Raw genomic sequence first — 576,716 nt, 5'->3', positions numbered from 1 at the left:
GGAAAAGAAACGAGAAAGACAGAACCGACCCCTAGGAAATTATTGCTCTCCTTATACATTCGTCCATCGAATTGGGGCCACCACGAATAAACTAGTGCCTTTTTCGACTCACTATGGGGAAAAGGAGAAAGCAAAAAAAAAAAAAGAAATGGGGAAACTGTCGAGTGAATAGGCTGATTTCACGGTGAATGTTCTTTACATTTTCATGGAATCCTGAAACTTTTTACTGCTTATACAATGTAATTTTCAGTTACTTAAATACTTTAGCGAGACGATATCGCCCCTTTTTTTGACAATATGTGGCAGATTAGAAAAATTTACAATTGACGTAGAAGCGCATAGACAGAAAAACGACAAATCAAGCTTTGAGAATAAAAGAGATGTTTAGCTCACTTCTTTACTGAACAAGAGAAATGTTAATAAAGATAAAATTTTAGTCGAGGAAATTTTGTTTAAAGATTGCAGATTTTATTATAAAATTTTTCGCACAATCGATACTGAACATCTACATTATTACACCGAATAACTATAGCTATATGATCGCTGAGATCAACATATACGAAGTCACTTCTTTTCATCCTGAGAGACAGGTGTGTCTTCGTCATTGGGTTCTTGTTTCGAGATATAATGGTAGTCGAGAAATCTGTAAGCCTGTGTAAGCTGCGCGCAGGAATTGGCGAAGTGGCACGCAAACAGCAACATATTCCGTGGCTGCACCTTCATGGCGAACCTCATGAACATTATAGAGTACAGAGCCAACGCTAGAAATCAATCGGACAAGTTAAAAACGAATAAAGGACGAACACGAGAAAGAGAAAGAAAAGGGAAGAGAAAGATCGTTTTGAAAATGTTCCGTGAACTTTCCATAGAAAAAATGACTAAATTTTCACGTCTTTCAGCACGATCTTCCATCCTCAATGATAGTCTCCGTTCAAACCACGTGTTCCATGGAGGCTCATTAAGAAATAAACGGCGATTCGCTGCGTTCGAGCGGCAATTATTTTATGGGGCCGTTTCTCTGGCCCTCGACGTCCCTCGCCCCCGCGTTGTCCCCGTTCCCAGTCCACCGTCTTGGTCGTGGTCGTGGTCGTCGCGATACGTGATTATTATGAGCGGCGAAATTCGAATTCCCCGAAAGGACCAACGACGAAGCGCGGCCGCGGCGGACTCACCCAAAGTCATTTTGCCGCTAATGATTCTCGGATGCTTTTGCGTGTCGGATATGGCCGCTATGGGTATCATCCAGTTGAACACCGGTCCCCAGAAGTGTGTGCTTGAAAAAAAAAGACATATGCGAAAATAACCAGTAGTAGTTTATCTTCCATAAATTATTTCGTTTCGTGATATAAACAGCGGCGAGGAGCTGTGCGTGCCTAACTGTATCAGGAGAATGGTGAAAACGATATAATATCTCGTTTTCTTATCCTCGTTGATCGTAAAACGAAAAGGAGAAGAGAGGGAAAATATAAAGAAAATAGGATATGTATGAGGAAATTCGAGGATCCAAGATTACATAAGCGCGACCGGAACGATTTTTTCAGGGGGATGCCTGACGGTAATAAAGATTTTACGAGACTAGTTCTTCTATCGTTCTCTTTGTCCCACATTTTTGTCTCCTCCGTTATCTCTCTCGACGCCAATGCAAACATCGTATTCGCATGACGATATCGTGGGATTAAGTTCCTCTTGCGCTCGTTGAGAGCGGCTCGATCACGACGATTACCTCATGAAATAACTCCTCGTCTGCTTGCTGAACAACCCTTTCGATTGTTTTCCCATTTTTGGGATGCTAGTGTGAAAGTATCTCGAGCTTTACGAAGACCTTTCGAAAAAATGTAACCTTCGATCTTAACAACGTGACATAAACGCGTCGAAAGGGATCGATCATTGCTTTTTGATCGAACGATGGTTCAAAATTTCCATTGCATACTTCGTTCCGTTGTAAAGGCGTGAAAGCGAAGAGAAATCGAATCGATCAATCGCTGTAATCAGTCGATAGAAGCCACGAAACAATTAATTCCGCGTCAACATAGCATTTCAAGATTCTCTCTTGAAAACCGATCCATCACTTTCACCGATCTCTCACCCTCGACCAATTGATTTGCATAACAGTTTACACGCATAATTTACCATCCCTCGTCGGGTGTTCCTCTCGTTTTTTTTTTTTTTTTACGAAACTCTTGAGCCACGGCAGCCACCCCTCTCATAATAAATGCACAGGTTATTATTTCGCGCGTATAATATTGATGGCGCTATGAATGTTGCATGGAGGGGTGCAAGGCGTTCGGAGCGTACCTAGTTCATCTGGGGGTGGAAACCAGTACGCTTACGGGGAGATATTTCGGCGCACATGCGCCGAGGACGGGGATGGTATTATTGATCTGGGAAGGGGGCGGACTATACGTTTCTCGAGTTCCAGTGGTGTGTCATAGCCATTCTGGTTCCTTAGTCCACGGAGACGTCAAGAAGAAGAATCTCTGTGATTCGTATTAAAAAATACATTTTACAAGATTTAAGAATTTTTAATAATAAACAATCGTACAAAATAAAACAATAATTTTGTTCTGACTAAGTGTCGCTCTATTTCAAGAATTTCTTATCACGAGGTCGTGAGAAATTTATCCTCGAGTCGAATTTAATCGTTTAAGCGGTTGATACGAATGTGTAACTTTGACAATTTTATTTTGTAAGACTCGACGAAGATAGAGAATCGTTTTGGAGGCGTGATCTACGAGGTTTCTTTTGGAAATAGTAAGAGAAATTTGGTTTCTATGGGAAATGCCCCGAAAGCGCCAAAAATAGACGCACCTGCGCTCACTGTTCCCTACTGCATATGCATTCCCGCATGTGCCACTCGCACGAGTATTTCCCCCTGGAGCAAATCCTTATCCCCGTAGGTCCCCCAGGCCACCATTCCAGCCACTCAAGAGTATTGCCGCTATTTTCCGTCTCGCGTATTATTGCCGGTGTATTTCGCGATTCCACGGTCGCATCGTTTACATGCGCTTCTCCCTTCACGTGACGCCTCGATATTTATTTTATCTACCATTTCACGCTTCGATCTATCGTCTGATTTTAATCGCGAAACATGATATTCGTTATTCGTGGTTTATTTTTTTGATATATTAAGGAATTATATTTTCAATAATATTACGAAAATTTTTAATACTTTAATATCTTTTTTTTATATAGAATTATACTCTCCCGAGAGAGAAATGTCTAACTTTTATATTATATAATTTTTGTATATTCTTTACGTGCATTTAGAAAGGCTGCTTTTCCTTTTTTATTTATCACGATGAGCGTATCTCGCGCAAATTGCTTGGTATCGACGAGAAAACGATACAATCGCCGCGCCGCGTCGGTACGTACAGTATTTCATTTGTATTCGGACGGAGGAAATGGCACGGACTTTGATGTTTCTTGCTGACGCGTCCCGAAAAGCTTTTCTGTACCTCCCTTCGTTCTCCTTCGGAGACTGATCTGAATGCGTCCAACGTATTTGCCAACCTCCCCTCAGTCCTCCTTTTCTCCAGAATACTCGCCGACAGCCACAGTCACCCCTTGACACACGTTTCCTCTCCCTTTCGCGGATAAAAAGTCGCGGTGTGCGACTTCGAATAAACTCAGCCAACCCTCGGCCAATACTTATTGTAACCGAAAGAATATAGAAGGACAACTTCGATATAACGTAATATTTACTTCGGAATAGAGTATCTTTTAAATTCTACGTCTCTGCTGTTACTTCAATTCAAATTGTTCTTTCGTCAAACGTAAATGTCAGTTGTATACGCCACGATATGTTTAACACTTGGTTGATAAATAACGATCTCTAGTCCTTCATACTTCTTCATCTTCCATACTTGTAAATCTCAGTTTAGTGAAATGTACATCACCTACCAGAAAAAATACCTTCAAATCTCGTAAATTTTACATATTAATATACAGGGTGGTTGGTAACTGGCGGTACAAGCGGAAAGGGGGTGATTCTACGCGAAAAATGAAGTCGAAAATATAGAATAAATTTTTTTTTTTAATTTTTCCATCGAGACAACGATCTACAGTGAGATCCGTTATAACGAGACGTGATAAAGTGTACGCGTACCGAGCGGAAATTCAACGTCGATTTTCTCGAAAACAAAGCCTCGAACGAAAAATTTTTATTCTATATTTTCGACTTCTTTTTTCGCGTAGAATCACTCCCTTTTCGCTTGTACCACCAGTTACCAACCACCCTGTATATGCAAGCACACGTATGCGAATAATTTTTCGTATTTCATCCGTCTTTAGATTACTTTCCAGATATTAGGTTAATAAATTATAATCCTCCACCAAATTAACACGTAACATAATTAACAACTAATTTCATCAAATTATTAACTAAAAAATATAATCGAATCTTATCTTATTATAATAATCGAACAATCGAATCGAAAAAACCTTCGAATTTTTAAATATCGGAAAAATCGATACACAAACACATTCTTAGACGTGTTCCAGCGTTTCCACTTTGATCTCTGTTCACAAAAGATCACCGACCGCAGTCCTCTCCGCTTCGCATCTCATCGTGCGACCGATGCAAATCAGTCAGCACCCGGCGGAGGCATTGTGGCCTCTACCGCTCGACCGTTTCTCTTCCTCCTTATTTATGCACTCGTTCACGGAGTAATTGTTTCCCTCGGAGAGGATAGTCTCGTCTTGATGCGCCGCCGAACGAGAACAGGCATCCATGTTGAGGCCCACGGATCCGCGCGTGTCACGGCGCGGAAGCTGCTGTCTCACCTCTTTCCCTTCGTTTCGTCGCACGTCAACTTCTTTGGCCCTTCTGTCTTTTCCCGCGCGGAATCCAGAGCGGATTCCACCGGTGGAGTTTTAATTGCCCGTTTCGGTTCAATTCAATCGACGCGACGACGCTCGCCCTCGCGAGACGAGATCAATCGTCGCCCCGGAATTTTAGATGGGAAAGAAGATGCTTGGATAATTGCCGGGATATGAAGACTTGTTCGCGCTTTTTGCAGGTTTTCGATTGGGATAATTCGCCTCAATTGGCTGTGTAACGCGTAAGTTGTGGATTTTTATGCAGTTTAGGGGAATCGTAAATACGCAGAAATGCATAGAATGCGTACGAGAATATTGAGAAAAGAATACGAAGAGTAGACGATAAAGAATCAAAGTCGTAGATATTTACAATCTTTTTCTTTTCGGAGCGTAGCGTTCGATTTTCGAAAGTTTCACCGTAACAGATTCTTTGAATTGTATATAGAGCGCCAAGTGTTAATTGTTTATAAGCAATGGTATAATTATTTAATATTCGCGTCTTACGGTTAATTGGTCATCTATCCTTAAAATAGGTATTATAATGCTTGCTTTGACGAGGTTCGAAGTCGTTGAAAAATAAAAGCAGCTTATTAGAAAAGAGTTTCCTAAATAGCACAAGAAGAAAATGAAAAAGGACGAAATTGTGTAAAAATTGCTAGCCTAAAGCTTAATAAAAGAGTAGACATAACAAACTGTTTCATCCAACACACACGAATGATGAACCAGCCGTAGAATAGAATTTTCACCGTGGTTATATCACGATTTGTACGGCTTTTACCCCGTTTATAATTATTGAACGATTATTTTTAATCGTCCTGAAATAACATACAGTCTCTCTCTCTCTCTCTGTTTCTTTCTCTCTCTCTCTCTCTTTGCGGCCTTTTGGAATTACGTAAATTGAGGACGCAGCGTCTCATCGTATGTAATCAAGATTGATTTAGATCGTACTTTGTAATTACGAATCGGACTGGCCGCCACAGAAACCGGGAACGTCCATCGTGTCTCCTCTTGCGCGCGGGTGCTCGCCGCTTCTTGTCCTTTTCGTCTCCTCTCTACATCGATTGTAACCCAACTTCTCCCTCCTTTTGTACTCTGACAATGCTTTTAATTACCTGTTCTGCAGTCCAACCGAGCCGATCCAGCCGCGGTTCAGATCGTTTCGCTGATTGGTGTCCGCTCGATGAGACTTTATTACGAGCCGTAATTACCCTGATAAAATATTCCCGCGTTGCGCGGTACATAATTGTACCTAATTGCCCTGATCCAGGGTAATTAGCGCGTTAATTAATGAACTACCGATGGATCGTACGCAAACAATACGGTACTTGGTGTACGAGCAATAGAAAGTTTCCACGAAAGGTGTCTTTTCAGAGGGCGGACATTAATTTCTCCCCTTGAAGGAAGAAAAGGGAGATGTTCGTTTTGATATTTTAAGTCGACTGTAAAGAGAGTTGACGTTATTACAAGCGTTTCCTGGCACTAGTCGGACTCGTATATCAATATCGCTTACAGTCAGGAAAATTTAGTTTTATAATTTTTCACGGGTGTAGTCTTGTTCCTGTCTTGCTCGAAGCGAATCAAGTGTACATCTAGACGATATTGTTACGAATTTTAAAGCTTTTCAAAGTTTCAATGTTTGCAAGTATACACAACTTTCTATTACAGCTTAACTCTACAAGCAATAAAATAATATATTAGGCAAGCAATAATAATAATATTTGAAATTATAAATTTTGTTAGTATCTTTCCCCTGAGCTTCTCCGTATCGTTAATCCATCATCGTCATTCACAGCTTTCAATCAGAAATCTCTAATTTGATCCATGAATGCAGCGTGAACGTAATTTTCTCATTGAAAAAAATTCAGCGACGCAAAACGAGAGCACGTGATTCGATCTTGGTTGAATCGACGCCACGTGTAATCTCCGAAAAGTGCAATGGAAAGAAGGAGAGTTATGAGAGGGCCGGCCGTGAATACGGGGCCATTATTCCACGCGATAAAGCAATTCCTCTGCACTCACGAAATTATGTTTCTGCTATTTAGCATCGGTCAGACGCCGTCGCGACGAGGGTTCCGGTGAAGCTCTCGCGATGGGACGTCGAAAGGGCACGCACGCGAATAGAGGAGGCGATCGAGGAACGAAACGGAAATAGAAGTGTCGATAAGATCGTTTCTTGGTTCGCATGGGGCGATTCGTTACCGTCACCGATCGATCACCGGTCGCTTTTCAAAAATTGGCTTTAATCCGATTCCAAATTGACTCGCCCATTCATTCCAAGTTGCTGGACTGTTTCTTTTACATTTCGTTACACCAATCTTTCGGTATTTCGAAACTTTTTAAATTACATTTTGAACTTCCCCTCTCGTTTATCGGCGCGAAAATTCGAAACGGATTTATTTTACTAAAATCGTGTAAGAGATAATCGAAGTAGGATATATCCGAAAGTGTTTGCAGACGAAAATGATCTTGAAATTCCTAAAATATAATTTTAAATATATGCATAAAAGATCTGGAGAAATGATAATTTTAGTCATGATGATACGCAAACGATTATGCAAATCAGCGGATTGAAATTTTTCAGACATTTTCTGCAAATTCACGCGAGTGTTTGTTTCATACTTTTCGTTTATCATCCCTGATATTTATTAACATCGAGTATAGAGAGGAAAGTCATGGTTTCTTTTCCCATCGACCAGCCCGCTTTCCATCTTCCTCCTTCATCCTCCTTTAGAAGTAATCACAATATGTATGAGAGGTGAGAAGACAGAAATCCGTCGGGATGTGAGTGAGCTTCACCTAGCACTCAGTTTTCTCATCAGAATTGCAAGCAGTCACCGTTTCTACCATGGTCCGCGTACATATATTATTCCATTCTTACAAAATATAATTCTACGCATAAATTATACCAGAGTGAAGCATGTATTTTCCTAATTCGAAGATAACTATTGAAATATTCATAAATAATTTCTCAAGTCGATCTCTCATTTAACTTCAGAAATGCTCAAAAAATATTTCATACATTTGAAATATACGATTATACACATAAATATACTCATAAATTATATGAAATATATAATTATACAGTTATACGCACAGAAATCTAACTTAATTTTTAGGTTTCTCACAAAATATGTAGTGTAACAATAGTTGAGTATTGATTGCATTTTCGTGCGATCAGATCATTGGAAATTATTATTTTCTATTAAGCTCCGCTCCAATAAATATGGAGTCCGGTTTAAGGGGTGGTCTAGGTTGTTTTCCTTAGCTTTGTTGAATTATTATACGATTCATGTTTCGAATTGACTCACAAAATACAAAAGCGGAAGGAGAGGAATGTTATTGTACGCCGGCGGGGCTATCAATGGTGGAAGCAGCAGGACTGATATACCTTCTGAGGTAAAACCTTGTATTTTTACAGGATTACGTCTGACTTTTACGTCCGCGCGGATGAATATTGGACGAAAGCGTATCGCGAATAGACTCGCGCTGCTTTCCGTTTTCATATCGTGTGCTTCGATGCTTAACTATCCGCAGTGAATCTTGATGAATCCCTTTATCTCTTAGGAAAAGATATCCGCGAAATAAATTATCGATAATGGTAAACATTGAAAATTTTTAATAATTGTGTCGCGATAAGGAAAATAGTACCTATAAATTATCTTTGGAATCCATATCTGTGAAATAAATTATCGATGATAGTAAACATGGAAAAGTTTTAATAATCATATTGCTGTAGAAAAATATGGTTAATCAATCTAGAATAATATATATTATCTTCATAATCCAGATATCTGTTGTATAAATTTTTAACACTGTAAATTAAACGCTATAAATCTTTAATTGTTCATACTAACGATATTAAAAACGATCATTAAACAATTTCGAATAATATAAACTGTCTTTGATCTTTCGAAAGTGACACACGCACGACTCGATAAACCGAGAAAGATATCAAAATGATCAAAATGATTAAGACAATAAGGTGTGGCCAGTTTGGCAGGATTATACGAAACTTTGGAACGGGGAGTTTCATGGTGAATTCTGTCCGGCCACTTTTGTCCAAAATGTCACCGTTTGAGAATCCAATATTGTCAGGGCGAAAGGGCAGCATTGAGTGGAAAAGAGGGTAATTTGACTCCGGAATTTCTTCAGCTCACCGTGGAACATCGCCACCCACTTTTCTCCCTCCTCTTCTTTCTCTGTTCGCCTTTGTGTCTCTATGCCATAAGGATAATGAGGATTCTTGAACTGGTAAAACGAGACCGAACGATCCTATTTCGACGATTACGCTAAAACGTTGATTATATTTCACCATGATAAGATCGATTCCTTTCGACGAAACAAGAAACCGAAGTCTGCTTTACCGCAATCATGCAGGAGATTGGTTCCCGTTTACATTCTCTGCAAATTCAAATTCGAATCACTCTAGAAACTAACAAGCCTTAGAACAATTCTACATCTTTGAATCCTGTCAGTTCGTGAATTTCCTTCTCTGAAATTATAACATAGAATTTTGTATTTTCGAAGCAAGATGTACCTTCGCCAAAAGTAGAACGGAAAGTACTTCATCGGATAATTCTTCGAAAAACTAACACGTTTGACTATCATGTTCTGACAATCTGTCTGAATCTAACGAAGCCAAGAAGGAAACTTACGGGAAACAAGGAATCTCTTTTCCACGGAGATTTCTCAAGTCCCGTGCAATCACAGAAATTAAAGAATCCACGATGGACCGTCATCAGCCGATCTCTGCTCGCGATAGCCTTGATTTGATACAAAAGATCCTTCGAGCAACGAAATCCCCTTTTTTTCAACTGGAGGGTGCACGCGGTTGCGTTTAAGGCAAAGGGACATCGCCATCCCTTTCGTCGGAGGGTCGACGAGGACCTCGACAAATATTTGGTTAGTCTTTGATGGGCTTCGAAGGAAGTACAAGCGGAGGATACTCCGTCGCTGCTTTTCGGATGAGGACAGCTTGGCCTGTAACGCGCCGCTTGGTTGCGGGGGTGGAAAAGCGTAGAGAAGCGTAGAGAAAGTCCTGGGGAATGTCGGGCATTTTTATTGGTTCCAGCTCGGTCTCCGAAATTCGGGTCGAGCCGATCGACTCGATGGCAAACGAATCTGATCTCGCGTCTACCTGTCTGTGTCCCTTTGCCCGGTAAAATCAGCTCGATTCGTTAATTTCGAGGATTGATGACCTGTTTCTTTGTGGATCTTCTTGCGAAAGAGGAATTGTACTTTTAAATCGAAGTCCTTGTGTTACATACTAACTAAGTCCTTGTTACATACTAACTTTGGATAGATATTGGTAGTTTATTACACTACATATTGCGAATTTTAGGAAACACGCCCATTTCTTCTCTCATTGACTTGACCTTTTTGCTACCTTGATTAGCTCAACTCTGATTCTGCATCACACATAATTTATCTTTTGTTTCTTTGTATTTGTATCCAACTTCGCTATGATAAAAAGTTGTGTTTCTCGTATAATAAATGCTGTTATCGATATTATCAAATCTTATTACCATAAATGTTTGATACTTGCGTATCTTTAAGTTTGCTAGTTGATTAATTTAACATACCAATGTTCTTCTTGCAAACGAATTACAATTGAAAATTATCCCTCTACCATAAGATAGTAATACTGTAGTTAGAAAAAAAAATCGAACTTTGTACAATTTACTCAGGGACATTACTTTGCTCTATCGCGTTATACATTTTCATTCGACGTAAGTCATCGAAAATCAGCCGAACTCTTCCTCCCACGAGCGGATCGCGTCTACCGTTCTGGGGGGTTCGTCTCCGGCTCGTTGGCTCGATTTTCTTCGGAATTCCATGAAGACCGCCATTGATTGATTCCTTGTTAATTAAAGGCCCCGTAGGAACGTGTGCTGGTAGCTGTCGCGCGAGAAGCGGTGGGGAATACGGGGAATCGATCGTCGAACAAGAAACTACCGCGATCAACGGAATAAGACGAGAGATCCTCCTTGCCTTTCATCTTTCTCCTCTGCACCACTTCTAGCCATCGTTGACGAGCGGATGTTCTGCATAAGTCGCGTACAGCATGAATATTCATAGGTTACGGTCGAGGCGGAGCAAAGAAAACGATCGATCCGGAGTGGAATCCGTGGAGAAGAAATCGGATCGCGAACTTTCAGTTTCTTCTCGAGGCTGTCGACGTCCCGTTCGTTCTGGTCGCACGACGATCGACGCAAGCTGGATCGAGACAGATTTTAATAGCTGTCGAGAATTTCACGTACGCCTCGCGCTCGATAATCACGACGCAAATGCGATCGAGAAATCCCGGCCTTGGATCGATCCTTAATGAGTACGCTTTGGATTCTTGGCACGCCTTGAGATGATTCTTTCCACCGTCCTCGAGTGTTATGTTTTCGTTGCTATTAATTTATTTTTATTGGATCATGGTGGTTAGACAGTGTAGAATCGATTGGATTTTGTTTTTAAATAATTCTTTGTGGGGAAATGTTCCATTCTTCATTACGCGAGATACATGCTCCGTTTTTAGGCTCCTTCGTGAAAAAAAATTGTAAAGATCTCTCGAATTCGAGTAATTCGACTAATAAACGAGACTTGACCAATAATTTTAATGAATTAGTGACTGACATACTACTTAGTTGCAGAGCTCTATTGCACAACAATCAATCGGCTCGTAAACCTGTTACTATCACGTAAGAAAATTTATTACGATTTGTAACATTCTCCTTATAATATTAGTTCGCTTGTGCAAGAGATTCATATAGGTAGGCATTTTTTGACTTCATACTATTATTTTTCACAGTGGAAGATTTGTTATAAAATTCTTGGAAATTAAATTTCTTACTTCAACAACGTATGTATAATACGATTTCAAAGAACGTTACCTTTAACGTTCACAATAATTAGGCCCATACGAAGCTTCGTCTTAGAATGGACGAGTTTCATAGGATTCTAAATTAGAAGAGAGGATAAATAAACGCACGAAAAGGGAAACGATGACAAGTGTAAAACTTCGTTATCGAGGAATCGTTTGCGATCGACGAGTTAGATTAGCGTGTTTCGCGCGACGTAACTTCGTTATTATCGCCGGCATTTTTCCTGCCAGCTTACATAAACGGAGTTCTTTCGCTCGTTGAACATCGGTAATTAATGGAGAGCACGGTGACGAACCGTTCATGCGGATGAATAATTCACCGATCGATTCTGTACCAGTACAACACTTGGTACGGCGTCATTGTTCCTCTGTTCCGTCGATTCCCACGTTACGTAAAATACAGTGAATTTAATGATGAGAAAGGAGATAAATCCCGCGCTGAAAAATTTGCTACTCTCCCCTCTCTCCTTCTTTCCTTGCCCCGCGTCTCACTCGTTCTCCTTGTAGCCGTGGTTAGAACGCCGATCGAGCCGAACAATCGTTCGCCGGCGAACTGCGTGTTGCGATCGATGGAATTCGTTCTACGTTTATTCGGTAATTAAACAAAAAAATTGCTCGTTGGAATCGAACTACCTTTACAGGTATCCGCGAATATCGGCCGTTTCGATTTACTCGCCGAGAGATTCGTGTTTCTTTTATGGTTTCTGTTAGGTAATGAGTTGCAGAACTTTGGAGAACTCGAAGAACGATGGTAACTTGTATGTTATTGATAGGCAAAATAGAAGATAAGATAGAAAAGATATTATGGAAATTTTGGCAGTATAAATTATAAAACAACTGAAGATAAATTTATGGCGATAAGTTGTTCAAAACTAGTAGAATTCTTCGATTATGCTTAAGAAAGCGATACATCGCTATCATAGAAACTATATAGAAACGGTGATTAGATAGCCTTACAGTTACGTATTTTATGTTTATAGAAGATTACGCTGTCACTGATTTAACTTTACAACTTTAATTACTTTTCCTTGAATCTCAACAAGCTAATACCTCGACAAATATCGAATATTCGTTATTACTTTGTTCACTAAAATTCTATGACAAACAATTGCCATTCTTCTCACGACCGCCAAATTTGAATGTTAATCTCCTCGTTCGTCAGTGAAACGATGGACGCATATAACACGTCGGGATTCCATCGATCGTACGAGGAGAAATGCGAGTGCTCGCCGTTCTCTGGTTCGTCTTCTTAACGAGCGAGCCGATGCGACCGCGAATTGGCTAAAAACCATATTACCGCCGCGCCAGTGATAATAATTCCACGAAGGGGAACAATGACGAGGCTCACGTTCTCTACGTTGCACGAGATTTAATCGTCGCGCGTGGATATGAAATCTAATGTGCCCTCTAACTATCGTTCGTTGGAAATCACGACTTGTATATTAATCGCGAACTAACGCGCGTCGTGACTATGTTTTGAAATGACGCGCATCGGGAGAAAGAGAGGAAGATAAGAGACAAAGGGAGAATAGAGGGGAAAAAAGGTAGAAGATCGAGGAAAAAAGGAAGAAACCAGAGCGATTTTCTTCGCTGGCCATTACGAAGAAGCGAGGCTGTTGGGGCTCGTATTTAATCGTAGAGACGTTTCACCGTGAACCGGTCACGCTAATACGTTCCGAGAACCAAGATCGACCGGGAGCAAATTTTCGCACTTTTTACGGACACGCGCGGATACGTTTTTCACCGCGCGACACGATATGAATGACAACAGTCTGGGAACTGGGATGCGGTCTTTGAGGAAATCGAAGTCGACTTCCTGCCTCTTGAATGGTATCTTCGGCGTTGATCATTTGAGATTTATAAGAAAATATTGGAAGTAAATATATATGAAATTATATCTACATGATATATGTTATTTGGTACTGATATTATGAAAGAAAGGATCTAAAGAAAGAAGAAATTACAAAACTTTCGAAAGAACAATTTAAAAACGAATCAAGACTCGTTTATGAAATGAAAAGCTGCGTCAATAAAAGACTGTAGGAGATTTTTCTAGAGAATTGCATTTTTCTTAGCTCTTTCCCCGAGCATCTTGAAAAGCGTAAGTTGCGTCGAGACGCGCAGCGTATCGCTTTTCCTCTCGCAAAGCTCCTAATGAGAGGTCCCCGTTCCTCTTTCTCCTCCCATTCTTCCTGCTTCCTTCATCCTTCGATTTCTCCCTGGCTGGGCGCAGTCCCTTTGTGCGGACTTCTTCCTCGCTCGGTCGTTCCTCCGTTCGTCGAGAGTTTGTGGAAGTGCTCGGGATTCGCGACAGAGGGTCCGTTAATGAGCAAATATAGGGTGTCCATTAAGTCGCCGGCAATCGTCGCTTCGCGATTCGTTTGCTGGAAGCAGTTCAGCAGACTGTCGTCTGCTATTAAACACGTTCTTCCATCTCTTAGACAAATTTCCCCTCTTGAAAATACCCTCAAACAGTCTTTGCCTCCTGTAAATCAATCAGAAAACCGTTTCGTCCATTACGATTCCTTTCTTCCTCTTCTTGAAGCGTCTTAAAAACGTTAGAAGCGCCAATGGACGATTTTCTGAAATTGTACTCGCGACAAAGGCGCGTCCGTAGCTTCGTGACACGAAACGATCCGGATGAGAACGATCCGTGCAGAAAAGACGTCTATCGGTGTCCTTGGCTACCGGTGTTCGTCCTACCAAAGGGAGAGACCGTGTGAAATTTTTTAGTGGCCGGTGTGAGGTCTTTTTTAAAAGGTAGAAAGCAGCTCTTTGACTTTCTATCCGGCGCGGATTCGATCGGACACGATTCGAGGCGCATTCAATTCGCTAACGAGCGGCCGTGATTAGCCGTCCACTGTCCAAGGGTTGTGGATATCCTGGCCCTCGTTCACCCTCTCATTACCCAGTGAGCCCCGGTAATTTCACGGAACAGTCGGTCTAAATTAGCCCAGGCAGTTTATACGCTGGGACGTTCGAGGCATTTCTAGCGAACCTGAAAAGCAGTCAACGTACGTGTGTGCTCGTCTCGGTTCTGCCTTCAAATTTCTTCCATCGTTCTGTGAATCGCCCATAGAGAAGCGATTCTTCGGGCCACGTGGTGAACCAACCGTCCTTTCTTTTTTCAATAGAGGTACTGTGCACGTTGGACAATTGGTTCGCCTTCCAGACTGCTGTCTTCATAGGGTTCAATTAGAACAACGTCTAACCGCGAATCTATTTGTTACTTGATTATTTTTGTTACTTGATTCACGATTGTCTCGATTGATTTTTCCGCAGTTCCTTTCGTATTTCCAATCGACGCATTCCAGATCGATCTCTAATTAAAAAACGATTCCACGAATCGACATATTCAAATCCTAATAGCTTTTGATTCTAGACTACTCATCTTTATTTTTAAACCAATATCTATTATTCTTTAACGATTATTTGAACTAAAACAATGATTTTACAGTTTCTTTGAACAATTTTTTCAATACTGACTGGTAACGATAACACGAAATTACTTCGCACGATGTACACGATGTTTTCCCGGTTAAATAATCTCAATCGTTCGCGAGATCTCGTCAAATTACGTCCACTAAAGCTTCTACACGTCCCCTAAAAGTCAAGTTCGAAAAACGCGTGTCGTAGAATTAGTATAGAACGTAGGACTTCAGAAAGCTCGCGACGACCGGAGAAGAGAAAGCAGAACGAGTGAACAGAATAGGGAGGAGAGGAAAGTGTCCAGTAGATTGCTTCTGATAGATAATAAAGAGGGCATTTCTCCAAGGGATTGTAGCGCGACGGTAACAGCGCTACCGGGCCGTGTCTGTTCGTTGACAGATATTATAAGTAATTTTGCGGAGGATGGAGAAGGACGAAGAGGTACCTGCTGCTTCTTGGCTGTTACGATCGTCCAACGTGACACAACGGGACACAACGTATATAACTCCTCTCCTCGTCTATGCTTCGACGTGCTCGCCTTTTTATTTCTTCACCTGGTTCGCCCCTATAAAAACGAACAACTTACGGAATTGTCGCCGATGTGTCCGCCGCGGTGGAACGTGCGAATGACATGGCGATAAACGCTCCGGACACTGATATTTTCATTACCTTTTGAATCGTTGCTAATGGAACCTGTATCGAGTTCGTATCTTTTGCACTGGAACATATTCTGTTTCTCGAATTGTTACGATAATCACGGCAGTAGTTAACTGGATAGTTTAGTAAAGGTTTAATAGCTTACTTTCGTAACAGATTAATAGCTTTGGTCGTTTACTGAGATAGTTATTCGATGAAAGCGAGGGATCTCGAGGAATGGAGGATCAAGTTGCCGATCTTGTTGCGTCGTTATTGAATTTCAAGGTATTTAGTAGAGAATAGAAATTGGAATAAAAACTGCACCGATGTTAATCGATGACAAAGGAAAAAACTCGGATTGATTTTAACGGATTTTGATTTGGAAGGGGAGAGGAAAAATTCGATTTTGAAGGGTTCTTTCCGTGAGAAGGGGTCATCCTTCCGGCCATTACGATACCAGCCGATCGTACATCTCTTTCGGCGTTTCTTCTAGAATCCATAATGGCTTGCCGCAAACAATACAAAAATTATGTTCACGAGAGTTTGCTGCAAGTTTCGCAATTTTTCCCCACGGTGTTCGCCGTTTATTCAGCACGCATGATGATCTTTACACTGTAACACGGTTATACGAAGGACTAAGACCCGGCTACATGTAACAACTTTCCCGATTTAAGGATGATATACGGAGCGCACACCCCCTATCTTTTCTTTCGTAGCAAGAAGTACAAGGAATCTCGTGTCGTTCGTGGAATTGTTTGGCAAATTTTGCATCGGTTCTATGGAAGATTCACAACGAGATGAATCGTTATTGCTGTTCGAAGTAATAAAGCGTCCGATGAAATTTTCTCCAGACATGGTTTTCTGGAATATCGTTCTTTATGGTAGACAATTATTCGAATCAGATCGAATTCGATCCTAAAGGGTGTTTTTAAAATTAAACTTGAGACCACTTACCAATACTCAAAATAGCGTCAAATTTCAACCTCGACAAATGTACCGTTAATTACTTTCCTTATTTTTCTTGAAAGAATGGTCGCACGATTTCGTATTGCTTAATAATCCGGACAGGCTATTAGGCCTATCTCGCGAGCACAGATGTACAGAAGGAACGTCGAGGGGTGGTCCCGTCATAAAGACCACCGACAACCCCGGGAGTAACTTGGAGTTCGAACGATCTCGCGCCGTCGAACGAGGAGATTTCTTTTAATTAAACTGCCCCCACCCTAAGTGCCCGTTCCTCTTTCTTTCCCTCTGGCCGGTTTCCACCGAAAACGGGACTCCCAGGACATAATAGCCGACAGGCACGCGTTATCAGCGTTCGCCAGCAGTCCAATCCCCGTCAGTTAGCTACTTCTGCCTCCCTTTCGTCGCTGATCCGTTCCTGGCTTTTGCTAAAACTTGATGCGTTCCGATGTCAATGTTTTATTGGCGAAGGGGGATATAAAGCGTGTAATGTTATTTTCCGAAAATTGAAAATAAGGGAAAGTATAATCCTGGCAACGTTCAATAACGATTTAGGATTTTGAGACGCTTTATACACATTATTTTCCGTTGCATATTAAAAATTACTATACTATTTACTGCAGGCGATTATGCATTTCACGACGATATAGGCGAGCCTGTAGATCAATTGTGAAATATTCGCAGCAGCGCTTGAACTTTAGTAGTCATTAATGATGCAACGGTACCAATCGAGGATTAATTATTACTCATCTGTTCCAAAAATATAACGAAATTGATTAATTATTATTCAAGAATAACGATTCGAATCCTAATAATTTCTTCCTCTATTTCATCGATTTCGTATTCCAAGATCGAGATAAGCCTTTCTAATTACTCGCATGGAAATTACGGATAATGAAAACGTCATGTATCGAGCGTTCTGTGAAAAAAGCGCGGGCATAGAGAGCATTTTAATTAGAGATCGGCCGAATCACGCGAAGGGGAGGCACGTGAAAAGTACGTTAAACGAAATTTGCATAATGCCGCCACGGAACAGGTGAAAATGCCGGGGGCCGACGCGTAACGAGTTAATTCGTTGATAGCCTCTTCACGCTCAGAGGGACCGGCCACGCTTCACGTGCTTCACTGGCTTTATAAAGCGGGCTTGTATCGCGCCTCATTAAGCAAATGGGCTTTAAAGTGGCCGATAAAAATCACCCTTGCGCGACGTTTACCCCTGGCCGTAACGCCGATTAGCATAAAGGGTTAGTTCGCTCGTCTCCCGTCTCTCCTTTTATGAATTACAATGCGCTTTTCACGGCCGATGCGTCGAGTAACAGGTAGATAGGTGATACCGGGACGTGACGTAATGATACGTCAGCTGTTTGCACGCGTACCCTTTCTGGGGGTTGAAGGACGTTCTGGGAGAAGTATCACGCGATGTTTGTTAATGGAAAACTTTTATCGTTTAATTAAATTACACTATATCGTATCATTTAATATATATAGTCTTCGTTTTTAGATTAATAAAAATATTTTTATACCTTTTTCTGTACAGATTTTGTCTCGAACAAGTAGTCTGAAACAAGTGGAATTGACCAATTTGTCTTCGGAAACGTTTACTAATTTTACACGAGTTATTCTATCTTGATTTATATTTCAGTATTTTTTTGGTACACGCATTCATTTCCCTGGCCGTCCGTGACTTCTGCTGATTACACTGAATTACCAATTGCCAACAACTGCGCGCAATCGTTTGGAATAATGATGACCAGACTGCGGGGGAAAAAGGTCAGCACGTACGAATCATTCGTCACGACGCGACGCTGAGGAAAATAATTCATTTCCTGCCTTTTTCATTGCGTTGCTCTATTCGAAACCAGTCGCTGATATCAATTGTTATTCGCGATATCAGTTTCCGAATATCTCATTCGATCATATCTTGGACATTTTTCATTTCCAATCTATGCGAATCTCATGTTCGATTCTTTTTACGAAAAAGTGAAGAAGCGAGAGAGAGAGAGAGAGAGGAGAGAGAGTAAGCAAAATCTTACCTTCCACCCGATTCTTTTCTAATCAAAATAGGCGTCTCGTCAGATAAAGACGCGTGAGGATCCAACGATTTCGTCGAGGGTTAAGTATCGGGCCGCCCGATTTCATTCTCGTAATCCGTTCTTAAGCAGCATCCTCCCCCTTTTTTTTACGAGGCCCCGGCCTTCGTTCACGCTACCCAGTAGAGATAACGCGGGCTTTATTATAGATTGACCCCCGCACTCGACCCCTCGTTTCGCTCCGCCAGCCTTCTTCGCCCCCTTTTGTCTCTGTCTCCAATCCGGAGGATTCTCCCGCTCGTCCCCGAAGTCCACACCCTTTGGACCATTTATCTCGATCGTTTGCATCGAACGGGAAATTCGACCTTGCTGGTTATGGAACTATCCGTCACAAAGGACTTTGTTTCGTCAAAAAGAAAATATATTCCTTATCCAACGGACAATATAAAACGCGTAAAAATCAAAACTTTCTATACACCGAAGATATTTCGAATTTCCTCTCTAACGACCTTTCCACGTTTCACTGTCATAAAAATATCATTTTAGAAAGTTAAACTTCTCAAGATTGAAAAATTAATTGTACCAAGATTTCCTTATTACAATGTTCAGATTATTAATCGGCGAAGCTATTGGATCTAACCTTCTGTTTGAACTCAGCGTCGAATCGCCCCACGCTGGTTCCGCCATTTATCGAGCGTTTAATTTTACTGGACTTTCACGAACACGTTAGTCGAAGCGTTACACTCGAGAAATAATCATTCCGAGGCGAGTCCAGAGGCGGACGGGAGGTGAACGTAGCCGAGGAAACGAGCCGGGCCAGTGGGAGAGAAGGGCGAAAGACGGGGGCAGGAGAGAGATAGAGAGTAAGAAGGGTGGAAAACCCGTCGGATTCTTAGAGGGTGGAGGTTTGTGAGGGGATGACGCGAGGGGTGGGTTAGTCAGTTGGTTTGGTGGGGGTTTCGTGTGGCAATCAATGCCGTTGAATTAACGCCTGGCTGGCCGTTTGCGGGAAAAGTAAGATTAAAAGAAAGAAGAAATGGACGCCAACTACCTCGCAGCAAGCCGTGGCTTCGGGGGTTGGGTGGCACAATACCCGGAATGTCTATAACAACGCTCTAGAACCGCTCCCGTTTCATTGCTTGCTTAATCTTCCGGCTGGCACGTAGTTACGTCAGTTTCTGTCACATACAAAGTGACCCCGATATCGACGATACTATCGAATGGCTTGTTCATCGATCGCTCGAATGAGTAATAACGCCCGCTGCCACCGTTGACCCGAATCGATTTTCAACCTTTTCCTTTGATGCGACGATTCGCTTCGTCCGCGTTTTTCCGTCAATCGGGGTATCAATTGACAGAAGGTGTTTGCATGAATATAAAATGATCGAATTATCCACTTTTACACACTTTTTGAGAAATGTAAAGTAAAAGTGTGCAGTATGCAGGGATATGTGAAAAGCATAGAAAATATTCAAGGTAAAGTACTCGGTATAATATTTTTTCGTTGAAACAAATCTCTATCTAGGTGCCATTTGTCTAGTTGTTAAAAATTTACATAAATATTCTCAGTGGAATGGTTATAGATCGAACAACTTCGGTATTCTGAATCATATGGAGATAATTACTCGGGACAACTCACAAATGCAGTAAAACTACTACCACTTTTCGATCCTTCGTCTCTCGTTTTCCCTATTTCATTCCTTCGTCGGTATCAAATTGCAACAACGCTGAAAAATTGCCAAGTGCAATTTTCAAATTTTCCTATCGAGAGTAAAGGCATACAATTTTTATAAATACAGCGATTCACAAATAACAAGGTACGCAACACGTGCTAAGTCGCCACAAATACAAAATAGTTGCTATCCGTAGAAAAATAATCCGTAATAATACGTAAAAATTTTCAGGAAGGACACGGTGATTTCAGTATCGACCTGCGGTGATGTTTTGCCTCTTGATACATCGGCGTGTTTTATGGCTAACACTTCTTCACCCGCGGATCTACGGGTATATCGTTTTCCAGAGGCACACGAGGCTCGTCTCAATCAGAGAGGGACCCACCGCCACCCGCGGTGTGATTGGTGACGGCGATAGATCATTTTTTAAGTCTCGTTGCCTGTTCCCTTCCGATAAGGGCGCGGCAGCCGTGCTGCAACTTCCGCATTCTACTTATTCCACGGTTGGTCCGAGGGACGTTCTATGCGTGAACTTTAAATCCACGTCATTGGCCGAGAGCCGCTGGTTTTGCATACCGGCCGCGCATGTGCGTATCCAACCCTTTTTAAAAAAGGATGGCCCTCGTCATTCTCCCCCTTCTGACTTAAAAAGCGAAGCTGCCGTTTTATTGGCCGGAGGTTGCCCTCGAAGGGCTCGTTTGATTTCATTGGTTCGACACAAGAGGGTTTCTTGCTATTGTTCTTCGTTGTTTTCGTTGATTTTCAGTTAGCGTTTTCAGTTAGTATCTTTAGGGTGGTTGTGGAATTTTCGGTACATTTTATTCCGCAACGATGTTATATTTCTGGTCTCTTTTCTATTATTTGTGCTGTTAACGTTGAACCTCTACAACGAAGAATTAAAATGATATAATTTATATTTTCTTTATCCTTGATGTGGCTAATTTTCATACTAGAAAATTAAGGACGATGGTTTATGTCTTTTTAAATAGATAGTTTTCAATATAGTAGTAGCGAAACAGGGTTGGTTAGAATGGAAAGGAGGGTTGAAAGATAAAGGGTACTTTAAAGGCTTGTCATTGGCTGCCGTGAACCCTATCCCTTTGCATACTAACATGCGCATGAGCATAAAGAACGCCTTCTTAGGGAGTTCTACCCTTTTGAATCTTTAAGAAACGAACTCGAAGAATGGAGGTTTTCCCTCGTCTCTCAATATAGTAAGTCTTAAAATAATTTCTACTCCCGTGATTATCTTTCAACGAATTAAACAATATTTCGAATAGAGTGATACTTGAACGTAGTTCGAAGCGACGCTTGTCTTAAATTCAGTCAGTTTCTCTGCCTAGAATATCCAAGGTTTGGGTGGCGTTAATTCCATGCGGCGGTTGATTGCCTTTGCCATTGTTGCCATAGTTACCATGCGAGAGAAAGCTACGATCGTGTCGGGCAGAATAGCAAGGGTGGCTGCGGGGGTGAGTCTACGGGTGGTTAATGAAGCCAAATCCGTTTACGATGAATGCTACGGGAGAAAGAAAGGGACGCTGGGTTCGTTAGACGGTCTGCATCGGGACGACAACGTTGATCTTGTCGGAGAAAATGTTTGGTTAAAGATTTTCCTTCAACCTTAACCCTCTTGCAGAAACAACATTTACCAACATTCTTAACTTCTTTAAAACTGTTAAAAATTTTTTATATCATTTATATATTCTTATTTTCATATTTGAAATAAGACGTACAACTAGTAAATTAATAAATCAATCGGTTTAGCCAAATTGTTACGTAAAATGGTTAGAACATATAAGACGAACATATATTTCATTATTATTTCGTTCGATATTAACAAAAATATATTTTGATAAACACAACTAAAGGATAAGAAATAATTTTCTTCGAGTCTTAATGAATTCACTCCTGAAGAATAGAAATTTCTATCTTTTTTATCTGCACTCTTCGTCCGTATGAAGAAAGGTATTAATATCATAAAAGATCTTCTGAATTCTTTAACTTTCATCAGACCACAGTTAAATCCCCGATTCGACCATTTACAGAGCCACTCGAGAAACTAGACAATCAGCGACTCGCGTGCCACGACCGAGGGTGGCGTTTCTTCGATTTCCACGAGCACCAGGGGTGCTTTTCGTAACCGGAAGATCGCGTGTCCTCGAATCGTTTGGAAATTTTTGCGAGTTTTTCAACCAGTGCTGGCACACGCCCGTCGTCTTTTGGAGCTACGATAAATGGTCATAACCATGGCCATCCTGTAACGATTATCGTTATTACAGACACGGCAAAGAGAATTTGTTTTATATATGCAGAGTACTTCATCAGACTTCGCGTTTAATTATCACGTTCTGTTTGATAAGCATACTGATAAATCTGCTAATCTGCGTCTGATAAATTTTTAGATTATGTCTGTTAGTTTCGTAGAACGGGAGAGAAGTCGAAGAAGAAAGAAGAAAGGAAAAGAAACGTTTAACTTGTAAGTAGATACTTTAATGCGTTTGATAGAAAGGCGCAGTTGAACAGAAAAGTAGTTCCGTTTTTAAATAGACTAGAAGATAATGGCACTTTCAGAAAGATTATGCTAGACGGTGATTAGAAACAGCGATTAAAGTAAAATACAAATTCGAATTTAAATTTAAATCAAATCTCTCAAAGCTGGTTCGCTCTGTTTTCCAAAATATAAAGACCAATAAACAGGATCGCTTATTAACGGCAAACAAATAAACTATATTTCCAAAAGTTCGAAATAACGATCCAGATGAACGAATTATCAAGAGAATTCGATTAATTTTACAGAATCTAAGATTGTCTGCCTCTGAAAATATTTTCCTTCGCTGATCTTCATAGATTACCTGGTCGAGTTTGATAAGGGGAACGCCAGGAACTCGATAAAATTTGCCGCTGACTGCTTTTCTCTCGGCTCCATGAATAAACATAAGATTGGTCATTTTCGTAGTTAACTATATTTTCTTTGAGGCAGCAATTTTACGCAACCACGAAGTCGTAATTGATGGGCAGCGTGGAAACACCCACCAAGATATTGAAGATGCCTACGAATCTCGTGACGAAGCTCGATTTCAAACTTTCAAATGACTGGCATCGCCGCTTGTTTATGAAAGGCGGTACGCCTTTCGTTTCCGGTCTTTTAGACACGTGCGTGTTTCTTCTCGATCGTGGAATATGCTATTGTGATAATTCATCGATGCACTGGTTAAGATAGCACGCGTTAACCTTTCGCGGTCCAGTTGCGATGAACTCGGTAACGTTAAATGTTCCGAAAAGGGAACTAAAGAAAAGATAGAATTTACAGCGATAAATTTTCTCCACTGTTTCTATGAAATTAATATGTATGTGATTTTTAAAACCGTTTTATTAACAATTAATAATTTTAAATTACTATATTGTAGGTTACGTGAAATGTTGTTGAATAGATTACGGTTGTTACTTTGAAAATGAATATAGAAGAATACTGCTGAAATATCATAGTCTCTGTGTACCACATTTTCATGTAAAAACGTCGTAACTTGTGAATTGTACCCGAACGAAATAAAGTTTCTCTGAGAAGTTTCGTTTGAAAATATTAATGGTTAATTCTAGGATCCTATCGCTCAATGATATTATACATTGGTGATTTTAATTGAAGTGATACGATGAGTTTAAACAGGTTTACATGATTAAGATTAATCTTGTCGAAAGCGTTTGCATGTTTTTAACAGTTACAAAAACCAGAGGTCTGAGCCATCATTTTTTACATAATTGGTAGGTAAAGAGAAGTTTTCAAATTCTACTAATCGATTATTTTTCGATAGCCAGCGTAAATATGAAATTCTCTTCTTCAGCACGATGAACACATCATCGACGTGAAGTTTACCAAAGTCTCACGAAAAAAAAAAAAAAAAAAAAATAAGAGCACTAATTGCCCTTCTCGCGTGTTCCGATTAGACAACCGAGTTTAAATTATCCGCCGATCACGTCAGGGGAGTAATTAACACTCCGAGAATAGAAATTCTTTTTCCATCTGCTACAGCACTTTAATTTTCCGTAAGTGCGCGCTTTTGCCTGTTTAATGCGATCGACGATAAGCCTGGCCTCGCAATTCAATCGAGTTTCCCGCTGTTCGCTTCCTTGGACTTTATCCTCTTTTCTTGTAAATGTACACCAGCACAGGCGAAGTATATTCCTTTTTGCATTTTTCCACTCCTAATGATTCCATCTGCTTCAAATGTACGATTCCACAAGGATAAAAATCTCTAATTTTATATTACATCTTTTAAATACAACCTAAGCGTTCATAATGAATCATCTTATTTTAATGAAAGCCATATTCTTTTCGATTTAACATTAGAACTACCAGAGTGGTAAAAATAACCAATTTCTAATTTTATACATTTGCGGTGCATCTTTGGTAATTGTACCGATTCGCTGTGAAATAAATGAATAAGAGCTTATTTTTCTGCTTGCATTATACATTTTTCATGTAGCTTCCATTTTGATATCTTTGGTACGGGTCTGATACTTTAATCGCTCGTAGTTTCAGTATTAAAAATGAGATTTACTTGGAAAAGTCAATAACGAATCCACCTGGTGAAGTTTTAACGAAGATCGCAAGAAAGAATGGAGGAATATTCTAAATTTCATAGGTAGCCGATTAGGTTCGCGTAACATCGGCAAATTATATGAAAATTTATTTGTTATATATATATATAAATAGCATCATAGACATCCATTAAACTGGTATAAAATTCTGCTTTGCGCGGAACGTGCGCTACGGGGCTCTCTTTTAGTTTACTAATTAAAGCAACTGCCTCGCCGGGTGCTAATGAGTAGGCGCAGTCATAACTTTACGTCGGCAATTACCGCTGCTTTATTACGCTTAACATCAACGTTATCATTGCACACGAATCTGTTCGCTGCAGCCTTAGAGAATCATCCTAATTATTCACCGCGTGTCCTTTCGCGACAATTACGTGCAAAAGTCTTTTCTTCTTTCAGTCTGTCTTTTACGATTTGTTAAGATGCACTAATACTCAAATTAATATTGGCATATCCCCCAATTCTGATCCATATAATCATATATATATAAGCATTTTAACATTTATGAATTAAATTATTTATTAATATTTTAAAAACGTGTTTAGTCTCAGTTACACGAGATATTCTACATCGTGCATTTTACATTGCGTCGTATATCGTACATTAAATTGAGTCGCTTAGTATTCTGACATAAAAATCTTCGATTTCCACGTTGCAATTTCTTTTCTCGAAACCTGCAGTAGTAAAGGCAATCGGTTCTCGTCCGCGAGACGAGCCAAAGGGGAAGCAAATCCGCGACGAGACACGGCCAGAGGGAGAAAGTCTAGGGGTTGGTGAAAACGCGAGTAAATGGGAGTTTGCACGTGCACATTAATAGAACACAGTAGTTCTCTATTCGTATGACGTTGTTTGGTACTTAGGCTCTGTTTTCTTCCTTCCATCGAATCTTTTTCGGTTTCGAAAAAGAAAAAAGAAAGGAGAAGAAGGAAAAAAAGGTTGCCAGCGAGTAAAAGCTCGAACATCGTCGCCTCTTCTGGCAATTCCCCGAGTAACTTCGCTGCCAGTCGCGTCGCCTGGTAACGTATCTATCCGTAAACTCGGCTGGAGCATATACGTACACGTCGCCGGGATATGTACTCTGGCAACAGTCGTCCCAGCAGTTGTCGAGATTCGTCCCGGGAAAAAAAGTCGTGAAAACGAGCGAATCTCATGACGGTCGATTCGCCAACTTTCTGCAACGAGTCACGAACTAGCAGCTCCTCTTCCGCTTTAACCGCTTTAACATCATCACTAAGGACCGCATGGCTGGCCCAAGACTGCAACACTGTATGTATAGTGACGACTTTTGGATAGAAACGTATTTGAAATTGTGGATGCTTGACTAGGAAGATTTGTAGCTCGTTTGTCTTGGAGGATGAGTGATTGAGACGTAGCGTATAAAGAGCAGCACTCCAGATCGAAGATACGTGTATACTTTTTAATGTGCAATAAATTTTATAAGAAACGAACACATGGCTAATTTCATAACAACCGACATTTCTGAAATATTCAAAGTGGTGTAAATCTTGTAACTGCAAATTAAAGATCACAGTATTATCACGGTGTTAAATTTTGACCTATTACTCCATAATATACCTTTCTCACGATGGATCCTAAAAAGAGCTTTATTTTATACCGTAAAAAATACATTTAAAAATACATATTCTAGTCATTTATATTTTCCAGAAACATATTCACATTCACGATCAAAATTGATCACGCATAACAAAATTCCCTCGTACAATCTTTAGACACAAATGATCCTAAAATATTCCATGTTCGTGGAATTTCAAAAGCGACTAATGCCATACCTCTAACCATAAACTCCAGCAAGATTCATGATGTAAAAGATTGACGGTTGATCGTGGCGAAAATTTTTCAGGCGCAAATCCGAGGATGAAATTACGATGAAAGGAAAAGGACAGTCGTAATTCATCCGTGCTCCCTAGCACTGGAGAACGTTTTTAGGTCGCGTAGTAAGCGGGTAGGGGGTGTCTGGGTGCTGCCGCATCGATCCGATACATCACGGGGGCATTTACATCCCCGCCGTAGCCAGCCCTCGCTGTCCCTTTCCCTCTCGCTAGCCGTTTTTCCCCGATCTTCCCTTTCTTCCCATCGGCCGGCCCAGCTAGCATCCAGAGGGTGCTTTTCTCCCGTGCGGGCGCTTATGCCGCCACTTTCCTGGGGGCGCTTGCGCGCAACCATCCTCTGCTCTCGCGTCCCTTCCGTCGGCACCGTACAACCCACCCTCCACCAATTTTCAACCCCCTTTTCTTCTTTTCTTTCTCTTCCGCTTCACCCTCGCGACGTTCTCCGTCGTTGGTCTTGGAAGCCGATGCAACGGCCATTGTCTACGCGTCAAATCTCAACTCGCTCGTTCGAATGATGATTTTCTACCGAGAAGATACCTTTAGTCTCTATACGAATACTAGTCCTTTCTCTATTTGATTGGCCTGTGTTGTATTCATTCATTTTGTATGGTGTGTGTAGAGAGGTGTTCTTGGGAAAATAGAGTTTGGATACGTTTAGTATCAGGAATTAGTTTGACAGATGCGTATTGAACGGGAAACTCGAAATTCGATTTTCTAAAAAACCAAGCTCCCAATGCAATCCTGTTGCTCTTGATAGCCGCCGTATTTCGAGTCATAGATTGTTTCCCCCATTATATTCGTACCATGATCTTCCGCACACTTTGTATAGCTACTTTAATGTTGATTGATACGTTCTTTCGTTCCTTTGTTCGCGCTCATGTTTATCGTTAGAGACTTACATGGACGACGTAGCATTTAGCACTTTATTCGAACCTTCTCTCAGTCTTATTTTAATGACAGTGAGTCAATTGCTGTTTACTAGCCGGTGTTGGATTTCTGAATATCTGCCTGAAGCAATGTTAAATATAATTAATAATAATAATAAAAAGATATTAGGGAAAGGATAATATACTTGAGAAAAGAAGGTCCAAATAAATTGTTACGATTAATATGAAATGTATTTATACTGCAGTAGGAATAACAAGCGGTAGATTTATAAAGAGTAGATTGATACAAAGAAACTTTGTAGCACATAGTTTTTAATTAGATCGTTTCTATGCTTCCTCTGTGATTTAAAGGCTTGCGATCATCGATGCTGAGGTAAGTGAATAATTACAAGAGGAATTTGAACGCACGGCCGAACGTCGATTAATAATAATTTTGTCATTATTCACCGACTAAAAGGTGCGAGCCGCTCAATGTCGGCATAAATTTCTCACTGGCTGCCACCGCAAAAGCGTTCTATGTAAAGCCGTGCGACTGCGAAAAATTAATTTCTGTCTGATTTGCAATTCCTACCAGACTTTGCTAGTCGACGCGAATAGAGAATTACGCGCAGCCATAATAAATAAATAAATAAATAAGCAATGACGGCACGCACCACATACCTCACGCGAACGAGAATTCGTTCTTATTTTTTTTTTCTCCTCTATTTGTTTGTATGCGTGCACGTGTACACGCCGTGGCTGGGCTCATCAAGCGACTATGCGTGTGGAAGAAGATCAAACAGACCGGGAGTTTTTCATTCTAATTACTCCGCGCCGAGCAATTACCAGATAGCATCGGCCGACGTCGTTTCGGTTTGAGATCGTAGATTCTTTCGGTCTTCCTTCTTCGCCGCGGTTAGCCCCTTGTGAACCATTCAACCGGACAAGCTTTGCTCGAAAATCGAACCCATTCACCAAGTTATCATCGGTTCTACTGTATGTACCATATTACGAGCAGGCATATTTCATATACATATATATTATGTATATTTCCTTTTTGGTTCCAAGATATTCGCAGTAAAAAATAAAAAATAATTTAAAATCTGATTGAAAAGTGGTCGTTTTGATAATTTAAGAATATGTACCGTATCATGATGAGAAATAGACATCTAACAAGGTTCTCTTTGGACCTACTAAAAGATTCTTTCAATTTACCTCTTGGTCTACGATTTTTTAAAGTATTTATTCAAACGGATGCATAAGTATTTACTATATGGCTATCCATCTCCGGAGAGCGTTATGTCGATTTGCAGCTAGCGATCCTCACCGAACGATTACAATTAAAGATGAAATTGAAATAAATTATCAACTCAATCTGTCTTGTCGAATCGCAATCACAATCCGTGCCACGAACGTGACTCAATGTTACAAGTGAAGGGGTTAATTTCCAATGTAATACCTCCTTACTTGAAAATAGATTGCAAATTCAAGGCGGGTAGTTTCTATAATCCGAGGACAAATTATCGAAGACCTTGAAGGAAAGACCACGCCCAGAATGATTCTTTAACAAAGCCAGCAGCACCAGGGACCAGCAAAGAGTCCTGGCCAGGATGCTGGAAGATGACGAAGGGTATCAACGGCGAAGGAATGGATCGGGGGTGGTTCTTTGTCTCGAGGGTTCGGATTCTGGGAGATAGAGGCTAATTCCCAGCTTCCACCCCTCGTGGAATGTCGACGTCCAGGCGAAACGAACTCCTCTCGTCCACCTTTCCGCCCTCTCGTCCTCTTTCCTTCGCTTTGCTGGCTACTTTGATGTTCCTAATTTGATTGAAGGAATCCGCCGTACGGATCTCCTAACTTCGTCTTTATTGATTGCTGTTTTGTTCGCCGTCGCAGCCGGAGAATCCAATGTCTACACGATGCAACCCCTTGTACACTCCTGTTCTTTCTTTGTCGCGGTCCTCTGTCTTTGAAACGCCCTGTAATCGAACTGATCCATTGTCCCAGACCAGTCTGATTTCTGGGAAGTAGGTTCCTACGTCGATTGGTATCGGTTTTCGAAGATTTCTTAAAAATGTCCGAATCTTACTAAGCATAGCATTTTCGTTAAGCCTCTGAATGAAGAAAATTGGAAAAGAAGCTATATACGTAAAGATTCATCTGTACGTCAGAATACGTAGAAACGTCTTCTAAAAACACGTTTCTATTATAAGACGAGTACTGCAAATGATCCAAGATTTTTGTTCGGTTTAGAAAATCGACTCTAATTAACGTTTTATATTTAATAGTTTAAATTATTAATATTAAAAACCTTGGACGATAAGTTCATCCAAATTCTAAACCATCACAGGATCTTTCCTGAAGTGAACGTCGAACGGCCATTCAATTAATCCCCGCTCTCGAGCGAATTTAATTAGTCGATTTCGTGTCTGTTCAAGTCACTAGACACGGAAAGGAACCGTGGATGGGTCGCGGGATCTCCTAATTTCCTTTCCTCTTCTCTTCGCTCCGCCGACTCGGCTAGTGAACTGACGAAAAAGAGAGAGAGAAGGAAAGGAAGACGAGAAAAAAGGAGAGATACGAAGAAAGAACTTTATCAGGAAATTCGATAAAGGGAGTCCGCGAATTTTCTGCGAAACCAGAGAGATTCTGACTGGGCTGCGGTCGTATCTTATCGCGAAACAGACGTCCACGCCAGAATCCCGGCTCTGGCTTCTATATAGCGCTACGTACCTGTATTATATCTGCGTCGTTCACATATCTGGATAGACCGCATCACATCCCGCCCCTCTGTCTCTTTCTTCTGATATATATATATGTACGACGTATATACCTCCCCCCGATCCAGGGGGTGTGTACGTGTATCAATATTATATCTCGCGAAATATCGGATGGACGTCGCGTTTCTTACTCTCTCGGTCCTTCTTATTTCGCGACGAACACAGGTTCGTTTTAACCGATTTCTTCTACGGCGTTTCTTGTTTGTCCTCGATGGACTCGTGGTTTGCCTGATCGATTTTCATGGACTCTTCTAAGGTTTGTATAGTTATCGTGAAAGCTCTGTTTATTGATATGGTTCAGAAACGAAAGAGAGGGTTCGTTCTGAAGAATCATCTAACTGCCTAATTTCCTTATCTATCAGCTGTTTAATGATCTAATAAAATTATAATCGATGAGCTTTCTAACGGTAGATTTATCTAATTATTATAACTGATGATCGAACAAGGAGATATTAATTTACTCCGCAACAGTCTCTGTTTTCCAATACCGCCCCTAAATGATTCCTCGTTAATCTTTCCCGTTAATCTTCGTCATTCCTTTTATCATGATTTTCCACTAAGTCTATGTGCATGTGTTCCAGCACACAAAGATCGGCAACGTGCCTATTATCGGCATTCGACCGGTATCAATGCAACCAAGCTAATCGCATGTCGATTACAGCAATCGTAACGAGGGCCGATAAACGCTGGAATCGAAATGAAAAGTTTCTACTCGCGGACGTTCTCGTAGCTTGGAGCTTTACGAGCCGAAAACTGTTGCCACAAAGTGTTCCTGTTCGATTCGTGATATTTTATGGCAATGAGCGCGCTCATTTTATCGCGTTATCAAACGCCAATTACACTCGATAAGACCAAATGCGTTTGTTTCGCGTTTCATGTAACGCTTCACTGCGCGTTGACGCTTTACTACTTGTCAATTTGTTAATTATATTATTTGATAGCTATTCTATTTTTCTAAGATTAATTCGTTTAACCTGCTATTTTCTATGGCACGCATAAAAGATCGTAGGATACCAGGATGGAATTAAATCATCACACAGTGCGCTAATACGTGAACATTCCTACGACCATCGAACGTTGCGACTGACAAGTAGTTATGAATTTTATGCTTCGGGAACTGTAAAATGACCGACCGTACCGCGTAGCAGGCAACGATTTCATTTTCATACAATGTAATATGAAAATCAAACACAGACAGAGAATTGAATTCTCTTTCTAATTTGAACAACTTGACTTTAACGGACGCAAACATGTATTCAAATTACGCTCCGATAAGTCTGATTGTGACCGACCGAACGAGACTCTAACAGTAACAATACGATCGAAGCTTAATTCGTGTTTACGTACCATAAAAAATAAAGCTGACCTACAAAGAAATATCGAGGCGAATGCTTGGTTGCAGGACCCCTCGAATTTTGCAAAATTCCGCAGGCACAGTTGCCAACATTTGTCCAGAGTGCGGGGAAAACGGTGACCGGAGTGCGGTACAATCGCATTACTAATGATTTTACTTGGGGGCGACCCTCAGGGCCGTCATATCGATACGATAGGAGGCTGATTCGCCGGCGGAAACGTCAGTCGGATAAACCAGGAACGCTCAGACCACCCTTCGTTCCATTCCTCTCGAAGCAACGCGAACGGCGAAGATGAAGAGAATCGTGGAGATCAGGGGTTATGTCTAGCTGATCGAGCCCCCTCCTCCGTTTCGATGATTTCGTTTACCCCGAGCATCGGGGACAAAAAGCGAATCGCGCGACGATGCTTCGTACGAACGCATGAATTCCCTCGGGTGACATTTACTTAAAATTATGTTCTTTCTGTAGAAATAGATGATTCTGTTTGCTACGCTGTTTCCCTTGTTTGTCGGGCGAAACATAAACGATCTTTATTTATGGAACCGAGTAATGTTCCTTTAAGTTGATTGGAAAGATACATTTTTGGATTAATATTTAATACGTTCGCTGTCGAGTCACGTATCAATAGTCGCTTGGTGCGTGGGTGTCATCTTCGAGAGGGTGGGGAATTTGATTTACGCGATCGATATTAATTTTGTTAAATATTCTGCAGCAGAGCTATATATTTTATCGTTGTTACGATGTATTTTTTAGCTGTTACGTTCCTTGGATTGTTCTCGGTATAATCCTGTGTCTTTATCGTTAAAAGATCTCGTAAGTTTGATAAAGATACGAAAAAGTCGCTTGGTATTAAACTTCTGTTAAAAGTTTGTAAAAGCGTAGAATAAATATTCGAGGAGTTAATCCGATTCTGACACAACATTTCATAATAAAGATCGTCTTAAGCATAGATCGAACATCGTCTCGTGGTACAAGCTTTTATACCTTTAGGTATCGTTGATTCGTCTCGACTGTCGTGAAGTCAACAAAATACAGAGGGCAATGAGAAAATTATACAACAGAATCGCACACTCAGCTTGGATAAAACACAGTTCGGGGACAAGAACGTTCATTAATCGGTTCGCGGACGGTAAATATTTAACCGCACCATTCGGATCGAAATCGCGTTAGCAGGGTGGAGTAAAAATCCGGCGGGATTGCCACGGGTCGCGGCAAAACAGCGATTAGAACGAAGGGAAGAGGAAGGATGGAAACGGAGGATGGGAAGAGCGACAGGACGAACGGAAGGGTGAGAGTTTCTTGCTCGATGGACGGCTTTTCTTGCGGCGAGTACTCGCCGCGACACAAATAGCGTATGATTGAGTGAGCGCCGCGAGGGATTTCCACAGACGTGGAAACGGAATATCGCGCGAGGGAGGAAAAAAGAATGGCGGAGAGAAACGTCGACGTTTAGTCGCTGCGAGGGAAAAGGCACCCCGTCGCGCCTCGCGGGAGCGTAACGGCCCCTCCTCCTCACGAAAATCGACCATGTTCGAATTCTTCTCTCCCTTTTCCTTCAGATTTTTGTTTTTTGATTCGAACTTGTTTCGGTTACGTATCCATTTGGTGTATCTATCAAAGAAGCTTTTCAGTAAAACGATATTAATTGTTCGTGATCCGTTGTTGAATTAAATTCGATGTTTCATTTGTATTTCTTTTAATTGTAGATGTTGATGATTTTCACATTATGAATATATTAACACGTTTTACGGAGAATAAAAGAGCGTATTTTCCGTTAAGAAACAGAAATCAGAGTTACGATAGTATTTAACGAGATACTCTGTTATTAATTAAAGACGGCAACATAAGGAAGAAACTAAAAATACTTAGAAAAATATCGCCACTCTTGGTCAGTAAAACATGGCGTAGAAAAATTGTATTGGTGTATTAAGAAACGGTATAGTTTTCTTTAAAGAAGCAAAATTGTCCTTCTAGTCTTTCTAACACCTGACACTTTCGGAACAGATTGTGACGTATCTACTACGTAAAACGATTTAAATTTGCTGAATGAAAATTTTGTTCTACCTTCTATTTAACATTAAACCTTTCATTCATTTCATTTGCTTGGGACATCCTGTGTACATCGAAACTAATTTGCAAAGAGTTAAGAGGTAATTATTATCTCTAGCTTTTCGAATAGTTACGATATCTATCGATTTTTTCGCAATAAGTTTCTGGAGAGTTGCAACGCGAACAGGACAAACTATTAAGAAATTACATCCATGAATTGCCTTCTATTCTCGACGAAAAAGAACACGGTGCATGCAGGGTGCAGTGACCATGGAACGCTTATTGTCAGCCATCCGCAACCACGAAGCTTCCAGGGGACATCTTCCGGTAATTCCCCGGCTCTATGACGAGCAACGTCTCTCTTTCTCTCTGTTTTCCCGCGTGTTCAGCCACGCTGAAGCGATTTTTATTTGCCGCGGTAGTATGCGCTTCATAATCCGCCTCGGTTCTTCACGAACGCTCGAATTTCTTTTTCCTTCGGCTGTGTTTTCTTGCGGCTTTCCCCGTAAGGATAGAGGTCTTCTTTGTGAGTCCATTGGCAACGACTGACAGGTGGAAATGGACGATTAAGCGGCTGACAATTCCGCCTGGAATAGTCTGTTTCACTCATGGAAAAAAACCTAAGCCTTGTCCAGGTTCGATGATAAATTCGTTGGTTATCGATATATTTCGAGGAACTTCTTTCCAAGGAACATTGACATTGCGAGCGGATGAAGATTTTTATTAACACGCGATGCAGCAATTTTGGAGGAAGCAGAAAATTTAGCAACAGAAGAATTCGATTAATGTTAAAAGGAATTATTCGTTGAGAAGATTCAATGTAATCTAGGTGTGAGATCAGCCGTCATTTTTCTCAATCTCTCTGCTTCGTAACAGGTTAGTACACTTGTGGCATAAATTATAGTTCTAGTTTACCAAAGGCGGATTATATTTGTAACGAAGTCTGATTTAATTTCTAATTGAAACTTCTGTTTTTTTTTGATAAAAACCACTAAATACAAATCATCTGCGTTTCTTAAATCGCTAGCGGGAAAGTCACAAAGCGAGGGACTAAAACGTGTCTCGTTGTCTATCTGATATTTGTTTGACCTAGCTTGTATGGCTTAAATATTTTTTAACCAGTTAACATACGATAAAAATCTCGTGGCACGGCTCGCAAAATTCTCAAGAATAAAGCTTTTGCTGATCGAAAATGACGGGAACGAAAGGATCCCATTGAGTGCACCGTACAGAATTAAAATACTCGATACATTGGCTCTCTATCGGCGATCGAGAGGCACGTATCTCGATTTTCCAGCCCTGAATTACGTGCTTTTCGCGCGGAATACGACGCGCATGGAAAAAGAGATACGGCTCTCGGTCGAACCGCGAGATGGAGAGGCACGAACCAAAGGGAATCGGAAGAAGACAGTAGAGAGGGAAAAGAGAGAAGATATTATTTATGGGACGGTCGGATGGTAGTGCCGGCGTGCCATGCATAGACAGCACCTCGTTCTAGCCGGCGAACGAATGGCTCGTTCTCTGTCCGCAAATGTACGGAAATGCCGGTCGAAAGCTATTTCTTAATATTCGCCGATATCGCTAGATCCCCCGGGGTTGAACGTGCCTTTTGTACGTTTCCATAGAAACCCGATGTCGCCGCGGATTCTGACTCCCGCGTCTTTTGCCTCACGTATGTACACCGCTGTTCGATTATGGCGATGTGTCGATAAAAATTGGAAATGTGCAATTAATCGATGCTCGAAGAAACACTACGTCAATTCTATATTCGCGTGAGAATGGATAGTACAGAGGAGAAAGAGCTATTTTCTAAAAAAAAAAATGGCACGAACAAATGGGTAGGAAAATACAATGGGATATCAGTTTCGGTATAAGAAGGTAAATAAGTATTAATGTTTTATAACTATTAACTTCACTGCGTATAAACACGAGACAGGGATTCTCCTTCATTAAAATGGAAGAAGAAAAATTCGAGAACCCTATTTTCATCTAACATTATACGGCATTGCTTAATACGTTCTATGACAATTTCGTCGTAATTTTTTTCGCTATTCAATAATGAGGTAAAAAAGAAAAGAAAAGGTGGTGAATTTCCCAATTTCTCTCGCACGAAAATATGTTCGCGATATTCCAGCAGCGTCATTGAAATGTAAGAGAGGCCGAGTTGCAGAGGCAGGTTCCGCGTGGGGGACGGATGCAGCTTTTCAGAAGAGCTTTTACGAGTCGCATATGTGAGCGCCGTCTCTTTTATCCCTCGCTTTATATTCCTGGCACCGTGTCCTATCCCCACTATCGTCCAACTTCGAGCTTCCTCTTCCAGTCAGAAACGGGCGACCAACCCCCGTAGTACCTCTTTGTCGAGAGAGGACCTACCACCGAACCACTCTCCTTCACCCCTGCAGTTCGAACCAAAGAAATCTTTCTTCATATTCACTGGGGAGTGATCGTCCGACATAACGTAACAAATTTCCAGCTCCTTCGAGGCTCACACCCCTGGCTCAAACGTTGTTCGATCGCTCGAACGCGCATTTAAATCCTCCACGACCCTTTCTCTCTCTATTTTTTCTCTCCCGCTTCCTCTCTTGATTCAACGACGGATCAACCCTCGCGATGGGGCTGGGTTCTCTACCTTTCAACCCCGGCCCACGAGAAGCATGGTCGACCGCCACGACCGTCCAGGGACCGATTCTTCCCACGCACAATTTACAGTTTCACATTTTATTCCCATCGCGCGTTCGACAACTCGTGGATGGTCGGCGAAGGATAAACTCGTTTCATTCTCGCCGATCATCTTTCTGCTCATGGCACAAGGATGTCGTTGGACGTTGTTCTTCGTGGATTGAGAATGTCCGAATTCGAATGGTCGTTCGTTGTATTATGACGATTTGTGTGGCGGTTGGCAATGTTCTTGTTGGATTTTTATGAATAGCTTTCTTTGGCATGATCTTTTGCGAATATCGTTGCGATTTTATACGTTTTCGATTGCAAGGAAGATACATCAATTTGTAGGAACGAGTCACTGTATGTTTATTGTTCGTGGAGGAATCTCGTGAAAGACTGACTACTTCATTGACACATTCGTTGCTTTTAAAATACAGCCGTCCGTTTCTGTTGGAGTAGAATGCGAGGATTTATTAGAAGTGTCTTTATTTTAAGTAATTTATTTTAATTATTTTATCTTAACGCACTATCCTCTCATTTCTTTTGCAAGCAAGGCTAATTTTTTATATAAAGTCTACTTAATATTCCTAAGAATATTTCTCCTTTTTTTTAATTTTTTTTCTCTCTTGTTATAAGAAGACTGCCGTATTTTACGAAGATTTTAAGAAGTGATTTGAATTTGTTAAAGATTTTTTGTATTTTGTGAAAGATTTAAGGGAACGTTTTTGGAATCTAATTTAAAAATTATCGATTGCAATCGATCGTTGCAGGTTCATAGATGCGGAGGATTTCAAGGATCAACTAGGCGTTAGGTGATTTCGTATAAGAAACCAGGGAGCCATGGTCACCTCGATTAATTCTTTATCGATTCGACGCGGCGCGAGGAGAGGCACAGCAAAAACCTCTTCACCATGGGGATGCAAACGACCAGATGGATGATCGACGAAGAAATCGACGGTTTTTGTTACGAATAGAACCTTTTCGTAGCGACATGCCGAGTAATTTGAAAGTAGGTGTTAAATATATTTATCACGCTTCTAACAACGCTTAAAATCTCTCAGCCTCGAAATTGATCCGACCAAATTATATCCTATAAATCTTTTACTATTCTTCCGATCGAACATCTTTCACTAGTCATCGATCAGTCTAATGAATAAAACGTTAAAAATCGAGAACTAAAATTCGGTTTTAATTTTAATAATTTTAATTTTAATAATTTACAATACACGACACACGACACATAACTTGTTGTAGACAGTATGAATTCCAATTAAGGCAACGTAATGAAACAAAAGTCATTATTCTCTAAGTATGTGTACAACTTTACTATCACGTACGTAAAGTTCACTCGTGCTTCTCGATTTTATCAATATGTTGAAAAATACATTGCAAATTTCCTGAATGATTCTAAATCGATAGCTAAATACTGTATAAGGAGAAAAGACCTTGAGAACCACTGGTGGTTCCGGTTTATTAATTTCGTAAAAACTGTCGGACGCACGTTCACCGCCTTTTTCATGATTTAATTAGCATCGGTGGGGGCCGGCCACCTGGTCGAGGGGGACCACCATGGGACTCTTCGGGCCCAGGACGTAACCTCGGCGTCTAACGACGTGGAACACTCCTGTTCTTCGGCGAGAGAGCGCCGGTCGCGGTTCCGTAACGCGTTAAATTTATCGGCGAGCAACTTTCTTCCCCGTCTCATTATTCACGTAAATCGATCTCTCTATCTCGATCGCTTCGACCAACGAATAACGCACCGTGTAATAAGTTCCTTCGATGGTATCGTTTGCTCTCTACGATGTCGAAACAAGTTTCGATACCAATTGACCCCCGTCCCTCCCCCATTTACTTAATTTCCACATTTTTGTCTTTGCAATTTCCATCTATCTAAATTTGCGATTTCTTCTTTTATCAACGTTCTATCTACGTAATTGTAATTATTGGCACCGGTGGAGATATCTTATCGGGAAAAATGTCATCGTCTAATTTTTCCATTTTTGAACGAAACTCTAAGTCTTAAATTTCAATATGCTCATTACAGATTTACACTTTTGAGGAAGAATAGATACCATGGAATAGTCCTGCGATTCGTTTTCGTTATTTAACTTTGTTTTCTGAGAAAACTATGGAATAGTCAAGAACAGAATTGTTGTCGATTAAGGAGAGCTAGCCAGCGAGTTTGGCGATGAATCGGGTTCTCCATGTCTTTCACACATTCTCGCTTGTCAGGTGGGCGGGACGGATCGGTAATTAGTGTGAAGAAATTGTGGCTTCGAGGGTGACGAAGCAAGCACGAGTTCCTACCACGTGAACAAGCCTGCCGAGACGGTCCCAGACTTCTTGCCGTTCTCCCAACTTTGTTGTTTTAATCGAACGGAATTGGTTAATACCCCGCCTTCATCCTTCTCCTCTCCCTTCTTCCCCTATCTATTTTTTACTCTGTACGATTTTCTGAGCCTCTGCACCATCGTATTTCATTGTATAAAAGATCATTAGGAAATTACGTAAAATTGGTGAACGAAATTGATGATTGATCGCGGAATCGATGAACTTTTAAGGAATGCTTGATCTTACATAGAGAACGGATAGAAATTTTCCGTTCTTGTTGAAATTTTTGGAAAATTCGAAGCGGAAATTTCGTATCTTTGAAATATTAGAACAGAAATTTTTCAATTTTCGGAAGTAGAAAATATTTAGTAGCTTCTTGTCTGCAGAAACTAGAAAACCTTGAAATTCCCATTACAACAGAGCAATTATCGCTGCAAATTGAACGCAACTTCTTTCCGCTGCCTAATATGTTCTATATTGGTGAGAAGAAAATCAGTAAAATTTAAAAAAGATGAAAGCTTCTGTGCATCGAGCGGTTGATTTTACGACGATTTATCAAGCGTAACAAGTTGCGAAGGGGCGTAAGCAAATTGGACGTCGTCATTGAGCGATAAACGGGATTCACGTCGAAATCGTGTCGCTATTAATAACGCTAGGAGGTAACGCCAGTACTCGTTTAATTTTCCCGGCAATTATTCAGATGACTGTGTGAATAATTACTTGCTATTCGGCCCGTTTGCCGCGCTAAGTGGGCTGGCCGATCGTTATCTTAATCGAGCCGACCGTTTGATTAACCGTTGATTATTCAATTAAGGAAAAATATTTCGTCATGGTCAATTGAACCGGCGTGCAGGTATAATAAAGCAGAATGTGGAACAGCACGGTCGACTTGTAAATCAATTAGCCGTCGTTCATTGTTGTTACCGAGCCACTCTATTACTCCAAAGACAATACAGCTGGTTACTATGAGAATTCGCTCGTTTGAGATCCTAAGTTCGTTTCCCTTAGTAAGTTTTTATTATTTTTCTTCATTTAACAAAGGAGATATCGTCATTTGAAAATTCATAGAATACGAAATATATTTGCTGTGAAGTTTATGGAAATTGAATATATTTTTTTGACGAATATATCCTTTAACTTTGTTAATCGGCGACTTCCAAGGATTTCCAAGGCGATTGTTCATCGAAAGTGGAAAGTTCTCCTACTCTAAATGCGGAATTTATATTGAGATTAAAGTAACTTAGCACAGTCGAAAATCCTAAGAATTTCTTATAAAAGTTTAATAACTCTCGAGTTAAGAATGTAACATAATAAATCAGATGGAACGATAATCGCAGAATTCTCGTGACACTAGTGTTTCGTTACAGGAAAAGTGCAATGACGGATTTCGCATCTGCATTTATTCATGGATCGAGTTCCACTGGACGTTTCCAGGGATCGATGGATGCAGAATCTAGTCGAAGAATGCTGCGGAGTAAGAAGGTAGACGAAGAAGAGGAGCAACGGAACGCGGAAAATAGGTGGGACGAGCGGAGAAACAAATCGTAATGACCGAGGGTAAGAAGTTTGATGAATATTGATCTTGGAATACCAGTTCTGATCCGGCTATCCGTGTTACACGCTTTTTCCAGATACGGAGAAGGGTACAGTTACGGGGAAATATTCCCACGACGATCGGAGACTCGTTCGACTTCTCAACCGTGTTCGATCTAATTTCCGACCGATACGGATTCAGAGATTCGACGACGTTTTGCGAAGACGTGATACCCGGAGAACACATGTAGATGCTGTGAAACGTGTTCCACGCGTCCAGCGTGGGATTTGATACGAGGAACGGTGAGAAAATGTTTCTGTCGATTTGACAATAGCTTTCGCGTTACAATGCTTGTCTAAAGTTCGAAAATTGAGAGTAAAAATGAGAATAAGGTACGGACAGCTTGAAATTGAAAAATTCGAAGAATATGGTGTACGATAAGAATAGAATACGGAGAACGTGATAATAAAGACTCTGTTTCTTCTAGTTTCCTAAAGTAGAATGGTAACTGAAAAAATTGTTTCAAATGATTTATATTTAAACGATCGCTATAGCGAGAATTATGAAGGTTAAGAATTAAGAGAGCGGGAATAGTTATTGGTATGTATTTATAGCGTAACCAACTGCGTGGGCGGTCGCTGCCCTACGATCGTAACTAATCGATTGCTGGGCAAGATTAAAATACGTTGTAATTCAATTTTTACCGGTCCAGCACTGCCGATCTAATCGATCTCTTCCGCCACGCTTCGCTGAGTATTTTAGTCAATTACTAGAGGCTACTGTGTAAAATATGGCGGCACGAGACGCGTCAAAGACGCTGTAAACTGTAATTTCTCGACAAACTTGCTCTCGACAAAGAAGAGAGCTATGAGAAATTAGTTAGCAAATTTCTATCACTTTTTAATACACTTCGCGTTAAGATCTAGCATATCGTTTTTTAATACGATAAATTTGTCTTTTAGGACCAGAAAGAAGAGATAATTCAATTAACATCGAGGAACGGATTTTATAGGTATCGAAAGGCACGTTTTTTGTATTTTATTTAGAACCAAAAAATTCCAGTTAACGTGTAAACTTTATTTCCAGTGCGTCTCTTGAAGATCGTTAAGAAACACTACTATCTTTCGGTTCCTTGTTAAATTACAGAGGACAATGTCTAAATCGCCACTGTCGTCGCATTTCCTGTAAGATTATGACCCGAACGGTCTTACAAGAATCTGTTTACGCGACGATCACACAAATAGCCACCGATTCTCACCGATTACGACACCATGAAGCAGTCTGTAACTGCATCCGGAAGTCGATGATGGTGGAAGAATAATACAGCGAACCAATATTCGAAGAACCATCGTTACAACTACAATTCCAGAAAATGTTACGAGATGAACAATTTTCAGTGGAAAAATGTCGCTGTTGGAGAAAAGGTATAGAGATCTCTGTATTCAATGGAAGCAAATATTCGAAATTTCACAATCTTCTTGTTACTCACGAATGAAATACGAGGAAATTATAGTTAAAAAATTAAAAGTGTCGCGTTGGCAAAATAACTACAATTTCTCTGTAAATACACGTTTAGAGATCTTAGGTTCTCGAAATATTATTACCAAAGTTAAAACATTCTTCGAACATTTCGAAGCTACAGTGAAATTGAGATATAAAGATTCGAGGACAGCAGGATTGCAACATATAAAAAGTTTCCCTCGCGTTGTTTAACCTCGATGCAACAACGTCTGGGCCGTGATGGCTACCGCAAGAAGTGGAAGAAGGACCCAGAGATTCGAAGAGGATCGCAATTTCCATCGGACTGCCTCGTAAATCCCAATATTATTCTGAAAAACGCCACAATAAAGTAACGCCGCGGCGGGGCGAGGTTAGTTAACGCCAGGAACTGGTTTTCGTCCGATCGTTTCAGCCATTAACGATAAACAACTTGCATTCCCGTGGAAATCGGTAAAATACACGCTCGCGAGCGGCCTACACGCTCCGCTAATAGGAAAGCGATTTATGTCTTAGCGCCTTCGTCGTATTTATTATCGCGTCGATACCGTCGTATTTATTAGATTATTTTCGCGAGATATTCCTTCTCGCAAGGATCGCACCGCGGGTATGTACGCTCGGTAATAAGTTAATTAGGGTCGAGTGATTAATAGGGGCGATCTCGTCCGTGTAAATTAGATGTCTGATAGTCCCATAGTTGATTTCAAGCATCGTTGCTATTTTCTATATTTTCCGTACAACGTGCTTTCTCTTTAACTCCTTCACTCGAGATGTACAATTATTTTTGCCACTAGCAAAAAATATATTCTTATTTTGGAACTATTCCGAAGTGTATAAATAAAATATAGAAATAAAAGCGTAGAAATAAAATATTCGTCCAATTTTCAATGAAACATCCTGTCTATAATTTAACATTCTTACATCGTGGAATGATTAATCGCATAGAGGAGCTGTATTCTGTTTCTCGTTGATAGTTTAAGTATTCCTACGAAGTCTCGTTCTGTCAGCAACATTCGATACTCGGTGGATAAACGATATTACATTAGCGAGCTACGCAAACATTTGTCAATATTTCGGCTACAGTGATGCGTGTTCCGCTTCCCGTTCCTCACTGCTATCCGTTGTTTACTCGAGGTTGTCTTGACGCACAGGTCACATCTTCGTGACGCGCTCTTCGATCAGTGAAACACCCTCCCTCGATCGAGGATCGTCCAAGCTAACAGTGTATTCTACAGAGCAATGTAACTATAACTAAATGTCTAGCATTATTTTCTGAATATCAAATAATCAATAAATTATAATCGTTTCAGGTAACGTTTCATATATCCTGGATATCATCATGAAGGGAACATTAATCAATTCGCGAGGAATAGTGGAACTGGAATGATCGCGTGGGCGATATTAGGTGTCCACCATTAGAGAAGGAACGTTTACATTTGCCGAGTAGTAAGCAGCAATAAATATTTGTCGTCTGATTGTCGATCGGAACCAGTATGCGACACATGGCCTCACGTCTACTGTCGTTGCAGCTGTAAGTGCTCTCTCGCACGTTATACCGCCATACCTTGCATTCATCGTTTCAGGATTGTACCAGGTATTAAACATGGACACGGTGGTGCCTTGAATCGTAATGAAATATCTCGGTGTCCCAGAAACATGAATCAGGACACTGTATGTATTAGACGTCCAAGTTAGTAGCCATGCAATCTACGCTTTTTCTCTTCACCTTCGGTATTTATACTTCCATCCATAAATCATGAAACGCTTGCTAATTTTATAAACGTGAGTTTTAATAAACTAAATCTATTTTTCATGTAAATTAGTATCTTTGAATAAAACTTTCGAGACATGGTATGATCGAATATACGCTTTATAATATACGCAGGTAATAAGTTTCAACTTCATTCTGCGATTTTAATATTTGGATATCTCCGTCTTAAGTGACTGTGTGTTTCGTTGCTTATCAACGGAGTACAGTGACTTACGAAATTATTTGAAGATATACCATAGAAAACTTTTATGTATATATTCTGTGAGGTATTTGAAATTTCATCATCACTGCAAGGAGACACGACTGTCATGACCATATTGGTGAAATTTAAAAGCCACTTGAAACTGTATATATATATCACACATAAAGATTCATAAAAGATTTCTACAAGTGCTGAAATACTTTCTCTAGCTACTGTATATACTGTATATATTTGATAGTTTAGATCCACTTTCAAATTATATCTATCCCAGCTTCAAATTCCAAGTTTCAAATTCTATCACTTTATCTATTGACTTTTTATTACGGATAATTTTACGAATAGAAAATCAATGACGACGATCCTTTTAGGTGTCACGGAAAGCGTAACCAACCGTCGAATCGATTTCAAGCGTTCTACGACAAAAGGACCAATTTAGAGCGATTCCGTGGATCTATCGGACCACCGCGTTGAGCAACTCTCACGGCTCCATCGCGTGGAACAAGAAGCCGGAAAGTCGCGGAGCTAGGCGGCCGTCATTGATCTCCTGTTAGAATCGAATCACTTCGATGTAACAAGATAAATAGTCAGCGGGAAACCTTGGATCCGAGGGCGCGGATCGCGTAGTCATGCTGACTGTTCGATATCTGTCGGTTGCTGGCGCGAGTTCCTCCGACGCGACTACGAAGGCGGTTCAACGCGTGAGCGCGAGGTATCGAAGCTGCGACTGTGTATACCGGACAACTTGACAGCACATGGCTGCCAATTTTCTCTGCACGCCGAGAGGAAACGCGTGACACTGCTTCAGAGCACCTCGTAGACTCGAGTTTGACACGAGCTTTGGAAAACTACCATACTCTTTATGTAGCTTTCATGGGATGGCCCATGATCGTAGGATCGTTGGCTCTTCTTTGGAATGTGATCTTTTAAAGTTTCGCAATATTTTTTTTTACGTTGTTCATATAGAGGTGTTGCACAGCTTTCCGTACGATTTTTCTCGCCTTTTACTTGTTCAAGTTATTTGTTTTATTTCTTACGATTTGTAAAAGTATTTGTTATATCTCGTAGTTTCGAAAGATTGTAATTTTTACATCGAATGTATATAGATTTTATAACGTAGGGTTCGTAATTGATTAATCGAAAATTCTTTCGAAATTTTTAATCAGAATCAAAATCTCAGACCAAAAGATGAGAAGTCCTTTCCGATCTTTCCTCTTTGCGTTTCTTCATGGTTTTACGTAACTCGAGGCAGTCAGATACGGAGTTAGGTTTCCCCCGGCGAGTATCCGGGTTTAATGCTTCCGTTCCGGCGTGGATATTCCAAGTTTTCGATCAGCACGAGCTGATCGGCTTTTTGCCGCGACTGCTTTTTGCGCGATCATCGCCACCTTCGTCACGGCCACGCCCGGGCACGTGAGGCCATGAACACGGTGTTACAGGTGTTTGCCCATCCTCAGGCCTCGAATTCTTTTATGCCCTTTCGGCTCTCGGTCTATTAACGCTTGCAGCCTAGCAGCACAACTTTTCCCAACGCCAACGGGTGACTCATGTTTTATTTAATTCCCCTCGCGCCGCGCAAATTCCTCGTCGTCGTTTCACTTCGTTCTTTCTTTACTTCCCCAGGACTTTGGCTGCCTCCGTCTAGCAGCTCTTCTTACGCTTCCTGCTTTTTCTCCATCAACCTCATTGTTGTGTGCCGTTTTTTTTTTCTTTCTTTTTGGATCCGTCTTAGTTCGTTTTGGTCCGCGGCGTCGTCAAAAGTCTGCCAGGCGCTCTTCTGATTCGTGAGTTCGCTCGCTGTTTTTAGTGGCAACGATCCTGTCACGATTTTAAACGCAACAATGGTGGAAGGAACGCTTTGAGTATTGTTTCGTCAAGCAGAAATCTCGCAGTTTCGTAGACCGATGTTTTGCGAAATTTTACGCGATAGACGATTGCACGAACGCGGTGCAGGGAGTCATTAAACTTCTATTTTCTTCCCAAACATCTTTATTGACTAAGAGTCTCTGAGAACTTTCTTCTTTCAATTATTTTAGCTTAACAATCTCAGGGAGAGGCGAGTTCATTAAGGAAGATAATTATGGTTCTATCTTTCTAAAACGAATAATGCAAATATTGTGTGGTCATTGGGAGTTAACAGTAGGATTTCACGATAATATGTATCTTTCTCTTTTTGCAATCATGCTTGAATTACATTACAATTCCGCGCTTATTCTTAAAAAGAAGACAGATCTTTAATGTCAAATAGCAACACGTTTTCTTCAAACTAAAAAAATTTGTTACAAACAGAAAGAATACATTATAATATTGCACGTGGTGTACATACGATGCGTTTCATGTTTCTTCTTGCATTTAGAAAACAACAATCACGAAAACGACGAAAATGACGACAACGACGACGACGACGACGACGACGATGCACGACGGGATTCTAGTTGATAAAAAGTGGCTAGTAAAACAAGCGAAGTGTGATCGGTTATGTCAAAAGGGTGTGGGGACAGGGTCGATCGAAGGGGTGGTCAATGGGGATTGGTGAGCAGCTCGTCTGCTCGGTGAACCGTGGATTAAGATAAACCCTTCATCGGTTTCTTGTCGAACGATTCTTCCTCCTGTACGTTTCTGCGCCGCGAATGGTCGAAGATAGGCACTGGCTTAAAGTACTTCCCGTCATTCCGTTGGAAATTATTTAACGTCCGGTATCGTGGCGTCATCGTTCACCACTCGAAAACGTCCGGTAAAAGTGGCCAAACAGTCTGGCTATTCGATGAAATTAAACATATACACGATTATTATCCACTTTCTACGTTTGAAAATTTATCTAATTTCTCCTCGCCGCTCGTCACGCCTTAATTTCATTACGAATTTCACCGCGACTCGTAGAAACGAAATTTTCTCGAACAGATAACCTCCCGGCGATTATTCAGGTTAACCGCGGATATCTTTAAAAAGATATCGAAGAATAATTGCTATTTCGGCATTAATGCAAAATTGAGCATGGCTGATCGCTGTAGAGATGAATTGCCGGAGATCTGTTTGGAGTTATAATTGCTCGTAGGATTAAAATATCTCCATAGCGAATTTCTGTAATTGGATTTTTTGCAAACAGGAAGTACCAGATTCACGTACGATCGCGGTACCATAATGGCGCCTACAACTTTCAAGCAATCGATCCTATTATCATTGGAACATACCGTGTATTTTAATTCCACGAGTTGTAAAAAGTTAAACAGGCAAGGCAAAAGCATCGATTAAATTCGAATTCCACGAACTACATTGTTCTTGAAGGATTTTCGAATCCCAAGGATGCCTTTCTGGCACGTACCAAATTCCAAGGTCTTTAATCTTCTCTCCATTCATGCAAATTCGGCGTAACGCGAGAGGAACGTGGCGGGCCAGCGCCTCGGGCGAGATTCTCTCGTTGCGGGAACGCGAATAGAAAAAATAATGTGGGACAGCGGACGCGTTCCAGTATGCGATTCTGTGCGACCTCGCGCGTTTATGCGCGGTGCGGCGCAATGGGAACGGCCCGAAGGAACCGGCGCTGAACGGTCGTCGCGAGACAATGAGAAACCAATCCGCGTGCTCACCGCCTTACGAGAGGATGAAAGAATGCCACGGAACCGGCCGTAAATCCACCTCCCTCGAGTGCGTTCGCCGGCGTGAAATTAAGAGAGCAATGGCGAGGAGAGACGAGCCACCGACGCAGCTTCTGCTGTCGATATCCAGGCAACTTCTTTTATGGAAGTAGAAGATTCTTCGTTTTATATTTAGGGAGAACGTTTCTGGAACTTTGCGAATGTTGATTTATGATTACGAAGGAGAACGCGAGGATCATTATCGCGAATATTGCTCGAGACAAATTTAAAGACTGTATCGTAAGTGTTTTTCTTTTTTTATATGGAAAGTTCGATATGAAATTACGGACTTTAATCATCAATTTAAAAAATTTAGATTTATGATTAATAAACAGAACGCGGGAATTTACTAAGTTGATTCAAAAGAAATTTAATCCCGCCACAATCATGGAGATTTGACATTAAAGAAAAAAAAAAGATGTAAAAATCGTTTTTCAGGCTTCTCTTTTAGCAAGCTTCTCTTTACAAGTTTCTTTTATCAAATGTTTAACACGAAGTTATCTGTAATTCTTCCAAGTGACAACGTGTAACTGCTGTTCAAAGCCATGTAACGCTTGTTTATGGTAATCTGCGCTACTATCGCTGTTTTACAGGATAATCAGAACAATTTCATCTATGTAATAACACAAGGAAAATGTTTTTTCGCACCGCACGATCACGACTAATTTAAACGAGATCATCTAACGTTGCCACGCGAATTCACGATAGCGCGGAACATCTTTTACGTGGCTTCTCGCGAAGTTGCGCAGCGTCGACTAATAATTTTCCGTTTAAACATTACAATTACTAATTACTCCGCGATTCCCGCCGATCTCGATGATATCGCTGCTATTACTTCTTCTCCTCGCGGGGATAACAAACCTTTCCAGCCTTGAGAGATTAACCTTGTTTGCTTTTCGATAACTTGCAATCGTACTTTGCATTTACACCCTCCTGCTTTTGAAATTTTTATCCGAATTCTGTTTCCTGACGCTGGCACGTGAAAGTGGAGACAGGGTTAAGGCAGGGTTAAGACAGTGGAGAAAGGGTTATTTTGTTGTATCGCTTTAACAGGCGAAATTTAGTATACGTTTGTAGTATCTTAAATAGTCTAGAGTAAGGACAAGAAAGGATGTTCTATTTGAAGTGCAGTTTAGTTTAGTACCCAATGCAAAAACTGACTACAATATCTTCGTACGTCTTAGTCTAACACTCGGCTCACGTCTGTCTTCCCAGGTCAAGAAATGCTGACCCTCGCACCCTTCTCCCACTCCTTTACTCATTTAGTTTTGACGCGACCAAGGCATACACTCTTACGTACACCATCTCTCTCTTTCTCGAGAAAAGTCGAACTTAAATATATGTCGGAGAGGGAAGGACAGCGGGACTTTCCGTCGGGAATGCTGGGAAAAACCTTCCATCACCATAGTCAAGATTTTAATGTTTAAGCCATAAAAATAAGGAAAACAACTTTTAATGTTCCAACCTGGCGTTACGACGATGGGTTCAGGTTTAAGGTGACATAACGGGTCACCAGACGTAGCCACGGTCACGGGAGGGCCGCGTACCTGACAGAGGTACGGAATGATTTTATGACTCTCCTTAAAAACAAGGATTGACCCGAGAAGCGGGGACAGGAGTATATAAGGGTAGGTTCATCTGGATTCAGGGAGTTTTTAGTTAGTGAGTCGTTGAGCGAATTGCCGAGTAAGTCACGCTGATACTGGTCATCCCGTGGACCGTGGATTCGCTATCGAACTTGGATTCGTTGTCACCATCATCTCGGACATCCTATTGCCGTTACTCATAGCCTCTTGTAGTGCCCACATTCGCACTGATAAACACTAACCACATCCGCGACGGTAAAGTAAGTGTTACGACCGTTCGCGGAGAGACGCGGTCGCGAGGAAAACGCGTCAGCGAGAGGCGTAAATTCTCGCTACGATTCGGTGAATCGACGCCGCGAAGTAGTCGTTCCCCTGTTTCGGTTAAGATAACAGAGGTGGTTGAATGAATATGACACAGTAGTGAGTTATATTTCACCGTTTATTCCACAACTTATAACGAGGATAGTTACACTGGTGCGTATGTACGAGATGAGCGAGTGACTGATCTGCGGGTGTGTATACCCGCTCGAAGGATGTCGACCGTTCGAAGGATGCAAAATCAGTACCGTACTGGGAGACGATGATGTGTCGGAGGAAAGCTAAGGATGGGTGTGTCTAGCGCACGGGACCATCGGATTTGTTGGTGCCGATGTTATTTAGGAGAGTGAGGGAATAGGCTTCGTTTCTAATTGGTTAAACGAAGGGTCTTAACCGCCCTCGAGAGAAAGTGGTTAGTGGGAGGACAGTTGCAGCGTACGTGCGAAAAACCAACTTTCCTTAGTTAAGCCGTGGTAGACAATAGTCTTTGGAAATTCTTCCGAACCAGATGTTTGTTTTGTTTGAAGGACCTTTCCTAGGAAATCTATGAGATTTATGGAAGGTACTTGAAACTATGGAGGATACGCTGCCAGTATCCGAAGACATCTGGTTGCCACATTGCCCGCGGTGTGTGGCCTCGGCCAGGTAGAGTGTTACGCGACGTAACAGTAAGTAAAGGTTCATAGAACGCCCCAAAGTGCCAACCTGACTCCGACATATATGATAGACCAAGCGTATACCCCCCACCCCTTTTTTGATATTACACGTTTTACATCCGTTTGAAACTAGATCCGTGATCTTTAATACGTACAGAAGACACTGAAAGATCTCGTCTCCACCTAAGATTCACAGAATTAATGGACGCCGCAGAGGAAATCTCGCGCATTATGGTTCGCATTCAAAGCTTCGAAACAAAATTCACGGTCTTTAAGAGCTACGGAAGATACAAAAATCTTACACACATCGACGTTCACCTAATTTCTTCACAAGATCTGCTCCCTTACCCAAGATTCTTCAAGCCATAAAGTTAGCGAACGATGCAGAGGAAATGTGGTACATTATTTCCCTTCGTTTATACCTCTAAAACGAAACTCGTGGTCTTTAAAACTATCGCAACTACCGAAAGCTTATACGTACCGACCATTCACTTAGTTTCTCCACGCAGACTCACGCTAATCCCGACATCCGATCTTTACCTCCACCCTATCTATGATCAGTCCACATTTCTACCATACACGAGAACTCATAATTCCCGGTATAACGTCCACTTCCTCGAGACACACATCCTCGCGTCGACCAGTAAGGGTAGTACAGATGAAGCAAAAAAGCCTGGTGCATCGGTCGGGCAGTTGGAGACGGCTGCTGGCTCGGGTTATACGTGTTTGGCGGCGGAAACAGCGGCATGATAGCCCGTTTAACCCGTCTCCAACCCCCGCGGTGCAACTTGTTTTCCCTCGTGTTCGCCTTTTCTTTTTGGCAAAGCTTCAACCCTCGTGGAGGGCAGAAGGAGACTGTGATCGAAGGGAGCGCGACGTTACGGATGGGTTTGTCGGCGTGGTTCGGGTTTTCTGCTCGCTTAAGAAACGACGTGTTTACCGGCCATCGAAGGAAGCCCATAACCTGTCCGACTGGCTGCCACCGCCTCGACAGATATACTACGAAGTCACCACGAAGCACGCACCACCACCACCGCCGGCATCGTCGTCGCCGTCGTCGTCGTCGTCGTCGTCGTCCACCAGCCAGAATGACGTTGGTGACACCGACGCCACCATGGACGATGGAAAAACTGTTGGTCGATCGATGGATCCGTCAAACGGATTTCGAGGCCGAGATTATTTATGGGCTCGGTTGACGAGCGCAGAGTCGCGCGATTCCTTTTGGGACCGCGCGTTAAACTCGAGGTATGAGCGCAGCTTTTTCTTCGGTTCTTGATGAGAAAAGCGGAGAACAGAAGCGGGAAGCTTCGATTAGTTTTGTGATATTATACGTGATCACTTTGGTGGTTTTGGAAAGCTGTTTCTTTAGGAATATTTCGTACGTGTGTTCGTAACTACTTTCAGGCTTTGATATTTTATGCAAGTGGCTAGGAACTTGTCATGGGTATCGTAACGATAAATTTTACATCGTAGCGTTGATTTGTTCCATTTTATTCGAAACTCTAGATGAGATATAACATTCATATTAACGCAATGGATCGTGTTCGTATGCTACATCGTATTACAGATATAATCTTCCAGTAGATTCTAGTACTTTCTAACGAGATCTTCCAGCTATAAGTATACTACTTTCTTCCATTATTGTCTTCCTCGAACAATTGAAATAACACGAAATATTCGGATCTTCGCATTACTCGAGAATTACTAAATTAACAAGAATAAATACAAGGTTCATTACAGATACGATCTTACCTTACATTCTAATATCTTCTAAGAACATTTCTATCTTCTCTATCTCGAAACACTCGTTACACAAACTTTCCAAGAAAACCATCCTTCTCTTCTCAACGAATACACCTATACGTACTAAATAATTCCACCTTTCACGCAACAATTAAATCTCGCGATCGAAAGGAGCAACCTTGACGCTACAGACCAAGAAGATGCCGGATCTATGGCGGGGCAAAAGAAACGCGCGGTTTCCACGTACCGATCACGATCGATCGATCGATTGATATTCAACGTGCATGTTAATGGGCAATTAATAGTCGCACGGCACTCGTATCGTCGCATACGCGGCGTGCCGGCGGCGGGGGCCAGGGATGCTCTTTTCAAGCTAGACGGTTTTGTAATCTCGGTGTCTCTCCCGGCGTCTCCCGGCGTCTCATTCGTATGCGGTCGACGTGGCCGCGAACGAGCTTATAAGTAACGCAGTAATGACACAGGCTGTCATGGCGCGGAACAGTTTTCTCGGCTCCCATTGTCGTTAAGCGGTTGGCCGCAGCTGATTTATCGGCGCCGCCAGGGAAATTCCGCGCGCGGATCTCTCGCCGGATGCCTGGCTGCCTGTTCCACGTATATCTGCCTACGTGCATTAACGTTGTTTTTCATCGAACGGGATCTAGCTGAAGGATCTAAGCATCAGAGGTTCGCAAGCGTTGCACAGAATTTAGAAAAGGAGCTTCGAACAGGGTGATTTTCGAAGAATTCTTCGTCGAGGATTTTAAGAGACGAAATTGGTATATTCACGGTGCTCGTTGAGCGCGTACGTGAATTTTCGCTCAAAGGGTCGTTAAGTTGACACTTTTACGTGTAAAATAATCGAATTAGGAATATCATTGGAGCTTTTGGAGAAGTTTCTGAGAGTTTCACGAGAAAAGTTTGGGAGAGAGGTTCGCTGACAGTGTATTTATGACCTCCTACGCTTAGGAAGATAACTGAGATTAAATTTTTGTACAAATAATTGAATTAGGGATATTATCAAAGGTTTCGGAAGGGGTGGATTGTGGAGATTTCGTGGTTGAGAATTTTGAGGATCTTGAGACGAAAGATAGCAAGAACGAAGGATGGTTAGACAGACTTTACTTAGTTTACTTAGACAAGTAACGACTGAAATTACATGAAGCTTTTAAAACGAAAATACGTGTTGTTAACATAAATACAGAATTCTTTCCTATATCTAATATATACATATCTGTATTTTTTTTCACTTTTTAACGATAAAGTTAGAAAAGCAGGTTTGTAGATCGACCGAGTAAGCGGATCGATAAGAGGCAATAAATCGATGCCTCGTGTCGTAAAATGAAAAAATCGCGAAATCCTATTGGAATACTTGTATGAATGTTTTATCATTGCGAAAGAAACCACGATTAAAAAAAAGCCTTAGAAACACGTTATCGAGCAGTGTTATCAGAGATTCTTGTAAAGAGGGGAACATAGGGTTTGAATAGCATATTCATATCGGTGTACTATGTGCGAGTATACACGGAGATAGGCCGATTTTTATGACTATCCAAGTAGACTATCTATCGAGCAACCGGCGTCTTAGCGTTGTCATCGTTAAATTTAGTCGATGCATAACGAAGAGATTTCGCGAATCGATTTGCAAATATTCACTGATTCACGCTTCCACGAATTATAATCGAAAGTACACAAATTGTTCGATGTTAATTAAATTCCTACCTTATAAAACTTTCCAAATTCTTTATATAGATGTTCATGTATTCAAACTCCGGAGGAACAACATTTCGATCAAGCATCGATCAAATAACACCAGAGTAGAACAAATTATTCTAATGCAACTTTTGCATCAAACATACGCTCTGCCGGTTATTAATATATTTCTAATTGATCTATAAATTCAAAAAAAAAAAAAAAAAAATGTGAAGTGGCTAAAAAGAGGAAAAATCATAGAACAGTAAAATTACGGAATTCTATTCTCCGTAACAATACGTACTCTTCATAAGGAAAAAGGAACGATTTTTTCAATGTAACTCATGTTCGATAAACGTATCCACCGTTTCGCGGCAACTGTTTTTACATCGAGAACAGTCTGAAACAGGAAGGGATAAATATTCCCGACAAATTATCGTTCTAGATATTACCAGAGAGATAATCGGCGAGATAAGGACGCGTGCCTACAAAACTGTCCGAAGTGTAAAACCGAGAAACGATACGACGTCCAATTAAAACTGCTCCCAACGCGCAGCCTGTTTCAATTCTTTTCTTTCTTTCCTCTCACCTCCGTTCTTGTATTCTCTCTGTTCTTCGATACTAAAACGGCACCGCTCATCTGGCATCGTTAATTAATCACGAATATTTATTGCGTACTCACATGCTCATCCGCCTTGGTCTATCTCGGGAGGCAATTAGCGAAATTATTGCATGAAAAGGAGAGAAAAAATATGTGCGATTCCTCGCGAGCGCGATTCACTGGCCCGTGTTCCACGGCCGTCGTCTCGCTGAAAGCACACTCCAGACATCGACCGATCGTATCCTCGCAATAATTAGTTCATTAATGCCACATTCGTTCCTCCTATTCAATTTCCCGATTATCCGCTTGAGGTAGAGCTTCTAACTCCGCCATTCTTTCCAATCGTCGCGTACCGAGCTTCGTTTACATCGAATTAGTTATACCGTTCCTCTATGGTATTCCTGCGTTTCCTTCTCCCTTTGTATCGTTTCCTTAATTCCAATCGTGAATTATAATTTTCTGTAATCTTTATTAAGACATCTATGGTATCTTCTAATTAAGAAATTTGCAGAGTAAAAGGAAAATTTTCGAAACACCAAATATCATCGAGTTGTTCTCATCTTCGCAATTGTGCAATTTCCTCCATCTTATAAATTCCAACCTTCCGCTATTGCGGAATTTCAATCGTCGTCAAATCTCCTGTAATTTCTATAGATCCAAATTTTTATCGAACCATCGTCAAATTTTTTGCAACTTATTTTTATCGAATTTTATCTGGATATTTGTCTGTTCCCTCCTAATCTACCCATGCCAATTCTAAAATACCTAAAACCTTATGTAGTATCGGGGAGAAGGGCCCAAGAAACGTCGAGCTAACTACAGACAATGTCGCGAGAGCCGAGGCGCTGTCGGCTCCGTCAATGCATTACCGGGTCCTTCAGGTAAATAGGTAAATAGCCGAAAAGACCTACGTGACCCTGGCTACGAGCATCTGTAGAACACGTGTGCGATGGGCCCAGCAATGGACAATAGAGTGCTAAAACGGCCAGAGAGTCAGTCGAGAAGCAGAGTGCGAGTTGAGCGGACACGGAGTGTGAGTCGGCGTGCGAAGATATCGTAGTCTGTCCTTTTGTTATCGAATATCACTCATTAAAATACCTTAAACTTTAAACTCTACCAGCAATCACTTGTCCTTACTCTAAGAATCCACAAGTTACTACACTTATGCAGAGTGTTTCAATTGGGGTAGAATTTGGAGAATAGGAGGGCAAATATCGAGTACAAAATCCTTTAGAAAGTGCAACCCTTCGTCATCGATAGGAAAGATTCTCGCTTGAGCGTGGCTTTCCCGAGGATCGGTAGGGCTGTCGCGAGCGGAATCGTTCTTCATCGAAGTTTCGAGGTCACTAGACAGAGGCAGACCAATAGCGCGACAGACGGACAGACAGCAGGGCAAGTACACCGATAACGACAAACTGGCCCGAGAAAAACGTCGGTGAAGCGATAAATCAGGCCTATTGCATTCCTAAGATAGCGCGTTGTCTGAAAGTCATTACGCTGGCAAAAGTAATTCCCAACTAAGTAAGTAAAGCAATAAATACATAATGCATCCGGCGAGTTTCCCACACGCGTACTCGCTCGCTCGCTCGCTTAAGCGCGGGCGCACAGGCGGGCGACCGCGTTGCAGTCCCTCATCGCGATTCCATGAAATCATGCATCAGCGGGGACCACGCTGTGTGTCGCGGATTTATTTGCCACGCCACGCCGGATCGCGACGCGATTTCTTTTTCGCAATCGCGCGCTCGATCGTCGATCGACCAAAGAAAAGGAAAAAAAAAAAAAGAATGGAACGAACGCTGCCTGATCGTATTGGAATCGAGAGGGTGAGGTCGGACCAAAAGTTTCGTATTCCGATTCTGGATACTTTTGCGCGATAATTTAGCAAAATAATTACGTTGGTGAATTATGTTAAGGATTGTAGCTTATAGTTTCTTATTTTAGAATTTCACACCGGCATAGCATGATTGGATGATTCGTAATTGTTGGAAGATTACAAAGTTCCATTTGATTTATTCTTAACTTTGTTGCATTGTTACTAGATTTGTGACTCGTAAAGTTCTACTAATAGTATTTTTGATAGTATGCAAAGAGTCCTAGTGGTCTTTTTTCACGTAAGAATTGTTAATGTACTTCTTGAATATTGGATAATTGTATATATGTAGTTTATTAATCTGATCGAATGAATCGTGTCATCCAAGATGAGATAGTCTGGCGACTAACTTGACCACAGAGAATGTTTGGAAATCGATTTTCGGATCGCGTTACAAATGAAATGTCACGATAATATAGCGTTGGTCATCGGTAGGTTAAATTTGGATGGTCGATAATTCTCGTAGCGTGGAAGGAGGAAGCGACATTGTATGATTATACAAACAGATAGCTACAGTTTGAATGGGGAAGAAAATCAAAAGCTGGGAATCTGAATTTCCCTAATTAAGAAGCCCCCGAGAGTTTCAATTAACCGATCCCTTTTTAATATTGCATGAGCGTTTCGCGAGGAAAACGTGACGTTTGCATACACACGCGGGCTCGAAATTTCAGCCACGTTTCTCACGAGAGCCCTCTCTCCCTTTTTCCTTTTCCTTTTTTACGCCAGTATATTTACGCGAGTTCAAGGCACTTGGAAATCGCGTCGCGCGTCGCGTCTGACCGCTGCTAAGGAGTTTCCACTGAAATTCTCGTCCCACTGGCGTCGATGGTGGTCGGGAATGTTGGGAAAGAGGACGTTACGATGGAGGAGCCGCAATTTCTTCGGTGCCCGATTGAAATCCGCGCGCGAATTTTTTTGCCAGTTCGCCGCCAGCAACGTTCGTTGTTTGTAAAGAAGTTTCTGTACTTACGGAGAATAATTCCGATCGAATCAGTCCAATACTTTTCCAAGAGATTCTCGGTTCTTTTTAAGATTCCGTACGAGATTTCCATCTTCGTCGATGATTCCAAAGCTTTGCATTCGACGATTATCAGGGTTAAACGAAGTTCCTGGAATTAAACAGTTTTGATAAGGTTGTTCGTCATAGCGTTGATCGAGGTGATAGTTAATTAAAATTCGACGAAACACTTAGACGTTCAACTATCGTTTCGTTATCGTCGTTAGATAAACGCTAAACGTGTGATTGCACACGATTGCAGGTTGCAAATCGATAAAGTCTTTGGAGACGATGTTACACTCTTTCAGATTATCAAAGAGTTATTAAAGCTTGCGATCTAATCCTTTTAACATTCGTCCGATATCTTGCGAAAGCTAAAAACAGTTTTTTATTTATAAGTAAATATCACACAGAATATTCGAAAGCATCGAATGACGAAGCTAGAACACCAGCGAAGAATCTCGACGGACCGCTATTTCGTTCGCGAGCATACGTGAACTCCAAGCTTCGTTTTATATTTTAATTAATTAATTCGCTCGTTTGGTCTAGATCGTTTCACGAATATCGAGATAATTATTTATGAGTTTACAGACGAGCGAGTGCGGCGCACTTTTGGCTACCACTCACACGTAAGCCGACGCTTTTAATCGCGTGTATGTATATGAGACACGATAGCGTAATACAACAGCGTTATGCATCTTTCGCAGCGCTCTGATTAGTACACTGAAACCGCGGCCACCTTGCCGGCACGCTAATTACTTTGTATCAGCTTAAACTTCCTCGGTTTTCAGCGTAGTTACGTCTCATTGTAGCTTTTATTTGCCTTTTATGGGCCAATAAAGCATCCGAGCGCCGCCCCCGCTAACAAGTCTCGTAATTAGGAAATACATACGCTTTACACACGATTCTCCTGCTATGCTGATGGTCTAATTAAGCCAGACATCGTGACTATATTAAAAAACAAACATCGATGAGCATCGATCGAGCCGAGATCCCAGACCGTGAATCAGCTGACGTGCACGCTTGACTTTGTTGCGATGCAATTTGCAAGTCATACGAATGTAGATGAATTTGTGAATATAAAAGACGAGATAGCAGATCGTCGAATACGTCGGTCTCGTTTGGAACTTTCGAGTTGACGCCTGATGAAACGTGAAAAATTTAAAAAAACGATATTCTCAATGGTGTAGTATCTGCAAGCACACGATCTCGCTATTATAAAACTGCATGTGCATGAGCACGCGATGACGGTAAATTCGGTAGTTTTGTTCCTCTAATTGTCGAATTGCATGTTTGTGCATCGCATCGTTAAGGCTATAAATTCGTTTGCATCGAATCTAACGGTGATACTACGTTGGAAAGAGGCTACGCCACACTTACGTATGTTTGCATAAGCGATCAGAGATAAAGCAGCGACCGATCGAAGGAATGATTTTCGTTTAGTTTATCTGCTTTTATTGATATCGCATACTTTCGATTTCTAAGAAAATGTGACGTAGGTAGAATATGAAATATCACTTTGACTTCATATACGAGGATATTTTCCTTCACAGAGAAAGAAATTATCTCCACGTATATGAAGTCATAGAAGGTTGTGTAAATGTAATTTTTGAAAGTGAAATCACGTAGCCAGGCAAAGCGAACTTCAAGGACTAGAATTAACCAAGAATATTACAATCTATGCCAGCAATTCATTTCCGATCAATTCTTCGTTGCTCCTTTGTTTCCAGATCTCCTCTCGCTTTCTTCGCGCGTCTGTTTCCATTTCTTCCTACCGTGATCACGAAATGTCAGAAAACAAGAGGGACATGGCGAGAGACAATTATCGAAATCGCAATGAAATCGGGGAAAACGAAGAGGACGATAGCGAAGTGAAGATAATAGGAATCCAGAAGCGTTGCAAGCGGTGCAAAGAAGTAAGTTCCAGGACTTCGCTCCGATTAGGTTATGATAGGGTCTATAAAAACACTGGGCTAAAATATTCTTTTGATCAGCGACCGGCTCGTTGTATCGTAAGATCGCTGTTCTCTATCTGCTAATTGCATAATTCATTATATAAAAAGCAACCATTTCCAAACAGGTAGACGACGCAATGTTTTTCCATTTTCTCCTCGTTTTGCCCCTCGCGCCCTTCTCCCCCACTCTGTTCCTACGTTTTTTTTTCATCGTTCTTTTTTTCTTTCGTCTCTCGTTTTACGTAATAAAGCGTCGAGTCATTAAATCGCTCATCGCGAAGCACACCTCCTTTCGCGGGAGCACCGCCATTTCTCGCGGAAGCGCTCGCGAAATTATCTAATATCCTGCATATGCAATGTCCACGAAACCGGGGAGATCGTGGCGCGCGATTACACCGAGCGAAACCGCGTGTTAGATATGAAAATTCATCAGACTTTTCCCAACCGGGTGCAAGGTGAAAATCAAGACCGAGGTGCTCGACGAGATCGAGGACTTTTCGGCGAACGACGAGTTGGATGTCGACGTTCCGTACGAAAGTGACTCTAGGAAGAAGATACAGGAGCCACAGGATTTTATTTGCACGTTCGAGAAACGTAGGAAAGAAAGAAGAAGAAGCTTGTCTTTGGTTAAAAGAGAAATTACGTCGGACGAATACGTAGACTTCGAGGAATACATAGAGGCGTTGACTACAGGGAAAAGATTGATTTGCAGCGTCTGCAGGATAGAGTTTCCCGATGAAGCGGAGTTCAAGACGCACATGATAGGGCACAGTCACGGAAAATTGTTCCAGTGTGGCCTTTGTGCGAAGCAGTTTTCACGGTAAGATGCGAGTCGTTTAGAAGGCAAAATGATCGATTTCATTTTTTGACAATTTCTTAATCCGAGTATCGGAGTATAGGATTTAATTCTTCGGCAACCTATTGCACATATGTATTTCTAGAAAGGAATTTACACCAGTTATGACATCGTTGTTATTACGTATCACTTTTACAAACCTAGCGTTAACTTATATTACATATAATATATATTAGGTTGTCCGAAAAGTGTCTTTCTTTTACAGACACGTCTTTTACGGCGATGTATCCTTATACAAACATGAAACCTAATCTGTCGAACGTTGTGATCTTTATTTTGATAGAACAAAATGGATCAGACGTAATTCGATAGAATAATATAAAACGTTGTGCATCCATTATTTCCTTATAAAACGAAAGAAATTTTTCGGACATCCTAATACATATAAAAATATATAAATTAATTTCAGTAAAGTTCGATATAAGAAAATTAAATTAATCGAAGGCAAAATTGATAGAAAGGCTAACGAAGTTGATCAGTCGGCTTTGGTATGCCTTGCGCACTAATATGAAGTTCTAAAGGTCGATACACTATATCCACATTTCTTATTCCAAGGTCCTCGGCTCTGAAAGATCACCTCCGGCTGCACGAGACGTTCAAAGCCTTCATGTGCAGGCACTGCAGCCTTCGATTTCAGGTATGCCAGTGTTTCCACGTTTTCTTTCCGTTGTCGAGCGTAAAAACGCTCGAGAACAGCATCGGGAACAAGATCGACACCAGTCTTTCTGCAAAACGTAATCAATTACCGCGGGGACTCGCTTCGAATTCCAGCAGAGGGATCAGCTGAGGACGCATCAGGCCGAGATGCACTCAAACCGCAGGCCGTTCGAGTGCGGCGTGTGCAAGAAGAAGCTGCTCCATCGGCAGTCGTTGCGCGATCACAAGCTGATGCACACCAATGTGAAGCCGTTCGAGTGTTCGATCTGCAAGAAGAGGTTCCTCCGGCCGAGTAGCCTCAGGGCACACATGATCGTTCACACCGCGGACTCGCCTTTCGAGTGCGACCTTTGTCCTGCCAAGTTTAAGAGGTCCTCCGTGTTGAAAACCCACAAGTTGACGCACACTGGTATTAGAAGGTTCGAGTGCGACATCTGCAAGCACCGGTTCCATTTAAAGGGCGCGTTGAAACACCATATATTGTCGCATTATGGTGAGAGTTTGGGAATTTCTCGGGTAGAATGAGTTTGGTAATTTCATAACGGGATTGCATCAAGCTATTTCGATACTGATTTTGGACATGAATTTAGTAGGCGAATGGTTTCGTAATACAGATAATTTTTGTAGATTGTATCGTGATAGGAGTATGGTGTATTTTGTGTAGCTCGAGATATTATTATAACAGGAAAGAAATTATTTACGCGACAAGCTTCTAGATAGATGGTCTATCTTGTGAATAGACAGCAAGGACGATGAATTGCAAAATAATAGAAATACGTGTCGGTTTTCCAGATAAAGAGAATCATCTGAAATATAAGCATATGTAATTCATTCTTTCAATTCCTTAAGTACGAATTCTCGTGGAACGCAAGTGCAGACAAAGTCACTACATATTTCCAACCTTACGAGGTTAGAATTATTAAAATAACGTGACGAAGCTGATGAGCACAAGTTAGTCAGACAGAATCAATGTGAATATTCTCACAATTAAGTAAAATCGCGGAAGTAAGGTTCGTCTGGTGGTGTGGCTAAAATTGCTTCTCCGCACGAAGATCGTCACGATCTTCTCTACTACGGATTTTACACACTCGTATAAATTCGTGGCTGGTATTGAGACATAAAAATCACGAGACAAGCGTGTCAGCCGCTTACGCCCTTGTGTTACGGCGACTAACCGAGGAAGGGCTGTATTAATTAGAAAATCGAGGATTACGCGCAGACTGCGCTTCTTACACGCCTGCCAATTAAACCCTTCGCGTCGCAAAAGGAGATCTGATGAAGTTTCGAGATATATGATAGACGCGTATTTAAACGGCGATAACGTTTCGGTTGTAAATGCTGGAATATGATGAGGCAGAAACTGGCCGTTTCAGGAACCGACATGCACGCAGTTTTATTTATTCCATTCTTTCCTTTTCCTTTTGTTCAGTTTTTACGAGCACATAAACCATGGTTCGTCAGTGTTGCAACTAATTTCATTCAGGTTCCGATGTTTCATACGTTCTACTTGCTAAGGATTGTAGGGAATTAGGAAATAGGGTTGTGCTATGGAGTTTTGGAGCGAAGTTTACGATCAGAATTTGAGTGACTGGAACGACTGGAATTTGAACGAATGAAATCTATTCTTGAGATGTGTTCAACAAGAAATCGTCAAGTATTTTGAAAAGCAAAGAGTTTGAAGGGTAGGAATTTTATCTCGAGTCAAATGCTCCTGGCTCTAAGAGTAAAGACAGAATTAAATGTTAAACCAAAGAAGCCTTCAATTGAATATTCCATTTATTTTGCAGGCGTGAGGCCATACAAGTGCGAGGATTGTGGCAAATGTTACCGGAGGTCCTGGGGCCTGAAAGTGCACAGATATCGTCACACGGGGGTGAAACGATTCGAGTGTGATCTCTGCAAATCGCGGTTCAGCGTGAAAACGAAATTGGCCAAGCACATTTACGGTCATATCGGCGAGAAACCGTACAAGTGCGATTATTGCGGTCGTCAGTATGGCGAAAGATACCAATTGAAGGCACATAAATGCGGCAACCCAGCTAAGACGAAGATCAATCGATCTTATTCAGATTCGATCACTCAGATCGTGTTCTTTCGTCCCAAATCGACGAGCAGTTCGTTCGATTTGGATACCAAGATTCGATGATTGTAATTATCGATCGTATATATTCGTATATATCCTAATTATGGAATAACGAAAGATATTCATTCTAGGTTTTATAGAAGATCGTTTGTAATATCGGAAAGATGTAAATTAGTTGGAAGATCTCGTTGCCGAGGAAGCCATTAATTACGAGACCGACTAAATTATTTATCAACAATGCAAAGAGGAACGATGTATATAGAATGTTTGTTGAATTGTTCAGTTTGTTAAATACACGCCGGTTCTTAAGATTATGAATTTCATTTGTTTCGGACATATCCAACTTTCGAACGCTAAAAATTAAAACCAAGAAATTTTATAGCAACAGGAATACGCGATGGATTGAAAACGATTCAAGGAACGTAATGATTAATAATAAGGATTAAGGATAATAATGAAAATAATGAAAAAGTAGATTCGTAGAAACCGAATCCTATTCTCCTAGTTTATAATTATTTCTAAAATTCATCGATCACGACGGCTCTATTGACTAGCAAAATTCTAAGCAAAACTATAACATCTCGTCGGTTTATTGCTACTGGTCGGTCACGTTTATCTGTAATGGTGGCTTCGATACACTCGCGGTATTTGGATCGTGTTTGCATGCCTGTAGATCAAACACAATAAAGAATCAGGCTTAATAAGCACTCAGCCGCGGAACAAAAGTCCGATTAATTCCAAGCTGGATCGGCTCGATTCGGATCGCCTTCGAACGTAGCCTATCTCGAAGCTAGCACGACTTTGGTTCGTCATCAAGGTGGCTCGCGTAATCATAGTGGTTGTTCATCGGTATCGTCGAGACGTGATCGAATTCGTCCGCGATGAGCACGCGGCAGTGATTCTTTAATCGAACCTACGTGGACGATCGTTCCGTTACTGTCGTCAGATGGGAACAGGTTCCGACCGGAGCCTTTGAAGATTTTATGCTGACATTTTCTTCTAATTCTATGCTGCATCGCGAGTTTAATCGTTACACTTTGATGAGTGCTATTTGTAATTGAAATCTTTCTCTATGGAATTTTAGAAGAGGTATGTTTTCCTTTGCGATCTCTTGGCAAATTTTCTAAGTTTTTATAATGTAACTTTGTGACTGAAATTTCATTGCAACGCCGATAGTACGCGATATAATTACGAATCAAAGATAATATCAGGAATCTCTTGCACAATTGAATGGATTATTATCGGTAAAGTTTTACGAATTAACGGTACTAATAAATTCTCTTGCATAATAGCAACAAGATTCGTAATAAGACAACGAAATTCTAGAAGAAAGTTTTTTTCAATCGAAATTTTACTAATTGCCGCAAAATTGTAAAACCTGTTTGTGTAACAGAGTGTTACACTTTGTTACCTATCAGTATACTAATAGCATTAATTGGTAAATTAATAACAATAAAGCAATATGCTTATGATCGACGAATCTTAATTTTCATCGCTCATTGGTCAGAGACCTCACGATCACGCTGTCTAACAGTCTCAACGAAAAGCTGGAAAATTCAGTGCGAGAAGATTAAATCGGAGTTAACACATGTAGACATGTTGCATTTAACAAAGACCTCGTGTCCGTGAAATCCTTGTCAAGGGTGCATTATATAATTTGATCCCGATAACGCATGGGAACCGCTCGTTGGTCGGCCTCAACTGTATCTCGAGCACGTGGGCTCTGCTTGTGTCGCCGCACGTGAGAATGGTAGTTTAAGGTGCGTGGACACAGCAGGGGTTCGCATACGGTAATCCGAGAAGAACCGCCCTTTATCTGATTGCATCTGTGATTCGCGAGCCTCCCGGAGGAACCCTTTGACAATGCCGCCGAGCACGTCGCCTCCTACCTGCGTTCTTCCGTCTCTATTCGCAAATTCTCCACGTGTTTCGGTCTTTTGGACCACGAACACGCTCCCATAATTTGCATCTAATTGCCTAAACCCATGTGGCACACGGTCGTGCTGCGACCACGGAAGTTACACTTACGTAAGTAGGCAGCGAATCGACAAAATTGTATCGTACGATAGAGGCAAAATTTCGAAATTAATTTCAAGCTTGTTCGAAGATTATTCGCATCTCGCGATCCACTGTTATTGATATCCCCGCCACTTGCCTATTTTTGGAATATCGACAAGTGGAGATCTCAATTTTTTAAATATTTTTGCGCGATGTTTGCAAATTTTCGTTGTACCGTGTAACGAACTCTGTGCGTAGAACAACGACGATTACAAATTATTTCAAGTTCGTAATTACAAATTTCATGAAATAAGAGGTATGTTGTCCTTACACAACGTTTCACTATAAATATTAATAACCGCTTGGCAGTTACTTGTGTGGCTTTTAAACACTGTCCACGGTTCGTGTTGCAGCCTTCTCGTAGCATTTTCGCAACGCTTCCTGCCGACTTTTCACGGTTCCATACGGCGATCTTCGGCCGCGGGATTGCGCAGATACGATAGTCGAAAGCGCATCGGGTCTGACTCACGAGGCCGGCTAGGAAGCGCTGCGATTTCCACGATCGTAAAAGAAAAGAATATCCGTGGCACGATTTTGACACATCGCTTCCTCGCGCGTCGTCATTTAAATACACGGATTTCGCGTTCATATTTCTCGTCTAATTATGCCCGCCTCGCGGAATCTTACGATCTGACAGTTCAGTCGGCGCGTACACGCGGCCTTATGCAGAGTCACGCCAACTTCTAATTATTTAGATAGCGATCGTTGAGCTTTAATTATTTCTCCAACTCCTCAACCCGCGTCTCCGTTCGTCTTGCCTCCCCCTAACCTTTTCCTTCCTTCGTTACTATGTGTGTACTCGTCTCCTCGTTTCATAGTTGCTCTATTCGCCGGTCTATGCTAATGAGGAGTTAGCGCAGATACCGAGCACCGATACTATTTTGCCGTAGACTGTTCCTAATTGCGTACTCGCCGTGTTATTATGTGGCTGCCACGTTGAAAACGGCACAGATAATCCCGTCGACGTAATTCGGTGCCTCGTGTGTAATCGCCATGCCTTCAGTCGTCAGACGAAGCGAATATGATGAATAATATTACGGTTTCAGATGATGTTTTGTTTCGTACGTCGGTGTCGGAGATTGTCTATAGTGAAGGTAAGTTATGGTATTTGTTAATTTTGGAGGAAACAAGAGGTGTTTGTTCGTTATATTGAACATCATGAGAATTGAATCGGAATATGCTGATACGTAGACAAGAATCAAGTAGAATATGAGAGTACTAATTGTATTTATAACATATGTTTGTTTGGTGGAACGATGTTCGTGATTCTTAACTTTTAATTATTAGGTTTTAATACGTGGCAGATAAGAATAAGGATAACTAGTATTTCCATTTAGACATTGATGAAACTATGGCTACTCAAATCATCTTAAATACATTAGAAAGAATTAAAATAATTTTTCTTTTTTCTGTAATAATATTCGTATATATTACACTTAATATACCGAACCAAGCTACTCTCGAACTTTGCGTGTAGACTTGCGCAAACTCTCCTTCGTCTGGGAATCAACGTGTTATATGTAACCACTTAAAAAAAAAAAGAAATAAAAAAGACACTCAAAGGATGGCACCATTAATTTTCAATAAAACTTTCGGCGTCCTCCACTTTGGTGTTCCCATTCGTCCATATGAAAGACACAAAAAAGCAGAGGAAGAACAGTCGGTAAAAAAGAGAAAAACACGCGGAGGAATATTAAATAACGACGATGTCGATTAGTATTGACAACGGCGATTAAAGAGGCCGAATTGCCAGTCGGTAATGACCGAGCAGCTCTCGCGAGCAGTGAGCACTGTAATTTCACTGATAATATTTAAATACGGGCTTTTGATAGCTGTCTTCCGTTGGCTGGCATTAACGCTGGCCCTGAAGGGCCCCATCGAGCCCCTTCCACCTGCTTCACTCCGCCCCTGAGACCAGCAAAGGCGTACTATTTATCGACCTGGTCCCGTCATTATTTCATCGAACTCTTTCATCGCCTCTTCTGGTTAATCGACGACCCGTGAAGCCGAAATCGAGCTACAAACTCTTCGATTCCACCCTCCCTCTTCTTTCTTCTCCTTTTTTCCTTCTTTCCTTTCTTTCATTTTTAGACGATGATTCTATTATTACATTAGACAAATTATTCCATTATAGTATAAATTTTCTGCCACCTCGTGGTGTTTCTTTAGGGCAATTTTGAAGTTGCTGGCGATTATTAGATCACGGGTAAATGGATTCGCGTCAGTGCCAATTTATTATCAGGATCGGAGACAATTTGCCGCCTTCGAGGTTTTGGTTAGCGATCTTCGAGTAATTCAATTTTCAGTTTTACCTGGGTAATGACAAAATTGCTAGCCGAAGATTGAATCGCCATAGAGAAAACACACCGTGGAAAATAAAAAGGAACTTATTACAGGAAGCTGTTAATTTTTCATTACATCGAATATTCTATGCTCTATATTATTGTAAACGTACTATAGTTGTTGCAGGTATGGAACGTCTTACGTCTTATTTTGTTTAAAATATACGCCGGAATTATACGCGGAGCGACCTGACGGTTGTGCCTTTAATTAGCGTGACCCCTGATCTTAATCGTTAACATCGTCTAACGTTAATGCGCATTTAATTCATAAAAGAACAAGGGGAGGAGGAGAGGGAGCGAGAGAGCGGAGAGCGCGGGTACGGCTGGTGGGGCAGATTCACGTAGCACGGGTAAACAGGTGAATTAGAAATTAATTGCAATTAAGATCAGGCAGGGGGCCTCCACGGCGTTATTATTAATTCTCGGTAATTACGACAATCCTCAGAACGCTTTGCGTCGTGCGCGCTCTCGTTTAAATCGTTATAGGTGAAAAACCGAGCTCGTTAGAAATCATCATATAGGTAATTGATGGGAAAACGATTATACAAATGATCGTCGATCATCATTGACGACAAATTTGGCAAAGTTGACGATGCGTTTGGAAAATATTTAACTTTGTAGGAAATCGGCCGAGGAGATTGTTTGGAAAGAGAGGACAATCAGACAAGTTTGATTAAATTTGGAAGAATTTTAATCGTCCTTAAGATTTATAAAATTTATAATATCAGCTACCTTTGAATCGATAGGTATAATGGCTCCTTGCTCCTTTTGTATTTACAATAGAAATAAAACTTTTATCACGATGCAACTATTTGATCGGATGATACACGCGTGTACTCTTTTTTTTCAGAAAGCTCACTATTGGATGTTTTCGAATAAGCTAAGTTTAGCAAGAGTAAAAGGAGGTCGATTGCTTCGATGATCCAATAGAATTTCAGGCAGTAGAATCTACCTTCTTCTTAATTGCCACTCTTCTTTGTTGCTTTAATTGAGCTGCTCGGCAGCTATATCGATCAACTTCATAAATTGAAGAGTAGAGAAGAATGACCACGTTGCTACAAGAATTATTTTCTGAAATCCACTTTGGAATTTATACTATCAATGATAATGGAACGAGATACGAAGCAACGCGATACAGATTTCTTGGAGCTACTCGGCCAATGGCATCGACCCGGACACGACGTCCAAGCGGGACGCGGTTTATGCAGCAGCGCAATTATGCGCTCTCCTGGCCGGCAGAAAAAGATGACGGATGCGCGAGCGACGCACCCTTTCGCGCAGCCGGAAGATATGAATTTCAAATTCCACCACGGCGATTTTTGCCTCGGGATTTCGTCGACTTCATTTCGTATCCAATTAGATCGTGGTCGCGCCGCGAAAAACCAGGCTGTCTTCTTCCTTACTCCGTCTTTAGGACATTTTATGAGACGCGACAGGAGGGAAGTGCTTGAAATGTAGCATGTACGTACATATTTAAATCGCAATGCTGTAATTTGTTCGAGTCAAACGACTTTACGTTGGTGATTATGATTAAAGTAATACAACGAAAGTAGATAGACCTATATAATTATGCTTCTGTTTCGATAAAAGTCAACGACGATATTCGCTAAAAGCAGCTGCATGTTTTCAGTAATTGCACAAATAAAATATTTGAAATTTGTCAAAATGAAGGATAATTCTAGATTTAAAATCATTTGAAATTAACGTATGATGGATTACGTAGTTTCAGAGGGTGCTTATGTCATTCGATATTTACGGGATACAGCGAGAATTCCCAGAAAATTGACATCCTCTATATTTATTTTATTCAAAGTTTCCATCCTTTAAAAATATCTATTTCGATCTGTATTTCTTATTTTATTAGCTGATAATTCTTATCAGTTAAATTCTATTTAAGTCTTAGTTATTTTTTGTTTTTATTTTTGTTTTTTGTGTATTATTGTTGTTATTTTGTTTGTATTTTTTATTTATTAGCCAGAACTAGTTTTAGCTATCAAGTTGCTAGTAATTATAATTATTAATCGATTACCCGTTTATTATATTATATTTATATTACTTATTGTACTACTAATGGATTTCCCAGCCGATATAGTAAATAAAACGAAATAAAATAATCCATCTTTCTTTACATAATCGTGCGTTTCTTCCCCAAACTTTTCAAAAAAACTGCACAAAAGCTCCTTAAAAGTATCTACTTCCATATCTATTCTATGCATTTCTATGCGAGTAATTTACTTTCTCTTACATACTTGCGTTTCACGTTTCTTCTCCAATCTCATCCACTTCAAAATTCTCTTTCCTTCCAAATTACGATCGTCAGCAATCACAGTCGAGGAATTTCAATCTCCCTCTCGAAGCACCCAATCCAAAGTTCGCTTATCGTCCGGAATCGATGCGAAAAACGATAACATTTCGAAGACTGCGGTACAAGCAGCGTGTTCCACGAGTAACGAACGGTTTTTCTCAGCTCGGAGTCTCGAGCTATCGATCGACGATCCTAGACAGGATGCGGCTAGCCGTTGTGCTTCGTGGACGTTAACGGTTCACGGTCACGAGACAGGAAAGCTGTCGCGTGCTCCGTCACAGCGTCGACGTCGTGGTGAATGAAGCGCAGGTTTTCGTGGTCTCGTTTTGCGTCCGGCCTCGTTCTCCAGTCCGATCATGTAGCCTTTCGTCTCGACTGACAGCCTTAATATATCTGTCCGCGACGCGCTTCATCTCGAACAGTTTAGCTATATAATCCGACTTAATGCCGGCTGATTCAATTCAATGAGCCTGCCGTGAAAGCTCGAAAAAAACTCGGATCGATAAGACGCTCATGGCGGCTGTTCATGGAAATGCTCTTAATTCTGGTTGATAAGGAAATCGTTTTCGTTTACCGGTACACGGCCGAGGCAAGAACTCGCGGGATTCTGACGTTCGTTTCTGCGATTTATTGACTCTATGATAATGTAAGAAAGTTGCAGTTCAAAAACACGAGGAATCCAGGATTTATCGAGAATCGAAACAACTCGTTTCAGATACAATCAGATATTTGATACAAACGGCGGAAATACAATTGGGTGAAAAATAATTATTCCCAATGTATAGGTTATTTTAATCAACGATAGTCTTTGAAGTTCTAGCGTTTCAACTTAAAAAAAAAAAAAGAAAAAATTGTTTGAGATTTGAAAAAAGGCGGAGTTTCTCTATTGGTACGTAGGATATTCTTGCGAAGCTGAAATCGGCCGACAAATTTTTCAGAGAAGAGAGTGACCAGGTTGCTCGTTTAAATATCCAGACACCTAACGCGATCGAAAGAACAAGAGGCGATCGTCTTCGGACGATTTCGACTATCGATCGTGTCTCGGTGGACGGACAGCCACGAGGAATCGTTCGTTTCGGTGAAAGAGTGTGACGCGGTGGCTGGGACAGAGGAGAGAAGCTGCTCCTTCTTGCGAGTCGGCTCTCTGGTTCGATGTAGGTAATCATGCGCCGCATTCCCCGGGTGCCGGAGAAGATTTTCGGTTTCATTGTACGCGAGGGTGGGTTAGAGAGTGGGCGATCGACGCAGCGTTGGAAGAGGACGGAAATAATCTCGGAGCATTGAGAAGGAACGAGAAAACGAGGGAGATGAAGAAGGAAAGAAAAAAAGGAGACAAATAGAGGAAGAAAGAGGGAGAAGGAGATACGAGATGGCGAGCAAAAGTAAGAGGCAGTGCAAGACGTTGGAAGAAAAAGGCGGCGGAGGAGTGTGTCGGAGGAGGAGAAGGACGAAGAAGAACAAGAGGAAGAAGAGGGAGAAAGAAAACGAGAATGGTAGCCGAAGTCCAAGCAGATCCATCGTCCGGCGAGCTCGGTGGAAGCAAACGACGCAAAAACTGGCGTGCATTGTCCCCGACTGAGAGGCGAACCGAAGACTTGCGCCGCGACAGAGAAAGAGTGAGACTGCGAGAGAACTGGAGGAAGCTATGTTCACCACTGGATCCATGCATACCAACCTTCCCGGCAGCATCGACGATCCTACCGAGAAAAGAAGCGAACCGCGAGCTTCTCTGCTGTTGTGCGCGTACACGGGCTACGAGAATGGTAAGGAGGAGACGAGGAAAGAACACGGGAAGGGAACGAAAGAGGGAGAGAAAGAGGAAAAAGGCAGCGAACCGGTGCGGTGGACGGCGCGCGGGTCGATTTGATTTTTAAATGCAAACAAATCTACATCGTGGCAAAAGCGCCGCCGCCGCCGCCGCGCCGCTCCGTGGTGTGCGCGAGCGCGTCCCGCTCACAGGAAACCGACGTTATTCCGCTACCGGCTGATGCTGCAGCGAAACCTCGTCACCGACGAGGACGGCCTGCCGGATATTTTTTTCAATCATCCCAGCCCGCCGCGAAGGCCCCCGCTGATCCTTATTCCCTTCCCCGTCACTCCTCCCCTTAAGGTTCTTCTGGTTCTTCTGATCGCGAGAGATCCTCTCGTCTCTCGAAGCTGATGCCTCCTCCCACGGCAGTGCGCGCCAGGGCCGCAAACCGGAGGACCACGATTCTTAAGTGGACTGACGATTTGTCGAGCCGGTGAACTGCCGGCGCAGCCACTTTCTCGCGTTCCTTCCGAATTTTAAGATGGATGCGGGGCGAAGAGACGATAGCAGGTGCAGACGAGAGAATATCGTCCAGGAGTCATTAAGAAACGGGAAGTTTGGCAAGTTTCTTGGGGGATGCAGTGGATTGAGAGATAAAATAGAACGTTCCGAGTGTTGTCGCAAGACTCAAGGATGTTAACGTATCTGTTGGAACCTGACGAATCTTCGTGAGATTTCATATCAATCCGATGTGCCAGAGTTGGAAAACGAACAGCAAAGAGTTCCGGCTCGGGTAACGAAATGCAAACCCGAATTCTTTAACGTATTCTCAAACCTCTTGCGATTCCATATTCGATTACGTTCGGGAGCACAAAGCAATTCTCCATTGTGACTATCTCACGGGAATAGTTTCCAGATCTTACAAGGATCAAATTGCTTTATTTCGCGAAACTGTATCCATTTTGAAAATTATCATCGCATACACTGTATTCCGTTGTCAAACGAACACGTGTAAAAACCGGTAAATCTAAGAAATTTCTTACTCGCGCATCACTCGGAGTATGTATCAAAGTATAAAGCGCGGGTATCTAAGTTCTTTCCGGTGCGGACGAAGAGGGACGACGATGGTCAGGGCTTCTGAAAAAAGGAACAGACCGAAAAGTTCGGTGGATGCCGCGTGTTCGTTGCCTCGCAGCGACCACAGGTTCCAAGTAGGGTGTAATTGCCAGCAGTGACGGGGCCCGAGGTTGTCCCAACATTGCAGCATGCGCTTGTCAACGTTCATAAGTTATGAAACGGCGGATAAGGTCCTGTCGAGGCTCCCTCTGCGGGAGGGAACGCACGAAAAGGGTCGGCGACAAAGAGGAGTGGACTCGAGGTGGGACCCAAGAACGAAGAAGAACAACGAGAAAGAGAAACGTAGACCGGTACGGGCTTGACAGGATGCACGGAGGGGGAGAGCATAATTGCTGGTGGATTAATGAGACGGCATAATTGCACGATAATCGACGATCGTTTTATTAGGCGACCGGACCGTGGACTGGAAGTCAGTTGAGCATGGTCGCCGCGCACAGAAGACACCGGCTCCGCCATGGTCGCATATTATTATAAGGAGAAGTCAGGCCTCTTTCTGCACAGGGTAGGTATGTCTGGCTGGTCAGAAATGACAATTACCGAAGATCCTTGCTAAATGCGCTCCCGTATCCCTCTTTCTTCCCCTTTGTGTTCTCTGAGCGACCGCGTACACGCCTGGAATGCGATGTCATTCCTGCGTGCAACGAGTGTCGTTGTACCCCGTAAAATTTTGCGGCGCGATTCCATCGGGATTGATGAACACGGGAAAATAGTTTCGAGTCGGATCGAGGCCTATTCGAGGGGGATGTTTAACGTAACGTAAACGTAAAAAATATCGGTGTAGATACCTTTGGCTCTTTTTCAACGCGAGCACAGTCTCGAGAGATATAATCGATGTTATCGCGAATAGATATTTTTACGTGTACAGTTAACATTTAATCGCTTGGTAAGTTCTAAGGAGTTTTAAGCGTCGTTTGTATTCTATCGAACAGTTAAATTTTCGTCTGAACAAATTAAGAGAAAGATCTTTGTATTATACATCCTCGTGTCTATAATCTACTATTTCCGAACATCGAACCCAATCTGCCTTCGGTTAGTCTTCGAAAGATCAAGGAAACGTCAGAACTGCTTAGCATGCCGGTATTCGCATACCAGTTAAATCTCTAGTATCCTCGTCTCGTATTCTCGTGGTGGCGCGAGGGCCGTTGCCTCGTTGTAGAGATGAAGGACTAAAAACCTGCGGACGCTCCGCAAAGGGACATTTAAATGATGTCGCCGCGGCTCCGGGGGGCAAAAGAGAAAGAGAGCGGCGGGAATAACTCAGTCGGCCAGAGCTTCCTTCAAGCTGATTTCTCCTTCTCGTCCGCAAGGTTAGAGACGAGCTAGAGATGGACGGACGAGAACGAGACGCGGCTCAGTCAACGGTCCACCAGCCACTCTGACGTTGTTCTCGACTCTAGATTCTCCGTTCTTTCTCTCTTCAACGTTCGTTTGCCGCCGCCACGGCTTTTGTCCTCTCTCCTTTTTCTACTTGGAGATTCGACTGGGAGGAAGAAGGTTTAAAGGGGAGAAGAATAGTGGGAGAGACGGGGGCGGTGGCAGGGAAAAGGAGGATGCTAATCAGATGCCGACCGAGGCGGCGACATCAAAAGGGACTAGCGTCAGGCCTTGTCACCAGCTACGAGAACGTCTTGCCGCCGGCCTCGCCTTTATTTGAATGCGCTATCGTCGGGATACGCGACGATGACGAGCGCAACTTTTTTCGATCGACTGTGGAACGTCGTCGGTTGGATGTAGGGGGATGATACGAGAAACAGAGCCAGTTCGGGGTAAAGCGGCGCGGAACGCTGTCGATCGAGCGTTCAACGAATCGTTCCGGGGAACCGAGGATACTTGGAATGTCGAACGATCTGTTTCAGCGAGTTCTCTTGATTAGAGATTTACGGTGCTGGGATCTTGCAAGGGAATCGTTGTCAATGAAATTTTTAAGATCAGACGATTGTTGTTAATATCGTATATTACATAGAAAAATATGCGACACTCGTTTCTTTGCACTTTTGAATAATTGCGAAGTTTCGTACGTCTTGATCGAACGCAGAAAGATCGTAAAATATAATATTCCGTCTGTAAAATGCAAAAATTCGTATCAACTGGAAGAAACTCGTTGGACACACTAACAGATACTATCATTTTCCGTAGTAAAGTATAACTTCTATAATTAAAAATAATTTACTAAAAGTAATACAAAGTATAATTACAATTTGCTGCTGAACCGGTATCAGAGTTTCTACAAAGACAGAAACAGGCCAGAAAAATCGTTCTATTTTACTTCACGATGTTCGAGTGAATAGCACTCGACTAGTAGAATCATTCTTCTTCGTCAGACATTCCCTTAAGCGTAAACAGCGTTCCCTATCTAACTGCCTATGTTCCTTTCAAAATATCGAATTCTGCATCACCCATGACCATCGATGAACCACGACAGTTTCAGGAAGCGGATCGAGGCAGTCGCGAGTAACACGTCAAACGCGCGTCACGTGCACATAGCTACGTACACGTGGGGAAATATATTAAGGCTTACGCTTGCGAGCTGGTTAGGGTTAAGAGCTGGGTATAAAGATGTTGTTTGAGGCGTCGGACACCTGTGCCCCCGGCCTGTTGGCTCTGCATATGGACTGCTTCTCTCGCGTCTCTCTCTTCTTCTTTCTCCTCTTTTATCGTCCTTTCTACGGTATCGCGAAGCATCATAACGTACAGTACTGTCTGCCCAGCAACCAGGCGCGCGCGCGAGTAAACGTACACGTAGTCGCGTACAACGAAGACACGGAACAGTACGTAACGTATGTAACCTGCATTAAGATGCAGACGATGATAAGGACAACTTTACGATCTCACGCTCGGACGATTCATAGCCCGACGATGTATGAACGACCGCCGTTTACCGGTGTTCCCGCGGTATTCTGCCTTGCACCCCCTTGTCCCGACACTGTGCTTCTGAGACCTGTTTTGACTGGGTGCACGCCCACCTAGATGCTCGCGGATTGATCGTTCTCTGAAGGTGAGTAAGCGAATTCGGTGATATTCTTTATGTTTGGAGGGAAGATCTGAGAGATTGGACTTGCAAGTCTTATTGTCGTTCAGAGAAATTGCAGGTCATGCAAAATTTTGCAAAATAACACAGTTTCCTATAGGACGGAAATTTATATCTAAAAAGGTAACGCTGTATCGGGCATCGTGCGATTGCTTGCGTTAGCATAGTAATTCGTATGACTGATAAATTATCGCAAGTAGTATTAGGCATCAATTTTAACGAAGCATAGTTTCCTATTCCCATCAGATACATACATCAATTTTTGTTTAGTCTACCAGATTACCTAATTACATTAATCGGCACCAGTCGAAATAAGGAGATGAGAGTTGAACGTTTTACAAGATACCTTCTGACGATTTCAACGATGCCCTTTGACTTCCATAATTGGCACAAATATACACCGAAAAAATTGGCATTGCAGCAGGATCAAAAGTACACAGTGCGTACCTTGGGCGGAAGAGCGCAGGTGTGCTCGCGAAATCGCACGAGAATCGAGCTGCCCGTCGGTGGACGATTCCGGTGGATGCAGTCGAAGGGTCCCGGCGCATCCTGTTGCATATTTCACCCGGCAGAACCCTTTTAGCCGTTTCAGCGGGGCTACGGGCGCACGGGCGTGTAAATCAAACGCGCGCTGCCCGCTTGTAAATCTCCGGATAAATACACACCGTGGAGATAATTTACGCAGCCAGTGCATCGGCTCTGTTCCCATTCTCTACCTTTCTTCCTTTCTCCTTCTATGCTTCAGTTTTTCTTCGTTCTTTTTCTACCGGAGGCCAGTCGATTTTCGGCTCAGGACTCGACTGTTCGCTGTCCCGGAAGGCGAGAGCCTCGTCAAGGCTCCTCGTTATATCCGTTTGCGCGTGGATCGTTACATCCCACGGACATTGATACGCCGATAATCTCTCGCACTGCAGGAAATATTAGCAATATATTACGCAGGACCATGTACGCGCGTCTAGAAGACGCTGCCTCTTCTTCTGGAGCCGGGTTATTTGACCGAGCGTAATGAGAGGAATGTTTACCGACACCTTGGGATAATTACCGGGTGGGCAGAGGTTAAGATTTAGAGTTGAAAGGGGAGCAAACGCTGTCCGAGTCGATTCGCAACGATGTCCGGATCGTTCCGGTTAATTTATAACTTTCGACGACTTCATCCGCCCCGGTTTGCTTTGTATCTCGAGTCACTTCGAGTCTGCTATTCTTACGATTTTTTAATAACAGCGTTCGTTGAAAAAGATATGCCGATCGTTATCGTACTTTGCTCGTACTTTAAGAATCCTAGACTTTATCAAAATCTGTCTAATCTTTAAATCCATAAAATTCCTACAGTCCTATTAATTTTTCCAAATGCATAATACGTTCTAAGCTTCTAGCGAATCCTTTAGAGATCTAAATTCCTAAAATTCCAATTCCTACAAACTTGCAAAAAGAAAGAAAAAAATATCGACATTCGTACGAACAATTACTAGAAGCTCCATAGAACCTACTTAACTACCTATCGTACATTCGGAATGGTTTGGAAGCCCGCCCAGTAAACCATGAGCGTTCCGCTTATAAAAAGAAAGGTTGCAAGATAAACGGGAGCATAGTACAGCGTCGCAAGGCCGAGAAACATATTTATCCCTAGAAACATATTTCCCGTGCTGGGAACAGGTTCGAGACAAAGCATACATCTTCGATGCACTTTTAATACCGGCGATCCGTTCGCTCGGACATATTTGATGCATCGGCGGATAAGTAGCCGCGAGTTCTCACTTCATTTATCAAGAGTCTGGCCCACCTGTCGACGCCCGCCTTCCAGTCACCGTAAGGATCGTTCTGGACACGAGCACGTGTGCATTAGACGGCTCACCGATCGACTGCAGATACAATAAAGCGTATGGACGATCGAATCTAATGGATGATCTCCGGAGGAACGTGTCGGTTCGCGGCTGATAAGATTTCCGGCGTTTTTCATCGGTCCGTAGCGAAATCGATCGTCCGGAGGGATTAGACCGGACGTCCAGTTTAGTTTCTTATCGTCGCTGCTTCATTTGTACCACTTTTCTCGATCTACCACGCGATCTTTCACGAATCTTTGTACATTCATTATGTTAATATGATCATATTTGCTCGAAGAATTTGGAGATATCTAAATAGGAATTTCCAATTTTTTCTCTACATGGTTCATTTATTCTGTGCGTATAAATATTTTTGCTAGCAACTGTTAAAGGGGTCAATCAGAATAATCACACACATAGTCAACAGAAGGCACGCATAGTACATATAAAATCGTATTTGTACGAAACAACGACAACGTACAACAGGTAGAACTTGTTATAAATCCAAATATTCTATCTGAAATAATTTCATCCAAAATAATTTTATTAATCGCAAGTAGAAAATTTCATCCTTCTCTTGTAGTTTCCATATCCATACTCTGTTCCCGAATGGAGATTCTAGATCGATCGCACTTTATAGTCGAGCATTAGCTGTATCCAGAGAACCGATCGAGAGGCAAGTACTCGCATTTCTGCAGCTTCAAGCATCGACACAGAGCTCATACGCACTTCGGGTGCGTGATCAGGCGTGACCATCCGTTTTCTGCTGTGGAAGAAGGAGCATCGAAGAGGAGGCTGCCGATGGAACGCATTGTTCCACATCGAATCGAGGGTTTTTCGAGAGAAATATCGATACGGCCGCGAGGAGGAGTGTCAAGCCGCCGACTGCGCGGGATGTCGGGTGCTAACCTCTTGATCCTCGATCACGGGGAGGAGGATGACCGCGCGAAACTCGAGTATTCGTGGCCACGAATGGCGATAAATAATACCAGAGACTGGTTCTGCATATATCCGCGTGTATATAATCGGACGACAGGCCTTTATGCAACGACCTGGAACGCGTCCTCGCCGCGAGTCGCGCGCTTTCGGTGTTAGATTCTTGGCCCAGCAGGATGTCGACGTTTTGCCAACGCGTTCTGCGCTTTTGGCTGACGCTTTTGAACGATATAACGCGCGTGGAACGCTCAAAGAATGCGTTCTTGGTGGAAATATTCGAAACAAGTGAAGTGATAGATTCTCTTTATTTTGGCTCATGAAGGTCTCTATCGATTTGCGATCTTTTTATCTTTTGCCGTTACGTTTGAAAATGTTCGAGGCAGGGAGAGTTTGGGTCGAGAAACGCGTTATTGGTGCCTACGAGTGAAAATCTGATAAAGAAACGATAAATATTGAGAAGTTCCGTGGAAGAACGAGATAAGTGTATTTTTCCCAAGAACGCGACAAATACGAGATAAACCTCAATGATTTTCTAAGTCTTTGAGAATGTGTATACAAATTAATATACCTGCGTCGACGTTTGTAATTTAATGATTCCGTCATTTGCACCATGTTTTCTTCGAAATCTTTCGATCGAAAAGGCAGCGAAGATTCAAATGAAACAATCAGTGCTACCAGTCTGCCGGAACACGGAAATACAACAGCTGCAACGAGGTCTCAAGGGGATGAGACATTCCACTTATCAGGCGGCGAAAACTCGAGGCCGATACATCCCGATTCCGTTCTTCCAATTCTCGAAGGCTCGCAGCCACGATCGTGAATTACCATCGTGCAAACGTCGGATTGGTCGTGCGTCGAGGTAGGTAGGTAGGTCGTAGTTTCATTCTGAACGGGAGCATCGAAACCACCCGCCCTTTCCTCCTGCCTTCCTCGCCAACGTTTTCCTCGTTCCTCTAAATCTGGTCGTCGCAGGGCCAAAGTATAAGGCTCGTAACACCCTTCACGAATCGGGCGCGGTGCTAACGACTTTTAGATCATTAGTTACTGAAACTACCAATACAATTATCGGGTCTGGATATTTATTCCCTTAATCTTGGCCGCCGGGACTCCGGGCGAGATTGCGGGGCACGAGCAATTCGCCACGTTCCAGGCTATTCTCCGCGTTGTTGTTCGGTGCTGGCCTCGCGTAGCTATTGTGCCGGCTGCTGGCGCGTTTTATACGACGACCTTTATACCGTAAGCTCTTAATTAAGGCCTTCGATTATCATAATAAGTCGGTTGAGGTACGCTGGCTTTTGCAGAAGTTCGATATACTTCCAGATGATTGATGCGCCACGTGATTTTCGTGATTCTCGAATCGATCGGCAGCCTTTTCAGAATCGATTACGGGATCCGTGGGTTATTTAGCCTGCGGCTCCATTGCGGGATCTTGATCTTGATCTTGTTCTTTTGTTCGATCGTTTCGCACGTGATTTGCTTATAATGTTAGATCGTTAAACCTAAGGATGATTGAGGTTTCGTGATTCGTGCTTGGTATAATATCGTGGAAAGGTTGACTGGCAAGTTCTTCTTAGATGTCAAATAGATCAAAGTTCTGATGGCCGTGTAGACAGGCCGCAACTTGGAAACGTTTGTGACGAAGCGTAGATTTATATACAAAAGATACAAGATATGCGCCCGAAAGATCGTAATCGTTTGCGATCCAAATTTGATGCTGTAGTTTATCCGATAATCGTAGTGGAACTTCAATTTCAATCTTTTACTTTCTTTTTAAATTCACTGTCTTTTAAAATGCAATCAAGTTCGAATAGATGCAAACTTTTGCACCCAAAATGAAGTGCGCCATCCAGGTCCGTATTTACGTTACAATATTTACGATCGAGACTGATATCCCTTTAATGGTCTACGTGGGTTCATCGTTTCCGATAACGTTGTTAATGCGTTGCTAACGCATGCTACGATAAGTGGTTACCAATCAGGGATGTATTTACATTTCCAACGTGGCGCGATCGCTTTGACGCGTGACTGTGCTCGGACGCGAATGGCCTTCCTTCTTTGTTCTTGCTGGCCGGCGTCGCGAACGTATCTCTCGTTAATTAATCTTTGAAATCAGACGTCGACTTATCTTCAGGCTATATCTAACGCGAGAGCCTCCTCGTGCAGATACCGTGGACAGTCGGACGAACGAGAAGAACTAAAGACGAATAGAAAGTGAAACAGACACATAGAGAAAACGAGCGAAAGGAACCTCTAGCCGTGAGGGTAGCGGCGTTTGCAGAGCAAAGAAGTCATTATATTTTCTCGAAGCGTCGCGAGCAGCTTAATCAAGGTGGCAGCCGAGCGGAATCAGCAAGGACCCCATTAGTTTTACGTTTCGTCCTTTTTTATCTATCCTTCTACTCTCTGTGCGCACCCTTTCTTCTGCCCTTTCTACGACAGTACGTCCGCTCCCTCGAGCAGAGGGGCTCGTGGGACTCATTGTCCAACCTAATAACCGCAACTTTTAATTGAATTTGCGACCGGCACGAATCAACTTTTGCCTCGTTCAACTTCGTACTGATTGGCGTCCGTCCTAGTCGATTACTCACCTGCGAAATCGAACGTACGGGGCCCTTGGATTTCTCTCGACGTTCCTTTATGTCCCTTCGATCGAGTTTAGAAGATGGATGAACGAATCGTTGGTGAACTCACGGGTAGAATAACGCTTGGATAGCCTGCGAATCAAACGGGAATATGCGGTTCAATGTAAAAGCGTTTACGAGCTTTGGCGAGGGTGCTTATGTAATCGAGTGACTCAGACCGCGGCGGAAGTGCACTAGACGTGAATAGAGTTTGTAATTGGGTTGATTTACGTTAATAATGAATTTCCACCGCTACACAGACCCTGCCTTCGCGGCTTTACAATACTTATCGGCCGCCCGATTTCTCGTACCCGCCGTCGACTGCTTAATTAACCGGAGAATCGCGCCGGTTGCAATTACGAAACTTTTTTTTAACGTTTGCAAACTCGATTTCGAATATAATTTAGAGCGAATATAGCGCGTCGACGATCTCTACGAATATCCATTGCACGCTCTGCATTTCCATGATAATACGAATAATACATCGAATTATCAATCATCAGAATGTCGAATATAATCGTTTGTATTCGTGTGCGTGCCTTGTCCGACAATCGCGGGAATTTCGGACGCATCGTCGCGTCCCGTTCGATTTGTTAATTTGTTCGTCACGTTCGTGCGGTAGTCGCTAATTCGAGAGGCTAATCGTGGAAGGTGTATGGCAAAAGAAGAAGAAGGAGAAGGAGAAGAAGAGAAAGAAAGAAGGAGGAGAAGAATAAAAAAGGAATAAAAGAGCAAAGGACGAACGAGACGCGACATAGTCAAAGGGAAGAAGGGAAGAAGGGGAGAAAGAGGAGAAGAAGAAAGAGGAGGTGGAGAACGGATTACGTCCACTCAGCTGAGCACGTTTGCACGCACCTGACGAGGAGGGAATCCGTCGGAAGAAGAGAATGGCCGTTAATTACAATACACGATTCGCTTAATTGCATTCTTTATGCAGTCCAGGGCCGATTTCTTTTTCGACGTGTCTTGCGCGAAGAAGTTGCAAGGCCAGTGTCGTCGTACGATCGTGGGACCCGTTGTTGTGTTCCGATCTTCCGACCCGTGAATTTCGTCCCCTTGAACTCTCGATCTATCGAGTTTTCACAGAAAAATACGAAAGGACCGACGAGTCGAGACCGAACTCGTTTTTTTCTCTCTTTTCCCTCTTCCGTCTCAATGAAAATGATTCTTGACTTTGCTTATGGTTGATTCGTAAGAAAAGTTTGGCTCTCCTCGCCCGTGTTGCTCGTGTAACAATGTGAACGCGATTTCTCGAATAGTCATTATTTCACAGTAGCGGATACGATCGTAGATTCTCTGATTCGCTGTTTCCATAAATATTTTGCTCCTGATTTAATCATATTCTCTACATTTGCTCATAAAAGTGGAACCGCATAAATCTGCCAGTCCGCTAGTTCGTCGAGCTCATTGATTTTCAAGCGTCACGGAACTCGGCCGGTTACGAGTGTTTTCCAGGAGATGGCAGGAAGGGTGTTTCCTCTTCTGCCCGGTCTGTCCAGTGCAACACGTGATACGCACATCGTTCATCCCCCTCGGCTTTACTTCCAGAACTTAACGACACTAGATTTGAGAATCGGTATTAAACGCCATTCTCTTTATGGCGTATCTTCTGTTTATTCTCGAGATTGCGAGGACTACGAAATTTTCTAAATTCGATCCTTTGGATCTTGAGAATTCTTTAATACAGTTGATCAACGACCTGATCACTCTTTCGTAGTAAAAGGTTTTGCTGAAAAATTAAATATCATGTCCCGAAAAGGGGAAGATTAAAAATATCTGTGAATTTACTTTACGCTATCGATCAAAAGTCGCTATTTTATCGACAAGCTGAGAAAAAGATCGGCTTGGAATTTGCTATTTTAGGGAACTCTACAAACAATTTTATCAGAGTAGATAACACCATTATCGATATCTTGAGTATTAATTTCGAACTAATAACAAAATTAGAAATGTACACCCTATCATCGATGGAAAACCAGTACCAACACAACGTACGAAGAGTTAATGTCTTTTTATACTTTTGCCTAAAATCTTAATATGCTCTTGGCATAAAATATAAGTCTTGTCGAGTGTTTGTATTGGAAGGGAAATCTGGGTGCGTTCGCGACAGTATCTTCGGTTATCCACAACGTGGCACGATCGTTGGGTATCGGGGACGTGCTATCGCGGCCGTGCATTCCATCGTGCTCCGTGACACGGTGACGTCAGTTCCTGTGTGGAGCGTGACACGTGGTATATCAGCAACGTAGGTGGGCACCGTCAGAAGCTCGGTCGCTTCGCGTCACCTGGTTCACCCGATGCACAGGTGCAACGGTGCCCGTGGCGGAGGAGCCCGAATGCCGATCTAAGATAACACGCTTCTAATCGGACGTATTGCCTATTTGCACTTGGCTCGTGCCGCCGCGCCGAGTCGTTTACCTCCTTCCGAACCCGAGGGGCGTTTCGCTTTCCCACCAGCGATCTGAGTTGAAACACTCGTATAATACTGTAACAATTAAGGTGGCAAACCTTTTAGAAATTGTACTTTAAGATTAAAGCATTGAGAAAGTATTGAGATTAAATGGTAAATAGAGTAAGTGATGTGAAGATGAAATGCTTTTAGTGGAGAGGAATGTAAATTCTATGCTGAAGATTGAAGCGATTAATTTTATCATTTAGAACTTTCATAAGATATACAGGGTGGTTGGTAACTGGTGGTACAAGCGGAAAAGGGATAATTCTACGCGAAAAAAGAAGTCGAAAATATAGAATAAAAATTTTTCGTTTGAGGCCTTGTTTTCGAGGAAATCGACTTTGAATTTCCGTTCGGTACGCGTGCGGTACGTTATAACTGTAGATCGTTGTCTCGATGGAAAAATTAAAAAAAAAATTAAAAAAAAAATTGTTATTCTATATTTTCGACTTCTTTTTTCGCGTAGAATCATCCCCTTTCCGCTTGTACCACCAGTTACCAACCACCCTGTATATATATTTATTTATTTATTTCCTGTATATCGAAAATTTCCAATTTTGGCACTTGCATCGTCTACGTTGTCATAATGTTATTCGCATGATGCGTTGTGAGAAGATTATGGGAACAGAAATGTGCCACATCCAGTTGTGACAATTATCATACCAACTAATAATAGAAACGCGCTGGTATATATATACATATGCAAATTTTAGAAATTTAATCGTCAGAAATATCAATAATCCTTGCAAAGTTAGGTTTCCAACGATCGAATCGAAGCGCTGGAATAGACACGTTGGCGTAGGCTGAAAATATCTGGAGTCTTTGTGTGTATCAGGCATAATTGCTCGCTAATTATTAATTACGTTTATGTAGCATGTTATTCAATAATCCACACCCTGTAATTTACTTACTATTGAGCATTTCACGCTTCGCAATGGTTTACTCAATTACTTGCCACGCGGATGCTCGAACGCGTATGCCCGCCATTAACCGTGGAACGTGTTCCTGCATGCATACGCTGTTTCGTTTGCTCGATCCCCCTCCTCCCCCCCTACGATCGTATCGTTATACTCGCACCGATTTTCCCGCTGTACAAAACGATCGTAAGCAGCTGCACTTTTGCGTGAATATTCGATTTCCAACGATAGAATTCACGCACAAGTATTGCTATTAAATCGTATTCCATTTGATTTACGTTAAATACGAAACGTTGAAATATTATTCATTTGGGATTGTTTAAGACGGTAGACACGATGGATTTCTATCTAATTTCTCATAATGAAACGATCGAGTACGTTGAATAGAATAATTCTGTAACACTATTATTATCAACGGTGTTTGAAAATAATATTTACATGTGGCATAATATAATAAAGAGAAATAAACAAGGGAGAAATTAACCGGAAGAAAGAATCGTGGGATTGGTGCGTGACACTGGATTGGCTTAGTATTATCATCATAATACGCATAGAATCTGGTCGATGTCTACAGCGAATAGGTATGCTAGACTCGCGTACGATCGTTATCGACGTCGTAGAAAGTGTTTCGAAGAAGTCGTTAATTTCAGTAATTATTCCCTTTCTAACTAATAAAATTATTAATCGCTTACACGCGTACACACATATGGGATCTAGGAAAGAGATCGCGGAGAAAATGCTCGTTAGCCAGGTTTAAATAAATAAAATGGTTGTCGAGAAAGAGAGAAAGAGAGAGAGAGAGAGAGAGAGAGAGGAGAGGGCAAGGGAACAAGGAGGCATTGTTGAAGAATTTCCAGTTACGTCACGGCGGTAAAATCGCGCTTTTGCCACCGGATCGAAACAATCGGCCGGCTATCTAATAGATTGGCCGGTCGTTTCCCTTTTTTACCTTTCGACATTACGTGGAAAGAAAACAATAAAAAAGGAGACAAAAATCGCGGGGGAAAAGACCTCGATTTTAAAGAATAAAAGCCGGTTGAATTATTTTCGAGGAGAACGCCCTCGAAGCCGGAACGCGCTCCTTATTTAAACGAAAAAGAAAAATCGTAGCGAGTTGTGTTCGATTTATTAGTCCCCGAGCCAGTCCTCTGGCATTCCTGACAAACCACCTGCTTATGATCCGGACAGGCCGGATTGTGCGACTTTGACGGTCGGGATATCTGGTACGCCGCGGCTCTGACATAGCTCTCCCACATTAGTGCCAGCCTAGGCAGCCAATGACTACATCGCGATCGACTAACTTTCGCAATTTTTACAATTGCCACAACAGGGCCGCTGACAGTCGTTTGCATTTCGTTTACATGTCGATCGACGGATTGGTGTCGACATTTGTCATCGTTTCACGCGGCTGAAATTGCTAGATCAGAATTTCGAGAACGTTTTAATAATTTCACGGAGCTACGAGTTCCTTCTACGTATGGGGATTTTATCGGTTCGATGATTTCAAGTGGTAGAAATTTTGCTTTACTTCGAAGGTATTGTATATCGCGTATGTACGTCGAAGTGGAGAGAAAGAGGATGATAGAACGGTTCGTAACACATTGGCGATTACAACGATTAATGATCCTGGTCATTAACCTAGGATTTCAGTTTCGATTTGTCTCGCCGTCTAACAAGGATGACTCTACGTTTCGACGCGAACGCGCGATTGTTGTTTCGTTCGCGTAACTTTCTCCGTTTCGCAACGTGATCGCCGTTTGCATTCTGCGTAGTTCGCGGTGTTCTTCGCGAATAATTTGCATTCAGTCGTCCTCTGGGAGTACCACGAGCGATTGCAATAGAATACGTACGTAATATGTATTAGGAGAAAACTGAAAAATATACGACAACCGCGGAAAATGTAATCACAGGACATAAGCACTTTCAACGAAAATCTACATCTCTGACGTAAATATCTTTTGGTGGATTTCCGCAACGAAATTTAATAAAAAGACAGTCTCGATAATACACGGTTGGTTGACAAGCTATAGAATTTTAAAATCGCTCTCGTACGAAAGATAAGACCCGCGACTCGTGTATTTCGCCTATGATCCTCGTACGTGTGTATAACGCAATCCGGGAATATTTATCCTAATTATTGAAAAACGTAAAAAAAATCAGGCCAAAACGCACAGCGTTGCGAGATTGAGTAATTGTCCGTGTAGTTCCCGAGCCAATTCACCCTTGGCTGGAACAAGCAACGACAGCGAGACAGGGCCGAAAAAGTAGGATCGATAGAAGCTAGGCAGCGACAAAAAGCATCGGGTCTAATCTGCCGCGGTTATTTCTGCAACACCCCGTGTACACAGAGTGTCTCACGCACGGGAGCGCGTGCTTACGCGGTATAACGCTTGGACGGGCGGCCGGTCGCGGCCATTTACGGTGATTTTAACCATTATATTACGATGCCGGTAGCATAATGAAGGTGAGTTTTTCTCGTAGCTAGCCTAGTCGAGAGAGCTCCTCGCGGCCCGTTGTCCCCGTGGCGCATACGCAGTTCCAATTCTCACGGTATCCCTTATGGAACTCGCTTATGGGCTGACTCCCACCAGTCCCGTTTCAATCTCTCTTTCCTTATCCTCTGTCCGTTTCCTTTTCACGTTTCTCTCTCTCTCTCTCTCTTTCCATTCCATTTTCCCTTCCCGTTTGCTAGCCAACGGCGATCACCGTGGCAAAAAACGGTCGGCTGCACCGAGGAACGGTTAAATAATTACTGTCGTTTGTAAGACGGTTCGACTCATAAATGGGCGAGAATCTTGGAAGACTTTGGCCCTTCGTTTCGCCGCGCGATTATTTTCTATTAATATATCGTTTCCCCGTGTCTCTGTTCCTCTTTCGTGGTTCGTAGATTTATAGGCAACGACGGAAGAGCGACGTAAACGCGTGGAGAGTGCGTCTTCTTCCTGTCTTTCTTCCTCTTCTTGCTTTGGGCAGTTTAATGTTAATGGGTAGCTTTTTCTTGTTCCGAGTTTTTCTTTTTTATCGATGACTCCGACAATTTTCGCCTCTCTGTATAAATCTAAGCCACGGTTGATTTAAAGCTCGAATTGAAAAGACCGATTGTCATATTTCTTTTTAACAATACAGATTAATACAGAAGACATAACATTTTCTCTTTCCTCGCATTTCTCTTCCTAAATACGCCTACACAGATTTCAAGCGCCAATTCTACCGACAAGAAAAAATACCCGACCCTCATTATCTCGCGAAATAATCCACGTCGATCGTTCAAAGGAGCTCAGACTACAGTTTCTCCTCTGCCCATTCCAGTTTCTACCCCATAGATGTCCGAGATTCGCGGATTCTTCTACGTAAACCGCGCGACTAACGCTCCACGTAGCTAGACGCTGGCCATCCCAGTCTTTCTCCCTGGCATTCTTATCCTTATTATTCCATGGGACATCTCCGGGTAAAATCCGGTGAAAGGTATAGCGGGCCGCTAGAAGAAGGACATTACATTCTTTGTACTTAGTTGGCCTCTGCCTCCTTCCTTCCCGCCGTACGACCAGCCAACCCCCTTCAGCGCCGTAGCCCGTAGCCAGCCAACCCTATTCTCGCGTTGAGTGAAAAGTTTTACTCGGGATATTACGCCTCACCCTCCCGTTACGTCCAAGATTCCACTCTTTCTCTCTCTTTCTTTTTCCCTCTCTCTCTCTCTTCTCTGATCCTCCTTCCAACCCCGTCTACAACTCCCATATCCCCCTTCCTCTCTCTGTTTCTCGTTATACGCCACTTCGTCTCGTTCTTCTCGTTCTCTATACCACTTCGGTATCCTCCGGCTCACCCCTAACGCGTTCTCGCCGTTTCCCTGCCGCGGGAGACGCAAACATAATATCATTACTATTTTCGAAGTCCCGTTTTCTTATGAGTTCGGGGAGACATAATGCACCTAGTCGGGAGTCCTTTGTTTGACGTTCTCGGCGGAAAGAGAACGCAAGAGCAAAGTCTGCGTGGGAGGACGAGTAAACTTTCCGTTGCACGCCACCCTATAGGGTTCTGCAGTGACAGCAAAATACACGAGTGGAACAATTAAGTAATTTATAGCTGTTTGTATATTCTAAGAAATTTCAAATTGTCTAGGGGAATTGTTTGATGATTTTGTTAATCCCAGAGAGGAAGCGAAGATTACTTGAAAATTAAGCGAGGATGATTCGAGGTCGCGCGAGGACTTGTCGTCAATACTGAAAATTAATTAAAGGTCAGAAAGAGTGAACGGTGATGTGTCATAAGTGGCCAGGGTCGTTTGAAGACAGGAAAGGTGGTCGGAGGTTAATCGAAGATCGTTTCAAGGGTATACCGTTCGAGAACCTGTGGCTAAGTAGTAATTAACGTAGAAATATTTTTTGTCTTTTATACACTGGAGATAATATCGTGCATTAACAAAGGCAGCAACACAGAATTTTATAGATGTTCTGTGTACACGTTATTTAAAAATGTAAGTACAAAAACTACGGTGATATTTCAGACGAATCACAGAAGCTTGAACAAATAGTTTCATTCGTTACGAACCAAAACGTAGAATTTTTTTACCATTCTCAATGCTTTTTAAACTTGAGTTCGCCGAATTTTCGCCTCATTTGCCCTTTCGTGAAACCCATCTGTGAAACTTATCTCGCAACGAGAAAGGTGGAAACCAGTTGTTCGCCATTTTTTTATCGCCGAGGAGAATATAAAATGATCCACCCTTAAGGTTCGGTCTGCGAGGAGGAAGAAGAGCGATAGGCCAGACGAGTTTCCAAGGGTCGGAGGGTTGAAACGACGTTCGCTGGTGGGGAACTGGCATCCACGAAGGAAGGATCTGCATACGACCACTCGCAAGCGCGTGTAAATCACGTTTGTGGAACGAGGAGGAGATACAACGACGCGGAAGGGAGAGAAAGTCGGAGAGAGAATCGTCGCGTTACTATCGACCAATCGTTGGCAGACCTGCGTACATCAGCGTGCCGCCTATAGGCCACCCCTAACCTGCCAGCCACCCCGCGTCCATATTGTAAAATATGGATCGCGGAGGTGTACAACACCCCACCTCGACCGTAGGACACCCCCTTTCACCTCTGTTTCCACCCCCGCGACACCGTTCGCCGCGTTGCTTCGAATAAGAAATACTCGCGTTGCTTTATCGAGTTTCTTCTTTGCTTTCTCTTCCTCGTATTTTATTATTTTTGAGTTGTTTTATTTGGATAAAGTGCTGTGGTTGTTGGCTCTTGACTCTTTCGCTATGGTAGTAGACCTTTCGTAGGTTCCAAATATGTTTTCGAGATATACGAGGAAAGACGTATGCGCGAACGTTTAAACGATTTGCATAATCAATTAGGCCGTGATGTATACAGAGAACGTAAGTATATGCGTGCTTTTTTTAAAGAAATCGTTGCCGGATATATTGTTACGCAGCGAAAGAGTTAACTTTGACAATGAACGTAGTACTTTATTAAACTGTTTTTACATCTGAGCTGTATGAGATTATGTTCGATGATTTATAATTGCGATGGCGAAGAAAGAAAGATACTTGAATGTGCAGACAAGAAAAGACGACGGCGCATTTATTAAATATCGTGAGGGGTAAGACTCCGTGCGGCGGATTTCCCAGTAAACGGTCTACTTCTAATCGTCGCTCTTTACGATGCCCAGAGAGCAGGTATCGTCGTCGCTAATAGCAGCGAAGGAATTCGAGGCGACTTCCGCGTTTCGTAGGATAAAGGAGAAGTTACTGAACCGTGCACAGGGACAAGTCGACCATGCGAAGTTATGTTTCAGACGCGGCACCGTAAAACAGATATCGCGACATTAATGACTCGAGAAGTGGATTTTGCTCATTTTTCATCGTCTTCGGTGCCACGACGAGCCGTAATTTGTCCAGGCACGTGAAAGTACGAATCGTTTCGCGATATGGTCGCGACTAAGGACTCTTCTTTTAACGAAATCCATGTTTCCTTCCCTTTTAAACCTTTTTCGATTCAACAGAAAATAAAGAAAATAAAGAAAGAGTAGAAGCGTTCTCCTTTTTTTCTTCCGATCCGTTTTCCATTATCGAAGATTTTCGACCGACGAACGTTGTCAACGACGAGACGCGTTAAACGAGAGAAAGAAAAAGGGAAAAGCAAAGAGAGAGAGAGAGAGAGAGAGAGAGAGAGAGGTGGTAGGAGAAGAATTGACGCTATTTTTCTCGCTTCGTGAAATTTACGATGGCTGGCGTCGCTCCAGACTCGTAATTCCGCCTTTGAAATAAACATCCGGATGAGATATCGCGATCTTATCGGATCGAAGAAGCTATCGGGCTGACATCGCCTCCGTACGTAATAAAGTTATCGCTGCTGGTTATGCATGCCCAGCATGGGAAACAGGTTTGCACGCCATATAATTCCACCTACGACACAATGGGTGAATTACATCGTACCGTTTCGTTGCATAATTCTCGGCTTCAACGCTTTAGCAGATTCTCATCAATTAGTGGCGCATTCATAATGTGCACGCATTAGACGCTTCCTTCCTTTTACCGATCTCCTGTCTGGAGCGACTATATAATTTCACCCTGATCGGTGAATCGCGAGAAAAACAAATCGTTTTCCTTCAACGATATTGTCAGACAATCGCATTCTTATGGAGATTAAAAAGGTCGACAATAACGGACGTCGATATTCATCGTTGAACAGTCTCAATTATCTCTTCGTTCACATTTGCTTCGATTCTAATCCGCTTACATGGCATCGATTCGTCGATATACGATCTTTGATTCTTTATTCGAACATTCCTTTAGAATCTTCCTACCAGTTAACTCTCTATAAGGAGAAAAGTAATCTTCTAGGAAACAATCGAAGACCACGGGGAAAAACTATGACAAGTTACCTACGTTTCTCGTTTCTTACGGGAGAGCAATTTCAAAACTCAATATGCTATCGATCGCATAGTATTACCAATATCGTCACTTTATTTGATTTTGGCATTAAATATTTGCTTCTGCCACTCCCTTGATTATACAAATACAAGATTAGTTATGCCGTCGATTTATTTACAAAGCTTGCTGTATTTATCGCCTATTTTTTATGAATTATATATCTTTAATCAAACAAACTATTTTGTTAAAATAATATATATAAGACCTTCGGTCATATCAAAGCGATATCAAAATCAGGACACCAGCAAGAATATACTATCATATTTCTTCTCTGTGTTTTTCAATTACGCTATTCTCTACAGTGATTCCTATTCCTTTGAATCTTAAAAGCGAAGAAGATGCGGAAAGATTTTCCTATCGCCTTATTGGATACGATCTCGCCGCAAGAAACGAATCGGCCGTTTCGATTCCCGTTTGATCGAGCAGCGGTGGTTGTTCGCGAGCGATTACCGCTCGCCACCGTATAAACGCGCAGGAGAGATGCACGTGCTGCGAATTACGCAGATGCACCGGGCAGGTCACTTAGCCGGGGGGCCCGATGCATACGAGCGTATCATCTTGCACGTAGGCTCACGCACGCTTGCGCTCATGCAACGACGACAATTTTCACGTTTGCACGCGGTGCACGTGCAGCCGAGCGCGTTTATCTTCGGGCATCATTTACCTCGAATTTCGATCGTAGAACTCCGGTTCGTTCGACGTCGTTTCCGCGCACTGCGTTTTCTTATCGACGATAGACAATTTCATTTTTAAAGAAGCAAAATGGTCGATTTTCTTAGAAGACTTACTGAACTTATTGTTTAAATAACGAAACTAAACTGAAAATTAGAATTTCTATTAATTAACAAGTCTTTCTACTTTTATCTTCACTTCCAAGCGGGAGAAAAGGTGACGAATATGCGTTACAACTGCAAATCTGCAACAACTGTAGACAAGTACTAAAGAAACTTCCTGCGCTTCCTACTTTTTCTGCCTTTTTTTCCTTTGATACCTTCCTGTAGGTTACCTGTTTCCTCTTTTTTATTGTCTTTTCTTTCCCTCTCCTTCTTTTCGATTTCTTTCTTTTCCTTTTCCTTCCATTCTTGCATTCCCTTTCTTTCTTTCATTCGCCTTCTTTGCATCCTCTCCTCTCCTTTCTTTCTCCTCATTTTCTACTGTAATATCAGCTATTTTTGTTCATTTCATGCAATAGATCAAGAATCAGATTTTGCTTCAAAGAACCACCGAACCGCAAAAGAAGATCGTGCCTAGAATGATAGAACTGTTTCTTCTTCGCCTAACAGATCGCTATCATAGTGACGTTAATCTGCAGGTGCGACTCGGCAACGATTCCAGCGACAGCTTTGACTGCATAATCGCATGATCCTATGCGATCGTACACGTGCACGTCGGCGATGCATGCACGCGTGCACACGGCACAGCGTCTCAGACGAGACAGTGGCATTTCTGCGACGATCGACCGCGTGTGGGGGCGTCTTTTGATGTTCGCCGCCGCTTCGATCTTTCAATACAAGCCCGCACACGTGAGCATCTATCCTGAAGCGCCCAACAAACCCAGCAATCGCCTTCTTACTTTGTTTCAATCGACGCTTTCTAATAGCAAGATGATTTAAGTATCGAGCGAAGAAACGCGGATTTGAAACTGCAAAAATTCAAATACTTTTTTCCAAGGCGTAGAACCGAGACGAATCTTCCGAGTTAATCATTTACCACGCTGCATTCGAAAGAAATTTCTGTAGATTTAACGAATCTTGGCAAGAAATTCCTCGTTTCGCTGCGATGATCGGCGAAAGTGCATATTTCTTCGACTGATTTATTACAAGAAATAATTACATAACACCGCTTGAAAAAAGGGGCTAATTACACGTAGACTTATACTACGAGGCACAAAATCTTATGGTATAAACGAGGTGTACAAGACAAATGTCAAGCCTGAACACCCAGGCGCATAATCTAACAAATCACAGACGAATCGTTGAATTCCAACGCGATTGCTGGTAGCACTTGGTTGCAGCTTGACACGAATCTCGCTTTCCCCTCTCGATTAGTCCAATCACCGGCGATCGGGGGAGAAAACGAGCCTCTTAAAAACCAAACACGCGACAAAACATATCGAGAACCATATACACCGTACGTTTTACAGTTGGGACCGACCGTTGCATTCGGCTTAAACAATTAGACAGCCGGTGAAGTAACGAGATAAATCTCGATTTTCAGAGGCTAAGTGACAGCGATGACCATTAATCTGCTCGATCGCCGGAATCGCGACACCGATCTCGCCACTCTAACGAGCAGGCATAACGCCAACCTCTCTCTCTCTCTTTTCTCATGTCGTTCGAGCTTCTTCCTCGACCTTCCTATTGAATAAAACTTGCGGCGTTCGTCATTATATTCTGCGAACGAATAACGTAAATTCTGTCGTACTGATAGTTGGTCGCATCGATAGTTTGTCGATGGAGTACTTTTGTTCGGAATTTTAGTTGGCCGTCCGTTTATGGCACGGACAGGTCCATTTCCCTCCTTAGGAAATTCGGAATTACCGGGCCTCTCAGGGCTGTAATTCGGAATTTGAGTGGCCGTCCGTTTATGACACGGACAGGCCCATTCCTTTCCTTAGGAAATTACGAATTACATGTCTTCCCGGGGCGATAAACGTAATGACTCGAAGCCAGGAAAAAAAAAAGGACCGGAAGGGCACGGTGGTGAGAAAAAATCCAACGGCAGGAGGAGAGAATCAGGAAGGGGGGAGTTTAGTTCATCTTCAACCATCGGACAGTACAGACTTAGGACGACAGTAGTTCGGTTCCTCACTTAGTTCGGTTAAGTGCTACAACTAGTACAAATAAAGTGCCGTGTAAATCTAACACTCGAGTTATCTCATCTCCTCCACCTTGAACGTTAAGTCATTCGAGGTACGCGATATCGACCGATCGGTTTGACTTGATCGGTTACTCTTTAGTCGATAATATGCAACAACTTTTAATGTGAATATAAATACCAATAACGAATACTAATCTAGAAGCATCATTGGAAATTGAGAAGCAAGACAGTCGTACAGCTAACGAAACAGAAATATTAATATTATTCCACCGAGAAAACAAAATTTCCAAGGCACTTTATGGACAAAATTTGTACTCCGGCGTCCTATGTGCTCGACCTACGGTAAGTTTCATTTTGAATATTTTTTCGAATAGCGAGTAGTTTGGAATGGAACGCCTAGTATTAGTTTAATCGTTAGTCAAGACACTAATTGACGTACCCTGTCGTTGAAGCGTTAAAACGAAGCGAGAAGTGTTACCCGATGATCAGTGATCGATACGATTTTGTCCAGATAAGTTTCCCTTGGTGTGTGCACGAGTGTTTGGTGGAACCAACACCGATACTGGCCAGTGTAAATCGTCGAAGAGAGAGTTGGAAAGAAGAACGCGGCTGTAGGGTGGCTGATATCTAAGAGAGGACCGGTGACCGACCACCCCATGGCCCGTATAACTCCGATAACGGCCGACCGACCACCATAAACCCTCGGTCTTTCACTCGTGGAACTACCATCCGTGCGTGAGTATTCCTTGTTTCGCCTTTGGATTCCTCGTGACGAAGAATTCTTTTGAATTAGAATCGCTACTTTGCTTATAGCAAGTCCTTGGGATTGAAGAAGATGGGATTGGATGAAAATTAGTACTCGAGTTGAAGTTACAATTAAGATTTACCAAGTTAATCTGGAGCAATTTTAAAGTTATCTAATCTATTCAATACTAACTATTCGTGTGTATATATTAAAAATATTTGAAAAATTCTCAAAAAGTAAAGATCTTTAGGCGCGTAGAATGCACGCCGATCGAAAATCATCCGCTTCTCTCCAACTAATCTCCAATTAACCTCTAATTAATCTCTCCAATGAATAAAAAAATTAATAATGTTAAACGAAGAAAACTATCGAATTCTTTTTTAGCGTTAAATAAGGGAAATTTTCAAACGCTTTTCTAATGACAGATATTTAGAACTTTGTCAGAGATTTTAGAGAACTTTATTTAGAACGAACTTATCACGCAAGCCCTCAATTCGCACTCGTCGTACCACAAAATCTCAAAAAATCCCTCTTGTAGCAATTCCAATCAATAAATGAAACAATCTGAAAACCGTGACATCTACCAACAATGCAAACTCAATTCCTCCATTTTTTACGACCCTTTACCGCCATAAACCCGGTGGATATTAGTAAATTGCAGGAGGTCGTTACTTAATATCACGACGAAGCCAACGAAATAAAGCGAACCATTTTATATCAGAAAAAAGCGCAGGGTCGTGGCGGATTCGCGGACCTTTGACCGTCCTTCGTTTAACGCAAGTTTACGCAAGGCTGCGGTTTCTTTACGACCAACCAGCACACGTCGATAGCGTTCGCGCACAGCCAGGGAAAAATTCTGGGCTTCGTCGCGTTTTACGAGCCCCGGCTCCTCGTATAAACGCGCGTTGGATCCGCGTGCTGTTGCGAGCAAGTAATTATTGCTTCGACGGTATATGTAATTCCTGTTGCTCAAGGCTCGTAAATTTGCGGCTTGATATACTCTAGGACCACTGTAAACTGTTCCTTCGAAGGTGTTTTTGAGATACGAGTTTCTACGTGTATCATTATACGTCTTTAACGGGTGTAATACTATTATCACGATTTAAATATCGATCGGAAATTTAGCTCTTAATCTACTGCTTTAATTAATGATAAATGACACTTTACCAAGACTGTAAGTCTGAAATTGTCGGTGAAGAAATATGGACGTTTCAGAAACGTAAAGATACGAAGAAACTTTGTATAAAATTTCCGATAAAAAAACTGCACTTCGATTTTGTATGAGTACGATAATGAAGATCGTCCATACTGTCTTAAATACACGGGAGTTGTTAGATTAGAAATCTTACGAAAATAGTACAAATTATTTCGCTAAACGAAAATTTTATTTTATCAGATCTAAATATTAAGATTCACACAGATGCTAAGAAGAATAAATGAGAGAAAATATGAAACTCCAATGTGAAGTCATTGTTCTTGCGAGTAAACCAGTGAAACGCACTGCTGGATTTTCCGTACGCGTTCTTATCGTTTTTCTTCCTTTTTTACTCGGAACAGCATCCCCCTGGTTGTGAAGGCAGCCGACCACGTTTATTACGGATCCCTCCGAGCCGGGTTAATAATGGATTTTCAACCAGTCCTTACCTTTACGAGAATCTCTGTCACGTGATCGCGAGATGCCTTATAGCTGCTGTATATATACATACGGGTTGGCAGCGAGCGAGATCAATTCGGAATTATTATGCCGCTTTTTGCCATTAGTTTCCCTAAATGCGCTCTGCGCGTTCGTCGAGGGTGGAGATTTACGTCGGCGATGTCGCGACTACTACTATCCGTCGCCGACCACCTTTGTATGGTAATGAAAAACAAACTATGGAACGTGGATGGCTTGACTCGTATCAAAGTTATAAACCAAGTCGCAACAGGTATGGTGTATTGAATATAGCGAGCGAATATGGATCCATGCTTCGAAGAAGATTAATTTCTCATTAATTTTAACGTCTTCAGTTTTTTGGCTTCTTTAGTGTCCTTGGCTCCTTACGATTTCTCTTATATTATATATCTTCGTATTATTATTATTTACATCACATTTATGTCATCATATTATTATTATATTATTATCATGATTATTTATATTAGACATTTAATGAAAGAGACTCGTAAAAATATAAAAGTCACGAGACAATCAAGCCATTCACTGCCAATTACGAGATATCTCGTAGTTTGCGGAATCAGGACAGGAATTTTATTCAGTAATGCCAGTTACGAATTATCCCGTAGTATTGTTTTCCATTTTCAAGTGATTATAAATGCCATTTTAGTACTATATCTGCAACTAATAAAATTAATTGTAACTAAAATGAGTACTACGAATGAGATTCGGTATTACAATATAGATAAGGCAAGTACTCGAGCAATTTAGGAGACCTAAAACTTTTGTTGCTATTTCAAGTTGTCCGTATGACGTACGAAGCTTTTATATAGTCTTCTATACGACAAAACTTTAAATTCTTCTATTTTTGCTTCAACTTCGCGCGAAAGGGGTTAATCCCGGAAAAAGCGGAATTCTTGCGAGAAAGAAGAACGTCAGCGGGAAGAAGTTGATCGCGAAGGCGATCGTGCCTGATATAGGGACATCGGTGTAGGGAGACGATGTACGCCATTCGAGTACAGGTACAAGTGCACGTAGAAATCTGTACCGAGAGGTCCACGGATGGGCGGAGCACGTAGCAAGGACTTTGCATACTCGATGAGCACTCGAGGTGGAGGCGGTGATGCAGTTTGCATACGGTTACGGTGGTGCAGCCTCTCCATTGGTCCAGAAACATCTCGCTGCATCTCCCTACTTCGCTCTCCTCGCACTCTTTCGCTCCCACTACCTCTCCTCCCCCTTTGATGCATCTCGTCGTCTTAGTCCAGCGCACTCGCGACTCGTCGTCTGGCTAGCGACGGGTTTAAGCTACTTCCGCGCGTTCAGGCGCGGCAATCTTACATTGTCTGGCCTGAATTCTGTTTCTCCTTTTCCTTATTGATATTATATCATGTAGTTTCATGCTCTTGATTTTTAATACTCATGTCAATTAATGGATTCCTTGCAGTACATTCTCTCATAAAATTAATTAGACGTACAGTTAGTTTGTTGGATAGTATACGGTTTCTAAGAACAATGATTTTTTAAACAGCTGGAATAGCCTTTGAATCTAGACGTTAAACGTACAGTTACTTAATTGGATAGTGCACGGTTTCTAAGAACACTGATTTTTTAAACAGCTAGAACAGCCTTTCGATTGTAATTGTATCTAATTTTGTAATATCTGTTCTTCGTTTACTTTATCTGTGGAATATATCGTGCTTGACAATGCTTGATCATCAAATTCTCATTTATAATATTTATACATTTCTATAAATTTGTAAATGTATGATATACGCTATATTGGCTCACTATAATCGAATTTTGTGCGTAAAATACATAAATTACAGTCTTTCTCCATAGACTCTGCATCTATAGAACTAAAATAGCCAACAATAAATATATAAATTTCCAGAAGAACTATACATAGGATAACTAGATATCGTCTATTAACTTTTACTCAACGTCCTTCGTAAACCTAATTTTTCAAACACGATCTGTTTCGAACGATATGAAAGAATTTAAAAAGACACTTGCTCGTGATCGGTTCGAGGCCATCGCGGCTGCCGGTTGGATAACATGTCATCGAAACGAGCCGAGCGTGGAGAAGGCGGGATACTGGGATAAATACGAAATCGATGATAAACTGGCCGGTCCGTAGGCGGGCTCGAGGTAGGGATAGAACGACACCTCCTTAGAGTCGGAATAGCCCCGTATATACACCAACCTATCGTAGCTCGTACGGGTTCTCAAGCTACTTTTTGCTTCCCACGGTTCTGGTCCTCCGGCCGTCGCAGCTTCTGCGATTGCAGCGGCGCATTCCGCCGCGCAAATCGCCACGCGTTTTCCGCGCGCGGCGCACCAACCTTCGCAATTCCAGCCGTAACATACAAAACGAGCACGGATCTCGCGCTATATGCAATGCGATAATCGTCCAACCACGTTTTGCATGGGGATATCTGCACGACCACTTTTTCTGATAATTTTTTAGCCAATCTCCGCTTGGAATTCGAAAGTTAATGAACCGCTTCCTGTCGGTTCATTACCTGCAACGCCTATTATGGAAAGTACAATTCTTCGTCTTATAGCAAATATTTGAGTACAAAGACACTCGCACCGTAAAATATTTTGATTCTCAACTTTGTGACACTTTTTGCATCGATCTTCGGAAAAGAAGAAAACACTGTCCAAGTAAAATGGCCAGACTGAAACGTAATAATTCAACCACCTGTACCTGAGCAGATTACACCACGAATTATATCATGCTAAACGCTTTATATTTCGTACTAAGCTTACGACTACGTAGTAATCACTTTTGTTTCTTTTCGAATAGGTACAACACGATACACGATTTATCCCGAGAAGCGAGCGAACAAAGAACGATGATGTAGTCGTTCTTAAGTATACGCCGCGGATAGTATTCCGAGCTGGGCACAGATGTATTAAGCACCTCAGAAGCGCTTCCTGTAGTTTGTCATTCGCTCCTGGAATCTATCGCTTTCTCTAGCGATAAAGCGGCGCTCGGCACCCCCCGGTGCGAAACGAAACAGTGAAAATATACGTTTCAAGTTGGCGCGTATCGTCGGTGTGTGTTACACGGTTACAAGCGCGTCAGGTGTGCGAGTCTTCTAAAGAGCGTCCAAGTAAGCGGCAAATTTGCATTCGACAGATTCATTGGTTCGCCAAATCAGTGTACTCTTACGTTAACGTTACGTTAGCGATAACGTCGTAACAAAGTCAGGCAATTTAGATAGAAAGGTAGAATCAACTTGTGACGCAAGACACGTAGAAGGCAAACGAATTTTGTCGAGATCAATCGTTTAGTTTTTGAAAAATTAATCGGTAAAATTGGGAGAGATCTTTCGCGTATCGTCTTCTAAATTGTAGATGACCAATAACATTTTAGAAAGTTCATGTTCTGCTATTTTATAGTGTTTCTTAGCAATTGTACACGGATCAGAAGTTATATTATAAAAAGTATATGTACTTTTTACCTATCGTCAAATACTGGTAAAAATCTTGATGTTTCGACAGTTAAAGAGAAATGTTGAAATTGAACTGCTAAACTTGATATATTTGGCAGTAGATTAGGTCAATCTGGCATACGCTTGTCTAACCGTGACAGACAAAATTACTCAACGAGTTAAGTAGTAATCATGTATTCAGCCGGTGAAACTAAGAAATTTTCAGAAAATGGACCTGTTCCATTTATCTTTCGATCGTTTCGCAAACTTCGTGCAGCCGAAGCCATCAAAAAGCACGATGCTCGATGATGATGACCGGCCACGCGCGAGCAGGTCCCAATAAATCTGGTGGATCTTGAACAAAAATGTTTCGTCGGTGTATCCATGTTTTTCCGTCATTAAAATATTTGCATTCCCCCTGACCGTGCTCCACGATGCTTATCTTCCCTTCTGGAAGTTAAATTACGAGCGTATCATCGAATCGATTCGCATTATTCGACGAGGGTCAACGGCCCTTTCTTCTTCTCTCTTTCCCTGTGGCTCTCGGTCGAGCTTCGTAATTCTCCAGGAATAAGACGACCGGACGAAAAAAGAGACACGAGAGAGAAAGAGGGAGGTGGACGACGATAGCTGGGCGGAGGTCGTGGAAGAGAGAGAAAGACGCAAGAAAAAAAAAAAACGACCCGGCCGCTTGGGCCCTTTGCCTTACAATTAGGGAGACCCACGAGTCTACGGGACATATTAAATAATTTATAATTGTTTTGCCCCGCACGGTGATACACGTCGGCGAGTCGTTTACACAGCGAGCTACAGCCGGCCTTTTTGCCCGAGCCGGCTCGCTGGCAGAGCCTTGACAATGATAGATAGCCCGATTCGCGATTATGAAGTCACGATCGCGTTATCGCCAATAGTATATAGACCCAATGGGATCTTGCTCTTCCGAGTCTCTTCAGAGCGCGTTTCGAATGATACGTGTCGTTGTTGGTTGGTCTCGGGAATAGTAGAAATCTTGGTTGCATAGAACATGGGAATTAGGTTCGTTCAGATGATTAAAATTTATTTTTGCATTAGGAAAATTTTATGTAAAATATATGGATCATTCGGCGCAAGTTGATACAACTTTCGTTTAATTAATATGGATTTAATAAAGATTTGGGTTATGCAGATTTGACCCTTTCCCAGCTGACTAAAGGACCTGTGATCTAATTTCTCAGGGAATGGTATAATAATAGAAACGAGGCAACGCTTGTTCTCTCGTACTACCTTAATACTCGAGATTAAATCTTTCTCTTGACTACGAGTCGAGACAGTCGTGGCCTTTTGTCGAGAGTATCGAACAGGGTTTATTAGAGAAAGCGCATAAATAACGATCTAGTTCAAACGGTTTTAAGTGTCACAGGAAACGTATGCCTCTGAATTCACGGCGAAATCTCCGGGTTCCGGGCCGCAGTTCTCCACGACGCTTCCAGAACGCCGCGCCGGTGCCACGGGATTATATTCCGGCCGGATCACAGCTACGGACACGAGTTCATAAATCAGAGGTCTTTACCGTTCGCGTGGTCGGTTGCCTCGGTTTCGACGTTTTATTACGTTAACTATTGCTTTTCTGGCAGCGGCGGAACATGTTGCTACAGGGGGAAGTTGGATCCTTCGCGCCTTCCCACTTTGCGAGCAGCAGAAATAGGAACAAAATGTTACCGAGAAATGCGAAATTTTATGCGCTTCTGTCGAAAAATTAAAAATTTTTATAACAAATAAGAGATATTTTATAATAGTAAAAATTACTAGCATTTATTTATATTTATAACTTGAAAATTTTAAATATTCGGGAAGTTAATATCTAGCAACTAGGTTCTAGAATCCTTACAAAAAATTGAACTAAAGACCTCTTCCACATTCCCAAATTTCCTATTCGTTTTTAAATGACAAAAATCTGAAAATAGGAATTAGAAACTTGACGTTTCTATACTGCAATTTCTCTAATTTCTAATTGCAAAATATTACATACGTTTTTTAAATTTACGTCTCCTTAAATTTAAACAATTCTTACCGAACGCTTATTCCCAATTTCTTCGTACATGTATAACGTCGCAAAAACCGCAAAAAATCACAAACATCGTTCTCAGAGCCGAGAATAACCTAAAAACGAATCCCTAAGCCGAATATGTTCCACCCTACAAACAGGAACGAATTCGGAATTAACCAACGCGGGAATGATCGAGATGGCCTCGCCGCGTCGAAGCCATTCATCGATCCTGTCGCTCTTATTTCACGTCGTCCCGTCGATCTACTTATTTGTTTGCCGCGTACATGTCTACGTGTGTGTGGCTCGGGAAGAGGCGACACCAACTAAAATTCCACCGGCGTGTCCATCCATACATATCGATGAGAGAACGCGATTTCAGCATCGGCCGGGAGCCGATGGTGTTGCCGGTACAAGCTAAAAGATGTGTCCAGCCGGGATGGGCAAGAAGGACCGATTTCTTCGTGCAAGAAGGACCACGGGGATTGCGGAGCAGCTGACTCCTTGCGTCAAGGATGACGTATGGCTACGCGATCGACCGCGTCTTCCTGCGAACCTTTCTCGCCCCCGTATTCTGTCCCCTACGCTTCCGCAATCCCGGCAAAAAATCCTTTCATCGTGGTTTCTTCCTTCTTTCGATACCTATACGACATTATGTAAAGCTTCTGCTTGATTAGAATGGAAATTTTTATAGCAATTCAAAAATGAATATGCGTATAAGGAATAAGATTCTCTGGTTTATAGATTTTTTAGCGAAATAAATATTGCCATCTACGTGTTATTGGACATTAGAGTCTCGAATTTAAATGTATGAAAATTTGGAAGTTGGTCGAAATCAGGGAGGAAAGCAATGGAAGAAAGAAAACTACCGGTAGATTTAGAAAATAAAGAATCGTTCTATCTTTCGAGTCGAACTCGCACAGATTTATCGGTATTGTGCGGATTCTTAGAGAATGTTTTCATTTAAGATCTTTTAATTTGCCATTACGACAGCCTGTAAGAATTCTATTCTGTAACGAATAAGAATTAAAACATTGAAGGTGAAAGAATGGTGGAACATGGAACGAAAGTTGCGCGGGATACGCGTTGCGAACGTGGAATCGAGCAAAGTTGCACGAACCGATCGGCACGATAAACTTCGTCGCGGCACGCAGAGTCCGGATGAGATTATTCTCGATCAACTAGCGCGGAATATACAGGAAAACGCGAAGCACACGTATACATATACACGTAGGACGCAGACTCCGAAGCGGACCTATACGACTGTGCGACTCGGCGGGATCGTAAAATTATGCAGCAGCTACCATCGGCGGAGGGGACACCTGACAACCCGTTTAACCTCGCGGTCGCCTCTCATTTATGACAAAAAGAGAAGCTTAGCCAGCAGTATGGCGTTCACGGGTTATTAAAGATGGCGGCTAGGCGACCGTGTACTCTCGCGGACCCGTTTCTTGCGATCGCGCGCCTTCCGGACGGTGTCGTAAGCTCACGCATTTGAATGAAACTCGACCCGCGTTTTCCTTGTTTTCATTTTTGCACATTAACATAAATAGCTACTTTAAATTATTATAACGGTTGTAGATAATATATATACATACGTAAAGATAAAACAGCAGCTTCGATAAGAAACGTGAAATTACATCTGCTGAGATCCTCGAATGAAAAGACACGAAAACTGAAAGTGTGACGGGGACAGATTTATTCGTACGATTACGCGACAAAATATATTCAGCTTGAACATTACGAAAAGTATCTACATTTTGTATCGTTCGCGTTATTAGCAATGCTGGTGCTCCGCAGGTTAATTGGCTCTTTCGGTTCTAAAGGAGGAGTCTGTGCAATAGCCACCGATAACTGCTTTCAACGTTTTTCGTTATTTAAAGACAACTTCTTTGGATGTATCATAGTCGTAATGTAGCTACAGTTGTAAGGTTTAAGTGATTTTCGTATACATAAGGATTTATTTATTTATACGCGATTTACACGTAAAATCAGCTGACTCTACATTAAATACAAATAAGTAAAATAAGCTACATCTTCCTACATCACTTTCAGGATACGTCTCGCGAAATCGAATATAGAAGTCGACTCTAATAACAGCAAACGCCAAAGACGAGACAAATCACCGCGTGCTTCCCCTCTTAACGGCGTTATAGTTCAGTAGAAAGTGTCCGTCCGGAATCAGACACCTCCGCGTGACCCGGGGGCGGCAATTAATTAGCGGCAAACAGAAAAATCGGCCTGACGTCACCGCGGGGGCCGAGGGTTTATCTCCGATCTGTGGATGCTTCTCCCTCCTCCTCTCTCTTTCTGTCGCTGGAGGATTAAGGTAGTTCTCGTGGACAGAGAAGAGATACACGGCGAAGGCGGCGGAGAAAGAAAGAGCGAGAAGGTGGCAGAGAAGAGGGGGCGGTATTCGGTTGGCCTCGTGCCTCGCGTTCCATCCGACGACTCGTCTCGTCGAAACGCATGCACGTCCGACGTCCGACGTCCGATGTATATAATTTATGAAGTATCTGCATTCCTGGCAATGATAAATCAAGTCGCCACCCGGCAGGAACCGCGAGCATTTGAGGCGCTCCGACGCGGAGAGAAACCGTGCCGTACAAACACTCCGCGCCTTCTTCTTTCGAAACCTTCGCTCGTCGTCCTATTTTGCCCTTAAGACAGGGTTGTATCGGGAAAAGTTGGAAGTAAGGGGTCATTTGTGAATTTGAACCTTTCAATCCTGATTTCACGACTGCTATTATAAATTACAATTCTACGAAGGTTGGTTCAGACTCAACATATGTACTGCAATCGATAAACGTTTAATATTCTAATAAGGAATCATGCGTGAATGAACGATATCAAGGGAGATTTTATTCGATTTAACAATAGAACCGAAGCGAAGTTTAAAACTTTCCATTTTTCTGGACGATTTTTCTCGGTTTATACGCGCTGGCTCATTTTACACGTATCTTGTCGTCTGACCGACTTCGTATCAAATTATCTATGTCCGAGCAATTTCATGTTTCGCGTGTCTATAACATTTAATTCTTCCTTCCATCGGAGAGAACGAACGATTTATCTGTTGTGTATTGCATAATCAATTCGAGCGATACTATCGTCCTGATCTTACGATGGTTTATGGGTTCAAGAGGTTTCTAGGAATCGAGATCATTATCATCGCGAAATGGCAATTAACAAGATACGATGGAGGTATCGGTGCAAGGGTCGGAATATTCAGAGACTTCCGTGACTAGTTTTTAGCTTTACGCATAGCTCGTACGATTTTCGTGGGAAGTTTCTTCCCGCCGCTTTGAATTTCTACGTTCAACTCGCTCGAGGATTGAACCGGTCACTCGGCTCCATAAATATCGACAATTTGTCCCGTCGCGCGATCGGACTCGCCGACCGTCCTTACATAATGAAGCCAGGCTAGCCATGGATCCGTCTATCGGTCTGATCGCCAGGGAATACGGCGAATTTTAAATATTTCTCAAAGACGAAGCGTGAGAAAACAATTCGCTTTCTAATTCCTTTGACACGGACTGTCCATAAACAGACAATTTTCCAATTACTCCACTTCGTTTCTATACTTCTAAACGAAGACTGGACATTCAAATCGCCAGGTAAATTAAAGTATTCCGAATTTGACCGACACATTGTCAAAATTGAGTGAAAAAAGTTGTCGCGGGTGGACGCTCGTCGCAAATAATTCTATCAAACCGGAGAAACAACGTACGCTCTTGTCCCCAAAAATGGTAGTGGCAATCAAACGAGCGTGAGACTGGGCCGTCGAAGGCTTGCTCGAGTTTCCAGGTAACGAGTGTACGCTGGATTCGTTGCAGCTCCTTGCTCGTCGCTCGAATCCACGACGTCGAAAGAAACGATCCTCGCCCGTCCTCGTCGTCATCGTAGGTAGCTCCTGTCGACGACAAAACTCCGAACGCAAGGAGGATGTTGCGCCCGTTCGCAGTCGCAATGGCTGCCGGTATAATTGAGCTACAAATTCCACGGTGATCAACCGGTCGCGCTGCGTCTCATACGAAATCAGACGAAACGATCCCGATGGCGGCCGGGTAACAATCGACCGGTCCACGATCGAGGGATACCCACCGATTCAAACGAACCGCCGTCACGGCATTCCACGGCCGCAAAAACCGGGCACATGCGTGGTCACGTACGGCCGCGCAACGCCGCGCAACAACGTGCACCTGATACGTATTCATACGCGCTGATTCTCGATTCGGCTTTCGAAAGAAGAGGGCGACCGGTCTGGCTAAGGCGACGGGTCGAGGGGATCTGCGCTTCCGTTGATTGTGTCTTTGATTTTCGACGATCGCAACAGGGAAAGGGATCGGTCGATATGGCGAGGGTGGGCGTGCTTCGAGGGCTGGTCATGGAAATGGATAGTTAGGTCGCGGAATTGTTCGTGAATCGAGAAATAATTGAGTTATACAGAAATTGGATCGATGAATTCCGTCGAAATTAATTTCGTTTTGTTCTTGTAGAATCGTAGGACGATCGCGTATTCCGTTGGCAAAATTAAGAAATTTCTTTTTAACATCGTCTACCGACGATTTTCTTCGACATCTTCAAATTGACAGCGCAAAAGTGCTGCGAAACTGCAACAGCAACTTCAAAAGCGAGTGAAAATCAATTGCAGAGTGGAAGCACGAGGATTCGTCGAGGCGTAGAGTGGAGGCTGAAAGAAGAAGGCGGTACGCGCTGGGGGCAAAACCTACGCGAGGCGAACCCGATACGGGCATTTCTGCCGCTACTGAATCAAAGACTTCTCGTGAAAATACCAGGCATAGCGACGAATCCACGGACGCGGCCGTGTCGTCGATGTCTGACCGTGAGCGTCCTGTTTACCGCGCGCGCCGCCCGACGACGCGTCGTCGTCGACTCTGATGTGCCCAGGATGCAGCCAGGGACCTCGTCGATCGTCGTTGCAACTGCAACTCGCTCGGCTCGGCCGCGTGCACCGGCCTGGACCGGCCAGCCATGAGTGAGTTGAGTTGATACGATTGTTTTTACGGGCGCACCCAGTAAGCAAGAAACTGTCCTTCGGCAGTGACACTCACCGCTCTCCCTTCGCCATTTAAATGGAACTGGAACTCGAGCTGGAACTTCAGGTCGAAGAACGGGTGCTCGATAAATCGTTCAATCGCAATGGTGCAGTATCCGTAGATAGTATCTGATCGATTCCATAGAGATCCGTCTATTTTTAGAACTCGAGAAGCGAGATACCGAGTAAATGAATAAGATAGTTCTTTGCTCTTTCGTATCACTATGAACTGCTGTATTTTGTAATGAGAATGAAATAAGTGGGAATAGTTCGATTATTTGGTTTCGGAGATTTTCGTAGATCGATTAAAAGAGATTGGGTCTATCGAAGGATCTCAAGGTTCAAAGTATCTAATCGAAGATAGGCGTTTCCTTAGGTATCGAGAGGAAGGCGAGCAGCTTATGTGAACCACTGCGATCGAGTTGGCGGGAACGCAGCTGCAGCTTCGCCGCCGGACAACTTTGAGTGCTTCGTTGTCTACTTGAATTGCATTCACATATTTATGCGCGCTACGTAATATCCCCGCGCTCTTTGATTCCATTCCTGCGGCGTCGTCTATTCCAAAATCGATCGATTCGCTATACATCTTTGAATAGAAGTCTTCGTATAAAGCCTGACCAAGCTCTTCGACTCGCTACACCTATTCCAAGGGCCGTTCGATTTTCCTCTTCGCACGACTCTTATTCGCCATAACTTGGTGAATTATTCCGATTCGTCCTGATCTTTCGATCATCTCCCGATCGAATAACTGCACGATTTCGTTGATCCACGATGACGTAAATCGTGGAAGAAACCAACAGGCCCCTGCCGTCATACGGCACGCAATCTCTGATTTTTCTCCAGGGAACCGCGACATCGTGGCCTGCTTGAAATGTACATCAATTTCTTGTATCCGATCACCGGATCACTGGCTGAAGCGTTACGAGGCAACTCTCGATCGATCGCGATACATTCCCTTCCCGGAAAGTTATAGGATCGGCCCGCTCGTAATTCCCGGACTGGTCGACAGCCTTCCCAGATATATCTCGATATACATCGCGACCGGGTCGAATCGTCAGCACCTAGTTATAAGTACATAGACGCGACGAATCGCGTGGCGAACCCGACCGAACGGAACAGAAGGCGCTGCTGTTTCGCAATGGTGGAGGAAAGGGTTTACGAATGCGAGGAGGGACGAACGAAGATGCCTGTCGAGAGAGCAGAAGAAGCGACGAGCCCAGAAACCCAGGTGCGAACGGAATGCAGTCCAATCCATTCGTGGAATCCGATCTTGCTTTAGTAAATCCCAGCTGGTGGAAAAAGTACGCGGAATAATGCGGTTCCGCAGCGTCGGCAAAGAGCACCGAGAACACGAAATTGTCGTCGTTGGAACCACTCGCTGTTCGGTTAGTTCTCGTCGAGACACAGCTTCGAGATGGGTCCCGGGCTGCGTCGTCGAGATCGCGAGGAAGAGGATGAGCCGAAGGGAGACACGGGGAGGATACGCGCGCGGCGATAATGCGATTCCGGTACCAGCGCGTAAACCAGCATTCGTTGGTTTTTTGCGGACGCTCGGTCGAGCTGCGATTATTTTTATTAATGATTTTCCGAAATTGACGTTGCAAGAGTAGAGAAATAGCGACTTTCGTTCGCCAATCCTGACATTTTCTAGTTAATCGATTTTGAATAAATTTATGCTTGAAACGTAATTCTGGTATGCGATGTTGTTAATATTTCAATGGTCACAGATTTTTAAGTTCCATGTATACTCTAGGTTGTACCACAGATTATAAACGATGATTATTTCTACAATAGCCTCCCTGTTTTCCAGGATCCTTGTATAAAAACCTTTCTATATATTCTATGAACAATCTAAAGTCTTTAACCTCTAGCCACGTGCTTCTGCAACCTTATAGAGCAAATCAACGCCGCCACATTATCGTGCATCTCTCAACGTAGAAGGAATCAGCGTCTCAAAAAGAAGCCTAGCGATCCAGCATCGCGTCGGTTCGACCGACGAACGAACGAATCAAGGGACGGAAGAAGAATGCTTGGAATCGGTTTTACGCGGGGCGGGCAAAGAATATAGGCCGCTGTGTTTATCGCAATCATTCGTTCCACTGAAAACGGCTCGCCTAAAACGTCCATAGTCCCTAGAAGCGGAGTTCCATCTGTAAGAGAGTAACGCGACAGCCGGGCGTAGCCGTCGTCTCGACGATGGATTCATGACACCGGTCGGACAGCCTGGCATTAAGATTTTTCCCGGAAGCGGTATAATCGCGGCACGAATCGCGCACGCGGTTCACCGGGAGGCGAGAAGAAAAATGGCGCGGTCGCGATTTCCCCTCGTCCATCACCATCTTCGTTTGTTTCGTTCCTCGTTCCACTTCGTACCACGATCTACCGCCGTATCACACGGGAGCCAACCGTTTTAAGTCTTCTAAGAGTCAGATGGGACAGGCAAGCACGGCTCGCATACCTACAACGCGAACAATTTGTAGTCGGGTCAGATAAAAAGCAACCAATTAAGAGAAACTCCGTGGACAGGGCGGATCCGGTGGTGAACGGTCCTACCTTCTCGTTCGCGATCGTTTTTTCGCCAGGTAGAACGCGGAGCTCCCGCTTTAATATACGAGCTCGCGTTTAAACAGGTGCGGGAATCGCGACGATCCACCGACCAGAGCCAGCTGGGACGGTAACCCTCGCCTCGCGCGAATTATACTGTCACGCCGCGTTAACGTCACCCATTTTCTGCGGCCCGTCCGTCCACGCTCGGTTACGAGCCGCTAATGAGCCGCGGCTCTCCTGCCCAGGCTTCGTTAAATTTCACGATCGTAAAAATGACGACTTCATGCCTCGGCCTTCAGTTTTTGCCGCCTTGCGACAATTGCGCGGTCCGATGCTTTTGCGAGTCTTTAGAATCTTGAATTTCACGTTTTCGAATATGGCGTTTTTCTTTGATTGTTCGAGGACTGGGAATTTTCTCGAATTCTCGGTAACTCATTTTTCGCTGTGGCAAGACGACGTAAAATTGGTAAACTATTTAATCGCAATCTGGGATGACGATTCCCTACGACGCTCGATCGTTTATCGAAAAAGATATAAAATTCGAAGCAGCCTTTGAATTTCGAAAAACACCGTACGCGCGCTCTTAAAAATCTAATTTGTTAACAATACCGTCGCCGAATCAGGAATTTCTATAATTGGAAATTTAGAAATTAGCGAAGACAGATCAAGTTGAGCGTAAACGCCTCTAGCCCGGCTCTCTGATCAACAGATTAAGTCGAAAAATTCGAAAACCAACATTATCGATGAATACACGAAGCCATAAGGCTAACAGGTTCCAACTAACCAAGTTTCCGTGCGAAACAACAGGCTGTAGGCTGGAGACGCGACCGGTGCGTTGCGGTTAAGAACGGGTCGGGGTGCTGGGTGTCGCTCGACGACGTTTTATTTTGCCGGGGCGAGCGTGGCGGATGCGCACCGTGCATTTGCATGGTGCAATATCGTACGTTCTTAGGCGGCCAATTACGCGAATCGATTCTGGGACCGATAGGAAGCGAGTCGAGGGGCCCCACCGAACGAGACGCCGCACGAGCGCGGTTACGGCCCTCCACCTCCTCCTTTTCTTTCACCTTCTCCCCCTCCCGCCCCGTTTCATGATACATTGCGAACGCGCACGCTAGCCCACCGATGCTCCATATGTTCCCCCTTCGGTTCCTTCGGTTTGCGCGACCGAGTCGCTGCACCAGCTCCGACCGAACCGGGGAAAGGTTAACGTCGACGCGAAACAGGGAGAGAAGAAGAGAGAAAGGGATGGAGATTGGTTGCATTGTCTCACGGTGGTGTCGTTAGCATAGGCAGAATGGAAACGTGATTTTTGTCGTGCTTATCATAAATAATACACGACGATTCCTCGATTTAGATAGATAAAAATCGTTTTGACGATTGTTCGTTAGAATTTTCTAGGTTTTGTTATTTGGAAGCGTATGATTATTCGATATCTATGATTTAATCGACAAAGTCAGGATAGTAGTTATTGAAAGTCGATTATATGAGTATTATGAAGTGTTTCGAAGTCTATTTGTAAGATATTTTTGTACGTCACGATGTTGTTCATAAGGAGCTGCATGCTTAGAACGTTATCGATAAATTTACGTTATGTTTGGAAAATAAATTTGATACTCGTTAAAATCATTTACGATACCAATCAAAATGAAATCATATATTTATATCAAATATTTATAATACAATATAAATGTAATCAGAAGACAATCTCGACAGATATTTTATTTAAAATTATCGAGTATTTAATTAAATATGGAAAATAGCAGCATGTCAATATTACGTTACGATTTACGTTCGCTGTTTGGCGAGTACGTGAATCTGGAGGATAATTAGAGTTTCAGATATCTGCTTGAAGTTCATAGCTTTTAAGAATGGAATGGAATAAGACTGATTACGGTCTCGAAGAATATGATTTAATATTTAAATAACGGCTTATCGATAGACGTCTGGGATCGACATAAAACGATATTTTCCTAATAATCTCACGCGCAGACAATGGGCCACTGGTAACGAGCGAACTACGTATCCTACAATAGTGATGAATTGTTAGCATAGTCAGGAAGCACGAATTTCGGGCCGCACGCGAGTACCGGAGCAACTATACGCATTGTATAGCAATATATATAATTATTTCACTTATCCGACCATCTCGATACGATATCTTCGTGAACGATCCGCGAGATCTTTCGGCTTGAACGGTGATCGTGTGGGCTTGAAACAGAGAACGATGAAAGATATTCGCTTCTGCTTGGAGTTTTGAATTAATTAAACGGGGATTCCGAGCGATTGCGGATCGGTGCGTATTAGAAATGCGATTAAGGGCACATCGTAAATGTCTTAATTGCAAAATTCGAGGAGCTGGAAGATCTTGCGAAACTTTGAAATTAAAGAATTCTCCTTAGAATGTAGAAAATTGCACGATAAAATTACGTAATTTCAAATAGGCCGATTTTTATTGTTGCAAATATAAATACAATGTGATAAATATGATATAATATAACAAATATATATCAAAATATAGGAGATCTGTAAACAAAGAAATTATCGTGACTAAGAAATTGGAAATCTAATTGATCAGCTAAGAATCTAAAGAATCTTCACGTATCAAGAATGCGAAACATTGTGTAACTATTACACATGCATCGTGATACAATAGCGAGCGCCTGGATGAAAGAAAACGAAGAAATAAAAGAAAATAAAAGGGAAGGGAAGGCAAAAGAGACTGAAAAGGGAGATCGAGAAGGGAAGGAAGGAGTCCCGTGAGATAATCGGCACCAACGTAGCAGGAAGCGCAATTTTCGTGGCGCACGCGAGCCCTACAGGCATACGTAAGTATTTAAACAGCGTACACACTGTGAAAAGGTGTTCGCAATTGATATCTCTCTCGGTTCTGCTTTATGAATAAAAACCTTCTATAACTCTTCTCTAGTCTGTTATTCTCTTTTTCGATGCTAAGTACTTCTCCGTATGGACGTCGTGGGTTAAGCTATACTTTGCACTAGGATGCGCGAGCGCGCACGGAAGCGTCGTTGCAATTATTTTGTATGAACGCGTAAGTGTGTAATTATTACATATGAACGCGCTGTAAATATTTATGACGTATGCAGACGAACGTTCCCGTTGATGAGTGTAACTGTACGGTGTTCATTAACTCGACCCCTTCTCCATCGGTTTCGAATGGGTCGAGGGAATATCCTTTTCTCGAGATGATTAAAAGAAGCTGCAGTGATTCTATTCTGTATAATCGTCATGCGTATAATAGGATATTATCACGCGATTAAATTAATGCTTGAAACGTCGGTATGCGATAAAAATAAAATCGTTACAACTCGATCAAAGTGTCCGGATACTTATGCACAGCAGTGGAAGTGTTCCATAGGCTACGACGAATAAGAAATCCTTGAATACAAAATGATAAACGAACGAACGGAAACATTTGTCAGTTTCATGAACCGTCGCGAAACATCAGGTTGGGTAACAAGCCTTTCATGACTGTCTTTCTACGTGCTATACAATTCGCCTGGAAGCGATCGTAGGTTTCGTTCGAATTCTCGGTGCTGTATCGGTCCGGATCTCGCGCAGGGCGGCCACGCACGACGATACCACCGGGATACTTCACGTCTACCTGTCATTCGGCTGGTCGCATTATACGCTTCCAGATGCATCAGTGGCGGCGCTGGGAAACAGGCGGCGCGCGGCTCGGCTCGGCTCGACTCGGCTTCGCCGCAACCAGCCTTGAGCGCATGCACGAGCGGATCTAAAATCGCTATTGCAGTCAACGAGGTGCTTACCGTTTCGCAGCGGGAGTAAACGGTCTGCTTAAGGTACATGGACGACCTGCACGAGGAGCGAACGAGTAACGTAACGCGTAGATAAGATCCTCCGCGAACAAGTAAAAGAAAAAGAGGAAGAAGATGGAGAAGAAAGAGAAGAAAGGGACGCAGAATGGAGTAGGAGGATCGGTTACGGGGAACGAGGACGTGTGGCCAGAGAGAAAGAGAGAGATAAAGAGAAGACGAAGAAGAGGTGGGTTCACGGTGCAGGCGAAACGTATGCAGGAACAACGTAAGGCCCCTAACGTTAACCCGAGCAGGCAGACTCGATTCCTCTCGATGCCTTCGCCGCCTGGCGGGTGTAATTGGCCGAAGCCAAGAAAGATCCTATCGGGGCCCTGAATCGAGATCCTCGCACCCGCGACTACACACAACGCCGGACGATCGCACGACCGCACCCGGTACGCGCGTTCGCGGATAGACGCGATCGATCGCGATCGCCTATTCGAAATTCTCTGCCCTTTGCCTCGCCATTTTTACTACCCCTTAAAGGATAAGGGGCTCGCGTGCTTTCTTGCGAACATTTCGTGGTTCTTGATTTTTGACTCTTCTCTGTAACAGCAATCCGTAATAGAATTTCGTTTGGATGAGAGAGTAGCAAAATAAGAATTGTCATTGAAAATCTTTTAAATTTATTTAAGAATTAGAAACCAATGGAGTATATGGTAGCAAGCGTACATACGTAATAACGAGCAGAGTGGTACATTAAAACAATAGGCAGCGAATGAAGCAAATTTAAAATTACATATATATACACACACATAATTATAATCGTATAGTATTAATCGTGAAAGATTTGAGCCAGAATTTGAATATTCCATATTGGAAGCCGAAATTCCAAGAAATTGCTATTCTCTTGGAAAAGAAATATTCGAGAAGAGCGACGCGACAGAATCGATCGGGAGAAGTATTCGAGCCGGGGAAAGTCGTAACCGTCTCAGATTCCGATGCCACCCACCGGGTAAACCGATAGCATGCACCGTCGTGTAGACAATAGTAATACCAGGCGTGCAATGGGTCAATGAGGTGCTTGTTATGGGGAACACGAAATACTTTGCATACCCCATAGATATTCATCGGCCTGTCTGGCGTGCGCTGCGAACGAGCGTGGCCGTGCCACGACATACACCGCACGGTACGGTGAAACTCAGGAAACGATCGCCTTTAGAAATGGAAACAGCCAATCGATATGCGCGCGACCGTACAACAGGACGCGTCGATATAACCGGCATTATGAAATAACTCGGCCTCGAGCTTCTTCCTCGTCTTTCCCACGTGCCTTTTCTAATCATTTTATTATCGAGTGAAAACAAATTTATCGAGTATCGAGTCTAGTAAATTGGTACTTACGAGTATCTCGCGATTACCCGAGGAGCTACCGATTACTAGATTCGATTCTATGCTGCTATTTTCCAAATTTTAGTGTATTATTTGGGGGTTCAATGAAAAAGCGGAACAATGCATTCTTTCCAAAAAGGAAGACAAGTCTCTATAGAGAACGATACACGGCATGGTGTTTATCCGAGCAACCTTGTTACGAATTTCCAAACTTTTCCGAGTACAAAAAATGTGTTTTAACATTTAGGAGTGGAATTGAACTTTATTCGATTTTCTCAGATTTACGCTATGTGTCATATTCTCTCTAAACGCTTCGCAAAAGGCTGTGTGTAAAAACACTTCACAAAGATGAACAGAATCGAAGAATGTTCCTAGCATTCTTCCGCCAACTAACCATAAAATATCTCTAAAATCCTACGATAAAATAACCGAATATCAATGCTGATCTTTCAACTGAAATGTGAAAAATCCAACAGCGATAGCAACAGTGACGAACGCAACGCAAAAAGAATTTCATTGTGGATACATTGGATTCAGATTGTTCTACGATGTTAGTCGCAGCAGAGAATCCCATTGGTGGAGTCGGTGCTGATTCCAGCGTGGTATATATGCGCGACCGTAGGTGCAACCGCATATTACGAATGTTTGTCGATGCGCGATAAACGCACGCATCGCAATTATGCACCTAATTCACTTAATTTGACGTTTCTCCTTCGTTACACGGGGCCTGCGTATTCCGAGGTAACGAACTTTATTGGTAAGAGAGCGATTTATCGTTCTCCCCGATCTCACACGATTTCTTCCCCTGCTACGCCGCGTACTCAGCCTGTTTATACGGGGACGCGGCTTCGACTCTCGCGCGCGCACCATTCGGTTCGCTGCGATTCGGTTCACACCGATTTAAACAGCCGATTCGTGAATCTCTGTGCTGTACGGTGCGCTGCACGCCACGGGCATCGATGACGGCTCGTTTCAACCGCGTCGATTTACGATATCGAACTTTATCCCGCCGTGGAAATAAATGTCGCGGATCTTGGTTTCAGCCGGGCGGTGCGGCGCGGCATGGCGAGGTGCGACGATAGCGGATATCACGCGCGGCTCGAACGCGTGGTACAGAGACCTGGTACCTTCGAATCTGAAATTTTACAGTGAAGAAAATATGGTACTATTACCAAGAGCATTGTGGCTGGAGTATCGTTTTTTCGAACGATAAGCTTCGAATTAACAGCATCGAATGAGATCGAGCAACGAGACAACGGGAGAACGCGAACGATCGTTGAAATACATTTTAAAGAACGTTGACCCGGTTTAACGGCGGTGTATATTATGAATTATGAAAATTCAAATTTGAATTTGTAAATTCTCATTACTACTAGCCGGTTCATCTTCGTTGTTTGCTCGGTTCGTTCTCTTTTTTGAATTTTTCTCCGGTAAGCGGCGGTTAATGTTTATTTATAATCGTTTATGGTAAAAAGCGAACGGCCGCGCACCTTTTGCCGTGAATTTCAATTTGAAGCGCGAGCAGACGCGCGAGTCGAGCATCGAACCGATGCTATTACAATAACTACGCGTTACTACTTTAAGCAGGCTAAAGAGGATATCAAGATAGTCGTATACTTATATGCGCCAGATGAACACCCGATAAATATCACGTTAACGTGGTGCTAAGAGGAAGTGTTATGCACTCGAATGAACTTTAATTTGCGATGCACCTTCATGAACTTTAATGTCCGATGCATCGTTGGGTGCCTGTTAATTAATTTAATTTTATTTTTACATCGTATCGGGAAGGTCTTATTCTTCTTTCTCTTCGCTCATTATTAAATTATAAACCTGATAAAACTTATTCTGCTCATAAAGAAGCTTCCCCGTTTAACGAGCTCGGTCAGGGATAGACGCCGGAATACATTTCACTTCTTTCTGTCGTCGAAACTCCACGCACCAACGATTCGAGCCCGTTGATTCGCTTTCACGCGACGCGCACCACATCAAATGTATTCAAATTTATGGCGCTGGCGTTCACTCGTGTTTTCGAGCAACAAAACCGACTGGATAAATTCTCGTATGCACTACGTTTGACACAATAAAGTTCTTGATAGATCTGCGTCCCATCCGACCAGCTATTTGGTATACAAGCTTGCAACTAATCGATTCGATCTTGTCGCATTCGAGTCGTGCGCTCGACGAGTTTACGCTGCTGCTCTTAGATTCTTCGTCTTTATTATCGCGCGCACGCGTTTTACAAACGCTTATTTATTCCAGCTAACATTCTTGCCTGGAAAAACATACGCGTTCCTAGAAATGAAAATTCGTAACAATTTTATGTTCCACAGAAACACTGATTAGAATGACTAAAAGCCTAAGCTACTTTCCAACCATAGAGACGATGAATGTCGAAGAAAAGAAAGTTTCATTCGAACGAGTTTTGCAGGACCTAACCAGACAATCAAATTCAAAGACATTTCAGTTTCGTCGATGTTAGTATTTCCCTCGTGCTTCGTTGGTCTTAATTTCTTCTCGAAGAAGTTGTTCTCCCGTTTATGTAGATTTCTTGATGCCCCCAAATCGGATCGCGTGACAGGTGAATATGAATAGCACGCACTCTTCCCGTTGGCGATCGTGGTAACAGCGATATTACGTAAACGGTCCGGATAAAAACAAAGTAGAGAGGCGGTATATCATTCTACGGTGTAATTTCCGAACGACGATGAACCCATTAAATTACCGGTACACGAGATAGCCGCATTAACATCGGGACTCCGTTATTTGCGTAAACGTTGATTCCTCTCAAAGACCGATCGCGTCTCGCCCGTCGTTCAACACCGTGAAATCGTTCGGCCTTTCGGAGATTCTATTTCAGGAACCGGTGAACTCCTCGCATGATATTTATGGAAATTGGGCAGTAGTTGGTGGAACAATTCTGTTTTTAATTTGGAAAGAATCGAAGAGGCATTCTGATATGTTACCGATGCAGAGCGACGTTTAGGACAAACGTAGCCCATTCTAGCGTTATTTTATATAGACACGCGCTAGTTTTTTACAGAGTTGTCGCCGATACTTTGAAATTTCGAAGGTTCTGATAGCAATGAACAAACGATAAACAAACGAATCAGAGAATATAGTTGAACGAGCCTGAAGTGTAAATAGCCGTAAGACGTAAACCATCAAATTGAAAACAAACTCGGACAAAGCCTGTGATGTAAACAAGCAAGATCAAGATGTAAATGAACGTGGCAAAAACGTAACTGAGGCAACAATCAAGCCGGACGAACAAAACAGAAAATAATAAATAAACGATCTAACTTGAAGATATCGAAACGACATCCGGCCCTATCAAAATTTTCTCAACACCTGCTACACGGAACCATTCTCTTAAGTTCTCCATAAAACGAACACAGCTCCCACAAAGTACTTCTCTATTCTTCTACTTAACCAGCGCTTCACTCTCGGTTCAAATTTTCACAACGAGACCTGGGAAAGTCACTAGGATTGCGTGACAGGAACTGCTCTAGACACCATAGATACACACAAAGACACCTTCAAACAGAACACGGCTCGTTTTACCGCCTTCATAAATGTATCCGTGATTTAGTGAGAGCACGTTGGATAGTAACGCGTTGGACGTTATGCATCGGCGTCGTCGAGAAGGGATCACGCGGCGAGAAAGAATTGCACGCGCCACTGTGCACAGATGCACGCACACGCTTGTCTACCTGGCTTGCTCGTTCGCTGACAAGCCGCTCCCGCGGGCAAAGTTCAATGCTAGGAGCTCCTTCTTGTTTTATGTACCGGATTACGCTTCGCCTGGCTCGGAAGTAGCATCTCCCTGGAGGCTGAGCGGGGCTCTCGCCAGGCCGCCGCGCGCCGGCGGAAAAAGCTGTGAAAAAACCGACACGCCGTTATGTCCGCTTCGAGCTCTTCTTTAACGCGCCTCGTCCAACGAACGAGTTGTGTTTTCCAATGAAACGTCGTGGTCGCGATTTCAGGCGTTAAGTTGGAGCGGTCGACGATGTGACAAGCGTGACGCTTTTTAATCTGCACTTTGCAATCTACATAGAGTAATTTGGATAGAGGTTAGTGCTTTGGCGAGAAAGATCGAGTTAGTACGGTACTCGAAAAAGTGGGATTTCAATATAAAATGTGAAATGTAAAGCATCGCGAATTGAGAATTTTAAGCGGGTCGAATATAAAATCGCTCCAATTGAAAATTCACGAAGATAAATCTCTAACCATTTGTACTACGGTAAATTTTGATACTATGATCGTTCAGCAATTCTAGTATACTCGAAACTTTCTCGAAGTGGAAGATCATAAATACTCGCGAAATTGATTTATGTAATAGTCTGCTTGCCTGTGCATTTTTTATCAGTGTCAATACGATATGAGAAACAATTTTCGCGTCACGCGTGTCTCTAACATGCAACGCAGATATTATAGTTTCTAGTATCACGCGCTCTTGTAAATTCCCTAAATTTCTCAACAAAATACAAATCTGTCCTATCAGTTCTACTCGTATGTTGTGATTAAACACGTGGCATTCAATCGGCAGAAAATTTTCCCCATCGTCGTGTACGAAACAAATCACTGTCGATAGTATCGTGTCAAACAGGGAATCCATTACTTTCACCGTTCATCTCGAGAAGGAAAGTGTTTGGCAAGAACGGTGCTTCTCCTGGCAACCTCGAATCCGTCCGAAGCTATCGTAATCGCGATGCTCGGCGCTAGCACGCGGGTGTTAACGCGACGGAGAACGTCGTAACGAGGATCGAATGGATTACACGTGCGCGTAATGACGTCGAGTCTTCTGGTAGTAGCGACCGGTAGCCGACAGACGAGAGAATTGAAGCCTATCAGCCGAGAGGAACGGTTAAGAGTGGCTGCGACGCGAGGTTAATAGAGATCGCGTCAGTCTACCGGCTTTCTACATGTATAATATTCCACGACAGCCTCGCATGGCCCGGGAAACATATTCTCTACCATCGACTCCGAGAATATTCATTTCATTTATCGTTTATTTTGGACGCCGGTAAACGCGAATACTCTCGCGTTCCTTCGCTTCTCCATTATACACCGCGTCATCGATGGCACTCGAAGGATGTGCGTTCCACGACAATGGCTTTCTAGAATTTCATTTCGAGAAAATCACAGGGAGATTTGTTCCGTTCGATAATACAGAAACGCGCTGTTTCACCGTATCTTGATTTATTATTTTGTTTGCCGACCATTTGTATCGTAACCGGCGATGATCGATACTTTCCACGAGAGGCACATTGGTATTTAGTTTATCGATAATCACGGAATTCGCTCGTCCTTTGGATCTTTCGGTTTCGATGTTCTTTATCAAGGTCGATCGCATGGAAATCGTCACCGATCGCGCGAATACTCGTAAGGGTGGAAAGAAATCGTTCGATCGACGAAGGGGAACAAAGCGTGGGTCGTTAAAAATTTCATAAACCTGTTTCAGCCGGTCGAAGTACGCAGGCGAAAAAAATGCCAAAAAACGTTCATATATCCACAGGAACTTTTACTCGGCTCGTAATTGAACGTTATCACGTTTTACGTTGGTTTTTATGAAAAGGAATTTCATCGTCCGACGAACGAGGAAAAAGAAGATGCAATTTCGCCCGTCCACGGTCACCGATAGAAGGTTTGTAGGCGTAATAAAGGTTTTTTACCGAAATTAAACGGAGTTCGTTACGATCTGTTGTTGCACCGACGATCACCTATCTCGCTGGTTCGCCGTCCCTCTTCCTCTAACCATCGTTCTAGGCCCCCTTTTCCCTCCTCTTTCTGCCTCTCTCGAGCATTGCTTCGCTCCCGAGCTCCAGCTTATTATCATTATTTCGCGATAAAGGTATGAAATAATCGAGAGACGTTCTATACCACACTTATCAGACCCTGAACAGGAGAAGCACACCGGGAAGAATGGATGGAAAAGAGATAGGAGGGGTGTAGAAGAGGGGTGCGAAGAGAGAAAGAGAGAGAGAGAGAGAGAGTATATATCTAAGAACCAGGTACGATGTTGATGCCGATACCTAATCGATCGAGATCCAATCGAATATTATGGCTAACGAGCTGTCACGCCTGCCTGAACACGATGTTGGAATCATCCTTTTCCCCGGCAACGAGATTCTTCACCTTAGATCTTCCTCGCCTAACCTCTCGCTTTTCGCGCTGCTATTTGACAACACCGGAAATTTATGCTACCAGACTCGGCAACGATTACCGATCCTCGCACGCACGAACAGCTCCGCGATTGGTTTCCTCATAATTAATTTACCACCCGGGATACTCGGGTGGTAGGTACTTGTTACAAAGGGAACATTGAAAACGTAACTACATAAGCATAAATATCTTTCTGCTAACGTCATACCAATGGAATTTCGCTCTATGAAACTTGGTACAAGAATAGCAAAGTTCATTTCTTAATGCGGCGTTTCTTTGTTTGCAAAATTTTCATTTTATTCTCTGTTAAACAATGGAACAAATTATACATATAGGGTCCTATGAAGATCCTATTCTTTGCTTAAAGATTTAATGGAAAATCGTGTAACCTCGACGGAGCACTGGAAATCACGCGATAACAAGTATTTCAACGCACGCCATGACAACTCACGAGGTATCCACGGATCGACATGCAAAAAAAGTGGTAGGCTCGGCTGAGACTTTCCACATGCTGGAGATCCAAGCGGAGGTGGGATGACCCGGTTGGGTAACGACATGAGAATAGTTCTTGGCACCACCTTCCTCGTCCGTGTGCTTCAGAGTCGCCGCAGCTCGTTTCGGTCCTTTTTTCAAGACTAACCGGCGGACTGGTCTTTGCGATGGAGGTGACATGATTGCATCGCTTATTGGCTGTTGGATTCCATCGTGGCACTCACCCCGTGTCCATGAGGTCTTGCTTGATTGGACGGGGTGTCTTGGTATCGAGCATCGACGTTTTGTAAGCACGAATCGATCGAAAAATAGAACCGGCGTGATCGACGACGACGAGTCAGCTTCGACGAGTAGCTTAAATGGGAACGACGACGTTTTGCTCGGCAAGGTTTTGCTCTCGAACGTTCCGAAGAAACTGGACGCGTATGCTTTTTAGCGCTGCTCCTCGCGCGACAAAAACCCTTTCCGAGAATTTATTTACGAGTCGATTTGGAAGTTCCTGAGAGAGTCGACCGGTGTTTTGCCCTGCGAGTCGCGCACAGGACGAACCCCGGGTGATTTGTATTCGACGCGTGTTACTCCGACCGTCCGATGATGAAACGAAAAAAAAGTCTAACCTTTCGAGAGCAACGTCTTGTTACGGCGAATGAATTACGAGTCTCGTTAGGGGACTTTGAGACGTCTATTAGCGGAGACACGCGCGTATCGTTATTCAAATATCAATGATCGATGTCCGGTATTGTATCAGGAATGTTGAGTCATTGCAAGATTTAAGATCAATTTAGTAGCTGCTATGTTCGTGACTATCGATGTCTAATTTCAAGTCTCGTTCGACAAAGGACAATTCTTGCATCTTAAACTATATCCATTTTTAATTCGTTTATAAATCGACGCTAATTTTATTGTCAAACGATCATTATTCGAGCCGTGAATCTACCAAAAGTTCAAATCCGAATTTTCAAATTGTCGCACGAACTTTTCGATTCTGAAATAACTGTTCGTAACTGAAATTTCTTTTTTCAACGACTGATTGCTGTTCCTCGCCATTACAACGCAGAGGAAAGTCGAGAATTCGTATCCAAAGCACTGCATTCTGTCAGCCGATGTCCCCCCAAAGAAAATAGTAAACGAGCGATGCTTGGAAGCTGGCGAAATTACCGGAGCCGCGACGGTTTCCAGGAAGGTCGAAGATCTGCGCTAATTCTACGATAGGAAGTTCTTGCTGCGTCGGTTCCGGATACTGTAAAAGCAGAAACGTCGCGCGCTATCCGACACGTACACACACACATGAAAATGAAACACAAGCGCGTGCCGTTTATATATAACGAGACTTGTATCAGCGATGCCTGGGTCACCCGTATACGGAGGAATATTACTGCCATTAATCAACGACAGACCGTCGCGGAGGTGACGACAGTCTGACAGTTCTTTTCTGCTCCACTCGCCTCTGGATTTTGCCTCGGATACCTTGCAGATCCCGGCTAGCCGCTGCACTTTGCAAGGAATGCCACGTGTTCCGTGAAAGAGGCGGATTCTTAAAAAAAGGAAGCCGAACAGAAGAAGCCGCGTCGCATTGTGTCGCTACGGGATATCTCGAAATGTCGTGCGAGCGCGGAAATAAAACTGTCATCCCCTCGTGTCACACCGACCAAGTGAATTGGTGACGAAAGACGATTAATTCGTGTCTTTGTTCCGCGACAAATTCCACTGATCGATACTTTAAAGAAACATACCACCGTCATAACGTTTATAAGTTACGCAAATAAATTCTCATTCTTCTTTTTTTTATTGGTGTCACAAATTAGAGTATCATCTACAAATATGAAATTACAATAGCATTCGCTCAAACTCCGATAGAGTTGTCTCTCCTAAATTCAAATATCGTGGCTCTGACTTGTTGATAATTAGATTTGTTAAGATTTTGACAAAGATTAGATAGTTATGATAACACGAGAGATATTATATCTTTATATTCTTCTTCGTTTAAGAAGAGTCCCGCAGAGTCTAGAGTATTCCTGGAATAAAATCGCTATCTATTTCGCAAGAATCGTACCACATATTGGAATTTAATACGCTATCGTGTATTAGTCTTAAATTAATTTTATACACCAGCTATGCGTATCCTAAGTCTTTCTCGATTAAAAATCAGCCACTCTATGCCTACACTGTATCCTGTGCCTAACTTAAACAGTCAGAGAATCTATATATCTCCACCATGTGCAATCCGCAATCAAGCACGCGTCGCAAGATGTCTCGTCCGCCCTTCTAATTACGCGTCAGGACGACGCGGCGGTGTGGGTTTTCTGGGGGATTGCAGGGGGGTGGCGGGTGAGCAAGACAAAAAGGGATCGGCTGGTTCTTAGCCAGGCGAATGGCGGCGATTAATAAAAGCGGAAAAGTACGGGCGCGAAGCTACGAAGGATTTTCCAGTCACGTTCGCCACGGGCCGGAGTTAATTTACGAAATAAATAATATCTTCTTCTTGTGCCGCTTCCGCGCTTCCGTAGCGGTGGGGGATGCAACGGAGAAGATACGGCGGCAGGGTTGGACGTCCACGGGGAGGGGAAAGACTCATAAAGCTGCCTACGTGTCGAGCGTAATGAGAACCGGTGATTTTTCTTTCCGCGCCTGCGAATGTAAAAGAAAAATGAACGTACTGCCTTCCTTCCTTTCGGCCTCCGTCTCGTCATCGTAGTATGCCACCGACGTCCACCTATTTACTTGCCAGTAGGTGGATGCGTGAGTGGTCCAAGTTACCACCGATGTTACGGGACAACCATCGGGTCAATGTCTTTCTTCCCCCTTGACACACGTTGGAGAAAGAATCTCGTTGTATAACGAAACTATCCCCCCCCTTTTCCTAATCAATTTTGTCCATCGTTCTTGAAATTATAGTATATTCTTATACACAAGAGGCAACGACGTTGTATTCGGTATAGAAAAATCAATTTTTATTAAAGGATATACGGTGCACCGGCCGGACTTTGGAATCCCAAAGAGACGCGTACAGAGGCAGGCTTTCCCTGCTATCTAATACCCGGGGCATATACACGGGCATCATTTTTATAGCGGCAATTTCATTTGAGCCTCGACTCATGCAGTGGTTTCTGATGAGCGAGCTAAAGCAACCCTCTCCCCCACTTTGCGGCCTGACGCGACGCGGGGGCATCGGCATCCCGCTTGGCCCCGTGTTCCTTCCGTTCCACCCCCGCTGTGACGCCATCTTTTCATTAAAACGGTTCATCTGTGAGCCGCGTCGAGGCGCTGCCCTTCCACCACGGAGGGCGAAACGAGCGAAAGGGAGAGGGTTGGATAGAAAGGAAGGGAAGAAGGATAGAAACGAGCAGAGTCTCCGACACTCTGAAGAACGACGGGGGTGGGGATGCCTTCGCTAAGTTTTCCTTCGTTTCATATCTCAACTTGCCTCAAAGACCCCTCTCGTCTCACCTCTTTCCTCTTTCTCTGCCCCTCCTCTTGCTCTTTCTTTTTCCTTTTCTTTCTTCCCCCCTAAACCCCGTTCCCTGCTACGAGCTCCGCCATCCGGACCTGGCTAGGCGTGCTCTGATTAATGCCCCCGCTAATAACGTCTTCTCCCCGGAGAAAACCCACCCACACCACCTGCAGTCCCCGTCACGCTAGACCGTACGGACTTATGCGGAATTAAAAACACATCTCGCAGCTATGCCGAGTTATTGCGGAAGGCATTGTCCTTCGGGTTTTCGCGTCTCTTCGACCTTTTTTCACGAACATCCCCTACGTTTGCACAGACGACGATCCTCTCAGAAAAATGTATAACTACGTTCGTACGATCATTGTTGCTTTTAGTTGATGGTATTGAAACGTCAGCCAATATGGCTGAACGGCTCGTGAAGAATATAGACATTTCTTACGGACTTAATGGAGATGGTACGACAAAAGAGAAACTCGGACGTCGTGTGCCACCAGATTAGGCAATCCATTAGAATTATTTTTGATAGATCATGTTTTCAGTTGCACGTAGGGAGGACCGAGAATCATAGCGGGATAAGTCAGTCGACTGCTACTTTTCATAAAATAGTGTCCTACCTTTATTGTCATTAAAATTCATTGTATCGTAAAAACGTCATTTTCTTTTTGCTAGCTTTTACTATGGCGAAACGGAATTACCTTTATCCTTGTGTTCGGTCGAGATTCTTTTTTGGGGGGTAGTTCTTTTCGAGAGGGTTAGCTTCTCGTCTGGCAAAGGTGTCTGGCGCGCGATATTCCCATAATTAAGCCGGATTCGTTGGTTGGCACGGGATCGGCGTGAGTCACGATGCGTGCGTGACGTGCAAGCCAAGAATCGTTTCTACTGTCCCTCATTTATATTTCGCTGATTGCCGTTATTCCTTCCGATTCATTAAGTTCGGCCGCATCCGCCGACGTGCTCTTATCGGCCGCCCCCGGCTGCCGGAGCATAGAGGAAGAGGGTGGGGTGGTGCAGGACAGAAACGAATAGCCACGTAGAAATAATGTACGTAACTTAATTACCGATAGAGGCGGCCGGGAATAAAGGAATAAATGACGGTGAAGAGATATATGCGCGGCGCGCACCGGCAGCGAACGTTAATGCTGGAATTAATGCCGGCGATTCTCCGGATGTAAATAATAACGACGATCTTGTAAATTAGAGGCGAGTTTGCGCGGCGATAAATCGACGCACTGTTTTAATTTTTGCAACAAGCTACGAGGAAGATTATGGCGTATTCTTGAAACATTTTGGTCGAACGTACTCGTCGGACTGTGACGAATAAAAATCCAAGATTAATCCAGCGTCAAAAAAACGAGTTACGAAGAAGTTAATCATCGGAGGTCCAAACTGCGATCCAGCGTAGATCGCTCGGATTCCTCGGAATAAAATAATCTACACGGCATTTCGAGCTGGCAGCGGAGGCAGACAGAGGGATAAAAGGGGGAAAGATAGAGGGCCCGCTTTGGCTCGATATAATCACGGGTCGCAATCGGGATCGGCGCTGTTATTACTGTCCGTCCGTGAAAAATGGTTTCCCCAAACAAATTTCTGGGAGAAAAGGGGAGGCCGATTAGGCGCGTTGCTTCACGTCGTTGTCTCGTCATAATTATCGTGTTACGTTGTACGCATCGCCGACCAATTATGACGGACTAGTCGGACGCTTCGAGCTGTTCGACCGCTAGCTAACCTTTTTCTACGACCGTGGCTTTCCACTCTGGGAATAGATACGAGGAAACATCCGGCCTTCGTTAGCCGCTTTCTTCGGCTTCCCGAATATTTTGGAAACGGAGGTTCCCGAAGATTCTACAAATCGTTCCACCGGTCCCGTATACTTAAAACGAAACGCGGCATCGTCACGAGTATACAAATCATTTCACCGGCCTGTAGTTTTTTTCAGAAGGGCCGTCAGGAAAACGATAAAAGTTGCCGGCCGCCTCGGAAGAGGAGTGGCTCCGAGGTAGTAGTCCGTGGTAGCCTTCCGATGCGAGCGAGAGAGGGCTTGTTATTAAGTCAGGACGTGTAGCAACTACAATGAGAGAGGAATTATGTTTGTTCCCGCTGGACGACGTCGATTGTCCGCGAGTTCCGTTGCCACGGGACTTTGCCTTTGACTGGATCGATCCTGCGATCGATCGTTAACGATCGTCTTCGCTTTCGAATTTTAACATTCATCTTTAAGAACCACTTCTCTTATTTCTAGTTTAATCTTAATGCTCGAAAATCTTTCTAGGGAAAAAAAAAGATAACAGAAGAGACTATAAAAATGGAACAATACCTATTCATCTGGTCCATAAACCGGATCTAATAGGTAGAAAAAGTTACTCTGCCAGCCGAATCTTCTATTCCTATCCAAAACCAATAATACACCGTGGACGCGCGTACGTGGTGAGGTGGAACGTGGAACGGTAACGACCCATCGGAGTCGAGGTGAGGTGAGGCCCGGCTGCCGTGGTGATTCAGGACGATCCCGCTTATTAAGTGGAGGCGAGTCCAGGGACGTGGAGGCCGGTGTATTATGGTCCCGCGGAGTGGCGGATGAGAAGATGGAGATAGGTGGGTACACGCCGACCAGCGCCGTGGCTCTTCTCGAACGCTCCACAAACCGCTATTATTTATATTAAGTTTAATGCAACTACGTGACTGAATCCTCTTGGTCGGCTGCCCCGCGCTGCCGCCAGACCCCCGTGTATCATTAGTATACGCCTATTATTGCATTACTCCGTGCTCTGAACCGACGTAGCCAACGTGCGGCCGCACGGTATTACAACGAGATGTGTGTATATACCGGGTGGACGATGACCCTTGCGAGCCGCGTGAAAAACCAGAACCCCTCTTCCTCTTGCCAAAGCGACTTAAACGCGAAAGGGGATGAGCGGGTGCGCGCGATCTCGCGCCCGATCTCCGACTCCGCTTCCCTGCCTGTTATCGCCGCGACAGGAAATTGAGCATTGCGTAGATCGAGCGTTTCATCGCCTGTTAACTGTTGTTCGGTAAGATCGGTTAATGGTTAGCTTCTTCCCGGCTAATGTTAAGGTTTCCAGGCGCCTTCCTATATATAGATTCGACGTGGTTGGGCACGAACGTTAAGAACTGGTCGATGAGGCGACGAAAGAAGCGCGGTTACAGCCATGCAAATCGACGTGCCATAGTTACATTGTAAACTCACGCGCCTTACAGCGTTATTGCCCGTTCAGGCGCGGGAAAGCGCGTGTTACGAATATTCATCGCGTGTCGTGGCGCTGACCTAAGCTCGCGAGCGCGTGCAAGTATATACGAGCCAAGAGGTTGCCGCGCGAGTTTCATAGGTCGAGCACCAGCCGCGATTGCCATGCAACCGAACGAACGAACAGCACAAAGGCCGCGGAACGATGCGAGCGAATTCCACGCCGATCCTGCTCCTTTTACGAATTAATTTCACGCTAGTTGTAAGAGAGTGGCCGTGGAAAGTCTCTGCGTACCCGAAAAGGGAAGCAATCAGCGGCTCTTCTCTGTTCGCCGGATTTTTTGCTGTACTCGCGTAAACAACGCTTTATTAGGTGCAAATTGAACGCTGCTCAGTCGTTCTTCCGCGATCGAGACGCTTATTGCGCTTTTGTTTCACCGGCGCGCGTTTCCGTTCCGCGCGATCATTTGAATTCGCGAATCATGCGAATTAGAGATAATGGCGTGCGCGCGACTGCTTGCTACACGTGTTGCAGGCGTACCTCGCGTTAAGATACGTATCTTTATGCAAATCCTTCGTACCATCTTTCGATTCGATCTCTTCATACAACCCCTGATCGTCGAGGACGGTCAATGAGAAAGCAATTGTATGAAAAACGAAATCGCCCCTACTTAACGAACCTACTCGCTAACTCTGTAGTTAGTTACAGTATAATTTTTTCTACGAAAATGAATGAAGGTAGCATGGAAATTAGAGGAGGAAATTAAATTCGACGCGAAACTCGTCTGTGAAAATATTACGCAGAGATGGAAGGAAGACGAACGTTGCTAATAGAGTTTTCTTTTACAGAGAAAATGGCTAATCGAATAAATTGCCTACGCTTTTTAATATCCATTACGTTTGCATCGATATTTGTAATCATTTCTTAAAAAGCTATATACGAAACACGTAGGCGCTGCTTTTAGAAAGCTCATCAATCGTATCGCTCGATGAGTAGGTAGTGTTAGCCCGGTACCTATATCGTGGTTCTCGTTCCTTCAATGTCGTTTGTATTTCTCAGGGATCGAGCATAGTTACAGTGTATGTAGCAACGGGTAACCGATGATGCGTTATCTAGACACGAACCGCGTGATTTTATCCGCGCATCCGACTTTCAGACCGATAATAACCCTGGATCTGCTACGCCAGATTCAAGATATCACGGTCTCTTGGACAGGGTCGCGATCAGATCATTCATCGTCGCGCGTAACACCGACCCATTCGGTTGCATGTTCACCACGGTGAACAATGCTTTCCGTCCTCTCGATTCCTCGAAGCTGTCTACGGTGAACCACGTTGAACCTTGAACGTGCACAGTTTACACCTGCACGTGTTTCCCGATTAAAGAATTCACTTTCGAGTCGTTATATACAACTGCAGGATCTACGAAACGTACCAGCGTAAAAATCTTACGAGATTCATTGGTCGATAAGAAATGCCGGACTTGCTGAAATATTAAAGTGTTGTAGGTCAGTCTTTCTGATAATTGGCAAGCGACTTTCTTTTGCAACTTCATTTTTGTGCGGGAAACTGTATGAATTTTACATGAATTTTAAAGTACAAGATTCTATATATTTGCAACTAAGTTAAGGACGAGAATTTGAAGAGTTCGAAAAGTACACAAGAATACCCCAGTTTCGACCTGACTACATTCCACGGGAATCTTGTTAGACGATCGTACGGTTTTCAGCGATATTTACGTGACTGAATCGTTTCCCCTGCAAACTGTTCCAGTTCGTGCACCGGTTGAAAAAAACGCTGCTCGACCCCGTCCAGGTGTTCGTGGAACCTCCAGCGGCTTTTACGAGCCGCGTAAGTCATGGCGTGACCGTTCTCTTCCAGAATCGCTGGCGCGACACGGCATCATCCATGGGATCTCTGCTCCTTATTCAAGGTATCTGGGTCAGTCTTCGTTAAACAGCCTCTTCGAAGAATTTTATTAACACGTTTATTAACATTACGGCTAGAAATTCTTTTCTTTGAAGTTCGTCCAGGTTTAAACCTTAAAAGCTACCGTTAGAAGGAAAGCTAGCATAAATAAAATTTCACGCTAATACATTCATTTTTTATCGACTTTTGATCTAAGCTTTATTATATCATTTAATATTAGGTAACAAGTAGAAAAATTGTTCTTCCGCGGTAGCTACAAATAATATTAGACGGTATTATTACTGGACGATAATACTTGTTAAACCTTCTATAAATGTCATTGCAGAGAGAAAGTTCCAAATTGACGACGAGATTACCCAACCTAACCCCAATCTAGTGGCCGTGGAGAATAGAACGTTCTCTGTTTCCTCTGTTATATTACAAAGTATTCGGTTCCCGAAACAAATTTACTAAATTTCTGTTTCCGAATGGTCGTCGCGCCTTATTCTATGATCCTCGTCGCAGTTTTCTTTTGTTCGCGGACACGGTTCGTGAGAAGAGGCCCTCGAACGCGGTTCCGTCGGGGCGCGTCGGTAATTTCGTGTGTATATGCTGACGAATTTATGAATGGCGGGATGCGTATTTGAATGTTGCCAGGAGGGACGGGTCGCGTCTAGCCGTTCCTACCCGAGCAGCGATATTTAGGACGAGACAGAGAGATTTAGAAGTGGACTAGGCCACGACGAGCCTGAGCCTCGTCGGGATGTAAATCATTCAGAGGTTTCTAGCGCCACCCCTATAATCACTGGAACCAGACTGTGCCGCTTCCTTGACCGGGAATCTCCAGCGCGGAGAAATTTGCGCCGACAAACTGCTCGGACGATTTCGAGGCTAGGCCCCCGGTGCACACGTGTGGTCCCATTGTTATTTCTTCCTCTGGTTCTCGTTTCTTTGTCGTATACAGTGGCTACGAGAAATATTTCTGTATACCCTTATTTTCTAATAAGATGTTTTTTTTTATCACGCTCTATATATTTACGTCTTATAACATCTTAGCATAGTCGGAGTTAATTAAATAGTATTTAAATGCGAAACTAACAAAGTTGTTAAAAGAAATATAGAGACGCGTGCATACCAAGATCGATATTCTCTTGATATTACATATAAAGAGGCTGTCGCAATAAGAAGACTCTTTCTAGTAATTTGAGCGAACCAGCGAAAAACTAATTTTTTTATTAATGTTCCTTTATTTGAAATAATCCGAAAAGAAGTGGCGCAGAAATATGGAAGAAGATCGAAGTACATATTCAGCAGCCACTGATAATATCTTTCTTGAGCTCACGAAGGAAATATGCATGTTGCATCGTGAAGGGGTCGCAAGCGAGTGGACGCGACGACTCGGTGGCAGGGTGCGAAGGACTTTGGTAAAAGGGCGAGAGAAGGGCTTCGTAGCGGGTTAGCCAAATTACAGCTTCCATGTCAGGTGGGGTGATTGATGCCTCCGCAAGCCAGATATTGGCGTAGCGTTTTCCAGGAAATTAAATAGAGGCGGAAGATCAGGAGTCGCCCGGAGGAACAGTTGAGCCGCAGAGGGATGCAGAATGTTAGAAATTCGAAGGTCGACCGGAGGCTTTAGCGCGTCTTTAACGCAAAGTGATTACCGAACTGGGTTCCATGGGCTTGGTTAGGTATGCGCAAACAGCGCGTTAATCGTACCGTTTCGCCCTTCCACGGATCGTCTAACTAAATCTTAAGACTGACAGATTTTACGGCGGTGGTTTGTATCGAACGAAAAGGGCGGCTTCGTTTCGTTCTGCCCGTGGAACAATCTTCGAAACGAAGTGGATGAGTGTAGCGATTTAGGAGATAGTAAAATCATTGTTAAATGGCGTGTATCCTTTTGAAAGCTTGTAAAAATGGGGTGCAAGTGTTCGACGAGTAATTTGGAGTCTATGAAGTGCATTCTTATGGCTCTGAGGTTTAGCAAATTGTTACGAAGGATTCTAGAACGTTTCGATGTTTTACCAACGACCACTCATATAACGATCGTTCTATCGAACACCGCCAACGCTAATTTTCATTAAGATCTATGGACCAGGGCAATTATCAGAATTGAAGCTCGGTCTATGGCTAAGTTTGAGGGTCCCAACGAAAAGCTTCGCAACCATTAAACCGCTTAATATATCTTTTCGCTTTGGACGAAGCTAACCATAATACTTGTGGAACATTGGGATATCTCTTCCGACAGGATACAATTGGAAACCTCTACATCGAGTCTGTCTCTATGCTATCTTATTCTTTAAATTTTGTTACGCCTGGCCTAACATTCCCCCGCTCGAGAAGATCGCTCAATGACTTCTCCGCGTTTCCTGTTTGCCATCCACACCCCTAATTTAATTCTCAGACTCAATGAACCACGGTATTGTCTCAGCAAGAACGTGCGGCCTGTATTGAAAAGAGGGGTCGTGGGGCGCAGCAGAGTAAACCAGCGAAGATTCACGAGCGTCTGTGAAAGTTCTGAAAGTGCATCGGCGGGTCCAGTGCAGCGGCGCGGGGTCCTCGTTGGAGTCGTGATGCAATAAAATAGCGCCACCCACCGGGTCCGTTCCTATCTACCGGGGATCTCCGTAATGCCTCACTTCGGCTCGATCCTCGGCTGGCTTGCACGGTACCTTGAAAAGAAGCGGGCCCCGGCGGAGGGCAAGGGTGCATAATGAACTCGTTAATTAACTATCAGGAAGCTGCATCGAATCTGATAACGATCCCTGCCACACGACGCGCCTGTCTCTGTTCTCTCTAGGACACCAGCCGCATGTACCTTCGTCCTAAAGGATCTGTCCTACCGCGTCGCCAGCCAGATGTTGCCCCGTGAAATTCCTTTTTGGTCTACCGTCAGGCGTCTCTCAACGTGGAACCTCGATCAATGTGTCGATATGGTCTCTTTTCGCGAAAATTTAGGTTTCGTGTGAGAGATGACTCGAAGAAGGGGGTTAGGTGAAATTAGGTCAGTGGTTTTACGTTGGGGGAGTTACATAATCGTGAAGATTCTGAGGAATAATGCTTTGACATCTTTTTAAGATTGTTAAAATGTTATATATCCCTTTTTTATGACGGAAGAGAGAAAGTTAACTATATTTTGAATATGAGTAGGAAGGAAGAATCACGTTGATAGGCTAATCGTTAAAGATGAACAGTTTTTATCGATTCGCAGAGTTACAGCCTATGGTTAAAGTACTAAAACTAAGAAATATATTTGAAATAAATTTTCATTGACTTTTCATTGATATCTTAAAGAACACATCTGGTCTAATCTGTCAAATATATGTCAGAGATTTCCATATCAATAATATTGTAATGAAAGTAAATACATAATCAACTTGACCGCCTGTCGTCGTAAAATAAATCATAAGGCAAGTAATTGACGTCACTGTGTCATTTTAATAGACAGAATGGAAATAAAGGAGGAGCATCGATAAACACAGCTCCAAGGAATTCAATGACTAGATTGACCCGCTTGTAACAACGCATTCATTGTCGGTGCAATAATGATTAATGACAACGTAGATGGTTTCGCGTGACGTCGCTGTCGCGGGGTTAGCGGGCGTATTATATGCGCCGCGAGCGGTCGTATCTCGAACAACAATTTCCGATGACAGCCGGCATCCGACGAGATATCGGTTTGGTAAATACATCGGCCACGTGGAAACTTTGAAAAAACGGTAATTAGCGGCTGCGCTTAATTACCGCGTTGTTTATGCAAACGACTTACTACACGATCGTTGACCGCACAACACTCGTGCTTTCGTGACGAGATGTACGTGCACGATACCACGGCGACCCATCGATTGGGCAATTACAGCTAACCGTCGCTTATTTTCCTTCTATCGGTGATCTCTGGCTGGAAATTTCTACATCAACGTTGTCTGACATCGAAGTCTCGAGCCTGCGATTTTCAAATGTTGAAATTTGTAAAGCAAAAGCCCTCGTGTCTAAAAACTTCCAAAGCGAAAGTTCTCTGATTTGAAAATTTTGAGAACAGGAATCCGCAAATTTACGAAGCGAAAATTTTCAAAGTGGAAACTTCCAAATTATCACATTTGCGAAATTTTCAAATTTCCTTTTAAACTGTGCCAATTAACAAATGTCCATGTTACGTTGCGCGAACGATCAGAATGATGTTTAATTTAATTTAACGTCAGTATAATATTATAATAGTTTTGTCACTGCTTTATGATATTCGAAAGATCCAAGGATCCCGAAGCAGTGCTCGTTGGAGAAGCAATTAATGGAGCGATTTCGATGTCCAAGGATATTGTCTGCGCATGAAATCGAAGGAAGAGGTCGATAAATCAAGTAGGGCGCATTTAAAAGCGCATCAAACTCCTCGCTCTAGAATTTTGCTCTGTCTCTCTCTCTCTCTCTTTCGTTCGCTCGCTCGCTCTTCCTCTCACGCCATCTGATTGATATGCGTTTAATAACAGAGATCCGGCGCCGCGAGAGGTGCTTCTCTAGGATGTTTATGAGAGTCTTGGATAGGAGTCTATGGGAGATGTGGATCTCGATTAATCGGAGTCTCTGGAAGCCGGTTGCGGGTGGTTCCCCGTTGCTTCATCGAGCTCTAATAATACGGTTTTATTCGTCGAGGCTTCCGACGCCGGTATCGCGACGCCTCCGGCCATCTCGACCACGTTGCTGGCTCTTCAGCTTCCTATTCGTCCCATTCCTTTAGAATCCTAATTCTACCATGTCCTAAGGACACGAATGACGCTATTCTGACTTCTCATAAAATCTTGTCATAATTTGTGGAGAACTGAGGTTCGTCGTTCGACACGGTGTGTATATCACTTTATTTCTGCAGGTTATCTAATTGTTTAATTTATATAATACTTTCTCGCTGACTCAAATAACCCTACTTTATCCTACGAAGTGTTTGATTTACAACATCGTTGCAGCATATAGAAGTGGCGAAACGTTGGGCAATTTTTTGTTCCTGGAAGAAAGTTTCGCGACTCGATCGATCGTCACGATAGGCAGACAGCAGCTCGCGCGCGTTTATTTTAGTCCTCGTCGAAACTGAACGTTGTGCATGCAAATCCGCCTAAATGTCTTCGGCGGCGCCTGAATGGAAATGAGCCCTTTCGCTGGAAGCCGCGACGCAAATATATTATTATGCATTCAAGGCGTAATTCGTTGAAAAACCGGGAGGAGCGATCATCGCTTGGTGACTGCGATCGATGGCTTGACGATCGATCACGCATTCACGCACGATCGATGCAATCTTTCTTCCTCTCTCTCTCCCACTCTCCCTCTCTTTTTTCTCTCTCTCTCTCTCTCTCTCTCTCCCTCTCTATCGTCTCTATCGATTCAACGACGATGTATTTTTGGCGCAGGCAGGAAACTTCGAATGTAATTTCAGGCCTCATCGCCTATTAATTTAACACGTGGAACTTGACGCTTGTTACGATGTCAGTGGATTATAGTTGTGTATGTACCTCGAGAACCCTTACCTTCAGTCTCGAATTTATAAAGAGTCTAGCTTTATATCGAAACCATGTTATTAATTCGATCAAACGTTTTCCGTGAAAACGATACAAAGTATATAACGAGATTTAAACGGCGAAACGTTTCGCGCATCGAAGCTTCGATAAGAGAGCGACCGAGTGAAAATGGTCATTACATAACGATTCTAGAAAACCTTCGTTTTAATTCGACGACTTTCGATCATTTCTAGGTCGTAATCGCGAAAACGAGACGAACCACGGCAACGAAACGATGAAAGGCAAACTGTTGTACGCAAATTAAATAAAACGAAGCAAGAGAGAGAGAGAGAGAGAGAGAGAAGGACAGAAGGTGAAAAAACGAAGAACGAGCGAGGCTTTCCCAAGCGGGGAAAGCGGCGGAAAAAATGAAAGTGCTTCGACGCGGTTTTTCCTCGTTCCGTCGAACGTGTTCATAATCATGAGCAAAGCCGGAATGAATAAATAAATTGAATTTTATGTAGAGAGGCGCGAAAGCATGGAGACGCGGTCACGAATCGCCGATATTTCACCGTCCGTACACGGAATCGCACTTTGATGTGACCGACCGCGATTTCGAACTCGTCGCGGCCTTTTTCTTGCGATTCGCTTCTCGCAGCGTGCACCTGCTGACGAATCGCGATTTTCACGCGGATAATACCGCCGCGAACTTGAGCATCCTAATCGCCGGAACGCCAACAATCTGACGGTATCTCGCCACATTGCTAATGCCACCGCGTTGTTTATGAGCGTACACCGTATTTCATAAATGACGCGCATTAACGTTCGTGTTTTAGAACAGCGCAAGATGTATATTCTTTGGGAAAAGGTAAATGTTCTTCGGTGTCCGGGGTTAGGAACAGAAAGCACGGAGGGCTTTTAACGGAATGAAAGCATAGGTTATGTCATAAGTATGCTGTGAATCGTTATGCAAATCCATATTTCTATGACTGTAGATAAAGAAATAAAGGCTGGGCAGGGACTGGTTTCACCTATTAAAATATTCTAACGAGTATTTTATCTCGAATGTTTTATACGGTTTTTGCATATTATGCATCTTTCGAGTTTTCTATAAATTCACGAACATTCCCAATATGCCCATACATAACGCGTCTTTTCAGATGTATATTAGACGAGAATAAACTATCTGATGGTAGTTCATCGGTAATACACGAGCACCTCGAAAGTCAAACTCGCAGAATAATCTAACAATACTTAAGATTTTATCAAATTTTTAATCTATAAACACAACTTCCGTTCGAAAATATCGATGAAAGGAAATAACTTGATCAAATCCGTGATAACGATATGCTCGAACTTGTTGCCCGAGAAGGTCGTTAAATATAATAGGAAGGGAATCGGTGGCGCGTCGTGTGTCGTATTATGTAAATGACGGATAAATGGGTGTTTGCGTATCATCCAGGAAAAGTGTAATTCATTATGCGTCACGCAAAGATGCCGCAGACATAATTCCTCCGCGTTGCCGATCTCCGCTTGTGGTTCACGCAAGAACGAACAACTGTTTGTCTTGTTCGGTTCATGCGGATAATGACGGTGCGAAAGCACGAAGAATCGGTACGATGGTAATACTAACGATAATAATAATAATAATTATCATATGGATTAGCGCGATTCTCTCCCGACTGTTTCTTTCTTGATTATTCGCCTCGCGATCCCATCTCTGTACATGTCTCTTACTCACTCGCTCTTTCGCCTCCTTTATTCTTTCTCCTGGATCGTCGACGTGAAAGTCGACGCGAGATTAAAATGTATATTTACTAATTTTATTCCATATCACGCGACCGACGAGCCAATGTATACACATCGACCTTTTTCTTCGCACGGTTAATTTAGCAAATTGAAAATACGTATCTCGTATCCGGAATGCGCCTCCTTGTTGTATAACACAATATCGAACTCTGGTAATTAGATGTAGAAGACGAGGGAAAAGGACGCGCGAATTAAACACGCAGATATTCTTTGTGTATCTTATCCCGTTCCGGTGAAGAATATACACAGATGAGCTTTGAATTAGACGCACATAGTATATCTTATCTCGACAGCTAATTAATATTTTAGAAGGGAGATACATTGTTTGATATGCTAACTAAAATCTAAGTTACATATGGAAAATAATATATGAAATAATGTGGAATTATATATGGAAAACGTCATACATTCGCGCGCGCGCGCGCGCGTATGTGTATTCGTATCTAAAAGTTGTTCTCTATGAATTTGAATTTAATGGATATCAATTCACTTTATGTTCAATGAAAAATCATGGATAAAGCGATAAAGAAGACATAATAATGTCTCTTCTCCTTTTTCACGTTTAATTTTGTTTCTTCTGCTTCTTTTATTAGCTTGGAACCGTTCACACAGATTAACCATAACGCAGCATGTTTACGCGCAAACATGCGTTGCAATGCAACCGAACGGGAAGGGTGAATCGTGGAAAGGCTAGCGTAATCGTCTTATTTTTCCCGAACACGTCGCCTTCCGCCTTTTTCACACTTAATAAGTCATTCCGTTCCTTTTTACGTTTATTCTCATGAAATAATGTAGCACAATACGAATCGGGGGGAGAGGGTTTGCAACAAAATGACTGCCACTTAAGCGGCGTCCGCGGCTCATATAAGTCATACTTTGTTTCATATACGCCTTTAATTGTATAATAACCTCCTCTCCAGGAATCGTGCCAACGAAGAAAGAATTATGCCGAAGATATTTTAATGAGCGCACGGAATATCGTGCGCGCATGTGTGTACGTGCGTAGATACGTGCGAGCACACAATCGCCTAACCGGCATTCCACGTTTCTCCGCTAATTTGTGTTTATGAACAGAAATTATACGAACACTTTTATTCATGAACCGGCAGCCTTATCTATCGTGATCTAATAGAGAAGAATTATATTAATTATATTAATTATATCCTTGTTGGAAAATTAAATTTAAATGAACCCGACTGACCGACCGAACGCACCGCTCGGCATTCAAGAAAACAACAGCACCAAACCAACAGCCCAACAATCGTAACGCGATAATCAGACAATCAGATCGTTGTCGTTTATCGAACCGGATTTGTTTAGTCGCTTTGGTATCGAGGTAAAAGAAATTTCTCTATTAGAAACCGCTCGATTCGAACGGTGAACTTCGACTTTGAGCCTTACACAACTATCGAGTCATTTCTAGGAACTCGTCCTCAAAGAAAGCGTCAATAAACACGCTCGTATTCGATGCATCGTACTCGACGAGCGAACACCTTACAACGAACACGGTTCGATCCCACCTTGAGAAATACCATCGCCGATTACCATACGCGATACCGCGTCCGTGCTTGGCATGCGACGCGACCGGCGACGTTAGGAAACGACTTTCAGCTTTCATTTGCATCATCCGTACGCCGGGTGGCATTTCTAGATCGAAACCTCGGCAACGTTTTATTACGCATAGTGATCGTAGGACCGATGCAATACGCGCGGCGTATAGAATATATCTCGTGTCGTCGTCGCGACGTCGACGCTGGGGCATGCATTTTTAGATCAATCGACGCATTAGTGCGCCCGGATGCGTTCCCAGGTGTCACCGACTGGAATTCCGTCAGCCGCTGTGAAAACTTTCTCGCGACTACGCGCGACACCGAACCGAGCAGTCTTTTTTTTTTTTGTCGGGTGGTGTACGTTCGAGCCGATGCGCACACGCGATAAGGAAGCCTATCAGATCGCTGGAAGACCGGTATCCGCTTCACTCGCGGGGTTTTTTGTTGCTGAAAACTTGGTGAAATTTGTGGGCCTTACGTGGAGCGACTTTTCAAGTAAGAGATATCCGTAATATTAGTGTTCTTTGTATGGGGAAGCAGGTTAAATAGTCTTAAAATTCGTTTGACGTTAGGCAGAGAAAAAAGAAAGAAAACAAATAAACTGCAGATATTTTCAAATTCAGATAGTTCAAGTCGAGATAGGTTTGGAAGGCTTGCTAATCACTTTGAGAAATGTAAGCGTTCAGATATAATCTTGTATGATATCTTTCCGTTTATAGCATTGCATTCAAGCACAAAAATACTTTCTATACATTGTACATGATATCTCTAGTAACTACGTACATAGTTTCTTGAGGTTTGATTCGATTGCTTCGAATGAAGTGCTTCATCATCAAAGCACTTACAAGCGAATACTCAAACCATACGAGTACATCTTGTTGGAATTCGACACCAGCTTGCATTATTCGAGTACTCTGTAAATACAAAATATGTAATATCGTGTCTTGTGAACAGCAGTGAAATACTAAGCGAAAATTTTGTATTGAAAGTGATTTGAATACGCGAGTGCATATAGAACTGAATCCTATCGCTGTAAGCAGCTATGTTATGTTACATGACTGTTGGGAATGCGAGAGACATTATCGTGAATTGGAATCGTTATCGAAATTCCACGTAGAACAACAACGTACGAGAGAACGTAATTGATCTCGACTTGCTTCTATATTTCTAGTCTCCGAGTCAATCATTTATTTCCGGCTAATTGCGTTTGACGATTCATGGCGGATCGTTGTTCGAACCCACGTGATATCGTTTTATCCTTCATGGTTTCTGGAATCATGGCTCGTTAGTAGATCTATTATGCAGATATATTCGATTAACTGAGTGTTAATGACGCTTAATGTTTGTAGAAATGTAATTGGATTCGTACTTTGCATAATCTCGGGGGTAGACGATTGCGAGGAATGAGCCCGTCGCTCGAAGACGATTCGTCGAGCGCAAAACTGGGCAGTCCGCGTTTAAACCAAGCAGAGAGCATTTCTCGCTCGTACGAGATAGAAAACGAAGAAAACGTGAAACGAGTGGAAAACAAGGGGGGAAGCCAGGGTGTGGGTAACAGAGGATAAAACAGGGGGAGGGGACGAGATTTCCAAGAAAACCCTCTTACTATCGGTAGGATCATGAGCGATGCTAATAGGCTATACTCCTCGCAAGCGGTGCACTGGTTACATAAAGAATCGCCAGGCCAAGCATCGCGTGTTACCGTTTCGCTCATTTGCCTGGTAACGAACGTCCTCTGCGTCATGGTATACATTTATTTAAATAATTAAACACAAATTGGCTATCCTTTCTGCCGGCGGCTCGATGCCGACCATGCGAAGAACAAATTATTGCCCCCTATTTCTGGAAACATCCCAACAAATTAAACGAATTGACTTCATTATATCGCTAATTGCAGCAACAATAAAAAACCTAGCGAGGCTGTTTTACAACCGCACGAGCATCATTGAACGTGTACTTGTTAGTTTTCTTGGTTTTCTTGTTTTATTTTCTATCTCTTTCTCATCCGTATGGAAGTAAAATCGTGGCAGAAACAGTAGTTTCGTTTCGACGGGGGAATTAAGTTCAGGGAAAGGATCTCTCGAACGAGACGAGATCTCGAAGGAATTCATCGGTAAGAGAGGAATATTATGCCGTATGTTCTTGAAGGAGTTTTAGGAACGTTGCCAGACGTGGCCAGACTCGTTTCGCAGCTAGAGAGCTCGCAGAGTCGAAGAAATTGCGAGAACGGGGCGATGCGCGTTTGCATGCGAGCGAGCATTCTCAGAAATTCTCGCATCGTCCGTACACGGGTTACGGCTCTTTGTGTAAGTTTGCATGTACGCTTGTATATCGGCAACGAAATCTCTCGGTGGCTTCCTACGAGAGACAGCTACACGCGTAGCTATAACAGAGTGTATTCACCTGGCGGCGTCGTTACCTGACACGTACCTCGTACCTAATCGCGGAATTGTCTACGCTACCGTACGATGCCTGCCATGGATCAGACGTACGATCCATCTGAACGATATTACATACAAACACATAACTGGCAAACAAATCGGTGAAATTTTCTCTTATGTAAACCTGACCCTAATGAAGCCTAAACACTTTAAACAAACATCAATTGAGCCACTTCTCGGTACCTGAATAGACACATCGAGGTCTCTCGCATTATTACTCTTCCCATTTCAAGTCTTTAGGACGCGCAGATCTAGATTTAGTAATTTAGAATTCTTGATAAACACTCACAAGTTATTACGTATTTTTACTCGAGACTCGTCTACGCTTCGAAGAGGGATATTATAGCGCTATAAAATATTTCAATTGCTTCGAATTTCATACAGCTGTATGATCTAATCGAAACAGTAACGAAGAGGATACCGAGTAAATTCCTGGAATTCCTTTTCATAATTAGAATATGAATTCCGTAGGATTCGATAATGCGAAGCGACTAAAAAGAAATTACAAATTCTGAATAGGTTAATGGGTTAATGGGCTTGTTCTCTCAAGTTTGTGGAATAACGAGACACCGCTGAGTTGATGTAGAATGATAAAATAACAGATGTAATTCAAAAACGGTATTTGAATCCTGTACCGTAAATTTGTTTAGCCTTGCTTTCGTGTGGGTGGCACGTTCGCGGGGGTGATGTGCACGTTTTAAGGAAAGACGGTACACGGCGACGAAAACGCTTTGCAGAGTCAGAGAGTGCAACCTGGACACAGGGCATAGAATAGGGTAATTTGGGGTTGCTACGTTCGCGGAATGTGAAACGAGGCCAGCTGGCCTGCGCGCCGTATCTCTTTGCCTTTGCTTCTGGAGTTCCGCACGGCCAATTTCACCATCGCAAAAAGGTACAATACCTCGCTTCTTTCTGTTGTTATCGAAAGCGTGGAACGCGCCGCTACACGTGACTTCGTGACATTTTCATGTACCTACCAAACCAACCGTGGTTACAGTTCGCCTTTTGTCATCTCGTGGAATTTGTTTCTACAAACTCGGTTCGAGATCAATATCTCGGTCGACCGAAAGTTTAAGATCAAACCGTTCTCTTATATGTTAGCTATTTAGTCCTTCGTGTCAGAACGAAATTAAGACGTACCGTATGCTGCATAAAAATGATTCCACTCAATACCGTACTTACTGTTGTAAATGTATAAAATTTCTAGCATAGATACTACTTGTATACCTGAAGAGAAACATTGAGACATCGTATACGTGACTTGTATTCGGTAATTGATACTCTTATACGTTGAAGTTAAAGTTGCAGTTAGAAACGAGCTTCGAGACACTCGATATATCTAGTTCTGAATCAATGGCGTGAGTGTGACTTGATATCATAAGGCAAGGGGTTAATAAAACGCATATTAGACCAACGAAACCAGGATGGCATCCCTACTCTTCTTCCATCCGTCATCGCGAACGCGTCATATGAATGCGTATTGGGCTGTACGCTTAATGGCGAGTGTCGCGTTGAATATACGGCATCGCGGCCCACACAGCAAGTCACAACGGACACACTTGCCGCAATTTTATTGTCAGCAAAGAAGCCACTGTGCATAAACGATCGGCCGCTGCTCACTGACCTCGTACACCTGGCTACCCATCACGCTGGACTTCTCGTTACTTTCCACGCGTACTATTCCTTCGCCTTTCTTTCTTTCGCCATCTTTGTAATATTACAACGTCCTATCCTCTTCGACCGGACTTTAAGAAACCATCGACGTTGAAACGCGCTTATTGACGAACTTACTACGATCATCACCGATAAATTTAAAAGTGCCCCTTCGCGATAACAAGCGTACGCGATAATCGTCTGGATATCTCGTCTGGAAAACGAAACGCGGTATTAATCGAAACGCCGAGGCCGAAACGATCCCTTCGATTGTTCGTCGCTTCTGCCTCCAAAGATCTTATCTTTCGGGATAATCGTCGAACGGCTAATTTTCAATTTATCCGGAACGTAACGGTGCAAACGTTCGAGCCCGCTATCGACAACGAGACTCCGTCTTCGACGTAACCACGACCGATAATCTTCGGTATCTGATGCGGCAAGGTGTGTGCCATATCCGCCACTGCGGCCAGCCATGATAACAGGAAGTTCAGGTAAGAGAGCACGTGCGTGCGTGCGTGCATGTGCACGGGCAATTTCGACGAAGGATTGTTCGTGTGCGCGTTTCTGCGCATCGCGGCGAGCAGAAACCGACGTATCGAAGGATACGGGAGAGGAAGCTTGCCGCCGGTGTTTCTTCCTGTCACATCTCATTACCATAATACGGGCCGTAATTACGACAATTAGCATGGTAATTAAGAAAATTGCCATTCGTCTTGTTTCCGCGAGCAGAGAGGCCACCGATCGTACACCGGCGTACGTATGCCTAGCTGCGTGCAACCGAACTCTTTCTTCCACGTTTCTGCGTTCTCGTCTCTCTTTCTACGTTTACCGAGTTCCTTCTTTTTCTATCGAGCTCCGGAGCGGTTTCCTTCGGCCGCGCCACTCTCCGAGTCTTTGCATTCAATTAAAGCTTAATTAGTCAAGTCGACTTCCTAATGACGCTCCCTGCTCTATTCCTCGGTCACGGAGACACACAAGGAACGAAACCGCGCCTCGAACCCTGCCACGCTATTGTTTCGCCTCGGAAGAGAAGCGTACGATCTTATTCTGACACGACGGTCCGATTCGCTCCGCAATATCTCGCCAGTTTGCCCGATGTAATTTGTTTTTCGGCGAGCTTGTTTCACGAAAAGGATGCATCTCGTCTTTTCGCGATAAATATACGTTCGGCTGAAAAGGTTTCCGATACTTTTACATTGTAAGTAAATTCATTATTCTGTCTGCGTGAGATGAAGGATCGAAATTCATCTCGATCGAATCATTCTGCTCGTCTTACTTATTCCGAATATTATCGTTGCCTGAGAAAAACATTGTCACAAACGAGTGCTTATGTAATCACGTATAGTACAATGAATGCATAGTTCTTTATGATATGGGCGAATATTTTATTCTCGAATCTTATAGACTCTGACTCGGTACCCTGAAAACACCTACACGTACCGACCGCGAACGAACCAAGACTTGAAGATGTATTAAATCGTGCATAGACTTAATAATTCATCGTGGGTGTTCCTTGCTAAGTGGAATTCGGAGTACAAACATCGGAGAGAATCGTAATTAACAGTGCATTACTCGAACTTCGTTCGAAGAATATCCCTAGAATCCGAAATAGATCGAATACGGGAGACGAAGTTGCGGATGGATCAAGTACGAATTATCTTCGAATTATTCGCGATTAATTCGGGAATGAGGAACAGCAAGAGTCGAGTCGTTAAATTCTGGGTGATCGACTTCCAAATGCCGATACCTGATTCGCGTTGCCTTCTTTCGTCACGGTAGCAGGGGTAAGAGAAAAGAGAAGCAGAAAGAGGAGGGAAATGAAAAAGAAAGAGGTTTGTGCTCCACGGGCTGCGCGGTGAGAAAAAGAGAGAGAGAGGGAGAATTTTCGAGGGGGCTGGCAATTAAAAGCACCGCTGGCAATAAAGAACGGTGGCTAAACTCGTTGCAAGATCGACTACCGAGTATCGCGTTAGTCCCTTTTAGTCACGGTTCGTGGTATGACGGCGCTAATAAAACCCGCAACCAACCGGTATAACTTGCAAATTCGTCCGATCTTCGTCGAGGATAACGCGTCCCACGCATGCATCTCGCTATTTCCACCTATTTTCTTGACATATCAAAACGTAAAGTTATTTTACCATTAGAAGATATTAATATTTTGGAAATCGTAATAGATCTTAGTCCTTTTAAAGCGTCGCGAATATTTTGATACAACGGATTAATGTTCTTACAACCGAGCTAATCCATTTACATTTAGAGGAAATTAATATTTCTTGACGTTTACTACGCTGCGATTCGATCTTGCCGAAACGTTAATTACAAGGCTCCACAGGAGCTGAAGAAGAACAAACGACCAGTAAAGAGGATTGGTACCATATAACAAAAAAAAAAAAAAACATTTACAAGATGATTAGCCTATTACTATGATTATATCTTATTAACGTTGGTGTAACGTGCCGATTTCCACGGTCAGGCAAAATTTGCCGCTCATTAAGTATACAAATTGCAAGAATGAATTGATTAAACGCGCGAAGGAGAGGAAGAGAGACAAAGAGAGAGAGAGGCAATAAACAATTTGAACCACGTTAATATAATCGTAGAATGCAAAACGTGGTCAAGAATCGCATCTCATCGTCGACAGCCGACGAACGAATATCTTTTCTACTTGCCTTCCGTGCTATATGGGCGTCTCGTAACCATAGCTCATTTCATACCTGAAGAGGCAGAGAGTAGAAGAAAGACAAAGGAGGTTACAGAACTTGGAGAACGACGAGAGGCGCGAGTTCGCTGGTCGAACTCGATGCGTGGCAGATTCGGTTCTCCAATCTTCGGCCCCGAGCACTTTCGGCCCTCTTCAGACGTTTGCCGCCGCGCATCGAACTGTCCGTGCAAATTTCAATTTTAACTGCTAATCTGCCAGCTAATAGCCCCCTGCTTCGGCGTCGCCCTGCTGTTGCCGCCGCCTCGTCTTTTCTCCATCAACGACCCCCGTTCTCAATACACCCGACCTTCCTCGCTCCGCGAGTTTTTCTCTTTGGCCGATCGCCGCGCGTTGTTGTAGTGTCTCACGAGAAGAAGCTACGCTTCTGTCGCTCCTTTATGCTCCAAACTTTCTCACACTTACGCTTTTAAAACCCTACCGCACATTTCTACCTCTTTCACTCTTTCTTCTTTCAGTTACTTCGCTTATTTTTTCGTTCTTTCGCGGTTGTTTGAATTAAAATCAAGAAACGGAGACTACAAGAATTTCTGTTTGTATAGCTATATAGTCTACTGAACGCGATGAGACCATAAATCTTCATCAAGACATCATTTATTTCCACGATCGTCCACGGTGTGCATAAATACCAAAAGTGCTTTTCCCAAGATTAATATTCCCGTTCGCGAAAGAACGTCGACACCGGCGCAGCGTTGTCCATCGGTCTCTTAACTTGCTGCAGAATCGCCACCCTCTTTTGCCCCTGTCCCGCCTCTCAGCCAGGTCACTCTTATTCGTCGCCAGCCCGATGATTTATTGCAATATTTTGACGTGAAATATATATAGGAAAGATGAATTGACAGGCGAGTCTTTATGGGCAAAAGTTTGCCACCCTCCGTCGGGCAACCCCCTCGGTACCCTGACTGCGCTTCACCCGCGACTTCACCCTCCAACAGAGTCCACGCCAACTTTTCCCTAATTTTAGTGTTAATCATACGACGAAAGTTATCGAAAGCGGCAAAACAAAAGACGAAAATGACGACTGATAACGGCCAGACAAAGAGGGAACGTTTCGAAAGGAATTAGTAGATTAATTCGCACTAATGGAAGCAGAGCTCTATCAACCAGTGGAATTAGTCTTTGCAATTCTTCCACTATCTCTCCATTTATCGACAGCTTACAATTAGATTAATTACTCGAGTTTTCCCAACAGATCGTAAATTTTTGGTCGAACGAATTACAGAAAAAAAGTGGAGTCCATATGGATTCGACTGAAATCCATTAACACGTGGCTCTGTTAATCGATACGAGAGGTTCATAATGCATTCTATTACAACGGAAAGTACCTACTCGTAATACGGAGTAGTAAAAAAATTCCAATTGATCGATCCACTAGCTCGGATGCATTACGCAAAGCATGCCGCGCGACCCGCCCACGCATCTCGTCAGCTAATTATCTAATAAAACGACGTTCGCTCGACGTCGGTTCGCATCGCTACTACTCCTTCGTGTGTACGTGTATGTGCGCTTGCGGACGAACATATGGAAGATCTTTCACAAGCTCGAAACGCTATTGCACAGAGGTCGCGAGGAGTCGCAATACCATTAAGAGGAATGCATTATTCCCGGTCAGCTCATTGTATTCAGATACCTGGCCTCGACAGTTAGACAACCGTACTGCCAGGCTAAGGGCTGCCGATGCGAGGGCCCTTATTTGCCATTCATAGAGCTGCGAGAACGCGGTCGTGCTCGCGCATTACACCCACGAGCGGATTTTTGCCACGCTGTCGCGTCGTCCACTTCCTCGACCTTTAGCCAACATTTGTTCGCCCCGTGATTTAAGATCGTTTGGTAATCTAATCGTGCCTTCGTATGTAGTTATCGAACATTATTAACAGGCCGGGGACTTTGAAGCCTATTCACAGTTTTATGAACAAAAGATAAAAATATAGTATTTAAATAGAGATCTGCTTCGGCGATTAAAAGTTACGTAAGTGAAGATATAAAAGTACGCGCTCCAATCACTGTAATGGTTTCTTTTTTTCAAGGTAAATCGAATTTTTTCAAATGCACAGCAATTTTTTAATCGCTTAGTTAATATTTCAAGAGGTTCAGCCGTAATATCGTATAATTACAAAAACTATGATTGTTCTATTTTTTTTTCTTTTTAATAACCGTTTCTTTAGTGGGATTTTACGAGATTTCCTTGTAGTCGTTAATTCAATGGACATTTAACGACCAAGTTACGACTGTTACAAAGTAGATGAGGAACGAGCGGAACAATCATCTTCGCGTTTTTCACAAAGGCGGAATCGAATGAAAGTCAGTGAACGCCATCGAGATAACGAAGGGAGAAGCGCGATAAGGTGGGCCGCCCTGTGCAATTTCAATTCCGGAAATCGGGGTGTATCGGGCCAATGGATGCTCTATCTTGTGTAGCTTTTTGGAAATTACGAGCCAAATGTGACTGGCCAACTGTCGCGTTTAGTTGATGGGAAAGAGAGGAGGAGACGAAGAGGGGTCAAGCGAGAAAAAAACTCGGTTTCTCGTGCCTTTGTGCTTCGAATAAAGAAACCGATTTTTTGTCCATCTCCATAGAGCGGGGACCGATATTTGCATAAGCGTTGTTCAAGGATCCGTGACGAATCGTCATGAAGATGGTCGCGATTCGTTTGTATCCGATGATCTTTCTAGGGAAAATAGGGGCGCGATCTATCGTTCTGTTTTCACGCGGTATTTAACTCCCTTTGATATATGATGTTTCACTTTTTTCTGATTTCTATTTATGTGCTTACACAAAACGTCAAAACTCATCGGTACTGTAGGAAACTATTAATAGCTGTGATATTCTTTTTATGGCATAATATATCAATATATTTATGCATAAAAAAAATACGTGAAAAAGATGTTTATTCAAAGATCCAGATCTGGTTTCGCATTATCGTTCGATGTCATTAACGCTCACAATAAACATCGATAACCGTCCCGTTTTTTCTCCCTCCCGCGTGTTTCCATCGACTTGTAATAATTTCGAAATCACCATGGCGAGCTTACGAAGAACGCGATTCCTATTTCACTCGGAACGTCCGCGATCGCGGGGAATCGGTCGTATCTTGACAACGACGTCTTACATCCCGATCTTAATGCGAACGCGACACGCGAGACTCAGAGGCCATCCATAATCGCTGCGTTCCTTTTCGACGCGGATCTCGTTTCGTGGAAATCGTAACACCCTACGAAATCATCCTCGAGGAACTCCCTCTTCAGCCTTCGAGTATCCAACCACGAGATATCGTATCTTAACTTATTCCTTCCAGAATAATTCAATCGAATCACCCTGTTATCTTTTTCTGCACGACGTTTATACTCAGTCACGCGGTATCGTAAAATCAGGATCAAATACGACTGGTTTTATCAGAAAACCAACGATGCATAACCGAACGACGAGGATTTACCACTAACGATTCATGGAAGGCAACCTTCACCTTCGAACCCATTCTCCCCATTCGTTATGCAGAACTGTACGCGCTATTATCATACAAACTTTCACGAACGTATCGCTGTGTCTCGAACATCTTACCCCTCTATTCTCCTCTTCGTACGTTACTCGCTATCAGTCGGTCTTTTGCCTCGCTAATGTGAAAACTCGAGGACGTTAAGTGGCTCAACTAGCTAACGTGTCTTTGATGTTTACCGCCCACCAGTGCGTACACACTCACGCGACGCAACTGCGTAACGCTACCATGCGATTCCACCGCGGTCGGCGAGTATTATCGTGCCTCCGACAACCGACAACAACGAATCTTCCCTCTCGTATTCCCGCACGACCCCCTTCCCCCTCGCTTCTCCTTCGTCAGCCCCTTTTGCCGGTTTCTCGTATGCACGCAATGGACTTCGTGGCCGGGATCGTTTCTTCTTTTTCTTCTCCTTTCTCGTATTCTTCTCGTTCTTGTTCTTCTACGTCGTGGCCACTTAGCATCTCTTCCACGAACCTTGTTACCATGACGAATAAGAAACGCGCGCGAGGTTGCCCGCTTAATTACATCTACTATGTCAGTGGAGAGGTAGAGCGCGCTTTGGCAACTATTGCCACCATATTTCGTATTATTCGACAAATCGTTGGAATTTCGTTGGAACTTCTCTTGCGCTTGTTTCAAAAGTTAAACGATCAAGGACGGAAAGAGGTGCACTAGTGAACAGGGAGAAACGGGACGCATAATATTACCGTAAATACAATACATATACATATGTAGAAGACACTTGAGTGATTATTATGTAACTGTATATATAAGACACTTAAATGATTGTCAAATAAACTGTAACATTCACGTGAATAAGCATTTTCTGCAATAACTTCTTGGACTAAAGTCTGTTCTTTTGCCTGACGTATACCAACAAAAGTAAGCCCAGCCTGATTTCTATACTGTACGGAAAGGCTCACAGACGTAGTTCAAATTTTGTCAACACGTACACTTTGGATATATAAAACATTAAAAATTGTAGACTCGTGGATCGATTATGAAGGTGTCGAGAGCTTCAAGAGACGCTTGAGATCCAGTGGATCGTACGGGACACCTGATTTTCAAATGTGGCGGGGCAAGTTTTGGCGGAGAAATTAATCCTTCCGGTCGTTAAAGTGCAACTCGTTAAGTGTGACAGTGGCTGGCAGCTGGATTGAATTGAGGCGCGTGCTATATTACGCTTGATATCGCTGTGAAACCCAACACCGCCGGCTTAGACCTCGACCCCATGAGCCGCTACCACCGCTGGCGCTACACTACCACTGCCTCCATTGCCACCAGCGAAACAGTATATCCTGCCGCCAAATGCCAACATTACACGCGACGTTAAACTTGTCCCACAGATTTTGATGCATAAATGCCAATTTTGGAGTAATTTTTAAGTTTCAGTCGCAATGGAATTTTTCGTCTCTCGGGAATTTATTGACAAATGGATATGTGTACCGCACGATTAAACGCTCGAGGATCTCTTATTGAAAAGCATGAAAGAAATATTGGTACTACAGTGACATAAGGTTACGTTTTTATTCCAGATTTTAAAGTTGTTCGCGCGAAAACGTTCATTTGTCGGAAACGCCTCTTCGCAAACTGCGTTTCGCTCTGTCGACGATTCGCGGCTCAAGGCCGGTGTTTAAACAAGTGCAGCCGTTTTACGTGTCAATAAGTTCAGTTTTCGCATTAATACAACTACGACAGAATTTCTTTCTATCTTCTACGAAATGTAAAAGAGACAATTAATATTTTAAATAAATAGGTTTTAGATTGTGTTACCGATTGACTTCGTACTCAAAATTAAGGAAATTTTTCCAAATAAAACTGTAGGTAATATGTTCGTAATATTTCTTAAACTACCAATCGAACCATCCGTTAATTAGAAACAAAACCATGCATTAAAATATAGCAGATCCATTAAAAAAGGAAATGATTATTCCTAAAAAATTAAAGAACCAAATAACGTAACGAGTTAAGCCGTTTTTGCTAGCTGAGAGGTTAATAGATGATTTGAGACTTTTGCACATCACTAAATTTCTAATCTCTCTAATGCATTAAACAATCATGAAATCTTACATCTTGCGATTAGAACCATTCCATACTGAACAAATTTCAAGCTTCAGATTCAAAACGAAGCTCCATGTATTAGAGTGAAATTTTTCCACAAATTTCGAGCCTGCGACCCTCGCGTGACTCTGTCCTCGTTCGTACGATGAAACAGAGAGTTACGTAACGATGTCGATCGGTCTCACGCCTGCACGGACGCGGGTTGCACGCGTGTATGCACGCAGCCCACGCGGAATGCGCGCTGGACGGCGCTTACGCCGTGCTAGCGAACGAGCAATTACCTTAATCCGGTGAATATTCCGCGGAATAAAAGGGGCGAGCGTAGAAGAAAAAGAGGAACCAGAGCGCGGCCAGTTGGAAACGGGCTTATGGATGGAATGCCGCGTGAAGAATGGCAGGAGGGGAAGGGAACTCGCATTAGACAATTGGCAAATCGCGAGCGGCAACGTCAACGAGCCCAGAGGTCGCGCTCGTGCCCGCGAAATATCGCGAATGCTAAGAATGCGCCCACTTTTTATTGCCTAATCCCGGAGCCTAAGTAGAGCCAAGCGACCAAGATTGACGTGAGATACTACGTTGCTTGGACTTTTGGAATCGCTTCGTAGAGCTGATGAAAGATGAATGAATAGTCTGTTGAAGATGCGAAACACGATGGAATATTTTATGGTATCTTGGAGACGAGTAAAGGTAGAGTAACCTCAGGTACCTAATATCATATTCTTTTAGACTAATAAGAAATCAGGTAGCAAAGAAGCTCTGGACCCTATTATAGAAATCTGTGGATGTTATGCAATCAGTAGATGAGGATATTTCTTTGAAAAAATCATACGAATACTGTAACAAAAATAAGACCGTCCAAAAAATTATTTATAAAAAATATAGAGGTAGAATTTAAGTTGGAACAATTAGGCAAAAGTTTCCTAAGCGTATCTTCTATTACGTAGTTATTTGTATTACAGCGTATTTTATTACATTCTTGGAGAATACGAAGAAATATTAAAGTATAATTAAAAAAAAAATTGTTATCTTCTAAACCTTGATCGATTATGCGAACATTTTGAATAGGCAGTAAAACTGAGGTGTAGGCATAATAACATCATCCTCTCGAATTCATTGGTGGCTGTCCTTGATCCGCTAATTACCACAAAAGGAACCGCTTATTTTATAATCACACGTTATGCTCCCTCACATGCGTAATGCTAGGAAAATTACCGAGCTTGCTCGCGCTCTGTCACGCGTGCCACGATATCGCGAGTACACGACCGGCCAACTCCGTCGAGAATTGAGAGTTCCGTCTCTTTTAATTCAAAACTTCCGCGAAACCGAGCTGTTTTAATAACGACACAGAGAATGTCAGCTTGCAACGACACTGCGTGTAATTTGTTTATAGTTTATATAAACTATAAAGAATCACGTTGTGAATCGCAGTTGTTACGTTTTTCATATAAAAAAAGTCGTTGAGATTTTTGTAATATAAAATTTTGTCAAACTATTTCAAGAAAAAATATTACTCTTTTTTGAAATCATTTTCCATAATACCTTTTTTTGTGGAAAAAAGGTTCCTGTAATACGATAAAAAAACCTAATCTACACTTGTATCAAACACACAGACTTTATAATTAAATACTCGCAACGCTAACTAATCACTCGGAAAACATTGGAAAAAAAACATCTAACGAAGCGTCTCTACTAAAAGTAGATCAAAACGATGTATTCCGCAATCGTGGAAACGAGTTTACTTATCGTCCCAGAGCGTTGTATGGTAAAGGAAGAGCGTTTCTTTCTAACTGTAGAAGTGTGGTCGGAATGGTATGAAAAGGGAACCGTCCGGAAAATGGAAGTCGACACTGGAGGTGTCCGAGAAAGGCCTTGAAATTGCGAAAGACGATAGGGGAGGCTATGGGTCGGTTCTCTTTGATCCACGAGCGCTGGTTCGCGTCGTTCCGAAAAACCGAAACCTCATTATTATCCCCGCGGGCCAAAAATCCGGTGAACCCTGAATCGAGCTTTCGATTTCACGCTCCTGGCGCCCAACGAATTAATCGTTTTTCGAAAAACGCCCTTTGAATTTTCTTTGCATCGCGCGGTAGGTAGTTTTCGAGTGACTCTACGAAATTTAGTATCTATATTTTTTTCTAGATCCTTTCATAATATAGACTCAGGTGCAACGAAAGATTCGCGTAACTAATTGTCCTAATTCTTCCTAAATATTTCATTCTAGTGGCTGTCGAGAATTCCAGGGTCCACTTTCTCGGAAACCTCTAGTTTTACAGACCTAGTATAAGCACAGCTTTTTCGTTCAAGGGCAAAACCTCACTGAAGATAATTTCCAACGATTTTATAATGGTATACGGCTTTGAACTATTGAGAGGATTGCTAAACGTGACGATGTTACGTTAAAGTACCATATAGATTTCAGAGAAAAAAATAAATACCTACCCGTCGTAAAAAAAAAAAAAAAACAGGATCTGTATCTCTGGAGAGTTTCTCTTCGTGAATGCTACGTCGTAAAGCAATTAGTGCAATAATAAGTGATATGTATAAATCGATGCAGTCGCTACCTGGATCTGTTCCCGACGACTAGAGTGAAATCGAATGTTTCGGTGCATCGTAAATCGAAGTATAGTGATGGATGGTCAAATGGAGCCGAGAAATTGTAAAATAGCCCCGATAATATAGTATTGTTCGCGGTACGGTTTATTTGACTTTTTTTATTCGTTATCTTGCCCTTTTTCGTAAAATTACCGGCTCGTCAAACATCGCGCAGTAGAACCGTTCGACCTGAATTAGAGAGGGCAAGCGAGGATGAGAAAGAGCGGGGAGAGAAAAAAAACGAGCTCCGTTTTCGGCGAGAATAGAGGGCCAGTAAAGTTCGGCCGACCTCTTAAGAACTTTTCCGCGCGAAAAAGTGGGCAGAACAATTGCCAGTGGATACATCTCGAGTTTCCGCAAGTGGGTGAAAAATCCAGCGAAATACTGAAAGAAATGAACAATGAAAGCAAAGGAATCGAAGAAAAAATGCTATCGAACGCGGAAAAAACTCTACTCGATGAACAATCGAGCTGAATTGCTCTTAAAATTATCTAGAAAATAAACGACAAACACGAAACGTAAGGGAAGAATGTTCGTGTACTCGATGTCAAGTGCACGAGTAGAATTAGAAGAGAAAAAAGATATTTTCACATCTCATGCAAGGGCCTCAAAAACTTTATCCTTTTTTTTTTATAACGTATGTACAACGTGAATCGTCGAGATTCTCGTGCTCTAAAGGGGGAATTGATTTATCAGTTGGCCAGAAATCCTAGCGAGATTGGCCCAGTTTCTGCCTCCCAACAAATCATCAAAGGAAAATACTGTTTTGGAGCACCTGGCTCCTCGAAACCTCCGACGAATGGTAGTTAAAACCTTCCCGGATAGAAATAAACGTTCGCCCCGCTGCTTCGACGCATATACTATAGAATCAAAACCTCTAATTTTCCACGTAATGGGAGGTCTTTATTATTCTTGAAGGGTGGCAATTCATGGACCGTCTAAAAAATTTCCTCTTCGGGGGGTAAAACGATTTTCACAGGGGGTACGTCAGAAGAATCTCGCGTTTCTTGCCTCTCCATTTTACTAAAAAATTGAGAGTAACGGTAACAATCTTCAACCGGAATCGTCGAAATCGTTCGAGTTTCGCTATTGACGAATTTCTTTCGTATCCCTCCAACAGAAGAATCGATTAACGAATATTACGGTTGGAAAATGTAGCTCGAAGTCTCGGTGGTAAATTGTTCGCAATCTATGTAACACGAGTACATATCAGCGTTCCCTATAGCTCGGTTTAAACGCACGGAATCGATGGAATGCTAAGTACAATTACTAGGACTAGAGGAAGCTGTAAAATATTATGGTGAAGACAATATGGAAGCAATTAACGTCTGAAGATTGGCTCGTTCTTTGTGATTCTGACGATGTTGTGACTTGTTGCGTGGTGAATACAAAGGCGTCGCGGCGCGCGCGGCTGCAAACAGGTTTTCAGGAAAGCCAGGGGCGAGGGATAATACACCTTTGTCAAAGAATGTGTTCGCGCGTGCAAAGAGAGGTGTTCGTCTGGTCACTACCGATGCTGCTTGAGATGTCAGGAGCCGCAGGTGGCCGAATGGTAGCCTGCAATTCACGTATACACCATATAGACAGGTCGTCGGGTTTGTGAGAGGGTCATAGGGTCAGGAGGCACCGGCTCGCCGCTCGGCTCTACCGGGTGTCTTGAAAAAAGTTGCACTGATCGAGCGTACAACGACTAAGGGGAACAGAAAGAATCTAGAATGAAGATCATCAAGAAGACCGTTAACGAATGTCGGATATCTTTTTGAAAGTTACGTTCAAAGAAACAAGTTTCAACATAGTAGGACGCGCACGATAATTTTACGAGCGCAAATTATCGGTCACGAAAAGCATTAAACTCTACAAGAATGATTTCACCTGTGCAACTGCGGTTTCACACCCAGGTGCACTGAATCAACATGTGACGAGACGATGTTAAGGATCTATCACTGTCCTTGACGAGCAAATGTTGCACCATCACCAACTCACCGCGTTATTTTCATATATACACACGGTTACCCCTTGCCTTTGCAGGTTCGTTTCATTCAACGTGAATGAGAAACGCGATGGGGAACGAAGAGGGCCCGGCACCTGCGATCTCGGGTCATGCAAATACCTGCACGCGATGAATAAAAAAAGGGGATCCGCGCTCAGGGAGAAAGGGTTTGCCTTATTCAGATTAGGGTCCCGGGCATGGGTATTTGAACACCCTTCCATGTAGTGGCACTCGAGCCACCTCGATTTTCGGCAAGTGCCTTTATCCTCTGGCACGCGTGTCATACATAAATATGACCATCCTCTCTTTTTTACCAACCCTTTATTCGTCCGCAATCAGATACGGCATGGAAATGTCGCCACTTGACAAAGAAGAATCGTTTCACACCTCTATTAATTATACTACCTGTCTTGCTAATCGTATCATTCTCCAGGTATAAGACAGCAGCCGAAACATGGAATAGGAAAAAGAAAGAATATTAGAATTCCTGCTATACCAGTTAGAAGAACGTTCATGCGTGCTTACAAAACCTCGCTTCGTCCCAACTCCCGGAATCAGAGCGCGTAGATATTATTCGCGCCTCTTTCGTGAATTCGCGTAGGTAGGGGCGTCATTAAAATCAATACCGGCTCGCTCTCCACCTCGTCTCCCTCGTGCCACCACCCTCGCCCTCTCGGTATGTCCCGCTTACATCTTCGTCCCTCGGCGCTATTCATCCTCGTCGCACCTTCTTTGTATGCGTGTGTATGTACGCGCACGGGGGTTGGTGGGGGTGTGCAAGGCGGGGGTGCAAGGGGATGCTCGGTCGTTCCTAGTCGGAGACGTGGGACTGCTGGCTGGTGGGGTAGCTGGAGGGGAAGAAGGGAGAGAAAATGCGAAAAAAAGGAACGTGCACAAGGAAGAGGGTGCGCGGGGGTGAGTCGTAGCGAGGGGAAAGAAGACGCGATAAGAGGAAGGGTGCCGCGTTCGCAAGGTTAGGTAGCCGGTACACGCGATAAGGAGTGGGGGTGGCGTTCCCATGACCAATAAGAACCTCTTTAAAGCGCCCTTTTTGCGCGCGGAACTGCGCATGCCGGATTCAAATCTGGGCGAGCTGCTGGGTATCGAGTGGAGGTGGTGACGGTGGTGGTGGCCGGTGGCTGTATGGAAATATGATAGCGCGATAAAAGGAGGAAGAATGGCAGGGATGCTTGTGTATGCGAGGGAAAAACGTAGCGCGAGGGTGGGGATACTGCACGGCTGCTACGACCAATAAAGGCCCACTTTAAAGCGACTCATTTTTTTTGCACTGGCACTGCGCATGCCGCATTTAAATGTTGGGAGTGGTGGGTTCCAATGTGTGTGCATAGAAATATGATAGGTGAGACTCGGACTCGGAGGAATGGCGGACGGGATAGGGATTCCTGAATATTTGTATACCATCGCGGGGTTGTGAGATGGCCAGGAGTGATACAGAAAAAAATGGCGTCTGAGATACATCATCGAATGTATTTATAATTTGCGACGTTAAGTTCGTGAAAATCGATCAAGTAAGTGTTTGGATTTTAGTTAGATTCGAAGTATGTAATTCGATATCGAAGGTTCGGTTCGATAGATAAACGCTATCGCTGCTATGGATACTGTAACTTGGTTACACTGTTCTTGTATTATTATGTATTATTGGTTGTTTTACTACATTTGCTAATGCGTACATATGCAACACACAATAACGCTATTGTTCGAGAGGTCGTTGAACCAAGCGGGTTTAACCTTTAAAAGTATACACACATGTATGTACTTACTCACCTGTTGTTAATCTAAGATTCATTAGACTGCAGACAGTATCAACCAAACAGTTTGTCCTTCAGGTCATGCAAAAAGCGTTTCAACATGTAGAATCGAATCTCGAGATCACTTATTTTATCGAAATTTATCGAAAACTTCTAACGTTTTCTATAAGTGACGATATAAACACAGTTTCCCGCCAAATTACTATCGAGATTAACAGAAAACACGGTGATAAATGTCTTGATAAAGACTTCCCACTGTTACTTTTTTAAATAATTTTTTTCAAGCATCCTATCGTCTTTATCTTTACTCTACCTAAATACCTTACACCATACGAAAAACGCTCATCGTCAAAGCAGAAACTACGATCTAACAATCATAAAAATAATCGAAACCAACCTGTTTCCATAATTTTGCACCGCGAGACAGCTGCGCCACTAACGTTGAAAAAACGCCACCTGTGACGCTCATCTGAATTAATTGCGTCCAGTGGTTCTGCGTATATACATGAGCCTTATAAAGAAGCGCCCTCCATTGGGATAATATTTACATAGTCAGTGCCTGATGTTTACAAGAGTGGACGTGGTAACGACATCGGTGTCAGTTGTTTATATTGTATTTATTCGAAAGCTCTAATCGTTATCGCGATATCGAGTCAGAGGGGGCAGCGAGTGCCGCGATTGGTCGCTTTTCTCGCATATGCAAATGTACTCACCTTCTCTCCCTCTATCCGTGGTTTGGTTGCAGCAGTAGTAGCCGGTACACGCGAGGTAAAAAGGCGCGCTCGCGCTCGCGACCAGAGAACTCGCCTTTCCTTGCCGGGCGGAGTCGCGCGTGATCCGCGTTCCTTTGCGATTGGAGCTTCATTCCCCACCGACGCTGCTTGTTTCCCCACCAATATGAACGTCCAGGCGTTCGTCCGCTGCTTTTCGTTCTAGTCGAACCTCTTCGTTGTGCTTTCAGCGTTTCATGCCGAGGTTAGAACCGTTCCGTCTCTTTTCTTCCTCAAACAACTCCCCCACTTTGCGTTCGACAGTCCGCGTACGCGTCCGCGTTCCCCGTGGCCGGTAGGCGGCCGACCGGGCGTACGTGGGCCCTCTAGTGTAGCTGCACACATGCACGCGACAGCATCTGACCGCCGTACCAGCCGCCGCAGCCGTAGCTGCCACCGCCGTAGCTCGTCGCGGATGCTCGTGTTCCTGCGATAACGATACTTTGCTCTTTCCACCGATCTCGCACCGCGAACACCTCGAGGAACGACCGAGGGGAAAGCTGAGTCGTGCGGTGTGTGTGAAACTTATGACGAAACGGTATCGCACGTGTGGAACGCGGAACCACGGGAGATATTCGCCAGCTTCAAATGTGACACAGTGATATCGTGACGGTTTGCAATGGAATCGAAAGGATTTTGAGAGAGATTTACGATCGAACATGCTCGCGTACGTTCTGCTGGAGAGCATCGAAACTGTTCGCGAGTTCACTGATGGGTGACGCTGTGTCTGACACGTTGATGACAGGTCAGAGGGACAGTAGGATTTTTGAATATTCGCGGGCTGCAAGGTGCACGATTCTACGCGGTGAAAAACGCGTGGACCAATCGTCTGTAAAACAGCTGACAGTTGGCGCTGGTGGCAATTAGAGAAATCGACGCGAGGTGTTTGGCAGTCTGATTCGATGACAGGTGAATTGCACGGGAAGCGGAGGCAGGAACTATGCGATAATAACGACCATACGTGTTTGTCACGCTGTTCCGTTTAATAACTATATCTATCGGGAAGTGTTCGTGTAATGGACGCGACTGATAAATTCATGTAACGAGTGACTGCAGAGCCGGTGACCGTGCGAGACTGGGATACGTTCGGAACGTGTCGGAGGAACATATCTGTGCTTGTCAGTGTAGTGTTTCTTCAGGAATATACTGTGATATCGAAGGATAATAAACATCCACAGGATATTTTGTATTTGTAAAGACGTTTCTCCTTTGTGACATTAATAATATAAATGTCGAAGAAGCAAAGATACATCGTATGAACCTACTCTGTCTGGAGTGAAGCTATTGGTGTTGCAAGTGTAACGCGATATTAGTGATAAACAAGATCGACGCATCTGATCAACGATAAAATAGGACGTCTAATAGTACAAGAGGGGGAAGAATAGCGAAACTTGTCCGATAAAGAGAGCCAGCAGGTGACCACGTTGGATCTCGCGGCGTTGGCTGCTTACGGGGGCGTTTCGGGACCCAGGGTCGCGGTGGCGGGCACCGGGGTCCTCGCGCTACCCGGCCTGATACCCGATAAGGGTTTATCATCGCCCGGAGGACAGTCGAAAACAAAGTCCGCAGGGCTGGCGGGTCTCGACAGCGAGGCGGTGCGCCGGTGGGTCGCCGAGGCCGCGCGGACCGTCCGGCAAATTCCGCCTCCGGTTGTCGTACCATCTAGTTCGCAACAACAACAGCAGCAGCAACAACAACAACACCAACAACAGCAGTCGGTTCAACATCAGCAGCACAGACAGCAACATCATCATTCCATCCATCGACAGCGTCAAGAGCCGAGCCCGCCCTCGGTGGCCGCTTCCTCTTTCGTTTTGCCGTCGTCGATGACGCAGACCCCCAGCATGCATCTGCTGGAGAACAATAACCTGGTGGAGGTTGCGATGGTTCAACAGCAACAACAGTCTCAACAGCAGATGCAGATGCAGCCACAGAAGCAAAAGCAGACCAGCCCGACGAACAACAACACCATCGAGGCTTGGAGATCCATTCAAGGTGGTCACCAGTGGTGGAGTCCGCCAAGTACCGTTCATCAAGAGCAACAGCAACAACAGCAAGTGTCGCCTCTCGGTCAGCAAGTCCCTCAGTCGCAGAGTCTGGTTGCTGGCACGGTATGCGGTCAAGTACAAAGACAGTCGCAGATTCAATCGGAAATCGATCAGCCTTTGGACTTTTCGGTGGGTTCCCTTCAACAACAGAGGCTACATTCTCGCGTAAGGACTATACACGAGAGACTGCAGAGTAGGATGCACGACAATAATAACGGTACAGCCGGTAGCGGACAGAAGATCGTCAGAGGGACTGGCAGCAGGAGAAGTTTCAGTCCCAGTGATGGTAGCAGCAGCAGCAGCGAGGACGAAGGGGTCTCCACCGGCGGGAGTCCTTCTGGCCCCCTTCGAGGCACCGAAAACGGTGAGTCTTCGAGACATGCAAATTCTCTCTACTTATCGCGTTGCATGGCGCGTTTTTGCCGAAACAGCGCGATGGAATTATGGTGACGAGCGCGTATAACGATAAATCAGGGTGACGCAACGGATTATAATATCGCGAGTGATTCGAGATGAGGCAATAAGTCGCGCTGGTAATTCGGCATTTCCGATTTTACATCCGCTTGCGCAACCAGTTACTCATTTGAATCTTAGAATTTTACTCTTGTCGGTTACTGGATTATGATATTAATTTTATTGCTTCCTTAGATGATTTCATTGTTTGGCAAGATAGATAATAGGTAGAGTGTCCTCAATCGTGATAGCTAATTATAAAGTTATAAATAGCGAGCCCAAACTTTAGTCTTTTTGTATAAGGGAAGTTCCAATTTTGAATTCTTAATTGGTTCTATGGAATCGTAGAGTATCGCGGACGTTAGATATAAATAGTGTTATAAATTCGATGTGAAATGAAACATGACGCTAAGTGTTGCAGTAATCTTCAATTAGATCGGGTCTTAAAATTATAACTTGTGAGATTAGATTTGAATTTTTTATCGAGGTATCTCAGCAAAGAGTTAACTTATTTCCGTTTCCATAGCAGTTAAGAGTTGACACTAAAACTACCAAGTACGACATATTTTGGACTTCTTACTTTATATAATTATAAAAATATTGTTCTTTTTACGTATATAGAAACATAATTATTACACATTTATCTATTTTTATTAAATCATTTTAAGTACGATCATAATTATATGCAGTATATTATTGGGAAAATATATATTAAAGATTGGTAGTATCGTAACATTGAAGATCTTCGAATACACTGTTTACCGTGGTCGGTATCAAACTACTCGTATCAATAGGACGATTAAGCGGTTCCTTCTGTCTCTGTCGATTTCCCAAAGAGTTGGTTCGGTAACGAAACCGGAGATTTCCGAGACAAACGAACGTATGCGTCATGCCAGCCGCTATTTGTCCGTGAACGAAACATGAAACGATCCCGTGCATTTTGGGGGAAAACGTGGCGAGCGTTCGATCCGTCAGCTGTCAATGGAGCCTCCCTGCTTGCATTCGACGCTGCCACCCCCGCACAACCTTGGCACGGGCCATTGTTACCTTCAGCTCGTCGAATGATCGATGCATTGTACGTTCGTTCCATTGTAGGAATAAGCGGCGCGAGATCGCGAGAATCGGAGTTTACCTGAAACTGGGTTTCGTTGCGTTTCGTTGCGTTTTCATACGCAAAAACATGGAAGGTTCGCCAATTGCGGCGGCACGGTTTTACGATGGGAAGGTGAATTCCCTTTTACAAGATGTTCCTTTCGTTGCACGCCCGTCGTTGCCGCGTGCATGCAATCTGCCAACGATTTCCCTTCGCCATAAGGGAATTCTCCATGAATAAATTCGTGTAGCGTTTCGTTCGAAGCAACGTATACACGTATGTAATTGAAATTCGCGCTTCTTGCGTGTTCTTGTAATTTTTAGCGTTACGTCATACGAGTAAGCAGCGTATTTTCCATCAGAAAGTACGTGGTGTATTCTTATCGTTAACTGGAACGATAGTCATCGTTATTTAAAGGAAATAGTGGTCATTCGTTTATTGAGCGCCGCTTCTTAATAATCGTGTTTATCTAAAACATCGGTTTTCACCGTATCTGCGTCTCAACTGATTAAATTGTGTCAATAATTTGCGTCTTATTAAGCCTTATGATTCATGACAGTAAAGCGTATGCCGATTGACTACTCGAGCAAATATACCAATAACGTTTTGGTTTTTATTTAGTCGAACTTGCATGGTGACATCATACGAGACACGAACATATTTTCGACGGGAACGTTAAGCTATTCGACGTATCGTTGAATATGTTTTGCTCGAGCTTATGATACGTATCGACCAGTCTTAGTACAGTTTTAATTCAGCCTCAATGACACGTGTTTGAAGTAGTGGACACGTGAACAGCGACGATCCAATCGACAGATAAAACTAGCATAGAAAAACTTCTTACCTCGATTTCGACGCATTCGCTGATAAAGAATAGATCGATGGTAGAATACGAGAGTGGGACAGAGGAAAGATAGGAAAAATTCTCGTGTATCGTCCGCTCGATTTACCATCGATAAATTCACTGATTATTCTATAAAAACTAAATATTATTGTACTTATACTTGGCTGTACGTCGAGTTATCTTTCATGTTTATTATCGCGGCGTAATGTGTCGGCGTCGCGAGCCTCGCGATGCCACGAAAACAAGAATGATCATAATTAAAATGATACAAGTCGAGGCGAGCATTATCTGATTTTAAACAGCCGGATCTTTATTAGTTTCAATAAAATGCAATGTAAACAGCGCTATGGAATAGTCTGATAAGAGTCGAGCGTTCGTAACACATTGCAAACTAGGAAATAGGAGGAAGAAGAAGAAAACAGAAAAAAATAGAAATGATCATGTTCTTAGTAGCAAAGCTCCTGCAAAAGTTACATACATGAAATTCAGCAACTAATAGTATTTATTTTTATTGAAACTTATGATAAAAACGATACCACTGTCGAATAGAGCGTTTCGATTTCAACGTCGAGCACCTAATACATACCCTTGTTAATCGCGACTTCGAGAAAAATGAGTAAAAAAAAAAAAAAAAAAAAGAACGGAAAGAAAAAAATAAGAAAGAAAAAACGAAGAGTTATCTTTGATTTCGTATTATCGATAACGGCGCGAGCATATTATGTTTAATCCGCGGGCAATTATCGTGGCTGGTGCGTTCGTTTGTGCTCGACCGTGTTTCGGTATCTCGGCTGTTCAACGGAGCGACCGGTATATGTATGCGTGTCTACATAATTGCACTAATATTCAAAAATGCAACTGCAAACAGACGGCGTAGTTGATGCCGGTGAGAAAAAGTTGGCCGATATCGTATCTGTCGATAAGGTCTTAGCTCTAAGGCTTGTTTGAATAAATATTCCACGTAAGCGCGTGATCGTGCGGTTATTTTCGATGAGCAACGCGATACGACGAAAAATCCATTTTTGAAGTGAAATCGTAGAGTGCTCCAGATAATACCCCCTCCCCCTTATATAACGTTAATAGCCCTGAGTTCGTTTTATTGGAGTTTCGAGCAACGATCTACCGTCTCGCGGTTATTATTCATCCGTCACGTTCTTCGAAAGCGACATTCCTGCCCTATAATCGAACATTACATCTCACGTCTTTTCCTTGTTTCGTATGTCCTCGATTTTCACGAGGAGCAAGAACGTGCAAACCAGCTGGTTGGTTGCGTTACGATGTATCACACCGAAAAGCGTAATTACTCGGTATATCGTGCCTCCTTCTTTTCGTCGTGTTAATTTATGTTCGATAGGGGAGAATATAATTAATCCTGGCAAGGAACACGCGCAGGACCGAGTACCTTATATCGAAGATAGTCGATTGCGGTTCGCCAGGGTCCAGGGACCTGTTCTCCTCCCGAGGGCCTTGTGTATTACGGTGTAACGTGATACGTGTTTGATTCTATGTTATTTACGAGCAGGTGTGCCGCGCAACAATGTTTATCACATAATTAGATTCTATGCTCGAGCAATCTCTATCGCGCGGCAGTAAGCCATGAGGCTTGAACCTGAAAATGACGTTTCACGCTGGATGGCCCTGCGCAACCTTGATAACAATAATTTTCTTCGATACGCTCTCCATATTGATTTCATCCCTCCAATGTCCCGTACGTGCTTGTATTCCTCTTTTGTTCTTGCGTAGACCTCCTCGTTTTCCTTCGTTCCATCGATGCTCCTTCGTTTCTCTCTCGATATCCAGTCGTTGTTCGTCGTTCCAAGCGACATATTCTGATGCTCGATCCTTCTTTCCTTTAACAAGCCATTCGAACACGCTTCGTTTTTCTCGAATGATGGCCAAACCATCGTCGACGAATGTTCCTTTCTTTTTCTTCTTTCTCGTGTTTTCTTTTCCCTCCTTTCTTTTCTCGTTTCTCGTTTAATACGCGCTGTAAAACTCAAAATGAGATAATGATCGTCGATCGATCGGCAATCTTGCGATTTCTGCTAATTATATACCGCACCGGTTCGGCCACGTGTAATTAATTATGATAATATTCGATGGTAAGTAAATCACGTCAGACGCTCCAAGTTATTATATGCCCTTTAACAGTTTAATTACCGACCACCGGATGTTTATCGTCGATGAATCGTTGCTAATCTGTACTTTAATAAATTCGCGATCGATGCTTCCGTCTCTATATCCACCGCTAACGAAAACTATACGACGGTCCTTAAACTGTGTTTTCTTTCCTTTTCATCGCCCGATATCCGACTCGCGGATACGCTCGAATTAAATTCCCCTTTCGACATACGTTCTTTTCGACGGAGTAATTATTAGAAAGGGGGCTGTGGTGCGTCGTACGAGTTTGTTCGTTCGTTAGTGGAATCTCTCGGCAAGAAAACGAGTTGTTGCAGCTCTCCCGAGTGCCGTCGGATCACTCGCGTGCGGAAAATTAGACGGCTCCTTTCCGACTCGTGAGAGTACTCACGGTTTTTCCTTCTTTTTCTTCGCTTTCGTCCATGATCTTCATTGATCTTCGAGTTTCGTGTAGCCCGACGACAGTTCCTCGAAGTCGTTTCTCTCCGACCAACTTTGAGGCTTTCTTTCGTTCTTCGTTTCCTTAACATTTTCATTGCTGCGTGCCACGAATGTCACTCGATTCCGTGACTTTGCCTCTTCTTTGCAATACCCCCAACTTGTTTATCAAGATCCTAGCAACGATAATGCATTGATCGAAGTTGATACATTGATTATTGAGTGATCGAAAAGCTCAGGAAAATTAGATTTCTCTGGCAGATGGTCCAACTGAGAAATCATCATGAATCAGGGAATTAAGTTTCAAAAACATACATCGATCTTATTTCTTATCTAAGCATAGATTAAAATTTAAGTAAATTCTTCGCATGTCCTTATAGTGGTCTTTCGACTTCAGGGTTACACATGGAGTAACCTGACAGTCCGCCACGGACTCGTTTTCTCATTTGCTTCGAGCAATCTGCTCCAAATACCTCACATAGGTACACGTATACTTGTAGACATTATCGAAAGTATAGATTTCCGATTAGTCTAGCGGATGTGTACATAGTTGCTTGATCGCAAACATCGTGCAAAGACTGCGATCTCCCTTCGAGGACACGAAGATTATCCCGATCGGTGTACGTAAACAGCTATGCAATCGAGGATTGGATCTACGTTCTTAGCATCCCTCAGGTTCGATAACGCGACAACAGTCGCAAATGATTTGGGTGCCCGATCGAGGTTCGCAGCGGACGAAATCCTAGCGACAGATCGCGGACGAATGCCACAGATATCTTATGCGTCCCGTGCAAAAGGAAATGGCGTTTGTTGACATTGCATGGCGATCGATTAATCCTGACTGAATAATATATTTATTTTTGCGATTTGCGTCGCTATCGAGCCGAGTGAAACGGCCTTTTATCGATCGGCAATCTCGCGCGCGTCACTTGAGAAATGAAGGCTTGGCTCTCGGGGCCAACGAGATAAAAAGACGGCGTGGTGTTCTCAGGACGGAGGAGAAAGGGAGGCGACCGGAAACGCGCGCCCGGCTCGGCTAACACGCATTTCACGTTCGTGTAAATTTCGTAGGCCAACGCAAACTCGAATGAATAATGTGTTCTGGCCCGTTTGGGCATTTCCGGGATGGTGTTAGTTGGATTATGGTCGTTCTGAAAAATCATGGTAATTTTCTAACCAACATGGTTTTCCGAGGTAAGGATCCGACGTACGATTGGATGAGTGAATTCCTCGTATTAATTGAATCGAGATTACGAAGTTAAATAGGCTTTTGCCTTTTCGCGGAATAATCAACAGCTTTTTCCTTTTCGCGGAATAACCAACAGCTTTTACCTCTTCTTCTTTTTTTCTTCCCTACGATCTCTCTCTCTCTCTCTCTCTCTCTTTTCCCCCATACTTGCTCCTTTTCTTGGTAAGAATCGAATCAAGATAATCAGTTGAGATAGCAACGATGCATCGCGCGGATCTTGGCAGCGCGCGCCACGGTTTTAGTCAGCTTTGTTGTTATAATAAAGATACCCTTAATTCATTTCGTTTAAAACATTCGTTCACAAGATTCGACTAATTAATATAACAGGGAATTAACGTCGTTGCTCGTTCGCTTCCCCGCTAATTATCGCCTGTTTAAGATCGACTTCGAAACGTCAGAATGCCACTAATGAGACTTTAATGAAAATCCTTGGTTTCGGCTGAGCCGGAAGCGGCGCTTCGTCGTTTTTGTCTTACATCACACTGACGGTAGGAGAACAGCGGGTGTGAGCGGAGGCCGGAATTCATAATAACGCCGTCGCGGTCCCATTTGCATTGTCCAGCGGCTTTCCGATTATAGCCTACTCGGCTTTCGTATTAAGGACGGCCGGAACCTGCTCGAAACGCTTCGGGCTAGTTCGGGCTAAATCCCACCTATTATGTCGGCACTCGTATGTTGGTTTCTCTCGACAAACTCGTGGGCACGTGACTCGTAGGTGGTGGACGATAGGTTTTATGAAAATCACCGGCGAACAGCAAGGGACAGATTTGCATGAAGAGATTGAAATTTGTCGTGGGATGCGTGTCACTGCCCGCAAGAAAACAATGCAGAGTTGACGCCGCAGACTGCTAGACGCTTTCTCCGGGGAAGAATTCTCTTTGGCGTAACTACCAAAGACATCGAAGTAACTGATGTATGGTACAAAGAACAGAAATGTTTCTTCTTTCCTAAGGGTCAATTATTTTGATTATCTTGATAGAGATTGACTTGCAACGATACGTTACCAATGATGTTGCCGTGAGATTTAAATATTCAAAAAATTTGCATGCTTCGAATGTTACAACAACAAGATAAATTGCTAAATGATCTATAGAGATCTCTCGAAGTAACGTAAAACAACAACTACAACGCCACGAATAAGACATACAAAGTTCATTCGACAGGGAACATGTTGATTATCGAAGATTCTATCCTGTAGACTACGTCCTATGTGGAAATTGTTTTGACTGAATCGACCAATTTGCGATCGTCATAAGTAACTCGTACGGAATACAAAGGGTGCAGCCTATATAAGGAGAGGCTGAAAGAGAGCCGTGGATTCCAGGCAGCACGGAAATCTCACCTGTTACGTTGTCGGGACACGCTCGATCCGTACGAAAAGGCCTAGGATACGTGACCCGAAGCGGTGGGTGGACGGGTGGAGGCCGGTTCACGGGAATGGGGAATGAGAATGGGAATGCGGGGATTCCCGGTAGGTAGGCACAGACAGCGAGGAAGGTACCAAGGTGGCTATATAGTTGGTGGCAGGTAAAGCCGCCGGATAAATCTTACCTTGGATAGGTCAGGTTGGGCCAGGAGGATTCCAATAAGGAATGGAGGACCGTGCAGGGGTCACGTGGCAGTTCTCTTTTCTCTTTCTTCTGCCCTACCTCTTTTTCTTTTCTCCTTCTTTATCTTCTCGTGTACTTCTTTCATCCGGGGAGTCTCGCACGACCAGGTATACCTACCTTGCAACCCTTCTGCTCTAACTCACGGGGACACCTTTCCGCGTACTACCTACGCGTGTTGCGTACGTGTGTACACGTACGCGAACCTACAACACACGGCCATCGACAAATCACCGCGACACGCGACCGACTTTCCTGCGCCTTTCTTTAAACATTCAACCGAAGGGTTTCTGGCCACGTGCCTACTCGGCTTTTCACGCCTCTTCCGTGATACGCGAGACAACCGGTCCATCTTTTGGTCCCCTTTACATTTTACTTGCTTCAGCAACTTGCTAATACGAAATCAAATCACTAGCAATTTCACGTTACACGTAGCAATTTCTACGTAGCAATTTACACGTAGCAATAGTTTCTAACCAACGTTTAGACATTAAATCTTCTTAGATACATTACACCGCGAGACATCAGTCCCGCGTCAAGTTATTCGTCGGTGTCGATCGTAATCTCCAAGAGACTCGTGTGTTTTTCCTCCGCGAAAAGTTCTGACCAGCTCTCGCACGTCCATAACTCTTCGTTACCCGTGGCACCGGTCGAGACATGCAAATTATGAGCGCGAGCGGCACGGCTCCCTTATCCCCCGGCGCAGCCACGATACCATCTCTCTCGCGTCGATGACGAATGCGTCGAAGCTGGACGAGTGATTCGCGCGGCAAAGAGCTATACGGACGTCCTTGCAGTTCACGGTGCACTTCGGAAAAGGAAATGTACTTCTCGTAATGAAACCTATAATGCCACGTACGGCGAGATAATACGGCGAGCAAGTCGTAGAACTACGAGCATAGACCTTGCTTCACCCACGCTCTTTATTCCACTCGTTCCTTTTCCTTTTCTGTCCGATTTTTTTTATATCACGGTTTGGCCATCGTCGAGATATAGTAGGAGATCCGAGATGTTTCATGTAGCACGCGATTCGAGTCTAGTTTTCACGGGTTGCCGGTCTATCTGGTTGTGCACGTGAGAGCGTAGCTTCGATAGCCGGTACGACTACGCGTCATGCATATTCATCTTTATCTCGTCGATCTGGTTGATAATCGACCAGGATATTTTTAGAGAAAATTTTCCAGTATTTTAATGCTAATTTTTCATCCCGCGGTTCGTTTCCTCTCGCCGTTCCATATTCATCACCGGAATTACCAAGCTCGCGATAAACCGTGTGTTTGTAAACCGAAAATAAAATGTTCACCGTTCCCCGGTACACGAAGCTCATTATTTTTCATTCCATGCTTGCTGTTGAGTTTTATTGTAGCTCATCGGTCACAAGGATCTGTAGATACCTTCTCTATCTTCCCACGCGTTTTTCGTTGTTTTCATTTTTCTCTATCCTCGGTGTTTGCACCGAAGCCCCCGAGCAAATGGAAATCGCTAATACCAGCGAACTATACCGCGTGCCGCGTTCAGTATGCGAGGCGTGCGCTCGCGGCGCATCGCGCCTCAAGGACCAGGAACGTTTGCGCCTAGCCAGCCGGATAAATGATGGAAATCACCATATTCATCGTATTTGTCGGCACGGTGCGCGCAGCTGAGCCGCTCGCCGTATTTGGCGCTCGCGTATGCTAATTCCGCGGATTGGCAGGCTAGGCTGCGTATGCACGCGTCCGGTTGAAAGGACAAGCGTAATCCTGCGCTCCTGTTCGATCGCGTCGCCGTGAATTATTCCCTAGGACGAGGCGAACCTTGTCGTCGCCAAAGTGTTCCGCTGAGATCTTACATTGAATTTCTATTGGAACTCGTTAGCTTAACGTTTGTATGTGCTTTTTGCATCCGACGTAATGTGAAAGATTATTTTCGAGGTCTTCTTAAAAGAAGAAAAATTTGCAATCGTTTCTAACACTTTGGTTTTTATGGCTCGAGAGAAGTTGGTTGTATCGAAGCCTTTGGTGTTGGAGCTGTTCATTTTAACTAATAATCAGCGTACGGAAAATAGAAAAGTTTATGAAAGATTACTTTCTTAATCTTTCTTAAAGTTCTTATTTTCAAGCTTTGAAAGAAGTTGTTGGTTCTCGTCAAATTAGCTTATAATTAACCTATGAAAGATGGATAGGGAGATGGATCAAAGGTTGAAGATTATTTTCAAGATTTTCTTATGCAACGAAGATGAAGGAATCTCGAATCGTTTTCAAGCTTTGCGAGAAGTCACACAGTTGGTTCCACTGAAAGTCTCATACGAATTCATCAATTTATCTTATACTTATGTCTGGGAAGCACGGAGACGCGTATCAGACGTTGAAAATTATTTTCTAGCTGTAGACAATGAAAAATCTTAAGATTTCAATATTTCAGTTTTAGGAAAAGTTAGAGAATTGATTATATCGAAATGGTTGACGTTCGAGTCGATCGATTTAGTTCGAGACTTTAGCAGCCAGCCCATGGAAAGTAGAAAGGGACAGAAATCAGAATAATGTACGGTATCCGTTATTCAATAGACCAATTATAATGGGTGCCTGTTGTCGTATAGCTATCTATCGTTGCGCAAAGACAAATGTATTTTTGATTAGTCCGTGGCGTCCGTTCTTCCCGGCTGTACGATGAAATTACACGTAGAACTTGAAGGCAATTTAAATAACACAGACGATCTACCGACGAAACCATAATTCCACGTCAGACTCCAGCTTCGAAGCAGACTCGCTACCTGTTAATCGATCTTATAACAGTGCAAAGACATTATAGAAGTTTCTCACGATTACACCGATGACTCGGATTTTCCTTCGCGTTACATCTCGTTAGTGGTATTGGAGGATCGATAAACGGATGAATCAGAGTTGCGGCTTTGTGCGGGTCGCGTGATCGATTCGAACGCAGATAGGATCCTGTGGGAAGCGAAGCCGATTCCGGATCATCAGCGTGGAATGGAAGGACGCCCGTATCGAGCATAAAGACACAGGAAACAGGAATCGATGGATTCCGCGTCAGTTGTGAAACGTAGCCGATTATCATCCGATGGAATTCGTTTGTAATCCTTATGAAGAACGAAGGCCGTGCGCGCCAGCCGATTCTTGGAAATTTCCCTGGCGTTTATTAATTTCGCGCTGTTACGTAAATCAAAAACGAGCTGACACTCGCGGAAATAACGCACGCCTCTGCGATACGCGTTTCGGTTCTCTTCTTCCTCGACTTATCGCTCTCTTTCCAATGAAAAGCTCCAGAAACAAGAGTATCGATTGTTCAACGAAGGAAAGAAAATTCGCCGTACGGCAGAATAGTCGAGAAGAGAATATTACGAGAAGAGATACATGTATAGTATCTCGCGAGCCGAAGACAATTGCCAACTATCGATTACGTTGCATGGTAGACGGTCAAATATTCTATCGATAATTACGCGACCACTCAAGTGATAGATCATTGTCCGCGCTTATTTATCCCGTTCGCGCGTCAATGATATATCGACGATCATCGACCGACAACGCGTTTACCATGCGATTTAATTAAAATCTTTTACAACGGTAGCTGGTCGGTCGCGAGATAGCGGTGCGCTTTTTGCTCGCTGAGAGATGGATACGTTCGCGGAAAAATGGCCGGTTTTTTACCGTGATAATCGTTCGGACGAGGACTCAGGGAGAAATCGACGATGTTAGAAGAATTTTACTTTTAAAAAGCAACAGCAATCTGCGCGACGAACCCGGACGAGTTACTGACTTTCATCGGCCGGTTTGTCGGCCTGGTGATTGCGGGTCGCCGCATCCTGCTGCGGATTCTCCAGTTGCTCGAGTCGTTCACCAGTTTCACGTGATACGCGCGCCATATGTCCCTATGCAAATTTCTATCTCGTGCCCGGTAACGATGCCCGGATATCGACGAATCGTTCGCATCGACATCTGGCAGACTGCGATGGATCCAGTCTTCGTTGATTCTCTGATCGTATAAGCACAGGAAGAATAGAAATCGAAACAAAGAAATCGATTAATCGTCGACCGATCGTCGATTTGTTTGCAACGAAGTTGGGAGACCGGGGATGATCTATTTCGGGCAAAAATGATCATTGTACGCGTATGGAATACTTGCACGAGGCGAAACAGGTAAAAATGCGTGTGTCTCGCGCGTTTGTTCGTGGTCCTGCGATAATATCTGGGCTCGAAACGGGCTTTATTATACATGGCCGGTTTTATTATTCTCTCGGCGGTTTCGGGGCCTCGTCCGTCTGATGGTTACCGCGTTGATGCGGATTTAATTATATTGTTTCGTGTAAAGCCGGATTCAGATCGCTCGCGTTAATGAGCGATTCCAATCGAAAAGGCCCGGGACGCGTCGCGCTGGCGAATCTTCAGCTCTCGTCGACGCTAACCAAGGTGCTAATTAAAACGAGACTAGCAATCTAGAAAAGTGCACTATTATATTAAGCGTTTGTCAGTCGCCTAACGTCGCGCCAGAATGATTTAATTGCGGTCCACACTCCGTGGGACCATTTCCAATTATCACGATCAACCTGAAACAACCTCAGGAAACTCAATTCGCAATCACTCAAGGAAACGCAATCGCACGAACTCGAATATTCATTCCCTTATTTATGTACACGGTACGATATTTCCGATCGCTTCGCTTACACACATAACGTTTAACATCCATAACTTGAGACGAAAATTGCTAAGTTGATAGTTCTACGAATCAAATGACAGAAGATAACCGCTATATCTCGAGTCTATCAAAGAATCTATTTGAACGAAATTCGCGCCGAATTTCGCGTGGAATTGCTGGGTAGCGAGAACCGTTAGTATGGCTCCTAATGAATCGGGCTTACAGTATCAGCCGGCGATTATGTAATCCGCAAAAAGAGCTACGTCGGTGGTCGTTTCGAATTTCGCGGTATTATGTGAGTCAGCAAAGCAGAGGTTCGGCGGGAAATGGCGACACCAGGAGTGGCGGAGAGAAACGTAGGATCGTTTTAAGCAAAGATAATGCGAGTCGTAGAGAGAAACACGCGTGGCTAATGCCCAGTGCCGTTTCCTGCCTCATGTATTCAAATTAAACCACGTAACACCGTCATGGAGCCGGGTGTGATGGTAATGATGATGGTAAACGAGACCTATAGACGCCTTCTTCCACTGTCACTGGCCGCTTGGTATCCTTCTCTCTTGCTGGCCGCGGCGCGTCATCTGAGAGCTCGATGACGGTGCAACACACAAGTTGGGCCAATGGCGCGAGCTCGAGCGATTCTTCGTCGGGCTAATGCGAAATTTGCTCGCAATTTGTAGCCTGTTACTTCGGACGGTGCACGGTGTAATTATGCTATTATACACGTTGGCGTTTAGCAAGCCAGAGCCCCGTGCATAAATTGTCGCTATAATTGTCGTCGCTCGGTTTCGTGACCGGGAAACGAATGGTTCGAGGGATTCGAGAAAATCAATCGAGAATGAGCCAGTTGAACGACAGGATAGTCCGAGGCTAACGTCTTCGTAATCTTCTCTCGGTGCTAGAGGATGATTAATTTATGAAAATTGTTGCGATGCCTGGTGGAATCTAAGGTTCGAACGCTTCTGAACATATCAACGCTACGTTGGTTATTCTTATTTTCGAATTTATGTAATCCCTGAGCGACAAGATAGTTAGGCCGCCGTCTTCGTAATTTTCTTGCTGCATATACAACAGTGATTAATATATATAAAAGGAATTATTCATCGAATCGCTTGGCGGAATTTAAAATTCGAATTTTCTAAAAGTACCAACAACAGGATTTATTTTCAAATTTATCGATCCGGATGATTCAACGTTCACTAGACCAAGTCTAACGACGGTAAATTTCTCCTTTCTCAAAAAAAGAAAGGGGAGAGAGATCCGTTTCTCGGGAATGGAGGCCATCGCGATCGCTGTTACCACTTGGTGACAGTCCTGCTAAATGGAGTTGCGCAATCGTCGCCGCTTTGATTCGTCGATATTAAGGAAAGCCGGTGAATAAAAGACAGAGGCCGAGGTCGTTGACCCCCGTGCAAACTAATCTGTCCTCAGAATCGTTCCGTAACAGGCTCGATCCTTCGAAACGCGACCAACGAGCGAGACTCTCCTGTCTGTCTCTCGACTCCTTTCATATTTTCTTTTTTTTTTTTCTTTTTTACTTCTTCGTTCATTTTTGCTTGGTCTTTGTCTGGAATACAGCGGTACGATTCCTTCCGGAATTACAGGTCGCTCATTCGGAGCCGAGGACGTTCCCTGAGCGACATAATTAAGAAAGACCCCTTAATGTAATTTTAATAACTGGTTAAATAAACATAAGCGTAAGCCAGGCGTAATTTGAATCCGGATGTGCCACGATGAGCGGTTTCGATAAAGCACAATGTTAATGCCTCGGCTTAGGAGGAGAACTGCATCGTCTCGCCGTTTCCTCGTCCCTCGCTCCCTTGCGAATTTTTTTATCTTCTTCCACCAACGAACGTCCTCCCTTTCCTTCTCTCTCTCTCTCTCTCTTTCTCTCCCTTGTCTTTTTCTCTACCTCTGTCACCCTTTTTCTCTCGGGAATGGTGCACGGAACGGGCGCGAGCGGTTGCGTGCACTGCGTGCATGCGTGCACAAGCATGTTATTTCGCAGTTTATGCGAGGTATGCTAATCCGACGAGACCATAAGCGCATCGAGCATTCCCCAAATCATGAATAATCAGCCGCGCAAACGGTCTGAATGTCTGCGTTACTTCATCTCTTCGCCTTTCTTTCCTCTGATTTTCTTTTCCTTAAACTAATCGCGCCTTTTCTTTCTCGTTTTGTTTCGTTCCATTTTCCCTTTCTTTGCTCGACGTTCTCATCCGTTTAGACGATCATTACAGAACAGAACGATAACCGGCTCTGTTTTTCGCGTCGAGAATCATTCACTATCGATTACCCGTGGAATTTTTCCGCGTAACTAACTTTTTTCGTTTCATTCTTTTTTGTTTCAATCGAGAGAAAGGATCGATAACGTCGTTCGATAATTGCTTTCTACCGCGAGTCCTGGCACGTGCAAAGGTTAATTCCGCGTTAATTACGCGTCAATTAGCACATATCGAGGATTCCGCGATATCGATCGTTCGGGATTTTATGACACGCCGATGTCATTCGAACGTGCCGCCGTACCATCGAGATTCTTTGCATACAAAATTATTTAGATACTCGCGTGTAAGTCGATAATCTTTTTCCTAGTCGGAAGACCTTCGGTTTTTGCTCGAACGACACAGCATCGCTGAACGTCGATAAAAATGTTTCTAGACGAGAGTGGTATCTTCCATTCAAGGATAGAACGCTGGAATTTCTGTGCACCATCGCGGGACAACGGCGATAAATATCGTCAAAAGAATGTCGATTTTTCTTCGTCGATTGCTTTTCCCTTTCTTCTTCGAATTTCGTTTTCTCGGACGAACGCTTTTATCATTTCAACGAAGCTTCTTACCACGTTTCCTCGTTGCCTGCTGACATAATAAATCATCGTCCACTCATTTTTACACAATGATCTTGATGAAGCCCAGGTGCTGAAAATTACCAGTCAAATTTGTAACTACACGAACGACAGCAATGATACGCTATCCATCTTTGCACCCTCTGTGCTGCTTTATCGAGATGAAAGCGTTAATCGTCGCCGACTACGAAGGTAGACAGCCTTATTAATTAATGATAAACCACAACGTCATCCACGGTGGTCCAATTGTTGCTTTTGTTTCCATCGTTTACGTAACGCAACCCCGACGATTGCAATAGAAGTCGTGTACATAGACAAATGACGCTACTGTTATTATATCTCGTACGCTTGTAGGCGCACGTATCGTGCATAAACATCGGTTTAATGATCTTAGATGGTCGTTGATTATGCGGGCATGTTCGTACATTAACCTACACTCTGCTACACCAACGTGTATCCCCGCTTATCCGTGCTTCTCGCGCACTCGCACTGTTTCGCGCCTTCCTACCTTCTATACGAACCGTGTGACATTTAGTTATTTTAGTTTTCTCAGAAATATTTCGAATTCCGCTTTGTCCATATTCTAGAAATTTGCCAAAGTTAAGTAGAACTTAGTCGATCCGAGCGAAATCAGAAAATCGCGCTTAACCTCTCACGTAAGACTGTGGTCAACGAGCAACATGTAGATATTAATCGAGTTTGAAACGCACTTATCGATTTATCTATGGTTCCATGTTGTATTTTCTTACTCTTTTGCGTTCGAAAGGAACGATTTATAAAAATATTACTCGTATTCGAAGGATTGATGCGCGATTACGGACGTGTGACAAAATTCTGACGATTTTTTGAAGGAAAACGAATGGAATAGAAACACGATCGGCGAAACCGCATCGAAATAGTCCTGTTTCGTAATCGTTATTACAGGTGATGGTCTTGTAAAGCACCATGTATCATCCATAAACATAAGTCTAACGATGTAGATGGCAACTGATTAGTCGGCCGTGTTCGTGCATTACCTTACAGACGGCGCATAATGCGGTCGCTAGATTACGCGTTGTATACACGTATGTACATATAGATATCCTGGATTTTTCTAACATGCCAATGGTGGCTTCCCCTAGGTCCGCTATTGTTTACGCTGCTTTAATTAGCCCGTTAATGCGACCGGGATATAGCCGCGGGCCCTTATCTGATACGTTTCCGGCGAATCATGGGAATTATTTCCGCGCATGCAAATGCCAACGAAAAGGCGAATCGAGTTATGCTTCCGGCACGATCCCACCGGACGATAAAAACGAGCACGCGTGACTAAGGACGCGCGTTTTCATTCCACTTACAAAGATCTTCATTTTGCCGCTACAAGCGTCTACATATACATACATACTTTCTTTCTATCGTTCGTTATTTTTCTTTTAATAATTTCCAAACGATTACATCCACCGTCCGAGAGACATCATACGGTGAGAGTTTGATAGACTAATGGAGGACGAAAGGAGATCGTCGTTTGATTTTGACATTAGGAAAGTTCCTAATGTGGAAGAGATTGAAAAATGAATTCACAGTCGCCTTATTCTATATAGTTTATTACGATGTGTACGTTAATGACCGAATCAAAATCGAGAGATTAAGAATCGGTGACTGTACGAAACAGGCCGGACAATCGAAGCCCACTTTCACGACACACGGCCACACGGCCACACGACCAGAACGTGTTCCTCAAAGGAACGCGGCTATTTACGCGGCTTCGTGTAACGACGATTACGTTTGAAAGGCCTGGTTACGACAAAAAGGAGACGGGGCAATTAGAGTGGCCGAACGCAGCCGCACTCCCCCGTTCTTTGCGCGATCATCTTTAGGATAATATCGTTCGTACACACACCGGCCACATATTAGGTGACTTAACGAGTTAAGCGTGCTTAACGGTGCGTTGAGTAGTTCCTTGGGATTAACTGGCCGTGCCTAAACGCGCTAATACATTACTGTACTCGACCGTTCAGAAAGACAGAGGTAATTAACCCCGGTGCCGTCGTAAGTGGCCATATTTTAAGGTCCAGTTGCACGTGTCTCCTCGTCACTTCTTAATCAATTCAACGACTTCGTTTCGTTCCCCGATCTCTGATCCGATTTTACCGCCGTCTCTCCAATTTTATAGGAATGTTTGCATTTGTCCGCTTCCATATGCGTGATTCATCGTCTAGCTTCGCGTGTACGCACCATTCCATCGTACCGAGTGCAAAGGGCGGAGAACGATGCTCGACCGAGGCCAATGTTTGTCGGTAATTCTCGTGAAAAGGGGTGGATCGATAGGAACTGCAGCTACACCGGTCGATACGTGTCACGCTTGCCGCGTGGGTGCTTCGTGGATGAAAAAGGGAATGAGAATTTTGATAGGATTCTGACTGAATTCGTGTAAACGTTTTTCCGATACTACACCGTCCGTGAATAAGCTTCGTAAATTGACAAGGAACAATCTTAGATGCGTTCGAAGATATTAGGTTAGTATTTAAACGCATTGAGCGTTTCAGTCGGTTCATCCGGTGGACTGTAAATTCATTATTCTTACGCATTTGATCTCAAATTTTCAAGATCATACGTTCGAGAAGTTAGTTTCAATTCTCGCAAAGGAGGCTCGTTATACGAGAATTTACCATTAAGAGATAGCATTTTATCTCGTCCATCGAACTGGATTTGAATTTTAAAATGGCCCTGCTGCCAATTATGCATCTCAGTGAACAACTGCGAATTCTAGCATCGGAATCACGACCCGTGTGCAACATTAATCTTTAGTTACACAGACGGTTAACGATACCGACAACCAAGCAGGATGGTTTTTCCCCAGATTCGTCTTCATTACCGCAGAAATTACAGACGTTTCGCGCGTAATAGACGGAAAATTAATCCCGAGAGTCCGTCGCGTTTTTTTATCGCGAACGAGCGCTGCGCCGGTCTCGCTTTGAACACGAACACCGTATTCGAACCAACGCGTAATTTGCATCACTTAGGTATGTTAATATCGCGCTTACCGACCGCTAGAAGAGGCTAGTGAACGCGGACCGTCTGTGGCCGCGAAGAAAACCACAAAGATTCACCATTTTGCATAACCGTTCCTCTCATTCGTTCGTAAGTAGCTGGATAGACGCGCGATCAGCGTAAAATGAAAATGAACCACGCGTAAATGTAGTAAATTACGCTTTTCCGTTTCTCTGTTTGCTTTCCACGTCGGTAAAAAGGATCGGACACCGTGCATTTGCGGAGAGTAAAGCTACGAGACCATCAACGCGACCACCGTTGCGATACTCTCGTAGAGACCGATCCCCTCTGGTTGGATAGCACGCGAAACGTAGCCGAGATATTCCCGCGAGGAGATCGATCTCTGTCCCAGGATGGTAGAGATCGTTGGACCCGAGTTTCCTCCTATTGTCGAGTAGCGTTCATCGAGTGGTTCGCCACCTAAACTCACCACTGGCACGAAATGCGTGTCTACCACCGTGCTCGTTTACTTTTTTGCTCGGCGTAACTCTCATTTTGATCAATTTGAGTTTTTTGCCGGACCGGTGACTTTAGCACCGAGCAGGCCTCATCTCCGCCTCGCCACCTCCTGCGCCACGCTCGTCTCTTTTCTTCCTTCTCCTTTCTCTTCGCCCCTTTCTTCCCCTTTCTCTTCCGTTCATCTTTTCTTCCCTCGCTCGCGGGTTCTTTCATTCGTCGAACTTTCGAACATGTTCTTTCGTACGTACTTACGCGAATGTACGTACTATGGTCAACATTCGCTCTCGACTTCGATGTTTGCTCCTCTTCGTCACGCAATGCTACGATCGAATTAGCAAACGCGAAAATTTCGGCTAATAACCAAAATTCGAGTGTCTTGTCTTTACGAGTTTGCGTAGTATGTTACTGTATTTTTAGATACTTAGAAAGGAAACGCGAACTAATTTCTTCCGTTACGATATTCATCCTATGACCGATTCGAAGCGAATTTTCACCAAGTAAAAGTTTGGTATATTCTCTTATCAACTGTGGCCGTGCCGAATTTTAATAGGCTAAACCTATTTCCTATAGCGTGCACGTACTTCTTCCATCGAGTTCCAGTGACTCATCCTACGCGGTTGAAGTTTCCGTGACGTCCGGAGCTATACGCCACTGGACGTAACGCACCGAAGTGACAGATTGTTAGCCGGGGGCAGGTCTGATAGTCTTCACCCCCGTGTTCATGCGGTTAGAGGTTTTTTTCACTCGCGATTTTACGTCGGTACGTTCCATGAATTTGATGGAGAGAAATTTGTCACCGTTCCACTCTTCTCTTGTCTGGCTGTTTCAACGGCAGGTGCACGGTTAGAGCAGCCTCCGGGCTCTTACAAAGGATTCTACGACAAAGTACATTAAGCACGGATAAATTTAAAAATAATCTTCAAGCACTTTGAGAAAGCACATGCTCTCTCACTCTGTTCGTAGCCGCGAATGATCAAATGATACCGAAACGAGATACAAACGACGCGAACGCACACGACGAAAGAAAGACTCGGTCGATCCACGAAACACGGATATAAAATAGTCTGTCCCGGTAATTAGCGGTCGTCAGAGAAGCTACAAGGCCTTTCACTGCGCAAGAAAAGAGGAGTTACCATCTCTTGATTACTAAATATCCATAACGATCCTCTTGGCTCTGATTAACCGGTACTTCGAGTCATCGGGACCACCTAAGCCTTCCTCGCGAACGAACGAACGAATCGTCCACGCTACCCTATCTCGACGAAACTTTCTATCATCTATTAATCGATACCATCTTTCTCAACACGTACGCAACGTACATAGACGCGCGAATCGCTTCGGATCTTCGTCGTTTCGAGTTAGACGCACGGAACTCGCGTAGCTAATCGTAGAATCGTACGTGACCGATCGTCGTTGGTGCTCGAGCGATTCGCGCGGTAAAACACCGTGAACGGAATCGTCCACGACACCGAGCACGTTGTCGCGTGTAACTCGCGCGTCGTCAGCCAGGCTGCACGTAGCAGCTCGTTCCTGATACGTGTCTGTCGATCGATTAGCCAGCGAACGTTTGTTATCCGGCGCGAACACCTAGCCACGGTTCGTTGACGGTCGTGGGAGACGCGTTAATTTACGGGGCAGTGAATGAGCCACTATGTGTGCGTAGGAAACTTCGCGAAACAGTGTAGCTTTTACGAGGATCGTGTAAATCTTCCTTCGCCTCTGTCTGCGTACCTCGTTACAAAATGGTACGTGTGTATTACGGTGAACTAATCCGCGAATAGTTAGAGCAGAATCTTTTGTTTGCACACGTTGGGAGTGATTTGGTATTCCTGCCTGATGAATGAGTGATCTGATATTGTACACACGTGTGGTTCGCGTGATTTCGTGAGAGTGGTAATTACGGTTACCGTAGAATTAGACGTGGCGTCGGAACAGCGACGATCATTGAAGATTGTTCTCTATAAAATTACGAAACTGAATAGGTTTCTCCTTTTTTCTTTCTTTTTCCTTTTTTTTTTTTGTTTGTTCTTTTTTTCACGATTCTCCACGACGTGTCATTTCGTTTTGATAATGAATCAAGGCGGATAGAACAGTAGATGGAACCCGGAAGCGGGTTCTCCGGCTAACGAATGAACAACGCGAACTATTATTCGACTCTAATTGATGACGGTTCACGGGCTGTTTCGTATTGACGGTCATCGATAATCCCTAATGATTCGAATGTTGCCGGTACCGCTGAGGGGCACGAAATCGAACACCGACAGACCCGTGGCTCTTTCAGGAATACAAACACCCGGTAAACGGATTGATAGAATGGTTATTACTCAAACGCATACCGTCGATTCATCGATAAACTTCCGATCTCTGCTCCAAATAACGTTCCACTTACTACGACCTGTTACTTTCTTCCTCGTAGTCTTTCGTTCTTACGATCGAACCGTTCCCAACAATGCGCTCTAATAAACGATTCAACCGTCGACATGCCCGCGAATAATTTATCGAAACAGTACACGTTGGATTACGTAGGATCGCATAGGTCGTTGAATTTCCCTTCGCTCGGAGCGCATTGAAATTGCAACTATGATCTCTCATAGACAAACACAGCGTATCTATCTGTGTGGAAAAAAGTGGAGACTTTACGAGCGTGCCAGTCGGCAACAAAGCGTAGAATTCGCAGGCAAAAAATGAATCGAAACGCGATCGGTTAGGACAGCGACTGTACGACTTGGCTTGCAAGTTCTGTAGTCACGGTGGCCCTGATACGCGCGGCGAAGCGACGCGTCACAAAGATGGTTAGTCCTGACTTGAAGATCCTTAAGGCGAATCGTACACGGCGGTTTCGATCGTTCCTTCCTTTTTCCTCCACCTCTTTCTTGTTCTTCATCTTTCATCTTCTTCGTCTTCTTTGTCCTCTTCTTCTTCTTCTTCTTCCTCCTCTTCTTCTTCTTCTTCTTCTTCTTTCTCTCACGGTTGAAAAAGAAAGCTCGAAGTACAAACGCACCCGCGCTCCGATGATTAACAACCGGTACCGGCGCATATCTCCGGGGCCCGGACGGTGCTGGCTAATCGATTAATATACGATATCGAGCGCGCGCGTCCCACGGCCATTGTTTGTTGTTAATTACACTGATACATCTATTCGAGAGAGAAGATCGCCGTGCTCGCCGCGTATTCGCCGCCACGACCGCCCGTCGTCCGGCATTCTCCAAGCCCGACAGGATTTGAATCTAACTTTTGACACGTATCAAGCGGCGTCTCTTTTCTCTTCAACTTTCTCTTTCTCTTTTCGTAGTTACTCTTTCGAGAACGAGCAAGGAGGAAGGAGAAAAAAAAAAAAAACGAAGAGGAGTGGTATATTGAATCGAGAGTATCGTACATCATCCATCGTTACGAGTTACCCCGCTGTCATTGTGTTTGTTACGCTAATCGGGTGTCAGAAGATGCGATACTAGTTTTGACAGGATTATTTCGAGGATGCGATAATCTCACCGGTTATCGCAATGAATATTCGCATGTATGCTATATGTATAAATATATATTCTCGACCGAAGCCTTCGAAACAAAGTTGAATGGAAAGTAAGAGGAATCGTTGGTCTCGTTGGAACGTTTTCAAACGCAGCGACGCCAGGTGATGGATCGCTCGAAAATACAGTTACGTCCCGCGAAAGCGAAGCCAGACGACTTCCGGGGACGCGTGTCGTGGGTCAGGCACACTCGTTCGAATTCCGTTTCACTTTCCAGCCGGGGTTAACAGCTAAATCGACGGCTAATTGCCAGGAAACCCGATGAGAGCACGAAGATGAGGACGAGGATGAAGGTGGTTCGATGATGCGTGGCTTATGCGGCGTGGTGTCGCGTTAATTACCGAGCGTTAGGCCAGGCTCCTCCCTCTTTGCACGCGGCTAGATGGATGGATTGCTTAATACTTGTCACGCCTCGCTAATTAACATTCAGTCATCTCCCTCTCGGAAGTCCCTCTTCCCTCCTCCTCCCGCTCTTCCCTGCCCCGCCGCTGTCGAAAGAGGCGAAGCAAGCCGCGGCCACGACACCAGGTGGAAAGTCGTTTAATATTTATCGACTATCGCGTGCGACCCCGTTGGCACCTTCAGGGCCCAGGACGACCGGCCACGATGAATTAGAATTCGTGATGGCGCACCGCGGTTCGCGGGAAATATTAGAATACGACGCCGCTACTAACGGACAAACGATTACTACTCATCCAAACGAAACTCCGTCTTCGAGTACATTGTGCTCGTTTTTTTTGCTTTCGCATACGGTCGATGAACCTCTCTTTTGGAAAATCGTTTTTAACCTGGTTTTGTTATATCTGGATATAGCCTGGTTAGCGCTATACCAAGGAACTGTACATCGTAGTTATTGAAAATAAATAGAAATGGAGTTTAAACGATCAAGAAATGTTATTTGCCTGGTATAATATTCACTTTTCAATCAATCGAAAACTCACGGTCTTCCTATTTCAGAAGACTGCTTTGAAAATAGCTAAAAGAAAAATGATTACTATTCCAAGCTGAAGACAATGGTAATGAATGTTTGCTACGATAGATTTATGAACGTAAGTGATTAAATAATCAGTGGAAGGAGCCGTAAATCTTATTAAGGAAATGTTATGTTATAGGAAAATGATTCAAGTGAATGGTATTCACAGTCGCTCTCGTCCTGTGCCATCGACGACAGGTTCGACGGAATACCAGATGCAGAATGTTTTGTCCCGTTGAATCTAATCTGTACTTTCGATCGCGCTGCCAGCCGGAGGACCCTGTCCGTCTCCATTATTATACGTCCCTTACGTGGATGACTGGCTGCGAGATAATATTTTACAAGAGTCCCAAGATTCAACTAAACTGTGTACAAAAATCGTCAAACCCTCGGAACCTGGCATTTCACATTTTCGAGTATCGAGTGTCTTTAAAATAGAGATTCTCAAATCTTTGACTTACTAAAAATCTTCTGTGGTGGACGGTGAGACGTGTTGTCGATTAAAATAATAACGAGACGACTTAATTCAATTAACTATATTTACATTGTAAAATGTAGAATACAAAGTTAATCGCAAGCGTTGCTCGCTTGATAATATTCCTTATAAGATTGCGCGATACTGCGGTACTGATACTAATTGTTATGCTGATTCGTTAGACTGATTCGTTATACTTATTCGCTCGACTGGCTGACTTCTGGAGAACATGATCGTCTATTTATACCGATCGACGAGGGTACCGAAAGGTTTGAATTTATCGCTGGTCGTAGGTTGCACGTAGCAGCGAAATTGCTTTGTCCAGACTTTGTTTGTTACATTATGTACGTCGTACACAACCTGTACCTCTGTGGCAAAACAACTATGTGAGGCATCTTCGTATCGGAACGTCCTAAGACGCATATACCGCTACACGTCCTTTTTACATTTAATCTTAACCTTAGCGTTCTTATCTGAGATTTCCGGCTGTGAGCCGTATTTTTTAATTGAGAATTTTATCAGCAATAAACGTAAAGGTGTGATACGTTTGTTTGATATCCGAATGAAACGAAATGAAATTCTCGTAGTTGCTATCCCTAGGAAATATTTGACGCATTTCGGTGGGTGATCTACGATCGATCGTATACATACGTCACCGCACTGCGGCATCTAATGAGGCTATTAACACGCGCTGCACCACCAAAGGAACTTCGTCGAGCGTTTATGACATCCGATGACCTACCTAGCGGCTTCTATGAGAACCTCGCGATCGCCTTGAGTGAGACATTTACAAGCTTCAGGCTAGGTCGATCTCGTCGGCCTAGCATCTGTCGTCTGTAGACACGTGTCGTTAAAACTTTTGCGTGGTTTTCCAGCCGTGTAACATTCGTTTCGACGATTCCGGATTTGCAATTAAATCGGTGCGCTCCGATTCCGCGAATCGCGTGAATATTTCACGAGCCTTTGAAACTGTAAACGCATTAACCATGTAACGCTGGATCCTTGATCGTAATCTTCGCATTGTATTCTAAAAAAGGCCGTTTAAGTAAACAGCTGAACCTTGTATCGAAAATTCCTGCTATTCAAATAACGGGTAAAATTTGATTATAATTCCATCGCACGAAGCGTCGAATGAAGATATTACGTGGTAATCGATGTAATACTTGGGCGCGCGATCGTTAAAGCGCAAATTGCGAGCAATCCCGTTCGAAATTACTTAACGGAGAAGACAGAGGAGTGTAGTCGAAGGCCTTTATTAGTGCGAACGATGCTTCGCTTAGAATCGAGCAATCCTGGCAAACGCGTGTATGCAAATTGAAAAAGATAATGACCGTGGTCGTGAACGAGCGCCAGCGCAATCGTGCTCTCGAGTGTCGTTTCGATCATCTGACGATTATAGCGAAGTTATTACACGAACGGAGGGGATCACGGTCGTTTTCAAATTGTCGTGAATAAACGATACGAATGACTGCGTAATGATAGCTCGGAGGCAAGAATGCGAATGCAGGTATAAGAGCTGCTTTGGGTTCCTCCGCGTTTATTCTTTGGAAATTTCGCGTTGTTTAGTCATTCGTGATAGAGCGTTGTTTAATAGCGAAGAATACGGCGCATACCCCGAACGAAACGTTCCTTAAACATTCCTTCGATCGAACGATTCCTCTGATTTTGATTTTGCTTTGATGTTACAGACTCGTGCGAGCAGCCGGTTGCGGATCGGCCTTACGGTGAGTGACTCATAATCTCTTTTAGAAGTTTGCGACACTGTCTACTATATACTTAGGTTTCTCAAAGAAGAAAAACCAAATTTATCGCGGAACCACTTTTAAAGCAGAACCTTCCGTGGAGGAAAGAAATTGCTACTTCCTATTACGTCTCCATTGAGCGGACCGAACCAGAGAGTGTTGCCGTTTCGTACGGCGAGTTGCGAAAACCGCGCGCCCGCGATGTAACGCCTCCAGCCTCCTCCCACCTTCCTAGCTTGGTTTCCCTTTTTCTCTTTATTACCTGGAAACCGCGGCGTGGTTTATGCAAACGCGTAAATTAGATCGGATTCCTGGAACGACCGTTTCTGATAGAAAGTACGACCTGCCAGGCGATTTATTTTACGTGCTGCCACCTGTGACAATCGATCGTCGCATTGCTCGAATCGAACCGCTTAAAATCAGAGTGTCGAACGGAAAATAAGGAATTAGAAAAATGACAAACGTTTGATAAGTCTGGCACCGAAGAAAGACATCTTGATAATACGATATAAAAAGTAGACAAAAATTCATCGTTCGGGGTGGCAGGTTCCTCGAAAATTTGAAGCTGTCCGATTCGATTCGATTCGAAGCGAAGCTCGTTCGGGGTGTTAGTTTCCCTGAGGTACGCCACCTTCTTGTTGACATCAAGCCGGCGACGTTAGAGGGAGGTAAAAAGTCGCGTTGCATCCGGTCGCCTGTCCTCTATGCCACAAGTCGTAAAATTCAGCGTTATGCGATTCGGGGCCTGTGTTTTGTCCCTCTTTCGAGATTATGATTACCCCGGCAGCCACCGTGGCTAATATCACGCAATAAGCATGGCTGCGGACGAGAGAGCCGTCTCTCTTTTCTTCTTCTTCCACCGCCACCACCTCCTCCTCTTCTTTTTCAGCTTCCTCCCTTGGTTTCGTCCCGTTCTGCCTCCTTTCCGCAGGTATATAATATGTGCCACCAAACTCGACTCGGTGTAAACGGGTATCCGGTGGAAATGCATGGTCGCTACGGGACGCGGGGCAAGGGAGCGAAGAAGAGGAAGAAAAAGAGAAAGAAAAAGAAGGGAGAGGTCCATCAAACGAGCCGCAGGACCCTGCGAGGTCATCCTAACTTTCCTGGAGCGACTTCATCTTCACGGTCTATTCCGAGTTCGAGGACTCTGCTGGAATTTCAGCAGCCTCCTACTTCTTCCACCGGTATCGCGGCTCGCGGCTATAATTTTTATTATGCGCTTTATTCCTCCGGTTTCAACGACGCGGGCCCACTGGAATATTTATAGGTCGATAGGGTTTTACTCGCGTCTTATCTCGAAGACCGTAAACGAAGGGGTCGACGATGCTAATGTAACAAATTTCGCTGATCGCGGAACAGCTACGTTGATATGCAATTTTCGTAAACGCCTATTAAAATGTGTAATCGCCTCGGTGATGCTCGTTCTGCATCTCTCGAGGATCAATTAAACGTTTATGAAATCTTCAACCCGATGATGTCCGGGTAAAAAGACATTAACCAACCATGAAGACGGGATCGTTCGGAAAGAGCCGAGCGAGCCGACGCGAAATTTATCAGCCACTAAAACGTCGTTTCGAGTTTAGGTCCCGTAGTTAGGGTGGAAGAAGAGACTCGAGTCAATCGTACGATGACGAAGCACGTGGTAAAACATTTTTCGAGTGCGCCAAGGGGTGGCGACGATTTTCGACGCGGCAGGATCAACAGGTCCTGGTTATGAGAGTGTAAAGCGTTTTGAATCCAACCCCTCGAGGGGTATGATTCCTCCGCGCGAATCTCGTCGTACAAAAGGGACGAATCTCGTCCGCGGGGGGTCTACGATCACCCTCCTTCTTCATCGTCCAGCGCTTTCCTTTTCTGCGTCACGTCACACATGGACGTCGGCACGTCGTGTCCTGGGGGTGGCCTACGACCCCAGCCACGGGGGTGGCTGACAGCCGATTAGGACAAGATGGGAGAGCCCCCACGGAAAACTTAAAATAACATCGCTCGATCATCCGGGTGTCTTCGCCGACAGCCAACCAAGCTACTCTTGTATTCAGCTTGTTCCCTCTACATCGTCCTTCGTTTACGTTCCCCGCGACCTCCTCAGCGGGTAGCTTGGGAATCGAGGTCGCGTTACCAGCGATCTGTCTTTAGGACGACCCCGTTCGCGATTGGCCCTTCCTACGTGTTGCTGCGTTTCCTATGCCGCACGTGCATCGGTTATTAATCGTTCTTTCATAGTACAGGAAACACAAGAGGTCAATTTTATAACCTTGAGAAAGTATCGAAATTACATTAACCTTTAATCCAATGCCATTAAAACGTACGTTAATAGTAACGTGGACAATACCAAGTCCTCGAGCGCTTAACGATAGAGAAATCACTTCCATCTACCGTTCGACTGTTCCAGATTATCAAATCTTAAGGTATCAACCTTAAATATCCTACTATAGCATAGAACGAACGCCATGAAAGGTCTCGCGGAACTCGCGTCTTTCCATTTCCTTGAATTCGAATGGAAAAACTCGACGAGTCGAAGTTGAGCACCTCTTCGATGCTCATTACAGTGTGTCCCGCCCCCGGCTGGGGTAATCAGGGTGTGCGGGGGAGTGAGAGGGCGGGGGCTGTGGGTGACCTCGCCCGGGGCCTCTACTCTTCTCCTCGTCGTTCTCCTCTCTTCGTTACACCTTAGGCTCGGTGGCTGACTACCTTCCTGTTCGTCTCGTTCTCTCCTTCCGTCTGACGCTCGAGTCGTCTTCTTCGTTCGACGCTTTCGACTACCTGCGAAGGTGACGGGGCACCAGCCGATTCTCCCGGTTCATTCGAAATCGCGACCTTGTCGGTGCTTTGCATTCGCCGTGCATCCCGCAACCAACGCCGACCACCCTCTTTCTCCCTCCTTCTCCTTTCGTTCTGTTCCCTTCCGTCCGCGTTACTCACCCATCGGTAATTGGCGGAAGTTGTATGCGGGCGTGAGGCGCGTCGAACCGTTGGAATGTCGCTTGACGGTTTAATCTGTTCTGACGTTTTAATTTTCCGGCGAAGAGAATATACAATGTTTGGAGATAGGAAAATCGAGATCAGACTAAAAGCGTACAGGGTGTAATCTACTTTTCGTAGATTAAAAGGTAACTTGGGTAGCTTTCGACGAAAAGATCACGGAATTTTCTCAAAAACTAAAATTTGAATAGTAGAGGAATATCGCGTGATCGAGTTTAACGCTGACTGAAAAATTTCATGAAATCCATTGTCGATCGTCGAACAATACGAACGTTGTCGGTTAACCCCGAGCGCACGGTGAACGAGCTTTAATGCGCCGGTATGGCTCCAGAGAATTGGTATTTTCAAGATAGGGAGGCCAATCAGTGCCGAGAAAGAGAGAGCCACCGGCTATTTGGCCGCGAATAATAATGATTACGGGCGGCACTCTCGAAGCAGGAAATGGCGTTGCCAGATGGTAGGGGGTAGAAGGTGAAATTTCGTTGGTGGTGAACTACGGTTACGTTCCCTTCGATTCTTACGCAATTAGATGGACAGGGTAAAACGAGCTGGTGAAAAGAATCCGGATTTCGTGCACAAAATCGAGCATCCATCGTTTTACCGAGACTTCCCTTACCGAAACCGGATTTATCCACCATTTTCATTTATCTTTCTTATTTAAAACGGAATTCCCGACGAAACCCAGAGATTGTACGTACGCAAACGCATCTCTTCGGTGAGGATTTTACTGCTTCCACGAAGGCCGGTTCCGCGAATAGACAGACCAAACTGGCCAGTTGAAATTACTCGAATTTTATATGCACGTTACGCGATCGTTTCCAGGAAACTTTTTATACCCAGCGTTGCGTACGATCGTGCCGTACGTCCGTGGAGCGATGTACACACTTTTCTCCGTTACGTATCGGAATGTGCTGTGGCGATCGCTTGTTTATCCCGTTAGCGGGCTCTTTCTTTCCTCGACCAACGCGCACCGACCCCGGCTCCAACTCGTTTGATAGGCGACGGGCAAGAAAAACGCGGTCGACGTGTCGTCCAAGGGAACGTCTGCGAATCCTTTGACTATTCCGGGATGCTAGACCGGGTTCGACTGGTCTGCCGGTAGTCGTTCAATCGTCCATGGTCGTCGAAACGATCTTTACGAGGTCCAAGTGTAGCGACAAATAAGAATTCCAACGTCGGGTCGTTGCAAAAACCGTATTTACTTTCCACCGAATTCAGGGATGCGCAATTATCCGTAGATCGTAATATCGAGAAAGATAAGCATCTTCCTGATACGCTAATGTAAAGAGCGTCGGATGGCATTAAAGCTCCTCTTAGGATAAAGAAGCTTTTGAAAAGACTGCCTCTTGTTAACACTCGCGCGGAAATGAGAAACGTCTGTGTTCGTCTTATCCGCAGGATCTCGGCTAACAGACCCAATAGTCGTGTTCACCTTCGTCACCTGACGTCAAAAGCGGATCGGAGCTACCTGGTGTACCCCAGAATCTTCGGCAGTCTCGTCATTTTAGTCTCAGCTTGTTTCTGGACTCCGGAAGGGACCGAGTGCCATTCGAAGGTAGAGAAAGAGCCCCGTGCGTAGTTTGCTTCTTTTGACGATTTCATCGTAACGATTCCTCGTATTCTACGTAAATTCATAGCTTCCTCTGATCATGCTACGACGCGGTGTCAGTTCACATCTAACAGTCACCGTTTATATCGAAAGAAAGACATAAAACCACGAAGACGAACACAGAAAGTATGCTTACAGCTTTCTACGAATTTTTATGAACTTTTCGTTGCACGAACGAAATTTTTGCCGTGTTTGAATTCTATTGTATATTCGCCTGGACCGACAGTAGCTTGTTAATATTGAAAGGCAGCAACGAAAAATGCAAAGGTTTAGATCAGAATTCCTTCTCCGCGTGGCGTTTTTCAACGGCCGATACCTTCTCGAAGATTGGCGATGCGATCTGCTCGCCACTAAAGGAACACTGAATCCGGATTCATGAATGAACTATGCGAGGAGAGGCGAGCAACGAACCGACAGGAGGACTATTATTTAGCATAGCCACTTTTTCTGCCGGCCATCCTGCTCGCGTCGGCGTTGTCTTTGTATCGGGACGAACGACGATGACGATGCACGTCGGAGCCCGAGTGCAGACTATCTGGAGCAGGTTCGCTTCTCGACCAGATCTCCCAACGTAACTAATGGACGCCCCTCTTTTCCGCTGGCACGCTTTATTATTGTTATTGGACCTTACCGCGCCACGGACTTCTGAATGTTCATCTAATTAAATTGGACGAGTCGGGACGGACGCTTATGCGGGTGAATTCTCGGAAGAATATTCTAATTTTACGAGACGACCGGCCAACTCATGATTTGACGCCATTCTGGGAATGGAGTCGGTATTTTCGACTCGAAATTAGGAAATGTATCTTAATGCTCGGGCGAAAAATTGTTCGTATGCGAAGTTTCAAGCAATTGGAGGATCGTTTTTCAACATCTGTGAATTTTACACCCATTTCTTACGCGTATACCTTCTTACTTATAATTATTTTCAAGAAAATTGTTATTACGATATCAGGATAATCAACCAGTCATCTAGGACTTTTTGTCTTCTGTTCGCTTGGTTATTGCGATAGAACCATTCGTATCAACAATCTTCTAATTATTTCGAACAGCCTTTTCACCTAATCAAGCGCTAACTAAAACTTGGTTCCTATAAATGAAATACAATAGTACTCCGGATTAAAGTTTCGTAACATCTATCAAGATTATGAAATAAAGCTAAATAAATCTCCGAGATTCTGGACGGAATCTGGACTAAACACTCTCGGTACTCTCAATTTTACGTTGCTCCAAATTAAAACCCTTGGACACGTACCGTCCCTAGAGCAAGCTCGATCGATCTTGGCCGAAGAAGGCCAACCATTGGATCGACAGTCGATTCGAGGCACGGGGTTTCCTATCGAGGTCCGACGCGATCCGGTCACGCAGTTCCACGGTGGTTCATCGTAGCTGGGCTCCCCTCGCGTGGACCTCGTACAGCGAGGCTAATCGACCACTAATAAAAGGCGGGCCGAGTGTGAGCGGCCAGGAGCTGGCCAGCGGCAATCAAACGAACAATGACACCGTCGCGAGAGCTCTTCGCGCGTCTTGCCACGGTGGACATTGTGCGTGGGATTGGCCGCCGGTTTCTTCTTCCTCTTCTCTCCCGGGCTATCAGGTGGTACAAGTCGAAAGAAGAAGAACGAGAAGCGAAGAAGCGGTCCACGAACAGCGTCGTTGTACTTGTAACGCGCGAAGGTCGTTAGACGGGAGAGAACGGGGCTGAGATGCAACGGACTCGCGTCAAAAGTCGCGCTCTCGCTGCTTTTGGCCCCTTATTGCCAGCCGTGTTTACGACCCTGTGACGCTGCAAGCGCCATCAAAAAGGGGAACCCAGGGGCCGCTTCTCCGGTCCACGCGCGTAGAGACGCTCGTAGATCCTTCGCTCTTCCGTTTTGATGGATTTTTCTCTCTCTTTCTCCTGGCTTGTTCTGCCTTGTCCAGCTTATTCGCCGCGGCTTTTTTGCCAGCGGCCTCTTTTGACTCCGTATCGGACGGAGCTGCTCGAAATGGAGCCGCTGGCGCACAGGGCAATTACAACAGCGAGGGAATCGCGCCGTGCTCGCTCCGCTCCACAGCGTAAGGAAACGTGCAGTGGACACTTCGTGGAATCGAATGGAATATAAGCAAAACCGCGGGGAGAAAGTCAAGGAAATCTTTTATGGAAATCGCGTGTAAGATCATAGAATCGCTTAGTTAGTAGGTTAACTCGATTTACCGGATCGGAATATAAGAAAGCATTAACGTCGAACGATTAACGCCGGCAGCGATTGTTTCGCCGCGATTTATGTATCCACCAAGCCCGTGCTCGTGCACCAGCGTTCGCACTTGCCACGACCGAGTTCATGAACATAAATTACGAGTCGAAAGGGGGCTGCCGCTTTGGTCGTACAGTCGAGGCGTGTTGCGGTTTTCGGCCGATCCGATCTTGAACCGCAGAAGGGACGATTACCGGGCTCGGTCATCCGGCAAACGACTATTAATGATATTTCGTGTCGGATCTGCATGCTTCGACCCCGGCAAAGGGAGCCGACCGTGCCGAACTTAACGTGTTTTACCGGAGAATACGTTTAAATGTACCGCGCCTCGCCAGATGAGCCAGAAACCCGGGGGAGAGAAAGGCTCGCGCGGTTCTGTCTTGATATAACGCGGTAATAATGCAATAGACGATCGAACAGAGTCTCATCGAGCCCCTTTCCCTCGCCACCTCGCTCCGATCTCACGGGGAGCTGTCGCTCCACCTCCGCGCGGATACTAAGCCTCCGATCTGCCGACTATTTATTGGCTCAGGGATTCTCAAACTCCACTGTCTAATAGAGAAGATATATCGATCAACGTTGCTTACTGTTTCCATCGTGAATTAAGAGATTTTCGAAAGCGGATACGACGTTAATATTTGCGAATCGAGAAAGAAAATAAAAGAAATAGGAAAATGTATCGGATATTGTATATAAGAAGAGAATTTTTTAGATTTCCACAATTTATGATATACTTTTATCGTTCGTTGTGAATCTTCACGTTATGTATCGGCAACGAATTAGATTACGATGTTCGAGTTCCTTCGCAGAGAGACGTTCAGAGAATTCGAGTATTAGAGATTACTTTACGCTGGACCATCTCGTTCTGTTTATCCTCGCAAAGTCTCAGACCGTTTCTTTCGTCTAGTACCTTATATAAAAGTATAATACTGAACTTTTCGAAAGTAGGATATTGCGAATCGAGTCATCTACCGCTAAAAGAGGATGTCGATCAAATTTTCCACGGAGAATGGAAACATAGTAAGAATCGTACACATTGGTGCAGAAGGCGGTGACGATTTTCTCTTGCGTGCTGGTTTATTCGTACACACTGTTGGCTACGACACGCGCAATAAACCGTAGTACAACGAGGTGGGTGGATTACGTAATGCCGTTTAAATAATGGCGGGATACGATGCACCGGCAGGCATGGGTTTCGTGGCCACAGTGAAGGATTAAAAATCGGACCTCGGAGTTTAACGGCGGATCGCACGAACGCCAGATACACAAATCAGACCGTAAAGCCGATCAATTAAACGGCAGGCCGCCGATCTGCCGCGCATTATAACCGGTAATTATCTGTAATTAAATATTGGCCAGCCGCCAGGCCGCTGGGGCTCAGCTTCACCAAGCGTTTTGAGGGGTGTGTTCGCTGGATTTCTACCGCGGCTCTTGCTCTCTTCTTCGTTCTTTTCGTTCTGTTGCTCGTTTTTCCAGTTCCAGTCTGATACTTTTATTTGCACTCCCATCGAACCACACATTGTTCTGTTTTGAAGAGTAACGTCGATAGAACGAAGTTGTATGCAATATCGACGCTCGTTTATTTTAGTCTCACTCCTATCTGCGGTCGAAGACTCGGCGAAAATTCTCCGGGTTTTTAAACGTCGATACTCTTCAACCAGAGGTGATCCAACTTCAATTTCTTATCTCGTGATTTTTAAGAACCATACACACAGCAATTACAAAACGTATTCTCACATGTATCATTATATTATTTATTTCACTCACATAGTATCAAATCTTCCGTAGTCGTACGAAGGGAAGTTAAGAAATCGCCGAATGTTAGAAAATTTAATATGCTTTTGGTATGTATCATAAATGCTAAAGTAAATACAATAATGTACAAATACCTTTTGTAGCCATTGTATATCGCCGTGTACATTTTTCGAAAAAATGCAAAACGGTCAAAGAAGTATTTCAATTTGAAGAAAATTAATCGTGCACCATGGAGCGCATTAACCAACCCCTTAATGTTCGGTAATCTTGTTCCATAATTGCAAAGACGTTTCAATATTCACCGATCGATTAATCAACGATCCAGGGATCGTATCCTGAAACCGCGCGCAATTAGGCAGGTCCGTAATCGCCGGTTATTTCGCCCCGGTTTTTATTATAGACAGGAAACGAGGGCGACTCGCGATCGCGATACCGCGAGACGAAGAAGACGCTCGTTTCAACGAGAACTTAGTTGCGGAGAAGGGGTGGCATCCATTGGTGCCGAGGGAGACGCAGACTCCGTTTAGGCATCGCATGACGTTCGTCTATTTATCAAGCGGTATCATCATTCGCCTTTCTCCACCGTGATGCCGCCCCCTACGGCGATTTAATCTAATTTGTATCGCCCTTTGTTAATCGCGACCGCGCCGTTCGTTCGAACCGGGGCCCCGCAAAATTCCGGACCCAAATAAACTACCGTGTGTCCACGCCGCGTCCGGACTCGTCATAATAAACGCCTCGGATGGCCACGCATGCACCGGACCTTCTAAAATATTTAACGCGCCCGAATCTCTGCTCTCTGTTAGGGTAAATAACTGAGAAATTAATTTGTTACTTGCGAGAGGGTGACTTGTTTCATCTCTTCCCCGCCATCTCTTCCGCACGATGAGAAATTTCTTGTATTTAATTTATATATGAATATCGTTTCACGTGAAGAATATCTGTTTTCGAAAGTACAATATATTCCGTGTTTAATCCCTTCGAAGTTGGGAATGAAATATCTCGCGAACTGATTTTTAGTGGGGTCTATAAATGACATTGCATCGCGAGATACCTGATTCAAAACGTCACACGAATGACACTGCACACCGCGATATCTCGTACACAACCTGGAAAATATAAGAGTCATCTTCCTCGCTTCCTCCTTGTCTCGAAAAGCCTGTCTCCCTTGAACACCGATATTGTTCGATCGGAAGGGAGCAGATCCTTAAACCAATCCTCGTTCGCCGCAGCGACCAGTATCAAAGAAGAATCTACCCTCCTAGTTCGCCATAAATCAGCCGCTGGTCTACCCGCAAATCAGGCTCAATCACTCTGACTCGATAGCTCGATCGGGCACTGACAAGCCGCTTTGCCGACAGAGCGTACCGAGTGCCGGTCTGCGCGGCGAGATCTCCGGCGATCGATCGATGGATCAATAAACCACGTGGATGGAAACGCGTGTACTCTCACTCCTTCCTCCCCTCTCTCCTCGTTCGCCTCTCTTCACCTCTCTGCTGTTCCCACTCCGCGTGCACGTGGGTGTAATGTACACGAAGAGAGCCGGCAGGGGGGAGCATTCGAGAATTCGAGGCACATATTAAGCAGGATTATTTATCGGCACGGCGTGCAAGCCCTTGATTTGATTTAACAAACAGCGCTCGCTAACAAATTGATAAGCGGTCGCGGTCGGCGAAGATCAGAGGCCGGGTTTCCGATCGTCTTCTTATAGGCGTGTGCTCGCGAGCGCGAAACCCAGGGATGTAACTTGACGAAGAAAGAGGGAGAGAGGTGGTCAGGTCAGGGTCGGACGATGGTGTGTGTGCGTTGTCTGGTCTCTCTCGCGTCTCTCTATCTGTGTTCCGCGCGGCTCTGTCAGCCCTTGCGCTTCGTGAGAGGGCGCCATTAGCATAGGGGGACCCCCCACAGCGAGTGCAGGACCCGCTGGGGTACTCCACCGGTACACATTATATAGGTGAGGCCTGATATATAAACCGACCTCATTGATTTATGGCTCGAACGATTCCTTTAATTATAATACGATATTTATTCAGATGAGTACGGCCGCGGACGCGAGTCGACGGAGTCACGCTGCTATATGGTAATACGCGGGCGCACGAGCGCCAGGGCCCACTCTTTCTCTTGCCTCCCACTACTTTGCGGATTATTTTTATCCAGCCTTATCCTCCCCGCCCTCGGGATAGATGGATAACTTTGCGCGGGTCGCTTCTGTCCCGAGTCCTGGGCGGAACGTATATTGGTGGCGAAACAATCGATTAGGTCGTTGTTACGGCTATTAATCACTTGCATTCATACTTCCGTCATGAAATAGATTCAAAATATTTATTACATGGAGATTCGCAAAAATCGGTAGATAACAGTAGCGAAACATCGAAGATGCCTGAGTATCATACTTGCTATGTTACTAGTAACCAAGCAATCCTACCAAGGATAACGATGCGATTCCTGAGAATTTCAACGCTAATCGCATGCTCTGCCGCTAAAACTAAGAAATCTTTACAAATCGGATCAGGTCGATCCAGTAACTTTCGAGTAAGTCGTACAAGGGACGAATTCCACTCCATTTACGTCACAAACGGGATGGATTATCGTACCTCGACGGACCTTCGAACCGATCAGCGTGCAATAAATCACGTACAAATACCAAAGAGTAATTCTCTGTAATTTCCATCATCGTGGAACGGTTCTCACCGCGACCTGTCGGTGATCTTTGCGATTCAGAGTGAGGCATTTGTATCTGAGGGAGGGGGATACAGGCATATTCGAGTTCACAATGAAGTCGTAGCTGAATCGTGCGGTCACGATTAGCTCGTACGCTCTAAACACAGCAGCTATGCACTCTCGAGTCATCCTGCGAGCGTTTATCAACGATAGCATCGAGGGGATTCGTTGCGGCGGGATGATCTCGATGCGGATCAACGGAGATCGAACGGTGGAGGCACGTTGCGACGAAAGAATCGCGTGGGTGGAACGAGAGAAAAGAGACGTCGATGGTAGCGGACCAGCACGGTTTGGAGCTTGTTCCCACACGTACGAGAGATCGCCGATCGTTCGACTTGGTAAAACACGTGTAGATAATTTCCGACATGGTATGAGCCCGTGATATTAATCACGATTAGGAAGATTTCGTGGCGTCCCGGTGTTTCTCGGTGTGTTGCACGATGTGATTCTTCTTTTCTTGGCGCTTCTTCTTTACTTACACTTTTATGTTTGCAAAGTATTTAAAAATGAGAAAATACATTTAAAAGATATCGAACGCAAAAGATTTAGAATATCTGTGTAATCAACTCCGGGACTTGTGAATTTTGCACTTTTTCAATGATCTCTTAAACGATGTTTTCTCACTGCTATAACATCGTCCCTAATATAAAGTATCGAAACATCGTGGATAGTCTATACTCAGATATATGTATTCTCAGTCGGAAGAATTAAAGCAAAAGTTAGAATTAAAATCAAACTTTGTGAGAAATATCAGATCATTCCATAAGTATTTTCGTCTCTTGTTTCTTATTCCTTGAATATCTAAGAGTCCGTACTCCAAGTGTGAGATGATGTTGCAAGGTGAAGCACTGTGTCAAATGGCGATCGTTGTCCGCAGTCACCTCCTTCATATTTTAATTTCCTCTTCGAATCTCGTGGTCCGCTAGTTGGCGAGGCGTACATATACACGTGCACACACGTAAAAGTGGCGCGCGGCATAAATCAAACGCTGTGCCCTCGCATTCCCACCATGGCGGTGGATCGATCGGCATTCGTTCCGCGATACGATTCTCAGAGGTCCACGATGAGAGACGTTTTAATCGTGCCGCCTAAACATTCATGGCTCGTCACCGGGCTCGCAGCCAGCCGTTCTCCGTTCCGCCATTTTGGTGCACTATTTCGTTTTTTCGCGAACCGGTGTCGTTTCAGCCAGTACTCGGAATCGTTCCGGACGGCGTCGTTCCCCTTTTTCCAAACCTAAGCACCCGGGTCTATATCATTTAAAAATACTGAAAGAAGTCGTCCACCTAAAGATAATAACGTCAAAAATAGAAACTAAGAAATCGCATACCTTCTATCTGGATCCTATGTGTGAATTCTTTTGTACCATCGTACAAGAGTAAATAATTTAGAAAAGCTGTTCGAGTACCTCTGTGATTTATCCAACACTTGTCATAATTACGTCGCTTGTCAGTACAGTAATTGATAGAGGCTGACATTTGGAATTAAGAGAATCTGTTTGATAGGAAATGTCAAGAGTATTAATTGCATAGAAATTACAGGTGGAAATGGTAGGAACGATCAAATTCAGAAGATTAGAATGTGGTGACTCAGACACTATAAAGCAAGGCTGATACTATTTAAGGATACCTGTGATAACTCAGTTGTCTCGAGCGCAAGAGGTAAAAATATTTAAAGATTACAGTCGTCGGAAAGGGAGTACGTTACTCTTCGGAAGAGATCTCCAATTTTCATAAACTTCTCAATGAAAAATTGAACCAATCGTTCCTATAAAAATACCTCTCCTAATCCGATTTCTTTTGAAGCGAAACGAAAGATTAGATATCATTAAGAAAGGAAGAAGAATCGGAATGAGAGGCGCACAGGTGGCGGCGAGGGATGCAGCTGGCCCATTCATTGGTGTCTCGCGGACGTACGCGCCGGTTGATCGAACGAGTCAGCGAAGACAATGCGATTAATTTTAAACAGCGCCACTCGTTCCGTCCTGCTAAGAGAGAGGAACAAGAAAGAACAGGAGAAGAGAGGCAAAAGAAAGAAACGATCCGGCGGATACCCACGAGGCTTCGCGCACCGTGGTCACGTGTGCATAATTAGGGACAAACCGATAACGGCCCGCAACGCTTGTCAAGCGGTTAAGCGTTACCCGGGGCCACAGCCAGGTGGACTAATGATCTCCTTGGGCAAGCTCGACCATCTCCTTCCCTCCTCCCCTCCTTCACCCCCTTCTCCACCGCTTCCACTTCTTTTCACGTCTTCTTCATCCATTCACCGCGCGAGACGCATTATCACTGCACTCATTGTTACCCGCTCCCTGGCTACAACTTCATCCGCCTGTGACGCCACGATGCTACCATTCGCGAGAGGCTGATTACCGCGATGATCGTCGGGAACGTGTTTCGTTTCTGGTCACGAAATCGTTTCTGAATATTCACGCGGGACGTTCAGGCCTGCTTTTGTCGGGGAAATTGTATCAAAGTGGAGGAAGATGTTGGATGATTGAAGTTGAAGCGACGTTAAATTAATGGAGAAGTAAGAGAGTTTTGTCGAGCTAATGATTCACGCTTGGTTATTTTTTATTACGCTTGGCGTCCAATCGATTAGGACATCATCGTGGAAAGTTTATTTCGATGAAATTGTAAAATCGTTAATTGCGTTAAGGTCTATTGTGTTGTACAATTTGTATTAAAGTGGGTAACCGTTTTACGATTAGCTTTACAACAACAATAATAACTTTCGCAATCTTCTCGAATTAACAATCCGTAATTACCGATTAGAGTACTTTCGTGAACGATTCGCCGTATAAAAATTCGAAGAATACCGGCGACTGTCGATGATCGTAAAGATCTTTCATGGCATGCTCGCCTCTTTTTTTCTCTTTTCGTGGAGACCGACGATCGACTGGTTTGATTGCGTTTACGCCAATAAACGCCAGAGCCAATAAGAAGAGCGACCGGACGCGGCTCCATCGACGGCGATTGATATTTCGCGCTAACGCGAGGGGAATTGGAAAACGCTACAAATTATTTTTACTCGTTTATTTAGGTACGCGAAGAGAATTAACCGGGCGCACGCGATCTCGCTGCGTCACAATCGGCCGTTCGCCGAGCGATGGGCGCAACATCGGAATTGCGTGCGTCTCGGTTCGCTCGTTGTCTATTTCTTCATTGTTTGCTCCTTGCATCGTGCCGTTTCATGCTCGCGAATTCTCTATCCTCTACCCTATCCATCTCTTTTTCTTCCGACTAGTCTTCCATGATGTTCCGTTTAGAACGTTGTTCGAAACATGAAAACGATACAAGAACGGGAGTTGCCAATTTTCCATCGAACCGGATTCTAATGAAACGGATTCACGCGATCGAATTTCCATTATCATATGCAAACACGCGAGAGAATGTATCTAACTCCACGCACTCTTGTCTGATTGATATGTTTATGAAGTGGTTATCCTGGTTAGATTGAGCAACGACCATATCCACTCTTGGCCGATGATTTAGGGGCCATATATTACGGACCCTTGGCACCACCGGAGTACGACTCGTGCCTCGGTACCTCTATTGAGACGTTCTTTTGCCTTTAGACAAGCGGCTGGCAACCGCTATAAAAATCGAAACGAATTCTGACCAAAAGCTTTAACGCGAGAAATCGGTATAAAAGTTTTATTGGAACAATGGCCGGAATAGAAAGGGACCAACTGTATATTCAAAACGGACTGAATATTATGCCCAATTGCTCGTTACGAAGCATTTTTGTCGATTCGATGCACAAAGGATCATTAACGCGCTTCTCGTTAACCCCTTGCCGTACTTTAGCGAGTCAGACTCGCGACGAAGATTTTGGCCCAAACATGAATATCGCGAGTCCGACTCGCGACCAGATACTTGGGCCAAACGTAAACATAACAAGCCGAGCTCGCGGAGTTTTTTTGCCCGTTGCGATCGTGACTGAATGTTAGTTCCTGTTTACGGGCATCAGTCTGGTCTGTTTAGCGCGCGTCGATGTCTACCGCTTGGGCCCGAGTTTCGTCGAGCTAAATGGCACGGGATAGGGTTAAACCAGAGAGTGGTAGAGGGAATTAACGCAAGATTAACGCCCGTTAATGCCGCGATGGAACGTTTCGTAGCTTTACAACACTCAATATAATCAGTTTTCACGATGCTTGGTCGACTAACGGATCGAACGTAAGGATTACGGAGTTCATGGCTACAGTCACATTATTACATTCTTTATTACATTCTTGTGCCAACAATCCAAACTGGATTCAACGTTTCATCGAACCATGATACTACGTATGTATATGCAACTATTTTCAACTAAGAAAAATCGGGAAGCAATGTTCTCCAGTGAAAGCTGGGCTGGTTGAACTGTGGCAAAGGGTGCTCGACAAATATCGTGAAACACACACCGCTGTATAAAGGGCAATTTCGAGCACAAAATAACCTACGATATTCTCAGTTTCCTGACGCATCGTGGACGATGAGAGGTCGTGGCGATCACGAAGGTTATGACACTCGTAGGAGGACAGACGAGGTCGAGAACAGAGGTTGTTCTCTCCCGTGGGTTGATGGATGGTCCTGTGGAGATATGACGCCGCGATTGACCGGCCGTAAAGCACCACGAGAAGCACCCATACGGATCCATGGATTCGTTCTGACCGATGCTGCCCCGTCCGCCGCTAATCCGTCCTCTTCCGCGAGCCGCTACGATCCGCTTCGCTTTATCGTCCGTTTCACCGAATGCGAGCTCATCTCTCGGCCATTCCCTCGCCCGATCGTGTTTCTTACGAGCTCCCGTCTTCACCGTTCGCCAACGGGGCATTCTCAACCAGCTGCTCTATGTATCTACATTCAGAGCCAATTTCTGATCCGAGGAATTTGATGGAATTGCTCTGATACAAGATTATTCACAGCTTGATTTCACTTTTATCGTTAATGCCGCCTGATACGTATAGAACTCGAAGATCCGAGGAAATTGAATCGTCGAATGAACGACTAAGATTCTCTGCTTGTCGATAGAAATTTGTTCGGATGATTGGTAGGATAGCATGTAGAGATATGTACCGATTGGGTAAATCCTGTTTGCATTTTTCTGACTGAAAGTCATTAAAAACAATTGATCCTCTATAGGAGAAGCGTGACAAATGTCGTTTTCGAAATAATAAATCTAACTCCTTTTAAGACGAAAGTTTTTAATCACGGGATATACATCGATATAATCGACGGAATATAAGTTCGTATTTTGTATATTGCACTCTTAAAAAAACTAAAAGATAGTTGTTTCGATAAGCATTATTAAATCAGCGATGGGTTTCGTGATTTTAAAACGACAACAACTAATTTGCTTAAGTGCCTAAATCGATTGTTTCGTATATAAAAAACGATTTAAAAAGTGTACATTCTTCGCAATTGTAGCGGCACATGGGTCAACGAAACATTCGAATCGGGAGAGACACGTATTGTTGTGCCTTGGGGTGCCAACGTTGTTTTGGTTTGCTAGGTTCAAAGGTAAACGAACTCTGGACAAAATATTATCGCCGTTATACATAATCGTCAACCGGAGTTAATTAATTTCAACTTTTTGTAATACCATTGATCGATACAAATAGACGAATATGTTCTCTAGGACAATCATTATAGCGAGTCATACAGTCGAACAGCGAGCGTAGAGTTGAACAGTAGCATTGAGCGAGCGACGATTACGACCGACGTACACCTTCTCTGTATTTGTATTTAAAGTGATAGTAATATTCTCTGACTATTACAATTTTATCACTTGTCTCTCTGATAAACCAACGCGTATAATAATAGCCATCTCACAATCGTCTAAATTAGGAATTATTTTAGCGGACAACGCCAGATACAAAAAGTAGCATAATTTTCGTTGCTAGATAATCTAAAACACGTTCGAGCATCTTAGTCACTTAATATTAAACTGTCAAAGGGTTAAATGTTTCATCTGTTTCACATGTATTACCGCCATCAATTATCGAAAGCAGACATGATAGATTAAGAATCTGTCAAGGTAACTTCGAGCCAGTTCGACGAGACAAATTTAGAAAGCGACAGTCGGAAAATTCGATTTACCTAGACGGGGGCTGACAGTGATCTTGACGGATCCGAAGTTTTGCGGGGTCGTAGGCGTGCTCACGTGCGTGTACCGGGACGAATTGCTGCACGTGGGTGGGCAGAGTCGCCCCTAGATCGACGACGTCCCCGCGATCCAAGCGTAGTGGCGCACACGATCGCGTGTTTTATTTATCGGTAGATCGTGATACTACATCTCGGTACGGGAAGCATTACTTTCGAAGGAAATACGCCGACACGATCGGCGAAAGTAAATCAGCCGATGTCCCGTGGCTCGGTCAGCCCTCTGCGAAAGTACCACGACGGATTATTAATGCTTTTCCGGATGATCGTTTTACTTTTGTTCTATCGTCTTTTCGTCGACTTCTCAATCCATACAATCATTTTACTCCCATCATCTTTTAGATATCGTTCGATATCTTTCGTGGGCGCGACATATGTCACGACACTGTACACTCCTATGAGAAAGTAAAAATTTAAGTACAAAGCACGTTAGATGGAACACACGTAAGTTCATTCTGGTAAAATCAATCTGTTCTTTACAAATACTGGTAGAGTTGGTTTGCTTAAATTCACGTTCGATAAAATTTCGTCTCTTGCTTGTTACGAAAAGGTTAATCTCTTAATCGGATTATTCTTTACGTGGATGCTTCTATAATTATGAAATAAGGAACGAAGTGAAATTAATTTCAGGTAGATCAATTTTGGCTTTTACATGAACCGTCAAAAATCTTTACAGAAAGAAATCATTGTGTCCAAGGGAGATTGATGATCAGAGTGAAAAGTCAACTCGTCTTCCTCGGTAAACAGGTTAACTCTTTCCTAATGCTTCGACGATCTAAAAACTGTTTCGCCTTTTCTTCTGTGTTTCGCGTATATGGTAGCATTGCGCAAGAATCGTTGAAGATGACTGATTTAATATTGCACGGAGATCTGCGATCCGTGAGAGCCTCCGCGTAATAGAAATGGACGATAGCGAATAAGAAAGTTGAAGACTGAATATTTCCTGGTTCTAGCGTCGTACGAGTCGCGATGTGGATAATTATCCGTGGATAATTAACACTTCTACCGGTGGTACGTTTGACGTAGCCGACGCGAGCGTGCAGCCACGATACACAAATCGTTGCGCAACATCGTTACGTTGATCGTTTGGTTGGTAGTCACATGCTAATTAGAGGTGGAAGTCGCGTGATATGCGGCGTATCGATCATAAATTAATTAAATTAATGACTCGTCAGGTGTGCCACATGCTAAATAGCATCGGTGAAAGTTTATTTCAATGCTTACTTTATCAGTCATGAAAATTTTTATTAAAATACCTCCGTACGTCGATACGAAATTTAAAATGCCGCCCCTCCCCCTACACACGAATCGATCAATATCATTAGTGGAAATATTTGCGAATAAATTTTACAAATAAAAAATTATTCGAAAATTGGAAAATTATTACAATTATAATATACATGTAACGTTGTAATTTGTTGCAAAAGCAACTTCATTCAAATATGCATAAATAATAGAGATGGCTTTGAAATAAAGTTACTTAACTTAAAATATTATGTTAATATCATAAAATATATGTTAATATCACTAAAATTTCAAAATTAGCGTGAAAATGAAATATACGAATACACGTTCGAGCTGTAACGTACGTCATATTCTCGGCTGGCGACGATCGATATCGTCCCTCTTATGCAAATTCGTTTACCTGAAATGGTCGGGCGACATTGTCGTTACGAATCTCATAACAGAACTATTCGTTCCTCGAGACGAAACGGACGGAAGTTTGCGAGGTGTCCCGATTTCTCGGGCGTGTGATAAAATAACTAAAACAAACATCGGGCAGAGGCAGTACCGGAAAGAGGAGGAGGACGCATGACGAGGCCGGAAAGGACGTCACGTGCGGGACCTTTGGCAGTTACTTTCTCCCTTCGTCGAATTCATTTTTCCTCTCTCGGCCACGCATCCCACCCGCGCACCGCGCCGGTGCACGAACCTCGGCCCTCGGCGCGAGCAAACAACCTCGGAATTCGTTGCCTGATGAACAGCACTCGTTTGTTTAGTCCCTTCTCTTTTTTCTTCGTTTCTTCGATCGTCAACCGCCCCGTATGCGAGTTCCATAGATTTCTCTGCCTCGAGATTTCCTCGGAATCGCCTGATAGAATTTTTTTTTCCTTTGTCTTGGAAGCGATAATGATAGAATGTGATAGATGAGTCAAAGGAAGATCGTTTTATTCGTTTCTTGTTACAAAACTTATTTCTAATGTAACACGGTTTTCGGGGCGGTGATGTTTCGTCTTTTACAGTATGTTAATAGTCAGATCGCGAATTTGTACGCGTTTATGGGAAATCTAAAAGCGCGAAAGTGCACGGTGAAGCGAATCCTCGCTTTTTTTAGTTATATTCATAGAAGTATGGATCTGCGTAAATATCCGCAGTTAACAACATATCGGAGAAAGGTAAATAGGTGATCTTCTTATTCATATTAATATAAAAATACCGTCGCTGGGACGGTATTAGGGGACTAGTCGAGGTTCCCCAGTCCGCATAAAAATTTCCACAGGAACGGAGAGAAGGATCGGGAGAAGAAGCTGCCAAGAGCAAAAGGTCGCGTTATTTTCCATCTGAGCTGTTGTCCGCGGGCTCGTCGAATAATCTGCTGAGAGAAAGTCGGCCCGAACGAACTGAAATTTTCCCTTTAAAATGCGGAATGGCCGAATGGAGTTGGCTGGTCGATATAACGGTGTTCAGGGGCGGAATTAGGGGTGGCGGCTGCCTTGCCCCCTCGAGGACCTTCTTCCATTCAGTCTCGTAAATAGCCGCCGTTTCTAAAAGACCTCCTCCTCTCTCCTTCTCTCTTTGTCGTATTTTTTTTCTTTCATCCACTTTCCACGTACGTGATCACCAGCATTTCGTGCACCTTGCGAAAATTTCCTCGGTCCATCGAACCAATTGAAATATCATAAACTCGATCATCGAAAATTTGAGTTCTCCATTGTGTCAGGCTAATCATTGGCTACTTGACTGTTCCTGACAGTTCTTGGGTTCTCTAGCTTTCTTGCATAACGACGACGAACTATCCCCTATTCCGCGTCATTGAGAAGAAAAGTTTACAAGGAAATTAGAGCATTGTCGAGGAATATTGCAATGGAAGCAGAACTAGATTCGATTGTACGTACATCGTGGTTGATTTTGAACGCCGATGTGACAGAGCAAAAAGAGCTGGCACGGAAGAACAGTGTATTGCAGTCGTCTGATAACTCCTGCAGTGGGAGCAACACGTTCGAAACGCTGCCAATAGCCGATAGGATGGTAAGCCGAAAGAGACATTTCGACGATGGCACCTCATTCATCCTTCGTTATTTGATTCAGTCCGATATGATACACGACGATGAAAAAGTCAAAATTTCGATTAGAAATTCTTCGAATCGAATACGTAATACATTGCGCCACAAATAAATAACGCAAAACCACGATACTACAAGAAATGCCGAAGTCCCGTTCCGGTTCCTTGGGGCCAACTTTAAGAAGCAGAAATTGCCCATTTTCCGTCGCCGGTCGAAATCTTCTGGGGTAATATTTACCTTCGAATCATCGGAAGGAGAGGGCGTGCGGGAAAAGCACGACGAAGGAATAAGAAGAATGCGAGCGCGGGGCGGAACAGCGCTTGGTGGAGGGGACGTGGAAAGCGGAGGCAACCCCTTTATTAGATTATCGGACGAGTGTCGCAGCATGGGCACTCTTTGAGTTCTCGCCGAGAGGACCCTCCGGGCTTATTGTCTCGTTTCCACAGCCTCGCCCTCGGTGCCGCGCCGCGACCACGTCCAAATCTATTTATTTACGCACTTTTAAGGCGCCACCCGACGACTGGCGCTCAAAGACACTGCAAATTGGCTTGGAATTGATTTCCAGGGAGTCGAGGTCGCCTTCCTTTGCGTTTCATTCGCCCCGTTTGCAAATGCCAACTTCCATTCGTTGTTAGGGTAAATGCTTGTGAATATTTTCAGGTTTGCATAGCGCAAATTTTAGAGGCGAGTCGCGAATTTTTTTTTTTTTTCTAGAGATTGATTCGAGTCGATTAGTTACAGTATTAGTTAAGTATCGATGAAATATCAAATATATTTTATTAATAATTGTCCGAGAATAGGAAATTGGAATGAAGTGGGAAGAACATTTTTTTGAAATTAAATTTATTTAATTTGGATGATTGGATTAGAAACGGAAGATTTGCTTGCAGATGGTTTATTTTCGAATCTTGTCGATGTACATCTCGTCGAACCGTAAGAGTTATGGTGACGATGCTGGTAATGATGGGACAGCTGCACGGTACGCGGTATTGTTCGTTTCGAATTCACCCTAGCTGAATTTTGAAAAGTCACATTCACGTTGGACGCGGGCACGTGCTGCGCCGAATCTCCAGTTTACAGAGAACGTTCTCTCATTATCAATTCCGCGTTCGATCGTTTTTCATCTCCGTTGTCCATGTTCTTCCGACGTGTTCTCTTTCAAATTATGCGATTTATTAATGTTCACGACTGCATCAAGTATTACTTAAATTATTCCTAATTCAACCGTTTATTTTTTACTTAATTCGAAGTGAATGTTCGAGTTTGAACGTTTGAACTGGAAAAATTGAATTTGAAAAGTTGAATACTTATATTATATATTTACGTGACATATTATTGCCATGCGTGATCGAATTGCAAAACATTGTCCTTCTTTCATCGTATCAACGATAAACACCGCACTCTGTATATTTCCGCTATAAAACTAAGGGTAAAACGATCCTCGCAAGATACATTACGATCGTCCATTTCGAATTCACCTTCGGTCTTAATCCCTTTGTGCCACGAACGCAACAGTTTCATAAAATCGAAAAGAGACGATCCTCCGATCCTCCTGCTCGGAGAAGAGGCAAAGTCTGGCGGATCGTTGATCCTGGCTTAGGACCACGGCGTTTCACGTAATCGTGAGGGAGGAAAACGTGAATTAGGGGTGGTTTATTTTTCTTCCTTCTACGTGTAGACACGCACAGGGAAAAGTAGTCGGGGGATGACGAGTGAATGACAGGACAATGGGCCCGGTCTGATGCACGCGAACGCTTTATGACGATTCAATATGAGCATGGATGAAGCGGACCGCACGGTTGCACTCTCAATTCAGCTAAATCTCGAATTTCTCTTCTGTTTCTTCCTCTCTCTGCTTTCTTCGGAAGAGTTTCGATAAAAGGGCGATTCATTTACATTCGGAAATGATCGTTTACGATATCTGATTGAGAGCGCCGACTCGTACGTAGCCAGATCGGTTGTACGGAAACTCGATCGGAGATGGCACTTCCGTGGACTCTGGTACTACTCGGTAGACCATAGTTAGTGGATTCGGTTAATTATTAGAAGGAAAGTTTTATATCTTTGGTGGGAATCTAAATACTTGTAAATAATTCAACAGCTTTCTGAAACGATTGGTATCTCAAGTAATATATAATAGAGATACGAAGAGCGCAAGCAAAATTTCATTTTAAAATTTAAAAATTTAAAAATTTTTAAATTTCATTCGATTGCAAAAATAATTCTGCACTTGGTTCTTTATAGAATAAGATTTCATTTGTTTATAGAATAAGATAGATTAGTCACTTATTTTCAGCGAAGCTATTTTTATGAATCTGATCAAGAGATCAACAAAAATAGGCTTGCCATGTGTGCTTTCATATTTTATACGTACTTACGTTCTCTCTTTCTTCGATGTATCCTCTTCTTTCCAATAACGATTTCCGTCGAAAAATAACTCTATGTTAGTCTTTATGCACAGCACCCTTTCCTCTTCAAGAGCAGAAATAGAACTAACAACGAACGATAGAAGAAGGCTGATGCACGAATAGAAATACGTAAGGAAGCGCATCGTCGAGGCCATCATCCGATGAAAAGGGCAAAAAAAAAATCAGTTTCCAAGATCGGGACAACTCGATGCCATTCATCTACCTTCCCATGACCCAGAAATCGGGAATTTCTAAGAAGCGGTGGATTTGCGTTCAAAAAACAGGCGGTTTCACCCCGTTGCGACCCTCCTTAGCATTCAACCCCCTCCCCCGGAAAGCTTTTTTCTACCCTGAATCGCTTCTTCTACCTTACTTTTCGTTTTTTTCTCTTTTTTCGTCCTCGTTCTTTTTTTCACTCAAAAGACTACCCTAAGTTTCCGAAAAATTCGGTGAATATGCAGGATATGCATCATCCACGTCCCCCTTTGATTTCATCCCTCCGCTGGGTTCCCGCGAGATGATCTTCCGAAATCAGGAAAAAATTTACCTGCCTACCCCGTCATTTCGCCACGACTAGCTCCTCCCTTCTCTTTCTGTTTCACGCGATTTAAAGCGAGTCGTTAAGGGGGAAAAACCAGCATCGGATTTCACCCCGAACCAACGTTTTTTCACACAGTTTTTACGCGTTTTCGTCGAACCCGGGGGGCACGATAGCGACGCACGGGGATCGTTCACGATTTAAAAGCGGACACTAGCTTCTGCTTTCTAACGAACGTTCTCATGCTTCGGGGACACGGTTACATATAAAGCTTCGATGTGTTGGAATAATAAATCACAATAAAAAAAGATCTTCCGAAAAAGGTTGATTTGATTTGACACGTATAAGTTTCCAGGTTAGGGCCAAGATTGTTCCAGCGATTCGTAAAAAAATCGTAAAAAGATCGTTCTATTCCTCAAATTACAATATTTCTAAGTATAAGTTGTTAAGATCTACAAGTTTCTTATCCCAATAAATATAATTTATTTAAAATTTACTTCGTTAAACTCATAATGCGTACGAAGTGTCGTTTCTCCGACAGTGTCGTGTTTGAAACTTTGCTTTAAAAAACGACATTTGATATGCGCCGACGTAATACAAACAAGAATTACACAACCAACATCGAATATAAATTGCTACGGAGCAAGGAAAAGTACCGTAAATAAAGCGGGGATCTCCAAAAGACTGTTGGCAAGTTGAAATAAGAAATATCCGATTTTTGGTCAGGTGGGAACCGCCGACCTCCCCAGAGATGCTTCTTCTCGTGTTCCCATTGTTCCGGCGTGGCGATCGGCGAACAAAACTTTCGACCGGTGAAACCACCCTTCGATTAGTCGGTGTATACCCACGCGTGAAGAATAGAAGGCAAAAAAGGAAGCGACGCGATATTCATCTGGCATCAAGAATCGCGACAAAGAGACGAACTATTCGGGTGGGGGGGCGAGGCTCGGTTGGAAAATCGATCGATATCAACCGATCGCGGTTTTCAGCGATGCCTCGGTATACGATGGAATTAGTAATACGATTGAAATTCGAGGATTCGTCGATCAGCGCGGTCAGATAAGGCTATTAAACGATCGTATACCGATTAAGGGATTACGAAACCCATCAACGAGTTAGAATTGAACGTTGGAATTATAGATACGTCAAGGAAATTCAGTTAACGAACAAAACTCAACGGCGAAACTAATTGACGTTTGCTTAATTGGTCTGTAATTCCACTCTTTATTCCCTATCTCGAATTAAAATGAAATTAATACTTTCGAATCGTTCCTATCTATTATGTATTTGAACGTTTACAGTTGAAACTTTTAAATTAGAAAACATTTAAATAAAAGAACTCGAATGCAGAAATACAAATTTCAAAGCTTTCATATATGAGTCATACAAGTTCATATAAGGAACAGAACTACGCGCGTATATATAATTCTAACAAAATCAGAGATATAAATTCTTTATTCTTTCAAGTCATATTCTCTTCTGAAACTGTGCTGCAGTCGCTGGAAGATTCGATTCCTACTTACCTCTAGTATAATAACCGTCGTTTCGAAAGCAGAGCAAACAGCAATCGGGCCAGGTTATGAAGGCAGCGCGCGTTTTCCACGTCTACGGCTCGTTCGTCGAGGTTATCGATACGCGAGAAGTTTACCCGCGCTTCGCTGTTTGATTTATTCGACATTACTCACCTCAGATAATCTTATTGACTGTTAAAACATGTAAAACGGAGGTGCGCCCTCGACGCACCGTTATCGTTTTCAAACGCACACGTACAACCAGTTTATCGTATCGTCCATTGTAAGAGCCGATACATAGATTACAAATTACGCCGAACACCTCTTCAGAATTCAACTTCAGGTGCTCGATGGTATTTCGGGAACGGCGTTAAACGAACCGTTTTCTGGGTCGAGTAGGAACCGCTTTATCAAAGATACCGACGAAGGAATGCCTGATAAGACGTTAGATCGTTCCGACAAGTTAGGTGTTTCACGTTGGAACGAGTTAAGTTGTAACCTCGACGTTGTTTCAATCTTTATGAGTTAGGAGCCTTTACGACGAACGTAGATAAGTTTCACGTTGATTATGAAGCAAGGCTAGATGCAAGGGGAAATCTGGCAAGCGTTTATTTATTTTTCGTGACATAACGCGTCGTCACGCCAATTACCTTCGTGCAGGACGACAAAAAGATCGCGTGTCGAAAATTTCTGCTGCTCGATGGTAATTAACGGTGTGAAGCAAATCCTAGCGAGCTCGGTTTCATTGTTGAAGTTTGCTCTATTCGTCGGTCCTCTACTCATCATTATTTTAATGCGATACATTCATTCGTATCTAACGAAGCACGCAAGCAACACCTGTATTCACTCGAATTTAAAATATCGCAATTTGTACAATCGTTACCTCAACAGACCTCGAACGAAATCATCTTCACGCTGATCCGAAGAACAAAAATCTATCGAAACAAAATAGAAACGAAACGACCAGAAGCGATGAGAATTTTCAGGACGATTCAGATTTCCATAAAAACTATACAGAATATAAGCAGAAGTACAAATAGAAGCATAAAGAAAGTAAATCGGAGAGAAAGACTCGATGCAAATTTCCAGCTTAATTCGATTTTCTATAGAACCGGACAAAGTGTAAGTAGCGGTCGATCGATTCGAGAAGAACGAAACGAAAGACGCGTTGCCAGTCGAAGAGAAGGCCGAAACGATGCGAGGCATACTCACGATCGGAGGAACGATTCCGTGGAGCGGCGTCCGCTTGTCGTTCCAGAGGCAGCTTCTTCTTTCTCTCCGTCGCTCCGTGAGAAAAGTCCTCCCTCGATCGTCCGGCATTACCTCCCCCTCTTCCGTCGTTGCAGAAGCGCAACAGAACGATCAAGAGGAGTCGCGTCGGCAGAGAAGCAGCCCGCAATGGCAATACGGGCGACCGGTCCGCGGACCTACTAGTTTTTGTCCCTGTCCTACGGGGTTTCTCGCACACACGCGAACACCAGCGTCTCTACTCACGTTCGTGCGCCCGAGCGCAAATCCCTGGGTGCACCTACGCTCTGGATAGACTCGTTTGTCCGTTCGAACGAGTAACTGGACTAATCGCGACTGTACGTTGAATTTTCCTCTGCTCGTAGACACGCCCTAAACAATCTATCAATCGTGTGAATTTTATGTTAGAGATCTGGTGAAAATTCACATTTATCGTACGCTTAGGAATCGAACCTCTTCAAAGTGGAAAATAACTTCAGGCCCATCTCGCATCTAACGATTATAATTTTTATTTCGCGTGGATTCCAGCGTTTCTATCTCTACGAATCAAAATCTGCTTAAACAGATAGTAATTTCGTATGGATTCATGATTATATGATAAATGATCACTGGTCGAAGTTTCTTCGTATAGATCGTAATTTCTCTGTATCAGCGACGAATGTAATTTTTCCTACCCAAACTTTCCTCTTACTTTAATTCTCTCTACAGTTTCATGCAAAATCACGCCTCTGAATACTCACTTATCGAAATTTCTCCCACGACAGTGATTTTTTTCCGGATAGATTTCTTCGTGTTTCGACTGTTCGAATATTGCCTGCTCAAACCTTGCTCCGTGTCACTCACGGATCAAAGTTTGTACGAGCAGTAGCACGAACGCGAGATACATTACGCATGCACCAGGAGCCGGTGCACGCACTCGTCCACGCATCCACGCAGAACTGCATCAGCCGATTGCATTCGCGGACAGCGCGGTTGCATTGGCGGCGATGCCAGCCAATCGGGTTATCGGGCGACGAATTCACCCCTCCAGGCCCAGCTGAACCAAGCTTCGAGGCGGGCAGTTTGCTTTAAGGATCTGTTCGTTTCTTTCTGCTTTTTTCTTCTCTTTTATTCCTTGTACCCGCGTCTTATTTCTCCCCTTCTTCTACCGCTTCTTCTTCCTCTTCTTTCTCCAGTTCTTGCCCCTTTTCATTCGTATGTGCTCCATCTGGCCTGCTGGTTATATCGAGTAGCTGCGACTTCTGAACACCGGATCACGTTGAACTCCACACGTCGATTCGTATCGATCGTTTGAGGTTTGAATTATGTGCGTTAAATATCTATGGTTGGATATGGTTTGACAAACCTGTCTTCGAACAAAGGAATAAAGTTTAACCCGGACAGGGTCTTTGAACTTTTACGTTCTAATCTCACCGTTTCAACAAGCTGAAGGATTACTAACGTTGTAAAATAGATTTGAGCGTAACGTTGGAACAAGTTATATTAATAGGAGTTCTTTCATATACTCCTTGAACTTAAGAAATTGTTTAATAACTGTGTCAAAGAGGATTAATCAAGTATTAAACTACTACCACAAATACTATCAACGAATCGCTCTACTCGATGACACGCTGACCGGCAGAAATCGAAGTGGAGAAGCGACGTATTATTCAACGTATTCCCGGAACATTATTCTTGTCTCATTGTTTTCGTGATTTATTCCAATGATTGTAAATCTTCCGTATCCCTTTCATCGTGTCGTTCAACGATATGGGAATCGCCATTGTCCATGACGTTCTCGTTCAACTACACGACTATAACAAGGTTATTAACTCCTTTGCAATTTGAATGTGAATACCATTTCGAGTTTCCCTAGTTCTCGTGTTCGTTGGTTTCCAACGAGGAAGACAGAGCCGTATGAAAAGCGAAACGCTATGCGAAAATAGCAACGAATAATAACGTTTTAATTAACCCATGGCGTGAAGGTACCCGATGAAATAAGATGCGATAGCAACGTTTACGTGCAGAAAGTAAAAGGCTAGAAAAGCATCGGGTGGCTGAATAGGAAATGATTTTCTGCCACGTTTCAGTCCCTTTCTCGTTTCTTATTCACGGATCCGTGGACGAGCCAAGCAGCGGCGTAATGCTTGTCTAACCTGGTCCCTCGTTCGTTGATGGTTTAATTCATCCTTTAAGGAGCGTCGCTGTTATGCACAGCTGCATCGCGCGGGGGACCGGTGATTAATCTAAATAAAGACATATAATCATTGCGAGCAGCGCCCGTCAAAGTTTGCGTATAATTGCACGCCCGACCATTCCCGTGACGAGCCACGCGAGATATTACGTATTATTTTTTCACCGATATCTTGGCGATCGAAGGGTGATCAGTGTGCCGTGGAAAATTGCTCTTACGATTCCAGGGAATTTTAATTTCTGTAAATTCTATTAATAATCGCAATCTTTCGCGCGATTTTAATTCCTGCATTCTGTTTAAAGTTGTTGTAGTACGCGATTGGTTTATCGATTTGGATATATCGTTCGAGACTTTTTTTTATAATATACGTAGATATGTAGATACGTGAAATACGTGGAGATAGCAATGCAGAAACTCGCACGAATTTCTACTGTGATTAGATTGCCAATACGTATGTAAATTCGTACGTTCGCGAGTTTCACTCTAATGAATAATTTACTCTGAATATTGTACACATTTTTGCATATCGCGTAACGGTGAATTTTCTTTCGGAAGTTCGATGATTGCAACAATCAATGCTAGTAATATTTACGCTTATCAATATAAAATTAGCATTTAATAATCAACATCCTATGTAGGCTTTCGTCTATGCTAAATATCTATGACGCATCCACAAACACTTAACCTGAATCAAACGATTTGGTCCAGAACCAAAGGAATTCATATCCGACAGCACCCACGCGATCATCGACACCGTGAGAACGATCGAACACGTAGCTGGACGAGGTTGATGAATAGGTCTGCTCGCGAGACGAATAAGAGCGCGGGATAAACGTCGACGGAAAAATAACGAAGTGCGAGGTGTGCGCGCGACCACCGCGGTAGATTAATTATGTAGTAAGTGAAAAAGAGAAACTGGGAGGTACGAGATGATCGCCGGCGATTGGCCGAGGAAGCCAGCAGAAATTTAATAAGCCGTTCGCCGCCCGCCTTATCGTCAGTTCCCACGTGCATCCGCGCCGTGGAACTCGCATAAATGCATCGCGAATTCGATCATCGTCGCCGCAGTCTGCTCGCGTTCGCGGAACGATGCCGATATAAAACGCGCGTATGAGTTCCTGAGTTTCGCGGTGAATGTAAATCGACCGGCCCGCCACGCGGGAATTATCATAATTGAACGGTAGTATATCGTCTCTCTTCCTTTTACTTGCAACACTATTTCCTACGCCATCGTGTGGGAGCATCCTCTGGCTCGTGAATGCCAATTAATTAGCGGATCGCTAAACGGCCGCGATTTTCTAGAAACTCGATTATGCGTCCTCTTGCCGTGAAACGAGGTAAGCACGGAGACGATGGAATGCGCGATGGTAGAACGATTTTTTTGCGGTTTTGCGGTTGCATGATGTTGATATTCTTGATAGAGTAGCGATACGTAGCGAGGAGAATTTTGTCGAGGAGCGTGTGTTTCTTGGTTATCCACGCTAGTCGTAGCATCTGCGAATATTATCGTGAATAGAAATCGAAAGTTTCTGAGGCCAATGCACAACATTTGGTGTACGTGGACATAGAAAGAGCAGTTTTGGTATACTTTCAGTATGTCAATTCAAAACTGCATTGTAATGGGGCTTTTTCCTATTATAACCGTAGTTTGGATGTCTATATATTTGTAGAAAATTTAAAATTGCAAAAATACACAAAAGTAAACGAGATATATAAAGTATAGTACTCGTTACGATACTTAGATTATCTTACCTTTTTTTTCGCCAAACCAAACAGAAGTCAATTTCGGAAATTCACGAATCTGTCCATAAGGGAGGATCGAATAAAAAATAGAAAATCGCGTAGCGGCAGACAGAGCGGCAGGGCCACCCCATTGCGACCCTTTTCGACTGAAAGTCGTGCATCGTTAGCGTAGCCTCGTAACAGGGGGAAGGAGCTGGAAAAAAAAAGTTTAAAATGTTTGAGGAAGGGGTGTCTTCCCTTCTATCCCCTCCCTGGATCGCGAGGTGCCGGCAGTGATTGTATTCCTGCAGAATCCTTCGAAACGCGTGCTAGGTCCGTGCCACGCACCTTTTCGTACGCGTTCGCCTATTTGTGCGACGCCTCACGTACACCAAATCTATATAGTTGTGTGCGTTGGTACGTAGGAAGAAGCGTTTAGACCCGGAATAGACGCAGATGCTTCGACAGGGAACGAACAGACGGACCCAGCCGGCTTTTTGGGACGAGGAAGGGCGGATGGTTCATACGTCGTGGACGTGTGTCTGCCATTGTGATTTTAAAATCGGCTCCCTTTTCTCTCTCTCTCTCTCTCTCTCTCTCTCCCTCTCCCCTCTTCCTCTTTCTCGTCACCATCCCTTCCCTCGTTTTACACCCCTTTGATGTTGCGACGCTGGTATTACCAGCCTGGATTTTGGTCTCGAGTGTATCCTGGTTCGGTGGAGTATCTTTGATCTTAATGGAAAATGTTTGCTCCTGTTTGAACCCTGTCCTTCACAGTTTCCTTCATCACGATCGTTTACTCTCTTCCAGTGTGATCACAAGAAATTAATCTTGAAATTCCTATTTCCTGCGTGATATTAAATTAGTATATCTTCTTCACTGATTATCTTCTTCTCTGTCTATAAACACAAAAGGGGCGTATGCTAGTTCTCTGAAATCGTACTTCTCCACTTTGGTATTGGTAACATTCGAACCTCGATAGGGATGCTCGACACGGTACGTCGACCACCAGCCGCAGGCATAAACATTCAGCTGTACTCACAAGAGAATCGAACGTATCCCCTGCATCGTCCGCTGGAGAGCTAGACACAGCGGGTAACGTTGTCGTCCTAACCTCAACACTCGATTCTGCAATGTATCTACGGTTAGCAGAGAGTTTGAAATCGTTACTTTTACCACGTTGAGTGTTCTAGTTGATATACCGAAGGGGAGAAATCGAGAAGGGGTTGCGCGAGGTACCTCCCCTTTCGTTTTAAAGCGGAGGCAAAATGGCGTCGAGGAGCCGCAGGTTTCATGCAGATTGGCTAGGTGTCGATCGAAAGGAGTTATGTCGAAGGGTGGTATCTCGACAGTCCGTCCGCGGAGGGCGGTTTCGCGCTTGCGCTCACAACCCTTGCTTCTCTGTTTGATCCCCTCTGGCCTACCCCCACCGATCGGCCCGTCTCTTTATTATTCACGTTTTTTATTGGTCGACGCTCAGGTAGCCTGTATTTACATAATGGCGATCCTCGTACGAACACACCGATTACGCTGTTGAATTATTGAAATATTCGAATAATTCCTATTCGTTTCGCGCGATTCCATTCCATTCCACGAATAGGAAGGAATTCGAGCGGCTCGTTAGACAATATCAGCCTTGCAAATTCTTCTACGCCGAGGAGACTCGATCGTTCGACGAGTTGCACCATGGAATCGCGGAGGAGACCGCGGCGAACGTAGAAGGCAGGTTATGGACAAAGAAGGAAAGTGCGTTTCGAGGCTCAAAACGTTTTCGTGGACGCACGGAAAAGTGTACATAAGGGGTGGACGAGCGTTAAGGTAGCTAGAAGTGGCGAGAGGGGGTTGGCTTTATCGATCGCCGGTCTGACAAGGGCAACCAGCAAGAAATAGGGAAACCGTTCTCTGGCGATGAATGCCGATCCTTTGTCTTTCTCCTGCGGCCGAAATGAGCTCCCTTTTTCGCATTCTTCGGCGGAGAAGGGGACACGGCATCTTTGCGCGATATGGAGATGACGTGGAAGAATTAATTCGAGCTAATACGATTTCCGTATCATAGTTTTATTTGGAATAGTCGACAGGCATGTATTACGAAGAGAATTTCGTTCGATATGGAGATTGACGCCGTATGTCGGAACGATCGTAGCTTCGATCGTAATCGAAATATTATCGGTCGCTATTTTGAAATATAAGTATCGTCGCGATGTCGATAGTAAAATATCGAGCATATTTTCGCTCGCTCGTGCGTCCTTTTTTATTCTTTACGTTTTCTAATAAACCTGTAAAAGCGGCGCGCGCGTATTAGTATCATTATCTGACGTAAGTTGTAACGCTTGATAATCGGATACTTTTTCTAGATAAAGCCACGTTCTAAGTTCCAGAGTAAACAGCATAAATTTTCCACTATAATGCGTTATCCTAATGAATCTCTCGAAGTAATTTAATTACCTCGATGCAATTAGCTTACATCGTTATCGATAAAAAGGGAAAAGCTAAATCCCCTCGTCGCCTCGGTTACCATCGCTATTACGATCTTCCTCGTTCTATCCAATCCGTTCCTCCTCCAGTGCACCGTCTCATCGACGATCCATCTTCTTCCTACTGCTTCGTTCGGTAATTTCGTTTGAATAAAGAAACAATTAACGCGATAAACGCGTGTACGATATCTCGAGATATTTTGACTGCCTTGCGAAATCCGATACTCTAGAGATAATGATAACAGTTCAACGCAACGTTGCTTCTTCAGCCTTGTTTCTTATTTTCTAGTTAAAATTTTCATACCACGTACGGCGAACGGCGCGACGATTTCGATCGCGATTGCGCGTCTCGAACGTGCGTACGTGACGCGATCGACCGACGCGTTTATCTTTGATCGTTCGGAATGCTGCGTGTCTCCATTATTGAAATTACGAAAGAACGAACAATCGACGATTCGAGATATCGTTTGCGTTTTGGGGACGACAACAGCCTTGTTGGTTCTTAGCCGAGACCCTACGAAGAAAAAGCATCGACCGATTAAAGGTCGTTCACACGTGCATCGAGAAAGGATTCCAAGACGCGTGCGTCGCGAAGTTTCCACGTAGATGCTCGTTCGTTATCTTCCCTGATGCTTCTACAGCACCTTAGTGACCCCTTTATCGGGGTTTTAGTCCGGCACGTGGCCGATGCTGCTTATCGACGGAGACGACGACAGGTGGAGAAATTTGATTATCGCGCGATATACGAAGCAATCTTTTCACACGTCCAATTTGCCTGTAATCATGACATGGACGATGAACAAGAAACACAGCTGTATTTACAGAGTCACGTCGCTGGTCGGCTAGACCACCAATCATACACGTGATTTTTATTGTTTTGTATTACAATTTGGTATTAAGAAAAGTTGGAACTTTGTACTCTATCTAAGAAATTGCAAACACCGACGGAATTAATCGATGAATATCTCGATTTAATTAATTCCATAGAATCGTATTTACTATATCTCCATCGAGTTAAGATAATATGCAAAAGTTTCAGTCTTTTATCTACAGTACCGTGTCATAAATAGTACATTGTATTTCGGTACACTTCGACAGCCAGATAATTGTCACTAGACTCGAACGCAGATCGATCGACCGATTATCGATCATCGCTCGAAAATTGTTTACCGTCGAATTTGACCAATTACAAGACAAATCGTTTAGTTTGATTAAAGTATCTGCCCGACCCAAAATAAGCCTAGTTTATTCCCATACGAAGCATGCACAAAGGAATCCAGTCATCGTGATCCACGCGGCGCGGTGCGATTTTAATTCAGGTTCCACGCGAGCGCGAATCGACCGCAACGTGGAGCAATTTATTTATTGGAGAAAGTGCCCGAGGGCCGAGTCCTCCGTCGCAGCTCCTGTCCTAAGCAGGATTCAATTTGGTCACTGCCCACGATTCCACCTTCAAAGAGGAATCACCGTCGTCTATATAGGCGGGCCACCCTCTTCGTCGACGTGCACAGGCTCGGCCAGCGGCCTCCGCTATTAATCTTATATCGAACGCTTTATCCGCGTCCGCTGCCACCCCCTCTGGCCCCTTCCGGACTTCCCTTTTCTCCTGCATCCCCGTTGGCCGACCTCTTCAACCCTTGGACGAGCAGGAATTTTCAATTCTTTCGAGTACCGCGGCAAACCAGATTGCCCGAGGGCCTCGCCCCGCGACGTTTCGTTCGATCGACGAAATTTCACGTCCACCTGCACGATTCCGAGATGCGTTCAGTGAAATTGCGCGCTACGTGACGCCGCTAATGTCGCACAGGACCCTGCGAACCGGAAGTCCGGATCCCCGCTACGCGAGGAATTCAACGAAGAACGAATGGAATCGAAATTGGTTTAACAGAAAGGGTACAGATGATTTTTAAAGGAATTTCAGTCTCGTCTGTAGGTTTTACGTATGGCATCGATGATTGTATTGGGGCATTCCGGAGATAATTTGGGGGGAGGGGGCGGTCGTACTGGATTGCTCTGCACGCAAGGATTGTTCCCCGTGGATTGGATTAGTCTTTGTAATATGGAATAGTAGAAAAAAATAGTGAGTTATTTAGTATAATCTCGACACGTCGTAATAAAATGGTATCGTTGGACCGAACACCGAATTACCCATGATAGTATCGGTTTTTAACGAATTTATGAAAAATTTGCATATATAATTACGAAAGTATACAAATTACTCAAAGCAGATGCACATTTTCGCTTAGATTACATTTCTTTATCTTCGGCCGTAAAAATATGATTTTGTATAAATGATTTTGTAAAACCACGCATTTATTTTCCAATCTTACGTATACATTTTCTTACATCTTCAAAAGTTAGTGAACATACGAGAATATCAGCGCATAGTTCCTTCAATTTTGGAATCAAAATGTGTTGCTACCAGCTTCATAAATTTTCTAATTACATTCTTCTTTTCTTATCACCCTTTTACCCATTGTCCACGCAAGATGGCGAGGACAGGAAGAACGTGGATCCAGTTGGCGATTAATCGTACACGGAAATGGAAGGAGGTGGAAACGAGTAGCGGTCGCTTCTGGCAGGACATTGGCCAGGACGAATAAGTAATGTAGAGGTCCATTATGCTGAAACGGTGAAGGGTCTTCGAGCAGGGTCAGCCAATCCCCCGGAGGGCCGTTAAAGTGAAATACTTCTGAATGCAAGGTGGCTGACCGTCTCTCACCCCTCCTCGTCTATTCCTCCTCTTCTTCGATCTCTCGTTTCTTCCTGTTCCTGTTGGACCCTCGACATTCGTACGAGTCCATAGGTAAATCGTTGTTATCTGGACAGTGATAAACCCGTGAATGGAGTTCGCGCCTGCTGGACGAATGAACGAGGGGAATTTAGAGGGTGAAACCACCCTGCAGGCTACGGGATATCACCGATCGCCAAATAGATGGCTCTGTTTATGCGCACTGCTCATGGCTCGCTGAGATTTTCAGAGACTATTTTGAGGATATATAAAGTAGAGTTTAGTGTTTCGGATAGTTCTTTATTGTGATAAATGAACATGACGTTCGTTAATTGATGCGAATAAAATTTTTCATACGAGAAACGCTTTCACTCTGCCGAGTAATAGCTCGTGTTTGATCTTCGTTTATACGTTCACTTTCCGCGCAAATAATAAAATTCGACGATAATTGAGGCTTTTTAAAATTAATATAACGTGTTTTAGTCGATAATAAATGTAATACTAATTCTATATACTTCTAAAAGCTGCTTGCGCGTTTACGTACAGTAATTAACAATAGGCAAGATTTTCTAGAAAATGAAGAAAGACGCTGAAGTCGATCCATGAGATACCGAGGCGCGATTCTCGCGAATAGAAACGTAATTGAATTTTCCAGGGCGCGCACGCGAAAGTTTGTTTCGCCGCCCTCGAGGGGTGGTTCCGTTCGTCTCCGTATGCTGGAGGGGAGCATGCAAACACCACGAGATTAAAGGAACCGTCGTTGCATGCCATAGTTCGAATCGTAGCCTCGAGACATGCCACTAGCCAACAAACCCTCCTATAAATAATACACACTCGATACACTAATATCTAAACGTGTAAATATGTATACGTATACGTGTGAAAGTTTCACATCCATCGGAATTACAATCGAAATTAATCGTTCTTAAAGTACCGACGATATATTAATGAAAATCTATGCTAATGTTTCACGAGCGATCAGACTTTTTCGATTCACGGAGGAACGTGATAATTATCGGAGCCGATCAATTATTGTGCAACTCACGACGCGCCCCGTAATTAAAATAATATATTATTTAGAAAGGAATGCCTACGCGTAATATTCGATACTTTCATCCGTTCGCCGAGGAGTTCCAGAGAAAAAAGGAGCGTCCAATTACCGATATTATTACTAATACCATTAATTATAAAATGAATATAGCTCGAGGTTACACCGATCGATCCTAAATAATTATCTTCGTATTGCTTGTTGCCTGTTCACTATTTTCCTGGCACCATTCTACGTGCAAACGTATTCACCATGCTAATTCACGTAAATCGATACACGATGAAAATCCACGAGAAATCGTTACGGATCGTCGAACAGTGGAAAAGTTCGATTCATCCCAATCCTTTCTCGCGTGGAAGTTGGCATAAGAATTGAGGAAGAATGGAGCGTCCACTGGTCGGCGCGAGGTCAGCGGCCATTCTCTGATGATATTGATTAGCCGACGCCCTTAGTTAGCGCCAGCTACACTTTCTTTCCTCTCCTCCGTGTCTCCCACAGTACTTTCCGCGAATGCTCGCCGTCCCGACCACCCTCCGTCGTTCGAATCGCCACGATGGACCTCGGTTTCTACTCTCTTCTCTTCCTTTCTTCTCTATCTCTTTTTCTCATTTACCAATACACGGGAAGTTCGCTTTCTCGCCCTCGTTAGCGAGTAGGGGCGCGAGATACCGATGCGATGGAGAGAGACGGATCGAGGCTAAATCATTCATCAAGCAAATAAGGGGCTGACTCACGTCTCACGCATGCGGGATTATATTTGCGTGCAGCTTTCGTCACGTATGTTATAGCTAGGAAATCCTAACTATCTCGATAATATTTGGATTCTTAGATTCTTTTCAGGGGATAGAAAATGAATTCTCGATTTTATCCTACGTTTCGGAGTACAAATATCTGTAGCTGAATATCTTTGTTTTATGTATTTTGATTTATTTATCATTTGAATAGACATTGTTCCATGAATATAGTTGAATATGACAGAGTATAACCTACGAGTGAGAGTGCATTCATAAACGAAAAGAACTTCGCCGATGTCAAAAAGTAATGCAATCGACTCGTGAAAGTTTCGTGCAAACAAACATGAAGTGTTAATGAAAAAGCGTGTAACGGATGCATAGTAGAAAATTTGGAATTTCAGAGAATTCGATATATCTCGTAGCGAGAACTGTCCATGTTGAAAGCGTTATATGTCCGGGGTGTAATTAGACACTGCAGACTGGAACAACATCCAGAGCCCGGGATTGTTCCCAGAAATTAAGGGAAACGAGGGAAAGCCGGGAAAACTGGCAGGAATAGGGGATTCGGAGGGTTGCTAATTACGTGGACTCTTGAAGGGGGAGAAGCCATTTTCTGCGCAGACACAAAGGCCCCAGCGTTATATTAATACAGCGAGAGGGGAAATTTCTTTTGCAATTTGATCCCGATGCTCGATAGTATTACTTGTCTGTAAGAATAATTTCCGAGCGGTTGTTGCCTTGAATTAACAAACACGTAAATCGTTATTCATTATATGTACCAGTGTGTATATTAATATAGCCAGACGTAACGATCGCATTTAGCAATATCGAAGGGACAAACAATTTCGTTAGGGACTGAATAAAGTTTGAGATATTTAAGACAGCAAATTAATGCTAATTTTTGTGTGTCTTTCGCAGGTAAAGTTTGGATAGGCGATAACGAGGTCGCGTGGCGGACCGAACAGTCTTTCAAGAGGACCTCACCCTTAAATCCTTGTACCACCACGACTACTACGACAACGACAGGTGGCGGAGCACCGGCACACCCCCACCTGTCACCACCTATTGCCGCCCCCGTAACCACTCCCGATCACAGAAGTCCCAGCAGTCTGCACGTGAAACTCGGTATTTCTCCTGGTAAGTGAAAATTCTAAGTTTCTGCAAAAATTTGTCGGCTCCCCACGCCTCGGTACTAATGTGGGTTAACTATATTTCTTTTATCAATAGTTTTATCTTCTCGTAAAAATATCATAGAACCACCCGGGAATTTCATTCTTTAAAGAGTTGTACGTTGAAATTTCCACGGAAATTTTAAGATTTAAAGAGTAAAACAAGACAGCGAATGATATATTAAAGTAATTATTATTATTATTTAAAACAAGGATGTCTCTGACGAAAGAAAAACATTTACGCGTCTACGTAAATATCGTGACTATATCCAGATACAAATTTTACTATGAATAGATATCAACAGAAGGCAGTTAAGTGCTAGGTAAAACGATCGGACAAATCCACATAACTTATGCTTGCAAATACGCGATAAGATCGATCCCGACGCGATCCACAGAAGAAAGAATCACTCCGATGGAGAACGGTGGCAGCACTCCGAAAAACCGGAGGGTCAGCGGCTTAAAACGGTCTTAAAGCGGGGCTCTTTAAATAATGCAATAAGCTTGATGTCATTTGCCGGACAATGGGAGTGGGGATGTTCCTTTTAGGGAAAGGTCCATCGAAATTGTCCCTCGCAGGTGCTCGCTTCCTACCCTCACAGGCAGCTCAGCCAATCACGATGCCTCGATTGGCAATGCTCGTCCCGTTTCCGCTTGTGCCAATAATTGTCGACAATAACCATTATTATTATCTTTATGTAGCGTTACTATGTTTTTTCAGCAAACTTGACGAAATTTATTAAAGTATATTTTATCTTCTTACATCGTAAACTTTTCGAAAGTACACAATTTGTCCGAGCAAGTAAGTACAAAGTAGGTATTTACGTGTACATCAACATTTCTCAAAGATAATCAAATTCATAAGTATTTAATCTTAATAAGTCATTAGGTTCCTTTAGTACCCCATACCGAGACTATATTTGTCTAATTTTATACACTTCTGAAATTACACAGGGAAACATATGGCATGGTAAAAAAAATGGTACGGTAAAACAGTTTAACTATCTTCTCATTTATGCCAAGAAAAAATTCTCTCTCGAATAATTCCACTTTGTGCTGAGTATTATTATGTTCTAACCATCTTCGAGGGATAAAACCGAGGAACTTTCATTCTCATCGTCGTATCGAAATACTGTGCTTTAGTCATAAAATGATATCAGACTCGGAAAGTTAGCCACGTTTCCCCCTATGATATTCATATATTCTCGTCTCTAATTAGAAACCGCGATGGAAAAAGATAGGTAGAGCGGAATAATCGTAGATTATTGCCGGAGGCGTTGCGTTGGAAGTGCGGCATCGCATCACGCCGCTATCGATCCGTACCGGAAGACGGTCCAACAAAGTGGAGGAACTGGAGGAAGGCGAATTCGCTCCGTTGCGTTCGAACGGTGGCTTCTTTCGTTTGCTTAAATAAACATTGCTCGAACAATAGCGTGGGGGCCCCGATCGGGGGCCTCTTTCGCTGTGGGTAGTTGCCGCGAACGGGAAGCCAATGGAGGGAGCCAGGGCTGAATCCTCTTCCTCTTTTTCCGTGGAAAAGAGAGGAAGCGGCATGTTTAATGCATCGTTCAACATTTCCATGTCAAACATCGCTTTGACTCGCGGAATTTAAAACCGTCTGGCCGGCGCGCACACCAACGTCCAGCCAGGCGATACGTGTGTGCGAGCTGATGGGAAAAACCGGCCATCTTTATTTACCGTCGAGCCGCCGCTGGACAAGGTGCGCCGAGGCTCGATAAGGGCACCGATCGATAAGGGTCGAAAGTTGAAAGCCGCGTGGTTGTAACGCGAGACGACCTAGCGTCTTCGTTCGTCGTTTGTTAGCTCGTCGGGATGTTTTCGAGGCTGTGTGTATACAGAACGACGTCTCGCGTTTTTTATATTTACGAACATTTATATTATTCGATATTTTTCACGTTTTTACTAAAATTTAGACACGTAAACGGATATTAATGGCAAGCATTTCGTCGAGCGTCTTGAATTTTTGCATTCAAGTTGAGAAAAGTGGTGACAGAGGATACCAAGTTGTAAAGATAAAATGTACCTCGTTATCCTGTTGTTTAGAACGACTCGTTGCTTTCGAACGATGGTAATTTTTTAGCGTAAACCCGAAGATCCAAAGAATTGTATCTTTGCATCGGTATATTTTATCAAATTTCTGTAGACATTTAAGAAGGACGAAAGGCAATATAGGAGTGGTATTTCGATCGTAGTCTCGGCTTTAAGAGCGGATACAGGCCAAAGAGCGCGGTCCTTTCGAGTCTATTTGCCTCGCAAAGCTATCCCGCCTAGCTGCCAAGTGTGTTTATTCGGTATATCAATAAGGACGAAGTGGACGAAAGCGAGGACGAGGTTCCCCAAGGGTTTCGTCCTCTTTCGCTGCTCGTCTCTCTGTCGGACAGCTTGATAACATTATGCTTCTTGCGCCGACATATGCACTGGCCGGTTTTTGAAGAATGAGGGATAGAACCCTAAAACGTTGTACCGCACCCACCGTGGACACATGTCGAAACGATGATCCTTTCGCCTAGGAAATCGGTATGAACCCTAAAATGGATCTATGAAAATCTATAAATCATTGGAATAATTAAAGAAATGTGTCGGGGTTCCATAACTCTATCATAAACTGGGGAAAAGATAAACGAATTTTTTCTTGTTGAGGTTCCTTGCAAAGGAAGGTTGACGCTTTTTATAGATATCCATATGAAATGTCGAAGATTATGCCATAGTTACGGACTTACGGTTGGCCGATGTATAAATTTTTATAAGAGCAAACGCATCGTTCTTCCGATATATCATCCATCAGAACGACAATTCTTCGAAGCAGGTATGCGCTGTAACCATAGCCTTCCTTGCTCGTTAATTGGTTATTGAAGCCAAACAAAAGATAAAATTAAGAGGCACGCAAAGGAATTACGGACAAATGCCTTTTAAAAAGTAATCTTTGAAGTCAGTGAACTGTATAACGTAGTCTCGTAGTGTGTAAATTACGCTGTCCGGTTACGGAAGGATCCTTTCTTGCCGCTCTCGGATGTATCTCTCCCCTGGGACTATCATTCTTCTCCCTGGGCTCACCCTCTTCCTCGTAAGGTATTTAAATTCCTTTTATTCGGTCAAGCCCGGTCAAATTATTTCGCATGCCAATTTATCTCGGCATATTCAATACCAAATAAGAAAAATACATATTATTCGCTTCGTAATAATCTATCACGTCGTCGATTTGAAGTTGATGGTTCGGTGTACTTAATCTTCGAAATATTTCGAGGAACTTTTCGAAATTTCCTCGGGAACGTGTTTCAATGACGGTACGAGGCCGTTCGTATCTCCATTTTACCGTGTAGTTTGAAATATCGAGCAGCGGCCATATGCGAGCCAATAACCACGGCTACGCGTCGCTGGTGTACGCGAACGTTTCATATACGGCGGCGCAAGGGACGCGTTCGGGGAGAGAAAGGGTGACCCCGTGAAATATTGGCTACATAGATTTCAACCATTATTGCCGCGTGTAAAACACGGCGACATTTGGCGCTAAATCGATCAGGCTGCTCGCGCCGCGTCACTGCTCCACCCGCGAGGGGCCAAGAAACTTTTGTAGATTGGCAGAATACTTTGCAGTCTATCACGTCGATCTGATATATTATCGCTGATATAATATTACCTGTTGACAAGAAATTAGGGACAGACACGTGCATTGCTCTTATTATCTTTTAGCAAATTAGAGATTAGTCGATACACAAAAGTATTGATTTATTTTCATTCAAAGAGCAAAAGCGACATCGAGAGATTAAAGGTGATGATTTGAAAATTATCAAGCATTTTATACCCGATTATGATTATTAGATTGCAGATGTTTACGCAAATTTGTATTTTTATCAACATAATTAAAGAAATACAGAGATTTATTTAACCCATGAAATATAACGAGTACACTACGCTTTCAACGTCTTATATATCTTTGCCTATAACACGAAACATGCGTTCTATGCATTATTGCAGCTATAAATTTCCCATGGATACATAAACATTCACAGTCTAATAATCACAGAGTATTCTAAATTTCTTTAGATATGATGTTCAGCGACGAAAGACTGCGATGAAACGCCGTGAATGGTCGTTGCGGGGCGCTATGTATTTATGGAAGGCCGTGTGGCCGCGGCCTAAGAATAACAACGGATAAAGTATTCTCGCCATGAATATTTCGTATCTTCTATGGGGATCTCCCAGCTCGAACGTCGTTCAAATTGAATTCTGATTTAACTGGCCGCGTCTTGCCAGCACAGAAATATCCTTTGCGCGGTACTGGCGTCGCTTTCAGAAACGAACAGAAAGAGGAAGAGGAAGAGGAGAAGGAGGAGGAGGAGGAAGAGGAGGATGAAGAGAAGGAGGTGAAAGAAGAGGCCACGGGTTCGGGGATCGATCCTTTACGTAGGAATTTCCTTCGAGACGAGAATCGAAGGGAAAGATCTACGCGGCGAGTTTCGCAGTTTCCGCTAGCTAACGCTTTCTGTATTTTTCTCTGTCTCTCTCTTTTTCTCATATAAGTTATGTGATTTATCGTCACGCAGTTAAGAGCCCGGATTTATAGTGACCGAAGTTGCACCCAAGTTTTATGGCCGGTCGAATTGTTTCGAACTGCGCTGAAAGCTCTCTCCTTCGCCTTCGAGCATGTTCTCGCGCGATGAACAAGCTCGAAAATTCAATTAAGTCGAGTGTGGGACGTTCCCAGTTTGACGTTGGTGCTTTGCTTGCAAAGTCCCAGCTAAGGAAAAATACGTTTATTTGAGTCAGCTAAGCACAGAACGATCAAACTTGTCGTATATTACGAGACGCTGTTAGTCTTTGATATAATAGAGAATGAGGAAATATTATCAATTACTTGTAGCAAAAAAAAAAAAAAAACCAAGAAGGAGAAAATATAGTGTTATAAGAAGAGAAACAGTGTCGCATAAATGAATATATAGGTAAATATCCGATATAGATAATAGCATCTCAAGATCGATAGAATTCGCGCTTCACTTCTTTATTCTTCGGGAAGATCCAAGTGCCGAATACCATAATACGTTAAATCAGCGTTTTATGCACGTTGATCCCATGAACTGATCGTTCGAGCTCCATGGCGGAAAAAATGAGATGCACGGCGGTAATTGATGACCCGCTTTAATAAACCGAGAGACATCGTTGCGGCAGAAAGCTCGAGGCAGTCGCGTGGACTCGAGGCGCGAGCAGCTGCTCGCCGCAAATTAGTATGGGGCTATAAACGATAGCGGTTTCGACAGTGTTCGAGTAATGTGTGGCTTGGATCGGTAGTTTAATTAAAGAGTTAATTAGGTTACGACAAAGTCGCGTTATTTCCCTCGAGAATTTATCTACAAGTCGTGTTACGTCCTCGTTCTGTTTCCTCGTGAAACATCGTTCGCATTGTTTGCATTTTCGCATTATCGCATAACGATTCAGGTTACGATTTCTCATTAAACATTAATAAGCGACCTCTTGGAAAACACACACATATCGATATTTATGCAATGGCGTTGTACGTATCGTGCACAAGCCAACGATTTTGCAGCATATTTCGGAGAGGAGTCGAAAAGAGATCGCAATTATCCCAAAAATTTATAATAACGCGAGATTTACCATAATTAATCGATTACGCCGGGACGTGCGTTGGTTCGCGAGGCACCATGCTAGCCGAGGGAATTTTTTTCAGATCATAATTTTAGATAGGCCGCTCGCCGTTCCCGCTGACGCAAATGGCGGCGTGTAGGCAAATTGAGGTGAGATTGGAGGTCAGCGCGATTCACCGGCCGCGGCTCGCCGCCTTGTGTACCGGGCGATACAAAAGCAATTTGCAACTTTGCTTCCCTTTATCTTAATTCTTGTACGAAAATCTTGGAGAGAAGCAAAGAATAAAAGCATGAAAGCAAACACTGAGAGAAATAATGTTTCTTTTCGCATCGCTACGGACGATGTTATCGCACACCATTTTATGATACGATGTTTAGGTTCGCATGAATTTCGAGTAGCGAAAAGGAGATTACCACGGTCGAGGAAACGATAGCGGGAGAGTAATCTGCCGTAAGACGGTTCAATCATCAGAATCGTAGAACAGGATCCAGGGATGCAGATTAGCGAAAGAGACAAGAAACACGCTTCTATCCCCGTGGAACAGCTATTAACATCGTGATCGCCGAGGCTTCTATTAATAGCGAACGGAGAAAAAGGTCTGGCGGAGGATCGATTATTTTCTTGTCTCGGTTAACGTCACCGTTAGTTCACCGGGATACTTCTCCGACGTTGTGCACGCGTGATGACTCTATTTTACCAGGGGGTAGCGCCTTTTTACACTCTCTAAATTGCCCGAATCTCCTTTAAAACTCAGAAAGGAACTGAAACAAAGCGAAGGAAACTAAAAGAAAGTGAAATTTCGCGAGAGCGAAGCATGATAGGAAATTATATCGATACGCGAAGCGTTTCTGGGTGCATGCAAAGAGAGTAGATAGGAAAACGACGCGATAAAAAGAAAGAAACGAGTCTTGGAACGTTGTCCGCTGCTCTATTCGAGCTTCCTGCGATCCAGCGGATGCGCGTGAATACGTAACGAACCGAACCTTACTCTCACGTGTTTTCTGCGCGTCTGACAGCCTCTGTCCAAAGAGAAATCATGGAAGATAATCCGAACTACTAATTAAGCCACCAAGACCGCTAGAGAAACCCTCGACTCTTCTATCCTGAAACGTTCGATGCGTGGAAGCACAGGCTAATTCCTCGTCTTTCCTATCACTGGATCAATCGTGGCTCGATTCAACGGGATTCCACGGCTGAAACTGGCCTCTGCCAAATCGAGTAACGCAATTTCGATCGGGCCCATGGACGGCGTTAATATTAATGATCGTGCCCGACCACGTATTCCAGGATTCGTTTTCTTTCGACGTAGCGTTGATTTATGGGGCCATGGTTTTGCGCTGGTGTCTCGTCGGCCAGTCAAAAGAAGACTACCGTTTATTGATCAAGATTTATCGATATGATGGAAATATTTCTTTGAGCGGTTACTAAGAAGCAACGTTCATCGAGGATACATTAGCAAGATACCTTAACCATGTTGTGTACGTTACCAGGAAAGTAACGAAGAATTTCGAGCATGATGCTCATATTTAATTCGACCTTTGGATTTCTCATTTTCCACGCTGTACGAAGGATGAGGAAGGAATCACCCGGTACGTGAATCGGCGCGAAGCACCGCGTAATACCAAGGGATCACGGTGGACCGGCTAACGTGATTATTATAAAGTCAATACGTTGCTAACTCATCAGCCGGCTCCGCCCTCTAACAGCCCGGTAATATGCACCGGCCAAGAAGTCAGTTACGCTCTATCAGTGCGCTCTTTCTCTTTCTCCTTCCGCTCCCTTGTTTCTTTCTCTCTCGATCTGACCCTTTTCCCTCTCCTCCATCGTACACACATCGCGTCTCTTCGTTTCGTTGCTCTTAACTTTCTTCGTTGGCTCGACGACGACGTAGCGTCGCTCGATCTCGCTTCATCGAGATGGAAACACCAAGTGTGTCTACCTACGTCGAATAGGCACGTAAGTACCGACCTACGCGTGCAACCTACCGTACGTATAACCTACCTTCGGCCTGCTGTTCCTCTCTTACTCTTTCTTCTTTTATCTTTTTCTTTTCCTCTTGTTCTCTCGCTCTTTCCATCGTCCGCTTTTGCACGTGCAATACACGCTCCGCGGTACGGCACGACGTATCTGGCGGATCTCGAACGAGCCGCACGAAATCGCTGCCTGCAATTACCCCCGAGAAATATATTACTTAAGGATTGCTCGCTAAGAACGCAGACGATAAGGATGCTTCCACGTCCGGCGATCACGGTCCCCCGCGTGAACTCGCACTACGTTCGACTCTCCTCACTACTGGTTCGTTCCAGGTTTCCTCTGCGTAGCGGGTAGGTTTAATGGGCTTCGATCTTGCGTGCATCTTGGCTTCGGAGTGACGGTGCCTCTCGTAGGAAATCGGAGAATTTGAATCCTTTGGCGTTCGGCATTCTCTGAATTAGTCAGCTTCACGGTAGCTAGTTTAGAAAAATTTGTCGATGAAACAGAGTGTAGAATTTTTATTTCCGAAAATTTCTTCCATCAACTAGTACCGTTGAGTCGTATGTACAATATAAGTGATCAGAGTAGTTTGCATTAGATTTGAGTTTAATTAAAAGAACTAAAATGTATATACGAGTGCCATTGATTAACTCTATCGTATATTCTGCTCAACGAGTCTCCTAAAGCTCATACGATCATTGATACACGAATCGTTCGTCTTTGATTCAAATTTAGCGCCTCGTTCCTCGAGATCTACCGGTGCTCGAAAAGTAGCGCGATCTATGGAAACGATCGAGGGTTATCGGGCAGTCTCGTCTCTGTGATAAATGCGTGCAGTACAACGTGCAACTGATAACGTAATACGCGAAAAGGGAAAAAATAAAAGATGCGAGAGGGGCTGGAGTGTCTGTTACACGGTTTACAGACAGCAAGGAACGCGTTATTACAGCCAGCTAGAGGTGCCGTGCGAGGGGAGCAGTGACTCTTTTCCCCGGCAACGCGAAGTTCAAGGTCCGTCCTGGGTTGGGTCGTTTCATTCATTCGCGTTGGATAGCGAGCTGTGTGTGGTTGCCCCAGCACGTTGAGGAACTCGTGCGCGTTACACGCGGATATAGATCTAGTTGCAATTTTTCGATTCTATTTGTCGGTATAGATATTTTATAATTGCTTCTGCTAGACACACACACACACACACGCTCTTTTGAAAGTTTGAAAGCAACTTGGGAACCTTGTTCGTACTTTCTAGCGTAGATTTCTGGTTCACAGGAAAGGTACTATTCACAAGATAAATGAAGTAAACTCAACCGCAGTATCCTTTCTTATTTCATTTGAAGTTAAGGACCAAGAATTATTCACGGGCTCGCAAGATGTTCTAAACGAATTCCATGTCATAAGTAAATTCCATAAGTATGCTTTTTTTCTTTCGTTTCAAATTGGAAACCAAAATTCATATTCGAATCCTAGCAACCTAGAAACTTTTCATCTTGGAAACCAAAGATCATTGCTCGGAAAATCTAATGAAACTTATCGTTCGAACAAATGTTTAACATATCAAAGATAAATAACAGACGTCAAAGAGACAGATTGAACACCTAAGTTCCTACCGAAGCAGCAGGTTGAACGGCAGACGCGAGAAAGTTTGACGAAGTGTTCGCACTTAGGGAGCGTGCGTATGGACAGGTTTCCATGGTTAATTTCGCGAACACCGCGGCGATCGCGGCCCTCCGCGCGGTCAACATGCACACGACGACACTCGTGATGCAACAACATCCTCTCACACATCCTTCGATCATCTCCTATATATGAAGTCCATCGTGGCCAAACGGAGAGAGATGAATTGAACGAACCGCGTGTCGGTGATGGTGTATAGACGCGTGTGTGCTCGGCCGGTCTGTGCAGGGTCAGAGGTTAAGCGGCGTGATTGAGTCTTGCTTACAAGGAGCCGCCCTTCGTTGCTGCTCTCGGTTCCTACCTTCTTCTTCGTGGGGAAGGAAACCATAATGCAATTTAAGCCATAATGCTTGACTTTAAATTGAAAAGATTGCCCGGGGGATGCGAGGGAGCCCGACTATCGTAGCGGCCACGGAGGCGGTGGTGCTGATTCCGTGCTGCGGTTTCAGCACCAGGAGGATGAGGTCGCTTTCAAGGAGGGATGTATCCATTCTTCCACCACGTTTCTGCGTTTTAACACACAGGCTTGGAAAACGCTGCATGCGCGTGATGCGGTTTTAAGCAGCTTACGTCTAGCTGACCGCTAGACGAACAATCCCTTGTGTTCGATATTAACTCTTCTATGTTCTTTCAGTCACTTTCGACTGTTAGAAAATTTCTTAAAACGTTAAACGTCTTTTTCTCGGGCGAAACGAAAGTTTGGTTGACACATAGAAATTCAAGGACATCGTTGATATTTATGTTTCGAGAAGATTCTGCAGCCTACCAGAATGTGCTCTTTGTTTCTATCAAAAAGTGCATTGCATGAATGCTTATACGGCAAAGTGTGAAGAGGAGAACGCGTCTTTTTCACTCGTGTACCTAGCAACTACGCGTCTATGATCATGTTCACGGCTAGGCTGGTCGACCTTTACACCTCTCGTAACCGCGTGGTCACCACTTTCAGACGTGGACGACGGTGATTAGCGTGAATCGCTACCTTCGCGTGGAGCATACGTTGTTTGGACGCAGCAGATGGTCGACTTCGATTTAAAGATTTTTCGAGATCCGAACGAGATAGCTTAGCTGCTTTTCCAAGTTGATTATTCTAGGATGAGTCTTTGCTCAGATACGAAGGATGATAAGGGAAATGGTTGGGCTAATTGCAGTGAAAGAGAGAAGAGAGACCGATTATTCTTAGTGAAATTGCAACGTCAGCAGGTGTCGAGGGAAAGGAATTTCCGGCTGGAAGTTTCGGAGATCTAATAATTTTGAGCAAGGAGTCGAACTTGTTCCTTCGATTGGCAAACTTCGCCACGCGGTCCCGCTGACCAGTGGCCATCTGTTGGGTCGTTGCTGTACTGGTTCTACCCTTCTTCCCCCTCCCCTGCCTCGCCCCGCTCCAGCTTACATTTCCAATCAATAACCGATTGAACAACCCCCTCTCAACCCCCATCTGTTAGTCCCTCGCATTCCTGCAAGCAAACGGCCAAACAGTTCTGCGTTCCGCGACTCGAGCATGTTGCTTTTCCTGTCCCTGGTGGTTCTCTGAGAATAACGAATACATAATTGTGCGAAGAATTGTGATCGATGCTGGTTGATGGAAGTACTATATAAATTAAATATCTTTCAATGGGCGTAAAGAATTTTTAATAACAAGACAATTGGTCTCCAGATACGGTAATTGCAATTATTATTGACTGATGTAAAGTAACATGAAAAGTGTAAAGTACGAAACTTGTACCAGAGAAGTCCAAAAGTAATATATTTTGTAAAAGTTCTTTCAAATTTTCAAGGATGCACCGCTGAAAATCTATAAAGTTCCCGTGGAAAATTGTGAATTTTTTCAATAATTCTAGCGCCAACATACAGTCACAAGAAAATAGAATATTGCAAGAAGCTATAAAATATAATCGGCGATTTCAATATATGTCTAATTTTCATTCCATGGAAATCTCTAAAATTTCTTATTCGATAATTCCGAACACATATATAATCAAGGGTCAGATTTTCGAACAGAAGGGATCTATAGATCCATTTTTTCGAAGATCAAGAGTGGCGAAACAGGGTGGTTGGGGGTGGCGAGATGATAAATCAGATAGGTGGCAGCAGCTGGTGCTCGGGAAATTGCTTGGCCATTGTGTCGGGACGTGTTATTTTGGAAAATCATCTCTCGGTTCTTTGCCTGCTAATTTCGGTGGGCCTTGTGCCCGAAATTATTACCTACTTCCTGGGTCGCGGACCTGCCGGTGGCCGGCAACCCTCGGCTCAGGCATATGGAATCCGGTTATGGACAGCCTATCGGGTTTCTTCCGACAAGCTACGCTTTGCCGTTAATTGCGATCGCCTCCTCTCAGTTTCCCTGTTTCCACAATATTTTCTCTACTACAACGAACGTTACAAGGACCTGCCATTTTCTGAGAAAAATTTGGAAAATTGTTGTCGGAACTGTAATTGATAAATAGGCATCTAAATTTTTTACCATCGACTCTGTCAGATTTGATTTCGTACTAATTTCTTTTCTTTTCTTTCTATTCTATTTTTTTCTATTCTATTTCTTACTAATTTAATTAAAGCAAATACTTGAGCTATAAATATTTCTTTTTACCCGCCTATAAACCTAAAGTTAAGGGTTGAAGGGATGTCCAAGAGAAATGGGCTTCTCGATGGAAGCGTAGACTCGCAAATATTGCAGAAACAAAATATTCGTAGTTCTCTTTAGAATACATTAGAACCCGTTAGTTACTATTGGAAAAATAATTATTTGCTTCGACCGTGATCTTTTTCGATTTGTACGGTTTTGTAAATGTTACCGTAATCATGGAACCGTTTCCAAAAATCCAAACGTCCTGAGACTTTAAAGTTCGCCGTCACTGAATATTAAAAATTCCAGCAAATACGTAACAGGTCTAACGGGCCTTTACCATTCACGGGTCTCCCTTGTATTCGCCAAATGCATAGATATGTAAATTTACTTTTTTCCGGCTGAATGAGGCGGACTGTTGAAAAATGTCGGGAACTATTCTCGTGGAAAGCCGGCAGCAGGCTACGTATCTGAAACGTGGGCCTGAAGGTAATAAGAGTCTTAAAGATCTTTGGAACATCCTCCCGCATTAGCATGTAGAAGGATGTGCCGATCGGGCTGCACAGGTTTCGAAAGGAAGATTGAAATCATTTGGTCTTTTCAGGTAGCCTTATGAACTCATTAAGTAGTTTTTGTGGTCGCCTTTTCAGCAGTTGATGGGCCGACGTTGTTTCTTTTAAGAAATTCCCAAAGATTCTCGACAGGCTATAATCTGTTCCGTTGCCGAAATTACAAAAATCATAGATCATTGTTTTTCATGAACTTGCATATTGGGGAAATAGAAGGTCGCAATATTACATTTTCTCGATCAGTTCCACGTTTATTTTATTTTCCCCGTTTCATGGAAAACACGGTCGTGACCCTTAGTGTGCTCGCATCATAATAAGGGTATAAACCGGCTCGTACGAGTCGGCGAAAATCTGCCCTCTGACCCCGCTAACCTCTGCTCAGACTACTGCACCCTAGGCTGGCTTGACCCCTCTCGACACGGGGCAATAAGAGAATCCTGGTAGAAAATTCGTGTAATCGTACCTGCCCGTCTTATCGTATCTTTCATCTTTTACAATCAGGCCAAATTACGAAAAATAGTTTCAACAGAAAACGCATGCTTTCCCCTTTACGTTCATAACAAACGAATTTAATATATCGAATCGCATCGTATGTATACCCGACCCAATCAATTTACCCGCGAGTTCCCCGAATTTCACGCCAGAGTAGAATTTCTGTTTTCGAGAAATCGGCGTTAGCCACGCGACCGTCCAGTTTCGAACAATCTGCCAGCTTCCCGCCCGGAAATTTGTCCCAGTCGAACCATTACCGTAGGCACAATTAAAGCCAATAATTCACCAAACCAGGGGGTAGTCCAGTTTCGAGATCAACGGATGAAAGGGCGAAATGTCCACGTTCCAGATTTTCGAGTGTGTCGATTTTTCCCCTCTCTAGAATCGGACGAATGGCAGCCCCGCACACACGCGCCAGTTTAACAATAATGGTCACTGACCATTGGCCATCCCTGAATATTCCAAACCCGGACGATGATTCAATCTGACAATGGACCGTTCGTTCGGACAATGCTCTGGTCAAATGCACTATCGGCGGCAAACGGTGGATGGGGGTGGTTGCAAAATAGGGGCGGCGAATGGACCCTTACGTTGCTCTCTCCCGCTGCCCCGTTGAAAGCGTGGGTGGCTGAACGGAACGCGGCCTTTCATTTTTCTCTCGCATTTTCTTCCGAGAATGCCCGGTGCTTCTCTTTCTCTCCCTCTCTCTCTGAAAATTTGCTCGATTCTGAGTCTGATCGATCTTGAACATAGAGAGGCTACGAATGATATATGTCGCGTGACCGGATGGGAATTCGGAGCAAGAGATGCGGGCCATTTTCCAGCTTCGATGCTTTTTTCAGGTTCGGTTACTTCTTTGTAATTGAGCTGAGTTGAGAGTAAAATCGTATCGACCGGTATGATTTCTATTTGCTTCAGAATATACAATAACGATTTGCACAATTGAATTAATTTTCGTTTGTTCCCTATTCGTTCGCCATTATTTATATGTTCATCTTCTTTTCTTAAACTTTCTTTAACGTATTAATGGTTCATCGTATAAAACACGTCCATGAAAAACTCTAAGAATTTCTGCTCTTCATTATCCCGAAACAAGTAAAACACTGCGTACGATAACAGTATAGGGGAAATTGGTAATGAGGTGCCTGATTGTTTGATTAGAACCCCACCGAAGCGCTTGCTGACGTTGGCCCACTTCGTAGGTCGGTGATAATTGAGCCAATAATTAACCGAGTTAGATAATTTGCAGATCGATCCGGGTGTAAAAATAATTGTGCCCCAGCGTTAGCCGCTTGTACTTTTTCTGGGCAACTAGTATTTATATCGGCGAACCGTGGGAAGGCCAATTCCATCGCAATTGCTCAATCAATATTTACAATAACGACCATCAATGGCAAACAGCCGGTATGAACATAAATTAAACCAAGACGTTGCTAATGGAACAGCCACTCTACCATACTTTCGCTAAATTAAATTTTCAAATAAACTTTTAAATAAAGCGTTATTTAACGGTCGATTTACTCCCAAAATCTTTTCTGACATTGGGATGAGATTTACAAGCAAATAACTATTTGTAAATGTAGATTTTCGCAAGACACGGAAAGCCCATTTGGAATCTTCCTATGTGTGAGAAAGAAAAAAAAAATTTACAACGCCCTTACGTTTGATCCTCCATGTCAGGGACGCAAATTTGCTTTTTTTTTCCTTTTTTTTTATTTGCTTCTTTTACCGACAAGGTTGCTCTCTAGTTTTACGACTTAATGACTCCTCCGAACGACGAGGCATTCCGAAATTCCAATGAACTGCGCTGTAGTTGTTCTTTTTTTCTTTTTTTCTCCCTTATTCTTCTCTTTGTTACCAAACACCCTTCATTTCGACGAAAGGGCTGAGAGAATAACCGACAATGGAATTTACTCCGAGACGAGACTACGGTCATAGTCGTTCTTCCGTAACTTCATCCGATCGTCTACGATTCGTAAAAATCATAGTGCTGCCTGCCGTCCTCATTCTATCAGCAAAATACTAAAAAAATCCTAAGCATACACAGTGGGGGCATTTTCATGTATTCGAGTGAAATTTTAGTTAGCGTCCGGCAAAATATTACTTACATAAATCATTCATAATAGAAAGTTCTGCAATTACAGAAATTGTTTATTCCTCGACAACTTGTATGAACAAACGGAGTTCTGCTACAAAGTCATAACGTAAGTTTTCCTTGATAATTATCCGTAATTAATATCTTCGAACAACTAACCTCCTATTGTTCTCATATGCAGTTAGAATCTTTCCCAAATTAAAAGGGCAGGACAATTGCACGACCGTCGAAAACTGGGGTGGTAGGAAGAGGGAAGAACGTTTCTATAATTCAGCACGGTAGCTGGCGAGACGTGGATCGTTCGGGATCGAGGATCAGGGGCGGATAATGTATGTACCCTCTGTCGAACACGGCGAGAGAGAAGAGTGCTCTAGAGAGTGGCACGTACCGGATCTCTGTCTCCTCGTCTCTCTCTCTTCTTCACACTGGTATTGCGGAGGGTTTGCGGGGGTGCACCTCGACGGGCCAGCTGAGAAGAGGGGCAGCGCTGACCAACGCGAACGGACAGCTCTTGGCTCACCAGTAGACAAGTTGCCCCCGACAAGCTAACTTGGGACACCCCTGGTTTTTTCAAATATATCAACTACTCGTAGGACAAGTTTTACACGTTGATGATTCCACAACCTAGTCTCGATTTCGATAGTGAATTGGTGAAAGCTTCTTTCTCTGTGAAGGTGAGATCGATCATCAAAGGTCAGAAGTCTTGTTCGTATATTTAATTATTGAAGGTCATTTTGTGTGAAATAAATTACGAAGTACGACGTGTTATTGAAGAAGAAGTTCGCCCCTGATGAGACGAGAAATACGTAGTACACAGGAAGATTAGTATTACGCAGAGATTATTTCAAAGGTTTTTCGATGGTTGTGGGAATCTGTCAATTTGGAAGCAAGAGGACGATGCACGCGGACACAAAACCGACTTTTCCAATACGTAAGCATTTTAAACATTCTCCTTCCTCATGGAAGAGAAAAGATTGTTTCTTACAAATGGTGCTGAATAATATTTCTGTGATAATTCGACTAGGGTTCGATTTTGTTGCAATGGAGCTAATAGGATTCCACTCCGTTGGGGTTCTTAAAGACCCATATCGTATTCCATTATTGTGAATGATAATACCAGCATCTAGTTTGGAGAAATTTTATGGAAAACTATCAAGTCCCGCATGGAGCAACGTGTTCTTTTAAATTAGTCTCTGCTCGATGCTTTCTGTGTTCTGGCGTACTTTTATCGTTGTTTATTCCTCTGCCCTTATCATGTTAAAATTACATGTATTTAATTAATCGTTTATCAATTGCATTATCGAATACAGTTTCATATGTGCACATATGTGAAAAGAAATACAGAGGACGCGTGTTGGAGCTCCTTCTGTTAGGGTATGAAATGCAAAACCAACCCCCTTTCTGTGATTAGACCAGCGTGCAACGATTGGGGTTGCTTTTAGGTCGAGAAGGGATGCTCCCGCCATTTTAAAGTCCCCACCCCCTTCGTTTATAGTAGCTTCTGCTAGCCCCATACGCTTCAGATTATCGGCGGACGCACTCGAATTCCATTCTGTCGTCCCTTCGACTCTGTATCCTTTTACCTACACTCTAACCCCTTCTACTCGATTCTATTTGCAGATTGTTTCTTTTTCGATTATTCATGATCGAATCTGCACATAATTCAAGAACGAAGTTTGTAATTTATATAGATTGGTTCGGTACTTAATTTCCTAGGGTAATAGAAACTGTGCAGTGGGCGTATGCTAATTGAACCGTGGATTCATAAATTTTCATGAAATATCGGCGAGCACTTGCGGTGATTCCCCGCTAAGCTCATAATGATGTTTTAATAGGATTATAGCGCGATAAGTCGAACGTCAGTCACGCTTTGCATTATCGGCGGATTTCTCGCACGCCTTCATCGATTTCGTGTGAGCAGAATGCACGCAAATACGATCGTTCCACTGTCCCACTAATGCAAAATAAAAAATTGCAAAACGCTATCTTTCTCACTCTCTATATTCACGAACTAAAAAGCGTATACATTTAACTCGAGTTTCATTATGAAATTATCGCACAATATCAAAGAAGTTTTCTTCGAATTTTTTTTCTTGAACCTTTCCTGAAATCTCTCTAAGGAAATAAAATCTTGTTTAACTACTTATATCTATTGTACTAATAGCTATATCTATTGTACTCTTTGGTAGAGACCAAGACCGACATAAATGAACAAACGATTAACGATTAGTAGTATGTCACATGTGGCGCGGAAATGGAGACGAATTACGTACAACGTTTGTCACATGTTTCCTAAACACTAACAGCGACCCGCGAGAGAAGTCCATTAGCTACTTAGTGGAATAATTTCGAAGAAAAGTTAAGGGCGAGTGCCGATAGATCCCACGGAAAATCTAATTAAATCGAGCCCGCAGAAAAACTGGTTTCATCGAGAGGTAGCTCGAACGAAACTCGGCTCGTAATCTTGGGAGGGCACCTTATCAGATCGTTATCAACCGATCTGACCGCGTTCCTGCTTCTGGGTTGGTCACGATCCCGGGGTCCAATGGCCCTCATACCTTCCCACTCCTCTATCCCTCTCGTGGATGCGGGCCTTACTTACGTACAGTACCTTAATTAAGCGTTATGACTCGAATTCCTTGTTAAGCGAACACGTAGCCTCCCCTTGTAGCGCACTCGACCAGATCCTCCTCGAGTTTCGTACAAATTTGTGACCGTGTTACTCGAACGGTTCGCCTGCCCCGTGAACCAACCGCGTTCGATGCTTTTCATTATAACTTAAACCTTTAATTATGTACGTATATGTTCTTTCAGCTAGGAAAATTGGTATCTTTTCTCACGATTAACGTTTCGGTTATTTCGAAACGTGAAGAGATAATGGCTAAATCGTAGTCGAGTTGGAGGAAGAAAAATCGAAAGAAAGGCGAGGATTAATAGAGACAAATAGAATTTGAGGGCACTTTGGCCTTTCCTCAGCACAGCCAGAAAATAATATTTCTCGTTGAGCCGTCAGTAGCAAAATGGCGCTCGAATTAATTAATTACACGTTCACCAGGACTGGTAGGTAACTCGATTTCGCGCAATTGAGTTGTTGGTTCGGAGGCGGGCATCCGGCGGCCCCCTCGGCTTACCTACGTTTCCTCTCGGCTGTTTCCCGCTTCCAAGTCGTCGGCATTATCGATATTTGCACGCTACGATAATTATCGAGGCTTGAGATCTCTCCTCACGCCTCGATGGCGCGCCGTTTTAATTCGCCCCTCTTGTGTTCCACGGTTATATCCGTAACCGTCGGGGCTCTACGGTGGCGTTTTCTGAAAAATTGCGGATATTCATCATTAAGACAGTTCATTTGCCAATAATTCATTCCTGAACGAATGTGGACAGTATAAAGTTGTTAAACTACGATAACGCTCTTCAACGTCTCCAACAAAACGAATTCGTGAATTATTTATGACTGTTTAAGACGTTAAATTTAATTGCAACGATGTCTTGATAATACAAGCATAACCTTCATCCCTGTCTTAATAAATATTCGGTTGGATGTAAAAAAACATCATTTCGTATACGCGAATCTCGAAACGTCACGTTGGTATGCGATAATTACGATCATCGATGAAAATAGCTGGAGGCTTCTATACAAAATGAAAAAACATTCATACTGAAACCTATGCTCTTTTGTCTTGTTGCTCCTTATTTGTTGGACTTTCTACTCTCTCTCTCTCTCTCTCTCTCTCTCTCTCTCTCTCTCTCTCTCTCTCTCTCTCTCTCTCTCTCCCCCTCCTCTCCTCCGTGTGTATATATACAGCTGGCTCGACAGTGCCAGAAGCACTCCCGTTGGATATAATATATCGTCCGGATTAGCGGAGCCCTCTTATTGTTTTCCACTCTTGCGAGGATCTGCTTCAGCCGCCCCTAGCTTCGAAGCGTATTCTCGCGTTTCTTTCTCCTCCTTCTACCCTGAAATGGTGCGCTCGCGTCCTTAGTTATAACTTAATTACAAGAAAAGCTGCTCGTACCGGCAGACCGGCTGCCTCGATGCGATATATATTAGATTTCCCGTCGTTAGAAACTTTTTCCGCCGAGAAATTATATCCTGAAAAGGGGGTGAAGATGGAGACGATTGGAGAACGAGGTTGGCTCTGGACCAGACATTCGAACATCTATTAAATCAACCGTTCAACTTCTTTTACTATCGCGGACTATCTGAAACAGATATGAAACGCGTAGAACTTTAATTTTGTTTTCCAGGGTTGCTTAAATTTTACTGTATTGCAAATTACACCGACAGAATAGACGGTAGAATAGTTTGAATGACCAGCCGATGCGTAATCCCGTCGATTTTATTTCTATTTCAAAATGTCAGACGTCGGACACGAGACGATGATTCCAAGTTGCCTCGACGAGAGACGTAACGTCATAGTTGTATCGAATTGCGGATCGGCGGCCGATATTTAAGATGTACATACGCCGTACTCACGGCAACCTTCTAATTACCGCGTAATTATGAGCATCAACGCGGACGGCCGTTCCTCTTGGTAGCTTGTAACGCGACCAAGAACCACGATAGGGTCGTGTCGTAATCGTCAGGACTAGGAGAGGTAGCCATGTGCTGTCGCGGCTATTGTGCCAATTAAGGCGAATTTCTGTCGTTATTATTTTTCAATGGATTACACACGCGTCTCCCGCATTTGCATTCGATGAATATTTCATTCGCCATGGGGCAGGATGTTTCGCGACACGGAAAACGACGGTTAATTAATCGAACGTGCAGGATAGATTCGACGTGTATACGAAAGTACTCGCTTAACGGAGCGCATTTACTAGATGGGAGATAAAGGCTGCGTGTTTTGGAAGCATCGATACGTCGCGGCATAAAAGAGTCAATTCTGAAATTGGGTTCAAGGTGCAACGTTGTTAACGAGCGAACAGCTGCAACTTTGCGGTGCCGACTCCACATCGAGGCAAATTCCCAAAAGGGCACCGTACGTACAATTTAGTTTAGAAATTGAGACGAGAAATCCTTTGTTTCGGCAACAGTCCTGCATGTAAACACTCTGCCATCATCTTTTCCTCTAATCAAAAGCTCATTAGTCAGCATACAGCATGCGTTCACGAGATCTGATCGCGACGAATCCGCCACCCGGGTGTCGTCTAGAGTCACGGTTATTTTTTTCTGCTCGCACGTAGCTTCGGTCTCGATTGCTCCCGGCCGAGGCGTTTCCCTGACGAATAAGTCGACTCCATTACCTCGCCGCGTGAAGCACTTACGTTCGCCCCCTGTCTCCTCGTCGCGCCGGATGCTTCCTCCCGCGGTGGCCACGGAGTCGCCTGGAAAACCATCCCCCGCAAGGTAAGGTCCGCGTACGCGTCCCTACGAGGCCGTTAATGGCCCCTCGTTCTCTTCTGGTCTACGTGCAACGAAATGTCGTCGCGCTACGACCCGTCGGACGTGTCTGCACAGTTTCACGGTAATTCCAACGAAAATACCGTAATAAGAAAAGACGTGCGAAAGTGTTGGTTGTCCAGGGCCTCGATTCAACGATCGTTCTTTCCGTGATACGCGACGGGTTATGATTTGAGTTTAATACGATGAGCGATCATACTTTGTATAAATTGGTTACCTTGAGAGAAAGTAGCGGCAGTTGGATTTGGATATCTGTACGAGACCGTGACTAGTTTAAGGTGTAAGTCACATTAGTAACCGGCTATTATTTATGACAGAAATATTTAGTAACTTCAAGTACTTTATCTTCTCATGTGGTAACAGGTTTCATAAAATTATTATAATAACGACGCCACAGTAGCGTCACCGGTCGTCAAAACTTTCTATTTCGGATTTCTTTGAATTTTATCCTACGCACAAATCGAAGAAACGATATCCGATGTCTAGTACTACGCTGTTTGGTATTGTTCGATAGCTAGTGGCAGCATAAAATTTAATCAACAGAGTGGTTTCTTGCCAACAAGGGATCGATAAATATAAATCTCTGTGCATGCACCGATACGTATAAGATCCAAATACTACACGCTATATACGTAAGCATTATTGCGTCCCGTAGGCCGGCCCACGGATCGCGTCGAATTAACCTCGTCGTAAATTACGGCGCCATTTTCGAATTGCCACGGGCGAACGAGGCGGGAACCGGTGGATCTTGAGGAAGGGGTGCAAGATCAGGCGCGCGTGTCACAGAATGGAAAGCAATAAAAGAGGGGCCAAAGCTCTTTATGCATCGAATGTGCGCCACGCGACCCCAACCCTTCTCCGATCATCCTCATCAATTTCAAATAATTTCTCTGTGTCGCGACCATCTTTTCTTCTCCCTCTAACAGCGTGTCTATCGATGTTGTGTTTTTCTTTTTACCCCTCCTCCGGTGCATCTCGTTCGTTTGTCACGCCGTTAGAGAGGGGCGAAAGAAACTAGCGACAGTTCAGCCCCATCGAATCACGCGCGATCGTCTCGTAAGCAATTATTCCATGATCCGTCAGTTTCGTCGCGGGATTAGCGTTTCGAGGACGATTATCGACCGATGATGGATCGACCGACGCCTGAAAGCCGCGTACAGGGCATCGAGATCATTTAATTGGATGGAACGCAGTTGGGACGGTTTCTGCACCCGTATAACGCTCGTTAGCGCGAAACGGAGGGACAAGCGAGAGCGTTGCCAGAGTAGAAATCCAGATGAAACATCGTGGCTTCCTGGAAACCCTCGCTGGGGAAACGATCTGGCTGGCCTTTATACCTCGAATGATCCTGGCCACGCGGTGAACGCGTTCATGGATACTTGTTTCTTGTGCCTTGTTACCTGGTTCAATCAAGGAGATAATATGCAGGATTTTATCTCTGTACCCGTGGGATCTTCTGCTTATTTAGCAACGGGTTGCGTTGAATATTATACAAGTCGTTTTCTTGATTATAATGTTTCCTCTTGTAAATAACTACGTCAACAGTCATTTGTCACTCGCTTCTACGTGTATCGCGGAATTCACAAATCTTCAAGAACTCTCTCTTTGCGTTTAGCGAAGATTTCGAAGCGCACCAGAACGGGTCCTCCCGAAACCACATTCTCCAGAATCTCTTCTTGAAACGTCAACTTAATCGGGATTAATTAACACAAATTTCTTCAGTCCTAAGAAAACTAGCTAAAGACAAAACCGCCGACAATTAGGCGTCGACGATTATTTTATCCTCGCAAGGTCGGAGTCGAGACGGTTTTCAAAGTCACCGGAGGCCACGTTAGCGGCGGGCGTCATGGAACCGGGGGTTGCAACCCTTTCGCGGGTGGAGCAAGTCTCATAATAAGAGAGAATGCTCGCAACCACCCTGTATGCTCGCAGGGGTCCGTTGACAAGGCGGTTGCCATGGAGACGGAAGATCAAGTGGGCAGAGGGGCGGCGTGGCGGGTTGAGAGGGGCGGAGGGACACGGGGTGGGGTTGATTTCATAACGGCCGCCATTATCGCGCCCTCCAACAGTGCTTTCCTCCTTCTCCTCCTCCTCCTCATTATGTCCTGGGCGGAAGGGAATATTCTTGTTTTAAAATAATCGCCGCCAGCCGGCTCGCGAATGGCGCCGTTTGTAATTGAAAAGTCTCGGCTCACGTACAAGAACGCTGTTTCCAACGCGCATTTCTTCCCCTATCTGTCTCTTTCGTTCCCTTTCCTCTTTTACTCTGCGCTTTCTCTTTCCTTCTACCCTTTCTTTCGTCTCGTCTGGCTGCTTCTCCTTTTTCTCGAACTTTCCGGTTGCCGCGGATTAGATTTTCTCGCGGTATCGGGGACGCTCGTTCGCCCGGTTATCTTGACGAACGGGGATTCTGCAGCAAATGGAACCAGGACCTTCCTAAATTTTTATTTCCATGCATTATCTTAATACCGCACTGTTGGAACTCTCCAAGTTCGGAAATCGCCAATGGATTAACGAAGAATAGCGTCCCAATGTTTGCTCGTTAGATCAATTTTGTCGAGGAGGATTGTTCGCCGAACAATCGGCTGTCGCTTGGTCACCAAAAAGAGACACGATCAAATCTGTTCGACTAGCTTTGAACGATCCAGCAGCGATTTCTCATCGCTATTCAGGCCCGTTACGGCGGCACGATTCTCCCTGCTGTATTTCTACGCTGGGAACGTGGTTTCCATATCCAACGTCTCGGTGCATACGTATTACAAGATGGTTCTTAAAAATTGATGAGAGGGCCGGCACCACGCAAACTAGACGTATCCAGATCCCGCATCTGGTATTCATGGTGCTCCTTCGATGAGAGAACGACGAGCGGAAGGAGGATATTTGGCGTGACCCAGGCGTGAGAAGAAAAAGCAACATATAACGTGAAGAAGCCGGGAAAACACGTGTTCGCTGAATTCAGTGCGATTAGAATATATCGCGACGGGAATGGTCGAGTGCAATATCGTTCCCCGGAAACCGCAGCCTTGAAGCCACCGCACGGCGGCGTAAGTGTGGGGGTGTGGTTAAACTACCGCAAAGCAACGAAATGTCAGCATTAATATTTCAACCGTCTCTTGTGCGCCGGCCAACGGTCGACTCTATGCTTATTACACTTATTGTATCGTGGCGTGGTTTAAATATTAAAATCTCGTTTTCCTTTGGACGTAGAAACGCGGACACGCCGGAAGACCGCGTGGATTCAAGTCGATAGAGTCATCGAAACACGCCGGTTTTCATCGATAGACCCTTATTGAAGGATACTTGATTGGTTTTGTCCGAAAACATTTTACATGGAAATTAAGATAGTTGTTGTGATGATTAATATCTCAAGATTCCTTTCGCACTTCTTCTATATTCTATATTCATTGAAATATTTTGTGTAATGTTTATATTCAAGTTGAAACGCTATTTAAGGCAATAATATTGCATCGTATTATAACGAGGTCTTTTTAATTTTATTAAAACACTTTGCTAAATCCTTACTTGATACGATATATAAATTAATCAAATTAATTCTCATGGTATTCCATTTTAAAGGTCTACCTCAATAAAAATATCAAATCTGTACTTACAAGCTACTTTCATAAGATTTAATACAATTAAAGATTACTGACGATAAGACACAGCAGCATCCGTGACTTGAGGATAAAATTACAACAATATTATTAACATCCATCGTACATTGCTTCAAGACGCCAAAGTAATAGTTACATATTTACTATCATTTTCTCGATTAATATATCCAAAGCGAATAAAGCCTTCGATTATTATCTTACCCATCAATCGAACATGAATACAGTCATCGAAATGTGCTGTTCAACCCCAATCAACCCCATCGGGGATCAATCCACCGCATATCCTGCAATCGATTCTGCCGTTACATTATTTCGCGGCGGCCGTTGACTGGACACAATCGAGCCGCAGTAATCGCGTTGTTTCGATAGTGCTTCTGGCCGCGAGCGTTCTTCGACAGCCGGTGGAAGTCCGTCGAGTCACCTGTCCGCGGCTAGCTGTCGGCTAGCTGTACAGGTGTCCCGTCCACGTAACTCGAGTGAATGGGAATATGTACGTGCACGAGGTGGCACTCCGCGAGAGCCTCGCGCACGGCTGACCTTTATGAATACTAAGGGAGAAGGGGTTGCAGCGCAGACACGCGATTCCAAGCCTGTCATAAGGCGATCCTCTCGAATTAATAAATGACCGGCTTGACTGTTATCCGTTTGTGGTGAATACGGATATCTGGATGAGCAAATGTCGAGCTCGGTGAATGCTCGAAATTTTCGATAAAAAATTCATGACTACGAGGGGTGGAAGATTGTGATTTTAGTATAAATAAAGGAATGAACAAGGAAATTGTATTATTCGCAAACCTTTCTTACTAAATTTTGACTTTACTATTTTATTAAATATTTAAAAATATATATTTTTAATGATATCGATTTGTGTAAAATAGTTCATGACAACGGACCGAAATAGTGCGATATTCGCCGGTTACAGGTTAATTTTCAAGTCTAAATAATTTTTCTCCTCATATTATTTTAAAGAGTATAGTATATAGTTCTTGTAAATGGTCAGACGTGTGTTTACGCAGTCGTAAACGACCTACGAAAAGATGGTGGTAAGATGAACGTGTTTAGAACCCAATTCGACGATCGGACCTGTGAATACTGTATAGGTGCATGTGCAAAGGTAACAGCTTTATAACGCCCGGGAGACTTCCCACGAATGCCCTCGAATTTATCGAAGTTCGTTCCCTTTTAAACGTTTCAAAGGTTTCTGACGTTGATTAATCGTATCGAGAAATATTCTAATCCAACACGAGATCGTTCGATTTGCATGGTCACTGTAACTAAAAGTATCGATCGTCACGTTGATATTTATGGATCATAGCGATCGCTGATCAATTTGATTAACCTTTTCCTTTCGAATTGGCAAGGGACATCGCCTGGGGCACTCGTCGCGCTCTTTGTGACTAACGCGCCGTTGGAAAAGTCGATGGACACGCGAACGAGGTCGTCGTTCATATTTAATGTAAGCGTGTGCCAGTTTCCAGTGGCAGTCCTTCGTTTAATAATGAAAATGCGCGCATCAAGGACCTCGCATTGTTCGTTTTCCAGACTTGCGCGCCGATGATCGTTAGACCGAGGCGCTCGCATTCCCGTTTCCTTTTTCAATCCGGTCACTCACGATTGTTTCAGTTCTTTGTAACTTATTCTAGCGATTATACTCGCTGTGATTATGTCTCCTTTTGTACTAATCTACGTTTTACCTGCTTCAGAAAATCCCAGAGAAACACATTTATTCTATCGAAACTCTATTAAACTTCAAGGGATACGTATTATTATATCCACCAATAAAAATCAACAGGGTAATCTTCGGCCTGCCTTTCGTAACTGTTGAGGTTTCTCTCGGAGAGAGAAAATAAGGGGATGAATGTAGAATAGAAATATATTTAAGTATAAGTACAAATATAAGTACAATGTATGCTAGTCCAAATCCGCACGCTGGCAGCGTTACTTTGAAATAGACGTCGAAGCCACGGGCCTATGGGTATGTGAATTTCTTTGGTTTTACGATTGAATTGATTTTCAAATTCTAGGCAAAAGGATTTTAGTTTTTCAATTATTTCTGACTTGTGTCGTAAGTTTCCTACATTTATATATTATATGTAAGAAGAAGAAGTATAAAGTTTCTCGCCTAATGACTCGACTTCCATAGGTCCATGTATATCCGTGTAAATTATTTCGCGGGGTTTAATTGCGCGCTTAACTTTCTCGTGAAAACTCGACCCATGATGGTTCCCGTACACGCAACCTTCGCAGAAAAAGTTACTGTCATCCACAACTTTTATATTCAAATTCTTAAAAAATTTGCTAACGTGTTTGATGTTTTGGTGACTAAGCCACTCGTTCCATAACTACAGTGAGTCCGCGTTTGACTCCGTTTTATTACCAAGATTACAAACTGACGGTATAATAACTCGCATATCGATCTTATACAACTTTCCGATGTCGGAACCTCTAGCGATTACTTTCCGGTTCTGTAAAAATATGCATTCTTTCACTTTCTTTAAAATGCTGAAATATTCTCCCTCTTCGCGACAAATTTAACGGAAAATACATTTCTTTTCATACCTGGTACGTATAAAATATCGTGCATTCTACCTGCTAATAATTTTTATGACGGTTTCTACCTCGATATTTCCTTTGCCGCACGCATCCATAAAAGTACCATCGCCGACCTGTATTTTTACGGTTATTAGAATTTTTTGAAGACACTGAACCATTCTAGCAGACCAACTTACCTGCGATCTTGATTTTGATTTTTGGACTGCCAATTGTCTCTGCTGTCGTCTCTTTGATTGTTTCTAAAGCAATTCTTACTGGTGTGGTCTTTTCTTTTGCATATAAAGCATCTAAAGCAATCTTTCTTTAGATGACCAACCTCTTCACATTTAAAGCAGCTTGGTCCTTGCTTCTCGTATTCGCTTCTGCTTATCTGTTTTTGCTGTTCCCTTTTGTCGTTATTGTCTTTTATTACCAGTGCCACTGACGCTTGCTGATCGTCATCGTTTTTCCATCTGAACTCTTCCATTATCAGCCTGATAATGAACTTGTGTAAGGTCTTCTTCTCATCATCCACCGAATCCTACGCACTGTGAAACTGGTCAAACTTCTTTGGCAATGTCGTTAAAATACGTGTAATCAGCATTTTCTCGCCAATTTCACTCCCAAGAACTTGCATCTTCCAACTTTGACAAGTTGCGAGCAGCACTTTCAGATTCTTCCCACTTAAAATCGAAGAACTATTTCTAGACTATACTTATCACGCACTTATCACGCACTGTATTCAGCTTCTTCCACATTTCATGTGCTGTTGTGCAACTTAAAAGTAAATCTTAAAAATAGATCTAGCGGTTTCCATTCTACTGCGGCGACAATCAATTTTCTCGCAGTCTCATCTGCCTTTAAAAACCTTTTACAGGCAGTTTCTTTCTCCGTACTTTCGCCTGGATGACGCAGATTTCCTTCACACACGTTGATCATGTCGTCATCTTCCTCCAAAAGTATACGCATAACAAAGCGCCACTGTTCTTGCACCAGTTTTCTTTGCCACGCAGCTTCTCGATCTTCACACTCGCTGATTCCATTTTTGTTTTATTTTTTTTTCACACAACACTCTTACTCACTTTACTTTGCACAATACTTTGCCACTTTACTCACTTCGCGTTTCTACTACCTAATTCACAGCTCTGGGCACATAACCCGCCAAGGTTTATCTCGGAATAGAGAGAGGAAATGCGTGGATGAATGTATAATAGAAATATATTTAAGTAAGTACAAGTACAATGTATACTAGTCCAGATTCGCACGCTGACAGCGTCACTTTACAATTGAGCTCCGAAGCCATGGACTTCTGGGTATTTTTATAATTAGGAAGACTGACCTGTCTATGCCCCACTACACCTTCTGTGCAAGACTTGTTCCTAGAAAAGGCCGTAAGACCCTTCGAATTGATTTAGAGCTAAACAATATTCAATGGCTTCGAGAACTAAGAAAACTAAACACTAGAGAAGATGTAGAGTTTTCCTAAAAGTGAGAATCACTTCAACAGTAACCTGTGTTAATAGCTACATGGTTTTATTAACAATCACAATGACTACAACAAGTATTAACACACCATTGTATTCGCAACAGTATCTATACGTTACATTAATTGATCATGTAGAAGCATATTAATTTTCGTATCATTCGTTAGTACTTTCATGCGACTACAAATATTTAAACAACATTTTTTTACGACAAAAGACTGCTTTATATTGGAAAATAAGGGAATATGCCGAAACTTTTTCTAGCATATACCGATTTCCGAACGTTCTATCGAAATTCTAAATGTCTTAAACTTCAAAGAGTGTAAGCTGTTATATTCACGAATCGTCGCAGAATTCGATGATGCTTCATATCAAGATGCTTCGGTATCCCGAAGAAATTCAAGAAACACAAAAATCAGCAGGATACTCTTCACCCTATTGCTTCGATATGTCATCGTTAGAGCCTGCGTTATTTTCGAAGCCGTGGGTCGCGTAGATCCGACCGTATTTGCGCTGGGTTATCCGGCGGGCGTCGCCGTATTGAAATGTCGCGTGTGTTGAGGAACGAAACGGTAGCAGAGGAAAGGTGGGATTATCTGAATACAGTCGTTTTCGGGGGTGAGTTGCGAGTCTCTGGGGGGTAGTAGGTGGCCGGCCAAGGCCTCTCCGGAACTATCCTTGCCTCCCTCGTGATCTATAGCGGTCATCTACACTGCGAATTACCACCATCTTCTTTCCACTGATCCTCTATATACGACTTAGAATAGATTATTTGAATATCGATCGATGGTTCGCCCTATTTCTAGGAATAGCTAGAGGGGACAGTCGTCTGACCATGTGTTGCCATGATTGGCCGTGTTTTAGCATAATTCGACTGATTGATAACAGCTCCACTCCCGATGCTATGTCTGGAATCGTATTTACGCGCTCCCCGATTTAATCAGTCCCGATGTGGGGGTACTGAGCGGATCTATGTCGAAATTATAGGGGTTAGAGAAGATGAACTCGTGCGTCAAGAAGATTCGAAGAAATTCTGGTGAGATCCAGCGGCTGATTAACGAACTGACGTTCTTCGAGTCTCGTGAACCAGATGACGTTTGGCAAGACATGCAGCTAAGTTTTGAATAAAATTTGGGTAACTGAATTCCTCAAACAAACTATGAATAACAATGAAGCCTTGTTCCGATGTGTAAAGCTATTGGCATTTAAACGACTTGATGTTGGCAAATTCGCGCTAGTAAAATGATTTCAAGTTATCGTCTAATCTGTATGAAGCTTTCGGATAAACGATATTCGTCGGATAAACATCAAGGTCGAGTTAAATATAAAAATCGAGACGCTACTCGCAATTAGCAACAGCGATAAAAATTTCAAACGAGTAAGTAACGTCCAGTCCCAGGCTGGGACTTTTGAGTCACAAGAGATCGGCAGGACGCATCGTTTGTTAATTGTCGCGTGGATCTTTATGGGCAGATATCGCCGGTCGGGACAGGGCATCAGCTAACGCTCCCTACTCGCGGAAATTCTTTTTGGAATCGCATCTATCATTTTTACGAGAAAAAGGCAAAGTTTCCCCGGCGGCTTTATAACGCGACGTCACTAACGAGGCCCCGTTGCACTTTTTGTTGCAGCCAGCGACGCGCTCGGCCGAATCGATAAGGAGCCAGCCTCGCCGGAATCCATACAAGGTGAGTTTGCACAGAGTTTCATCGTCCGTCTGTCGTCCGCCTTAACCTCTTCTTCCTCTCTCCTTCTCTCTTCCTCTCTGTTCCTCTGTCCAGCGTTCTCTCTTCCGTACGAACCACCTTCGTCCTCTCCTCCTCTCCCCGTCGTCCAATCGCGATACGATTAACGTACCGAAGGGTTTAACCTTCGCCGATGGCAGGAACATAAATTTCACAAACGAATAATACGACACGGCGGAGTCTGAGCGAAAGGCTCAAGTATCGGCATTATAAATCCGCGTCGTTATTTCTTAGCCAGCTTTTTGCCCGGCACGACCGATCGGGCCGGGGCAACATCGTTTAATTGCAACGATCAGGCTTTTACATTGTGCGCCCCTTGCGGGCCGATGCGCCCGTGTACTCACAGAAAATCCGCCTCTGGAAAGGAAACCGGGGACACCGCTGATTGAGAAATTTTCAGAGACGACAAAGAAATGGAACACGAGCCGCCGCCAGCGTCGCCGCGGACACGGACATTTTATTAATCGACCGACCGTGGAACGGGATCGGGCCCAATCGCGAAACCAGTCGTTCGAAAAGGATTCATCATCGTCCCGTGTCTCGTATCTTCTTCGTCGTTCCGCTTCGTGTCATATGGCCGACTGTGTATCATACCATATACATATTTTACATTTTATCTGTTAGCAAATTCCGAAGTAGGGTTTGTTAAATGCATGTAATTCTAGTTCGACTTATCGATCGAAATATTCTCTAATGAAGAAAATACCTTAACTAAAGAGAAGGATGTTATGACATCCAAAATTTTGAATCGCAAGTTAAAGTAAGTCGAATTCGAAATATCCCAATTCGTATTTTACCAGAAATTGGCAGAAAATTGAATGATCGATCTATCGTACTATCTGAATTTGTAGTACCTTATCGCATTTTGAAAGCTCCTTTCGTAAAATTCAAAATCGGTTGCCTTTCGCGGAAGAATCACGCAACGTCCAAAAATTCCATCGTCACTCTCATTTATAGAGATAGAACGTTGTCGACGCTGCATCCTAAGGCTAATCCTTTTCCACGTAAAATATGTCGTAAAACCAATTACACTCTCTCGTTCACCGCCTACCAGAGGCAGCACAGTGGTTTTGTCATTTGCCTGGAAGAATTCTTTCGTGGCCTTTTAACTTGGAGCATTATCCGACAACCTTGGCTCGTTCTTCGGTCCAAGGATTCTTGGTCCGGCTCGTAAAAAGGGTAGAATTCTCCCTAAAACGAACGAAGACGTCGTCGAAACCCTAAAGCTTGGTGAGATTTTTTCGGTAAAAATTCGACAACCGATTGAAAGAACGTTTTTCAAAAGTTTTATCGCCTCGTCGAAAGGCGATGGATGTTTGAAGCGGCGGCGTTTCTTCTCACGCGACAGCGGAAAGGGAATCGAGGATTCCAGCGGATAATTTAGGCTCGCGTGAGAGGCATCCCCCTGTTTCTGCGTGTGCATTTCTGCTGACCGTCGGTGTTCGCCTGGAAAACGCAGCTCGTCGGGGCTGTCACGTGTCGCGAAGTATAACACGTCGAGGATCGCGCCTTCAGAGAACGTAGCCGGTAATAACAGAGCCGGATCTTTAACGAGCCGGATCAGCGGCACGTTTCGCGCCCCTTTCGATGTACATTACGATCGGTCTGTCTTTGGGATGTCAAAGAAGCTTAGACATCGACGATGACAGTATCTTATTCGAACCGAGACGAATCTTGACCTGAAACAAACATACCCGTCAGAATGACTTGAGAAGATTTCAAAGTCTTTCAATTATCTTGAAATTGTTAAAAATATGCAAATGTTATACATAATAGGAGTCCGCGTTCGTGTAAGTGAATTCAGTCAGCAGATGGTAGCTTTTTAGTTATTTCTCTCGTAGACAGTTCTTGAAATCAGAAAAATGTATACTTTAATTTTGCAAAATTTCGTTGGTGTAAAAATCGAGTTAGTTCCTGCTGGTGTCGTCAACGCGCCCCTGTTTGTAAAACTAAAGAAGAAAAATAGTAATATACAGATCGGGCAACTTCGTTCAGTTCCTCGGAACACTTCGCATCTCGTCGAAAGCGCTCGTCAGTCCCCACCGAAAAATAAGCATCAAGAACTGCTGATGTTAACAAAGCTTTGGAAGAGACGCAAAAAATCAGCCCGGTTGTCCCGGACTCTCGGAAACGCTGAACCGGTCGTTACGAGCGAAAGAAGATTTCGAAGATCCTGCGAAGAGGGCCGCGAGTTCGGCACAATTCGTCCCCTGTATTTGTCTAGCGGAAGGAGACGAAAATCGAAAAAGAACGAGAACGATGGCGAAGCTAGCGGTCGTGAAACGAGAGAAGGAACGACGAGGGACACCATTGGCAACCTGTGTTTTACTTTATAGCATTTAGCCCCGATTGTTTGTCTTATTGCTATTAGCCTCCTTCAATTAGCAATTGTATCTTTAATGTCGATTCCGTGAATCGGTTTCGACCACGAAGAGCGGCCTCGGCCAACCTTGGTGGCTCGAGGGGAGCCAGTAGGAGGAAATCGGGCGTCGAAGAGGGGATTCGAGTAGCAAGGTGGGAGAAGGGAACCACGGTTAGAGGGGGCATGTCATTAGGAGTCATTAATATCACGGACCTCTGTAATTTGACACACTTCCGATCGCCTAGCGCCACCACCGCCGCTCGCTCCATTTTTCTTCCTTCTCTTCTCCTTAAACCTGTCTATACACTTCCATCCACCCTTCGCTCTCGTTCGCTCCATCGTTCGTTCGTCTTTTGTTTGATTTCCTTCTACCGTGATCTCTTGGTTGGTGATCTCTTCGTCTTGAAGACTCTGATAAAGATCTTCGTGGGACCACCAAAGGGGTGAATCGAGAAGAAAAGATGTACGAGAATTTTCTCGATCTCTATCTATGGAAAACGCGATTTATAGCAGCGGCATGGGACGATGAAGTTAGACGGGTAGAAGGCCACGTGACGTGCTTCTTAATTTTCAACCGCGAAGCTTTTTGCGTCGTGCAGGCGTGACGCAGCACGGGTACGTTAATTAACGTGTTCTCGTGTCCTCGGTAACGAATCGTCGATAATTAACTCGGTCGGGATCAAGCTGCGCAACAGTGGAAGATCTCTCTAATCGTGGACGACTACACGCAGATCGAAATTGCGAAATCGGCCTAAGAAAGAAACTGGAGGTATCATTCGGAATGCAAGTAGCTGCGATCGATATGATCCACGGATGCTAATCGAATCGCTAATCGTTTATTCCTGCGTCGTACAGGCACACCTGTTCGACCGATATGGTCAGACCAGAGATTCTTTTAACGCGGGCTTCATGGAGATCTTTCGAACGGAGAACGGCCAAGTCCCTCATCATACTTTGTAATGTAAACTCTCGACGATATTTTCTCCGTTCTTTGTCTTTTTTCCCCCTTCGACTGCCACTCCTGTCTTTTCTTCGTTCTCTCATCGTGGTTTTAATCAAGGAAACTACGTTACGTCGAGATTATTGAAAAAAATCGTCACTCTATGCTCCTATGTTAGACTTGGACCTTGAGAAACGATCCAAAAGGCTGGAACGAGTGTTGGTACTATAATAGATGATTATCTGAAAGTTCTTTCGCTCTAGTCCCCAGGTCAAGGCGTAATTTATGGGCTGATTCTCTACCACCTGTCGATCGTTATCCGGTTGCTTCGATATCGCTATTGTTTCTCCCGGCATACACCTCCGCGGGTGTTTGTCCGGTTGGTTTATTCAATTACGAGCGGAGTAACAGCCTGATCTGAAACTATACATTCCCTGGATCGGTGTCGTTCAACCTTCCCCTATTCTACGTCATATTGAATTCATGAATCCTATTTCCATAAAATCGTCATATTCTACGTTATGAAATACCGATCTCGTCGTTCGTAGACTTCGATCAAATTGTGATCGTCGCTTGGTCTTAGCCTTTTCAGGATCGAATCTTTCTTAAGCCGTGGGAAAGTATTGCTAATAGAACGACATGTTTTCAACTTTATATCAAAAATATTCTTCAAACATAAAAATCCTCTGTTGAAACGAGATGGCAATTGAGTCACGAAGAGTCGACGACTGTCTCACATGTGACATCGTTTAACTTGACGTTAAATCCTAACCTAACTCAACCTACCGTGTTCCTTCGAGATTCCTAAGAACCAGCATGCAAATGGTATCGAGCAAGCGACTCTATTCCCAGAATTGGAGCAACGTGCGTGTTTTTCAATGCGTCGATTCCGCGGAATGGATAGATTCAGTATCGCGGCGGGATCGACGAGGATGGAAATGGTGATCGGTCGGCGGAACGGGGAAGATCGGTTTCGCTTGGAATGCAAACGAGTCGCGACGATATAGACTCGCACGACATAGTGGCGAGTGGTTCGGTCGCACGGCCGCGAGGACGATAATACGTCTTCCTGGTGATTTTGTTATTCAAATCGGCCGCCGAGGACCGCGGTGACCGTGGAAAACCGCTATTGAATGCCGAAACGGCTTCCCGACCCTCCCGCAAGAACCTTCCATTCACGCCCGCCAATCCAGAACGTCCGGTTCTTGCGTGGCCGGGTGTCCCTGGAAAAGCCGCTAGCTTACAAGCAAAAAGCTTTACCGCGTATCGTTCGATTCCCGTTAAGCTCCGACCGAGCTCTCACGTCTATCATTCGATTACTCAAGACGCGACTTTCGTGAATTCGCGCGGAGAGAAAATTTTGCCGATTTTCCTGTTACCGGAACAAATGGGAAAGTGGTTGGACACTTAATCGTCGATTAGCCTTCGTTAGATTTCGATGGTTTACGTTTAACCCCGCTATAGAACCTTCGGATTTTTATATTCCAATTACCAAACGAAAACTTTTCTAGATGACGTGTGTTTTTCGTATTTTTCAGTTCGAACTTCGCGAAGATGTCACTTAACGTTAAAGGAATATAATTGGGAGAAATTGAACGGGAGAACGTAACACACTTAAGGATATCTAAAAATACACAAATTGATTTAAGAATTGTTGACGCGATTAGACGTATCAATCGATTTATTTAGGAATTAGGGAATGTGCAGGTGGATTCGTAAGTCGAGGCAATCGAGTATACAGGTTGATTCATAAATTATAGATAAACACGTTCATTCGTGTGGTTCATAAATTGTAGCTAATACGATATATTGCCATTACCACCTAATGACAAAATCCTCAATCACTTAGTTGCCAATCTAATAATATAAGTACATGTAACTGTGTACTAGATACAACATATTGAATCGTAAATTGTGAAGTTATGTAAGCGTACAGTTAGATTCATTAATTGTATATACAATTAACACCAAATGTTTATTCGTAAATTATAGAGACACCTATAGAGTAACACCGAAGATAAAAAAAAATTTGATATACAAAATGACGAGTCAAGTTAGGCTCAAGGTACTGTACGCTAACAAATCATTTACCTGTTCTGTTAAGAAACAATATATAGACAAAAAGTAAATTTATAAGAAACGCCATATTTCATATATTTTATTATAAATTTATCCAGACTGCAGGAGAAAAATTTACTCGATTCTACACATATCCAGGAAACTCGAACGTCGAACGTCTCGACTTTTCTCAATTATCGACGATAGACTCATTCCTGCGTGCGTTTTTCCGAGAACGTCGGCCGGCCCGTTCGAGGCGATACGACGACAAAAAACCAGAACTACGGGAACGGGAACGTTCGCAGCCCGTTAACAAGCGTTTCCACCAGAAGCAGAGCGCACTTTGTTATTCGGATCGATGGTGACGAGGCGAACTGGTTTTGAATGTTGACGAGAGCGATTCACGCGCCCTGCCTGCCGGAGCAAATTCAAATTCCATACCGCGGCTTTCCCGGGGATTTTCAGATTTTTATCGTCCTCTCTTCAACAGCTCCACCATCGAACGTCCCGTACACGGAATATGCTGATCCGATCGACTGCTGACCGTAGTCTTCGCCCCTTTTATTTGCACACTCTATTCGCGGGTAGATGAGGAACGTTCGTTTCTTCTTTCCCGGTTTGATCCATAGCAGACTCTCTACGAGTCTTTGAATATATATTGGAAAGTTGAGAAGAGAAAAATTCATCTTTGATATGAAATTAATTCTTCGATATTATTTTTTCGTTCAAGTACTAATACTTTTTCTATTCCGAAACATGTCTATTTCTAAATATCGACAGTTCATGAAATTGAGGAGATCGACGCAAACGCTCTTTCGTTCTAGTAGAAAAATTGAAGATGGGCGGAAAAGAATAAAGTTATCATTGTGACTTTTATATTCGAAAACTAAGCCTTCACATTTTGAAATAGTTCAACAAAATTTTTTTACATAGAAAATATTTCTCTTAGATTTCTCGATGCGCAGCGAAAATAATTCCAACCGATAGAATAAAAGAAAAATACCTCTCTGGAGTAAAGTATAAAACAGTTTAGCTCCAAATTTTTACCATTAAGAATAGCTTAATCGACACCACTCGCATCCCATAATTTTCTTCCCTTTTAACGATAGACGCGATTATCCGTAATTCTCCTATGCGGAATTAATCACCAGAAGCATATTAGAATCCACGATTTCTTGTCGAAGAACGGCGTGACCATTGTCGATGGAAAAAACGTCGAAACTGCGTTCGCTCGGCTTGCACGCGAGCTAGTCGCGCGTGCAGAAGACACTGTACGGGCCGGCAAATCGCGTAAGAGGAAATGAAAACGAGTATAGCGAGTGTTTCTCGGAATGATGGAGGCAACGAGCGGGAGCGAAGAAAACGAGAAACACCGAGGGAACGGTCCAACTCGGAACGAGCTCGAAGACGTTTTCTTTCTTCGACATATTTCTCACGGGCTCGAGGACGACTTCCGTGTCTTTTTCTTTCATACTTCTCCCTCTCTTTGCTTTAATAAGGGATGCTTCGGATCTGACCGATTTCAATAGAATGTAACGTTCTATACGTATAATAAACATAGTCGTGGCTTTAGTCGCAGATCAATTGTGAACAAAAATTTACTTTTCAAATTTAAGAAAGATGGCATACTGTAGCAACAAGCGTAAAGGATTTTTAAACGTTGTTCGATGAAAGAAAATTAAGTTGTATTCTATGAAAGAAAATTAATTCATCCTCGCCCACGAAGCTTCGTACGATTCAATTCGATTCGAGCTTGAAAAGAAGACAAAGAAATTAAAAAGGACAGTACGGAGGGACTATTTATGAAAATGGCATCGAATTGAGCGGTGGGTGTCGGCGCCATTGTTGCTCGTTTCGCGACGAAGAGAGCAAGAAGGAGACTAGCAATTAGCAATTAAACCAATAAGTGTGCAATTGGTGATTCCATTAATGGGACGAACCGTTCCCACAGAAGGCGAACGCCGTTTTTCGCCGTTCGTCGCTCTGTCGACAGTTCCTCTCGCGCCATGATCTCCAATTGCTTCGAGAACGTATAATTAGTAGACGTAGAACGAGCTGGCTGCCGACCCCATCCTTCTTATTCTTCTTTTCGATCTCCTGACACGATAGCGTTACCGAGAAACCGCGAATTAGAGTGAACAATTTGCGAGAGATCTATTCGTTGGCTGGTAAATGGGGTCGAAATTATTCGTACCTTAAAAACGTGGATCCTTTCGAGAAAAGATCGTGGGGATGGGAAAACCTTGCAGTTGTGTAAAGTAATTAGAAATGTACAGAGAGTTCTGTAGGAAGCTTCGAGCGAACGTCGAGGAGAATATCGATGGCGTACGTTTAATAAATTCGTGTCCAAGTGTGGGCGATCGAATGGACTGCTGATAGTTGCACGATGTCCCACGCGTCGATTCTACATTAATTAAACGATCAATATTTATTAAGCTTATTACGGGATCCGGCGGCACAAGCGTGGTATTAATTCGATTCCGCATCCACGGTGGGGCCCGTATTTCGCTTAATAGGCGCCATATTGTTCCTGACGACGCAATAAATATGGACGTGGCCAAATGAAGACAATAAATTGTCAAACGCCCCCGCTGTCAGTTGCCTCCCGTTCTTTCATTCTCTTTATGCTTCCTTCCCTTTAATTTTCTGCCTTTTTCTTTCCTAATAACGATTCCGTTGACGTTCGCCAGGGTGTTAAAAAAATCATCGAATTTTTCCTTTCTTCTTTCGTCAGTAGTCGTATGAAAGGTAGTCAGAGCTAATTCGACACGATGCTCTAATTATTCTTTAATTATTTAATCGTTTGCAAGTGAGATTAATTCGATCGTCGATAAAGTCAAGAATGTTAAAAAGTCATTTCTTCCTGTTTCTTTATGGTTCCATTATGAAGCTCACGTTGTTTGAATCGTTCTTGTCCGTAACCCCTGCCGTCACGTTTCCGGTTCTACTTCCTGATCGCTTATTATAATCAATTAGCGACCGGCTATCTACCATCGACTGAAACGTTGTATTCCAGGGGTGCAACCCTCCTGATTTTTTATACACCAGCCTACGAAGGCTTCGAGGGGGTGGCTCTGCAACAGGCTGATGAGTAGTCAGATCCTTTCGGCGCTTTTTTTGAACCTCGAACCCCAATCGTTAGTTACGATACAACAAGAATATACAATTGTTGTTTCTTATATTTAAAAGAAAATGTATTCTCACGATACAAAATTGTTCTGTGTCGTTCGGTAGTTGATTCGATCCGTTTGTTCAGTCAAAGGAAGAGCAGACTTATCGTAGAACAGACAAGAGACAGAGAAAGTCGACTATATCGTTCTCCTCGCTCCCTTTCTCGAAGATCTTTTACGCTTCTGCAGAAACCCGATAGCCGCGTCAGCCATTAAGCCAGAACTGTGAAGGGCAGGGCAGAAGGGTGAGAGAGAGAGAGAGAGAAAGAGAGAGGGGGGAGGATCTCTTGCGCACACGTCGGCGAGGAAAAAGGGTGTCGATGTAGGGGAAGATGGTGTTCGGAAAAGAAGGGGACATGAAATCTTTTTAACACACGAATAACTAAAGATATTTCGCAGTATTCTTAAGACCAAACTAAATTAGATCACTCCAATAATTAATTCATTTCCTTCAACGTACACTACGTTACTTTGGTAGGCGACAAGTTTTCCAAAGTACAACTTTTTTAAACACACGAAGCAATTTAAATTTAAAAAAAATGAATTCCATTAATTCCATATGTCTTTCAACAATATTTCTGTTATCCACCAAAATTATCATGAAACAAATGCAAATTTTTATTCTTTTTATTAAAATTCATGCAGATGTTTTAAACATTAAAGCTGTAAACTCTCGTTAAGTAGCCATAGAATTTCGGTTGTCCATGTGTAGGGGCGCATGAGCTAGAGGACAATTCGTGTTGTTATTTTGCCTAGGAGTACCAACATCGTTAAGATATACATAACGTAATAATAAACCAACTCCGGGCAAAACAATGTCGCCGCTACGTGAACCGTCAAACAAAGGCGAATGGAAACTTTCCGGTACCCCTGGACCAGTATAAATAAACGAACACGATCGTAAGGTGACCACTTTCTCAGTCTCTGTCTCGAGCGATTTTATCAGCGATCAATACATAGTCTTTAGCGAATCGGTTAGTACCGAGCGTCTTAGCGAACATTCTTTTAACGACCCATATCGAGCAATCTACGGTTGACTCTGTATTTATAATTATTTTAAAATGTATTTGACGGTTCCAACATCGAATAATCCCGTCATTTAAACTACCACATGACCAACCACCCTCTACACATGGAAAGATTAAATTTATACAATCATGTAGAAAATTACAACAGTCCCCCACTTAATTATTATTCATATACAAAGCCATAGTACAATTCATTTGTTTGGAAGGAATAAGAGTTCCACTAAACAATAGTTGTACCAAAACGAAGCTTCTGGCGGAGGTGTTTCTAGTTAGAGAAGGATCAGGACAACCGGATCGTTTCTTCCCTCGAAACAGTCGACGAGAGGCGATCCCGGTACTATGTAATTGTCATTTCGCGGGGAAAACGATGGCCGTGTCTAGACGACGGTGATTGTAGCAAAAGGACAAAGGGCGACGCGGCCAGGTAAACGGCGCGGTTATGCGAGGAACACGGAGCGCGGACATTGCTACCTCGCCATATCGTGTAGCCCTCCGAAGGGAGTAATTAAATGTATTATCGGGCTCCACCACGATCGTTCCGAGACACGTTGAAGTTTACCGTTATTTTGCCCTGTCGTGCAAGATGTCGTCCATAAAGTCATTCGCGGTTGCCATTACATCTTAATACACTTGCCCTGCGACTTCTTGTATTCATCATTCGTCACTCATTTTGCGCCATTAGACGCAGTGTTTGTATTTTTGATTGTAGTCTGACAGTACTATACGATTGTTATCAAAATATATTAAAACAATGACTTTTATATATTTATGTTTGCTACTTTAATTAAGAAAAAAAATTACTTTTGATCTGACTACATGAGTAGGGTGTATGTATGAACTAGTCGAGGGATAAATAGTTCGCATAATTGAAATTGATACAACAGTAGTGTCGTATAATAGGAGTTTACGTTCAAATAAATGCATTCAACCACTGGTCTAGGTAAATTGATCTATTTTGCAAAGAATTTTGCAGTATTAAAAATAAGTAGAGAAAATAAGTTTGAAAAGTAAATATTCGAACCTTAGACTCTTCGAGTTTTCAAAATGAATTTTCTTCTTGTATAGAGAGAAATTATTTTAGGAAAGAGGAAATGGATAAGGGTAGGCAGATCCATTCGTCGTTACAGAAACGAATACCAAGGTCGATTAAACGCGTCCCGTGGTGAAAGTATGACCTCCTATATCCCGTAGAATTTCGTTTTCGCGAAAACTCGTCTGGATGAGCTTCGATGGTTGAAGCACGATCGGCCGAAAGCTAATAAAAAAAGCTCTGCTGCGGCCTGATAAGCCTGAGGGTATTTCACACTCGGACTGGCCTTGTATCCACGAAGGACGCTAATGTAGCGTTATTTAACTCGGTTAGATGTCCTCCCCTTGGCGGGGACTGGTCGCGAACAGCCCCGGGTAAAAATCCGGGGGTGCTCGTCGTCCCGTGAAAACACTGCGGGGGCGGTGACACGCATAAAATAGTGGGCAAACCCCATTTGGAACGTCAGGTGCTCGTCAGCTTTTTCAGGGGGAGCCTTTACATGGCCAGCACACTGTAATCACCCTATTTACCCCTTGTTGTTAATGAATTAGCCGTGACCACGATTTTAAACACCACAGAAGCCGGATTTTAGTTGTTCCGCTCTACTTTCACGAAGAATTTAATTCGAAATTCGAAATTTCTATGGTTCTACGTTGCTATTCAGTCTATGAATATTCGAATTTTTCTCGTGTGAACGTAACAGATATAGGATCATAACTGGGAATATTAACATCACGTGAATAAATTTCTTACTTTTTGACGCGTAAAAATTATATCCTAGAGAAGTGTATGGTCGTCGAAATAACTGGAAATTATCCAGCGTGATAAATTTGTCAGAGATTTATGAGCTTTCCATGGTGCAATATGACGGGTGCCATTCTAAGCGCGTTCGGAAATCATTGTCGCTTCAAGGATGAATATCGATCGGGTAAGCGAGAGCACGTGCCAGCAGGCAATATCCAGCGAATATGTTAAGAAAGTCGCATACATCGGGGTCAGTACAGCGTGAAAATAGAATGTAAAGTGTTCGCAGCACTGGCCGCCGGCCTTAGGCGCAATAGGGGTGGCTTCCATCGGGGGTCGGTTTGACGTGTATGACGTGCCGGCCACGTGACCGGCCTGCCAACTCGGCAATCACTGCCCCGTACTACGCCGGACGAATCTTAAATATGGGATATTCAAATAATCTCGCCACTTCCCTCCCCTTTTACCCACCCTCTGGTTTCCGTTTTCCTTCGTTGTCCGCTTTCTGCCACCTCTATGCGGTTTTCAAGCACGTGATGGGTCAATGTTTCAATGGATATTTTACAAAATATAACACGTTTCAGATAATGTTGCATTCCATGCAAGTGTCATACGTAGCTTTGAATGCACGTTCTTCGACGTAGAGAATTTGTATTGATACGAAGGTTGAAACGTTTGTATCCTAATTAATAACAGTTTAGCCTTCAATTAGAATTTTCGATGTTTCTAAGAAATGATACACAATGACCTGTATCTCATAACATCGTTGCAATTCTAAATGTACAGCATACGAAGCATCGTTTAACCATGATATCCATCACGCTAACGTACCAATTAACACATATTCCCTGCAATTGACACAATGTTGCGAATGTCGCATGGATCTTCTCGCGGTTGGCGCCACCTTCGTATCGCCGAGGCGAGAAAGCGACTCAGAAATCGAGTGTTTGCGAAGTGGAAGACGAGGAAACGCAGAATATCGTCGATAGCGGTCAGCACGAAGGCTTACCGTGCCATACATCACTGCCAGCCAGCAGCGGGGGTGCCCCCAGTAAATGGAGTTGGAGTGGCAACGTGGAACTCCCTCGCGGAAACCCTTGCTTTCATATGCATAGTCTCATTTCCTTATCGGAAATTTACGGTGAACGTGGCCGCGCGCCTCGCTCGGCCGCAGACCATTTTTCTTATCGCATCGCCGAACACGATGGACTTTCTAAGCCCTTAATTGCTTTTCGTCGCTCTTTCTCGTAATTGCCTCTGCGAGTATCTTCGTTTCCTACGCGTCTCCGTTTTGCCTTCTATTCCAGATTTATTCGTTGCTTTTCAAAACTCTTTGTTTCCTAGCAATGAAAACGTCGACGTTGATGGAATTTCGAACCTTCGAAGAATATATCTGTGCGATATTTTCAAACCAAATAAGTAAATTATCGTTCTCCGTTTGTATACATATCGAAAGCCATTTCTAGTGAACAGAATTTCTAACAAATATATTTATTCTTGTCAATTCTGTAAGATGATGTTGGAATATTCTACTGTTTACTGGAGCCATCTAAGAAGATATCTATCCCTCGAAGAACGCTATTTTCATTTTTCTTCTATTTAGATTGTCCTGTTTTTTTTTCTCCTCTTTTTTCTTGTTTTTACAATGGGTTTGACCATCTGTAATCGCAGACTGCTGCATCTCGATGCACCGTTATGCAGCGCAGCAGTCTTATAAGCGAATACACGAGTAACGAAAGCAGAGAGAGTGGCTCGCGTTCGTTTCAGAAGCACGTGCCAAGGGGTCTGTCTCGATTTCATTATAACGGTAGCTGTCGATGACGACGATCAGCATCGACGGTCTGCCATCCAAGTCGACTATTTACCGATCCTGCATCTGTCCCGACCCACGTTCGTCCTCGAATATCTCGTTTTCACCGCTGCTAATGGCGCCATGTGTCCAAGAATCTCGCTCTCGCTGCTTACCTGCCTCTTAATTTTACCTGAGCGTTCCATATCCGACAATCGATAGCCTCTGGCATGGAGCTGGCTTTCGTGGTTTGGGCGGAATAAATTCGACGCTCCGTTGACTTTAATTAAGAAAGTGGAAGCGTTCTTGGTTATTAGGCGTATAAACAGCTTTCGATGTTGTTCGTTCGAAAGATAATCGGCCGAGTTTCTATGGAACATGTGTTTTTTGATAATCGGACTTGGCGATCTTTCTGATTGATTTGCGCAATGAAATAATTGCAATCTCTCGGAGCTTTTGACATCTTTGTTCTCAGAAATCTTGATAGGGTTGAAACTACACAGAATCTACACTGTAGGAATTTCAATTGTTATGTAATTTAATAGAAATAATTTGTAATAATCTTCATGAACCCTCTTTGCAGCGACGTCTTTCGTTTAGTTTACACGCCTTACTAAAGTCATTTGTTTGAAGAGGGTTGAAACATACTCAAACGTATGTACTGATCGTACATAACAAAAATCTACGTTGGTGGGCAGTGTAGTAAATCTATTTTGTCGTATATGAAATTTCGTGAATTTTCTATTTACGAATGATTTTTGACTCCATCGTGCGACGTCGTTGCGTGAAAACCATGCGTAAGAGAACCATGCGTACGGAGGATTGGAGCAAGATTCACGCGTGTACGTGCGCGTGCGTAGTGAAGAAAGAGAAAGAGAGAATAAGAGAAGGAGAGGAAGGCCACGTGCCTTTGGTAGCACGCGACCAACCTAACGGTTTTAGACTCACCCCACACGTTGCTCGAAAACCAGTCCACCCCTTCTCTCGTCACCCTTGCCGAACCGCCGGCACCGCTGCTTCAAAACACGCCAGTGGAAACTGTTATTCCATTGGCTCGTGGATCTAGCCCCCTCGTGCCTTCCCCCTTTTTCGATGTGAATCCTCGGCTATAGTCAGATTCGCTTTAACTACCTCGATTTCTGATCCTAGGACAACACCTTTACCGCTGTCTAGGAAGAAACAGAAACCGAGTTTAGAAGACTCGAATCGGTGCAGAGAAAATGAAGGAAATGCAGTGAAATTTCACCAGTGAATTTTCCTGCGACGAGTTCCCTTTCTGGGTGAAACGAACTTTTATTTTTATCGAAACATGTTTCACACGTTTGACCTAGCGAGGCTTGGAAACATTGAAAGTATCCCAGAACTTTTGTAGGTTCTCTGGAAGTCTTGAACAGTGAAAAATTTAGGCTTAAACAAAATTCAATTTATCTAGAAAGAAGTTAAACATAGTTGCTAATTCTTCGCAGCAATTTTAAAGATTGCAATTTTTTAAATTTAATGAATATTTCAATAGTTGTTTAATGGCGTACGAATGAAATTGAGATAAAATTACTTCGATGGAATCGTTTACGAGAGATCGATTCTTTCGTTTTCTTCGCACCGCGGTACTCGTCGAGCCCGCCATGCATGAAAACGGACCGAGCAGGCATAATCGAATGATGTAAGGCCCTAATAAAATCGTAAGTCGGTTGACAGGCGGTGCACATAGCGTGGAATAATGGGCCAGACATTCCTCCCCCGTAGACGTAGGGGTGGTTGGGTTGCATTGTCGCTAGTTCCCTTATGTAAGAATGGCGACGAAGAAACGACGCGAAGGCAGATGCCGTTTAGACATTCTGCTGCCTCGTGTGATATGCAGGACGAAGATGGAACGAGACTTAATGCGATCTTACGCTGCCTGCGAAGCAGCCAGGTAAATCGAGAGCAGAGATTTCTTTCGAATCGTTTCTCTTCAATGTGCAGCGACAAGATTTGACAATTTCTTCGAGATCTTCCCTTCGAACAAATCTTCTGCCCCTTTCGTAGCGTATAGATGACGCAATTTCTAACTTACAGCGTTAAACTGAATTTAATGCACAGTTTTAAGAATCGAATTATGTAACGAAGAACTCGATGAGCATAATACAACAAAATTGCAAAGGTCACAGCGAAACGGCCTAAGATGATGATAATAGGATAGAAGAGCAAAATAGGGAAAAGGTGGATGACAATCGAGAGAATTTACGGAAAATTGAGTAAATCGCGGTGGAAGTCGAAAAACTGCATAATTGCGAAAGAGTTAATTTACACGTATTCGGAGGAGACCGTTACGAATTTTGAAAGTAGATCTATCGTAGAAAGGGCAGAGAACACAGAAACAGAAGAAACAAGGAAGGGTGGAAAGGTGAGTTTGGAGTAAATTGAGCAAAAGGAGGACCGCGATTGAGAGAGGGCCGATTCGAGGGCGGAGCAGAGGGGAGCGGAACATACAGAAAGCGAGGGATGCAACCGCGAAATCGGGTAGACCCGTGAAAATAACGATTTCTCCTTTGTGGTGCCGTTCGTTAAACCGAGAAGAGCCGGTTTCACGATAGGAGCAGAACGAAGATCACGACGATGGAGGAACAGGGAGAGAATCGTGCATGGGTGTTCGTGACTCGTCGATATTTTTCCCGAACGCTGAAAGAATCGATATTTTATGTAGATCGCGAGAAAAGGGCAACGTGCCCTTCGCCGTTGCTCTGGCTATTCTCGCCTGGACGAACAAAAACATCGGCTGATCCCAGGCGAGAAGAACGAACGGGAAGAAGACAGAGAAAGGAAGGTGGACAGGGATGGGGAAAGCTTTGTTGCACAGCGGAATTCATCGAGAAAATGGAACTTCGCCTTCGTGGCGATTCTTACGTCGTGGGTGGAGAAAATTGACGTTATTCATCCGATGCATTCGAACGAATTAAATAGAAATATTCAATGCATTTCCATGCAATTTGAATGAAATTGTCACACGAATGAAATTTCGCAGTGCCCTAGTGCTCTAATATTAGAACTCGAATCGTTATTGTGTAGAACTTAATCAATGCCAATTTAAGTATAAATTAGTCGCGTGAAATATTGCTTGGTTTCGTCAAATTCTGTGGCAATGGAAATCTTTCGAAATAACTTTCAACATAAATGGAAAAATATTTCAATAATTTTCACTGCCATATTAGAAATTCCCTAATTATATAAAAATGAATTATATAAAGAAACACTTGTACTGGTCAGAATACTGAATCATCGGTTCCAACCCCCGACAAAACAGCGAAGGTACCACGAAATTCTTCGCTAATACGTTGAAAATATTTACTCGAACTCTCTGATCATTTAGAAACGACCCTTGAACCAGTAAGCGACCACGTTTCCCAAAATCATCATCTTCGAAACATCCAGACACCGTAGCCGGCAATGGTGCAGCTCAGGTGTCTCATTGTGCTATTTTATCACCTGACGTATGTGTCCGATGTTTCCCCGAACCTGGACTTCGCGACACGAAGGTCAGGTCGGCGCCCGGCTTTTCCCTCGCTTGTGAAAAAGGGGAAGGAAAGAGAAAATCGAAGATTGTTGCGAACGTCCAGCTGCAGTCGGTCGTTCAGAATGGATTCTGTTACGTGTGCGTGCAGCTTGATCGTGGAAACGTAGGTGGATGATGGATAGACGGTCACCGTGTCAGTCGTGCAAACGTTAAACGAGCCCCAATGCGTCGAAATTGCATGGGCACCACCATTGTAAGCGGGTTCCATTTCGAACGACACCGAAGACTGCCTTGGTGTATGCAGATGCGGGACAAAGACGTGTCGGAGATTCAAGATAGGATCTCGCTCCTAGAATTTTTGGTATTAATGCACCTGGAGGCTGGTTAATTTATTACCGAGCGAGGGTTGGAAACTTATCGAGAATGGATTTGCGTTTAATCGTAAAGATAATTGATACGAATTTTAAATATTCGAATATTTAAATATTCAAACGGTAAAGTTTTTGAATATTCGGTTAACTTGTAAAGAGTTCTTGAAAATTTCTTTAATTTTCCAATGTATTTGAGACTTCTTTCTTGACTGTTGCTGTATCGTTCACAGTGCTCGTGAACGTTCGTCAAAAAACCGTTGCTTCCAACGTCTCTTCCAGAAGCATCGTCTCTCCTCCTCTCCTCAATTCCATCGATCCGTTCCATTAGAAGCTTCGTGCAACGTTCGTTGCGCTTTTTTTCAAACCTGAAGCACCACCAATCGCATCGCAGCTAATCGCGATAGGATAAAAACGTGGTGGAAAAAGAGGAAAGCAAAACATCGGTCGCCTTATCTAGGCGTCCGTTGGTGGATGAGTTCGCACCTGGCGTCTTCGTAGTCGTCGTCGTCGTCGTCGTCGATAAACGTTATTTTTTGAACTAGAAGTCGCAGAGCCTTTCACGAGAGCGCTACTGGAAAAGGGTGGAAAAATAGGAACCGACGTAATTCACCCCAAAAATCCTTTCTCCCCTCCCTCTCCTTCTTCCTTTCGAATGTTAGAGAGCCGCGGGACCTTCTCACGGAGAAAAAAGCGTAATTTTGATGAAAAGAGGGGAATCGACGATGCAAATTCAGGGGTGAAAAGGGAAACCGACGTGTTCGTCCGTGTGTAGACTTTGTGTACCTGCTTTTTGCGTCTCGAACGCGTCACTCGAGGGTAGGAAAGACCGAAGCCAGGGTGTAATCGGCCGCGCGAGGAAACGAGGACGAGTAACTGAAATTTTATAGGGAATCCACCAATACGGAGGCTTTTTACTGTCCAAGGTTGCCCTACCTGATCTGTCGACTCTCTTCTACCGTTTTTTTTTTCATCGTTTCAGGGGAATCTACGTCAGGTATGAAGGGGGCACAGATGCGGAGGAACGAAATGCGGAGCGAACCTCGTGAAACTTTTGCGTCGAATTCACGGGATTCACAGGATTTTGAATTTCTTTTTTTACCTTCTTTCTCCCTGACTACGAGTCTCGTCCCACAGTAGCGATCATCCCCACCTGCGACTTCTTCGACCTTTTTACGAGCGTTTCGCGAGCGTTTATCTGTTCCTGGCCGTCTCTTCTCGGTCTTTGTCCTGACATCGATGGGAAAATTCGACGGTCCAAGTGGCTAAGAGACTTCCTTTCTTCGCTACCTTGGTTCACTGACCTTTCTTGTTCTCGCGGTCCAAATAGCCATTCAGACTTCACCCCGATAAAATAAGAATAGTAGGAAAGCCCTTTTCTATTAAGCTGCTCATCGTCATTCTCTTGTCTTTTATCATTAATCTTGCTAGACTCGCCTCGACTCATATAGACTCGAAATGGATGTTATATTTCAACATAAGTTTCATACAAATGTTATATTTTAAGAACGTTAACCTTTGAAGCATTCGTGAACAAGGTTTCGCATGACGGTCGTCATGCCGCAAATCCCCTTTCGAAGAATGCGAAACGGCCTCCGCTGCCCCGGCGTATCGAAATAATTGTTATTAAAAACCGTTAGACTGACGCGCAGGACCAATGAGGGCGCGTAAGCTCGTTTTCTCGAACCAAACGAATCCGTTCCGTGCCATTATCCGGCACGTACCCCTTTTTCAGGGGGCGCGTAACAGCGAAAGGAGAAGAAAAGGGTGGCGAGGGAGGCTGGTCATAAGATACGATGATGGGTGCGCGAAGAGTTGTTCCGCGAGGTGGAGGGAGAGCAAAGGGCCAAAGGGTTTTCCAGGATAGCCAATCGTACGAGATCTTTCAATACCAACGACCAATCATCGAAAGCCCCTTCCAGCCACGTGGTGGTGGGGAGGATTCGGTCGTCCTTAGGGGCACGATTTCGTTGCGTCATTCTAACATTCGTTCTGTATCGGTCCTTCGATGAGGACCACTGGCTTTCGTTGTGACCTTCGGAATCCTTGGTGACTGCCCTTGGACGTTATACCAGAATATTCAGTTCGATCGGTACCGGCAGTGAATGGTGTTGATTATTCACATTATCAGTATATTGGTAGCTTTCTATTAACATTTCTTGAACATATCAAACTTCTTCTATAATTTTGTCATACAAAATTGTCACCGTGGTTGGAAATATAATATATTCGATTCTTAGGAAATATATTCGATTTTATCGATCTCTCCCAAAAGATGTGGTGACCAATCGTCACGATGCCGAAGGGCAGATACGTGGAAAGAAGAAGATAGTTGATGGTCCAGAGTCGATCCGCACCCAAAGGTCACGGTCATTGACCGTCGTGCTGGATCTTGAAGCCAAACCTAATGTTACCTCAAACAGCGGGCCACGAGGATCCTCGAAGGCAAACGAGGTCATGATGGTCTTCCTGGAAGAGCCCAGGATGATCTTTGCGGATATGCGACTTGATGCGACCAGCACGCCAACTTGCACCCCTACGCGTTACCTTCATCAGAAGTACAGGCCGCAGAACAACAACAACTGTACGATCTGTCGTACATTGAATTCGCTAGTGAATTTAGAGTTGAACTTAGGAATCTCTTCGACCAAAGATCCCTTCAGCGTTGAATGTTGCGTTAATTAGGTAGTCGTTGAAAGAAGAAAGTGATAATTAAAGATGGATTTTTCTTATTTTTTACAGATGCAGACCTTCATGGCGAGGTGGATGGACCCGATCTCAGCGGTGACGATAGGAGTATCACCAGTGATATTCAAGATGCCACTGAGGCGAATCTTGATCACGATTCCATGGACTCGGATAGGGAAGCTCTCAATCTGGTTAGTATACTCTCTGCTTTGTTTTTTACCTTCGCTCAAAGACAAACTATTGGTCAAAGAAGATGCTGGTAACATCGGGAATCACAGCTTCCGGTGGTGCTTCCCTTTTGTAAAAAAAAAGCTCCCTTTTGTCTCGAAGTGACGACAAGAGGGCTCGATATTTTACAGTCATTCGTGAAGAGCGCAAAAAGTGCTCCCGTTCAATATTTGGCAAATAAATAAAGGAAGCCACTAGCGAGATGAACGACAGAAAGGACGTATAGGGAGGGATGTAGGTTTTAAAACACAAAAGCGCAGGATGGACCGTAGTGACCAATATCCTGACCTGGTCGAGTGTAAACACGGTTTTGTTCGACGCCGTTTACTTTGTAACATTAGGGTAGGGTAGCTCTTCCGTGTTCCTTCGATTTCTGCTCCCACGCAATTCCATGAAAATCGATTCTTTCTTTTTCATCTGATCATCGTGTCCCAATTCATTTGTAACACTTCAATTATCAATATATAAACATTTATGTCCGTGTCTGAATACTTCGAAACCAAAGGGGTAGTTCATTATTATTTATCTTCGAGTGATCTTTAAGTGATACGTATATATAATTTTACGTCTATTTAATTGGAAACACAAAATTGTAATAAGTAAGTTACTTCAAACTCGAATTATTTTATTGGCAATATTTTTATTCGTCACAATTTACAATCTTCTCGATCTTCGATTAATTTTCTCTAACAACGAAAATATGTTTTAGGTCACAGACGTGTCGCACCGCAACAGCAGTAGCGGAACCAGCGGCAGCGCCTCCTCACCTAGTTCCGGGGTGAGCAGCCAAATAACCGGAAGTCATCAACAACAGCAACACACGGCAAGCCAGCAGAATAGCAGCAACTCGCAAGCGGCCCTGGCTGCTCAACTAGTCAGCCAGCAATTGCTGATGCACGGACCTCTTGGTGCTCTTGGACCACAGGAGATTCAGGCATTGGCTTCGACGTTTCAGCAACAACAACATTCGCTGCAGCAACAGTTGCAGCAGTTGGCAATGTTTCAGCAAGCCAACTCTGCTGCAGCGGGCCAGCTTCCGGCTCAGGCGCAGTTCTTCTTACAAAACCAGGTTCGTGAAACCTTCGACATTACCTTTCCTAGATCGCTACAGTACTAAACTATGGAAAGAAAATTTTGTTGCTGATAAGATAGTTGAAAGATGCGTGGCAACATGCCTGTTTCTCCGATTTTGCGATAATTCTATTTTCGTATTCAAAATTTCAAAACGATGACCGTACAATAACTGCACCCTAGATCCTAAAATTTTAGCGAAATAAAATGTCTCATTCGAATGAATATTAACATTATCTCGATTATTCGAGCATCATATGAGTATTCAGAATTGAAAAAAGGTAGAAAAACTGAGCTTGAAAACGCCGAAGGCAGCAGCAGCAGCAGGATCCTCTTTCCTCTGTAAAATATAAAGAGCTGTCGAAAATCGGGCGCGTTTTCTATCTCTGACCAAAGGTATTACGCTGGGAGCGCGAACAAATGCATCCCGTGCACTCGAATTCCGACATCATTGTTCTCCGGGCATCCGGGTACTTTACCGAATTACACACTCGATGCGAATTCGATTCGAATCGTCGCGTCGGCGGCTAGCGGGGATGGTGGAGGTAGATGATCGCGAGCCCAGAGACGACGTTCCATGCGGTATCTGATCGACCGCCCGAAAAGAAGTAGACGTCTTATTCTTCGGGGACGATTCGCTCGATTTGACGCGGAGATAGCCGGCTGGAGATGTCACAAAGGGACAGGGTTTGTACTCGTTCGGCCTCGCGTTTTCTCTCTGACAAGTGGAAAATCGTGATCGGTCGAATAATTAGAATTTGACGAGTATGGAAAAATATTGCCCAGTCTTCAATAAAATTTCAAGGGTACACAGGATTTTCTATAGACTTTCTAAAAATCTACGTTATGTTCGTTACAAAGGAACTGGGTGTGTTCGATTTTCCGATTGTGATCGTCGAGTAATCGTATAATTACGATTTGATGATTATAAAAAAACGTTTGCCTGTCTACAATAAAATTCCAAGAATAAGCAGATTTTTCTATAGACTTTCTAGAAACGTTCTCTATTTTCTTCGTATAAATAAATTGACTATGTCGGACGTTTCGTTTGTTAAGATAAAAAATGGGAAGCAAATACATTCATCACCTGCATCCTCGTAAAGAACATACCCTGAATATCGTTCGTTTTGTGTGTTTTGTCCCTCGAGATCCAGCGGATCGAAGTAAGAAAAATCGATATATCCGGGGATACGATGAAAAACGATCCTCCTTCCTGGATCTCGGCCGATTTTATCCCCTCCTTGCAGCGAGAACGTTGAATGAAGGCCTTCAGGGTCTGCGCGCGTTTACGAAAAAATTTCTATAGATTCCGTCACGTGAAGCGCGTGCACGTCCTACGTAACCTCCTGGAAAAACTAACAAAACGACTTCGAACTTGAGCAGATTTAATGGCCGTGATATACGTAGCTGCGAGGATTAAAGCCTTGGGTCTTCCGTGTCTTCTTTGAAAGGTGCAACAAGGAGATCCCTTCGGCACCTTGCCACGGGGTGCCTTTTGTTACCTCACACGTGGCCAAGCTGTTTCTTTTTTCTTTCCTTCGCTATCCCTCCTCTCCCTTAATTTTCCATCTTCTTCCTTCTTTCGTCTCGTCTTTTCCTTCGTTTACATCGACCAACCCCCCTGGCTTTTTTCCCCTTTTGGAAACAGTCGCGGGATTAAAAACCCAGACACACGTATTCCTTGATCGCGCAACCCTTCCTCGAGTGCCTTGCAACCTGCATCATAGTCCGGATTCTTTTCAAGGATTACACGCATGGCGGAAGTCGTCCGTAACACTGATTCAATTCCTTTCGTGCGTGTTTTGGGCTACCAGCTGACACGCAATGTCTCACGTTCGAAGAAATTCGTGGCATTAATCTTCGGACAGCGTAGAGTTCCTCGGACAACTCATAAAAAATAGTAGTGTATTGCGATTGTTAATATTTATCTTCAATGAAAAATTGATATGTATTTTTCATACCTGATACCAGAAATGCAAAAGATCTTGAAGACAAGAGATAATTATTTTCTTAATGGTTCATTCTGAATTTTCCGTCATTTTGTTTATTACGCTATTACAGAATTAATACGACGGAGAGAGATCAAAATGTTCGATTTCCTGAATATAAAGAGTTCGATTTGCTTTCCAACAGTTCTTATCGTTACTTACAATCACATAGATTAGCAATGCGTCATGATTGTTGTTGCATTTGTAGTACTTTCACCGACTTGATTTCAACGATTCAATCGAAATTAACAATATCTCTGAAAGACACAGGAAATAAAACTAACAAGTCATGCTTTCTAGTTTTTATAGTCTGACAACTTAAAGAATCGCGTGTACAGGTGAATCTTGAGTTTTGTAACCCGTGTGTGACGGCACGTGGCGATATTCTAAGCACCCTTCGCAGGGTGTCTTCGCGGTCGACAATAAGCATAAACGGGCTCGACACGCGACCAATCCCAAACCCTTTTCCTCTCCGGGCGACTCGTTTTGCACGGGCCCCTTCTTCTCGTAATCGAGCATCTGGTTAAGAAAAGGGTGATGATAATCGATCGGTCCGGTCGCCCCTTCGGCGACTCCTCTCGTACCTGTCCACGAGCGCAACACGTGTCGCCTTTCCAATAGAAACCGCTTAATCTACCGACGTGTGGAGCAGCTTGGTTTAACGTGTACTATTTATCTCGAATAGGGGTTAGGAAGATTATCGTGATCTATAACTGGCGCGGCATTTCAAGAGTAGTTCATAGATATTTAGATTTCGAAAGCCCTTAAAGAAGCGAAGATTTCTTTTCAACCCTATCGGGTTTCTTCGATCACTTTTAATCCGATCTATTTCGCCTAAAAATATCTTAAGTTCGAAGAAAATATGGGAATATCGTTATCGACATGCGCAATTTCAACTTTGCACTACGGATTTTCTTATAATGTTAAAAAGTGTATTTCCGTTTGTACACTAAGTACAAGATTAAATAAAAATTTAAGAGCAGCAGCAGAGTTAGGATCGTTTCTGTGACTTGCAGGTGTGAATCATGCTCGGTAAATGTAGAAACAGTATAAAGATAGAATATTTAAAAATTACTTTTTAGATCGAGAAGCCTTAGACAGAAATAAATAGAATTGTTCGTACCGGGGAAAACGTGTACGATAACGATCAATGGTCGTTAACGTCTTGCAGGGGCTGTTGCAGGGCGGTGGCTACTCCTCAAGATCCAGTCATCCGCGCTCACAGTCCATGCAGGTACGACAGACCATTAAATTAAAGATCCATCAATTAATGCCAAATGCGTCTCTAATATTTTCTACCGATTCTACTTAGAGAATCAAACGAAAAAAAAAGAGGATTCAATTATGTGTCATCAGGTGCAGCAGGCAGTAGCGCAGGCAGCCCAGCAACTGCAAGCTCTACAGAAGCAGCAAGCTCTTCAGGGTAGCGGAGGCCTAGTTGGTCGAAGTTTAGGGCAACAAAGGTCACCACCGCCACCTGGCACGCCTCCAGCGGTGAAACCACCGCCTCCGAGGCTTGAACCATCGCCGGAGGAGACTACGGACCTCGAGGAACTGGAACAGTTCGCCAAAACCTTTAAACAGAGAAGAATCAAACTCGGCTTCACCCAAGGCGACGTTGGCCTAGCTATGGGCAAACTTTATGGCAACGATTTCTCTCAGACGACGATCTCCAGGTGGATATTTTTCATAATTACAAATGAGACGAAGAAGTAAAAGGTTTTATTACCATTTTATGACTCGATTGTCTTATTCTGCTCGCCAGGTTCGAAGCATTAAATCTTTCTTTCAAGAACATGTGCAAACTGAAACCCCTCTTACAAAAGTGGTTGGAAGACGCGGATAATTCGTTGAACAACCCGAATTCTCTTTCGAATCCACTTACTACACCGGAAGCTATCGGCAGGCGGCGGAAGAAGAGGACGTCGATAGAAACCAGCGTGAGAGTTGCTCTGGAGAAAGCGTTCGTACAAAACCCGAAACCTACTTCTGAAGAAATTACCGTATTAGCAGACACTTTAGCCATGGAAAAGGAAGTTGTTCGGGTGTGGTTTTGCAATAGGTAAGCCTGAAAAGTACCAATTTTATTCTTTAATTTTTTTTAACACTAAAACTATCGGCCTTCGATACGTATAGTTACTTAAAATTAAAATGGTACGATACCAGTGACTTTTAATTGGTTCCAGTGGAACTAGTAGTTTTAGCGTCGATGAAAATGTTTAACGAAACACATTATCATCATAGTCTATTTCATTACAGACGACAAAAAGAGAAAAGAATCAATCCGCCAACAGCAGCAATGGGTAGTCCAACAATGGCGTCCCCAGCACCATCAGTCTTCGCATCACTCGCAAGTTCCATGTCCGGTAGTCCTCTAGCTCTCACGACGCACTCTTCAGGCATGGGACACTCTCATCCTCACCCCACACCCCTCGGTTCACCATTACCCTTGGCTCTGGTGGCTTCAGCAGGTGGAAACTACCACCCACTAAGTGGCAAGTCCCACGAGTGACACCAGCAGCCTACCCATCAAGGGGACGCGCTTTTTCACCAACACCATCAACAGCCATCGCATCAACAACAACAACAACGACGTTTGTGCAATCTATCTGAATTCTATCACTAATCCGTCAGCTAGTCCATCGTTGGCGATGATTCAGTGACTATCTAGCGAACGCCCGTCGGCGGATTTCGTTACCAAAGGGAATTTGACGCGATGGAACCGACAGGATCGAGCAATATACGGTCATGGGAATGGAGCAGAGATTTTGGACTGTTAGCTGACTTCACGATACAATTCGAAACATATCTTGGTGTCGAGAGATTCCATTTGGAAGAGATTATGTCAGGAGTGGATGCAATCTTTAATTATGGATTGTTATGATCAATCAATTCTGAAGGGAAGAGGATGATCGGAGGAGGAATTATCAAGGTACATCTATCTTATAAAGAGTATACGAGTAACGGAGAGGCATTATGGAAAGGCATCAAACATGGAACGCCACAAAGAGACTCTTAGGTAAAAACTTAAACTTCAAGAAATGCAGTGTATCGTCCAAAGACATCGATTTATCGAACATCGTGTTTCGTTGAACGTTTCGTGTTTTTCTCACAGTATTATGTTTATTGGCTGAATTATTCGGTTGGAAGCGTTGATTGTAGTGATGACGATATCGCGCGGAACGAAGTCTTCAAAGCTTATGTGATTATTATACATTGTATATAAAAATACTGCAATTTTTCCAACTTGAAATATGCATTTGTTTCATTTGAAGAAATTGAAGAAACGATGATACAAATTACAGACTAAATTTGAATTCAATCAGAATTCAAAATAGCTTTGAGGTCTTCATTCCCGCATAGCAAATAGTGCAGGATCGTTGCCGCCATTCGACATTTATTTACAAGATGTAATTAACGACGCGAATATAACCGGCCGCGAACCGTCATAAAACAGTACCTTAATCGGTTTCTGCAGTTTCTCATTTGAATTATCATGAAATATTTATCATGGGGGGAATCGTTCGACGATACCTGTAATTATCGACTGGTTTTCCTCTGCGTCCTTCGAGTTTCCTTTTGCCCATCGGGCGATTCAACGTCGCTTCGATCACGCACTACATTTCGTGCGTGCTGTTTCACGATCTCGAAGAATCCGAGAATTGAACTTTTCGAAATCGTGAAGCCACCGGAGAAAGACGAAAGAATAGAGTCTTTAAATTTTTCACGAGCATTCGTCCAACGAATCACGACGGAACACATGATCGAGATTACAACAAACAACGAGAGAACACATGTATCGGATGTGTTAAATCTTCCTGCCGTTTTGCTGAATTCGTGGTGTCGCGATCGACGGTTCCTTCGAAGGGGGCAAACACTTTTTACAAGTACTCGCCTCTTCGTGGTAAGCAGGGTTTACGTGCCACTTACAAGGGAGTCTCCAATTCCTCGAGAGAGAAAGTTCGTCTATTACTAAAGAAAAGAAGCACCAAGTTCGTGGAAACTGGAATGTTCACTGCCACTCAGAAATAATAAAAAATGGTAGATTCTAATTTCTTCTAATGAAAATCAATGATTAATCGACAGTTTGGATTTCATGAAAACAACCACTCGCTTAATTTCATCAAGTAAAAAAAAATATTATACAATTCAGACGAGCTTTTGATCTTCAAGTTTCAAGTTCCCTTTGAGGTGGTGAACATGCGGCGAGGCCGGACAATACGATTGTACATAATTACGCATACGTGTGCGTGTCTGTCTTCATACATATCTGTGTCATAAATTTGTATATGTAGGCAAAAAGAAAAAAAGAGGAGGTAAGATACAAAGAAACGTGCGGGCCTAATAATACCGTGAAAACAAAGACTCGAGGAGAATATGGCTCGTACATCGTCATCGACAGAGTCCTCACTCGCGTCTTGGTCGATTGATTCTCAACGAATTGTAATTACTCAAGCCAAAGTATCTTCTAATTAAAGTAAAAGAAGGTAACGAAAGTTACATTTCCGAGAGGGTGAACATGGATGGCATGCTCATATTCTCTGTTTTTTAGACAGACACGAGGTTTAGCAGTTGTAGATACGTCTGTACCTGTACATACAGCATATATAGACAGGCTACCTGGGAATTATTCCACATATGTAGCTCGTATACGTTTGCGCGAGTCGATTGAACACGCTCGTGGTCCGAGAGTTCGCGTTGACGCCATTTTTTGAAATCGAGAAATCGGTTACGAGGCTGATGGCATTTATTAGAAGCGCGAATTCTGATCTTGGAGCGCACAGATCGATTCTTCCAGGTGGTAAACACCCGGTGACTAGTTAAAGGCTATGATCTTGTACAACCAAGGTGACGGAAACAGTGTTTGAAGAGATTTACATACATGTAGAAGTTTGTGCTAGGAATTGTCCATATACATATACATATTATATATTACGTTAGTTATGTGTATATGTATGTATGAAGCACATATGTATGCAACGAGAAAGACATTGCGCAGTAGTCGAGCATCTGGAATATATACATATGCATGTATAAATATACATACTATACATAAATGTATAAAGTAAACGTATTGTAAATAATAGGGAGATATGGCAGCGAACGGTGATTAGCGAATCCGCGGCGAATTTATTCACCGTGACGATCGTTTCTTATTATTGCGACGCTTATTATTAAGTAATCCTTAATTATAGGGTATCATTGGGCAACGCTGGTCGTCATAGCAATCGTAAGTTCGAGTAATCATGGAAACGTCGTACCTTCACTCTAACATCGTAGAATTGATTCGTTCGTAGCCTACTTTTCCATGTGGCAATTAATTTCGATCTATATCGATCGATGGTGAAAGAATTATTTCAAAGATGCTCTATGATAAGGAATTGAAAACTCATCGCTACACTTAAGTGCTGATAAATGGCGATAACCGTAACACTTATGCGACATTACTTATTAAATACGATATTCTTGATATTGTGGTTTGTTTCTGGTGAACTCGATTTCTCAATCCCTCGTTCTTACGATCGCCAACATCAGCAAATTAAATCCGTGTATGTACATTTGTTGCAAGAGCTTTTCTTGTAACGAAGCACGAGCGTGCGTTAACCGAAGGTGTATATGCGTACTACTATCATAATGTATGTATATATATATTTGATATTATATTATATGTAATTTTCTACGGAAGCTATGTGAACGCAACGCGATATATCACAATATATTTTCGATATTCTGATATATCGTGTACGCGTAATTATATATAATATAATATAACATGTGTATGTATGTATGTATGTAAACGAGTACGAGACGAGATCTCATATCGATCACGCGCGTCTTTTCGTTCTTAAATCACTCGAACACACACACACACACACACAAACACACACACGCGAGATCATCTCCCATCTTTTTTCACATAACTACCCTTCATAATTCCACACAACTTCGGGTTTTCATCTCTTGAATCGATCTTCTACTTCGTTTTACTTCGAATCATTCACTACCAGAGTCGTGGACCAAACTGTAGCGAAACAAAAATGTGAATGAGAGTGATAAAGAATGAAAGAAAATATAGCGAAGAGAAATACAAAAAAAAAAAAGAGTTCCTAGAGCACCAGTTTTGAGTGCATTACGTAGACGTTTTATAAATTAAATACGGTGAACGGATGTGTAAACGATAGAAACGGGAGACAAATTGATACATAACGAGCAGCCCATTGCAGCCGAAGAACGAAAAAAATGAGTGTGAATGACAGAGTGTGAGTTAGGGACACGTTTGCGTTTTCCTTATCTTTTTTCTTTTTTCTTCCTTTTCTTCTTGTTCGTCGGAGGTGTACAGCGTTTTTTCTTGTAGATAGAATAGAGATAATTAGAGTCGAACCCACGATTGCCGCACCCTCTGATCGACGTGTCACTGGTTCACTTTTTTTTTTTCGTGGGCTTCGATGAGCCGGCGTATTCCACTGAGCGATGAACGCATTATTACAATGGTTATCATTATTATTATTAATTATTATTATTAATTATTATTATTATTATTTCATTATATTTTAACTTTTATTATTTGAAAATAAAAGTGCTAGACAGACTTTAGTTACTTTTTGTTTTTCATTTTCTTTCTGTCTATCCTTTGTTGTTTCCTGTTTTAGTTACTTTGTACAGAGTACTTAAATAATCCTAGATTATTTTCTAATCCACCTGATAACTCTTAATCGATAGAGTAAACACGAAACAAGTTACATCGTTGTATTTCTAGAATCCACTTTTTTATTCTTTCATTGATTTTTCAAGATCTCGGGACACGTTTACGCAATATTACCGCATGCTTACCAATCGAGGGTTAAGAAGATCAAGTATCAGTTGTCGTTAACACGTTATGTGCCACGTGAATTATTAATATCTGATAACATTTTATAAGTAGCCACTTGTCTTTTACAAACAGTGTAAACTTTTCCTTTTAATAAGCTTCGACCGGGAAGCTATGCCGGGTTTTGCGGCATAGAACTTATCGATCTGATTTTAAATATTCAAACCGATATTTCGTTAAACATTCGAAATGAAGGTTCGTCGAAGTTTTAGCGTGAAAAAGCATAAGATTTTGCTCCTACCGTCCCATCGCGTTTTTTCTGTAAATACATGATGCGAAATAGCATAAAAGTCGCGTGAAAAAGTGGCGCGTTTCTAAAAAGGCGCGCAGGATGCGCGCAACTTTTCGAGATGGCAGCACGCGCTTCGGAACGAAAGCCAAAACGGTTGGTATATCGAGAATTAGTTGATTAATCTCAATCAGTAGCAGTGTATAATTGTCTTCTGAGAGAAATCTAGCGTTATATAGAAGCCTATTAAACAATTCGATGTGTAACTCGTAAATATTGGGACGCGAGCGTCGTTCGACTTCAATGCCTAGAGGTAACGTTAAATAATAAGAACGGAGTACCCTTAAACGGTAACACTGTAACAGATGACACAAGAGTAAAGGTTTAGCGGATAATTAATTAAGAAGCAAAAAAAGAGAAAAAAAAAAAAGAAGAAGAGAAGAAATGACAAGAGCACGGTATGACAGTTCTTAAAAGATTAAGTGAAATAATATTAGAGTCATGAGAATGGGAGAAGTCCTTGTTCGATGACAAAGTCGTCTAAACTATTTTGTACTGAGAATTAGTGGCGTGATCGTGAAATTTGCGATCTTTTTAAGGCGTTCATCGGCGTATTCGTGACCATAAAATCTCATGCCACGGAACGCACTACGATTAGGAAATAATTAATTGCGAAGCGTGTTTCTGATGTCCGCCCCCGATATTCCGCGTTAGTCTCTCAAAAACTTACCGGAAATTAGAGTGAAAGGAAGAGAGAAAGGAAAAGGGTGTGTGCGCGTGTGCTAATGGAGCTGTATAAATAAAGTCATATCAATCTGGAATAGTTCATGTTATCTAGGATATACTATTACTACGATCATTATCATAATATGATTAGTAAGAGTATTGTAATTGTATAATAAACTGCGTCATAGATACCTCACGCGTTCGTTCTATCATTGAATGCAATCCCTTTTTGCAAATAATACTAGCTGAAAGATAACTTAATGAATACTTTAAGTCTATATTAATTACATCGTAATTCCAGGTTTAATTAACTTTGATAGATAAAGATAAATATATATTCATAGTTTGTATTATCTTAGTCAATTTATGAAAGGTAGCTAACATAAATGGCGCCAAAATTATACGTAAATCTAAGTACACCGCAAGATGGCAGTCTTACGATTTTCGCGCACCAGATACTTTGAATGTTGTTACTTGTGTTAAGTTCTTAATTATATTAAATTATTATCAACAATTTGCCAAATTGTTATACAAATTTTATTGCCTAAACGTTTTGTGGCCTGAATGACATATAAAATTCAATTTTTATTAAGTATAGCGTAAATTTATTTCATCGGAAATATCGGATAGGTATGCCATCTTGCATTTGCGCGACTCATGCTTCGTACGGTAGTGAAATCGATAACATAACCTTAATTCGAGGTCGACACATTTACTCATCACGTGCAATTATCAAGTAAACAAATAGTAAAGTCTGTTTTTGTGTGTGTCGATTGAAAAGTTTATTGTGATACTAAAAACGTTAATTCCATTCTTACGAAGTAAATATAATCTGCAAAACCATTCTTGACGCGAGGCTATATATATGAAGTTTAATCGTTTAGTGTAATGTTCAAACATTAAAATATTGCGTGAAAAATGAGGGATTCCGAAAATGAAGATGGCCCTAAAGTAACGGGACCAGTGGACAATGCCTGGTCGTTAAAAATTCCATCTTTTAAGCCCGAGGATAATCCACATCGTTTACTCGAAGAAAGTTCGTTCGCGACTTTGTTTCCAAAATATAGAGAACAATACTTAAAGGAACATTGGCCGTTAATTCAAAAATCTTTGGATGAACATGCAATCAAGGCCGAATTGGACCTCATCGAAGGTAGTATGTCTGTGAAGACCACCAGAAAAACTTGGGATCCGTATATCATAATTAAAGCTCGTGACATGCTCAAACTCATGTCCAGATCTGTTCCTTTTGAGCAAGCAATGAGAGTACTTCAAGACGATATTGGCTCAGATATCATAAAGATATCATCTTTTGTAAGAAACAGAGAAAAGTTTGTCAAGAGACGACAGAGGCTCATAGGACCAAAAGGATGTACCTTGAAATCCATCGAATTGTTAACAAATTGTTATGTCGTTGTACAGGGACAGACAGTGGCTGCATTGGGACCTTACAAAGGTCTTATTCAAGTGAGGCGTATTGTGGAAGATACTATGAAAAATATTCATCCTATTTACAACATTAAAGCATTGATGATTAAGAGAGAGTTGGCAAAAGATCCTAAACTGAAAAATGAAAATTGGGAAAGATTTTTGCCTAAATTCAACAGTAAGAATATTAGCAAGCGAAAGCAACCTAGGAATAAGAAAGAAAAGAAACCGTATACTCCGTTCCCACCCCCGCAACAGGAAAGCAAGGTAGACAAGATGATAGCTTCCGGAGAATATTTCTTGAAGGAAGAGCAAAAGATAGCCAAGAGAAAGAGAGAACAGGACATCAGGCACCAGGAGGCTGAGAAGAAGAGACAAGAACGTAGAGCAGAAGCATTTGTACCTCCCGAAGAACAATCAAAAGAAAAGAAAGAACAGAATAATGAGATAAATTTGGATGAGTTTAAAAAGAAAGTTAAAAAGGCGTTGAAAAAACGTGGCGGCCAGTCGTAGTACTTGCTTGTAAATTAACAGATTCAGTTTTAGTAAGTTAACTTGCTAAATTATTTGTACATGATGTTTTTAATAAGATGAATATCCGTTAATAAATTTCAATTTAAGAAATACTCGTGTAACTTCTGGAATAACTCCAATATTTTATTAAAAAAAACCTTGTTCCTATAAGTATTATATTATCGCGTTCTTAATGTACGAGATGCAAATATATATAAGCATTTACCACTCGTATATACTTATATATATTTCTAGTTTTTTAGTATGTTACATTTGCAAAATACAGAGTCGTAGAAATACAACGTGTACACCTTGAAGACAGGTATTCGGTGTCGAAAACGAACGTCCATATACGCATATATATATTGTTTTTCTTCAAGATTATTTTTGTAGTTTCGTTACAATTTCGATATAGTTTCAATATCCAAGGGATGGCATAGTTATATGTATAAATTAAATATAAAACAAAAGCTTCATCCCTTAATAGCTATCTTTAAATGTAGAAACGTTGCTTTCACATACCGAGTCTTCAATGCATCGAGCATCTTAAACGGAATAAACAGGATTTAAATAGAATCCTTCCCTTGCAACAGCGCGTTATCTTAATAAACACGAGGCTAATAAAGAATTGAACGTAAAGTACATACAATAAAGAAGTCAGAAATATTCGTGACAATGTACAGCGTATTTCTTATTGTTAACCGAGCACGGGGATCAAGTGCCCTGTACCTTAATCTTAAATGTTAAGTCGCTCGTTTATCTTACATCTTACAGATTCGTGGAAGTACAACGCTTTTATTTAACTTATATCGTAGACACGTTATGTACAATTTAGCACGGGATTATGGTTGCCTCGTTACTCGCGAACGAAAAGGTACGAATGACATCATTCGTAAATTTACTCAGAGACGCCTTAGGACGGGAAACAGACGATTGATCGATGGCGTCGAAGTATTTACAGCGCGTCGATACAGTGACTTGATCGAGAAAAAATGGAAGTTCAAAAGGAACTTCTTCATTATTCTGCGCGTTTAGTACCTTTTTGATATTTTTGTCTGTTCGTTTATAACATTTCGTAGATCCGAAGGATCTTTTACGAGGAAGTTGGGAAAATTCTTAGGTTTAAACGTGTTATCGTTCGCAGCGTTTAATTAATTTAGCGATTGAATGAAAAGATTCAAGCGAATGCGTTTGAATTAAAATTCTGACGAGGAAAGTACGTAGTAAGAGTACATCGCATGCAATAACATTCCAAATGCACGTGATACATTATTCATGTATTCTATCATGCATTCAGAAAATTATTATGCGCGTAATGCGTCAATTATACATAAAATTTGAGCCAAATCGACGGCTCGAAATATGCGCGTTTAGATGAATCGTTCGATAAACGACATCTTTTAAACACATACATATATACAATGCATGAATTCAGAATCGATAAAATTTGAATCATCATATTGTCCGATAGCTTAGCTTAACGTGTTTTAAGAGTAAAAACAATCTTTTTCCAAATGTGAAACACTGGTTTCGTAAACCTACGAACGTAGCTACGTGTGTAAGTGATTTGGGACGCGCTCGTATCATACAAAAGCTTACAATAATTCGATAGCGTAACTTCTGTGTACATATATGTATACGTGTGTCAGAGGTTGGATGCGAGATGACGACAGTCGAATCATTGTCGCCGTGAAAGTATCAGTGTACAAAAGATCGTTCTTTCGCTGTATCTTACTGTATAGTAGTTGCTCCATTTTCTCGCCTTTGAACAACTCGACGTGTTGATGGTTATTTAACTTATTCTTTTATTCACAAATTTATTTCTTTTTTTAACGAGACGAATTTTTTTTACCAGCATTCAAGTAGCGAAAGAAATTTAAAAGAAACAAGCATCATCTGACACAACAGCAAAACGAATAACGTAAATCGATTTTGTAACACGTCGAATCTCTGTGAGGCGAACACACCATAATTCCCAGCTATTCGCACAACCAAGTAAGTATACAATTTTCTTATAGAAAAATAAATCTCTTTGTGAGAATGGTAGCGCATGTCTTTGGATCGAGAAGCACCCGATTCGCGTCGCGATCTGCAGTTGGATCGGAGACGCAAATCGATATCGACGCGCCACATATACCGTGTGTGCATGCGTGTGTCGTGTGGTCGGCTAAGAAACTAATAATCGATCTAGAAATAGCGTTTTTGCCTTTACATTTATTGTTTAAGGCCGTGGAAATAGGGAAATTGATAAAAAGATACAGTTTACCGTTACTTCGTTTTATTCTCGCGGAAACAACGCTGGAGAATTAATCGCCATGTAATAATAAATCGCGCGCCGATTGAATGAAAATTTATAAGCGTTTCAACGTTTGTCTAAACGATATTCAAACGGTCAATGAGTCGAGAGTCCGCTTAAAATTACGATGTTGGAATTTGTCCATTTTTCTTTTGTTCCTTTTGACTTTTATTCTACACGATGAAGTTCAAAAATGATTCCATTTGAGATCATCGAGGTTAACGTAAATGCACTGGAATGAATACGCTTCGAAGCAGCCATTCGAAATTAACCCTTTACCGACTAGGACAAACTCTTATTTTGCAATCAGATATCATCGATCAATTAAAATAAAAAAAAGAAAGCGTAGAGATATTCTTCATTCATCACAAATCAATCTCACAAAGGGTGAACTTCTCCTCGAATCTTCATATCATTCTCTACTTGAGATAGAACGAAAAGACAATCTCTCTCTTCGCTATGAAACATGAATTCAATTCCATGTTCTCCGTAATCTCTTCTTAAACATCTCTCCAAACAGTCTCATTAAATCTAGTGAGTATATCAGACTGATATACCACTCTTCTAATTCAGATAGTTTTTCATCTTCACGCCTCGTCAAGAAGGTCCTTTCTTTTCTCTCAAAGCAACGAACCCTGTCATAAATCATCATCGGGTTCGTTTGAGCAATCTCGATCTTGTATCGATCAGATTGCCCTCCCTGATTAGATCGACCTTCCTTCTTCTGATCAAATACTGCACTCGTTCGGCCCTTCGTGAATGACGACGGCACCGCGGTCTTCACGAAACACTGATCGTCCTTTGGAGCTAGTGATTGTGATTGTATAGATGCCACCTTTGTGTTTCGGCATTGGAGTCGCATTTCTCCGCCGTGATGCCTCTTTGTGCATGGTATCTCGAATCAACGCACACTGGGATCCTCGAATGGCGGATCAAGCCACCCTCCAGGTGCCTCCATTTCTGATTCTCGCTACCGTCGCAGATTTGCATTAATAGCGTTGTGCCTTTCGCGTACACTGGCAAAGTTAGACAGAGATCGTGGTGCTTGATGAGACCGTCCTTCGTCAGACCCCATTCCTGTAAGAAATTGTTTAGGTGAAGTTAAACAGAGTATGTTTAGAGGCTTATCAGTTTAAGGAGTGGATTTGTAGAAAAATTTAAAAGGAATTTTTAAAGATTTTTTTTTTTTAGTGGAAATTAGAAAGTGGAAGTGATTCTCTGCTAATCATCTAGGGAAAAATAGGTTTCAAATTTTAGTAATTTACTTTCAAAAATTTACTTTAACTTGAAACAGGTAAAAGAACTACCGAGAAAGTATTTCTAGTAGCATTAAAATCTATTTAATATTCTTCCACGAAAGATTTAAGTTTTCACTGCGTCGCATGAAAGATCCTACTAATTCGATAATATCGATCGATGTTTTCGCAAATTCAGCACTCGTACGTTAAAACAAAGGATCTCAAAAGATTGAAAAACAATCTTCAAAAGAGTATTTTCGTTTCCTTTGGAAGCTTCTATGGAAGGACCGCGAAGCAGTACGGTCGACCCGTTAATCCACTGGCACAGAACGGAATCCTCACAGCGATAATTGAAACGTAAAATTGAATACACGGATTAATATTAACAGCGTGGCGAAGAGTTATTTCTACGAGAGCATGCCTGGTCCAGTTTACTCAGGACACAGCGGAGAGCGATGAATAACGAGGGCAGGCGTACTTACTTGGTTACCACCGGTGTCATGACACGGGTAAAGACCCACATTCCCATCGAGAAGGTGGCCCATACTGTCCAGACACGCTGTACCCTGTTTCAACGATCCACCAGGACCACCCTCGCTCGTTGGTATAACCAGCTCGGGATACACGTTTTTCAGATACCAGCTGAAGGGCTTGCAATGCAATTTCCGCTTCAGCTCCATCCTGTCTTGAATACTGAAACAAGGGAAACGACACCGGGGCCGTTTTATTAATACGGCTCACGTGCGCTGACGCGTTTTAATGAAATCGACTATCGGGTATTTCGGCTCGTAAATCGAGCTTCCTCCTTTCTCTGTGTGCCGCACGCGAGACGGCACAGAAATTAGCTCGTGATAAACGATCCAAACCAGGAGGAAAGAAACTTGCTTCTCGCGAAACTTTGCCCAATGAATAGATTGTGTACAGAGTGTGTCGTGAGATTGTTGCGAGGGTATCGATGTTGTTCTTGGTAGCGGGAATTGTAGTTGCGGCCGAGTAATTTATGTTGCTTCCCAGAGGAGGAACGTACTTTCGTTGTCTTGTTTTTTCTCCGGCCCGCCGATATTTGGAAGCTTAACACGTTCTCCGTTTCGCGGATCCGTGTATAAATCACCCGGGCTCGGTTATTCGACTCCTTCGCTTATGATATTGCGCTATATTTCTGGTTAAGTTAGACGGAGGCAAATTAATCTTGCAATATATTTTTATCTTCGTTCTTTCCTCGATCTTAATTTGCAAATAGAAATCACTTCATACAAAATATTTCCTTCTATCCTAATTATCTCATCGTATAATTGCAACAAAATATCTATAATTTACCATTGCATATATCCTAAAGAAGACTTAAAATATTTATTTATTGTTATTTCATAACGAACAACAAACGTTGGAGAATTACATTCACACAAGATTAACGATACTAAAGTAACGGATGACTATAAATTACAACGCAAATGTAACGAAACGCTATGGATTTTAGCGTGGCCATTAAAAAACATAGGCATGTCAGTAGTTGGATATGAAAAATATACGATAAAAAAGTAGCCAATTTAATAAAAGCACTCACGTGTTGCTAGTAATACAATTACAAAAAAGAAAAAAGGGAACTGGTAGTTCTAGCGTTAATTTCCTCGAATTCTACACAGCAGTTCTTCGCTCCGTCTCGTAAACACGAAATAATTGAGATAGAGCAAGCGTACTCACTTTCCGTAAGGGATGTTGCGTGCCAGAGGCACCGCGTTGTAGTAGAACTGTTTGTAATCGTCCATCCACACTTCAGCAGCTCGTCTGGTGTTCCGGGCGAAAACGTTTCCACTGCCCCCGGGGAACGAGTACGGATGACGTTTTCGAAACACGTGGCCGACGCGCGAGCACGGAATAATCTCCAAGCTGCCGCCGCATTGCCACACTCGGAACGATATCTCTGAAAGCGGCGTAGTCGAGAACTCGAATCACGTTCGGTAAATTTCTGCGGACGACAGACAGATCGAGTATTCTCACCGAGATTCTCGCCGCCCCACACGTCCATCTGAGTGTCGTACTTGCCCAGTTTCTCGAAGTACGCCTTGTTGATTACGAACAAACCGCCGGCAATCATAGGCGTCCTAATCGCCTGCGTAGGGTCCTTTTGTCTCGCTTGCCTTTCGGTTTGACTCAGATATTCCCATTTAAAAACTAGACTCCAATCGAAGCCGCCTCTTAGATCAGCCGATGCTCCTGAAGGATAGATTAATTATTATTAATTATTATGATTAGTTAATGATCAATAAATATGATTTCAATTAGAAACGAAAAAGAATATTTTCGAAGTGGCAAGATTGTTTTTTAACGTTAGAACTACCGATAGTTAACACGAAGCTACTTCTACCAAAAAAAAAAAAAAAAAAAAAAAAAAAATACGTAATAATAATAGAATATTTTTATATTTCTTGATTTATTACTTTCTTACAGAAAGAATTCCATGTTATGTAGTACATTTTTGATATTATTAATCCATCTGGGACCATGATCCCTAAACGACTTGACAAATTTATAAAATTGTAGAACCAGTCATTTTGACTGATTCTATTTTTGGTATTTTTAGTGTTAGCATCTAGCGATCTAGCGATCGATCCGGAATTTTCCTGATATCTGATATCATCATACTGAATGATACGCAGTAAAAATTTTAAAAACTTGTGGGAAATTGTACGGAACGAGGAAACTGGTTAATTGGGGTTCGATAAACAGATTACAGGACCCTTTTACACTTTGACGAGTACCAGCCATTTTGGCTGGTGTTGGTATAAGTTGCCTTGATGCAAAATTATTTTGAGTTTGAATACATAAAAAACAAAATAAAATTCATTATATTATTCTTTTAGTTATCGTTGCGAAAGTCATTACATCATTGTGGAAAAAAATGTAGCATGAAGTAGGAATTTTTAAATAAAATTGTAAAACCAGTCAATTTGACTAATGTGCTAGTTCTAGTGTTAAACGAGCGAAATATGTTTGGGAATAGAGCTACTTTAGCTTGTTATAAAGTGTAGACTCTGCCGTGTTTGTAAACAAATATTTAAAAACCAGTTGATACCAAATTGATCGAGAATAGAGAATTAAGAGAAAATTGAGAGTAATACGTTAAGTTTTATTCTTATATGAATTCAATTCAAGTCACTTTAATTATTCTTTGAATTTCTCGAGCAGTTCTATTTGAAAATTCACAAAGATAAGGGTTAAACGAAGTTGAGAGGCTATAATAATACCAATATATTGGAAGGTGTCCATGCTTATGACGTCAATGACAGGGCAGACGACCCTCGTAGGATCCTCAGCCACCCTTTCTAAAAGGGGCTCCAGCCAGTCGGCGTTGCATTCACAATGCGAGTCGAGGAACGTTAACACGCTGGCGGTGGCTGCATCCGCGCCTCGCACCCTCGATCTCATCAAACCCTCCCTCTTTTCGTTGCGTATCACTCGCACTTTGTGTATCCTCGATAGCTCTTCACCATCCTCCGCTGCAAAAGAAGTAAATGAATTGTTACGGCGTTGTTCGATGCATTCTTCGTGTTGCAAACTTCGAGAAAATAGTCAAGTTATAAAACGTGATATCTAAAGAAACAGTATCTTTATATCGTTAAAAAGCGTCAGAAAATTCAAACGAAAGAGAAACAGCCTAATATTTTAATATTAGACAGTCTAATTTACATTTCATAATAAACAACAATTATGAAAAGGATTAGAATTGCTTACGATGATCGCTGAAGTCATCCACCAATATAATCTCCTTTATCAAGTGCTCTGGACTTCTGTTCAGCACGCTGAAATCAAAAATAAATATTCACGATATTCTACGAAAGACTAGCCATGCGATTGTAGCAAATGAAATTTCCGCGTAGAAATTAAACGGTTCTAATTCCATCTAGGGGAGTAATCCAGCCTCAAGATGTAGCCTGAATGCGGCAGCGAATCCTCTTTTAAATAAGTTTCCCTAAATAAGTTTCTTCATAGTCTCGCTCGTCCTCTTCTCGCGAAGAAATTCTCTTCAACGAGGGGGAAAAATATTTCTTTCGCGGCGAAAGTAATCCCGTTTCAGTCGCGTGACATTATACCGTGGAAAAATGTTTCAATTAAATTGGCAATTCAGTTATGTTTTAGTTAAGTCCGCGAGGCAAATCTATGGTTCGGGCGATCGCGCCGCGAGAAAATGAAAGAAACGATTCTTTGAATTACTTTAAAACACCGGTGATGATTCCAGAATAATGTAATGATGTAAGCGTCTTACTAAATATCGGGAACATCGATCGGTCATTTTGACCCACTCGTTAGTGATGAGAAAGATTATTATTTTCACGAACAAGTATAATTATCCGCAAGTTTTCAACTTTAAAAGAATGTTTAAGGTAGGTAAGTATTTTTGTCTTGTTTTGTCTGCGATAATACAATAATTCTTTATTGATAGTTGTCGTGTAAAAAGAATATGTATGCGGAAATTTTGGTGCTCTATCGTGTTGACGAACCATTATTTATTTAAAAAGATGCAACAATACTATACACGAAGATGTGGAATCGTTCATTGCTTCGACTTGCAGATGTATCTTAAATAAATTCTTGTGTAAATAAGCAAATAGTATTGAATAAACTTGCTAGCACTGTTGGTAATTAATTCCTCTCGGTGTGTTCTTCGTATTTCGACATAAAGCGAAAAAAGTTGCTGCAATAGAGTCAAATGTAAGGAGGATCAAATTTTTTTACATCGACTCTTCGAATTTCACGCGTGATTTATCATACCACGAGGTAATAGGTGTGGGATGATGGAACGACGATTAGGAAATTCCATCGGACCTCGGCCTCTGGACCCGAGTTGAAAGTTTTCTCGCGTTTTCCGTGAAACTCGATCGCGTTGCACGCTCTACGCGTGGGAATTTAGCCGAACGCTATCAACCAGGAAATATTAATCTCGTTTCGTTTCATCCACGCATTCCTCGCTGTTGACGTTTTTCCATTTTTCAACGAAATCGATCATTATCCGATCTTTTTTTTTTATTATCTTTTATTTTTACTTTTCTAACGCATCGTTTTAACATTACAAAGCGCGTAAAGATATTATAAGATCAAAAGTACCTGACGACAGTCCTGAGCAGCGTCGACCGCGCCTCATTGTGAAAAGTGATTATTACGGAGGTTGGAGGCAGGTCTCTTCTCCATTGTTTCATTCGACACCTGTAAACAGAAATGGAATTGCTCTTTAGGTTAGTAAATAAGCCAGAAATGCGAATAAATAAATCCAGAATAAATACAAATATAAACAAACCAGAAATCTAAATAAACAAACTACATGTAAATAAACAGAAGAGCCTCGTTATCGGTGGTACGCGTGACCTAAATGAAACGTCGTTCGAAAATTACACGGTTCGTGGACGTGTTAAAAGGAATGAAAAGCACGGTGACTTAATTAGCTAGAGTAACTTAGAACCCAGACTCGTCTAATGAGCTTCACAATGAGACACTGGGCACGATATAATTAGGTCATCAACCTGCCACGAATAGGATCGATAGAAACTTCATTGCGGTTCTTCCTGACGTTATCTGTCGTAACGTCCGTTAATATGCTCGTCAGTTTATCCTAATAGGATCCGCAGTTTCATTCCACGCGAGTGGATGTAGTGAAGTACTATTTCGTTTATGGTTAAATGTATTCTGAATTATTAGATATTTATTTTCAAATAGTCATTTTGCTATTTATTATATTGATTACTCGAAATGTACCATTTACATTGGTAATATTCTTCGTAGATATTTTATCATTTTTTTAATTTCACTTTTCAACTTTATCTATACTAACTTCTCCTTTATGACTTTATTCGATGGAAATTCTTTCCGTTTAGAGCAGAAGTTTTGATAATGTAATACCACCTGCAATTCCTCTTTTTCTTTTTTTAGGCAATTTACATTATTGAATTCCGCTTTTTAATACTGTGTAAGGGAAGTCCAAGAATGGTTTAATATCTTTCAAAGAAATTAAAAAATTTATAGCACTCGGTACAATAAATCATTTTCTTTTTAATAAACTGTCTTCCTCTTTAAATTCTTTTGAAATGAAAATTACGTAGGTCTCTTTATTGACGTTTTCCAATAATACCACATTCACGCAATATGCACCCGTTACTTCCATCTTTGGTCCTCGATATCTTAACTCCTCCTCTTTATGTTTCTATTCCTGTAAAAGAATTCCTTGGTAAGAGATAAATTCTCAGTGCAGTTTATCTTCTCGAGTCGAAAACGAAAGGACGGCCACGAATTTCGTAGAATTTCCGCGTTCCCTGCGGCTTGAAAAAGCGAAGTCTCGAAGGGTGGTAGAAAGTAAATAGAGGGGATGGCAAGAAAAAGGAGGAGGATCATTTTGGCGCGGCACGCCAACACGGGGGAGGTACATAAATGCGACTAGACGGCCAGAACGATTCCAATATGTCAGTCCCACTTTCCCGAGATAAACTCGAGGAACGTGTACGGAATGCGCCTACGTGTACCGTTGCGCTTTCAACCGTCTCGTGATCCCACCTCTTTACTACACCACCTTCTTCAAGGTCCGATCATCGTGCACCAGGCGAAATTGTAAAAGTTCACTGATGAGGTCGTGGGAATTATTACCGACTCGAGGATGCAGCCGCTCGGAAAATTCACCACTTTCTCTCATTCTACCTGTTTCCTTTCGTTCCCGGGTGACATTAGTAAGCAAGCTTCTCACGTTCCTCTGTTCGTCTCAACTCGATGACGCTCTATCGACGGAAATGACCGAATTAAAGCCGCGTCGAGACGACGTTAAATTAATAATGTTGGGAACAAAGGAGCGAATGGGTGTGGGGTGAGAGGGGGAAAAATTACTTTGAAACGCAATAAAACGTAGCGGACGCGCTATAAGAAAATGGACGGGGTGCTTTATGCACTGGGTAAGACTCGGGGACTGGCTCCTTTGTCGAGAGAAAAGCGGTTCGTATCGCCGCAATAAATTGAGATGGCAGGATTAACTTCCTGGTAATGAGAAACGCGTATTTTTCCTTTAAATCTGTTGAAAGATATTGGGTGTACTTTCTAAATAGAAAATTGAGATTAAGAATGTAAACTTGGCGTGCATTTGGTATCTACAGAATGAACATTTTTTTCGGTTGAACAGTGAATAAGCGGACACAAGAGGAAACAGCGGAGGACTTTAGAATTAAAATCGAAGACTAGACATTCGCCTGATGCTTCTTGCCATCGCCTTCTTTATAGGCAACGAACGATCGTCCGGAAAGCCGGCGCCATATCGCTATACCCTGATCGTTTGTAATGCTAACCGAACCCAGTGCAATTTCATCCAGCTACTCTTATGGAAGATTTACAATTCTAAGTATCTTTTATCGACTGACGAAGCTCAATATGACTTGGATCTTGTAAAGTTGAAATTCATATTTGATAATTCTTGTATTCAAAGTTTGCACGAATATACTTATACATATATTACACACAGAACTAAGGTTGCACGACTAGTTGAGGAGAGGGTTGCACGAACTGTCAACAGGGTGTACTTTCTAATATGTGGCTTATTGGCGCTTGAATCTGGTCGTTCGAAGTTTGTGACAATCATGTAACGCTATCGTAGTATAATAGTAGTCCAGTGCTGGGTTGTGTAGGACTTAGCGGACTTGTGAAGTAAGATATGAGACTGCGAGTTTAATTTTTGGCACGATGAAAGTTCGATTATCGATATAACAAATTGCGGAAGAGGAGGAGAAATCGGTACGTATATATTAGGTTGCCCGAAAAGTGTCTTTCTTTCGCAAACGTGTTTTTTACAACAGTGCATCTTCATGCAAACGTGAAACCAAGTCTGTGAAATGTCACGGTGTTTATCTCAACAGAACAAAATGGATCGTACGTAATTCGGTAAAATAATATAAAACAGAAAACGTTGTGCGTCTATTATTTCCTCATAAAACGAAAGAAACTTTTCGGACAACCTAATACCTATGTAATCATGAAAATTTCAAATGACATTTTTTTCTATTAAAATATTCGAAAATTCAAATGTCTGTGATTCCTCCCGTCTGACTTCTCTTCTTAAAACTAAATACAGTTTACCTCACTCTGTCCTGGTCATTCTGGAAATTCCGAATAACGATATTAATAGCGCGATCTCCTAGTTAGACGCTGATTACAAGCAGTTTATCCACTTCCAATCCGTCTTAGACGTTCAGAGACACGGATCGTATCTTCTAATTCATGGGAGCGTAATTTCGCAAGCAAGGCAACGAAGCAACGTCGACTGTCAGGGACATATTTGCCGACAACGAAATTGCAAACGAGCCTTAAAGCGGGCTAGACGGCACGGATCATCCGGACGGTTTAATTCGAAACTGCAATTCGGGCTTTGGTCCCGACGTTAAAGTGGATAACGCACGGTCGGCGCCGGACGACCCCATCGAATTCTCGGGACACGTGCACGCGCGCGTGTACCACTCGCGTTTACACGCGACAACGCGCGTCCAGAACTGGAGCGGCTACTCGCGCGTGTTTCGAGAGGAACACTTGAAATCGTGTTTGTACGAGCGATCTCTCTCTGTATTCGCGAGTTCGATGATCAAATCGATCGACTCCTGCATCGATGAAATTTGGTGAAAATGCTTGTGACTGGGAATTTTAACGCAGTAAACAACGGGTTGGTTTACAGGATGCGTGGGATGTGATGGATCAATCATTCGAGTATTACAAGCTTTTCGCAAAAGATAAACATAGGAAATGATTCGTAGTATTATATTTATTTAGAAAATTTTATTACGAATTTCCAAACTCTTACAGCAATGTAATAGTTACGTTAAGAAATAATTAATTTTCTCGTTTCTAAAAGTTAACAGATCTATAGAAAAAATTTGTCGGATAGATTCGTATTTAAAATTGGACTTTGTTCGGTCATAGCGAACTATTTCATACAAAAATACAGCATCCCTCTTTTACCCGTTTTCCCTTATATTTTCTTATATTTTAATTCTAACGAGACTACGGTTTTATCAAAAGTATTAATTTTTCTGAGAGATAACATCGGACTTTTTTCTAAAATCGTTGCGATTTATCCTCGTTGCAATAAAAAATCTAGAAATTCCCTATATCGTCCATCCTCTATATTACTCGTCTATATATCCAGATGATAAAATATTGCTTCAAAATTCCACACGAAGTATATGTATATTTAAGCTACGAAATAATCCAAATCTAAGCGAGGTGAAATTATCGCGGGTATCGCGAAAGGCCACAGCGTTTCAGATAGAAAAAAAGAAGAAAAAGAAGAAAAGCGAGTTGGCATCGAAGAGCAGAAAGGACGGAACGAAGGAGAATAAAGCGAATTCGGGGACGATGTATAAATTTACCCCTGTACGGAAGCGTTACACACGCCGGGAAAACGAGGATGAACGGCAGCACCCTGCACGCGATCCGAACGAGTTTCGGATTAATCCTGCGCTGATGCTGCTTCCGATCTCACATCGAAATGCACTTGTGGATACGACCAAGTGGTTACAACGGATCAACGTGACCCAAGAGAAACCTGAAATCGGGCTGTTTGCGACACGGGAAATAAATCTACTGATGAATAAACCCGGGATCCCTGAATTCCGGACTATCGTTATACAATAATTTTGCTGTGCTATGGGAATGGAAATTTTGGTGCATACGTTTACAACAAATAACAGGCGATGTATTTCGAGTGCAGAGTCTTGTTCAGATTAGTCGCTTGATCAGTTATGTCACTTTAAATAAATTGGGTTCGAATAATTAAAGTTCAAGTGGATGTTTAACGTAATCAAAATAAAATTAATATCTAAGATACTGTATATTTAAAGTTGTCTTGGTTCGAGGAATTGGAAATAGTATTCTGATATGTCGGAAGTGTCCAATTTATCAGCGAATCTTTTATTCGTAGAAATGTCTGTCCGCTGTGTAATTCGTACAATCGGTAACACGCCAGCAGTCGATCCAAAGACTATTTTCCACCCTTTCACGTTAATTAATTCTCATATTCCCATGTGCGAGCATTTCAAAACTGCGTTCGCAGCCGTCAGCGTAAATCCCAGCTGAACGGATTTTTCAGAATCCGGCGTCACCGGAAACTCGTGTTCCCAGTAAAAAATAATTTTGTCAAAGCGGTTTTAATACGTACCACCTGAACGTATCGACTGCGTTCCTCTTCTACACAGAGAGAATCCATCAACTAACAGGATGACAAAGAAAAACGTCCAAAATAATTGTAGAACATGCATTTTCAACGAAATATATTCGACAACTCGCAAAATTTCGTTCTCGGTTTAAAAACTCTTGTCAGATGTTCCAACTTTTGCATGATCCAGACACGTACCACGAAAATACTCAGGCTCACGAAAGTATTCGAACATTGCTACTCACCTTTTACGAAATTATTATGCAGGATCATTTCAAAATATTTCGTATGATATATATTTTCAGAGAACGTGTCTACACGCTTGTGTCTACACGTTCGAATACTTTCATAAACCAGTGTATGGCCTTTATGAGATCAACGTAGCTTCGCTGGCAGTTGATCCGAAGAGCAGAAGGTCGAAAACTAACACGGACCTTTTGTTCAACTCTTTTGCTCGGGACGAACCGGATTGCCTCGCGGCCTTTCGAGTCTAGGCAGCGAGGCAGCGAGTTTCCCGGCGGGAGACATAAATTCCACGCTGTCTGTGACGCTGTAAACGCGGATTTGGATCGTACTACACGGATCAGAGCGCGGGAACGAGGACCACGAAGCTCTAAAATCGCGACAAAGGTGGACGGATTTTTCAAGCGCTACGAATTGGAGCATTGGGACGTGGTATTTTGGGGAGAAGGAAGAAGATCGAGGATTTTAACGCGACGCGTATTAAATTCGCTGTTTCGAAACTTGCTTAGGACAGGGTCTGTTTGCGCTACTAAATTCCAATTCGCGACGAGCTGCTCAGCCTTAAGGAGTGATGTTCACGACGACTATAAGCATTGACTAACTCGTTGACACGATGTTTGTATTCTGCCGTTCAAGAGTCTTCCTCGTGTGTTCCATTGGAAATGCGTATGCTGGTTCAAAATTGGAAAAAATCGGGACACGGTATTTCATAGGAATTTTGTAGATTTATGAGTATTTCGCGGTATTTGAATGACTCTTTATATATGGACGAAGACTTATCCTTTTCTCGTGCTTTTTATATTTCTCCGTATACCTGTCATACAAGTCGGGCTCGTATTGCAGTTGTCAGTAGTACTAGTGTTAAATTCAATATCTTGATTATTATTTGACTACGGGTGTTTACATATTTATGGGAATATACGTGATATGCAAAAATATATGAAATTCCAGTTATCCTCTCCGAAATTATCCAGAAGAAATTATATTAGGTTGTCCGAGAAGTTTCTTTCGTTTCATAAGGTGACAACAAATGACGAACAATTTCTGTTTTATACTATTTTATTAAATTAGGTACGATTCATTTCGGTATATTTCTATTATTATGTTCGTGCATGGTTCAATAAACTAATATAAAACAAAAAACATTGTGCGTCTACTATTTCCTTAGAAAACGAAAGAAATTTTTCGGACAACCTAATATATATGCAGATTTTCCCTGAAATTTCCATCTCTTTCTGTATATAGAAATATAAATTGACATAAATATCCGCGATCTAAGTTCATTTTTCCTTTAAAATCCATTGCGATTACTTTATCATCATCGAATGCTTGGAATTCTTCTATCTTTGGAGAGCTTGAAAGGAATAAAACAGGATTAATTTTGGATTTTATTGAGAATTGTACCCAACGTTGGCACTTTTGTCGAAGAAACTAATTCGCTAAGTATTTCAACGGTTTTACATAGGAAATGGAAAGCCGAGTTCATTGGTCAAATTTCGTTTCATCAAGGATCCAGGTCGTACAGAATGCGTCGTGCGAGACTTCCTATTGATTTTCCCCTTTTCCGCCCACCCGGGATGAAAGTTCGTCGTAGTTTTAAATTGCGACTCGTTGTTCTTCATCAACGGTTTCGCATCCTTTTGTGAATGGCTAATAGAGAACTCCACAGCCAATAAAGTAATTCCCGTTTCTCACTTGGCGAGTCGCACGAAACTCGATCCTTATTAGAAACATACCGTCTCGCTTTAGAAACCGATAGAACAACATTCAGAAATAGAGCACATCGGCTTTGATCTCTCTCGTAGAAACTCCGTTGCATGCTGAAACTCGAAAGGAATATACTCGCGAAATTGTGTCTTCGTTGTTGCAGTGATATCGAGCCAAATTGGCCACTTCTGAACAGCTTATGAAATATATGTTCATATGAATAAAGATAAATTTATGTATATGTAGACTACGCGGACAAATTACTACCAAAAGTTAGAAATATAAGGATCGCATAGTTTTAGATCTAATATACAATTTTAACGATAAAAAAAAATGCAACAGACATAAACGACTTGAATAATTCTAGCAACTGAATGATTCATTGCGAACTCTACTTATTTCAAGCACGCTACATTCTCAAAGGCTCCGTACGTAAATGTCACGCGTAGCCAGATTTTCACGTTGCACTATACAGTCAGTTCTCTGAATGAATCCTCGCTACCGACACCTTAGCATAAATATACATTCAGTTCATTATCGCTTATCGCACGAATCTCTCACGCGAATTCTACATACCATATTTATTCAAAATTACGATACCACGTAATACAACTTTCTTCTTTTTGTTACACATTTATTTTCCCAAGCTATTTTTCGAGGAACACGGCAAAAGAAATACATTTTGACAGATCAAAAGATCCAGACACAAAGGAGAAATATTCTTATTGTATCTTTCTATTGTATGTACTTTCCACTTTTGTGAGACTTTGGTTTCAATGGAGCGTTATCTGTCGATCGAAACGAGAAGAAGTTCGATATCTCGGTAGATTGTCTATATGTTCAGCCAAAAGAGGAAGAATTTCAGCGAGTACAATGCTTCTTTCGAGAGAAAACGAAATAATACTTCTGTTCCTTGTTGCGTTCCTAGTCTTGAGAGCGTTCTTAGCCGATCGTAAGATTATTGGCTCCTATTGGATCGTCATGAACTTTTATTGACAAGAATCGTTTCTCGCGGTACTGCATCTCGATTAATCGATGGAAAAATTTAATTTAGATCATGTAGTTCATATGTTTAATTATTTACGCGATTTAATCACGGTGCTCGAAGGTAATCAGCTTTATTTAACCAATTACGAAAACCTTCGATTAACTGGCGATCGAATAAACAGCGGAACAACATTGTTTCGAAATCCAATCATTAGACACGCAATATTGACTTGAAAATCACTGCTGTTAATTTCTTTCGTGATTTCATGCGCTAGACCGGTCAACAGTTTAAACGAAAAAGGGGTACAACGAACAATACCCACTTGACTAAACACACGAATTTCAATGATAGGTTTGTAGTGCATGGTTCATTTGCTGTGGAAAACATCGATTGAATAGCATAATAAAAAGAGGAGATCGGCAATTTTGAAGGCGAATGAAACGATCACAGATAATATTATTAGTATTACGAATGATGATATTTGGAAAATATGTTTCTGTGAATGGAAATATATATATATATGTAGAAGAATGTAATAATACATCGCGAAATTCTGAAACTAAAAGATCGTATTATAAATATATTAAAAAAGAGGAAGAACGAAAACATTATGCATTTTTATATTCGGTGCGAACCGTCAAAAAATACCATGTTATGAGATATTTCGAACAAACACGAATAGTACAAATTTTATGGTATAGCAAAATGTACCTAACAAAACCCTGTTAATGCGTCTCCAATCTACGCCGCGACCACAAGCCAATAATTTCCCTGTTTTCACTCTGCCATCCCTCGAAATCCCTGTTATCAGGTGGAATCGCAAAACGTAACGCGTATTATCAATCGTCCGTTCGAAAGCGTCAAATAAATCCGATTAATCGCGTATAGCCAGATCGCTATTAACAAGGTACGCGTTCTACCGATGCATGCGAGCCGGAAACACATTCATGGAGTGCGATTAGTATGACACGTTACGAGTCGAAACGAATCGGAAACGAGGTCGTGGACTCGCAGGCAGAATCGGGAACAAATTTCCAGGGATTCGAATCGATGTCTTCTTAATAACGCCGCGCACTGGATGATGCCATCGTTGAATCGTGCGACAACAATACCGAAACAGCTGAATATCGTGACCGACATCGTTCCACTCTCGATGATTATTTCTCGTCAAATCGACATTTCCCTCTCTTCTAGCCGATAAGAATCCCTATTCAACCACGCGGCGTTGTTCCTTCTTTACGTGGACTAATGAAACACGTGCGATATGTTCACACCGATTCGTAAGTTTTAGGGCATTTACGAAGACTTAAATAAATCTGAGAAATAATCAAAAAATCGTTTAAGAAAAACGTTTAAGAATAATTCTATTATTTGAAACGTTAGAATATAAAGAAATCGTATACTATAAATATAAAGGTTTTCTATGATAAGTGTTCAAATAATTTCGTGAGCCTCTGTATATGTATTTCATATTTCAATAATAATTTTATCAATTTTATCAATAACAAAATCAAGTATCTTCTCGTCCGTACTCGGTGTGGCTTTTTATCATTAATTTTGATGGATTCTTACCATTTTATCATTTTACGATAATTATTATGTTTGACGCGATTTCAGTAGTAATCGGATTGCGGCGAACCAGAAAGCACGGTGGGCTCAAATTTATTTCAAACACAATCGAAATTATACGTCGTGCGTTGTTTTTTATCTAAATTTTTTTTTTTTTTTTTTGGTTTGTGAATTTTTCTATAAATTTAGGAATCTTTATGCGGAGAACTTCTCACGTCGCATTTACCAGCGTATGTATCTCGAAAGTAAATATGTGTTTCGAACCTAGAAATTCCTCTTTTGGCGGATGATTTCGAAAGCGAGAAGTTTGACGCGGGATTCTTTTTAAGTAGAATCGTCGCGACGCAACGCAGGAATGTTTCCCTAATATTTTATGCGCGAAATATATTTCCCGATGGTTTTCATCGATTCGACGCGCCGACTCTCGCGCCGCATTGGCCAAGGGGAGAAGGTTTCCCGCAGAATAAGAGCGTGGCAGGTGCTTTAGCTCCGGTTCGGCTGTAAATTTTCTGGATTTTATCGGCGAAAATTTAGAGACACCGTAAAACCGACGCGTCGAACGAAGACGCATGTTTATGTGTATGAATATTTGCGGATATTCTTAGCGGCCAGATAAAATATGCGAACAGCGTCACTGTCGTCAACTCAACATTTTATGGCGTATAAAACTGTGTAAAAACTTGACGATTCGCTCCATTCGCGAACACACGATCTTAATTATAAATTTTATTACCGCAGTAACTGAATCACGTATCTCAACACGTATTTTAATGTGTGTCTTAAGGAGAAAATGAACAAATAAATGAATTCTTAAACCATCTGTATTCCGCGTCATTTTCGTTATCATTGTTCACCACTACGATAATTCTCTAGAATGTCGTATGGTTTGGAAATTATATATTCATGCGTTTATATTGTTAAAATATTACCGCCACTTTGGTGTATTTCATCTCTGCATTATATCGTATTACATTACATATCAGTAGACTGTAGATATTTATGCAAATCCATATTACACGAATACAATTAAAGGAATGGAAATTAGCTGAAATATTATTTTAGCTACTATTGTAAGGAGTACTATATTTTGCATATTTCATATGTACATTTTTACGTTTTAAAATTTCTTATAAACGCATAAAAATCATACATATGCACATCACATTATTTCTATGAAGCGATGTTAATTCTTAGATCAAAAGAAAAATACTGCAATCGCTTGTAATTATATTTTATTCAAAACTAGTTACAAATCATTAGAAAAAAAAATATATAATTGATAAAAACGTTCGCAAATTATCAGAACAATTCGTCGTATCGGAACACATGAAATTGGTTTCCTTAAAGTTTCAACTAGCAATTAAGATGGCAAATTGGCTCGGTTTACTGGAAAATCAAAGGGACCAGTTCGTGTACTGAAAGTTCCCCCGTCCAAAAACCAATCCACTCAGGCATCATTAAAAATTCATCGTCGTTATCGATCTATCCGCAGTCTTGGCCCAGTGAAAGCCGCGAATCGATGGTTCGCCGAATTCAGAGGCAACCAGCGTGTGTTTCGTGGGGAAACGTCAGAGGAGAGGAAGGGTAGACACATCGGGCTGCTTTAATTAATTTCCCTTTGCGTCGTCGACCAAACGTAAACGACACTGGCGTGACTATTTCAATTTACATCGGTCAGCTCCGTAATTATTTCATCGAAGAGACTAGCGACTCGCGCGAATATTCACCGCCGTTCGTTCCATCAAACTAAATTGCAACCTCTCCCTTGAGTCGATCGGATTCTACTCAAATTAGAATCTCTCCTCTGGAACTTCGGTTCGGTGATTTTCTAAAATCGCTTCAAATTAATTCACCGTCCTCGTACAACTATTCATGTTGCAGCAAGTCGGATGATTATCTTTTGCATACATTGTGAGTCTTCGAATAAATTAATATCCAAAGACGATAAAATTTGTCACATATTTGTAATAATCGATTGAATTCTGATTAGGTTTCGATTGAATTTTTTGTTAGCGAGTATACCGATTGATTTGAGCTTTTATATTTAGAGATTTTGTCGTTGATGTTTTTTCACTTTCGTGATAAATGTTTGTTACGTCAGTGGAAGAAAAAAGAGAAAACTTATCTCTTCTGAATTACGTGTCTGACACTTAGTGGCGAACGATAAACATAACTCGAAGATAAAATTATAATTGCTGATCGCATGCAATTTGACTGTCCAACGACATAATAGTCCATGTGTATCGTAGGTCCTGTCTAATTGCTGCTGCAATTATTTCAAAGATTATCAAGTCTACAAACTATTTATCAGTGTACAAAGGTCTTCCATCTTTAAACGAACCGAAAGTTCAACAACCTATGACATCTTTTCCGCTATTCCTCTAATAGGAAACATCCCTTATTCCTCATTTCCCTTAACCAAGTCGATTATCGGGATTTTTTTATACTCACCACTGTAGAATCTATCGATTCCGTTTATCAGAATTCCAATAAGACAATAATCAAACCATAATTGAGCCTCGTGGACAGAACCAGGTTCTTTGTAGAATCCGATGATCCTATGGATACGAAGGACGAAGTAATTTTCGAGGACACGAGCATCACGTTGCATAAAACGGGCACGACGAGCAATTGTACTCGAGCTAATGACTAATTAACGACGGAGTTCGAGCCATCCTCCGGTTTGGTTAATGAACCCGCGACGAGGCGCGTCTCGCTTCTCGAATTGGCTGGTCGTGTAAGCTCGCGCGCGAGTCATCTCTAAAGCTGTCCATTCGGACTTTCCTGAATCATTATTCAAGCCCTGTTCCTGCCGGGAGCGCGCAGTATGTCCGTGAAGAGGGAACGGAACAAGGGTTATTGGAGTAGACAACGAAAGGAAGGAAGAACGCTTGGAAGCGAGCGTTGGTGGCGAGTGAGAAATGATAGAAGGAGAGCTTGGAAGGATGAAAATGAGATGAGGAAAGGTGGAAAGGAGCGAGAAATGACAGAAATAGATGGATCTTTATTACGCGGTGCAAGGTATTGTGTGTGTTGCAGCTTAGCCACGATGAAAGTAAATCGAGGATGCCACGATATCGAAGCCGAGGATAAAATGGATGAAAGAAGGGACGAAGCCCACGGAGATGGATGAAACGTTGGTTGGAAAAGTGAAACAGCCCTTCCACTGATCCTCGTCGATGGAACCGATTATGGCGTCCATTTCAATCGAACGAACCGATTGAATGTTCTTAAACTGGAAAATATTCCTTCTGTGATTAGAGTCGTAACGTGGCATTTATTCCTGTCTCTTGCGGTATATCTGAAACAAGTTTTCTTTCCCGACTATGTAAGTTTAACGTAAAATGTTCGTAATCTCTTTGAAGATTAAGCTTTGCAAGTTTATCCAAGCAAAGGAACAGGGAACAAAAAAGATAAAAATCTGGAAACTCATGGGAGTAATCAACAAACATAGATTCAGAGCTTGCACCGTCTTTGAACTTGTCGCTCCGAAAGGATCGACTCAAGAAACCACAGAGACGGAACGGAAGGCGAGAGGTCAAAATGGAAAACGAAGTACGAAAGCAGTGGAAACGGAAGTGGAAGAGGCAGGTAGGCAGGAACGCTTGTTGGATGGCGTTCTGCATTTGTTCTCGAAGCGAACTCGGAAGTTTCCTCGTTCTGGCCGCTTCGGAAGCAGCCACTTAAGCCAACGCGGGGCTCAAGCCAGACGATCCACCGAGGATCAACGCGATCCAACTTTCGAAACAGGTCTGAATTCTCCGCCGTGTTATACGAATTACATTGCGTGCGGTTGTCATCGCGGTACGTCGATATCGTTCCTCTACCTTTCCAGCATCCCTGCAGCTTTGTCTATTCCACGGGACATTGTGATTTCCCTTCAGAATCTCGCTTCAAAGATTAGGCTATTGTCGAGAGAGAATTAACGAGAGAATGAGAAATAAATGAGCTTTATTTGAAATCGAATATTTTTGTACTTTATCGCTATTTCAAATATTACTTCATTGGATCATACACCGAACACTTGTAATTCATTTCTCGTGCACGAGTGCTCCATCATTTCTCTTTAATTGCTTCTCAATCGACCGTAGTAGTCGTTCAGTTTCAATTAAAAAGAGAAAAGAAAAAAAGGGGGAAAAGGAGAAAAAGAACATACATAACGAGCAAAGTCAGTAGACGTATCGTTGGTCGCAAACGTAGCTTCGTTTCGCCAGTTTGTTCCCGTCTGGAAGGTCAAGAGATTGCCGTCGGTATTTTCTCCGGCAGCTGAGGAGTCGAAGTCGAGACGTTAGTGGTAGGACAAATCGATGGATTAAGGTCGACTCGTGCAGTGTAACGGGATCTCGATCGAATTTTCCTTTCCTCGTTCCGTTTCTCTGTGCACGCCACGTTTCTCTCGTTTTTCTCCTCTTCACCTGCCTCTAATTGTCGCGTCTTTCTGATTCACTGGAAAACCACGTATAATACTCGCCGCCAGTAAACGGAGCTGCAATTCCGTTACTCATCGTCTAATTAAAGTTTTCTTTTAATTACGACTGCGAGACTACGCTGAAAGCTATGATTAATAGCGCGTGGTTTCGTCGCGATAAGTTAAACACGTCAAAATTGTTGCCGTTTCCTGTGCGAAGTCGAGCTACCTCCTGTGTTTATAACGTGTAATTATCGTGCACGGTTGACCGATGTGTATAAAGGAAAGAGATACATAAAAATAGAATAAGCGACAGGGAAGTCGTTTGATTATGGAAGTAATAAATGAAAGTCTTTTCTAAATTTGTAGCTATACTTAATTTCGTCGTATCTCCTGGCGTTTACATTGTAGAAACAAGTTATTTTCATAAAAGAGAAACATTAATGATGCACGGAAAAAGGTGTAGGATTGTCTGTGTCGAAGAATAATAGGCAGTAGATAAGGAACGTCACGATCAGACGCGAAGTTTGACGATCAAACTTTAATCTCCTTTAATTCACGCTGCTGTGACAGTTTTTGCGTAAAAGATGTATACAATCGTACGAATAATATTTAGGTTTAGTAAAATAAACACGAGTCAAAATATCAATATCCCTTTGTGACAGGTCGTTATATATGTACAGTGTGAAAACGAGAGGAAATAAATTATTCGGAATCATCCATTGGTAAATATAATACGCAATACATACAATTCATGTATAAAGAACGTATTTGATAGATTCAATAGATCGTATAATAACTATTCTTTTATTCTAAAAATTTGTATAAAAAGATTGCACTAAGTCAATAGCGATTTATTAGAAAATTTGCCTATTGAACAAAGTTTTTGAACAAATATCCGTCATTGAACTAATATTCATAGAGTTGTAATCTTCAACTTCTTTACCCAATCAAATATTTTCCTTTGCAGCAAGTTGGTCAAAGATTTGGTCACGCTATGTAAATCCTTGGTAATCCTAAATCTTTCGTCGTCAAATCATACTACGAATCATACTACGAAGCGTACTCCTAATCCTTATCCTTTCGCACCTTTTCAATCCACTTTGCAAGAGTATCCATTATGATATTTAATATACACACACGTTATAAAGAACTTTCACAACAAGATTTGAAAAATATTCTCTGTATTATTTAGCAATTTAAAGAGCATTTAATGTAATATCAGAAGTTCTGTTGAGAGGGAATTACAATGGAAGAACGAATAGTCGGTTGCAATGTAAGCGTATCAACCGGATGAACTTAATTCAAGTGAAAATTACATTTTGGGATTAATTAACGCGTCTGTCGCGTACATTTTTAAGTATCTTTGTTGGCGCGCAGCTGGAGAACGTACCGGAAAATAATGAGGAAGGGTCAAAAGACCGACGTAACGACATTGTTGGTCGCGAACGTTTGTGGTGAAACGGTGGACGCATAAAGGAAGACCGGAAGCGATATCGATACCATGTGTCGGACCACTGTATGTCGTTCCGACACGGTTTTTGATCGCCTATCTACTGCTTTCCACACGAAACATTACAATTTATCATCTATTGCACAACCATAATAGTTTATTAATTGTAAGATTATGATCTATATTAATTTTTTGAATACTCCATCCATTGGAATACTTTTCCTTCTGTGGAAATTAAAGAGATTATAATAAAACCGATTCATCTCCACGTATATCTAAAAAGTTGACAAGACCAAGATACTTCACAATTCGTAGAACAAAATTATCAAAGTAATAAAAAAGATCCAATCTACTTAGGACGAAGATCCTTTTAATCAAATCGATATAGTGTAATACTATGAACACCCGTTCATACCAGTTGGACAGTTTCTTCTCACGTTATGCTCACGGAATGCTCCATCCATTGGAATACTTTTTCTTCTGTGGAAATTAAAGAGATTATAATAAAACCGATTCATCTCCACGTATATCTAAAAAGTTGACAAGACCAAGATACTTCACAATTCGTAGAACAAAATTATCAAAGTAATAAAAAAGATCCAATCTACTTAGGACGAAGATCCTTTTAATCAAATCGATATAGTGTAATACTATGAACACCCGTTCATACCAGTTGGACAGTTTCTTCTCACGTTATGCTCACGGAATGCTCCATCCATTGGAATACTTTTTCTTCTGTGGAAATTAAAGAGATTATAATAAAACCGATTCATCTCCACGTATATCTAAAAAGTTGACAAGACCAAGATACTTCACAATTCGTAGAACAAAATTATCAAAGTAATAAAAAAGATCCAATCTACTTAGGACGAAGATCCTTTTAATCAAATCGATATAGTGTAATACTATGAACATCCGTTCATACCAGTTGGACAGTTTCTTATCACGTTATTTAAGAATTTTTCACTCGAAATATTGAAAGTATCAAATATTGGAAGTAATTCACGATTGATCCTCATTTTATACAGTAAGCTGTGTAGAAAAACTATTCGCGTCAGTTTTATCAAATTGACTGATCGTCTCCATTTACGATCTTACCCTTCACGATTCTCGAAAGCAGGAAAATTACCAGTTTGTGGCTCTAGTCCACCGATGTCCCTAAGTTCGTCCTTACCGCTCGAAGAAACTTTTCTCTTACGTCTCGCAGACGATGCACTGGCCGGAAGTCCTCGTGCAGGTGTAGCGTTGACGTATATCGATTCACGCGACGTAAACATCGACGAAACAAGAAGTTGCAAGCGGTAAGTGCACCTTCCAGGCTTCCAAATCGAATTATATATTCGCTATGTGAAACAGTCTCCCCCGTTCTATTCTTTCCCGCCCGAAAAACTTCACGTTCCCTATGCTTCGAGGTGCAAACAGGCACGTTATCTGGTTATCCGCTTCTTCGCTTGGAAAATTTGGATTACAAAAAGAAGTTTCACAGCTGGGAAGCATTTCGAAGTTGCTCGAATCGTTACTAAATTCTTCCTTTTCTTTTTCTATTTCGGACTGCTTTCCGATTACGTTTCTGCATTTTCACGCAATTCTTCTTACGGAAGGGACGTTATTCCTTTTTATCGGAAAGTTTGATGGATTTATTCGAGATTATTTGTCCCGTGGAAGTTGGAGTATTGGAGAAAAATTAGCCGACTACCATTAAGTTTCTATAATTCTTTCAACGACGACGCTAATGCATCCGGACACTCGCCGCAGAAATTATTTTCCCATCAGCGTCTATGCCGCGAGAGCAAACTGTCTTATCACGTTGTTACTTAACGTTAAGCAAAACGCTTTAAGGGGAAGTTATCAGGGATTATCCTGTATACATTCGCGATGTTATGCAAATTACCGAACCTCCTTCGGTAAACTAACATTGGTTTGTAAGCCCTCGCAGCCTCTATTTATCCCGTGATTGCTCCTCCACGTCTGTTCGGCTATTCTGATTCGAAGCTCACTTTATTTGTTCTTCATGTTCCTCGTTTTATCGATGCAATATCGAGGAATTAATAAAAAGCAGGATTTAAATCTCTGCTCGCTGAGTCGCAACTTATTTACACGTTTCGCTCGACGTTGAAATGTTTGCTGAAAATTCAAGACTGTCGCGAAAAATACTCTATTTGTCGTACTATCCTTTGTTTTCCGTGAAACTCCAACTTTTATGCCAGCAACGGTGTAATCAAGAAAAATATCTTGGATTCCTGCAGCGTTTAATCAATCTCTCTTTCTCTCTCCTTTCCTCTCTCTCTCTCTCTCTCTCTCTCTCTAAAAGAAATACAAAAACAACGAAATAATGAAATTCAGATTTTTCACTCGTATAAAATACCGAAAAATAAGGAAAAATCTATTGCCGACCGCTTAATCAATTTAATTTCAAGCGGACTTGATATTCAAGGGATTCTCGAGCGCTTCTTCTGTCACGGTGCAGTTGTCATTTATCGTTTTTCACCTGGGAGGGGAAACAATCTGAAGCTGGTCATAGTTACGATCCGGCACATCGTGCAGAAAAACGAGCCACTGAGAAGAAAAGCGAGGAGATCGAAGACAGCCCGTTGTCAGTGTACAGCAGGATAAACAAAAGAATCTCTCCATTGCAGGAAATATACGCGTGAAATAAAGAGAAAAGAGGCGGAACACGACGAAAAGTAGAAAAACCCTTGTACCCAGTGTGGTTCTGTTGCAAAAATAATGCGTCTATAACTTATGCCATTCGACTGGCGATTCGCATTCATGACGCAGCCATCAGGTATCACCGAATGTCGTCCTCTTTTTCCTCTGCTTTTTCTTCTCACTTGTTTTAACTCCACGTTCTTTCACGCGCGCTTAAATCTTCTCGTTGATTCGAAGAGTACTTACACGATCTTATAGCTTTTATAACTTCAGTGTTTCAGTGCTCAGTGTTTTGAATAGTTGTATTATAAATAAATATGATGTAGAAGTGGATAGAAATATCCGGTTTGAAATGGAAAGTTCTTGTGACTTTCGAGATGAACATTTCTCCGTATGAAAAATTCCAATTCGAAAGAGAAAAACAGACGTAAAAAAGATTTTATTACGTCGCGGATTAGCGGATTAGGAATGCGGATCGAAGACCGTACAGCTGGCCCGGCAAAGGTTAAATATCACGTCGAATTCATTGGAATTCCAGAGGAAATGTCCGGAGTCGAGCATCAGAGATTTAATCTCGCTACTGTTCGGTAAACGGCCTTGTCAGGAATGCCGTAAAACCGCTCGTCAAAACGAGGGACTAGGATAGCTGCAACTGACCCGCGCAATTTATGTATGTAGCTTTCGCGCGCTAAACCTCTGAACGAAGAAACGAAAGAAAGAACCGGGACAAGAATCATGTTTGAAGCGCTTTAGGTTCCATTCGTCTGATTATGAGAATTTACAACAATCACGCCAACGATATTTAATCGTAGCAGTGTTACTATGTTTGGAAATTCTTCTTCGTTTCGCGTGATGGTTTCATTAATCATGCGAAGCAACGTTTACACGGTTAATGGTCGATCGTGTGCGAGGTCTGTCATTTGTCTCGGTTCGTCCCACAGTTTGTCTCGTCCGCAGATTATGCTACGGCTGTCTCGTAATGCCTGACTTATACTCCCATTCGTCGTAGTCTCGCGGCGGCAATAAAAATACCGAAAGTCGCGTGCATAAATCCACGGTGGTATATCAATATTATGACTCGTGGAAATAACCGCCGTCTGACAATGTAATTTTCCCGATTCCCACCGTCCTTGAGTAATAGTTTGCGTGCAACCTGTTTTATTCGCTGTATTTGAAACCTCACGTTCGAACCTACCAATTTTGAAGAACACTGCAATAATTAATTTCTTGTAACTTTAACGCCGTAGAAGATTTATCATCGACGGATAAATACAGTGGCTGCAAAATTTATTTGCGCATATCGTTATTTTCCAATGTGTCCTTTTATCAGATTCCATATTTCATCTCCACGGTATCAAATTTTTGTAATTATATGTAAGTACTTTAAGTAAGTAACAATAACTGATACAAAATTTAATATACCTGGACCAAAGTAATTAGGTACCAATTGGCTGCGTAAGATGTATTAGTTATTTAGAATTATATAATGGATACAATCGTGTGCAAATATTTTTTCTGTGGCCACTGTACGTATTCAAAGCTAAAAAGAAGAAGAGAATTCAAAGATACAAATTTCTGAATAGAGTAATATTAGGTTGTCCAAAAAGTGTTTTTGTTTTGTAGACACATCTTTTACAACGATGCATCTTTGCACAAAGATGAAACCTAATCTATCGAACGTTGTGATCTTTATTTTGATAGAACAAAATGGATCATACGTAATTCGATAAAATATATGTCGGAGATGAAAGGACATCGGGGCTTCCCTTTTGGAATGTTGGAAAAATATTCTAATCCGTTTTAATATTCTAATCCGATTTTATGATGATGGGCTTGGGCTCGAAGTGACATAACGGGTCACTGAACGTAGCCACGGTCACGGGAGGGGCGTGTACCTGACAGAGGCATGGAATAATTATATAGCTCTCCTTAACAACAAAGATTGACCCGGGGGGTGGGGAGAAGAATATATAAGGGCAGTTCCACTTGGACTGCAAGTTAGTTCATTCAGATAAGTTTTACTTGTACGTTGAGTCATACGTGTATCACATCGCATTCGTCATCCCGTTGACCGTGGATTCGTTATCGAACCTGAATTCGTTGTCATCGATATCTCGACCATTCGATCGCCGCTACTACTTGTAGCCTCTTGTAATAACCACATTTGTACCAATAAATATCAGCTATAACCGCGATGGTAAATTCGAGCGAAGGTTCGTTAAACGCCCAAAATTCCAACCTTAACCCGACATATATAAAATAAATAAAATGGAAAATGTTGCACATCCATTATTTCCTTATAAAACGAAAGAAACTTTTCGGACGACCTAATACATAGAGAGAATCAACGATGAAGACCGTTCAGCAACAATTCCTAGATAGATAGACGCAATTCATAGGAAGACAGCGTTAACTAATCAGCAAGGCGCTGAATTAATTGGGTCGAATCGGTCGTTAGAGCGGAGAAGCAAACGATGTTTCGCGTTGTCAGCGTCGTACGCGATTGCGGTTTGGTTTACGACATGACCAGGACGAGTGGCAACATTTCATAGGGCGAGGAGATGGTCCTTGTTCACGGCACCGGTCCCACGTGGCAAACATTTGAGTTGGCAACGTCTAGTCAGTTGAGGTAGGTCAGGGATTGTTGTTTGTTCGGAACAATCCGCCTCGATCCATTTTATCGTGAACGTTCGCGCAAGATAGATGAAAGGGGTACAATGCCCTGTAAGTTTTACGTGAAACAACTATTCATCCCTCAGGCGAGTTTCAACATTTGTTGATGTTACAATTAGATACACGAACTACTGAACTTTGACTCGTTCAATGAGGATTGTAGAAAATATCGCAACTACGGTATATTTAATTTAACATGCTCTACTTATTCATCTAATCTGTTTATATTTCCTCGAATACAAACATCCTTCGCCTTATAAAAAGATAATTTTTTTTTACAAAGAAATCATATACGTCGAATAATAACACATTAATTTATTGTTAATCATCTTTACATAGGACGTGTAAATTTTGCAATTAAGTCTTGTAATATTTTATTTTAGTAAAAATAGCCCTTCTATAAGGTGTACCGAAATTTTTCTAGATGAGTGGTCAATATGACTGCATTAGAAATAAAAGAAGTACGATTTTCTCAGCTTATTTTGTTTTATTTTCGTTAGTAATCAAGCCTAAAATCCACTTCATTCGACCCAAAAATTTTGGGATCCCTCACGCTTCGCCCTTACTTCCGAGATTTACTTCCAAACTTTTATTGCGTCGTTTGATTTATATCGACGATAACTCTGTCTTACGGTTACCCTTCGTCCCTTCCCACCCTTCCCTCGCCCTCTTCGAAATTCCCTTGACTTCACAAAAAGAACTCTAACAGGAACGAAAGGAACAGAAAGTATAAAAAAAGAAAGCGAAACTCCCTCTACCCACGAAAAGAACGAAGTTTCTCGTGTTTACCGCGAATCGCGTGCATTTGCGTGGCTCCTCCGTCCAACCCATAAATTCTTCAGCGGATCGTAATTCAACCTGTTCCGGGAAAGCTCGCGTCTCACTACTCGCACGCGCGTGATTGCACATATACAGTTGGACGTTGAATTCGTGTTGGCGGAATGTGCAGTGTTCACGCGTACACGGCCGAGCCCTGGTGAATTATGCAAATCAGAGGCAAACGATTTCGTCATGGAAGCACGTGGCCTAGTGGACGCGCGCATTATGGACGTCCCTCTGTTTGACCGCGACAATTATGGCGCGTTCGCACGTGAAAGCGAACCGCGGTCTCGCGTGCGCTCCGGTGGCGCTGTTAATCGCCCGCTTCCGGCTCGGAAATCGAAAATTTAGTTTTTCCAGACGCGTCTCGCCGGCCGAGCTGCGCGAATTTGTACCCGGCCGATAATCTCGTTAATCCGGATTCACAGAGCCTGCTCGAATTCGCGAAATTGCGCACGATTTCAACCCCTCTTTTGCTTCACCCTCCTCGTTTACAGCCACTGCAGACCGTTGGCAAACAAATTGGATCGCACTCGCTCGTGCCACTGTCTAATTTGCAGCTGCGACGCATTATCGTGGCTATCACGTGCCTGAAATGCTCGCTGTTACGCTCGAAACGATGACTCCACGGCCGAGCGTAATCGTTGATGCTCGATTAAGTGTGCACCGTCCGGTAATTTTGTCAGAACGATGTTGTATCGCCTCGTCGATCGGTTAGAATTTTGGCAAAAATTTTTTCTATCGCGTTGGAATTTACTCGTGGATGAAGAATAACCGTCGAGTGTGACGAGTTTTCCAACTAGGTGTTGCGTTTCGGGATCGTGCTCTGATCGATAACATTCAGTTTGTCGCACGTTGTAATTGACTAAGCTTTGCTCGGGTTTAATTGCTATGAATTAGTGTTTCGCTTTTGTAGCTTTATATTTTGTTTGTAGGAAGAACGTGTTCGTTATTTCGTCACGTAGATTTAAGAGAGATGGCGGAAAGAGGATTGCGAAAGGGAAGCGAGGTTCGACAGGGGCGGAATATAGCACTATTGGGGAAACCCTTGGTGACTTACGTAGCCGCCAATGCTTTGACCATACTCAGGTGTGTGGTTGTATGATGGAAAGAAAAGGAACCACGAGACATTTTTTGGGATGTTGAGAGTTCTACTGGTTTCGTAAACTTATTTCTTGAAACTAATTTCTTCCTATATTAACATCATCCTACGTCGATTAACATTTACCAAACATTATGATAAAAAGTAATATGTGTAAAGAAATACGTACTTACTAACGTGTAACGTTTCCACGCATTTAACGGCGGTACTTTCGATGTAAATCTCTTCGAAAATTCAAATGAAACACCCGAGATCGCTAAGGAGATGCCGATCACGGGGTAAAATCCTCGCGATCGGAGGGTGCCGAATCATTTCCAGCTCCCGAACCTTCTCTGCTGATTTCTATTTGCAAGCATTACGAGGATAACGCGCGGAAATCGAAGAATATCCTTGAAATAAAATCGAGAGGCCATGGTCGATTTTCTCCATAGCCCCGATTTCCTTCCCCTGTCCTTTCTTTTCTCACCCTCTGACCGACATCCGGGTGCCATAACGCCACGGAGAATTGCATCTGCTTAAGGCGCGTCACGGCCTGGCTTTCTCTACTTTCCCCATAATTCGGGCCGGAGAGGGTTGTGGCGGATGCTAGCAACGCTGCTTCCCTACGAATTTAAAATCTAATTTCGCATAATTTTTTAGAAGATCGCAGCCTGGATCTATCCCTCTGCTCTTCGACATCTTTCGCCACTCTCCGCGATATAATTTCTCGCGAGTTCCAGCAATTGCCTCCCTTTCTTCCCTCCTTCCCTTCTTTCAACCGCTATCTTCTCGACATCGTTGTATTTCACAGCCGCTGCTATTTTTCCCTCCCGGTGGAAGACACGTTTTTAGCAGCAGCTCTTATCGTGACACGAAATCGTCGACGTAATTCGGTGGCAGCTTGAACCGCTCGCAAATGAATAGCTTCTCCGTAATACAAAGATTATTTATGAGGTGTTAAAAATATAGACGACATTTATAAGATGTGATCCTAGACAATAAATTAAGGTAGAAATATCAGAGATATTATAATTATATAGAATATTATTAATTGACATATTATTAAAAAAATGCTTGAGGTTTACTTTGAAAAGCTTTAATGCGAAATTGATTGGCAATTTATTGAATTTAAAAATTTGCTTTTCTATAAAGGGCGGCGAATGTGATGCGTAAGTTAAAGAAAACAAAAAACGATGTTACACTGTTTTTCTTAAACATATCTTACAATTTACCATTACATACTTACGTCATCTTTTTGCGATGAATGAACATATGGAAGTCAATCATTTGTTTCTTCAGAATTAAATATTAATGGTATGTTTATATAATGAAATGAAGAGATTAATGAAAACTGGATCAGTTTTGCTTGTAAAACATCTATACGGTATAAATAAAATATCTTCCATTTTTAACGTCCGATACACAAATATTTAGAAATTGCTATTCTACGAGTGAAGCAACCACTGAGAGTCAAGTGTGGATCGTAATCGCCGCGGAAAAACGGAAAAAGTAAACGTACAAGGATAGAGAGACAAGCAACGAAAGAACATTTCCAACTGGGAAGAGATTGGGTCACGTTTCACGAAGAGGGATCGAAATAAACGAGGTTTCGCAAGAAACGAGTGCGTGAGAACCGAACACGTACATCAACGAGAAAGGAAGAACTTTCGCCGTGGATCTGCGCGGAATCCTTCGGCTCTTAATTGGTCCACGAGGGTATCTCCCAGTCACGATGACGCACGAACTGTTGAACGAGCAAAGTTGATCGATTAGCGCGAACTTTCTCCACGGTCCAGTGCTCGCCGTCATCGATGACTCGAGACGGAGTGGTAGTCGATCGTTTTCATGGATCGCGAACCTCACCGCTATGAATATCGAGTGATTTACAGATGAATCTCCTCCGGAGAGCGATGTCGACGTTTATGATAATTTCACGATGCATACGTGATGTGATTTGACGTTCTGATGGAATTCAATGGAATTAATTTTGAATTATAATAAAATGGAATTAATGATTGTCGAAATGAAACGTCGTACGGTAAATACAATAAGGAAATAATTATATGCGTGATAATGATTTAACGTTATATTGATGTCATCCGCATTAGACAGATTGGGTTCCTCTCTGTGTTCCATTTATCTGAAATGTCATGCGCCCTATTGTCTTTCGCCTACTTAATAATGAATTGTTCATGTATTGCCTTGTGTATTACCAAAATGACCAATTTACCTGTAATTATGTTATACATTATACGTATCTACGTATCTCATCGATCTGAAAATTTTCCCTTCTACTTATGTTTTGTCCCAATTGGTTGACAAGTATTTAATTCATATAGGTATGCGTCTTTTTCGTACCTGGCGTGCTGGTATCCAAAGAAGAGCATCTACGGGGGTGAAAGTAACGAAAGGTGAAATCGTATAATCCCAAAAATTTTTCAATGGCTATTATTTGGCAACCTTTCGGTCAGAGTGAAATCCTACTATCGAAAAGTTTAAGTATCGGCGTACTGTTAATCCATATAGATTCTAACAACTGAACTCGATAATTCGAATGCCACTGGATTATAATTTACAACAAAAAGTTATTAATAACGTTACACGATACGCCTTTGGTATCGACGTGACGTGAAGACCAGCAGAGTATTAGTTTTCAAAGCGATGAGGAACAACGTGCAAATGAGCCTGTATTTATTTTACGTAGCAAAGGATGATGTTACCGGCGAATAAACTTGAAACAATTGAGTTAGCGTGACGGGGAGTGAACGTTGCAGAGAATAACCCCGGTCGTTAAGCAAAAACGGCAGGGCAAGAGTGGAAAAACACGGTATGTCCTCAGAGGGATGGACGTTGGAGCACGGAAGCGGCAGCTGTACGCGTTTTAAGTACTCGCACCGAGAAACGAAAAACGTGGCCAGGAAAGAGAACGTGGCGAAGGGTGGAGAACGGGTTGCGTGTAACTTTTTGATTTTGAAAGCGGTTTATGTATTATTCAGCGAAAACTAAAACTGTCTTTCCACGGTATGGATTAGCTGGGCCAGTTTTGCGGAGGACCGGCCTCTGTTTCCGCGTGCTTCAAGAGGGAAAAATGAACGTTGCGAGAGTGCCGAGTGAGAACAATTAATTAGCATTAACCCTCCTGGAAATTTTCAATGGAACTGCCGTTCTGTGCGTTACTACCTCGTAGATGAAATATTATACTTCGGATAAAACTTTTTAGCCTCAATTTTAGACTCTGATCTTTCCTTAAGCAAGCATACACGGTTAGTGGATATTAATGGAAATGATAGTTAATATTAATTGATATAAATAAAAGAACAGTAATTGAAGATGAATGAGAATCGATTCTCTGAAGCGGTAACTTAATTCAGGTGTGAATTAAGTGACGCGACCTGATGAGTACCTACGTTTGTTCAATTTTAAGATCATTATGATTGTAGATATCGAAGTATGTGTTCGTAGCCACGTTCTAGACATTTATACAGATTGTATTCATCGCAGATAAATATAGAACGAGTGTGATGCACAAACATGGAACTTATTTCAGTTTAAATGTAGCGTTATTATGCATTATTTCTTTAATTAAAAATTTCCAATTCGATAATTCTCCGTTATGAAATTATTCGAGTAAATTATTAGTGTGAACGCAGACAGGTGGATGGAAGGAAGAATATCCTACCTAAATCGTCGCAGCACTGTTGTATTGCATCCTGTAACGTCGTTATACTATAGCGCACTATGATTAATGGATGTAACGAGTTTGCAGCGTTTCCGACGATCAGCCAACCGTCGTCATTGGGCCAAGCGCAACAATGTGCCGCAACGATCCCCATCGAAACAACCGATACATTCGTCGATTAAATAGCTTACGCAAGTCTGACCCGATGTCCGCGCGCGGAGACGATTTCCGCGTGTCATCGTCGAGGAAATACACGCCATACGCGGCTCCAATTTAGGCTATTTCCAATTTCCATCGCATACTCACCTGTTATTGGTAGCGAGAAATACCCCACAACGTGGCAGAGAGGGGTTTCTCGTGTTTTCCAATTTGCTTTCAGCTAACAATTTCTGCATCTAATCTAACCGACGATCGATCGATTTATTTAACGCATGCACGCACGCACGCGTTCCTCCGAACTAATTTCATTTCAAATTTTCCGCACAATGTTTTATACATTTTGATCATTTCCTTACATACGACGATCTTGATAAGGAGAAACCATGCGGTTAGTATAATTACCGTTATGTGCATCGGCTATAAGAGAAGGGAATTTCGTTTTCTAAATCGTGTTTCTCACAGTCTCGACACGGTTCCACTTCCTGAAGCCGCGAGTGACTGTACCGAGAGACTCCAGGGAAAGTGGTCGATCGTACTATTAAAGACGATCGGAGAGTGAAGAGGAAAGTTAATTTATAAACCCGTTTTGCGATGCAGTAATACATGCACTTATCTCATGATTCATCTCTCTGAAGATGCATGGAGACGGTGCTCCAGCGAGATCGAGATTTAATACCTTACAACGGATTTTCTACTGGCGGAAAATAGATCAGAGATTTCTTATCGAGACGGAAAGGCTAGAAGAAATTGCAGTTGTATTATCGTTGCGAATGTCTTATCCCCATTTAATTCCTTTGTTTTTTTCTTTATCAATAACGAGCCTTCTCTTTTTTAATAGAAAGCTGTCAAAGATGTACAATTCTTACTATACCATACAAAATTCCTTTATCTTTTGACGAATTTCCCGAATAAGCATATATTTCGCATTAATATTACCACAATTTCCCTAGGAAACGTTAACGATACTAAGCATACGCGGGCTTCAAGTTTGTCGCGAGGCCAATAAGCAAGCGTACGAAACTCGATCGCGTAATTAACTCCAGCGTGGGTATTTCTTAACGCGACTATGCAAGAAAGGGTGAAAAACAGGGAGAGAACGGGGGCGTGGGAAGACAAGGAGAAACGGCGAAGAATGGAGAAACAGCTAGCAACTAAGCGACGGAAAGTTGAGCTCGTAGACGCGTCTTGCTCGAGAGCGGAAGAGGCGACGAGGTAAACAGAAGTGCAAACAACTTAAATGGAAAGCAAACACAATTATACCGTCGCCAGTAAGCCGGAGGATTAGTTTTCCAGGTGCAAACCACTGCATCTGAGAATGCGTGCATTTACTTTCCGGCACGCGCACCAATCGATTCGTTCGAACGAAAAAACGATGTATTTTTTTGGTTCTGTTACCCCTTGGGAGCTTCTCCTCCATTTCTTTCGATATAAAGTCACATCTAATACGTCGTGATCCTCTACTTGTCGCATAAGCGAGGTCAGAGAAATTCTATGACTCGAAATAAGACGAAAATTGAGAATAACGGAATTGCGTTGGGAGCCTCACTTTTGAGAAAATCGAATTTTCTTCTCGGTGTGTACCGATCTACGTGGAAAACGAAGTTGAACGGTTTTAATGCTGCAGAAGACAGGCCTGGTCTATTTAAAATGCACAGTTTCTATAACGGGAGGTCAAATTAATTGCTTCTTATACATTCTCAATGAGAAATTGTCATGTTTCCGCGTGTGCCCACGCTCAGCAGATTCGCACGACGCGACACCGCGTTGACGTTCTCATTAATATTTTTCCTCGTTTCGCCGTGCAAGCTCGGTGTAAACGCGCTGAATACACATACGCGTACGTATTTCGCCTACCACGTATGGTAATATCAATTCATAAAGTCCAGGCGTAACATGTGTATGCAGGAGACGTGCGTGTGTTGGCTCGCGAAAGGCTCAATTTACGATGCTCGTTCTCCTCGTTTTATCAGCGTTTCGTCGCATTATTCGCGCCAGCGCAGCATCTCGAACAAAATGGCGAATGACATTTTTCAATTTTCGCCAGCGCCGACGAAACGCACAAAGGAGGAACGGTAGAAGCGAATAAAACGCCTCTGTCGGCTTGCCTATTGCCTCCAACGTAGAATAGGAAACTTGCTGGTAGAAGCACATTTGCACAGCAGCCGCTTCAAAGCTGGCTGCCAAGTGTGCTTAGACCCGTCGCTTAGATGACGTTCCAAGCTTACGTGGAAACTGTAAAAAAATGCCGCTCTGTGGTCTCTATCTCTTTTGTGATAGTCATCCTCTTACGTCTTTTTGACGAGGGAACAATCTTTTTTCGAGTTCTGCGATTAGTTCCAAATGGACCGAGTTTCGGTTGTTTGTCACTCTGCGGTCTATCTTTTGCAGATCTGAGATGCAAATGATGGAATCGAAGTTCTGTCGAAGCTCCTCGTTGAATTACAAACTTTTACGGATATTCCAGTTTTCTACTAATGACGTATCACGAATGGCAAATTGGTCCTGGTTATTCAAATTAATACTTTTTCTCAAGCAATTTTCTATTTCCCTTTCGACCAATAACTCTAGGTACATCTACGATTCCAACTCAATCTTATATCGCAAGCTAGATCTAGATCTTGAAAAATGTTATCGCATGCATTCGAAACATCGTCGACTTGCTTAGCGGCGCATAAATTCGCGAAAACTTGGCCTCTTCTTATCTGGAGTCTCTAGACCCTCGAAGATTCCACATCCGCAGAAGTCATCACCCAAAGAGCCCCTTGAACGAGATAAAAAAAAAAAAAAATACGACGTACATCGAGTAATTCAAGTGACCAAAAACGTCTTCGCTTTTCTTCATCGTTGTTTCTCTTTCTACCTTCTGTTCTACTAAAACAACTATTCCCCAGTAACTCCTTAATTACCCGTAGTTTCTAACAGAGAGCCCGCGCTTTAACGACTTTTCTTGGTGGATCGGGTCTTTTTGCACTTTTTGTCCCTTTTCGAACAGAAGGTCGTCATGGTTTCATTCGAATTAATCTGCCGTCCAAACGCTTTAATCGCCGCCATAAATAGATGCGGCCGAAAATAGATACGGTAGGTTCGAAATGGGAATCAATATTGTAAATTCAATATTGCTATTCACGATGGTTTTATTAATTATGGAGCATCGCCGTCGTTAATCGTGCAATACACTGGATTACGAAGGATCGTTAATAACGTGTAATTGTATCGATCTAGCCTGTTTATTCGCAATCGATTCTATATCCGCTAGTAACGCGATGAAAAAACCTTTTGTGCTTGACATGTACAAAAAAAATAAATAAAAAAGAAAAAAAATTCGCTGTAATTTCAGACTTTTTCGTGTCGAAGAAACAATAACAATCTAGTACAGTCAGCTATTCAAAATGCTTGATATTCGGATAAAAAAACGAGGGTATTTATGGAAAAGTGAAAAGAGAATCGGGAACAAAGCTTGTCATAATGAATCTGCCCTCGGTGTTCACGTTCGACAATATGAAACGTCACGTGGCCGCTCGTAAATTTTATTAGGCAGAACTCGATACGAATATAACGACGGGTGAAACAATGGGAACCGTTCATCGCGGTGAACGAAATTAACTTTCCAGCATGGTTCGCGAACAGGGAGGATGAGCAAAACGATCGTCGATGGTCTGACGAAGAAGTCACCCTGCCACGACAAAAGAGCGCAATTTCGCGTCAGCAGGTGGAACGATAAAAAAAGAAAAAAATGAGAATCCAAAGAACCGAAGAGCTACCGCTATACACCGGGATCTCCTTTTGCCGGTTAATAAACTTTACGACCTCGTCGTGCTTTTCGTGTTTCATTATTCTGTCCTTGGGGAGTAGGTACGTCCTGGGATTATTATCATTTCTCTTCTCCTCCGCTTCGAAAAATTGCCTTCTTCGTAAAAAGGACATCCTTGTTTTTCGAAAAAAAAGGATTATCCTTTTTGCGAAAATGTCGCTTCTTTCATCCAGAATTCGATGGGTCGAAAGGTAGCTAGGGTGATCAACTTTTACCCTACTTTACGATCAAATGACCGTGGGCGACTGTATGCAAGTTTGCTGGTGTGGAACTGTCCGGAGTCCGGAGGGAGAAGAAAAAGCGACGCATAATCGACTGCAAAAGGTGCACGTAAAAATAACATCGATGCTCGCGTTGCATACGAAGTGGCGGTGATCAGGTAGCGGAGGAGGATAAGAGGTCGCAGCTCGCTTTTTAAAGCTGTGGATTCTTTTGTTGCCACCCTGAGGCTGTGCACTGGGAATGCACACTTAATCTCGTATATCAGAAAGGAGAAGATTCAATGACCCATTCTATGGAAACTGGGATACTAGTGCGCGTCTTTATTCTCATTTTTTTTATTCTCGCATAAATATACTGTCTTACTAAAATTGTAATTGTTTGTAATTAATTAGGACTATTTACTTCTATCTCGTTAAGAAAATTCTTATTAACTATCCGCTGAACAATATTTTTGAAACGATATTGTATGTCAATGTTAAAGATAATGAGAATAACGACGATCCCAACGAGATATAATTAAACAATTATAATTTATTCATTGAATCTCTAAAGAATATTCTGGAAATAACCCCACGCGTCAATATCAAGGATTATGAGACTGATGAGACCCTAATCCGATACAATTAAATAATCGTAATTTGATTTTTCTGAACAATCCAACTATATACACGTCGATGATGACAATGAGGAAGATTTTAACAAACTACAATTAAATAACCACGATTAACATTAAATACAAACGCATAATGTACATATTCGATTCGATTCGACAAATCGATCATTGGATCTCGAAGGAGGAATTTCCAAAACGAGGTTAACCACGTGCAAGCCAATTTTGTTCAATTAAGAGGCAACCACGCTGGAATATCTGCTGGCTCTCGAAATCGATCAGCGTTCAATTCGATATCCTAAATCCACGAACCACTTGAACCGTCAACAATCGCCGAATCCGCGACCGCGTTCCGTCGTTATTGTACGCTATTATATTTCACAATAACCGTACCTTCTCTAGCTCCGAGAATCCGAGGAAAATAATGGCCCTCGACAGACGGAGAGAGAGAGAGAAAGAGAGACAGACAGACAGACAGAGATGAAAAAAGCATACGGGCGAATCTCACGGGTGCACGAGAGATTCGCGTATCATCATTGGAAGGAGTTCCCATCGTGGCCGATATCGCGGAACGACCAGTTTCCTAGAGCGTCCCCCGCGTTTTCCGACCGAGAGAAATCAGTTTGCCCGCGATCCCCAAGCCTTATCGAACGGAGTACGAGCGTGCTCTCTGTTCCGGAGTGAGCAGCAATGTTATTCCTCCGGCACACGCTATTGGAGTCTCTGCAACCTCGTAAGTTTATACGTACGTGTGTCGATGTTTAGTACCGCTCGCAACGTGGCTTTATTGCGACCGCCACGTGTACAAGATACCATCTTTTACGAGGCTTCTTGCATGTTTGCTCCTGGCCATGCCACGTAAAATTGATGTTCCGAGTTTTCGGGAAAAGTAAAGGGAACTCCGTTCAAGGAGATGTGTTTTGGGGTAGACGGTTTTTAGGGGTTCACGTTTTGGTTTGATAATATCGGCTGTAACTATGGTCTATCATGTACGCATATGTATTGTTTATATGGATGAAATTCAGTGAACGTATTATGTACATGTCGATACAACTTAAAGGGCTACTCGGAATTGTAGCGTGTACCCTACACTCCGAAGATTGTCAGCTATCGTAAACAGTAACTGGAGAGTATGAACGTATCACGAGCAGATTCTGTCGGTCGAGTACATCGTGCAAGACATCCTCCTTAGTCACGTCTTCGAGTATCTGACACGATCCACTCCTCAGCTATCGATAAGAGAGAATTATTTAGTGTTTGCGAAATGCTGTATCTCTGTCGTAACATGAGAAATTTGTCGTTTTGCCAGATATTTTTAAACGCTTCTGATGGAAAACTTTTTACAATGCATATAATATAGGTTCATAAAACATGTCTACAAATGTTTGAATAACTTTCTCAGTTTATTTACCTCGAAGTGTAATTGAAATGTAGGCTAAATGGCGCGTAATTAACTCGTGCAAGTAGTATAAGACGAGTTGGTTCAGACGCGAGCAAATGTCACTGATCGATCAAGCGGATTCCTCGATTGGACGATCAATATCTTCGGAGGTTTGCGACGTGATCACGTTCGTAAAAGAAAAAGGATGGACGGGGATCAATTCTGGGAAGAAGAACTCTGAGAGAAACGAGGACTAGAGAAATGGAATGGGTACACGAGACCGAGCGAAATGAAAATCCAAGTCCTCCGATGTTTTATGCAACAAAGGACACCTCCGAGGGGCAACTCGAAAACTCCTTGTCCGAATATTGATTCACTACGGTGCGAAACTTTTTGCGGCTTCTGAAAAAAAAATATTCTGTACCGTCTTTTATGAGATATTCTTCCGGATTATCGCCCGGGTAACTTACCATCGACGCTTGAATATTTCATCGAGTTACTTTGGGGTCTTGCCACGATAGCCAGACAAACGAGAGCAAACGAAGAGAAACGAGAAATGTATAGTAATTTCAATGATATGACAAACCTATGAATTAAATAACATCTAGCGCTGTTTAATTCAGTGATAGTCTGTATTGCATGCAAAATTCATTAGAATAATTATTATGGTATATTAACTCATTTATTAATTATCTCATTGATATTAAAGATAACACGATCGCAGCAAATATTAATGCATATCACACATACGGATAACAAGATGAGAGTTTCAGCGAAAAGGTAGCAGCGATAAAAGAAGACAGAACACCTCTAAAATAGTTGTAGGAAGCAAAACAAGAAAAATAGAAAGCAATGCAAACGCTAAAAGGAATTTGTGCAATAAAACAGCTACCGCAACAACTGCAGAAAGAATACCAATGTTGGAAACCAGAACTAAGGACTGAACCACAAATAAGGTATATTTCATTCGTTCATTTCAACCACTTTGGTTGAAGTTTCGAATCCTTATCTTCAAAGCTCCTTTCGATTCTCTCGTTCTCTATCATTTTCTAAACTTTGACGTTCAATCAATTTTACGACCTTTGAACTTTCGTGTTAGTGTCACTTCAACTTAGTTTGCGAATAATTACCGGATATCGAGCGAGTTTCCCCTCCATGGATTCACTTTTTAACGTTTCCAAAGTTTCCAAGAAGAATGTTAATTTTATTATTTGAAAGAATCAATCAAGAATTGGAAAAGTCGGAAAGCCGAGAATTAATTTAAATTTCCCGTAAATGCGTAAACGCACATAATTTAATTGCAATACCGATAACAAAAATTCGCTATAATTGCAACTTGCCATCATAGCTACTAGACTGGGAATTTTTATGCATTCATAGGTAATGTGAAAGTTCAAACATCCACAGAATGCATATAATATGCAAGAATATAGGTGTAAAATATCTAAAGCACAGTACTCTCTATAATACCTAGTAAGTAAAACAATTTTCTACCTCGATTCCATTGTTTTAATTATATTCGTAGAAATATGAATTTGCAGAAATATTCTCAGTTTAGTAATTACAATCTGAAAATCAACAGCGAAATTTCAACTCTTAACTTAGTCCGCAGTATCTGGCACTGGCAAAGTTTTCAATGGTGTTGTTAAAATCGAAGGTTAGAAGTAAGGAACGTGGCGGAACGACGGAGTTTCTACCGCGATTTCCGGCCACGATGTCTCCGGGTCGCGTTGACATGTTTAATGCAACGGCTGGTGTGCATTCAGCCGCATAAATATTTAAGTTCCAACGTTGCGTATAAGTGATACAACTATTCCATTATCGGAAACAGCCGGTCGCGCGGTCTAAGGAACATCGAGACAAGAATCGCGAGCAAGGAGATGAAACGCCACGTGTGAATAATTCATGAGGGAGTCGGGTACTTTTTGAACTTGCTACGATGATACTTATAACAGTGTTTCTTCTTTAATTATAATCGCCAGAGGAAATGGAAAATCATGACAAAAGAATAGTATTCCCGCTAGCAAATCACTGAAGAGAAAAGGACAGGTGTTAAGAGAAATATTATCTTTCGACTATTAACTCGTGAAAATAGGACTCAGTGACTGAAACTTATAGCTCAATTCAGAAGTTCGTCACTGTATCGTCTTTTATTTATCGATATTTTTCATTTCGCTATTGTAAAATGAATTTAAATCAACGCTGTTAAATTAACACGCATTTCACTGCGCGTTTAGTGGTGGCTAGAATTTTTTTTTTCGTTTAACAAATTCTTCAATATGAAAATAAATTGAGACAATCAGTATTTAGATTGGAATTTTATGCATATCGATTTTCTGAAAAGATTAAAAGTTTCTTTAATCGTTGGAATGGATTCTTTTATGACAGTTATCCAAGTTTGCAGAGAAAACGTAATTTGGAAGATACAATTTTGAGAGAAGCGATCTTCGATCTTTCTGCAAGATTGTGCGAAGTCAAAGCACGAGAGTCTGCTGATAACAGTAATAGTGGAAATCTATGCAGCAGTTCAGTTCGTAGATATTTTCAATGAAGTTGTGCGACATTTACATAACATTCGGGCCATCGGATTTTCAGCAATCGACGTTTGCTAAATGTTACAAACGGCGTTCGAATGCAAATCAGGTTTAAACAACAATTCTCCTTGCAGCTCGTGTTGTAACGAATATTAACGGGTTCGCAATTTCGCACATTGCGTTCGACATTCTTTACGAGTCTGGTCTTCGTGTATTTCCATTCGTTTTATTGCAATCCCGTAACATTCGTTCGTTTCCCCGAACAAATCTATCGAATTTTAACACACGTGTTACTCATAGTCGATACCTTTGAGAACGTAATTTTTCTCGCATATATTAGAACTTAAAATTTCGTTATTTCTGCATCGTCCCGTAGTTTATAGAAGCAAGAAGTAAGTTAAACGATCAAAAGCTTTCCACTTTTCTCAATAAAAAGCTTCTGTATCACGTTAGGTATTCAAACTTCAACCACGAATACGTTTCCACAGAGCTTCGCAAAATACACTACGATTTTGATAAAATCTTCGTTCAGAACTTGGTTACTTTTATAACTCTCTGTAATTCAGAGAAGCATACATAGCGAAATCATGCAAAGTTTCTCACTTTTCTTGCCGAAAGATCTTCATGCGAAACCAAATATTCCAATCTTCAAGATAGAGATCGTAGAAATATTTCTAGAGGCTCATCAAATGCAGTAAGAGCTGGTCGAAATCTTCATCGGACCGGTTTCGATCGGTCTGCTAAATGGTTCGCGGTCCCGGAGTACTTGTTGAACGCGTCTGTTCGCGTGAAACAGGATACGGTCGAGCGTAGGTGGAACGTCCAGGAAATTAGATCAGGTTGGAAGATTGAAGGGTCCTCCTGCTTCGACGGAGACAGTCGGAAAGGCTTGTGCCGCCGGAAAATGCATTCCGAACAGAAGGGGAGAGCGATTCGATTTGAAAGTGGTATCGATCGTGACACGTCCCGAACGAAATAGGCTCTCGCTCGCGTGTCTCTTCCTTTCAATGATACGCAGACCGGCATCAAAACCGATTTCGAAAGCGTTTCAATTAATAAAATGCATCGTAAATTCAGCGGCGCAGCGGTACAAACAACACGAAGGGAGGAAGCTTTATTTCCGTGCAAACAGCGAATAAATTACGAGTCCATAAAAGTAGCCAGACCCTACCGAAATTAGATTGCTTCCATTAACCATTGATTACCCAGCGGCTGAATGGACAACGATCCCAGCTTCAAATTTATTTCCGACGTCGCTCGATAATTAATTCGTTCCGTTCCGCGTGAAATTTCACGAGCAACGCGCGTTCGCCCATCTACTGCCTCTTTCCGTTATTCGTTCTCTCCTCTGTAAACAGCGGAAAACCGACTCGTTTTACATCGTGATTTTCATGGACAAGGCGAAAGGAGAGACGAGAATTTCGAGGAGGTACGTTTTTATTAGCACGGGACAGGCACAGCCTGTAGTAACCAGGCAATACCATTAACCCTGGTGGATCCCTAAACTTCGCGAACTCAATTCTCCCGTTGCCTCCTGGCATCGTGATTTCCAGGCCAGTTTCCGAGGTCTGATCAAGCCTGTAACTCGACTCGACTCGAGCTGGGGGGGGGAAAAAAACAAGAAAAAAAAAAGACGCACTTTTCTCTCTTCTCTGACAGGGTTGCTTTAATTCATCGGAATAAAAAAACAGAAACAAAGATAAAATATTTACATTTTGCGTGTCGTTTCGTATGGAATAGGCGATTTTTAAAAATGCGAAACGTCGATGTTTCTCGATTAAAACCTCTCGGTTCCTTTCGACGAATCCCTCATCTTTAATTCATGTGTATCCCATGATACGTGGAAGCCCGAAAACGGCCGTATTTAATCGAAAGGGTCAACCGTTTCGTCGGTGCTCAGAGTAATAGAACCTAGAGCGCTTCCACGAAGGCAGAAGTTAAAAACGTGCGCGACGAATAACAACAATGTTGTCAATATGGAGATTCGATATATATACGGTACATGATTCACGGCACATGGCTTGATAGATACAACAAAATATCAAGGGAAATGCAAGGTACAATGCAATCGTACGTTGATGTATGTTCGTCCTTCTCTAATCGATGATTCCTCTATGATTATTGCCGATTTTCTTGTTCCATGAAACGAATACGTATTCTTCCAGCTGGGATATTCCAACGATGGTTCTCCAAGGACACAGAAAAACGTGAAATTTTCAAGCGTGTCAATCGAAATTTCGTCGTAGAGATACAAATTTGTAATTTATTTCTTCATACAAATGGTGTTCGTATATTTAGGAGAATCTGTATAAAAAATAGAAAGACGGATATATTGAATGATCGAAAGTAACCGAATTCTGTAAAATTGAAAATATATTCTAAACTAATCGAATCATTGAAATTTAGGAATTGCATAATTAGGAGAACCTGTGTCTTCTAGAGAAGCCTCTCAATCGTCGTTTTCGTTGAGCATCGGCGGATCGAATGTAGAATCGCTTTCTGGATACGTCCATGAACTTCCAACGATCAGCCGCGATTTTCGCAATCACCTGTGACGGATAATTCCTATGGAGCTGTTCTCGAAGGATCCGATAGTAGTGTATAAAAGGATTGATCGATCGACAGGCCAAGTTTCTATTCCTTTTATTTTTTCTCGTTGGACGATCGTTCGTCGCGATTTCCATCGGTCGCCTCCACTCGGTTAACTGCATCGCTTCGATTTATAACGACCGGCTCTCGTTCGTGGATATTCACCGTGAAATTTTCTCACCTTTGCCGCTTCGGACATCGACGTTCTCCCTTGTGTCAGTTCATCGACTTGAAGATCGTCGCGATATCCAGCTGGATGACACTCGATCGACGTTATTGCCTCGTTTTTATTTCATCGCGAACGAACTTCTCTTTTAAAGACTGCGTTCATTTAAAACAAGAAAAGTTTCATTCTAATTACTTAGGTCTGAAGTTACGTCTTTAGATCCTCAGACTCTTAGGAAACGTTTTCATGAATTTTGAGAAATCAATAATAATTTCAATTTTACATAGCCATTTAAACAGATGTATTTAAACTTTTATAAAAGGTCGTATCTGTATCAATTGAAGTTAATAAATAAGTAGAAAGATTGTTAAATAAAATTAAAGAAAATTAAGAAGGATTCCAGGACCTCTTTGAGCAATACTTTACCAATTAATAATACCGGCTCGATTGAACGAGAATATCCTAAAATATAATTGGTAACAAGAGAATAGTTCACTCACATTGCACTGCGTGTATCAGGTATATCGCGATTGCTGGGAAGTCCATCGGAAGCTTCTTGATTGAATTTGTTCCTAGCATATGGGTCCTCTCCTGCTCGTAATCCTCCTCTCGACACGTATCTAGAAGCATTATCAATATGCAAATATTATTAATTAAACGAGCAAAAATCTTTGTATTTTTTAAGAGAATTCCACGTGAAAATTTTCGTTTATGGGTGGTTCGTGTCACGAACTATATATTTTGACCAGTGAAATAATTAGTTTCAATTCGTCAAGCTGAGAGAGGAACAGAGAAAGGAATGTCCGCAGTTCCGTTGCAGGTACATAAATAGCGGATCTTGCAATGGTTTTTCGTTCGTTTAACAATGCATACGACTGTTATGAGTGCCGATTAGTATTCAGTTCTTGCGCCTCGCATCGAGATTACACTCCGGCCACTTTCCAAATAATACTTTCTATCGCACTGCATCGTCGTGTTCGCTACCCAGCGTATATTAAAATTGTGCAGCGAGTTTCGATGGTAAAATCGAATTTTATATTTTATGATAAATAAATATTCATTCATTTAATTGGAATGAAATTAGAATCAACTTTATTCGAATGATTTCAAGAACCATTAAGTGTGTAAACACTTGGAAGTTGTAGAGAAGAGGCAATAATTCATCAATCGGAGTTCGTTTTACAAATAGAAAATAATTGCTAGAACATGCTTAAAAATAGAATATAACTGACAGTATTGTCAGCCGATTTTACCCCTGTTCGTCGAAGTAGTTCCATGTCACCCTTGGGTCCGGAGTGGGTGCAGGCAGTAATTCGGAAGACATGACAATGGCAGTGCCATCAGGGTCCACGTAGTTGCCAGAATTTGCGGCAGAAAGGGCCAGCGACGCAGACTCCTTCAATCGTAGGGCTCTGTTCTCGTTCTGCGAGCAAACAAAAATTGTATAAAGTACAGTTTTACCAAGTTTCGAAATTTCGAGCACAAATATTTCATTCGCAAGACATTGCAACGATAAAAGACCGATTTGATAAAAGCATCTGTTAAAAAAATATTTAAAACTTCTCATAAACGAGACTCAAGATAGCAAAATGCTTATAGTAAAAACCGCACGTTAAGCAGTAATAAATTTCAGTAAGTGTAATAAAAGCTGTAAAAGCCCCATTCCAAGTATTGGATGTTCTGCCATTGCAAGTTGGCATCATACACGATTGTACTATAACTCGCGCGACGCCGATATTCCAGACGCATACTTGGTATCTATATTGCTACACCGTTCGTCGAAGTCGATGCTTAGCACTTCGTGAACATTTCTAAGTTCTGCCATCCATTCTAATGATACTTTGATAAGCCAGCAAGCAGCCACCGTCGAACTATTCTATCCGCCTCAGTAAAAATGTCCTATTTAGTAATTGTTCACTATTCTGTATACATTTAAAGCCTTGAACTTCTCTCTGCATCTTTCTTTGTCTTTCAAGTAAACTTATGTTGTACAAGTTGTTGCGAAATAATTTTTCTATCTCGACAAGTTTATGACAATTTGATAACAAGTTTATAACGAGTTTATAAGACAATTTTCTAACTTGTCGTAATCTTCCTTTTGTTATCTTATACATTTCTAATCCATTTTCGTCTACAGGAACAGCTTCACACGCAAAGTGTAACAAATCAAAAAGTTCTTCTCACATTATGAAAGAAACTATCTGACAAACTAATCAACAATCTCTCGACTAAAACACAGCCAAGAATTCGAGGCACGTTTCTGTTCCACGTTGGATAACATCGAACGTTCCTCGAAGTATCGACCGACACTTCGAAATATTCGATTCGCAAACTCGTCGGCTAGTCGCAGCGTAGGCTATCCCCGAATGGCCCGGAGTTTTCAACAGCACGAAATCGATGCAAGAACCGTCGGCCTTCGCGGCTCTCGAGGCCTTTAGTTGGCTTCGGTACAAGAACCAATTGTAAGGCTGGCCAGGTCTGGCTGCACGCTTCGGGGCTCTTTGTATTGACACATCATCGAGATACACCGCGCCGTATTGATTTTGAATCGATATGGAGAGTCGCGCACTTCGTATTTCCGCCGTATGCCCTTTATACCCGGGAGGACACATTGTGCATCCGATATATAGGTCATCGAATTTTGCTCATCGGCTTCCATCCTGGATCTCGACCTCTCTGTTTGCCTAGCATAGATTCGTGTCAGCAATAGGAGTCCCGACAGAACCGACCTGCTGTGCAGATGTGTCTATTAACCGTTGATGTCACTTTGACTTCGAACATTGTGCCCATGATGTGTGCCTTACAGTGGAATGATGAAAATTACGAATAGAATAGACTGCAACGAACGTTAGGTCGAGACGTATCTATTTCACAATCGATCGTTCACTAATTTTATAGAATTATATATTTTGTAAAACATGTACCGAAGGATTTGAGACTCACATGCGACTAGATGGAAAAAATTTTCATTTGCGATAGGAAGCAGTTAAGATTCAATGAAAGAATCATAGAGATCTCGAACGAGGCATCGAATTGTCATGGACGGGGCGATGAGCATAAAGTCCTGGAAGGCTTCGTCGTATTGCATCGGGCAATGTCACGGTGCATTAAGATCGGGACGAAACGGGGGAGGGAGGGGGGGGGGAGACAACGACATCGTTGATCGATCGCAGGAACAAAAGGGCGAGCGCAAACAATCCCAACGTCCCGGGAGTGAGCTGTAAATAGCGATACTTTCTACGAGGGTGGTAAATGGCGTGGCTCGGATTCACGGTCAAAGATGCAGAGGAAAGTAAATGACTCGAACGAGAACAAAGGGGCGAGTCGAGCAGTCGATGAAAAACGAACCGTGAAAGCTGAGTTGAAGAGAGAAAGAGACAGACAGAGAGAAAGAGAGAGAGAGCAAATGGAAGGAGGGAAGAGAGAAACGCGGCAAAACGTAGCCGCGATGAAATATTAATTCACGGGTCAGGGGCTGCATTAAACCGGAAGTGCAGTCGGCTAGCCACAGCGCGGCAAGCTGTTGCATCCGGTTCCCTCGCGAACCACGTGACATCGAAACGTGACGTTTGAAATAAACTTGATATACTCGAGAGTTGAATGATATTTTGACGACAGATCCGCCTGCTTCTTTGATGTTTCATAATTTTCCTTGGTCTAAAACTGATTATTGATATTCTGTCAGTGACAATGTTCAATAATTATCTGTTCTTTCAAACATTTAATAAAATTTTACTACGAATGGAGTACATACAATGGAACTGTATTTATCGAAACGAAAGTTTAGTAAAGCGTCATTTCGATTAACCAAGTTACTTAAATTCAAACTTATGTTCATCCCAAACAAGTTACTTGATTCCAAGCTTATGTTCGTATTAATCATGTTAAGTACTTGAATTCATGCTTATAGTCTAATTTCTATCGAATTCCTATTATACGAATTTCAGTTACATGAACTGTTTGCTAACAGATTCCGATAAATGGAGTTCCACTGTATTTAGAATGCTACTGTTGTCGTTTCCTTTGTTCTTGTTGTCCATGACACGTCGAGAAAAGTACATTTTCACGTGTCTGGCAATCGATCGCTCGTCGGAGTTGCACGATGCAATCCGCGACACGATCGCGGGTTCGTCGCATTATCTCTTTTCGCTTGACAAATTCGCCGCACGTATCCGTCATAAAATTCATTGCGCGTGCAACGATTACGCGAAGCCCCCGGAAATGCAGCGGCACGGGCTTATCGTGATAGACTTGAACAATGACCGTGGCTGCGGTCGCAGGACCAGTGCGCTGCAGCGACACGACGAAAACGGAAACATGAAAAAGGGCACCGCTGCCGCTACAGGAACCACGTACAATCACGTGCAAACCAGTCCAAATAGCTGATATTCCTTTGTCCTCCTTTTGATTCACGTACCGTTTGCCGAATCGAGTGGAATCGTATAATTCTATCAAAATCAAATGTATCGCGTTTCCCATATGTATGAAATTCCAAATCTATCGTTGCAAAGAATGGAATTTTACAAGTAGTGTTCAGTTCTAATAAATTGACGTTGAAATATTTTGTGCTCCGATTAATAGTCAGATATGGATTTTTATTTGAATTTACAGTGAAATTCTTTTTAATTTTAAAATTATTGAATATATCCAGGTGCTTTCGATAAATTTAATACTGATCTTTATGAACAAATATAAGTGTTATAAATCACTCTTGCATCGGAATCGCAATTCTCAAATGTTTGTACGTCAATTTCACTCTCGCTTCAACTTTCCCAGCATAAAATGGAAACACAAAATCACGTACATCGACCATTTGCTCATATCTGTCTCAACTTTAAAAGAAATTTTAACCATAGAAAAACAATATTGGTTCGAAACCAAACAACGTAGTGGAGTAAAAGCGTTTTCTTCCTATGGATCAATAACGTTCAACGAACTGGCAGTTTCTCGTTTCTCATTGTGTTAATTACAGAGTAACGTAGCGTAGAATTTCTCGAACCTCCGCTAGTAATCGATCATCGATGTTCGTAGTTGTAACAACGATTCTATGCCTTCAATCATTTCGTTAAACCTTTACTCAGAAGAGAAGAATAAAAAAAATAAAATGAAAAAAAAAAAAATAAAAAAGAAGGAACATAGCAGAGGTGGATTAAGATTAATGGAACACATGAGATCTATCTTGTAACTGTGTATTTCTTTATTTTAGCTTTGGCTAACCAAAATCGAGTGGGCTGATATTGGCATGGTGCGTGATTCCACGATTATTATCGACGAGGGTCGCATTATTAATCTCGTTATTGCCGCTCAACAATACCTGTGCAAACGTAAGCGAATTAGAGTTAACGATATTGGCCTGTTTCGATATCGCCGCGCGAGAATACATTTTCCCCGAGTAAATTATGATGACGCCGTCATCCGTCACTGGAAGCGTTGTGTCACAGGGTGAACCGTAATCGTCACGTACACTACGCCGTCGCTAATACGATCCCTGATTGTCTGCCTATCCAAACGTGAGTGCTTCACCTTCCAACTAAATTTCCTCTACTTGTTCTACCATGATAGGAAGAAAGATCGTAGATCTACGAAGTGTGCAATTTAAAAATATCGGTACGTGTTGGTAGATAAGCTTAACCAGAAGTCCGAAAATTCGACTCCTCTACAAATGTTTGAAACTTAGGTCGCTGGTATTGAAAATTTATTGGGATTAAATGATACGTAAGGATAGAAAAATTGACTTGAGTAAATGGTATGTAAAAATAGAAAAATTTAGTTGATTGTGAAGTGGAAGAATTAGGAGATTATGAAGATAAATAGAAAGCTATGATGGAAATGCTGGAATAGAAAGTTGAAAGTTTCTGTAATTGAAGCAAAGACAATAATCTGAGAAGCTATATGACTAAATTTATATGACTAATTATTATTAATTCTTTTCTCTACATTACCATAATTTAGCATCAATTTACATAAAGAAATGTAATTATTATGCCAGCGGCCTTACATACATTAATATGTTAATACATCGGAATCATTAATGCACGTTTCGCACAAATTATGCATAATACGCATTCATAATAGAATGTAAACGACGAAGATTATAATTGCGATAGTCAGAGAACTAGAGCAGCTGATTAATTAGAATTATCACATGATCAAGTTGATGTTACAATCGAGACTGCCAAGGTTACCAGATTATTAAACTTCAGATTAGCTAAACTATCAGTGGAGCGTAGTTATCAAGCGATCAGGATCACGAGACAATTGGGATTATCGATGTATCAAGTCAATCAACGGACTATTACAACTATCAGATAGTTAGGATGGTCGTATTATCGAAACTATCGGGACAATTGAACCCTCGGGGTTATACAATTATCCAAGTACTCGTGTTACATATTTAATATCAAATTTCGAAGTATATCACGATACGATATAACCGGAATGAAAAATACAAGATAATGAAACCGTAATAAAGAATAGAATAAAGAATAGAACAAATTTTCAGATATATTGAGATTTACTGCTCTGAATCTCAACATTAGGTTGAAGAGGCATATTCCAACCCCTGTTTTTCCACCCTAGGCGGTTCTTCAGCGGTTCCCTGGCGATTTACATTTCGAGAAGAACTTCGGAGAGACGGGGAACGTCCTGAAAAGTACGCGAAAGCCGAGAAACGAGAAGAACGTGGGAAGGTTACTACGCGCCGCTAGCGTGGTCAGATACGTTTCTGGTGAGTTATGAGTAGATTTGCATATAGAAACTACATGCCGCGGATTTGCCAGGATACGTTCTTCGGACAAAGTAGACAGCTGACACTTGGACGCTTAAATTCGTCCTGGTGTCCCGCGCGGATTAAGTCAACCCGCTAAGGATTTAGGAAATCGCCTGAAACCGATTTCTTAAATGGCCATAGCTTAAGTCACCCGTGTAATTGTCTCCCATGCGTTTTATCGTGTAGTATGGTAGCCAAAACATAACGAAGAAATTAAACTATCCAGAAGAAAACACTGATACTTTAAAGCTAGCATCAGTGCTAGCTGATACTTTAAAGCTAGCATCAGTGCTAGCTGATACTTTAAAGCTAGCATCAATTTAGAGTAATTACATTCTCTTTTAAGATTCCGCATAATAAAAGAGAATGTCGATTTATAGCTGAATTATAAAAGTTTATGCATTTATGGAAAATTTACATGTAAATAACATGCAAAAATATACAAAGAAAAGTGGCCATTATAACTGAAGGTGAAGCTCTACTTAGCTTTTATTCCTTCAGTTGTGTCGATAAAAATATAAATTTGCATAGATATCAGTCTGATTATGATTAACCCTATTTCACATATAAATACGAAATTGACAACACACAATGTATTTTATAAAATAGTGTGCGTATTAGAAATTGGTTCGTACTGTTTTAACCAAGACGTCAGGTGGTGCTTATTTTAATTTTTTTGACTGATTTTAAGACTTTGCTACGTTGTGGCTCCTGCTACGTGCTTAATATTCCACTGCTAACGCTTTCCACTTTCTAGTCAATATCTGCTGTGTGGACTGCACATATCGCCTGTGTTACAAGCTATTTGTTTATTTACCTTCTCGCTTTGTTTATTTACATTATCGGTTTGTTTATATTCTGCATCCGTTTGTTTACATTCTCAGTTGGTTTGTTTACACATTCTGATCGATTCGTCACATGACGCATACTCTAGCGAACACGAGAAAGGAAATTCCTTAGATTTGATTTTTATACATATTATGCTATACATATAATACATTTCCAGAGAATTCTTTTTTTGGTAGCTTGAATTTTTGTCTTTTTCTTTCGAAATGATGGAATCTTGATGGAATCAGATGAGCAAATATACACGTAAACACATTTTGAATGAGACAGAATTGAAACTGATCGTACAAATGTTTTTATTCCACGATCAGAGACAGCGCGGCGCGTATATCAGAATCAGGGGTAAAGAGCTTTTAGCCGACATAAATCGGCTAAACTTATCCCGAAAAATCGGCGCGATGTCTGCCGAAGGGAGAATCAGAAAATTCGACGAAAGCGCCTTATACCCGTTCGAGTAAATCTCACTCGATTTATTCTTGGCTGTCATTTTTTCTACGCGTTCAGATAAATCGACCACTTCGATTCTCGAGTGCCTTCCCTTCCTCCAAGCTCTATCTACCGTTAATTTCTCCGAACCTAAAAAACGGACGAGTTAATCCCTAATTTATCCGTGAAAATTTTGGATTGTCGGCGCGTTTCGAAACGGTGCGCCGCGATTTCCCAGCGCGAAGTACCGCGAGCAATCAACGTCCATACCTCCAATTAACCGTGAAATTACACTCGTGGAATAACCGACGGCGAAACGAAACGTTTATTACATTCTGCCGACGTAATTAACGTGGTCCCCGTACGAATTACGAAACGCGACGCAAATTAATGCTATAGTTTTGTGATCCTCGCGATTACTAACCTGTAACAATCTGTGCCCGGTTGTAAAAGCCGTAAACAAACGAAATCACAACGCTTCACAGAGGGGAACGATCTCGTTCGTCGGTTAATTAAACAGGACCGCCATTGGCGGCCGTTGTCGTTTCGCGAGAGGATTAATCGGCCGGGTATTTCGAGAGGACTCGCGAGCCTGATCGACCTCTCGAGGAGAGCCGACATCGCCTCGTGTGCACAAGATTGCCGCGGTTAATTCCTGACGTATTAGCCAGCGCGGTTTTCAACCATTGCTGGTCGGATCACCATCGGATTTTGGCTAATTTAATGTCTCCACGGCAATCCACTTAGGATCCCAACACAGCTTTCTTGGCCACAGCTCTGTCCTTCTACGAACGTATTTGGTGGACGTGGGTTGACTATTTCTATGTTACGGCCGGGGTAATTGCTGTGGATGCCGGAATTGTTGGCCACGCGCGGTTCCTCAGCTGACGTGGATTGATGTCTGACTCTATTCCTACCTTTGGGATTGTTGCAGTTGATTTATAAGGATACCTACAGAAGTAATTTAAAAGTACTGGTTGCAGAAAGCTGTTTACTAAACATTCTATATAACCGGTACTATTTAAATAAAATACAATAATATATTCTAGATTTAACGATTAGAAAAGAACAATGCACTCAATACGACTCGATTCCTTTAAATTCCGTTTCTTTGAACTTTAATTTTTTTACAATTCTTTAACAATTTATTTATAATTCCCCTGCTTTCCAATCATATCACACTTTTAGAGATCCCATATACACGATACAAATTCTTACCACGCGCGATCAAATTTTCACGCGGCATCGTCTATTCCAAATCTTACACGAATCAACTACCCACCGGTAACATTAAAGTGAAAGATTTTAGTTCCCTAGAGGGTGACTTAGAAGAAGAAGATCGTTGGGCCGCTTCGTCGAGCGAAAGATCCGGTTCGTTTAATTCCAATTATAAACGAGACTCCAAGTTTCGTGTAACTGTACATCAAACGGCAACCAGCCCGCGTTCCTTGTTCGGTGGCTAACAGACTTGAAGGGTGGAAGATCGATACTTACATAACGGGCATAGGGTGAAAGTCACGCCTTCCTCTGATTCGTCTGTCCGAAAAGAAGAATATAAATTTGATCGAGCGGAACCAAACCGTTTCACCGAGTCAGCTAAACAAGATTAATTTCCCAACTCAATTAACCCGCATCGATGAAGAAAAACGAGGAGCAAAAATCAAGGGAGAAAAAGAGAGGAATGAAAAAAAAATGCAAAAATCATTGGGGAGTGAAGCGAATGAAATACGGATACCAGTATGGGGGAGGGGGAGAAAGTTTTTTGCCCTGATCTTTCTCGAGACGAGACCAGGTCGTAATTAATTACCCGGAGACGAGAATCTGTATGCGAGTCGACGACGATAGGACGATGAAATTTTTATCCCGAGACAAGATCACCGAGCTGTCTCGGTGATTCTTACTCTCTCAGTTTTACAGTCTATTCTCTACGTTGTTCCGCCCCCTTCTTCTTCTTCCATATATAGATATATAGGCACGCGTAAAAAAGATAAAATGAAAAGAAAACTCGATATTTGAAGCACAATACGTCATCGATCGAGTTCCAGGTACTTCTCTCTTTACTTAGAAGACCAAGGGGATGTATGTCGAACAGCGAACGATAACGACGACGACGACGACGACGACGACAACGAAGACTACAGTGATCAGGAGGAACTCTTTAATCTTTCATCAATTCCTTTAATTAACCGGCAACAATAGACCGTCGTCCGCTCGTTCGATCTTTCTGCGGAACTCGAGTCTCTCCGCGAGCTACCAGAGACTCTCTTCCAGGACATATTGCAGCCGTTGAAATCGGACGTCGCAGCCAGAGCCAGTTCTGTGAAAGAACCCTTAGGGGGATGTTTCCTGGCCAGATGCAAGCGACTGCTCCTACTATCCTTTGTAGTCGCGGAACGATGCTCCGCTGGAGAATCTGTCGAAGATGGGCTTCGTCCACTGTGCGTGATACGGTGTAAATAAAGGGTGAAAGTTTGTCACCGAAGCGTGTTTGAATCGCTCTTCACCGGGACAGGTTGCCTGGAAGATGTCTTCTTTCCTATTTTCTTTTAATTTCGTATAATCTTCCTCTTGTCGAAATAATTTCCTTAACTTTGTCGTTCCAAAGTTTCCAAGGCACTTTCTCGACCTTTCAAATAGCTTCTTCAAGCCCTTTGTTAGCGAAAGTTTCGTTCGATTATTCCCAGAAATTTCGACGGACGAAAACGACAGGGAATTATACGTTCGTCCCTTCGATAATTTCCATAGATTATCGATAGGACGGAGGATTCGGCCGGGCTACTTGGTAACGGAAAGCTGACGAACGCTTGACCCATTTCGCACGCTCGTTTCGCTCGTTACTATCGTCTCTGTCTTTTTCATTGAATCGCAGAGTCGATCGTGTTCGCATCAAGAGTCGGCCAAGGAGTGGCCGGACGAATTTTTGCAACGAGCGAAGACGGTTTTTAAGACGGTTCTTATCTCAACGCAACTTCTTTTCGAACTTCCCCGGAGCACGGACAAGCTTCCTATTAAAATTGATTTTTAAACTTTTCCATCTCCTCTCTCTCTCTCTCTTCCATTTCCCTTTCCCTTTCTCAAGCTTTTTTTCCCGGTCTGTTCACGAAAGGTGTACGGTACGCTAACATTAGTTAATTACATCCTTGACAAGCTTACCAGCTCGCCAAAGCTCTCGCCGTCTTTAAGTTAGCTAAGCTTTTAAAAAACACCGCGCGTGTCAATACGTTAAGTTGAAACGGGGATTCGAACTTCGTTGTGTAACTTATACGACGCTTCTTAATGGAATTTCGCCGGTTTATCGCCGCGAAGATTACGCCAGATCGACGAACTTTCCTCTTTCGACCGACGAAGAGAATCTCGTTCACGGACGACGTTTAAATTTCTTCTTAAACGTACGTACGCCGCGAAATCGCTTTGGCTCCGCGCCAGCAACTCACTTCGCGTTTCCAATGCGAGACGCGGATGCGATAAAAAAGCTTGACAATTAAACGGGCGACTTTATTAAAACGCGTCGCACCTGTGCGCCCGCAAAAACACAGTTATTTTTCTCGCGAGGATTGCCGGGTAAAAAAGGATCAACTCCGGTTTGTCCAACAACGACCCAATTTTATTCCAAAAACCATGCAGTTTCAGTTCAACTACGGTCTCCATCGTCGCTGTTCGATTGCTTTCCGTCAAAGATTCGCCGAAATGGATCGCTTCCAAGCGTGATGGACAATTGTCTTCCGTTTTAGTTTGATTAAATCGCTTAATCTCGTTTGTTCAGCCACAATGCCTCGTAAAGTGAATTATTATAGGTTCGGTCAACGTATATTGATTGCCAATACGTATCGGAATATATTGCAGAGCAACATTTTTCATACCAGAATTTGTTGCTGAATATATTCATTAAATAGACGTGGTTGATTGACTGTTTCTACACTTGATGCATTTCATATTTTATAACGTAATTAAATTAACTACATAAAACCTATATATTCTGTCATGTTGTCGTATACCTTCTGTTGAAGTGGTTATCACTTCTAAGAAAACTCTACATCTGGTCTTTTTAGTTTTCTCAAGCACAGAAGCCATCGACAGCGTGTAGACAAAAGACTGCGACGAAGACAGACCATAAACAGTAGGCAAGTGACGTTGGCTTCGGGGTTTTCAGTTATTGGGTAACACAGCTAGCGTGCGGATCTGGACCAGCTCAAATTATATTCTTACTTATAATTACACTTCTATTTAAATATATTTTCTGCCTTACAATTTATCCACGAGTTTTCTCTGTTTACACATCGAATAACCTCAACATCTTCCATTATAGTTAAATGTAATAAAAGTGTACCATGTAATGTGTTAAGCGGGAACATGTTTATTCAATGGATTTCGAACCAAATTTTTCCAGAGGCGAAACCGGAAATGGAACATTTTTATTCTCCATGGTACTATACCTGAAGTAAAAACTTTCCGGAAATAAAGAATTGTTTATCTACAAACAGAGAGAGAAAGGAAAAAACAATAAACCCAGTTTCGCGCCATAAAATAAAATCGCTCATACGCGTATTTCATCGAAATCAAAGTTTTTCAAGAATTACACGCACAGTGACCTCTACTTTTTCATTTCACAAGACGTCACAATTGAACGACGAAGCTTACAGAGGATTCGGGCTTGCCTCGAGTAGCCAAAGTCGGATCAAGCCTTATTCACGTCGTAGTGCTCCCTTTGAATTCACTTCCCCGCATATTTTCCTTACCTCGGCTCAACAATATCATACAAATACTACTCTCGTAGATTTTCTTGCTTCAGACCGGGCTTTCCGTTCCACGTCACTGGTCGCAAACTCACGCCGAAACGTTAAGAGAAACTTCGAGTCGGACGTCTCGCGGTGAAGAATCGTCCAGCCTGGGATCTATGACGTGCACGGAGATAGATCACGATGTAAGTCAATACGTCGGGTTGGAAACAAGAAGAGAGCTTTCCTGTGTCCCCGCTGCCTGGTCTCTAATGTAAATTTACTGTCTGCCCGTCGTTGCTACCTGCTTTTTTCCACGTTGAACAGCACCCTACAGTTCCAATGTTCTTTTTGTGGCCAGCATAAGCAGCAAGTTCGAATTTTATTAGGAAAGAACGGCCAAGTATCGGATGGTCGTTGAAGGAAAATTCCTCTCCGTGTATAAAGAAGACTTATTTGCGTAACAATAGCAGTGAAACGGGTCGAGAAAGGTTCGAGAGGTCGATGGGCAACGTTACGTCGAGTGTAATATGGACGTCGCCGGATAAAATTGTAACACGTTTTGAAACCCTCTTACTCGAGGCCTGGCTCAGTCTTCTTTGAAAGAGGAATTTAATATTCAGCTCGCGTTCTACGCGCTTTAATCGTCGATTGTTTCTGTGGTAATGTCGGACAGTATTGGACCGCGGGGATTGTGCATCCGGCAGGCTCGGTTATTGCACCGTGCCGTGACTTCGATTTTAGTGAACGTAAATCAAAACGGCGAAACGCGCGTCAAATTTCACTGGTACCAGCGTATTGTATCCGCCGGAAAACTTCTTGCCCTAGTGCGGCGTGTGATCTCCCAATTATTTCAAACGGAGCATCGGCCGAAAGAGAAACTTGCGCTTCGAAAACTTCTATCATACCCTCGGGGAGACGTTCAAATCGAAGGATTGGCATAATCCGGGATCTCGAATTAATCGAACTGTCGGATTATCAGAAATAATAGCCAACGTAGCGCTGAAACCTTCGTTGTCCTATAACACTAGGAACCTGGGACACTTTAATGGTGTCGCTTCCGCGCTCGATGGGATGACTGATCAGGCTCCTTGGTCTTCCGGTACGGTTATCAACAAAAGAGGTATCGTCGAACATCCAGGCTCACAAGCGCATTCGCCAGTCCAGATTGATTTTGATGGATGAAGACTCGGCCGAACGCGGTTTTCTTCCAACTCATCCCACGTTCTGAGTGCTACCCTCTTTTTAATTTCTCCGGTGATCCACGCCAGCTGCCCTCCGATTGTTTCAAACTCGATCGAGGGAGCAACGTCGGGTCAATGAGATGTGCATAGTCGAACGTTTCACGGAGCTTCTGCCGGAGATTTTAACCCACTTTCAGGTTGTTCGTACGTCAGAATGTGATGTATGAGCACGTGATTGGGCATTTTCTGTGGTAATAATGGAAAAGATGTAATAGAATTTTTGAAGAATTAAAAACGCGCGAGAAACAGACACACCAAGTGATCATGGAAAATGGGTATTTTAAACATAAAAACAGAATAAATTTATTGTAAATTAAACGACTCGATTAAGGAAAAATTAGAAACTTAAGTGAATCTGATATGAATCTTTCATGCTATCAACGGGAAAAGGGAGATAGAATTTTCTGAAAACTAAACGCAATATCTGGGGAATACTTTTGAAAATAATAAGTTCAAGAAAAATTCCTCGTTGAATTCAACAAATAGGTAATTACTAATATCAAAAAATAGGAATTATAAAGTATCAAAAAACAAGAAAAATAGATAAATAAATTAAATGTAAGTTGAATCGCCAATACGGAAAGATAGAAATGATAAAGTATTAAAGAACACGCGCATTTCGGAAACACAAAAAACACCAGTTCTCCTCCTGGTTTTATTTGGTGCGCGTTCTGGATGGAGAGTCACGTCGGTTTTAATTAATGGAAAAAGGACGTCGGACAGGTATCGCCGTATCGCGACATGCTTCCGACGGAGGCGATATTTCCCCATGAAAATTTCACGAGACCCGTATACGGAACGGCGCGCTTTTTCCACCACGCTGCGGTGGATATGTGACGCCGTTCGTACGCCTCCGACGAGAATGGTTTTTTCTCAATTTACAATTTCGTCCTGCTCGTTTTACGAGGACATAAAGCGTTTATAAATTTCGTGAATCGTGGTTGGCTTCCAACCGTTCGACGTGTTCCTTGTGATTAATAAATAAATTCGTTTTCATCCTTCGAGTATCCATGAATGAGTAACGAAATTATTCGAGGATCCAAGATAAGCTTCCAAAGAGAAACGCTAAGCATTACATTGGTTTATCTATATGTAATATCCTTTTTCGAGCACGTATAGTCTCTCTATAATATTCTGCGCCTAATTAAAGCAATTTTTTTATGATTCAATGCACTTCCCCATTGACTAATTGATTTCATTAATCCAGATTTATAAGAGTTAGCAGTCCTAGAATTCAAAAATTCTCATAATGGAATTGTTACAGCTTTTTCATCCAGCTGTCTGTTTTAAAGTAATTTTTACATTTAAAAAGTGTCCAGATGGAATAGAGAATGTCTTTAACATTCTCCAAAGGAATAAAAAAAAGATATATATAGGTAAAAAACTTGATTTCCTACGCCCGAAATTTGTACAGTTACATTGTCTGCGAACGCGACAATATTAAGTTCCACACGAATCGATGAGCGTTCTCGTTTCTCGATGATGTATCGACGCGAGTGTCACCGAACGGTCGGAGCCAGGTCCCTTTTCGAAAATTCACCAGTTCGAAACAAACCATCATCGACGAGGTGGCACGCGAATAAACCAGGAATCGTTGACAGATAAACCGGACGAGGAAAACATTAATAGATTCATACTGGTTGGCCACATGAATCGGAGGGCAGCGCTGTTTTCAGGCATTTTATCTCTATTTTCCGAGCGCGCGAATACCACGATCGCATCACACAGAAACATGCACATTTCATATTTCTGGAAAAACGCGCCTGTGATTTTCGAGAGAACACGCATTTGATATCAGCCAAACGTACAGCTAACTAATGAAATAGAAAATATGGCTACGATGCACGAATAAACTAGAAATTCTTGTGCTTTTGTCCGGTTTGGAAACCCGATTTCGTATTTGTTAATACGCTTTGAGTAATTCTCTTTGGTTGCCAGGTCTGTGGACTGTTGTTTCTAAGGATGAACAACACAGGAGGAGGACAAATTTCAGACCGTAAGAAAATATATTTGTACAGGCCATTATTCGTGCTGGCAAGAAAAATGTTGGTTTTTAAAGCTCGGTCGGTTCTTGCGTATTTTCGCGTTGGAAATTCTTGAGGATCCTTGCAGAAATTTCCACAACAACATTGAATCCGGTACTATCGAAATTCGAGGAGATTGTTTCATGTAATTATACCAACGAAGCGAGGGTTCCACGCGCCGTTCCTGGCGGGCTAAGTACCCATGGAAACAGGATTGCTAGGAATTAGAAAATGTGGTCGATAAGTGGCTTCGACAGTGTCACGTTGAACAACATGAGCGTCGATTACGCCTGTGCCGCTCGTTCTCGGAAATGCCTTCCATTAGAGAAATAATGCCGTGGCGTCGGAGGATTTTCACGAGGGATTAGATTTCCGAGCATCGATGGATTCGGACGTCCAGTGACGCGGTGAATTTTTCGCCGAGACTTGTTAATGTCACTGTAACGTTAATGCGAAACAACAATGTCGTGTCTAGTGATATTCTTTCTGGAATACAGAATTACTCGTCACGGGAGACAGAATGTACTTCGTCATGTAGAAAAAAAATACGAGATAAATGAAACCACTGTCGTGTTGCACGAGTTTAAAAAATTAAAGAGAACCGTATGGTTAAATCACGGCGGCGCGCCTGACCACGTACAAGTTCGTACTACTGCAGCGTGTATTGCTGCTTCGACTGGCTTTCGTCTAAGCGTTCGCAGGTACAATAAATCGCTCGCGTGTCAACGTTGGGGCAATGAAGGCAGTACACACTATGAATAATATTTTTCCTATGCTAATGTCATAAATGTACGATTATATAGGTTATAAAAATTCACAATTGAATGTAAAATAATCATTCTAGAGATAACAAATCGAGATTAGAATATAATTATTCGTGTTACGTTCGTCATTATAATCTAATTTAACAAGGCAGTTAAGAACAAATAAACGGACACTCAGTGTAGTTTTTTACACGAAACGTAAAAAATTATACATTCATGATTTTGGCATAAAAAGGATGATATATCATATTAAGAATTATAAACAATACTATGCAAACAACCAGACAATCGGAATCCTGATAACTGTGAAAAGTTTTATATTTCAAAATTAATAATTATTTTAAATGAACACATTGCCAATAGCCTGGTAAACTATTCAACGTGGACAAATGGGAATACGGAATTCGCTGTCTCACCTTCTAATTGCTCGAAACGTTTAATCGTCGCCAGACCTTGGTATCTACATTCCGCCATACGTGTCTATTCCCGCAAGCCTGTCTCCGGTGTTCCTCGTGTACGCGCTCCTATGCATCTGCTGCTTGCTAAACGGACGCGTCTCATCCTCCCCTTGAATCCGTGCATTTATCAGGCTCCAAGGAGCTGAACCGCGTTGTATAGTGCAGCAGAGGGTGGCAATTGGTCGCCGGTCTCAGGTGTGGTCGATTGCATATCGTTCGACTGATCGACCATACGAGTCCTCTCGCAAGCCCATTTTCTCCATTGTTCTCGTACGCGTTGCCACTGTCATTCCCGACGTGACACCTATGCAAAGGGTTGTCTTGTGTCGTCACCTCGCGATACTACGCTCGATATGCGGAGAAAAGCCCAAGGGGCCGAGAATCTCCGCCATTGTTCCCGTAACATCGGTTCGATTCCGGCAACTATCGATGGGAAACGATATTTCTGTTGCAATTCCGGAGGAATTCTATGCTTTGTTAGTATCCCCTTTCGTTCCACTGGAATGTACTCTTACTCAGATTCTAGATATATTTCAGATTGTTCTTCGAATATCGTTGTCTTCCGTTCAAAAAATAATCGACACGAGTTGGTCTTTTAAGAGGCATCGTTGTTTCGGTCGAGTTAAACTTCAAGGGGGAAATACCTTCCATTTCGAAACGAAAAACGTAAACTCTAGCAGGCACTAAAAGATGCGAGTATTTTCATGCAATTGCTCCCGAACGGAAGTGGGAGTTTCGTAGTCGACCACTCCTGGCGGGCGCGTTCCACTTAAAGTTACCTGAAGTGTCACATAGTTGGACCAGCTATCTCTGTCGACGTTAATTAGAAAATAATTAAGCGGCGCAATTTCCTGCATCCTTAATTAGTGGAATGCGTAATTACGGGAGAAGAAGGGGGGCACGATGGGATGAGAAGGCAAGAACGGCCGTGGATGAACGAGTTTTCGCTTCCTCGCGCTATTTTCGACCCCTGCTATCAGGAGCCCCGCCAACGGAAACTGCGGACGAAGCGGTAGTCGTCCTTGGAAACGCGCCGACTTTCACCACTAGTTAAAGACAGGGACGACGGAGAAACGGAGAAACGAGTCCATAGATTCGTAACTTTCGATCTGATTTCAAGTTACGTTCGCTTCCTGCGAACATTTCCAACTCGGATTTGCGAACAGCCCCGGCTACCTGCCGTCGAGCGTTTACCATCCTCTGCTACAATCACTAGAAACCTCCCGGATGGTTTGTCGTTAACAATTTCCAAAAATGATACCGAGGATAGTACCTTGAACTGTAAGAAAATACTTAACTGTACAGATGATCGGAGATATTTTCTACAGGCAGTTTAATCCGAATTGACCCAGAAACGAAAGATAATTGCGGACTTTCATGCATGTATGGGAAATATATAGAATATTCATAATATACAAAGGTACAGAAAATATCCAAACTTAAGTGTTACACAATTCCATTTAGATTTCACTTCTCTATAGTAACTCCAGAATGTATTTGCACACCATTGTACTTGTAACATGACATTCATATCAATTAGATCAAAGATTCATACTTCATCCACTTCTTTCACGATATCTTAAAGTTCATTCGTTGAAAAGTCACTCTCTCGAACGAAGCGACGTTCGTGGACCCTTATCGATGCACTTTCGCAAAAATATTCACAGTCGCATGGTTCCAGCAGCAACCCTTAACGTTTGGACGTCGGGTACAATCGCGAGTTATTCAGACAGTATAGGAATGTTGTAAAGTTAGTAAGGCGCAAAAGTTGCCCAGGCTCCGGCTACTTTATCGAAGCATCGATAAACGCTACACATCCACTGCTAAAAGAATTCGGAAGTTGGAACGGCGGGCTAGCAAACCGTACCGAACTGATGGCAGTTCAGTTCTCGCAACTAGTTTTTAGCGAGTTCGACGCCGACGCGGGAGTTCCACAAGCGAGTTTCTCTCTCGTATCGTTCTCGAACGTCTTTCGTTTCGAGTTCTCCGATCTCTGCTTTCCTCCAAGGGCTTCCAACGTCGCTTAACGAGAAACGAGCGTCTCGTTGCTAAAGCACGGATTTTTCCGAATTAGATCTGTCGAAGAACTTTGGAGATTCCTGGTTCTCCTTCGTTGCTCTGCAGATTTTTCGTAGCATGTACATATATTTATAATTATCGTCTAATAATTTTAACACAGATTTAAATCAGTCTTAGTTTAATAATTTAACATCAACAATTTTGAAAACACGATGAAACATGATCGGCCATGAAATGTGCAAAGAATATCAGATACCTTAGTTTCGGAAAAAATTAAAAGAGGAAATGAACGAAAGTAAATTGGTCTTTGTCTCTAAAATAACTCATCGATGGCCGTACGAGTATTAAAGCAGAAACTGTATTAAAGGTTGAAGTAGAAATTGCTTCAAACTGTTCCAAGCATTCACTGGTTTATAGGAAGAATAATTTCTTTGATGTTCTCCGTTTACATTCTTAACCGGCGAGAGAGAAACGACAATTCGAAAATTCTTTAGCACTTTGAAACTTTCCAACAATATAGGTTAAGCAATGTTAAGGAAACCATCTTCGCTGAAGAAACCTTCCAAGGAAAGAAAGGTTCTAAAGATAAAAACATCCCGTCAGAATCATACGGGATATCGAAAGAACGTCAAGAGTAGTTATTAATATATTTTTCATTCCTTTAGCTATATGAAATATCTTAAACAAATTTCACGAATTTACAAGGCGAAGGTATAGTTTCTCGAAGGCAGCACTCTAACACTGTCTCTCGATGAAATTTTCTTCAATTATTAGCTTCTTCCAAGAACGATCTCAAACTCTTAACATCGAATTCATTTGGTGGTTCTGCAAAGATGAAACTCCGACCGAGAGACGTTTCCGGTCGAGAAGCGAGATCCTGTCGGCACTCGGCGACATTCAACAGTTCGACTCGATTCGAACAACCCTCGGAACCGGGATATCGGAAGAGTTATTTATTCAAAGTGCCCGGGAAATGAATGCAAACGAAATGCATTCGACGGCACTTTGTGGATTCATCGATATACAAGACGCTGTTCCCAGAGTAGAAACGAGAGTCGTTCCGCCTTTCCCTCGTTTATCCACAGCTGGAGCGGCACTTGGAAATGAATGGATGCATCGGATAGTCTAGGATGGCCAACTAAGACGAGCGAACGCGTTTCAAGCTTGATCGAGAATTATAGTCGTCGCCCCGAATCCCACCGCCCTCGTTTATATCAGTTACCAAGAGCAAAGAATCTTCCCGGCGGTGAGCTCCATCCAACGTTTCCGCTTTCCGGCTTATCGTCACTTCGACGTCGAATCGATCCACGGGAAATTGACGTTGACGCGCTAAGCGATTCTCCATGGGGAAAAAGAGGGGCGGTAATCTGGTTCGGTTGGCAGGATAATTTTATGAAAAGGTGTTTGACATTTTCATGATACTGTAGCTTACGGAGTTGATTTAATTTTTGCCAATATTTATGTAGAGTATCTTGTAACTGGCGCAACTGGGCAAGATAAATTTTATTATTTTAGAATTTGTTGAAAACGTGCAGATTACATTTTGGTTTCGTTCGAATTCAGTTCTAATTTATTACGATAGTCCGTTGAAGCGAATATTTGTAGTGAATATTCTGTGTGTTTTCTACTCTCCAATGTAATAGACACAGATATACATAAACAGAGATACTAATCTACAGCAAGATCTACTGTTTTGACATCTCTCTTCCCAGTTTCCATACGAGTTAGAAGACACTTTATGATTATTTAACTTTAAAAAGGAAGTGTAGTACTTTGGAATTCTGAGATTCTGGAACTGTAACACGCATTACTGTTCCGAAATCCGGAGGCGACGACACGGTGTCGCGAAACCTCGAAGACTTTGGAATTGCTGCGCGATTAAGAGTCAAGGATTTTACAGTCGCAGTGCTTGAAAATTTATAGCCACCTAAGTCGGTAGCCTGATTCCGGGAATTTGGAACCAACCAGCCATAGTTCAAGGCCTGAACCCGGGACACTAAACCTTTTGCTATCGCGAACTTACTGCTTAACAGCCACCTAACCCTCCATCTTATCTATCAGACCGCGCTATTTTAAAATCATCGACGAATAAGACTACCACCGTCACGTTCCCTTCTGTTATATTCACTCGAACTGACAGAGATTCATACATTCATGTCTATGTTCTTGCGAAGTAAAGGCGAGATCGATAAGAGGAACAAAAAAAAAAAAAAAAAAAGAAAAAACGAAGAAAGGGAAAAGAAAAAATGAGAAAGCTCGCGCAGCAGATAACCGAGTTCCGTCCTTTATCTTTGCTCGCGGCGAGCGCGCGATAAATTACCCAGAAGAGATTGTTATGTCGAGGCACTTTATTCCGCGCTATAACAAGTGGCTCGGTACACTCTTCGCTTCTTTGAGGCGAGGTGCAACGCTGAAGAACCTAACGCTCTATAGGACGCGGTATAATGAATTCCAGCAAGCCGGTCTTCGTTCAGCCGCCTTCTTCTCTCACTCTTTCGCTCTCGTTTGTTGCCTGCATTAATAACAGGTCGCTACTACGCGGCCGAGGACGTACTAATCGGAGCGGATAGATGAATATTCAGTTATAGCAAGGAATGTCGAGAGAATCGGACTCAAACCGCTCCCCAGAGTGATTTCCACCTCGAACGCTCCCCGTTTAACCCTCTTCGATCATCCTGGTTGTATTCGTGTCAATTACTGCGTTTCGTGATCGTTACAAGTGGATTGTGGATTTTTATGGATTTATGGAAAATTTGGAGGAGAATGCATATAATCTGCGAAAATACATAGCAAGTAGCGATAAAGGATATTTGCGGGTATCTTATTTTCAAATGAAACATTTTTTATCACATACTACATTTCATTTTCACGGTATTAAATTTCTCTGGATATATAAAAGCAAGTATTAAATCATACGAAATTTAATATACTTGGAAATTCAATCTATTAATTAATTAATATGAGAATGTTATAATAAATACAACGGTGTGAAAATACCTTTTGTATCGAAAGTAAAATATTCTGTGTAATATTTAATAAATTAAACCATCTTTTGCCTAGGTTCTATCTTTATAATTATGTTAGTAAAAATATAAATTACCGTAAATAGGACGCAGTCTAGTTACGAGAATAGAATGCGTTCAGGTAAAAGAAGACGAGGTCGATGGAACAAATCGGAGGATCCTGATGGAAGAGCCGTATCTTCCTTTCTCAGCACTGGCTCTTTCGTGAAAATTACGAGACGCATGGGTGTTTTGTTGGGTCATTGATTTCGTCCATGAGGATTTCCGCGAAGATTTCCGTGAAGATTTCCTTCGTTGCTTTTAGAGGGAATTTCTAGCTTAATCGTATATCGGTTTGGTAATTGGTAGCTTCTAGGAAGGATGACCGAGGAGTATATTTTTAATCAGATCCGGAGAATCCCGCGCAGAGAACGACGAATTCAATTTTTCTGTTAACGTGGCAATCTCTTGATTCCCGCACCGCTGTATGAAAAGATACATCCGAACTTCTAGGTGAATTTTTAAAATTCAATTTCTCTTAAGCTTGCAGAGACGGTGCGAGCCTCTAAGCAGATGCCACGTCTGTCTGCGCCTTATATACTCTGCAGCGCACGGTCTTTTCGGCTAAAAGTTGGATTTTCAGATCGTAGTCGTGTTAAAGGGACAGCGCCGGTAATAGACGCATCACCTGCGAACGACTACAACAAATATTTTCAAATCAAATTTGCAGAGTGTTTGCATAAAAGATGTTCGAAAAATAGAGATTCTACTGCATTTTCATAATCTTAAATCTCACAACGAGATCGTCCCTGTACTACTGCACAGAGATTGCTATATCCGAGGTTCTACTGTATTTTTCTATTCTCGTATGCCGCATCGTGCCGAACTTTTCACAAGATTGTATTCCTTTGAGAACAGATTCAGGCGAGCAACAGACGCTATGGGAAGAAGAGACGCGGCGATGTAGCCACAAGGGTGAATTAATTAGTATTCCGATCGCGCGTGATTTCAGTCGAAATGTCTTGTCCCCCGTAGCAGGGCTTTCTCCCTTCGGGACACGTACGCCGCATCTGGATGCGCATCACGGCGCATACGCGTATCACCGTAGGTCGATGTAGACAGCACCACCCGATACGTATCTCTGCCCGTATGCGCCGATATGGAGTGCACTTCCGGCATGCAGGACGTTATCAAATATTCAACAAGCGACGGAGGTCGGTCGGTGACGTTGCCGTTGTAGAGGGACGAGTTGTAGAGGGTTCGATCAGCAGCGTCTGCCTGAAGCTACTCGAATCAGCTCGCTCCCCACTCTCGCCTTCTCCCTTATCCTCGTTTCCAATGGAATTTATATCGCTGTTTGATTTTTCCTCCTTTGCAATGCTCTCCTGTTTCCACGGCTACTTGCCACGATGCGACTGCACGAGTGGCTTTTCAAAGGCGAAGAACGAGCCGCGTTGATTCTCTTTGCTAATAAATGACAGAGAGTATTCCCATCGATGAGTCATAATGTCGAAATGTTCCAGGTGTTTCGATTAAAAGCGTAGAGACGGACACTTTGAGTGCTCCGTAGATAAAATCTAGAGTTTCTCGTTTCTTTTAGACTTTGAAGCACTCGTTTATGTCGCACACAAGTACGGTGTTTGAGATTTCCAATCGGACTATGCTGTGAGTATTATTATGTATCGATTTCTTTTTAATAAATCTATCGACTCTTTATATCTGTTCGTCAGACTTATATATTTAGTTCTTTTTTTTATCTAACAGGTGAGAGCCCTTTATATAGGATATGAATTAGGAGCACAATTTATATGTATTGAGATATGTATAATTTTGTGTGCTAGATTAGCCGCGTAGTAATGACACACGTATGAGTGTATGGAAGTATGTGTGTGCACAGCGTCTCGAGAAACAAACGAATGCAACTGTTCCGTTGGCAGTGTGGTATGGAAGATGGTGAGACGAATAGAGTGCAAATGTATATCGACAAAGATCCTGGAAATCATTTATTAAATAAATCTAAAACTATTTTTATATGAATTCTAAGTGTAACCTTAGTGTTCCTTTACTTTTATTTCGGCAATTAAGATCCACCATTTTCAACAATATGTAAGTAAAACGAGTGGTTACTTTTCGTGAGTAGAAGATTCATGAATATTGGCTAATGAACAAGTTCTGTGAGAAGGATCCATACTAGCATATTTCCATCGAAATGTTATTTGTTCCATGTACTATAAAAATCACTATTTGACGTCTACAAATCCTTCTCCTCATATTTTCTATTTTTACTCGAATTTTTAAATAAAATTATACACCAACTATATGTATGTAATTCCATAATATCCTGGCAATGTTTAAAAGAATTGGAATATGCGGCGTAAGAGAAAGAAGGAAAGTAGAATATTCAGACGTTCGAAATCTTTATTTCGAATCACGACGCTCGTGACGCTTTTCCTTCCTAAAACTCAAATTTCACGTGCAGTGGAGAATCACATCCAGGAGATCTTCGCATACGAATAAACCTCCAACGTGAATTCCTCGAGCTAATAGGCGACACGGATGCGCCAGGAAGACAAGAAGGGAGTAACGTCGACGGTGGAACCGGAAATCGTCGTCTGCTCGTTTCTTGGTTTCCGTACGAGAACGAATATCGTTGCACGTCACCCGACTGACGTCTTATTTGCTCCGTGAGAGGGAATTCATCTTCGGCCACATCAGCAATCCGTGCTAGGAACAGGTTTTGGAAGATCGCCATGGGTCTGTCGCGGCCACCCTTATTCCACGGCCTAATGTTGTCCGTGATTAATGGCTAGCCGACAGTTGACACGTGGTACCGGCTATTTTTGTATTGTTAACGCTCGACAGTGACAAAGTTTATGGCGTGGATGCGGAACATCTGTCGCGAGTTCCCGGCTTAAAGGCTTTTTAATTTACGGTTAACGCGTGCTTTCGTGAAATCTGGAGGAGAATATTCCTGAGTGGAGAAATCCGCAAAGAAAGTTTCGAATTCGTTCACGAAAGAAATAATGACGGGGAATTAGAATAGAGAAGTGGGCTGTTCAAGAAAATGGGACTAGTTTGTGAACTTGATCGAGACCGCCTCGATTCTGCATTTAATGGACTCCTCGTGCTCAATTAAAATTCACGTTTTTCGGTGTAATTAAGGCTTCCGATCGATCATTGTGTTAAGATCGCTGCTGCGAGGACTTTAGTTTCGAACTGAATGCTCGAGTGGGAAGGAGGGGACGAGAAATTCGCGCCAACTCGTTTAGGAATAAACTTCTTCCTACTTCGTGGATTGTTCGTGGTACAGCTACGCGATGGAACTCTCCCTTTTTTAGAATAGTATATATTCCTAACTCGTTCATCGCAATTTCCATGTAAATAATAGGCTCCGAGCTCTGTTATGAAATCTCTCTCTAAAACCAGACATAAATATTCCACGCGAAATTACATATAGTAAGTAAATTAAAGTATTAAGCGGCGCTTTAGAAGACACTCGGGACGACTAAACTTTAGCTTCTTTCTATTTTTTGGTCGCGCTATATCGTTTCCAGTATAATTTCTTTTAACAACATTTCATTTCTGTGTGCATCTAATACTACTAACCATCTGTAACGACGTATTAAACTCGTTTGCCCCCTGATATTTTTGTGCTTTCGAAGTTGTCTGTGATATATCGCTTCCGGATATGTAATATATAATTCTTCGAGTATAGACGAAGAGGGATAACGAGAAGAGGCGGCAACAGTAGGTCAGAGCTCGCGAGAGGCGTCACGAAGGATGCCTTTTCTAATTTCCTCGGGGAAGATAAATCCGGTGTCGTGAAACGAAAACTCTCCACCGCCTCTCTTCCTTTGTGTGTACACGTATACTCCGGTCTTTGTACGTTGTTGCAACTGTGTGCCGAGAGAAAAGTCGAAGAAACGAGGACCCGATTCGATTCATGGGCCACACGTCTCGGCATTTTCTTAATACACAGCCAACGCGTGACGTATTGCGACACGACCAGGGGGAATAATTGAAACTCCACGCCTGTAAATATACGCCGCCGTGAGAGACCGTGCTACCAGCTGCTTTCTAGAAAAATTTCACTCCTCCTTCTCTCTTTCTTTTTTCTTTTCGCTCGTTCGGCTCTTAAGCTGCGCTATCTGCCTCTTCCTTCGATTTCAATTCGAGCACTTCGAGCAATGAGAGATCGACGATCCAATCTGAGAATCTAACTGCTATTTTATGCAGTCGTTGAAATCTACCCTCCGTGATTGGAAGGAAGATGGACACAAAATATTGATAATCGATTTCCCGGATGAGACGTACGATTCGCACATTATGGAATGAATCGACGAGTGGAGGATATTTTGATCAAGTGTAGTCCGATAATTGTCTAATTCAAAGGAAGATACGGCACTTCGAACGGTTATTAGGAAGATACGAGACTTTTCTATGTATTCATCAGCTTAGTAGGTCAGCGTTCGAGTGCAGACCGCAGTTCTCTTGGAGATGTGTTTAACCAACGACAGGGGCTATACCACTGCCGCCGCGAATCTGACCCCAACGATCGGCACAAGGACTCAGCCTTTCCAGTATTGGTCGCACCATCCTTCTGGATGCTGGTTCCAACTACTCCTAAAGTTTTAGTGCAAAGATATTCCCTTTCTCGTCGTGGTTCGTGAATTACTTGACGTACGTGAATCATTACTCGGAAATCCGAAAGTTTGGAACGTACGACGAAACTATCTTCTGCTTTGTCAGAGAGTATCTGTCTCGTTAAAATGTTTTAATTGATAAAAAAAAAAAAAAAAAAACAGAAAAGAAAAAAGGAAAAAGGATAGATAAAAAGTATGGAAGCAAGAGAATTAAAAAATAAAACGGAGGTTTCGTAAATATAGTATTATAAGGAGGATAAGTGATCACGTTTACGAGGAAGAGAACATTTACAGTGGTTTAAGAAAAAAATGATCAGAGCGACGGTTAGAGCATGGAACGAGGCGAGCCGTAATTCCTCTTCCGGTGAGCATCACGGCACCTTTGCAACGGGCAAAATTCTTTTCAGTCGACGTGCTTCTTCCCGTGGAATTTCCGCAAGACGCATGACTATTGCGGCCAGGAAAATAATTGAAGTTCTACCTCTTCCGCCAGTAAATATAAGCTGGCCTGTTCCCTCAAGTGGAAGTCGCGACAGTAAATTCCAGACCTGCAGACTCTCCTTTCGTCCTATGAACGTTACGCTCTTTCGCATTAGACACACGAATGCTACTTGGTTACTTCATATTCTTTTATTCTACTATCGTATGCGAATTTGTAGTTTCCTACTCGCGTGAGATGCGTTCGTAGGTAAGTTTTCATAGGTTATTCTAACACATCAATAATATAATATGTTTCTTTCAAGAGGGGGCGCGTAACTGTGATGAAAAAGGAGGAACAGGAAGATTATGAATTTTCTTGACTCACCGTTGTGTCGCCCTTACGACGACAAAGAAACTATCGAAGTTCCGCTTCCACAAGCAACTTCAAAATGCAAATTTACGGAGGGAATTCATGCCACTGGGATTGTAAAATCCAATTATAGTTTCCACGTTCTTTCCAGTCTCGTAAAATTAATAGAAAAGAGTGCGGATAAAGTTCTGCAGAGGCTGCATCGTATCAGACATTTATACGGTCTCCATGTGATTAATGTCAGCAGAATATCAAAGTTCTCTTTATTCCAAAAGATCGAATTTCTTTTCGACAGAATTACTACCAATTTCATTGAGATATCCACGAAAACCATTCACCAACCAAACACGTAAATTTCAGTGCAGAAAGATACTTAAAATCTATAAAATTTCTGTAAAATGTATAGATCTTGGTTTCTACGTTTCAAGTGAACAAGTTATATCCATTTATCTCGTTTGAATCGATGTCTAAATTTTGTGAGGGTCAAGTATAACAGAGAGCCACGTACTGCTTACGATCGTACGCTGTACCCTGCAGCGGTCATTTAACGAATGTCCACTGGTCGCTAGTTTAGATTTAGTTTCGAGTGTTTCCATTGATTTTGTTAGTAAGATAGTTGTTTCGTAAGACACTATTTTATCGAGAAAGGATATACGTACTAGTAAAACGTGATTTAAAAGGTGATTCTCTTGAAAAATTTCCACATGAAGAATACGGTTTCCTAAAGTATTGGTTATCATATTTGCGATTAGTTTTCCACAAAACATGAACATATTATCATGGCAAGATTTGTATTCTTATATATTCGGGCCAAATACGTTGCCTCTCTTTCTAGCTATGTTATATTTTAACGTCATCCTTTCGATCATTAAGTAACGCTATAATCAGAAAGCCAACAAAATTGCACTTGCCATATTTTTCTCCTGTAATCTTCACGTAAAATGGACTTCAAGATAAGAGACCAATCTTAGTAATCCCAATTATATCAGAAAAAACGAAGTAGGACTGCACAAAGATCAGATGCATCAGTTTAGAAACATACCTATGCTTACGCTCAGCTAACATCACGCATATTATAAATCACACACTCAAGAACACGAGTAGACATCCGTGTTGCAAACACGATTTTGCTCATTCGTTTCGCGCTAATTTTCAGCGGCACGCGATCCCACAGCTTTTCACCTTAAGATTCTTTTTTTTTGTTCGCGTTGCCCACAATTTTTCTCCGACACGTTGCACGACGTGAAAAAACGAGGATTTCTTCAGAGAGGTGGCGCGTGCGATCGCTTAACGAATATCCCCAAAGCCACGGAGCTAGGAAACGCGGAGTTAGAGGTGTCTTTTCGTATTTTTCAGGCGTTATAGCGGTTTAAACATTTTTTCACGAGCAAATCGGTGCGCGAAGGATAACCTGAAACTGGCAGAAAATTCGCCATCCTGGAATTTTCTGCTATTTACGGTACGACGAACCAGAAGTTCGAGCGACGACCGCATACGTTTGCCGACCGAGCTGTAAGTAATTCCCCGCACGAAAAATTGCTGCAATTTAAGTCGCAAACCTCGTAATTTCCGCTAATTCTTCGTCATGCTGAAACTACGTTCTTTTCGGACATTTACTCCCGATTTTAGTTTTTATAGGACAATACGAGACAAGTCTGTTATTAATCCTTTCGTGTATATCCATGTTCAAATATAAAATAATCAATTGTCAGAAGGGTATATATACGTTCTTCGAAAAACGTTTGTCTTTTTTATTTTCATTTATACGTGTTACGTTATAAATATATGAATGCACATGTGTATACTTTTCCCAATTAACAAGAAGTTGCATCTGTAAGTTATTGCGACAAAAACTTTGCATTAATATACCGAAGTATGTCGATCTTCAGTTTTGTGACCATATTTTGGTACCATAACGAAAATGTTAAGAAATCTGACGTGGAAAGATACTGCTAGATCGAAGTGTTACTTTCAAACTTTTCCAGAGAAAGAGAGAAAAATCGAAAAGCAGTATTATTATATTTCGCGAAATTGATCATAAGTTCAAATTCAATGAAAAAGAGGTAGAAAAATTAAAGAGATCTGCTACTGAAAGGTAAGAAGTATTCGTGGAATGCGAAAGCAGAAGCGAACCAACGTTGTCGAAGGCGTCAGCCAACAGAAGAACCAAAGAACCGATTAAAAAACGAATATTCTCGTTGGAAGAGTAGGAAACGTCCGACAACCAGCCGACAGAATGTTGGTGGAATAAATTCTCGCATTCCACGAGCGGTCGAAAGGGGTCGATCGTTCTATCGAACAGACGTTGAACACCACACCCTCGTCTTTGGTCCATGGAGTTGGCGGTCGTGGGTGGTAGCAATAAGGGATGACATTCCCTTACGTCTGAAACAAAGGACAGGCACACCGTTGGTCCTACCGAATGTCACGAAGTTCTATTATGCCTTCCAGACTCTTCGTCTTTTCCTGGAAGGCGTTCACCTTCGAAAACGATCGAGCTGGCACACTTGACTGCGATACAGGAAGAGTCGAGGAAACGGTGTTATTTGGTCGTCGAATGTTTGTTTGCACCGTGGAGTTGCTTATGAGACCACCACCATCAGTTGCCTGGGGAATCTCGATGAATCGGATTCAAGAGAATCGATAACCGGGTATATCTTTGATCGTCTATAGAAATGCTTGATTAGGGTAGCTGTGGTTACTTCTTGGTGCCGAGGGAATAGAAATTCCAGGAAATCCAGAGAGTTTGTCTCGTTAATTATGTTAGGCGGCTATAATATTTGTTTCATGATAAGATTTTGAAATTTATAATCAGAACAGAATACATTAGGTTGTTAGTCATCACATTGTGCAACTAAATGGGAAATCTTAATCTATAGAACTATCGAATTACAGTATTTTCTCCATAATTGGCCGAAAATCGCAACTCCTCGGCGATGAATTATCGTATACAGTATTCGCGATTACGTAAATACGAGCCGTTATTTTGTCGAGTCTAGAGAAAGACAGGGTTGATGAAAAGAAACATATCGGTTAGACACTGTTAATGCAACAACGAATCCCGTTTATTTTCCATTTTTATTGGTGCGATTTTCAGATTTTTCTGATTAAAACAAGACCAACCACGATATAATTTAAAGCAAATTTGCTTATTCAGTGACATTAATTAATTTTACTTTCGCCTGTTATATATGCATGTAAATATGATTCAAGCTATATCGTGTTTGATCTCATTTCAATCAAATCTCACAAATATAAAAAATTTAGCAAAAATTACATTTTAAAAAACCAGGAATGAAAAAGTTTAATCATTGTCTCATGGATAATTAGTATTTTATCACGCACGATTGAATTCGTATTAGATTATACTGCTCAGCCGTCGAACTTCACGGCGTCTCAAAGGGAAAACTAGGGTTCCTGGGGAGATCTGCTCCCAGTAGTGGGGATGATAATTGATTAATTATGAGGAACATAATGACGATAAATTACAGAGAAAATACAGTAATTCAAATGGCTAATATCAGATCTTTCGTTCGTGCAATTGACGATTAAGAAGGAAAATCAATTATTCTTTCATCCATTTATTATTAAAGGTCGATAGGTCCAACGTCGACGATATGGGAAATTATAGAAATGTGCATTTGATCTTCGAACGAGGTGAAATAAATTTCACCAGGATTAAACTGAAGGACCTTCTTGATGATATAATAGGTTTGGTTGAGACAGAGAATTGGCTTGACTGAAGAGGGCTTCAGGTTCAGGGAAATGAAATTTCAGTTTCGGATTCCCCCAATCTCGCCGATTACGGCTTCCCCCGTGGACGAATTAAGATTCATTTTATCAAGAACATGCAACGGAATTTATGCGGCAATTATTTGTCGGCCGGCGAGACTAAGGGCGGAATTAAAATCTCCTCTGTGTCCCGAGTTTCCACCGGTTTTTCCCTTTATAGCTACGATCCTTACGGTCTGCTTAAGGAAAACGTTACCGTCTCGTGACTGAAATGAATTCTTTACAGCGAGCAACCATTAAAATCCTAAGAGAAAAGAATCTCAAACTTGTCTTAAAACATATTACTTTTACGGGAGAAAAAAAGGGAGAAAGTAACAGCACGTAGTAACCTGCTAATTCCTTAATATTTTTTAATAACAAACTTCTTTGAATCTTCTAACATCTCTTAAATCACTTTTACTCGAAACTCGACCCTTTACGTAACCGCAATTACGGGTTCGCGCGAGCTGAATTTCACCGTGATATTTCGCCAGAGGAAAAAGTAGACCGAGGAGGAAGAATCCACGTTCCAAGATTAATCGTAGCAGGGAAAGAGTGTAAATGTCGCAAAGGGATACGTACGGCCGAGTAAAAGTTAATACGATTCGCTCGATCGCGAATTTATGAGAAGCCCGTTCGTGCCAGCCCACACTGAACGCCCAATTAATCATTAATATCGGGGTACCGTTAACTGCGTGCACCGTTTGCCATCCCGCTTCGAGCAATAACATAATTTGCAGCTGCATAAACAAGGCTTAGCATGATTTAGCCACGCGACGTAGTTGCACGGTACTCGCGACTTCGCTTATACGCCTCGTCGCTTCGCCGCCTGTTTCCAAATGGTAAAATGCGTAAGCTCCTCTTAATTCCATTCCAACAAAACGACGGTTTCGTATGCTACAATGCTTTCGTATGCCCTTCAAAGCCACACGATCGTTCCCTTCGTTTCGCTATCTTTTCTGCGATGTTCACGAAGAACGTATCTCACTATACATATACAGGGTATTTTAATTGGAAACAATAGAATATCTCACGAAGGGTTATAGTTGTCAACAAAATGTTGATATCAAAAGTTATTTGGTTCGTGGGGGGGGGGGGGCATCATACGGTGCAAATTATTCTTTTGTAGATCCAATAGCGCAGAATAGTTCAAAGTCAACCTCACTTTCTAACATGGAACTATATATTTTTTAGTACATTTATCGATCTATCTCTAAAAAAAAAATATTGACTTATTTATATCGAGAAATTGTTAATCTAGTAGAAATTTTAATTCTAATTTATCGTATGAAAAACACAGACAACGTAAACATAAAAATATCGCTTCGCGTTTTTTCTTGTCTTACGTACGACAAATTGAAGGTAAAATATCTACATAATTAAGTTAAAATATCGACATAAATAGGTTAATAATGTTTGACAGGGAATGCAATACAATAAATTGGTTAATAAATACATAATAAATAATAAATACGACATAAATAGGTTAATAATGTTTGACAGGGAACAATAGATTGATCTCAAAATCTCCTCAAGCGCTAAATCTGCTAAACGATAATTCCTACCATATGATGGCCCACCCCCATCGAATCAAATAACTTTTGTCAAAATGTTTTTTTTATAAGTTTAATCATTCGTGAGGTATTCTATAGCTTTCAGTCAAACGAAATACCCTGTATGTGAATATTTGAAAGATAGAAATATTTAGAAATAGTAAAATATAACGTAATAAACGATACTGGAATCGTATGAATTTCACAGAAGTTTCTCGATGTCCTCGTTCGAAGATGAAATTCACGAAATCTCTGATACCAGAGCAAGAAAATCTCGTTGCAAACGGTCGCTGAGAAAAGGGAAGAAAATGGAAGTAGAAGAGGGGGCACGTATTTCCTAACATCCGGTTCCAGCTATTCTGATTCGACAATTCGTACCGCCGCGGACACTAACGAGCGCCAATATTTGTATCCGTAAATCATGTGCCAATATTTGTCTCGTCGGCGGCAACATTTACCTTCGCGGAAACTTTCTTGGCCGCCGAATCTCGTGGCCCTACATTCAGCCAATTAGAGGCGCTCGTAAACACAGGCATGTACGCGTCGATCAACTCGTCCCGACATCTTGAAAATCCTTTTACGAGACTTCTGACAGACTCCTGCGCGAACGAGGCGATTTCGCGAACGAAAAAAGGCACAAGAGAAACTGAAGAAACCGCGTACGTTCCGAGAGGAAGCTCGCGAAGAGGATTATTAATTATTCGTTCAGGACCGTGGAGCCATCTTTCACTCGCTTCGCCCCTTTTCCAAGTTCTAGAATTTTCTTTCTATCGTTGCCGAGCTTAATTAACCTCGAATCGAGAAACTGCACCGGGTGAAGTTAAAGTTATGAAATCTCGATGACACCGCGTCTCGAAATTCTTTGTTTCTCTCCGTCACCACCTTCTACGTTTCTTTCTCTGTCATTCTCGCGGATCTTTCATCGGTCGATGTCGGAATAATGGTCGACTAAACGGGAAAAGGTGGTCGATCTCCTCGAGAAAGGATTGTTGCAGATTTTAAGTCTTCGAACGTATAGGTGATGTCGAATCGATATGGCTTTTTAACTGATACCACGCTGAAAATCTATCTTTATCCTGCTGATGACGTTAACGTCTCCATAATTAGTACTTACGAGTCACTGCTATTTGAGATTAGGCCGCCGGTGAAGGTGCTTACCTACAACAGAAACCAACAATTACGTTAATTTTTCTTGCGGTCGAAGGTTTGTGGTTCCACGATTGTTCAAGAAAGAAAATTGAGGTGATATTGGGTGTAGTTAACTAATCACTCGGTGTTTAGGTCAATAATGTATTTATTAACAGGTGTCTTCTTTTGATCGCGTCGCTTATCGCTCTCGGTTTCGCTAGTCGATCTCGCTGCCCGGTTACAACTCGACTTTTATCTCTTCCTGGTTCAAACTCGACTGTCGATCGCATTCGATTCTTATCTTTTTGTCGCCCCTCAATATTCCCACTATCCATGCGTTTGCTAGACGTCCGCGACCGTTTCCACGCACGCCTTTTTCTCGAACGTTCGGCGGAAGGACCGTTGGGATATTGCTAGCTCATTAGGCACTTCGTTTCGGCGATATACATTGTTGCCGAGTGTCGCCACAAAATTTTCTCTGTCAGCTGGAACTGTTTCACGTAAACGTAGAAACAATCAGAGTGAATGTTCAAATGATGAAATGTTTCCTATCGAGAGGATATCGTGTATGGTTTTACTTTAGCGAACGACATGATTCCTATGTTTTTCCAAGCTTTCTCTACAGTTTAACCATCGAAGAGAAATTCATCGTGTCGAAGTTTCTATCACAAGCAAGATATGTGCTATAAATATCACTGCGGAAACTGCAGAAACTCCGCTTTATGATAGATTCATGGTAGATTCACATCCTTTGTAGATTTTGAATTCTGTAGCGAATCGATGGTGTAACTGTGCAGGCAAACGTAGCATACTCGAACGCAGATTCCAACGGTGTAATAACGCTCGCCACAGCCGTGTTTAAACGAAACGAGGAAACAAGAAAACGGGTTTTGTTCCCGTACGTACATATGCACGCGACCAAGCAACGACGCGAAACTACTCGAATTTGAGGAACTGCACGCGCCGCGTGTATGTGTGCAATAATACTGCGTTGCGGGATTTAATTAACCCCGGGGCGTCCGTGGTTTAATTCCTTGTACGCTTCCGCGGAATAATTGCTGCAAGGATATTAAAAAGCCCCGCAGAAACGAGCCGGATCCTTCTCTTTCGGCGAGGATCACTTTTCGCTGCGATTCCACAACGAGAAATAAATACCAACTACCGCTGTGTACAGAGAGAGAGAGAGAGAGAGAGAGAGAGAGAGAGAAAGAGAGAGCTTTCAACTTCAACTACTGACTCCTGGCTACCGAATCAAATTAATTACGTCCATTCGTCGCTCTTAAATTCCTTTTTAACCGTTAAGATTCTCCTATAATATTTTAACGATGTAATAATTCTCTGCAAAACGCGGAATTTAGATCTTTCCTGCTTTTTTTGTCGGTAAGATGATTTTTTACATTTTTTAGAGGATCATTTAAATTCTATTGTTACAGTTACATACTGCTGCTAGTGGCCTCAAACGAAGGAAAGGGCACTTGTGTTAAGTACTCTCTTTTTCCCTTTTTTCCTTTGAGTTTTTTTTTAAAGGTTTTTTCGCTTACTGCGTGTTTTTTTCTCCCTTAATTGTACTTATCCTTGGTTTTTTTGCAGATACTATCGAATTTATATTGTTGCCAGCCTTTTGTACTCTTTCTCTCTTTTAATTAATTTTGTAATTCTTTTTATAGCAGGTATCTTTTTTAAAGCTCTTTAAGCTCTTTCTAGTTGGATTTTTTAATTCCACTAAAACCTGCGAAAACACTAAATGACATGAAACGGATTTTTTTAAGCACTGGGAAGTGCATTTTTTAAGTATACTTTAAATCAACTTTTTCAGAAACTGCCTTTCTTAAATAAGTATTATTTTATACGAATATTATAAACAACTTTGTTTAAAAAACTCTTTTCCCATAAATTTTGGATTTTGGACCTTATAGGTGTACTTGGAAGAAAAGTTCCATAATAACCTGAATCACTTGATGCAAGGAAGGTGTAAAACAGTGATTCTCAAAGGGTTCGCGGTATACTGGTACGTCCTGGAATAAAACCAGACGAGCCGCTGCGAAAGTGCAAGTTATTCATCCCTCCTTTTTTAATCGCGCCGTTGTATCCATTGTTGTAAATCGTAGAATTTGTATACAAAGTGAGTCAAAATGTTTGTACATTTTCTAAAGTGCACCGTAACTAATAAAAGTTTAGGAACTATTGGTGTAGAATATAAAGAAGGCTTTCTCGGAACCATCGATCAAACAGCTTCAAATTGTCAAATTTTAGGCTATTCCAAATATTTTATACGAAACTTCTGAGGAAGTAATCACATATTAACTACGAACAAGAACGAGACCCACCGAAAAAATTAAAAAAAAAAAATCCTTCTGAAGTCGATCGTATCGAGTCCTGAAACTTCACGACTCGAAGTCTAGTGGCTACTCCACCAGTCTGACTTTCCTGGCTTATTCTACTTACTGCCCCGATTTAACGATTTAATAATTTTACAATCATTGTTATCACACTTCTATCGTCTGACTTTCACGGTTTATTTCACTTACTTCCTCCGTACCGATCGATTATCCTGCAATTACTACTGTCAAATATCACTCCAAATATTTAAATAAAGTATTCTCATGCATAATTAAGAGCAAATACACAATTACTTCTTTCTATTTATTCTATTTCCTTTATGGTTCATACTTCGGTAAAATTCTTATTTAAAACGCGTCCAATGCTATTCACTCGTTCCTTCCTTTTTTCCTACGTTACGAAGAATTTTCCGCATGGAATTAAAAGCCAAGGGGGATAGAAAAGAATAATAGCGTGGCGCAATCAACTGGCAGAGTCTGGTATCGCGAACGACGGCCGGGTAAGTCTGCTAATTCGAAACCAATGGCCAGCAGGCAAAGCTTTGAAGTCTTAACGAAGCCCTAAGATTTTCACGAGCCATCGATTTAAGCCGGTTCACGAAAATCGTGCACAGAAAGAAAAACTGAAAAGGATTCTTCCTTTCAGGCTGGTCGAACGACGTCCGCGCTTTGAGTAGCGATTCTCAAGTCCCTACGGATATCGCGGGAAAATGAAAAACACTTCACCGAGGCAATATGTCGGGTCGTCCCGCTGTGAATTCATAAAAAAGATGGAAATTGTTGCAATATGCACGATGAAATTTCTTATTATTACGAGGACGGTTCCTCGTGTTGTTTCAACGGCTCGTCAAGCAAAAAGAATTTTATTCGACGCAACGTGTCGCACAAAAATTCGCCAAATTCATTCTATTCGCGAGAGAAAATTTATTCGTTCATTTTAGATTATTTTCCACCGTCCTTTTCTCTTTCGCTGCAACGCGATGGTGGATCAATAACATTACCGGAGCTTCCTTTCCAGCTGTTCCTGTTTAATTTTTCTTTTCACAGTCTGAAAGAACGCCGGGGCCATCGTGTTCGCATAATGGGCCGGTTCCTCGAGCTCGCCCGGCGATCCAGCCAAGCAGCGGCGGAAAAATACGCTGACGGATTGTAGAACGTACGCCTCTCTATTTTACAACCGGAAAGAGTTTCTTCGAGCCCTTTGAAGCCGCGGTTCCTCCGCGTTTCAACCGACGTTTTTTTCTTTCGGCTTCTATCCATCGCCTTGAACCGTTCAAAGCGGACCGCCCCGCCAAAAGTGAAGGGAAAAATAAAAGGGAAAAAGAAAGTAAAGCAACGAATAAAGATATGCACTCGCGGCAGGCAACGCCCAAACAGCATGCTATCGAGTATACCATTTACTCTGCAACGATCTACGCAAGCGTTTCACCCTTTGTGAACGATTTCTGCTCGTATATGCGTCGCGAAGCCACGCGTCACATAGCGAACGCGGGATATCCAAAGGACCACTTCCGAGTTCCCTTGGTTTCTAGAGGTTAAATTGCTATGAAGACGAGCGGCTCGCGGCCGTTTCTGGATGTCTTTGCTTTTCCCCCATCTTCTACCGGCTCGCCCCAGCCTGTTCCTTTTGGAATCCTGACTTGCGTCGCAGATTCCTTTGACTCTTGACTCGTGCTAACAAAAATCCCGAGTACTCTGAGGGAAATCCGCTTGAAGAAGCTCGAAGAGTAAAATCATCCAATTTTTCCGGTAACAGGGGAACGTGTTTAACGTACTCGAGTACTGTGCACTTCCTTCTTGATATTCATAGCAAGTAAGGAATGGCAAGGCTTTATAGAATTAAAGATTCTCCCTTTTTTCTTCAATCTGTTTCAGAGGAACAAGCTCGAACGAAGACTAAGAAACGTTGGAGAAAATACCGCCGCTAGGATTTGCTTCTCCAGAAGAAAATCCTGGCCGATGGCTTTCAGGAATCGCGCTTCGGCAAAATTTAAAACGGCACCGGCGAAAACGTAAACGTGATTGGATTATCCACCTTTTCTTTCGTGCGGAACTTTCCTCCAACGTAAAATCTATCTGACGTTAATGTTTCCGGTTGCATCCGCCCGTTGCTCGAACGAAGAACAGTGTAGATCCGTTTAATTAATACACCAGCGAGATTAACGCGAACGAGGCGAACAAGAAAGGATTGCAAAGCGAAAGGAGCAAGAACAGGAAAAATAAGAACGTTGAGAGTGGAAATTGGTTTCCTCGATTTTATTGTTTTCAAACGTCTTCGTTCCTCTTTTTATTACGATTCCAGATTGTTTCAGCAATCTTCAAGGAACCATTAGGGGCCTTCTGGAGTTAATCTTCGGTATAAAATTCCTTTAACCGCTCTAATGAGCGTAACATGTTGCAATAAATTGCGAGTGTTCTCTACCATTGTGTTGTAAGTACATGAAAGAAGGCAGACGCGTTTTATTCCGCGCAACGTAATGCAATAACGAAGAGCTACCGACAAAAGACCTAATTTCCGATATTCGCTTTCGTTGTCAATCCTGCCACGTCCTTTGAGCAATTTTCCATAATTTAACGTTCAGAAATTTCTTAAGATTGAGAAAATATCAAAGACACCTTGTCAATAAATTTCCACCAGAATTTATTAAATCTGATGTCTAAAGCCGGCTTAGTAAAGTTTAAACAAAACGTCCGACGATCGCAATGCATAAATATCCATAAGTATCGGTTGTTAGGACACGCATACGCCGGAACTATAGCCTTAATCATGGTCCAAGTCTAATTAATCGTTCTTTGAGACAAGTTCCAACCCAACCGTATTTTTCCATCGTTACGGAAGCTTTTGTTTTCTCAAAAAAAACATGAAAGATTCTCTTGAAGTAACGAGGTTAAAGATGAATTCTATCGCATACTATTCCAGACAAATAGAAAATTAGCGCAATTTTTTAAGAAAATGTCAAGATTTCGGAACGGAAGAACGTATTAGCGGACAAAGAACGACCGCACAAATATGACTCGGAAGAGTCTGGCGACAGATATAGAGCTAACTAATTCGCTGGCTTGGTTTTCGTGCGGAGCATGGTTAATCGTCGGAATGTCCACCGCGTGCAGGCTAAGGCTTCATGGAAAAACAGACGACATTGCTTCTTGCGGTAACCCGTCGCACTCGTTTCAACCAGGATACGAGTATAAAGCTGCCTCTTTAATCTCTGTTACAGCACCACCACCATGGGGTAAAGTTCGCGCAACGCGTTTATTGTCAGGATCTTGGCTCGCTCCTGTAAACCAGCCGCTGGATTTTATTCCCTGTTTCGTTCCCACTTTCGGAATACCGCGAATAGGCGTTTTTATAGTCGAACTACAGTTTCTGCGCGGCTTCTTAACGTCGATCTTCGCGTTTACGATCGCTCTGGATGCTTCTCGTGGTTATTGCAAACACGTTCAAGTACTGAACAACGTCAAAATGTTGATGGAAGTTGAAGAAAACTGAGATGTATTCTTCTGGGCCATGATGCCGTTCTTAACACGTTCACAGGCCAAGCTTATTGAATATAGCTTTACTTCACGTTTTATCAATTTCTCAATTTTATTCGTTACAAGATGATGACATACATAATAGGAAATTTCAAGATAATAACAGACAGTGCTCGAATATCAACAGCCTTCCCTACTTCTCATTTAATGGACTTGATCAATGCGACCATTGAATGGTTCATACACGGACCTAAGGACGATGCATGTATTAATACGTTGGAAATTGAAGTCCAGCTGCAACAAGATAAGACGCAGAAACCAAGACTTTGTAATTCGTTTCCACATCTCGAAATCTTTATGTTCTTGCTATAGCAATACCCATCTTCTTCTTTATCCTGAAACAATGTTCTCTGGAATACTATCTTTCTGGCGGTTCTTTCAATACTAAACTACTCTACATAAGAGATGATACTATTTTTATCATTCTTGAATTCTTATTGTTTAATGCAACGTGGTCTTCATTTTGATTAAAAACTTTCCTTGTTCCACACGCGATGAATATTGTCTGGTACGACTATTTGGTTCTAACAGTTCAGAAAGTTGCATGTCAAGGCAAAGGGTTTCCATTGCCGGGTTAACAGCTGGTATTTGTTCAGCGTAACCATCGTTAACAACACGCGTGCGTCGCTATCTGGCAAGTTACATGGACCAGCATAGACGAGGCGATGCCGGCTTACAGCTATGAAGATAACAGCCCCGTGTTCCTTGGTATTTCGCCATCGTATTCACGTCCGCGCGGAACGTCGTATTAATACGCGCGGAAACGTACGAGATATTACGTGTCGCTTCATTTGCCTCCACACGATTTCCTCATTTGTACCTGGATTAAACGCGAATCTGAATTTGACTGGTTTTGAAATCTTGTTCGATTACCGTGCTCGATGAATTACTATAGTTCGACGGATATTCGCGGACCTCCAGAATTCCCCAATTCTGCCGTTCTTTTGCATTTTAATACGTTCAGTTTCATAAGAGAAATTTTTTTCCCGGAAAATATGATTCTTTTAGTGAAAATGTGTGGTAAGAAGTTTTCTAACTTTTGGAAGAATAATAACGCGCATAAATTACACGCTGCCCAATAATCCTCCTCCAATAAATTCAGGTTTTCGTTATAAAACGTATGATGAGAGATCGTGATTGCGGTGGGACGAAGAATCCGGCAGACGTGAATTGCCGCATTTTTAAGTTTCCCTTGGAGGGGAGAATGAACGAGGCTGCGGAGAAGGCGACGGAAATTCTTATTAGAACGTGGCTTGGCCCCGCTATGCATTATGCCGCGCGCAGCCCTTTATGCGTCTCGTCCCACGTGATACGATTTCGAACGCCGTAATTCAATTTTTTAAGAGCCACTCTACACGTTCCGCCAATTCCACCAACTTTGCCGAGAGGAACGAGGACGAAGACAATCGTTAAATCGTAGCCTCGCAAATCTTTCAGTCACATTAATAACCTTCGCCTTTGTTCCGTCCAATAATAAAATAATAGAAGCAATTTTCGAGAAAATTTCGTAGTTAGAAATATTTTATGGATTCCATAATTTCGAAAAATGAAACGCTCCAATTATAATTGGACTATTATACGTACAAGTAAATAGATCATTTCATATATCAAATAAAAATAATCACGGTGATTACCAGGTTATAAAAATTCGTCACTGTACAAGAAATATTCAGATGTTATTTACAAGAACTAAAACTTCCGAATACTATTATTACCAGATTGTGGACTTTTATTTATTTGAGAACTGTGAAGATGTGAAAAAGCCCAAATATACAAACTATGCAAAGTTATATAAAATATCGAAACAACACTCTGTCGTAATATTTAATAGACAAAACTGTTGGAATACAACGATATTACACAAATAGCCACAAATAATCTTATACAGACACCTACACAGGCATTTGAACAGTACACTTACACAGGTCATACTCACTACCGTATAGAGAGTGGGGTTCAAAATCTTTTAAGGGACCATGGGTCACTACGTATAGTCAGTCTGAGAGTAACTGGCCAACTGTCAACAATCCATAAATTCTTTACCTGCACACTTTGTTAATTATACCATATCACTCACTTATATTTTAAATACATTTGGTTCTGTAATTCTATTTAATAAATATCACCTAATACTATTTCAACATAAACATTGTGTCTTCCACAAATTATTTATCTTAACTTTAAGATTAAATTCTAGCAAAATTATGAATTGGCGTGAATATCCGCAATGTAATTATTACACACGATAAAAAAAAAATACAAAGATTACAATTCCTCAAAAATTTCATACAAAAATACCAATACAAAATTTGTTATATTTTACATGACTCGGGTACACATAATTATTAAGATGCCGTGCTGCGATCGAACAGCGGGATAACTGAAAACCTTCGAAGCGAATCAACCGCTAATCATGCGAGCGGCGGCTACGAAGCGGAGAACACAGGGTTTCCGGCCACACGCTCGATCCTGAACGGGTTCCAAAGCGGCGATCAACTTCCATTAATTAAAGGACGTCGGTGTGTGGCTCGCGTCCGCTTGCCAGGTCCCGTGTCACGTCAATCCCGGCTGGGAACTTTTCACGCCGCAACCCTTCTTCGCGATGTCGCGGTGGACGATGTCAAACGACGCTTCGTTCGGTCCACGGGGCGTTTAGTGGTCGAGCAGAGGCTTCTGTCCGCCCGCGTGAAACACGCGTCCAGGATGGAGGGCTAGTTGTCGTTTCAGATTGAACGGAACGGACAACGGCTGTCCATTGTGTCCCAACAACCAACGGATACTCGTCGCACACGGTACTATTTTATTCGATCTAGGGTTAAACATGCCTTTCACCTTTACAAAACTTTTTATCTGATTGAGTTTTGGTAAACTTGTCGTGAGAATGTTTTTTTGATAGAATCTTGGAATTTTCTTATATCACCACTTTAGTAAAATTTCGCATAGAATTTTGATGATTATAGTGTTGACTATACAGCCAACTCTAATCAATATACGATTTTCGTGATCGAACTACGCTTGTTGAGCAAGTAATTTTATAAGGGAACTTTGGAACTACCGTGTATTATATTGTATATAAAATTGAAATAGTGTAGTAGTAGTTTGAAGATGACGTTGGAGCTAGATTTAGGAACAGGGAATCGTAATGTACCTTGTTTCATTTTTTTATAAATTGATCTTTTTAAATGAACAAGTGTGTATTAATAATAATAATAGGATGCGAGGAGCCTCAAACCAGACATTACGTATCTTGTTCTACTTACTCCTCAAGATCCGGCCGTTTTGCGTGTCTTGTACTACTTACAGGCTCCAGACACGCAACACTGTTATTCAGCAAACAAATGGAAACAGTCTAACGTATAAAATCTGAATAGAACAAGTTATACGTAAAATAAATTCACCAACCGACTATTATATGTTTAAATGTAAAGATCAATAACAACGCGGCACCAATTCCACTTCAAAACGAATCTACTTCTGATTTGTTTTGTCGGGACATGGCCTAAAATTTTGTTGGCAGTTCTACGAAACGCCCAAGGTATTAATAAATTGGACAATGTCGGGCGATTCGACTTTTTGCAACTTCCGAATTCGGAGAAAACGGGATAATCCAGGTTGAACGCACGCGTGGCAACGAAGAAAAACGGGAGCAGCCGGGAACAAGCCGAATAAAGGGGAATGGAGGAGCGAACATCGACGCTACGAAACTTTTCAATGGGCCAGGACAGGTCGAGCCGCGCGTCCCTTTTTTCTCTCTCTTGTTTTTTCTCCTTTTTTACCAGTGAGTACGTGTATTTTTTTCTTTCTTTCGTTTTCTTTCTTGTTTTATTCAACAAAAGAGTGAGAGAAAGGGACGAAAACGTAGTCGAGGAAGCACGCTTTTAACCTACATGCCGCCGTTGCCCGTTCAATCGGCAATTCGAATTACGCCACCGGCACAATCGACTTTGTTGCAGTCCTGTGACGAGTTCGTCCCTCGGTCCCGGCATTTTCGCGATTTTCAAGCTACGATGTTTCGATGCACCAGCCCTCATTCGTTGCTAGTTCTACTCGTCGAACGTTCAGAAACTCACAGCCAAGAATAGGTATGTAGTTTAATTTGGAATCAATTTTTGATTCGTGACGTTTCGAGTTTGGAGGAAATTGTATTTTAATCTTGATAAATCGCCTGTAAATTCATTTTTTTCTGGTTGGAAAATTTCATTCATCGCGTAGAGAAAAATTTGTTAAAAATCTAAAGAAACGTAAATATTTTTGATTTGTGACATTTCCAGTTTGAAAGGAATTGTATTTTAAATTTTGTATGCGTTTCTTGAAATTTCCCATTTTATTTTTAGATTCTGGTTTTGCACGTGGCGGGAAATTTATTGGAAAACCAAAGAAATTAATTTCGAATTTTGTACAGATTTACAATTTCATAGAATTTTATAAAACTTCAGTTATGATAAAGTATAACCCTGTTGAACTTCCCATTATTCATCTGCAAGACATCCGATATTCGCCATTAATCCTTCCGTGGTTATTTATACGTATTAAAGAATTAGCAGACGGCCATTCGTTGTCATCGTTCGCGCAACGAAAAGGGATAAAAGAGATTTCCCGAGTATTCGATCATTGCAAACGATCCGATCCGCTTCGTCGAGCTGTCACGAGCGTATACAGCTGCGATACATGCACGCGCGTATCTCGATGCAGTCTGCTTGCGATGTCAATGGCTTATCCGCTCGCGTGTTATTGACACCGGCAAGTGCGGCCGGAAAATAGCTGGATGTTGGTTCTGCGCCGACGGATTTGGAAGGCAGTCGCGACTATTCCAGCAACTTCATCTGTAATTATTATCTTTAAATATTTCTACTACGATACCTCCACGAAGTATGAGCACTATGAATTTTCTTATCTGACATCTGAGATTTGTTTCACTCATTAAATACATCTAAAAATAGTCACAAATAGCGAATATAATCTTTTAGATATTTTATATATACAGGGTGGTACAAGCGGAAAGGGGGTGATTCTACGCGAAAAAAGAAGTCGAAAATATAGAATAAAAATTTTTTTTTTACTTTTTTTATTTTTTACATTTTTTCATCAAGACAACGATCTACAGTGAGATCCGTTATAACGAGACGTGATAAAGTGCACGCATACCGAGCGAAAATTCAAAATTGATTTTCTCGAAAACAAAGTCTCAAACGAAAAATTTTTATTCTATATTTTCGACTTCTTTTTTCGCGTACAATCACCCCTTTTCCGCTTGTACCACCAGTTACCAACCACCCTGTATATACATATATCTTTTTTTCATATTATTGCGACTTTGAATGTTCAATGTAGCATATCGATCGTGAATGAAAAATGATTCTTTGAATTTATGTGAGAATTGACATGCACTGAACCATGTAATGATTTAGCTACATGTGGTAAAAATGTATACCGTATATTTGCAATTTTTTGTTAAATAATTATATGACCTAGCCATACATCGATGCAACGTAAAACCCTTGTCGAGGAAAATTAAAAAGAAAAAAGAAATGAAAGCTTTTGATCTATTCGTGCAATTAATTACTTAAAATAGTCTTCAATCAAACTGCAATTCTCCATAAAAAAAAGTATGTACTTTGATACGCGATTACATCGATCAAAATTTAAATGATTCGACTTTCCTGATCCCAGTTTGACATTTGCAACCTCAATTTCAATCTTTTCTCGATTGAACGATGAACGATGATTGATAAGGAAATCACAATCGCTCAAGAGTAGCTTGTTTTCGTTATAAGTAGCGATACATAGAGGTTTCGAGCAACATATCGAAATTGCGTCAAACGAATAAAGAGAATTGATTGCTTTGCTCGGTATCGGTGAGAGGAACCTGAAGCACAGCGAAATACGAAACACGGCAATTTGTCGTCAAAGAAGAGAACAGGAATCCAGATGCAACGCTGCTGGAGCACGCACGAATCGTCTTCGATCAACAGGTACTACAGTGAAAGTATCAATTACGATCTCACTCGAAACAGTCGTCTTCCTCTGTGCTTTCGAGTCGTGAATTACGGTAGACAACTCTGCACTCGTTCGTAAAATTATCGTTTCTTCGAAACGCTGTGGTGAACAGGCATTATCAATAACGCGGTTGATTGTCGAATAAATCATTGCAATTGTTCATATACATCATAACGTTTAGTTACATGTTGGACCTAAATCGCAGATGTTTGCGAGAGATCTTTTTGAGATAAAATAGAAAAGAGAGTGAATTTATCCCTGGATTGGAGAGGTATAAATTAGCGAGCATGGAATTGTTTCTATGATTTTTAGCTGCGTTAACGATGTTGCTCCATCGAACAATCTCGTAACGATCGCTAATTAGTCGTGCAACTGCACGGTAAGTCTCCCGACACTGGTTTCGCAATCGTTGAAAAACCAGGTCGACGCTTTCTGATGGATCTTGATGGTCTTTACAGACGTTCTGCATGGGAAAGCATAAATGGAAGCGGATTTAGATCATTCGTTAAATGAAAGTGTCATAATTTTATGGATGGATATGAATAATATATTGATATGATTTTAATCCTATTGTCACGTTTAAGTAGCGTTATAAATTTTAGTATTAGTAATTGCTACAAAAGATATTGATTAACTTCATTTTGTAGGATCTTCTTCGCTATTCTGAAAGCAAAATAGTACATTCAAAAGTACGCACAGTAGTATAACTATCACAAAGCTTTGTATTTATAATTTTGGTCTTGTTTAGCTTCTCATTTATTCCCTGAACAGTTCTCTATAGGTTTCACAATATTTAGAACAAAGATCTATCTAAATTTCGACAAGATTTCTAAATAATTTGTGAACTGAGAAACCCCATTAAAGAATAACATCATGGGAAGTATCTTTAAAAATTCACCTGTGAATCTTCATGAAAAATAAATGAACGATTCATGTATATATCTTCTTCACGCAGACGCTAGTATTGTATTCTTATTAAGATTCAATTATGATATTGCATACGCACTCAGAAAGATCAAAAGCTACATCAAATAAACTGAATGTTTGGAACGGAACCGACTTGACGTTGGCACGGATTTGTTCGATCGGTTTCATCCGGCCGCTGATCATCTGCTTTCCAATTTCAGATTCAATCGGTCAGAAGGATGACAGGGAAATGATACATTCGCGCGATGTTAGTTCCTAATGCTGTTTACTGGTCGACGACAACCGGATTGCGAGCATCCCCATCGCGCTGATTACTTGTTCCCGTTCGTCCACGTAACGGATCGATAGATATTTAATTGTCGACATACTCTGCGACATGAATTTCGGATTCTAACAGGTTCCAAATTTTCTCACTGTTAATTCTTTCACAAATGGCAAGGGTTATTCTTTCTATCTACTAAGGCAAAGTATGGACAATGTGAAAATGTATTTTCCTTTTCTAGATTTGAAATCACTATCTGAAATTTGGAATCTCTGTGTGTTTCGTTGAAACCAAGAATTTAAAAAAAAAACATCAGCTTAGAATTCTGACACCTTCGAAAATTCTTCCATTAAAAATTAATTTCAAACTAGCAATAAAGCGGATGGTTCAGTATCCCGATCACTTACTGCCATCCCCCAAAAAATAAATAAATAAATTTTGTTAAAAATATAAAAGATATATACCCCATTTAATATGGTTTCTGTTCAACTTCGAGCCTTTAATAAATAAAAATTTGTGTAGTGCCTAGAGAAGAGTAAACGAGTATTCCCAAAACAATAAGATTTTTTAACGAAAGTACATGTTTAATGCTCTTTCTCCGCTCATTTTTTCCTTGAAAATGGTCGACGCCTTTAATTACAGTCGTTCTCCATTACGCTCACCCTTTCACAGAAACTGGATCCAAGTGTTAAGAATTTCCCCCCTCCCACTATACCGAAGGGGTAACGAAGAACGGTGTCGCAAAAACTTCGTAATCCCCTCGTCCTTCGCAATTTTCGTCGACCCGGTGGAGTTCAAAAAGTCTCTCGTTTCTCAAAACCGCTAAGGACAATTGGCTTAGTTAAAATCCACCCCTTCGTTCAACGCGAAAGGTTACCGATGCCGCGCGTGCTCTAACGAAATCCTGTCGTTCGTGCTCCACGAAAACGACGTCGTGGTGCCGTTGACGCTGTCCCTACTTCCTTTTTTCTCCTCTTGGTCGCTAGTTTCACGGCGTTCTGCTCGTTGCTTTAAGCGCGACCAATGTACAACCCTGTAGAGGGTTACAAGATGGAGATGAAAGGAAAAGAGGAAGAAAAGAAAAAAATGGAAGAAAAAAATAGGAGGAAGGTTAAGGAAGAGGTAGAGGAAGTAGAAGGGCAGTGGAAGTGGAGCTTCCAGCTGGAGTAACTTGGTTAAGCCGCCAGACTGTATTAACGTGAAGGCAACTTCTCCAATAGAGACTAAGACTCGAATTTCGAGAAAACCACCGGTAACAAAGTTGCCGGTGCCTTTGGTTTCCACTTCCAGCTGACTATGTGGATGCTCTTGCGCTGTACTACACCGAGAATTCTTCTGTGCTTTATTTAAGAATAGCTGTTGATGTTAGATGTTTGCAGTGTGGGGTGTGAAAAGTTGTTGAGTAGGGGGAAGTTTCGTAGAGCTACTTCGTGCTTGTGTTCGAGGAGAACAGCGAGTAAGTTGTTTAACTTCCGATAATTGTTTAATTTATGTGTGTTGCTTCGAATAAATTCTTGATGCTTCCAGTTTGTCGGTGAACTAGAAATGTGAAGGAAACACGACTCCATATCGAGTGAATGCAAAGTTTATGAAATTCGTTAGAAGAACCGTGAAGAAACGCGGACGCGCACATGTCATGAAATATAAAAAGGAACGAACTGTGAATGTTTAAAAGTCAAACGATAAAGATCATAGAAAGAGAAAAGAGTAGGAAATAGGAAGACGATGGAACGAGGACGAGAGAATGTGTCAGTCGCGAAGAGAACGGTTGGAATTCCGTTAATTGAACATCTAGCAGATTCCCGACGGATGTGAACGGTTGCATTCGACGCTCGGATAACTCTGGATCCAACTTTAATCAAATTACATCCGTGACTCGGTGTTTTCGCCGCGCCAGAACCTTTCTGATTGTCGAGCTGAGCCGCTTGGACGCCGATTCAAAAGCACACGAGTGTGCTCACACAAACTACAAGATGCTCTTTTAATTAAAAATTCTATAGCGATAGGTTAGTGGATTTCTCCTAGCGACTCGTCTTTTGATCGACTATCGCCTGTACGCTTCGAATTCCAAATGTCCTTTACCTTTCATTTAGAATTTGAATGGAAATTTTCACAGGACAGAAGAAAATCCTGCATCGAGTCGAATTCCTCGTCTCGCGTTCTTTCATTTCGAAATAATTTCGCAGAAATTTCCGCAGCCGGGAATTCGGTATCGTTAAGTATCAAAATTCCCCGCAGGTGCTACCTTTTCTCGTGGAAGCTTGAATAATTTCTCGAAAGCAATTTGTTACAACAAATCCAATTCTCATCGAGCCATTAAGGTGAGCCATTCAAAGCGCGAGATTGTTCATTATGCTCGACGCGGAGCGTCACTTTCTCGCGGGGCCGTAATTTTACCACTCGCGGAACAAACCAGTGCGTCAGAGAACGATTCTTCGGTCACGTCCGGGTCTAATTAATCGCCGAGTCCATCAACCGGATGAAATCGCATTGCGTCAGATTAGAAAGTAAGTGGATTCCGCGATACAAAACCGCCCGTAATTAATTACAGGGTATGATGCGTACGCGGGACTAGGGGAGAACGAGATGAGGAGGGTGAGGATGTGCGCGATTATTATTTAGTTAATCTGATTATCCGCACGCCTGATAGTTGCAATCAGACACCGGATATTTTACGAGGTCAACGCCGGTAGACGTTCCATCGTGTCTGCATCTAATTAAATATCCGGCTGTAACGAACGATCGGCGAATGTTCGTCCAATTATCCACGACAGAACAATTCGGAGATTACGCGTTCCAATTGAAATCTCCTCCCTTGGAAATTCCCACGCTGACCTTCTACGAAGAGTCTGATCGTTATCGATATGTTTATCAAGCTGTTCTATCCGGATCACTGTATTGTATATCGTGCACTATTTTACGTAGCTAAGAGAACGAAGATTCTATGGTGAAAGAAATGCGATCCATTTAGAATGAAAAGAATTGTGAGTTGACAGACAGGTTTTTTAAGGCTTATAATTTCTTTAGTAGCTATTTATGTAAGTAACGATATTGAAATATCACGTGCCAGATCAGGTATTCATCATTCGTTAAATCATTCTTTCTCATATATCCTTCGTTTCTTCGACATTAATTTTAGGTTTCTTGTGATAATTGAGCGATTCTTTAATTATTAAAGAAACATACTTAGTATTAACATTAGAACTCGACTACTAAGAAACCAAGATAGAAGGTATATTTTAAAAAATATTATTTTACTATAAAAATTTATTATTATTCATTATTACTATTATTATTACTTGTCATAAAAGTTATTTAACCCCCTAAAACGCACCGTTACTAACTATATAATTTCTATGAAAAATCACGAATGGATTATTTTGATCGTTCTGGTAATTTTAATATTAGACAGATGCATAAGCTATTTTAATGTAAGGATGCATTAATTACCATTGAGCGAGATATTGGTGAAACTACCAAGTTTAGCAGCTTGGGAAGCCCTGAGGAGTAGTTAGTAATGTCGGAATAGAACAGCATCGATCATTGTGCGATACAATTAGACGTCGCCGATGATTATGGCCCCTAATGACTGCGCGCATCCGCTGGAACATTAAACGCGATGCACGCGGCGTGTCCGGACGTCCCGGGACGAGGGTCGAAACCGAGTCCGGACATTGTTCGGATGGCTGCGAGCGGTTCCAGGGGTGACAAGTCTCGAACCACGTCGAATAGTTTCGTAGTTGGGTAATGAACGCGACAAACCCGGTCGGATGCAGCTTCGTTGCTTCCCAGGATTTATTGCGCGTGTGACGCTTAATTATTTTGGTAGTCGGTTGACTGTTCGCCAGTCGCGCGATCGTTGATCTTATCGAGCTGGTCCATCGATCGTTGAATTTGTAGAAACGTGCAACGATTCGAATTTCTGACTCTGACATGAAATTTATTGAAATGGAATTTATGGAATTGAGGTCTAACGAAATTGTGGGTTCCATTTGAAAATTCATTTTTAAGCAGTTTTTTGAACACGAAAAAGAACAATAGTATAATTTTTGTCAAAACTTCCTCTTACAAATATCTTTCAACCACCTCGAAATATTTTATGAGGATGAAAATCTTATACGTCTTTCAACGGGTAATTTCACCTCATAGAGTCACACTATAGATGAATTACTCTCTTTGCAATACGGAATTTCATCATCTTTGAAATTTCCCTTATTAGTTAAATTCTAGTTAGTCAGATTCTCAAATATTTGGTAAAATAGTTAAAAAAAAGGTACATGCATGTGTTTAATATCTTTAATGCATTACCTACACGCAAAGTTTCGTTAAAATCTACAACTTTTATGTTCTTTATTAGTCAAAAATACAGTCAATTAGTCAAAATTAGTCAAAAATATTAGAGGCAACATAATGAGTTCTTCAAGAAAGTGCAATCCAATATACAAATATACACGTATAACACAGAGACCCGCGAAATTTGAGAAACTTCTCCAGTAATTGCGATCCCAGCACACTGTAATATATACATATATATATACATATATATGTCGGAGATGAAAGGAAAGCCGAAGCCCTTCCTTGGAAATTTTGGGAACATCCTCTAGTACCTTAGCCTAGATTTTATTATAGTTGTAATTGTTTAAGATTTGTAATAAGCGAGATTGGGTTCGAGGTGACAATCGGTCGCTGAACGTAGCCACGGTCACGGGATGGATGTTTTATCTAACGGAGGTCTGGAGTGGTTGTATGTGTTTTCCGAGAAGTGTGGTTGTGGCGGCATGCGGCTTCGAGAGCGGGCCGAGCCACGTGTGATGTTGCCTCGGAGGTGCCGATGCAATGGGACATACATTGTATTTAGTAACCAAAACTCCAGGCAGAAACTGCCTAGCAACGGCGTTTGGAACTCTCTCGATGCTTCCAACGAGTGTGCCTAGCAACGGCGTTTGGAACCTTCTCGATGCTTCCAAACGGGGATAGAAAACAAAATGCAATCGTACAGGGAGAAAAATCTCCACGAGGCTGGCATTCTTGCGATTGCCTTGGAGAGTGATACATCGAGCATTTTCGACGATCGCATTTGCGTCTAAGTTAGTTTCGCTTAGTAAGGAGTTATCCCGGTGACCGTGGATTCGTTTGAACTCAAACATTGCTAATAGTATTATTTAATTTAATTATTCGTAGATCGTATTATTCATTAGGCTTAGTGTTTGTTAGACTTATTATTAGTTGTACTTATTATTTGTTAAGCTTAGTGATAGACCTGTATATACGTGTAAATAAAATCTCGGCTTTGTGAAACGATGGCTAGTCCACATGAAGAGTCGTCGCGCGCCCAGGATTCGAATCCTGACCCGACATATATATATATATATATATATATATATATATATATAATACCACATACGCGATATTAAACTAGCTTACGCTGATGTAAATCATCCCAACCTACGGGGCACATTTCACAAGACTTACAGAGTCAAACATTCCAACCTTGTATTTATACCTCACTGAAACTCCTTTCTCTCCAAAGCAATACTACCACCTATACATGTGTATTTTTATTACTTTGCGATGCCTATTCAAACAAGTATTAGTATCATAACTCTTTAACTACGATGAATAAAAAAAGAAGCACTTTGAGGTACAAGTAATAAAAGATAAGTAGATACTTAACATAAGTAAGTTAATATTATTCATTTCGATAACAGCCATTGAATGATAAAAAATTAATTCCTTCTAATCAACAAAAATAAGAGTAGAAATCCCACAAAATGTACCTATACTTTGATGTGATTCAAAAAAATGAATTCGATATTCGCAGTGATTTCTAAGAAAATGTCTTATTTCTAGCAGCATTGTTCGATTCATTCTGTGAATATCGCGTCTCTATAAAAAAAGTATAAAGACCACAGAATCAAAATCAGTACTTTTTATCGAACGAAAATTTTTTATTAGACAAAAATCTCCGCCGGCAAAGGACAACAGCACTTTTCTAGCGACGACAGAGAACTTGGAATCAAATTACTCGGGAGGGCGATTTAGAAGCTCGACGGCTCGAGATAAATACAATAGAATATTTTTTTCTTCGCGAGTTTCTACTCGGCAGCTCTATAAATCCAACGCGATGAACAGACCCCGGCTTCGAAACTCGCTGTTGTATTATGCCCACGTTTCGCACGCAGTAAAACGTCGTTCCGCGAACAGAGGGGAAACGTAGAACGATCTGAACGTAGAGCAACATAAATTATGGTTGGAACGTTGACACCAAGGTCCGTAATATCGGTCACGCCTTTCTTACTCGCTGTCAGAAAGAAACAACGTTCTCGTGAATCGCCGGTTACCTAAATCTAGGCGAACCTAACTCGTCATTGGCTCCTTCTGCTTCTCCGTGAAACTCATAAACGCCTTACACGAAAAAACTTCTAATGTGACAGATGAATTATAAAGAGAGTAAATATAGGATTGTAATTTTTCGATTTAATAACATCGTACAATCGATCTTCGTGCGTCCTCGTGGCGGGTTTATGAAATTCTGAAACTGCATACCCTTACCGTGGCACTGATACACGGCAGTAGCAAAATTCCACGTGGAAATTCTAAATGGCACGGTGACATGAGCCGATGATTTATGCGACCTGATGGCCTACGCGAAGTCATTGTAATTTAAATCCCTCGTAGGAGGTGCAGAATCGATCATAGACGAAGATCTACCAATCGTTCGAATTCTATGACAGTAATTCCTCTGATGAATTTTCGTTTCAATCAGAGTGTCTCTTTTGGAATACTTTCTAAAATGTGTTTACCAAGAAATTAAATTATTAAGAAGACGTGCCAATTTCAAATAATTTGTAGAAATTGCCGGCAAGTTTTGCCGACAAGTAATTCCTCGTAGCAGACTTAGAATCGATAAACAATGACATAACACAATAATTATATGATATCACCAAGTTATACCAGAACAATTCCCATGATTTCCAGAATAATTCTCTTGAATGAAAGTATCCATTGGATTATTTTCCCAAGTAGTTCCAAGAATTTAAATTAAAGACACGTGAACCACGAGATTAACATGTTACGACACAAAGCTCTCGAGCAAACTTTCGAAAACCGATCACGAATTCCCCATTCCATATTCAACGAGAAATTCTCCCTTTCTCAGGGAAGAGGCTCGAGTGAAAGGGAAGAGAAAGAGGAGGATTATCGGAGTTGTGAATAATAACAAAGAACTCGCATCAGCACCGTATCAGTACCTCTCCCACAATCGAATCCTTGATCGACGATTAATACAAGCCTGTTGGCCAACCGGCTATCAAATTGCTCAAGTCGTATTAAATTTATACGATGCAAATCTTAAGAGTGCATTAAGATTGCAACACTGGCCACGAATTAATGTTAAATAATGGCGGGACACTGAATAAGCCGCGACATCCTTTCACTCGGTTCTCTGAATCTTATCCGTTGAGCGACAAAATGGACCAGTTGTTCAACTCAAAGATACTGCAAGGCTTTACCGGTAACTCCTTTCACGCGCCACTCTCTCGGTGCAGCTTCTTACATACGCGACGCTTCCTCGAGATCTTCTTCCTGCTTGAAACGAATTCGTTTGCGATCCTACCATGCGAGATAATCGATGTAGTCTTTCGATAGATCGTCCAATACTGTCACGAATCCTATTGCGGCTTGAGTTAGATTACAAGCTGATAGAGACACTTCTATTTTTATTAGGAACAAGGAAAAGGTTTATTTCGACGCGATAAGGGGAAGATTGGAATTTTAAAGCAGGCATAAACGTTCAAAATGTTCCATGTTCTGAAGTTGTTAGGCCTAATGGTCTGTTTTTCAGAAGCAGAGTTCGTCTCATGAATTTATCTTGGACGAATGAGGAAGTAATTTGACAGTAGAATGGATCAGATATGCGGTCTCTTGGATATGGGAATATAAGATAGTTGGATTGCGACGAGAGAAATTATAAAAACCTTGGAAGACTAGATAAATGTATACTTAAAGTTTCTTGGACATATACTTAAAGTTTCTTGGACATATACTTAAAGTTTCTTACGTCAATTTGTAATAATTTTAACGGCTCTTGACTTTCAATCTTTTATCGTCTATGCGATACTTATCGTTGTTCAATCTAGGTTTATCATTAAAGCTGACTTCATACGGAAGTACGGATATGATAGATACTGAATATAGTACGTGTACAACAATGGAATTGTTGACACGACGATTCTTGTGCGACGAAATTATTAATTTAACAGATATTTTTATTTTCCAAATTTACAAGAAAAGTACAAGGAAAGACGCGAAGCAGTATTCTCATATATACATTGTCTTTATTTACCGTATGTTAAATTTTATAAATTAAAATTAAAATATCTGCTAAGCTAATAGCTTGCTGATATAAATTAATACTTTTTTTATAGGGAATGCTGAGATGGATCGATTAATGTATATAATATTAAAAGGTATATGCTTTCATTAAAAAAAATATCGGTGTCCTTCACATCGCCTCTACATATTCATCTATGAAAAAACTAACCATGTACAATTATTTGCTCCCCGAAACCATTCAACTTGCACCTCAAATATAAAAACAAGCGAGATAGTCCAGGTGATAAACTTAAGTGGACTACCGTGTATAACAATAATACAGATAACACTGGATTCTTATCCTTCATATAAAAACGTAAAATATTTCGCATGAAACGTGATGAATAATCTGATATTTCTTCCAATTTCTTTTAATTGAGCAAGAACTTTGTCACTAGTTTGCCAGAATATTAACAGGTAGTAGTCTTCTTTGTCTTATCCACAGATCCCCATCTTTCCCAGGATACCAGTTCGGTAACATTCCCGAAACTCGCGCTGGAACTACAGATACGAACTACATCGCATACACCGGGATCAAACCACGGTAATGATTTGTCAACTGGCGCGCAGCGTAAACGTGAGCACGATCATCCGATTCCACTCTGGCTGAACACCGAGCGTCCGTTTCCACTGTGAATTTTCGACTGCAAACGTGGTAATCGCCCGTTTCCGCGATTCAACGCCATTCGCGCGCTTTCTGTCGGAGGAAAAGCAGAAAACGCTCTTTTCCTACCTCTACATGCGTATTCGACATCCGTATGTATGATTATATAGTAATGCTTTTATTATTTGTTTGTAGATTTTGTAGAATTTTCGTGATTTACTTTGAAACGAGGAAACGTTTCGCACGAAGCACAAGAGTTTCATGAAATCGAACGCAAGTATAAGAAATAGGTTATCTTCCGTGTATTTTCTGGCTTCGTGTGGCGTATTAGGTAAAGATAGAATTATCGCTGTTTATACAGGTGTGGCAATAACCTTCCTATTTATATTCTTCGGAATGTATAATAGCGGTCGTTGGCTAGCATGGAAGTTCCTGCGAGTTCTTTAAAAAAAGAAGGAGGGATAAAGAGTGAAATAGAGGTAATTGAGCATCGGGGGCGCAGCAACAGAGAAACCGGGACTTTTAATAAAGTGAAAAAGGGACACGAAGTTTTTCATAAGGTCGGAGAAAAGAAACGATCGTTTTATTCTAGATGAGAAGGAGGGAGGGGAGAAAAGTAGAAGAGAACGAAAGAGCGAGGGCAAACGGAGACGTAATCTTATCGAAAAAATCGTCTGTTCACGCTCGGCTAGAGTTTTCCGAGTGGTCTGTAAAAATCGTCGTAACTTTTCACCCCTTGGTGCTTCTTTCGCGCAACAAAGCGAAGTATCGCGATTGAACAACGAACTCAGATCGATCCCTGGCTTTCATTTTTGTACGTGGACGAAATTTAATTAGGGGGTATGTAAATGAACGACACCGTAGAAGGTTCGTCCTTTTGCCGGGCCCTTTTGAACGTAAATTGCTGCCAGAAGTAGCGGCGCGATAAAATGCTAAAGAGGACATGCATTATACATAAGTGTGGCTCGCGGAATGCATCTTTACGTATGTAATGCGTCATGCAAATTATTAAACGCTAAGCCTCCGTGAAACCGTCCGGTTATCCCGTGCATTTGCATAGCTCCCTCGAAGATAGTGGAAACAGCGAAATTAATAGAACTCCTACTGGTCTTTAGAGAATGTATTCACGGAAATCTCGAAATTAGATTGGAATTCTTTTCGAGATTAAATGTGCCGTATTTTAATCGTTTATCGTCAGTGGCTTATCACAATAACATAAAAGTTTCGCTTACGTGCTGTGGCAATGAGAATTCAAGAAGATTGTTTGTTGAGCGTGATTGAATTTTAAATACTAGAGGTGCGTGGGCGGATTGAGCGTTTGAGATTTGGGTGTGAACGAAGGATTTATGGCCATGAAAGTTTCGGATGGCCGGAATTGTATGTTCATTGAAAGTGCGTAGTTTACGCGAGGCGAATTAAAGAAACAGTAAAATGACAAAAGAAAGGCTATTCGGGAATTAAGTCGGAATACAGCATGTTGCTCGCAGTATATTTCACATCTACATATTCTGTCTTGAGTTTTTTTCGCGAACTTTACATTTTACAATTATTTTTAAAACGTCCATCTATAATTTTATCTTCATGTAAAAATTATTCTTTAATCTCTACTCTTTCATCTTCCCAAAAGTAATCCAATAGAAATTCCCAAGTATGTCAATACATATAAGGAAAGTGTGCGCTGTCTATCCTTTTAAGCTCTTTCTTTGCAAACGAAACGCAAGGAAGGGAAACGGACGTGCACACATGTCACTGGAGCTGCTTTATCTGCAGCTTCGAGACAGAACGTGCCGCGACTTAATTTCAACTCGAAACGCGTGCACGGCGCTTCGAATTTGCGGTCGCGATGAAAGGAACGGAGAACGAGGACTGAAGGGCGTCAACGAATCTATGCCTCGCACCAAGAACGTCTGAGAAATCCCATAAACCTACACCCGGTGTGAACATTTACAGGAACTCTTAAACGTTCGCACCTGGAGCCTCTTATCAGCGATGGAAAATTTCAGAAGGTGTCAGTCTATGCTGCGCCTGGTGTCGTTAATTGGAACCGCGGAGGAAATTCGGTACGTGTTTCAGAACTGATTTTCTATGTTAATGTTCGCCTAATCGAATCAATTAGCTTGTCTCGAGACGAATGTGCACATTCCTGATAAAATCCTCTCTCCGTCAAGAGACAGACAGACAGGCAGAGAAAGAGAGAGAGAGAGAAACGAGGAACAGAATTAATTGGTTGGATCTTTGTTTGGCAAAGAATTCATGGCAGTGATCGCGAGCGTATTACATGGATCGCGAGAAAGACGCGGCCGAGATTCGAGAGTTTAATTAAACGTCGAGTTACATTGGGCTTCGGTACGATGATATTATTGCCCCGACGTCGGTCGCTAACGTTAATGAGTTTTACTTGCCCGTTCGGTGAAAGAGCTACCCGTCTCCGTTTCAATTTTGACATCCTCGAGTTGGTGATTTATTAAAATGATATCTCCAGCTCGCCTTGCTACCGCTCGTTGATCCCGTTTCTGTTATATCGAGTGTGATTCATTGGAAGGTTATTCGTTTCACACTTCCTTGGTAGTGTGAGGTATACCTTCATAGAATTCCAGAAATCTTTCACTTTATGGCGTAACTTTCTTATCGCTAAAATCCTTCTTTGGGTATCCCCGAATTGCTTATCGTTAAAATTTTTCGTTTGATGTCTTCCAAAGTCGTTAAAATTCCCTGGAATCTTGTTTTTTAATATCTTTGTGCTTCTTTACCTTTCATCGCTAGTTTCTTTCGATTTCGATATCCTTGTGTTACCTTGTTTCCCTACTATTCGCCTCTCTCTTTGATACTTTTCCGAATTTCCTTACCTAAAATATACAATATATTGCTTTTATTTTATCACTGAAATCCTTCCACGTTATTTCGTTGCTACAGTTTACTTCTAGCATCATTGTATTGTACTTCGATATTCCTTTTTATCATAGAAACTCGTCATTCCTGAAGAATTGTATCTTCTTATTGAGCACAACATAGATGAAACCCGAATTCCAGATTATTGATGAAACCCAGTTTGTGGCCGAGTATTCCCCGATTATTCTTCGAATCAGGTAGACATGGTGAACGGCATGAGAGAAGCGCGAATGGAAATGTCCATTCGATGCGTGTGTCGCAACCAGGCTTGTTAAGTAACCTGGAAAGGGAACGGACAGACCGTATCGACGGTCACCTTTCACGAATCATCCTCTGGATTCCCGTTCGCTCTCGAAACCGCGATTACGCTGCAACTGCCGAGGAATCCGGCAATGCGGTTGAGAATCGGGTTCGCGGATCTCGCTCAACGATCGTCGATCAAGTTTGCTTCGCTTCGATGTTTCGGCCGTATATGGATCCGCAACCGTAATTTCGAATTAGAGATTTTGCAGAGCGTCGCTTTCTTTTTTCTTCCTCCATGCTTTCTATTTGCTTTCGAAATTAGAAATTCGAAATTAGGAATTCTCTAGAAATTTTTTAGTAACTTTCTTCTATCAGCGATATTTTAAATAGATGCAGCTTTAAGTTAAGACAGAATTTTACTAGAAAGGAAATCGGAAATTGAAGATACATCTAGTGATCGATCAATATCCTAAATAGTTAACGTAAAGGTATAATCAGCTGAACAGATTTCTCAGGTAAAATGACAGTTTAATATATCTGCTAATTATCGCGTAAATTATCCAGATTATCGAATCCTTCGTTTCCCGATATCTTCGTAGCAACTATCTAGCTAAGTAGTACAATGTTATTCTTCTTCAACTCGCACAATGTTACGTTACAATCGCACGTGTTATATTACACGGACTACCATTAGCCAATCCTCGTCAGACATAGTATTACGTTACTTGGAAATTCCAGGTGGCAGAATTAGCGAGTTTCGTCAAACTTGCGTATTCATGGAAATACTAACGAGCCAGTCACTTAGACAACCCCTATCCTAAACCAACCTAACCCCTATCACGATGTCGTTATCGGCTTGGTTCGCGAATTCGCGTCCGCCCGATGACGGAATCGATCGTCGATTATGAATCATCTTTCGAACATTCTCGCGAATTTAACCGCTAGATACCAGCGAAACACGTGGCTATTGTGAAAGTTCGTTTATTTGTGTTGGCGGTTTTCGAACCAGTGACCCTCCAGCGATTAATCGATTCACCTAGAGTTTGATAAATCGCCTTCGGCGTTATGTTTAATAAACAAACAAAAAATAAATAAATAGAAGGAAAAGATATGTAAATCGGTTTGGTTATTTCATGGAATTCGAAATCTAGTTTTCCTTCTAACGTTTCTCATAAGATTTCACGAATTTCTTACAATTGGATGCTTCTGAATACTTAATTAAACTTGCATGATTACTTAATAAGGAGTACTGTAAAATGGCAATGACAGAGTTAATCATAAATGTATTCTGTGAAAGTATAACGAATTTCATTTTGATGCTTTGAACATTTCTTCTAATTATATTATTAATTAGTTTTAACTAGCACGATATTCATATCTGTGCTCAATACGGCCGCGAAGGATTAATTAACCATAAAAAAAATATTCGTATGTTAGACACGTAAAAGAGAGTAAAAATTGTGATTTATCAAGCGGTGTGTTATAACATGAGTAAACAATTTGCAGTTAATTACGTCACTTCACTGGCTGTAATTCCGCTGTGGTTCCACTGGCAAATATTGCACAGAGTCACGAGATTAGGTGGGCTCAGATATAATCTTTTGTAATTACATTTACCTGGCTCGCTTTTCTAACCTGTTTTCAAGCGCCTTAACCATTACACGGAATTGGTGTATAATGAACTCATTTATAACTCGCTGCTGAGCTAACCCAGCCACGTAATTACCACGATCTCTTTCAATCCGATAAATCATAATCAATCACCGTAACGCGAACAACTCAGTTTATCAAATATGCTCGTCGATGTTTTCCTTACATCTTTCCTGAGATTTCTAACTTCTTTCGCTAATTCTGAATATTTGAATTAAACTTACGTGCTTGTTTTCAAGAACAGTAAGGAACTGACGGTTTTATAACGTCGTCATTATCGACACGGTGGATAACTCGATCGAAGCTGAAGCTTCGGTGGTTGAAGAGACATGAGATTTGGCTAGCGTCCAAAACACGGTAGCGCTTCCTTTCGTAGAGTAATTATTAAAAGTGGATTAAACGCGAGCTCTCGACTTACCGGTTTTATTACAAGCTCCTGCTATTCGAAACTTTCATTAGATGATTATTATTTATTGCCATTGATAAGTTTATTATTTACGACAGACAACAGGGCGGAAAGGATTTCTTTATGGATACTACGAAATCTAATCTCATGGAATAATGTAAGAACAACAGGGTGAAGTAGTAATAAAAAACGAGATAGTAAAAGTCGCAAGGAAATTAGGTAAATCTCGTGGAGAAAGAAAAGATCTAGTATACTGCATAATGTATGCAAGAAAGTTTGGAAGAAAATCATTATCCGAGAAAAGAGAATTTAAGTAACACAAGAAAGTGGAGGTTGTTAAACAAAGAGGCTTTAAATTTTAAGAACTTTAGTACTCATTAAAAGTAATAAAGGTCTACGCGGAGAGATGTACTTATAGAAAACTAAATTTTACTACACGAAGATTGATTCTAGGTTGCATTATATAACTTGTATTAATTAAGAATTTTCTAAATCTTTTCAATGGATAATATAACACCTTCAGATCTAAGAGTCTCGTTCTTCAACCCTCTATACAAGAAAATACGACAAAAGAATGAAAATTGTAGCGAACTAAAATAGAAATTGAACGAGAATTGAAATTTCATCGTTTCTAAGAAATACGTACACACTTCCTGGCTCAGGAAACGGATTCTCTGTATGTGGCATCTACCAGGAACAATATTGTCTGACGGTTAATCGAATCGCAGACGTGAGATTCGCGAGTTGCTCGTCCACAGTGAAAGGATCGGTCTAACGCGGCGATCCAACCGAAAGCTCGGCCACAATGTAACCGAGGATCCCCGGTGAAAGGTAATAACGCGAGTTCACCTACCGCTTTTTTCCCCTGGCCGCACGAATCGATCCCGCATAGCTAGACGATAATTTGGAGCTCGGAGAAAGTAACTCCGCATTTCTCTCCTCTGTGCAGGGAAATCGTTCCGCGATGCGATCGTTTCGATCACATCAGACAGAATAACAACGTTACAATGACGAAATGAGTAATCGTTTAAATTGGCTGTAACACGAATGGTATTAACTTCCGGATTCGACTCGAGATTTTGATGTAATAATAGTTACAGTTTAATGTGAACTTTTATGTAACAATGATAATCGTGGAAATATAAAGTATCTGTTAATGTTAATGTATAATAATAACAGAAAATGTTTCAAATTCAAAGCACTCGTTAATTAGTTTATGGATAATTTTTTTGTCTATTTTCGTGAAACTATGAACTTTCGCAAATATTTGCAGTCTATTGATGATATTGATGGCCGAAAGTATTTTTCTATCTCTTGGATGGATATTAAACGATGGTCGATCAAGACCGTAAAGTCTGAACGAATGGGATTTCGATAAGAATCGAGGGAAGAATCGAAATTATGTGCACGCGAAACGAGTATCCATCGCTCGCCGGTGAAAGTTCCCAGAGAAAAAGCGTTTGCAATTTATCCGCAGAATGCAGCAGGATCATGCGAGAATGTTGGGCGTATGTTGCTTCGTTTCCCCTCGCAATCGAATCGCGCTCGCCGCCATCGAGAAGAAAGTGAAACTCGCTGATATCTAGCGCCGAACCTGTTTCGTTTTGCAATTCTTCGATGAGAAGAGGATCTTTCCTTATACTTCACACGGTACAAATTTCATAATTATAGGCATTTTGGTTTAAAGGATGAACCAGTTAATGAGTTAACGCGGAGAGTGAAAGCAATCGAACGTCTCGAACGTTGTCAATATTCTGCTAATCTTATTTCTACTATCCGAAAAACAAAAACTTCTTTCCCTTTTCTTGCGTCGTTCAATGAAAATCGAAATAATCTGTATTTACACTTTTCGCTGGGATCACGGTGAGTTTCTTCGAGCACTTTTTACATTTTCACGCAGCAGTTTTAGTGGTTATGAGCGTATAATATTGCTTGAACTTCGAGGCTCTCAATAAAAGTTCACTACAGAAGCTTTGACAAAGCACAAGAATCAAAGCGTATTGTTGAAACATGTATTTTAACGATTGCAAAACTAAACGAGTCTAGAGGGAAGACGATGTATTTTTGGATTTTGCGTGCGACATGTGGACGCACGCACGAGTGAAATTTAATTTAATTAAATGAGGCGGCGGCGTTAATTGTAGGGCACCTTGATTAATCTCCATTAAAATGAGGCCAGCTATTCGCCAACGATGGCATCCTTTGACTAATCAATAGCCAGCCTCCGCGGCCGAATTCCTTGAGTCTCATCGATGAAGATTGGAACGGACAAGAAAAATTATGGCGGACAACACGATTCCTCTACCGATTCCAGTGTTTCTAATGCGTGTCTAGACCAAATGACCCCATGCTGGCGTGCTGGAACTCTATCGAGATACTCTGGCTCGTGTCGACGCCAGATAAAACTTTGCAACGGCTCCACTCATACTGCGATAACTTCTAATTGTTTCAGAGATCAGATCAATCCGAATTTCAGTCCGTGATTTGAAATGGAAATATATACTACCGCTAAAAAATTTGAAATCAGATTACCAATTATTTTTATAACCGATTTCTCTTCTAATTTTGTTACTAATTGGAAATGAATGTTGTAATAATACCAATAATAATTTTCTTTACCTCGATAGATTTTTAGAAATTGAGAAATATAAAGAAAGTGGAATTCCAAAATTTGATTCGATAAGAACTCTTTATAGTTTTCAGTTAACTCGACTCTATACTTTATACCTTAAAAAACTGTTTAAACGCCGTTACGTTAAATCATAACCTACTACGACCAATTACTGTCCTTTAAATTGCGTTCTTTAGAGCTTGAAAGGGGCGGAACTCTTTTGGAACACGGACAATTTTGCTTTCATCAAACAACGGTGTTTGAACGCACGAGGAGCGCATTGTATTCAGTCGCAAGATTCTTTGAATTTAAATTCCTTGAAATTCCAAAAATTTGTCTGTATGGAGAATGGCGGAGATTCAACGGGCACAATGTCTGGTCTTGCAGGAATAACGAGGAGTCAGCGATTGTTGCTCGTTCTTGCGAACACAGCCGCGAGTCATCTCCTTTCCGGAAGTTAAATGGGCTGCGCGCTTAATCCGACACAATGGCTAGGAATATACGGAAATATAGAAATATACGTTTCGCAGAAACACGAAGGACGGTTGGCTCGCGACGCATTCGACCGTTTGGAAATTGAAGCGCGGCGATCCGCGACCCGATCGATTGAATTTATTAAAACGATTTTACGTTAGAGCGATCTCTATCCTTGCATTTTACCATGTTGTTGCCAACCTCATTTCGTCCATAGCTTTTACTGTTTTATTAACACGTTCGCTGCCAGAGTATCGCATAATTGCAATTTCGCCCACGTAGCCGAGCTGAATTTAATCACGCGATTCGCGTTAGGAAGAATAGTCATTGACGGTGTTCAACGCTAACGCAAAGTTAGGAGAACGCGGCCATTAATGTTGCTTCGATTGTTTCCGAGTAAATTCCAACCGCGTACTTTTGTCAACTCTTTCGACTACGGAAATTGTTTCTATGTCATATAATATCGTCGACGTTTAAACAGTTAATGGTCTGAACATATTTTTTCTGTCTTTATGAAGGTTGCGAACAATAGCGTAAATACCTTTTGTAGTCACTGTAAGTTTCAGGAAATCAATTTGAAATAGAAAGCTTAAAGTAGAAAGTTACTAATTATTCAACTGTTTAGCAATGAGAAAATTCTGCTCCTCTTACAATTTCGTTAATAATGGTATTGTTTATTAGTAGAAAAAGAATTAGAACTATATTTCGAACTCTTCCATGTTAAATATTATCTGACAGAGTGATTCGCACATTTCTATCCTAGTATAGTAGCTGACTCTTAGTAGAATTTATGGCTAGCTATATCTCAAAAGTGTTGATTTCGAAGTATATCTCATCAATCACAGAGATATATTTTCTCAGCTTTAACATATCGACGATCGAAAACATTAAATGGGACATTGATAATGTCTAAATAGAGTCGACAGTTCTACGATTCAAAACTCTTTCACGTTATATTCGATACTGATTCCATTATGTTGCATAAGAACGCTTCTCTAAAAATTCTTCGAAACAATCACCGGCAAATTGAAAACATTCGAAACTCGTTCATCGTTCCTTTACAACCTAGTACCAGAGAGTGAAACGTGCGTCTATCACCGAGGAACGTTTCTGCGGTGCAACGACAGCGATACATAACAGTTTCCCGGTTGAATATGTTTGATAGTTAGCACAATTGCGCTCGTGGCCTTGTTCCAGACTCGTCGTCCTTGAGTTGCAACTTGCAACCAACCACTGGAGAAATGCTTGTAAAATTAACATAACAAACGTGTGCGTAATTGTTGCCTACCTGGCTGGTCTTTTACCGCAACGAACCAGACATATATGCTGCGGAAGAGAAAAACCATTCCCTTGATTACGAGGAGAGATTAACGAGAAAGGTCGAAGTTCCACCTGATTAGAAACGGAAGAAGAACGAGGTTCGACTCGATCATTTTTCCCTGAACTCTGCTAACCTCGATTGGCTGCTATTCGAGAATTTCATACGGAGCCCCCGTTAATGGAATTAAATTTTTTCACATAAAGCGCAGCTCTATTTTTTTTTCATCAGGTATTAATTAAAAGAATTGTAGAGTTTTTTTGTTTGCAATTGTCACGAACCGACTGACTCAAAAAATGGTTGGGCATCGTAAACAATTTATCGGTCCATTAAGCCGTCATTAATAATGCATGGTGCGATGCGGACCGGGCTAATTGGCCGGATAATCGTAATTAAAGGCACTTCGATTCTTCCTTTCTCCACATTACGTAAAAACGTGTCCCAATGGGAGCCTCTGTCAAAAACTGACTGAAATATTTGCTGATATCTTTATCGACATTTTACCACAATCATGTACACGAGTATCTGTTAAATATTAAATAATTCCCAAAAGATATGTGATTAAGCGCACGTGACTTTTTTACACATTTCCTAAAAGTGAAAAATAAAACGCGATGACAACGTGGAATTTATTCGCTGCTCAACGAAACAATATGCAAATCGCGTGCCCTGTAGGATGTCTCGCTTTCAACTTGCGACACCTTCCTCCGTGTTGTTTCGCGGTAAGAGTTATTGCGTCGCTCATCTCTCGGTTAAAACGTGCAATGGTCGAGAGATAAGGAGCTCGGATCCTTGGGAACTATACCGTTGGCAAAGTAATGTTAACAGGAGAATTTATTATTACGGTATTCACTAATCATTTGAATATAAATTCTTCCATACAAACGTGCGATTAATTCTCGGTTGGATCTTCAGTATTATTAAAATTAGGCCTTTAGCCTTCATTTCTGGGAGAACCAGTGACATTAGAGTAACAACGAGATTCTATCACGGATGCTAATGCGAATAAGAATCGGAGATGGTTAGATACGCTACTTTTAATCCCGACCCTGACGCACAGCTTCATCTACAATTATAATTTCCATGCGTGGATAAACATCACGTGTTACTTTAAAATGTCACACGGCCCCAGTTCTATATAAAATACAATAGTTTACGGTACCGATTTACGCACGGTTCACGAATAACCTTCTCCACTTTTTACATCCTGACGGTAGTTTGTAGAATCTGTTATGTCTATTAAATCGTGAGCTAATGATGTGTTTAGAACTCTATAAAATTAGAACAATTACCTTACTCAAATCTTCCGAAACACTACAACATCGTGCGTGCTATATATGACCAGATAAAGAGGAAATTACACATGGTAGAGATTCATTTATTTTTTACTTTGTGATAGTATTTAATGTTATAATTAATCTTCGAATTATCTGAATTTCATGTTTCTCGTTATTACTTGTCAAAAAATATTTGTAGTAAAGATCTACCTGTTCACATAGAAAAATGATATTGAAAATACATATGAGGCGTAATGTTAAATGTGTCGTTTAATAAAGAGACGAGTGATAAAATTATAATAGTCGATTATATTAAAATCATTGTAAGTACAAGTACAGAAATAGCGTACACTAGTTGTAATCGTCGCTCGCTTGAAACAATTCAACTCCTCTACTTGCTAATTACTCTACTATTGAGCTGTGCTACAGAACACGTTAGTCTATTTATAATTACAGTTGTTATTATAAAAGGTTCAAATGTAACTCCGGTTGACGATTACAAATAACAGCGATAATATTTTGTCCGGAGTTCGTTTCGCAAACCAAAACAACGTCGATATTCCAAGGAACAATAATTTGAGTCTCCCCGGCTCAAATCTTCCATTTACTCATGTGCCGCTACACATATTATTCAAAGAGTATTTAAAGTAGAAATTCTGATACAATAATATAATGAATAAATAATGATTCTGATAGAATAACGATGACATAATTCAAAACTTAAATGGTTAATCATAATCCCGCGGAATTTCCAGCACAGTCCATTAAAAGCTACTATCGTGAAAGAAATGACATTCTTTTTAGCATAGGCGATGTGTCAACGTTTCTCTATGAAACCATTCGCATGAAACATTAACGTAACACCCTTACGCAAGGAAAACACGATGAGACAGAATCCCCGTTGGCGGCAAAGTTGGAGTACAAAGCCAGGAGGATTACGCGGCACAACGAATCACCATGGGGTGCAGCGTACTTCGCTTCGGTTCTTGTCTCGGTTCGTATCCGAACTTCGCCACGGCGAACGCATAATTATCGTCAACCAGGAACTTTTTACCGCGACTCCGCCCTGCTAATGGCCTGGTTGCGTCGAGGACCATTAATCAAAAACTGAGGGCAAATATGTTGTGCTTTAAGACGCGTCGCCGACTCCGATACGTAGAAGGTTACACGAGTAACGTGTATAAATATACGGCACGGCTCGATACGAGCGCGTGCCAACGCTGCTACAGTCGCGAAATGTCGCTGAAAAGTTGGGCATTACGCTGCAAAATGCTTGGGATTGCGTGTGGTGGCCGGGACGGTGGTTTGCAATTTCTATGGAGAATTATTTGGAACTCACGCGAGGCAAATTTTATCACGCTTCTTGTTATTGCAAAAGACTAGTAATCAGATTTATCAATTAATGTAGTAGATAATTTGTCGATTATCTTAAGTACCTTATCTCTCATGTGTGTAATCTTATTAGTTGTAAAAGATTTGCACAATGATTTAATAACTAATAACTTTCAAAACTTGTAACTCATAGAGTCTTATTGCGATAAACTTGGACTCATAACTTTTCCATCATTTTGTAATTATTTAACAAACTAAAATAGAATTCGATAAAAATGTGCAGCTAAATTGGAATAAACGAAATTTCAGTTCGACGAGTAGCGAGAAGATCTGCTCGCAGCCAAATTTTAGCGCGATATCTCTACAGCGGGAGTATAAAAAGGTAGTCGAGAGCCGTATAATTAAGGATCTCAATTATGCACGGATCGTTCACGAGGGCCGCTCCACGTATAATTTCTAATTACCTATGCGTTTCATTATTGCAATCTCCATGCAGCTGTATGTAGGCCATTGTCGCGAGGCCTGGTCCTCGAATTTTTTCCTCCTCGTCGAAACCGCGAAACGTGCTCGATCGTTCGTGAAATTTCCAATTTCTGCTCGAACAATCGGCGATTTTCGCGATGCAGTGACAACGAGCGGAAAAACCAGGAGGGGAGGAACGATGAACCGTGCAGACATAACTACGAGAACCATAGACAAATCGTCATCAGCGTGCTATTTTCGTGTGCAACGCGCGTTAAAACGCTCGAAATTGTTCCACGTCCAGCATTTCTACGATTTCCACGTTAATCCACGGCTTCTGAGACCGTTGTGCTATTTCATCGGTGATTAAAGATACTCTGTTGTGGCAAGCTAGTTTCACTGCATTATGTTTCTGCTATTATTAAACACGGTACTTAGTCCCCCTTTGTTGACGGATTAATGGTCGCCAGAACGTAATAACGAGGATAGAGACTAAGCTCGTAGTATCATTGCTTATATCCACTTAGTAAGGGACAATTATCTCGGAAAAGTTTTTAGTTAAACACCTAGGCATAATGCGAGTAGATACGAAATACGAGTAGAAGTTCGTTTATTCGAACAGAAGTTTAGTGTCTGACTAAATGAACATCAGCCGAGTGAATCTAATTATCTAAACGTGAACTCCAATTATAGGAATGAAAAATCGCAAGTAACTAGTAACATTCGTGTCACACATCTGACTTCATTTTTGTTTATGTTTGAAGCATAAAATTCACCAAGATACGTTGAAAGCATGTAATCGTAGGTATTACAGGAAATTTCTCTAAAAAATCGACAAATTTTATGGTATAAATTATATCTGTCAATTCGCAAATTGCTGCTCTCGTATTTCACGAATGAGCACGATCACTCTGACACAACGTGATCCCTTGAAACGCGTGCACCCTAACAGAATTGCGACGAGACAGGCGTTTTAGCTCGTCGACGTTGCATCATACATGAAGGAGAAAAAGACAGGAATGTTTACGAAGTCGTAACGCGTCGCATAATTTACCACTATTTTGCGAAGCATTACGCGGTTGAACATGGAACGCAGCTCCATTTTCAGCGAAATTGCGCCCAGTAATTGCGGGATGGAGGCTCGTGGTCAAGCCTCCGTAAACTCGAAGGTGACCGAACAAAGGTGACGATTAATTCCAGTGCCAGGAATAATCGGGAGGCGAAACGACGCATTGTTCCAGAAAATATTTCCACGTAAGATTACGTTCGCACACGCGAGACCACGATCGCCGATAACTAACGGCTGCGTGAGCTTTTCCAGGTATTCCGAGACCTCGAACACGTCGCTGCACTGCGGATATCGCCATGAACGCAGACCGCTCCGTTTATCATCGTACGATCATCGTCATTTCACGCTATTTATGACTAGTTTTATACGAAGCATAGGTTATATGGTGTATCGAGCAAAGAATCGAAACTCGACTATATGACCATCCATCACACGACTTTAAAGTTCCTTAAGCGTAGAATATTCTTGCAAAGCTAACAATGGAGAAATTCGATTCAAAGTTTTTGTAGATTGAAATCGCATCCAGATTCAATTCCATTCTAATGCCATTCCATCCAACTCTACTCTGATTCGTTTCTAACGCTAGAACACTAGAACCGACTTTTTATTATACTACTTGCAATTAAATAGGTTATATATAGCTAATTAGAATTAAAGCGCTCGCTATGAAATTATTTTCTAACTTCTCCTAATTTAAAACGTAACTCGATAGCTTGACTCTCTACGATTCGAAAATCTCTATACGTAAGACTAGAATTCTGTTCATTTCCTTCCGCTTCGTTGTAAAAATACATCTGTATTCATAAACTTTCTCTAACTCGAATTATTTTCTCCGCGTTTAGACAGGTTATTTTACCTCTGTAACTCGAATCCAGAGAAGCTCGACCTTTGCAAATTAAACCTCATCTCTATAAGTTAAAGTTTTATCACTGTTGTTCTTGTACGGAAGCCATTGTCTTTCGTCATACCCTTGCTCCTCTCGTGCAAACTGTTTATCTTGTGCTAGCCACGTCAAAATCCTTATATGTAATTTCCACTGTAAGATTTATTATGCGCCCTTACGTCTTTGAATATCTATAGATCGATAAACCTAAGCCATGCGTACAGCTTCTCCTCTGTAAATCGAATTTTCGTTCGTCAAACCTCTCTCACTCGAAAACTTCGTTAAGTCGAAACCTCCGCAACGCTTCTCTTGGAATTTGCGTTATCGAGGTTCTACCGTAGCTTATACAAGAAAAACACCATAGCTCACCTGCATTTAACAAACCTCTAAAAGATGCTAATTTGCTAACAGAGTAAAACGAAAATTCCATGTAGAGATCGTTATCCGTGATCACTCACGGGAATGAAATATTCAGAGCGCGTAAAGAATTGTGGGAATCGCTTCACGCATGGCTATTGCCGCGTAAACGATTTTACACGGACTTACGATTAAGTCGAACGCGAAGGGTTCGGCTGTTCAGCTCTAATTCCTGATGCGATTCGCGGGCTGGAAAAGCAGCTTTTTCCGATTCTTCGTAGCGATTCGCCGCTGAAAGGATCTCCGATCGTTCGAAACGAACGAATTTGGAGAAAGAGACAGGTCAGAGAGATAATAGATCCAAATCAGGCTGTTTAAATTCTAAGCCCGGAGACTGGAATTGGATTGCATTAGATTCGCAAATTAAGAGACTACCCGGTGCTATGGCGGCTAACAAAATTCTCGTGGAACGTTTAATGAATTCTTAGGAGGTGTCGCTGCGCCTTTTCGAGTGGATTAAAATTGAACGTCGCATCTACGTGTTCTGATAATAATAATTTTCATCAGTGCGTACACCCTAAAATTCCTTTAGAATTTCCCACTCTGCCGATTCGGAAATGAAAAGGAATTAATCCGTTAACCAACTCGTCACTCGATTTGCAAATCTCTGGAAATATAATTTCTTTGCCTCAGGAATCCGACACTTTATTTATATGTCGTTTCATTTCTATCAAGGAAAGATTGTATCACATTTTGTATTCAATTTATCACCTAATCGTTGGATTACTAACAAACTTCTCACGAGACGTAACTAATTGGATGCACGCGTGAACAAAAATGGTTAACGCTTTCGCTAATTATCGCGATTCGTTCGTAACACGTCGTAACACAGAGCGCACGACAGAACGAGCCGAGTCGCGATAATTACGCTTGAAACGATAATTGGTCGCAGCTGTAGCAGCGTATCTATCTACTGTTTCAAGCAAAGAAGGAAAAGCCCAAATTCTGACTTTGGCTCCTTTGGCAGCGTGAGTTTAACTCGTCCCGAGTTAAACTTATTTAATTAAACTTTTGTTTTGCCAAAAAGTGAACTTTAATTTAACTTTCCTGTCCTTTAGGGATCAAGCGAAGTAAGATATTTCCCTTCTAATTGCCTCTAAAAATCTTAGAAAATATCCGGCAATATTTCAAAATGGATCACGGTGACCGGAATAACGATCAAAGGAAATAATCACATTCGCCGCCAGTTAAATCTTCTTTGTAAAGAATCCTGTTTACGGATCATTAGCCACGGCGGAAGGGAAATAAGGTGGATGAAATTGACGCGGTACTGGCGGGGTGGAACCAAGCGAAATGGCGTTGATCACGTTTAATCAGCCCTCTCAGTTATGGATGCTGCGATAATGTCGCAGATCGAATAGATGCGACTCACGTAACCGGTCTGTCGACTAACCTTGATTAATCGATCGTGAATAAACCTATAGACTATATGAAATTTCCACGCGTAGACTTTCATTCTTGGCTAGTAATCTTCTATTAAAAGTAATAATTGTCAGAATTTAGAAGTTCTTAATATTTTTCCTCAAAGAATGATGCAATTAATTAAAAAGACAGTACAAAGATTCGCAAAGCTTGACTAACATACGTAACATACGTAACAACCTACGTAAAATTTCGACGCGTAAATTTTTATTTGTGAAAATTTCGAACCATTTTTCTCCGAAAATAATCAATAAATTTCAGGAAATATTTGTGCTACATAAATACTGTCACACGGTTCATCTATTGAAGAGTATATGGAGCGATAGCGATCGAAGTTCCGAATTTCCTGCTATCTCTTTTAAGAAGAATATAGTTTGAAAGAGCGTAAGTGAAGAATCATCTGCCACAATTATGGAAACGTGGATCGATGGATTTCGGTCAATTCCCACAAATACGCTCGTTTGCCTACTCGATTCCCTTAATGCTTCCTGAAGTGTTGAACCAGCTGAATCAACTCCGCCGCTCGAATCAATTAAATCAGCCGAATTAATTTAATCTCTGTCGTTTGGCTTAACCGCAATTGGCCATGCCAGACGTCGTCGAATACCACGGAGAAAAAAATCATTACTTTCAAATAATTTATTCCGCCTCCATTAATCTATTAGCTGTTCGTTCATATTCGTCGATTTCTTTTTCCAGGGGAAAAATGGATAGACAGGATTATCGCGGATTATTAAGTTCATCTTCGTAAAATTTCATTGCGAGCTTAACGCCGACGATAACACAACCGGATCATTTGCGATTAAAACGCAGCCGAAAGCGATTGTTTTAACAGGTGCTACGTGCAGGAAGCGTGATCGCATAAATTAATTCCGTCTATTGGAATCAGGAAGTTGCTCGACGATAGTTCAGGTTTCTCGTGACAGTTTCTATACTTGAAAATCGTCTGTCTCCTAAATGAGTCTGACTGAACTATGAGATGTAATGGACTTTGTTGAACTTATCGAACTTCACTGGATGTTACTTTGACGATGACTCTTTTCACTATTGTTGGTGGCTTTTTAGTTTTTAACTGATTCGGAAAACTAAAACTGTCTTCCTGATCTCACCCAATAGCAGGCATCTTCAAGGCTGCTGATTGGTCTGCTTCCAAAAAAACAAGGACCCAAAAATCTGTTCCTCCTAGAGTGAAAGTGAAATGATTCGAGGGATCATCGAAAATAGTCGACTATTCGGTTACTGTGAGAATTTTCCAGCGAGCTCCAACAATGGACGCCAGCGCTTGACGCCAGTCGAGACACTTCAGGCTATTTAATTTATGGCACGGCTGTGCGTGGCAAGGAATGAAACGATCTTTTGTAAGCTGCGAGTGTCCTCTCATTCAAATCGCCCAGAAACTCTAAACACTACAGCCGTAAAATAAACCGTGTTAACGATGATCGTTAACACTGCCATTAAATGACTCGGAGGTCAAAGATAATGGGAACAAAGGAGTTAATCCGCTGAAATAGTTCGTTTCAATTCACTCCATTTAATTGTATCTCTGGTTCTTAACAAAAACGTAAAGAAAATATCTTTCGTTTTAATACTGCGATGTTATATCTATGTACCACGAAAGTAAGTAAAAGCAGATTTCTAATGAGTGAGAAATATAATTTCACTAACTCAGCAAACACTTCAAACTAGTTTAAACTTGGTCTTACCACCTTGGAACAAGGAAAGACTACCATCTGTTAGAAATAGTTAATGGAAGAATCATTGTAATATTTCGAGGTTAATGAAAATTTTACTCTTGCGCCAGTGTTGGAGGAATCATAATCGAAGAATTTTTCACGGACTAATATTTCGGTGCATTTGGCGCCCAACGAGTCGCAACCTCGAAGCTACCGCTAATTAATGCGATTTTCACCGCGCCAGCAACTTCTTCGACCCACTGACATTAATCAGTGCTAAATTGGACGATACCGGGCGATGCCGGGTACAGACGCGCGATAAATAATAATTATAACTTGTCCGGGAGTTTGCTAATTAGTTAGAAAAGCACTTACCGCTGCGAGCCGCGACACACGAAGAACGTCGCGAACGAAGGATGGAATCGTCTGCTTCTCGCAATTATTCGCGTCACGCGTTCGTCTCCGAGTTAAACACTGATCCTCGCTGTTTCAACCTTCGTTCCGATTCGTCTTTGGTGTCTGTCGCTTGCGCAGTTTCTGTCGCGATTCGAAAATTCAGGGACGTCGTCAAAAATTCCCAAGTTTCAAGCGGATGCATACGAAGAAATTCACAGTGGTTCTCCAATAGTAAGTCTGTGTGTTCCTCAGGTACATATGTATACTTGAAACACTGATATTATTCTTATCGAAATAGTCCGTATAAGATTTCAAACCAAAACTTTCAAATTCCATATGAGAATGTTTGATAGATCTTTGAACTCAGCCAGATGATTATGATAAGTCTTTAACATACATAAATTAACTTCTATTTTTACATATAACGCTTCAACATATGAATTCTGTATTATTAGTAGAATCCTCTTTTATCTTCGATTCATCAAATCTAAGTCCAATTCATGGAATCCCATTCATGGAAAGTCACCAGTCACTAACTAACCATTCAGTACTATGCTGTGGACAGCGTGTGTATTTGTTACGTCGGCCGACTCTCTACTTACACCAGACCATACACCGCGGGCATGATGGTAGCCAGATGTCTTCGGATCCTTACTGCGTACTCTCGATAGTCTCCAGTACCCTCCATAAATCTCAGGAATTTTCTAGTTAAGGTCCTTCAGACCGAACAAATATTCTTTCACTGAATTGTTTTCTAAAGTTTACTGTCCACCACGGGTTGACACGGGAAAGTTGCCTTTTCTCACGCATGAGGCCTCCCACTAGCAACTTTATCTCGAGGACGGTTAGCATACTTCCTCACCCACCACCATAGCAAATAACCAATTAACAACGAAGCCTATTTTTCCTCACTCTCCTAGCCAAAATTATCATCAACAAATCCGATGATCCCGTGCGCTAGACACACCACTCATCCTTAAGCTTTCCTCCGCCACAGTATCGTCACCGAACTTCACTGATTTTCCATCTTTCAAACAGCCAACATCTTTTGACCGGGTTTCCACCCTTAGATCAGTCACTTACTTAACTTTACAAAGTTGTTGGAATAAACTGTGATTTATAACTTGTTATATCAGTGTCATATTTAATTATCGATCATTTCGTAGCGTCGATTATCTAATCGTAACGGGAATTTACGAGTCCCGTTGACGTGCTTCCTCGCGATCACCTCTTTCCGCGAGTGGTTGAAACAGTATTTAAGCGAACAATATCGTGAGCATGGTGTCTGAAGATGTTGCTGCTGGGGTACTGCTATTTTTCTTCTAATTTAGGTGCGTGGAAGAAAAATAGGACTACGGGCGCCGGGATTCGAATCCGCGTTCGTAACCTAAGGCGCTAACCACTGCGCTACCGTCGTCCGGTAGAAGTTAGTGTCGAGTGGCGGTATTTGTTGTTGAGTGCCGCCACAATCGTATACTCAATCTTCGCTTCCTATCCAATACTTTCGTGACTTGCAAATTGCGTAATAAATTTAAAGACAGGCAGATTTATCTATCCAAAGCTTTATATCTTCGTCATGGAAATGAGAAGCAAGATGACGATTACAAATGCTCAACAGTATAGCAGAATCTTAAAAAGATCAAGCTAGGCAGGAGACAGTCACGACAGTCCCGAAGGTATGGATCTGATGTTGATTTCGAGGGGAAGACGGAATTCTGTTTATGCAATCGGGCACAAAGAAACTAATTCAAAATGTAACTCCAATCGGAGGAGCAAAAAGGCTTTTCGTCCTCGAAAAGGATGAGTTAATTTCTTTGAACGAAGCCATCGAATTCTCGTTGCTCGAAAGTGTAGATTTATACATTTAAGGACACGGCGAGTAAAAGAATCGACGAGGGGATCATCGGTCCGGGATTGCAGGTCGTATCTCTCTAGCTTCCTGCGCGGTTGCATTAAGCAATGAAACTATCCAGACACGATGAGGGAAATTTTTTCTTCTTACACCCCGAAACTCGTCGCCGCATCAAAGTCGATTTTCTAGTGGTTACCGAGAGTGGTCTAAGTTTGTAATATCTAACTTCGGAAATTTCTAAGGATCTCGTAAAACGTAGCACGTGGTGAATATGGGGGAGAAAAGTTACACCGGAAAGCAGCTTCCGAATAGAAGTACTTGGTAAAATTTCTCGTATGGATACTGATATAAAATGCCCGAAAGTTTGAGTCGTCTGAGATACAAAATGGTTGGCTATAGCGGTAAATTGTCGAGTCAGAGTCGTCTGTGTCAGACTATGAAACTTGGAAATTTTTCGACTACGAAACTTCGAAATTTTACGAAGTTACTATCCATCGACTTTAACGAGTCAACGTTGGTACAATGGGTTACAACACGATTGCCTGTTCTGTAATATTTTACTTTTACTCACATTATATATGTAATATATCTCCATAATTATTATCCTACAAATGTTTAATAACAAACGAATCGAAGTTTCTTTCTTTCCGATAAAATTTAATATTAATTCAATAATCATGCACATCCGTCTCTAATAATTATTTTTAGCAGGTTATGCAATTAATGGAAGTAGTCGAGCAGGAGATAAATATTAGCATTCAATTCATCGCTGCATCGATCTTCTTCGTCGCGTTATCTCATTCTCAAATCGATAATCGTCCATCGACTAAATTAAGCATTCCATCTCCTCCAAAGATGATTGAAACGCGACGTAGCTAACACGTACACCCTCAATGTGCCGTTTTTACGCACCCTTTTTCTATTAAGACCCTTTCTCTTCTGTTCTTTCGACTGCTTTCCAGCCCGTCATGCCTTCGTCCCCCTATCCATAGTCTGCAGATAGAATTCATTTCATTCTCCATAGTAGCAGCATCTAGAAAGCGATCGAGGATTTCCGCGGGATTATTGGTTCATGAACCACCCTCTTTTCCCCTTCTTTTCCTCGATCGGACCAGACGATACCTTTTTATCGGGAAAGTCGCATCCAGCCGATGGTCTGGCTCAGATGGAACCTAATCAGTAGGCATTACGTTGCATCGGCGTCTTAACAATTTTCGATAAGATTTACTTTGACTTTAATGGGGTCACGCTGCACACTACAATGTCGAACAATGAGAGTATCTTGATGAAACGTATTGGTGGTTTTAATGCTAAATAATTTGGAATTGATCTTATCCTTGTTTTCTTTCTCAATTTGTTCATCTTCTTTTCCTTTGGTAATTTCCTTTAATTATCTTAATCAAAAAAGGGAATATTAGTATACTTCGATAAGTTTCATGAGATGTTATCGATAACGAATGAACATCATTTCTAAATCGCGTAATGTTTCGTATTATATTTCCGAGCTTCTTAAATTTTAAGTTGTAATTTTGTATGTTCCATCTCGTTATTTAAAAATTCCTAATTTATTTCATTTCCCAACTTTAAACTTTCCAGTATATTATATTCTTGAAACGTCATCGTCGTGTGAATCCAACATTTATCACCACTTCATCAGTTCTACCGACATTACGGTAAGTAGTAGTTACACTAAGTGCAAACCTCTCATTTATCAGAAGCTTGATCTATTTTGCACGAATAGCTACGTTAGGTAACAAGTAACATAGTGCGCATGAGATTTAACCGAGAAGATGTTAGGTAGTACAAATGTCCTCGACAATTCATTGTGAATTCGTGACGAAATATCGTCTATAATAATCACCCCAGCCACCAGATATGATCTGTCGGTAGATTATAGTGATTTTCATACTTTAACGCGTTCTAAGCAGACACGAGTCACGCTGGCCGCGATATCTGTTTGAAAGTGAAATGCGAATCACGACTTTCGCGCGGAAAATGGAACGCGAGACGTTGCTTATGTAAAGTGTGCAATTTCCTCTCATCGTTTCACAGACGAATCAAACATGTCGCAAAAGTTGAGGTAGTTTATTCCAATCGTTAAATGGTGAGACTGACGCAAGATGAAATTTGTCAGATTGCTGACCAAATTACAATCAGCTACTTAAATCTTTTTGATAAATGTAAGACATCAAAATTCTTGTAAATGGATCTTTATAAAGTTAATTGACCATTTCTGTCCCTACCAATTCCTGATTCTTCTCATCATTCAATTCTGATCATGTAATACCGGTGGGCCACACATGATAACTGATCAGATCCTTGGTCATGATAAATCAATGAACACTACTATACTATAATCGTATATTTGGAAACAAATAGTTTCTTGGTAAGCTTCAATCTGTAAGAGTCATTCTGCTATCACATTCCATTTACTTCCACTTTCTCTCTCAAAAGTGAATCCTCGGTCCAAACCAAAAAAAAAAAAAAAAACAATTTTCGATAGCTCGTACACAAAAATGTCGAACTAATTTACAGTCACCGCTACCGTGTTCAACCCTTGCCTTGCACCTTTCAACATCGATATCAGTCGCAAGGCAATAAATTCGCCGCTAAACAAATTCCATTCCGTTTCGTTGACCGCGTATAGAGACCAATCGTTGGTTAGACCGGTCGAAAGCGCCATGGAATTTTCCAAAGCGGTGAGAAGTGCAGAGAAATCGAAATAAATTCGCGGACAAACAAGACCTCGTCAAAGGGAGGAGTCTTTCGTGGTGACGAGAAATTGCCGAAAAAAGAAAAAAGAGAAAAAAAAGAGAACGTTCTCGTTCGCGAGCGTGACGCGAAAAGAATATATCGACGATCCCCTTTCTCGAAAAGCGAAGCGTACAAAGAGGCCTGTGGAACGCGGAGAGGCTGTATCCAGGCTCGTGAAATTTTCGGGACGCACCAGGCGAAACAAAACCATAGCCCCGTCGGCTGTGCTCCGTTCGCGTTCTCCGCGCGACCGTAACGCGACACAGAACCCGGTGTAATTGCCTGGCTGGGAACAAAAGGCTGGTCGCGCAGGTGAAAAATATACGACAGAATGGAAAAACTGGCGCGTCTCCAATTCGTGGCTCGATACGGAATTTCCTGCACAACCTCTCTTGTACTCTTTTCTCTATGCGCGCCCGTGTAACGAGATGGGTGTTTCTGGTCTCCTCGAGCGACGTGCACCTTTTGCTTTGTGCTATTTTACTTCTCGAGGGCTGCAAATACCCGTGTTGAGGCGACAAGACGTTGATTGGAATTACCTTTGTGCACGATTCTTGTTCTCATACATATAAAAGCATGGTGGATTTATGGATCGAAACATCATTCTCTTAATATTTTTAGAGTCCTAAGACTTTTGGGGTTACAATCACACTGTTACACTTGTCAGTCTTATCGATAATATAGCTACGTTTAATACCGTTTAACGCTATGGGGTGTAAATCGTGTCCAAGAGGAAAAGATTTCCAACTTTTCGTTAACATTGCAGTTCTATCAGCGATAGAAGGACACACCGATGCGTCGCCAACAGTGCTACGTATAGCAATGTTAATTGTTCCGTAATCTTCGTAAACTATGATTACAGTAAATACATGTGTTTTGACAAGTTACATATCTAAAAATCGAAATGTATATACCCAGGCACATTAGAATTTTTTTTATCCTTTTGATCTCTAATCTTCTATTTGTCGATCGTCACGATGCAAATCGGTAATCAAGGATTATTTAAAATTTCTCTATACGGTTCATTCGGTTCACCTGGAAACCATCTTTGCCTGTGGGCGATAGGGAAATATAGGAGGCGGTGAACCGAACAAAAGGGAAACCAGTACGGTGTGGACGGTGACGTATTATATCTGTCGGTGCAAAAGTCGTGGCAACAAAGCGAGCTGGGAAGCTCGCGTAATTGCCACACGCAACAAAGCCATCGGTGATGGTATTGGCGCGTTTCCAGCATCGATGTTTCCACGGTGTTGCGGTGACAAGACGCCGTGAAGCGTGCGCAGGCGTGCGTAATTACGCGAAGAGAACCGACATTCCCATTGGTCCAGGTCCGCGTTTTGTTTGCACGGCTTTCAACTGTCGTATAGATCCCCGTATTAACTAGCGCGTTGCATACGATCGCTATTAAGCACATAAATAATATCAGCTGCAGGTAAACGGCACGATTGCACCGTCGATGATTAATGAATTACCGCGTGAACCTGTATTCATGGAGTCACTTACTGTTACGTTGATCACCCGGGAAATTTCGTCTGACATAGTTTAATGGGCTCACCTGCAAACAACCAAGTTTAGGTTAATATCGATTGCTGTTTGAGTAGTTTGGAGATGTTTGGTTTAGACATGTTTAGAAAGTGGATTATTATATTTCATAAAATAATGATATATTAATGGACTAAAATATATTGATATAACAAAATATTAGATATTCCTTCAAAATATTGGAAATACCTTCTGCTTCAGGAATGATTGCATGATCTGATGATTCTGACTGAGCTTGACTCTGTACCAACTTACGCATTTTTACAACTATTTATTTTTGCATAAATACCTTTTCAACCAATTTCTAAGGCATTTTTAAGAAAATATTCAGTTGATTCAAATACTCTTTTTCCACATCTCTAATAACCTACATGAAACACTATTTTCTCTTTGTTTTTACCTGACCTAAATGCTCTCCACTCACCTCATACCAATTCTATAATTGACACAATAATTTTATTAAACTTGTTTATTAAGAATGTTCCAACAAATTTTCATATACAAGTTAGTCTTAATTCTTTCCAGTTACAAATACAAACTTTGACTCTCGAATCCCCAAATCTATCTCTTTGCCTCTCTTAACCTCTTAACTCTCAGGACTCTTAACCTCTTAACCTCAGAAACAGGTCTAGATTCCTGACGCCAGCTTGTTCATCATAAAACCAAGATTCGCCGTCGCGACATCAAGGTAAACCCGCTCAGACTGCAGCTACGCCGAAAGGACACGGAATCGAAGCGCAGCGACGGCGAAGAAGAATGACGACGGCTAAAGCCACGGAGGATAAGACGGTCGAGGGTGGCGTGTAAATTCGGCCGGCGGTGGTGCAGAGTCAGTCCCTCTTCGATTAATCGTCGCCTCCATCTGAACAGAGCCTTCAGGAGCAACGTTCAACCAACAGATCCCCCTTGACGCGTTTTGCGATTGGGACGTCTCCGTCGGATCACACGTTAAACCTACCTAATCCACCCTTTCTTCCCTGGACCGGGGGTGGATATATGTATACACGCGCACTGTCGCGGCTCGCCCCGTAGAGAAATCTCCAGACAGCTCCTTGAAAGCCGGGGAATAGCCAATTCCACAAGCATACCGCGGCTTTATTCAAAAAACTCCGCTCCTGGCGGACTTATTTGTCGATGAGACTCGAGGGATGATTTAACGGGTTGCCGCAGGCTGCTTGGCTGACCGATACACTTGGATTTTTCTTCTTTCTTTTTGTGTCTTTTTATCAGTAAAAGAAGATTTTGAGGGTTCTAGCGTATTAGGAAGATTCTTGCCAGGGAGTAAAAAATTGAAAACAGGAATATCGAGTAGTCCAGTTGGAATAAATATACTTTAGATTAATAGAAAAGCTGGTACTCTTTCAGTATTATTTTTGTTACGCTATTCGAAACAGCTGAAATCATTCTTGTTTCATTTTGCACTTTTTTGTTTGTGCTAAGAAAAGATTTTGTTACCACAGGGGAAAAGATTAATGAACAACTGCTCGTTCCGGAAAATAGAACTGCTAGAACTAATCTTCTCGGCTATTAAATTACAAATGTTGATCAGATATAAAACATTCCAGGTTCAGTAGCAGGCGTTTTCACGACTTAGCCTGAACCTTGGTCAGAAGTAACGCAGTACTACTGTCCTTGGTGTAAAAATCCTGGAAAGGAAAGTTTCACCTCCTAAATTCAGTGTCTCTAGGGTGTCATTTAATCGATCCAGACGATGCACGTCTTGAATATACTCGAGCTCTTTTTGTGCAGTGACAGAAATAAATGTAAAAGTAACTAAATTTCCAGCTCAGAATTAAACGTTACGATTTCCACCATAGAACGCCACCATGGCTCGAATTAAACGAATCTCGCTGAGAAATCGACGTTTACCAGTAAAACCGCCAAGTACTCTTAAAGTTGTAGAATTTAGATTAAGAAGGGTAGAACTTGTATCACAAATGTGATTTCTTAAACAAATATTAGCCGTATTGCAGCGACATCAGATTTGGAAGATATTATCGCAAATGGATTAAATATAAAGTTGAAAATACAAGTGCAAATTGAAGGCAGCTGTAGTCAGTTGTCCCAGACCATCCTGCGCGACTCGGGGAATTTCAGGGAATACGATGGAACAGGGAAAATTCAAGGGTTCGCGTACCTCTCGCAAGAAAATCCGCTGAATTTTACATTCAAACCATGTGCTGAACTTCCGTCACGAAGTTGACTCGGAATATTCCACATTTCTAAAACCTTCTATCCACTTTCCTCCATATACACGATTCCATACGATACGAAACACTTTCTTTATATCTCGAGGAACAAGAAGGATCGACATGCTTTCGCTCGAACAACGTCCTCGAGTCAAACTTCATAAAAAAACTTATTCACCCTCGAAGGAATCGTCCGCGCGTCGAAAGAGGAAGAAGCGTAGTCCAACTGTCAAAAGGGATGGAAAACTATGGTGAACTTGTCCCAAGAAGACTAATCTTCAGAAAATACCACGTAATCGATGGAGCGACCGGATAAAACGAATCGGAGTATTACCTCCACCCACGCTCTGTTCGTCGCGAGAGCGGAGCGTCGCCTCTTTCTTTCGACACTGCGGAAATCCGTCGTGGCGCGAACTAAACGAAGAGAACGAGAAAGTCTTTGCGTCTCGCAACTCGATCGGTCCAAAGGGAAGAAACACCGGACCGGCTAAGCCTCGGAAAATTGAGTGTGCGTCTCAGAGAGTCGCCGTGCGCCCCTTCAGCCACTTCACCCACAGCGCCATTCCACCCTTCCTCTCTTTCTCTCTCTATTACGACCCTCCATAGTCAGAGTTTCCAACGCGAAAAGTCTTCGGAAAGTTTCGTTGCTAGCTGCGCTCAGTTTTCTCTGTTCAGTCGCGCTCGGGTTAAACGCTCTGGAAATGGACAAGTCGACTGCACTCATTGAGTACTAGGTCTGGTGCTGATTAAGAAACCGTTCGGCAACCTGGATGTTTGACTGGGAAACTTAACCGGGCTGCTTCGTCACTTTGTTGCTGGAGCTGCACCAGTTTGGGTCTTGAGTTGTAAGGAATTATTGGATAGCTAGGGGTTGAGACGTTATTGAGGTGGTTTGCTTAGGAGTAGGATTTTTGGATTTTCTAGGTTCGATGGGAGATTTGGGGGAAAATTGAGGGAGGATATGAGTCGACGAAGTTGAGACGATATTACACGAATTTAACAAAATTTCCAATTCTTTAGCTTTCTTCTTGGAAATACGGTACTTATCCCTTGCCTATGTATGCAATGTGAAAGCGATATTAATGAAAAATATAAAAAATTTAGAAGATTTGAAAGAGTAAAGTTTTTCTTTTATATATGAATTACCAGTGCATCTGAGAATCTCGAACAAAAAGCTTGGGTGAACATGGAAAAAAGATAACGAACAAACGAGTTCGATTTCGATCGTCGTAACATCATTCAACAGACTATGAAATTCGATTATAGCTTTAATCGCGTTATCGAGGCATGTACCCTTGGTGGCGCTGCTACGTAAGAAAATGCGTCCACAGCGAGATATAAACTGCAGGATAAAGGATGCGGGAAATGTTGATGCGTCTCGACGCCGGATACTTCGCTTATTTTAAATTGATGCATGCTAATGTATTCACCACGAGTGTCGCGCTAATTATTCGCTATCTAGCGCGTTCGTGCGACGCTTCTGTGCGTCAGCACGAACGGGGACGGCGAAAAGAGGGAAAAAAGAGACGATGCTTACCTTTTTACTCGCTTTGAACGACTACAATATTTTCTCACGCACCTGTGTCACAGAAACTGTTCTCGAAGAATTTCCATCCAAAATTATTAAAAACAGATATGCAGACACTAGTAGCGATTGCAAATACAGAGGAAATAATAATCCTTGCCTGTCAAGACAAAGCCGTCATTATGGCAATCTCGCGGGGTCTCCACGGTATTTTATCGACGTGGTTCGATGCTGATGATGTAAGTTCACTCTGCACGCGAGCTGCAGCGATGTATCTTCATCAAGCACGCATGTAAATGAAAGGAGCTAAATGGAATTGCAAATGCTGTTAGATAAGGGATGCGTTGTTCTAATTCCACCGTTCTAAGAAACATCGCCCGACGACATCTTGCATTTCCAGGTAGATATAGCACGTACGAAATCCGTTTGTTTGTCAAGGTTACCCACCCTACCACAACCAACGACATCTCGAATTCACGTTCAGCAACTCCTGCTCGAAGATGACTCAAACTTCATCAATTGCTCTCGTATCTCTTCTCTATCCTTGCCTCTTCCCTCCCACGCTATTCCTCCATTAATTGTCCCCTTCATTTCCCACGAACGCTCTCGTTCGATACCGACGCGATGCCAACGAGATCCATCACAGCGAATCGTTTGATCTTTAGCCGATCAATCTTCCTCGAGGTCTTCCACGAAACGCGCCGACCGTCTGTACAAACATCCATTACAGCTATTTCGCTTGGCAATCCGTGATCCCTGGATAAAAGGTCCTCTCATTGCTCTCAGTCTTCGAAAAGGCTATAACTGCACTCGTCAAATGGGAAAGCCTCTGTACACAAGATCGAGGCGCACGAATAAACTCCTCCTGTACGTCCCAGTTTCTCCCGTAGGAGCAAAACTACTTTCACGAGCGGTCAAGCTTTGAGGTGTTACAGGGTAAGTCTTGTCTTACGACTGGCGTTGGAACTTCCGATGGTCCTCCAAACCAGTCCGACCAGGCACCGTTCCGTGTGTCGACTTGTGTTTCGATCCGACAACCAGTCACTTAAGCTTCTTATACGAAATTAGCGCTACTGCATGGGACGTGTGTGCAACCACTCTTCTTCTGTCATTCCTCTTCCATGTTAACTCCCGGTTTTATACTTTTCGAATTTTCGAACATATAACGCCTTTTGTCGGAATATCTTAATGTATCGTGTTGAATAATCGTCCATTAAGAATATAGGCAATTTTTTAGCTAAGTACTACTAAGGGGGCGATGTCGGACAAGGGATAATTAATCATAATATAGTAAAATTACTTTGTATATTTTAGTAAATATGCCTCATTTTTATCCATGTTGTGGTTATTTTTCATGCATCTATATATTTAGAAAATCAAGCTAACTTTAATTTATTTTAGCGTTAAATACGTTTCTTCCGTCCATTAACGCACCTTTATCGTTGCACAGAATCATAGAAGGGTTTACGTAGAAATATCCAATGATGAGTTTTTGAATAATATAATTTCTATTCGATATACAATTTTACTAGACTATATCCTCAACTTGGATCAAATAGAAGAACATGTTATATAATATCTAGGTTAGATGCTCGAGTCAGCTTCCAGACAATCGAAGTACAAGTCATACGAGGAACAGGGAGCTTAAAGAAAGGAGATTCACATATATCGTAGACAGATCGACCAACTCGACGAACCGACACAAAGGAATCGGTTCTCGGATTTCGATTGGACAATTGAGCAGTGATCGCGCGTAATCCAGTCCAGTATCCCAGCGCAACCTGGGATCGTTTGGCCTTTTTAGAAAGTTAATGGCACGCAAAAGGAACGGGAGATCGTGCAGCATTAAGGTCGCTGCGCGATCGGCCCACTTTCGGACTCGACCGTTCTCCGAGAAGAGAAATCGACGTGCACGTTCCACTGCACACCATACAAACCGCGCGGAATGCTGGACGCGGCAACTTCTGGTCATCTAAACTTAGATTACTTTCGCGCAGCTTACGACACTCCGACTCCTCCGATACGGCCTGAAAAGATCACGCGAGGAAAGATCGTAAAAGCAGATGTTTTCCGTTATAGGAATATTTATTACGATCATTATGGGTTTCTTGAACAATTCTGAGATACATTCTGCGGAAAATTGAAATAGATTCGTTGTTAGGGTTTGTTATTAGTTCCAGGTAGAATGCAGGAGTCCTGGGATTCGATTCCAACGACATCGCAGAGAAAATAGCCAACAAAGTAATTGAGTACGGTCGTGACCATCGGCTTCCGGCTTTGCGAACGTGGTTACGATGATTACCATTTATTCGATCTTGTTGTAAAGAGCATACTTTACTTGTAAGATACTCGTTACACGGTATTTTTGATGCGTGCAGCCAGTGGATAGAATAAGCTTAAAATAAAATCGTTTCCGATAAACAGGTAACTCCGTAGACGCTTCGAAATGTAATCGCGTCGCTTAGCCGAGCTCCGGATTTTTAAATAATTATATCGTCGACCCTCGTCGCATCTAGAGTGCTTCCCAGAACGTCGCTCCTTCTCCTTTTCTCTGCCACTCTCTTTCTCGCTCTTCACTCGGATTCATTAATTTAACCTCTAATTTCCAAACTCTTTTGCCCTTTAACGAAGTCGTGATTTCGCGTCCTAATCCTCGACTTCGCCAACAAGCTTCCGCCTTTTTATCCGCTTGGTTTCACGCGTACAGGTGAGAACGAGGTTTCTTTTTTTCAGGAATGCATCGTGGTTCAGAGTCCGGATCGTATGCACTTCCGAGCAGAAAAACAGTGAGGAGAATTTCAAGCGAGAGAGAGATACAGAGAGTAGCGCACAATTGTTTCGTCAACGTGTTATGTTCCGCGCGCGAAGAAATTCGTGACGCAACCGAAAACAAAGTCGGAAGTCCCTTGTATGAAATCCGTTGGAATCGCAAGGATTTCCGTACGAAACTCGGAAAAAACTGGGACTAAACTCTTTCAAAGCATCCTGAATGAAGTACAAGTCATCTCTCCGCACCTCATTATTCCAGTTCCGGTTTCTTTGAAAGTATCAAAGGACCCGCATGTCGAAAATTAACGAATGTATTATTCCATAATACTGTCTCTTACCGCACAAATCACGGATACACGGTGGTTGATGAAAGTATTCAAATACTTACCATAGAAGATTCGTATACATATATTGAGCGTGTTGTGTATTACGCGCGCGTATATGTGAGTGAAATTTCAAACATTTCGAAATTTTATTAGCACTGTCTAGCTATGTCGAGGCTCGACTGTCATAATTATATTGGTCAAATTTAAAACCAATTTGAAAAAGTACATAGAGAAGTTACGAGATACTTGCTGTACACTTGTATATCCAGTAGAAGATTAGTATACTTATACTAAATATCTATCTAAATATCTTACGAAATTTCAAAGAGTTTCGTATAACACAGATATTCGAATACTTTCTCACAAATTTCCATTTCCCACATATCGGCCATACATACTCGTAGTAAAATCTCGCAATGTCTTCACGCATTTCCAATTTTCAGACACATAGCGACAGAAAATCGTCGCGATCGAGAATAATCGTTGAATTCTGTTAGTTGTCGTGCTGCAGATTCGTAGCACGGACGATCACCGGGGAACCAATCAGCGCTCCTTGGCCTCGCACCTCTTTCGTGAACGGCATTAACGAGAACTTGTCCTCGAAATGGGACCAGTTCCTTTACACGCGAACGCGTTACGCGTAAAGGAAAACCACTCGGAGCTTTTCAACAAGTTCCTTTTGCATTCGAAATGAACAGCATGCGAGAAAGTTTAAATCCACTACGTTTCTCCGCCGTTTTTCCTTTTCTACTTAAGGCTACCGTCTTTTCATTTCAGAGACTTTTAAGGCTGCTCAACATTGATACTTCGACGTCAGATCTTTCAATTCGTTCGTGCTTACCAGCGCTTGCCCGATAACTGGTATCAACGTTAAAGGTCAGAACCCTTTCTTCGAGATGCTTCTGTAGATACGAAGGTGTTTGTACGATTTACGTTTCCTGTAAAGGTTTCGCTTGCAGGTAGGATCATCAGATACACCAAGTTTCGCAAATACCAGCATGCACTTTCAAAGTCTCCTCTCCTCAAAGGGTATTCGATGGATCAATGATTTGTAATAGTGATACAGATCCCTTCCACGGATGACAGAAGATGTCCAAACTTTGGTTAAACACTCAAAGACGCTAACAAAATAGCGAAATACTATTGAACTGTTCGGAACATTCGTAGCTAAAGTTGAGAAAGATTTAAGTAGAATTAGACGTTTTGTCATTTATAACTTCAAGAGCTTCCTCTTGAAAAGTAATTCGTCTTTTTCGATAATGAATTCCTTCGAATAGCTTTTACCAATTTTTAGAGCGTTTCATTTCTTTCCTGTGTCTTTCGATTGTTTTATTAAAAAAAAAAAAAAAAAAAAAAACACGACAAAATTACATTCCAGTTGAGATTCACAGTTTCTCAGTTATATTAGATTCAACATAGCCTTATCGGAATTTATCCAAATAAGAATATTTGTTCAAATGTTTCATTAGTTGAGATACATAGAGATTTATAATACGAATTTTGTAGAGAACACGATGCGAATTCAAAGGGAAAGAATAACCAGAAAACTATTTCACCCAGACGGTCCACTTGAATTTTAATAATATCTAAAGTCGCGTGAAATTGCATCGTGTTAAAGCTTCATGAAACAGATGCAGCCAGAAAGACGAGCAGACTCTATCTTATGACTACGAGTTTACGTGCTCCTTGAGTTACACTGGGCGACCGAAAAGCCGGCTATAAGAGTTGGCATGCAAACGAACGAAACGCGCAAAATTGGCTACGCGACGTATGGAATTTTTATATTGCTAGCGATAAGCGCTTGGCTCTTCTAGAAATTTTCTTCAAATATCGTCACTGTTATTCCATTGTTTAGCAGAGTCTGTGCACGTTCTTGCAATTTTCTCTATTCCTCCCATTCGAGATAAATACACCAATCATCGAATATTGTCCTCAAATATTTTAACAGCAAACGTGTACTTATATTTTCACATTGCATCTTAAATTTTTTAATTCAAATTCAGATTTAAGTTTTTCAATTAAAATTAAAATTTTTTTAATACAAATTCAAATTTTTTAATTCAAGCTCGACTGCTCAAATTTTATTAAGAGACGTTGAAATTTCTTAATGAATATGCAGATTTCGTGATTAACACGTTCCTATCTCATCTTATCATGCTTACGACCATTTATCACCTCGCCAATCTAGCACCTGAAAAGTAGTTACACAACTTATCCTGCCATTACCTGTCTCGTCAATGTTTCAATCCTCCTGGCAAAAACCGATAAATTTATCGAAGAAAAAATTAGAATTTCGTAAACGAGCCGCCGTAAGTCAAATGTCATCCGAAAGCCTGTATTTCATATCACGCGATTATGCTCTCTAATATTACGCTGCATTCTACAATAAAAATTGCAATATTCTACTAAACATCTGCAATAATCGTTGCAACTATGTTGCTCTGTGTTTAATCGGTCTAGCCGGTCGAAGAATGAAATTCGCATAATTTCTCTTTTGCAGAATTACCCAGAGAATCTCGGAAATCAGCATATAGCGGCTAAAGGGATTAAGGTCTCTCTTGGTCAGACGCTAACTAACACGACACGCAGCTATACAAAATCAGTTTATGATGTAATTCCACGTTGCTGAGGTCATCATAGCCTCGTATCTTTAACTCACACACGGACGAAACCTGCAAATGGTGAACCATATGCCCGGTCGTTGGAAAATTTCATAACGAGAACTTTTCTATTTGCAACCGGACAATAACCAGCGCCAGTGAAGCGATCATGGCACACCAATTGTCGAACTTGCCTTCCAATGATACCAATTCCACCAGATGTTGCGCAAATTTTTCCTCCCATTCCGTGAGAAGTTTCAACGAGGAACTGTTGAATCCCTTTAGCAGGGACGTGATTCTTAGAAACGTTTCATACGCTGAGAAAACCAAAATAGGTCAAGGATGGCGTTCATTTAGAAGTAGAGGATCTGAATGTCTAGCCCGACCAATAGTCGAATAGCCAAGCTTCGTCCCGATTTCCCATTGAATTTTCGATTTCCATCCTTCGAGCTTGGACAATCTCTGTGGGAAACGGTTAATCGAGTTACCTTGGTGGTTTTCAATTCGCTTTAAAGGCTGACTCGTTTGTATAATCTTGCTCGGGAATTCGACTTCTCCTGCACCGTGGCTCAGGAAGTTTCTTAGGAAATGGACTCTTCAACTTTAAAGAAATCGATGAATTCTAATAAAATTCGATTTGATTCTGCCCTATTTGAAAGGGATATCTGACTATCGTAGATTGAATTTCCTCTACAATAGAAGTTACAAGATACCTATTGACTGCGCGTGTATTGATATTAATATGTTAATATCATTTATTTATTAATATCAACTATTTATTATTTAATATCAATTTATTAATTATATAACTGGAACGTGAAATAAAATTACACGTATCAAAGCACGAACAGAAAAGATCAACTCGCACGAGAGATCGCGCAAGTGATTTTTACACAGTGTAAATAGTGGTCTCAAACATATTATTAGTACTACAAATAGTCTCATTATTAATTAACTGTTTAAATACTTACTCTGATGATTTCTGTGGAATGTATGCCTATAACAAATATTTTTGTAACTTCTGTACATACTACCAATACGATAAGGATAATCATGTCTGGCTACATTCATGAGTAAGTAAATAGAACGGCGATACAATAATACTTTTGTCATAACCACAGATGTTGCGATTATTCTTTAATAATTTCGTGACACAAAGTTATCCAACTCTTTGAAAATAAATTAGAAAAACTTAACGATGAAAAAGTTATCTATTCTACAATTGATGCCGCGTTGTACTCTTTTCTTTATTCGAGACGTCTGGCAGACGGCACAACACGAAATTCCAATTAGACCCGGCCATTAATCACTAGGCGGTTCTCCGAACCCTTTTCGAAATAATCCCCCAGAAAGCCCAACGTCTGCCGCCGTCAGAATTCCCCTAGCCTCGTCAGACGTCGCGGGTTCACGATTATCTCGAGATGCAGCGAAATAAGGAGTCCATTAAGCGATAAGTAAGGACAATGACTGTCAGCTACGAGGCGGACGACGACAGGACGTCGTTCCGCGACCTTCCTCCTCCGAGTTACCGAAGACCTCGTCTGGAATGTACCTCGTCCTCGTACCCGGACGCGAGCAGAACACGCCATTATCGTTAAATCGCAGCGTTCTCTCGACGCGATAAGTGGTAACCGCAGCTTATGAGTCTCTGCTAAGAAAGATCGTTTCCATGTCGCAGCGGCCGTCGGTTTATCGGCCTAGCGATTACCAGACGACACTTAGGCAGTGATAAATCGATATGTCGACCGCTCTCGCAATAGGAAAATGATCAGCTAGCAGGTTGGTCAAAAAAGCGGTTTTATACCAAAACGAAGGGTAAAGTATGGAAAATCCGAAATGTCGAATACGAATGGTTGTGAATTTTATTTAAACACCGCGATTTGTACAAGGTTCCAATCATTTCTCTTTCCAATCGTGCTCTTGAAGACCGCGCACAGTTTTTCTGTGTGCTACTATCGTATCCACATTTCCATACGTATTTCTGTTTAATGATTCTTCCATTCGAAAACAATACTTCAACAAGAATTTACTGATCTTTTTCCCGCAGTCCTAAGGAACGTATCATCCGCATTTTATGTACTGCACGATTTACGATACGATCTGACACACTTAAATATTCCAAATATTCTTCAGTGCCACTGTTTCAGAAACATCTGCGTCAAAAAACTACGACATTTTATTTGCCAACAAGTAAAATAAATTAGCTTTGCACACGTCGATCGCTCGAGTGTAACTAATTCCTACACGAGTTGAAACTTCGAGCCTCGAAGAGGGTGAGAGATCCTCGAGTAACTCTGCAAGTCACCTCGAAGCACCGCCCCGATATGAGCATGTACCAGGACCATCCTTGCATATTTCAACTGGTTAGTCGAATCTGTACAGGCAGCTAAACTTTAACGTGTCCCGTGCGAGCAAACACGCTCCTCGAATTTGGCTGCTGAACATTAAACGAGATGAATGTCAGGCTCTAATGCGATCGCGAGAAATTGGCCGGCAATTAAGTAAGCGGGATTTGGCTGACGTTTCGAGCCGATGATTTACCACAGATGGACTTTTATGTGGCTGTCGGACACGATTGTCCTGCGATGATCGAAACCACGAGCCGGAAGGAGCTCGCGGAGCTTATGAATAGAGCGATCGTCGTCTCCACTGGAAGCATCTATTCTATTCTCGAGATAAATGAAACGCTATTACCAGCTGGGCTTAGATCGTCGGCTGAAACTCGAATTTTGGAATAAAAGGATTATTTCTACGAGGTATTTCCACTATAATGTGATTCTCTATATAACATAAAGGGAAGTTGAAAATGCAATGACGAATAAAAGTATTTCAAAGTGTTTGACATCGTTTATGAATGTATGGTGCGTGTTACGTGAAACATTTTGAAATTTCATTAGCATTGTAACGAGGCACGACTGTCGTGATTGCGTTGGTAAAGTTCGAAACAAATCTGAAGATATACGTAGAAATTATAACATATTTCACAGAAATGTATATTTCGCAGAGATCACGAAAGTATTTAAACCAAGTATTTATTCAGGTTTTATCAATATAATCATGGCAATGGTGTCTCACGTAGTACTAATGAAATTTCAGAATCTTTTATATAATACATACAAATGTTGTGTGGCAAGTGTCCAAATACTTTCACAAGCTGCAACCGTATATTAAAAAAGTCAAGTTTTATCGAGTTTCACTGAGTTTCACCACGGATAGAACGTTTCTAGTATGAAAGAAATATTTGTTAGAGCAGAGATCAAATGCACGGGAGGGTGAGACATTCTCGTTCGAAAAGTTTCCGTGACTTCTATCGATTTATCGAAATTTCTCCAGACGGACGACTATATATCGTTAAATACGCCGTTAACATGATCTCTATACAGTTTATCAGAAGACCGCCGCTTTATCTTGCATCTGAATTGCGATAAGATATCGCCAGCCAGGCACAACTTATTTTTCCCGTCGAGTTGCTACAGCCTGGAAGAAAATAACGAATACGTTCCACCACCCATTTTTCCGTTTTCTCTCTGCGGCCTTCCTTTCTTCCATTCTATCTTGCTTTTTCTCGCAACCCTGTCTCTCGGTGGTTGCCCGTGTCTATTCTCTTGATACTCGACCAAGAGCGTGCCAAAGAAGATTCAAGAGAATCTCGACGGTCTTACCGTTCTCACCTTGCCATTCTCTTCCAGAGCTGCAGGAAACGAGAAAAAGAAAAAGGAATGGGGAAGACAAAAAGAAAAATGTTTCGTGGTCTTTTGAGAAAGAGAAACAGGCAAACAAAGAGGACCGAGACAAGACCTACTTCCAAAATAACCAATTTTGATTTTTGTTTAGTATATCGGTTTTATTTATTTACGATAGCACTGAACATAATTTTCATGGTAATATGCTATTTGTATCGTAAACCACTGAAATATTCGCAGCATTTGACTTCGCCGTCTGACCGAGCGCTGGCTTATTCTACTGCGGCGTACGATCACGCGGCGAGCACTGTAGGTTCTCAGTTATCTACTCGTGTTAACTAGTCGAATATTATTGTTACGTCGCGTAACCCTCTACCTAGCCCAGGCCACACACCGCGGGCAATATGGCAACCAGATGTCTTCGGATACTCACTGCGTACCCTCAATAGCTTCAAGTACTTTCCATAAATCTCAGGAATTTCCTAGTCGAGGTCCTTCAAACCAAACAAACGTCTGTTTCCGAAGAATTTCTAAAGACTATTGTCTACCACGGCTTGACAAGGGAAAGTTAGTTTTTCTCACGCATGATGCAACTTTCCTCCCACGAACCACTTTCTCTCGAGGGCGGTTAAGACCCTTCGTTTAACCAATTAACAACGAAGCCTACTTCCCTCACTCTCTTAACTAAAATCGTCACCAACAAATCCGATGGTCCCGTGCGCTAGACACCCCCATCCTTAGCTGTCCTTCGCCACAGCATCGTCTCCGGACAGTACTGATTTTACATCCTTCGAACGGTCAACATCCTTCGGCCGGGTATACACACCCGTAGATCAGTCACTCACTCATCTCGTACATACGCACCAGCCTAACTATCTTCGTTATAAGTTGTTGGAATAAACGGTGAAATATAACTTACTATACTGTGTCATATTCATTTAACCACCTCTGTTATCTTAACCGAAACAGGGGAACGACTACTTCGCGGCGTCGATTAACCGAATCGTAGCGAGAATTTACGCCTCTCGCTGACGCGTTTTCCTCGCGACCGCGTCTCTTCGCGAACGGTCGTAACAATTATGTAACATTCGATTATTACGATAATGATTTTCGTATATACACAAATGATCAATGATGTTGAAGCTTCTTGTAAAATAAGTACACAGTTTCTCAAATCTTTCATAGCTTTAACCCTGCTGCTTCGACTCGAACATATTTTTCGCTCAATACAAAATGTGTTGTACTTAACAGTAATACGAAAGAACAGTTTTTAAATTTTGCTCGATTCTTTTTCAAATTAGAAGCTTCTTTAATCATCGAAACGAGAACAAGACTGGAACGTATAATAAAAATTTGAAGATCGTAACAAAGTCAAATAAGTAACAGAAAAATGTGTTCATTTCCTGTCGTCTAAAAGTCTGTTCCAGTTCCGTTCACGTAAACTTCGTAGACCAACAACCGAATACCACGACTGAGAGTTCATGCTCCGTCCCCGAAAAGTCGTTCCATATTTCAAGAACGCACCGGTGAATGTTAAAAATGGAGTGGAAACTGGAAGAAGAATATCGCGTCGTATCGGGCCGAAGAGCAACGGATGAAAGTTTCGCATAGTTGTTGGCACGCGAAAGTCACGTACTCGAAGGCGTTTGTTTCGCGGCAACTTCGAATCGTGACAGGTCGGTGAACCGCGATTATAAATCAGTAGCAACTTCCACGATGTCCGGCCAGACGCTGGAGCGTGCCTGTAGGACGAATATGCAATTCGACACGTGCAACCGGCGACGCACGTACGCGGCAGCCTGCTAACTGTTCTAAACAGCTCTCAAAGTGTTGCGATTCGCACGATCGTGTTATCTAATGGCCTGCTGCGTGAGCTGAACGCTAGATGCACGTCTAAGACGATCTAACTTGAATTGGGATTATCATCTATTCATTCATCTATGTATTTCTTGCAGACAGAGATGCAATATACAAGAATTTTTTAATCACTTTTGCAACTGTATTTATGTAGTAGTTGATGTAGCTGGTCTTTTTCCAGGACCTTATATATACATCTTTTCTAACAATATGACTAACGATTTTGTGAAATTTCTGTTGGCTGGGTAAACGTTCTCTAGTCTGTGAAACGACACAGTGAGACAGCGAAGTCGTGAAGCTTTGACATGCTGTACACCGAAAACAGAGAGACATCGCTCGGAGGGGGATCATATTGCCTCGCTATACAGAGATTATAAACAAAACATGATCGTAGCGAAGGAGGATGTTCATGTGGATATCCGTGAAGTGTCTGTTGTTCATATTCTCTGTTCCTGCTCAATTCCCTATGGTTATATCGTAGAGATCCATACTTTAGAAGTTTCCCAAAGTCATACGCCCAAAACCTTGCTCGAGTAATGCTCTTTAAAATGGTGAAAATAGCATCAAACCCATACAGTAGTTCTCAGAATTAGCCTGAACATAGAAACGCTCATTGGAAATTCTGCTCTATGTACAGGAATCGAATTAGAAGGTTAGTTTTGCCGTACCAAAATATAAAAAGAAATTTTCTTTCTTTCGTCAGATTATTAAGCAGAGAGTTTCCCGAGATTACAGAATTCTAAGTTAGTCTCTTCCTTCAATTTTTAATATATATATGCATACAGTATATATATACGGATGTATACGGTATATATACATACGGATTGCATCACTTGAAATTCTAGCTTATTCAATTTTGTGAACATGCAACTGTGACGCGACAATTTTCAAACGGTGATTCGTGTCAATTTAATGGGACGTGCTTCGTTTGTTTAGTAGATAAATGTTGTTATTTCGACGACAAATAACACAGATTCAACGTAACCTATTTGCGAAGATATGATCTGTTTCAAATTGATGATGATGGTCGGTGTTGTGCTGTTTGTATGCTATGGTTCTATATTGGCGAGGGTGTGGTTGGAAATTAGTTTGGACTGGTTACTACGAGCTATTGAATTTTGTATGTCTGGGAATATATGATGTACTATTAGTGAATATGAATTTGTGTATCATACCACTACATAACATATCGAAGATCGAAAAACTCGTTTTAAACATCTTCAAGCTAATCGTGGAATTTCCAAGATTTACAAAAGAATAATTGCTCTTCGTGTGTGGTAGTAGGTGATAGAAGACTTGTAATTCTGAATCAGGATTTCGATATCGACCGAAAAGAAGTGCAAGTCACTGGCCTAGAACATTCGTTCCCTTTTCTCTAAAGCGCCAAGGGACAGAGAGGAACTCGTACTTTATTGCGTCGCAAGACAGTCAGCCCCCCAGAGTATACGACAAAGTGTAAACTCGCGTCTATCGTATATATTCTTAAAGGAAGCATAAATTTCAGGCCCTTAATTCACACAGCGAATGCATCTTTTGTCATCTCAAGAATTCCGACGATTCCAACTGTTATATTCCAAAGACAAACGTTACTCGGGAGAAAGAACTTTCGGAGAACCGGTGATCTCAAACTTAGAAACACGGGATCGATAAATTACAGGGAACGAGGCATCGAAAATTGTTTAGAATTCGCGACGAAATTGGGCTAAAATGGTGTACAAGGAGGAACATCGAGTGTTTGCTCGTGTGGTATATTTGCATTCGCCTTGAACGGAAAGTCGATATCGCGGAAGTATTCCGCGAGGCGTTCGCGACGAATCTGAGGACTCGTGCAGAAAAAGAGAAGTGAAGATACGCGGAATGAAGGCATGGAGTCGAGTGCGAGTCAATTGGAAACGCTACACCACGCTGCTATATGATCGTCTCTTCCGATGAAGTGCCTCGCGTTTCCTCTCGTCCGTGAAATGCATAGAATATACTTGCACAACGCGCTGCAAGGTGTTCGGTTTCACGAAGTCTAATAAACGTGTTGGTAGAACGCGAACATTCGAGTTAATTAGCAATTTCTGTCTCTTGGCGCCTTCTTAGATGATTTATTCAGAGAATTATTTCAATTTCTTATAACATCGAATGCCATTCGTGCCATGGTTCATACCACTAATTCGATAAAAGCAGGCTAGACTTCTAGAAAAGTTTAGTTTTAGTTCTAATTACAGCTTTACTTGCACCGCTCAGAAGTTACATTGATCTGCTCCATTAGTCAGAAGGGAAGAAAGATGATGATGTTACAAATATGACTAAGACTATAAATGTTAATCGTGGCTAGAAATTATCGAATACAAAAATTAATTATCGTATTTCAATAACGTGTCATTTAAGATATTTGTAGCGCGACGATATTTCACGAAAGTAAAACACCTTGAGACTCGAAAATCAATTTCTTGACTGTTCACATTTTCTACGCGAGCACGCTAACATAATACACACGGCACCTTTGGCACTTAGATTACTGAGGAATTCACACTTTTATTCGAAAACAGCGAGGTTGCACTAGATTTTTTTCAAGGATTTCTCTAACCGTTTCACACCATATTAATTTCTTAACAACTTTGTACGAACGATTTTAACGATGTTAAAACTGTCAACTTTATTGAAGAACAACTGAATCGACGAATATCTCTCCATTTCGGTAAGGCTCTCTAGGAATCATGTACAGGTAATACACTAAATAAGATATCGTCAAAGAGATTCTAAGAAAATCAAAGCGCGCCACAAATACTTTAATATGATGCCGCGGCAGGGACAAAGTAACACTGACTTACGTAACTAGTAAAAAAATCACAAGCCAAGAGATTGATTTCACGTAAGAAATAAAATATTCTTGATTCGCTGTGTACAGTGTTTCTTTGCGTAGAGTCTACAAAAGATGCAAAATATGAGCAATTTGACACCAGATATAGAATACCGCACAGAATTGGATCAAAAAGATAGCAACTATAGTAAAGGGACATGACTGAAGACTTTGTCACGAGAATAACAGAATATCCTACAGAAAGAACCAGTAGACGGATCTACTAAATTTGTTGGTACTTTTGTCAGGTACAGTGTATCATTGTACAAGATTACATCATAAAAGTAGCAACTGCAGGAAAGGAATCTAACTCGAGAGTCTGCTATAAGAGGAACAGAATATTCTAAATAATAAACTACTAGAAGCATCTACTGAACTTATCTCCGCTGGTACTCTACTCTACAGAAACATAAAATCTTTACATTGAAATCTATATGAAACACATTGAAACAGAAGCTCAAATTAATAAACTGCCTGGACGCAATATGAGGCTCGCGCAAAGCCTAGCTCAGAAGTTGGAAGAAGTGCAAGAATTTAGACTAAATCTTCGAGTTCGAAGAAAAGGAGAGCGAAAACTTTCGCGAACAGCGTGGCGTTGCATCATTCGTAGGCAGTTTGCTTACAAATATTGCATGCGCTGATGCAGTTCCGCGTTCGGAGAAGGAAGCCGCGGCACCGTGCCAGAAAATCTGAGAACACGGGCCCGCGCAAGTCGAACTGGCGAAAGTCTGACGGGCAGAAAGCGATGCGATAAATAATTTATCGATCGGTGAACGTCGTACGATACTCCACCATCTCGTTAAATAATTTATCGAGCCGCGGCAAAAATCACTTCGCTTTGGCTGTCTCCTCTGTGCGAACTTCGACCTTTTATGAATATTCGGCCACTGCACTTATAGCATTCGACAATTTATGTCGACGTCTGCAGATATAATTCATTAATCCACTTTCAGATCACGAGATTTACTCGCCTTCGACTATTTAACACTGGCGATAAAGTAATAGGTTTCTTAGTAAAAAGTTTCTTTCGTTTTGTAAGGAAATAATAGATGCGCGACATTTTTCGTTTTATGTTATTTTATTGAATTATTCTATTCGAACAAAATGTATCATACATAATTCAATGAAACAACATAAAAGGAAAAGTGTTGTGCATCTATTAATTTGTTATAAAACGAAAGAAACTTCCAGGACATTCTAATAGAATGCGAAAGCTTCCTTGTTAGGAATCATTCTCAAAGATTCTCCTACCCTACTGTTACTCTGCACTTTATCATTGCTTATCATTCTACTGATCTTGGTTTACTGAAGTTTAAAAAAAAATCGTTTCTCGGTGGATCAAAGGGATCAAACTCAAAGAAAAATTAAATTTGAATGTAGGTAGAGTATTGGCACATATCCTTATTCTCCAATGAAACACTTTTTTTATCAGGCGCTACATTTCATTTCTCGTGGTACCAAATTTTTATAATCTTGAAAATATTACCAAATAACAAAAAATTTAATTTATTTCAACGTAATCAATTAATATGTAAATACTACAATAAATATTATGTTATACCAATGACTTCTCGTATTCGCTGTAATAATTTCTCCGAACGACAATAACCTACGAAAATCGATCGAACTTTTAAAATCCAGCGACGATAAATCTAATGTGAGAGGCGAGCTGCGTCCAGTATCCAATTGGCCCCTGTAAAATTCGCGTACTCATCGGCGCGATCGTTTGCTCGCGATTATTTAGCTACAGCGGGGGCGGGACGGGTGGAGATTCGTTTTTTCATTGTCGAACACCGGGGACGTGAGGATGGGGTAGGGCGAGAGGGTGAGAGCCATCGACGCGTCGTGCCTCGAGAATTTATCGCTAATTAATTTCAATTCGACTGGAATTCCGCGGGACATGGCTTCGAAAACGAGCCGCTACCTCTCGTTAGAAACGATTGCTCGCTCGAGAGCAACGAGGAAAAAGAAGAGGCGGGAGAGCACGAGTGAGAAAACAAAGGAAGAGAAATGGCGCGAACGGAGTGTGGTGAGAGACAAGGACCAGATTCGAAACGCGGCTCAGGGTCCGGATTTCAAAGCTTGCAAAAGCGATTATTAATATTTTATCCGTATAGTCAAATGATCGTGCTGAAAAAATAATTGCGGACAAGCGCCGTGTGTACCGGGTGTTCCATTTAGGCCGACTGTACCGGATGGCTCGTTTATTTCTCGCGCATGGGAAAACGATTTGCCGAAAAATTATGCGCTCGGTTTGGCAATCGTGGAATATTTAACGTCGGTTCAACGATTTTGTTTGTTCGCGGCCATTCGCCTGGGTCAAAGGGGTGTACACAGAAATGAGAGGGGAACAGGATACCGATCTAGGAGAACGGAAAACGGAGGGAGAAAATAAAAAATAGAAAGAAAAAAGGGAAAAGTGAGTCGAGTATTTGGGTCAACGTGGGCGATATTTGATAGAGGCGCGTATAATAATTGTCGAGACGAATTAAGCCTCGAATAGAAGAGGCGTCAACATGAAAGAAATTGATTGACGAACAGTTGACGCGCGATTGTGGGTTATCCGCGAAGAGTAACGAGTTTATATTACGGGATTTATCGTCAATCAGGTATTGTATGTTCACAGAGAATCAATAAAAAATAAAAACATGTGCTAACAAGGAAATAGAGACCGAAGTACGTATGATAGGAGTTTCATAGTATTGTTATTTGATTCAAGTATCTATCATAGCTTGTCTGTTATCGTGACAATTAAGCGATTATTTCACTTTTTGCAGAAATCACTCTTGATAAAGTCTGTATTCTTCGTAAATTTTGTAACACCACCTACCCGTTTGGCTCTGACAGAAAATTTTACAACGAAACGGCTTATCGAACGTTTGCAGAACGAACTCCGTTCGAATTGTCGGCAGAAAAACGTCGACGGAGTACTAGCCGTTATTGAATTACAGATTTTCACAGTTGCCAATGGCGACTTACGCTTTACGGTCGTGCTTTTTTCTTGCTTTCTTCGCATTTCGTCCACTACTCGACAACATTGTTGATGTTACACGATAAAACCGTGTGTTCCAACGATCGTTGCGCAGACATCGACGATAAATTTTCATGGGTATTTTGCGAATCCATGCCCGCCACTTTCTGTCATCACCTTCTGTTTGTTCTGCGCTACGGTATTGAGAGTACCGCCATTTTTTTACTGTAAATTGAACCACCAGTTTTTATGCCATAATCCTTCCACCTTTTTCCAGCTTTTACATTGTTCATCCTTCTTTTCCTCTTACCTTTCATTTCTTCTAAAACGAACCATTCTAAGTCTGATGATAAATTCTTGATCTTATCATCATCTTGACCTCGCTCCCTATTTGATCTTATCATTGATTTTATTCGATTGACGATAAAGAACTATTTTTTTTTGTTAGGTATGAGATATTTATTAATCTAGACAATCTGTATATTTAGAGTAACATACTTGAAAGAGAGCATATGCTTAAAAAATCCCGACGTTTACGCGCACCAGTCGCAACACAAAAGGCAACAACATAAACACTACGTAATAAACCGCGATCTCTCTCCCGAAAACGACTTCCAGTTCCGCGATTGCGATATAGAACGTTCAGCAGCGTGTCATAAACCGCGCGCAGTCTCTGCTAATAGCAGCGGTCTTCGTCATTATTCTACCGCTGTTCAACGGGATGCGTCGTTCTTCGACACAATTTCAACGAACCATATTTTTTATCGTCTGCCGGTTACGGAAGACGAATAAAGGAAACCAGGGAACGTTATTCCGGCTCTCGTGGATCGTTTCTATCTGACGCTTCTCACTCAACGAGGAAGTCTCAACGTTACGAAACGCGAAACAAGAAGCCGCTCGTTAAGTTGACCCATTGAAAGGATTAAACATCATTACCAAGTTCTTCTACATCGTTCGACCACAAAATAAAGGCACAGTAAAAGATCTCTCATAGTGAACATCCGAGCGATAACCCGGCTGGAAAATCTTTTCACCAACTTCCTCAGCGATTAACAATCACTAGCAACCGATCTATTTCCTGCTTCAGCAACAGACGCTGTTCCATGGACATACGATCCTATTCGATTGAGTAATTCTTTCTTGGAACCACCTTGAGATAGCAAAGTTGGAACTGTTGAGAATTTTGGATCTTAATAGCCGAAATAATGCTATAGGAACACTGAATTTACACTTAGAATTTATATTAGAATAGTCATATATTTATTTGACAAGCGATTTCAAAGATATTCATCGATACACACTTGCACGGGTCTCACCACTTTCTTCCATACCCGACTGTTAATCGACTGAACAGTTTACATTCATCTGTTTTCGAGACGCCGCGCACTTACTTCCACACACTGATATTCACATACAAGTATTACTACTAGGCAGCTAACCTAGTCTAGCACATAAAATTATACATATCTCAATAGGAACACATCGTATTTCAGAGTGTTATACTTTTCCATCGCGCATGATATGCTTGTGAAATTCTTTTATTATATTATATATGATGCCTGCCTATAGTCGATTCAACGAGGCAGGTCAATAGATACAAACAAGTGCACGTACTCGATGCATTGACAGAACAGAGCCAGCTCACAGTTTGTTCCGGAAAAACTGTTATTCGACTGGGCTAAAGGCCCTCGGCAGGCCCTTGACAGCCAATAACTGCAGCCGCAGTATCGATCACGTGCATATCGCGCGGTCATTTTATTTATACTTCCTGACTTGTCTCGTTGCAACGGCTATAATTTTCGAGAGGGTTTAGTAGTGATACAAACAACGAAGTTTGCAAATTTGATTTTTAATCGATAATTTTCTCCGATATAATGCATGGTGTCTCAGCTATTTCGCGCCAAACATTGTCGGTGTATTCTGCAGGTCAAGATAAGAGAAAGATGTCATTGAACGCGTTAACAAAATTACAACAAAAAGAACGTCATACGAAATGAGCGGCGACAAACGTGCGTTACTATGATATAAAGTACAAAGTACGAATAGATCAGAAATATTTACATTTGGTATTAGTCAAAAAGTATCATAATACTTCTACGATTCCAATTTCAAAGAGTAATAAATTCATTCTTTTGCTGCTGCCAATCTTGCATTGACATGAATGGTAAACATTTTGAAACGAAGTTGTAGAAGTATGTATTATGACACCTTTTGATTACTAATAAAGTCTATTCAAAGATTCGAGATAACAGCTACAAACAAAATATTTACGTTCTGAGGCACATGAGTGAGACAGTAGATCTAATTATCGGCTCACACTTATTCGGCTCAAACGCTAATCGTTTGTTTACATCAGGGACGAATTTGTCAGTCCCCTAAATAAACACGACTACGCACCTGAACTCAATAATCGAATTATAGATGTAAATATTCCTGATCTGTTCATACTTTGTACTTTGATAACGCACGCTCGTTGCCGCTCGTTGTGTATGTCATTTCCTTGTTATAAATCTCTAACGCTTTCAATGAGACATGTTTATACTGTAGTTTTTTTCTTATCTTGATCTATAAAATATACTGATAATGTTTACCAAGAAAAAACTGGATCACCTTGTATATGCTTGTATAGTTACATAAGTCAGAAGCTTGCTAAAATGCAATAATGTTGCTAAAGGCGGTAATAATAATAAAAAGTACATAATTTTTATTCGAATATGTAGGATTTTTATTTATTAATTTATTTCAAATGGATTAAACAGGCGTTGGTTAAACAGGAAACGATGGTTGTTTAACGTGAACTAAATACAATAACGTACTATAATTTAGACAACTAAATAGTTAATTTGCAATTCTCGTCACCACTGTTCCAACGCTCTCTCTCTCTCTCTCTCTCTCTCTCCCACACTCTCTCGACAACGCTAGAAACACTATCTCGACAACGCTAGCAATACTATCCCGACAACGCTAGCAACACTATCTCGACAACGCAATTCGCACTCCCTGACTTCTCGATTCACACTCTCTGACTTCTCAACTAACACTGACTGTCGATTCGTCTTTCTCCCTTAGCATCCCTTTGTCATTTCTCTTAGCCCCACTGCGCACGTGTCCCGCAACCGCTCATGGTCAGGGTCACGCAGGCCTTTTCCGCGTAACTATTCGATTGAAGGATCGAAGATACATTGTTGGGTCTGTCGGCACTTAGGCTTTCTCGCGACATTGTTTATGATTCGCTCGATATCTCTTAAACCTCTTGTCAACGATACTACAAATATAACTTCAAAATCACTCAAGTTTCTAATACCAGATGTACGTTTCAGGCAAGCAACGATACACTTAACGCGACTATATCGAGCCGAACTATAACGCGGAACTTCCGATAGAACCGCGGGGTTAATAATTCCCTGAAAAATTCCTAACAATAATTCCATTCTTAACGTTCTTATTAATCGACTCCCAGCCGCCTTATGCATAAAGATTATATGGACGAAAGCGGCCGGTAGCCTCGTAACTATGCAAAATAATGCGGAATTTAAAATTTTCCCTTCAGATTGCGGTTGGATGACGCGCGCGCCTGTATTTTACAAACCTGCCAGCACGACGGATACCAGGGAACAAAGTAGGGGATCGGGAAGCTCGATTTTTCGCGAAAACGAAAATTTCGATTCCGTCGATTCCTCGCAGCTCGACTCGTACGCATTCCGCTCGTTTGCATATTAAATTTTTCGATAATTCCCCTGGGGAACTTGCCTAGCCGCGAACCGCTCGAGCAATTAACGAGTCTACGCTAATTCTATCGCGTTGGTTCGAATATTCATACGCGTTCCTATGATAACTCCCTTTGAAATTTGCAGAAATATCTGGACGACGGAAATCTAAGTTTCGAGATCGTCTTTTAGAACTGGCTTGTTAGAATTGGCTTGTGCAAAAAGTTCCTAGCTTTTCTGATCGATCGATTTATATTATGCATTTTAACGAAAAGGAAAAAGCTGCCTAACAAATGCTGGTTTCGATTGAACGTCGAATATAGCAGTTAAAGAAAAAGTCTGACATTATTTAATAAAATGTGCATCGCTTTCAGAAAGAAAGGAAATCATCATTCTACGAGAATACGATATCTAAAATTTTTCTTAAGTTTTCTTATGAAGTTTTCGAACAAACTAATAATAGTGATTTACTCCAGTACTCGCGAAGTTAGATGTAACATTCACAAAGTGGAGGATTCCGTGGAGAATCAATTGAAAGGCAGGACAGACGAGTGTACACGCAATTCGAAAAGCGGCGACAGCAACAAGTTGGTGCATTCTACAGGGAAGAATCGCCGTAAAAATACGTCCGCCCGGAGCGTTCAATAGCGCCAGGTTAATGGACGAAGGAGACGATGGATGAAGACGCTATTTACTGGTCTGTCAACGGAGAAAACAGGGATTCGTCACGGCGACAATTTCTCCGGTGACTAGACGAATCTGTCTCCACTCGGTCAATAAAACCTGACTCAGCTTAACGAATAAGAAGACTAATAGCCGTCGCAGGCAGAAATGAGTTACTCCGCGAGCCAACCACGTTTATTGAAGATTCCGTCTCCGTGGAAGGTAATTCGTCTTCTTAACGACGACGCCGTTGAACCCGCCCGAGAAAGATTTCCGGAAAACCTAATCGATCCATTCGATCGATCGTACCGTTCGCGTCGCCAGGTCTTAATGAAAATCCAACATCCATAAATTAGATGATCGTTTCCGACTTCGGTTCTCGTTACAGTTGGATTTAATTAATGCGCAACCTGTTTCCGATGGCGAGGATTTATCAAGTTTTTCTAGCGGAAAAAGTTCAAACGTTCTCTGATGATGGTGATAGAATTTGTTAGCCGTTGTGGTAGAATTGAGAATGAGAAGAAATCGGTAGATCGCGATTAAGGGTTGCAACAGTTTGCTCATTTTGAGGATAAAGTGATCTTCTGAAAATCGAAACTCTTGGTAAATGTACGATTGGTGGTGAAATCTATTTTGAAAATTTGTTGATATTAAAGATGACTAAGATATCAAAAAATAAAAAATAGGAACGAGATAGGTGAAACGGCGAAGATAATCAACTGAATCTGTAATTGCATATATTTCAAATAACTTTGAAGTATAAAATATAACACGATACGAAATAAGAAAACTTAAGCTGATTTCCGAGATTATCACTCAACGATTAATTCGAGCATTTGTCTTACGTGTAATAAAATTTCCAATAAATACAGAAACATACACCTAATCATATTAGATTACGAATATGTTGTATAAATTCCAGTTTACGCGTCATTTCGTGTTGAAATAAACTCGCGGCAAGTTCTTCAGAGTCGCGATGTACATCTATGTTCCGGAACAGGGCCAAGTTAAGTGGATTTTAATTCCCGTGGCGGAAGTAAACGTCAGCTCCAGCTGAGGCGGCGAAATCTCCGGGCAACTTGAACGTCGTCGAAACTTATCAGGACTCGGTAGCTGTTACGGAGAACCGGAAACACGCGAACCTGTTCGCAGTCACCTAATTGCCGAATGCACGCGAACCGGTTAATTTTCGCGACGTTACAACGTGAGATTCGCCGAAACAGTATTTTGGCAATTCTGTTTCGTCATGCGGAACTTGCTTAATTATTAGTAATTTCAACTTTTATCTCCCTCCCGATAATCATCTCGTAACGTGTATCTATTACTAAACAACATTCTTAGAAGAGCAAAAACTCACGGCGTGTGAACAACTAATGTTTGATTTGTTCATCCATTTTAATTTCTGCTTAAAATTTATCCATATTATACGCGTAATATTATGAAAGCATGGCTTGTATTATAATTGTATTATAAATAGATAGTATTACAGTATCGCGTGGCAATAATATTATTAATTAATAAAGTAATATTATCGGAATGAAAAGAATATAAATGTCAGGTTTCAAAGTTCTTTTCGAGTACAAAAGTGTGGAATTGATTGGATAAGCAGAGTGCCTCGAGTAATCCTGAAACACTCGCCCGGTTGCCAGGCGTCTGACCACAGCCCGGCCATTCCACTGCGGCCGGTTAAAACTTGCCGCGCTATATTTATACAAGAAGTTTGGAAATGCAGATCGATTACAGTGCAAATACTCATCGTTATAAAACAACAATCGATCCTTTGTCCAAACATCGGCTGTTATTCGTTTAGGGGAAACCCGTGAATCTATCAAAAATATTTATTCCTCTCAATTTATACAAGTTTTGACAGTATAATTAAATTTACAATAATTAGTCACATTCACATCAATCGTTCGAAGACATTTATTTCGTCCAACAATCATATTAAAAGGAATCAAGAGAAATTAACTAAACTTTTATCAACTTCCATCATAAAAATGGTCAAATGATCCAATTTACCCGACGGTGATGCAGTTTAAGGAGGAAGTTTATGCGAAAAAGTCGCACGCATTTCCGAGTGGAGTGGAAGTTTATCATTGTCTGACGCAGAGATGCCAGCGGCAACTTTTAATTGGATTGCACATGCTGCTTTGCGCGAAGTATTGATTCACCGTGGTACACGCACTAGAGATCGAGGCAAAATGCATCGGAGTTTGTAACAGGGCGGAAGCTTAAGGATCCGGAACGTAAGCGGTGGTTACGAACTAGCTAATTTGTTGATATGACTCGATAATTTGGAGCTTGTTGTAATTTCCTTCCTCTTGGCACGGATCCTGCGAGACAACGTAACTGTGTACCACGAGGATCGATCGTTTCTCGAAGAAAATACATTCGTTTAAAATGTTGTGTGAAATTGAGCGAAAAAATTTCAGAGATCGTCTAATCAATCGAATTCCGTTCAAATTACCCTTCGATTTCCCTTTCGTGATCACTCGTCGACGCGGTGCGAAATGCAATTTCTCCTTTGAGCCACAACCACGTGAAACGCGTATTTGAAAATTACGTTTCCTCATTTGCATCGAAGAAGCTGAGGGAAAGGCCGAGCTCATATACACGAGCTGCGAGAATTCAACTTAATGGATTCGTTCGCTCCAACACAACAAGAGTACGAAAGATAAAAGTATGATCTATGAGTTTATTCTCAGATTACAGATTTCCTATGCGGAAAATAGAAAATGCACAAGAGATGTACATAGTCGGTGTATCAGGATATAACATGTTCTAGGCTGTAAAAAAAAAGGTTGTGCTTTTCACAACAGGTGTAGGGAAACTTGATACATTATGAAAGACGATATTGCTACTATCGTTGAAGTTTCATGAAAAAGTTTGTTAATTATGCGAATCATTTATTGTCGTGCTTTATATTTACGCCATCTTCTTAGAATCGTATTTGAAAAAAGTTTAGTTTAATCAGGAGGAAGATACGATTTCTCGGACGCAAAAAGAAAAAAAATGATTCGAACGAAGAAAACGAGAATTCAAATACCGCGATATCAAGGAAACAATATAATTGCGCGAATGCACGACATGCAGCTTGTATCAGTTACGGTTATTACCGTATGGCGTTATTACTTGCTATGCTATAACCACGCCAGTCGTTAAACTGGAGCGGCAACCAGAGGAAGTCGAACTTCTGTGTAACGGATACTTTGTATGTATATTCGTTTCCATCCGGCGGAACGAGCATGTCGCGATTCTACGTAGCCCACGCGTCGAAATATTTGTTAATTCCATGACACACATTCGTCAGAATGGACGTTTTTGCGTGACAAATGTCGACAGAATGTTGCGAACAGGTGGAAACCAACGAGGACGAACGAAGAAGGATCGTTTCACGGATTCGAGATCGTTGGATCGAATAGACGCGCGCTTGCCCACGATAGAACCGTGGAGTCACAGCTTGGCGTTACTTCCACCGTGGAATGTTCGCTATTAGTCACCGGTAAATAAGTAATTTGACCAAAAAACGTTCGATAACCAGAGGTTGCAGCTGTCCGCCATTCCTCTCCGTCGGCTACAGACGGAGCCAGTTTGTTAACCTTCTATGATCTTTATTCTATAAAACATAGTTAGTCGATGATCGAGCGTCGTAGGAAGACTTTCGCGGTCCGTTCAGTATAAAAAAATATCCCAAGTATATTATACGTGACTAAAATATGTATTTTTAATCAAACTTTCCTGGTAGAAGATATTCTTAGATTCTTCTAATTCCAAATTTTCAGATACAATTTAAAAGGAGATTATCCGATGAAAGATTCAAAACGAAAATCTACAAGCAAGAAAATATTCCAGATAGATTTATTTAGATTTTCGATCGTAAATTGAATTTCTTTTGCAACAGGACAATATTGTCTAGTTTCCTCATAAATCGTCGTCGAAATTGAATTATTCAACAAAACCTTTAGAAATGGGAAAATTCACGGGAGAAAAGAAAAAAAGATTGCAACGTTAAATTTCAAATTCTAGCAGAACCAGGATTTGCAGTTTTCACAACTATTCGGAAAACAACATTACGAAGCTCGATAATGCGCATAAAATTCAGTGCAAACAAAAACGATATAGGACGATATAGAAGTACCAGCAAGTCTGGCAAATGTGGCTCGCCAGCCGGTTCTCTTTATAAACCGCTCATACATAGCGCGTATGCTTCGTCGATGCACATAACGTCGTATATGTGTTCTCTGCATCGGCCAGCCGGACGATGCACGGGCTCTGCCCAGTAAATACCCATTATGGAATAACTCACTCAATATTGCAGTTTACCGAGTGCCTTTACTACGGTCATTCTACGCTCGCCCTCAGAACACGTGTTCGAGCAGCTGCATTAGTTCCTAATGATCCGCGCCGCGGTTCTCCATACGACATGACGCCCTGCATTCCCTGTATTTTTCGCGTGTTCCATCAATCCTTTTGCTGATACGCAATTCGTGCAAGATTCAGTTGTTGAGAATTGTGGATCTCGATAGCCGAAATAATGATATAGGAACACTAAATTTACACTTGGAACTAATATTAGAATAATTATATATTTATTTTATAAACGATTTCTAAGATATTCATCGATACACACTTGCACGCGTCTCAGCACTTTCCTCCATACTCGACTGTTAACCGACTGAACTGTTTACATTCATCTGTTTTCGAGACGCCACGCACACACATATTTCCATACACTGATACTCACATACAAGTATTTCTATTACGCATCTAACCTAGTCCAGCACATAAAATTATACATATCTCAATATCTGTATTAAAAGACGAATTCTGTAATAGAAACCTTCAATTCGAGAAGAAAATGGAAATAATTACTTGGGAACATTCATCTCTGAATGGCGAGAAGTAAGGTAGATGTTTGAGTTAGAATCAAAGAAACGATGAAAGATTGAAGACAAATTTAAGGTGAAATGTTTGAAAAGGAAAAGATGAGTAAAATATTTCTCTGTAGAACGCAACAAAAGAATTACAGATTTCTTTCATCCGCTAAATAACGTAACGAATACCTACTTTGCTTTAGACATCTCGTGTATTTTTGCATGTTACGTAGCATTCTGCGCGTACAAATTCCTCATACATGCGTAAATACGTTCTCAGATTACGAGTATGTTTCATAATCTCCATTTTGCTATTTCATGTCAAGTCGAAACAATGAAAAAGTTTATGCGGAGCTTATGTAACATATTTTCAAATTCTCGTTTGGTCATAACTTCTTTTTTTTTTTTTTTTTTTTGAAGAGTGGACGAACGTGGACAGCTCGTGGACAATCGAGTCTCACTTAAAAATGGATGAAATAGCCCATGAGCCGTTGATGTATAATTTTTAACATTTTCAGTTGGACGTAACTTTCTTTCGAAAGCTGTACAAACGAAAATTTTGGTTGGGCAAATGTGAACAAATGGTAGGCAAACGAATTTTTGTAACAACTCGTCAGACCATGAAAGTGCCATTTCCAGCCAACTAGTAAAGTTAAAAAATCGAAGAAGAGTCCAAGGACAAAACGTTCGAAGTAAAAGATTTCTAAAGTCGGAAGTCGATCTTTCGTCGTTTTGTGCGATTTCAAACGGATACCGAAGTCTGATCTCTTTTGTGGATGCAATGCACTCGAAACGGGACGATCATGTTTTCGGGGATATAGAAGGCGAAACTTCGATCGGCGTCGAAATGGGCAAGTTCGCGCGCCGCGTTGTCGCGGCTCGGCCGAAATAGTGGAGTGTAAAAGCAGTATAAAGTTTTCAAATACATCGGTAACCTCCCCTACATTCGAAAGTTCTCCGATATTTTCTGCCCGATTACGCTTTTGTATGGGACTGGAGAGTCAAGCTCTCTCGGCGGACAAACGCGAGCGCGTTCGAGAGGAATACCGACGACTCGTGAATTTGCCGATACGAGAGCAACGGCAAACTTCAATTTTTACCCCCAGGGATTCCGGCGATATTTTCACTGATTCACAGAAAAATCTACACGTACACGGTCGCGCTTTGATATATTGACCGCGTGCTTGCGCGCGAGAACTTGAAAATAAAAACTTGGACACACGATAGACAAACGATGGACAAACCACTGTTGCGGAAAAGCTGTTTGAAAATTTTAGAACAATATTTGCACTTTTCTTCCGGGTACTCCTTGAAAGAGAAAATCGATTGACTAGAAAGTAGTTCCGTAACTTCAATGAAGATTTAACACAACGTATGTTCTTCATTTAACCCTCTAACAATGTAGTTCGAGAAGAAATTGGAAGATTATAAATTGGAAGTTTGTAACCTGTAACTCTCGTAACTTGTTCGTTCAACAAAATTATTAGTTGATAAATTATTATACAAGAGGGACGAGGATCATTATTTTCTAAATCGTTCGTTCTAAATTCTTCGTCATTTTCTAACACCGAAGGATTATTATTTATATAAAAATGGTCACAGAAGATCAACTAAAGAAAAAAAAAACGACTTTCACCTCTATAGCAACTGCATTGAATAAAAAGACAAGTAATTATCTTCAATAAACGATATTAGATTTCTATGATATATGAGATCCCACAGTTGCTTTGCCTTTCCTCTCGATTCCATCATAGTTCGCCAGTTCGCACGCAAGATTAATTTTCACCCCTGAAAACAGTAGACGTAACCCAAATAACAGACAAACATCTACCCCAACGTCATCCATTGTCTGCCCACGATATCAACGACTTGGTTCATCATTCATCATGTGCGGCCAATGTTTCACTCGGTTCCTTCCACCCCTTCGTCGTCCCCTCTTTGCATGGGATCGATTATGTCTGGCTGACAGGTGCAATTAGCCGCAACGCGCTGGTTAGGAAGCGTGCGTGCTCGAAGCTGTGTTACCTGGTAAACAGTTGCGCGCACACGCGAACGTTCTAACGCTGATCGCAGAGGAATATCTATAGATGGACGGCAAACAAACACCGATAACGCGATTAAACACTCAACGCATACTGTGCATCGTTGGATCGTCTGGTTGAGACACTTTCTGACTTGCTACCACTTCGACCAACTGTATACACGTATTTTCTTTCCAACTTTCTCGTCGTAAAGAAACAAACAAGACCTGGGCTTCGCTGGCCTTCGACAATAAAATCGCGACAATAAAATGTTTCAGAAATGCGATTTCGCATAGAAACTGCATACAATCCATAATTGATTTCTAAGAAAGGTTTATACCTACGCGATAATTTAGAAACGCGCCTAGTATGTGCTGTTGTACTGTTAACTTACATATTGTATTTTCAACCGTTCGCGGGGAGACGCGATCTCGAAGAAGCGCGTCAACGGGAGTTGTAAATTCACGTTACGATTTGAATAATCGACGCCACGAATCGTTCGATCCCTTATTTCGGTTCAGATAATAAGGGTGGTTCAATGAATATAACGCTGGTATTAACAAGTTAATATATATTTTTAACAATCCAACAACTTCAAGTTGTGATACAGTGGTGCGTATGTGGAATGCTAAACTAAGAATGAGTACGATCTGAGACTCGTTTCGTGTTGACGACTGTGATGATGTATCTTCTGTCGATTGACTGCCTTCGACTTGGCGATTCTGCTGACTTGACTTCTGACTCCTTTTGTTCCTCGAACTGTGTTTTAATTGTTACTGATGAGCTTTGACTGTTACTCGAATGTTACTGTTTGTGACAAGTCTAGAGATCAAGTGAAGCTCGGTCTCGTGTAATCACGGAGGAAAGCTCAGTGTGGGTGTGCATTTTGAACTAAGCACGCGGTTTCGTTGTTCACACTTTTCGTTGAAAAGTGAGGGTAACGATCCGCGATGCCCATTAGTTACAGCCAACGTTAATAAATGAAGATAGGAGGAAGAAGTCTCCTGCCAACGTGGCTGGTGGGTGTCATTGTTTATGGGAAAAATCTGCTTTTCCGTTAGACAAATATCCGCTTTCTCCGTAATTTGTAAGAACGTGCAATAAACCTAAGGACTGTTTTAAGGACCATCTATAAATCGAAAATACTTGCAGGATTAGAGAACAAGTTAAAAAGATTCTGTTTATGGCGATTCCTTAGATTTATTGAGGGTCTGTATAACAGTGGGTGGGCCTTGGTGGCCAGACCATGAGGAACGTCGCACGGATCATCTCACGCGACCGTAACACATATAACTTATAGACTACCAGTGTACTTATAGCGCATAATACCACTCTTTGTAAATTTCTGAACATTTCCAGCAACGCGATAAAGTAATCAGCATTCGAGTTTCGGGTCGGACAGATAAAAATAGAATGATCTTAGTAAATTATAGTTTGCATTGGTAATCAATTACACACCCTTCTGAGGAGGAATTCATAATTCTTTAGACCCACCCCATCAGCCAGTAATATTCAAATGACGAACTCCACCGCGGTCCGCTCGCTTGTAATTTACTTTCCGATAATGAATCGATCGAAGGGTGACTGCCAGAGTTGGAAGGGTGCAAATGACGGTTTAACGAGCACCGATTTTCAAACTCCAAAGCGATACAGGCTCTCTCCTTGCCGGGGGAAATTGCAATTCCGAACTTTCCATTACCGGTTCCATCAAGCACATCGCTAACTCCATCTTTGACTACCTCTATACTTCCTATCCCTAAAGAGGAATTCCACAAACTCGTCGACGCGAATTTCTTCCTCGAGGAAAAGATTAAGAAATCGCTTTATCTCACGCAGCCGCGAGAACAGAGCAAAACGGGATATCATGTCGACGATAGAAAAAGAGGAAAAGCGTCGACCGTGTCTGGCTGTCCCTGTCGGGGGAACGTTTTACGAGTTAGCCGATCCTGCCCATTTTTCAGCCGCGTTTCTCTCGCGTGTTTCTACAAGCAATCACGTTTAACGCTACTCTAGGGAAGACGATTAGATACGACCGTTACGGTTTCAATTCGTAGCCAGATCGAACCTACCTACCGGCCGACGACCTCTCCAGGGATGCTGGTAATTCTGCAGGAATCAACGGCCATTGATTCGTGTTCCTCCGACAACGCGTCTGCAATGAATCTCGTTAGCCAGTCCAGAGTAAGCGTGACCGACAACGCCTTTCCACGGAAATCGTGCCTCGCTGAATCCTCGATGGAATTAACCGCCTAGCCATCTGCCTGAAAACTGCTCACCGTTCGCAACGCTCTAAGTTAACGTCCACCTTGTTGCTTTTCGACGAGATTATAGCAGAATTTAGAGGATCAAGATGACAGAGAAAAAGAAATTGAAATTATGATCTATAGTTATTTTCAAAATCTTGTAGCATATAAATACGTTTAAGTGTCTTCTAATTGGAAGATATCTCCAAAAGATATGCGTTGAAATGCCATTTACTGAAACGAAATTTTAGAACGAAGTATACTCGATTAAGTGAACTTCTATCGGTTGGAATTCACTTATCTGTTATCGTTAACTTCTATTATATGAATTTCACTCATATGAATAGTTTGATTCGGCTAAATAGAGTTCTACTGTAATAAATATTATTATGAAAAAACCGTTCAATGGCCAATAACTTCTCACATATACTTTCTATTTCTCCGAAAAAATGAGGGCAAAACGATTCCATTCTCGAAGAGATTAAAATAGTACGCGTTACAACATTCAAAGAACGATAAATTCAGCCTATATTCAGTCGGCAAACCACATGCAATTTGTTTCCTTTTCATGCTTGTATTCGATTTTGGTGACGAACAAATAAATGTTCGTTCTCTAATAAACTATTCACCGGGCGCAACGAATACAGCGAGCATTCAGTATATCTGTGTCGTAACTTCATCAATTTTTCATCAACCAGAACGGGAACGCAGTTTCCAATTTTTCATTTTCACTATAAATTCCTAATGACTAAACATCACTGGGAGGATCACGTTTAAACCTGATGAATTCCAATCTCTCAGTCGTTCCAAACTATTGAAACATTAATCGAACGTTTAATCTATATCGATCCATCGCTCCTCGATCGAGTTCTCAACGTTGAAAACTTCTCCCAGTTCTGAATATTGAAATAATAAATACTCTCATTCATAAGTTACCGGAGATACGCAAATTTTTCATTCGCCATTTCTTTCCGTAATTATAACATATGTTTACGTCAAGCAAACCAATCGTTTCGTAACTTACGAACGATAATTTATAACCTCTGATAGCGAAAGGGTTAAAGACGTCGTTTGTTTCTTCGTCGTATCTGAATAAGAGATTGGAGCTGCAAAGACATTGCTGATTTTTCACGAATTCCGAAATCGAATCAACGTTCAGATGACTTCATCAATATGGCTTCTGAGCAATTCAAACAATACACGAGCGACGTATCAACGGAGAAGGAAAACTAAACGACGCCTAATCGGAGCACGCTTTTAAAGTTCGACGACTGACGATAAAAATCTTTACATTTCGCCTGGCAGTGGCGCCACTTAGACCGTAAGGTGCACCGATTCTTTTTCTTCCTTCCTTTCTTTCCCTCCAATCGCCCTTCTCCGTGCTCTACCCTTCTGACTCGCCCCTTTAAATGCGCGTTTCCCTCATAATATCATAACGAGGTCTGTGAAGCGGAGGAAGCTCGCTGGACCATCCTCCTCGTCGTCGTCTTTCCTCCTCGCCGAGAGGTCTGCAAAGTTTCTCGACGTTGCTTTCTTTTAAAAGCCTTAACGAGCCCGCGCTGAGTTCCGTACCCCCTTGCTAACCAGAAACACCGGACTTTATTATTTGCACGCGCGAACGAACTCGTCCGCGTTTACAATTCTGTAGCAAAAGTGTCGGAGAATCTGAATGGGACGCTTTTCGGTGAACAGTCGCGTGTTTGACGATCGAAAACCTTCCACGACAAACGCGACACTGCTATTTATATAGGTATTGTAGTTTAAAAATTTACGATTGAACGAAACACATTGAAATAGTTATGAACCGTCACTGCTTCGTTATGAATTTATTAAAGACTTAACAATATTTTATTGTTTGTGAGCAATTTAAAAATGCACGAAGTGCACATGGTATATGAAAATATATAAAATATACGAAATTCTTTGTAATATTTAACGGGCGAAAAGATCTCAACTATCTCTTTACATGTATTCATAAAAATATGAATTTGCAGAAACATCCTGTCTTCTGATAATTACTGACAGCTTATTATACATCTGTAAAATTCTTTGCGTGTATTCATAATGATATGAATATCCAGAAACATCCTGTCTTTTGATAATTACTGACAGTTTATTATAGATCTGTGAAATTTTCAGTAAACCCACCCTTCATAAATTAACTCACCTCTCTTCTCCGCCACACCCTTCATTTAATAAATTCCACGGCTCTCGAATTTCACTAAAACCATAAGATTCGCCTATACAGCGCAACGCAGAAAGTTTGCGAATGAACTGCAGCATCGAGAGCGCCATTTCACGAGCAGAGAGATCTCGCGTAACATTTCCTTCGCAGCTTTTACAGCAAAAAACGTTGGTACTTTAGGAAGCTCTTGGAGAGAAACAGAACAATTGTCCTCGAGCATGGCCCTCGTAGCGGGTGCCGTTTACGCCGGAAGTTAATGTCCAAGTCGAAGGAAGTATGACTCGGTTCCGTCGTAGTTTTCCCGCTAGTAGCTTGGCTGGGCTCGTACGCGCGCCACGGGCTACTCTGCGAGACAGAATAAATAATTGCTCAGCTGGAAGATCAAATAGATCAAGAAGACGCACATAGTCGAGTACAAAGCAAAACGAAGAAGCTCGGATGTCACGATGACTGTTAACAAACTTGGCTAAGAGTGTTAACAAGGAACTTCTTAAATCGCGTACATGATTACAGGCAGATCGTGGTCGAAACGCAATCGCCGAGAATTAACTTGGAAGAAGATTCTTCGATGTATCGCAGTGGATCATTTACGTTCCTGGATCAAAATAGCTGAAGACAGAACTCACAATATTACAGTAGAGCCGATTTAAAGTAATGTACAACAACTCTGAAGAGTCTAGTTTATAGAGAAAATAGCGAACGAAGTTTCCCAATCCAAGAACAAACATATTCATCAAAAAAAAAAAAAAATTATACCACATGGTTGACGAAATACAATTCACTGTAGATATGTGTCCAGGATAGTTGGCGACCTAACCATAAAAACAATCGATTGCAACAGAGACGAACTTACAACGCTTGTATTGATTTTTATTGGACGTTTCTTCTCCTCGCTGTTAAAATTCCTTGTTTGAAATATCTCTCACAACACACCTCGGAGGCACCTGTTTCGTTTTCCGATTAATTCAACAAGCTCATGAAACTTCAAACTCCATTACGGAACTTGCCGACTTGCCAATTTTAGGATTAATTTAACGATTAATTCCTCATATTCTCCTGACCAAGGGAACTTCTCCCTTCGTTTGCATATTGCAGGTCGGTTCGAGAGCCACTTCCGAACAGCTCGATGCGCCTGTGAATTTACGCCTGCGAGATGCCTGCTCGTATTTAACCGTCGAGGATATCGCAAGACCCGCCAACGTCCTGGCAAACAGCGTTAACGCCCCGTTAACATACAACAGCAGAATTTCACGCAGGCTATCTGGCGCAGCCGGCTTGGACCAGGCGAAACGAAAGTGACAAACGAGGCTATCGAGAGTGGCCGTCGAAATATATTCGCCCCTTTGCTGTGTACACACGCAGCCTATGCGAATCTATGCGCTGTTCCGTGTAAATGCATAGTCCTTCGCGTATCTCGACCTACCCGCGACACGGTGAAACGAACACAAGGATAAAGAGAACGTGTGTATTAGCGTATACCTGTGGATTCGCGGAAGTGTAAGTACGGTTGGTCTAACGGATCGTATCGCTTTACAACAGTTCGAAATTATATCAAACGTGCCAATATGCTTGGTTTCCTTCGAAGAAACTGGTTTAGTCTTTCGGATGTTGAAGATTCAAAGTAACTCGAAGTGAAGTTTTACCAGTTTGGCCCATAAATTTTCAATCTTTCGTCGTGGTAACTTTATGGCTTTTTATTAGAATAGTGTAGTATCGGGGAAAATCCCAATGAACCGCAGGTAGAAAGACAATAAAAGTGCTGACGGGCCGGGAAAGATGGGAAATCCCGATGGGCCATATACCTGTGGCCCTTTACGACATCGGGTAATTAAAACGGATGTGCCTGACCATGGGTCATCCACATCTGTGAAACACATGTTCCGTGTTAATCATGCCGAAATCGTGGTATGAAAGGTAGCCGTTAGTCAGCTGCGACTAGTTGCAATAGCGAGGAAGCTGCGAGTAGTTGTAAGTTGCTGAGTCGTTATGAGTTGTTAATTGTAAGTTGTGAGTTGGATTTTGAATTATTAATTTAGTTATCTTAGTTATATCACATTACTGCATTAAGTTCACGTTAAATAACCATCGTTTCCTGTTTAAATTATAATAAATAACTCTATAGAGATCACTAACCAGTGATTTCTACAATAGTAAGTTCGTGTCATGGATTTCTGTGTTATTCGGAAGCTTTTGGTTTCAGTACCGTTCCCTTTTACTTCGGACACCAATAATCCATTCATTCTAGAATACTCAGGACTCCAGACACTAGACTTTTGAATCGATAAACTTTATGTCTCATTCGACAGATTACGACCGTTGCCTGTATAAGAAAGAGCAATTTTTTTGAAGAATCTGTGTCCTAACCAGCAGAAGCCGGTCTCTGAATGTTTGAAAGATGATATTAAATCGGTTGAAGGCATTACGGTATTCAATGAAGCCGAGCGACCTCTTGGCACGTGTATTTCCCACGTACAGGTAAATATGTAAAGTACAGAAACGCTTGGCCCCGGAACGGTTCGCCTATGGTACACATTTTTCTCGGCGACGCGTGACACGCTTGCAAGATGCCACCCGCCGGAGTTCGCGTCGGATTCACAGCCGATGTATACTTTAATCTTTTATTATGCGCATATTCGATGCATGTTTGCGTCCGGGAACGCTGACTTAAAATCGGTATTCCAAGTTGTTAGCATTTCTCCGGAAGGAACGACGATTTTATATACTTTATGAGCAAATCTATGTTGATCCCCCGTCTCTCCTATATTAATCCACCTTCCCTTACAATATCGAGTCACAACAGGATATGGATTAAGGATCAAATATAGCGAAGTTGAATTTTAAGTTTTTAAATTATAATTTTTAATGAGAGATTATAAGACCATGGATTACGTAAAATATTTTAATATTTTGTTTCTATTGTTTGTTTAATATTTTTACACTTCACTTTACTATGAAAACTATTATAAATAATGTTTCTTTAGTCTCTCATTACTCACGATCAGCTACAGAATTACTATTTAACATTTTTGTAGTAACTTATGGATCTTAGAGTAAGGACAAGTAATGATGTTATATTTAGAGTTAAGTTTAGTTTAATAAGCGATACTCAATAACAAAAGGACCGATTACAATATCGTCGTGCGTCTTATTATCATGCTATCCCGCTCCTCCATTCGCACTCTCTGACTTCTCGATTCACACTCTGTGACCTCTCAACTCACACTGCGCTCCTCAACTCGCATTCTGGCCGTTGTAGCATCTCTTTTGTCTTTTGCTAGGCCCACCACGCACGTGTTCCGTAGACGCTCGTAGCCAGGGTCACGTAGGTCTTTTCTACGAAACTATGCACTTGAAAAGACCGAGGACACATTGATAGACCCGACAGCGCCTCGGCTCTCGCGACATTGTCCATGGTTAACTCCATGTTTTTTAGGCCCTTTCCCCCGATACTACATTTCTAAAAAAAAATCTTGCTTTCATGAATTTAATTACAAGTAGCGTAACCAGCCTTAAGTCCCAAAATAAGGTGAATTCTTAAAAATGATGTTGCTAATTGTCATTTAGAATAACACGAAGTTATCCAGTAGGCTTCTGACAGACTCATATACATTCACGAAGAAAATGATGAAACTCATAAATCTCAAAACTGATACATCCTATTTACGAAGCCAAATCTATTTTTAATTCGCGTATTAGTATATGGTAAAAGGATTACCGAACGATTCTATTAACCTGTAATCAAATACACCGGAAACCGACTTTCTGCGAAACAGAAATCCCCACGGGGGAATAGATTAGCAGGGCTTCGAGATGGAGTATCCAAGAATCAGCAACAGATCAAGACCGATAGGAAAACGTACAAGTTTCATCCCATTACGAGCAACGAACTCTATATCGGGACTACTCGGAAAACCAATGATTTACGAGGAAGATAGGAATACGTTTTCCTCGATCCAGCAAGATCGATGTCGCGACGGAATCGTTCGTAAAAAAACAGAATCGATCGTATGGTGCAATCTGTGCCAAAGCAGCAAATGGAAGACGAATCTATAAAACTGGATGCTGAGAGAAAATGCAACATCGATGGAGCCATAAAGCTAACGTCAATGTTGCAATTCTCCCAGCGACAAGGAGCTATTTCCTCTTTCTACGTGGTCTCATCAGCGACCGATCGTTGGAAGAGACGGCCACGACCGAAAGAGAATTACTCTTTACCGGGGCAGAGGCTATGACAATCTCGTAAAATCAGTTAACAAAACGCTGAGGTTATATGTAATTGAATGTCGGGCAATTAAAGCGTCGAATGTTTCGCGTTTTTAATTGCAACGTAAAATTCGTTTGCAGAAAGCTGGCCATGTGCAAACATTCGTGGATCGACTCGTTCACCTTGTTAGAATTTTTCGTTATAATTGTTTAGCAGTTAAACAATCCGCAACAAGAAGAGACGAGCTTTAACGAACAGAAAGAATGGGGACGAGAAATATTACGATAAATACAATATATGTAAGACAATACTAGTTTACCTTGTAAAGTGACAATTATAGTTAAAGTAAGAACACTATAATTTTCAAATGTGTATGTACTTCTTGTATATACTACTTCCAATGACTTCTCGAACTGAACTACGCCCATGAGACTTGCAAGCGAAACTTCCCCTCGTCTTTAATTACTCCAACAGAAATGAAAACGAGACCCAAGGTCTATGTGTAAGAAAATCGATGAATTAGTTCGTTCGCTGTATAACGTAAATGTGAAAACAGAGGCGAATCGCAAATAGCGAAACAGATTCGTGTTGGTTAAGATAATCCTAATCATTTCGCATGCTTGACGATCCGGTGTCATCAATCTCGTGGCAACGTCGTCATTAACGTGCACACACGCATCGGCCAGGGTATCGAATTGGTCGAACAATCGCTCAGCGACACGAACATCGCCGACTGTGTACACAGTCGATTAGCCGGATAGAGTTTGCCGTGAGTGATTAGAGTTAAACACACGTCTTTCATTCACAGTGCCAAAGGCGTTTCGTTTTACTACTATTAGCGCCGGTTTCACGCGCTGTCCCATTGCACTGTAGGCCACCGACGTGATAGTGGTGGTAACCAGCGGCGCACCTGGAAATGGCTTTATGAATGGACACCAGCGTAAATTTATTCTCGTGACCGGATAGTCACGCGACACTGTGCGACGTTCCGCGCTGTTTTGCCAGCGTATCGTTACGGTCTGATGGGGTACTCCGCCAGAATTAATCGTCCATGGATTTTTCTTTTCTATATTTACGTTCCGTTACATTTGGGATAAAAATATTGTACTGTCGCATAATAATTTCACGGAGTAGCTGCATTTTGGCTGCATATATAGAATCTTTTACACTTTTCGGAGACTTTTAAGGACAGGAAGATAATTTTTTTTTCAAACATAATACGCGCACATATAGATATTGTTAAGATTACGTGTTTGTGAAAGGTTTCCATATATTCAAAAACGTTCTACTGTATTTTTCCAAATCTTGCTTTCATATTAAAGAAAACCAAGCAAGATGTTAATATTAAGTAGCTTAAGAAATTCATAGCGGAATAATATATTCGTTGTTTCCTTCCATAACATTATTCCAGCTACAAGGTAGCTTCACGAATACTTTATCTAAAAAAGAATCTTCAGATAGATATAATTGATTTCTCTCAAATCCTTATCGTATCCTCCTAAGCATTTCATCTATTTACTTTTCCCTATTTTTCACTAAATATAAGACAGTATGATTGACAAATAAGTTACGAGTATTCCGAGCAACCAAATACATGATTACGTGATCCATAAAAATTCTTAACTTTTCCAAGTTCTTTAACAGACGACACTTCGTCTGTTTCCCAAACAATCTCGCAAATTCCACAAATCTAGATAACAATGCCACGCCGCAAAATGCAAGAAGGTGGACAAACGAATGAGGAATCGTTAATCTGTCGTGTGGTTACAAGCGAGCTGGTTGTGGTCGCGGAACACGAAACTACAAGTCGTCGCGGGGCAAAATCAATCGCGATTATTGGTGGCGCGATAACGAGGCGCGGCCGCAAAACACGCACGCCGCTTTGGGTTATCGCGTGTCCGCTATTACGTTTCCATTTGCGCGCGCGTGCGCGATTTTCGCTTTATGCCGCGCGAAATCATTTTAACGAGCCATTAAAGGGTTAGCGCCCCGTGTTCGCCACTCTTGTTCTACGGTCTTTAATTCTTGTCCAGGTTCGCATGAAAGCCGCTGCATCTCGCGTTACAATACGGTAGCAGTCTGTTTTTCTCAAGGTGAGCGAATGCGAGAAACTACGGCGTAATAAATGGCATAAAAGTAGCGTTACCACGAAACGGAACGGTACACACAAATAAAAACGAAGAAAAATCAGAGAGAAAAAAAATGGGACGCGTGATATTATAATAAATTTTGTATCAAATTGGAAACATATTTCAAAGATACAAAGAAATGTAAAATGGCTATACAAAATGTTTCTTTAGCAATAATAAAGTATATGCTATGTTTGTTTAGCATTATAAAAGTGGCATGTCCGTTGAGGAAACTTTTGGAGTGCCTCTGATGGCTATGACAGTGGATTTTCTTCTTCTTTTTTATTTTGTCTTTTTTTTTTTTTTCGTTGCAAGAATGTTTGAAATGCGGAAAATGAAGGAAGGGGTGCAAAACTGTCCCAGGCATGGTCTCTCGACGACGACTACGACAATCCTCGTCACGCAGAGTTTACCACTGATCTCGTTAAAACTTAAAGTCGACTGAAAGTAACCACGAAAGTAAATCCCAAATCGCCATCCGCCACGGGAATGAACGTGATGAATTTTTCGCTGAAACTTCATGGAAATACTTCACTGCGTCCGATTCTCATAGGAATACGAAATTGTTCCACGAATCTATCATGGTTCCAGGTCTATTCTTTAATCAAACAAAGTCTTTCAACAAAGAAAGAAAAGAAAAAGAAATATTGACAATGTAATATCCCACTCTGTCTAGAACAACTCGATCAATTTCACAAAGCTAATTTCCCCGACCATCGATCAATCGTAGCCCTCGTTTACGCCTAAAAATTCACGTTCCACGCAGATAAGCAGGGACACGCGATATACATATATAACAGCGAGCATTCTCGTTGACAAAACCAAACACGCGAGCAGAGAGGGTTGACGCGAAGATAACAGAGCACGAACAGACGGACGGACAGACAGGCAGATAGCGGACTCGAAGAAAAATGGCGACACGTCCCCGTAATACGGTCCCTGCGTCGATGTTCAACATGATCAATCGCCCACTTGCGTCGAGTAGAAAACGTGATCCAGGAACAATATTGCGGTGATGTTCCCTCTTTGAGCTAGCAATTTCCACTAGGCCCGACACGTCGTTTCTCATTCTTAACCCCTTCTCGATGCTCATCGTGCAATTCATCGCATCCCCCCGTTCTCGTCTACCGTTTCGTCTTACCGTGGAAATGAGATCCTTACGAAAAATTGCCGAGATACTTGTCTGTGACTCGCGAAACAAGGGCACGAAGGAAAGAATTGGGGTAATTTCTGTTGCGTCGAGGAATTTCAACTCTCTGGCTGGCAATCTTTGGAAACTTCCACGTCTAGAAACGATTTCGGGTTATCTAAATGGTTGCAAGAGACATGGAGGCGTAGCAAAGGTTATCCGGATCATTCGAATTATCATAGTTTTAATCACATATCTTCGATACGGTTCTAAATTTCATATAATCGATAGCGTTATTCTGTAATGGCCTATCGAGTGGGAGATATTCGCGAATGACCATTATTGGGCTAACCGAGATCGAGGACTGATCTTTATGTTTGCCGATGGTTCGACGCCGTTGTTCGAACATAACTCATCCCCTTCATAGAATCGTGCATCTCTGTGCATCCTCCTCTGGGTGTTTCCTTTCCCCAGAGTTGACGATCTGCCACTACTGTCACTCGATAATGCATTCAGCGTCTCGTCAATGGCAGCCAATCTGACAATGTTCAGTCTCCCTTTCCGTATATCCATGTACATGTACATGAGGGCTTCGACGCGCCTATATAATCATTTATATGCGGACAAGACCAGCAGGAGTCACACCGTGTACGTGAATGGTCTGTTATTAATCATATCAGTCTAGACAGGTTGTAACGTTAAAATGGGGACGAGTACGGCGAACGTCAGTTTCGCGTTGTCGGTCGACCTATCATATCGTTCGAGGAGGGATCGTATTCTTTCTCGTCGTGATACGCCGTCTGTCGATAGCATGATCCTTTGGTTTTCTAAACGATCAAAGAAAATCGATATAACGTAACTTGATTCACGGAGGGAAAATAACATTGAAGCTCGACGTCTAGAGGACTTCTATTGAGCAGAGTCGATAACCATCGGGCGAAGTTTCAAGATACAAGCGATAAAGTTCTACGTCGACGTGATGGGACCGCGAAGGAGGAAAACGAGACTCCGCTGTCACCCGATGAAGCTCGAAATTCCCACGAACGCAATTCGCTTCAAGAGTTATTCCGAGAAAAAGTACCAAAGTCCATCTTTGTAGGGTGGTTGACCGTGGCGTGACGAGTTTTAAATTTCCCTTGTCGTTTTGCGGTTGGGTATCAGCTGGAGGGTCGTAATGTCGGCAAAAATCCAATATCGCATTCAATAAGCTGCCCTGTTCGAGAGATTCTAACCCGTACCGACACCACCCTCCAAAAGAGAGGTTCTGGGCGAATCCACCAGCATCTCCGACACCCCAGTGTACCACTTGATGACTACCCTACCCCTTAAACTAAAATTTTTTTCTCCTCTTTATTGACTCAGATCAGCTCCATCCTATCGATCGAAGCTCCCATCTATCGTATACCCGGCTCTCTCGACCTGATGGAATTCTCTACTCGGATTATATCGTGTATATATTCCAGAAGAATTTACGAAGAAGGCTTGAACGATGATAAGGGTGGTTGAGGACATTGTTCGGCGATATATCGATACGATACATTGGATAGTCAGACAGTTTTGTATTTGAAAACGCGTTACGCTCGACAAGATTCATCGAGTAATTTAATTTAATTTTTAGAGGCTTCCATTATTCGCGTAGAATGTCGAAACGATGTTAATGTAAACTCTTCGACCAAACAATCGAATTTAAATCGTAAAAAGCTACATGGCCGATATAATAATGCGATGCTCGTGCAGACCACCCAATAACGTTTCACCGCGAACGATGTTAGCCGGTAATGAAAAATCGAAAACACGGACCGCATAATATTCCCGGGGAAAATTTCCCGGCGATTTCGGGTTCGAGGGGGCCGAATAATTTCGTGTGGCGCCAGGAATTTATTGAAAGCAATTTCCACCGGGACTCCGGGCACGAAAATTGAAAAAAAAGAGAGAACGGAGAAATCCACGCAAAATAAAAGAAAAATAAATAAAAGCGCCAACGCGAAATAACTGCACAATGAATTTACAACGGTTTATCGAACTCCCCGAAGCGACCGAAAGATTAATTCACTGCCGCGCGATAATTCGGCCGTGTGTACCGTTGATGCCAAAAGTATGCAACTATTAGGCAATTTGCACCCGCCATGGTATTCGCCGAACAAATTTACGATCGCGTGGATCAATCGACCGTGAATCAAACGACCCCGTATTTTACCGTTAACCGTTGTCCATGGAGGACACACGGGATGGGAAAATTTAAAGACCTTGTTGGCGATAACGACTGCAACCCTCTCGTCATACGAGTGAAAAGCGAGTATCGCTCGTTGCTTGTCCAACTAGTACCAGAATATTTCTAACGCGGCCGACGCTGGCCATATGTATTGTCCTGTGAAGCAGCGGTGTTTGCGCGTTTGCCGCAAGACAAGTAGTCGAAACTGTGATAAAACTTACGGAAGAAAGGAATGACGAGTTTTGCAGAAGAACGTTGAAAACTAGGGAATAATTCTTTCTGCGAGAGGCTTTGCTTTCGAGATGTAAGTGGCGAGATGAAATGTACATTTCTCGAGCAGGGCTTGGTTTTCTGTACTATCAGCGTAGAAAATTTATGTGTTTCGCGGTTGTAAAGAGGCTGCCTATCTTAACGTTGGAAAGTTGCATAAAGAGTCTCCTGTTTTCTAAAAAAGAAAATGGATGTTTCGACCGTTCGCGGAGAGACGCGATCGCGAGATAGCACGTCAACGAGAGTCGTAAATTCCCGTTACGATTAAATAATCGACTCTACGAACTGATCAATTCCCTTATTTCTGTTACGACAATAGGAACGGTTCAAAAAATGCATAAAGACTGACTTTCTGTGAAGATGATGCTGCGGAGGAAGCTTGCTGTGGGTGGGTCTAATCTACAAGAATTTGTTAAAGACAAGCTTTCGTTGGGAGAGTGAGGGAAAGACTTCGCTGTCAATTGGTTAATTTTCTAGGTTGGTTGGTGAGGAAGGGTGCTAACCGCCCCCGAGAGAGAGTTGCTATTGGAAACATACGTGAGAAAACTAACTTTCCTGTAGTAAACGATAAACCTTTAGAAAACGATTTAGTAAAGAGATGTTTGTTCGGTCCGAAGGACCTTAGCTAGAAAATTCTTGAGATTTATGCAGTACGCAGTAAGAATGTGCGGACATCTGGTTGCCATCCTGCCCGCGGTGTGTGGCCTGGTCTAGGTAGAGTGCCGCCAGACGTAACAATGGAAAAGGCGAAGAATGCGTTTTGTTCTATCGATTCTATCCTGTACGTCATCTTCCAACCGGGAACCTTTTAAATTACAAATCGCGTGACACTGAAGTATCCAGGAACGCAGGAAGCAACAGTTTTCGCAAGAGTGGTTACTAGAACACAGGTGGAAGGATGCAACGGTATACCTAGCGCGTAATCATTGTATTTTTCGAAAGGAACGGTACTCGAAACTGCGGTTAGATTCGCATGTTCCGTCACTCATAACTGTATCGTCTAATTCCTGTGATTGACTGCTCGCATGTGAAACGTGTCTTCCTTTCTTTGAGCGTTTGGCGAGCGAAGAAAGAAGAAAAGGGGGAAGAAAAAGACCGATAAAAGAAGCGACGTACTGGTTACTCCACGCTCAGTCTGCTCGATGAAATCGATGTGATTCGATTTTCCCGCAGCGCGTGATTCTTCTCGCCTCACCGGCTACGAATGGAGCTTTGTCGTATTTCACGCGACCTCCCGTCTTCAGCTTCCGATATCAAGGGCATAAAAAACAAAAAAGACGTGGAATAAAGTTTTACGACGTGGCATGAAGGAGCTTTTGTGCTTCTTTGCGTTGAACTCGCTGGAGGTGAGTCAGAACCGCTATTCGATCAATGAAAAATTAGGACTCGCGGAAACTTCCATTTTTTTTCACGATATATGATACAAGGCTTTTCAAGGCAAGAAAGAAGCAAAAGGCACGAATATATTGCCGCGTAGAATTGCCTCATGAATAGTTGATAGACCAACGAGGAGCCGTGAGTTCGGTAACGAGCAATCCTGACGACCGGATGAATTCTTAATGACCCAGTATGTTCCAGGCAGTGGCACATATTATTTCGACGCGACTCTCTGAATTATGAAACTCGTTCATAAGCGCAATTACCAAATGGAGGACTCTCAATGAATTAATACTTCGTCACAGGCGACTTCATCAAACGCACATCGGTGTAACAGGTCGCGCGATGTCACTCTTCTATAGAATACACGTAAAATCATCAAATATACAGAAGCGACAAGGATAATAATTCGATGCAGATTTGTTGGTATTCCTGGTTATGACGAGACGTTCGGGAGCCTCGTGTAGGTACGAGCATAGATAGGAAAATTTAACGAGCGCAAAGTTCGGCAAACGCTGTTCGGTATCAATCTTAGTATCTTCTCGGTGCTGTTTCCAAGTGATTCTTTCAGCCTCTCGTGCCTCTGTATCGTGCGAATTTTCTCCGGAAGCAATCTCCGGGGCAAAAGGAGGGCAGTAAAAATGTGAAACGTTTGTATTTTCCGGAGTAGCATACGTGATCCGCCATATAACGGTACTCGTTTTGTGTCCGCGAGCTACGCGGTAGAATTTCCTGTTGCCTAGCCATTTTTACCAGACGACTCGAGCTGAGCCGATTCGGGCGGAGAACGACACGGTAATGGACAAAATTCAGCTGGCCGGGACGAAATAAGGCGATCACTATGCATTCGACGCCCATACTCCGTGCCTGGCAGCCAGTACCGTAGCTACCAATAAAAGGATCCCCTCTGGAGATTTCTCTTTATTTCGGCATCAGCGATCACTCGATGCTCGCTCGCTCGGAGAATCGTGCCAGGAGGCTGTCGAGTTGCTGCAGATGTCGTGGCTCGCTTCGAAGTCGCGATTTTCTCGAGCCGACTGACGCCCCGACGAAACGAAACGGTTCATCCCGAGCTCCGATATTGACCGCCTCGTATAGCGGCAGCACGTGCTCTCTTCTATACGGGTTTCTCGGGATCTTTTAATCTGGTGAACTGGCGAGCGGGAAACGATGAGCCAGGGAATTGTAATTTTAAACATGTAGCGAGGAAATTGCTTCGTAGTTAGTATAATTAAAGAGCCGATGTAAGGATCGTTGGATTTAATTGAAACACCTTCGAGGGAGATTATCGATCTCCCTTTAATCTGATCTATAGACTTCAGATTATTATCGATGTATTTTCGACCAATCGCAACGAGACGCGATCGCGAGGAACGCGTCAACGAGAGTCGTAAATTCCCGTTACGATTATAATAATCGACACCACGAACAGGTCGATCCCCTTATTTCTTTTGGGATAATAGGGGTGATTGATGTGGTATAACACTGCGTTTAACAGGTTATAAATTCTATATTTCCAACAACTTAGTACAAGAAAGAGTTACGTCGTAGACGAGTGTTTGACGGATGAAGACCCGATAGAGAGACACTGACTGTTCTGTCGTAGTAGAACAAGCCCTTTCCAGTTGAATGTAGTGATGTAGTAGAAGCAGTCCGAGATGTTGATTGATCCGTCGGTGACTTGGCAGTTGTCGACTTGGTGCCGAAGTATTGACTGAACTAATGTCGTAGAAGCAGTTGAGTTGACTCTCCTAGTGTCGTAGAAGAAGCGAAGTTCATTCTCGTGTTATTACGGAGGAAAGCTCGGTATGGGTATGCCTTTTGAACTAAGAACGCGGGTTCGTTGTTCGCACTTTTAGTTAGAAAAGTGAGGGTAACGATCCGCGATGTCCATTTGTTATAGCCAATGTTAATGAATGAAGATAGGAGGAGGAAGCCTCCTGCCAACGTGGGTGGTGGGTGTCGTTGTTTATGGGGAAACTTGTTTTTCCGTTAGAAAAATATCCGCTTTCTCCGTAATTTGTAAGAACGTGCAATAAACCTAAGGACTGTTTTAAGGACCATCTATAATCGAAAATACTTGCAGGATTAGAGGTCAAGTTAAAAAGATTCTGCTTATGGTGATTCCTTAGGTTTATTGAAGCTCTGTATAACAGTGGGTGGGCCTTGGTGGCCAGACCATGAGGAACGTCGTACGGACCATCTCACGCGACGTAACACCAAAGGTACTTTGAAAAATCCGTGTTTCATATTTTTTCGCTACTATTTCGAAACGAAAACGCGGGAATATAAAGCACGAATATCATTTCGATGGAAACGAGCGGTTCAATTTTGAATTGCACGCCGAGTTTCCAACGCAGTCTAGTTCCTATGAGATCCATTCGGAACAGAGCAGCGACAGAAACTCATTAGAAGCGATAAGTGGTCGGTTTGGAGTCGTGCGAGATGAATTCTGCGGACAGATATATTCAAGCAGGTATGCACCGGGTCGTTGGTAATCGTTACTCCGTTAATTCAGGTTAGTCGACTGTAAGGGTCAGTCAGCTGCCTGTGAAAACGCATTAAGTTCGAGTCGGCAAATCCATTTTCCGCGCGTCGGTTTCCGCCGCGGCGCGGCGTGGCAAGCCACAACACCGACCAGCGCGAAACTAAACTGACCGAACGGTGTCGGGAAATAAACGTGCTACGCTACATAATGCTGTAAATAATACCACGGGCTGTTGGATTTTACAGACGATCGATTCCTCGATCCTTGCACACGAAACTTTTCGAATCGTGTTAATGATGTTACAATCTTGAAATCAGTTTGTTGTGCAAATTTCGCATAAATGGCGTAAACCACATAACGATGTTTTCAACATATTGTAGAATCTTTACCACAATTAGTTTATTTACAATAAATGGATTAAATAGATGTAGATTAAACAGGAAACGATGGTTGTTTAACGTGAACTAATCACAATAATGTATTAGAATTAAGACAACTAGATAGTTAATTTGCAACTCTCGTCACCACGAATCCAACACTCTCTCCCTCTCTCTCTCTCTCTCTCTCACACGGACCACACTCTCTCGACAACACTAGCAACACTATCCCAACAACGCAATTCGCACTCTCTGACTTCTCGATTTACATTCTTCGACTTCTCAACTCACACTCTCTGACTTCTCAACTGACACTGACTCTTAATTCGTCTTTCTCCCTTAGCATCCCTTTGTCTTTTCTCTTAGCTCCACAACGCACGTGTTCCGCAACCGCTCGTGGCCAGGGTCATGCAGGCCTTTTCCGCGAAACTATTCGATTGAAGGACCGACGATACATTGTTGAGCCTGTCGGCACTTCGGTTTTTTGGCGACATTGTTTATAGTTCGCCCGATATCTCTTAGGGCTTTCGTCCACGATACTACAATATGTATGTGCGTAAGCTTGAAAGTGAGATAATATGGCAAATTCTCGTTTCGACGTAGCAAATTTAATACTGTGTTTAAAACACTGCTGTGTCTGTGCGAATTGAGTCTAATTATCTACATATATATATTGGCCACCGCGTAATTTTCGCAAGTAACGAGTAATTATAATAACGTCCTTCAATTGTAACATCCACAAAAGATAGAAATAATTTCAAACAATTATATAACTTGCACAAAATACGTGAAAGTAGAGAAATGTGTAATATAATTTAATATTTATTTGAAATGTACTGACGTTCGAAATAGAAGACTTTATGCAATAATGACCATAAGACATGTATCTCTAGTATATCCATTTTGTTTGTTAGCAAAGCGGACATTTACATTTTTCAGGACATATCTTTTTCTCACTGATAAAAGACTGAAACAAATCCGTGACTCTAGTTCGAGGATATCTGGAACAATAAAGAATTGAAAAGACATTGACTATACAGACGTCACACACGATTCACCAAGAAAACTTAAAAATTAGCACACAAAAAATTAAATAAATTTCCACAAGCCAATCCTACATATTTCTCTAACAAAATCTTAACATCCGACTCTAACAAAACGAAGACGTTAAAACCGTGATTCAGCAGATTCAGCATCGTCCACTAAATATAACAATAAAAATAATAATCGAAAAATCTGTTTAGCCAACGGGGTCCGATCGTAGCGTCCAATTAAAGCAAGAACGAAATTGATCGGGTGCGATTAAACACGGAATGCGAGCGCGATACGACGCAGCGGATCCATCATTTTTCAACCGACGAAAGGTAGCCGATGTCCAGCGGAAAAACCGCTTGACATAGCTGTTCCTCCGCGGTGTTTCCGTGCTGCGACAGCGCAACTCGAGCGCACGATAATTATCGCTGGTGAGCAGTTTCGAACGTCCAACAGAATCAATTAACCGGTCGCGATGCCGGCCATTGCGATCGATCCGCGCGGACAGCGGAAAGATCGATTATATATCGCGTGTCGTGATCGCGTAATTAATGACGCGTAGCGGAACGATTAAAGCTCTCGCGGCCACCCGTGAATTGCGGATTTTCGAAACCTTGCTGAAACCGGTCCTGGTATCAGCTAGCTTATACGAAATTAGAATAATAGATTTTCACTGAAATATAATCGTGTGCATTGGCAACAAGCGTGGAATAAAGTTGAAGGATCACAGAAGAGAATTGTTCACATTGGAAATAGAAAAACAGACGGTCAAAACGATACGGATCTCGGATTGTTTGTTTCTGTAGTTAGTGGAAATATGTAACAGCTTTTAGCAATATTAGTAGTCATTTTTCGGAAGAGGATCAGATACAAAGATACACTTTAACAATTTTTGAGTGGGAAATGATAAAGATTGACAGAACGGTACATAAGACGGAAACTCGTGCTTCCGTGTGCCCTCGATATTTGCATGCAATTACGACGATACAGTTCTCGAGGTTGGCTTCTTTCCACTCCCCTAACGTGACATTTTACTTTACGGTACCGAGTAACGGTTTAATAAGCTCGGTTCGCGCTTCTTTATGACTGACATAAAGTTCGCGCGAACATACTCTACGTCCGTTTCATAAAATGCACACGTAATTTTCCTGTACATCATACTCGGAATATAATATCGAAAATCTACCTTGTACTTGAAAATCTTGTACCGGTTACGTTTAAGCTTTTGTGTTACTTTAGAAACTTTTCAGCTTTGTATACTGACTTAATCCTTGTACAAGTTGGATTATCGTTCTCGAGAAGATCACATTTAATTATCGCAAAGACATGAGAGTCTTCGCCTTATTGCATTTTATTTTATGACGATACAGCCAAGTTTCGTATGTCCATACGATAACTATGATAAAGATAGAACAACAATAGTAACGTTTCATAGTCCTTTGAAACACAACCCAAATGCATCAAACGGCCAAATTTAGCTTCAGAGATCGAAATATTTTTACTCCAAAATATTTTCTTCTTCTATCTTGAAACTCGAAATTCAGGTAGTCTTGCTTAACACGTGGAAGATTGAATCATCTTCAAAGCGATATGCAAATTATCCAGCGAGCGCGCAGAGCACACATCAATCCCTCGACTACGATTTCATAGACTCTTTCCTTTGCTTTGGTGTGTATTCGCGGAAGGGAATCGATCAAACGTAGCACCTCGGTTCTTTACGATCCAGTCCAACCTTCTTACCCCCTTGCAACCTTTACTCGAGAACGAAACGACTAGAGTTCAATTTCATGAAATCAAAGAATCTCCAACAAATTCGAGCAGTGTTGGAAAGCATCGAGTACTGCAGCGAACCTATCGGATCCGCATATAGAGGATAGCATTATCTCTACGTAGCAGATACGGATTTTCTCTCGACACCATCATTAATTCTGCCTCGAAAGGTATCTTGAAATACGCTGTATACTTTCAAAGTATCGATGTTGAAATTGAAGATAATTTGGCCAGATCGCGTGTAACATCGATGTTACACAATTTTCAATTTATTTCTAAATACATTACAGTTTATTTATGTTCTCAGTTTGTTTGTTTACATTCTCGATTCGCTTATTAGCAATAACACACGTAACAACTTATTACATACGTTTGTTTGTATTCCCATATTTTGCATTTGGTTATTTATAGCAATTTATACCATTGTTTATTTTCATTTTCTGTGCTTTATATCGTGTGCCACAGATATACCATACCGTAATACCGAAAACATTAATAAACTTCTACTTTTCCATTTCATATTGTCATTACAACCAGATTATTCAATAAGATACGCATACAGCAGAGAAATAAAAATAAGACCACTTGTAAATAGACAAGTTCACGCACCACCGATCAAATATCCGATATCTTAAAAGCCTTAGCGGTTCTCTCGTGAAATCTAATCAAGTATGTTCGAGGTACTTTCGTTTATTTCAAGAGCTGCTCCCGAAGCTGTATTTTCAACGAGGCAATCAGGAAGCAGAGAAGATCTCCGAACGGTTCTTCGCGTTCTCGTTTCGCCCGGCCCCGATTGTGCGCGATTGAATTTCACGCGCGTGACTAGGTTACTGGGGCGTTAAATTCCCGCTCGTTCTCGCGATTAAACCAACCAAATCGATCCTAACACCGAATCGTCTAACGAGTACGGCAATCGTTTCTTCTTACGATTCCAGCTCGGGCCACGTTTCCAGTGGGTATTTTAAACACAGTGACACGACGTTGGTCTATCGTATCCAGTTCGCATTTTCACGTAAATGCTGCGAGCAGACACGGCCCGAGTAGACTGCGGTTTCTCCGTGTTCGCATTCCTTGTTAACTTTGCTGTTTTCACTCGCACGATTCCATATACGCAACGGCAACTCGATCGATAGCCGTACGTTTAATTAAAGCGGTCGCGGCACTCGCGAATACGACACGTGAAATCTCGGCAAAAAGTGCCGAGCAGCCAATTGCCTCTGAAGCGTGGTGACTTCATCGATCATGCTCTCTGTAATTGCGAGATAAATAGATAGGTCTCGACATTTTTCGACGCAACAGTTGAGGTTCGTTCGCTTTAACCATTTATAGCTGTTTTCACAATTTCTGTACGTCATAGATGTACTGTGGGATTAATTAGAAAGATAGGCGCTTCATCTGGTTTATTGTTATTATCCATTCTGTCCATTCTTCATCTGTCCATTGTTATTATTACAAATTACAGAAATTTGTTGTTATTCGTAATATATACTTGCAAGTGTAGTATCGTGAAGATACGTTGCTTTTGTATCGCGCTGTATTTCTTTTACGTGTTTCCTTTTACTTTCACTACGTTTTATCCGCTATAGTAGTATAGGAGCGTTTTAGATTTTAAACGAAGGTCGAACCTATCCAGAATGCTTCGAAAGGCTAAACGAACAAAACTATTTCAAGTAACGAAAATACACAACGTCTGCTGGAAGTATGGCATCAACAATAGTAACAACTTCTTTTTGAAGAAGCAAAATTGTATTACGTAGGCATAGGTGAAATATATGTGCCAAATTTATGCAAGAGGAATTCTATCGACTTATATGTAATTTAAACTGAAATAGATTTATAGTTCGGCCGGAAACTTTTGGCAGTAATTTATCATAATACACGGCAGTTAAGAACAGTTTCAAGTGGAGAGACAAACGCGTTTAAGTAGAGCTTCCTGCATCCTGAAGCCTCGTGACCCTGAAACAGCTCAGCTAAACGACCCTGAACCGGAACCGAGAATGAAAGTGATTCGGCGTTTCCAACCTTAAGTCGCGTTCCCGTCGACGTTCTCCGTTGCGCAATCGTGCCCGCGAAAGCACGCGAATAGAATATTCATGGACTAGCACGACGAGAGGAGGAACTACGACAGCAACCATGCAACGTGGATAAAGAAATGCGCCGGAGATGCTCGACGTTTCTTAGGTACCTAATCGTACTACGCGCTCCGAGACGTTCCAAGTTTCGCGGATATGAATATTTGAATATTAAAAATTTCGAGAATTTGAAAATTTCGATATTTCACATTGCACAGTTCGAACATTTGAAAATTTAAATATTTAAACATTTGAATATTTAAAAAATTTGGAACTCTAAATACATAAAAATTTGAGAGTTTGGAAAATTCCAGCAGTCGAAAATTCGAAAATTCCAACATCGGAAACATAAGATATGTTAATGTTCCTGAGTAATCGAGTAACCCAAGAAGGTTTCCTTTTCGCTTGTAATCAGACACACAAATCGCGATGTTCCGCGACGGAAGAAAGTGCCACAAGGAAATGTGGAAGCGACTAAAACAGTGGAAATCGCGTATGGTTCGATTGTTCACCGCATCGGTATCTCACGTAATTGTTTTCACGCGTTCTACGCGGCGAGGAAAGTAAATCGGTATTCGCGTACCTTCGCCGCGACGTGACAACGTTTCACGAGAAACAAAGCGTCGTTAACGGCGGGCGAGTAGAAATCGTGGGAGATATCCACTGCCTTAATTAACTAGGAACTTACGTGACTACCGCCAAAACGCTATCTCGGCTGCGGCGAATATTAGTACAAGCGTTTTCGAACATTCCACCTTTTCAGTCTTTCGTTCGACCCGTTTCGCCAAGAAGTAAAACGACGATGATACTATTTTCCGAGCACCAGTATTACTTCGTTACAACATTTCATTCGTAGCACTGTGCTAATTGCCACTGGTCTTGGTTCTTGATTACGATGAGTCGGTAACTTCTAAAGAGAGACAGAGAGAAAGAGAGAGGATTCTGAACGTTCGTCAGCTAATGGATTTACATTTACATTTTATCATCGCTGTCGGGAAAGTGACAAGTCGACAAATTTAAGTGTCTCCGAGTTACAAATCCGCAGCATTAAACGGATTACAATTTTTTCTAAATAAACTTATACTCGTTTTCTTGAAACTCGATGACGCCAACGTTCAAGGTTACAAAAATTCATACTACCTCGCCATCTCGGCAAAGCTGAAGAACCCAGCGGCCAAATAGGCGAAAAATTGCGCCACGATCTCGCGATTACTCCTCGCCATTAACGGGCACAGAAAAAGGAGTCACAAGAAATTCTAGGATAAAAACTGAGATCGGTTTGGAGCACCGCGGTTTCTTCCGGCTGGCGCAGTGCCGTTTCTCACGGCAGAAGAAAAGTGAATCGTCGTTGCGTAAAACGCGAGACTATGCGGCTGTTCCAGCGCGTCGCGATGAATTTCACGGCGAATAGAACGGCGTCCGGAGAAAGAGGAAAAGCGATGGCCGCGAAAGAAAAGTGACGCAAGATGAGACTGTGCTGGATCGAAGACGACTCGAGCAACTCACGAGCACTCTGGCTCGTGTTTCCTGTCGGTCGAACGCACCAGAAAATTGCACCGATTCCTTGTTTTGTTAACCATCGAGTCGACAATGTCGCCCGATTCTCTTCTACCGAGCGAGAAACGAACTTAGATGCTCGCGAAGAGTGTCTCTGGCTTTTTATGTGTTGACGAGCATTATGGAAATAGTAAGAAAAAGAACATAAAAGATGAAACGAACGAATGAAATGAAGCCTCAAAAAATTCGGCTTAGGTTTAATCGTATTTAATCGGTCGGGTAAATTAATATAATCGTATCATTTGTAACTGGCACAAAAGCACGTATGCATTTAAATCGTGCAATTCATATAGCTCGACTGCAATGAACAGGATATAGCGAAATAATGGGATTATCGTGTGACCATTGAACACTTATCGCGATGTAGTGTTTGGAAATTTCATAATCAAATTAAACACGCGATTCCAACTCGTTCTTCCACCAAAATTCGGTTTGATATATTCGATATTCCAGGTTGCTCGTGCCATGTGAAATTACTTTAAATAAGAGGAATGACCAGGAGAAGGAACGGGAGAAGGAACGAGAGAAAGATTGGTAAAGATGGAGGACAGAAAGAAACGTGTGGAAATCACGTGTATCACGACGAAACAGTCATGCTGAACAGGCCGAAAATTAATTATAGCCCGGCAGCTGTGTAATGAGTAATTTTGTTCTAATTAAGGCAGACTATTCGCGCGATGGATAAACGAGCCGCGGTGTTTAGCCTGCCATGCAAGGAACACGCGCAGAAGAGAAATGGACAATCGGATGTAATTAGTCTTCGATGAGATCTTTTTTTTGACGCACCGTGATCCTTGATAGGCATGAATCAACCAATTATTCTTTCAAAATGAATCTCGCTTGTTTAACAATGAGTGCAATTATGAAGCGAACGTATTTCGTAGTTCGCTTTTGAGAAGAACGGTCGCAATTGATTACACTTTTTCTCTCTCAGCTTACGGAATACGAAATAATATTTACATGATTGTCGTAAATAAATGTTTTAACGTCACAATACGATAATACATTAATTGGTAAATAAAATAAAATTTATGAAATATACGCAGATACGTGAATATGTAACTTTTAAATCACACGTTGTTATAAAGTATCTGTTCATTTGTATTCATTTTAACGAAGTTCATGCAATGAAATTTTAAATTAATTTGACATCGATAAATTCTCGTTAGTAGTCTGAAAAATTAATTGCCCCGAACAAACGACGAATCACAGTAACTGACGCCAATTACACGAACGCAGTTGAATTTCGGAGTGAAATCGAGTTGGCCCCTTGTTCGTTTAATGTTTCAACCTCCGAGGGGTGAAAAGCGAGCCCCTGTAAGCCGAGCGTAAAAAGACAGGCCGCCGGTGGATGCTATGATTTAGAGGACGTAGATGACACTTGTAAAGCGTGCATTGTTCCACCCTTTTTGTAGCCCTGCAGGTTCAGGGCAGCCGCGTGATACCGAGAACGCGTAGGGTGCATCCTATTTTGCAAATACCACGCTAACGATTGGAAATCAGTGAAACAGGGCCACGTACAGCATAGGCGAGTGATTTACCGTATCCTGTTGACGGGGCGATGCATCACCCAGCGGCGGAATATCTAACCGAATGGAACTGAATTTCCTTCGTTTGCGTAACTCACAACTTGCACTATGTCGGAATTTTTAACGTAACTGTGACCGATCTCCGAAACTCGTTCGTGATACTCCTATTCCTTTTTCCTTTTTCAAACTGCTTATTAATATTTCATTTCATAAGGCAAATAAAGAGTAAAATGAAATGATCAAATTAAACGAATTACATGTGGGAATAATATTAATTTCCTGCTGCAAAGGTAAATACTTGTCATAGGAATGTCTGCGGTTAACGGTGGAAAAATTAGCGGAAGCCTACGGTGACCGAACTTCCGAGCTAGCTTTAATTAAACAAAATTCGCCGCGACTAACTTCCAACCATTCGGCGTTCGTTCAAATTTTTAAATTGCCATAAAATTCCTGCTGGTCACTGTCGTAACGCGACTTGGTTTAATACTAACATGAGATCATGCACTGTAACGTTAAAAAGTACATGTCACGCCGCGTGTGTGTCATGAAAAAACACCTATGTTCCTGTTGCTCTTTAATTCATTAAAAAATACATTTGAGCAATGATTCACGTCAGAGTAAAATTTTAACTACAGTAAATAATGGTCAGTCTATTCAGCTGAAATAGAAGAAGAATAATTAGATGGGAAATAGAAAAAAATTGTCAAGTATGAACAATGCGACGAATGTTTTCGAACGTGAAAAAAATACGTAGAGAAGGTGGCAAGATAACAATCGTTCAATTTGCGAGATCGAATGTCGGCGTAAGCTGCATCGGGGGCCGGATAAAGGGGCTTTCCGTGGAAATATAGCGACTTTTTTTCGCGACGTAGTCGCACACCATCGACCGTGCACGCAGCCTGCACACACGTACGCGACTCGGCTTAACAAAAGGGTAGCGTACGATAAATCTCGCCAGGCTACTGAGGGGGTTAAAAATTAACTCGGTTGATGCCGCAAACCCCCTGTATCCCGGTTATTTATCACGATCTACAGTTTATTGTTCCAAGAGAAATTTTTGGCAAAAGAAAATTCGTCCCTAAGAGTGACACGATTGGATATGGAATACGAATCGCACGCCAAAAACTAGAGGAGAAACCTTCGTATTTTCCATCGTTACTTTACCTGCGTAAGAAGTTAACGGCGTATTAAACGTATTAAAAATGAATTTTAAATTCATCCGAAAGTTCCTATGATAATGCAAACACGAATAACGGTTAGACTAACGAAGTTTCATAAAATAAAAATGGGAAAAGTTCGTGATTAGAGCTCGAGCCATCCCCGGGTTTTATCGAATATCCCGCGGGAGGGAAGAAGAGCTAAACAAATAGCGGGAAGCAGGTCGGGGTAAATTCGGCTGTTTTGTTTTTCTTCGGGCCTTAGACGGCCGGGAGGAGAGATCCTATTTAATTGTGATTAACGTGCAACCGAGGAGGCTACAGCCGGTGAAATAAAATTAAAACAGATAAATACTGCGCACTGCGGTATTCGCCGCGTTCCCAGAGGTGGTTGCACACACGCCACCCCGTTCTCCCCACTTGAAACCACTCTGCTTACCTCCGAACAACCCCTTCCCACTGTGTATGTGTACGCGTCACTTTTTAACCCTAGCTCTTCCTCCCTACGTTTCGCCTTTCTGTCGCGCCCGTTCGACTCCATGTACAATGACGAAAACCACTCCTCATATTTTCATGCGACGAAACACGCTCCTCCTCCTCGCTTCTAGTCGTCGTCGTCGTCGGATTCGGAGTCGTAACCGCCGACAACGGTCACGCGAATGCCCAGAAAGCATTTCACCAAACAAAATATTTCCCTGCGAGGATACCGCTAATGATACGGGTCCCGAAAAGTAAGGAGACGTGATATTAAATCTTCATAACCAGTCTGTTTTACAGTCAAGATATCCTTTCGTTATCGTGTTAATAGTGGAACAACAATGATGCACGGAGTCGGAGAAAAGCAATTAATGTTTTTACATCACCCATTTTTGCTCGATTAATGTACGTGTTTTCTGCTCATTCGTTCCAGTGTCCTGGACAAAGGCTCTTTTATTGAAAACTTCTTGCAACTGCGAGCAAGGATGATCTTCTTATGACGGTTTAAAAACCACGGTGGCATATTGGTTATTTAAGCTCGTTTAAAGTATCTCGATATTTCAACGCAACATCAAGCTGCTTACCCGATCAACTCAGAGTCGATCGATAGTTCGGAGTAACCTCATAATTCCGTATACCTGGCTTCATCGGCCAACGAACGCTTCCACGAAAACATCGACAGCCGGAAAAGAACATCGTGTGCACAGGTCACCGGAGGATCGTTAAAAAATTTTAAGATCTCCCGCTGCCGTCCTAAAAGCCGTTCCAGAAACGGCTGTAACCAGCACGATTCCCCGACGAAGACCCAGTCCTCGAGACTGGAAAAACCTCAAACACGAGCTTGTTTACATTCCCATAAACGCGAAAATAGCGTTTTACGGCAGCCGGTGCACTCTGCTCTTTTGGACAGAGCACGAAGACACACAATTCCGTGCAATTCTCGCTCGTGTTACCCGGGTCAATTACGTCGAAACCTTACCGCACACAATACCACTCGGCGAAAGCTGTAGGCTGGAACACACCGTGGGACAAATTATGTCAGGTATCGGGTACATTAGGAAGGCATTGTCGTATGGCCGAACAACGTATCGAGTGTCCATGTAACTAGTTCATTGTTGGACCCGAGGCTCGAATAAATCTTGACAATTAACCTCGTCGAATCGCTTCCTCTCGAATATCGAACGATTTATGAACAATCTTGAGCTCTCCGCCGTATAATTGCGAAATTAGACAGCAGTTCGCGGAATTCAACAAGCATCAACTACAGCGAGGTACTAGCAAGAGGTAAAGTAGGTATTTCGAAACGTCTGGAATATATCCTCCGAGATCGTTTGCGGAAAAGTCGACGCGAATCCGCTTTGGTCGTATACTTCGACGGAATAATCATCTTTTACGGAACCATTTCGTTCCGCTATCATACTCGTATGACGAGTAACAAGCCGGTTAAGGCAGCAGGTAAGAGTTTGTAAAAATCGCTGGCGCGGAATTACAGAAAATTCAGCGCAAATACCTCGCCGGGAGAAAGCTTACGGGCATTTCACGAACCGAAACGAGTCGCATACGACGAGGCGCGTAAACTGAACGGCGCGGCGGCTCGCGCAACGGGAAAAGGGAAGGTTTCACGTCAACCGCGCGCCAGTGAACTCTTCGAAATACAATTTCCAAACTAATGGAACTGCGGTGTTTTCCATCGCTATCCAGTTCGTCGAGCGAAAACGCCGTCCATTGTCTTTCGTCTGAAAACCGAAAACTCGGAACGCCGCGAGGCGGCCGGCATTTGCATTCATTAATTACAGGGCTGAACATTTAAAGCCAGTCAAGTTAGATTTGGCTAGATTTTCAGCCGGGTCTCCTCGAACGGTTCTGCTCACAGTCGAACATAATTATGGATGCGAAAGTCGAAGACTCGAAAGTCGAGGTTCGAAACGCACACTCTTGTTCGTAAATATTGAGACACCTTACGCTTTCAATTATTATAATTTAAAGCTTCAACTATCAAGGAAACCGTTGATCGGCCAAGATTTTGCACTTGCGCAAGATAACGATGCAAGAATTCGTAAGAATAATTTCTATTAGTTACAACAGTAAGAGGAACATACGAGTAATGTACTAAAGATCATACACGTAAGCATCTACAATTCCCTATAACGTATCAGTAACCCAAATCACATTAAAAGAATTTTGTATGGAACAGATAAAAAAAAAAGTGAAAGAAGTTCACCTATGTTACGTAGATAAGAAAAACAAAGAGTTGGATTATATTAGGTTGTCCGAAGTTTCTTCCATTTCATAAAGTAATAATAGATGAACAACAATTTCTGCTTTATATTATTTTACTGAATTAAGTATGATCCATTTCGTTCTATTTCTATTATTATATTCGTGCATAATTCAATAAACTGATATAAAACAAAAAATATTGTGCGTCTATCATCTCCTTATAAGACGAAAGAAACTTTTCGGACAACCTAACACATACACGATACAAACATACTCTATTAACTAACATGTCTTACAAACTGCGATGTGTTTCGTACAGCTATCGGCACAGGAATGCCAATAAAAACGAAAAACTAGCGGCTCTCTGCTACCGCTAATTGTCTCGAATAACTGTAATGTTCGTACAAGTATAATCTCAAAGCTTCTAACAGCCTAAAATCTTAAACAGTTTTTTAATCATATTCGGTATGTATACATATGTACATACGTATATAGGAGAGGAAAGGAGAATGACGAGGGTCCTCCAATTGATTCGGTCGAAAGTCTCCCCTCGGGGTTGTCGCAACGTTGACGAGAAACAGGAAAGAAAAAAAGATGGGTCGCCGTCTTCCGAGCCTTGGAGGCTCTGATACAGCTCTGTATGGTTGCGCGAGTAACGATTCGTAAAACGAAAGAGCTGATTAACCGAATTACCGAATTCACGCGGATATTAGCGAATAAAGGAAAACGGATGAAAACGCGAAATTATATTTCCTTGGGTGGTGTTCCCTTTTTCTCGCAGGTTCGTTTGCCGCGCTTCAGAAAAATGTTCGCCACGACCCACGTTAATTATATTTAATTAAACCCTCTTCATGCGTGATCGAACAAGAGCAGCATTTCAGGATCTCTTTTTTTCTCTAGTTCTTTTCTTTTTCTTTCTTTTTTTTTTTTCATTTTTTTCATGCAGAGAAAAGAACGATTTCGTTATAGTTGGAGCCGAATTCACGAGAGAACCGTTACACGTCGCTGGACAATTCCACGGGGGCGAATTAACGAGTGCCAGCTGATTCATACGTAGCCACGGAAGAATTAACGCTATTAACGAACGCCGCCGGCAGTCACGGCAGATGGCGAGGCCATGGCTAGAAAAGTACGATTAAACTGTGCGCCGTCGTGCACGCTGCCACCTTAATTAGTCCAGATTTTCCTTGGACTACGAAGAATACCGAAACCGCCCCGACCTTTCCTCTGTCCGACGACCTAATAAAATCCACGGCACGTTCATCCTCTTTCCGCGTAAGACTCTCCACACCGGGAACCAAGTTTTATTTTGCGGATCTGCTGAATTCGTCGAACCAATGAAAAGCGTAGATGAATCTTTGTCGTTGGCAGAACTTGCACACAGGTTAATGTTCTCTCGTAGATAGCGAGTGAGAACCGTAGCTTCTATTTAAATCTGTCGTGAATCATACAGTAGAATCCCCGTAATGACGATAGTAATAATATTCTGGTTAAAACCGCGCATTATTTCTAATGTGAATTTCAACCTGTCACGAACCACCTTAATCAACTCCGTCATAAATCGAGAAATACAGGAAAGTGATGATGTTACAAATGCTATTTTTTAGACTTATCTTGGAATTTATGTAATGAAATTAAAAAATTACTCGAAAGTAGATTTGACGAGGCTAGTTTCTGAGACGTTTATGTAACGAAATATTGATCAAAAAAGTGATATAAGGATGAGCATCTCTTATCCGTTAAAGAAATTCGACGAAGCTCAAAGGCTTTTCGTCTCATTTTGCACCGTCAGTCCAGGCGGACGAATCTATCAGATGCACTGTAAATGGAACAAAGGTCAAGTACCCCGGTGTTCCGGTTCTTTCTGGTGGCCGCGTCGCAGTGAAACACGCGAGACTGATAATTGGCACCGATCTTACAGCCATGCAAATCACACGGGACTGATCCGTCTGGGAAACTGGATCAAACGTCGTGTTCTAGCACTGGTGGAACGCTATCTTATAATCAGAGAACGCTATGACCTGCCATGGAATCACAGAGAAACGGAACCGGTACTCATCGAGCGAAAAATAATTTAATTTTCACGAGATGACACATTTCCTGCTGAGGAATAGGAGAAGCTCGTTGAGTATTTTTCTTCGTTTTTATGCGGCGCCTTTGCCTTCCGTTTCCACGCGTAATCCTTTGCGAAAAAACGAGCAGCGAGTATAAAGAGCAAAGGCGCGAAACGGGGATCCGCGAACCCAATTTCCGTAACGTCGTGAGCAAACCCGTTAAAAAACAACTCGACGACGGGCTCTATTCATCGGCGACGTTCCTGTCTGCACTGTTATTGAACCTTCGAACGAATCGCCAAAATTTCCGCTTGCGCGGCTTTATATCGCGGTTTATCGTTTGCCGGCGCGAGTCATGGCGCACTTTGCACGTTTTGTAACTATGAAATTATGAATAAAATCTCGCGGAGAAATAAATGAAATACAGAGTGCTCGATGATATAGGGGATAATAATTTACCAACTACATAATAATATTAGCGAATTGACAAGTTACGAGAGGCTATATAAGACTTCTCTTTCAATTTTCGTCGAATAGAATAATCAGATTATTAGTAATTTAGGAACTATCATAAAGGCAACTATTATAGACTATTATAGAAGTAAAACTTCACTAATAATACTTGTTTAAAATTGCGTAAGGGAGCTACAAGTATGATGCAATTGAAGAAGACAAAGGAAACAACAAGACGTGGGATTTTCAATTTTCTATCATCTGTATAAGTAGCATGAAATAGTTAAAAAGGGAAATAATCCGATAAATTCGAAAATATAAGACTTTCGAAAATAGCTACGAACAGTAAAGTTGTTGTATCGCTTCAAATTTAAGAGGTCTACGTACATCTTTGTGAAAGAACAAGACAAAGACCAAAGCTCCAACAAATCAACGCAGAATTTCTAATTACCGGGAAAACTAATCAGCCATTCGTTTCAGATATCGAGAGGGGTCGCCAATGAACTGACGCGTGATCTCTGAGCCGGAGCATGTTAAAATCGGCCGCGTACCGGCAGATTCTACGCGGAAAATCCTATTTCGACGGCGCGGCGATTCCCGATGAACGAACGCGAGCAATTTCATCAGGCTCGTGTCTCGGCTGGGTACGCGTATACGTGTCGGCCGTAGCGCGTTAGTCCGACATTGTTCAGGCAGAAATGCACAGCTTCGTGTAAACACACGTGCGATGTATGCACACGCGTCTACAGGCCAGCTATTACTTATTACCAAGCCAGGTCAAGATATTAATCACAGTTATCCTTGGGAAGTCAGCGCGCCGTGTCTGAACGTTTTGCATAAAGCGAAACGAAACACACCGGAACGGATGTTTAAGGAAGGTGAAATGGAAACAGGAATTCGTTCAGCTTTAGAGAATTATGCGCGTTTATCGCGAATGTAGGAGAAAATTGGACTCGGAGAAAGTTTTGCTGGAACACGAATGAAATTTTTTTTTTCAGTCGTTCTAATTTCTCGTACGAGTCACTGTTTTAAATAAACAGGCGTATGAAAATATTCGAATAGTCGCAGAAACTTTTTACGAATATATTACGTATGTCATATGATACATAAAAGTTTTATAGGCGTATAAATTTTCCATGTTAAATGTCCTTGTAAGTTGAATAATATTCAACAACGCTTTGTAAATTTTCTTGTTCTTATAAGTAGATTAAATACCATCAATAAAATACGTGAATATTCCAACGACGCGGTATGTGACATCTGTTTAACGTCGTGTTTCAACTATTTTAGAGTTCAAAGATGATCGTTGTCGGAGATAAAAAGCATTCATCCTAGACACATTACGCTTCATCTCGCGGTCGTACATATCTCCGGGAGCATTCTCCCGGCAGTAGATGTACTTGCGAGCACGCGGAAATTAAAGCGCGTAAAAACGTGTACGGGCGTGGAGAGGTGAAAAAGCGGCTCATGGTTCATTTGCGACGACGAGGAGATGAGTTGACGTGCGACATTACAGTCTCGTAACCGCATTGTAATTCCAACAATTCGCGTCGCGATTGCAACCCGGCTCGCTATATTATTCCGTCTCCGGAAAGATTCTGCTGCTTTTAGGATTGTTATCGTGTAAATTGCGTCCTGCGCACCAGTAAAACCCACGAAAATAACCCACTATGCGTCGAATGTAGTTTGTCAATCGTCAGCAAATTTCCTTGGCAGATAAAAATTCGCTGTTGAAACTTGGGACGCGGACGATCGTGTGGAACAAACAGTTGGATACTGACCGAATATTCTCGCCAGGGCAAAAAGTATTCGCGTATCGCGCGAGACGCGGCGCTGAACGAAAGGGTAAGTCGAGGAGTGATAGAAGGAACGCTAAGTAAAAGCAAGAGGCTGCGCGCTACATGCATATGCAAATTCGCGTGACGTCGAGGATAACCGTCTTGGTTTCCTCCTGGCCGGGGGACTCTGATCGAGACCATAGTCGTCGATTAAATATTTACACGGAACGGTCGACCAAGTACATAAGTACCAGCCCAGAGCGCGATCGAGATTAATTTTGAACGTGTTTGCCAAGACCGAGACAAGCTGGCAAATAAACCGATTAACTGTTTATCGAAACTTAGCTTTTCACGGGGGCTAATGCAGCCGGAAGACTATTAACGGTTTGAAAGGGACGAGACCGTTCATATACTCGGAAGCTCCAAGTTTCCCCCCAAATAGTGACAAACTGGAGGAGTAACTAATCGATACTGAAACGGCGTTCGAGCAAACTATCATTGGTAATGTTAGAGGCGGCTTTGTCATTAATAAGCTACGTTATTAACAAGCGCGACGAAATTAATATTCTCTTTCTTAACGTTTTCTTTAGCAGAACAAAATCTATCCGCGTGGTGCGAACAACTATCGATAAATCGACAGGTGTTTTCGGTAGCGATCCAATCTAGTGACAAACTGGTCATTAGAAAATTCACAAGGCAAATCGATGCCGGATTTACAGCGACCGCTCGTTTCGTAGCGAACGGATGGTAACAATCCGCGCAGAAAGCGAATTTAAACGGGCTCTGTCGCATCGGTTACAAATAATACAGAGACCGGCTACGGTTGCGCCGTAGACAAACGCGTTCAGTGGCAATTACACGTAACCAATTATGCGCGCTGCGTTCCGGTTATTTAACACGACTCATGCACACGCCTGGCGAACCCTATTGCGTTTAATTGCATCGCATCTTCGAAACTGTATCGTGTTTGCACCGGCCGCTTTTAGGCGAAACGGATTTATACGCGGTTCGAGCGAAACGAATTTCCAGCGAAGTGAAATGTTCGAAACTCTGATTTTACCGTGCAACTTTCAGCTTCTAGAAATTGAATCGAAACTCGGCGCTCTTTCACAAATCCCATTGTTACTCGAATTCATAAATAGAGCGGACCGGCAACTAAAAAACAGAAACGAGACGCGTACCAAACAAAGAAACCAATCATTATCTTCTGCTCTATGAAAAGCTTCTCTGAGATCTACGAACCAGCTAATTAATAGACACGATCGGAAACGTGGTTTATTTTCCTTGTTTCTCTTCGCTTTTTTTCTCTTCTTTTTTCTTTTTTTGCCACATAAAACAGACATGAACGTCGTTTCATGGAACATGAATAGCTGACATATTCGACGACGTACATTCTATGACTATACACGCACGCCACAGCCACACGCGTGCGTGGGCGACCGATCACGGTAGAACAGGGTCACCAAAATGTAGAACTGGTCTTCCAACGATCAACCCTATTTTCCAGATTCTGAGTGCATGCATATACGCTCCCTTTGATGTAATTCGACACCTACAGGCAGAGCGCGCTAAACTGTGTGCGCACAGGCATGCTGATGAATTTGCGTTGCTTTCTAATGGCTTCACCGATTAATGAACAACGGCGAAATGCGTGCTAGCGAGCAGCAAGCGCCAGGTGAGCACGCGTGTTAACGTGTGTGCGACGAATCAGCAAATTGCTTTTCGAAATTTCGAGGTAATGTATATAGCTCGCAAATGGATATTACATAGACGAAACCAAGCTACAATGCGATATTTGGAACATTTGGTAAAGAAAGTGGAATACGATCCATGGAAAGTGTTGGCAAAATTTTGTACCTGTTATATTTCCTTCTTTTCTATTATGTTACATAAGGAGAAGGCTTTTAGACACGAAACAGCTATTTTAATTCCCTTTTTCATTTTTAGTTGGCACAGATATACAGGCTGCTTAACCACAAATCCATTACTGTCCCCCGCGCGCTTCAACTCCTTTACTATATTTTTTTAAATTAAGCTTTAAATGACTTATATTTGTATAACATTTTTTGCTTGTTTATACCCATAGAGTAAACTGACAGAATCTGTTAAATCCTGGGATATCTTGTATGTGTGACGCGTATCTCATTCGTTCTGTTACTTTAAATCCTATGTTTTATACTGCTGTATTTGTTTCACCCGACCCTATTACCCTTCGCAATACTCTGTTATCGATAAATATAGAGCAAGTCTAGCAGAAGTTTTAAAAACGCGTCTAGACGAGTGGCTAAATTAGAATAGCGGATGTAAGCGCGACTTTTCTGAAGGGAGAAGTGTATTTTTAAAACGAGTGGAAAGGATGCTGAGAGTTTTTAAATAGAAAGCAACGTAGAAGCATTGGAGTTTCGAAGTTTCGAAGGAGTATAGCCCGTATTGCATTCGATCGAAAGTACAAGGTTTTTTTTTAAAAAAGATTTTTATTACTCCTGATTCTAGAACGAGTGAAAGATTTTAAGACCGAAAGTTTCCTTTGAAAAATCCGCTTTACCGCATATTGCATTCTCGTTGGATAGATAATATTGAAAGCCAATTGCTCGCTTTTGCGTCCAATAAAGGGTATTCTTTAAAAAGAAATACTTACAATCGTCCGATAACACGGGTTAGATGGAATCGATGGACGGAAATTAAAGTCCAGAACGGGCCGATAAAAACGATACACGGCCAACGGAACGGGACAACCGCGTCCATTATTCAACCTTTTTCATGCGCTTTTATATCTGCATAACTCTCTAGTCTCCGTCTTCCTATTGTCCATCTATTAAAACGTTAATAAACGCTGCAAAAGACCTTTTAGAAACGATCAAATTTTGATGAATCATAAACGTACTTAACTTTATAAATCTTACATAAAACGGCTGATATGGATTTCAATCTCGATAAAAAGGATCTAACGTTAATGCGTATCGTACAAGGAAAATATATTCAAGAAAATACATACGAAATACATACTGTGAGACACGATTTCGTTGCAAAGTTTCGGAGAAAATTCCACACGATTTACGCCAAAGGGAATAAACATCACATAGTCGGACCATTTGCTAACAACACGTACTTCGCACGCGTTACGTTCTCTACCGCCTTCTACGCGTCGTTTTTCATTTTATTCTAATTTTTATCGATGATTTTGTCAAAAGGAAACTATTCAGAAATTTTAACCAGCCGTCGATGCCACGTGCACCATCAAAGAATCGGTTGTTTTACGAGACGTTCGACGCGTAACGTCGATATCTCGTAAAGAGTTTTGGCACGTCGCCGTTCCTTCGGGTATTTGTCCGAATATCGGTGACTTCTTTTTAACAACTTCACAGCTCGCTACGTAGCGTAATTATAATTCAATGGTTTATCGTAATCGATGAATAAATTAGACGAAAGATCGTGAATATTGAAATTTGGTGATTGTCGAGTTTAATGGCCGAATCGTTCTTTATGGAATTAAAGACGAAGACAAAAGAATGGAATGGAGATTTTTGAAAGGTAACGGAGAAAGGAAAATGGTTTTCGCGGATCTACGAGGCTTGTGTCCCGAATGCTCGATGATGCAATCATCGTAACTCGACAGAGACGCGCGGAAACGTTTCTATCGTGGCTTTCGAGTTTAATGGCCGAATCGTTTCCTGCAGGATCGCGCGATTAGTCCGCTCCATTAGAGCGTCAGCGATTAACGCTGCGCTGCCGACGATAGAAAATCGTGGTCGAACGGTAGGAATCGTTCTTCGCATGGATCCGGATCGACGACGTAGTTTTCCACGCCCGGGGAAAAAAAACGCAGTCACGCGGCAGCCTTTTCAGCCTCGTCGTAAAAGTGGATCAACCGCGATTTCGTTAATCGCTTACACATCGTCAATGGAGACCGATCAGATTTTAGAGATTTTACAACAACCGGACTTAATGTCGTTTCTAATAGAAAAATTCAATTATTTCGATTACTACGATTAACAGTGTGTCGATTAAAGCTCTATAATTCACGCAACTAATAATTCCAAACGTCAAATCAAAACGAGCTCGCATTGGCTACGAATTCAAATACGAATTTCACGTTCCAATTTTAATAGTAATATCGCTGCGATCGGATCGCTCACATTTTATCGAACCATTGAATCCGTTACATTATTTCGAATAATAATAAGAATCTTACTTTGAAACAAGGATACTGGAATAGCCGGTCGTTTAAAATTTTATTCGAACGAATGATCATCTCTCGCCGTTTTAAGGAATGTTTTACCCTATCAATGGTTAATTACTTCCTATAGATATTCCTGGAAACGAAAGCCGAGTCATTTGTCCTAACGATAACGACTCGTTAAAATGAAAAAGCTATCTGTCGAAGGATGAGAAAATTATCTTGCGTTACATGTTTCCGCTAACGACAATCGTTGTTTCAGAAACAAATAACGTTCGACGAATTGTTCGTGACTGGTGAATCAAAAAACCGTCTCGATAACGGTCACCATAATTTGGAACTTCTCCGAAACTGTCGGGATCGCTTTCACTTTGCTGCCCAACGCGTAACGGATCGTCCATTACGTTCGTTTCTCATTGCTAACGGTAGATTTTTCGATCGTTCGAAATCTGGATCGAGATGACAACGCGACACGACGAATGGATACGAGAAGGTTGAAAAGTGAAATTACGCAGAAAGAGGAAACGAAGAGTCGATACGATACTCGAGAGTGGAGGAGAGTTAATTTTTTATGCATTCCTCCGACGCAATTGTACTTTCCTTTCTTTTTTACCTTTTTCTTCCGTGAAATTGCATGACCTGAATTTCGATCAAGAGGAAAAAAAACAAATAGCGTTTATTGAAAAAATAATCGGAAATCTCACGACACAGATGTAGATGAATTTGGATTTATATGGACGATAGTTTAATAACGTGGCGATATTTTATCAGAAGAAAGAACGTTAATACATCTACGGTGCAGTCGCAACGCACCGCATTCCAGGTCGAACGAAACCAGAAAATTACAGGACTATAAATCAGAAAATGTTGCGGTATATGAAATGCCGTTCGTCGATACACGAGACCGTTTTAATATTGCACTCAAAAATATGATTATGATCATTGACCTCCTTCCTTTCATTTTGTTTCGATCATAAAAATGAAAGAGTACAAAATAACCGAGGAATAAATAGTTTGAAATAAAAGATCAAATAATACTTCGGCGTTCCTCGCTGTCGATCTTTCCTAAATGGTTAAAGCAAAGGTCGTTGAAGCACGAATCACGGAAAAATTCGGTGAACATCCGCGTTAATTTCACGAGATATTGCACGCAAATAACTCGGGCACAACAAATTCCAAAATTTTTCATGTACCAAACGCATCCTATTACGAAATATTCGAGTCGATCAAAATTTTCATTCAAATTTGTTCGTAAAAATGAATTTGCATCAGCTTCCAATCTATCCGGAGCTATAATTAAAACAGCTATAAAATGTAAAAATTACATTTCTACTAACGTATCTTCCATTTTCTTTCGTTATTACGATTCAAATAATTAATTTTTAAACACCATGACAGACATACGTGGCGTTACGCGAGTCAAAAATAAGTTCGCGCAAGGTTTCTGTGCTTTATTCACCAGTTGCTTGCAAGTTGAATACACTACTACCGGGGACGCGTGCACGTGCCACGCTCGCTGGGTCCATTCACGAGGCCGTAAACACATCAGTCAATCTTTCAAGCCTGGAGTTGCACTAATGCATGCAGGGTAAACGGTCTTTACAAGAGCTAATGCAAATTTTCCGATACCGTCTCGTTGAATTGCGTTCTCGAAGATCTATGTGTGTACGTATGATATACAAACATACGTATTTAAAAGCTTTTCTATGAAAATACAAAGGTTTAAAATACAGGAATATGCAGGAAATTTTCCAGCAAACTTCGTTCTATTAATGTGGAAATTAAGAATTTGTAATTACGAAGGGAAAATTTGAAACAGAAATTTATTATGCGCCAAATTTGAAATGCAAAATAAATTTAAACAGTATTAAGGTTTTATAGTGCTAACACGCTTTTAAAATGCACGGAAGAAACAAATTTGCCACGTTGTTTGACGTGACGTATAAAATTCTTTCTATAGCAATGTACGAGCTATAATTTGCCACGTTTCTTTTCAAGTATCGCACCTAATGGTTCGCGGAAATCGTCGGCTCGTGAAGCAAGGCTTCGCGATTTATTCAACGCGTAAGATAAATATCTGTTACCAGAGCGGCTGAATAACATCGAGAATCACTTTCACTCTCTTTTCCGCGACTCGCACGGGTTACTCGCTGCATTGCCTCTAATTAACGTGTTTACGAGAAGGAGTAATAAGAACAGGCTGGGAGCGAGTTACAAAATCGTGGAAAATCGTGGTTTTCGAATGATGAATATGCCTTGATGTAGGAAAGCAATTTAAAGTGCAGTAGACAGAAGTTAATTTTCGTCCCTAAAAGAGAAATTACAGGAGTTTCAGGATCAAAGGATACTAAACTTTCTGTCATTTGTAATTAATATCACGTTGAGTTTCTTTGATATTATCCTATTACGAGTTTGAGAGATCTTGTTAACAATAGAAATTCATAATAATATGTAATATACATAAATTAATTACTATGGTCATAACTATTACGCTGTAACATCGCTGTACGAAAAAATTAATCGAAAATAAAGAATAAAAAGTTTTTTAAATAAGGTTCCGTTTTTAAGAAGTCAATTTTAAAAATGTATCAAGTACGCGTGTAATCAACTGGGATATTGATACGCTGAACAGCTCCTACTATTAAGAAATTGGAATTGGTAGGTAACAAAATCCAACGTTAATCATACTTGGAACTATAAATATGAATAGAAAGAAAGAAGAAACAAGCTAGAGTACAATTTTATAATAGTAAAATAGTACATAATTAATAATAATAGTATAGTTTATAATTGTAAAATAGTACAATTTACGGAACATTCTGTATATACTAAATACATATATGCATACAATATCAAATAAAGTATGTCATGAAACGTAAACATGTGTATATATTTATTTTGTATGTTGATTACATACATAATCACACACAAAATTTGCGAATGTGAATGTTAAATTGCAAAACATAACGGCGTATGTTCGAATCGGCAAGATCCCGGGACAGACCATTGGTATTGTTTCTAAAGCCGTACGAACGATTGTATGTTACTAATAAAGGCGTAACAAGCGGCAGAATTCGGCTGCGAACGCCGTCGTTATTTGCCGCGTATTAACCATTTGCCATACTTCTCGTTACATTCCCCGAGAACTCTAATTCCCAACCTCCGCATGACACATAAACGGGTCACATGATAATCGTTCCAGATTCAAATGCAAAATCGATTCAAATGACACCACGAAAGATAACTTTCGTATTATATCACGAAGAAAATTGAGACAACGTTACGAATGCTCACATCTTCTACATTCAACGTTCCACGTTTCACGGCTCGACGAACACGACGACAAAGCATTTGGACGGAGGATCGTATTTTCGTCGTCGCAGAATCGCTTCCGATTCCATTATTAAAACATCGCGATCCACCGCGCGAAAATAAAAAGATATTATGAAACAGAGTTCAACATCTCATAAATATAGTATATACAGTGACTACAAAAAGTATTTGTACATATTACTGTTTTTCAATGAAGCGTTTATCAGTATCCACATTACTTTTTCATAACATTAATTTTATGTAGTCATATCAAAGTACTACCAAATGATACGAATCTTAATATAACTTTCGGCTTAACATGCATAAATGCTATAATAAATATAATAGTATACAAACTGAACATATTATTACATACTATTACAAAACTGCAGCTTTTAAACATAAATAATAATATACATAGACATAAACATAAACATAAACATTGTTAGGCTGTGAACTATGCGAATTTCTCATATTCGATGTTTGTAAATAACAGAGCCTCCCTCGAGTAATGTCACGACTTCTTTCTTTGATACATCGTAAATCACAGAAATTCGAGCAGCGTGTGCTTACAATGAAAGGGGAGCGTGGCTTTCGCGTGGGGCTGCGCTCCGATCGTCGAACGTCGAGCACATGGCGGCCAAGATCACGCAACCGGAATTACGCTCATGACAAAAGACAATTCATTGACATACCTTGCTATCTCGCGACGTGTGGTAGTAATAAACAAAGGCGAACATCCACGCGCATGACAGCAGCAACACAATTTTCACATTTCGCCGCATCTCTGGACGTGTATCGTGTTCAATCTCGCCCCTCGTCCTCGTCTACGGTCGGTGATCTCGTACCACCTCGTATGTCCACGTTTCACGCGCGGTGTTTCGTTCGGAAAAAACGGACCACGCACACCCGCCGCCGAGTACGCACCGCAACACCGTGGACAAACACCACTAACGCGAACGAACCGGCAGCCGAAGCCATACTGTCCGGCTTCGACGAGAACGGCGGCTATGCGGTCACTGCGAACGTGCCGAAGCTTCCCAATCCCCACGCCAGGCGGCGCCTCAAGCGCAGTTTGTAGGCTATGACGCCCACTGGCCTCCTTAGCGCGAAATTTCGAATCTCACAGTATGGCCCGCCTAATTCTTACATCGGTTTCATGCTGACCTCTCTATGCAACGCGATGCAACTGCTTACGGATCTTTTCGTATATACTGATTCACGAAAGTATTCCAATATTTATAGATATCTTTCACGAACATATTATGTGTATTATAGGAAATATCTTGAGCAATATTATAGAGCACTGCTACATGATTATATTAATAAAGTATGAAACTAATCTGAAAATATACGTAAAAATTAAGATATTCACTGGAGGATATATATATATATATATATGTGGAGATCACAAAAATGTTTAAGCAGTAAATTATCTATTATATTAATAAGTCTTAATATTCAATGGAAACATATTTAAAACTTATGAGTAATCATGCCGTACACTAATTTTTTATAAATATATATATATATGTAATAAATATTTTGTAATTTCCATATACATTTCCGGATTAGTTTTAAATTTTATCACTATAATCATGACAGTCATGTCTCGTTACATGTATTAATGTTTTACATATAATCACATGCAATATGTAGATAAAACTATTTTATAATAAATGCTGGAATATTTATATGCGAGTGTATACGCAAATCGTATCGCATAATGAAAGAATAATTTGACGGTCGTATCGCGGGAAGAGCAAGTTAGCATAAAGGTCTTTTCTAGACCTTCAACTATAATTCCTTCGTTTATTCTGAAAACTTTTCTGTGCATGCTTTGGTTATTTTAATTTCATGGTGAATCATGTAAATGTGAGGAAATACGCAATACGGTCCTTGAGCAACTGCGTTATCAAAGCTTATTTTTGTATATTTTCGGATCGTCTTGCTTAAATCGCGAAAACGTATTTTTACAGATCCAAATTAAAATCTAATCCAAATTTTAAACACATTGATGGAAGCCAAAAGCAGCCTACTCACCGATCATCGAAATCACTGTGCCCACAGCTTCCTTCTCTTTTCATGTATGTCAAAGAAATGGAAAATTAAACTAGAAGATTGGCACGTGATCGAAAATTATGTTACATGGTCGATGTTTGATTTCCATATTCCGGTGAACGTGTTACTAAACTTTTAATTGGCACAAAGTTGTTGGTGAAATTAAATATCATCATTAATTTTCAATATTATACAAGTTCGTACACTTATACAGCAATCCTCTCATGATGTTTATTAATGCTGTATATTTTTATTAAATAATTGTATAAATAATATTTCATTAATTATTTTACATCCTCTAACAAGGTATTTTTCAAATGAAATCGATTCGTCGAAATAGTGCTTCAGTGATAAACTAAGCTTTAAATTTACTTATTTATGTTTCGATACGTTAAAGAAATATTTAAAAATCATATACGTTTAAATACGTTGCGAGATAAAGAAAGTTTTAAACGCAAACCGAAAAGTGAGTGTCCTAACGACAGTTAAAAGGAACTTATCAAACTTAAATTTGGAAAATAAAATTGTTAAACGAACATTTTTGGCAAAACGAACTATGTTATAAAAAAAAAGAAACGAATCGAATAATGAACATGTAACCGATACTGGGTGGATTTCGATAAGTGTACTGAAATACGCCCACTTTCGACCGACGACATGCATCGTTTCTAACCATTCGATGCAGTCTTCTACGAACTTCAAAACGAGAAAGATCACGTGTAGCATCCGGCAAGAGATGCTATAATAAAAATTCGATCGCGTACGCTTCAAACCATCGTAGCGACATGGCTACGAGATCGCAATGGTTGCTGTTGACTTGGTTGGGATTCTGCGCGGCATGGATGGACGAAAGGTCTGGAGAACACAATTTCCGCCAGATCCGATCTTCATCCGAAAGAAAAAAAACTTTCTGCTCGTACCACATTGCATAAAACGTAATTTTTAACGCGTTCCAGGCCTGTGTTGGAGTCTCGGGACGGAAATCTGTTCATTTCCTCCGCGAAGGACAAGAACATCACCCTGAAGATCTTGGGAGATGGCCACTTAAACGTGAACGAAATTAATTTGCTTGAAGTCGCGAACGCTGTATGGAGACACTATTTTCCTCAAGAACTGAACAGTGGTACGGATGATTTTCTCGTTAATGACGTAATTCGTCTCGTTTCTTTTTTTTAGGCGGTAAGCGCGACACGTTTAATCGAAAGATGGAGAATGGGATACCTGAGCGAAGTGGAATCGAATTTACAACGATTGATACAGGTTGTGGAGGGTCCCGAGGGTTTGGAGAAAAGAATAGCCATGATGAGAGGATTTGGAGAAGGAAATAGCACGTTGCAGCCGGGAGCTCAATCAGCAAATCGAGTAAGTATCTCTTGAAATAAGATTTTCTTTACGACGAATCATTTTGTTGAACTTAACCGATGTTTAATAATTAACACTTCGTTCAATTGATCACTTGCAGTCTACGCCTGGAATGAACTTAAGAATTCATATGATGGCTCGAGTATGTACAAAAGTTCCGACTAAATATTTTGCATGACGTATATTTAGCAGAGAATATTTAAATAACTGTTGAAATATGTCTAGGTAAAGCGAATAGAAGAAAAAGTAAAATCGATAGAATTGAAGCTGAAGACAAACGAATGTAGTAGTAATCCCTGTCTGAATGGTGGTACGTGTCAGGATCTTTACGAAGGATACCAGTGTCATTGTCCATCAAATTGGGAGGTAAATAGTAAAATATTAACGAAGTTAACTATTTCTTCTAAATTTTCTATACAAATATTTATTTGCGTGCACGCCATAGGGTCCAAATTGCGTCGTGGATGTAAATGAGTGCGTCCGACTATTAGGAACAGATCTTGGATGCCAAAATGGAGCCACCTGCCATAATCTTCCAGGATCGTACAGGTTCTTAAACAGTTTGTTTCTCATGAAAAACTGTTACACCAGTGTTTTACGATATTCTACGTTTACTAACTTTATTTTACTTATTTTTCAGTTGCGATTGCACAGCAGGATGGTACGGTCTCCATTGCACGAAGAAGTCTTCCATTTGCAAACCGGAAAACTCCAACGAACTATGTGGTCACGGTGTCTGCGTTAGCAAAGAAGGTTCTCCACTTGGTTACACCTGTATTTGCGACCAAGTATATACCACGAAACATCTAATTTCATCTATCATAATTTCATCGTTTCCGGTATGCAATCGAAATTTTGTATTCTTTCAGGGTTGGCAATCCGAGGGTACTAATCCAGCTTGTATCAAAGACGTGGACGAATGCTCCGAAAACCATAGACCGTGTTCTGTGAATCCTTGGGTTGCTTGTCGAAATGCTCCCGGAACGTTCTTCTGTGATTCTTGTCCTCAAGGATACTCAGGGAATGGTTATTATTGTGCGGATATCGACGAATGTATGATCGACAACGGAGGTTGCAGCACAGCTCCCAGAGTTCAATGCATCAATACCATGGTAATTTAGAAAATTCATGCCAGTACCAGTAATAATATTTGTCAAATAAAGTACATATTGAGATATCGTATATATCAATGTACAGCGAGATAAATCGAAGAAATTTTTGAACGAGCTAGAATATACATGAATGTTAAACAGGGTTCAAGAATGTGCGGTCCCTGTCCCAGAGGATACAGCGGTGACGGTGTCACTTGTGTCTACGTTGGTAGCTGCGCCATCAACAACGGCGGTTGTCATCCGTTAGCCACATGCATCGAGAATCCAGCTCTCACGAGCGCCTACGTGATCTGTCGTTGTCCAGCCGGTATGGTGGGCGATGGACTCGGCCCGAACGGTTGTCAATCGACCGAGATATCTGCTCATTCACCTTGCGCTAGTAATCCTTGTGTGCACGGAAAGTGCACTATCCATGGCACCACCTACACTTGCATCTGTAATGCTGGATACACCGGTAAGAATATATTATTCTTAATTGCCATTTAGCCAACGATAAATAATATTTCGAATTATATCAGGGAGCACGTGTGACGTCAGAGATCCATGTGTACCGAATCCCTGTAAAAATAGCGGTGTCTGCGTGATTTCTAACGGCGTGCAAACCTGCGACTGTCCGTCGACGTACACTGGCAACAGATGCGAAACGCCACGGCAGACCTGCGGCGGTGTGTCCCGCAATCCCTTGGGACATCTCGAGTTCCCGATCGGTGGAAACGTTTATCAGCATGGACTGAGCTGTGCCTGGGTTCTAGTCACCAACAGTTCGCTCGTGTTGAACGTCACGTTCACCCGTTTCAACCTAGAACATTCGACCGACTGTAAATACGACTTTTTACAGGTATCACGTCGATCGATCTATATTTCCATTTATTTTCGTCATATTCTACTCGTATCGTCGATCAAGCCGTTAATTGGATGACGCGTTTCAGATACACGACGGCAGGAACGCCGGTAGTCAGATGATTGGCAGATTTTGCGGCAACACTTTCCCCCTCAAGAATGGAAATATCGTGTCCTCTCACAACTCTCTGTACTTTTGGTTCCATTCGGATAACAGCATATCCCACGACGGATTCGCGTTTGAATGGAATAGTATCGAGCCCGTTTGCGGAGGCACTTTGACGAATGATTACGGCACGATCAGTTCTCCCGGATCGCCAGGTAGGTATCCGCCGAACAGAGACTGTTACTGGACGATTACCGTTAAATCCTCAAAGAGAATACAGATTCATTTCGGGCAATTGATGCTCGAGGAGCATCCATCCTGCGAAGCCGATTTCCTCGAGGTAAGTGTGATTTGTCGAGTCACTCTCCACGTTCATATAAATATATTCGTATTTCTGTCGATTGTTCACAGATCAGCACTATACATAACGAACGACTGGGGCTTTATTGTAATCACACTCATCCGCCGCCTCTTGTTGTGCCAGCTTCCAAAGCTGTAATTTATTTCCACTCTGACAGTGCTGGACAAGATGCTGGCTTCCAAATTCACTACTCTGCCATCGAAGGTAATTGAAATTTCAAGAATAAATTCGAACTTCTACTTCCTTCAAGTCATCCAAAATTATAAATCGCCATTTTTTCAGGCGTTCCTGGTTGTAACGACGTATATACCACTCCTACCGGTACCGTTAGTAGTCCTACGATCACAAATATTCAAGATATAGAATGCGAATGGAAAATCCAGACAGCTGTTGGTAAACGGATAGAAATTACCTGGCCTAAGTTAGAGCTCTCGGATACCGAATGTCGAATGCAAAAACTCGAGGTATCTTCTCTCCCAATCTTCACTTCAGAATTCTAAAATGAATTTTGTAAGATAGAAATATTTTGACATTATTCATTTTTTTATCAGATTTACGATGGAGATACCAGCGAATCTCCATTGCTCCAACGATACTGTGGTACTATGACTCCGCCCACGATAAAGTCGAGCACGAACGTGTTGCTGATTATTTTCACATCTAAAATGTACTCAGATGGCAGCTTCACCCTCTCCTATAACACAGTATGTGGCAAGCTATTCACAGATGATTCAGCAATTATCGAATCATCCATGACTGCAGACGGGATTGATACCGTTAACTGTGTCTACGAGATCAAGCAACCGCCTAACAAAAGAATCGTACTAAATATGCTCGAGATGAATATTAGTACTCAGCTGAGGATTCCATATAGAAGCCCGAGGCCGATTAGATTTCATCATTGGAATCACTGGAGAGTTTCCACTCACAACTGGCCAGAGAGATACAACTGGCACGATACATACAACTGGCCATTTGAAGACGAAGCGATGCTTGGAGAAAACAGGCTACCCTCTTGTGTGACAAGTTTTCTCGATGTGTATGACGGCCCCAACGAGAACGCTCCGCGTCTCGCTCATCTTTGTAACGCTATCGTATCCTCCGACGGTTTAAACTTCTATTCCACACAAAATGTTATGTTGCTCAAGTATCAGTCCAAGGCTTGGGTCCATAGCCAAATCCACTTCCGGGCGAATTACACGACGATTACAAACAGTAAGTGGAATATTGCAGGAGGAAATATAAGAATACCGAGGAATTAAAGGAATTTTGTGCAGATGATAACGAAACTGCTGATCTTTGTGCAAATTTATACTTTTATAAAAATCGTTCAACGAATGAATCTAAATTATATAACTAAACACTATAACTGGATCAGTACTTTGAATATTTTACATACTTTCGCATATTACGTGCATTTTTGCGCCCTCAAATTGCGCCGGAAAATGCGTGAAAATCCGTGATTTAATGGTAGTGCTTCGTTTAACGATTTCGAATTGGATATTTTCCAAAATAAACGAATAGCTTCTTTCTTAAATTTCTACTGGATTGCGAGTTATTCGATGAATTCCTAACACATGATTTATTCCAAAGGATGTGGAGGATTATACACAGAAACCAGCGGAACGATTCAGACGACCACCGAGTACGGTCACTACCGCAACGGCGAAACATGCATATGGACGATACAAGCCCCGCTAGGTTATGTTGTGCAACTCACCTGGTTGACATTCGATTTGGAAAGACAAATTCGTTGTCAACACGACTATGTCAAGGCATACGAAAATTACATGACCAACAAAGAGGAGATAGGAACGTATGTTTGAATTTTCATATGACGATCGGACGATTTGGAATTGTCAATAACGATGTTGTTCTTCAATTTCATAGCTTTTGTGGCGATACCAAACCGCCGATAATAATGACGCAAAGCAACGAATTGACTTTGATTTTCCGTTCCGATTCGACGATAACCCGCGAAGGATTTACTGCCACGTATCTCTTCCTCGACGCCAGGAAAAGTTGTGGTGGTCATTTCGTTAAGGTAACGGGCGTTATTCAATCGCCAAATTATCCGAAAAATTATCCAAACAGAAGGGAATGCACGTGGGTGATCGAAGCTCCAAGCAAGCAAAAGGTGATTCTCAATGTGACGCACTTCCATTTGGAAAATCATCCAAATTGCGATTTCGATTATCTAGAAATCAGGTAGACTTTAAACTTTGAATGTTCTAATATATACTCAAATGTCCTGAAAAGAAATTAATATAATAAACGATTTTCTTCACTTCTTATTAGGAACGGTGGCTATGCAACTTCTCCATTGATCGGAAAATTTTGTAAAACCGATGTCCCCGCGGAAATAATTAGTCAGACCAGTCAATTGTACCTGAAATTCGTGTCTGACCAAACGATATCGTTCAGCGGATTCCGTATAGAATGGGATAGCACGACCATAGGTACAAGATGAATTCTTCGAAAGATACAAAGTTTAACGATCGACTAAAGAATATTTCTGAGATCGAAAATCGTTTTCTTCGATGTTTCAGGCTGTGGTGGAACTATGAACGGCGTCACCGGCGACATCATATCTCCGAATTATCCTGAACCGTACATGCACCGAGCGGAATGTAAATGGACGATCGCGGTGGCGGCGGGCAGTTTGATACGGTTGCTAGTAGTCGATCTGCAATTGGAGGAGCACACGAAGTGTAGATACGACTATATCGAGATATACGAAGGGAACAATCGTCGAAACGGCCAGAGATACTGCCAATATCCTTATCCAAAAATTATTATGTCGAAGAGTAACGTGCTAAACATAGAGTTCCGCTCCGACTTTACGAATTCTGGTCGCGGTTTCCATCTGAAATATGAAACAGGTGAGTCGCTTTCTTCGGTGATTGAGTTAAAATTTTATTGATTGATCCATCTGCATCGGTGCTCGACACCTGCCGATATACGTGTATTATGTATCAAATTGTTTCTTCCTACACGTTGCCAATTTTTTACTTGTATAGGTTCAGTGGTAAACTAATGGACCTTAATTATTCATTATGTAATTATTGAATGTATCTATATATAACAAAACGCATTTCCTTTACAGTGTGCCAAAACACATTACACGGCTTCTACGGCGTGATAGAATCTCCCAATTTCCCGTACACGTACGAGAAGAATGCAAACTGCAGCTGGACGATTGACGCCCCTATAGGCAACAAGATCAACATCACCTTCTCTCATTTTGACCTCGAAGGGACGAGCTATACCAACTCGTGCGACTATGACTATCTGGAGGTGTACGAAGGTTACGACGGTGGTCCTCATACGCAGCTCGGGAAATTCTGTGATTCCAACGTCCTTCCACCCAAAATTCATTCGTCGGACCACCAAGTACACCTGAAATTCGTCACCGACGGTTTCCTCAATTCCAACGGATTCCGACTGGAATGGGTTGTCGATGGTTGCGGTGGACATCTGACAAGGCCCTTCGACTCGTTCACGTCACCCGGATATCCGTCCGCTTATCCCTCGAACGTCGACTGCGAATGGTTGATCGAGGTCGATTTCTCGCACAGCATCGAACTGACACTCCACGATGTTGGTATCTTGAGATGAACGTTCTCCGACAGTCAACGACGAATAAAAATCTTTCGCGTATTTAATCTTGTTCTTTTAGATAAACACCGAGAAGCAGATGGACTGCTACTTCGACAAGGTCCAAATTTTCAGCGGCAAGGACGAGAGCGCACCGAAATTAGTCGAAATCTGCTACTCGCCTAAACCTGTAGTGTACACCAGCTTCGGGAACCAGATGTTCGTCAAGTTCCATTCCGACGTCACGTATGCGACCCGTGGATTTAACGCCAGTTACAAAAGCGTTCCCATCACCTGTGGTGGCAGATTTACCACCGATACAGGAATCATATTCTCCAAGAATTACCCGAAAAACTATCCGCATAGTCAAAATTGCAAGTGGTTGATACAAGTTGATCAAAATTACATCGTTAATATGACCTTCTTGGACTTCGATATCGAGGACAGTAGGAATTGCACCGACGATTATGTTCAGGTTATACATTAAATATTTGTTTGAAGTTGGAAGAAGTAAATGGAACAAGATGTAGAAAATTGTGACTTTTGTAACAGATATACGATGGGCCGACAACGGACTCGCCGTTGTTAGGCACCCACTGCGGAAACGAACTGCCACCCTCTTACGAATCAACCAGCAATGAGATGTTAGTTGTTATGAGAACAGACAGAATATTAGGAGCGAAAGGATTCCAAGCACGGTATCGTAAAGACTGCGGCGCTCGTATCATTGTACGCGATCAAGGGTACGTCGTTCCATATGCAACTTACACCACCGACGCTCTTTCCGATGGAAGCTGTACATGGATATTGGTTGCCGAAGATCTAGGTACAGTTCCGCCATATTAGATAGTCGTCCCATCATAAACAGTCTTTCTTTTTTCTCAGATAATCTGTTTAGGTTTTTAACTAATCTATTTTGAAACGTGCAGAGAAAGAAGATGATAAGTCACGTTTCCCATTTTTTTTTCTACAAGGGCACAGTTTTTAAATTCAGTTTTTAATTCAGTTGTCAATTAATCCTGTGTTACCAAAATTTTCTTACCATTTAGTTTTTATGATCTTTTCATAATTTATTGCAAGATAATAAAATTGTGATTCTCGATAGGTTTCTACGAAATTTTGTCAGTCTATCAGCTATTTTTAGTTCTAACTGATTCTTTCCATTTTCTGTTACAAAATATTAAAAGACTACTTTAGCAATTATGAATTATCAGATTTGTTCCCCTGTGACTTTCACGTAATAAGTATTCCAATTATTAATTCTTTTTTCTATTTTTTAAAACAGCCGATCATGTCACTGTGACATTCACGTATTTGGATCTAGACGTGGTAGACTGGACTCATCTAGAGGTGTTCGATGGCGAAGGTTTGGATGGGCCATCTCGAGGCCATTGGGATGCTGGTACTGACACTGTACCCTTGCCGATAACCAGCAACGGTAATGCACTTACCGTGCATGTGACCTCAAGCTACGAATTGTTAGCACGCTTTTCCTTCACCTATTCCGTATTAGATTCAGGTAAATGATGCGACCGCTTTTTTTTATCGTTTCTCATATCTTCTTGGCAAACTTTTCGATACTGAAAACGATTTATTACGCGACACATTGAATATTCAATGTATACTGCATTCGTAGTAACTAATCTGTGAATTTTTATGCGGTTTTGTATGCACTGTGACGAGACACGATTATACATTTGATACCAATATAACGTTTGAAACCAATCTGGAAATGCATATGGAAGTTACAAGATATTTGCTACAAATAAAAAAAATACATTTAGTTAAAAAGAAGTTAGTATGCAACATGAATAGTCACGTTAATATTTAGCGTTACAGATAGTTTCACTGAATTTTGCGACTTAATGTAACATATAATTGGTCGTTTAAATTTCACTTTCAGATTTGTTTCAAGCTTTTCCAATATAGATAGTTATGAAATGTCAAAATATTTTGTACGACGCATATAATATATTCGTTAAATGTGTGCACGAATGCTCGAATACTTTCGTGAGCTTCGATGCTAAACAGATCGATCAATTTCGTCAAATCGATAAATTTGAGTTTCCATTATCTAACTCAATCGAACGTTAAATCTTATTGATCGAACTGCAGCATGCGGCGGAACGTACAAGACGTATAAAGGAGAGATCGCCTCGCCGAACTACCCCGACAGTTACCCCTTAAACGCCGAGTGCATCTGGATCCTGGACAACTCGCCCGGAAATAGACTTCGCCTGAATTTCATCGACTTCGATCTGCAGCAAAGCGACGACTGTAACATGGATTATTTGGAGATACGAGAGGACAGTGGAATCGGGAAGCTGATCAATACTTTCTGCGGAACCAACGCAGAACCAGTCCAAACGTCGAAAAAATTATGGATCAAGTTCAAGAGCGACAACGAGGGCGCAGGGAAGGGGTTCAGAGCTCATTTCCAAGTGATAGGTGGAGACGAACTAAGCGGACCAGTAGGAACAATCACTTCTCCGCTTTATCCGATTCCTTATAAACAGAGCTACACCATGTGGAGAATCACAGTCGAATTTGGGTCGATAATTCGAATCGATATCACGGATATATATATTAACAATTTCGATACTGGCATCAACTCTCTCAAGGTATATATAAAAACATATATATTTCAAATATTTGATAGCAGGCGGAAAAGTGTTGCTCGGCATCATTCAAACACCTATACGATTCCAAAAGTACTGTTCCTCACAGTCCTTTTATCAGGAACCATCCTTGTCATCCTCAATCCGTCGCTAGTTCTTCTAAGAACAATGTTTCTCCTTTTTAAAGGAATGCAACCGTAGGTCGCTTGCTATTCCTAAACTTTCGTTCTAAGCGATCAAACTCTTGATATGCGATAGCTACAAGATTTCAAGTCACTAGCTATGGCACAACAACCCTTGGCCTCAACAATTTGAAAAATACATCATAACTAACACGTATAATTTTAAACGCGGAGGTTACTAGAGACTTTGAATCCATAACAACGACTACGTGTTTTGAACAGGTGTACGATGGTTACGATTACAATGCGCCAGTTTTGTTGGAAATTCACAATTTTGATCAAGCTCAGTCCGTCACGTCCACTGGTAACGTAGTCAATATAGAATTTTCGATCGATGTCAGCCTTGTATTTCGACATGGTGGCTGGTTCTCCCTTAATTGGCTTCAAATACCAAGAAACATCGATGATGGCAATACGGAAAATGAAGCCGTTAAACGTAAGTTCGAAGATCGTTAATGTCGTTGATTAAAACGTAACATTGTATCTTGCCACAGTGTCAGAGTGCAGTATGGAAGTGGCTCTACAGAACAGTAGTAGATACGATATCACGTCGCCCGGCTGGCCGCACGGCTATGCCGATAATCTTCGTTGCGTATGGATTTTCACTTCTCCACCTGGAACTCACTTGGTCTTTAGAATATTATACATGGATCTGGAAGAAAGCAACAACTGCGTGGCAGATTTTGTCTCAGTTTACAACGGCAATGCCCTCACAGACGAGAGTAACGCGAATCTATTGCACAAATTATGCCTATCGAATTCTACGTCGATGGCAATAGAGGCGGATAACGTGATGACGGTGAAGTTCGAATCGGATAGCTACTTGAACGAAACGGGCTTCAGCGCATACGTTTACCAAGGTAAAAATATTTTCAAGTACTCTTGCATTCGAGGACATTATTCACGATATAGGGTGTTCATTGTCGATGTAACTCAGCTTGCGGTGGTAAGCTTTCTGGACCAAACGGAGTGATCGAGATCAATAATGTTACATCGAGGTTGCAGTCGCATAGTTGGGATATTTCGTGCGAGTGGGTGGTCACAGTGAGGCCTGGGCGAACGATAGAAGTGAACATCGTTGAGATGTCGATAAAAAATCCCAGTTCGACGTGCAGTAATAATTTTCTCATGGTAAATTTGCATTCAATATTAAATGTGTCAATGATAATCTTTTAATTCCTTCAAATACGTGATTAACTGTTTTTATAGTTGAAAAATGGTGGAGAGATTGCGTCACCTTTACTTGGAGCTGGAAAATACTGCGGTTTCGTGACACCAACCCCTCTTCAAACCACCGGAAATCGCCTATACGTAAAGGCGCACGGTATTCAGTCCAATATCAACTTTAAATTGACCTACAGGTGATCACGGCTATTTCTTTTACCCATTAATACGTTCCACACCTGTCAAGTCACATTTTTTGAAGAAATTTGATGAATTATTCAGCGAAGTGAGCATGAACTGCGGAGGTGAATTCTACCTGACGAGCAAGCAGAAGGAGTGGGAAATCGCCACCCCGAATTACCCGAACATCCCTCCAACATATTCCGAGTGCACGTGGACGGCAATAGCACCTGGCAGAGAAAGGATATTCATCCATTTCATCGAAAGATTCGATTTGAGTTCCTCCTTAAAGTGAGTCTTGGATGTACCAACAGTGAGCAGCTAACTTGCTATATTAAATCGTTCAAGTTCCGTGAACAGTAAGAGAGGAAACGGATTTCAGCTGTGAGAAGGAGTACGTTGAAATCAGGGATGGTGGAACGGGCAACTCCAGACTGTTAGGAAGATACTGTAAAGACACAGCTCCCAGCAGCATGGTCAGTACCGAAAATATGATGTACGTTCACTTTTACACGGACGTCCCCGAGCCCAAGAATGGTTTCAAAGCTGTGCTCTCTATCAAAGGTTAGATGATATGTAATATCGCAATTTGCTTCGTTCTAAATATTTTGCATTCGTGAATCAAAGTTATACATACAAATTCACACCTTTGAAATAATTTTCTAAAGTCTGCTGCTTTTCTTGTAGATTTATGCGGTGGGATTATCAGAGGTCTCAATGGCTTTATCTCATCACCGAATTATCCGTTGGGTTACGCGAAAAATCATAATTGCACTTGGCGAATAATCGCTCCAGCAGATCACACATTGAAGTTCACGTTCTTAGATATAAACTTACCTAACCGTCATACTTGCAAGGATTACGTGCAAATCCAGGAAGTGATGCCGGTGAATAAAACGAGTAAGTAGAAACAGACTTACAAGTTAGACCCAACGTGGATGAACCCTTCCTATGATCTTCCCCTTTTTTTTTACTTTTTATCAGGTGTCGAAATTGGCAAGTATTGCGGTTTCGTGAAACCCGAAGCCGTCGAAACGGCATCCAACGAAGCGGTAGTGACGTTCATAAGCGATGATATCGAATACGTATCCTACCGGGGTTTCAATCTTAACTTTACCGCTAGTCAAGAAAGTGAGTACCAAATGAGAATCGAAATGGAAATGAAACGACAATAAATAATGTTTATTGCAGTCTGTGGAGGTGAAATCACTGACATGATGGGCACGATCAAGCCGAATGGTTATCCCAATATCGCAACGCGATCAAAGTACGCAATTGAAAATTTATGTTAAATTAAACCTTCCGTACTTTATCTACTCCTATTCTTTTGCAGATACTGTGACTGGAGAATTAAATTGCCGGTAGGATATTACGTAGTTGCTGAATTACAGGACTTGGATATCATGCCCGGGATTCAATCACGACTGGGTTACACAGTAACGGTAATTATCAACGACCTTGCAATTTTTACCATTTTACCATTTCAACCGTTAACTGATCTTTTTTTCAGTTTTACAATGATTTCCGCTTCAAATCCAGGATAAAGACAATACGATCGAATTCAACAGATCGAATGATAATAAGCTCTAGCAATACCATGATGATCGGTTATTACTCGTCACCAGGCTATCGTGGTTTCAAATTGCGGTACCGTGCCGAACCGAATCCTCGTACGTTCGTGAAAGAAATATTCCTTTGATAGATCAAAAGTGCAATCGTCCGATGAACAATATTGTTATCTAAACTTTCAGCCTGCGGTGGAGTGATACAAGAAATCAAAGGTAATCTGTCACCACCAAAATATCGACCCTTCAACGAGTCGTCCTATTTCTGTCTCTGGAACATAGTAGCACCGAACAGTCTAATAAATAGCAGTCATCTTGGAGTGACATTGTCGATAAAGGTGGTTGGCCTAATTGGCGAAATTCGTGGATACGCCTTAACCAAATATTGCTTCCGGGACCGGGTCATCTCTTTGAGTGGTAAGATTGTCATTGTCAACCGAATCGTGTCTTTCTATCGCTAGACGATTTTTTAAAATCGAGGAAAATATGAAAGAATTGCTGCTGGTTTTTTGAATTTAAAAGGTTTATTCCAAAAGTTTGTAGAAAAATTTCAAACGTTAAAAGTATCCTTTGCACGATTAGAACGAAAGTGAGACTTAAATACACGTTATATCACATACATTAAAATTCGACGAATGGTGGAACATATTTTTATTTTCCAAGGTATCGGTATGATTTGTGGCAACTTCTCGGAACCGGTGTATTTGAGAAGTCCCAAACTGATGAACGAGTTGACGGTAAGTCTCAAACGAAGGAAACACGATGGTGTTACATACATTTTGCACATAGCGTATATCTGTTTGAAATTTGTAGATAGTGAACGGTACTTTCGGTGCACCGATGCGCTTCACCCTCGAGTACGAATGGCAACCTTGCGGTGGCATTCTTAGCGGATTGACGCACGTGATACAGGCGCCTAAAAATATATCCTATCCTATTAATTGCGTCTGGCACGCAAATTATCCAGACAATGGAGAAATGATCAAGCTCCACTTCAACAGACTACACTTGGGTGGCTGTGACAAGAATTACATCAGTATCAGGTACTTTGAAAACAAATAACTTACTGCAAACCTCTGTAGATCTCTAGAACTAGCGACGGTTGAAATGTGAAATTTGAATCAAAGATATCAGTGCGAGAAACAAAGCTTTGTACACATACCTATATTTTATAAATAAAAGTCTCCGAAAATCTTCCAAAATACACCATAGTAAGTGTCTGTTAAAGAAGAACTGGAGTTATTCCAAAGCATTCCGATACTTCTAGTTTCAAGATTACACGTCTTCCAAATTCTTCAATGTGCTTGTTTCTTAGGAACGGTGGTCCATTCTCGCCAGAGATCGGCAAATTCTGCGGTAACGAGCAACCTAATAACATCACCAGCATATCCAATCAGCTGTGGATCGAATATACAGCAGTAGAGGATCCCAGTGACTTCGAGTTCGTGCTAGAACCAGAGAACGACGGATGTGGAGGCACACTTCATGGCAACAGTCGCGAAATATCATCCCCTAAGTAAATGAAAACACGATAACGCAAAATGAATCAGAGAAATATCTGATTGAGCGATTCATTCATACTCTTCGTGTATCTACAGGTTCCCGGCGAAATATCCCAACAACGCGGAGTGCATCTGGGAAATAATAGCGGACAACGGGTATCACGTCGGCCTGGTATTCGTTGATCGTTTCAATTTGGAGAGCAGCCCTAACTGCGAGAAGGATTACGTACAGGTGCGTGAGAAATTTGCATGGTAATGAAATTGTGCAATAGGTTTCCGTTTCATCCGGACGACGAACTTCGTCGACGCACCATGTTAGCATGAAAAGTAACGATAGTGTGTTATGTTTGGTCTTATTATTATCGTTGTCCAGCGTGGCAAGAAATGAAGCAGTCGATAGACACGAAACCAGTAGAGAGATGACGTATTGCAAACTCGAGATAGTCGAAGATTTTATCTTTCGAATATTTTGTCTGATGTAGATGTTCGACTGGGTGACAGACGCAAAGAATAAATCTTCCATAGGAATGTGGAAGGATCTTGGAAAAGTCTGCGGTAGAAACACGCCGTTGACATTCAATTCGACCAGCAATCGTATGAAAGTTATCTTCCATTCGAACGAGGCGATCCAGGGTGACGGATTCCGCGCCGTTTGGCAGGAGAACTGCGGTGGAGTTTTCGAAGCCACCTCTCACCGGAAGATTATCACATCGCCATCGTATCCGAACTTCTATCCGCCAAATTTCTTCTGTAATTATACTATCGTGGCGCCAGAAGAAAGCATAATAATCAGTTTCAAGGAATTCCAGATCGAACACAGTAAGCAGGAATAAATGCTACTAAGAGAACGTGACAGATACCACTGAAATTCATCATTTGGTGATTCCGTTAATCATAGGTCGCAAGGACTGTAACCTCGACAATGTGACGATTTCATACGAAGACACGTATGTAATGGAGGAGAATGTTTATTGCGGAGAGAATAAGCCACCCTTAATAAAGGCGACAAACAAAGCAGAGATCATCTTTAGAACCGATAGATTCATTCAACGAAGCGGTTTTCTATTCGAATATCATCTCAATGGTACTCATGGCCACATATCATAAACAATACTGTCAAAAAATTACGAAACTTTCAATAGAATTTGTCTTTTAACGATGTCTTTTTTTCTTTCTATCTCGAAAGACTGTGGCGGAACGATAACAGAGCCTGGAGACATTAAACTCTTAACACGCGATGGCATATACCTCGGAGGGACGGACTGTGTCTGGAAAATCCAAGCACCTTCAGACAAGAGTATCGTTCTCCGTTTCGAAAGTTTCGTACTCGAGTCCAGCTACAGGTATCTTATCCGATATTCAAGTTCGAAGGAATTATAGTGACAGTGGTATTTTACGATAACACTATAAATCTTGCAGCTGTTTATACGATGTCGTGACAATCTACGAGGGCCTGGAGGAAAACGAGCAGAATAGACTAGCTAAACTGTGCGGAGATCTGTCGGAACATTTGCCAGTCATAAAGTCTAACTCAAGTTCCATGCGGGTTTTGTTCCACGCGGATTACAGCCGCCACTATTCTGGTTTCACCGCAAAGGTAACTTCTACGTAGTTTATAATTAGAATTTCCAGCCTTTTTAATCGTATTACAAGCCATTTTCTTCTAGAATCGCTTAATCTTCAAATCGTTTCGTTATCTCAGGTACTTTTTGTGAAAAGTGTCGCAGCAGGTTGCGGCGGAGTCGTTCATTTGCTTACTTCTCATAGTCAGACATTCAAGACACAGAAAGATTCGACGTACGATAGCCTGGAAGACTGTCACTGGAACGTGATAACATCAGTGGGAAAAATTATCAAATTTACTATCAACAGCATGGATATCAAGAATAAAACTATCAATAAAAATGCCACTATCGACAATGAATGTACTGGCGATTTCCTTGAGGTAAAATTTTCCCATCTGCTGATAACTTTTGTATTGTTATGTCTTTAACTTCTTGTTACGTCGTTTAGGTTCGCGACGGCGCCGGACCTTTTAGCCAGCTTTTAGGAAAATTCTGTGGCAACCAACCTCCGCTTCCTATATTATCCGGTTCCAACACTCTTTGGATACGATTCGTCAGCGATGGTACGCTCGAAGGAGCTGGCGTCGAGGGCACCTTTGACACATTAGATGGTGAAATCAATTAAATATCGACTAATTAACGAGAAAATGCTCGATGCTTAACGGTTGTTCGATTTTTCCAGCGTTATGTGCCTATGCCGCCCCAATAGCGAACAACTCGAGACTTATACTGACTTCGCCGAATTATCCGAATAATTACGAACCGAATACAAGGTGTCATTGGACAATAAGTTCCGAAGACCTATACACCGAAAGATTAAGGATACAATTTTTAGACTTCGATTTGGCTGACTCCCACCAGTGCGAAGATGACTACGTTGAAATCATAGACGGCAGGGTATGTTGCTTAACGTATGACTTATCCAGTTCAAAAATATCGTTATCGTATCATCATGAAACGATGTTCATACAGAACCGAAAGTACATCGAGGAGGGCTACGGCGAGAACTTCGTTTGGAATGGAAACATGCTGACAGAAATTTATGATTCGGTAATGAAACTTATCTTTTAATACCTATAACATTTACAAATTTTATATGTATATTTGTATACTGTTGTTTCCAAATTATTATTTAATATTGTCAAATTTGTATGGTTTAATAAATTATAGGGCGGTTTTTCGCCATCCACTTCGTACAAATACTGTGGCAACAATTTGCCTCATGATTTCTATAGGTAGGTAACGAGTTGTCAAACAGAATCCAAACGTACAAAATTTGAGCATAAAAAGTTAAATTTCCTTGTCGATACAGTTACAGCACCGAACTGCACGTGACGTTCAAAGGTTCTAGCGCAGGTCACAAAGGTTTTAAACTCGAATATGGAAAGTCGACGTGCGATCGGAATTTCACCGCGGAACAAGGTCGAATCGTGCACGAAGGTATCACTGATTGTTGGATCACGATAACAGCGCCTAAAAACCGCACGATCTCTTTATATTTTAACCAATTCTCGCTCTACGACCCGGACGAGTGCACCAAGAGCTCCTTACAAGCAAGTGTTCTAATCGCGTTTCTATTTATACATCCTTTGACAAAGATTCTGTTTCTACTTGGTCATGTTGCGTTCACTTAGGTGTTCGATGGTGATTTGACTGGTAAATTGGTAGCGTCGTTGTGCTCTATGGATGTGCCCAGTCCTATTTTCAGTACCGGAAACAAGCTGAGTTTACATTCTCGGTCCGAATGGTCATCTAGCTTTGAGTTCTACGACATCACATATACCACTACGGACGCAGGTGAGAACAGAGTGTGTTCGATATTAATACTGAAAATCAGTGCGTTGTTTGAGAATTGCTGCGTGAGCGTGTTAGGAAATAGATAAAGATTTTGTAGGAGGTGGGAAGCATCGTGCGTGGGAAGGGCAAATAGGAATGAAACAAGTGAAAACAGTGGGAAATGGTGTATAATTCTGTGAGGAAATCACGCGCCGTAAAATAATTATTTGTTGTATGCAACAATTAATCACATACAGGTCGTGGCTGCGGTGGTCGTATATTTAATTACGCCGGATCGTTTACGTCACCCATGTACCCCAACGAATATCGCAATAACACGGTGTGTGTCTGGGACATTACCGTGCCAAATGGCCTGAAAGCCGCCTTGACTTTCCCAGTACTCGACATCGGCACGAAAAAGAGCTGCTCTTACGATTACAACGTTGTGAAAATCTACGATATCACATCGACTGGAGAGGAAGTTCTTTCCACTACTTACTGTGGAGGGGTAATTCGATATCAGAATATAAGACCAATTGCTGAGTCTATTTGAAGAGCAAGTTGATAATGATGTTTTTATCGAATTCTTATTTGTCTTTGCAGGATGATCCGGCACCGTTCGTGGCCAGCAGCAATCGGGTGATCGTGAAATTTATTTCATCGGTGAACAATATTGGAACCGGTTGGAGAGCGAATTTCGATGGCCGAGAGGATTAAGAGAAGAGACGTTTGAGTGCAAACATCAGAGAACGATTTATAAATATATTTATTCTATCAAAGTGTATGTATATTTCGCATGTTAACAATGCAGTATATTTATGGTAGCGCGCTTTGAAAAGGTAAACGAATTAAGGCGATTGTCCGACAACTATTATTTGTAAATAACGTAATGTTTGTGCGATGTGGGTAGAGATGAAATAAATCAGATTTCGTACAACGTTTCGTGTTGTTATTGGTCGATAATTCATTATGATATCGTATTGGCTAGAACCAATACCGCCGAGCATTGTTGACTCGTGCGAAATTAATTCAACGATCTTCTCAATATCCTATCGATAAATCATGAATAATATAATATGATATTTTCGAATGTGTTCGTGTTTAACTATTCAAACGTCACGCTTCGTTGCATTCATCCGCGCAATTCTCGTTCGTATCGTTGTCCTCCGCTTCTTCAAGTTCCGCCACCGAACAGCTTTTCGTCTTTCCGTTCGCTTCCTCTATCTTCGGATCTTCTTCCACAACTGGCAGAGTTTCCGTATCTAGTTCTTCGTCATTTTGTATCTCTCGCTTCTTCCTGTTCTTTTCGCGTTTGTTCTTCTCAGCTTTCTTCTTGTCTTTTTTCGACACCGACTTCGCTTTAGTCTCCTCTTCTTCCACTTCCAACGGTGCTTCCTCTATTTCCTCCATCTTCATTTGTTTTTCTTTCTTCTGGACCTTCTTCTTCTTACCTTCCTTCGTCACCTTCTCGGACTTGTCCAGATTTTCACTTTCCACTTTCCGCTTTGACTTCTTTTCATTTTCCAAGTTGTTTTGTTCTTCCACTTTTTTATCTTTCAATTTCTTATCTTTCAACCTCTTGGAATCTTTCTGGTGCACTTCTTGAGACTCACCAGAATATTTAGTTTTCTTCTTAGACTCGTGCTTCGAATTGGTTCGAGGGTCGGCGTTTTCTTTCCCTTTCAGTTTCTTGTTCTTCGACTTGTGTCCTTTTTCTGATTCCTCATGTTCAACAACGTTTTCAGAGTAGCTCTCCGCGTTCTTTTCCTCCGACGCGCTGTTCTTCCTCTTCCTCGGCTGTAAGTTCTTGCCCTCTCCATCCTTCCATTTTCCTTCCCTAAAATAACGAAAATCAGCATCGTAGCAGAACTTAGTCACGGGGAAATGATGCAGAAGCAACGTCCGTCACCCGTGACCAGATAAAAGCTACCGAGGGCAAAGCGATTATTGCGTAACTGACGCCACGACGCATACAATCCGGTGCATCATACTACGCTTTTCCAAACTCACTTCGAATACGCTACATCCTTCTTTTTCCTTTCGTGTCCTTTCTTCGACTCCACTTCCTTGCCAGGCTTCTTCGCCAACGCATCGGAGACGAGCACCGTGACAATCAACAAAATAGTAAATAGTACCCAGATCCTGAACAAACGTTCCACGAATTAAAATGATCGCTTTCTAACATTAACGCGGCCAAACCGCGTGAAAACTAAAATATTCTCCTCACCGCATATCTGCTCCGCGTTTGAATCGCTCTTGATCCTCTAATGATACGTATCGAGTCTGGAGATCGCGTACGACCGAAATCAAGATTCAGCGCAATACTGACTGCTGTTCGTCGGTCCTCTTATATCTTATACTGTGTCTTCATTCATATCTCGATAAACACGCTTGCCTCACAGCTCGATGATCGGGCAGTTCGTGAATGGCTCTTACGGTATCGGTCTCGATATCAGTGTAAAATCTATCGGCAATACGTGGACGAATAATTGCGATCTAAATTCGTAACGCGGAAAGTTCGAAGTTCGAATATGTAACTCTTCCTCGCTTCAACGTATCGTGCGTTCTTGACCTAGAACAGCCTGCGCCTGAAATAGCAAAACCGACTATTCACATCCTACGCACGAATCTTCTATCCTTGATATCTTTGCGAATTTTCCACATTTTTCTCGTCCTGTTTCCGACATTTCGCTTAACCGCTATCGTTTCACTACCACCACGAAACAAGATATTTAGGTCGGTTCATATCTAATCTTCGTGCTGACGGTCTCTGACGTCAGGGACCACTCAAGGAAGCTCTACATTGTGACAAACAAGCATTCGTGTCACAGGTAATTTTCAATATTACGCGACTTATACCATTCACGTCTTTTATTTGGATCCAGTTACTCTTATCGAGTTATAACGACACTGGATTAGAGGTCCAGGATGCAGCTTCTAGACGCAGATTTTCGCTCATCACGCAATTGTTTTTGCGCCTGCTTCCATAGGTGGTAATATAAACAAACTGAGGTGAGATTGATCCAATTGTGATTCCTCCGAGTAGCCAAATTTCACGACTGCGTCGTATTACGATGGTACGATATCTTTGGTAGATTAAACGCGAATTCGGGTGTGGCAATCGGGAATTGATTTTCGTTGAATAAATTCCACGTTATGTGTATTAAGTACTCTAGGGGCGAGAAACTGAAGAGCTAAAAGCTAATTTAAATATAAATTGGAGAATGTGTTGTTGACTATTTTTAACACGTATATCTATTTTTCAAATTGTGAAAAATCGTGTAGCCATATTTTTGCTTATTAAAAGACGCAAATACCCATTTTACGAGGATCCATAAATCTCGCCAGTTTTCGTTGATCGGTTTTTAGTAACAAACGAGTTACCGAACTATTTACTTTCTGCAATACGATATCTATTCTCAATGAATACCTCCAGCAAATATCGTCGCGATATCTTGAGCACATAAAGGCCTTTTTTTCGTTTTTTGTCATATTCACCAGGTCGTTTACATTACTCTTATCATTCGATTGCTTTTTTTTTTTTTAGAAAAAGGTCCATTTTTTTCGAAGCTATCAACGTCAACATGTATTTGAAGACTTCGTTTATTATCCGATTTATCTTAGGATCAGAGTGCGATAATTCAATATGACGCAAACAATTGTTGATATTAATTGACTCAACGACAAAAATTATACAGAATTTACGTAAATAGAATTAATATGAAATTTTGAATTGGTAATCCCATGATTCTGAGTCAGCAAGGTTTCACAATTAAGAATGCGGTGTTTACTGAAATTATATGTAATCATATATTTTTATCATTTATTTTTATATCTGTATCAATAATTCGTGCCATGAATTTCGTGGCGATCGATTGATCTGCTTACAAAATAACATGTGATTTGCTTAAAAAAAAGACGCTCATGGTCCATCGATATTATCAAAACTTTTGAAGACCAAAATTATCGAGATTTTATGCATGCTGTGTTTCATGCGGACAGTGTGTCGACTCAACTTTAAATTACAAACAATTCTGGAATTACAATTTCCGATCGCGCCAATAGCACACGAGAAACACGAAAACGTATACGTAGGTTACTCACTTCTCAAATAGAAGATAAAGCGGCTGTTTTTCTACGCGTGTAGTTCGTGTTCATTTTGTACACGTATTAATGCGAGGGGCCGCTTTCATTTTATGTTTCTGCGCAATATATAATCTTTAAATTTTGCGCAAAGTATGTAATATGTATTTTTTAATTACTCGTTCCCTACAGGTTAAGTACTCGTGTTTAACTTAATGTACTTATAAATAAGAAAGAAAGAAGTATGGCTCATCGTAATCTAAACGACACCAATATAAAAGTAATTAAAATTACAATACTTGCAAAATATCGTCCCTTAATAAGATATACATTACACGAATGGAATCATTAAGTATCAAGCTAAAAGAGAGCGCGACAAATTTGTTCTTTTACATAGCATTTTTTCCTTTCTTTGTTTGAATACATATCCATTTTTTTAAATGTTAAACTTTTTCAGTGAAATGTGACTAGTAAAACGTTAAGTGATATAAAGTGATGAAACTAACATATCGTAGAACGCAAGTACCATTTTTAAATTCATTTAATGAAAGGAAACGAGAACCGTGTACTGATTGCAAGGCATCAATTAGTATAGTGTATATAATTTCTTCTGTCTTCCCTTTTTTCATTTTACACATTATACTACATTTATTCCACGGTGTATTTAACGTTCAACATTCGTGACGCTCCTGCGAACACTGCATAAGTACAAATTACAAGAAATCTTTAGAAACAGCTTATTTTCTTTCCTTATATCTAACAGGTTACTAAAATATCACCGGCAAAGTTGTAGAGCGAAATTACTTATCACGATAATTTCTTAATTACAGTTGAACGATTTTACGACGGAACGATGTAAAATCCACTAGAGCATGTGATAATATTCTTTATGATAAAAGAAAATCAAAGTTATGAACTTCACAGTTAAGTCAACATCAAGTCTCAAGTAGAGAGAATTATTTCAACAAGTACGAATGTAAAGAGCAACGGTTTCCAAACAATTAGGCAAGCTCGTATATTATCAAAAAATCTAGTAACATCAGTCTTCTGTTCACAAGAACTTCAATTCAGAGTTGCAAATTGAATTCAATTATTGTTCTATATATAAACATTTTAGTTTGAGACTGACAAATGAATATTACATTTTCGCCAGTTTTGATTTTAGAAACTGTTGCTTGGACGAGATCTATTTCACCCGATAGGTGGGATACGAAGGAAAAATTTGATCACAGAGACGATGCGCAGAAAGAATGATCATTTCTGACCGCGAGAACTGAAGCTGATGTGGATCGACATATCGCTTTTGTGCTTTCACTCTGGCATACAACTTTCCGTAAAGTCAAACGCAAGAAGGAGCGAGGAGAACCGAAGCGTTTGCGCATTATTCGACACATTTTCATAAAAATATTCTTTGAAACATTACAACGTATATTACCCTGAGTGCTATATCATTTCTCTCTCGATGCGGACCAACTACCAATTCTATTTACATAGATACAGAAATATTACGAAAAAAATAGACATATTTCCCATATATATACGTACGTATGTACCTATATATGTATATAATCTTAAATTGCCTCTCATTCAAGAACCAACCAAAAGAGTACATATTTATAGCTGTTCAAAATCTGAAACACAGCTCGCGTGCTTTCTTTCTCTGTTCAACGAGTGAATGCCGATTATGTTACGCTTCCTCAGAAGTATTTGATCGGGATTTGACAATTTTCCCGTTCTTTTCCGGTGATTCGTTTAAAGGCTGAGAATCCTCTTGAATGGATTGTGGATACTTTTGGTCGGGATAGTTCCATGCTTGGATGTCACCCGTACCGAAAATCTGGTATACGATATAAGTGCCACATGCGACGCATGCAGTTACCCCAAACACTTGCCTCCAAGCGTCGAGAGTTTGCTGTGAAGAGAATTCTCTGTTATTTTTCCATACGGAGACTAATTGTTGCAGATATTGCGCGAGGAAACTAGGCTTAACCTCTTCATGAGTAGGTGATTTCTTTATAGGTATATGATAAATGTATAGATTGAAAGCTTACGAACGAAGAGTTCGTGGATTATTACAAGGCGAAGGAGTTAAGACAATCCAGGAATATGTAGAAAATCTAAATACGATTATTCATCTTACGCGAGGGAAATTTATATGGAAAGAATGAAAGGGAGCGGGACTTGAAATAAAATAAAATGTTCACTTACGCTTTTTTCTGTGAGAAGACCAGCCACGATCGGAGATAAAAAACTGGCGGTCATGTGAATTGTCTGTGCAAATGCTAATACTGGACCTGGTACCAAAAAGTTATACGATAAAGAGATGTTTTACAGGATATAATTCGTAAGATTGACTTTTAATTTGTGACTTACCAGCAAAATTTGGTGCGATATCGACGATGTTGGCCATCGCCCCTGCGTAAGCAGCAGTGATCAGAGTAACAGCTATGAACCACACCACTAAAACGAGAACAATGTTGCAGCCCAGGTAGCCGATCAACACTAACATTATTCCGGGAATTACTTGCGCTACGGAACAAACAATTCCAATGTTAATTGATTCGTGGTGAACAAGAATTTTTGAAGTTTGAAGTGGTCTTCATTGAATACGTACAAAAGGCGGTAAAAACTTTCCTGACATTCGTCAACGACAAAATCTGTCGCGTCATGAGAACGTCAGCTATATAACAGAAGGCAACAGAGCTGAAGTAGCTACAGATAAACGGTAAACCAGACAGCACTCCATTCTAAAACAATAGCAAAATTCATAATAAGATGATATTTAACAAGGTGTGAAGAAAGCGTTTTAAACATACCGCTTGGATGCTGAATCCTAGGACTGTCTTCATGTACATTGGTCCAGATATAATGAAGATGTAATGCACCCATATCCTTCCAAATGTGGTAATCCCAATAGACCATGCTGGCCAGGATCTGAGAATGAAACTCCACGGAACCGGCATGCTCTTCGAATAATAAAAAATTCGTTTAATTAAACACAAGTTTGGAATCATTAGCATGGAGCCTACGTTTAACTTAACGAATTTTGAAAAATGTAAGCTTACAATTAGAGAAAGCTCAGTTTTTCAAAATTAAAAAAACTAATCGCAGGTCCAGTAGAAAAAGTAACAGCAAATTTTTAACCAATAGAGTAATTTTTCGCAGTGGCGAAAACAACTACTTACCTCGCTTGCGTGAACTTGATTTACTACGCTGCCTTGTATGTATCGTAGCTCCTGCTGAGATATTCTGGGATGCGCAGCTGGCGTATCGAAGGCGAAGAAGTACCAGAAAAGGCACCAGACGGTACCGATGGTGCCGGTCGTATAGAAGACCGCTCTCCATCCAAAATGCGCGATGATGAATCCGCACAGTGGATAGGTTATCCCAATGCCGAAGCTGAACCCTGAATATAGATATCTAGATATTAGGAGTAGCTCACCCCACGACCCGGAAGGAAGCTGAAACATGATGCTTGTCGAATGGCTTCGCCTTGGCTCGTGTACGATTCATGCGTGGCGACGATCGCTCTTCAGCGGTGGCGTATACATATACAGCGTTTCACCCTGTAAAGCGATTCAAGTAGAGACTTAGTATGACGGGATGAGGATGAACGCACGTGACGATGCTGGCTACAGTGGGACAATGAAACTTCTATACCTGAAAATATATCAAGAGCCAAGAGCAAAGTGCTACGATCCTACGCGATATCGCATATACGCATATTATACCGACATTCTTCTCACTGTATATTTTCAATAACATTTCGATTCATTGGAACGATCAATAGTATGTCGAATTGATATGCCAAGGAAGTTCACGTAGATTTATGTTTCTTTTCTTTAAAATAGGAAAGTATATTTGTCCAATTTTGCAGAATGAAAAGAACCAAATGGTAAGACCGAGTGTTAATTTCATTTAACATTTTGCACACGTATGTACTTCAAAAGTGACACAACTTAAACAAGTTTTTTGGTAAATCGAGAAACTATTTAAAAGGTTACAGAAAGCTATTCAGTAAACACATAATGTTTGTAGAAAAAAAAGAATCCAAGGAGCATTCTTAACTGTTGAAATCTATCTTTGATGGTTTTGATGTTATCGCAGTACTGGATCAATCTGTAGAAAGACTTCCTCCGATTTCAGTGATTTTTAGATACGTTGTAGAAATGGATATTCCGAGAAACTTCTTCCTATATATATAAACGCTGAACTCTCTTAATTTTTGAGATATTTGCAAAAAAACTACCGATATCACTACACTGAATTCTGCCTGTAACTGTGCGTCCGTGGCAGCATATGCGTCAGCATCGGTTTGACGATCGTGTCATTCAAGCGAGCCCAGCGCTTATATACACTGGAAGAAATTGTTCAAAATATCGATTTCCACAACCTATTAAAAGATCATCGAGATTAGGAGGAAAATCAGTCCTTTCACAGTTTCATCCACACCTGAATAACATATTTTGAAATATATATGCTATCGAGTAACAATAAATTTTGCGAAATATTATTCTTTTCATCGTGCAAGATTCGATAGAAACTGGATCGTTTTGATCTCTTGAATTTCTTTCAAGATAATTTTCTTTATCTGAAATCGAGCCTTGATTATTAACATGGTACAGTGTTTCATGGAAAATAATATGATCTTCCGTCCCTCTGCTGATACGTCAACTCGCTTATATCAATCGTAATCAAAAAATAATGATTATATTACGTGCGATCAGCAAAATAAAAGACATTCCACACGGGCGATTTGTGTAATCGACAACAGCAGAGAGATATTGCACGCACCAAGGCTAGGCCGTTCAGACGCGAATGAAAACAAACGGAAAGAAAAAATAAAGAAGACGACATGAAACATCGCTATATGTTATATCGTTGCGTTACATAAAAAACTATTATCGATCGTTTCCGGGAAAGTTTGAGTGAGAAGGATGATAACTGTATCGCTCGATCGTGAATAGAGGCGTGTACGAGATTCTCCGAGGCGGCAGAACTAGCATAGAATAAAATGGATAACGATGAGAAATATTAGCGTGTACATAAAACATGTTGCCACCGAGCCTGACTGATTCAACCAGCTGGAAGTATACTCGGCCTTTCTCATGCTGTTGAGCGGTTGCTGTTGAGTATACCTCGGTCCGGCGAATGCAACCACGTGGAGCTTAAAAAGCAATCAGACAACAAAATGAAAGAACCGTTTATTGCTCAATAGAAAATTTGACTGACACGCACATAAGCATATCTGTTGGTCCGTGAATTTTAACTGAAAAGAACAAAATCTTTCGTTTATTTCTCTCGTGTTTTTTTCTTTTTCTTTTTTTTTTTCATTTCGAACAGGATAAAATGTGTTTCTCATTCGAACTTCCGCTTCTCGTATTCTGAAAGAAGCGTCAGACCATATTAGTGCATTATCGTTGAAAGCAAAAACAGAAAGAAAGAACGACGAACAGACACGAAATTGAAATTGGATTTATTAGATCCGCGTGATTCCGGCGTCGTGCGTGTTGAAATTTCGCTACAATACACAAGAAGAAAGGTTATTAGCGCCGATGGCACTCACCTTGGAAGGAAGACATGAAACGCGACCGTTCCACTGGAGGAATCCAGTGTCCGACGATGGCGTACATCGCAGGCCACGTGAGTCCCTGTACACACGTAATATACATGTTTCGGACGGTCATAATAACACCGAACATCGATCATCGATCTTCGATCTTCGATCGAATTTCATCTTCATGCAAGATTCTTTATACCTCCATGTATTTCTCTTTTTTATCGTAAAAGGAGACTTACACTAGCAATGCCCTGCATACTACGCAGCGCGATCATAACCCCATAATGAATTTCCGCTGCAGAGGGCATCAGTAAACTACAGATCGCCGTGATCAGCTGCGAACCACCAAAAACTGTCTTCGTGCCAAAGTACTGCGTCAACACGCCACCGACTACTTGTGACAGGATATAACACCAGTAGAATGAGCTACTAATGGCTGACTGTATGGTTGGACTCCAATCAAATTCCCCTTGATCCTGCGTAAAAAGATAATATCTGTTTCTCATTTTATGAATACAGTTTTCAATACTGTTTCTGCAAAAAATTCCATCTGAGATTAGGCATTATATAGGGTGAATCAGTAAGAATGATCGCCTGACATAACTCGTAACCTATTGGCCTTATCAAGAAATGTTTGAAATAAAATTCATTGTATTCGATGGACCTAATCGGGTGAATATAGTTTGATTTTTCAATATCTTACGCTTTTTGGGATATTAAGGTAACCTGCAATTTTTTAAACGATGCCGTATATTTGTTTTAACTTTAGTCGATCCAGTTGGACATTCTCTACAAGAAAGTTTGTAGACCTATCTATACCGAAAGGCCATTAGTTTACCAGATATTTTGATTACAATTTCTCAAATTTAATGTATGAAGGGCGAAGATAATGTTAAAATACGAATACCGCTTCGCGTCTTTCCTTGTTTTTTATACGTTAAATTTGTCAAATTAATGCAATTAATTGAATGCTAAATTAATTTCTTTTCTGGTATAAATAGATTGATACTTTTTTATAGAGAATATCCAGCTAGATCATATATATATATAAACAATATTTAATTCAGCAGGCCTCTTGAATACATTACGTCATATTTCGAACAGTTTTTGTATACAGCCAATAGGTAATGAATTATTTAAGGTGATCATTTTTACTGACTCATTTTGTAAATGACAGCGCCAATCGGTTGTAATTATCACCGAATTTGATAAACTTTGATAAATTATCACGATTACGTAAAAAGGTATATACTTTGTGAACAACCTGTCTAATTACATCCGATATATAGTAAGCGTAACATGATATCAGTTTTAATCACCATGTCGATTGCAACTCGAAGGTGGTATTAGCCGCGACAATTAAGTTTTGTTTTTAATAAAACTTCGACGCTTTTCGCGAATAGAATCGGCCACGTAATATTACGTGGACAACATTTCTAATCTCCTGGTTAAGATCAATCGTAATCGATGCGATCTACGTAACGCAATCATGCTACGTGCCGCCATTACAGCAAAGCATCTATCGAACTATGGACTTCTTAGAAAAAAAATCAACATTATAATTATATGTATGATGTTTCGAAGATTCGACATGACAAAAATAAATGAAGAACTTTATAAATTTTAATATTGTAGGAGTTCCTTTGTGTGTAACTGTTCTCTTTGAAGGTACATTTCAAGAAACGATGCTCGTTCGTAATAGACGCATACGACCTCGACTTTGTCTCGTTAATTTTGCAATTAAAAAGACATTCGCGTGGCGCCAAGTGGCTCAAGAATCCACACGATAAACGATTTCTCATTTATCCATAATGACACTACCTCAAGTCTGATCGGTGTGCTGTTGTTGGTGAACGATGTGCTCGGCGTTACGTAACAATACTGGGACGTCACCGTAACATTGGTATCCGATGTCGTGGATGGTGGTTTCACCATCGCCACCATGGCGATGTTGATATCGTTCCTCATCATGAACGAGACCGTGAATCCCGAGAACGACAGCATATAGAGCACCACCCGTGCCGGCACCAGGTCTGGAAATGCGAGCATGCTCTGTGATCCACGTATCATCGCCCTAGCTCGAGCTTTTTAAATGCTCTCTTTCCCCTTTTCTAACGATTCGACATTTTTTTTCACACGAAACTCCTACTGTATTTCACAAAATTTTATTTTTTTCTTTTTTTTTTACGTTTGATAGTTTGAAGAGTCCTTTACCTCTCAGTTTTCGCAGGCTGCAGGGTGATCGTGTCTTATATATGGTATGATCTTCGTATCTGCGTAATAGATACAATTGATATTTTTATATAGAAACCAAGGAATCAATTGAGTTATAGAGAACGAATGAAGGAGACAAAAAAAAAAGAAAAGAAAGAAATGTCTCGACGTCGACGGTTATATGCCAAATGGGATCGAAAAAAAAGAGTAGATTCAGATTGTCGACAACGAGACATCCTAGCGAAGGGAGCTGTTCCTTCATTCGTTTCTTTGTCGCACTTTTTGGATACTCGGAATCGTGTTAAAGAGACGTTTCTGTCCATGCAAAAATACCAGTCCAAGAAAATTGATCAAAGTGAATCGAAGGAGGAAAATATTTTCTCAGTCGGCGTGTCTGACAGGTGGCCGTCCGAATTTACTTATTCTTCGCTCTTAAAATAGACTCGGTCTTCAGATTCGTCCTTTCTCTCTATGCTATTGTTCGTGTGACGTAAAGATACACGACTCGCGGCAAACAATCCAGTTTAATGACAGTGGATATTTAATGATTAACAATTACAGTGTCGTACTCATCGACTCGATGTTACAATCAACCACGAGCTATTCTGTTGCATCGACGAGTAAAAAAATTTGCATTCTTACCTTTGTGAGTCTTCCATCTTTATGCCGGTTGATAGCTGTTCCATTGAAAAGTATCTGGTCGTGGAACACCTGCGATTCAGAAAAAGAACGTGAAAAAATTAAATCGTAGATATTTATGAGATTAATTAAAGATCAATCAAAGCTATCTCCTGATGTCTAGATAAATTAGATCTTAATCAAATTATATTATACGTTAATAGCGCCTGGGCGGTTGTTAGAAAGAATTATGCAGTGGTAGATCACCGGAACGTTAATAAGAATTAATAGACATCATTACACTACGGCTAAATTAGACATTATTAGGCAATTATAGGCATAATTAGGTATTTAGGCATTATATTCATTCCATCTATATCGTCATTATCATACCACAATCAGACTGTCTATTAACCGATTAACGTACATAATCGATTCACGTGAAACTGTGCAATCGTTTATCTACGCACTTTTACATCGATCACGATACAATGATATAGCAATTTCTCGCAACGCATCGATCTATAAAGATTTATTACATTTTTATGTAACTTCCTCACGATTATACATTCATCAAGATTCCTTGTCCCATTCGCATAACAATTACACATAATTCGACTGCAATTATATAAACGCTGTACATAGTGGCAGTTACTGGTTCTAATTAACTTCGCGATTATTGCTTCAATGTTCCCTGGTAACAATATGCGTTTATTTTTTTGTCTCTATTTATCTTTCTTTCAGATAAAAATAGATACGACACAAAATGAATATGGAAATGGTATTTTGCAAAACATATGTAAGATGACAAACGAAGCCCGTTTTCGACTTCTTTTTACGTAACGATTAGTTTTCTTGACTAGCTTATGTCACGCGTCCTTATTAGAGAAATGGGATCGATAAGGAATGAAACGTTCAGAATTTAATAGTGTGCTTGTTAGGACACGATGAAATTCCGACACGAAGCTCATATACGCGGCATCCGACGAACGCTATTCAAGATCCACCGCCCTCGCGAATTATCGAAAGTTGAACCGCTAGACAAGGCAGAAAGCTTATGCATTGGCCAACCGCGTTGAAATATTCTTTTCGAGGAAACGTTGCCGCAGTATTCCTGGGAACGTTTTCTCAAATTGTATTGCGCTTTCTGTAATGACTATGTAAAAATCGTGTACATAGCATCCTCGCACTTAGTTTGTTTACGATGAAACGATTTTAATTGAAATCGCATTAAAGAATAATTGAAGACAACTATATGAAATATATTAGTTGACTAACAAGAAGTATATTATATATATATAATAACTAAACTATTATAAATATATTACTGACTACTATGTTAGCATAATTTCTTCGATAACGATATATCTTTTGATTAATTCACAAGCACAGTGATCCATTATTTGTTCACGACTAGCTCGGCTTACTAGAAAAGAATGAAAGCAATAACATTTAATGTCGTATATTTTTTGTGCCTTTCTCAGCGATCAGATTCCCGCATGTGATTCATTCCACAAGTGCATTCTCACAGGAAGTATACTCGTACGTAATAAGCTACAGTATTGAAATCGCGACGAGTTTTCATAATATCTTTGTTCCCATACAGAGTGCCTAATAACACATGCTCGAGTGACATAGTCCTGTTATCTACTTTTGCATGGGTTCTGCTCTTCTATTGATATTACACAATCGAGCATTATTGACAACAATCCTTCGTTACATATTATCACGATGTTTTGTGCTTCACGGTGGGACAATCCACGATATAGCATGCAACTTGGGTATCGAATCAACCTGTATCGCGTGGATCATTTCTGCGTCTTGAGTTACGATTAATTAATGCGAATAGTTCTTTGAATTTCTAGCTGGACTGATTATCATATTCAATTTACATTCAGGTTATAATTTTAAGAATTGCTTTTATGTGAAATACAGATGTAGACGAAATGAAATATTTGTTTTTTTAAATTATCTACAGCTGTGAATAAGCAATGTCATCAAAATCTTAATCGCGGTTCCTTCTGATATTGTATTATCTTTGTGTCAAAACTGCTGAAATAACATCACTTGGCTAGTTGATTTGAAAAATTCATGAGACTCCGGCATCTCGAAGCAGGATAGTGATGAAGCGAAAAAATTTGCAAATTTAATCAAACAAAACTTTGCTATTCGTAGAAATTGTTTCCAGTTTTCACGACATCTGTCTGCGAAAAATAAAAGAATATTAAAGGAAATCGAACGGAATACTGAATAAACAGATACGTAATCGCGTCCATCGTAATCTAATTCGATTACAGGTCTATATTAATAATATCAAATGTAAATATTTGTACCTGTACGTAAGTATGTCTGTGTTTGAGGTAATCTCAGAAATTATTTAATCGATTTGTAATCGTACATTTGTAAAAGTAAATTTCCTCCAGGTGGATACAGGCTATATTTTACTACGTTTATTCTTTAGGGAACCAAGCAATGAGCACAAATGCGACGCAAATCGGATTAACACAGCTTTCTATTATAAATTATATCTATCACATATAAAGTAAATTAATTATTACCTAAACAAATAAATTATTTCTACTTCGCGATTCTAAATTCACTGTAATTTATTTCTTAATTATTTTTATTATAGAAATAAGAAATAATTATTTCTATTATAAATTACAGTGAATTTTTAATCGCGAAATTAAATTCATATTAGTTCTTCGATGAACCGAGAGACAGGCTACTTACAGCGTCGAAACACGTGGCCAATTCAAGTCTTCTTGATCAATGTCCGCTCTTGTCGACAGTATTTACACCGAAACGATAAATCCCGGATCAACTTCCAAAGAAGTAATGAGTTCGGTGCCACGAGCACACCTATACTTTCCACAGCAACGTTTATGCTTTTAAATGGTTCACCTCTTACTACAAATGATACGAAGGCGAGCGCAAATAAATCAACACTATCAATTTGCCCACTCTCATTGCTCAAGTAAAATAATCTAACAGATTATTGAACGAATCAAAATGTAATAAGTTTGAAGATTATCCAATTAAAATTTTTATCGTAGATTCTATTCTTGGCGATGAAATACGCAAATCTACGCAACGATAATAAATACTCAGTACAATAGAATACACACGAAACAATAGAGGTTACGAGTTACAGTTCGAAGACTCAGGTCGAAACAAAACTAAAGAAAGTCTCCGACTGATAAATACGAATCACAATACTCGATGACTGGCGACAAGAAGCAGAAAAACTAGAGACGTCAACAAACACAGAAACTAGAGACGTCAAGAAGCAGAGAAACTACGAAAGAGTCGAAGGAATCATCCCGGACGAGAAGAACAGCCGACACTGAAAGGCGACCAGACCACGAGGCATTGACTATCTTCCAGGCCCCACCACCGCTTCGTTTTAATCGACTGTCTGTCGGGTAGGAAGTCCGCAAGGATTGCAAGCTCACCGCGACCGAGGAAACCTGACAATAACGATGACATTTTATGTTATGATAGCTCGACTGTTACATAGTGGAATAGCGTTGAGATGCTCCTCCCTGCCCGGATGTCGTATCAACGCGATCAAGTAAACAATGTCCAATACGACAAAGAACAATAGGTGTTAATTGGAGTTTGAAGGCGAACCATGCGACCATTCCAGCTACTTATTACTTTTCATTATGAAACTTGATGAAATTTGTCGCCACTCGCGCATCGTGGGGCCGATCTTGTCCCGAGTCCTTTTGCGTTTAGAGAATCACTAGACGTACAATAACGCACGACCGCGATTGGTCGAAATTACACTCGTAAAGTATAAAGAAAGTAGTTAGTATATATGAAACATGAAGAGAGTAGTCAGTAAATCAGTTGGTTTGACATAGAATTGTATCCATGCCTTTGTTGCAGCGACCGTTCCTAATTTTGTAAAACGAACACGTGTTTCGCTTTCGAACTGGAACAATTTGAAATTGAAAGGCCCGTATGTATTGTGGCAATGCGCATGAACTAAACACGCGATTAACAAAGCGAAGAGAATGTGAGTTTGCTCAAATGTATTTTGCATGCATGAGTCTTCCGGTATGGAAATGCTTGAAAAATAACAATGTTGAAAATGAAGGTAAAAGGGTAGAGGCGTAGATCAAGCATTAGGAAACGTTACGATTATGTAATATGCGTATATGTATATATTTATTTATTTATACTATGACAGAACCTTTTCAAATATTTGATATATAAAACTTATTCTGTTTCCTAATAAGTTATCAATGGTACGATAACATAAGAAAAAGGAGGGAACACGACCGTTGAATTTTTCGAGATATCGACATGATTCCGATGAAAAATGTTCTTTTTCGGCCATACTTGAACGCCACGAGCGGTGTTCGTGAAATCGCAAGGTCGTCACTATGGAGCGGGTCAATTTTCGCCGATCGATTAACTAACCAACCGACTACGTGGAAGGCGTGCTATTCGTTTGCTTTCTGCGTTGGATAGATCATTATGTACAACAGGTGTCACTCGATGTTTCATTTCATATGCGCCATGTCATCAGAAACTTTATGCGCCAAATCGATTATAATCGCCAAACGACATACGGTTAATAAGAAATGCACTGTTAGCATTTTATAGATGCTGTAATATATTTATTATCAAACACTACATAGTAAGGGTGTTTGTGTAAATATTCGTTGATGTAACAATAATATTTATTTTCACTAAGTCTATAGCTGCACGTTATCCTTAAAACTTTTCTATTTTCTATTAACATATTTCTGTTTTTCATAATTGATCTGGATCAATAGAAGCTTTAGAAACACAGCGCTTCATAACTAACAAAATCTGTCGCAATAAAAAAGCAACTGTAAAAAATTATTGATAATAAAAAAGCGTGAAGAGGGAAAAAGATAGGATTGTTCCTCAACTTTATCAATTAAATATCTGTTTGAAAACCAAACCCGATTATTGCACGAGGAGGAAGAAATATTTATACGCTAAAGTTTGTTCTCGGTCGCATTAAGCTTAATTATTTCTTAGTTGACCCTATTAAGCTGTATGAGTAAGACGGGTCGCACAATTCGTTCCATGGAAATTCTTGAACCGGCCGGCGCGGCATCAAATTAGACATGTGACTAGTTCTCGTGACATTATTGACTGACCTCAATTCTCCGATTTATCGGTTTCCAGAAAGCAACATGTCTATTTGCTTATCTAAGTGACGGAAAGTAAACACGCACACATGCAACATGGAGCTTGTATTATTGAAACATTACAGGAACACGATCTTCAAATTCTCTTGCCTAGTTAATTTCACACACAGTTATCTCGTTCCTGTAACTGACGTAAGGGATTTCATGCTGCAAAAAAAATGAAGGATTAGGAATTATAAATGTATACAAACTGGGATTAAGATTGTGGAACATTCTGTCTAGTTATAAATAAACACCTATGCTTCAATAACATACATACGTACATAATGAACAATTTATAGGTACTGAAACATTCGAGAATATCGTGTATACAGCAAGACCGGTAATCTCAATAATCAACGCAGCAGTCATAAGACGATTGACACGTAATTAGTCTGTTACGAAGGTGCCGCAGGTTACATCATCCAAGATATCGACGACCATGGAACTAATTTCGTTTCATCTACTAATCGTTTGATATAAATAAAAGTTCTCGAAATATAACTACTGTGTCAATAGTTCGACGGATTCTAACCTCGTCGTATTGACGCTTGCCCGTGATTTCGAGGTTATGTCCGTACGAGAACGGTGTTCTCGGAACGGATGCGGCACGTGGCCGTGGCCTTCGTAGTCAGAAAGGAGAATAGGGGAAAGAAAATAATCGATCGTGATAGTAACTCACCCCGGTCAGGTTTACTTCCGGCCAAGAGTTGTTGAGTTCCGCGGTCCTCGTTCTGATTCACATTTTTAACCGAGAGCGGACGTTCCGCCAAGCTTCACGCATTCACCAACATTTCTTTGGTGGCAGAAGAGATCGTGAACACAAGAACTTGGAACTGACATTCGAACGGAACACACGAAACACACGTTCACCTACACAGCATAGAATCACGGTGGCAACGATACGGCGTTTCTGGAAGGCTCGTTGTACCGAGGCGTAATGATCACGTGACGCAGGCGCGAATACGCTCGCGCAGCGATCGATTTGAAACCGTTGCGTCGTCGTCACACGGCGCTGTGTTCTCTTCTTTGCTATTATTGCTCCAAATCGAATCACGAAACGTCCATCATCGATTTTGTGCCCGAATGACGTAGATGCGGAGGTGTTTGAGCGAACAAGGTTGAAAATGAAATTTCATTCTGTCATCTAACGATCGATGACGTAATATTTCTTTCGTGCTTAAATTATGACTGGGTATTAATAACTCAAAGAAAAGAAGGGGAAAAAGGTATTGAATTAATAATAATAAGCGATACGAAGCATGATAATTGAAAACAAATTATCCAAATTCTTATCTTACGATTTCTTACCTTAATATTTCTATACAGTTGCTAGTAGCGAATGTGTTAATGTGGAAAAGCGTTAGGGTAAAATGAAACTTAATAACAATTTTTTAAAGTTTGACTTTAAATTTTAGATATAAGTAATTAATAGAAATAGTTGATAGATAATAGAAATTGTAGTTAAGACAGTTAACACTCGATATGATATTGCAAAAATTTATGCTATGTAATGTGGAACAACTGTGAGAATAAATGTTTACTTGTATTGTGCAATCTTTTGTACGCTAATGAATTCACCAAAAAACTATAATAGTGTTATGATAATGAATTTTTCTTTGTTCACACAGAAATGAATTAATTATTCGTATATTTACATTAAATAGGTCAAAGTCTGTTTGACACGAAGGTCTCGTACTTTCACTGCTTCGAACTATTTCAGAAGATTTATCGACTGATCGATTCACCTTGACTAATCGAGAGTTCTGTGTTTTTCCTGTTTTACAGCCTGTATCTTCTAATGGCGGATTCCAGGGATTTTTATTCCACATAAACTATAACCATTACCATTAATTAAAATTCCCCGAACGAGGTCATCCAGCGTACTGAATTTTGCAGTAATAAAATATTCAAAGTGCGTGGTAGATACGCTTCAGTGGTTGACGTTAACTTCACATCGATCGTTCGTTCGATCATAAACTGTCACCAACCGCGGAGTTCACGATCGATCCCTCCCTGCACCTCGTGTACTTTAAATACAACATCCGAAATCGCTTTCGGAAAATTCGATATAAAAATTTCCAATGTGAATGATGACAAACTCGTTCTAAATGTCGTCACATACACGATGAGCCAATCGAACAATTTCGCCCATCCACGAAAAAAACCTGCAAAGTGCTCTCCGTCTACTACTTCGCATCACAAGTATTTTCAACATTGTACAATTACGAACGTAGTTAAAGAAATATGCTTCATGATATTCCCGTCTTTTATCGAAGAAGAAAAATTCTAACGCGATATAAATATAATTTTAACGAGCAGACAAAAACCTCTACTAGGTTAGGTCTTTACATTTTCCTTACCTATTTGTAGGCTAAAACGAATTCCCTCGACCGCAACTTACATAGTCGACGACGATGAATGTATAGATCGATTGCAGAGTGCGTCGTTAGAAAACGCAAGTATCCTGGCGTCTAGGGATCGTCAGAAAGACATTAATCATATCAACAGAAGAATCGATAGAACGGTAATTACACAACCATCGATATCCTTCATTATTCAATCGCATCGTGCAACTTTAATTTCCCTGGCCTATTTTACGCGTCATTTTAGACCTCCAACACAGCATTCAGTGGCAGAAAATTTTGGAATTGTCACGCTAGACCAACGAACATCTACGTACCGGAAAACTCCGTAATTCAAGAAGGTAATTTGTTACAAACAGAGATAATTAAATACACGCGAGGAGAATAAAAACGCTGGTCTCGTTTGGCGTTGACATGTGACTGGTTGCGTGTATCATCGTATTCATTCATCTAATCACGTGCTCTTTGTTGGATTAATTAAAAACTTAATTGGTCGTGGAAATCGGCGATTGCGATCGGAAATTCTATCCTGATCCGCAGACATTCGTTATTGACGCGTCATTGCTAACCTGTCGAAGATAGAAACAAGTTTCTAGCTTCGAGGTCGAATGTTTCTAACTTTTGACTAACCGTAGAAACTAATTGTCCCAGAGAGCGAATTCATCGATACATTAACGAAGCAGTTATACAAGGTCGAAAATCAGGTGCAGAAGGTGCAGTCTAACTTAAAGAGAAGCGAAGAGCAAATAAAGTTAAAGGACCAGGAAATTTCCCGATTGAAACGGAAGGTTCTTCACTGTTTCCTTTATTCGTTGTTGTCGTCCTTTCATTTTCATGACGATTTACGAATTGTTACAGGTCAAGGAGTGGGAGACAAAGAGCAAGAATCAAGAAACACTACGAAAGAAGGAACAGCAGCAGCGACGCGTGCAAGCCGATCATTCGGAATATCTCTACAGAAGATGTTTAATGCTCGAACAAAGAATTTACGAGATGGAGGTTAATTATATGTGCACGTAAAACATTTTATTGTCAGAGTTGCGTTCTTATTTCTTTCAACGTCATCGTGTTTTCATTCTCGTACAGAAATTCTTGGCCGATTATGGTCTGGTCTGGGTCGGCAATACGAACGGTTCGAAGCATCCTGAAACGATAGCCAAGTAAATCGAGTATACGTTACTATTTCAAGCGATCGGCACCCGATCGAATTAATGATCAGTTAGCCGTGCCTTTTAGCAACACCATCGAGACTTGTTACGAGCAGATTATCGCGAATATTGACCAGCTGAACCTGGCCGCTGGGAAGGGTGAAGTTCACGTGCAGCATAACGAAAGAGGAAACGGGGCCACCTTCAAAGTAAATATTTATTTATGCAGTATTTTCACACAGCAATATTTATCTTGTATAAAATAATTTACGACGAGTTAAACGTGAATCTTCCTTGAATTCTATTTTTTTCCTATCTTGTATTTTTGAAGTTCCCACAATTTATAAAGTATAAAACAAGAAGGTATATATATACACGTACATACACGTATATTCTAGATATTTATATAATTTGCCAGGAATGGTAAGATAGATGAATTCCTATCCTGTTTTATATTACATGTTCTCATAAAACAGGGTTACGTGATCGTTTTTCCCTTTAAACATTCTGTGAGACGCTAATAGGCATGTTACATCGATATTTGCACTCGTAACGTCGGTATCAATTTTCACCGTCGATTCTTTGGTCCGGATGTAAACTATACATATTCTAATGTAACACAGAAAGCTGATGTTAATCGATAAAACCGGTTACCTGTGCGAATAACAATATCGAATATGAGTTACGAGCTCGGTAAATAATTACGGTGCAATTCTGGCTTGCAGCTGTTATGAGTCAGTCGCGATTTCTTAGCGTTTGTTTTTCTGGTGATAATTTAAGAATTAAATACATATAACGTGTATTATCAAGATGGAGTTTAATAATATAATATGTCTCTTAATTGTTTAAAGACCGCATCTTGCATGTCATTAAAATTCTACAAAAATGGAATGATAGTTCAAGATGGCCCATTACGATCCTACAACGATCCAACCGCGATATCGTTTCTACGAGATATCTTGGACGGCTATTTCCCTTCTGAGTTGCAAGAAACTTATCCAGAGGGTGTACCATTCAAGGTGAAATTTCAATTTTAATTTCTATTGAGAAAAAAGGAATGCGTTACTTTGAGGAGTATTCTGTTAGGTAGAGGATCAGAGAAATCAAGTATTCTTGAACTCCGATTTTCCTGGCCAAGGTTATCGATTGGGAAAAGAATTGGCTGATAATACATCGATGTCGTCTAGACCTTCCACTCGTAGATTTCCTAATAATCAGAAGTCGGCTCGTCGTGGTACCTTTACGAGAGAGAAGGATAGTCTATATAATTTTGATCTTTTTAGGGAACTGACGCCTGCCACAGCTAGGTATAAAGATTCGGTTAAATCTAAATATATAATCTTCTATTGATTTACGATTGTATAGAAAACTCGTTGATAGATCCATGAAACCAAAAACTCCCTCAGAAGCTCCTCCTTTAGAGATGTATGTTCTTCGTTCCCAAATTTTGGCATCTCACAACAATATTTGCTCCGACACTCATTTACAGTCGCATATTAACGCGGAGCTCGGTTTGGGCGAAAAGAAATCGACTCGAAGAGAAAAAGTAATTTTTCATGAATCTCTTTCACGAATCAACGAACCTCTTACGTTCATAAGGTTCACTTACAATTTTATTTCGTAAGCGTGACACGTCTAAAAATGGAGACTTCGATATCTCGGCTCGGGAGATCCCTTTAAAATCCAAAGGTATTATGAGATTTCCAAGCTCTGGTAGATGTTATCACAGTTCCACCGATAGAGCGTCTAAATTATCGCCAAAGTAAAAATTAATTGCTAAATCATGTAATAACTTTGATTGATATCAGTCTATTTTTACAACGTTATCTTTCATTTAGTCGATTGGATAACGCGGATGAGATTCTCAGGCAACGATCAAGATCCGCCAGCCTACCAAACTCCCGATTTTCCATTACGTCAAGGTCAGCACCGAAGGTGAACGCCGATACTTCGCAATTTTCGCTTTCTCAAGTGCATCAGCAAAGTACGGCTAGAAAAAATCAACGTGCTCCAAGGTCTGCTGCACCAGTTAGGAAGAATGCAGGAAGAAATGCAGTAAGAATATAATTCTTTTGTAATCGGGTGACTAAAATAGTGAATCTTTCTGATGGATTTTTAATCCTTTCAGCCTCCTATTCTGCATCAGATCAATGAACCGTCTGGAAAACCAGGCGAATTCCGATTGAAAGTCAGGTCTTTGAACGGCGGTACTGTTTATCTGGTACACGTGTCTGCCGACGAACCGATAGCTCGACTTTATCAATTGTTAGATAGAACCATGGCAAGAACTGTCCCTCGAGGATATAAAATTGTTCTCAGCGGGTAAAGATTTGTCCAGCATTTTCGTCCTAGAATTTTATTCCCTTCGAGAATTCTTAATTTCAGAATATATATATATATATATATATATATATATATATATATTCTGTTTATTTATACTTTTATATTCTCAGTTATTCACCGAGAAGATTGGATCATCTAGGGACAACTTTAAGGGAAATCGGCATCACTAGAGACAGCGTTTTGCATTTAGTGAATGATTGAATTTGCAACTTTTATATTTGTATCGTTTAAAAGGAAAAAATATTGTAAAAATATTAAGTTTGTAGAAAATATAATGTAGGAAAATCGATTTTTATCGTTGCATGATAAGTAAAGTTGCGAGATCTTAGTTTACAATGGTTGATAAAAGAATCTTACAGCATTTTACCATTGCTGGATATTGATATAATGTGATATAATTCCTATATTCGCCGTAGTAAATCGCAGAGGGCGTAAGAAATACTCTCATTCTTCTCAAGATCGGTATTTCAGAACGTGAAACATGAAGTTTCATACAATGTTATGTCCTGTACTTAGTCAATGCATTATTGTTTGCTTTATCAATATTTATCACCTGAAAACAGTGTCATAAATATACGACTATAAATACAAGGTGATGCACTAGCGTATAGCAATTAATTTCAGAACACTAGTCTTCTCATGTCTTGGAGGATCGTTGATTTATGCTTAGCCTATTGGTCATGTACTTAAGTGTACACGTACCTTCCTGAGATGCTAGGTACATACCTTTACAATAATGGAACCTCAGACGCTTATCTTTCATAACGCTACAATGTAAATTTATGATCTTCAGGATGATAATTCACTCTTATCGATCCAGGCTTCTAGAGGCGATAGAAAAGATAACGTTTTAGGGATAGATTAGATAATAAATTTTCTAAATTTTAAATTAAGTAAACAGTGAGATTAATGACGCGGAATTTGTAGAAATATTAAGGCGGGAGAGAAAATTCAACGTAGCTTCGCTTCAAAGCTTAATATCAAGACGCTTTTTACAAAGCTACTTTTAGAAATTTAATTGCGAATTCCTCGAGCTTTCGCTGATGGTTGATGTGAATAGGCGAAGCTATACCACGATTCGCAACATAGACTTTTAAAGAAGCTGCCGACTGTTCGTGACGTTGATGTCTCATTACTCGTTTTCAAGATCCGAATCTCTAGAAATATCGATGGTTTCCTACTCTAGAAACGTTTCGAGCTTTGCGTGCCGATAATGGAATATTCAGCGATGCCGTTGCAAACTTTTCCATGCGTTTCATCGTGCCAGAGAATTTCCACTCGTTACTCAACCACGCAAACTGTGCCTGACGAAAGTTGAATCGTTACAAAAAGGTTGGAAGGCGAAACGTCGCTCTGAGACAACGACGAATTCCCTACTACTTTAGAAGTTGTTCTTTGCGCCGAAAAGATAAGCCTTTAACGTTTCCAGGAAATTCCTATTGCAGCTTCCTTTGCACAATTTTTTCAGTGTTAAAATTCTTGCTTTTTAGAATTATTGGCCCATTTATTTCTAGAATGATTGGCGCATTTATTTTTAGAATATCTGGCCTATTTATTTTAAAAATAATTTATTTCTTTATTTTATTTGTATCAAAATTCATAAGGTGTCGTGGATCGTCTTATATCCGAGCATAGACCTGATAATAATAATCGACGAATATTTAACATCGACATGTTCACGATAAGAAGAACTTCTGACCAATGACTCCAGTCGTTCCTCGTATTTTACCAGGCGATAACGCGGCAGTCTTCCGGAAAGTCACGATTACCAGTTGCGACCAGAGCAGCGGGAAAGAGTTCATCGGCTACCACTTGTCTTCAGCAAAGATTAAAGCTGTAGAAGCGTGCCGTTTCTTCCAAGTACACGTCGATAGTAGCCTACAGACACAGCAGACCAAGAATCACTCCTTAAACGTTCCGCTCATTTCGTACGATTGAGACTTCTTTACTCTCCCCTTTCCTTCCTGGTGACGCCGAAAAAAGGGCGATAGTCTCGTGGGGTAAATGCCAGAGAGATAACGACCCACGTAAAAACTCAGGGCGTTACGTTACGCTCGATTTACTTGACCAACGGCAGGTAGTGCGCGTTCAAAGAAACATAGATACATTACATTTCGCAATGGACTCGGTCAGAGATAAGCAGGTTAAGTGAGACCTATCTGCTAAGGTTGGAATGAGGAACGATCGGAGTGAAACATGACTCGAAAACCATTGCTTTTCGTTTTGGTTGTTGGTTATCGGTTTGTTTCGAGTTCGTTGCCACGTGAAACGAACCTGCCATTTGATTCTTCTACTCGACAACGTCGTAATTCGATAAAGTGGCAACGAAGTGCAAATAGAATGAAAATAAAGATGCAACTCGACCGTATTTAGGTTTTAATTACGCGGAAATTAACGTTACTGGAAGGAACAATTAAATTACTACCAACTCTTATAATTATAAGATTGTTTGAAGTTATGTGACGTTGAAGTTTTCAATCACTTTACCCATTCATTCCCGTTGACATCGTATTCCCCTTTCATTAAGAGACGTCTGATTAAATCGCCGAATAATCGGAATCAATTCGACTTTCTTACTTTTAACGATACAGAAGGCAGAAGGCAGGGATTGCTCTTTCGGTCTTTGTCGTTTTTATCGATAATTCCATCAATCCATGGCCAAACGGTGCTGCTGGAACTGTCACCACAACCCGTGCAGATCCATCACGAGGCCAACGAGAGACTGCGTTTGTCAATCAACATGCAAATCGAAAGTTCCCACGCCACCCTTGGGGAATCTTTAAATTTAATCAGCCGGCATTTTCCTCGCGTATTATCTCCGTCTCGTTTCTGTTCATTACCACAACGTTGCCGAGAATGGTCGAATCCCCAGGGACGAAACTTTTACCCGTCCAGTCTGATTAAACGTCTCGAAAGAAGCTTTCCACGGGAATCCTCGATGAGGATTCTTGTCCGTTCTTTTCGCGCTTAACAAACGAGAAAATAGATTTCACATTCTCGATTCACTAACGGGAATTCAATGGCGTTATGGATATACTTGAACGAAGCGATATAGTAAGATTGGACGTAAAATTGGTCCATGTAAAACTGTAAATTATACTTTCGAAGCTCCGATTTTATGGCTGATCATCGAGCTATTAACGATGACAGAAATTCATTGAAAAAAGTTACTGACACAGGTTATTGTACCTTTTCGTAATAATCTGACATTCTTGTTTCTTAAAATGTATGGAAATCGAGGAGTACTTACGTGCCAGTTTAGCGATAATAAATCACTCGTTATAATCTAATCGTAAAGAATGACGGAACACGAATGGTGTGGCGAATCGTTCGATTCCCAAGATCTTCCGTCTCGTTATTTCTCATTTTTCTTCTCGCCTCGTCGCTCCTCTTTCGTCCGTTAAACGTTAACGAGTTATATATTAAACCGCCGCTACTCGAAGATGAATTATTAAGAAATAATCGGTCGATACGAACGGCTGTCGTCGTTACGTTAACAAGCATCTGCCTTACGTCCAATTTTTCAACCCTTTTTAGACCAATTCCACTCGCTTCGTTCCATTATTCGCAAATTAGACGCGAAAGATCGATTCGTCGTGCTAAATAACACGTTTCTCCTTGTAATTTACTAACGAGTCACCCAAACGAACGGACACAGAAGATCGTAGATGAAGATCGTAACGTATACTTTGAAGCATCGGGATATTAGACGATCTTTCAATTTGCTTTATCGTTTCGAAACGTGACAAAGAAGGATTGGGGGAAAATGGGGAAATTCTGCCAAAAGGAAGGTTCCTGAAAATCGAGACATTTTGTCTTCTGGTCTTTACGTCGCAACGTGTCGCTAATCAAAAGAACGCGCGATTGATTTCGTCTTGTTCTCTATCTGTCTCTATTTATTCTGTCCTACTAAAAACTTACTGCTCCAAAATTCCACCGTAAGATCCATTCAGCGTTTCTTCTTTCATCGTGGATAACAAGACCTCGTGTTCTTCATTCACGACGAAGCAGAACGTTCGACGACTTGTTCGTATTCCCATTAACGATCGAAGAAGCGGCAGGAAAGGATGGAAAGGGGAGAAGATTCATTTTATGGCGTAACGATATCGCAAGAATTAACGAGTACGCGTCGATTGGGAACCGGCTGAGGCTCGATAACCGACGGCGTTTCTTATTCCTTTTCCGGCAGGCCGCTCTTTCGACGATTCTCTCCCTTTTCATCTTTTTGCCCTCCGCAAGGAACGACGAATGGCCCAGATTTTAACGGGCTCCCTTTGACGCGGCGCGGTTAAATGAATGCAATTTTCAATATGGGGCGATGGAAGCCAGCCACTTCGCCGTGACAATTTAGTTCCATGCTTGAGATTCTGAAGGAGCGAACAGTCGGAAACGCTATAAATAGAAGAGAGCATATTCGAACAATCTCGGGCCAATTCCATTGGTAGAAATGATATTTCGACGTAGTTGACGGAAGTAAAGCGTTCTTGATGTATCTTGTTATATCATTTAAATCTTTTACTTCGTATAAAGGCAGAAAACCAATTCTTGATTGATGATAATGGTAATATAAGTCACATGGAATTACAAATTAAAGCGTTGATAATCAATGTGCTTGAATAGTAATAAAGAATAATTAATTTTAATGCAGCATTTAGCAAATTGAAATTATTTATGAAACGCACTATTGTCAAACACGGGCTTCAAATTCAATCCTAAATTGCACTTTGGATTCACTTAATTATAATCGAAATTTACGTGACACGAAATTAAATAAAGCCCGCAAGTGTTGTTTGACCAATAAACGTTTCGACACTGAACGAAACTTTCCCTGGAAACGATTCTCATTAATTTCCATGATTCGATGTACGAGATGGAAACTCGTATTGGCTCAGTGGTGATTGAAGTCAACGAACACGCTATTAAGTGGGAAGACGGTGATATTCGAGAGACATCGATAGGCTGGCTTGATAGTCCCGAGCAGGAAATGAGATTTGCATAATTGACGTAGCGGTGGTGGTAAACGAAATTACGCTGGCCAAAGGAACGTAGGATCGATCTGAATATGTATCGAGGAATAAGCGATGATGATTGATGAACTATCGGTTCACTTGTCATTTTGTCCACAATGACATGGCTGTGTCCCTCTGTAAGCCTTCTGTCCTGATTCCGATGGAATCGATGAATTTGTTAGCAGAGAAACGAAATCGCTGTTCATTGCTCCAGTCGTTTATTATCGTTTTCGTCGAATGCTCGGCTACGAAAGAAAGGAAGGTATCAAGGGAAAGGTACATACAAGTATTGCGTGTAAAACTTGCGAGTGATAGGTGGAATTCGTTTCACGAGGATTTGGGACATGGGATCGTTTTAATCGTGGTTTGACTGAGAATGGATGAATTTTGCACGGAGATAGAAAAAGTGATAATATTCAGTAAAACATGTATATAACAACATTTAATTGTCTGTCTTATTTCGGAGAGATATGTTTAAGTTGACGATTCACTGCGTATCACATTCACTCGATCGAGGAGCTGAGAATCGAGAGAGGAGAAACTCTTGCAATCGTTGATCGACGAAATGAAATTTCCTTTTCGAGCTCTCAGAGCCTCCATCGCAAAAAGAAAGTCGATGTATTTCCAATTGCTACGCCAAATGTAGAAATGTCTAGATCGATTAAGTAAATAAAATTTATTTATTGAATAGTGGCACACCAGTGATGACGCGACAAGTACGTAGTTATGAACTGTTGAACACTCTCCCAACCAACACCTCACGCCTCAATTCATTCCCTCCCGGCAACGTAATATTCGTCGCAATAATATCTCCCTCATCTCCGCAAACGCTTCCGCTCTTCAATTTTATTTCATCGAAATATCGCAATCACGATGATTTCTAGTCAGCCCTCTCTTCGAGAACGAATCGTGCCCGCAATTTATGCGCTTCCGGCGTAGGCAAATCGAAATTCCGATCGCGACCTACGAATGAGCCGAAATGAGAGACACGAGAACAGACAAAGAAGAACGAACGCCGGTTCGATAAACCCACGTGTCTCGACTTTGACGAGGGTGAGTCTCTTAATTAATCGACGCGGACGAAGAATTCATTTATCAGCAGGCTGGGATTAGTGTTCCTCCGAAGGCAATTACGCGAGCATCCCATACCCGAGACTCGATTATTTCGGGAACCATTGAAAATTTCTTGCCGTGTCTTTTCATTCGCTTCCGACAAAGTGAACTCTTCATCAGCGACGTGATAAAGTTTCGGCAAATGCGTTGATTAATATCCACGACTTTCAATTACGCCCCCATTAAAATTATCTATGCAAATGAGAATATACTTATTTTTCGGCAGCGCAATCACAATATTCGTCGCTGTTTTCGTTTGAAAACATTCGCGAGGAAATTTGTGGTCGCATCGGTCGTCTCGTTATCGAATTACGCAACGTCACGCGATCGATAATCTGACGTAACTTAAAAATCATCGTGGCTGCTTGTCATCCATGACATCAGTATGGATTATCCCTTTTTTTGGCACGATTCGCTCCTGTTTCTTATCACATGCGCTCAATCATACACCCTTACATCCCCTTCCCTTTGATATCGTTAATAACGCTTTAATAAAACCGTCGAACGACGTTCATTTCTCTTTTTCTTTCAACAAACATAGTTCCTTTTGTATATTCACAATACGTATGTGTTTGTGTGTATTTATTTGTATGTTTGTGTTTGTTTGTATGTATACGACGCGGTGCGCAACACTAAAAACGCCATCGAATACGCTTCTCGATAACGGCGTCAGTTGTTCGAATTTCGTGAAAAAACGGTCACTGTACAACGTATCGTATCGTCTCGATAATAAATTGTCGATCGTGTCAAAATATGACTAGGTCTCTTACGTGGCTACGCACTTACCTATGGCATTACATGTAAACTAAATTTAAGATGCGGGTATGCGCGCGTACACCGCGTACCAACGTGCTCGTGTACGCGTCCATACGTGTGATCTTTTCCTTTATACAATCGTCCGGTAAAAGTATGTTCTATCGTGAATCACCAATCGCTGAACAAATTCGATCATGTACAACCGTGTCTATTATAATACAGAACGCCATCGAATCAACGAACTATTTCTCCAAGCACGCTTGCTTCGTCGACAGGATGTTCTGGTCCGTTTTCTACAATATGTTCCTACGATGCATGTAACAGCGAGGATCGATCCCTGTATTCGATCTTTCGAGGCTGCCTGGCACGCCGAGAAATTCATTCGCAGAATCTGTTCCTCGTCCTTCCTTCCGTTGTATAAAACGCGTGAAAAATTCTATTTCGCGGCGCAATAGAACTCGCAAAGTTGTTGTTAGTCCATCGTTGGCGACTGTGCTCGCGGACACAACGGCGCGGAAACAAAGGTCAGGATGCAAAATCGTAAACGCTCAGGTAACGCTTTGGAAATTTTGTACTACGTCCTCCGATTCGTCTCGCTTCTCGCAGGAAACGGCCGAGGTTGCTCTAGTTGTTTTTTTCCTTTTTTTTTTAATTGTCTATAAGACGATAAATTTTAATTCATCTTCGTTCTTCCTAGTTATCTGTGATCGTCTTGGTCGTTTGGTCGAAAAGATGACGACAGTACACCCGTCCTAGGCCATTAATCTTCGTTCGTAAACACGTCGTTTATCTAAATCCTGCTCTCTAAACGTTGTGACGTATCCCACGTATATTCTTCGTTCCGTTCTTCTTAAATAGTACTTCATTGTGCATGTTTCGTGTAACATTGCGATCGAGTTCTTCCGAATCGAAAAATCTTCGTTGGTCACGTCGACTCTCAAGAATCGATCTTTCGCGAAGGTGAACGCAAGGATCAAGTTTTAGGCCGTGAATTCGAATAAACACGCGGCCGGATTAAAGCTTCCTCTTTGTTCACGTCGTACTAGATCGTTTGACTATGTTAGGCTAGCTGCTGGCAGTGATCACTATGAGTTTTGGTCCGAGTCTAATCACACGTATCGTGGTCGTTGATCGATAGTAACATGGTTCTTTTCCATCACTGGCCGCGTACGAGGCTACTTCTTCAGCGTGCCAAAAGAGAACCCATCGCCCGAGTTCTCGACCTCGTTTCTGGCTCCATTATCGATATGTTTAGCTTGGAAATCGGCCCGAACCCATCGCGTCGGGCAGTCCGGGCAATTGAATCGGCCGTTTAACCACTATTCGACCCTCCCTTCCCCCAGCCTCGAAAGTCCTCGCCTCGAGTAGCGAACGATTCGCTCACCCGATTGATTGGCGTTGCACACGGTGTTTCATTTGCTATTCAGCTTCGTCAGGTCGATGGAACGCGGTCGTTTGGACGGTGACGCCTTTCGATCGCCGTGCAATCGATCCTGTTTTATTAACGTCCGCTCGAGGAGCATCCACCTCCGGCATCGAACAATACGGATTATTCGTATCAAACACCTGGTTCTACGATCGATCTCTCATTTGCAATCAGCACGACAATTTCATTCGCTGTTTCGAGCGAACTTCGTCCACTGTCCACCGTTCGTTTTTTATCTTTTTGTAAAATGGTCGACGTATCTCTATCGCGTTCCATCTCGATCAACGTCTCTGTTCGTGTATTGGTAACATGGTCCTCGACACGATCTCTCGTCCTAGATGATCCATACCGATGGACCGGGTTTTTTGGCACACGTCGCAACTTGTCCACTTTCGTTCTGTATTTTACTAAACGAATCTACATTGTTGTGTCGTCACGTGGATAGTCGATCGATCGATGATCCAACGTCGCCGATGGCACAAGCCGGGCCGCGTTGTGGTCGACTCAGCCGCCCCGGCGACTACATATGCTATAAGCAGGTCTCCTTTTGGTCGACCACGTTCACTACTACCGAGGCCTGGGTGGGCAGTTCCTTTTGGACGGGCACACCTGTCGGCACCTCCTCGAGTATTGGTCAAAGGGTCGTGGTCCTCGATACAGCCGCCGAGGGCGGAGGCGGTGGCGGTGGCGGCGATATTACCACGTCTGGTTCACCCGCCAGGTCGCAGTCGAATCTCCAGAGAATACTCTCAGGATGGTCACCTCCTGCGCATCAAAGACATTTTTTCCTATATTCTTTTCGTAAGTAGTTCTTTTTCTCTTTCATATTTAAATATGGTCGCTTCGCTGTTCTTTTCATTAAAAAATTTTTTATCCTAACGCATTATTAATGTTCTGTTTCTTTCATCGAATATTTCGTTGAAATTTATAGTTTTAGAAATGAAGATCGCGCATGATACATTTCTGTTTCTTGTATGAGGACAATTTCAAGATCTAATAAAAAAAAAAAAAATGATTTTAGTTCTTTTGGGACTCGTGCGGGTACTCGTATCGCGCGTAGGGAATCATCTGGAAGCAACTAACCTTGACCCAAGACGATGTTTGAAGAGCCCCGTCTCTGCCTCGGTGGGGGTGGTTGGTGCTTGTGCGTATGACTGTGACTGTGGCTGTGTGAATGTGAGTGGCAGTGTGTGTGACGTGTGTGCGTGGGCGTGGCTTTGCACGGTGGTGGTTGCTGTTGTTGCTGTTGCTGCTGCTGAGGATGAAGATGAGGATGAGGCCTGTGCTAGGTGTTCCCGCCACGGGCCGCTCCCACTTGATCGAAGCTCAATGATTTCTTCATCTCCGTCATCGACAACGCACCACCCTCCTGCTGAGAAAAGAGGAAGCAAAGGGTGTTAGCTATATCGGGGTGGTGATTGGTCGCGGGTAATCCTTTTCGGTCACCCCGAGGCCTCTCTACGTCTCGTAGCTGCGAGCGAGCGAGTTATTAAAAGTTGCCAGGTCTCGTTAAAACTTGCTATAACTTTTTCCAAGCTCCTAAAGGAATTTTCTCCGCCTCGCGTGGGCCTACGTATCGAAATCGTTACGCGTTATGGTCCCGTCCTCGCCTCGTTCCAACGAGTCTCTACTGCAATCGTCTCTAGATTCGTTACCGTGCATGCTCTTTTTCTATTTTTCTCTAGATCGGCTGACGCTTCAATTTTCCCGAGATTTACGGAATCTGCCTCGTATCGATTCGAACGACCAACGTCCAGCTGCGATTTCCCGAAAAAAGAACTTATTTGTGATAAAAATATGTATACGTTTGCGAGGATCGAAATTCAATAAAATATCGGTGAGCAAAGGCGAGAGGGACTTTCCTGAAACTGTAGTCGCATATACGATAGATTCATTTTCTTTTTTTCCCCCGTCCCAGAGAAAAAGCGATGTTGTTGCGGAACGAGGGAATGAACCGTGCGAAACGCAGACCGCTAGTTTGGTGGAAGCGAGGTCCGCGTTTCCGCGAGGAAGCGTTGTGTTCCGAACGTTTCGGTTTTGTTCGAGAGAGTAAGCCTGCAAATAGAACGGTTTGACACTAAATTTTTCGGTTTGAATTTTTGGACACTATTCCGGTACTTTCGACTTGGAAACACCGATTTTCAATCTCTTCGAAAGTCTAGAAAATTTTTTTATTGGATACACGGTGTAATTAAACTACGCGAATAGCTAAAAAACAACGTAGAACAAAATAGATTGACATAAAATTTTTTACTTAAGCTCTTGAAGGTTGTTTTCGAGCTTTCGAACTGAAAGCGGTACTCCTAAAATCTCTTTAGATCTTTAGAAAAATTGTTTACTACACATAGGAGTGGAATAGTTCAACTACACGAATAAAGCAGAGTTTCTAAGTACAGAGTACAGTTTCTAATCATTCTTCGCCTAGACAAATCGTACAATGTCTACTGAGAAACATTGATCTACACCCATCCCTCATGGAATGACGGGAAACTCGTTTGTTTTTATCAAAACGAATCAACGGATGAGACGATAGAAAAACAAGATCGTCAGCGAAGTTCCGAGAGGTTTAAAGCATTGCAATAAATATTTTTCGTGGATTCTGCCGTATCGATAAGCATCGTGTCGCTGATTAAAGTATCGAAAGTGGAATTCGGAATTCGAGACCGAAGCTTTCCTTTCGTTCTAGCTGAAACCTACAAAACTGGAAATCCGATTGGATCATAGTTTTAAGCCGTGGAATTTTCCAACGAAATTCTACCCAGCCGCTGATCCTGTCTCGTTTAAATTGCAATTAAACTCTAGTCTGAATAGCGGATCTCGAAGTGAAAATCTATCTGGAATTTGATTTCTATCAAGTACGGGACATTTTACTTCATTTTAAACTCGACATAACGAAACCGGTTACGATTGTTCTACAATTAATTTCCAATTGAACATTGCAAATGTATAATTCATCGTGATCTAATTAAATTCAATAATCACTGTTACACAACTTTTCGAGACTTAAGCCAGGTAGCAGAGAAAATTTCCGTCCGTGTCCGTGGAATTCGTTCGACAGCAGAGATACGAGGGAAACGAGTTTGATAATTTTCGTTTAGTTTGTTATTTTTTCGAACAGAATATTGATGATCGGTGTTCTCTCCGTAGTCGTGGTTACGCACATTTCGAGATATTCCGAGGACCTGCTGGCTGGCTACGTGGAAACGAGCTTGGAAAATGTGACGTAGCTCGGAAAAATCACTTCCGACACGATCAGAAGCACCATTCACGTGAGCTTTCGAGCACGGCGAATGGTTTCGCGTCGGCCACGTTCCTTTCCGATAGCTGTTTAACGAACACTCTATTCTATCGTGTTGAAGAGCCGATATTCGCCGTACTGTAACGGCAAGCAACTTTGCGAAATCAAATTTTACGAGTTACTTAACGCTATGGTATCGTATCGATATCCCAATGGCCCGGAGAATTTTCCTATTAAAACCGAATGTTCCTTCTTGTACCACACAGGGAAAAGATAATTTCGAATAAAGAAATAACGAAAATAGAAATAATTTAGAAAATGGTATTCCTTCCTCTTCCAATTTCAAAACGTTTCGTTATCCTTTCTGGTATCGATATAAAGTACCAAGCGTGGCGCTGTTCTTAGATTCCCTTCACGACTGTTCGTTTGCTCGACTTGAAACGGGTGATTCGACAAATTCGAACATGCACGGCAAAACGATCGATGTCGACGAGGCAGCGAACAAACGTTGGCTAGAGGCGTTCGACTGTACGACGACGAATTTGAAGTGACGTCGTCGTCGCGTTGGATCGTATTACGATCGTTTAACAGAAATACGAGGCATGCAACCAAGTTTTATACACGCGCCCCTACACAAGGGCGCGTATGTCGAAGCGATTACTGCGAATGTAAGCGTGCGTGACTGAGAGCTCCGCGCCAGTTGTGATTAAACGCGCGGTGCTCGTTTCGCTAGTAGTAGCAAGATACATTGGACCGTGCCAAAATGCAGAACATACAGTATTTACGTATTCACGTACAGAGACGAATAAATAAATAAATTTACTCCATGTACAACAGAACGTATATTCGAATCTAGTATTATCAGAGAGACAGACAGAGATACAAAGAAGAAAAAAAAAAACGCATGAAAACGAGGTACAAAAGATATACGAAAGGATAATCAAGGGACAATTCTCGCGCAAGCACTTCCCAATTTGCGATACTCCCTTCTCGCGTTCGTGGCTTCTCGCGTTTTCTCTTCCGTGCGTTCTTACGTGTTTCGAAGCTTGATGAAAGAAACGCACAGATCTGTTGATAGGCTCCATGGAGACTGTCCCTATATCACGGTAATCGAATCTTTCGATTGTTACGCTGGAAAATTGGCGTTGGTATACCAACAAGATACGTTCCCGAGTCAAATCGTTCGTTGATAATAATTCGCGTAGGTGTCTTCGTTACACGTTATTCTCTTCGAGATTGAATTACCGTGAAAGTGGCACAGCTCCGCGTTCAACCGATGGCTTCTCTTCTCGGCTATGACAGAACCTTTTGTAATTCGACGAATTTAGAATAGAACTGGGCGATATAACACCTTTACACCTTTTGGCGTGATACACCAGTACGTATAGAACAAGTAGATATAAAAGAAATGCTACAGCCAGGTAAACTACCTTTTCAAATAACAACAGGATATGGAAAGAGGGAAAAAGAAAAGCTGGAAGAGAGGCCATCGTCAGGAGCCCGTCGTGAGGGACAGGACTTACACCATTTAACCGTGGTATCTCGATGCTCGGAATGTAGGTAGTCTCTTCGTGGCCGGTTGAACAATATCGCGTTCTCCTCCTGGTGGCACGCGGGCTGCAACGGTCGCACGGCACCGCGGCGTCGGAATTGCGCGCCTTCGCGGCTGGCCTCTGCCGCGAGCCGCACCGCACGGCAAACCGCAATTCCGAGGCCATCTCGGCGCACAGGGACTGCCGTGCCGCGGCGTCGAGTCGACGTTTTTTTCGTTTTGCCACCGATGCATGGACAGGGACCGGCAGAACAGGCACAACAATACCAACAAATGATACAGAAAGACGATCGCACCAGACGAGCTCGATACCATGCGAATCCTCTTGCGTACCAGGCCGCTTTTCATCGTAAATTTTCAATGCGAATTATGGTATGCTTGTGATGAGCTTCTTTACAAGTTGTAAATAACGATAGGGTTGAGGAAGAGTTAGAGAAAGTATTTAAGTAACAGCTTCGTTAGTGACATTGTGTCACGTAAAGTTAAAATTCTATGGAACTTCGTGTTATATAGGACAAGATATAGAGGTAAATGTGTTTGATGTTTTATACTCTCAACTTTGTTATCGATTAAAACGAAAATTTTTGCGCTTTTATATTTTTTATTGCGCGTTAATATACCTTATACGTATTGAGAAGTGATATTTTTCCAAACAGTTGGGTTTCGTTTCAAACAGCGATATGGTTTCATATCGCATTTCTTATCCTATGTTGATATTCAAAGAGATCCAAATACTACAAAAAACCTCAAAAAAACCTTCTTATCGTATGAAATAAATAATTCTTTGCGTATCGAATCTCTGGTGAGTTTCGCGTTTCATAATCGTTTATTCTTTGACTGATTTTACATAGGATACACGACACAGCTTTTGGAAGCGTGTGTTTGGAAGCGTAATGTTTAGCATGCTTCATCTGTTTGCAAATTCATCGAACGGATTGATATGAAAGCTGTTTGATTGGTGTTTAACTCGCTACGTAGAGCAGTATCGCATTTAAATCAAACAAGTAGAACGGGAACGTGCGTGCTCAGACGAGCCGGCTATACCACGTGTAATCAAATAAATGTAACGTGATTCTGTCGTTCTACGGGCAAATCGCTCGATCAAAAACTTGAAAATCAAACGGTAGATTTATACCATCGATATGTCATGCAATTGTTTTTCATCGAAGTTTCGAGATATAGCAGGCGAAAGATACGAAATGCGAAAACGATAAAAAAAAAAGCACACTGATGATGAGACGAGCGGCCTTGCACGCAAAAAAGAGGAAAATACACTCATGCAGCACATACACGCGAAGCACGAAATCGCACGCAAGTATCTCGGTGCTTCGTTCGCTTACCCTGTCCGATTGGGCGTTCTTCTTGGAGTTCCAGCAGAACTCGAGGACTGCGACGAGGATAGCCAGGGCCAACCCGCAAACCAGCACGACAAAGACACCACCTGGAAACGAGGAAAACCGGAAGCTCATTATTTTATCGCCGCAGGCTGTCTCTGCTTCTTTTCTGGTGTTGCCCTGTGCACGTTTCACGGTTAATGTAGCTGCCAACCAACGGACTCAGCCAGTCCCTGGGATCTGTCCTCCTATCTATCACCCTCTGACCTCCCGTTTTCATCCTTCGTCGCCCTTTCCACGCCTGTCTATTTATCTATTTATCTATCCATCTGTCTAGCTTCCCATCTATACGACCCTACCGTTATTTACGCTTACGTCTTTCTTCGCCCCCCGTGGCCAACTTTTTTGTTAGCCTGTCTGAATCTACTCGTTTTCTTCTTCTCTTTCGTCACTCTCCTTTCGATGTTGCCCTGGAACTCTCACGAGAAGAAAAAGATTCACGCTGTGAAAGAAAGCTTGTGTATCGCGAGCTCATAGACATAGTCCGAAGGATGTACAATCCAATAGGAGCTTCCCTTGAATTTAATGAAAAGTTGTTCGTCATGAAAATTACACGACTAGGAAGGGAAAGTATCGTTATATTATCAGATAATTACGAATCCAAAAATATGTAATTTTTCTTCGTTTTATTATCATTTTCATGCGAACAGCTTTATTCGCACTTGTATGGTGTAAAGATTACATGACTTTATGGTATTAAAGATTATATGATCTTCTGTTACTATTGTAGCATTTTTCTAATTGTCGCTGCTGTTCCGAGTATTACCATTTTTTTGTATCTTTGAATAGATATCTATGTTTCTATTATTTTTACCATTGATAATTGCTTATTTGGATAGTTAACTCAGCAGTGTCATATCGCGTCATTTTTCACACAGCTATATCTCATTTCCTGTTCAAAGAATTTCGATTATATTTCGCTAGATATAAGGTTGTGAAGTTAGAATAATCCTACAGAGTTTTCGGGATTCTATTGGAATTTATTCTCTATGCCGATCATTTTGTATAGTTCGCGCGGTTGCGCCTCGTCTCGATATTGGATCCAACGAAGTTTTCTCACGAAAACTTTCGATCCTCTACAAATTACGAAGTCCGTCTGGAGCAGTTCAGCCGTGAAACATCCTTTCGTCAATTTTTATATCACAGTGGAAAGAACGTATAAAGATACTCGGTAATAGTTTTGTGTCTCAAATAAATTAATAAACCATCTTTACGACTCAATTAGTGTGCTTTATGAAAAATTCCCTCGTCACATCGGATTTCTACTTCATCTTTATACGAATCCAGGCGTTTTCCCATTCCTCTTTTAACTGGATGAGATCCACGAAATTCAAATCCATATGTATGCTTTAAACATTACGAATCTCTGCACGTAGGCCAGTTCTTTACTATGTTTGTTTGCTTTCGAATCGGCTCGCCTAACTTTCTACTTAATCGTTGCACGGGTATTGCTACTTTTACCTTCGTTTCTCAGCGCTATGTGCTACAGTGCACTGTTGCATTGCAGTATTATGTAAAACAATTTCCCATTAAAATTCCTTCGCTTCACCTCATGTTCTCCAGAGATAGTTCAGGAATTAGTGTTAGATTGTCTAGAAAATTCGTTGCAACAATCAAGAAAGGTTCAAAAATCTACCATCCAACAACTTCACGCGTCTTTTCTTGAAAAATTGTACGTTTTTTTCACTGATGAATTCCTATTTTACTCGATAATTATACACAAATTCCTTGATCTTTCTATTTCTCCAGCTGTCATACCCTTTTCTTAAATAAACCCGCGTTTCGTATTTTTCTCCAAAGTTTGCCCAGTTTTCTCTGATTGGTATACAAAATTCATGATACTTTTTTCAATTGATCTAAGTAAATCGGTACAAGTTCAACCACCGTTTCATTTCGCAATACGATAAATACAAAGAATGATGCATCCGCCACATAGAAATAGACGACGGTGTAAAATAGTTTGCTCGATGTCTACGGTGTAACTTCACCTGTGTTCAGACCTGTATCATCGGTATTATTTGGCCAAGGAACGTAATGGGCTTCAACAGATCGGTCATATTTACATAACTACGCCGACGTTGCGATTTAAAGGACAATTCGCCAGAGATAGCAGAGTCTCCCGCGTGGTCGGCGCTTCTATTTTCTAACCAGTTTCTCTTGTCGTCACGATTTCGCGGTAAGTTGAGGAACGACGCTGACGTCTTAACGCCTGGCTATTACGCTACGATTCATGTTTCACGTTGATAACTTCTGTATTCGTCACTGAATCGGGTCGAAAAGTACCTTTCAGCGTAGACGACGCCTTTCACGAAATTGAAACACGATTTCAGGTCGTTTAATGAAGCAATTAGAAGGAATAGGGCACGAACGTTTATCCAATGATTGCGTTTGCTCAGTAATTCTGATTATTTCGAGTAATTTTGGCTACAGCTTAATTATTCTCGGTTCGTTTCAGTGTTGTACTAGCTTTAATATTGATTTTGCGAGAGAAGATATTTGGTAAGGTTAAACATTGTCAGACGAAAATGTGGAATCGCTATGTAATTATTCCGTAGAATACAAAAATTAAAAATTTAGAATTCTCTTATCATAGACGAGCATTATAGTTAAGGATTTATTAAATTAAAGGGGATGTTATTTGAATGTAGATACATGCAAAACTCATATGTTACAATACGTAAGAATGTAAAATTTGAAGTCCCTGCAGATGAAGTTCACGGTGAAATTCCAACACTCCTATCGTTCCTTCTCATCCCTTGTTTTACAAATAACAGGCGTGTCTTATAAAATGGCGATTAACAGTGGTGCGACTGAAATTTCACGAGGTGTATGAGGATCGTTTGTCCTTTTTCTTGTCTCGACGAGTACGTTCGCGCTGGTGGCAAAGTGGGTACTTATCTAAGTTGCAGGCCAGTCAGCGACAAGGAGCGAGAGGAGAAAAAGGAGAGAAAGAATGAATGGCAGGAATTCTCCGCTAGTAGGAAAAAAGGAATAGAAGGATACAAAGGACCGGCGAGAGAAAATAAAAAGCGAGGATCTGTTGTGACTTCCATAAAATCCGGAAAGGGTTCCACGGGACATCCAAGAAAAATTCTCCACGAACATCTCGCGAGATTTCTCTGAGCTTGAAAGCATTCCAAGTCTTGTGTTGCACTTCCGCCGTGTCGACGCTTTACTCTCTTTGTTGGCGTTTGTTGTGTGAAGTGTTCGCAACTAATGAACTGATTTTCCGAATCAAAAGAGCGTATTTTGATTTTTGTTTCTTCGGTACAAATAGAAATAAATACCTAGGATTTTATGTTTCATTCTCTTTCTTATCTCTCGAGCGATATTCTTCCTTGAGTTTTGCAGAAGGGTTTTGGCAGTCTGGAAATGGCATGTTACGTGACTGTACTATATTCGATTGAAATCCATCCGTAGTTGATTATGTAACCTGACAGGCTCGCCGAAAGCCCACAAATTAAGTTAGTTACACACTGCACGGGATGCAGAAACGATCAGAACGAACCTAATGATTTCGACGCCATTGTTCCGTACACGTTTCATCGACCTCATTTACGTTCGTAAATTACAGAGTATAATTATAGCAAGTCTAGATCAACGATACTCAGTCATTCAAATTTTCAGGAAAATTCTATAGCACCATCTACCATTATATGTATATTGTACGGCTCAAATTTCCGATATGATCGTTATCGTGATTATTATCGAGAAATATCTTCCCTATTATTATACTTTAATAGAGTGACGTCAAGTAGATTCAATTTTACTCGTATTATTTTATAATTACGTTTTTATTTCAACGTTTATTATTTGACGTGGACGTTTTATAGGGCTTCCAAATTATTTCGGTGAAACGAATTCATTTGGATCGACTCGTTCCGACATAGACAGCCGTTTCACGCCAGTGACATCGATGGCATTGTTTCGGTATTTCGAATTTAATTAACGGAACATTCGTTATATGAAAATTCTCCACCTCAAACATTTCACACCGTGCCAATTATGTTCTGTATAAAATCGTTTTCTCTATTCGCAGCAGGCATTGTTCGACACTGTTCTTCTCTGTCTATTCTTTCCAATAAAATCTGCAGTGAAAACAACTAACGAAACTTTTTATCATCAAAGGACACTATTGACAATTTCGAGTAGAGATTTTAACACTTCACCCGATACTTCAACCTTATCCTCCCTTCTCCAGTCTTCCTAACTAAATTTATATGAAGATAACTAACGAAACTTTTTATCATTAAGAAACGTTACCGATGATTTGAAATAATATTATTCTAACTCTTCACCCGATACTTGCTACCTCAAAATTGGACAAAGTTATCTCCATACCTTCTTTCCTCCTGGCGATAAATTACAGCTTTCTCACAATCTCGGCCTTCTTTCTAAACGCGGAAAAACATTGTCAAATTTGCTAATTCTCGTTGGGCTCACCGATATTTTCGACTCCCAGCGCGTTTGCTTTGCTCTCCTTGCTCTTCTCGTCCCGGTTGCACACATCTCCGGTATTTTTCCACCATTTATCGTATAGAATCTGGATCACGCCCTTCTCCTGCAGCTCGAGAATCGCCAGAGATATTTTATCCCTCCAGGGCGAGCCTGCATATAAAACGGCTTCGTTAGGCTGGTCAAGGAACCGGTGATCCCGTCTTTGAAACGTCCCGACTTCAGAGAAACGTCTCGAGAAGGTGGAATTGCTCCGACTGGTCCTTCTTAGTTCCCCGAGGCGACTACGAAACGGAACGGAGAGCTACTGGATCTCTTCCCTTCTCTCTTAATTCTTACGAATCGCTCATTCAAAGCCAAAAGACAGTTTCCGCTCGCAAGCTTGCTAGAAAACTTGCGAATGTTCGTCACGCGACCGACGATTCGTTATTAAAAACGGACCCAAAACGAGGCGTCGAAAGAGTGAGTTAAAACGCAGACACGTTATTCCAATTAAGAAATTGCTTAGCGACCAGTCTCGTCTGACTATGTAGCAGTTGCGCGTAACTTTCAGCTCGTGTCTGCCCGCTGAGAAACCGAATTACACGGATTTAAAACTCGGACCCAGTGTCGTCTCCGCGTTAATTAAATCTCCTTCGACGAAAGAGAGCGCGAGCGACGAACTTTGCCGAATTTCGCAACGAAAACGCCGGATTTCTTAGTCGTTGTGTTTCTTTCCGTTTCACAGTCATTCAAGCGCGATTTTATACTCGGGCGAGCTACAAATCCTTGAACTTTACGGTGTTTGCCACGGAACGCTGTTCACGCCTTTCTTTCTCACCGCTTGCCACTAAATTCCGTTGCAATTTCTCGCGCTGCAAACTACCGCCGTGCGATATTAACAGCGAACGATATTTACGTGTTTGTTTCGCCGCGTAGCAAGTTTTCTTACGTGGTACATCGTTCGAACGGTACCAAGCCGGCCATTATATCGCGAAAGTCAAGCGTTCGACACGCTTTTGTACGCTTGCCAGGCTCGTTGTTTCGATTCACAATGCATGTGTGTTAATTAAGACCGCAAAACGTTAAACGCGAGAACAAAACGCGGCAAAGTGGTAGCATAATTTTCACGAAGCTAAACACTTTGAAGGATGTTTTATAACGCGAAAAAGCTTGCTTGCATTGCAAACCGAGCGATTACAAAATATTTTTTAAATAAACAATTGTGAATTTATTACTCCACCGGGAAAGAGAATGATATTTTCTGGCACGCTTCATCAAGAATTTTTCAACTTTTTTACACAGAGTGGATATGTTGGGGAAGAGTGAATTTTCCTGCGAGTATAAAAAAACGAAAAAAAAAAAGAAAATGGACATTTCTTTATGATTAGATCGAACCGCAGAAATAGGCTTCGATTGTTTTCCGATATTACCTTTCGGAGTGGCAATCCCGTAACCTTTGCTGTCCAACAGGCCGCCGATTTGCGTGAGGTTGCAATCTCGTTGCACAGCGTAATCGAGCATGGTGGATTCCATCAGGAAAGCGTAGTCACCCTCGAGCACTCTTTTCACTCCGTCCTCGTAGCTTTTCACGAATACCGATGGCGATTTCGTTTCCATGAACTCCCACATCTTTTTGTATATTCCAATCTTCGAGTCCTGTTATTGCAAATATTACAATTATCGTTTGCCTGTTTGCGTTTCTTAAAAATGAATATCATATCGGGACTACAGGTAATTTGGCACACTGTGATCGTATACTAATTTTTTATGAGAGGAGATTCAGTATCGCGACGTGTTTTCTGTTTAATTGTTCCGCAACCGGTTATTTTCATTTTCATTGTCATTTGAATATTCGTTTCAAACAAGCGCAAAAGGAATTTCTTTTTGCCCTATTTCGAATTAATCAAACACGTTTGTGAAGCATAGTATATCCGTGCTGTGTTTTCTGCCATTTAGAAATATAGAGTATGTCTGTTTTATCTGGAAACACGCAGATATCTCGAAAACTACGAATAATACGAAAAAATGTTTGAAATACATGTTGCACGTTTTCGAACGGTGGATACATATCCTGCCGATATTTATTACACTTCGCAATGATCTTGAAAAGCCATATGGAAATCACGGTTATATTTTAAATGACAAGTATATCTTTTTATTCCATATTCTTGTTATCCACATCGAAATATTTTCGAAACATTACTCGTATTTTTTACATAAACTACTACCGAGATATTAATTCTGCCGGAGGATGGAATAGTATTTAGCATACAGACACACACACACACACACATACACGTAATCGGTTCTTTTTCATAGTATACATAGTATATATACACCCCGTGGTGGTAGGTACATCAGGTAACGCCAATGCCTCCGGCATATCAAATTTAGGATTTAATATCTCGACAGTGGTTTATGCAAAGAATACAAGTATGTGGTGCTTTGAAAATATTTTGACGCAGGCTATAAGGATATAGGATGAAAAACATAATCTGCATAAGACTTTTCAAAGTTTTTGTATCAGCTATAGTTCTCGAGATATTTACGTGTTTGCAGATAAAACGGATAGACTGTATACGTATCGGTGTATATTCTTTTCATGAGTATTGGTTAGGGAATAACGAAGAGGATACAATCGACGCTACAAAGGATGCTTTTTTCAAATTTCTCCGACCGCGTTTCCAGTCATTCGAACACGGAGCGTGCCGACTTTAGTAATAACGTACGTCCTGAGAATAAATCAGTGATCATGGCGGCGCGCAAAGTGCTATTTCAATATCGCAATATTAATATAATTTAGCGGATACGCGTTGTTGGAATGTCGTTCCGAATTTAATAACGTTAAAAGTCGGCGTTAAAGGATGGATATTCGACGAATTCGCCGGTATGAAAGCTACCTCCCGTGATAATTAGTCGAATTTGTCTCGCATTATGAACGGTATGTTTATGGTTTTAATATTTCGAACGAATTATGAATATACGCGCGATTCACGTTCAACAAAATATCCGTAAGAAGCGGGTGGAATGCGAATGAAAATCGTGACTCTTGCAGAATGCTAGTTGCTACGTAGACAATGAGCCACGTGACGTTAATTAATATCAATGAATTTATATCATTGTTGGAGAAAAAGAAGACCAAACGTGAGACTACGTTAATTCTATGATTCTATTGTATATACGAGAAGAAAGAGAACAATTATAAAACAATATTTGTTCTTGTTCTTATTGTTAGTTTTTGTTGTAATATAAAAAATATTTATTTCGCATATCTGGAATTACATTACTTATACTCGGCATTTTTCGAATCTACCACTCAAATTCTACAAAAATTGGCTTGATTTAACTAGTTTGATCCTCAAGTATAGAATTTCACGCAGGTAAGTTTCAACGCAACTGTGTTAAACTTTGCTTTAGTTGCTAACAACGTGTTCTAAACTTTTGCGTATCTGCGGAGATGTTCATTAAATCCGTCACTCACAACTTCTCGCATCTATTGATTTCGTATTTAAATTTCCTTTTAAACAATTTGATAATCTTTGATACTTACTCTGAAGAACGTCATCGTACTTCCACCCTCTAAAGTTCCATAGGAAATCTGCGTTTGTTCCGCGAGATCTGCCGCGTTCTCGATCGGCGTGATCATCCTCTCGACAGTGAGGAAGGCAGCCAAGTTCGCCGTGTAAGAGGAGATGATGATTAACGTGAAGAACCACCAGATTCCGCCAACAATTCTCGTGCTGGTTGCCTGATAATGACGATCGATAGGCCTCTTACGTAATGGAAAATTGCACCCCTCTCGCGAGCAATTCCTTCTCGGAAATCGTTCGAGCCGCCTCGAAATTGCAACCCTTTAACTACCGACCAAGTGGAATAGCGAAACAAGAAGTTGTTATTAGCCAATTTCTTTCATTTTTTTTTTCCGAATCGGATGCGTCTAAATTTTTCACAATATCTATTATGAAATTTGTGTCATTCTATGAATTCTTCATACTGTTAAATATTTATTAATTCTTAAATGAAGTTCATATTTTCGTTATTATAACTATATAGTTTTTCAGATTACCTGATAATTTTGTTTATTAAATCATTATGTTTTAATTGTTGTTTTAGTTAATTGTTAAAGTGGAAAATGTACGAACGCTGAAGCTTATAAAATTCTCCACTTACATTAAAGACTTTAAGAAGATTCATCAAATATAACGTGATGAAATATTTACGACGAAATATTGTATCGAAATAACTGGCGTTCGTCTGGCAATCGGTTTTCTTGCGAATGTTGCCTCGATATCGCATCTCCGTGCCCCGGAAGCCCATAAAGAGCCTCGACGATCAATTGAAACCACGTCAGTGGAGCATCGAGGTCGGGAGACGATTTAAGAGCTTCGTGTCTCTGCTACGTTCCACTCGAAGAATGCAATATGCGGTCTCATTTACACCCTTCTGAGCCCACTAATGGCATATTTCGTTCCATTAGCTATGGTACCAAGTGGTTCATGCTAACGATTACCGTGACTCGAAACATTTCTTAATATGTAATTCCTTCTACTTTACGATATGAAAGATGTTATTCAAATTACCATATAAGTAAGTACTATACTTACTTTGTGGTAAGTGTACAAACACCTACACGAGCCAGTGTGTGTTTTGCAGCCGCTATAGATCTTTCAAATATCTTCTACAAAGTATAATTTTCCTTGCTTTAATTTTCCTCTAGAAATATTTATAAAGACATTTGGCTGTTAACGCGGGGAAAAGAATGAAAGAAATGGAATAGAAGTGGCTGGTTTCGCTATACCCACCGCAGTAGAAAAGAAATTGCCCGTTTCTTGATATTTATTCATATCGCCAACGGTGTCGAGGCAAATATCTCGCAGACTCGAGGATTACGCTGCTCTATTTTCTCTTTCGCCGTGTCACATCGCCGATACGACTTGGAAAATCTCTCGAACGATAAGTTTCCAGCGAGAGGAATTCTCGCGGTACCCGTGCGGCGCGAGCTTCTTCCCGCGCTTTCCCGTTTATTCCAGAATTTTCAATGAAAGGAGGGGATCGCGATCTCGCTCGAGCACTCTCGAATCCGACCTTTTTACGCGGATGTCTGGGATTCATAGAGCTCGCAGCCGCGTAGAATCGCCATTCTCCGCGAACTTCGCAACGACAACCCTGCATGTACACACATGCCACCAGAGCCGGCTAGCACCATATGTCGTACAGGTGTTTCTCGTCTCGTTAGAAACCATTTTCACCTCGCTGGGTATTATGTCTGTGGCCACAGGGAAGATTCAATTCAGTGGAAAAGGGTATATAGTAAACTCTTGGCGCACGAACAATTTCTAACTGTGTGTAATTCGGTACAAATTGGATTTCTTTTTGACTATTTCACATCTGCTTGGAAAATGGTGTTAATCAGAAGGGATTCTAAAATAAATCTTATGCAGTTAGAGCGCTCTTATTGCTTTACAACTACTTAGTGGCGGGTTTCGAAATTGCTACCAAGCGTGTAAGATGAATTAACCGCATCGTGGATCATGTAACGTTATTACATCAAGCTCGAGGCAAATTTTCAACTTACGCCCTATAAAGCATTTTAACCCCTGCTGCGAATGTAGCTTCATAAACAGCTATTACATGCAGTTTTTATCGCCGGACGTAGCACTTACGACGGACATGGCGATTATGAAATATGTTGTTGCAAAAATATGTTGTTCTCGAAGTTATCAACTGTCTCATCAAATATTTATGGCTCCATTTATGTAACCTACTAATCTATCAAACTTCGCACATGGACTAGACAAGATTAAAAACGAAGATTTCCCATAGTAATCTCGACTACCAGAGAAGTTCGTCGTCGAATTCTACGCGAAACTACTTGCTCCACGTTCGAACTTTTCCCGCGCAAAGGGGACTCACTTTCCTGAATGACGTGCAGAAATTTTCTTAAGCCTGCGAATGAAAACTTTTCAAATCGTAAGAAATCTGCTCTAGCGGTAATTCCGTTGGATTTAGTCGGACTAACAGGAAGGAGGAGAAGCTGTCAGCGGGAACGATACGACGGAAGTGAGGCGAACGAAATGTAAGGTGCTTGGCTGCTATGTGCATGCAGGGGTGACATGCGATCTCTCGATACTCGATCGTTCTGTTTCTATCGAGATTTCCTGTCGTGTTCGTCGGTGCAACTAAAGTGTTCACGCTATTTCAATTCGTGCTACTTGAATGAGAAAAGATCTTTCGTCTGCTTAAGATCCTGCGTAATCGATAACAAAAAGAGATATCGCTAGGATGAATAAGGCACTTTGCTCTTCTATTCTCAACGTGAAGTTAAAAGGCATACTAGACAAATAGAACGGTGAACATCCTCCAATTTTATCCGCGGATTATGTAAACGAATGTATCTGTTCCCTGATCTCGTTTTGTCTACGTTTAGAGTCACACGATGTACTCATATGGTGCTTGAAACATTTCTGCGCTTTGTACGGTGTTTCTCGTTTGTTAAATAGGGAAGCTCGTTAGACTTCGTTCCATTTTATGGCTCGAGTTTGATGGATCATCTTCCTTTGAAACTTTTCGAAAAATGAGACCACTCGCTTTCACGGTCTTGGAAATATAATGAAATATTAGATAAACACGAGATTCGAAATACCCTGTCTTTGTATTATACTCTATCGGGTATTTTTAACTCAAACATAACATACATTAAGTTCTCCAGGAATTCAGCTTAACAAACGGAATTAGAAACCTAATTTCTCCAAAGAAAGCGTATCAAAAGGGATGAAAACACTTCCACTGAGATTAAAAACAACGAAAACTAGTGTCCTCAGAAATGCGAGAAGAAATTAGAGAAACTGCTTTTCCTCCCTCCCCCCTCGCCCCACCCTTCAAAACGAACCGAATAAGACGAAACAAAGAAACCAGAAAATAAAGGCCAGAGCGAGGGCAAAGCTGCGTTGTTTCCGTAATTGTTTGGTAAATAAAACCGGGCTTTCCTGTGGCCCGGTCCTAAGCACGCAGTTAAGAGCACGCGGCTTGTGCCTCCACACTTGCTACCTTTATGACAATACTACGAATTTCACGAGGTCGTTTTAAATGCTCACCTTTATTGCGGATAATATCGTTACAAGATACAAGTTACTTTACAGTCTCGTGATATCGTTGTTAGCTCAGCTATGTGTCTCGAGATGCTTTTAGTCGATTTTAAATCACGAGCTTTTTCATTCATTTTCATTCGTCGGATCTATACTGTATGTATCGCGAGTTTGACAACCTATAAAATTTATGAATCGTTCCGAGGAATCGTTCTTCCAATAATTCACGCGAGTGTGTCGTTTCTTCGTCGAATAACGTTGCTTGTATATTCATACATTCGAGATGAATGGATTCGTAGAAACCAACGAGCTTCCGATTGTGTGTTACGAAGATTTTATTTGTACAAGTGATCGTTCTCAACTGCCGGACTCTGTGGTGACACGTTTACCTTAGGGTTGAGATCGCTGCCCTGTTGCATAAGCGTGCCGACTGTAAACCAGAAGCTGTTGGCCAGGGTGAACTCGTTGACCGTTCTCGGTAGAGGAATGTCGTCGCTGTCAGGATCCAACGCGCTCACGTGACTACCCTGATGACATCGGGACCCCCGCCAAGTGGTGCGAAATTTCAAGGACAATTACACAAGCTGTCCGTAAGTAGTTAGCGGTTATTCGAGCGATCGAAAGGGTCGTGAGTATCGAATAGGATTGTTCAACAATACGACGTTTCTGATCGTGTAAATACTTTCAACGATGTTACAGCTGGCTAAGAATCTCTATGATGGCTTTAGAATAATTTTCAGTATCGTAACAGTGACGCAAAAGAATTTCCAATTGCCCGTGCATACTTCTGGAAATTCATAACAACGTTATACAATTAATTTTGGTAACCTGAATGACTGAAACAATTTTTAGGAATATATTATACATTGAGATATTGCGAGGACTGCGAACACAACTTGAAATGTAATAGATCAATACGCAATCTAGTTATCATTTCTTCCACAGACTTGATATCCATTACAAAACTCACAAATATTAAATTTTGTAGTTACAGGGCATTGAATTTTAAATTTTGAATTGAAAATTGAATTTTCATTGCGAGAATTGTCAAATTCTTCTGAAATATAAACACTCCAAAGTTACTCTATTGTGCTCTAATTAGGCCGATATTGGATCCACAATTTGAGCATCATATTTCAACACAGAGTTCTACGTATAGCTGTCAAGCACTGTAATGAATCCATACCTTCTACGTATTATAATTATCAGCTCATGATATCCATTCTTGGCCTTATATCATCGGAATATAGAAATCTCTTTATGAACAAACAGGATGTGAAGAGTTAGTGTTTAAATGATCTTCTAGACTGTCCTCGAATCATTGAAAATTTTAAAATCAATGTCCCTACCAGAAACATACGACGATACGATCTCCTTTATATGTACCCTCGCAATACGTCGTTCAATACTTTACTGGTTTTAATTGCATTGCGTTAAATACCAACAACACATTCATCTATTGATATATTTTCTCAAACTTGCCGAAGATTTAAGAAATTTTTATATCTCATCTTAATTCACAATTGAATTATAACTTATAATGTGTAATGCAATATTATATATTCTGTGTGATGATGCTTTTTCTCCGCAAAAGAAAAAAATTGAGATTGATATTTTAATTCGTCTATTTTTTCACGACACCTTTCTGCGTCGGTTTCACTCGATTCAATTCCGTAGTCGATTAGCACCACTCGACGAGAGCCTACCTGTAGCGGACATTTGCAGCTTGGGCAGGGTGTCGGTTCAATCCATTCGTAAGGCGAGAATCTCGCCACTATCCAAATCGTTAGGGACACCATCACGTAAGCGCCCAGCATGGATAACCAAATCTCCACGGCGAGGGGATTCATGAACGAGAACAGCCTCGACGGCATTCGCCCGGAAACCTGCAGCAATTACACGTATTTCCGGATTACTAATCCCCGATTTTTCTCTCTATATCTCCCTCTACCCACTTATCGCCCAGTAAAGCCCAATCCATTTTCTCATCTGCCGATTTTCCCCTCGTTTCGTGGTCCCCAGGCGAAATCTTTCTACGTCTTTTCCGTGTCGTTTATTCACGATTTTTTCACGCGAAAAACCACTTTTTCGAGGATAACTGTTTCAGCTACGTTCCTCTGTCAGCCTCGTGAATAGTAACGCAAGACGATCCTTTATCTCGCTGAGAAATCGGAGATTCCGTTTTCTATTCTTTAGCCCGTCACTAGCCACGGAATACAATAGCCGGTTTCAGCATACTGCAGAAGTTTAACCGGTAGACGGATTCCTTTATCCTCTCGTTTCTCTTTTTTCTCCGGTCGTTTCACCCATCGGACGAAACTGGAGCGCGAATCATCGTGATTTGGGCTGCGACTCGAGCGAATATGAACCGTAATACGGTTCGTCTCTAGCCCAGCGTTTTCGAATGCCATCGAGAGTCCACGGAAACCGCCGACAATCGGGTGCTCCCAGACGTGACAGCTTCTGATTTCTGTTATTCGCTCGACGAAAGATCATCGATAAGTACTGGAAGATGGATCCGGAGGACCAGGTGGGACTAAATCGATAGCTGGATTCGCAAAATTGTTTGTGGATTCTGTAGAATATTTACGAATTTGTTGATCTTGCATGAACAAAGAAATTGTATTCCTGTTGGGTGTGTCACTTTTCTTGACCAAGCATCGTCAGGGTAATATAGAGATATAAATAAGAAAAATATATTGCATAAGGTCATTTAGAAAAATTGCGAGAAAAACATGAAATTCGGAGGGGAATGTTAATGGATCCCGAGATTATCGATAGAACATTAATAGCGGTAAAATATTAATATATTATTCCAACATGTTTATTTCGATTTTGTTTCATCTTGATAAACCGATCGTATTAATTCGCTATACATATTAATATTTACTCTGTATCCTTTTCTTTAATGTTACTTACACATAAAATGATATGAAGCCCAGTGATATGAAACCGAACGACGTTTGAAAGCTAGATATGGTCCGCATCGTATTTTCTACTTTTCTTATAGCTCTCCAACAAGTCTTCAAACGACCAACATTTCTACAATCATAGAACATCCTTTCAAAGCTTTAGAGCGGAATACAACTGAGACACCTTGTGTATGACATTCTTATCTGTTCCTTTCGATTCGACCATCACTCCACAGAAATCCCCTAAGAATCCACAAACTTCGGAGCAGTTATAAAAGGAGCGGGACAAGGGTCTGCGCTTAGTCTGGGGTCCTCGTGACACGAAGTAATTGAACGGCAGAAATAGCCCAGTGACGGAACATCTCGTTGAATGTACCTTGGGGTTGAGCCCGCTGCCCTGTCTGAGGAACGTGCCAGTGATAAACCAGAAGCTGTTGCTGACGCTAAACTGGTTCTCGACGATGTCGCTCTCTGCCAGACACGGGTGTGGATTGTTCCACTCGTACGGGCTGAATCGAGCCATAACGAAGAGGGTGAAGCTCACCAGCATGTACGCGGCCAGCACGTACAGCCAGATCTCCACGGCCAGCGGGTTCATGAAGGAGAACAACCGCGTTGGCTGGCTGGAGGGCACCTAAATTACGTTACGCTACGATTTTAATTAAAACGGATCCCATGCCACTCTCCCGCCGTACGGCGGGCCTTTTTCTCAGCAACGTTCTACGCTGGCGAATCGATTTCATCGAGAATCTCGTCTCTATCACGACTCAATCCAATGCCGTACGAAAAGTGCAAAAGAGTTTCACGATGATTCGTGTCGCTTGGAATCGTATGGAATTGTTCATAGAGAAAATATAATTTTCAAGATTTTTGTGAATCTTTGCAAAGCGTGATATACTTATGAGCTGCTCAAAAGCCATATCGATCAATTATATAAATTGAAAAGTATGGCAAAGTGGTGATAGAAATACTGTTTTTGTAAATTTTCCTTGGAAACACCGATCTTGTATATAGTTAGTGAAATTAAGATGCTTACGTGTCAGCAATTGATCAGTTTGGATCCTGAGTGGTCCGTACGAGATCGAGATTCTCGAAGATTGGTATATGTATACTACATTGCATCGTGAATGGAAGTTACAAGTTAGTTCATCATCATCGAATACACGAACGATAACAGCGACTCACCTTAAACAGAATTCCGATACCGAGATTCATGAACGGCTTGGTGAAATCTATCACGCTCTCCCGAGCGTAATTGATCGTCATAGACGCAACAGCCAGGTCCGCTCTCTGTGGGCAAAAGGGAAATTTCTCGCATGAAAACGGAGAGTTCTCTGTCTAGTTCTGAACGTTTCGTCGAACACGACCCGTCCGAAAGTTCAAATGGAAAATACTCGAAATTGAAATTCATTGAACGATACCTCATCAGTATTGTCTGTGACTACAACTCAAAACGAAGATTCTTATATGTATCATCCTCGGCATAATATTTTTTAGCAGCAGTAAAAAGAGGGAAAGCGCGGGCGTTGTTTGTCGTTCGACGAAAATCATCGACAAAGACTCGCCTGGCAAATGTTCACCTAGGCAAACGTTTGCCTTGCAAAATAGCGAATGCATCTTTTATAAGCAGACCAGAACCTGGTACAGTGAGGTCACCGGCGATGACGTCCTTCCTTCAAGACGATCTACTTACAAACCCGCCGGTTTCTAGGTTAAGGCGGCAGGCGCTTTCATCGTGTACAGATTGCCCTGCATCTTTTATGAACCGGCAATCTTCGAAATCCACCGTCCATTTGTATCGCAGTTGCGGTTAGACGTACGAAATACGGCCACGAGCCATCCGCAACCTTGGCGCCCCAAGGCGCGACGCTTATCTTCCCACCACAGAAAATACTCAGCTTTTTCTCCCCTTTCATCGTGCATTCTCGCTTTTATATCTTCAACCTTGTACACGAGCGTTTCTGTCGCCTTAAGTTACGTCTTTTGTGTGGTACGTCATTCGGTCGATGTCAGACCAAATACAGGGTTATACTACTTAGGTCCGAGACCTTCCTAGTTTCGTTTGCTCGCCCGTAGGATGAAATATGGTATTGCTTCGATCGAATCATTCTGTATTAGATATTACCGTTAAGAGGATGGAATTATAGGTAATAGAAATTACAGGGAATTCAACAGCAGCTTAATAGAGCGCATTGCGTTGCAATAGCGAACGACTAACGGCGATGTAATTAATTTCTGTTGGATCTTTAATAATTCAGTATAATATCGTGTGTACGGAGAGCTTTGCCGTGGATTAAACTCGACGAATTTTTGCAACGGGACATTAATATTCCAGGAAAATCCTTGGTCGAACCGATCGATAGTAACGGCCGTGGCTAGATGCCTTTATAAATTATCCGACGGCTGTTAGAGCAGTCGGCTACATGAGATTCTAACTTAATAACCGTGTCCTTTTACAATTCAGATGTCATCTGGTAACATCTGCCCGATGCGATGGTCTCTATGAATTGGAATATCCGATACGTGGCTGCCCGTTAGAAAACGCCAAATTAGATGCTCCTCTCAAGCTCCGAGCATGCATAATGAAAGTCTAGACGGGATGGATTTATTACGACAGCATCGGGCCGCTACTTTGCATATAAAATTGTCCGCAGCACTTCCTCCCGCGTCTGTTACTTTTTCCTTTCCTTGCTCGCGAAGACATACAATTTCATCGAATCACCTTGGTAACAGAATGCGCGCTTCGAGCAAACATGATAAGATATTTCCTCCTTTGTAATAAACTTTGCATTGACAGTCGAACAATCAGTTTCTATACTGTGTATTTAGATATTTTGTGTCTGTCTGAAAGCTTTCTTTTCGCGAGAAACATTAAAAATCTGTCATTTTGAAAGATTTGGTGGTTCTAGGGTTGAATTCAAGCATATACCGAAACCAAAAATTTAAATTTCTAATTTCTGACTTACGTTTTCCAATTTTTAGAATATTCTTCATATTCTGCTTTTCTGCTCTCTACTGTTGTTTCAGACCAATTTCACGATTAATCACGATTTTGACAACTTCATATACAGTTTCTGTTTAATATCGATCACGAAACGCATAACGTCAACACAATTCACAGACACGACAGAAATAATGTGTTTTCCGACTGTGAGGAGAAGTTTACCTTTTCCATGAGTTCTCTGACGATGCCGTTCCATTCCTTAGTTTTCGGGTCGTAAACGCCATACATATGATCGGGGACTAGTCGTATGGCATATTGGAACCCGACCTGACCTGCGATCCACTTCAGCAAATCGATGCAGAACCCCTCGAACCTTGCGTTTCCCGTCAGATTCTTGTCTTCCTTTACCATGACGTACGGTTTTTCCTGCGAGAAGATAAGATTCCTTTGATGGATCACCCGCACGCGAGCGTCGTAAGATAAACAGACAAACGAAAGGGAAGAGCGAAATGGAAAAAGGAAAATTTCAGCTACGAAACTTGGCTAGGGGATGGAACTCGGCTTTTTTTTATCCAGGAAGAAGATTCTTATTCAACGATAAGAACCGGCATCGACGGTATGAAACGTATAGCGTTTGGTGTCATTCGGCGTTTTAATTCGAACGATTCGAATGGAAGCTTCTAACTCTACTTTTCTCTCTCCTTTTCTCGTCCTTTTCATCTTGGAAAATGGAGAGGGCGGGACTACGTCGTATCTTCGCGACGATTTCTTTCTGACCATGGAACCGAGTGAAATTAGTTTCTTTCGAGGAAACAGGCTTTTCTGCTTCTGACCAGTAGGAAAGGATATTCGAAAGGTAAATAGTAACGTCGTTATATTTGTTATTGAGAGAAAATTATATTTATATTTATTTGAGACGTCTTGAAAATTATTATTCTGTTGAATAATTAATTTAGACGAAAAACAGGTTTGAACAGTCTTGCTAACTTCGTTATTTCTTATCGAGGTAACGCTTAACTGCGTTATATTTAATAACATATAATTGCCATTTAAGATCATTGGAGAATTGTTTAAAAAATTGAAGAGAAATAAGGATAAGATATAATTGTAAGGATAAGATAAGAAATAATTGTAAGGACCAATAATGTTCTTCAAGATTATGTCTCGTTCAGACCACAAAAATTCTATAAAGACAGGACTAAAAGGCTGATGAAACGTGAAAGAAAATAATAGAGGGTGATAGAAATTATATAGTACAATGTAATAAAACTTACTACGAACTTCACGTTTGATACAAAGTACTATATTGATTCGATGATGTCGTACGGATAGTGTTTCATGAGGAACGTAATGTGGCAGGCGCTTACACGAGCATCCTACTAATTACCTCTCTCGTCATAACGACCAGGGTGATATTAGTGGCGGTGGTCTCGTAAAAAGCACCAACGTCGGTCACGTTAACGCCCGATCCGGGTTTCCACTCGCCCACCTTCACCAGCTCCTCCTTCTTCAGTTTCAGCAGGTCGAGTTTGAAGTTATTACGCTTCCCTTCGTTGAACTCGATATGTCCGGTTAGGCCGTGTAAACCTGCCTGCGAACAGAAATGTTCGTAACCCTAAATTCCACGCCGAAATGATTCTTCCATTCGCTTTTCTTCTATAAGTTTACTCGATACCATTGAGAAATTGTATAAGAAAGTACGGAAAACTCCTATACAAAGAAATTTCTATCTTATAATCGAGAATTTTCTACCTCTCAAAATTTTTCTGCAAATTTCTCGCGACCCAGATTTTCCTGAATTGAAACATCATTCTCGTCAGATGAGAATTTCACCAAACATTTCCGCAACAATGGATAGCCAAGCTTGGACTTGTTTCGTGTGGCATAATTAATCGTCGGATCGCGACTCGACCGCTCCAATTCTCCAGCGCATAATCACTCGATAATGAGACAACGTGTCGTTGTTCAATGTTCCAGCAAATTACCAATAGTCTCTCTTCAACGTACCTTCTGCTCTCTGCTTTTGCACACGAACGATCATCGTCTACAATGCGGGTACGTGAAAGAACTTTGGAAATCCTCTCCGTTAATTACCACCCGGCAATCGCGGTCTGCTTAATTTATGAGATGTTTTTTCGTAGAATCGCCCGAATTTCCCGGACCAAATTTCCACCAATTATATCTTCCGACTAGTGTTTTTATTAGGCTGGTGGTTCGAGTTTCACGAAACAGCGTAACCCAATTTCTTCGTCGGTTCGACCAGCTATCGTTTTCGTGGTTCCACGAACTTCGTGGGAGACAATGGGACTTTAATCTCTATTCTTTTCTGGCTTTTGTCATCACTCGAATCTATTGTAGTTTCATGAATTTGAATTCCTTTCTTTACAGATTATTTTTTTATTTCAGGCGGCGTGGAATTATATAATCACAAGGGATCGATTCTAAGTCTTCCGTAATATGACGCGCTTGTTTCCCGAATCGTACTGGAAAGTACACCGACCGGAAGTGACCTGTACAACGAGCATCGTATATCGCGAACCCACACCCTGCTACTCATCCAGCAGATTCGTCTGTTAATTGCTTTTGCATCTACGCCCACGCCGGTGTAAAATCGTGAACCCGTTTTCACGTACCAACTGTCCTGGAAACAGGAACACGCCGATCTTTCGGCTGTTTTCGCCTCGCCGAATGCTTCGGGCAACTTCACTTCGAAGGTACATCGATGACTTGAATAAATCTCGAATAAATTGGTACTATATTTTCTGGTACAAGTATTTCATAACTAAATTGGTATTTTAATATTTTATGTTCCATTTTTTTAAGGTATATAAAGCGTGACAGGTAATTCGGAGCTGTGGAAAGTGATTTATGAGAAGGTGTTTCGGAAAATTTATATTTTTGACAGATAAAAATATCACAGCTTCTGTTTTCTCACTTTTCTAATTTTACTTAGCAAACAAAATAGCTCGTGCGTGATCAATTATATCTAGCCTACGAATATTTATGCAAATTCATATTTCAATTTGTTTCACCATCTAAATATTATACGAGTACTTTGGTTATATAGTGAACATGCATTTATAATATATTCTATACATTTTTGAACATTTGAATTATGCATATATGCATAAACATACGCAGTTTCGTCGGACCATTTGTATCGTTAATTCTTTAGCCAGAGATAAATTTTAACAGGGGGACTTATACTTTCATTGCGGCTCTTCTAAATTTGGTTGCAAATCTTCTGCATCGCGTGCTATATTTTAGGTATCCGCTCTTTTATCCTCGCCTAGCAACGCCTCACTGTAGAACAGCAACGAAAACGTGAACAAGAACTTGCAAAGTTATATCATCCTTGTAAATTTCTCTCGAGCTTCGCGAGCTAGGCGAGGTCGAGGTTATGGGTAAACACTTTCGTGTTTGCTCGAGGAAAAATCAGGCGCGTGGAAGAAATACCGAGCAGTGGAAAGGCAATATCGCTATCAAAAATCTTTCGAGATTCGTAAAATTTGATTTTCAACTTTTTTTCGAGGCTGCACAAGAATGTCTTTTTGAAAGCTCGTTGACCACTGGATGTCTGGCCACAGACGTCCGCTATCCCATTGACGCTCCGAACGAATATTTGCTCTGTTCTTAGATTCTTTGTGCAGTTTTATATTTACACTTTATGTTTTATTTTTAAGTTTATGAATTTAGAACTTTAATTTCTTCAAGATCTTGTCAAAATTGCGATCCGTAAATCCTTACCTTTAGACTAGTGTCATTGACCAAATCTGTACTTGAATATGACGCCATTGTTGCTATTTTTTGTACTATGTGTTAACGATGAAATGTGTAGTTCTACCTGTGACACAAACGTCACTCTTGCTCGTTTATTTCACAGAGAGACCTCATGTTTCAGATTCGTTTGCAAAGATTTCAAAGTATCTCGCTTATCACTGGCTCGGTGTCATCATCCGCTCGGCGTAACTTCGTTCGATCGCAATTTGTTTAGCCAATGAAAAAATTGTATCGTGGCACGGGCCCGGTTATAGTTTGACCACGCGGAACACATATAGAACTAACTAACTCGATAAAAGCCAGTCAGTGTAACGTACTAGATTGTATTAAAAAGAATCGATAATTTACAAAGGTCTACAAAATAGTGGTGGAAAATGTGTGCACGAGAAAAATATTTTGAAAAAAGTTACCACGCTTTCCAGGATCGCTGCTATTCGACAGAACGAAGCGAATTTTCCCGAAACTTCCTCTCGAAAGTTTGTCGAAGAAAGAGAAACTTTATAATGGAAGAGCAGAAGAAAAGAGAAAAAGTACCTAGCTAATATACAAAAAACTACTATTGTATAGTTTTGTGAATTCTATGGCACACGTTCTCCGGTTCGAGGACCTGCAACCTATTTCTGACGTGATGTCGTTGCGTTTCCGGTTTTCTTTCACTGGCATCTGTCAATACGATTTTCATGCCATTGAAAAGGTACAGACTGATCGAAGGGGTCATTCATCCTGTCGTTCACTTCCAAAAATAGCCGCGTCGTTTTGCATTTCAATTTTAGAATCGTAGATGACGAGAACCCCCGTGTGAACCGATCAACCTGACGAATTCGATTTTCTGTCAGACGTCTCGATTTTCTATTTTTCACACCTGGTGCTCGAAAATTTCCGAATTTGGATTAAACAAAAATAATTTCGCCCAAATGAAAATATTTCATGAGATTTTTCTTCCGTTTAAAAAGTGTCCCAATCAAATTCGGAGAACGAGGATATTGAGCCGCAAGGCAACAACATTTATCACCGAGTTAACAACGAGCGAAAGTAAATAATATCGAACGATTAAACGTCATTGATGGCGTTATTTATCGAGCAGCTATGGGAACAATCAACTTATCCCCTTATGGCGGATTTGGAAGCGCTCGAGTCTCGTTGCACGACACGCCAGTTATTTCTGCGCATCGGCGCACTGAATTTCCTATTCATTTATCAAGGAAACTGTTTAATTTACGCCGAATATGTGTGGCGCAGTTCATTAATCGATATTCAGCCGTATAACGAACGACACTCGCTCTGTGATTTCATCGATGAATCATGTGCCACGTGTGCCACGTTCCTCTTTGTCATGAACTTTCATAACGTGCACCAAACTCCATTTGAATACTTCGTTTTTAATAATTTTAAAACTTAATGAAATAATTTTACTGAAAGAGACGATGAATGTATTTCGGCGACAGTTCTCAGTCTTTTTTCAATGAGATTTGTATATACCATGAAAAGATAATACACGCAACTTGATTTTACGGATTTATTAGCATATTCTCTGCGATTGAATGCCACTGTTTGAATAATTAGTTAGTTTTGTATTAGTTCTCCATTATTACCGAAGTCCATTGAAGCAACCGTATTGTCTATACCGTTGCTATTCTTCGACTGAATAATTGAACAGTCGGAATGGCGAACGATTTAAGTGCCAGGGACGAAGATGTTTGATAGAAACAACAAATGCATTTTTACTAATTTTGAGAGTAACATTATCTATATATACTATGGATTTTCAACGTTTGCCGCTTTTACGAATTTAAAAGGAAAACAAATGTTAAGTTCATAAATATTTTATAAATAAATATTTTTTTGTTTTGTTCAACCATAGATCGGTATGATAATTGAATTTTTTTAAAGGTAAAATAAATTATTCTAACACATTTTTATCCTATTTCACATAGAATTTATATTCTTTCCTAAAGATCGTATTTTATTTTTTTATCGTTATATATCTGTTTACGACTCCAATTCGTGAATTGGGTCATTTAGTCTCGTTTAATTTAACGCGAGAATGCAATAGGTAATTCGAGCAAAATTAAAACGAGCCACGAGAGAATTGTTTGTTGCAAACGTTTCTTTATCAAAACGTCCGAAATGAGTGTTTCCTTTGATTAGATTTCCCTTAATAAGCGAAGATAAGATCTAATTCTGAGCTCATTGGCCGGAAATGTGTGAGTCTTTGGATCGTTATGTTGGTTCAACTTGCCAGAAATTTGACGTCGGAACAATATTCACTTAATAAACCTGGCCACGAGCGTTGGCCACGCGAACGTGAGCTGAGATCCTTACGAGGTCTAACACGTGTTACTCGTGTCATGGCAAGAGGACAGTCGTGCAGAACTTGGACGTCGAAGGATGCAACCAGGAAACAGAATTGTTCGAATGAATCGCGAGAAATGGACTGTAGAAGGATGTGTTGGAGGGAAGGGTATAGAAAGAAATGATTGGAGAACAGTGTCATGGTTGATGAGAAATATAGTCTTCCTGGAAGTTTTGTCGAAAGAAAGTTTGGTCGAAGGAACAAGGCATCAAACAAGATTAATAAATATTACCAGACATTTTATATAATGTAGCTTACGAAAGTATTTGAACACTTATCATAAAAAGATTTTATGTATGTCGTATTCGTAAAATAAAACATTTTGAAATTTCATTAACACTGTATAACGAGACACGACTGTTATGATTATATTGGTAATATAATGGATATTTGACTACGTACATATTCATATTTATTACAAACTTTGTTATTAAATGAAATTTATAATTAAATATAGTCAAGTGTGGAGTGTCATAAAATGAAAGAAATAAAATTTCAAAGCGTTTCGAATATTTTCACCAGCAACTATATACCGTAAACTTTTTTATATTTGAAAACAATTATTTCGTTAAACAAAATGTAATAAACGTCCCTCCCCCTCCCCAGTTAATAGCAATGATTTGTTCTTATCAGTGAACGCGATCGTTAAAAATGATTTGAAAATTTATAAATTACACGAAATCCATATCTCTCTGAAAAAAAATGTCAAACAAAATTACAGAACATTACACCGTATCAAAATCAATTCTACCGGAAAAAATCTCCGAAATTACCATCGATTCCCTGTCCTTTCATGATCCCATTCTCCTTTTAAAGTACGCGTTCCCGAACGTATTATCCAATTTCTGCATTTCCTAAAACGCCATACGAACGATCGCACAAATATCCGGAAATCCTCCGAGTCCAAGGAGCAGAGGGGAAAAAAGGTAATTTGAGGGCCGAGTTACCCGACGCGACATAGTTCGGATAAGGAAGGAAGGGGAATATATGTACGATGGACAGGGAACAGAGTAAGAGAGAAACTCGAGTATGACTACGAGGGAAAGACAGACGGAAGATACAGGGAGACAGGAACGGTCCATTCTCCGTAGCTATTTACTAAATACGCTGTTCAATTATTCATGTGTCAACGTTGCTCCGTCTCTCCGCGCACGTTTGCGGCTTATCATTGGATGCCTACCAATCCGCCTGCTTCCAGCTGCAGGAACACTTCCAGCCATTTGTCGGGATATCCACGATTTCCTCGTATTCTTCAGGCTCGGTGTATTGTTTTTCCCGTGGCTTCCGGTATGACACGACATTTGCATTAGATGGTCATTCCCTGTTGCGTCTAGCTAACTTTGACATTCTGTATGTGATGTGCAAGGTTAGCTGTTGTGATTGTCCGTGAACATAATTTTTAGGAACATTTTCTATTCCGAGAAATTGAGCCTCCAGGGAGAGCAATTTCATCGTGATATCGATATTGTTTTATTTTCCTTGAAAGTCCAAAGTTCCAATATTGCTGCAATTATTTATATTTAATATTCCTACAATTTTATTTTAATTTCTTATCGTTGTACTATTGTATTATTGTAGCAACTATTATTAATTCTCAGGTTTCCAATTAGCGTAAACGTTGATAATTAATAGTAATTTTTCAAATTTCGGGTTACAGAGCGTACGCTATTTCTCTTATTATTGATTCAACTCGTACAATGCAGTAAAATCTCGTCAACAATAGTATACGATATTTCCCATAAACATAGTGGTCAGTATTTTATTCAATAAGTACTATTATAACATTTAAGCCATTAATTTGTAATAACATTTACATAATTTCTTTATAACATTTAAACTGTCACTTTATAACATTAAAACCATTAATTCATAACATTTAAAATATTCATTTACGATTTTTGATCTATTAATTCTTCACAGTTAAGCTATTTATTCGTAACAATTAAATTGATTATTTATAACAATTACGCTATGCATTTATAACAATTCATTATTAATCTTAAACAGTTACTCGATTAATCTTTAACAGTTACACTTTTAACTTACAACAATATGCTCCTATTGGTCGAAAATAATTAAGCTCTTAATTTATAATGGATAAAATGTTTGACTGTAATAGTAGAATTATTTTTATCTTAAACTGATGTTCAATATAAGTTAACACAGTTCTAAATCAACTAGTACCACCGAAGTGTAAATTTAGTTTCAGCTTGTAAAAACTATTACAATTATAAAAATGGTTATTGTAATTAATTGTTGAAAGCGTCAATTTACGATAAAAATTAAAAAATTATTAAATTTGGTTTATAATGGAAAATGGAAATTTTATATTTATAATGGAAAAACCTTTTATGACACCAACAAACCGTTACCATTTGATTCATTTTCTGGGACCTTGTCAAACGTATAACAAAAGGTATATAAGGAACACGCGACTCGCGCGCGAGCTCATTTGTGTGTGCAACCCCCTACCGTGAAGATCGAAGAGGAACCTTTGTGAATTAAATTATCAATTTATAACGTTTAAACTATTACTTTGTAACACTTAAGCTATTAATTTGTAACATCTAAGCCATTAATTTACAACATTTAAACTACTACTTTATAACATTTAAGCCATTAATTTATAACATTTAAACTATTAATTTATAATATCTAAGTCATTAAATTATAACATTTAAGCTATTACTTTATAACATTTAAATTGTCAATTTATAACATCTAATCCATTAATTTACAACATTTAAACTATTACTTTATAACATTTAAGCCACTAATTTCTAACATTTAAACTATTAATTTATAACATTTAGGCCATTAATTTACAACATATAAACTATTAATTTATAACATTTATGCTATTAATTTATAACATTTAAGCCATTAATCTAAAACAATTACTTCATTACTTCTTAACAGTTATACCAATAATTTATAACCATATTCTCCCATTAATTTAAGGTAATTATGCTCTTAATTTATAACAGTTGTACCGTTAATCGGAAGTAACTCTACATTCACTGATTTAAATCAATACCATCAAATCGTAGTGAGTGAATTAATGATTTATTTCGTTTTATTTTATTAACGAAATCTATCAAGTCTTTAAAGTGCTATTTTATTATACCAGTGGTATAAAACCAGTGGTAACACAAAGCGTAATTTTAAGATGTAATTTTCCATGTCTGCTCAAAACCAAGGAAACAACACCATATTCATGGAATCAAGGAAGCAAGTGCAATTTAACCGAAGGCAACCACATCTTATCTGTAGCTGCACATGAGTCAGAGGACATTTCAAATCATGTTGTTTTGCCTCGGAGTATCAAGACCGTTAGATTACAAGTAATGTAAGAACAAATAAACTCCGGGCAAAAAAATATCGTCGCTACAATGTCGCTTTATTATAAAATAATTTTACATCTGTGCTTCCAATGCTTAAAAATTGTTTATGCAAATGGGACCCGAGCGTAGTTACCTCCTCGTGGTGGGTCCCGGGTGTCCGTGGGACATCGCGGGACATCGCGGGACACCGTGGGATGCGAGCGTTTTAGCCTTAATTAATCTTAAGATAGATACTTATGTTATGTGCATTGTAAGGTCATTCTGTACAAAAATACTTATCTATCTTGGAACGAAAAATAAAAATCTCGTCTCTCGTGATCCCCTCGCTTACCACACTGGAAAAACTGTTCCCGCGATTTATCGGTTCACGGTCGCTCAGTTCTTTCAAACCGTAGCGTGACGTACTCGCTCGCGCGTATTCCGGGTACGTGCGGGTCAACGTGTACTGGACAACTCTTTGGATTCGCAAGTCGCCCCAAGCACACCTCTGTCTTGATGACTACTCGACGACTGCTCGTCGTTTGCCTCGAATCACGGGAGTTGTCATCGTACTGGTGATACCTGCGATCCGCAATACTGCCCGATTGGTACTTCGGTACTCGGGCAGAGACCTGTATTTCACGTCCTCTGTAATCCTGTTCAAGTGTCGAACCCGCGGGGGTGGACCCCACTGTTCAGTTGGGGCCTTGCCTTTGTAATCCTGTTCAGCAGTCCCTTCCCGGGCCTTCATTTGTTCAGTTGGAGTGTGTTAAATTGCAGGCCTATTTGCTGGATCGCTAGTATCATCGGTAGGTGCCATCGACCGTGATAAGATCCAGACGACGTGACAGGAATCGGGCGAAGGTCAATGCTTGGGCTTTCCGCTGAACCTTAGGGTTATCTGGTACACGGGAGTACGTCGCGTAGGTTTGTTAGTTCTTTCGAGAGATCGCGATCTCGTTCGTTTCGGGCGCGCCGCAATTTTTTTCTTTATCATCTGATTCATCGGGCATTTTCTTGTTTTCCCATTTTTAAGGGAAACATATTGAGATCACGTTATAGTTTATAACTTTTCAATATCTTCAATATCTTATAGTCGCAAAAGTAGAACGTTAAGCAGTTTAGTACAGCGACTCGTATGTCCCTTCTGGAAGACACGAAATGGTATATACAGTGTCAGTAGCTACATTTCCTTTTTTTAATTCCAAGTTAGATAAATATGTGTTTGATACCGAATGATGCCAGTAGGGTTGCGAATTATTGTACGATATTTGTACTGATCGGTGTAATCGTTGTGTGGGAGATAGATGGTGTGTTATGTATGTTGTTTTACGTTTGTAAGGATTTATGTAAGAGCTGCGTTCGAGATATGTGTTTCGCAGTTAGGCTACGAAACAACTATCTCTTTACGCAGGCCCATGATCAAATAGATCAATCAACTGATTAATTTTTGGAAAACGATACCAAGTCAAGAACTACGCAACAGTCCAGTTTGTGTCGCCAAAAGCCTCTAAGAGAATTTTGTTCAAACTAATTGATAGTCGAAAACTAGTATTAAAGAAGTGTGAATTTAGTCTTAGTTTGCAGAAACTATTAAAATGATAAAAATGGATATCGTATTAAATCGTTGAAGTTGCCAATTTACGATAAAATTAAGAAATTGTTCAATTTGATTTTGTCATAATGGAAAAACCGTCCTTTGCTATGTCAAAAGATCGTTACCGTTTGATTAACATCTCGTCACCTTGTCAAGGTATATAAGGAACACGGAAGTCGCGCGCGAGCTCTTTTGTGCCCGAAATTCCGGAGGGTGAACATCGAAGAAGTATTTAAATATAAGGTAAATAAAAAAAAATCAAATAACAACATTGCAACTAGCAATTTACAACGTCTAAACCATTAATTTACAACACTTAAGCTATAAATTTATAACATTTAAGCAATTAATTTATAACATTTAAGAAATTAATTTATAACGTCTAAACTATTAATTTATAACATTTAAGCTATTAATTTACAACATCTAAACCATTAATTTACAACATTTATCCTGTTATTTTATACAATTATGCCATTAATTTCTAACATTTAAACTATTAATTTCTAACATTTAAGCCATTAATTTCTAACATTTAAACTATTAATTTATAACATTTAAGCCATTAATTTATAAAATTTAAGCTATTAATTTACAACATCTAAGCCATTAATTTACAACATTTAAACTGTTATTTTATACATTTATGCTATTAATTTATAACATTTAAGCTATTAATTTACAACATTTAAACTGTTATTTTATACATTTAAGCCATTAATTTCTAACATTTAAACTATTAATTTCTAACATTTAAGCCATTAATTTCTAACATTTAAACTATTAATTTATAACATTTAAGCCATTAATTTGTAACTTTTAAACTGTTATTTTATATATTAATTCATCCCATTAATTCAAAGTAAATATGCTCTTAATTTATAACAGTTGTGCCGTTAATCGGATGTAACTCTACATTCATTGATTTAAATCAATACCATCAATTCGTAGTGAGTGAATTAATGATTTATTTTGTTTTATTTTATTAACGAAATCTATCAGGTCTTTGAAGTACTGTTTTATTACTATATAGCATTATTTTTTAATTTTAAATACAGTACTTAATTTCTCATTTCGCTATTTCGTATAAACCAGTGGTAACACAGAGTGTAATTTTAAGATGTAATTTTCTATGTCTGCTCAAAACCAAGGAAACAACACCATATCCATGGAATCAAGGAAGCAAGTGCAATTTAACCGAAGGCAACCACATCTTATCTGTAGCTGCACATGAGTCAGAGGACATTTCAAATCAGAGTCAGAACTGGACATTCTTGCCAATAGGTTGAATATCGAGAACGATGCATAATGTTAAATAACTCATAGGCGGGTCTCGTGCGTAGTCACCTCCTCGTGGTGAGACCTGGTAATTGGCATCCTTTTCCAAAAATTAATCAGTTGATTAATCTTTGGAAAACGATACCAAGCCAAGAACTACGCAACAGTCCAGTTTGGGTCACCAAAAGCCTCTAAGAGAATTTTGGATGATCTAGACTGGACTGCACCGTGGGACATCGTTGGACACCGTGGGACGTCGTCGGTCCAGTGTGGGTCACCAAAAGCCTCTAAAGAATTTTGGATGATCTACACTGGACTGCAACGTGGGACATCGTCGGTCCAGTGTGGGTCACCAAATGCCGCGAAAAGAATTTTGGATGATCTACACTGGACTGCAACGTGGGACGCGTTGGACGCGTTGGACACCGTTGGACACGTTGGACACCGTTGGACACCGTTGGACGCCGTTGGACGCCGTGGGACGCCGTGGGACGCCGTTGGACACCGTGGGACGCCGTTGGACACCGTGGGACGCCGTGGGACGCCGTGTTGGACGCCGTGGGACGCCGCGTTGGACACCGTTGGACACCGTTGGCCGTTGTTGGACACGTTCGTTGGACACACCGTTGGACACCGTTGGACACCGTTGGACACCGTTGGACACCGTTGGACACCGTTGGACACCGTTGGACGTGGACACCGTTGGACACACCGTTGGACACCGTTGGACACCGTTGGACACCGTTGGACACCGTTGGACACCGTTGGACACCGTTGGACACCGTGGGACACCGTGGGACACCGTGGGACACCGTGGGACACCGTGGGACACCGTGGGACACCGTGGGACACCGTGGGACACCGTGGGACACCGTTGGACACCGTGGGACACCGTGGGACACCGTGGGATATGTCTTGGCTATGTCGAATCCATTCTGAGCTCATTCTGTACAATGATACTTATCTGACTTGGAACGAGATATAAAAATCTATTCTTTTTTTCCACTGAGTCTTGCGGTTATTTTGTGCACAGCAGTGCGTCGCGTGAGTCCATTGATTCTTCTGAAAGATCCCGATGTATGAAATCATTCCCTTATTTCAAACCAATTTTTAACGAATT

The 576,716-nt window shown here is 41.7% G+C and overlaps 10 protein-coding genes and 2 pseudogenes across 14 annotated transcripts; 6 read left to right on the top strand and 6 right to left on the bottom strand.

Annotated features, from left to right (window-relative positions):
• Positions 1-474: 474 nt before the first annotated feature.
• LOC117212497 (mitochondrial pyruvate carrier 1-like) lies at positions 475-1,850 on the bottom strand. The gene is made up of 3 exons (XM_033457388.1): positions 1,724-1,850; positions 1,173-1,273; positions 475-761 (listed from the first exon to the last, which is right to left on the bottom strand). Exons 1-3 carry the CDS (start codon positions 1,777-1,779, stop codon positions 565-567), a joined length of 354 nt encoding a protein of 117 aa, XP_033313279.1. The 5' UTR covers positions 1,780-1,850; the 3' UTR covers positions 475-564.
• A 31,913-nt stretch (positions 1,851-33,763) lies between these two features.
• On the top strand, positions 33,764-35,498 carry LOC117212498 (annotated as a pseudogene).
• Positions 35,499-58,350: 22,852 nt separating this feature from the next.
• LOC117212496 (zinc finger protein 100-like) lies at positions 58,351-62,765 on the top strand. Its single transcript, XM_033457387.1, has 5 exons — positions 58,351-58,917; positions 59,412-59,776; positions 60,368-60,449; positions 60,584-60,962; positions 62,257-62,765. The coding sequence occupies exons 1-5, from the start codon at positions 58,789-58,791 to the stop codon at positions 62,613-62,615; spliced, it is 1,314 nt and encodes a 437-aa protein (XP_033313278.1). The 5' UTR covers positions 58,351-58,788; the 3' UTR covers positions 62,616-62,765.
• Positions 62,766-156,942: 94,177 nt separating this feature from the next.
• LOC117212489 lies at positions 156,943-159,602 on the bottom strand (annotated as a pseudogene).
• Positions 158,296-280,912, top strand: LOC117212494 (POU domain, class 2, transcription factor 2-like). Of its 2 annotated transcripts, XM_033457385.1 has the most exons (10): positions 158,296-160,263; positions 185,340-185,375; positions 223,633-223,851; positions 253,535-253,591; positions 273,370-273,506; positions 274,253-274,612; positions 277,774-277,836; positions 277,959-278,278; positions 278,368-278,664; positions 278,862-280,912. In XM_033457385.1, exons 1-10 carry the CDS (start codon positions 159,678-159,680, stop codon positions 279,112-279,114), a joined length of 2,328 nt encoding a protein of 775 aa, XP_033313276.1. In that variant the 5' UTR covers positions 158,296-159,677; the 3' UTR covers positions 279,115-280,912. The 2 variants fall into 2 exon arrangements, with proteins under 2 accessions (XP_033313276.1, XP_033313277.1); XM_033457386.1 differs by lacking the exon at positions 277,774-277,836.
• Positions 280,913-285,044: 4,132 nt separating this feature from the next.
• Positions 285,045-286,477, top strand: LOC117212492 (KRR1 small subunit processome component homolog). Its single transcript, XM_033457382.1, has one exon. It carries the CDS (start codon positions 285,344-285,346, stop codon positions 286,364-286,366), a length of 1,023 nt encoding a protein of 340 aa, XP_033313273.1. The 5' UTR covers positions 285,045-285,343; the 3' UTR covers positions 286,367-286,477.
• Positions 286,478-286,741: 264 nt separating this feature from the next.
• Positions 286,742-488,908, bottom strand: LOC117212490 (polypeptide N-acetylgalactosaminyltransferase 2). Its single transcript, XM_033457381.1, has 10 exons — positions 488,598-488,908; positions 334,063-334,232; positions 333,310-333,429; positions 295,004-295,102; positions 293,633-293,700; positions 293,146-293,397; positions 291,899-292,114; positions 291,602-291,821; positions 290,383-290,593; positions 286,742-289,739 (listed from the first exon to the last, which is right to left on the bottom strand). The coding sequence occupies exons 1-10, from the start codon at positions 488,685-488,687 to the stop codon at positions 289,470-289,472; spliced, it is 1,716 nt and encodes a 571-aa protein (XP_033313272.1). The 5' UTR covers positions 488,688-488,908; the 3' UTR covers positions 286,742-289,469.
• A 1,753-nt stretch (positions 488,909-490,661) lies between these two features.
• LOC117212501 (cubilin) lies at positions 490,662-508,830 on the top strand. The gene is made up of 52 exons (XM_033457390.1): positions 490,662-490,816; positions 490,920-491,049; positions 491,140-491,325; positions 491,426-491,467; positions 491,551-491,691; positions 491,771-491,874; positions 491,966-492,113; positions 492,195-492,437; positions 492,579-492,891; positions 492,956-493,275; positions 493,367-493,723; positions 493,795-493,948; positions 494,027-494,208; positions 494,296-494,959; positions 495,338-495,560; positions 495,635-495,952; positions 496,043-496,203; positions 496,294-496,626; positions 496,851-497,344; positions 497,424-497,816; positions 497,894-498,167; positions 498,627-498,860; positions 499,457-499,962; positions 500,364-500,577; positions 500,636-501,001; positions 501,079-501,272; positions 501,351-501,502; positions 501,588-501,776; positions 501,868-502,049; positions 502,173-502,385; positions 502,470-502,616; positions 502,677-502,752; positions 502,819-502,927; positions 502,996-503,155; positions 503,237-503,467; positions 503,714-503,787; positions 503,864-504,093; positions 504,366-504,566; positions 504,649-504,784; positions 505,035-505,371; positions 505,451-505,636; positions 505,739-505,895; positions 505,972-506,149; positions 506,255-506,497; positions 506,566-506,728; positions 506,800-507,014; positions 507,090-507,167; positions 507,288-507,352; positions 507,430-507,670; positions 507,752-507,914; positions 508,151-508,401; positions 508,497-508,830. The coding sequence occupies exons 1-52, from the start codon at positions 490,749-490,751 to the stop codon at positions 508,608-508,610; spliced, it is 11,253 nt and encodes a 3,750-aa protein (XP_033313281.1). The 5' UTR covers positions 490,662-490,748; the 3' UTR covers positions 508,611-508,830.
• LOC117212505 (protein pxr1-like) lies at positions 508,642-510,553 on the bottom strand. Its single transcript, XM_033457395.1, has 3 exons — positions 510,121-510,553; positions 509,904-510,035; positions 508,642-509,730 (listed from the first exon to the last, which is right to left on the bottom strand). Exons 1-3 carry the CDS (start codon positions 510,123-510,125, stop codon positions 509,010-509,012), a joined length of 858 nt encoding a protein of 285 aa, XP_033313286.1. The 5' UTR covers positions 510,126-510,553; the 3' UTR covers positions 508,642-509,009.
• A 1,126-nt stretch (positions 510,554-511,679) lies between these two features.
• LOC117212503 (sialin) lies at positions 511,680-526,739 on the bottom strand. 3 transcript variants are annotated; one of them, XM_033457392.1, is made up of 12 exons: positions 526,225-526,739; positions 520,393-520,461; positions 519,751-519,809; positions 519,358-519,569; positions 517,776-518,012; positions 517,543-517,627; positions 515,162-515,382; positions 514,793-514,942; positions 514,591-514,723; positions 514,350-514,505; positions 514,185-514,270; positions 511,680-513,888 (listed from the first exon to the last, which is right to left on the bottom strand). In XM_033457392.1, the coding sequence occupies exons 2-12, from the start codon at positions 520,434-520,436 to the stop codon at positions 513,664-513,666; spliced, it is 1,608 nt and encodes a 535-aa protein (XP_033313283.1). In that variant the 5' UTR covers positions 520,437-520,461; positions 526,225-526,739; the 3' UTR covers positions 511,680-513,663. The 3 variants fall into 3 exon arrangements, with proteins under 3 accessions (XP_033313283.1, XP_033313284.1, XP_033313285.1); XM_033457393.1 differs by lacking the exon at positions 526,225-526,739 and adding an exon at positions 523,102-523,796; XM_033457394.1 differs by lacking the exons at positions 519,751-519,809; positions 526,225-526,739.
• A 73-nt stretch (positions 526,740-526,812) lies between these two features.
• LOC117212502 lies at positions 526,813-532,825 on the top strand. The gene is made up of 14 exons (XM_033457391.1): positions 526,813-527,747; positions 527,916-528,069; positions 528,156-528,249; positions 528,560-528,696; positions 528,767-528,907; positions 528,995-529,068; positions 529,145-529,265; positions 529,908-530,075; positions 530,143-530,363; positions 530,437-530,602; positions 530,682-530,818; positions 530,895-531,111; positions 531,185-531,378; positions 531,510-532,825. Exons 1-14 carry the CDS (start codon positions 527,671-527,673, stop codon positions 531,598-531,600), a joined length of 1,992 nt encoding a protein of 663 aa, XP_033313282.1. The 5' UTR covers positions 526,813-527,670; the 3' UTR covers positions 531,601-532,825.
• Positions 532,826-536,823: 3,998 nt separating this feature from the next.
• Positions 536,824-564,855, bottom strand: LOC117212493 (glutamate receptor ionotropic, kainate 2-like). Of its 2 annotated transcripts, none has more exons than XM_033457384.1 (11): positions 564,653-564,855; positions 563,488-563,691; positions 561,507-561,611; positions 560,698-560,955; positions 553,875-554,072; positions 551,755-551,980; positions 550,331-550,495; positions 545,834-545,934; positions 544,465-544,674; positions 540,787-540,958; positions 536,824-540,468 (listed from the first exon to the last, which is right to left on the bottom strand). In XM_033457384.1, the coding sequence occupies exons 1-11, from the start codon at positions 564,662-564,664 to the stop codon at positions 540,338-540,340; spliced, it is 1,782 nt and encodes a 593-aa protein (XP_033313275.1). In that variant the 5' UTR covers positions 564,665-564,855; the 3' UTR covers positions 536,824-540,337. The 2 variants fall into 2 exon arrangements, with proteins under 2 accessions (XP_033313275.1, XP_033313274.1); XM_033457383.1 differs by having other exon boundaries at positions 540,328-540,468; positions 540,787-541,075; positions 544,467-544,674.
• Positions 564,856-576,716: the final 11,861 nt, after the last annotated feature.

Source organism: Bombus bifarius, unplaced genomic scaffold (assembly GCF_011952205.1).
Source record: "Bombus bifarius isolate JDL3187 unplaced genomic scaffold, Bbif_JDL3187 scf7180000008307, whole genome shotgun sequence".
Lineage (NCBI taxonomy): Eukaryota > Metazoa > Arthropoda > Insecta > Hymenoptera > Apidae > Bombus > Bombus bifarius.
The sequence above is the reverse complement of the archived record's forward strand: the minus strand, read 5'-3'. Positions and strand labels throughout refer to the sequence as shown.

Excerpts from the sequence above, each read along its gene's own strand:
- LOC117212505 (XM_033457395.1), bottom strand. Across the intron at positions 509,731-509,903 it reads AAGGATGTAGCGTATTCGAA|GGAAGGAAAATGGAAGGATG; the intron begins GTGAGTTTGGAA and ends TCGTTATTTTAG.
- LOC117212494 (XM_033457385.1), top strand. The coding sequence starts at position 159,678 with ATGACGCAGACCCCCAGCATGCATCTGCTGGAGAACAATAACCTGGTG. Across the intron at positions 160,264-185,339 it reads CCTTCGAGGCACCGAAAACG|ACTCGTGCGAGCAGCCGGTT; the intron begins GTGAGTCTTCGA and ends TTGATGTTACAG. Across the intron at positions 223,852-253,534 it reads GAAACTCGGTATTTCTCCTG|CCAGCGACGCGCTCGGCCGA; the intron begins GTAAGTGAAAAT and ends TTTTTGTTGCAG.
- LOC117212503 (XM_033457392.1), bottom strand. The coding sequence starts at position 520,436 with ATGGAACAGCTATCAACCGGCATAAAGATGGAAGACTCACAAAG. Across the intron at positions 514,271-514,349 it reads TATCGCACCAAATTTTGCTG|GTCCAGTATTAGCATTTGCA; the intron begins GTAAGTCACAAA and ends TTTTGGTACCAG. Across the intron at positions 513,889-514,184 it reads GTCTTCTCACAGAAAAAAGC|CAAACTCTCGACGCTTGGAG; the intron begins GTAAGTGAACAT and ends TTCTCTTCACAG.
- LOC117212492 (XM_033457382.1), top strand. The coding sequence starts at position 285,344 with ATGAGGGATTCCGAAAATGAAGATGGCCCTAAAGTAACGGGACCAGTG.
- LOC117212496 (XM_033457387.1), top strand. The coding sequence starts at position 58,789 with ATGTCAGAAAACAAGAGGGACATGGCGAGAGACAATTATCGAAATCGC. Across the intron at positions 58,918-59,411 it reads GTTGCAAGCGGTGCAAAGAA|GTGAAAATCAAGACCGAGGT; the intron begins GTAAGTTCCAGG and ends ACCGGGTGCAAG. Across the intron at positions 60,963-62,256 it reads CCATATATTGTCGCATTATG|GCGTGAGGCCATACAAGTGC; the intron begins GTGAGAGTTTGG and ends TTTATTTTGCAG.
- LOC117212490 (XM_033457381.1), bottom strand. The coding sequence starts at position 488,687 with ATGCGGCGAAATGTGAAAATTGTGTTGCTGCTGTCATGCGCGTGGATG. Across the intron at positions 333,430-334,062 it reads AACTACTTCGACGAACAGGG|ATACGTGTCGAGAGGAGGAT; the intron begins GTAAAATCGGCT and ends TAATGCTTCTAG. Across the intron at positions 292,115-293,145 it reads GGACACCTTCCAATATATTG|GAGCATCGGCTGATCTAAGA; the intron begins GTATTATTATAG and ends TCTATCCTTCAG.
- LOC117212493 (XM_033457384.1), bottom strand. Across the intron at positions 554,073-560,697 it reads GCAGCGGGCTCAACCCCAAG|GCAACCAGCACGAGAATTGT; the intron begins GTACATTCAACG and ends CGTCATTATCAG. Across the intron at positions 550,496-551,754 it reads CGGGATTGCCACTCCGAAAG|GCTCGCCCTGGAGGGATAAA; the intron begins GTAATATCGGAA and ends TTTTATATGCAG.
- LOC117212502 (XM_033457391.1), top strand. The coding sequence starts at position 527,671 with ATGAGCCAATCGAACAATTTCGCCCATCCACGAAAAAAACCTGCAAAG. Across the intron at positions 528,697-528,766 it reads TTTCCCGATTGAAACGGAAG|GTCAAGGAGTGGGAGACAAA; the intron begins GTTCTTCACTGT and ends GAATTGTTACAG. Across the intron at positions 530,603-530,681 it reads AATCGACTCGAAGAGAAAAA|CGTGACACGTCTAAAAATGG; the intron begins GTAATTTTTCAT and ends TTATTTCGTAAG.
- LOC117212497 (XM_033457388.1), bottom strand. The coding sequence starts at position 1,779 with ATGGGAAAACAATCGAAAGGGTTGTTCAGCAAGCAGACGAGGAGTTAT. Across the intron at positions 1,274-1,723 it reads ACGAGGAGTTATTTCATGAG|CACACACTTCTGGGGACCGG; the intron begins GTAATCGTCGTG and ends TTTTTTTTCAAG. Across the intron at positions 762-1,172 it reads TAGCGGCAAAATGACTTTGG|CGTTGGCTCTGTACTCTATA; the intron begins GTGAGTCCGCCG and ends ATTGATTTCTAG.
- LOC117212501 (XM_033457390.1), top strand. The coding sequence starts at position 490,749 with ATGGCTACGAGATCGCAATGGTTGCTGTTGACTTGGTTGGGATTCTGC. Across the intron at positions 493,724-493,794 it reads GCGAAGCCGATTTCCTCGAG|ATCAGCACTATACATAACGA; the intron begins GTAAGTGTGATT and ends GATTGTTCACAG. Across the intron at positions 506,729-506,799 it reads CACCTTTGACACATTAGATG|CGTTATGTGCCTATGCCGCC; the intron begins GTGAAATCAATT and ends CGATTTTTCCAG.